At 39.9% G+C, this 576716-nt stretch overlaps 2 protein-coding genes across 3 annotated transcripts; one reads left to right on the forward strand and one right to left on the reverse strand.

The window, feature by feature from the left end:
- The first annotated feature begins 32739 nt into the window (after nucleotides 1-32739).
- On the forward strand, nucleotides 32740-406780 carry LOC149172581 (riboflavin biosynthesis protein PYRR, chloroplastic-like). 2 transcript variants are annotated; one of them, XM_089424347.1, is made up of 9 exons: nucleotides 32740-33104; nucleotides 57078-57212; nucleotides 169696-169795; nucleotides 170112-170237; nucleotides 170362-170675; nucleotides 301178-301297; nucleotides 301486-301737; nucleotides 301897-302022; nucleotides 405993-406129. In XM_089424347.1, exons 1-9 carry the CDS (start codon nucleotides 32793-32795, stop codon nucleotides 405993-405995), a joined length of 1488 nt encoding a protein of 495 aa, XP_089280473.1. In that variant the 5' UTR covers nucleotides 32740-32792; the 3' UTR covers nucleotides 405996-406129. The 2 variants fall into 2 exon arrangements, with proteins under 2 accessions (XP_089280473.1, XP_089280472.1); XM_089424346.1 differs by having other exon boundaries at nucleotides 32741-33104; nucleotides 406001-406780.
- A 14022-nt stretch (nucleotides 406781-420802) lies between these two features.
- On the reverse strand, nucleotides 420803-421653 carry LOC149172582 (uncharacterized). Its single transcript, XM_089426381.1, has 3 exons — nucleotides 421419-421653; nucleotides 421004-421251; nucleotides 420803-420877 (listed from the first exon to the last, which is right to left on the reverse strand). The coding sequence occupies exons 1-3, from the start codon at nucleotides 421651-421653 to the stop codon at nucleotides 420803-420805; spliced, it is 558 nt and encodes a 185-aa protein (XP_089282507.1).
- Between the last annotated feature and the right edge of the window lie 155063 nt (nucleotides 421654-576716).

Consider the following 576716-nt stretch of genomic DNA (forward strand, 5'->3'; position numbering starts at 1 on the left):
GATCATGGCACTCAATAGCCTAGCCACAGCTCAAATCCCAAAAAAAATTGAGAATTTTGGGTAATTTTGGCATTTTTTGGTAATTTACAGGTTTTGGCTCTTTAACGGGTCTCACCCCCGGTGAGACCCTTTGTCATGGCAACTCCTTTTCATAAAAACTCAGCATTTCCTGATTTTCTATGCAAAGTTACATATGCCCATGGATGGACTTGAGTTTTTATGGAGTTTTGGGCCTCCAGAAGGTCAAAATACATGAAAATTTTGACTTTCTGCCACTTTTTTGAACTGCAGAAAGCTGTCTTGGGAGAATTGGTTTTTGACAGGGCAAATGAACTCCAAATTCAAAAATTCCAGTTGGGTTGGAAAGTAGACTCACAGACCTTTCCAACAAGCCCACTTTTTCTCAATTTGGCCACCTGCAAGTGCCTCAAACAGAGCTCCAAATTGGCGCGACCCGTCAGGCAGGGGGCGCGACCTGTCAGGCAGTTTTTTGCCAGATTGCACTGTACAGCCCAGAAAACGCAGATTTGACTCAGTTTGACTTTTTGGGGTTGAAGATGATTACCTTTGATGTAATTTTTGTAACTCTAAGACACTTTTACTCTTGTTTAACACTTCTAGAAGATTCATTCATGTAATGGGTAAATATGTAATGTATGAATTGGTTTCCAAGTTTATAGAGGCAAGTTGTTTTGACTGCCTAGTTTGTAGTGCTTAGTTTAGAAGTGGTTGAAACATCTCCTAGGATAGTGAGCTCGACCCATGGAGGCAGGGAAAGAGGTTAGATCATATATATTATGTACTTTCTTGCTCATTTTCATGGTTGGACTCTTGAGGGAGAAGCTATCATTGTATTATTTCACTGTATCTCTGCAATTTTTGGCTAAGGAAGACCAGGGTTTTGCAGTCCTCTTTGGGATTCTTGTGGACTCATGTGTTGATGGTGTGTTTCTCAATGTTCTTGTAAGCTTTGTTATGTGATTCATTTCCTTTCTTTACTTCTGCATATTGAACAAATGAAGTGTTAAAGTAAGAATTCATGCTTGCCATGCTCTGCTTTTAAGTTTGTTTAATTTCAATGTTTTCTACTGTTTAAGGAGGATTCAAAGTTATTGTTTTCCCTCCTTAGTTCCTCACCTGTCTTTCTCATCCACTCACCTCCGTTTAAGGCATCAATATTGTTTCCTACCTCGCCCCAAAGAACCCCCTGCAAAAACTGTGTCTAATCCCCGCACCCAAAATTGCCCTCTTCTCAATTTGCCACCAAAAACCCCAAATCAATCTTTCTCATCAGTTTACTAGCCTAATATCAGTGTTACCTAGTTGGTCATCTCATCCCATTGCAGATCTACCGAGATTGACCGGAGAGAGCCTTCTCCTACCCCGTAGGGCTAGCTACGAGGCTAAATGGTTTGATGTGGCCTTGAGGTTTGCCTTTCTCAGCCTGAGGTGAAATTTCAAGCGCTAACAACGCTATTACAGGCTTTACATATTTTGCTTACCCATTTAAGACAAATACAACCAATAACACATAAACACTAGGTCGTCATGATTTAAGTTTTCTATCATGCTTAGTACACTTGCACAGAGGGTTTGTTGATGCCTCGTGATTTATCCATCACTTGGTAATTATCATTGTTCATCCTCAAAAACAATTCTTATCTCATCAAGTTTCCATCTGAATATCACTTAATCTCTTCGATCATATATTCAACCTTCTTCAAGTCACACTAGGGATTATTTCCCTTCACTTTTTCCTTGTTAGTCACTTTCCTTGTTTTACAATTTGAAGCACTTGGAATTACTACTACCATTATGATCCACAAAAAGGTTTTTGTGCTTAGTATGTTTTGACAATAAATTCTTATGATGCTAATGACACAACTTGATAAGTTACTTTATATGAAGTCTCAGGACACCTCAATCCACTCATGAAATAATTAGAGTAGATCAGTCATGTACATCCTTTGTTAGTAGATTCTCTTTTTTGTCCAATTTGTAAACATCTTTCTCAAAGTATTTTTATATGATTTCCACCAAACTTCCTTTGAATCCATGCTAAGATTTGTTCATTAGTCTACATAGCCTATTTCTTTCACCAGATGGTAGATTGTTGTTGTCCTTGATCATTTGAACCTTTAAACATTTCCCTTAGTCTATCCTAAACTAGTTGCGAGTGTTTTTAGTTCTCAAACCCCTATATTAACACCTTGGAATAACAGGGATCATATCATCATTCATTTGATATGATGATATTAAGAGAGCTTTTCACTTGAGATAGACACCCCTTACTATCATCACACTCGATAGGAACTCACTGGTTTATTATATCTTTAATCACATGTCAACATACTTTCTATAGTTGCTAACAATGAACTTCATGATTATCTTGATAATTTTACGACTATGATTCCACAACCTTTTTTCTATATGGTTGTATCATTCACAAATACCTCTAGATCGCTAATTTATTTTATCACGGTTACTTCATAAATCCAAAATCTTACATCATGTTCATTTTTACTCATCTCATCATTTCAAACTGGTCGTGGTTATGAGGACTGCAATATCCTCACTATAAAATTGGCAAGTTTGTCATTTTCCCTTCTTGCACAAGATAACTTTATCCAAATATTACCACCAACTTTGGGGATTAACTTGGAACTTTCCTTATGTATTTGAAACCCTTGTCAATATACTACTTTTTCTTTTTCTGTCTACTATTTGGGCAATTGCACTTCTATTCTCTTAATTTCACCACTTACAAGTTCCCCACATCTTTCCTAAATAGTTAGTGTCACCTTTACTTTGCCAAGTTTCATAGGCTAGGTAAGTGAGTTAGGTGATGGTATCATATTTCACATTTAATGGCCTTGCTTTAATGTCCATAGTCAACCTTTTACTACCATTATTTCCCTCTTTGAGAGGTGACGTGCTTAGAGAAAAGTCAATCGAACAAGTCAGTAACATCACATTCATTGGAGGGATTGCATAACCTGAAAGATACCTATTCATTTAATTCATTTTAACATGTATAATGATAGGCCACCCCACAATCAATTACTCGTTTGTCTTACCTTGTTACCTCTCTATATGCTTGGAAGTAGAAAGTGTTTGAACTTATCTATGAAATATAAGAGTGGCTTGTAAATTTTTATCCCATTAAACAATAAATATTTGGAGGACATAGAAGTTATAAGTTTTTTGAATTACATGGTAGCTGGTCATGCATCCTTTGCCTTCTCCTAGCAATGTGTTGTCACCTTACAATTATATACTCCACACATGTTATGCTTTCCCATGAATTGAACAAATGTTATATTCCAAGTAGACTAAGATATTTGAGACTATTTAATGGTTGCTTTTTATTAGTAGGTTGAATAATGGAAAAGGAATTTCAAAATTGGAACACTACCTAACTTATGCTTTTTCACTTATCAAAGAGTGGAAACTGATTGTTGAGAAATCTATGGAGCAGTAGTTAAGATGATTTCTCTTTACTTGATAATTGCTTGTGATATCTTTTTATTTTTTCTTATGTTTTAGCTTCTTCTATTTGTATTATGTTTATTCTTATCACCAAACAACTACCAAAACAAGAAGAATAGTAGTACACAAGAAAGAACATATGATATAGGCTACAAGCGAGGGCCAAAAGCTCTCCAACTTGAGAGGAAAACCCATAAATATCTTCTCTTGTTATAGATTCTTCAATTGACGAATTCCAAGACCTCTAGACCAAGAGCAAGTCTAACCTTACTGATGATGTGCTTCCTTTGTCCAAATAAAACCTATTCAAATCTCTTCCAACAACACAACTTCGACTTCTAGCTACAGTTTTTCGACCTCTACTGCAGGTCTTAAATTTTTGGCCTCCCAGCAGCAGTTTTTGTCACACATGTGAACTCATTCTAGCCTTTCAAGGGATCTTCAGACCTTCGCTTAACTTTCTCCTTCTTCTAGGGCTTGAGGATGGCCTAATGAGCCTTTCACTGACCTTCTTCCTACACTTTCCTCAATTTCGATCTTGCAGCAACATAAACCTAACCAATAGCAAAAACCCTGGCCTTCCTTCACACATGTGAGAGAGAATGAACCTAAAAACACCTCTTCTTCATCCTTCTCCTTCTTTGCTAGCCTTCTTGTCCTTCTACTTCGACTAGATGATGAGAAGTGAGCGAGTGAACAAATGAGGTCGAGTTCCCTCCTTTATATAAGCTTCTAAGGTGGGCATGGCTCCTCAAAATAGGTTGATTTCTTAGCTTCCAAGCTGACTTGACCTTGGGAGGTATTTTAATACTTTTAATCATGAAAGTAATTCTTTTTATAAGTTACAATGTGTTCAAAAAGGTCTTCAACATATGACAATGACTCTTTTGACTTTGACCTAGGACAAACCCTAGAAGCACTCAATGGGTGCCTGACCTATAAAATAAAATACCTTGAGCATGAAACCCATGCCTAAAATAGGACCAAAACATCACACTAAAGGAGGAGGAAGACCCCAAAAACCCAATGTATCATCAAGCACCTCAACTAACAAGAATGGAAATAACTGGCATCAAGCAAACTCATGGATCAGAAGGATCTGAATCTAACAAGGACACTCCCACTGAAAATCAGCTTTCCATTGTAACGACCACTCCCAACACTGGAGGTTGGCGAAAGGTGGAAAAAAAGAAAGGGAGAAAAGAACAATAGTTAATTTTTTATTCCTTTTACTATTTTGTTTGTCTTGTATCCTGTGAAAATAGATACAGGCCATATGCATATGCTTTTCTGCATCTACAAAATGTAATTTTGTCTTATGAATAAAATTACGATTTTTCCAAGGGGAAAAGAACCCCATGCCTAAAAAATAACACTAATACTTTTTCTTTCATTTTACAACATACAAGAATCAAAATTATGTTTCATATTTATGAAGACCAAACCTAGTTACACATTTTTCAACACTCCCTCTTAACTAGGGAGGTATTTATAAATGGTACTGGGACATTCTCAATCTGAAGAGATATCATAAGAACAATCAGATTGCTAACCCATCTTTTTAGCATCATAACAACCAACATTGTAATAAAGCAAAGAGTTGACTAAAAACTATATCTCTCCACAAGATCAAAGCCTAATGTTGGCAAGACCAATCATTTATAGACACCATCATCATTATCTCTCAAGGCACATACTCCACCCGGGTGTTCACAGAGTATGGCCTTCTTGGACTATTCTTATCTTGGATATCCAACCCTTAAAGAGTATCGGTTTTAGCCTATTCTTATCTTGGATGCCCTACCTCATCCTCAAAGAGTATCAGATGCCTTATGCTTACCCAATCCTCTATTTTATCCTCCCAAGTGAAGACAATATGATGTGTCTATATCTCCCTCTCAAATAGGGAGGATATATCAACCAGACCAAGCTTGTCTCTCAAATATACAAGCTTCTTATTAGGAAGAGATTTTATTAATGTGTCAGCTACTTTCTCATTGATGGAGATATATTGTAGCTGCAAAAAACCATCTTGTACTACCTTCTGAATGTAGTGATACTTGTTGTTTATATGATTTTTCTTTCCATGAAATGTTGGGTCTTTAGAAAATCTTATACAACTGGTGTTATCACAATGTATCATTGTATGGTCCATTGTTCCTTCAAACAATTTGGACAATAACATCCTCAACTAGACAACTTCCCTTATTACTTCATAGGCTGCAATATATTCAGCCTCAACACTACTCAAAGCAACAGATTCTTGCTTCTTGCTCATCCATGAGACCATGGAGGATCCCAAACTAAAGCATCCTCTTGTAGTGCTCCTTCCATCATTCTCACTTCCTCCCCAGTTGGAATCTGTATATCCAATCAAGTGGACATCATCCCTCCTTTCATATTTTAGGCAATAGTGGATTATACCTTGCATATATCTCAGAATATGCTTGGCTGCTATCCAATGATCATGCTTTGGCTCAACTTGGAATTGAATGCAAACATTTACAGCGAAACATATGTCTGGATTTAAGACCTCTGCAGTTTATATTTTCTAACTTAGTAACCAGAGAACCCACAGTAAAAGCCATTTTTCGTCAACGTTTCAAATCCCAACAGGGATCCATCATCAGGACTTCTTTGAATGATGAAAGTAGAAGAGCTTGAACGAGGGTTTTAAATATTTTTTAATAGTTTTGAGGTGAGAATATTTAAATGGATGTCAGCCTAAGTACATCAGTGAGCCAATCAATTGTCTATACCTGGTTGGATCCACCAGGCTCAATTCAGAACTCCTTAGTCTTTTCAACTTTGTGATCATCAAGGTTGTCATTTGTTTGCAATCCATCATGTTAAATCTCTTCAACATCTCGATCACATACTTCCCTCCACTTAGATAGATCTCATTAGGTACCTGCCAGACTTCTAGTCCCAAATAGTAGTGCATCAACCCAAGATCCTTCATATTGAATTCTAATGGTAACTGCTTCTTGCATTCTTATATTTGACCTTCCACACCTGTCAAGAGAAGATCATCCACATACAGAAGAATAATCACCAGTTTACCTTTTACAACCTTGATGTAAATATTTGGATCAACAAAACTCTTTGTGAAGCCCAATATTTGTAGGTATGCATCCATCCCGGCATACCATGCCCTTGGTGTTTGCTTAAGGCCATATAATTCCTTCTTCAACCTACAAACATAAGTCTCTCTATCTTTGACTTCAAATCCCAAGGGTTTCTCTATATAGACTTCCTCATCAATTGTGCCATTAAGGAATGCAATCTTGACATCCATTTGATGTAAATTCCATCCCATCGATGCTACCAAAGAGATCAATGAATGCATAGTTGTATACCTTGTTGTTGGATAAAATGTCTCTTCATAACCAATGCCTTCTTACAGAGAGAAGTTCCTAGCCACAAATCTTACCTTATACTTGTTAATACTTCCATTTGTCGCATGTTTAATCTCTTCATCCAACATCCAACAACCCCTGACAAAAACCAATGTAGTTGATGTATTGTGCCATTTTATCTTTATGCCTACATCAGTTGTATGTCCCCTCGCCACTTATTAGGATCATATGCTATAAGGTGGGCAATCCAACCCAAAAGGTATGTTTTTCATTTTGCAATTGGGTTCTTATGCTTGTTTTTCTTGGGCATTTTGGGCATGGATTATTGGGTGACTTGGAAGAAGGAAGGGCTTTGATTGTGATTTTATTCCCTCACCTTAAATGGGTGTTCAATCCTCAATCCTAGTCCTATGGGATCTCCCTTATTTACCTATGGATTTAGCAAGGGAACTACTTGGGAAATCCTGATGTTGGTAGCGTGGTCCTATTTTCCCATTCCACACTTTTCACTCCCTGTGGTGCAAGTAAATTCTCAATGCGGACACAAATAATTCCTCTAGCCCGAGAGAGCGGGTCTAGCCACAAAAAAATAATATATGGAAAAACTCCTTAAGCTATAATCAGTTAAGAGGGCATACCTCTTAGAACGTTATTCCACTTGGTGATGATCCTCCTTCCTTACTCCAGCTATCTTTCGTTTCCTTCCTTCTAATACCTGAAACAAGAAAACAACAACAACAACAAACATGATAGCATACAATATTGTATTCATCCTACTTAATAGGTCAAGGAACATTAAGACATAAATATGTAGAATGAAACTTCATGTAGGAAATTAATCAATAGTTGCATTTATATATATCAGAAATAGATTACAACCGGTGCCTTGACGTTGTTGGTCTCCTCCGACTATTCAGGTTCCCACACTTCTGCTAGCACTTCATGGATAGCCTCAACAATAAGAGTTTTAAGGCCTCTTTCCCTCTAGTCTCAAATCAAACCAAAACCACACTATTCTCCCTTAAACATACACTAGAAAGCTAAAAGCTATAGATGACTTGTTGATTATTCAAACTTACTCCAAAACTCCAACTAGCTTTTGCTTGGGAAAAAGAGAGGTTTATATAGCTTGGATGGATGGGAGATGGTTCCTCTCATCATGGGAGAAGGTCTTATCTCTTGAGGTTGTTCAATCCTAATAGGGGAAAGGAGCCCAAACTAGCTTCCTCGGCTCCATCTGGCCCAACCATCTACCAGACTTCCATTACGAAGCTTCTAGACATGGAAGCTTCGACTCCTTATTTAAAAAACCTTCCAAAAGAGGATTGGCGCAATTGGAAAAGGGCTCATTCGCTCCGTATGGCGCCAGGGCTAGTTTTAAACTCTAGAATTGGCGTGAGGAGGAAATTGGTTAGTAGCGTCGGTCTTGTAAACTGGGATAAAAGGAATATTCTTGGGAAATGATGCAAAGGGGAATTATTCTTCTCATGAAGAGGGACATATTGGGAGTTTCTTCATGATGAGAAAGCATGTCGCATTCATTGTAGAGGTCCTCCAGGATCGTAGATAGGGACAGTGACAAAATGTCGTGTAACAGATGCCTCCTAAAGCATGAAGGTCGAACTAGAGTGAGGAATGAAATGCTTTACAAGTGGAAGCGGGGAACCAAAGTTTGTCATCGGAAAACCTGCAAGCAAGCATAGATACATATACATCACTGAAAAATATGAGAAATGATACATGAATCGTGGTATGGACGCAACCATCCAGAAAATGATCATGTAAATGGATCCACGGCATGGGTGCAACCATCTAATAGAAACGATCATAACAAAACCAAGGTATGGTTGCATTCATCCAATAATGAGAAGGAGCATGGTATGGTCGTAGCCATCCATCTAAAAGAGACATGTATATCAACATGATCATGTCAAATCACCTCACAACCTGGACTTCTATAATTTGATCCCAGGGTCTTGCGCTCCAAACTACCCGATCAAAGTACAAATCCTAACATGTGAATGAATGTGTTGAAGTCGAACATGCTAAGAAGTCACTTGATTACCTGTCAATGATGTTAACCATTAACAAGCGTGAGAGAAACCACCAATAATGACAATGGATCTCAAGGTACCGACAGCACAGTTCACAAAATATGAATAAAGGAATCGATGTCAAACACCCGTGAAATCACCCGATCGAAAGCCAATGAAGTGAGCTTGTCGTCGAGTGCGAATAACTTGCCATTAGGGCATGCAAACACTAAGGTACTAGAAGGGAGTCCCTCGGTCAACTTCCTAGATAATGAGTTGAAGTCGACAGGAAGTGACTGTGTCGAAGGAGGGCCATGATGTATCCCACATCATCCACACAATACAAAGGGATGCAAATGATTTCAGATGATACAGAGAATCAAGAGTAAGTGTAACTGCAGAAGGACTAACTCTTGAACATATCGGCGACACAATTCCGGAGTTTGGCAGCTTTTGGATCCATAGGATTGGTGGTCATGATGACGTGGCAGAGATCAAATGGAAGGAAAAAATGAATGGCCCAACCCAGGAAGGTCAATGATGAAAAGGAGGATATCCCAACCCGACACGAAGCAGAAAGTGTCATGTTCAAGAGTGAGCTACCGACATGACTGATAGAATTTCCAATTTCCCCCCACCATTTCTGGTAGGTACCCCAATTATTTTTTATCGCAAGCTTGAAGGGGATAGCATGTGCTTGCACTGTAAGTTCATCCTTCGGACGAATCTGACCTAGTAAGTTTAATGATCCCTAGGAAGGAGAAGCTCACAATTGTCATGGCGACGAATCCAATGTCATTTAATGTTTTAATGAATCCGACAAAGGTGTAACTCGATATCTTTTTCATGTTTAGAGAGTTTGAAAAAGACATGGAAAAGAAAACTCCACATGGTCCCTTTTCGTACATTTGTGTCTCTCGAGCCCGAAAAGGTAGAAAACGATACTTGAGAGAACTGCTTGACCATTTCAATCAAGGAGTACCTTTTTCGTAAATAGTTCATCCCAACCCGAAAAAGGGGTAAACATATACTGGGTGAACAATGTTTCACAACCTTTAACGAGTTCAAAACGACAAGATCTCAGCAATATTTTCGTGTTTAAAGAGTCGGAAAAGAGCTTGAAAGAGGACCCCCCATTTTTATTCTCTTTTACGAGTCAAAAAGGGAAAAATACTCGGCGATCTTTTCATTTGAGTTTTACGAGTCGAGAAAAGAGCTAAAATGTGACTCCAGTACCATCATTGACAATCCGTCACTTGTCGCTACACAAAAAGGTAAATGCATTATCCAGTTTTGAGGCAAAATAGGTCAAAAATACTTAAAAACCCTAATATTTCATGAAAAAATGAATAAAAGGAGGAAAAAGTAATTATTTTTTACCATTTACCATTTTACCTTTGTGTGAAGAGCTTTTTACCCACTTGTGCCCTAATTTTTCTGGAGTAGATTGCAGGAGATCTGGGAGGTCATTCGTCGAGCCGTCAGTTGCAGGTAAGAGCCAAGACCTTAAGCTCCATTTTCATACTTATTTCACCTGTTTTTATCCATTTTTTGGATTTCATGAGGAGGTTTTGGAAAAATATATTCACCCTCGATCGACGCGATTTCCAGGCACGGAATCGCGCCGATTGGGGATTGCTAAGACTCTTAACTGCGTCGGCGCCGTGAACAAAATTTTTCATGTTTTTGCTCAATTTAACCGTTTGAATCCAAATTTCTCTAGCCAAAGATGATTATTAACTTGATTATATGGTTTTTGTAGGGAAAAAATCATGAAAAATGGTGGATTGGAAGGAACGCGAGCATGAGGATATTGACACCCAAGCAATGGCTGAGCCAAATTGGTTGGATGCTTTGATGAACTGTGGGCTCCTCAAATTCTTCCTTACACCAGGTCTTCGGCCTGAACCCGAATTGCTATAGTATCTGATCAGTCTCTGGGATGTGAATCGGGAAATTTTCATGATCAGTGACCAAGAGATGGAGTTGGAAACTTCAGACATTTATTTCATCACAGGATTGTCCTGAAGAGGGGAGCCAGACAATCTATATGGGTCAAGGCCGATTGGGGCAAGTATGACCATGTTACTTGCAGAACATTGCCCTGAAGCACTCAAGTCAGAAAGTGGCAAGATCGAGACTATGATTGTTCGGGATCTTGTGCTGAGAGTGTTGCTACTGACTATCAACAGAGTGGCTGGGTCCCAAGCGCAACATGAGACCAACAAGTCAAAGTTTCAATATGCTATCGACTGTACGACACCCACTATTTTCAACTGGGCAAAAGCTATGAAAGTTAACATGAAGCACCAGCTATCAAAAGCTAAGGCGGGAAACCTAAAGTAGTTTTTCTACAGGTCTGTGCTAGTGACTTTCTTCCTGGAGCAGGTTCCACTATTCCACTACCAGCTGGCTGAGGTGGAATAGCCAATGCCACGAGACCCACGGATGGTTCATTGTAGTGCATTGATGCCCAGGATTACCGGGGGCCAATAGATGTGCTATAAGCCCGCATTTTTCTCATGGCTACGACAACAACTGATCGTAGTGGAGGATTGGACTTACAGTGGTACCGACTTTTGCGGAGATTTGGATATGCCACTCCCAGAGGGGGAGGATTATGATGATGGAGGTAAAAAAACAAACAATTTGAATTTTTGATGTTTTTTATTGTTTTTGAGATATATGTGTTCATGACATTTTCATTGTATGAATGCATATGTTGGACCAGAACGCTTTGTCAGGATATCCCCGATCGCGAGGCGCGTTGCTTGGCAGTTCGAGGTTGCTCCTTATCAAGACGGAAGCGACAACAAAGAGGAGATCGTGCGAAATCTCGAGGGATTGACCCATGGGATCCCAGAGTATGCCCGGATGGGTGATGTCCCACGCCAGTATCAAGGCATACGGTGGAGGTATCAGATTGGATCCATCGACTACTGACTCGTGTAGCCCGAGCAATTACATGCATATTATTTTTTTGAGGTTTTGATGTATGACAAACATTACCCACACACACACACACACACAGATATATATATATATATATATATATATATATATATATATATATATATATATATATCTGTGTGTGTGTGTGATATATATATATATATATATATATATATATATATATATATGATGTACTTCCTTGCTTACTATGATACAAATGTTTTTGGTTTTTTAAGTTTTACATGTTTCGCAAATGTCTATCCAACACATAATTGGCTAATGCATTTGTTAATGTATTCATGTGTCTAGGAATATGATGATATGTAATGTAATCAAAATCTCTTTCTAGTAGACAAATACATAGGTACATTCTCAATATCTGAGGGTTTTTGACGGAATATTGCCTGTTGAGTAGAAGGACGACAAGCTGTAAATCGAGGTTGACAACCAATTCTCGGATGCCAAGAGTGATGGCTTCTGACAACAATTTGATAATTGCGCTATACTCAACGATATTATTAGTTGTTCAACCTACACATATACCTTGAAGATCAATCAACTCACCATGGGGGTCGTAAATGGCCCATGCCATGGATGATATATTTCGGGTACTACAACAAGCACCATTAGCAAAACTGATGTGAGGAGACACCAACATTTGCAAAGCATGCAAAAACATAATAAGCAGGAAAGTTGCTTGCAAAACAACACACCAAACCATGTTGTACAAAAATGAATAACACACTGTTGTACAAAATTAACCATGCAAGATGACTTAAGCATAGTACTTTTTGAGATAAAGCCCACTCTGAGGCTTGTCTAAGGGATTGCCCTCATAGTTAATGAGCTCATAGGCCCCTTTCTATAACACACTATAACAATGTAGGTTCCATGCCACATGGGTTCGAACTTGCCTGCCCCCAGCTTATCATTAGCCTGATCATACAGAAAAACCAAACCGCCCTCAGAAAAAGCTCGAGGGGAGACAGGCTGATCAAAATGGGACTTGACCCATTTTTTTTGTGCTTCGATGACCAAAGAAGCAAGACAGCGAGTCTCATAAAGTCGTTCTAGGTATAAGAGACGTTCTTCCTAAAGTCATGTATCGGGGAGAAGTTCGACAGCCAGCTTGAGGGATGGAATTTCTCACTCAATTGGTAAAGTTGCTTCTAGACCGTAGACTAGATGGAACGGTGTGAATCTAGTTACATCCTTGGTCGAGGTTCGGTAAGCCCATAGAGTTGAAAAGAACATGAGATGCCAATTTGACTTGTACATCCTAATGGTGCACTGAAGCATTGTAACCAAAACTTTGTTCACAACTTCAACTTGGCCATTGACCTTAGGGTAGTACAGGGTTGAGCCATCGTGGCGCAAGCCCAACATAGAAGTCAGCTTAGCCATCATGTAATCTCAAAAATGGGAGCCATGGTCGGTGACAATGGCCTGAGGCACTCCAAACCTGGAAATAATGTGATTGAATAGAAATTGAGCCGTCGTTTTACCGTCTGCAGAGTATGTAGGCAAGCCCATTTGGTGAAATAGTCCACAGCAGCGATAATATACCCATGCCACCTAGCCGAACGAGGGTTACAGGTCATATAATCAATTCCCCATTTGGTAAAAGGACCGACGGTAATAACAAGGTGTAGGTGAGTGGGTGGGGCGTGCATCTTACACTAATAAATTTGGCACTCATGGCACTTGCGAATGGCAAGGATGCAATCCTTGAAGATAGAGGGCCAAAAATAACTAGCATGAAGGATTTTTTGAGCAGTAGCATATCCAGACAGGTGACCGCCACATGTGCCAGAATGGTAATCATTCAAGGCTCTCCCAGCCTCCTCGAGAGTGAGACAGTGGCGAAGAATTGAATCGACACTGACATGGTATAAAGTATCTCCAATGATATGGTAAGGTTGAGGTTGATGCCGAATGCGTCGACGATCATCCTTGGTCAACGCAGATTGGAAGGTGGATGTCTGGAGATATACGATGATGTCACCGTACTAGGGCTCAAGAGTACTAATTAAGAAAAGAGTCTCGTCCACGAGCTACACATCGGCACCAGCAGGAAGAGAAGCGGAGGGAAGGGAGCAAATCAACTCAGCGAAGACCAGTGATTTCTTAGATTTGGCAGTAGTAAACACCAAATCAAATTCTTGGAGGATAACAATCCACTTTGAATACTTGTCCCCCAGCAACTGATGAGTCAGGATGTAGGTCATGGGATTGCATTCTGAAATCACAGTGGTTGTGTGGAGTAGAATGTAATGCTGAAAGCGCTGAACAACTTGTACAGAGGCTAAAGCCAACTTCTCGACATGATCATAACGCGTTTCAGTGTCGAGGAGATTGCAACTGAGGTAGTAAATGACATGTTCATTGCCTTCGTCGTCATCTTTTACCAACACCATAGTGATGGTACTAGAGGTTGCAACTAGATAAAGGAAGTAATCGAAATGATAGTTTGGGGGATGTAGCAAAGGAGCATTTATGAGGATAGTCTTTAGGTCATCGAAAGACTTTTGAGCAGCCTCATCCCAAACAAACAGGGTTCCTTGCTTGAGCAATCGGGTGAACCCTAAAGCTAGATCATCATAGTTCGGTACAAAACGATAGAGGAAATTTTCTCTTCCCTGCAGACTCTGCAGTTGATGCAATGAAGATGGAGGGGGTAAATTAACTATGGCCTTGACTTTAAGAGGATCAAGGTGAATGCCTTCTTTCGAAATGATAAAGCCGAGGATTCATCCGGATTCAACGCAGAAGACACATTTATGCGGATTCAATTGGATGTTGTAGTGTCTACAACGAAGAAAAAATTGTCAGAGATGATCAGGGTGATCATGATGTTTACTAGAATGGGTGGGGAGATCATCCAAGTAAGGTTGAACGATGTTTCAAATGTCGTGGAATGCATAATACATCGCTCTCTGAAATGCAGCCCCATCATTCTTAAGGCAAAAAGGGAGCTTTTTATACATGAAGGTCCCCCACGGATAGATAAAGGTTGTCTTATCTTGATCAGCTGGCACAATGTTTATCTAGTTGTAGCCAGAAAAACCATCCATAAAGGAAAAGAATTCGCTCCCAACACATTCATCAATGATCTAGTCAATGAAGGGAGTGGGGTAATTATCCATAGGACATGCACGATGGAGATCACAGTAATCAATGCAAATGTGAATAATTCCTTGTTTCTTTGTCACCGGTACAATATTCGACACCCAATCCATAAGAGGGATCGGATAAATAAATCCATCTTTCAGAAGTTTTTCAACTTTACCCTTAATGGCGGCCACTTTTCTAGGGTACACTGGACGAAGCCATTGGTGAACAGGCATGAGGATAAGTTGGAATCTCGTGCACGACTATACTTGGGTCAATGTCGAGCATTTCTTCATATGACCACGCAAAAACATCCCAGAACTCTTGGAATAAATGAGTATAGATCTTGATCTCTTCTAGAGAACAAGTTACCCTGATATGGACATTTTCAACGACACCAGGTTTGACAGAAATATCAATTCGCATCGTTTTGGTAATCTTACCCATGTTCCCTTCCAACCAAACTTCATGAGTCATGATCGATGTCTGAAGTGGTAGGGACGGGAACTGAGAGGAGAACTCCTCGAGACAAGTAGACATGACCGTCTAGCCAGACAAAAACGAGGAACGATGATGAATGTCATTCCAAGGTACTTCCTCTAGAGACATTACTTCCATGATACTTTCGTCTGAAAGGAAAGTCTCCCCTAAGGGGTCGGGAGATTCCAAAGAACCAAGCCACGAGGATTGAGAATAGGCATCGAGAGATGTCCTCAAAACAGGATGATCAGAGGATACTGAAGGTGAAGCTGAAACAATTTCCACATAATCAATTTTGGCGGGACTTAACGACATAACCTTGCCCCATGTATCAACAAGATCCGGCGAAGGAATGACCCAAGGATCAAACTTGATTGAAATAATGTTGAGAGAGGAAACATGAGGAGGTGGGAGTGGAAAGATGCCCATCAAGGCAGGATCTTTAAAGAGTCTTTCCCCCACACTGTCATAAGGAGCACCTGTGTGCTTGACATACGAAACATTGCCATCCGAGGAGGAAGAGGCAAAGAAGGACAGTTAGTCGACTGTGACTATCTTCCCTTGATGGGGAAAATGAATCACACAGAAAAGGGAGGAGGCTACAGCATGCATGGCATGGGTCCAGCTTCGTCCGAGTAGAAGATTGTAGTTAAGATTAGTGTCAACAATCTCTACTTCGATGTGTACCGTCTTGCCCTCCAAAGTAATGGCAAGGTTGGGAAGGACACTGAATAGTCGCGAATCATGCCTGTCAAAAGCTTCTAGAGTGTTAGAGGACTTGTTTAGAGTAGGAGAACCAATTACCTTCCAACAAGCGATAAACATGATGTAGGTAGAAGCACCTTCATCAGTGACAATCCTATGAATGGTTTTCTCATTTATGATTACCTGAATGAGAAAGGAAATTTGATGAGGTAAAAGCGGAACGTGGTTTTCTAGGTCAAAACAGATGAGATTAGAGTCAGCTGGATCAATACCCCCAATAGCCGACGGTAACGATTTTCGCTAATAAGGACATATTTGAAGGACCTCGAGAGCAGACATCGTTGATGGCGCTTGAGCCAAATCTTCAACAATGTTATAATGTTGAATGGCTCGAGCATTAGGATTGTACAAGGACTTTCTAAGTACACCTCGAGAAGGCAGTTGAATGGCAGAATCATAATTAGGTCGCTCTATATGGAGAGGAACAGAACTGGATTGGGTAGAAGAAGAAGGGGTGCCTTCTTTTTCTTTCCCCGTTGATGGGGTAGGAGTTTGATAATCTTTTGACCTAGTAGCCACGTTGATTAGGGTACTCATCATGAACAATTGTGATCCCGAGGAAGCGGATGACTGAGGGTGGTCTACCATTTGAGTCTGTTGGAACGGAAAGGGCTCTTTCAAGACAAGCTGGGGTCCCTTTGAGAAAATGATTAACTTCAGACCATCTGGGACAATCCTTAGTATAGGGATCCTCCTCACAGATGAGGCATGGGTACTTGGGTTTTCGTTGGGAAGCATCACCAACAGACGACTTAGGAGGACCCTGTTTTGGGGCATCAACTTTACCCTTACCTTTGCCTTTCTTATTACCTTTAGAGGATTTATCCGCTACGGTAGAATGGATAGCGTGAACCTCCGAGGTTTTACTAAGGCCAGATGAATTGTGAGAGGAGTCACTGGGAGCAGTGTTGGAGACCGACTTCTGTTTGGAAGAAGATTTAGTAGGGATCTGATTCACTGAACCAATTACTCCATCAACAAGAGGGGTAGCCTAAGACTTAGATGTCATCAAATCAGAGGATGGTCTGGGCGCATCAGGTAACACATCATATAACTTGTCGGACTATGAATAGAAAAGGTCTAGATACTGGGCACATGCAATGGCTTGTTCCTCATTGACGCATCCACCCATAGCAATGTCCTTAGCAATTTTGTTGACAAATGATTTGGTGAACCACTCGGTCAACAACTGATCAGCAATTTCAAACTTGATCACGCAGTGCCTATGTCTCCATTCATTGATGTGATCGGAGATGTGAGTCATAGTGTCTTTCTTAAGTGAAATTAACAAATGGGTGCCAGTTTCATAGTGAACCAGTAGCTGGAAATGTGTGAGAAAGGCCATGGCGAGAGTGTTAAAGTCATGATAGGTATTTCGAGGTAGCTTGATATACCATTTAGCTGCAGCCCCTATAAGAGTTTGTTGGAAAAGACGAAGACGAATGGAATCATCAACGTAGGAATTCGACGAGCACCAGAGGTGACATGTCATCACATGGGCTTGAGGATCCTCTTTTGCTTTTTCTTCAAACTTTGGATAATTGCTCAGAATCTTGGACGGAACTGGAGGCCAGTATGACGAATGAAGGATCAGGTCATTCGTGAGTCTAGACACATCTAGCAATTCCAACGTAGTCAAGAATGACAATTGGGTATTGAAAGGCATTTGAGGTCAATAAGGGGGCCCAACTGGCGGGGTGCATCCTTGCTGGTAAGTATTTTGTCCTCATAATGGAGGATTTTGTCCATAAGGCATTTGATTTTTCCCCCACTGTAGGTTACCTTGCCCGTAGGGAGGATTCTGACCTTGAAAGCCTTGAAACTGTTCGGCCAGAGGTTGTTGATAAGCAACATACTAGTTAAAAGACAATTGAGCTTGATGACCTTGGACATATGGATATTTCACCTGATGTCCATGATCATAAGGGTTTTGTACCTGTTGCCCCTAGATGTAAGGATTCTGCACTTGCTGCCTTTGGACATAAGGATTTTGGACTTGTTGTCCCTAGACAAAAGGAGGTTGGACTTGTTGCCCTTGTACACAAGGATTCTGCGCCTGTTGTTGCAGGACTTGACCCTGGCCTTGCCCTTGCAAGGGTTGACCCTGTTGATATGAGTATAAGGGTTGTTGCTGCCCGGGTTGACCTTGTTGTTGCAAGGGTTGACCTTGCGGCTGTAAAGGTTGTCCCTGCGGCTGCAGAGGTTGACCTTGTGAAGGCATAGGCTAGGAGGATTGCGGTGCATATTGCATTTGTGGCTGCATGGTTTGTTGCAACTGTTGCGAGGGTTTCCCCTGCGGTTGTTGCAGTTGTCCCTACTGCGACATCATCTGGCCTTGTTGTTGCATGGATGGCCCTTTTTGCAACGAGGGTTTCCCTTACTGCTGCAAAGGTACTTGAGCAGTTCCCGGAATGACAACTTGAAAGTTCCTGAACTATATCTCTCCCTACCCACCAAGCGTGGCGGACGGACCAGGCTGGACACAAGGCCCAGGCTAAGGGATGTATGGCGGATTAGCCATAACTTATGAACCATATGGAACATAAGAAGGTTGGTACTGACCTCGAGCCATATTGGGCTGCCGGTACTGGATGTTATTTGACCCAGGCGGACCAACAATGGGCTGTTGGTACTGGACATGACTTGACCGAGACGAACCAACATTGGGTTGTTGGTATTGGACATTACTTGATCCAACAGGACCAACAGGATTTGAAATGGCACCCGAAGAGGGTTGGTTCATCCCAACCATGTGAGTTTGTGAGCCACTCACATTGGTTGCGCCAGACATCATAGAAACATTCAGACTCTACCCCCCAGGCAGTGGGATTGCCTGCCTGTACTTCTTGGTTCACTGGGAGGTATTCTGCAGTTCATGGTTACCTGGTAATCCTTTTTACCTAGATCATCCTAAGTAGTCATTTTGATCTTTTTGACTCCCTAAACATAAAATATCACCCGAGAGCTTGTCCTTTCGAGCTTGTTTCAAACCGCCAGTGGAGTCGCCAATTTGTGGTGCAGGTAAATTTTCCTCGAATGTTGTGTTCAGTGTATCACATTTACAAGGCAGCAGACTCAGCTTCCTATGGATAAAGGATTACAACCTAGTGGGGTCTCCCTTTATATACTCGACAGTACGAGGAGCACAAGTCCGTACTAGCGCTGTCTAGTGCCGAAGAGAATGACAGCTGCTAGGTTTTAAGATGTCAGAACACGTCTCTAGCCTAAACCTTCTAAAATGTGATCATTAGATTTCAAATGTGCCTTAGGTTAATTGAGTACATTTTAGAGTTGATCTTGAAATTATGTCTCGGTTTTCAGGCCTTATCGATGTGACTCAAAAAACACCAATATGCAACTAAATGAGACGAGACCCTTTCAATTCGATGAATTGTCTACACTAATGAGAGTAGAAAACACACTCAAATGCAACAAAACAAGCAATTGAAAGCAAAATGACTTTTTCATTATTTCGCTTTTGAAAACAAACTGATGAAAAACTCTTTCCAATTCCTAACTTTCCTATCAAATGCACTTCAAATAGCCCTTTCACTAGTAAAGAGAATTCATTTATTTTCAAATGCAAGTGAAGATGCAACTCTAGCCTTCAATGATGCTAACTAACGTAACATATTGATTCAGCAAACTAGAATTATGTATTTTTCAATGAAATGATGAAATGAATCTTTCACAAACACTTCAATGAAACATTTCCAACACGATCAATCACAAGCAAACATAAAGCACAAAAGATAATTCTTTTCAAACCAATGAAGCAAAGACTGAACCAAAAACAAGATGAGCAATGTGATATATGCCCGAAAAGAGACGTTCAAACACCAAACGAAACTTTTCAAACTTGTTAAATGGAAATCAAAGAAACAAAAGGACTAATCAAATGAAATGAAAGGAGCAAATTTGACTATCTACTTGACTTGCTGAGCACGTAAACAAGTGAATGGGTGACGACCTAGATGCCCTAGGGTTACACACCATCCAAGAACTCAAGAAACCAAGTGAAGAAAATGTAAATCAACCAAGCATACAAACCAAGCTAAAAGAGCTTTCCAGTTAGGGAGAACACAGTCAAAACAAGCTAAGAGACATAAATCAAAAGGGCAAGACACACTTGCTATGATCTAGGGTAAACCCTGATCTTAACCTACAGGAATCAGCATGACTGCCTAACTGACAACACGCGCCAAAAGGGGGTCGTCATGACTATTTTTGAGAAACTTGCGTTGATCAACACGACTGTCAGAAAAAATAAATGCGCTGACCGAGGATTCAAGGAAAAAAAAAATTCAAAGGCTAAGACCAGACTTGCCATAGTAAATTTCAGGCTCAAAGCAATAAACTAGGCAAAGCAAAGAACACTAAAGGGAAATGGTGATACTAGAAAAGTTCACACAAAACCATAAAATTACAATCAATCAAACAGAAGGAATGGCTCCCGAGTGGAGTCACCAATTTGTGGTGCAGGTAAATTCTCAGTGCGGACACAAACAATTCCTCTAGCCCGAGAGAGAGGGTCTAGCCACAAACAAACAATCTATGGAAAATCTCCTTAAGCTAGAATCAATTAAGAGGGCCTACCTCTTAGAACACTATTCTGCTTGGTGATGATCCTGCTTCCTTACTCCAACTATCTTTCGTTTCCTTCCTTCGAATACCTGAAACAAGAAAATAACAACAACAACAAACGTGATAGCATACAATATTGTATTCAGCCTACTTAATAGGTCAAGGAACATTAAGCCATAAAGATGTAGAATGACAATTCATGTAGGAAATCAATCAATAGTTGCATTTATATGGATCAGAAAGAGATTACGACTGGTGCCTTGACATTTGTGGTCTCCTCCGATGTATCCGGGTTCCCACACTTCTGCTAGCACTTCATGGATAGCCTCAACAATGAGATTTTTAAGGCCTCTTTCCCTCTAGTCTCAAACCAAACCAAAACTACACTATTCTCCCTCAAACATACACTAGAAAGCTACAAGCTATAGATGGCTTGCTGATTATTCAAACTTACTCCAAAACTCCAACTAGCTTTTGCTTGCGAAAAGGAGAGGTTTATATAACTTGGATGGATGGGAGATGGTTCCTCTCATCATGGGAGAAGGTCTTATCTCTTGAGATCATTCCAACCTAATAGGGGAAAGTAGCCCAAACTGACTTCCTCGGCTCCATCCGGCCCAACCATCTACCAGACTTCCGTTACAAAGCTTCTAGACATGGAAGCTTCGACTCCTTATTTAAAAAACCTTCCAAAAGAGGATCAGCACGACTGGAAAAGGGCTCAGTCACTCCGTACAGCACGAGGGCTAGTTTTAATCTCTGCAAATCGACGTGAGGAGGAAATTGGTCAGTAGCGTCAGTCTTGTAAACTGGGATAAAAGGAAGATTCTTGGGAAATGATGCAAAGGGGAATTATTCTGCTCATGAAGAGGGACATATTGGGAGTTTCTTCATGATGGGAAAGCATGTCAGGTTCACTGTAGAGGTTCTCCAGGATCATAGACGGATTACAAGGACAGTGACAAAATTTCATGTAACACTCCCCTCCGCAAATTATAAACCCTACTTCATCATTTTCATTCTGTAGGTCCACATGACCACTAGGTTCACAAGGCACTAACACAACCCCCTTCCCTTGTCCACATATCTAGGTCGAGCTTGGAAATGTTTCCCAAGGGGTTGATGCAATTAAAAGAAAAAAAATTAAAAGCATATCATGGTCACAAGCAAGAAACAAAAGAAAAAGAATATTATAAAATGCAAAAGATGGCTGAGACATTAATTAGCACGTGGGCGAGAGCCAAACATGAGCTCTATGTTGATTTGGGGTAGCATCGGATGTGATCTAGCCATGAAAATTGGTGGAGAGGCTAAAGCACATGAGATATCCAAGACTCAAAAATGTTTTGGACAGATTGTACCCGGTTTGGGAGATATTAAAATAATTAATATTTTTAATGGAGTTCCTAAGTCTAAACTTAGGAAAAAATAAATATTAATGGGTATTAATATAAAACTGGGTTAGAAGGTTCCAAAATTTATGGATCAAGCCAAATCTAATCTTAGTCGTTGATTAGAGATTTAATGTCAACTGTTGAAGGACCAACGAGAAAAGTATAAGAGGTGGCTTGAGGGTTAGTTGGAGAACACACCAGAGTGATCAGTCATTCATTTTGCTAGAGCGGGGTTACTAAGCAAAAGTGAATCAGTGATCAGCAACGAGGGGCAGTAAGTACTGGACAGAGATGCATAGACAATATTGAGAGACCAACACAGAAGCACGAAGAGCAAGAGTATCAGCTAGTTAAGGCCAAGCAGAGCCCAGCAGAGACAACGCAGAGGCCAGAGGGACTGCGTCATCCACGCAGAGGTTGCTGGAGTGATGCAGAGGGTCCCATAGGTTGCGCAATGCCTTAGAGGGCTGATGTAGAGGGTCCTAGGGCTGACGTAGGTTAGCAGGAGGCTAACGTAGAGGCTAGAAGGGCCAGCGCTGAGCTTCAGTTGTGTCGAAGAGGGTTTCGTGGGACAAGTTTTCTAAATACCTGTTTCCGAATATAGAGGTATTGTTGTCATGTATTTTTTTCTCTGTCAGGTCAGCTGGTTAGGCACCCAATTGTACTTAGAAAGACTACATAATAATATAACCCCCTAAATAGCTGCACCAGCTTTCTCGCATTGCGTTTTTCCGAGGACATTTGTCCAAAAATAACGGTGTCACTTGTGTGCTTGTTTTCTTTAAGTTGAGGATCTATAGATGTTGTGACTGTATTGTGTTTATTTCGGTATTTAAATGTTTTAAATAACTTGTTCAAATTTAAACAATTAGAAGAAATAGACTAGCAAAATACAAATTAGTTTTCTAATGGATAGACTTAGAAAATTCAACATGGTATCAGAGTGTGGTTGCATATCACAGGAGAGTTGAAGGCATCAGCTGAGTAGAGCATTTGCAGTAGAATCAACTGTCCTGAGTGGCAGTAGCTGATCCTTGCAGAAGTGACAGAGGAAGGGTTGACGCAAAGGGACTGCATCATCAGTCTGGGCCAGAGAGAGGCCAACATAGAGGCTAAGGAAGGCAAAGAGAGGCTCACACAGAGGCCAGTAAGGTTGATGCAGTTGGCTGAGGGAGCTATTTTGCTGGTGTCTGGATTGCGCAGAGCCAAGAGGCTCAAACCTTCAGTTGTTGGGGCAAAGGAAGTTGCGGGTAGTTTGTGGGAGCGAAGCTAGTGAGGTGTTGTAGTTAGAACAATAGAGGAAGTTGTTGCCGAGGCGGATTGCGTAGACGATTGGAGAGGGGCAACTTGACGGTTGGCAAAAGGATTTCCAGGAAGGAAATTGGGACTCAGAGGGAGTCCAAAAGAGAACTTCCAGATGGAAAGTAGATAGACTAGGAGGAGTCAAACTGAGAACTTCAAGATGGGAAGTAGAGAGACTCAGTAGGAGTCGAATCGAGAACTTCTAGGCCGGAAGTAGAGAGACTTGGGGGAGTCGACATAAAACAATAGCGAGATGGTCGTGAATGGGCTGACAGATCAGAACAGGTTGGACGGAGCATCCAACTTTGTGGTCTGGAAGGCCAGGATCTTGTCCATTCTAGACAAACATTGTATCAAAGGTTTCTCCTTGAGAGTGATGGCTATCCCAGTTGACCTGGTAGCTAATGAAAGGTACGAGGAGGCAATGGCTAAGGCAAAGTGTATCATCCTTGATGGGGTCAAGGATCATGTGGTCCCACATATTGCCGAGAAGGAAACGACAAAGGAGATGTGGGACACTTTGAAGACATTGTACCATCATACTTCCATGCAGAGGAAGATGCTCCTGGAGAATCAACTAAAGTCATACCAGATGTAGAAGGGAGAGCAGATAGATACCTTCCTTGGTCGGTTGAAGGAGATCTGTGACCAACTGATTGCCATAGGGGCCATGCCGAATCAGGAGTTGATGGTAAGGACCGCACTTAATGTAGTCTCCAAGGATTGGGAGACATTTGTCCAAAGCATACTAGGCAGGACGAGTCTTCCAGATTGGGAAGAACTGTGGGCGGCTCTTCGTCAAGAAGAGATCAAATGACTAACCAAGGTGGGGAGTAGCAGCAAAGGGGACATGACCAAGAAGGAAGAGGAAGAGGATGTGTCTTTGGCATCTGTGGGAAGGCAAGAGAAGTGGAAGAAGAAGGACCTCTCCAAGGTCAAGTGCTTCCATTGTGGGGAACTGAGTCACTATGCGAACCAGTGTCCGAGGAAGAAGAGGAAGGGAGAGGATTCTGACTCTAAGGCAACACCAACGAAGGCGGAGAAAGAAATCGAGGAGGATGATGATTGTGCCATGCGTTCTCATGTGCCACTTGAGAAGAAGTGGGGAGACATCAAGCTGTAGTCAGGAGGACTACAGACGATGAGGGGCAGGATCCTTGAGGTACCCAACCTCTTGGATTATACCTTGCTACGGGAGCCCCGAAGAGGAGTAGCAGGATTGGGGGATGTAGGTAGAGACGGATGCGGATGAAGCGGTAGAGATTGCTACAGTGCAGGAGTCCACGGGAAACACGATGCTTGCAGACTGTAAAAGTGCAAGAGGAATGGGAGTGTTGCAACGATGTAGGATGGCACAGAGAGGTGTGCAACGGTACGAGATGCAGGGAGTTATTGCAATAGCACAAAGGTTAGTAGAGGGAGCACTTGTTAGCGGCACAGAGAGCTTCAACATCGGGAGTGTTTATAGCTTGATAGGGATGTCAGTGGTTGGGTGGATCAGTTACTTACTTCTCAGTAACTGAGTTGTAGTGCAGTAGTAGTATGCAGTAGCACGATGCAACATGATGAGAGGGGGATGCAGTGTTGGGAGGATGGACCAACAACATCACGGATGCAGAGGGAGCTGTTGTACAGATGCAGCAGTGGGAGTGGCAGAGCCATGGGTAGCAGTACAAGATGCAGCAGTGCAAAGGATGTTGGGCGGGGAGGCCTAGCATCAGCAGGTAATGGTGCCATATAATCAGAGCAATGCTCAGAGAGAAGTATTACTAGAGCACAATCCTCGATAAGAGGGAGTGTTGATTTTGGGTAGCATCAGATGTGCTATATCCATGAAAATTGGTGGAGAGGCTAAAGAACATGAGATATCCAAGATCTAGAAATGGTTTGGATAGATTGTACCTGGTATGGGAGATATTAAAATAATTAATAGTTTTAATGGAGTTCCTAAGTCTAAACTTAGGAAAAATAAAATATTAATGGGTATTAATATAAAACTGGGTTAGAAGGTTCCAAAAGTCATGGATCAAGCCAAATCTAATCTTAGCCATTGATTAGAGATTTAATCTCAGTCGTTGAAGGACCAACGAGAAAAGTATAAGAGGAGGCTTGAGGGTCAATTGGAGAACACACCAGAGTGATCAGTCATTCATTTTGCTAGAACGGGGTTGATAAGAAAAAGTGAATCAATGATCAACAACGAGGGGCAGTGAGTACTGGACAGAGAGGTAGAGACAATATTGAGAGACTAGTGTGGAAGCATGGAGAGTGAGAGGAGCAGCCAATTCAAGCCACACAGAGTCCAACAGAGACAACGCACAAGCCAGAGGGATTGCGTCATCCACGCAGAGGCTGCTGGAGTGACGCAGAGGGTCCCAGAGGCTGCGCAGTGTCTTAAAGGGCAGGGTCCTGGGGCTGATTCAGGTTAGTAGGAGGTTGATGCAGAGGCCAGAAGGGCTAGCCCTAAGCTTCATTTGTGCCAGAGAGTGTTTCGTGGGACAAGTTTTCTGAATACCTATTTCCGAATATAGAGGTATTGTTGTCATGTATTTTTTTCTCTGTTGGGTGAGCCGGTTAGGCACCCAGTTGTACTCACAAAGACTGCATAATGATATAACCCTCTGAATAGCTGCACCGGTTTTCCCGCATTCGGTTTTTTCGGGGACATTTGTCCAAAAATAACGTTGTCACTTGTGTGCTTCTTTTCTTTCAGTTGATGATCTATAGATGTTGTGATTGTATTGTGTTTATTTCGGTATTTAAATGTTTTAAATAACTTGTTCGAATTTAAACAAGTAGAAGAAATAAACCAATAGAATACAGATTAATTTTCTAACGGATAAAATTAGAAAATTCAACAATCTACCCCTTATCATGGCCATCACCCTGGTTCCTAAGGCCCCATGAGTGCCTCCACATCACTAAGGAACCCAATCACATCTCAACACCTGGTGGGAAATGAATTGCCCCACCTTAAGGGGGTAATAATTGCTTCACATCATACATAACATGCTCTAATTCTCGGAGACCCAAGCAATAATACAAAGAAAAATCAAGAAAAGGAAAAAGGAAAATAAAAAGGGGTGGAAAAACAAAGGCTTATATAACTCGTGTATCCACGATTGCTCCCTCCTACATCTATACACCTAATATGTGGACATCCCTCATTATTGAGATTCTTGTACCTGTGGCATTTGGCCCCTAAGACCACTATGACTCCATCAATTTCATCATCATTCTTATGCCACCTATCAATTGAAGGATGTAACAAGGACATGTCTTTCCCCTTAGGGGTTGGGAACACCTAATAGGGTTGTTTATCCACCACTCTTACCTAGTAAGGTAACAATATTACGAGGTTAAAGCCCCAAATTTGGAAGGGAAGCCCAATATGAACTCTCAATGTGCCCTTGATTAACAAGATTATTTCACTTAGATGCACTAATGAATTATTGTACCTGACGGTGAGGATGTAGCACTAGACATTATATGTGATTAACAGATGGTTTTATCAAGGGTTGGTCAACTTAATTGGGGCCCAAGTCCACCATAGGATCATATTGATGCCCCGAGGTGAAGTGTTGAGAGGCATGGGACTTCCATCACGTGCAGAGCATCATTTCATGCCATGGGCATCTTCAACACCCTCAACAATTTGTTCATTACCCCACATTATTCATGAGATAATGCACTTGGACCAGTGTACCCCAACCAACTTAGCATTTACCCTATGCTGTGACTTGTGAATCCTGACTATTATACAATATGTGGTGTGTACCTTTGGACATAGTATGGGATGTGTCCATGAGGAACGTACTTGACAGATGGAGATAGAAGTGAAATTAAGCGATGGTTGCAACTATGATAATGCTTTGGTGTGAGACACTTGAGGCATGTGTTTAGTCTAAAGAGACTTATCCATTACAATATGATTTGGGATGAGTGATGGTTTATTGTTCCATGAAGAACCTTCTTGGAGGAGCACTTGGACATCTATGAAGACTGTTGATATGAAGACTTGGGGCAATACATGGATGAGATTATGAGGTGAGTAGAGACTTGCCTCCTTCATGGAGATATTAACAACATATCCGAGAGGAGATGAGGAGTGAAGATTTCTTCATGGGTGTAGACATGGAGATGATGATTGGGCTTCAATTGAAGGTCTTTTGCATGACAATGAGCATGAGGTGCCTTTGTTCGAGATGCTTATGCAGATGTGCAACACTTGGACAATGTGAAGGATTTCTTGACAATAGTATTAAGGTTGAGAATGTGATGAGAGTGTTGAAGAAACAACCGATAACAACATGAAGAGGTGCATTCTCATGAGTTGGAGGCGATGGTTGGAATGATCACCCAATCAGTTAAAGTCACGCAGGATATCAGTGCGCAGAGACATGTCGGATTTGAGTTCAAGTATCGTAACAAAGTTCACAACACCTGGAGATTCAATGACTGACATGGTAGCAATTGCAACTTGATATATTTCCACCAAAAGATGGAGGGAATAGCCTTCTGAATGAGAGAGCAGGGAGGAGTCATGCAATTTGATGAGCCTTAAGAAGTTAAAAGATTTCATAAAGATTGCTCGATAGGATAAACTTGAACAATGAGGTGAGAGAATCTTCCCTAGATGATTGGGAGATGGATGATTCTTCCATATTGATGAAGACAATTGATGCGAAGGTTGTTCATAATGAAGAGGGAAATATTTGGGCCTTGGTGAAGAAGGTTGCCGAGGGGCGCGTTATTGAGAACGACAACCTTTTTGAAGTGGGGAAGGATGTAAGGCCCTCATACTTAGGAGCTCAAGGATATTCAAGGCAAGTCGAGTTCGGTGAGACGAGCTAGTGAAATATGCGGAGAAAAGTGTAGATGAGTAGATGAGTTGCGAAGGCGACGGGTCGAGTTAACCGAAGTGGACGAGATGTGAAGGAGAGAACGAACAAGTTGGTGAGACAAGGCGCACATAACTAAAGTTGACGAGTTGCAACAACTGAAGGTGAGTTGGAGCAACCACAAAGAAGGGACGAGTTGAAGTAAATGTAATGAAAGTTGGGGCTTCTATGTATGGTCCGCTCAATGAAGATAAGTCTGCTCACACCCAACCGTCACAACCTTTGGAGAGTCGCATCCTTTCAAAAAGGGATGACTCGTATATATTGAAGAGATGGATGCCAAGTTAGGAAGAAACCTCACTACACACACCTTGCATACCCAAGATGTAGAGCATGTGAAGAAGAACAAGACGAGCAAAGACTCTAATGGGAGCTGGTGCCTTACAATGAGCCGAGGAATGGAGATACGAAAGTCTGTTTGAATGTTGTGGATGAAGATATATTGCTGTGGATTTTTTTTGGTACGTTGTGGGGTATTGAGATTGCATTGCAGATTGAAGGGACATAGCTGCATTATTTTGTATGCTTGTGGTTTGTACATCGAGGGTTACAACTTAGTTATTGTAACATTGTATTATTGTGTTTTGGTAGTGAGCTAATTAAGAGCTCGACCCAGCCGAACCCAAGTTCTATTGTAACAACATAATTGAAAGTGAAGTTTGGAAAATTGTTTGGGAGTTCCCCTTCCTGCCATATTTGTGTACAAGTGTTATGCATGGTTATGAATTTGTTGTTAATATTGCGAAGTAGATGTAATTGTATAACAACACACACACATAATTAAATCGAAGAACAAAGTTAAGTGAAGTGGCTTTTTATTTAGATTTGATTGCATAATAATTCCGCAAGTATAACCTATCTATCTCGCTACAAAAGTGCATAAGTTAGAGGTGTAGTCTAGGTGTTGATAGTTGTAAGTTGGTTGTGCCATTGCAATAAAAGCACGTCGATGTCGCACACCTCAGGGCACTTGGGAAGCTTATAGCTTGGAGGGCACCTTGGGGAGCCTGACATAGAGGGATCCTCGTAGCCAATCAAGTTAGTGACCTGAACAAATATTTCCATTCTAGGTTCCAATTTCTCTAGAGCATATTAATTTATTACATTTTTAAACAAATTAAATTAACAATAATGATGATGATGATGATTAATGTCCACTAAGACCAATGCAGTTTATTAGACCTCAAGAAAATAAAAATAATCTAATTGTGATCCTTCAAAATCTTGCATCTATGATAAAGAAGAAGGGAAAGAAGTGCTCCAAAATCACTATAGTTGGGTTGGCTTAACATGTCAAGAAGATTGGAAGTGTGGCAGATGTTAGGGAATTGAGAGTGGATGTGAGTAAGAGTCAAGTAGTCTAAAAGGAAGTGTTTTTCATCTTCCACTCTCTTAGTATCACAAATCTGATAGATTCTATCGTTCCAGGGAGACTTGGGAGTAGAGCACCGCCCTATTTCACTTTGAAGCTCATGAGAATTAGTTCTTATCTTAGCGATGTTCATTTTTTTCTTAGTGTTGGTAAGTATAAAAAGATAATTATGGTTATCAGGGGTAGGGTTGATCACCTCATTATAGTATCTTAGCATCCTTTTACCCTCCATCTCATTATCATCCCACGACTTATCCTTAAAATTGGAGGTAAAAGTATATTTGACACTATCCTTGCTTCCCATGATGATCTCCTCCTTTACCCCCCAATGATTGAGCCAAGACTGGGCATCCTTATGTCACCCGTGCTTGAGGTGATTTTGGGGGTTTTGACTAAAGTTAGAAGCCAGTTTTGGAAGCCTCTTGGATTCCATGTTGTAAAGCTTCTTCTTATACATCAAATATCTAAACATAACTGTGCTTTCAATGGGGTACATGTCAACTTCGATGAGGAGGATAGGATAGGGAGTATTTCCCTTTTGAATAATCTCAATCTTTCTCCACAACTCTTTGGATATACTACAACCCCAAACTTCGCATCCGTATAAGACAATAGGGGTGATGAGAGTCTTAACAAGGAACCTTTTTTTACTCCAAATACAAAGATCGACTGACTTACAATTGTTTTCAAGTTCATAATAAGCTTTCCAACCTTCAATAATCCTTTTCTCGATGCTATAATTCCAGTTAAGCCGATGAGGAATGTCAATACCCAAATATTTATAAGAAGAAATATGCTCTAAGCAATGATTATCATAGACGAAACTACCATGGGTGATATTTTTGGATTTAATGGTCATGACTTTAGTCTTGTCAATATTAACTATCATACCCATCTTGGAGCAGTTGACATGAAGAGTCTTAAGCTGCTTGTCTAAGTCGTCATTACTTTTTGCAAGAAGAATGATATCATCAACACAAAGGAGAAGAGTAATGTTTATACCAACAAAGTCGGTGCCCTTACAACCTGCAGTTTCCAAACACTCCTCTAGCTTATCGATGTAAATGCCAAAAAGGGTAGGGGATAGGGGACACCCTTGCTTAACCCCAATATTGCATTTAATATCTTTAGACCACCCTTCGTTGGTCTTAAGCTTGACAACAACAATCTCGTAGAGGCGGATCACAACAATCCTCAACTCAGGAGGAACCATTATCTCTTCAAGTCTCTCCCATAGCTTATCCCGAGGAACAGTGTCGAAAGCTTTTCTAAATTCCACAAAACAATAGAAGAGATCGAATTTACTATTGTGACATTCCTTTGCAATGATCCTGAGAGTGACAAGATGGTTGATAGTTGAGTGATGTCTCCTAAAACTAGCTTTCCCTTTAGCTCTTTTGCCATGGTTTTCAAGCTAAAGGCTAATCTTCTTTTCCAAAATGAGCCCGTATAGCTTGGCTAGGGTGTGGCTAATCATAATGGTCTTGTAGTTAGAGGGAACACTTTGTCCCCATTTTTAAAGATAAGCACAATAAGGCTTTGTGTCCAAGGCTTAGGGAAGTTATGCTTTACTACCAAATTGAGGAGCTTGTGGAGATGAGGAATGAGGATAGATCTTCTCATTTTTAAGATCTTAACTTGGTATCCTTCAATATCTTTAGCTTTCTTATTAGCGAGCTTATTAATCCGAGACTCAACGTCTTCCAAAGGAAATATATCTTCCTTATAGGAGTGTTTATGATGGTGCCTATGGTGTTCAGAGAGTCATACAATTTCTTAAGATAGTTGTCCCAATTTTCTAAGGGGATCAAATGATTATCTTTAGTTTTACGAACAAGCACATTTCACCAAAACTTTATGGGCACAACTTTAGAAAGGTGGAGAAGATTCTCTTGTCTCTTATTAATATATGACATCTTCTTCCTTTTGATGAGAGCTTTGTATATACTTATATTTCAAAGCTTAAAAATTTCATTAGGAGTGTTTTTGATCACGTCTCTAATCATATTTATAATAATATGATCATATATATATATATATATATATATATATATATATATATATATATATATATATATATGCTCACAAAACATATATGTTCCAATATAGACAATAAAGCTCAAAATAGTTTTAACCAATTAGCCTCCCTCTCAACTTGAGTGAGGTTGCTGGTACCAGGCCAACCCATAGGTATACTCACTTAAGAGTTCAAAGAGCTCAAAGCCAATACAACAATATTCATAGGTACGAAGTCATTACAACAAGATTTATCAAGGCATTATAGCTCATCATATCACTAGTGGAGATTTGAACATGGGTGAGGAACATAACAACCATACCCAACCACCCAATATAACACCTAATTAACTAAGCCCAGTCAATTGTAGTCATTTCCTTTGGTCAAAAGTAGCCGTTTCTTTCTAGCTGTTTGAATGGTCGGTCTCTCTATTTAACTTGCTACCATGATCTCATTCTTCATCTTGTCTTAACCATGAACCACACTTGTTGGTTCGAAACGTTCACACTCACTGGTTCGAAACACGTCCACAAATAAATTTTGATGTAATTATGGCAGAAAACATTATCTCAAAAACTTTTAAAAGAAATGAGCCTCCCTCTCAACACAAAAAACAAGAAAAAAATAAAAAATACTTTAAAATTAATTTTAATTAAAAAAATAACAATAATTCCTTCAAATTCATTAATCTCACTTCACATTTAAATTAAAACTGAATTAAATTATTTTTACCATGGACCATTTCCCCGCAATGGAAGTCTATAATGCAAATTGTAAAAAGGACTCTTTTAAACGAGATCAATTTTTTTTTATTCAAAGCTTTAAACGCGGTTCGATCCCTACGGAGAACAACACACTTTTTTCAGCTCTAAACGCAGCGTTCGATCACTAAGGCGATCTGGGCACTTTTTCGCGTTCAGAAAAAATATATTTAATTTATTTAAATTCATAAACAAGATTATCTAAATAGTAAAAATTTAAAAAAATATACAAGTGGCCATTATCAACTCGCATCCATGTCCATCTGTGAAAAATGGCCTTGGCTCTGAGGGCCTTTGTGCCCCCGGTCATATGCAGCAGCCTGGACAACAGTCATATGCTGAGAGCCGCAAAGCTCGCAGACAAATCAGCTGGTATCACCGCCCCGCATCCAAATGCAGGATGCGTAATTGCCCGCGGTTCTAAGGTTGTCGGGGAAGGTTTTCTGTATGCCCAAGGAACCAAACCTGCGGAAATACAGGCGCTTGAAAAGGCCCGGGAGCTAAGCAAGGGGGCTGCCGTTTATCTGAATTTGGAGCCTGGAGATTGCCATGGCGACGACAGTTCTGTCGCTGCCCTCGTGCAAGTAAATTTGATTTGTTTTTTAAAATATTTTTTGGCTCAATTTTCCATCAATTAGAGCTCGAATGCTCTCCGTGTATCAGTAATGAAAATGGAAGGTTATGCTTAATCCAACGACGAGCATATTTTTAAAACTTGAACTTTTACTTTTTAAATCTTTTCTATAAATTTCAAATTTTTTGAAAAGGTGTGGGAGAAAAAGGAAAAAGTTTTTTTTGTTCATTTCAGAAAAGAGTTTCACTTGGTTCCAAGGGATAAGCTTTGGCACAGAGTGGAGGAACTTGGGGTTCTTAAACATTTGAGAACAGCTGTACATAGGCTGTATGAAGAGGTGAAAGTCAAAATTAGAATTTCACCAGTCATTTCTGAAAGTTTTAGAAGCGATATTGGGGTCAAGCAAGGTTGCTCACTGTCTCCTACCCTTTTTGGTTTAAACTTCATATATCGACGAGCTTGAGAAGTGGTTAATTTCGCAAGGGGGTGATGGTATCTATTTGGGCAAGTTTGTTATAAGGCTTCTTTTGTATGTAGATGACCTTATTCTGATCGCTAAATCGGCTCTTGGTTTGCAAGAACACTTACTATCCCTTGAACATTTTTGTAGAAGTGTGGAGATGCAAGTCAATATCAGCAAAACGAAAGTAGTGGTCTTCTTTACGAAAAAAACATAACCAACATAAGTTCTACTTTGAAGACAACATTCTGGAAGAAGTTGCGGATTACAAATACCTCGGAATTGACTTCAACAAAAATCTAAGCTAGAATGGTTGTAGAAAGAAAAGAGCTTTGGGGGGTTGGAAAACATTTTATGCTTTTCAAAATAGGTGTAGAGAGGCAGAGTTATGGGACTGGAAAACTCAAACTCTTTTTGAGCTTTTAGTGATTCCGGTGATTCTCTATGGTTGTGAACTATGGGCCAGCAGTGCATCCGACATGCAGTGGAGACAAATTGAAAAAATTCAGAAGTGTTCGATTACAAACAAATTTAAGATTAAAAGTGCAGTTCCTTATGATATCTCGTTAAGTGAAACAGGGACTACTCCTATTGAAACAATTGCTATGGTGCGAGTCATAAGGTATTTAAAAAAAATGAGCAAATGGAAGAGGGTAGATGGCCTAAGGTTGTCTTTAATGATAGATTGTGCAAGAGCAAAAAAACTTGGATGCGGCAAATAACAAATGGTTTAGTAAATGGGGTTTGCTTGAACGCGTGTCCCATAAACAACAAAGAGATAAAAACTTTTGTATGGAAAAGTTCCACAAGCATACTTGGGATAAGGAGCTAGGAAGAAAGAAAAACTAGTATATTGAAGCGTTTAATCCCACTCACAATCATCAACCAAAAGCATACATAGAGGCAAATATCTCTTAGAGAGTCAAAATTCTCATTGCTCAGATAAAGACTAATTCTCATCAACTCCATTGTGAAACAGGGCGCTGGAAAAGGCCAAAGGAAGTGTGGGAGGAAAGAGTACGCATTTTTTGTTCTTTTGAAAAAGTGGAAACAAAAAAACATTTCATCTTAGAATGCAAGGCCTTCAAAGACAACAGGGAAAGTCATGCAGATATGATGACAGCTAGCTCTTGGGATAATCTATTTAGCGAGGGGTTTGGCGAGAAGCTACGAGCATTTATTTTGAAGTTTCACAGAAAAATGACCAAATACATCAAATTGATGAATAAACAATCTGTCCCATAGGCCATCTTTAGCCTCGTGGATGTTAAAATTTCTTTTTTTCTTTAACTGAGAAGTGTAGAAGAACAGTTTGTAGAACTTGGACTCTGCAAAAACTCGGCAAGGGTCTGAAATTGTAGAGTGTGGAGGAACTAGGCAAAATATCACTGGTCAAAAATGCAGAGTGATAAAAAGAGGCAGAGAAGAAGAGGTGTATTAATATCGAACAAAATCCAAACATACGGATATGCCATTGTGGAAATTGCTAATCACGTCACATAGAAAACAACTCTTGAGAATATTAGTATTGATGTGCAATGAAATTCAGCAGTGGGATATGCTACTGGGGAGATAACCTGTAACATTATATCGAGAAAACAAACCAAAGAGGGTCCACAAGGCTTGATACCAAATCTGCCAGCGATGTTGGTACTGGAATGAGCGAGGATGCGATAAGTTTTCAGTGACTTTTCTACCGCAGCTGTTGATTTTTTGGCGTGGTGTTATTTTTTCAGACTGCAAACGATTGGCAATTTTTTGTGTAGTTTAATTGCTCCAAGCAGAACTCGCCGATTTATCCACAAGTTCTGCAACACTTTTATCTGACTCGTTGAAAAACAAATAACCAACAAATTTGTCTATTTTAGAGCCTGGAAAGGAAGTTTTATTTTTATTTTTTGTCAGTGAGTTTGATTAATAGGCAGGCAATGTCAACCTTCCGGTTAGTTGCAGTTTGGATTTCTGCCCTGGCCGCCTACTATCAGCTAGGTAGTTTGCTGTCTTTGAACCAAGCAGTGCCCTAGTGCCTTTCCTAAATAATTTCATATGTTGGAATTTCTGGGAGGGATAGTCAGCAAATTACCAATGCAGAAAATTTACTCATAAAGATCAATCGGGAAAGCTGCAATAACTTGAACACATATCGAGGGCCTTAACAATTTTAGGGACTAATAATAAACACCCGCAACAAACATAGAGATGAATCAGATGATTGAGAGATCCAACATGGTATGACATTGAGTCTGATTTGTCACATTTGAAAGCAAATTACCAATGCAGAAAATTTACTCAAAAATATTAATAAAAAAGCTGCAATGTGGTTATAACCTCGATATCTTAATCGAAGAAACCTTACATGCATTTATATACTCTCTTGAAATGCACCTTAAACACTCCGTTTGCACATCTAGGCGGATTGAACCTTATATGCATTTATATGCTCTCTTGAAATGCACCTTAAACACTCCGTTCACACGGTTAAGAACTTTAGGAACTAATACTAAACACCCACATCAAAATAGAGAATGATTGAGAGACCCACCATGGTGTGCATTGAGTCTGATTTGTCACATTTGAAAGCCCATATGTGCACTCATAAGTGAAGAGAACGAGGATTGCTAGATGGACAAGCAAATTGTAAAATGGTTCTTACAAGGTTCGTGTGATCACTTTGGTGATAATTTGGAGTTGGATTATGAATTGGGAAGCTCTTGTACCCACCTTGGAGGGCACTTGGGGGCTTGTGCACCTGCATTGGAGGTTGCTTAGGGGTTGATGGATGACAGATTTGAAGGCTTATGGAACAAGTAATGCTGTTGAAGGGCCTTTGGAGGCTGGACATTTCGCCAACAGCCTTGCATTTGAGGAAAGGGTCACTTCTGAGGGTCTTGTGACCCTAAATTTTGTACATGTTGCATTATAAGCCCCATTTTACTTTGATTTAGATTCATTCAGTGGTGAAGAAGGCCTTTGCCTCTCCTCAGGCTAAAATTGGGGAGTTTGGCTTAGAAAATATTATTTTATTGTAATAATGAGTTGAGGTTCTCTGTGTAATATTCCTAGTGGATATTAATAGTGATAAACAAGCAAATACAACACATTCAACACAATAAATTTCACACACGATCAGATAACTAGAAATGCTACATAAACACGCCAAAATGGGTCAATTTCATTATATAGTAGGAGTACAATATGAAATGGAAGGAATGCACCTGGGCTTGCTCAAGGAAAGCTACAAGTCCCAGGTGATGAAAAATCAACTACCCAAATGCTATAGAATGACTCTCCTCCAAAAGTCTGCGTTGGCCCCTAAGTTGCAGGAAACGTGGCCCTAGGAGGCGTTTCGCCAGGGGAAACGAAACGAAACGCGTTTCCCCGTACCGTACGGCCTGGAAACGCGTTTCCGGCCGTACGGCCACGTTTCCCGAAACAGAAACGTGGCCATACGGCCGGAAACGCGTTTCCAGGCCGTACAGGCCACGTTTCCCCCAAAAAAACATTTGTTTTTTAATTTTTTTTTTCTAATGTAGATCTCTTACATTTGTTTGCCCTAGTGTTGATATGCAGTTCATGGTAATGTTAAATTCTTAAAGTAAAAGTGATATTCTCCTTTATTTTTCATTTTCATCCTTTTACTTAAATTTTTAACATTACCATGAAATGACTCAGGATGTTTGAGAGTGGTTTCGTCGTCATTGGATTTCATATGGAGAAAGTAGAATTTTAGATCTTACTCAAAATCTAGCAGACTTATCTGTTTTTCAGGATTTCAGGATTGGGGGGATTTCAATGTTTCCATTGGATTTTATCATGTACTAGGGTATAGAACTTGTATTTAATCGAGAGAACAAAGCCCTCTATGCAGGGGAGACTCCCAATAATCAAGAGAATGTAGGGTACTAGGGTATGAAACTTGTATTTAATCAAGATCACTAAGGTCATTCGACTATGTAGGAGGAGACTCCCAATCAACCACGAGACAAAAAATTAGAAATTTCTCGTGGCTGATTTTGGATATTTCTATTTTCATTATGTGATTATTCATGAGTAAATGTGATGTAAATTTAGATACTTATAGTCTATGCATTGACAATTGACAATTTTATCATAATGTAATAAATTAGAATGTATCATATATGCTTTATGATTGCACATATTTCTTAAATTCCTAATATATATATATATATATATATATATTCGCGTTTCCCCGTTTCCAAAATTTGGGGAGGTCGCGTTTCGTATCGCTTCCCGTTTCAGAAACTCGTACCCGTTTCCCCGTTTCGTGCAACCTTGGTTGGCCCTTATGGAATTGCACTGCTGGTTAGAAGAACTAGAGATTTGACCCACTTCTAGTGCTAAGAAAATTCTGCAAAATTAGCCATTGTCTACTCTCACCAAACCCACAAAAACCCAGAAAGGGTTTGGTCTAGTTTTAACCCTCAAAATTACCCCCAATTTCCACATGCTCCTCCAAAGATTGGGAATTTCAGCTCACCTAAAGAAATCACTGCTTTTCCCTCCCAAGTGTTGCCAAATGCTAACAAAATTATCCTTTGGGTGTCTCCTCCAAACACAACTCGACTTAGCTCTGAATGTCCCACCCTCTTACTCCTACATGTCGCTCAAGGAAAGCCTCTACGCAGGCCCATGTGAAAATTCTATCACTGCAGCAACTGATTTATTTTACCTACTTATTTCTCAATAAGTTATTTACGAAAACCCTTCAGTAAACATTAAAATAAATTCTGCTGCAAATATCACACCATAATACAAAAACAAATACATGCACAAGAATCAGACACATCAACACAGATATTTTGGACAATTGTCCCCGGAAAAACCCAATGCGGGAAAATCGGTGCAGCAAAGGAGGATTTTATTATTCAGCAATTCTTCAGTACAATTGGGTGCCAAATTGGCTTACCCAACAGAGAAAAATTCTCCAACACTTCTCCCAGTCTTAGCATCAGGCTTGCTGGCCTCTGCACAACTCCCAGACCCTCTGTGTCAGCTCCTGCCTCTCTGCGTCAGCACTGGGCCTCTCTGCGTCACCCATGCAGGCCCTCCAGTGACTGCGCAGTTCTGTTGCCTCTGCGTCTGCCTCTCTAACCTCTGCGCTGGTCCTCTGGTGCTGTTCCTGACTCTCTGTTCCGTACCCGCTACCTCTTGCTGCTCTCCAGACCACTAGTTCGAATTTCTCAGCTAACCCCGCTCTAGAAATCGAACTGACTGGTCTCCCTTAGTGTGTTCTCCAACTGACCCTCAAGCCTCTTCTTATACTTTTCCTATTGGTCCTTCAACGACCGAGATTAAATCTCTAATCAATGGCTAAGATTAGATTTGGCTTGATCCATGACTTTTGGAACCTTCTAACCCAGTTTTATATTAATACCCGTTAATATTTTATTTTTCCTCAGTGTAGATTTAAGAACTCCATTAAAAATATTAATTATTTTAATATCTCCCAAACTGGGTGCAATCTGTCCAAACCATTTCTGGGTCTTGAAGATCTCATGTGCTTTAGCCTCTCTACCAATTTTCATGGCTAGAGCACATCCGATGCTACCCCAAATCAACACTCCCTCTTAGTGAGGACTGTGCTCTAATAATACTCCATACTGAACATCACTCTGACTATACGACACCGGTACCTGTGCTGATGCTAGGCCTCCTTGCCCAACATCCTCTGCACTGCTGCATCATGTACTGTTGCCCATGGCTTTTCCTCTGCCACTGCTGCATCCGTACGACAACTCCCTCTCCATCCGTGCTGCTGCTGGTCCTTTCTCCCAACATTGCATCTGCACTGCAACTCCCTCTGCATCCATGCTGCTATTGGTCCTTCTTCCCAACACTGCATCTGCATTGCAACCTCTTCTCATCATGCTGCACCGTGCTATTGTTGACAACTCCCTCTCCATCCGTGCTGCTGCTGGTCCTTTCTCCCAACACTGCATCTGCACTGCAACTTTTTCTGCATCCACGCTGCTGTTGGTCCTTCTTCCCAACACTGCATCTGCACTGCAACCTCTTCTCATCATGCTGCACCGTGCTATTGCTGACTGCTACTGCACTACAACATCCCCCCCATTTCTGCTACTGAAATGGATTCTTTATCATCCCCATCTTTTCCCTAAAATAGTCAAACTTTGTTCTTCCAAGTGCCTTGGTGAGGATCTCTGCCACTTGTTCTCTTGTAGGAGTGTAGCTCAATTGTACAGCTCCTTGTTGGACACAGTCTCTGACAAAATGACACCAGATATCAATATGCTTTGACCGATCGTGAAACACTGGATTCTTAGAGAGCTTGATGCAACTCTGATTATCACACATGATCCTGGTCGCTTCCATCTTTATTTTGAATAGGTTCACAAGCAGTTTTCTAAGCCATATGGCCTCTCACGAAGCTGTGCTTGCAGCCATATTTCCGCCTAAGCTGAACTCAGAGCTACGGGTTTCCGTTTCCTACTGCACCAGGAGGTCATTCCCGATCCAATCTTGAAACAATACCCAGAAGTACTTTTTCGATCCACTAAACTTCCAACCCAATTTGATATTCTTACTCCTAGTGTACAAGAGTCCATAATCGACTGTTCCCTGTATATATCTGAGAACATGTTTGGCTGCTGCCCAGTGCACCCTCTTCGGCTCCACCATGAACCGACTGAGGGTGTTGACAGCGTAACAAATGTTTGGCTTGGTATTGACCAGATACATCAGGGACCCTATGAGCTGTCTGTATAAGGTGGGATCAACATCCTTGTTTTTTGATGCATCAATTTTCTTCCAATTGGTGATCATTGGAGTAGCCATGGGTCTACAATCCTCCATCCTGAATCTCTTTAGAATTTCTGTAGCATATCTCCCTTGTCCAAGGAAGATCTCCCCTTTTTGCTGCCAAACTTCCAACCCCAGGAAATAATGCATCTGTCCCAAATCTTTCATGTCAAATTCTGTGGCTAGATTCTTCTTGCAGTCCTCGATGAACCTGGATGATCCTGTCAGGAAGAGATCATCCACATATATAATATTAGGATTAGAGCCTCATTCTCTACAACCATATAGTAGAGATTTGGATCTGCGTCGCTCTTGACAAATCCCATCTTCTGCAAGTAGCCATCAATTTGACCATACCATGCTCTAGGTACCTGTTTCAGCCCATACAAGGCTTTCTTCAATCTACATACATGAGACTTCTTCTCATGTGTCTCAAAGCCTTCTGGCTGTTCAATGTAAACTTCTTCTTCTATCACCCCGTTCAGAAAATTCGTTTTGACATACACCTGATAAATCTCCTATCCCATCTGTGCTACAAGAGATATCACGGTTCTAATAGATGTATACCTAGCTACTGGGGCGAAGATCTTTTCGTTGTCAATTCCTTCCTTCTGAGCATACCCCTTAGCCACAAACTTGGCTTTGTATTTTTCCACACTGCCGTCTGCAGCGTATTTAATCTTGTAGATCCATCTCGAACCTACCATCGGTCTGTCTTGAGGCCTTGGCACTACCTCCTAGACATCGTTCACCATTATGGAGTTGTACTCTTCTACCATCGCATCCAACCAAACTTGATGTTGAGCTACTACTACCTGATATCTATCTAGTTGTTTTCGCTCCCTCTTATTGTTCCTTGGTGCACCGATGAAATCCTCTAAATCTCGCAAAATCTAATGAAGCTCCCTGCTCGTTCTTCCTCGACCAACAGGTGGTTCTGTTAGCTCCTCCTCCTCCTGTGATTCTCCCTGATCCGAGGAAGAGTTCTCTACTTTCGTTGGTTGAAGAGGTTTTACCAATGGCTCCTCTTTTGACTGCTCCTCAGAAGACATTTCTCGAGATTTTTCTGAAAGCCTTGTCCTCCATGAACTTCACATCTCGTCGAACTACTACCTTCCTGCTCCCTGGAAGTAGATTTTGTATGCCTTAGCGTTCTCGCTATATCCCGCTAGATATCCTTTCTCTGCAGTTTGATCCACCTTCTTCCTCCTTTCCTCGGGTATGCGGCAATATGCTAAGCTCCCAAATATCTTGAAATCACTGACTTCAGGCGTCTTCCCTGTGAAGACTTTCTCTGGAGTAATCTTGCCCAATGCCCGATGAGGAGTTCTATTCTGAACATAGACTGCCACATTGCATGCTTCTGCCCATAGGAATTTGATCATACATCATGGCCTTAGCTGCTTCTACGATAGTCTTGTTCTTTCTTTCTACTACTCCATTCTGCTCTAGATTGTAAGGAGCTGTCCACTCTCTTCTGATGCCCTCCTTAGCGCAAAAATAAGTGAAGTCCTTGTTGATTTGAGGTAGCATCGGATGTGCTCTAACCACGAAAATTGGTGGAGAGGCTAAAGCACATGAGATCTCTAATACCCAGAAATGGTTTGGGCAGATTCTAAACAGTTTGGGAGATATTAAAATAATTAATATTTTTAATGAAGACCCTAAGTCTAAACTTAGGGAAAATAAAATATTAATGTGAATTAATATAAAACTGTGTTAGAAGGGTCCAAAAGTCATGGATCAAGCCAGATCTAATCTTAGCTGTTGATTAGGGACTTAATCTCGACCATTGATCTGTCAACGAGAAAAGTATAAAGGAGGCTTGAGGGTCACTTGGAGAACACACTGAGGGAGACCAATCAGTTCAATTTCTGGAGCGGGGTTAGTTGAGAAATTGAACCAGTGATCTAGTGAGCAGTCAGGAGGCAGCAAGTACGGAACAGAGAGACGGGATCAACCACTGGAGATCAACGCTGAGACGGGAGAGGCAGACGCAGGGCATTCCAGGTAGACGCAGAGGCAACAGGAGATTGCGCAGTCACTAGCTAGGCCTGCGTGGGTGACACAGAGAGGCCCAGGGCTGACGCAGTCAAGCAGGGGTTGACGCAGAGTGTCTGAGAGCCACGCAGAGGTCAGCTGGGTTGACGCTGGGACTGGGAGAAGCGCTGGAGAATTTTTCTCTCTGTGGGTAAGCCAGTTTGGCACTCTGTTGTACTGGAAAATTGCTGAATAATAAAATCCTCCCTTGCTGCACCGATTTTCCCACATTGGTTTTTTTTTCCGGGGACTATTGTCCAAAATATATGTGTCAATGTGTTGATTCTTGTGCATATGGTTGTTTCTGGATTACGGTGTGATATCTGTAGCAGTATTTATTTTAATGTTTATTGAAGTAATTTCATAAATAACTAATTGAGGAATAAGTAGGAAAAGTAAATCAGTGCCTGTAGTGATAGAATTTTCACATGGTATCAGAGCAAGTAATCAGAGACAGGAAGGGAAAATCAGTTATGGGTCGAGACCATGATGCAGAGGCATCCATGTCAGGGGACTCACACAGATTTTCAGAAGATTGCACAAGAGAAGGAGACTTTGATTTCTCTATGTTGGCTTCCAGGTTGGAAGAAGAAGTGGCTTGTATGACTAGTTTTGCATCATCAGAAGTGTGGTATATAGACAGTGGAGCCTCGTGGCATATGACAGGAATCAGGGAATGTTTCTCAGAATATTGAGAAGAGAAGATGAACTTTTAGATCACCATGGGGAACAAGACAAAGTGTACTCTAGTAGGGAAGGGTACCATAGTTTTTCAAATAGAATCGGGAGAATGGTTCCGTGCTACAAATGTCCTGCATGTACCAGGATTGGGGATGAACTTACTTTCTGTGTTGCAACTTCAAGGCAAGGGCTATGATGTCTACTTCATCAAGGAGAAGGTATACGTCAAACACCCGAGCTGGAAAAAGAAAGTACTGATCGGGATCAAAAGTAATAGGTTGTATAGATTACAACTAGAATCACCAATGGCACTAATAGGCAGTCATGGAGACAAGGACTTAAACGAACTATGGCACAGAAGAATGGGTCACTTGCACCATGGAGCTCTGAGAATTCTCAGGAGCACTGTAATAGGAGTTTCGGATCTGAGTACGGAACGAGATGATGTATGTAGGGGATGCATGTTGATTTGGGGTAGCATCGGATGTGCTCTAGCCACGAAAATTGGTGGAGAGGCTAAGGCACATGAGATCTCCAATACTCAGAAGGGGTTTGGGCAGATTCTAAACAGTTTGAGAGATATCAAAATAATTAATATTTTTAATGGAGTCCCTAAGTCTAAACTTAGGGAAAATAAAATATTAATGTGAATTAATATAAAACTGTGTTAGAATGTTCCAAAAGTCATGGATCAAGCCAGATCTAATCTTAGTCGTTGATTAGGAACTTAATCTCGACCGTTGATTTGTCAACGAGAAAAGTATAAGAGGAGGCTTGAGGGTCACTTGGAGAACACACTAAGAAATCAAGATTTCGACTTTCTCGGGCTGAGTTTGCTGAGAAAGTTGAGAGAGTGATCAGGGTTGCAGTTGAGGGTCAGTGAATACAGAAGTGAGAGGCAGAGATAGCACCGGGAGGATCAGCGCAGTAGCCGGAGAGAGGGACGCAAAAGCAGTCAAGGGTTCACACAGAGCCAGCCAGGGCTTACGCAAAGGCAGCAAGGAGCTGCTCAGTGCCTCAAAGGGCCAGCGTGGGTGACGCAGAGGGCCAGAGGACTAACGCAGTGCCTCCAGAGGTTGACGCAAGCCAAGCCAAAGTGACACTGGGCTAATGCTGGGCCAGAGAGAGGCTGACGCAGTCCCTAGAGGCTGACGTTGGGGTTTCGTTGGGCAGATTGGAGCTATAGAGTTGCCGGAGTGTTTATCTGGGGTTTCAACCGGAATATCTACTTCCGAGTAGAGAGGTACTACTGGCGAGATTTTTCTTTATTGGGTGAGCTGGATTTGGCACCCAAATTATATTCTGAAACTGCTTAATAAATCAAACCCTCAGATAGCTGCACCGTTTTTCCCGCATTGGGGTTTTCCGGGGACATTGGTCCAAAAGCAACGGTGTCACTTATGTGCTTGTTTCTGTTTCCTTCAGTTGATGATCTGTAATGTGTTGAGCATGCACTTGTATTTATTTCTAGTGTTTACATGGTAAATAATTTGTTAATTAACATAACAAGTAGGTAGGAATAAATCAGAAAGTACATGAAGGGTTTCTAATGGGTTAGACTTAGAAATTCCAACATGGTATCAAAGGGTGGTTGCAGATCATAGGAGAACTGAGGACATCAGCTGAGCAGAGTAGCAACAGTAGAAAACAGTTGTCCCGAGTGACAAAAGTTGTTCCTAGCAGAGTAGCAGCAAGGAAGGGGTGACGCAGTGCCTGCATCATCAAGATTGAGCCAGGAAGAGGCAGCGTAGAGGCTGAGGGAGGCAAAGACAGGCTCACGCAGAGCCACATAGAGGCCAAGAGGGCTGACGCAGTTGGTTGAGGAAGTTGATTTGCCGGTGTCAGGATTGCGTAGAGCCTAGGAGCTCTAACCTTCAGTTTGCTGGGGTTTAGGAGGCTGTGGGTAAGTTGCAGAGTGGAGTTGGTGGGGTACTGTAGTCAGAACAATACCTAACAGGGCAAGGCGAAGGAGGAGGGAGTTGCTACCAAGGATTTCTAGCCGAGAAATCCGGATCAGTGGTGCAACTGCACTAACGATCAGAGTGAGAGCATCTTGACATTCGCAGAAGGATTTCTAGGAGGGAAATCGAGGCTCGGAGGGAGTCACACCAAGAACTTCCAGGAGGGAAGTAAAGGAGCAGCGAGATGGCAATGTATGGGGTAAGAGACCAGGACAGACTAGATGGAGCCTCAAACTTCGTAGTCTGGAAGGCCAAAATCCTATCTGTTTTAGACAGGAATCGTGTCAAGCACTTCGTCTTGAGGACGATAGCTATCCCAGTTGACCCAGCTGATAATGACAAGTACGAGGAGGCAATGGTGAGGGCCAAGAGCATCATTCTTGAGGAGGTCAAGGACCATGTCGTACCACATATCGCCGAAAAGGAAACGACAAATGAGATGTGGGAGGCCTTAAAGAAATTGTACCAGCATACTCCTGTGCAGAGAAGGATGTTACTAGAAAATTAGCTGTGATCATACCAGATGTAGAAGGGAGAATAGATCGACCCCTTCCTCGGTCGATTGAAGGAGATCCGGGATTAGCTGACTTCCATAGGGGCCACGCTGGATCAAGAATTGATGGTGAGAACAACCCTGAATGCAGTCTCAGAAAACTGTGAGGTGTTTGTCCAGAGCATACTGGGCAGGGCGACCCTTCTAGATTGGGAGGAAATGTGGGCTGCTCTTTGCCAAGAAGAGATCAGAAGGTTGAGCAAGGTGGGAAGCAGCGGCAAGGGGATCAGAATCAAGAAGGAGGAGGAGGTGGATGCTGCCTTAGCATCTGAGGGAAAGCAGGAGAAACGAAAGAAGAAGGACCTCTCCAAGGTCAAATGCTTCTACTGTGGGGAACTAGGTCATTATGCAACCCAGTGTCCAAGGAAGAAGAGCAAGGGAGAGGCCTCCGAGACAAAGGCTGCGCCAGCAAGGGCAGAGAAGGAAGTGGAGACAGACGATGACTGTGCCATGAGTGCACACACACCACTTGAGTGGAAGTGGGGAGACATTGAGTTGTAGTCAGACGGACTACAGGCGATGAGGGGCAGGATCCTCGAGGTACCCAGCCTCTTGGATTAGACCTTGTTACGGGAGCCCCGAAGAGGAGTAGCAGTACTGGCGATGTCAGTAGAGACGGATGCGGATGGAGTGACAGAGGGAGCTACAGTGCAGGATTCCTAGGACAGCGTGAGGTAGCAGTGCGAGAAGCACGGGAGTGTTGCACTAGTGCAGGATGGCACAGAGAGGTGTACAATAGTGCGAGATGCAGGGAGTTGTTGCAGTAGCGTAGAGGTCAGAGAGGGAGCACTTGTCAGCGACAGAGGGAGTTTCAACATCGAGGGTGTCTCTAGCCTGACAGAGATGTCAGAGTTGGGAGATCAGTTACTTACTTCTCAGTAACTGAGTTGCAATGCAACAGTTAGCAGAGGTAGTGGCAAGGCCATGGGCAACAACACAGATGCAGAGGGAGTTGCAATACGGATGTAGCTGTGGCAGTGGCAGGGCCATGGGTAGCAGTACAGGATGCAACAGTGTAGAGGATGATGGGCAGCAAGCCTAGCATCAGCACAGCGACCGATGCCGGATGATCAGGGTGATACTTAGTGAGGAGTATTGCTATAGCACAGTCCTCGCTAAGAGGGAGTGTTGATTTGGGGTAGCATCAAATGTGCTTTAGCCACGAAAATTGGTGGAGAGGCTAAGGCACATGAGATATCCAATACGTAGAAAGGGTTTGGGCAGATTCTAAACAGTTTGAGAGATATTAAAATAATTAATATTTTTAATGGAGTCCCTAAGTCTAAACTTAGGGAAAATAAAATATTAATGTGAATTAATATAAAACTGTGCTAGAATGGTCCAAAAGTCATGGATCAAGCCAGATCTAATCTTAGTCATTGATTAGGGACTTAATCTCGGCCGTTGATTTGTCAACGAGAAAAGTATAAGAGGAGGCTTGAGGGTCACTTGGAGAACACACCAAGAAATCAAGATTTCGACTTTCTGGGGCTAGGTTTGCTGAGAAAGTTGAGAGTGATCAGAGTTGTAGTTGAGGGGCAGTGAATACAGAAGTAGAGAGGCAGAAATAGCACCAAGAGGATCAACGCAGTAGCCGGAGAGAGGGACGCAGAAGCAGCCAAGGGTTCATGCAGAGCTAGCGAGGACTCACGCAAAGGCAGCAAGGAGCTGCGCAGTGCCTCAGAGGGCCAGCATGGGTGACGCAGAGGGCTAGAGGATTGACGCAGTGCCTCCAGAGGCTGACGCAGGCCAAGCCAAAGTGACGCTGGGCTAACGCTGGGCCAAAGAGAGGCTGATGTAGTCCCTAGAGGCTGATGCTGGGGTTTCGTGGGGCAGATTGGAGCTATAGAGTTGCCAGAGCGTTTATCCGGGGTTTCAGCCAGAGTATCTGCTTCCGAGTAGAGAGGTACTACTGCCGAGATATTTCTCTGTTGGGTGAGTCGGATTTGGCACCTAGATTATATTCTGAAATTGCTTAATAAATCAAACCCTCAGATAGTTGCACCAGTTTTCCCGCATTGGGTTTTTCCGGGGACATTGGTCCAAAAACAACGGTGTCACTTATGTGCTTGTTTATGTTTCGTCCAGTTGATGATCTATAATGTGTTGAGCATGCACTTGTATTTATTTCCAGTATTTACATGGTAAATAACTTGTTAATTAACAGAACAAGTAGGTAGGAATAAATCAGAAAGTACATGAAGGGTTTCTAATGGGTTAGACTTAGAAATTCCAACAATGCGCTCTAGGAAAGTATGCCAAGGCAACATTTCCTAGGAGCAAACACAGGGCCAAGGGTGTACTAGGATTAATACACTCAGATATCTGCGGACCTATGTCCGTCAAAGCTCTCAGTGGTGCTGAGTATTTCCTTACTTTCATTGATGACCACTCAAGGAAAACTTGGATTTATTTTCTGAAAACTAAGGATGAGGTTTTCTGTCGATTCAAGGAGTTCAAGGCTCTGGTGGAGAATCTGACTGGGAAGAAAATAAAAGTTTTGCGCTCAGATAATGGTGGAGAGTATGTCGATAAGGACTTCACTGATTTTTGTGCTAAGGAGGGCATCAGAAGAGAGTGGACAACTCCCTACAATCCGGAGCAGAATGGAGTAGCAGAAAGAAAGAACAGGACTATTGTAGAAGTAGCTAGGGCCATGATGTATGATCAGGATATGCCAAAATTCCTGTGGGCGGAAGCATGCAACACAACAGTCTATGTTCAGAACAGGACTCCTCATCGGGCATTGGGCAAGATTACTCCAGAGAAAGTTTTCACAGGGAAGACACCTGAAGTCAGTCATTTTAGGATATTTGGGAGTTTAGCATATTGCCACATACTCGAAGAAAAGAGGAAGAAGCTGGATCAAACTGCGGAAAAGGGATATCTGGTGGGATATAGTGAGAATGCTAAGGCATACAAAATCTATCTTCCAGGGAGCAGGAAGGTAGTAGTTCGACGAGATGTAAAGTTCATGGAGGACAGGGCTTTGAAAAGATCTCATGAGCTGCCTTCCGAAGAGCAGTCAAAAGAGGAGTCGTTGGTTAAGCCTCTTCAACCAACAGAAGTAAAGAATTCTTCCTCAGGTTAGGAAGATTCTTAGGGTGAGGAGGAAGAAGCACCTACTGTCAGAGGAAGAACTAGCAGGTAACTTCGTCAGATTCTGCGAGATGCAGAGGACTTCATCAGTGCGCCAAGAAACAATAAGAGGGAGCGAAAACAACCAGATAGATATTAGTCATTAGTAGCTCAGGATGGAGAGCCTGCTAGTTACAAGGAGGCAGCTCAACGTCAGGTTTGGCTAGATGCGATGGTAGAGGAGTACAACTCCATAATGGTGAACGATGTCTGGGAGGTGGTACCAAGGCCTCATGACGGATCAGTGGTAGGTTCAAGATGGATCTATAAGATCAAATACGCTGCAGACGAGAGTGTTGAGAAATACAAGGCCAGGTTTGTGGTTAAGGGGTATGTTCAAAAGGAAGGAATTGATTATGAGGAGACCTTCGCCCCGGTAGCCAGGTATACATCTATTAGGACTGTGATATCTCTTGCAGCTCAGATGGGATGGGAGATTCATCAGGTGGATGTCAAGATGACATTTTTGAACGAGGTAATAGAAGAAGAGGTATACATTGAACAATCGGAAGGCTTTGAGACTCATGAGAAGAAGTCTCATATATGCAGATTGAAGAAAGCCTTGTATGGGCTGAAACAGGCACCGAGAGCATGGTATGGTCGAATAGATGGCTACTTGTAGAAGATGGGATTTGTCAAGAGTGACGCGGATCCAAATATCTACTATTTGGTTGTAGAGAACGAGCCGCTAATCGTAGTATTGTATGTGGATGATCTCTTTCTAATAGGATCATCTAGACTCATTGGGGACTACAAGAAGAATCTAGCCACATAATTCGATATGAAGGATTTGGGACAAATGCATTACTTCCTAGGGTTGGAAGTCTAGCAGCAGAAGGGAGAAATATTCCTTGGGCAAGGGAGGTATGCTACAAAAATCCTGAAAAGATTCGGGATGGAGGACTGTAGACCCAGGGCTATGCCAATGAACACCAATTGGAAGAAGATTGATGCATCATAAGACAAGGATGTCGATCCCACCCTATACAGGCAACTCATAGGGTCCCTGATGTATCTGGTCAATACCAGGCCAGACATTTGCTACGCTGTCAACACCCTCAGTCAGTTCATGGTGGAACCAAAGAGGGCACACTGGGCAGCAGCCAAACACGTTCTCAGGTATTTACAGGGAATAATCGATTATGGGCTCTTGTACACCAAAGGTAAGGATATCAGTTTGAGTGGATTTACTGATGCAGATTGGGCATGAAGTTCAATGGATCGGAAAAGTACCTCTGGGTACTGTTTCAACATTGGATCAGGAATGACCTCCTAGTGCAGTAGGAAATAGAAGTCCGTGGTTCTGATCTCATATGAGGCAAAATATATGGCAGCAAGCACATCTTCGTGTGAGGCCATATGGCTTAGAAAACTGCTTGTGAACCTATTCAGAAGGAATATGGAGGTGACCAAGATCATGTGCGACAATCAGAGTTGCATCAAGCTCTCTGAGAATCCAGTGTTTCATGATAGGTCGAAGCATATTGATATCCGGTGTCACTCTGTCAGAGATTGTGTCCAACAAGGAGCTGTACAATTGAGCTACACTCCTACAGGAGAATAGGTGGCGGACATCCTCACCAAGGCCCTTGGAAGGACAAAGTTTGACTACTTTAGGGAAAAGATGGGGATGGTAAAGAACCCGTTTCAGAAGCAGAAATGGGAGTGATAGCAGCACGGATGCAGAGGGAGTTGCAGTGCAGATGTAGTGTTGGGAGAAAGGACCAACAACAGCACGAATGCAGAGGGAGTTGTCGTACAGATGCAGCAGTGGCAGTAGCAGAGCCATGGGCAGCAGTACAAGATACAACAGTGCAGAGGATGTTGGGCAGGGAGGCTTAGCATCAGCACAAGGACCGATGCCAGATGATTAGGGTGATACTCAGTGAGGAGTACTACTAGAGCATAGTCCTCGCTAAGAGGGAGTGTTGATTTGAGGTAGCATCGGATGTGCTTTAACCACGAAAATTGGTGGAGAGGCTAAAGCACATGAGATCTCCAATACCCGAAATGGTTTGGGCAGATTCTAAATATTTTGGGAGATATTAAAATAATTAATATTTTTAATGAAGACCCTAAGTCTAAACTTAGGGAAAATAAAATTTTAATGTGAATTAATATAAAACTGTGTTAGAAGGGTCCAAAAGTCATGGATCAATCCAGATCTAATCTTAGCCGTTGATTAGGGACTTAATTTCGGCTGTTGATCTGTCAACGAGAAAAGTATAAGAGGAGGCTTGAGGGTCACTTGGAGAACACACTGAGGGAGACCAGTCAGTTCAATTTCTAGATCGGGGTTAGCAGAGAAATTGAACCAGTGGTCTGGTGAGCAGTCTGGAGGCAGCAAGTATGGAATAGAGAGATGGGATCAGCCACTGGAGATCAGCGCTGAGGCAGGAGAGGCAGACACAGGGCATTCCAGGGAGATGCAGAGGCAGCAGGAGACTGCGTAGTCACTAGTTGGGCCTGCGTGGGTGACGCAGAGAGGCCCAGAGCTAACGTAGAGTGTCTGAGAGCCATGCAGAGGTCAGCTGGGTTGACACTGGGATTTGGAGAAGTGCTAGAGAATTTTTCTCTCTGTGGGTAAGGCAGTTTAGAACCCTGTTGTACTGGAAAATTGCTGAATAATAAAATCCTCCCTTGTTGCACCGGTTTTCCCACATTGTTTTTTTGTTTGTTTTTGTTTTTTTTCTCCGGGGACTGTTGTCCAAAATATCTGTGTCAATGTGTTGATTCTTGTGCATTTGTTTGTTTTTGTATTACAGTGTGATATCTGTAGCAATATTTATTTTAATGTTTATTGAAGTAATTTCATAAATAACTTATTGAGGAATAAGTAGGAAAAGTAAATCAGTTGCTGTAGTGATAGAATTTTCACAGTCCTATCGACATACTCTCCCCCATTATCTGAGCGCAAAACTTTTATTTTCTTCCTAGTCAAATTCTCCACCAGAGCCTTGAACTCTTTGAATCGACAAAAACCTCGTCCTTGGTTTTCAGAAACTAAATCCAAGTTTTCCTTGAGTGGTCATCAATGAAGGTGACGAAGTACTCGGCACCACTAAGAGCTTTAGTGCACATAGGTCCGCAGATATCTAAGTGTATCAATCCTAATACACTCTTGGCCCTGTTTTTACGTCTAGGAAATGCTGCTTTGGCATACTTTCTCAGAGCACAACCTCTGCATACATCATCTCGTTCTGTACTAAGATCTGAAACTCCTGTTACAGTGTTTTTGAGAATTCTCAGCGCCCCATGGTGCAAATGTCCCATTCTTCTGTGCCATAGTTCGTTCAAATCCTTGTCTCCATGACTGCTTATTAGTGCCATTGGTGATTCTAGTTGTAGTCTGTATAACCTATTACTTCTGATCTTGATCTGCACTTTCTTTTTCCAGCTCAAGTGTTTGACGTATAATTTCTCCTTGATGAAGAAAATGTCATAGCCTTTGCCTTGAAGTTGCGACACGGAAAGTAAGTTCATCCCCAATCCTGGTACATGCAGCACATTGGTAGCACGGAACCGCTCTCCCGTTTCTGTTTGAAAAACTATGGTACCCTTCCCTACTGGAGTACACTTTGCCTTATTCCCCATGGTGATCTGAAAATTCATCCTTTCCTCCTGATAATCTGAGAAACATTCCCGGATTCCCGTCATATGCCAAGAGGCTCCATTGTCTATATACCATACCTCTGATGATGTAGAGCTAGTCACACAAGCCACTTCTTCTTCCAGCCTGGAAGCCAACATAGAGAAATCGAAATTACTGTCTCTTGTGCAATTTTCTGAAAATCTGTGCGAGTCTCCTGACGTAGATGCCTCTGCATCATGGTCTTGACCCATAATTGATTTTCCCTTCCTGTCTTTGATTACTTGCTCTGATACCATGTGAAAATTCTATCACTGCAACCACTGATTTATTTTACCTACTTATTTCTCAATAAGTTATTTATGAAAACCCTTCAGTAAACATTAAAATAAATTCTGCTGCAGATATCACACCATAATACAGAAAAAAATACATGCACAAGAATCAGACACATCAACACAGATATTTTGGACAATTGTCCCCGGAAAAACCCAATGTGGGAAAACCGGTGCAGCAGAGGAGGATTTTTATTATTCAACAATTCTTCAGTACAACTGGGTGCCAAACTGGCTTACCCAATAGAGAAAAATTCTCCAACACTTCTCCCAGTCTCAGCATTAGGCTTGTTGGCCTCTGCACAGCTCCCAGACACTCTGCGTCAGCACTGGGCCTGTCTGCGTCACCCACGCAGGCCCTCCAGTGATTGCGCAGTTTTGCTGCCTCTCCGTCTGCCTGAGAGGCTTTGCGTCTGCTTCTCTAACCTTTGTGCTGGTCCTCTGGTGCTGTTCCTGATTCTCTGTTCTGTACCCGCTACCTCTTGTTGCTCTCCAGACCACTAGTTCGAATTTCTCAGCTAACCTGCTCCAGAAATTGAACTTACTGGTCTCCCTCAGTGTGTTCTCCAACTGATCCTTAAGCCTCTTCTTATACTTTTCCTATTGGTCTTTCAACGGTCGAGATTAAATCTCTAATCAACGGCTAAGATTAGATTTGGCTTGATCCATGACTTTTGGAACCTTCTAACCCAATTTTATATTAATACCCATTAATATTTTATTTTTCCTAAGTTTAGACTTAGGAACTCCATTAAAAATATTAATTGTTTTAATATCTCCCAAACTGGGTACAATCTGTCCAAACCATTTCTGGGTCTTGGAGATCTCATGTGCTTTAGCCTCTCCACCAATTTTCATGTCTAGAGCACATCCGATGCTACCCCAAATCAACAGCCCACGTAGTCATTGGTGATGGGTGATGAAACTACAACAAAAGCCCTCCAGAAATATGCCCAATCAACCCCCAAAAGTCCAATAAATTGGAGTCTGATCCTCTCTTGAAAGACCCAACAAAACGCTGCCCCACAACTGCCTTCCTCTGGGTGTGCATATTTCCCTTCCTGCGTCCAGACCATTGAGAAAGACCCACAAATCTGCTTGAATAATCATTGGAACAACTCTACAATTGAAATGGAACTCCTCCTAGGGAGGGCACTCGAAGTCCACCGAAGGTAGGGTGAGATTTCTGCTTGGAGATCTCGTGTGTTGAACAACACTTTGTTGACTCAGCTGAACAGTTTGAGCAAACAATGGTCTGGTTGTCAAATGAGCAAAAGTCCCAAAATGAGTGTTTCTCCTTCTATTTGTAATTTGCTGCCCTTTCTTCCCTTGTGGGCTCCACCACATCGAACTCCCTTCTTCCCTTTTCTCTCTCCAAATTGAACTCTCCAAGGGGTGCGTATTTCCCTTTGGAGTGGCCCCCACATCCCACTAATGCCACGATTTTATCCTTTCTCCTATAATGGGGTTCTTTCTTAAATAAAAATTATTCCTCCTATGCATTTACCCACTTCTCCTAAGTTGTGAGTTCAAAATTTAATAACATTATGCAAAATTGCAAAATTGATGCAACTGTCTGGAAATTTTAATTAGAGGGGACATCACACTCTCCTATTAATAGAGAGAGATTTCACCTCATTTTTGTGAGTATTTCTCAATCTACACGTCAGAAATCCTACTGCAATCACTGGTTTATCATCTCCTACTTGTTCTTTGCATTCAACAAGTTATTTAATTATTTAAACATAGATGAAAACACTGTTGCAACCTACACATACATATAGATCATGAACTGAAATAAATTGAGACAATCACACAAGGGACACCGTTATTTTTGGATAATCGTCCCTGGAAAATCCAATTCGGGAAAACGGTGCATCATATAGAGGGTTTGTATTATTAAGAAAATTTCTTAATACAACTAGTGTGCCAAATCTGGCTCACCCAATAGAGAATAAACCTGACAATTGCCTCTATCCGAAGACAAATATTTTGACAATTCCAGCAACTGGATGATCAAACTCCACAGATGACAACTGCTGTTCCCAGTGTTGGGCAACGATGACTGCTCCAAGCTGTGCGCTGGAACTGCGTCACCCTCCCAGTGAGCCTCCGTTGCTTAAAAGTTGATATGCTGAAACGCTGCTCTCTCTGCCCCATAAAAAACCCCAGCACTGCCTCTAAAGGAATGCGTCAACCCCTCCAGCTTCTGCGTCACCCTCTCTGGAGCTGCGATGTCTCTCCTGTTGCTGCTTTGGCTCTCTGCTATGTATTCTCTGCCTTGGATTGAAGTCCCTTTGTCGAATTGCCGGTCTCACTGAAACTCAGATCACTTAGCTCGACTTTCTTAGCAAACCACGCCCCAGAAAAATCGAACTCTTTGATCTCTTTAGTGTATCTCCAACTGACCCTCGAGCCTCCTCTTATACTTTTCCTGTTGATGAATCTATGGCCGTGATCTAATCTCTAATCAAAGTCTAAGATTAAAACAGAGTTGATCCTCGTCACTTAGAACCTTCTCACCCATATTTTTATTAATACACATTAATATTTTTATTTTATAAGTTTAGACTCAGGAACCCATTAAAAATATTAATTATTTTAATAACTCCTCATTTAGGTGGAATTTCTCCAAACGATTTCTGGGTTCTGGAGACTTCATGTGTTCTAGCCCCTCCAAATTTCGGAGCTAGAGCACATCCGATGCTACCCAAGCTCAACAATTTTCTCATGGAATTTTGGGGATGAAATCCCATGGCAATATGAAATTTCTGTGATATTTCCTTGTAAATATTTGGCTTTGGATATTTTAAGTGAAGCGAATTGTCTTGGGGAAGATATGTTTTGGATGGATGAACTTTTTTTGGATTGACTAAGTGATGCTTGGATGAATAGTGTTATTTTGTCGTGAATATTATCTTCCATTTTGCTCCAATTGTTGGATCGGGTTTTTTTTGAGGCTTCTTAATAAATGCCATATAAATGTGTTTAGCTATTGACTCACTCCTTGTTTGACTCCATATGCCCAAAAATTCATTAATGAGCTAAGGCACTGATCCTCCATTATCCACTTTATATGTATATATATATATAAAGCGGCACTTGTTTGATAATCTATTTGAGCATCTCCATTGCCTATCTCGAACCATCGCTTCTTTGATGTTGCCATTTCATTTCAGCCGGGGCCATACGTTATTGAAGATTATTCTGGGGTTTTAATTAATTAACAAGCTCTTTAGAGAGCCATTTGGCTTAGGATCCCTTAGTCATCTTACTTCTAAGTCTTATCGGGGAAGCCTCCCTTGTGGGGATAACATCTGCCCACAAAACAATAGGGGAATTTGCTACTAAGGTGATGGTGGTGGTGGATCCCATTGTTGTTGGGGATCTAGTGTGGGCCAGCACTAAGGTGTTAGATTTTGCAGTAACAGGGACAATACTGGGTAATCTTGGAAGGGGCCCGGGAATGATCATTTGAAATTCTCCTTGCATCTAATGGCAAAGTGAATAAACTAACTAGTAATGGCTGTCTGACCATTTGATCTAGAAACAGATACGTTCTTGTGCTGGAACAGATTGGAATGGGTATGGCTTTGTGATCATGGTGAGTTGTCCCTTACCAAAATGGGAGGAAGTGGTTGTACTGACCTAATGCCCTCTGTATCCCTGGCTGGGGTGTCTGCACTAGGCTTATTAGTTCTGATACTAGAGATAGGCTCAAAAGCTATTTGTAAACCATTGGCTCTTTCTCTCTTAAATATATATTCCCAGCTTGATTCATTTGCTGTTTTCAACTTTAAATAGCATACTCTTATATGAACATTGTCTGAATTTATCAGATTTAAGCTTATATCTTTGACTCTTTTGAAGATGGGACAGGTAGGCAGGTTAGCGGCAGAGGGAGTAAGCAAAGTGACTACTTCGGATATATTCATTTTACATGAATCCTTGAATATGTATAGAAACATTAAAAAGCCTTACGTTCTAAACATGTTTCCTGAAGGCTTATACATATCCCGATTTGTTTATTCCATGTCTAAGAAAAAATTTCAGTAGATATGTTTTTCTGCATAGGCTTTGCAGCTTGACTTGAGGCAGATTAGCTTCGCTTCTAGGAAGAGTCATTATGGTTGGTCCTCTCTGCAAATGAATAAGCTTCTTTCAATCTTATCTGGCTTTCTTGACATGGGTCTATAAGCTATGGATTTGAGAGTTTTAACTAGAGCCTAATTTGGTCTTTCCTTTGAAAGTTGGTTTCACATAATATTTGGCCATAATGTTGGTTTAACACAAAGTTATCTTGATGGGAATCAATGTGGCAGTTTTTAAATGCTAAGGTTTCTTGATACGGATCAATTTTACTTTATGATTTTGGCCATGTTATTGAATAGAGCGTTGAATTTCAGCAATTTTCCTCATGATGGGGATCTGCTATTTGGTTTTCAGGGAGGAGTTTCTAAAGTGGTCGTTGGTCTTAGACATCCTTTGCAACACTTCCGAGGAAAAGCAATTAAAGCACTGAGAGATGCAGGTATAGAGGTGAATGTACTTGGTGAAAATTTGCAAGGCAGAAGCATTGAGGTGATTTAATTCCTGACCCTTGGCAAAACTGTCTCTTGATCTGGTTTTCTTTTCTTAGGTTTCTCAAGTTTATCTCTATTGTTCTGCTGTCCTCAAGTCCTATTAGACTGGCAATGAGTTTCCTAGGTTCAATACAAGTGAGCAAACTTATTGATGCATACTGTAGCTCTGATTATGCAAGGTGCTGCAGTTGAACTGTTGTTGCAAAATCAATGAATCAAAAGGCTCCTGAGATTCAGTGGAAAACAATGGGGGTTTAGAGCAAATATCCTAGAAAAAGAAGTGACCACCTGAAATAATTTGTTACTATAACTCACAAGATATGATAAGATTTAGTCTAGTGAACATGTATTATATTTGTACTTTATCCTTATATCTTTTAGGTGATTAGTGTAAATTCTTCACTTGCCGACTTTACTGTATTTTATTGGAAACATGGTCAAACTTGATCCATATCCCACAATTTTGTGCTTTATGTTAATTAGTTAATAGAAATGAGTGTACAGATATATGAACAGTTTCAATAATCTCCTCTCTTGCATACTTGCATACCAATATATAAATGGAGGCCATAATGGGTTTCTAAAAGGAACTCATTATAATACATTAGAAAACTTGTTTTATATGGAAAGTTAAACATGAGACATCTAATGCTTTTCTTTGTTTACTCTGAATTAGAGTGAAGCAGTGTCATTAACTCCTGCAAGAAGAGTCAATATTGACATAGGAAAATTTTAGATTGTAACTGTGCACCTCTAGTAGCTACTATAGAAGGACATGTTGAAGTTTCTAAGTCTAACAGTTAGAAATGCTCCATGTACTTTCTGATTTATTCCTTCCTACCTGTTCTGATTAATTAACAAGTTATTTACCATGTAAATACTGAAAAATAAACACAAGTACATGCTCAACACATTACAGATCATCAACTGAAGGAAACAGAAACAAGCACACAAATGACACCGTTATTTTTGGACTAATGTCCCCGGAAAAACCCAATGCGGGAAAACCGGTGTAGCGCTCTGAGGGTTTGATTTATTAAGCAGTTTCAGAATACAATCTGGGTGCCAAATACGGCTCACCAAACAGAGAAAAATCTCAACAGTAGTACCTCTCCTTCGAAGACAGATGCTCCGGCTGAAACCCCGGATAAACACTCTGGCAGCTCCTCATCTCCAATCTGCCCCACGAAAAACCCCAACGTTAGCCTCTATGGACTGCGTCAGCCTCTCCTGCCCTCTGCGTCAGCTTTCTCGGTAGTTCCGACAGTTCCCGGTAGTTCCGGCTGTTCCCGACAGTTTCGGATTCTGCCCTCTGTGTCAGCTTTCTCCGCAGTTCCGGCAGTTCCCGGCGGTTCCGGCTATTCCCAGCGATTCCGGCTTCTGCCCTTTGTGTCAGCTTTCCCGACAGTTCCGGCTGTTCCCGATAGTTCCGACTTCTACACTCTGCGTCAGCTTTCCCGGTTGTTCCGACAGTTCTCGCTGTTTCCGGCAGCTTCGGCTTCTGCCCTCTGCGTCAACTTTCCCAGCAGTTCCGGCAGTTCCCGGCAGTTCCGGCTATTCCCGGTAGTTCCGACTTCTACCCTCTGCGTCAGCTTTCTCGGCTGTTGCACTGATCCTCCTAGCACTATATCTGCCTCTCTGCTTTTGTATTCACTGCCCCTCAGCTGCAACTCCAGATCACTCTCTCAACTTTTTTCAGCAAACCCAGCCCCAGAAAGTCGAAATCTTGATCTCTTGGTGTGTTCTCCAAGTGACCCTCAAGCCTACTCTTATATTTTTCTCGTTGACAAATCAATGGCCGAGATTAAGTCCCTAATCAATGGCTAAGATTAGATCTGTCTTGATCCATGACTTTCGGATCATTCTAACACAGTTTTATATTAATTCACATTAATATTTTAATTTCACTCCATTAAAAATATTAATTATTTTAATATCTCTCAAACTGTTTAAAATCTGCCCAAACCCTTTATGGGTATTGGAGATCTCATGTGCCTTAGCCTCTCCACCAAATTTCGTGGCTAGAGCACATCTGATGCTACCCCAAATCAACACTCCCTCTTAGCGAGGACTGTGCTCTAGCAATACTCCTTACTGAGTATTACTCTGATCATTCGGCATTGGTCCCTGATGCTAGGCTTGCTGCCCATCATCTGTATTGCTGCATCTCGTACTGCCACCCATGGCTCTGCCACTGCCACTGCTGCATCTGTACGACAGCTCCCTCTGCATCCGTGCTGCTGCCCATGGCCCTGCCACTGCCACTGCTGCGTCTGCATTGCATCCCCTCTCATCATGCTGCATCGTGCTGCCCATAGCACCGCCACTGCTAACTGTTGCACTGCAACTCAGTTACTGAGAAGTAAGTAACTGATCTCCCAACTCTGACATCTCTGTTAGGCTAGAGACACTCCTGATGCTGAAGCTCCCTTTGTCGCTGACAAGTGCTCCCTCTCTGACCTCTGCACTGCTGCAACAACTCCATGCATCTATCACCGTTGCACACCTCTTTGTGCCATCCTGCATTGGTGCAACACTCCCGTGCCTCTCGCACTATTGCAGCTTGCTAGCCTCGCGCTGTCTTGGGAATCTTGCACTGTAGCTCTCTCTGTCGCTCCATCCCCATCCGTCTCTACTGACATCTGCCAGTCCTGCTACTCTTCGGGGCTCCCGTAGCCAGGTATAATCCAAGAGGTTGGGTACCTCAAGGATCCTGCCCCTCATCTTCTGTAGTCCTCTTGACTACAACTCGATGTCTCCCCACTTTCGCTCAAGTGGTGTGTGTGCACTCATGGCACAGTCATCGTCTGTCTCCACTTCCTTCTCTGCCCTTGCTGGCGTTGCCTTGGTCTCGGAAGCCTCTCCCTTGCTCTTCTTCCTTGGACACTGGGTCGCATAATGACCCAGCTCCCCACAGTGGAAGCATTTGACCTTGGAGAGGTCCTTCTTCTTCCGCTTTTCTTGCTTACCCTTAGATGCTAGGGCAGCATCCACCTCCTCCTCCTTCTTGATTCTGATCCCCTTGCTGCTGCTTCCTGTCTTGGTCACCCTCCTGATCTCTTCTTGGTGAAGAGCTGCCCACATTTCCTCCCAATCTGGAAGGGTCGCCCTGCCTAGTATGCTCTGGACAAACACCTCCCAGTCTTCTGAGACTGCATTCAGGGCTGTTCTCACCATCAACTCTGGATCTGGTGTGGCCCCTATGGAAGTCAGTTGATCTCGGATCTCCTTCAATCGACCGAGGAAGGTGTCGATCTGTTCTCCCTTCTGCATTTGATATGACTGCCGCTGATTTTCTAGGAGCATCTTCCTCTGCACGAAAGTATGCTGATACAACTTGGTCAGGGCCTCCCACATCTTCTGTGCCGTATTCTTCTCGGCAATATGTGGTACTATATGATCCTTGACCCCGTCAAGAATGATACTCTTGGCCCTCACCATTGCTTCCTCATACCTATCATTGTCAGTTGGGTCAATTGGGACCGCTATCATCTTCAAGGCGAAGAGATTGACAAGATTTCTGTCAAGTACGGATAAGATTCTGGCCTTCCAGACTACGAAGTTTGAGGCTCTATCCTGGTTTCTTACTCCGTGTAGTGCCATTCCGCTGCTCTTCTACTTCCCTCCTGGAAGTTCTCGATGTGATTCCCTTTGAGCTTCGGTTTCGCTCTTGGAAATCCTTTTGCCGATGTCAAGATGCCCCCTACTTTGATCGTCTGTGCAACCGCACCACTGATTCGGATTTCTCGGCTAGAAACCCTCGGTAGCAACTCCCTCCTTCTTGGCCTTGCCCTGTTAGGTACTGTTCTGAAAACTGTACCCCACCAGCTCCACTCTGCAACTTATCCACAGCCTCCTAAACCCTAACAACTTGAAGGTGAGAGCTCCTAGGCTCTGTGCAATCCCAACACCGACAAACTAGCCCCCTAAGCCAACTGCGTCAGCGCTCCTGGCCTCTGCATGAGCTTGTCTTTGCCTCCCTTAGCCTCTGTGCAACCTCTTCTTGGCCCGAACTTGATGACTTCCTTACTGTTTTGCTGCTAGGAACAGATTCTGTTACTCGGGACAACTGTTTTCTGCTGTTGCTGCTCTGCTTGGTTGATGTCCTTAGTTCTCCTGTGATCTACAACCACGCTCCGATACCATGTTGAAGTTTCTAAGTCTAACAGTTAGAAACCCTCCATGTACTTTCTGATTTATTCCTTCCTACTTGTTCTGATTAATTAACAAGTTATTTACCATGTAAATACTGAAAATAAACACAAGTACATGCTCAACACATTACAGATCATCAACTGAAGGAAACAGAAACAAGCACACAAATGACACCGTTATTTTTGGACTAATGTCCCCGGAAAAACCCAATGCGGGAAAACCGGTGCAGCTATCTGAGGGTTTGATTTATTAAGCAGTTTCAGAATACAATCTGGGTGCCAAATCCGGCTCACCCAACAGAGAAAAATCTCGACAGTAGTACCTCTCCTTCGGAGACAGATGCTCTGGTTGAAACCCCGGATAAACACTTCGGCAGCTCCTCAGCTCCAATCTACCCCACGAAAAACCCCAGCGTCAGCCTCTTCTGCCCTCTGCGTTAGCTTCTTCTGCCCTCTGCGTCAGCTTTCCCGGTAGTTCCGGCTTCTGCCCTCTGCATTAGCTTTCTCCGCAGTTCCGGCTTCTGCCCTTTGCCTCAGCTTTCTCGGTAGTTCCTGGCAGTTTCGGCTGTTCCCGGCAGTTCTGGCTTTTTCCCTCTGCGTTAGCTTTCCTGGCTGTTTTGGCAGTTCCTGACAGTTCCGGCTGTTCCTGGTAGTTTCGACTTCTGCCCTCTGCGTCAGCATTCCCAACTGTTCCGGCAGTTCCTGGCAGTTTCGGCTGTTCCCAACAGTTCTGGCCTTTTCCCTCTGCGTCAGCTTTCCTGGCTATTGCTCTGATCCTCCCGACACTATCTCTGCCTCCCTGGTTCTGTATTCACTGCCCCTCAGCGGCAACTCCAAATCACTCTTTCAACTTTCTCAGCTAACGCAGCCCAGAAAGTTGAAATCTTGATCTCTTGGTGTGTTCTCCAAGTGACCCTCAAGCCTCCTCTTATACTTTTCTCGTTAACAATCAATAGCTGAGATTAAGTCCCTAATCAACGGCTAAGATTAGATCTGGCTTGATCCATGACTTTCGGACCATTATAACACAATTTTATATTAATTCACATTAATATTTTAATTTCCCTAAGTTTAGACTTAGGGACTCCATTAAAAATATTAATTATTTTAATATCTTCCAAACTGTTTAGAATCTGCCCAAACCCTTTCTGGATATTGGAGATCTCATGTGCCTTAGCCTCTCCACCAAATTTCGTGGCTAGAGCACATTCGATGCTACCCCAAATCAACATGACAAAGCTTAAATGCAAAGTAACCATGTAAATCAACACAATTTATATCTATGATGTATCATGGGAGGGGTTCATGATACTATGTTGATACCATTGAGAATTGGTGTCAAACTTACTCATTGAGCATCTTCTTTGTATTATGTTAAATTTATGGTTTTACAAAAAATACATGTAACATCCCCCCACACTCACCTTAGCTTAAACCAACTTAGTGGAAGGAGTTACTTTCGTTCAACCTAACCTCCATAGTCCAGTCATGGAAACAGGGTCACAAAATTCCTCAACTATCAACTCTCTTGAATCTACAAATTAGTACTACCGTCGCATCTGGCTCGTTGAGAGCTATCTAGCGATATAAATTTTATCCCAATCCTACTTACATATCAAAAGTTATGGTTGTTAAAAGTTTTGTTTTTGTTGTCGCCCGGATTGTATAGGCACCGTGACAATGCTCAAGACAAGGGATGTCACTCTGATCCCTGCCCACTCTGTTCTAGCTGTCTCCCAACAACAAACTATGGGGGGTAGTCCCTATGAAATGAGGTGAAGGATGACAAGTTGGGAACCAACTTGTTTGGGAGACACGGATGAGTGGCCTAGAGCCAATTGGTTAAATTCGAGCAAGATTATTGATTAGATTAGATTTTCTATTATGAAGCCAGTGTCTTAATGGAGTCACAAATTCTCGCTTTTTATAAATTGGAACCAAATGTCCTGATGGACATCCCTTGCTTGAATGCTTGACTAACCTATATGATATGCAAGACCTAGGACCTATGTGAGATGCAGTGATCTTGGTAAATTTTAATTAGATGCCTAGTCTAAATGTAACATTTTCTCCAACTGTTTTGAGAAGCAATTCTCAAAGTAAGTTGTGAAATGGAAGCCAACGGGAAGTAGACAGTGGCCTGATCAACGATACCTCCCCCCGTGTTCCACTCACCCAGTGCCTCTGGCGTTGCAGAAACTGTGGCTTTGACGACTGCAAGGTCAATGTGTTAACTATTAGGAGAAACTGAATCTCTCAAGCTAGTGTGAAAAAGGTTGCCCTATATCTCTATCAACTTAGCTTATGCTAGGAGGTAAATTATTAACGCAAGTTAGATCTAGGACGCTAAATGCAAGATGATGAGTGAAGTTATCTTGAATTAAGATTGTTTGAGTTTCTTAAGTACTTAAGTTATGATTACTCTATGCCAATAGTACTTAACAACAATGGGAAAAATGATCTTAATACAAGATGAGTGCTTAACGATACAAGTGCAAAATTCAACTATAGGTCAATCCACAAGATGCTTAAGTAAATCAACTTATCCACCAATGATTATCAACACAAGATATTATGCCAATTCAAACTTAGAAGCCCAAGATAACTCTATCAACAAGATTAACTTCAGATTTTGAGTGCAAAGTTAGACAACCTTTAAGACCAAGATGAGATAAGCCAATTTCAGATTTATGACAGTCTATATCAGCAGTGATAATTCAAAAATTCCAGACTTTATTAGTGTTATGACAACAATGAGGAAGCCACTTTAAATCATGAAATTTTGCTCAACCATGAAACATAAAAATTTCCAATGACCAACAAATGTAAATTAACTTGTTTAGCCCACTTTATGATGAAGTATTCAATGATATTTCAGATCTGATATATTTATAACAACAGTAAATAGATCACAGATCAACAAACTAATGAGGCCCAAAACAGTGCCCAAGATGTCCAAAAATAGTAAAATTTCACCAAAACTTGAAAAAATTATTTTTTAGGGTTATTTAGAGGATGTGATTCAGAAATTTCAGATCTGATCTATTTATTACAGTAGTAAACAGATGACAGATCAAGAACCCAACAATGCTCAAGACAATCCTCAATATATCCAAAAATAGTAAAATTTGTTGAAAATTGAAACTTCAAAAATTTTGGCCCTCTTTAAGTATTTGATTTGGAAAATTTTGCAGGCTTGATTCAACAATTTACGCGAAAAATCTCAGCAAGCAAAAATTTAGATCTAGGTCAAATCCAAGATGCCCAAGTTGTTGATTTGGGGTAGCATTAGATGTGCTCTAGCCACGAAAATTGGTGGAGAGGCTAAGGCACATGAGATCTCCAATACCTAGAAAGGGTTTGGGCAGATTTTAAACAGTTTGGGAGATATTAAAATAATTAATATTTTTAATGAAGTCCCTAAGTCTAAACTTAGGGAAAATAAAATATTAATGTGAATTAATATAAAACTGTGTTAGAATGGTCCAAAAGTCATGGATCAAGCCAGATCTAATCTTAGCTGTTGATTAGGGACTTAATCTCGGCCGTTGATTTGTCAATGAGAAAAGTATAAGAGGAGGCTTGAGGGTCACTTGGAGGACACACTGAGGGAGACTAGTTAGTTCAATTTCTGGAGCGGAGTTAGTTGAGAAATTGAACCAGTGGTCTAGTGAGCAGTCAAGAGGCAGCAAGTACAGAGCAGAGAGGTGGGATCAGCCACTGAAGATCAGCACTGAGGCAGGAGAGGCAGACGCAGAGGCAGCAGAAGGTTGCGCAGTCACTAGCTGGGCCTGCGTGGGTGACGCAGAGAGGCCCAGGGCTGATGCAACCAAGCAAGGGCTGACACAATCAAGCAAGGGTTGACGCAGAGGGTTGGAGAGCCACGCAAAGGTCAGTCGGGCTGATGCTGGGATTGGGAGAAGTGCTGGAGAATTATTTCTCTCTGTGGGTAAGCCAGTTTGGCACCTTGTTGTACTGAAGAATTGTTGAATAATAAAAACCTCCCTTGCTGCATCGGTTTTCCCGCATTGGGTTTTTCCGGGGACTGTTGTCCAAAATAACTGTCAATGTGTTGATTCTTGTGCATATGTTTGTTTCTATATTACGGTGTGATATCTGCAGTAGTATTTATTTTAATGTTTATTGAAGTAATTTCATGAATAACTTATTGTGGAATAAGTAGGAAAAGTAAATCAGTTGCTGCAGTGATAGAATTTTCACATGGTATCAGAGCGAGTAATCAGAGACAGGAAGGGAAAATCAGTTATGGGTCGAGACCACGATGCAGAGGCATCCACGTCAGGGGACTCACAGATTTTCAGAAGATTGCACAAGAGAAAGAGATGTCGATTTCTCTATGTTAGCTTCCAGGCTGGAAGAAGAAGTGGCGTGTATGACTAGTGCTGCATCATCAGAAGTATGGTATATAGACAATGGAGCCTCGTGGCATATGACGGGAATCAGGGAGTGTTTCTCAGAATATCGAGAAGAGAAGATGAAATTTCAGATCACCATGGGGAACAAGGCAAAGTGTACTCCAGTAGGGAAGGGTACCATAGTCTTTCAGACAGAATCGGGAGAACGGTTCCATGCTACAAATGTGCTGCATGTACCAGGATTGGGGATGAACTTACTTTCCGTATTGCAACTACAAGGCAAGGGCTATGATGTCTACTTCATCAAGGAGAAGGTATATGTCAAACACCCGAGCTGGAAAAAGAAAGTGCAGATCGGGATCAAAAGTAATCAGTTGTATAGATTACAACTAGAATCACCAATGGCACTAATAGACATTCATGGAGACAAGGACTTGAATGAACTATGGCACAGAAGAATGGGTCACTTGCACCATGGAACTCTGAGAATTCTCAGGAGCATTGTAATAGGAGTTTCGGATTTGAGTATGGAACGAGATGATGTATGCAGGGGATGTGCTCTAGGAAAGTATGCCAAGGCAACATTTCCTAGGAGCAAACACAGGGCCAAGAGTGTTCTAGGATTGATACACTCAGATATCTGCGGACCTATGTCCGTTAAAGCTCCCAGTGGTGTCGAGTATTTCCTTACCTTCATTGATGACCACTCAAGGAAAACTTGGATTTATTTTCTGAAAACCAAGGATGAGGTTTTTTGTCGATTCAAGGAGTTCAAGGCTCTGGTGGAGAATCTGACTGGGAAGAAAATAAAAGTTTTGCGCTCAGATAATGGTGGAGAATATGTCGATAAAGACTTCACTGATTTTTGCGCTAAGGAGGGCATTAGAAGAGAGTGGATAGCTCCCTACAATCTGGAGCAGAATGGGGTAGCAGAAAGAAAGAACAGGACTATTGTAGAAGCAGCTAGGGCCATGATGTATGATCAGGATATGCCAAAATTCTTGTGGGTGGAAGCATGCAACACAACAGTCTATGTTCAAAACATGACTCCTCATTGGGCATTGGGCAAGATTACTCTAGAGAAAGTCTTCATAGGGAAGACACCTGAAGTTAGTCATTTCAGGATATTTGGGAGTTTAGCATATTGCCGCATACCCGAAGAAAAAAGGAAGATGCTAGATCAGATTGCAGTAAAGGGATATCTGATGGGATATAGCGAAAACGCTAAGGCATACAGAATCTATCTTCCAGGGAGTAGGAAGGTAGTAGTACGATGAGATGTAAAGTTCATGGAGGACAGGGCATTCAAAAGATCTCGTGAGATGCCTTTCGAGGAGCAGTCGAAAGAGGAGCCGCTGGTTAAGCCTCTTCAACCTATAGAAGTAAAGAATCCTTCCTCAGGATAGGAAGATTCTCAGGATGAGGAGGAGGAGCGAATAGAAGCACCTGCTGGCAGAGGAAGAACTAGCAGCGAACTTCGTCAGATTCTGCGAGAGGTAGAGGACTTCATCGGTGCGCCAAGAAACAATAAGAGGGAGCGAAAACAACCAGATAGATATCAGGCATTAGTAGCTCAGGATGGAGAGCCTGCTAGTTTCAAGGAGGCAGCTCAACATCAGGTTTGGCTTGATGCGATGGTGGAGGAATACAACTCCATAATGATAAACGATGTCTCGGAGGTGGTGCCAAGGCCTCAAGACAGATCAGTGGTAGGTTCAAAATGGATCTACAATATCAAATACGCTGCAGACGACAGTGTTGAGAAATACAGGGCCGGGTTTGTGGCTAAGGGGTATGCTCAAAAGGAAGGGATTGACTATGAGGAGACCTTCTTCCTGGTAGCCAAAAGGAAGGGATTGACTATGAGGAGACCTTCTTTCCGGTAGCCAGATATACTTCTATTAGAACTGTGATGTCTCTTGAAGCCCAGATGGGATGGGAGATCCATCAGCTGGATGTCAAAACGACATTTTTGAACGAGGTAATAGAAGAGGAGGTATACATTGAACAACCAGAGGGCTTTGAAACTCATGAGAAGAAGTCTCATGTATGCAGATTGAAGAAAGCCTTGTATGGGCTGAAATAGGCACCAAGAGCATGGTATGGTCGAATAGATGGCTACTTGTAGAAGATGGGGTTTGCCAATAGTGACGCGGTTCTGAATCTCTACTATCTGGTTGTAGAGAACGAGCCACTAATCTTAGTGTTGTATGTGGATGGTCTCTTTCTGACAGGATCATCCAGACTCATTGGGGACTGCAAGAAGAATCTACCCACAAAATTTGATATGAAGGATTGGGGACGAATGTGCTACTTCCTAGGGTTGGAAGTTTAGCAGTAGAAGGGAGAAATCTTCCTTAGGCAAGGGAGGTATGCTACAGAAATCCTGAAAAGATTCGAGATGGAGGACTGTAAACCTATGGCTACGCCAATGATCACCAAATGGAAGAAGATTGATACATCAGAAGACAAGGATGTCGATCCCACCCTATATAGGCAGCTCATAGGGTCCTTGATGTATTTGGTCAATACCAGGCCAGACATTTTCTACGCTGTCAACTCCCTCAGTCAGTTCATGGTGGAACTGAAGAGGGTGCACTGGGTAGCAACCAAACATGTTCTCAGGTACTTACAGGGAATAGTCGATTATGGACTCTTGTACCCCAGGAGTAAGGATATTAGATTGAGTGGATTTACTGATGCAGATTGGGCAGGAAGTTCATTGGATCAGAAAAGTACCTCTGGGTACTGTTTCAACATTGGATCGGGAATGACCTCCTGGTGCAGTAGGAAACAGAAGTCCGTGGTTCTGAGCTCATCTGAGGCAGAATATATGGCGGCAAGCACAGCTTCATGTGAGGCCATATGGCTTAGAAAATTGCTTGTGAACCTATTCAGAAGGAATATGGAGGCCACCAGGATCATGTGCAATAATCAGAGTTGCATCAAGCTTTCTGAGAATCTAGTGTTTCATGACAGGTTGAAGGATATTGATATTCAGTGTCACTTTGTCAGGCACTGTGTCCAACGAGGAGCTGTACAGTTGAGCTACACTCCTACAGGAGAATAGGTGGTGGACATCCTCACCAAGGCCCTTGGAAGGACTAAGTTTTACTACTTTAGGGAAAAGATGGGGATGGTAAAGAACCCATTTCAGTAGCAGAAATGGGAGTAATAACAAGAAGGATGCAGAGGGAGTTGTAGTACGGATGCAGCAGTGGCAGTGGCAGGGCCATGGGTAGCAGTACAGGATGTAGCAGTGCAGAGGATGTAGAGGATGTTGGGCAGCAGGCTTAGCATCAGCGCAGGGATCGATGCCAGATGATCAGAGTGATGCTTAGTGAGGAGTATTACTAGAGCACAGTCCTCGCTAAGAGGGAGTGTTGATTTGGGGTAGCATCGGATGTGCTCTAGCCACGAAAATTGGTGGAGAGGCTAAGGCACATGAGATCTCCAATACCCAGAAAGGGTTTGGGCAGATTCTAAATAGTTTGGGAGATATTAAAATAATTAATATTTTTAATGGAGTCTCTAAGTCTAAACTTAGGGAAAATAAAATATTAATGTGAATTAATATAAAACTGTGTTAGAATGGTCCAAAAGTCATGGATCTAGCCAGATCTAAACTTAATCGTTGATTAGGGACTTAATCTCGACTGTTGATATGTCAACGAGAAAAGTATAAGAGGAGGCTTGAGGGTCACTTGGAGGACACACTGAGGGACACTAGTCAGTTCAATTTCTGGAGCGAGGTTAGCTGAGAAATTGAACTAGTGGTATGGTGAGCAGTCAGGAGGTAGCAAGTATGGAGCAGACAGGCGGGATCAGCCACTGAAGATCAGCGCTGAGGCAGCAGAAGACTGCAGTCACTAGCTGGGCCTGTGTGGGTGACGCAGAGAGGCGCAGGGCCGACGCAGAGGGTTGGAGAGCCACACAGAGGTCAGCCGGGCTGACATTGGGATTGGGAGATGTGCTGGAGAATTATCTCTCTGTGGGTATGCTAGTTTGGCACCCTGTTGTACTGAAGAATTGCTGAATAATAAAAACCTCGCTTGCTGCACCGGTTTTCCCACATTGCATTTTTCTGGGGACTGTTGTCCAAAATAAATGTGTCAATGTATTGATTCTTGTGCATATGTTTGTTTCTGTATTACGGTGTGATATCTGCAACAATATTTATTTTAATGTTTATTGAAGTAATTTCATGAATAACTTATTGTGGAATAAGTAGGAAAAGTAAATCAGTTGCTACAGTGATAGAATTTTCACATAAGTGGCCAAAACTCATGAAAATTAAGATTGTACAATTTTAAGTGATTTTGATTGTTAAATACGTGATTTCAGGGCTTAATTGTTGTTGATTTGACTATTGTAATAAAAATGAAGTAAAACAAGGGTTTAGAGGTCAAACCCTAAGCCCAAGGCCTTGTAGAAATACTTGCCCAAGTGACCCAAAATTAGGTGCCACTTGAAAATCAGAATTTTTGAGTTTCAAAACCTGCAAAACCACCAAGTATTTAGCCTTAAAAAATTTCAGATAAGAGTTTAGTGCATATTAGGGCAAAAGAGGCTAAAAAAGATAAAACAAAGCCAAGGAAAGTCAATTTGTGGGGATAAGAGGGCTGAAATGATAGATCTAGGGCTGAAATGGCAAGAGGAGGCCAAAAACTAAAAACCATGTCTCAATTTTTTTCTCTTTCGGATCTAAATTTTGCCGCCAAATCTTCAGTAAATGCCCTTGCAAAATTGTCTAGAGACTAGATCTTACCTTCAAGGGCCTAGATCCAGCTCTTCTCTCACTTGATCGCTTGATCCAACTAGCAAAAATGAAAATAAAAACACCCAAACCCCAAATATATACAAAATAGATCTAGAACTCCAACCCAAATTAGAAAATTAATTTACACTTAAAAATAAAATTACAAAATTATTTTACAAATTGTACATGGGTTTTTAAATAAATTTTGAGAAAATAATTTTTATAATATTTTTTCTTTAAAGAATGGCTAAAATGCTTCAGAAAAATTATTGCTCACTATAGCCCTAGCGAAGATTTAATCCACCATATAAAACCTAGGAATCCAAGCAAGATTATCCTTGCTCACAGTCTGTGAACTTGGAGACCAAAAATTAAGCACTTGCAAACACTATGTATTATCTCAAAATGTTAATTTTAGGTATGTTCTATGCTTAGAGCAATTTATTTCAATTTTCGCAGTTAGCTCAATATCTTTTCCAGATTAGCAATCATATCAACATTAAAGTGAACTGCAGATAGAACATAAACATAAATTGCAGAAGACAAACCAAGACAAGAGGACACAAGATGTGGCACTAGCCAGGGACAAACCCCAATGTGGGGAAACCCTTGATCAATTCTTCTTATATGTTTTTCAATAGTTCAGCAGAGAGAGAGAGATAGTACATTTACAACAGAAGTCAACACTTTGACGTATCTAGATAAGAGCATATATAATCTCTAAGAAGATGATACATGAGATCAGTTGAAGACATGCTGCTTCCACTGATTTTCCAAGGTGACTCCTTCACCTATCATTGTGTTGCATCTCGTCATCATGTTGCACCTCACCGTGCTTCACCCATCATCACAATGTTGGACCTCATGACTGCTGCACCTTATGCTGCACTGCTGTCCCATGTGCCATTGTTGAACCATGTTGTCATACAACGTCTCATGTGCTTGCAGCACCATGCTTGCCACTGCTATCCATGCTATCCACGCTTGCCGCTGTCATTTCACAGCTGCTGTCCCACTTTGCTTTAGCATCCCTTTGCTGTCCCATTTACTAGCACACTGTACCTTGCTGTTGTCTAATGAGTTTGCAACACCATACTCGGCTGCTGTCCCATTTGCAGCCTTGCTGTACCATGCTATGTTGATTTGGGGTAGCATCGGATGTGCTCTAGCCATGAAATTTGGTGGAGAGGTTGTGGCACATGAGATCTCCAATACCCAGAAAGGGTTTGGATAGATTCTAAACAGATCAGGAGATATTAAAATAATTAAATTTTTTAATGGAGTCCCTAAGTCTAAACTTAGGGAAAATAAAATATTAATGTGTATTAATATGAATTTGTGTTAGAGTGGTCCAAAAGACATGGATCAAGCCAGATCTAATTTTAGCCGTTGATTAGGGACTTAATCTCCACCGTTGAGATGTCAACAGGAAAAATATAAAAGGAGGCTTGAGGGTCACTTGGAGAACACACCAGATGATCAGTCATTCTATTCTCTAGAGCGGGGTTTGCTAAGAGAGATAGAATCAGTGATCGGGAGAGCAACTAAGGGGCATTGAGTACAGAGAAACAAAGAGGGCAGAGATTGTGCTGGGAGAGGAGTGTAGCAGCCAAAGAGAGTGACACAGAGCCAGCAAGGGCTCACGCATGGCCACGCAGAAGCAGTCAAGTGCTGCGCAGAGCACCAGAGGGGCCAGCGTAGCTGACGCAGAGGCTCCCAGAGCTGACGCAGTGCCTCTTGGGGCTGACGCAGGACCATCGTGAGACAAAGAGGGGCTGACGTAGTCCAGATTGGGCAGACGCTAGGGTTGCAGGAATAGTTTTGTGCTGAAGAGCTGCTGGAAGGATTTTTCGGGGTTTCAACCAGGAGATTTCTCTCAAATTTTGAGGTATCGCTGTTACGGAAATTCTCTATTGGGTAGGTCAGTTTCAGCACCCAGATTGTACTCTGATATTGCTTAATAAGAAAACCCTCAGATAGCTACACTAGTTTTCCCACATTGGTTTTTTTCGGGGACATTGGTCCAAAAATAATGGTGTCATGTGGTGTGTTTGTTCTTGTTTCTTTTAGTTGTTGATCTGTAATATGTTGAGCATGCACTAGTATTTATTTTCAGTATTTACTTTGTTAATAACTTGTTAAAGAAAAATAACAAGTAGGTAGTGTTGACCACTACGTGTCAACTACCCATAGTAGTACACCCCCTTTTTTCGCAAAAGGGATAGCGCTTGATCGATGTGCCCATGCCTTTCGACTTCCATCATCAACCTGATCGTGTTACATTGTAAGCCCAGTCTGCATGTGTAAATTGTAAATAATCTTAGCAGATATGAGTCATGTATGTAAATTGCCTAGGTGGACCTAATTTTCTAGTGATAATCTACATTTCGGAAGGTTTTTTGTGTCACCGATCCATGATCGGCAGAGTTTTCCTTCAGCCTAACCCCAAAGCCGGAGTGAATTTTGTCATTGGAATCTTAGAGGAATCCTAATGCATTGATCTGCTAGGTTATATTTGGTCGCAGAACTGGGTGGTCTATGAGGGTCTATGTCAAATGGGTTTTCCCCCTTGAAATGTAAAATTGTAAAAGTCATGATGTAAAGTGTCTTGAGGGTTAGAAAATGTTTTAATCCCTTCATAAGTCCTAAGTCTTAGGTCCTAGGTAATTTTTCTGAAGGCTAAGTTCGAGGATCCAAAAATAAAAAAATAAAAAATAAATAAAATAAGATTTAAAAAAAAATAATAAAATAAGTCGAAATTTTGAGAAAACAAATGCAAAATTTTGATTTTTAATTTCGACGGATGAGATTAAAAGATATCTTCATCCTCATCAACGGTCGAGATCATTTTGACATGGATCACTCGAACTCGCCGTTGGGAATTTTTCCTTTAAATAGGGTGTTAGGGGTCATTTGAGATCATTGGATCTGTGAGTCATGTGTTGAGGAAAGCTCTTTTGTAAACTTTTTCTTGTGCAATAAAGAAAGACTTTGGGGTTGAAATCTTGTTGGTGTTACTCTCTTGAAATGTTGTAAGGTGTTTCATTCATTTTCTGCATAAATTCATTTTCAGCCATTGGTAATAGCTTGTTGAAGAGTGATGTTGAACACAAGTATCTTGTTCACTTACTAGGGTTTAAATGGTAATAAAATTTCTGGAAATAATGGCAGGTATCTCCATTGGATTTGGGTTTTACTACTGTTTTTTCCCTCTTTATTGATAGTTGAAGTGAGCTGTGCAGGAAATTTAGATTGTGAAGAACAGCGGGCGTTTGGGGAAGTTCTCAGCTGAACCAGCCAACTCCCGCAAAGCATTCTCTTGTAGAGCCCAGCCAGTTTTGATTCTGGGTCTATCATTTAAATCTATTTTTGAATTGCATGAGAGATTTTTGAAGTATATTATAGTAAATCTGAAATTCTGAAGATATTATTGTGGATTACTGACAAATCTGGCTGTTATAGAGTCATAAAATTGTAAATATTGTAGCTTGTTTGTAGGTTTTTAGTTTTAATCCTTGCATATATTATTTTTGGGTATTTGTTTTGCCATTGCAGGTTGCAAGTCTGAGATGAATTTTTTTTTTTTTTTTGAAGCCAGATCTAGGCCCTGGAGGGTAAGATTTGGCCCCAGAAACCAGTTTTTTGCAGGGTCACCGTTCTGCTGTTCGAGGGTTTCAAACTTCAGATCCGGCAATTTTTGTGGAATTTTCTGAGTTCCCTGGTTTTCATTTTAGTGGTTGAGAAATTCCAAATGCTTTAAGGCAAGCTGTGTTCATTCACGCAGTTTCTCCCTCATGTCCAGCCTGCGCGCTGTCCAATCTGCTCCGTCCGGCCATCCCTCTGGCGTCCTCATCTTCTCCTTTCAGTTACTCATCCACGCTGCCTGCATTCTCCCTCAATCGCTGTCTTGTCATCACGAGTTCACCTTTTCTCCAGTGTTCCAACTTGTAAGGAATCGATCTTTTTTTTACGTTGCTCCATTTCTGAAACTCTTCCACCCTGCTATCCACGCATCAAGCTTCGAATTTGACCTGCGCTGCCATTTCTCCTCCACGCAGCTGCTTACTACCTCATCCATTGAACTCATTCATCTGCTTACCTTGCGTGCCAAATCTAGCCTCATCATCGCCATACCCATCTTACTGCTGCCAAAGCATTAATCCTTTGCTAACAGCTCATTCTTCTTCCACGCAGCAAAATTCTTTCGAAGCCCTTCTTCAACCTGCGTCTCCATTCCACGCCAAACTGCTGCTACCATTCACGCTGCCCTGTAGCACTCTCTCTCTATGCTGCGTTTTCCTGATCCAGGCATTTTCAACGTGCTGCCTAGCATTCCCATCACCGCTCTCCTATTTCCGTTTACCTGCAAGCAAAACCACCTGCGTATTTCCTTGCTCTTCAATGCATCTTCTTCTTTGCTGCCTCGTCCAGTTTTCTTCCTCAGCGTGCTGCTCTCTTGCCGCCGTCGAACGTCCAAACCTACACAATAAAAACTCAACGCATTTTTTGACTTTCTCCCTTTTTTTTATACGATTAGATTTGGATCTTAATTATTCATGTTTTGATGTCATGTGAATTAGGTTTTGGTTTAGATTAATTTAGTTTTAGGTGAGCGTATGTTTTTTTTTTTTAATGAACTATGTTAATACATTAAAAAAAAAATATTCGATTTTCATTTTGTTATATAATTTTAGAGTTAGATTTTTATTTACTTCTGATTTTAATTAGTTTAAGTTCTAGTTTTATTTTTAGGTGTTAGCTTTGGGTTTAGTTATTTTTAGTTTAAATTTTGTTTATTCAGGCTTTAATTTTAACATTTAGAATTTTTTTTTTTAAGTTTAGTTTTATTTTATAAAAAAAAAATTCAAATAAAAAAAATAATTTTCTTTTATAAAAGATTAAAAAGTTTCTTTTTATTTGTTAGACTTTAGTTTAGATTAGATTTTATTTAGGATCTTGGTTTTGTTTATAGACTTAAAATTTCAGTAAATATATATATATATATCATAAAAAGTGTTTTTTTTCCTGAAATATTTTTTGAGTCACATTTAGTCTTAGCATGTTTTGTCACATTTCCAAATTTTGGTGTATTTCGCTAAGGCTAATAGATTTTTGATGTGCGATTAATATTTATCATTTTAATGTGGTTAAACATGCTTAAATGATCGTTTAAAGATTAGCTATATGAATGTGATCTCTGGTTAGCATTTAAAATTACGTGGTTATTTAAAGCATTTAATCTTTCAAATTTTAATTGCTGGAAGTTTGTTAAGCCATTGAGCATTTATCGATTATTTCGTATCTGGTAAAAGTTAATCTTTGTTTGAGTTATTTGATGGTAAATGATTGTTAATGAGTTCATCTTTCTGCAACATTTGATAGATAATCATTCAGTCATTAATTCTATAAGGCACTGATCTATTAACTTAATAAAATCAATTAAGTGCTTGTTTCCCCTCGTGTCTCCCAACCCAACTGGTCCACAGTTGGTCATCCATTGTCCCATAGGGTCTACCCCCCTTAGCCGCAGGAGATAGGCTTAAATGGAGAGATCGGGGATCAGGGTGACAGCCCCCGGTCTGAGCGTTGTCGTGACAATCTGTGCGACAACATTTTTTGGCGCCGTTGCCGGGGACAGAGTTTGTTTTTTGTTTTTTTTGTTTTTTTGTTTGTTTTTTTTGTTTTTGTTTTTTTTTTTTTTTTTTCCTTTGACATTCGTCTCGTTTCTTTCCTCTCGTCCTTTCTTGCCCTTAGCTCTCTCCTTTCAAGTTTTTTCCGTGTTATATTCTCTATCCGGGTGGCGACTCCACTTCATATATTATCTACAAGAGTGTATACTTGAAGACATCCAAGCAGTCTGTGCAACCTTGCTCCTGATCCTGAAAGGGCCCTCCGGGTACGATTACACGAACTCTCTTCTCGTACACTTCTTGTTAACCTTGGATAGGAAGCCCTCTCTGATATCCGCTTGCTCTTTACTAGCCCAGTTGAGCACGACATCATGGACATATTCGCCCCGTGTAACTTTGCTAACATTCAGGGTTATCCCAATGATATTCCAAAGCATGGAATGGATAAATTGCCTATCTTTCAAGGACATAACACAATTAGTGCTAATTCACATCTGAAAGCTTTTAGTTCATGGCTGGGGAAGTATGCAAGGGTCGCTGATTTTAATCATGAAGATGTTAAAATGACCCTTTTTGTTCTGACCTTGGAGGGTGATGCTTTAGATTGGTTTATGGAAAAGCCTCAAAATTCATTTGATTCCTTACAATCGATTGTTAATGCCTTTAAGGAAAAGTATGGAGATAAGAGAGAAGGAAGACACCTTGTGAAAGCTATCAACATAATCAAAAAGAGAGAGAATGAAACCGCTGAAGAATTTAATAAAAGGTTTAATGATATTATTAAAGAATTACCTCAAGACTATAAACCTACCAACAAATCTCTTTGAGATTTTTACATTGATGCCTTTAGTCCTGAGCCATCTTATGAATTGAGGCGTGCTAGACTTAATGATTATAGGGATTGCCAAGCCTTAGCTATAGAGCTTGAAAAGGGCAAGGCAACATCTGGGAAGTTTGAGATCCCAGGTTTCAATAGGGCTGCTATGAAACTAAAAGAACCTAAAGGAAAAGCAGTTCAAGAGCCTGAAAGCGAACTTGTTCTCAAATTGCTCCAAAAGATTGAAACCATGGAAATTAATCATAATAAGGAGATAGCTACTTTGCAGAATAGGTTGATCCAAATGGAAAGAATGCAAACGCAAAATTTCCAACCTCGAAATAATAATAATAGAAATAACAATTGGCAAAAGAAGGTTCAATCTAGTGAGCAGAGACCTCCTAATCCGTTAACTAATTTGGTCGATAATGCTCCTCCTTACTGTCGGGTTTGTGATGCTCTTCATGAAGAGGCCACTTGTCCCATCGTTAGAAGAATTTTAGATAATGGAATGTTTGGGGCAGGTGATCAAATAAATTTAGTAGGTAACAAGTTTCCTTTGTCCATGGATGACTGGATAGAGGTCAAGGAAAATAGTTGTGACGTTATGAATCCTTCATCGGCTTTTAGTATAAATAACCTTGAAAATGAAGATGACATTTTGGCTAGGTTATATGGTGAAAAACCCTCTCCAGAGCAAATCATGGAAATTGCTAGAGATAAAGGTTTAACCTATCAGAGAAGGGATAAAGATCAGAGCGGGAATCAAATTCCCCCTTGAACTTTTAACCCCGGTTTAAACTTTGGATTAGTTGTCGATTTGGGAAGTTGGTTTAACAATGCGAAAATCTGGGTTCTTGTCTTCGAGATTGCTAAAATCCCTTCCCAAAGAGACAAGTTACTAAAAGCTATTCAGGGTCCTCAAGTAAATATTTCTCAACAGAAGACTCGGGAAGTTGACTATCACGATGCTCCCATATATTTGCAAAGCTTAGATGCAGATAACAAAGATCACCAACCTTTCTTTATCACCTTGTTAGTTAATGGATATAAATTGAATAATTGCATGTTGGATTCTGGTGCATCAGCTTGTGTAATGACTAAAAGGGTCATGGAACAGCTTAACTTAAGAGTTTCTAGACCCTACTATAATATATGTGCCATGGATTCTAAAAAGATTGAAGTGCATGGTTTGATCAAAGATTTACAAGTTCATCTATCAGTTTACCCAGACATCATGATTGTTATGGATATAGTTGTTGTTGATGTGCCTGATGCCTGGGGTATGCTTTTATCCAGAAAGTGGGCCTCTGATCTAGGAGGAAGTATTCAAATGAATTGGTCATATGCTATGATTCCTTCTTCTAGAGGTGATGGTTTTGTAAGACTTAATAGAGAGCCTGAAAGAAAATTCCATGTTGAAGATCCTAAGAGACCTCACAACGGGATAATTAAAGAGCAATCTGACATTGGGAATTACGCTATCATGTCTAATTTCATAATTCCTCCTGATGATAAGATTAGGAATCTCAATGATAGAGTTTGGTACATGTACTTTGATGGTGCATCGTCTAGGCATGGTAAGGGTGCTGGAATAGTGCTTAAGTCTCCCCTTGATCACATTTTCAAGTTTGCCTATCGATTAGAGTTTGAAGCAACCAACAATGTCGCTGAATATGAGGCTTTATTGTTGGGACTTGAATTGGCAAAGTCTTTGAAAATTAAGTTGCTTAGCATTAAGGGGGATTCTGATTTAATTATCATGCAACGTAAAAATAAATTCACATGCAAAAATCAAAGATTAAAGAATTATCGAAATGCTGTGTGGGATACTATGGAGCACTTTGATGCCCTTGACCTCGAAGCTATCCCAAGAGAAAAAAATAGTTTAGTAGATGAACTTGCCGTAGCTGCTACTACTTTCCAGTTATTTGATGAGCTAATTAAGGATAAGATCAAAATGGAAGTAATATTTAGACCATCTGTTCTAGATAACTCAGAGCATTGGCAAGTCTTTAATGATGAGAAACAGGTCATTCGTTTTCTTAATAGTCTGGATGAGTTTGAAGATTTCCGGATAGATTCTGAGGAGGATGGATCTTTAAATCATGAGCATATCATAAATCCTACTCCTAGGAATGTGGTTGCCTTAGAGCAACACTTTGATCGTCATGATGCCACGAAGTTGAGAGAGGAAAATAAAATGGACCCAGGCGAATATCTCGAGATAAACATTGGTACTTCTGAGAACCCAAAGATTGTTAAAATTGGTAAAGGTACTAGTGTGGAGGAAAGAAAAAAGTTAACTAATTTACTTCGCGAGTATCAAGATGTTTTGGCTTTTTCTTATGATGAATTAAAGGGCTATAGGGAAGATGTCATGGAACATACTATCCCCTTAAAAGATGAAAATGCTAAACCCTTTCGCCAGAAACTTAGGCAGATTAATCCTAAGTTAGTCCCTTTGCTTCAAAAAGAGCTTGCGAAAATGCTTGCAGCAGGAATTATTGCTCAAACAAGGCATTTGACATGGTGTTCAAATCTGGTGATTGTTAGGAAAAAGAACGGTACGATAAGGTTTTGTGTCGATTTTCGGAATCTTAATCTAGCATGCAAGAAAGATAATTACCCTTTGCCAAACATGGAGACTTTATTGCAAAGATTAATCGGTTCTGGAATGATGTCGTTGCTAGATGGCTTTTCTGGGTACAATCAAGTATGGGTTAAAAAGGAAGATCGTCATAAAACCACATTCACCACACCATGGGGTACCTTTGAGTACATTAGAATGCCGTTTGGATTAACCAACGCTGGGGCTACATTTCAAAGGGCTATGGATTATGCCTTCAAGGGGTTAATTGGGAAATTTATTGAGATTTTTTTTTTTTTACAATGTCGGCTACTCATATATTAGAAAAACTTTCTGAAGTAAGATCTAGTACATGGCGAGGAAAAGAGTAAGAACTGAGGTACAAAACCGGGTACGCAGACCCATAGTCCTCAAAGTTTCTTTTGATTGAACACAAAACGGTAGACAAACGGCAATACTGCCTTACATAAGAACCACCTAACCAGGCAAATTTGTAATGCATAAGATCAAGGATAATGAGCAGTGACCGAGTCTTCCTTTCGAACGCTGGCTCTAGTCGAGTTTTCTGCATGTTGGCTCTCAGTGAGAGTGCGCAGATGATCAATAACCGCCTCCATGTGGATGCAGCGGTCTTTAAGATCTTCAATTTCCCTTTTTCTTTTTTCCAATTTCTTTCTTTTGGAGTTTCTATCAGCATGATAGTCTTCTGTTAGTTCTTTAACCTGAGCTATAAGGTTGTTAATCATCACAGTATGTGCCTTACACATATTACATTCTTTGTTGTTGAAGATGTTCCTCATTGGGTCTTTGGTCTGGGCCTGGTTGGAGGTCTGGCCTTGCTGACCCGCCATTGGAGTAACCTGAGGGAAGAGAAGGGAGAGCGTGCTTTTGAAGAGGGAATCAGAGTCCGCCTTGAAGAGCGCGGGACCGCAGAGGAGCTGCGAATTTGAGAGGAGGCGAAGGGGCCTTTCGGTCTTCTGGCAATCTCTGCTTGGGGAGCAAGAGCGACTGTTAGAAAAAAACGAATTCACATATAACTGAAAGTTTCTTACCACAGGCTCAGGACCGGTGAGGATCCTTGAGGAGAAGTGTGCTACCCAAGTGCACCAGGAACTTGCTGTAGAAGATCGATCGCTGACAGAGGAAATGTTATGGAGCTGCCCACTGTTTATAGGTGACGGAAGGTTCTGCGCGCTGATGGATCGGATCTGAGAGTGCTCAAAAATAGAGTGAAAACGATCAGTTTCCATGATTACCATTTTGACATACTGATTGCAAGAGGTATGGACTTTGCTGTATACGCCCAGAGAGCCGGCCTTGGAAGGACAAGGAGTCACGCGGGCAGTTCGGACGCTGAGGGGTTTAGATGCCCGAGGTTGAGATGCTCCATCATTGAGCCGGAAAATGCAGAGAGATGCGACAAGGTGGCTCTGATGTCTGATTTGACTACTCCCTTGGTATGGAACGACGGCTGGCTTGTGCTCACGGGATTTCCTTGGCATAGAATGAATTGTTTTCTCTGACCTGGCCGATCCTCCTTCTGACCGCTTGGTTAGCTTGCTGGTCAGCCTCCTTGTTGAAATTCCTGAGGATATGATTAAAATTGACTTCTCCTAACACTCTGACGTTCTCCATGATTCGATTCTTAATGTTGTTAAGGGCCAATTGTTTGAAGTCTCTACCTGAATTCATGGCAGCTATTATAATAGCTGAATCTCCTAAGATGAGCAGATTCTGAAGGCCTTTGCTCTTTGCAATGAGAGAGCCCAGAAGGAGGCTATAGGCCTCGGCTTTGTTGTTAGACATTTGGCCTAAGCCCCATTCAAAGGAGACCATAGTGTTCCCCTGCTCATCCTTAATGATCCCACCAGCCCCAGCTTGGCCTGGGTTCTTTTTTGAGGCTCCATCAAAATACAGGGTAGGCCTTTTTTGTTTCCTGATCCAGGTACTAATTTCTTCTTCGGTGCCGCGGAGCTTCCAATTCTGATTGCCATTCCTCTCTCTGTTGCCTACAAAAGGTCTTGGAGTAAGGTTGAATTTTCCCAGCCAGTCCTTGAGCCTTTCATCCTCGACCTCCAGGTCTTTCTCAGAAACCCCTGATGCTTCGAAAGACTCTGCAATGAGGGCAATGGATTTAGCCACGATACCTGTAATGGAAGGCTTTTGGTTGTTGAAGATGCATTTGTTACGTGCAATCCATATTTGCCAACTCAGATTTGCAGGGATGCTGTTCCAGATCCTATGCACTATGTGGTTACCTTTTTTGGGTTGATAGAGTCTTTTGTCCCAGTTTTTGTGGAGGGTCGAGATCTGAGGAGGGAGGGCTTCTGAAGAGATAGCGCCAGAGAGAAGGTACCAACAAGCTTTAGATGTCGGGCACTCAACAAAGAGATGAGTTATGGATTCTTCAGCTGACCTGCAAAGACAACACATAGATGGCCCCTGGATACCTCGCTTCCTGAGGTTCTCAGCAGTTAGAATTTTGCCGTGGAGAAGGGTCCAATTGAATAATTTGACCTTTGGGGGGCATTCAGGGCGCCATGCAGCTTTGTACAGGGGCCAATTGTTTACCACAGAGATGTCTTGGAGAGCTTTGTATCCTTCTTTAACTGAGTAATTGCCCCCATTTGGGTCCCAAACGAACTTGTCTTCATCCCTTCTGCTGGTGGGTGCTGAACCACTGAGGGAGCTTTTGAGCTCATCCCAGAGCTTGACTAAATTTAGAGGGAGATTGGGGAGGAACCAGCCAGCCCAGCTATCATGATCCCATAGAGAGATATCAGAGAGAGAGTTGAAATTCGAATCAGCCATCCATCTTTGAAGGGGGACCATGTGATGGAGGATTTCTCTGGCCTGAGACCCCATTATTCTATCTTTCCAGATGCTTATTTCTTTGCCATTCCCCGGAGCTCTAGAGATGAACGGCTTGCAAAGGGGGATCGTTTTCTTGATAAGGTTCCAAGTTGGAGTGCCTTGCCTTTCTATGATGTTTTCTGTTAGGATATTGCTGTTTGGGCCATTTAGGTATTTTTTCTTCATTATGGAAGTCCACCAAGCCCCTTTTTCATTTAAAATCCTCCAGATCAACTTGAAGCCCAATGCTAGATTTGCTAACCTAGGAACCCTTATTCCTAGCCCACCCTTTTCCACCGGAAGGATCACCTTATCCCACTTTACCAAACTGAACTTCTTGGTATTCTGCTTACCACCTTGCCACAGAAAACTCCGAATTATCAACTCCATATGATTGTGAATGCTTGCCGGAGCAAGAGCGATAGCGAACTGATATATGGGAAGAGAGGCGAGGACTGACTTGATCAAAATCGATCTGCCTGCTAAATTCAACCAGTGCACTCCCCAACTTTGCAATTTGCCTCTGAGCTTTTCAATAATCTTGACCCAAATCCCTGAATTGATTTTCTCTTTAGCCAGTGGGAGCCCCAGATACATGAAATGGTTCCAATTCAGCTGCGCTGGAATTTCCATGATGAGGGATATGCGCTGTAAGATATGGTTAGGGATGTTCCAGGCATACAACATGCATTTGTTATTGTTGAGTTTGCCTCCTGAGGCAAGAAGAAAGAGGTCCAAGACTTTTTTAAATCTCCTCGCCATTATGCTAGATGCACCTCCTATGAGAAGGGTGTCATCCGCAAACAGAGAATGATTGATACCTTTCGATCCTCTGACAATTTCAATCCCTGTTATTTCTCTTTTCTTCCTCAGATTTTCCAGCTTCGAACTAAGAGCTTCCGCCATAAGAATGTAGAGGAAAGGAGAGAGCGGGCACCCTTGCCTCAGGCCCCTAGAGCTTTTAAAAGCTTTGCTGGGCCTTCCATTTATGAGGGGGGTGGTCCAATTGCCCGAAATGCACTCCCAGACCCTGCTTATAAAGAGCTCTGATATTCCCATCTTTTTAAGGACTGCCTGGAGGAAAGAGTGATTTACTCGGTCAAAAGCATTGGCCATGTCCAACTTCATTATCATACCCTTTTCATTCCTAGTGATGCTACTTTGAATTGCCTCCTGGATGAGAATTACATTGTCAGCAATTTGTCTCTTCGGGACAAAGCCCCCTTGGTTCTCAGAGATAAGGGTAGGAAGGATGGATTTGAGCCTGTTAGCAAGGATCTTAGTTACTATTTTGTAGGAGACGTTGCAGAGGGAGATAGGACGGAAACGATTAAAGGAGAGAGGGTTGGGATCTTTAGGAATTAAGGCAAGGAAGGAGGATTTTATTCCATTGCCCATCTTGCATCTTTGGAAGAAATTTCTAACAACTCTGATGTAATCCTTTTTGATGGTGTCCCAGTGTGTCTTGTAGAAGTCCACAGTGAAACCATCGGGTCCCGGGGCCTTGTCTGAGGCCATATTGCGCATTGTTTGCTCGATCTCTTCCTCAGTAATTTCCTTGTCCAGCTCAGAATTTTGATCTTCAGAGGTTTTACATTCCATCGTGTCAAGAATTTCCATGCCATCACTGCTTTGCTGGCCCGCGGTGAGGAGATCTTGGAAATGAGCAGACGCAGCCTCCATGATTTCCTTTTGCTCTTTTATTTCTACTCCATCAACAGAAATTTTATCTATATTATTACCTGCTCTCCTGATTTTCAAGTTGTTGTGGAAAAAGGAGGTGTTCCTATCTCCCGACTTGAGCCATAGACATCTTGACTTTTGTCTTTGTTCCTCTTCCTCTTTTCTGTTCAGCTTGTACAGTTCCTTTTGGAGTTCCATCTCTTGGATCTGCTCCTCTTCCGTGTCTTGTCTGCTGTCTTTCCCTTGATCCCACTGCATGAGTTTGGCTTGGAGTGCAGATTTGTTTCGATTTTCTTCTATTACCTTGGTTTTGACCCACTGTTTGATGGCCCAACGCAGAATCTTTATTTTGGATTCCCAGACATAGTGCGGGGACCCTCTGATCTCTGTTGACCAATGTTCTTTAATCAGAGTTCGGAAATCTTCCTGATCCTCCCACGCTTTGTTGTATCTGAATGGTAGCGGACCCAGATTTTCTCCTTTATCCAATTTGAGTGCTACAGGCTTATGGTCTGAGAAGCTCCCTTGGATAATGAGACTTTTGATGCATGCAAATTTAACCACTATTCTGTCTTGGACGAGAATTCGGTCCAGTCTTTCCTTAATATTGTTTCTACCTGCTCTCTTGTTGGACCAGGTGAATCTCCCATTCTGAGGAGGGAAGTCCACTAAATTGTGATTTAGAATGATTTCCTCAATGGCATCCCTAGAGGGATCAGCCAGGAAGTTTCCCCCCATCTTTTCATCAGCATTCCTTATTAAATTTAGGTCTCCCCCTAGAAAAAGGTTCCGTCCTTGAGTTTCTTGGAGGTCTGCTGCAATTGACTTCCAACAGGCATCCTTGTCTCGATAGTGTGGGGGGGCGTAGACATTATAGATAGTATATTCTTCTGTCTCTGTTATGTTTTGAATATCTGAGCGGATCCACCAGCTGCTTTGTTTTTTATTTAACAATTTCCATTTTTGTTTGTTCCAAATGGTCCCTATGCCCCCTGAGGCACCAGCTGCGCTAACTGCTATTCCTTCATAAGTTCTGTTATTCTTTAGGTAGTTTTTGAAGTCCTGTTCATTAATTTTGGTCTCCTGGAGGAGGAGGATGTCTGGGTGTTCTGATTTAAGAAGGTCACGGACTGCGTTGACTTTGAGGGAGGAGCCCATCCCCCTACAATTCCAAGAGACCAGATTCATTACTTAAATAATTTGTTTTGAGGACCTCCTTTCTCTTTCCCTTTCTCGCCATTTCCTTTCATCTTATCCAGATAAGTATCCATTGGCTGTTGAATCCCTGTTGTCATTTCTTTTGCTGCCGCCTCATCCCTTACTTCCTTATTTGTTTTCCTTCCGACTTTCCTTGGTGGTTCTACGGAAGTGTTGCTTTCCTTAGACTTGTTCCGGGTTAATATTCTCTCTATAGTGTGTGGGGGGGAGGAGGGAGGGGGGGAGGAAGGCGGGGGGGAGGCGGGGGTGACAGGAGGGACTCTAGGGGAGGGGGGGGGGGAAGGAGGGTCAGCTTCTGATAAGGTTTCAAATGGGTTGGAGGATGCGGGCATGGTCGGCCTTGACGGAGAAGGGGGGAGAGGGGGGGCTGTAGGGTTGATGAGTTTTCCTTTAGGAGGGTTGGGCCTCTTCTTTTTGACGGTTTCCCAGGCTTCCTCTGTTGTTTCAGGGTTAGAATCAGAAACATTTGCATTTGCTTTACTACATCTATTGGCAAAATGTCCATACTCGTGACATACCTTGCACTTGAAGGGGAGCTGTTCGTAATCGACTTGCTGAAGGTGCGTCCATTGGTCAACTCTGAGCTTGATGGCTTCTGGTAGTCCCTTCCCGAGGTCCACTTCTACACAGATTCTTGCGCATGCGTGCATGTTCTCCTTTGGTTCCGATCTGTCAATATACTTCCCTATTCCGTTTCCAATTGCCTTCACTGATTCATCTCCCCAGCAATGTAGAGGGAGATGCGGGAGCCGGACCCAGACGGGAACTGCATTGGGGACATCCATCTCCGGGTCAAAATCCGGTGTCCATCTGTTCAGGTAAAGGCCTCTAGTATCCATGAAATATGGGCCGTTCCGGAAGATTAGGTTTCTGTCTTCCACTGTTTCGAATAGGAACGTAAAAAACCCTCTTCCGCAGAAGCGGATCGCTATCTTGCCTTGCACGATTGAGTTCCAGTTTCTTTCCACCCATCGCTGAACAGTGCGTGGGGAGGGCCATAAACCTGTGAACTGACCAACCAAACCTCTATTAGCTAGAGCAACTGCCGTTCTCCGGGGAAGGGCAGGGGGGAGCGGAATTTCTGGGATCTCATCCATTTTTTTGACGAAGCGAGAAGTAACTGGTCTGATCCTCTCCGAGGAGTTCTCCTGGGTGAGGGAGGCAAAAGATTTCATAAGATCGACCTGATCCGGTCCAGAAGGGCCCAAGGCCGCCATGGTCGGGGAACAACCAGAGGCAGGCGACCTAGCAGCAATAGCTGCTAGGCGCAGGAGCAAGGAGAGGCAGGGTCGAGGTCAGGAAAGGCGAGGGGGAGAGAGGAGACACGGGGAAGGGGGAGGGAGGGAGATGGCGGGCTCAGGGGCGGGAGGCCCGATCGCAGACAGACCTCGCAGCCAGGCTGCAAGGCACGGGGAGGCAGGAGGGGCTCAGGGCGCGGCCATGGCGAGGAGCGCGCGATTCATCCTCGAAAAACTTCCTCTTTCCTTTCTCATATTACTATCCTTGGAGATCGGGAAATTTATTGAGATTTACCATGATGATCTTACTGTATTTTCTAAAGATGGTAGTAGTCATATAAATCATCTTAGGCAGGTTTTCGATAGATGTAGAGAATACGAGATTTCTTTGAATCCAGCTAAGTCTGTTTTTGGAGTAACTGAAGGGAAATTACTTGGCCATATCATTTCTAAGGATGGAATCAAGATTGATCCTGAAAGAATTGAAGCAATCCAAAAGATTCCTCTTCCTCATAATCTTAAATCCCTTCAGTCTTTCCTTGGAAAGACAAATTTTCTTAGAAGGTTTATTCCAAATTACGCAGAAATAGCTAAGCCTATTCAAAGTCTTCTGAAGAAAGATGTAAAATTTGTTTGGCAAGAAGACGGCAAAAGGGCTTTTCAAGAAATCAAATGCGCTATTGCAAGAGCTCCTGTCTTAGTTAGTCCCGATTATTCCAAGGATTTCATGATTTTTTCTTTCGCTTCCGAAGATACCATTGCTGGTGTCCTGTTACAAAAAAATAAAGATGGTCACAAGCAGCCTATTGCTTTCATGAGTAGAGCGCTTCAAAATTCCGAATTGAAATACAATACCATGGAAAAGCAAGCTTATGCCTTGGTTAAGTCTCTTAAGCACTTCAAAACTTATGTGGGTTATTCTAAAATCATTGTTTTCATCCCACATTCTGCTGTTAAAGATATATTAACTCAAACCGATTGCTTAGGGACTCGCGCTAGATGGGTTACTAAAATACAAGAATATGATTTAGAGATCAGACCCGCCAAGCTAGTCAAAGGCCAAGGTTTGGCTCAAATGTTGACTGAAGGTAACGAAAAGACTCTTGGTTTGTTTTGTCTTAGCGATCTATCTTCGCCCGAGTTGCAAAGATTAGGAGAACTTGAGTGGTACAAGGACATCGTCTATTACTTGATGAATCTTACATGTCCTAACTATTTAGCTGCTCATAAGAGAAGGGCTCTTAGACTAAAAGCCACTAGGTATTGCCTTATGAAGGATGGCCTTGGGTGGAGAAATCCTGAGGGCATAGTGCTTAGGTGTGTTGATGAAATTGAGTCCAAGAAATTAATCTCTAAGTTTCATTCAGGATTTTGTGGTGGTCATTATGCTGCTAGAACTACTGCCCACAAAATTCTGAGAGCTGGTTATTATTGCCCTTCGATCTTTTTTGATGTGCATAAGTTCGTTAGGACTTGTCAAGCCTGTCAACTGTTCACTGGGAAACAAAAGCTTGCTGCCCTGCCCCTACAACCTGTCATTGTAGAGGCACCTTTTCAGCATTGGGGTTTGGACTTCATCGGGAAGTTCCATGAAAATTCTAGCAATGGCTACTCATGGATTTTGACTGCTACTGATTATTTCACTAAATGGGTTGAAGCCATTCCTGCTAAGAATGCCACTGAAAAGGTTATTATGGATTTCATTGAAAATAATATCATTACTAGATTTGGTGTCCCTGCTAAGATCACTACTAATAATGCCAAGGCTTTTAGTTCTTTAGAGTTTTCATCTTTCTGTTTCAAATATGGCATTATCTTATCTCATTCATCAAATTACTATCCTCAGGGTAATGGTCTGGCTGAATCAAGTAACAAGAATCTCATAACCATTATCAAGAAGATAGTAGGAGATAATAAGAGATCATGGGATAGCAAAATCAAGTATGCTTTATGGGCAGATAGGATCACTAAGAAGAAAGCTACTGGTAAATCTCCCTTTGAATTAGTTTATGGCTTGGATGTAACCTTACCTGTGCACCTGAAATTGCCAGCTTATCAGCTCCTTCAGCATTTTTCTACTAATAAAGATGTTGTTCAGAATAGAATAGATCAGATTGTGGAGTTAGATGAAGCTCGTAGGACAGCTTTTGATGCTATATGTAAAAATCAATCTAACATTAAGAAAAGCTTTGATAAATCCTCTCGATCTAGATCTTTGCAGGTGGGAGATATGGTACTTCTTTGGGATTGCAAGAATGAAAAACCAGGAAAACATAAAAAGTTCGGCAATTTGTGGCTGGGACCATACATCATTCGAGATATCGCTGGACCAAACTCATTCCACTTGAGCAGATTGGATGGCGAACCACTTGATCTACCTGCAAATGGCCAAATGCTCAAGCTGTTCTTCAAAGATGATATCTGATGCCATGGGGCATCCTTTGTATTGTATTTCTAACCCTACTCCTTGTCATTTCAGCATTTTATTTCTGTTTTAGGATTAGATTTACTTTCCTTGTTACTAGATAGTTAATAAATGAAGAGCTTATATTTTTCATGTGCTTAATGTTATATGATGATTTTCAGATGGATGCCACTTATGTTTTGTTGTGTGTTGCGTGGATGCAGATTCTGGATTCTCACATTCCTACAGTGCAGCGACGTGTCCCCAAGTAGAGCCAGATGTTGACCACTACGTGTCAACTACCCATAGCAGTACACCCCCTTTTTTGGCAAAAGGGATAGCGCTTGATCGATGTGTCCATGCCTTTCGACTTCCATCATCAATGTGATCGTGTTACGTTGTAAGCTCAGTCTGCATGTGTAAATTGTAAATAATCTTAGCAGATATGAGTCATGTATGTAAATTGCTTAGGTGGACCTAATTTTCTAGTGATAATCTACATTCCGGAAGGGTTTTTGTCTCATCGATCCATGATCGGCAGAGTTTTCCTTCAGCCTAACCCCAACGCCGGAATGAATTTTGTCATTGGAATCTTAGGGGAATCCTAATGCTTGATCTGCTAGGTTATATTTGGTCGCAGAACTGGGTGGTCTATGAGGGTCTATGTCAAATGGGGTTTCCCCTTGAGATGTAAAATTGTAGAAGTCATGATATAAAGTGTCTTGAGGGTTAGAAAATGTTTGAGTCCCCTCATAAGTCCCAAGTCCTAGGTCCTGGGTAATTTTCTAAAGGCTAAGTTCGAGGATCCAAAAAATAAAAATTAAGAAATCTAAAAAAAATAAAAAATAGATAAAAAATTAAAAAAATTAAAAAATAAAATAAAATAAGATTAAAAAATAAATAAATAAAAATTAAAAATTAAAATAAAATAATAAAATAAGTCGAAATTTTGAGAAAACAAATGCAAAATTTTAATTTTTAATTTCGACGGATGAGATTAAAAGATATCTTCATCCTAATCGACGGTCGAGATCATTTTGACATGGATCACTCAAACTAGCCGTTGGGACTTTTTCCTTTAAATAGGGTGTTAGGGGTCATTTGAGATCATTGGATCTATGAGCCTTGTGCTAAGGAGAACTCTCTTGTAAACTTTTTCTTGTGCAATAAAGAAAGACTTTGGGGTTGAAATCTTGCTGGTGTTACTCTCTTGAAATGTTGTAAGGTGTTTCATTCATTTTCTGCATAAATTCATTTTCAGCCATTGGTAATAGCTTGTTGAAGAGTGATGTTGAACACAAGTATCTTGTTCACTTACTAGGTTTTAAATGGTAATAAAATTTCTAGAAATAATGGCAGGTATCTCCATTAGATTTGGGTTTTACTACTGTTTTTCCCTCTTTATTGATAGTTGAAGTGAGTTGTGCGGGAAATTTAGATTGTGAAGAACAACGGGTGTTTGGGGAAGTTCTTGGGTGAACCAGCCAACTCCTGCAAAGCATTCTCTTGTAGAGCCCAGTCAATTTTGATTCTGGGTCTATCATTTAAATCTATTTTTGAATTGCATGAGAGATTTCTGAAGTATATTATAGTAAATCTGAAATTCTGAAGATATTATTGTGGATTACTGACAAATTTGGCTGTTATAGAGTCATAAAACTGTAAATATTGTAGCTGGTTTGTAGGGTTTTAGTTTTAATCCTTGCATATATTATCTCTGGGTATTTGTTTTGCCATTGCAGGTTACAGGTCTGAGACGATTTTTTTTTTGAAGCCAGATCTAGGCCCTGGAGGGTAAGATCTGGCCCCAGAAACCAGTTTTTGCAGGGTCACCGTTCTGTTGTTCGAGGGCTTCAAACTTCAGATCCGACAATTTTTGTGGAATTTTCTGAGTTCTCTGGTTTTCATTTCAGTGGTTGAGAAATTCCAAATGTTTTAAGGCAAGCTGTGTTCATTCACGCAGTTTCTCCTTCACGTCTAGCCTGCGCACTGTCCAATCTGCTCTGTCCAGCCATCCCTTTGGCATCCTCATCTTCTCCTTTCAGTTACTCATCCACGCTGCTTACATTCCCCCTCAATCGCTGTCTTGCCATCACGAGTTCACCTTTTCTCCAGCGTTCCAACCTGCAAGGAATCGATCTTTTTTTTTACGCTGCTCCATTTCTGAAACTCTTCCACCCTGCTATCCACGCAGCAAGCTTCAAATTCGACCTGCGCTGCCATTTCTCCTCCACGCAGCTGCTTACTACCTCATCCATCGAACTCATTCCTCTGCTTACCCTACGTGCCAAATCCAGCCTCATCATTGCCATACCCATCTCGCTGCTGTCAAAGCGTTAATCCTTTGCTAACAACTCATTCTTCTTCCACGCAACAACATTCTTTCGAAGCCCTTCTTCAACCTGCGTCTCCATTCCATGCCAAACTGCTGCTACCATTCACGCTGCCCTGTAGCACTCTCTCTCTATGCTGCGTTTTCCTGATCCACACATTTTCAACGTGCTGCCCAGCGTTCCCATCACCGCTCTCCTATTTCTGTTTACCTGCAAGCAAAACCACCTGCGTATTTCCTTGCTCTTCCATGCATCTTCTTCATCGCTGCCTCGTCCAGTTTTCTTCCTCAGCGTGCTGCTCTCCTGCCGCCGTCGAACGTACAAACCTGCACAATAAAAACTCAACACATTTTTTGACTTTCTCCCTTTTTTTTATACGATTAGATTTGGATCTTAATTATTCATGTTTTGATTTCATGTGAATTAGGTTTTGGTTTAGATTAATTTAGTTTTAGGTGAGTGTATGTTTTTTTTTTTTTAATGAACTATGTTAATACATAAAAAAAAAAAATCGATTTTCATTTTGTTATATAATTTTAGAGTTAGATTTTTATTTACTTCTGATTTTAATTAGTTTAAGTTCTAGTTTTATTTTTAGGTGTTAGCTTTGGGTTTAGTTATTTTTAGTTTAAATTTAAATTTTGTTTATTCAGGCTTTAATTTTAACATTTAGAATTTTTTTTTAAAGTTTAGTTTTATTTTATAAATAAAAAAAAATCAAATAAAAAAAATAATAAAAATTTATAAAAGATTAAAAAGTTTCTTTTTATTTTTTAGACTTTAGTTTAGATTAGATTTTATTTAGGATCTTGGTTTTGTTTTTAGACTTAAAATTTCATTAAATATATATATAAATCATAAAAAGTGTTTTTTTTCCTGAAATATTTTTTGAGTCACATTTAGTCTTAGCATATTTTGTCACGTTTCCAAATTTTGGTGTATTTCGCTAAGGCTAATAGATTTTTGATGTGGGATTAATATTTATCATTTTCATGTGGTTAAACATGCTTAAATGATCATTTAAAGATTAGCTATATGAATGTGATCTCTGGTTAGCATTTAAAATTACGTGGTTATTTAAAGCATTTAATCTTTCGAATTTTAATTGCTGGAATATTGTTAAGCCATTGAGCATTTATCGATTATCTCGTATCTGGTAAAAGTTAATCTTTGTTTGAGTTATTTGATGGTAAATGATTGTTAATGAGTTCATCTTTCTGCAACATTTGATAGATAATCATTCAGTCATTAATTCTATAAGGCACTGGTCTATTAACTTAATAAAATCAATTAAGTGCTTGTTTCCCCTCGTGTCTCCCAACCCAACTGGTCCACAGTTGGTCATCCATTGTCCCATAGGGTCTACCCCCCTTAGCCGCGGGAGACAGGCTTAAACGAAGAGATCGGGGATCAGGGTGACAGCCCCCGGTCTGAGCGTTGTCGTGACAATTTGTGCGACAACATGTAGGAATAAATCAGAATAAGTGCATGAAGGGTTTCTAAACTAAGTAAACTTAGAAACTTCAACAGATATGAGGTTTTAGGAGGAAATTTAATTTGGATTACTTGTCAAAAATAACTTGTTTCCAAGAATTGAGCAAGCATATAAATGCACAAATTTCAATGATATATTCAAAGTATAGACCAGTGCATTCAAAATAACAATAGCTTGTTAAAAAAATGAAATCAAGATACAATGATAGACAATTCAAATGTTAGACTAGAATAAGCATATGAACACCAATTGCAACTATAAAGGAAATAGTACTTTGTAAGAAAATGCCCCAGATAACAAGATACATCAATTACTCATGAGCATAATGATCATCAAAGCAATAACATGAAATAGAACTACACCAATGATGAATATTCTAATTACAAGACAATTAATTTGTTGCAAAAGTAAATGATGTTGGTTTTCTGGGTAGCATCGGATGTGCTCTAGCTCAGAAACTTTGTGGAGGGGCTAGAACACATGAGATCTCCAAGACCCAGAAATCATTTGGTGAGATTCTACCTGGATTGTATTTTATTAAAATAATTAATATTTTTAATGGGGTTCTTAAGTCTAAAGTTAGGAAAATTAAAATATTAATGGGTATTAATGAATATATGGGTGAGAAGCTTCTAAGAGACGAGGATCAAGTCTAATTTAATCTTAGCCGTTGATTAGATATTAGATCACGACCGTTGATTTCTCAACAGGAAAAGTATAAAGGAAGGCTTGGGTTCAGTTGGAGAATACACAGAGAGAGATTGAGGAAATCGATTTTTTGAGGTGAGAAGTTCTCAAGAGGAAAATCTATTGGGGAGATCTTGCAGCTGAGGGGCAGGGATAGTTCGGGAATACTGACAAAGAGGTGGGGAGAAGCTTGTGGAGGTAGCGCAGTAGCCAGGAGGACTGATGCTAGGCCAGTCTGGGCCCACGTAGTCTTGACGCAGAGCCAAAAGGGCTAGCGTAGAGGAGTTACCTTCCATGCAGATAACTGGAACTCTCGGGAACTGCCGAAACAACTGGGAAAGTTGACGTAGAGCCTCAGAGAGTTCAACGCAGGCTCACGTAGCTACTGCGTGTTGATTTTTGGGTAGCATCGGATGTGCTCTAACTCCAAAATTTTATGGAGGGGTTACAACACATGAGATCTCCAAGACCCAGAAATCGTTTGGAGAAATTCCACCCAGACTGCATGTTATTCAAATAATTAATTATTTTTAATGGTGCCTAAGTTAAAACTTAGGAAATATGAGTGAACAACTTTGAAGTGACGAGGATCAAGTCTAATTTAATCTTAGCCGTTGATTAGAAATTAGATCACTACCGTTGATTTCTCAACAGGAAAAGTATAAAGGAAGGCTTGGGGTCAATTGGAGAACAAACATAGGGAGAGCAGCACTTGAGCTAGATCGAAATTCTAGGGCATGGTTTGCTGAGAATTTTGGAGTAAGCTTCTAGTGCAGAGGGGCAGTTCGGCAGCGGGACTTTCGTCCAAGGCCGAGAATACATAACAGAGAGACAAGCAGCACCAGGGAGAGATAACGCAGCTCCAGGAGGGTGACGCAGAAGTTGGAGAGCTGATGTAGTCACATAGAGGCAGTGCTGGGGTTTCTCTGAGGCAGATTGGACATCAATTCAGTGGATCGATTTCTGAGCCGGGAAGGCTCACCGGGAGGGTGACGCAACTCCTAGAGGAGGTGACGCAGTCCCAGTGCAAAGCTGGGAGCAGTCATCGCTGCACAACACTAGGGACAACGAAGTCACCTGTGGGGTTTGTTCATCCAGTTGCTGGATCCGTTAAAATATCTATCTTCAGATAGAGGTACTTCTGCCGGGTTTATTCTTTGTTGGGTGAGCCAAATTTTGCACCCTAGTTGTATTAAAAAATCTGCTTAATAATAAAACCCTCATATCTGCTGCACCGGTTTTCCCACACTAGGTTTTTCCGGGGACGTTTAGTCCAAAAATAAGTGTCCTTTGTGTGATTGTCTCATTTATTTTTCAGTACTTGATCTATATATTGGTGTAGGCTGCAGCGTATTTGCATTAATATTTTATGAATAGTTATGAAAATAACTTGTTAAATTGAAGAACACAAGTAGGTAATGCAAATTAGTTTACTGCAGTAGGATTTCTGGTTTGTTAGATTCAAAAATTTTCACACTAAGAAGGGGTAGCACAGTTGTAGCCGGGGCTAGCCAGTTTTGTTGCCGGATCAGTCGGAAACTACCGGGTGAAGTGAGGCAAAACTCATTCAGGTTTTCCGTCATTATATTTCTCTGTAACTGGTTTGTCGGGAGGGTAAACAACATTTGTATTCAGAACTATTGCTTAATAATAGAAAACCCTTAGAGCTGCTGCACCAATTTTCCTAGATTGGGTTTTTCCGAGGACGTTTAGTCCAAAAATAAGTGTCTTTTGAGTAGTTGTCTCATTTATTTTTCAGTACTTGATTTGTATAGTGATGTAGGCTGTAGTGTATTTACATTAATATTTTATGAATATTTTTGAAAATAACTTGTTAAAATGAAGAACAAAAGTAGGTATTGCAAATCAATTACTGTAGTAGGATTTCTGGTTTGTTAGATTCAAAATTTTTCACATGGTATCAGAGCGATTGGAGATCAAGGAGGACTGAAGCCATCGACGAAAGGACATAGGAAAATCTGTGTGAAGACAACTGTCCAAGAGACACCGCAGTTTTTGGCTGAGAGAGCAGAGGAGGGGTGACGTTGTCACCAAGGGAGGCTCACCCAGAGCTTGCTTCAGCCTGATTGGGTGACGCTGTTGTTGCAGAAGGCAACGCAGTGGTTACTGGGCCAACGCAGAGACTGTTAAGTCTCGTTTTTCCGGTTGACGTGGCTAGAGGTGCAACACAAATTTCATCTAGACTTGCTGGTAGGGTGCTGATTCTGTTGGTGCAAAGCAATACCTAGTGGGGCAGAAGCAAAGTAGAGGGAATCAGTTCCTTAAAAGATTTATTGCCAAGAAAGCTAGATTCAGTGCTGAGCAGCAGCAAAGAGAGATTAGAGAGGGGTGGTTCGACATCGGTTGGCAGAAGGATTCCCGTAAAGGAAATCGAAATTCAGAGGGAGCTTGTTCCTTAGAGGATTTATAGCGCCAAAGAAATCCAGATCTGAGTTTTGCTGGGGCAACAACGAAAGAGGGAGAAGAGAACAAGTTTGACATTCATTTGAGCAGAGATGGCTGTTAATGGACTGAGGGATCAGGACCGGTTGGATGGAGCATCCGACTTCGTCATCTGGAAGGCCAGGATGCTGGAAGTTTTGGATAAAAATCGCATCAAGGATGATGCCTTGAGGACGGTTGTTGTTCTGGTTGATGCTGATCCTCTCAAGAAGTATGAGGAGGCTCAGGCAAAAGCAAAATGCATGATCTTGGATGGGGTCAAGGATCATGTGATCCCACATATTGCTAAGAAGGACACAACAAGGGAAATGTGGGAGGGCTTGACCACATTGTACGAGGGAACTTCCATTCAGCGGAAGATGTTGCTTAAGAGTCAACTGAGACAGTTTCAGATGCAGAAGGGAGAAGAAATCGATCCCTTCCTTCTCAGGTTGCAGAGGATCAGTGACCAACTAACTTCCGTAGGGTCTACACCAGATGCTGAATTCATGGTCAAGGCTGCCCTGAATGCAGTCATTGAACACTGGGAAACCTTTGTCCAAAGCATCTTGGGCAAGGCTTCTCTTCCCAGATGGGAGGAGATGTGGGCAACTCTTCGACAGGAAGAGATCAGACTGTTGACCAAGGCAGGGAGCAACAACAAAGGGATCAAAGTCAAGGAGGAAGAGGAGGATGCGACTCTCGCATCAGTGGCATAGCAAGGGCAACAGAAACGAAAGAAGGACATATCCAAAGTCAGATGCTTCAGATGTGGAGAAATGGATCATTTCGCCACGCAGTTCCCTTGGAAGAAGGGCAAAGAAGAGAAGTCTGACTCAAAGGCTGCTCCAGCGAAAGCTGATGGACAGGATGATGATGATGATTGTGCCATGAGTGCTCATGCACCTCTAGAGAAGAGGTGGGGCGATATTGAGCTGTGTTAGGGAGGACTATAGTAAGGGAAATATCCTTTGAGGTGCCTAAACTCTTGGATCACATATGGCTACGGGAGCCCTTAATGACAGTAGCAGAATGATAAGAGTAAGTTGGTGTGAGGGATGATGGAGCAACAATGGCAGAGCTAGAGTGCCAAAGTCTGAAGCAACACAGTGGAGTGTTGTAGTAGTGCAGGAGGGGCACAAAGCAGATACAACAACAGCGCAGTAGCGTCGAGGGTCAGCACAGATTAACAGCAGTGGTAGCTTCATCGTCAAGGGGCATCCAGATTGACCAACATGTCAATTTTTGGGTGTCTTTTTCAGTATCTTACTTCTTAGCAACTGAGTTGCAATGTAGCAGTTAGTAGTGGCAGTGCTATGGGTAGCATGATGCAACATATTGAGAGGGCGCTGTAGTATAGATACAACAGTGACAGTGGCAGTGTAGTATAGATACAACAGTGACAGTGGCAGTGTAAAAATTTCTAACCCGAAATTCTACTATAGCAACTGATTTATTTCACCTACTTATTCTTCACAATAAGCTATTTACGAAATCCCTTCAGTAAACATTGAAATAAATTCTTCAGCAGTTATCACATAATTACATAGAGAAAATATATACATGCACAAGAACCAATTACATCAACAAAGTTGTTTTTGGACAATTGTCCTTGAAAAAACCCAATGTGTGAAAACCGAGGCAGTAGATGAGGGCTTTATTAATCTTCAGAAACAATCGCTTTACAAGGAATCATTTTACAGAGAAACTGAGAGAAAACACCTGAGACTTTCCCTTGGAAACTTTCTGACACCCTGAAGACCCTTCTCCCACTTTTGCGTCACTTTGCGTCAGCTTGCGTGAGGGCTGTGTCTCCCTCTGCGTTCTCTCAATGCCCCTGCGTCACCTCCTCCTCAATCACTGACTGCTGTTGATGCCCTCCTCTTCCTCCACTCTGCAACTCTCCCTCTGAAATTGATCTCCTTCTCCTGGAGAATCGATTTTCCTTGGGATACCAAGTATCTGCAAGTGTGTCTCCAAATGATCCTCAAGTCTTCTCTTATACTTTTTCTGCTGATGAATCAACGACCGAGATTAAGTCTCTAATCAATGACTAAGGTAAAAACAGACTTGATCCTCGTCTCTTAGAAGCTTCTCACCCTTATCTTTATTAATACCCATTAGTATTTTTATTTTCCTAAGTTTAAACTTAGGAACCCATTAAAAATATTAATTATTTTAATAACTCCTCATCCAGGTGGAATTTCTCCAAACAATTTCTGGGCTTTGGAGATCTCATGTGCCTTAGCCTCTCCACCAAATTTCAAGGCTAGAGCACATGCGATGCTACCCAAAATCAACACTCCCTCTTAGCGAGGAATGTACTCTAGCAATGCTTCACCATAGAAGCATCACACTGATCCTGCATCGTTCTTCTGTGCTGATGCTTGGCCTGCTGCCCTAAATTCACTGCACTGTTGCTTCCTGCACTGCTGCCCATGACACTGTCATTTCCATTGCTACATCTGTACTGCAGCTCCCTCTCAACACGCTGCATCATGCTACCCATAGCATTGCCATAGCTAACTGTTGCACTGCAACTCCCGATACTTATTCCTTTCTACTACTGAAATGGATTCTTCACCATCCCCATCTTCTCCCTGAAATAAAAAAACTTTGTTTTTCCTAGAGCATTGGTGAGGATGTCTGCCACTTGTTCTCCTGTAGGAGTGTACCTCAACTGTACTACCCCTCGTTGGACACAGTCTCTGACAAAGTGACACCTGATATCAATGTGCTTCAACCGATCATAAAATACTGGATTCTCAGAGAGTTTGATGTAACTCTGATTATCACACAAAATCCTGGTCGCTTCCATCCTTCTCCTGAATAGATTCACAAGCAATTTCCTAAGCCATATGGCTTCGCATGACGCTGTGTTAGCTACCATATATTCTACGTTTGCTGAGCTCAGAGCCACGAATTTCTATTTTCTACTACACCAGGAGGTCATTCTTGATAAACAATACCCAGTTGTACTTTTCCGATCTACTGAACTTCCAGCCCAATCTGCGTCAGTGAACCGACTTAGCCTGATGTCATTGCCTTGGGCGTACAATAGTCCATGCTCGACTGTTCCTTGTATATACCTGAAAACATGTTTGGCTGCTGGCTAGTGCACTCTCTTGGGTTCCACCATGAACTGACTGAGGATGTTGATAGCGTAACAAATGTCTGGCCTAGTATTGACCAGATATATCAGGGACCCTATGAGTTGCCTGTACAAGGTGGGATCAACGTCTTTATCTTCTGATGCATCAATCTTCTTCTAGTTGGTGAGGTCTACAGTCCTGCGTCCTGAATCTCTTCAAGATCTCTGTAGCATATCTCCCTTGTCCAAGGAAGATCTCACCCTTCTGCTGCCAAACTTCCAACTCCAGGAAATAATGCATCTGTCCCAAATCCTTCATTTCAAATGTTATGGCTAGGTTCTTCTTGCAGTCTTTGATGAGCCTGGATGATCCTGTAAAAAAAAGATCATCCACATATAACACCAAGATTAGAGGCTCATTCTGTACAACAAGATAGTAGAGATTAGGATCTGTGTCACTCTTGACGAACCCCATCTTCTGCAAGTAACCATCAATTCGACCGTACCATGCTCTAGGTGCCTATTTAAGCCCATACAAGGCTTTTTTTAATATGCATACATGAGATTTCTTTTCATGCGTCTCAAAACCCTCTGGATGTTCAATGTATACTTCTTCTTCTATCACCTTGTTCAAGAACGTTGTCTTGACATCCATCTGGTGAATCTCCCACCCCATCTGTGTTGCAAGGGATATCATGGTTCTAATGGAAGTATACCTGGCTACTGGGGCGAAGGTTTCTTCATAGTCTATCCCTTCCTTCTGAGCATACCCCTTAGCCACAAACCTGGCTTTGTATTTCTCCACACGGTCGTCTGCAGCATATTTGACTTTGTAGATCCATCTCAAACCTACCACTGACCTATTCTAAGGCCTAGGTACCACTTCCCATACATCATTGACCATTATAGAACTGTATTTCTCCACCATAGCATCTACCCATACTTGATGCTCAACGACCTCCTGAAAACTAGAGGGTTCCCTAACCTGAGCTATTAGGGCTTGGTATCTGTCTGGCTGTCTTCGCTCCCTTTTATCATTCCTAGGTGCATCAATGAAGTCCTCTGCATCCCATAGAATCTGTTGGAGTTCCTGGCTCGTTCTTCCACTGGTAGTGGGTACATCTATCAGCTCTTCCTCTTCCTAAGATTCCTCCTGTTTTGAAGCTTTGCCTTTAGGAGAATTGTTGGTACTAGTTTCTGCTGGTCGAAGTGGTTGGACCAATGGATCGTCTTTTGACTGCTCCTCAGAAGGCATTTCTCGGGATTTCCTGAAAGCTCTGTCCTCCATGAACTTTACATTCTGCTGAACTACTACCTTCCTACTCCCTGGAAGATAGACTCTATATGCCTTAGCATTCTCGCTATATCCCTCAAGATATCCCTTCTTAGTAGTTTGATCTAATTTCTTTCTCTTTTCTTCGGGTATACGGCAATATGCCAAACTCCCAAATATCCTGAAATGACTGACTTCAGGTGTCTTTCCGGTGAAGACTCTTTCCGGAGTGATTTTGCCCAATGCCCTGTGTGGAGTCCTGTTCTGGACATATACTGCCATGCTGCATGCTTTTGCCCACAGGAATTTGGCATATCGAGATCATACAACATTGCCCTAGCTGCTTCCACAATAGCCCTGTTTTTCCTTTCTGTTACTCCATTATGCTCCGGATTGTAGGGAGCTGTCTAGTCTCTTATGATGCCTTCCCTAGCGCAAAAATCGGTGAAGTCCTTGTCAATGTACTCTCCACCATTGTCTGAATGCAACACTTTTATTTTCTTTCCTGTCAGATTCTCTACTAGAGCCTTGAACTCTTTGAATCGATCAAAAACCTCATCCTTAGTTTTCAGAAAGTAGATCCAAGTCTTCCTAGAATGGTCATCGATGAAGGTGACAAAGTATTTGGCACCACTAAGAGTTTTTGTGGACATAGGTCCGCAAATGCCTGAGTGTATCAATCCTAGAACACTCCAAGCTCTATTGTTACTTCTGGAAAACGCTGCTTTGGCATACTTGCCTAGAGTGCACTCTCTGCATACATCATCTCGTTCAATACTTAATTTTGGAACTCCTGATACTGTTTTCCTGAGAATTCTTAGAGCCCCATGGTGTAAGTGTCCCATCTTCCTGTGCCATAGTTCATTCAAATATGTTAAAATTGGCAACTAGGGCCAAACTCCATGTGGGTCACCTTATTTATGGCTGCTGATATTTTCCTAGATTCCTCTCATCGAGAGGTGTAGGATTGATCTAAAGATCATTCGATTTCGACAAGTATTTATGGAGATATGTTTTTATTTCTAATTACTTGACAAATTGTCAAGGTCAGCCAGCAGCTAAGTGTGTGGCACACATGCCCAACGTTTCATATAAATAGAAGAGAGGTTGAGTCATTTGGAACTCATTCAATCACTCATCTTCTCTCTCTCCTACGCATCAAAGGAGCATCTCTCTCTCTCTCACGTGGCTGGAAAAGAAGACGCAGTAGGGCAAGGCAAACGCAGGAAGAAGGATGCAAGGGCTGCAGGTCATCTCTTTGACTAGCGTTGACCAAGCGTTGACCATCTAGGAGTGCGGATTTGGTGTGGCTGCCTCTCCTAGGCAGGCCGCAGATTTTGGCATGAAAACCGAGGTGATCTGACCTCTAGTTTGACCAGTGTTGACTGCCCTAGTTTGGGGCAGCAAGTTGACTTCAGTCAACTGCAGTTTGACTGCGTTTTCAGGGCTGTTCAAGGGCTATTTCTTCAGGTTGTTCGAGGGTTAGCTAACCAGAAATTGACCAAACATATTGGAGGTCAATTTCCACTCGTTTGACCAAGTTTGACTTTGCTGATCTAGGGTTTGCTGCTGCTGATATAAAATTACAGAATTCTGATTTTGTACTATTTCTCTCTGCTGAACTATTGAAGATAAAAGAAGATTTGATCAAAGGGTTTCCCCACATTGGGGTTTGTCCCTGGCTAGCCGCCACATCTTGTGTCTCTTGTCTTGGCTTGTTTTCTATCTGTCAGGCCAGGGTAACTCCAGAATGAATGAGCGGAAGAAAAAACTGATTGCATTATTCATTAGCTAACTATCATTTATATACATAAATATGATGGATCAGTTCATCTTTTTGATGACTGTCCAGTTCACCCATCCGTTGAGGATTAGGTGTCAACATTCCCCCCCTTAATCTGAAGGGATGTTGGTGAGTCCAAGCATCGTTCTGAATCTTTCAAGCTTTTCTCTTCCAAACGCTTTGGTGAAGATGTCTGCAATTTGCTCGTTTGTGGAACAATGACGGAGATGGATTGTTTTGGCCTCAACATGATGTCGGATCAGATGATATTTAGTATTGATGTGCTTAGTACGATCATGGAACTTTGGGTTCTTGGCCAACTTTATTGCAGAGGTGTTATCAATCATGAGTGGAGTTGATTGTATTTGTTTTACCTGCAAATCTTCAAGAATTTTCCTGAGCCACACAATTTCTTTCGTTGCTTCAGCTACTGCCACATATTCTGCTTCTGTTGTGGAAGCCGCTGGAACTGATTGTTTGCGTGATCTCCAGGAGACAGCTCCTGATCCAAGACTCATAGCATATCCTGAAGTAGATACCCCAGTTTCTTTGTCTCCATCGAAGTCTGAATCAGAGTATCCAATCAAGTTGAAGTCGTCCACCTGTGTATACTTGATTCCAAGGTCTTGAGTTCCCTTTCAAGTACCTTAGAACTCTTTTTGCAGCAGACCAATGTCCCTCACAAGGCTTTTGCATAAACCTGGAGAGGATTCCAACAGCAAATGAAATGTCTGGTCTGGTAGTAGTGAGGGAGATGAGACTTCCTACAAGCTGTCTATACTTTGTTGCATCCTCAAATTCCTTTCCTTCAATAGATGTGAGCTTCAAGTTTTGTTCCATTGGAGTAGAAAGAGGATTGCACTCTGTCATGCCAAATCTGTTTAACAAATCTCCAATGTATTTCTTTTGAGAAAGAAATATGGACTTTGGATGTTGGGTTACTTCAATGCCAAGATAGTAATGAACATAGCCCAAATCAGTCATTTCAAAAATTTTTCCTAATTCTTTCTTTATGGATGCAATATAGCTTTCATTGTTCCCTGTCATTAAAAGATCATCTACATATACCACAAGATATACAACTGTTTTGCCAACTTTCTTGACAAATAAAGTTGCATCATCAAGATCAAAATGATTGAAGTTGAGTTTCAGAAGATGCTCAGTTAGTTTTTCATACCAGGCTCGTGGTGCTTGTTTGATGCCATACAAGGACTTCACAAGTTTGCATACTTTATTTTCATGTCCTTTCACAGCAAATCCTTCAGGCTGGGACATAAAAACATTCTCTTTTAGATCTCCATTCAAGAATGCAGTTTTTACATCCATTTGATGGACTTTCCAACCGTTCTGAGCAGCTAGTGCAAAGAGTGTCCGGATGGTGGCCCATTTTGTTGTGGGGGCAAAAGTTTCCTCATAATCGACCCCTTCCTTCTGTGCAAAACCTTTTGCCACAAGCCTAGCTTTATGCTTGTCAAGTGAGCCATCAGCTTTGTATTTTTTCTTGTAGACCCACTTGCAGCCAATTGGTTTGGTTCCAAATGGAGGATCAACCAGTTTCCAAGTGCCATTCTTTATGAGGGCATCATACTCCTTCTGCATCACTTCTTTCCATTCATCATGAGAAGCAGCTTCTTTGAAGGAAGTTGGTTCAAAATTTGTAGACAAGTTCAATTCACAATCATAAGTAACATCCATATCAACAGGTGAATTAGAGTTATCTACATCACCTCCATCTTGTCGGTTTGTATTTCTGGTTCCTGTTTTTCCAATTTCATCAAGATGAACACTTTCAAGTGTCTTTGTCAGCCACTTTGGGGGACCTTTCTGAGATGGTCCAGGCTGCTCTGTTGATTGAGTTGGGTCTGAATCAAGATTGAGTCTCCCAATTATATCAATTACATCACTTAAAGCATCATCCGTTGTTGGAGTGTCATGCAGGGAAGATTGTTCTTCAGAAGAAGATTCCACATGTTGATCTAGTATAGGAATCCCCCCTTCAAGATGTGGAATCTGATTATCAAACTCTTGGAATGATTTCGGTTTTGTGAATCTATCCAAGCGATCAAGTTGCCGCTCAACAACACTGTCAGATTTGGATGATTCAAGAAAAATGACATCTCTAGATACAACAAACTTTTTATTTACTTCATCATAGAGACGATATGCTTTAGATGTGTTTGAATACCCCAGGAAGATACACTTACGACTTCTAGCACCAAGTTTGTTTCTATGTACCTTTGGTATTAAAGCATAACAGGTGGAACCAAAGATCCTGAGATGTTTTATCGTAGGAACATGTCCATACCACAATTCATAAGGAGTTTTGTTTCTTATAGCACTAGATGGACATCTATTCTTTATATATGCAGCACATAGAACAACATCAGCCCAAAACATTATCTTTACATTTTTGAAGAAAAGCATGGATCGTACCATATTCAAAATTGTTCTGTTCATTCTTTTAGCTACACCATTCTGTTGAGGATTATAAGGCACAGTTGTTTGATGTTTGATCCCATGTTGGCGAAGATAGTTTTCAAATTCATTTGATGTATATTCTTTTCTATTATCAGTGCGAATAGACCCAATATGAGATTGTGCATCATTTTCAATCCACTTATGAAAATTCTTGAATGTTTGAAAAGCATCAGATTTGTTCTTCAATAGATAAACCCAACACATTCTGGTGTAATCATCAATAAATGTCATGATATATTTATTTCCATTTGCAGAAGGAACAGGCATTGGACCACATAAATCTGAATGAATGAGTTCAAGCTTCCTATGTGCTCTTGAATGTGAATCATGAAAAGACTGTTTGCTATGCTTTCCTAGAATGCAAGCATCACATTGCTTATGTTTTCTAGGAATTGTAGGCAAACCAGCAACACCATTTTTCTTCAACAAGCGGAGACTATGATAGTTTAAATGTCCAAATCTAGCATGCCATAATAAACTTGATGGAAGTGTACCTTCATGATGAGAAATATATGAGAAATGTTGTGCATAAGCAGAAGTTCCTTGCAGTTTAAGAAGTCTTTCTTCTTCTATACCCCTCATGACAAGTGAGTGGTCAGATGCCTTTCTTACCTCAAGCTTGCCATCAAACATATGAATGGAGTGACCTTGCTGGCGGATGTGGACCAGGGACAGCAAGTTTCTCTTGAGCTGTGGGAGATATAAAACATGATCCAGAAGAAAGTCTGGAAGACCAGGCAGTTTAAGCCTGATTGTGCCAAGCCTTGATGGCTTGATTTTTGACTGATCTGCAAAGTATACTGCTCCATCAACATTGTCAGTGAAATCTTCAAAAAAATCTTTCCTATGGGTCATATGATAGGTTGCTCCTGAGTCAAGCAACCAATCATTTTTCGAAGAAGCAAGTGAAGCATTAAACAAATCTTCATTTACTCCAATGTTACATTGTGCCTCAATATAGTGAGCGGATTCAGGTGCTTTACCTTTGTCTGTGTCATCAGTTTTGCCTTTCTGCTGGTTTCTTCTCTGCTCAATTTTGTCCCATGGTAGCTTGCATGTAGAAGCATCATGTGATCCATTTCGTTTGCAGCGAATGCAATGCAGATCTGCCTTTTCTGCTTGAGAATGTCTGCCCCCCTTGCCTCTGAAGTATCTTCCTCTTCCTCTTCGTCCACCTCTTCCTCTTGTAGAATCTTGAGCAGGATGCTTTTCTTTATGAGCAAGGCAAACAGTGTTTTCAGAAGATTCAAGGACTGTTTTCTTTCCAAAGGCTTTCTCTCTTTCAGCAAACTTTTTCACAAGAGACTCAAAGGTTATGTCTTTAAGATTTCCATTTGCTTGTAAAGACTCAAGATAATTAGAGTAGGTAGGATAGAGTGCTTTGAGAAAGGCAATAAGAGAGATATCCAGCTCAACCTTAGTGGATTTAATATCATGCATTATAGACTTTATTTCAGATGCAAGAGCAAGGGGATCATTATTTTTCAGTTCAAGAGTGAAGAGTTTAATCATGAGCTGAACAACTTCAAGTGCAGAATGTGAATCATAGAGTTCTTTCAGCGTTTGTAAAGCTTCAAAGGCAGTGGAATAGGATGAAATATGACGACTTACTTCTTCATTTACAGATGCTGCGATCAATGCATAGGCTTTGCTGTTCTTGTTTTCCCAAATGACAAGTTCTTTATCTGATGTAGGCTGCACAGGGTCTTTGTCTTCTTCTCCGACACACACTCCTTTCCACAACTCATTGTAGATGAGGGTGTGTTTTACCATCCGAGACCATTCAGAATAGTTCTCCTTGCCAGTGAGAACTATTCCGACCATAGAGATGATTGAATGCATTCTGTAAAAGAATGTCTCTGCTAAAAAACTTCTGTAAAAAAAACTTCTGCTGAAAAAATCCTTATGCCACAGCCTTATGCACTTTTTCTTCTAACGTTTGATAGAAGCATCAGCATTTATTATATCACTGCAATATTACTATGTTTTGAATGTATTCACTTCAAAACGCATAAAGGATATATTACTTCAATATATATCAAGCAATACTACAAAACATTCTGGAAACACAGCAATGCTTTGAATCATATAAACTGCGTATATCATGAATTCAACAAACTGCTCAACCACTATACAAAAAAAACGCATCTCCACCCTATACAAAAAATGCCATACGAAGTTAAAAAATCAACTGCATAATACTAAAGTCCTAGCAGTCTTCGTAATACCCAGTGTTGCTGGCGACTGTTGAGGCTCTTGCGTTCTGCGAGTCTTTGATTGCAAAAGGTTCTATTTGAGAACTCCATAAAAAAGGTTCTCTATAAAACGGTTTTGGGTTAACAACGCCATTTTGAAGGCGACGGAATTAAGCTGAGCAGCTCGCAATGGCGCTGGATGAGCAGACAAACAAGCTCTTCAGAATCCGACGTACAGTTCTTCAGATGCTCAATGACAGAGATTATCTCGTGGGTGATTTTGAGATCAACACAACCAAAGAGCAGTTCCTGGATAAGTTCGGAGAAGACCCAAAGAAGGAAGATCTTGTTATCAATAAAGCCAAGCGCAACAATCCTTCAGAACAGTTATTTGTCTTCTTTCCGGAAGAGGCGAAAGTGGGAGTGAAGACCATCAAAACATATGTGGAACGTATAAAATCTGAGGGTGTGTTTCGACAGCAGTTGTCGCTGTTGGACAGCACACAAAGACAGCAGTCAACCTTCGACGGGGTTTGAAGGCGGCACCAAAATGCAAGTAAACTCTTCAGAGCCGAACAGTTCTGAAGATGCAGAACGTGCCAAGGAAGCCGAGTAAAAAACGCAGAGACCAACGAGAAAATTTCCCTGAGCGTTCTCCTTCTGCATAGAACGGTAATCGAGAGGGGGTAAAACGGATGCGCAGAGAATCATGAGGCGCAGTCAATCAATGATGCGCAGAGAATCAATAATACTCTGGACGGATGCAGTGCTCAGAACTGAGCAGCGCTCAGGACAGCAGGAGTTACAACTATTTCTGGGACCTGTGCTCTGATACCATGTCAGGCCAGGGTAACTCCAGAATGAATGAGCGGAAGAAAAAACTGATTGCATTATTCATTAGCTAACTATCATTTATATACATAAATATGACGGATCAGTTCATCTTCTTGATGACTGTCCAGTTCACCCATCCGTTGAGGATTAGGTGTCAACACTATCGATCATTTAATGTTCTATCTACACTTTACTTTATGTTTATGTGATTGCTAATCTGTGGGTAATAAGAAGAAAAATAAGTAAACTGCTCTAAGCATAAAACATACTATTATTTAACATGCTATTAGAGCTGAGGTGAATACAAAGCCCAAGCAAGAGCAAGAGCAAGGGCAATCACCGAAGAGAAGGTTGGCAAGGTTATCTTAAAAAAATCATGGGGTCCTCAACACACTTCCCTGCTAAAAACAAACTCCGTGAGAAGTCTGACTATCACAGGTGGAAGATGTCTCTCGATCTAACATTAGAAGAGCAGGAAGTGTTGGACCATGTAAGAGGCAGAATTGTTGAGCCTCCATCAAAGGCATCCGCTGCTGCTAGGAACAAATGGACCAAGGGAGAAGTCAAAGCAAGGAATATCATCTGGGACTCTATCGACAAGCGCCTGGTGGCCTATGTTTCTGAGCTGACCACCTCCAAGGAAATCTACGATAGACTGGTGAGTTTATTTAAAGTTAATGATGCAAATCAAGTTTTGTTCCTTAGAAATAAGCTGAAGGAAATTAAGAAGGGCAAAGATGAGAGTATGCAAGCATATTTCTTAAGGATCACCGAGATCAAGAACGATCTCCTATCTATTGGGGAAGTAATTCCTGACAGGGAAATGACACTCACAACTCTTGGAGGATTGCCACCTGAATGGTATATATTCAGGACTACTCTTCTCAACAATAACATAATTCCTGGATTTGAGGAATTGATGGCTAGATGCATTCAAGAAGAAACAAGGATGGAAGAGCAAGAAATGCCCATACTTAAAGGCCATCCCTCTGCTTTTTCTTCTCATGCTAAAAGAAGAAACAATTTTGGGTCTAAATTCAAAGGAAAGGTTGGACCGAAGGGTGGAAGAAAATGACGATGTTATAATTGCAATAAAACGGGCCACTATGCAAGGGAGTGCCCTGATAAAAGGGACTCACACCAGGACGATGATCAAAATCACTCTCAAGGCAACCAAAGGAATGGCAGGTCAAATGGCAGAGGCAAAAGAAATGCCGAAAATCAAGGAAGAGGACAACCCTTCAAGAAGGCAAGAAACTCCAGGTATGAATCTAACACTGTTAACAATAAGCAAGATGAATATTATCTACCAGCGGCTCTCTCTACTACTGCTCCCCCGGACTCGCTGGGAAATTGGCTTATTGATAGTGGTGCCTCAAGGCACTTCACTGGTTACAAAGAAGCTCTCTCTAATTTGGTAGAGAAGGAGACCAACTTGGAAATTTTTCTTGGGGACAATTCAAAATATCCCATGAAAGGTGTACGAAATGTCACTCTTCAATTGAATTAGGGAAATACAATCCATTTACAAGATGTATTATATGTACCTGATCTCAAAAAGAACCTGGTGTCCATTTCGGAAATGGAGGACAAAGGCTACAAGGTGGCCTTCAGTGATGGCATGGTACGTGTATGGAAAAAGAACTTTAAAGATGCTTTCACTTTTGGGTTTCGAGTTGATTCATTATATCAGGTCAGAGGAAGTCCGCTGGGTGTCATGTCTTGTGACATATCCCTTCAATCCGAACTGTGGCATCGAAGGTTTGCTCACCTTCATTAGAAAGCTCTACCCGATGTGAGAAAAATGGTAACTGGGATGCCTGAATTTAGATTAGAGCAAGAAGGTGTATGTCCAGGATGTGTCGAAGGAAAGCTCAAAAAGGGACCATTCCCCTCAAGCCAAAGCAAGACCTCCGATATATTGCAGTTGATTCACTCAGAGATATCCGGTATGATGCCTGTGAACTCCTTGGGAGGATTTTATATTATCTCACTTTTACAGATGATTATTCTCGCAAGACTTGGATATACTTCTTGAAAAAGAAGGATGAAGTGTTCTCTTGGTTTCGGCACTTCAAAGCCTTGATCAAGAATCAGACCAAAAAGAAGATCAAGACCTTAAGGACTGATAATGGGACTAAATATGAATCCAATGAGTTTCATGACTTTTGCAATGAGGCTGGCATTAAGAGGGAGACTACTGCACCATATACTCCCGAGTAGAGTGGTGTGGCAGAAAGGAAGAATCGTACAATTGTGGAAGCTGTCCGTGCTATGCTCTATGATCAAAGACTTCCGAAGTTTCTATGGGTCGAAGCTGCAAATACCACCGTATATGTACAAAACCGATGCCCTCATCAAGCATTGGGTTCCAAGACTCCCAAAGAGATGTTCACTGGTAAGAAACCTGACGTATCTCATTTTCGAATTTTTGTAAGCCCTGTATATTTTCATGTGCTCAAGGAGAAAAGGAATAAATTGGGTGTATCTGGAAAGAAAGGAATCTTCATGGGCTATAACGAAAATACTAAGGGCTATAGAATCTATGTGGTTGGTCAAAGGGAAGTCGAGATTAGCCATGACGTCACCTTTGATGAAGATATGGCTCTTAGCAAAGTAGACAATCTTCCTACTCTAAGAATATCTAAAGAAACGGACACCGGGGAACTGAAGGAAAAGGAAGATGAGACGATGCCCGATGTGGAAGAACCTATGGATCTTATTGATCCTCTTCCACAAGAGCCTTCCTCTTTTAGGAAGAGGCCTTCATGGCTTAGGGGGACATTTGATGATGCTGAAGGACACAATGCACCTAGAGGAACCTTCCGTGAAAGTAAGAAGCCGAACAGGTATCAGGGATACCTGACCATCATGAGCACGATCATCCAAAATGAGCCTTCGTCATTCACAAATGCTGTCAAGCATCAAGTATGGAAGGATGCTATGACCGAGGAATATGAGTCCATCATGAAAAACGATGTTTGGGATGTGGTCCCTAGACCCCAGGACAAAGCAGTTGTCACTTCAAAATGGCTTTACAAGATAAAGCATGCAGTTGATGGAAGTGCGAAAAAGTATAAGGGTTGTTTTGTTGCTCGTGGCTTCTCCTAGAAGGAAGGTATAGACTATGACAAGATATTTGCACCTGTTGCCCGATATACCACCATCCGCTCGATCATAGCCCTTGCTGCTTCGCAAGGATGGAACCTACATCAGATGGATGTCAAGACTGCGTTCTTACATGGTTCAATCAAGGAGGAGGTCTATGTGGAGCAACCTGAAGGATTTGAGATTTATGATCGAGAATCTCATGTGTGTAGGTTGAAGAAGGCCCTCTATGGGCTAAAGCAAGCACCCCGAGTGTGGTATGAGAGGATCGATAGCTACTTGATGAAGCTGGGATTCACTAGGAGTGAAGCCAACCCTAACCTTTACTTTAAGGTTGTAGATGACAAGCCTCTCATACTGGTGCTATATGTTGACGACCTCTTTCTAACAGGTGCAGACCCTCTCATTCACAAATGTAAGAGGGAGTTGGCTTCTGAGTTCGAGATGAAAGACCTAGGACTTATGCACTATTTCCTAGGACTGGAAGTCTGGCAGAAACTAAGGGAGATTTTCCTATCTCAAGGAAAATACGTGGTGAAAATATTGGAGAGATTCGGCATGGTGGACTGCAAGCCCATAACTACCCCGATGGAGCTTGACTTCAAGAAGTTAAGCAGTAGTGCTGCCGGACCTGTTTTATGAAATGCTACCGAGTATCGTCAACTCGTCGGAGCATTGATGTTCTTGGTGAACTCCCGTCCGGATATATGCTTTGCAGTCAACACATTGAGTCAACATATGGTTGAGCCTCACCACTCACATTGGATTGGTGCCAAGAATCTGTTGAGATATCTTTGTGGCACGATCACTCATGGGTTGAGATACACTGTCAGAGATGTGAGACTACTTGGATATACCGATGCTGACTGGGCAAGCAGTGTGGTGGACCGAAAGAGCACTTCAGGGTGTTGTTTCTCTTTGGGATCTGCCTCGATATCCTAGATGAGTAGGAAGCAGAAGTCGGTGGCTTTGAGCACCGCCGAGGTAGAGTACATTGTTGCTAGTATGGCCTCCTGTAAGGCAGTCTGGTTGTGAAAGCTCTTCATTGAGCTGTTTGGATTTACATTGGATACCACTATGATCATGTGTGACAACTAGAGCGAGATTTGTTTATCAGAGAATCCCGTATTTCATGATCGCTCCAAGCATATCGATATCAGGTACCACTATATTCGAGATATGGTGTAGCGAGGAGCAATAAGGCTCCAACATATCGGTACAGATGAACAGGTCGCCGACATTTTGACAAAGCCCCTGGGAAAGGTCAAATTCTTGACTTTCCGAGAACGACTTGGTGTCGTTTAGAGACCCTCTTATGAGGGTCGAGTATGATGTATTGAGCTCTGGGAGCTCCAGGGGGGCACGGGGTACTTCTTGGAGCGACATGTGACCACAAGGCGACTCACCATCCCCTGGTGGCGCACTATGTACAGGGTAAAAGGTTCAACCTTCCCTTGTGACACCTCGTGGCGACTGTGGACAGGATGATTAGTTCTCCTGTGGGCCAGGATGATTCATTCTCCGTGGCGACTATGGAACATGATGATTAGTTCTCCTGTGGGCCAGGATGATTCGTTCTCCGTGGCGATTGTGGAACAAGATTATTAGTTCTCCTGTGGGCTAGGATGATGAGTTCTCCGTGGCATCCATTAGACAAGATGATTCGTTCTCCTGTGGACAGGATGATTAGTTCTCCTGTCGAGGCATCCTACCCATGTAGTCTGGGACTAATGGGGAGTACCTCTCATTTGATTAATGAGCAGGGAAATGAGGTTAGGGACCATAGTAGTACTATCGATGGACGCATCGTTGTATCTACCGTACTCCCTATGCTAGGATGACCTCCATTGATCTAGGATCAATGATACTGATCTGGGATCAGTGAGAGTGATATACACTCTGAGACTGACTTCGGGTCAGTGGAGGATGGTATGATACATCCTCGATCATTTCTTCTTCTTCATAGTTCAAGCAGAGCAGAGCAGAGCAGGGGTCAAGCTGTGCAGGGCAGTGCATTTGATGGATGGATAGTAGCGACGGTCAGACAGATTGCAGATGGAGTTCTCCCTAGTTGAGTGGGAGTGTTAAAATTGGCAACTAGGGCCAAACTCACCTTATTTATGGCTGCTGATATTTTTCCTAGATTCCTCTCATCGAGAGGTGTAGGATTGATCTAAAGATCATCCGATTCCGACAAGTATTTATGGAGATATGAATTTATTTCTAATTACTTGACAAATTATCAAGGTCAGCCAGCAGCTAAGTGTGTGGCACACATGCCCAGCGTTTCATATAAATAGAAGAGAGGTTGAGTCATTTGGAACTCATTCAATCACTCATCTTCTCTCTCTCCTACGCATCAAAGGAGCCTCTCTCTCTCTCACACGTGTGGCTGGAAAAGAAGACACAATAGGGCAAGGCAGACGCAGGAAGAAGGACGCAAGGGCTGCAGGTCATCTCTTTGACCAACGTTGACCAAGCGTTGACCATCTAGGAGTGCGGATTTGGTGTGGCTGCCTCTCCTAGGCAGGCCACAGATTTTGGCACGAAAACCTAGGTGATATGACCTCTGGTTTGACTAGTGTTGACTGCCCTAGTTTGGGGCAGCAAGTTGACTTTAGTCAACTATAGTTTGACTGTGTTTTCAGCGCTGTTCAAGGGCTATTTCTTTAGGCTATTCGAGGGTTAGCTGACCAGAAATTGACCAAACATATTGGAGGTCAGTTTCCACTCGTTTGACCAAGTTTGACTTTGCTGACCTAGGGTTTGCTGCTGCTGATATAAAATTACAGAATTCTGATTTTGTACTATTTCTCTTTGCTGAAATATTGAAGATGAAAGAAGATTTGATCAAAGGGTTTCCCCGCATTGGGGTTTGTCCCTGGCTAGCCACCACATCTTGTGTCTATTGTCTTGGCTTGTTTTCTGTCGATCATTTAATGTTCTATCTGCACTTTACTTTATGTATATATGATTGCTAATCTGTAGGTAGTAAGAAGAAAAATAAATAAACTGCTCTAAGCATAGAACATGCCATAATTTAACAAAATCTTTATCTCCATTGCTGCCTATCAGTGCCATTGGAGATTCTAGCTGTAATCTATACAACTTGTTACTTCTGATTCTAATCTGGGCCTTCCTTTTCCAACTTGGGTGTTTGACATATACTTTCTCCTTAATGAAGAAAACGTCATAGCCCTTGTTTTGAAGTTGAGATACAGAGAGTAAGTTCATCCCCAATCCTGGCACATGCAGCACATTGGTTGCTCGAAGCCGCTCTCCTGCTTTGGTTTGAAAGACTACAGTACCTCTTCCTACGGGGGTACACTTTGCCTTATTTCCCATGGTGATCTGAAAATTCATCCTTTCTTCCTGATAATTTGAAAAACATTCTCGAATTCCTGTCATATGCCAGGAAGCTCCACTATCTATATACCAAACCTCAGAGGAGGCAGAGCTTGCTAGGCAAGTGACTTCTTCTTCCAGTTTGGAAGCTAACATAGAATAATCGTGATCCATGTCCCTCGTGCTTTCTTCTAGAAATCTGCGTGAGTCCCTTTGAGTTGATGCCTCTGCATCATGCTCCTGACCCATAGTCGATTCTTCTCTCCTGTTGCCAGATCTCTGCTCCGATACCATGTGAAAATTTCTAACCTGAAATTCTATTGCAACAACTAATTTATTTCACCTACTTATTCTTCATAATAAGTTATTTACGAAATCCCTTCAGTAAACATTAAAATAAATTCTACTGAAGTTATCACATAATTACACAGAGAAAATATATACATTCACAAGAACCAATCACATCAACACAGTTGTTTTTGGACAATTGTCCCCGGAAAAACCCAATGTGGGAAAATCAGTGCAACAGATGAGGGTTTTATTAATCTTTAGCAATAATCGCTTTACAAGGAATGATTTACAGAGAAACCGAGAGAAAACACCTGAGACTTTCCCTTGGAAACTTTCTGACACACTGGAGACCCTTCTCCCACTTCTGCGTCACTCTGCGTGGTTTTGCGTCCCTTTGCGTCAGCTTGCGTGAGGGTTGTGTCTCCCTCTGCGCTGTCTCTCAACGCCCTTGCATCACCTCCTCCTCAGTCACTGACTACTGCTGATGCCTGTGAAAATTTCTGAATCTAACACATCAGAAATCCCTTACTGCTATTTCTGGTTTATTATCTCCTACTTGTTCTTTACATTAACAAGTTATTTAATCATATAAACATCGAAATAAACAGAATAGCAGCCTTCACAAATATACAGATCAACCATTGAAATAAACTCAAACAACACAAGGGACACCATTATTTTTGGACAATCGTCCCCGGAAAAACCCAATTCGGGAAATCCGGTGTAGGAGATATGAAGGTTTCATTATTATTTCTGTTTTTTGAATACAACTGGGGTGCCAGAAATGGCTCACCCTTCAGAGATTTTCCTTGGTAGAAATACCTTGCTCTGGAGACAGATATTCTGGCTGGTCAACAACCGGATGAACAATCGTATGGTGACTTCGACTGTTCCTTAGTTGGACAGCGAAAGCTGCTCCAAGCTTCTCTCTGGAACTGCGTCAGCCTCCAGGGACTGCGTCACCCTCTATGGCTCTGCGTCTGCCTCTCAGCTCTTAGTCTGCCCCACGAAAACACCATAGTGCAACTCTTTCTGTCCAGCGTCAGCTTTGCTAGCCTCTGCGTCAGCTCTGCTAGCCTCTGCGTCTGCCTGCGTCAGCTCTGTGTTAGTTTCTCGGCTTCCTGCATCACCAACGCTGGCTCTCCAAACCTCTACATCAGTTTCTCAACCTCCTGTGTCACCAGAGCTGGCTCTCCAAACCTCTGCGTCAGCTTTGGCTGCCTCTGCGCTGTCTCTCCGACACTATCTCTGCCTCTCTGCTATGTATTTTCGGTCTTATGCCGAACTGCCCCTCGTTGCAACAAATCACTAACTTGATTTCTCAGCAAATCCTGCCCCAGAAAATCTAATTGACTGATCAACTTGGTGTATCTCCAATTGACCCTCAAGCCTCCTTTTATACTTTTCCTGTTGACGATTCAACGGTCGAGATTAAGTCCCTTAATTACGACTAAGATTAGATCTGGCTTGATCCTCATTATTTAGAACTTTCTCACCCATATTATATTAACACATTAATATTTTAATTTTCTTAAGTTTAGACTTAGGAACCCCATTAAAAATATTAATTATTTTAATATCTCTCCATCCGGGTGCAATTTCTCCAAACGATTTCTGGGTCTTGGATGTCTCATGTGCCTTAGCTCTTTCACCAATTTTCATGGCTAGAGCACATCTGATGCTACCAAAAATCAACACTCCCTCTTATCGAGGAATGTGCTCTAGTAATGCTTCACAATAGAAACATCACACTGTTCCTCTCCATCGGTCTCTGTGTTGATGCTAGGTCTGCTGCCCTACATCCACTGCATTGCTGCTCCCTGTTTTGCTGCCCATGACACTGCCATTGCCATTGCTACATCTGTACTGCAGCTCCCTCTCAACACGCTGCATCATGCTGCCCATAACACTGCCACTGCTAACTGCTGCACTGCAACTCAGTTACTGAGAAGTAACTAAATTTTCCCAAATATTGACATCTAGGTCAGTCTGGAAGCTTCGTGATGCTGAAGCTACCTCTGGTGCTATCCTATGCTCCTTCTGCTGCCACTGCACTGCTGCAAACACCTCTGTGCCTCTCGCACTGCTGCAACCTCTGCTGCGCTGCTACAGACTTCTTCACTCTAGCCCTGCCTTGCTGCTCCACCACACTTTGCTCCACCCGACACCTATCAACATGCTACTGTCTTTAAGGACTCCCGTAGCTGGATGTGATCTAAGAGTTGGGTACCTCAAGGATCCTGCCCTGTTCTGTAGTCCCCTTGATTACAACTTTGTCTCCACACCTCTTCTCTAGAGGCGCATGAACATTCATGGCACAATCGTCATCAATTTCGACATCCTTCTCCGCCTTTGTTAGAGCAGCCTTTGAGTCGGAAGCTTCTCCCTTGCCTTTCTTCCTGGGACACTGGGATGCATAATGACCTAGCTCCCCACAATTGAAGAACTTGACCTTGGAGATATCCTTCTTCTTCCTCTTCCCTTGCTGTCCTGCAGATGCTAGAGCGGCATCCTCCTCCTCCTCTTTCTTGACTTGAACTCCCTTACCACTACTCCCCGCCTTGGTTAACCTCCAGATCTCTTCCTGTTGAAGAGCTGCCCACATTTCCTCCCAACTGGGGAGATTCACTCTGCCCAAAATACTTTGAACAAACGTCTCCCAGTCCTCGGAGACTGCATTCAGAGCAGTGCTGTCCATAACTCTGGATCCAGTGTAGACCCCACGGAAGTAAGCTAGTTTTGAATTTCTTGCAACCTGAGGAGGAAGGGATCTATCTCCTCTCCCTTCTGCATCTGATATGACCTCAGTTGATTCTCTAACAACATCTTTCGCTGCGCGGAAGAGCCCTGGTATAAGGTGGTTAGGGTTGGTCTCCCACATCTCTCTTGCTGTGTTCTTCTCAGCAATATGTGGTATGACATGATCCTTGACCCCGTCTAGAATCTTGCATTTTGCCTTTGCCTGTGCCTCCTCATACTTCTCATTAGAATCAGGATCAACTGGGGCAACTACGGTTTTCAAGGCATAGTCCTTGATGCAATGTTTATCTAGGATTGCCAGGATCTTGGCCTTCCAGATGACAAATTGGAAGCCTCATCCAATTTGTCCTGATCCCTCAATCCATTTACGACCATCTCTGCTCCTAGACTCCCTCTGAGTCTCGACTTCCCTCTTGGAAATCCTCTTGCCAATTGTCGAACTGCTCCTCTCCAATCCTCCTTTGCAACTGCAACTCGGATATGGATTTCCTGGCTAGAAATCCGTCGAGGTAGTGCTTACCTCTAGCTTGGTTCCATCTCCTTAGACACTGTTTTGTACCGACAGAAACAATGTCCTACCAGCTCCTCAAATCACAATCTGCACAACTCCCTTAGCCCCGACAACTGAAGAATCTGAGCCCTTCTGGCTCTGCGTAATCACAGTGAGAGCTGGATCAGCTCCTCCTGGCCACAACGTCAATCCTTCCTGGCTGAGAAAGATGACCGGGCACTGCGTAGGCCTGATCTGCCTCTTTCTGTCTCTGCACTAGACCTACCCTTGGCTTGAATCGCTGATGTAGGCTCTGCGTGAGCCTTTGTGTCACTCTCTAAGCACTGCGTCACTTCTCTTGCCGCTTCAGCTCTGGAACAACGCTGTCTCTTGGAACAGTTGCTTCTGCTGCAAATTTTTCAGATTTCTTCTGCTGGTGTCTTTAGTCCTCCTATGATCTGCATTCGTTCTGATACCATGTGAAGTTTTTTGAATCCAACACATCGGAAATCCCTTACTACTATTCCTGGTTTATTATCTCCTACTTGTTCTTTACATTAATAAGTTATTTAATTATATAAACATCGAAATAAACACAATAGCAACCTTCACAAATATATAGATCCACGACTGAAATAAACTCAGACAACGCAAGGGACATCGTTAGTTTTGGACAATCGTTCCCAGAAAAACCCAATTCGGGAAAACCGGTGCAACAGATATGAGGGTTTTATTATTATGCAGTTTTCTGAATACAACTAGGGTGTCAGAAATGGCTCATCCTTCAGAGATTTTCCTTGGCAGAAATACCTTGCTCCAGAGACAGATATTCCGGCTGATCAGCGACCAGATGAACAATCCTACGGTGACTTCGACTGTTCCTCAGTTGGACAGCGAAAGCTGCTCCAAGCTTCTCTCTAGAACTACGTCACCCTCCAGGGACTGCGTCACCCTCTATGGCTCTGCGTTTGCCTCTCAGCTCTCAGTTTGCCCCACGAAAACACCACAACGCAACTCTTTCTACCCAGCGTCAGCTCTGCTAGCCTCTGCGTCAGTTTCTCGGCCTCCTGCGTCACTAATGCTGGCCCTCCAAACCTCTGCGTTAGCTCTGGCTGCCTCTGCGCTGTTTCTCCGACACTATATCTACCTCTCTGCTATGTATTCTTGGTCTTCTGCCGAACTGCCCCTTGCTGCAACAGATCACTAACACGATTTCTCAGCAAACCTTGCCCTAGAAAATCGAATTGACTGAACAACTTGGTGTATCTCCAACTGAGCCTCAAGCCTCTTATTGACGATTCAACGACCGAGATTAAGTCCCTAATCAACGCCTAAGATTAGATCTGGCTTAATCCTCGTTATTTAGAACTTTCTCACCCATATTATATTAATACACATTAATATTTTAATTTTCCTAAGTTTAGACTTAAGAACCCCATTAAAAATATTAATTATTTTAATATCTCTCCATCCAGGTGCAATTTCTACAAACGATTTTTGGGTCTTGGAGGTCTCATGTGCCTTAGCTTCTTCACCAATTTTCATGGCTAGAGCACATCCGATGCTACCAAAAATCAACAATGCCCTCCTCTTCTTCCACCTTGCAACTCTCCTTCTGAAATCAATCTCCTTCTCTTTGAGAATCGATTTTCCTTGGGATACTGAGTATTTGCCAGCGTGTCTCCAAATGACCCTTAAGTCTTCTCTTATACTTTTCTTGTTGATGAATCAACAGTCGAGATTAAGTCTCTAAGCAACGGCTAAGATTAAAACAGACTTGATCCTCGTCTCTTAGAAGGTTCTCACCCTTATCTTTATTAATACCCATTAAAATTTTTATTTTCCTAAGTTTAGACTTAGCAACCCATTAAAAATATTAATTATTTTAATAACTCCTTATCCAGGTGGAATTTCTCCAAACGATTTCTGGATCTTGGAGATCTCATGTGCCTTAACCTCTCCACCAAATTTCAAGGCTAGAGCACATCTGATGCTACCCAAAATCAACAGGCAGTGTCATGGGCAGCAGTATAGATTGCAACAACACAATGGATGAAGGGAAGCAGGCCAAGCATCAGCAGCGCAGAGGACCGATGCCATGGATTAGTGTGATACTTCTACTGGGAAGTATTGCTAGAGCACATTCCTTGCTAAGAGGGAGTGTTGATTTTTTGAGTAGCATCGGATGTGCTCTAGCTTCGAAATTTTGTGGAGGGGCTAGAACACATGCGATCTCCAAGACCTAGAAATCGTTTGGTGAAATTCCACCCGGATTGTATTTTATTAAAATAATTAATATTTTTAATGGGGTTCCTAAGTCTAAACTTAGGAAAATTAAAATATTAATGGGTATTAATGAAAATATGGGTGAGAAGCTTCTAAGAGACGAGGATCAAGTCTAATTTAATCTTAGCCGTTGATTAGAGATTAAATCACGACCGTTGATTTCTCAACAGGAAAAGTATAAAGGAAGGCTTGGGGTTAGTTGGAGAACACACAGAAAGAGAGAGAGAGGAAATCGATTTTTTGAGGTGAGAAGTTCTCAGGAGGAAAATCGATTGGGGAGATCTTGCAGCTGAGGGGCAGGGATAGTTCAGGAATACTGACAGAGAGGCGGAGAGAAGCTTGTGGAGGCAGCACAATAGCCAGGAGGACTGATGCTGGCCCAGTTTGGGCCCACGCGGTCTTAATGCAGAGCCAAAAGGGCCAACGCAGAGGAGGAAGCTGTCTTCCACGCTGATAGCCAGAATTGCCGAGAATGCTGATGCAGTGGGCAGAAGCGCTGACGTAGAGCTTGAGAGAGCTCCACGCAGGCCCATGCGGTTATTGCAAAGGGGCAGCATAGTTGTCGCTGGGGCTAGCCAGTTTTGCTGCCGGATCAACTAGAATCTGCCGGGTAAAGTGAGGTAAAGCTCACTCAGGTTTTCTGCCATTGTATTTCTCTGTTACTGGTTTGCCGGGAGGGCAACCAACATTTGTATTCATAACTACTGCTTAATAATAAAAAACCCTCAGAGCTGCTACACTGGTTTTCTTGCATTGCCTTTTTCCGGGGATGTTTAGTCCAAAAATAAATGTGTCCTTTGTGTGGTTGTCTCATTTATTTTTCAGTACTTGATCTGTATAGTGGTGTAGGTTGCAGTGTATTTACATTAATATTTTCTGAATATTTATGAAAATAACTTGTTAAAATGAAGAACTCAAGTAGGTAATGCAAATCAGTTTACTGCAGTAGGATTTTTGGTTTGTTAGACTCAAAAATTTTCACAAATGACTCACAATACTTACATCATAAATGCTTCTTGAAATGAAAAGGATGATATTTTCAAATGAAACTCAAAACACATCAAGGTAGTAAAATGGGAAATTGCAAGTAAAGTAAAATAATGACGTATTAACATGAGATGCGCTTATACTAAATTTGGATGCAATTATTCTTGGTTATTTTTAATCTAAAATGCCTAAGCTAAGTGAGAAGTCCTCCTCTTGAGCTCTTATCAAAGGGTAAAAATTGGAGTGACTATAAGAAAGAGGGGGCGAGGGTGTTGATTTGGGATAGCATTGGATGTGCTCTAGCTATGAAAATTGGTGGAGAGGCTAAAGCACATGAGATCTCCAAGACTCAGAAATCGTTTTGGAAAATTCCATCTGGAAGAAGAGTTATTAAAATAATTAATATTTTTAATGAGTTCCTAAGTTTAAACTTAGGAAAATAAAAATATTAATGGGTATTAATAAAGATAAGGATGAGAAGCTTCTAAGAGACAAAGATCAAGTCTATTTTAATCTTAGCCATTGATTAGGGACTTAATCTCGGTCGTTGATTCATCAACTGAGAAAGTATAAGAGAAGGCTTGAGGGTCAGTTGGAGATATATTGAGAGAGACCAGTCAGTTCGATTTTTGGAGCGGGGCTTGTTGAGATGCAACAAGAGGTAGCAAGTACGTAACAAAGAGGCAGGGACAGTGTCGGAGGACCAGCGTAGAGGTCAGAGAGACAGACGCAAAGCCACTCAGGAAGACGCAGAGGCAGTTGGACTGCGCTGTGACTGGAGGGCTTGTGTGGGTGACGCAGAGAGGCCAAACGCTGACGCAGTGAGGCAGAGTGATGACACAGAGGGTCTGGGAGCTACGCAGAGGCCTGCTAGACTAACGCTTAGCCTAGGGGAGGTGCCAGAAGATTAAAATGCCTAAGCTAAGTGAGAAGTCCTCCTCTTGAGCTCTTATCAAAGGGTAAAAATTGGAGTGACTATAAGAAAGAGGGGGCGAGGGTGTTGATTTGGGATAGCATTGGATGTGCTCTAGCTATGAAAATTGGTGGAGAGGCTAAAGCACATGAGATCTCCAAGACCCAGAAATCGTTTTGGAAAATTCCATCTGGAAGAAGAGCTATTAAAATAATTAATATTTTTAATGAGTTCCTAAGTCTAAACTTAGGAAAATAAAAATATTAATGGGTATTAATAAAGATAAGAATGAGAAGCTTCTAAGAGACAAAGATCAAGTCTATTTTAATCTTAGCCATTGATTAGGGACTTAATCTCGGTCGTTGATTCATCAACTGGGAAAGTATAAGAGAAGGCTTGAGGGTCAGTTGGAGATATATTGAGAGAGACCAGTCAGTTCGATTTTTGGAGCGGGGCTTGTTGAGATGCAATAAGAGGTAGCAAGTACGTAACAAAGAGGCAGGGACAGTGTCGGAGGACCAGCGTAGAGGTCAGAGAGACAGACGCAAAGCCACTCAGGAAGACGCAGAGGCAGTTGGACTGCGCTGTGACTGGAGGGCTTGTGTGGGTGACGCAGAGAGGCCAAACGCTGACGCAGTGAGGCAAAGTGATGACACAGAGGGTCTGGGAGCTACGCAGAGGCCTGCTAGACTAACGCTTAGCCTAGGGGAGGTGCCAGAAGATTAATCTCTGTTGGGTGAGCCATTTTGGCATCCTAGTTGTACTCAAGAAAAACTGATTAATAAAATCCTCTTTAGTTGCACCGGTTTTCCCGCATTGGGTTTTTCTGGGGACAATTGTCCAAAAATAATTGTGTTGATGTGTTTGATTCTTGTGCATGTATTTTGTTTCTGTATAATGGTGTGATATCTGCAGTAGAATTTATTTTAATATTTACTGAAGGGATTTCATAAATAACTTATTGGAAAATAAGTAGGTAAAATAAATCAGTTGCTGCAGTAATAGAATTTTCACATGGTATCAGAGCAAAGAATCAGAGACAGGAAGGGAAAATCAATTATGGGTCAAGATCATGATGCAGAGGCATCTACGTCAGGAGACTCGTGCAGATTTTCAGAAAATTGCACAAGAGATAGTAATTTCGATTTCTCTATGCTGGCTTCCAGATTGGAAGAAGAAGTTGCTTGTGTAACAAGCTCTGCATCATCAGAGGTATGGTATATGTGTTGAAATTTGGTACCGGAGGACAGGTGGTTCCCTTAGGCTTTGATCTTTGGCCTAGGGAAAAGTGTCCAAAAGAATTTAATTTTTCTCCTAAAGTGACTTTATAATTTTATAAAGTTAAATCTAATTTAAAAGTGACTTTGGAAATAAATGACTAAGTGGGTCTTTATTAAAGTGGGGTGAATTAAAAAAATAGAAAGTGAGATTTAAATGAGCATTTAATCTCAACCATTGATCTAAATCTATTTCAGCCATTGGATTTAGAGATCACCCAAAAGTCACTTGGATCACCCAAAAGTCACTTGGAGTTATATTAAAGGAGGAAAAGGAGGAAAAGGTCATTCATTATTTCATGAGCAGATTGGGAGAAGGAGAGCAAGAGAGCAAGAGAGATTTCTGAGCAGGAAGGAGGAGACAACAGCTTGGCACACATTCCAAGGCAGCAGTTGAGCAGATTTGTACAGCTGATTCAGCACATAGTGAAAGGCAGATTTTTGCACAAAAATCGAGGAGCAGTTTGCTGATTTTTCTGCACACTAAACGGAGGTCGTACAGCATTTATTGCTGTCATGTTTGCTGTAATTTCCAGATTGCTGTGAGGCACGGAAAAGGAGATAAGTTGTAAATTTGCTTGCTGAATAATTCTCACTGTAAAAAGACAATTTTCAGAAATAAAGAAGAGCTCTCAAACTGGTTTTCCCCAAGAGTTGTAGGGGGTTTTTCCAGGGTCAAGTTGACCAAAAATATCAGTGTTTTAATGTGTTTTAATGGCTGTTTTTAATTGCTGATTTTTAATTCTGCAATTTCCAGCATTCTGAAAAATTTCCAGAATTTGTGTTTTCAGCAATATTTATTTTTTTCAGTCTGTTAAATATATGGTTATGGGAATGGGCATTTAACTACATGGGAGAAATAAGGAGAAACTGAAAACCGGGGTGGGAAAACAGAAATTTTTACATGGTATCAGAGCTTGAGTGCTGAAGGGCAGTTTGGGACAGCAAAAAGGAAAAATTACAGTCGCTGATTTTTCACTCAAAAAATTCCAGCAAGCTGATTTTTTCATAAACAACAGTTTTATCTTTACTACAGCAGTGCTATTTTTCAGTTTTAGGACAGCAGGATGTCATTGGGATTGAGGGTGGAGGATAGGCTGGATGGGCATATAAATTACAGCGTTTGGAAGGAGAGAATGCAGAGTATCTTTGAGGAGGCAGAAGTCTGGGATATCATGGTGCATACCGCACAGAACCCTGTTGTTGTGCCCACTGATGTTACTCGGTTGGCTGAGTATAAAAAGAAGAACAATAAGGGTAAGAGGCTGATTCTAGACGGAATCAAAGACCATTGCATTCCTCATGTGAGAGGAAAGAGCAATGCCCATGAGATGTGGACAGCATTGTCCAATCTCTACCAGAGTACCAATGAGAACCGGAAGATGGTCCTGAAGGAGAAGCTGAAGAACATTAAGATGGGGAATGATAGTGCAGCTGGATATCTCACAAAGATTACCAATGTGAGAGATGAGTTGGCAGCGATTGAAGGGGCCATTCCATCCACTGAGTTGGTGCGTATTGCAGTGAATGGCCTCCCCCGTTCATGGTTGAACTTTGCTGATGGGGTTTGTGCACGTGAGACCCTTCCCACATGGGAGAGGTTTTGGGATGATTGCATTCAGACAGAGATCAGGAAAGGACAGCTTGGGGCAGCCAAGCCAGTTGAGCAGGATGAGGATGTAGCACTGGTGGCAGAAGGCAAGAAAGGCAAAGGGAAGAAGCAGGCTTCCACAAGCAGTGGTGGGGGCAAAGGCAAAGGTAAAGGTAAACCGGGGAACACACAGAAGGACTATTCCAAGGTGAAGTGTTGGAATTGTCAAAAGATGGGACACTATGCAGTTGTGTGTCCGGAGAAGAAGAAGAAGAAGGGAAAGAACCAGGACGTGGCAGCTTCAGCTGAGATTGAGGACTTTGCAGGTCGTTTTGACCGAGAGTTTGCGTTCACTACATGTGAGTCCTCTAGTGCAGGATCACCTGCCACACAGGTTCAGAGGGAGCATGCTTTTCCCTCGATTAGCGGAGCATCTACAGGTATTTGGTATGTGGACAGTGGGGCTTCACGTCACATGACAGGAGTCCGTGAGTACTTCTCAGAGCTTTCAGAGAGTGGCACTGATATTGAGGTAGTACTCGGTGATGACAGAGTTGTTAGAGCAGTCGGGGTGGGGACAGTGACATTTCAGAGGGAGTCCAAACCTCCCTTGAAGGTGTCAGAGGTTCTTTATGTGCCAGGGATGAGGAAGAACCTCATATCCGTCTCAGCTTTGGAGGACAGAGGATATGACGTACTGTTCAGGGGAGGACAGGTGTTGATGTATCCCAAGGACACTCCAGCTGATTCAGCTAGAGTGATAGGTGTACGCCATGCAAAGGTGTACAAGTTTGCATTTCAGCCCCTTTTGGCATTGAGCAGTAGTACTGACAGTAGAGCTAGCAGTTCTGAGCTGTGTGAGATTTGGCACCGCAGGATGGGACATATGTATCATGGAGCCTTGAGGACATTGCGGGAGATCACTACAGGTGTGCCAGATTTCAGTACTGATCACTTTGATACTTGCAGAGGTTGTGCGATGGGCAAATTTGCCAAATCCCCTTTTCCCAGCAGTGACAGCAGAGCGACGGGGATACTTGATTTGATTCATTCCGATGTGAGCGGTCGGATGTCTCATGTTTCCTTGAGTGGGTATGAGTACTATGTTTTATTCATTGATGATCACTCCAGGAGGACCTGGATTTATTTCTTGAAGACCAAGAGTGAGGTCTTCAAGCGGTTTCAGGAGTTCAGAGCTCTTGTGGAGACACAGACAGGCCGAAAGATCAAGTCCTTGAGGTCGGACAATGGAGGAGAGTACACCCTTGGAGAGTTTGTTGACTATTGTGCGGAGGCAGGCATTAGGAGGGAGTTCACTGTTCCTTACAACCCCCAGCAGAACGGGGTTGCGGAGAGGAAGAACAGATCCATCATAGAGGCTGCCAAAGCTATGTTACATGATCAGGGGTTGCCATTGTTCTTGTGGGCAGAGGCCTGCAACACAGCTGTTTACTTGCAGAACAGGAGTCCGCATCGTGCCTTGGGGCACATGACTCCGGAGGAGGCTTTCTCTGGGAAGAAGCCTGATCTTGGTCATCTTCATATCTTTGGATGCATTACATACTCCTATATACCCAAGGAGAAGAGGACCAAACTAGAGCCCACCGCAGAGAAGGGTATCTTTGTGGGCTACAGTGAGACCTCAAAGGCCTTTCGGATTTACATTCCTGCACAGAGGAGAGTTGTTGTCAGACGGGATGTGAAGTTCGAGGAGGACAGGGCCTTTAGGAGGTCACGGGAGTTAGAGTATCTGGATCAGCCAGACCCTAAGCAGCAGTTGAGTCAGTCGCAGGGATCCAGTGGGCAGGGATCAAGAGGATCCGGAGGTACATCTATGAGGATGTCAGGTCCGTCAGTGAGCAGTGGCTCATCGAGCCAGAGGGGTGGTGCTCCGGGCAGCATGCAGAGTAGTTCACAGAGCAGTTCACTAGGGAGTCCACTGATGGACAGTTCACACGGTACCTCAGCTTCTACAGGTTCAGGTGCAGGCAGGAGGACAGCAGACAGACAGTCAGGAGTTCAGGCTACTGATGATGATGAGGAGGAGGAGTTTCATTCTCCGGTGGAAGAAGTGCGCTCAGGGAAGAGGAAGCCCAAGTGGCTTCAGGACACCTTGAGAGATGCCACATCTGTTGTTGAGCCGAAGAGGCCGGTCAGAGAGAGTAGACCACCTGAGAGGTTTTGTAGTTATATGGCGATGGTTACCAGCATCCTTGACTCTGAGCCTTCTAGCTATGAGGAGGCAGCTAGCCAGCAGGTCTGGAGAGAGGCCATGCAGGAGGAGTATTCTTCTATCATGAAGAATGATGTTTGGGAGGTGGTGCCGAGGCCTGAGGGCAAATCCGTGGTTACTTCCAGATGGCTTTACAAGGTAAAGCATGCTGCAGATGGCAGCATTGAGAAATTCAAAGCGAGGTTTGTGGCTAGAGGGTTCTCCCAGGTAGAGGGAGTTGATTATGAGGAGACCTTCGCTCCCGTGGCTCGATATACTTCGATCCGCTCCATTATATCGATAGCAGCAGAGATGGGTTGGAAGATCCACCAGATGGATGTGAAGACCGCATTTCTCAATGGCTTCATACATGAGGAGGTGTACATTGAGCAGCCACAGGGCTTTGAGGTGCATGGGAAGGAGTCCCATGTGTGCAGATTGAAGAAGGCCCTTTATGGCCTGAAGCAAGCTCCCAGAGCTTGGTACTCCAGGATAGATGCATACTTGCAGGGGATGGGTTTCACAAAGAGTGAGGCAGATCCGAACCTTTACTTTATTGTGATTGGTGAGGAGCCTCTCATTCTGGTGCTGTATGTGGATGACTTGATCATTACAGGTGCAGAGAGACTCATAGAGCACTGCAAGAGAGATCTTGCGGCGGAGTTTGAGATGAAGGACATCGGCTTGATGCATTACTTTTTGGGTTTGGAGGTGTGGCAGGAGGAGGGGCATTTCTTCCTGGGGCAGGGGAAGTATATTGTGGACATCCTTAGCAGATTCCACATGGAGGATTGTAGACCCATGTCGACACCGATGATCACCAACTGGAAGAAGCTTCATGCTTCGGATTCCGAGTTGGTGGATCCCACATTGTACAGGCAGCTGATTGGTTCCTTGATGTATTTGGTCAACACTAGACCAGATATCTGTTTTGCAGTCAACACGATGAGTCAGTTTATGTGTGAGCCTAGGAAGGTTCACTGGGTGGCTGCAAAACACATTTTGCGGTACTTGCAGGGGACAGTGGATTATGGTCTGGACTACAGGCAGGGAGATGGAGTGAGATTGGCAGGATACACTGATTCTGATTGGGCAGGTTGTGCTTCTGATAGGAAGAACACTTCAGGGTGTTGTTTTGGGTTGGGTTCAGCAGTAGTGTCATGGTTCAGCCGGAAGCAGCAGTCAGTAGCACTGAGTTCAGTGGAAGCAGAGTATATGGCAGCCAGTCTAGCTAGTTGTGAGGCCATCTGGCTTCGCAAGATGTTGTTTGGCTTATTTGGTCAGCCGTTGAGACCTTCAGTGATTTACTGTGATAATCAGAGTTGCATTAAACTCACGGAGAATCCAGTATTTCATGACAGGTCAAAGCATATCGGGATCAGATATCATTTCATCAGAGACTATGTTCAGAAGGGAGCTGTGAAGCTTGAGTATATTTCCACTGATGAGCAGGTTGCAGATATCCTTACCAAAGCCTTACCACGGGGCAAGCATGTCTACTTCAGAGACAAGATGGGTGTGGTGAGGAACACCTTCCTCGGTAAGAGGGAGTGTTGAAATTTGGTACCGGAGGACAGGTGGTTCCCTTAGGCTTTGATCTTTGGCCTAGGGAAAAGTGTCCAAAAGAATTTATTTTTTCTCCTAAAGTGACTTTATAATTTTATAAAGTTAAATCTAATTTAAAAGTGACTTTGGAAATAAATGACTAAGTGGGTCTTTATTAAAGTGGGGTGAATTAAAAAAATAGAAAGTGAGATTTAAATGAGCATTTAATCTCAACCATTGATCTAAATCTATTTCAGCCATTGGATTTAGAGATCACCCAAAAGTCACTTGGATCACCCAAAAGTCACTTGGAGTTATATTAAAGGAGGAAAAGGAGGAAAAGGTCATTCATTCTTTCATGAGCAGATTGGGAGAAGGAGAGCAAGAGAGCAAGAGAGATTTCTGAGCAGGAAGGAGGAGACAGCAGCTTGGCACACATTCCAAGGCAGTAGTTGAGCAGATTTGTACAGCTGATTCAGCACATAGTGAAAGGCAGATTTTTGCACAAAAATCGAGGAGCAGTTTGCTGATTTTTCTGCACACTAAACGGAGGTCGTACAGCATTTATTGCTGTCATGTTTGCTGTAATTTCCAGATTGCTGTGAGGCACGGGAAAGGAGATAAGTTGTAAATTTGCTTGCTGATTTTTTGCTGAATAATTCTCACTGTAAAAAGACAATTTTCAGAAATAAAGAAGAGCTCTCAAACTGGTTTTCCCCAAGAGTTGTAGGGTGTTTTTCCAGGGTCAAGTTGACCAAAAATATCAGTGTTTTAATGTGTTTTAATGGCTGTTTTTAATTGCTGATTTTTAATTCTGCAATTTCCAGCATTCTGAAAAATTTCCAGAATTTGTGTTTTCAGCAATATTTATTTTTTTCAGTCTGTTAAATGTATGGTTATGGGAATGGGCATTTAACTACATGGGAGAAATAAGGAGAAACTGAAAACCGGGGTGGGAAAACAGAAATTTTTACAATATGTCCAGGAATGTTTCTCAGATTATTAGGAGGAAAGGATGAATTTCCTAGATCACCATGGGGAATAAGGTAAAGTGTACTCCAGTTGGGAAGGGTACTATAGTTTTTCAAATAGAAACGGGAGAGCGGTTTCGAGCTACCAATGTGTTGCATGTGCCAGGACTGGGGATGAACTTACTTTCCGTATCACAACTTCAAAGCAAGGGCTATGACATTTTTTTCATTAAGGAGAAAGTATATGTCAAACACCCGAGTTGGAAAAAGAAAGTGCAGATCGGAATCAGAAGTAACAGGTTGTACAGTTTACAGCTAGAATCACGAATGGCGCTGATAGATAGTAATGGAGACAAGGACTTGAATGAACTATGGCACAAAAGAATGGGGCATTGGCATCATGGAGCTCTGAGAATTCTCCGAAAAATTGTAATAGGAGTTCCAGATATTAGTACAAAACAAGATGATGTATGCAGAGGATGTGCTCTGGGCAAGTATGCAAAAGCAACATTTCCTAGAAGTAAAAATAGGGCCAAGAGTGTACTAGGATTGATACACTTAGATATCTATGGATCAATGTCCACTAAAGCTCTTAGTGGTGTCAAATACTTTGTCACCTTCATTGATGACCACTCCAAGAAAACTTGGATTTATTTTCTGGAAACCAAAGACGAGGTGTTCTGTCGATTCAAAGAGTTCAAAGCTTTGGTGGAGAATCTGACATGGAAGAAAATTAAAGTTTTGCGCTCAGACAATGGTAGAGAATATGTCAATAAGAACTTCACCGATTTTTGTGCCAAGGAGGGCATCAAAAGAGAGTGGACAGCTCCTTACAATCCGGAGCAGAATGGAGTAGCAAAACAAAAGAGCAAGACTATCGTGGAAGCAATTAGAGCCATGATGTATGATCAAGATATGCCAAAATTCCTGTGGGCAGAAGCATGCAACACAACAGTCTATGTCCAGAATAGAACTCCTCATAGGGTATTGGGCAAGATTACTTTAGAGAAAGTCTTCACTAGGAAGACACCTAAAGTTAGCCATTTCAGGATATTTGGGACTTTAGCATATTGCCGTATACCCGAGGAAAAGAGGAAGAAGTTAGATCAAACTGCAGAGAAAAGATATCTAGTGGGATATAGCGAAAACGCTAAGGCATACAGAATCTATCTTCCAAGGAGCAGGAAAACAGTAGTTCGATGCATGTGAAGTTGATGGAAGATAGGGCCTTCAGAAAATCTCGAGAAATGCCTTCCAAGGAGTAGTCAAAAGATGAGCCATTGGTCAAACCACTTCAACTAGCAGAAGCCAAGAATTCTCCTTTAAAACAGGAAGAATCATAGGAAGAGGAGGAGCTAACAGATACACATGCTACCAAAGGAAGAACAAGCTAGGAACTCTGATAGATTCTACGGGATGCAGAATATTTCATTGGAGCATCAAGAAACAATAAAAGGGACCGAAAACAACCAGATAGATATCAGGCCTTAGTAGCTCAGGATGGGGAGCCTTCCAGTTTTCAGGAAGCCGCTCAACATCAAGTTTGGATGGATGCGATGGTGGAGGAGTACAACTCTATAATGGTGAACAATGTCTAGGAAGTAGTGCCTAGGCCTCAAGACAAATCAGTGGTAGGTTCAAGATGGATCTATAAGATTAAATATGCTGTAGATGGCAGTGTGGAAAAATACAAAGCCAGGTTCATGGCTAAGGGGTATGCTCAGAAGGAAGGAATAGACTATGAAGAGACCTTCGCCCGAGTAGCTAGGTATACATCTATTAGAACCGTGATATCTCTTGCAACACAGATGGGATGGGAGGTTCATCAGATGGATGTCAAAATGACTTTCTTGAACGGGGTGATAGAAGAGGAAGTATGCATTGAACAACCAGAAGGTTTTGAGACACATGAGAAGAAGTCTCATGTATGTAGATTGAAGAAAGCCTTGTATGGGCTCAAACAGACAGCTAGAGCATGGGATGGTCGAATTGATAGCTACTTGCAGAAGATGGGGTTCGTCAAAAGTGATGCAGATCTCAATCTCTACTATCTGGTTGTAGAGAATGAGCCTCTAGTACTAGTATTATATGTGGATGATCTTTTTCTGACAGGATAATCTAGGCTCATCGAGGATTGCAAGAAGAATCTAGCCACAAAGTTTGACATGAAGGATTTTAGACAACTGCATTATTTCTTAGGGTTGCAAGTTTGGCAATATAAGTGTAAAATCTTCCTTGGATAAGGGAGATATGCTATACAGATCCTGAAGAGATTCAGGATGCGGGACTGTAGGCCGATGGCTACTCCAATGATCACCAACTCGAAGAAAATTGATGCATTAGAAGACAAAGATGTTGATCCCACCTTATACAGGCAGCTCATAGGGTCCCTGATGTATCTGGTCAATACCAGGCCAGACATTTGTTACGCTGTCAACACCCTTAGTTAGTTCATGGTGGAACCGAAGAGGGCTCATTGGGAAACAACCAAACATGTTCTCAGATATATACAGGGAACAGTCGATTATGGACTCTTGTACACTAGAAGTAAGGATATCAGATTGAGTGGATTTACTGATGCAAATTGGGCTGGAAGTTCAGTGGATCGAAAAAGTACCTCTGGGTACTGTTTCAACATTGGATCGGGGATGACCTCCTGGTGTAGTAGGAAACAAAAATCCGTAGCTCTGAGCTCAGCTGAAGCAGAATATATGGCCGCTAGCACAACTTCGTGCGAAGCCATATGGCTTAGAAAATTGCTTGTGAACCTATTCAGAAGAAGGATGGAAGCGACTAGGATCATGTGTGATAATCAGAGTTGCATCAAGCTCTTTTAGAATCCAGTATTTCATGATTGGTCAAAGCACATTGATATTCGGTGTCACTTTGTCAGGGACTGTGTCTAACGAGGAGTTGCACAGTTGCACTGCACTCTTATAGGAGAACAGGTGGCAGACATCCTTACCAAGGCCCTTGGAAGAACAAAATTTGCTTATTTCAGGGAGAAGATGGGGATGATAAAGAATCCATTTCAGTAGCGGAAATGGGTATGGTGTTGTAGTGCAGATGCAGTGTTGGGAGGAAGGACCAGCAGCAGCGCGGATGCAGAGGGAGTTGCAATGCAGTGCAGTGTTGGGAGCAAGGATCAGCAGCAACACGGATGCAGAGGGAGCTGCAGTACAGATGTAGTAGTGGCAGTGATGGAAGCCATGGGTAGCAGTACAGGAGGCAGCAGTGTAGAGGATGTTGGGCAGCAAGCCAAGCATCAGCACAGGTACCGATGCTGAATGATCAGAGTAATGTTCAGTTGTGGAGTATTACTAGAGCACATTCCTCGCTAAGAGAGAGTGTTGATTTGGGGCAACATCGGATGTGCTTTAGCCCTGAAAATTGGTGGAGAGGCTAAAGCACATGAGATCTCCAAGACCCAGAAATCGTTTTGGAAAATTCCATCCGGAAGAAGAGTTATTAAAATAAATAATATTTTTAATGAGTTCCTAAGTTTAAACTTAGGAAAATAAAAATATTAATGGGTATTAATAAAGATAAGGATGAGAAGTTTCTAAGAGACGAAGATCAAATCTATTTTAATCTTAGCCATTGATTAGGGACTGAATCTCGACCATTGATTCATCAACATGACAAGTATAAGAGAAGGCTTGAGGGTCAATTGGAGATATACTGAGAGAGACTAGTCAGTTCGATTTTTGGAGCGGGGCTTGTTGAGAAATTCGAACTAGAAGACTGGACTACAACAAGAGGTAGCGAGTACATAATAGAGAGGCAGGGACAGTGTCGGAGGACCAACGCAGAGGTTAGAGAGGTAGACGCAGAGCCACTCAGGAAGACGCAGAGGCAGCTGGACTGTGCAGTGACTGGAGGGTCTGCGTGGGTGACGCAGAGAGGCCAAGTGTTGATGCAATGAGGCAGGGCGTTGACGCAGAGGGTCTGGGAGCTGCGCAAAGGCTGGTTGGACTGACGCTGAGCCTAGGGGAGGTGTCGGAAGATTAATCTCTGTTGGGTGAGCCAGTTTGGCACCCTAGTTGTACTCAAGAAAAACTGATTAATAAAATCCTCCTCTACTGCATCGATTTTCCTGCATTGGGTTTTTCCGGAGACAATTGTCCAAAAATAAGTTAATAACTGTGTTGATGTGTTTGATTCTTTTGCATGCATTTTGTTTCTGTATAATGGTGTGATATCTGTAGTAGAATTTATTTTAATATTTACTGAAGGGATTTCGTAAATTACTTATTGGAAAATAAGTAGGTAAAATAAATCAATTGTTGCAGTAATAGATTTTTCATAGAGGGCATGAAGGTGTCATTAACGATACCTGTCCCCTGAATCTTACGAGCCAGCATGTGCCTTCGTTCCTACAAGGGGACAAGCCACCTTCATAACTATAGGTTCACAACGCTTTTACCTTATTTCGTACTAGATGGAAAAACTTTCCAAGTAATCATTTTTTCTTATACTTTCTATCAACTAAGCTTATGGTTGGAGGTTAATTTTAGTGAGGCTTTGGAAGCCTGTAAAATGCAACTCATTTAATATACCTACTATGTCATGCAAGTAAATTTGCAAAAGTTAATCAATTTTGAGTTCACTTAATCACAAGCATTGTTATTTACTTACATGCAAGGCATATCTCAAGTCTTATTTGCTTTTGGGTAAATCACAAATCTATCATAAGGTAAAGCAAATATTTTTTCACAAATCCTATATGTGTATGCAATCTTGTGTTTAAGGCAATTTCTATCATTTACTTAACTTTTGCAAATTTACTTGCATGACATAGTAGGCATACTAAATTAGTTGCATTTTACAGGCTTCCAAAGTCCCACTAAAATTAACCTCCAAGCATAAGCTTGGTTGATAGAAAGTCTAGGAAAAAATGATTTCTTGGAAAGTTCTTTCATCTGGTATGAAGTAAGGTAAAAACGTTGTGACCCTGTAGTTATGAAGGTGGCTTGTCCCCTTGTAGGAACGAAGGCACATGCTAGCTCGTAAGACTCAGGGAACGAGTAACGTTAATGACACCTTCGTGCCCTTGCCCCCTCTTTCTTACAATCACCCCAATTTTTACCCTTTGGTAAGAGCTCAAGAGGAGGGCTTCTCACTTAGCTTAGGCATTTTAGATTAAAAATAACCAAGACTAATTGCATCCAAATTTAGTATAAGTGCATCTCATGTTAATACATCATCATTTTACTTGCAATTTCCCGTTTTGCTATCTTGATGTGTTTTGAGTTTTATTTGCAAATATCATTCTTTTCATTTCAAGAAGCATTTATGATGCAAGTATTGTGAGTCCTTTACTTTTGCAACAATTTAATTGTTTTGTACTTAGAATATTGATCATTGGTGTAGTTCTATTTCATGTTATTGCTTTGATGATCATTATGCTCATGAGTAATTGATGTTTCTTGTAATTTGGGGCATTTTCTTCCAAAGTACTATTTCCTTTATAGTTGCAATTGGTGTTCATATGCTTATTCTAGTCTAACATTTGAATTGCCTATCATTGTATCTTGATTTCATTTTTGAGCAAGCTATTGTTATTTTGAATGCACTGGTCTATACTTTGAATATATCATTGAAGTTTGTGCATTTATATGCTTGCTCAATTCTTGGAAACAAGTTATTTTTGACAAGTAATCCAAATTAACTTTCCTCCTAGAACCTCATATCACATTTCATTAGGGACCAACCCTCTTAGGTAACCTAGGAGATAGCTTAGATGGAGAGAGTCGGGAACAATGTGACATCCCCTTCTCTGAGTTCTCTACCAGTAACCACACCTTGTGGAGTTGAAGGCTTTTCTCACTAACCTGTAGGTAGGTGTAGGCGACAAGTGATGACAGGTCACATTGTAAGTGAAGGGCTCACTACAATGTTGAAGTTGCAGGCAGGTCTTCGGTATGAGGACAAGTTGGAGGGGTTTTCCAACTATACTACTTAGAAGGAAAGGATCAAGTTGGTCTTGCAGGTCAAAAAGATTTGAGAGTATGCCATGAAAGAGATCAAGAAGCCAACTGACCGTAAGGAGCTGGGAATATATGAAGATTTGGATGCGAGAGCGAGATTGATCATTCTAGATGGTGTGAAGGATGCCCTAATACCTCATTTGTCCGGGAAGAACAATGCACATGAGATGTGGATGGCTCTTCAGAATTTGTTCCAGAATAAGAACGAGAACCGGGTACTGGTATTGGAGGATAAGTTGAAGTCCACCAAGATGATAAAGGGTGAAAGCATGACCTCGTATCTGACAAGATTGTCTCAGGTCAAAGATGAGCTTGCTGCCATCGGTGTGACTATCTCAAATGGAGATATGGTAAGGATTGCCTTGAAAGGGTTCACCGAGGAATGAAAGCCCTTCATTAAAGGAATCATTGCCAGAGAGAAGTTGCCAGACTGGGATAGGCTGTGGGATGACTTCATTCAGGAAGAGTTGTGAGACGAGGATCTTCATCCAAAGAAGAAGTCTTTCGATGATGACATGGCACTTGTAGTGCGAATGAAGGGTAAGCAGAAGAAGGACTTGAGTAAGGTCAAGTGTTTCAACTGTGGCGAAATGGGTCATTTTTCATCGAGATGTTTGATGAAGAAGAAGGGAGATTATGAGAAGAGGAAAGGAAAGCAGGTTATCGGTGTTGCCACTTCAACTGAGATAGATGATCTCACTAGGAGATTGGAAGAGGAGGACTTTGCTATGATTTCTCATTTCTCGCAGGGTACTATCAATGAGGATGGATGGTACATGGACAGTGGTGCGACGAAGAATATGACAGGGTCACAAGAGGTTTTTGAGACTCTAGCTGAATGGGACTCGAAGTTTCACATGGTGTTGGGCGACAAGAGTCAGTTGGTGATCCGAGGATCAGGTGTTGTGCCATTCAGGATGGAGACAGGATGTGTGATGCGAGTCCAGGATCTACTGTTTGTACCAGGACTCAGCTATAGCGTGATTTTCGTCTCGATGATCAAGCGGAAAGGGTTTGAGGTCTTGTTCCCGGATGGGAAGGCAAGACTCAGGCCCAAAGGCTCCAAGTCCGATGGGATTGTACTCAGAGTTAGAGAGCATGGTTTCTACAGGTTGACGGGCAAGCCTATGGATCATGGAAAGAAGTAGGTGCACGTTCCAGAGAAGCTAGAGCAAGTGCAGGTGCAGGTGCATGCTTCAAAGGGGCAGGTACAGGTTCCTGAGCAAGGTTGCAGGAAGCGCCCCCCCCGGATCCTAGGCCGGAATCGCGTCCCGTACGGAAGCGTTCCGGAAGCGCCCTAGGAAGCGCGATTCCATTTTTTTCGAAGCGCGATTCCAAAATTTTAATGCGCTTCCTGGTTTTTGAGAATGCTGATTGCAATGGAGACAGTTCTGTTATGTATTACAGTGACTCAATGTTATTCCTATCACAGTTTCGATGCTACCTTGATTTCGATGCTATTACAGTGATCACACTTCGGTGATATTACAGTGATCACACTTCGGTGATATTACAGTGATCACACTTCAGTGCAGTGATGCAGTCACAGAAACTCGAATTATCTCTGAAATAAAATTTGGGTACCACAGTAAGGTAATGCAGATTAAAGGTTTTGTGCTACCACAGTCTTGGTGCCTCAACAGTAAGAACAGTCATCAATAGATTTTGGTATAACTACAGTGATACAAATTTGGTATCACAACAGTGAGAAAGTTTTCATCACAATAAGAAGATCTTGGTACCTAACACAGTCTCAATGATAAGGGTTCGGTGAGAAGGTTTCACTGTGAAAGTCTTGACGCATAACAATGATATTACAAGGATAAGGACTTTGCATCACATACATAGAAATTCGATCAAGGCACTTCAGAGTTTCGATGATATTATGTAATGCTTAAATCAAAATTTTCCCATTTAATTTTACAATTGAATTGCTAAATTCATGTAATGCCCAAAACAGAATATAATATCCAAATTAAATTTCGAATTTGTTCTAAAATTTACTAACTACAATTTAAGCAAGAAATTTATCAATTTTAATGCACAGAGGCCTACAGTTGCTCACTTGCTAGATAAATCATAATATGCTCTATGTTTTATGTTTTATAATATGCTTAAAAATTTGATGTATGTTTGTAATAGCTAGAATATAGATGATTGTTGTACATACTAGTAACTACAATGGAATCATGGATGCCATATCTATCTTGATTTATGCAAAAATATGCATGTTTTCATGTCTTCTACAATTAATTTGGTATTTGGGATGTTTGTTTTGAGTATAAATGCAAAAAAATATAAAAAAATATATATATATAGCAGACGCTTCCGCGGACGCTTCGCTTCCTAGATTTTTGGAAAATGACGCTTCCGCGCTCCGCGCTTCCGCTTCGCTCCCGCTTCGTGCAACATTGTTCCAGAGACTTAGAGGGAGTCGAGTTCGAGAGGGAGCTTGCAGGTTCAGAGGGAGACTTTGCAGCCCAAGAAGAGTGCGTGGTCAGTGGGGAGCAAGGGTGCTCCTACAACTGCCAAGAAGGAATCATGGAGAGATTGGAAAGCGATACAGGAGAAGAAGAAGAAGCAAGATGCTTCCAGTGACAGTGACACTTCCGAGAAGGGCGTAGTTCACCGTATAGGGATTGCTGCAATTGTGAGCGCCAAGAGTTGGGCAAGTGTTGCGAGCAGTGATGATGATGACGAGATACTTCCTAGTCTTGGAAGTACCTCCCTTGCTAAGAGGGAGTGTTGATTTGTGTAGCTTGGGATGTACTCCAAGCCTTAGGGTTTGGGGTTTGGAGGGAAAAGCACCACAAGGGTCACTTGTGGGCTTGGAACCCATGGTTAGGGTTTTGCATCCATTGGGATTTGGGCGAAAACCATGAAGAATTTGATCATGAGAAAATTTGAGGTGATAGAGCTTGACGTGCCAATTCCAACGCTCCAAGGATCACTCAAAGCGGAGCTCTAGAAACGAAGATATAAATTTTTGAAGTTGACAATTAATTAATGGACAGTCAAGTCATGTAGGCTTGAAGTAAATTCGTCCAAAAGACATGTCTCCTCTTAAATTCGTGGAGCCCTCTTTATGTGTATATATAGAGGTGAAGTGGAGGACTATTCCTCATCCAACAAGTGCAACACATACCTTAGGAAGAGAGCTCGTTGGAGGAGATTTTTGTGCCCTAGACGCAGCAAGAGAAGGTCTGAAACAACGAGGGTTTAAGGTCTGTTTCAGGGGTCCGTTTTGATGACAAAGTTGCTGGTGGGAGGGCTGAGGCCCTGTTCTTGTAGGCCGCAACCAAGGCAGGGACAACGAGGCTATTTGGGGACTTATTGGAGGGTGGAAAGTCCTCGCAAGAGGTTGCCGTAGCCCTAGTTAGGGTGTTATAGGGTTCCGCAGTACTTTTAGGGAGATAGTCCCTTGTTTTGGGCTAAAAACTACCCTAAAGAGTAATATGAAGGGCAGCATATCCTTGGAGGATAGCCGCAACAATAAGGAGTAATTTTGGGCTACTTTGTTGGATAGTTAGGAATTGTGGTTAGTGCCCTAACCAGTCCTAGAGTTGCAGCGTTGCAGCAAGTCAGAACAACAGTGTTTGGAGGTGCGTTGGGTCAAAGGAGTTGACCAGATTTGGATCAAAATTAGAGTAGGCTGTGGGAGCCGTGTATTGGGATTGTCTTACGCAATAAGAATCCCCAAGTAGGAGCAGATTTCGCAGTGAAGGATTGGGCATCATTGGTCTGGTGGAGGGTAACGTGTTGATAGCCTAAAGTAGCCCTAGACAAGCTATTTTGAAGTGATGAAGAGGAGCTGAAGATTGGGTGAAGTTTGGTGCCAAAGTGTAGTACCTTAATGGACTAAAGGCACTGCTAGCCTTGCATATTGGAGCTCGAGAATTAGGCCTACCCAGAGAGCAGATTGGATCAGCCCGTGTACATGCTACATAATTGACTTGCAGCAGTGTTAGGTGGCAGCCCTCTTGGAGTTCGATGTGTTGTCCTTTGAAGAACTAAGGGGCATCTAGTGAGCAGTACGGAAGCGAAGGACCGATAGGACAAGAGACGATATAGAAGCTACAACGAAGTTTGTCATTGTATCTTATATACCATACACTGTTGTATTATTCAGATTTGGTTTAATATAACGAAGATTGGGTTGTACATTATTGTACAATATTTGTTAAAAATTGTGTATATCTGTGCATATGTGATTTACTGCTTTATATTTCTACTGTGCAAAGTAGTTTATGGTTGAGATTCTCAGTTTGGTAGCGACAGTGATTTTAAGACTCTAACCTAGACCCCAGGTCGTGGAAATTCAACACTCTAGAGATTAGCGTCAAAATAGTTAAGAGGAGGGATACACTCAGAATAGGCATATAACTTAAAATAAACCAAAATTCTGCATCTCACCTAGATTGTAGGATTTGCATCTCATTTAGGATAGTGAAGCATCCTTAAAGTAACAATTGTTCATCCGGTAACTTGGTAAATAATGTCTTAAGCAAGTAATTAATTCCATTTCAGACACTAGTCTTCCACAATAATCTAATCAAAACATTTAACTTGCTAATTCAACCAAGTTGCTAGACCATTCAATTGTGTCTCCTGAAGTTGCCGATTGCCAAGAAGTCTCCCATATTCACATTTCATAGGGGCTACCCCCCATAACTTGCTGTAGGGAGACAACTAGAACAGAGAGGGTAGGGATTAGAGTGACAACCCACATCCTGAGCTCTGTCGCATCTTGCCTGTACAGTTTGGGCGACAATAGAGCCCAAGGGCTAGCGTACCTATAAATATCTATAAGAATTCCCAAGATAAATTGTTAATTCATATAGTGAATCAGATCATTTAAGATAACTCGTACCAATAGAATGTTTTTATCACCAACAAATGAAATAACAATAAAAAGTTATTTAGCACAATATAGGATAAACTCATAGCTAACACATACCACAGATCAACAGATAGAAGAACACCATGAATTGAATCCCAAAGTCTTTCTATTATGATAAAAACTGTTCCCAGCAGAGCAACATCTCAGTACAAGTGTTACAAAATTACTTCATCCAAAGATGGGAAATAGAAGCTCAATAACTTCTTTATATAGAAAAACCCCTCTAAGTCGAAACTAACGGCTAGTTGGCTTGATCCCTGTCAAAATAATCTCGCCTATTGAAAATAATTTGATCATCTTGAAAACCATTTTTTTTAATCCAAAAATTAATATTTTGGATTAATTTCCTCAAAAAATTGATTTTGACTTAACCGCCAAGGCCCACTCAAATTTTCTTAAAATATACATTTTTCCCTTGGTGGAGGACCTCCAAAATTTGGCTTCTTTTTGACCCACGAATTTTGATTATTTTCCACAATTAATTTCTTTATGATTATTTTTGACTTAAAATTAATTAATTTTCTGGCTTAGAATTTTTATTTGATTTAGCTAGAAAAATTAATTAATTGACTAAAGAGAGGATTCAATAATTTTTCCACCCTCAAATATTTTAGCCATGGTTTTTGATTGCGAGGGACCATGCACTAAAATATTTTTTACATCAAAATAATTACAATATTAACCCTGGAAAAGGGAAAACACCTTTAGACATAGACCCTCAATAATTTACCCAATTCTGCGACACAATATGATCTAGTATGAACCCAAGTGTGTTTATAATAAAATAATTTAGCCATGGTGTCTGACTGTGAGGGACCGTGCACGAAAATTATTCCTAAACACACTTTTACATTAGACTCGATAAACACTAGGACTCACGTAAGACCTTATCAATGAATTCCACCCTAGCTTTGGGGTTTAAGTTGGAAAAAAAACTTTTCCGATTAGGCATGTCACCGTGTTTACAAACACACATAATTCTGGGAGGTTAAAAAAATTCATAGGATGAAATCCTTTGCCAAAATCAGAGGCTTACCTAGGTGTCGTTACATAATTAAATGGTCATACTAGCATCATTTACAATAGAACTTGTTGAAATTTGGTTTACCATGAAATATTCATGCTGATTGATGATTTTGATTTTTGGAAAATTTTCCCGACTTCCTTATACATTGCTTTCTCGGAGTGTTGACAAAATTGTGGTCAACAGGATGGAGATCAAATAGTCTATTTATATGCACTGGATGGGGTCCAAATAGGTGCCTCGTGAGGCAGAGCCTGTTGAAGTTTCTAAGTCTAACAGTTAGAAACCCTCCATGTACTTTTTGATTTATTCCTTCCTATTTGTTCTGATTAATTAACAAGTTATTTACCATGTAAATATTGAAAATAAACACAAGTACATGCTCAGCACATTACAGATCATCAACTGAAGGAAACATAAACAAGCACACAAATGACACTGTTATTTTTGGACTAATGTCCCCAGAAAAACCCAATGCAGGAAAATCGGTGCAACTATTTGAGGGTTTGATTTATTAAGCAGTTTTAGAATACAATCTGGGTGCCAAATACGGCTCACCCAACAGAGAAAAAGTTTGGCAGTAGTACCTCTCATTCGAAGACAGATGCTCCGGCTGAAACCTCGGATAAACACTCCGACAACTCCTCAGCTCCAATCTACCCCATGAAAAACCCCAGCGTCAGCCTCTAGGGACTTTGTCAGCGTCTTTTGCCCTCTGCGTCAGCTTTCCTGATAGTTCCGACAGTTCCCGACAGTTCCAGCTATTCCCGACAGTTTTGGCTTCTGCCCTCTGCGTCAGCTTTCCCGGTAGTTCCGACAATTCCCGGCAGTTTCGGCTGTTCCCGACAGTTCCGGATTCGGCCCTCTGCGTCAGCTTTCCCAGCAGTTTCGGCAATTACTGGAAGTTCCAGCTGTTCCCTGCAGTTCTGGCATCTGCCCTCTGCGTCAGCTTTCCTTGCTGTTGTGCTGATCATTCCGGCACTATCTCTGCCTTTCTGGTTCTGTATTTGCTGCCCCTCAGCTGCAACTCCAGATCACTCTCTCAACTTTCTCAGCAAACCCAACTCCAGAAAGTTGAAATCTTGATCTTTTGGTGTGTTCTCCAAGTGACCCTCAAGCCTCCTCTTATATTTTTCTCTGTTGACAGATCAACGGTCGAGATTAAGTTCCTAAGTAACGACTAAAATTAGATCTGGCTTGATCCATGACTTTTGGACCATTCTAACACAGTGTTATATTAATTCACATTAATATTTTAACTTCCCTAAGTGTAGACTTAGGGACTGTTGACCACTACGTGTCAACTACCCATAGCAGTACACCCCCTTTTTCGCAAAAGGGATAGTGCTTGATCGACGTGTCTGTGCCATTCGACTGCCATCATCAGCCCAATCATGTTATGTTGTAAACCTAGTCTGCATGTGTAAATTGTAAATAATCTTAGCAGATCTGAGCAATGTATGTAAATTGCCTAGGCAAACCTAATTTTCTAGTGATAATCTACGTTTCGGATGGTTTTTTGTCTCACCGATCCATGATCGGCAGAGTTTTCCTTCAGCCTAACCCCAAAGCCGAATGGATTTTGTCATTAGAATCTTAGGGGAATCCTAGTGTGCTTCGAGTCTATGTAAAAGTAATTTGGAAATAATCCTAATTATTTGGTTAGGTTATTACAAATTACTTGATCTGCTAGATTATATTTGTGTCGCAGAGCTGAGTGGTCCATGAGAGTCTATGTCAAATGGGTTTTCCCCTTGAGATGTAAAACTGTAAAAGTCATGATGTAAAGTGCCTTGAGGGTTAGAAAATGTTTTATCCCTTCATAAGTCCTAAGTCCTAGGTCCTAGGCGATTTTTCCAAAGGCTAAGTTCGAGGATCCAAAAATAAAAAATAAAAAAATAAAAAAATAAAAAAATAACTAAAAAAAATAAATTAAAAAATAAATAAATAATTGAAAAATAAAATAATAACAAGTTAAAGTTTTGAGGAAATAAATGCAGGATTTTAATTTTTTAATATATTAAAATGCATTCAAAATTTCGACGGATGAGATTAAAAGAGATTTTAATTCTCATCGACGGTCGAGATTAGTTTGACATGGATCACTCGAACTAGCCATTTGGGAAATTTTCTTTTAAATAGGGTGTCAGGGGTCATTTGAGATCATTCTGAGAGTCGTGTGCTAAAGAAAGCTCTCTTGTAGTCATTTTTTGTGCAATAAAGAAAGACTTTGGGGTTGAAAATTTTGCTAGTGTTACTCTTCTAGAAATGATGTAAGATGTTTTATTTTTCTGCATAAATTTAATTTCAGCCATTGATGATAGCTTGATGAAGATTGATTTAGGCACAAGTATCTTGTCTGATCTCTAGGGTTTGAATGATAGTTTAATTTCTGAATATAATGGTAGGTATCTCCATTTGATCTGAATTTCACTGTTGTTTTCTCCCTCTATGTTAATGGTTGATTTAAGCTATGTAGGATATCCTTAATTTTGAGTTTACTGGGCATTAGGGGAAGTTCTCGGCTGAACCAACCAACTCCCGGATTTCGTTTCCTAAAAGAGCCCAGGCAGTTTTAATCTCGGGCTTATCATTAGCTTTTTTTTTGCAGATGCATGAAGGGTTTTCTGAAGCACCTCACATTAAGTTTAAAATTCTGAAAATATTTTTGTGGCATAACGATAAATTTGGCTACCTAGAGCCTTCAGTTTGTAAATACTGTAATTATTTAGCTGGTTCTTAGGTTTTTTTAGGGTTTCATTTATTTTTTGCATTTTCAAGTTCTGGTTGTTTGTTTTTATTGTTTTCAGGTTGCAGGTTACAGGTTGCAGATCTGAAGGTGAGCTTCAATCTTGAAGCCAGATCTAGGCCCTGGAGGGTAAGATCTGGCCTCAGAACCAGTTTAGTTTTTACAGGTGTACAGTTCTGCTCTCTAGGGTCTCATTTTTTCAGGAAAATTTTTTGAAATAAAAAAAAAAAAAAAAATTATTGTTCCTCCGCCTTCGAACCTGCAGAAATTTCCTACGCTGCCACGTTTTTCAACGCTAAACCGTGGCTCTCATCTGCTCTCCACGCCCTCAAATCCCCCGCCTATCCACTTGCGTATTTTTCTCTGCCATCCAACCCTCATTTGCAGCAAACTTTCCTATGCTATCCCCTCCGTTCAGTCGCTCTTACTTCCACTGCTCCAGAACCCGCGTTCCCTTCTCTCCAAGCTGCTTCACGCAGCTCGTAACTTCCAGCTCCACGCTCCACTCTCCTGCTGTTTCATTCCACGCTCCACTTGCAAGCATTCTACCATACAAGCTCCTCACGCTGATTTGTTGGTGCCATTCCGCCGTCAAGCGTCCAAACCTGCAGCGAATCAGCTCCCCTTAGCTCCATTGTGCAGCCCTCCATCACGCAGCTGCCTTCTCTGCCTACGTCCTGCCCCATCCTCCTCGTCTTCGCTCATCCTCTTCGACCCTCCTCTGCAGCATTTCTGAAACACCCTCGACGTCGCTTCTCTCTACCCGCAACTTCACCTTGCTTCCGCCGTCAAGCTCCCTAGGCCTGCACACATCAAACGCTCAGCAAATTTTGATTTCGATTTATGAATGTATTATCTCTTTAGGATTTAGGTTAGTGTATTTGTGATTTTCATTTTTGTTTTATACTGTTAGGTTTTAAGTTTAGACATTTTAATGTTTTAATGTGTTAAGTATTGCGTATACGTTTGATTTTGTATATATTCATTTATTTAGATTTAGATTTTATTAATCTAAGTTTTAGTTTAGAATTAGATTTTTTTAATTTTATTTTAGTTTTGTTCTATGTTAATTTTAAATTTAGAACTTTATATCATAATAAAAAATATAAAATCATAAAAAGTTTTTTTTTTTTGGTTTCTTCTGATTTTAGAATTTTATTTTATGATTTTGATTTTAACCATTAAAAAAAAAAATCTTGAAATATTTTTTGTCAAATTTAGTCTTAACATATTTTGTCACGTTTCCAAATTTTGGTGTATCTCGCTAAGGCTATTAGATTTTTGATGTGGTATTAATATTTCTCATTTTTATATGGTTAAACATGCTTAAATGTTCATTTGAAGATTAACTATATGAAAGTGACAACTAGTTAGCATTTAAATTTTGTGGTTGCTTAAAATATTTGACCTTTTGAAATTTATTTGCTAGAACATTGCGCATCTATTGAATATCTCGCATTTGGCAAAATTAATCTTTGCTTGGGTTATTTGATGATAAATGATTGTTTTACAAGGTTCATATTTCTGCAACATTTAATAAATAATCATTTAATCATTAACTCCATAAGGCACTGGTACATTAATTTCTAAAATCAATCAGGTGCTAAATTGCCTTGCCCTGTCTCCCAACCCAACTGGTCCACAGTTGGTCTTCCTTTATCCCATAGGGTCTACCCCCCTTAGCCTCAGGAGACGACTTAAACGGAGAGATCGGGGATCAGGGTGATAGCCCCCGGTCTGAGCGTTGTCGCGCTGCCCAGACAGTCTGTGCGACAACATTTTTTGGTGCTGTTGCCGGGGATAGAGTTTTTTCTGTCCTTGGTTTATTCGACATTCATCATTCTTTCATCTTTCTCATCTCTCATTTGAGCTGGCAGAGTCAACATTTTTTGGCATCATTTGGATCTTTTCATCACCTTATCTTTCGTCATATCAGCAACTACTCTTCAGTTCGTTTCTTGTTTGGGTGGCAACTCCATTTCTTTTCATTTATTTTTTCCCAGACAAGAAGCCTCCCTCATACCTGTTTGTTGGTTGCTTTTTGGATCCTAGAATTAGATTCATTGTTCAAGTGGCGACTCCACTTCTTTCATCTCTTGATTTTCTTGAGTAGAGATCTCTTTCTATCATCCATTTGGTCCCTCATTATTCATCATGGATTATATGTTTACCCCATGTCATTTTACTGATGATCTCCATGATTTTCTGGAAGTGGCCATTTCTAAATTACCTTTGTTCTCAGGTGGTGATTCAGTCGCTGTTAGAAAGCATTTAAGCAAGTTTACTCGTATAATGATCATATATTGTAGACTTCCTCAATATAATCATGAAGATGTCAAAATGCATCTATTTGTCCTTTCTTTAGAGGGTGATGCTTTGAATTGGTTTAATAATTGTCCTGAAGATTCTTTCACTTATTTACAAGACATTGTCAATGCTTTTAAAGATAGATATGGTTATCCAGATAGCTCGCCTTGTGCCCCTAAAATTGTGGAACAATCTTATGAAAGGTTCAACTGTCGATGAAGATTTCAAGACAATTCTTCATATCAGAATGTGCCATCCACCTGTATCATTGCAGATCAAATCCATGGTGTGGAAAAGCAGGGACATATTGTAAAATTAGTGTTGACAATGAAAAGGAAAATCAGAAGCAAATTATACAAGAACTAATGCGGCTGGTAAAAAATATGGAGATCAATCAAACTAATTACGCCAATGATGTGAGAACTTGATGCACCTGCCTGGAAAAACGTGATAAGGAGATGGAAATCATGAAAATTAAACATTTTGACCACATAGCCGACATGCAAAGTCAGCATGCTAAGGAAATTGAGACCATGAAAGCTAATCTTGACAGGGAAATTAATTTTATGCAAAGCAAGTTATCAGGCTTAGAGGAAAATATGACGATCATGGAATTCGATTATAATAATCAATTGGCTACCATGCAAGAAAATCATAAGAAAGAGATAAACTTTTTGCAACATTGCTGGATGACCATAAAGGCAAAGGACGATAAAGTAATAAAAGATATGGAAGCTAATCAAATATGTCTTCAGAATAAGTTATTGACTATGGAAGAAGACCATGCTAGGGAAATCAGTGTTATGAAGGTTGAACACTCTAGTCAGATAGATGCCATTAAAATACAGGTTTAGAAATTTCAACAATGGTCAGAGGATGAAAGAAACCAGGGAACGTCAATAGATCAAGAGGCTCCTTATCTGTTGCAACAAGCTCCATCTTATTATGAGGTCCTTTGTTCCATTGAAAAGTGGATAATTGAAGGTGACTTGGATAAAAGGGAAATTAATAATCAGGTTGATGCTCACATGGTTAATTCACCAGTCATTGAAGATCAAGTTATAACTCATGGCACTTGTGAGATTGATCCATCACCCTTGACAGGGCAGATGCAGAATGAAGAAAGACATGTCACGCATATCTTACATACTTCATCTGAGAGCTTTGAAGCAAAAAGTTCCACATCATTAGTGATACAGCTTGCCACAAAGAAAAAACGCAAAAGAAAGAGAACGAGAAGAAGATTTGATGCATCAGACGGCCACGAGCAGCTTGATTTTCGGATAGGAAAAAGTCTTACCATATGTAGAATTGGACATGGCACATCCGATAAGCAGCTAACAGATTTGCCTGAAAGCAGGGAAATGCTCAGTATACACTATATTGAACACATCTAATGCCATGGGGCATCCTCTGTATTTCTAACCCTACTCCTTGTTTTTTCAGCATTTTCATTTATGTTTTAGGATTAGATTTACTTTTCATGTTACTAGATAGTTAATAAATGAAGAGCTTATATCTTTCCTGTGCTTAATGTTATATGATGATTTTTGGATGGACGCTACTTATGTTTTGTTGTGTGTTGCGTGGATGCAGATTCTGGATTCTCACATTCCTACAATGCAGCAACGTGTCCCCAAGTAGAGCTAGATGTTGACCACTACGTGTCAACTACCCATAGCAGTACACCCCCTTTTTCGCAAAAGGGATAGCGCTTGATCGATGTGTCCGTGCCATTCGACTGTCATCATTAGCCCGATCATATTATGTTGTAAACCCAGTCTGCATGTGTAAATTGTAAATAATCTTAGTAGATCTGAGTCATGTATGTAAATTGCCTAGGCAAACCTAATTTTCTAGTGATAATCTATGTTCTGGAAGGTTTTTTGTCTCACCGATCCATGATTGGCAGAGTTTTCCTTCAGCCTAACCCCAAAGCCGGAATTGATTTTGTCATTAGAATTTTAGGGGAATCCTAGTGTGCTTCGAGTCTATGTAAAAGTAATTTGGAAATAATCCTAATTATTTGGTTAGGTTATTACAAATTACTTGATCTGCTAGATTATATTTGTGTCGCAAAACTGGGTGGTCCATGAGGGTCTATGTCAAATGGGTTTTCCCCTTGAGATGTACAACTATAAAGTCATGATGTAAAGTGTCTTGAGGGTTAGAAAATGTTTTATCCCCTCATAAGTCCTAAGTCCTAGGTCCTAGGTGATTTTTCCAAAGGCTAAGTTCGAGGATCCAAAAATAAAAAATAAAAATAATAAAAATAATAAAAAAATAAAAAAATTAAAAAATTAAAAAATAACTAAAAATTAAATAAAATAATAACATTAAAAAATTAAAAAATAACTAAAAGAAATAAAAGAATAAAAAAAATAAAATTTAAAAAATAAATTAAAAAATAAATAAAAAATTGAAAAATAAAATAAAATAATAATAAGTCAAAGTTTTGAGGAAATAAATGCAGGATTTTAATTTTTTAATATATTAAAATGCATTCAAAATTTCGACGGATGAGATTAAAAGAGATTTTAATCCTCATCGATGGTCGAGATTAGTTTGACATATCACTCGAACTAGCTGTTGGGAAATTTTCCTTTAAATAGGGTGTCAGGGGTCATTTGAGATCATTCGATCTGAGAGTCGTGTGTTAAAGAAAGCTCTCTTGTAGTCATTTTTTGTGCAATAAAGAAAGACTTTGGGGTTGAAAATCTTGCTGGTATTACTCTTTTGGAAATGCTGTAAGATGTTTTATTTTTCTGCATAAATTTAATTTCAGCCATTGATGATAGCTTGATGAAGATTGATTTAGGCACAGGTATCTTCTCTGATCTCTGGGGTTTGAATGATAGTTTAATTTCTGAATATAATGGCAGGTATCTCCATTTGATCTGAATTTCACTATTGTTTTCTCTCTTTATGTTAATGGTTGATTTAAGCTGTGCAGGATATCCTTAATTTTGAGTTTACCGGGTGTTAGGGGAAGTTCTCGGCTGAACCACCCAACTCCCGGATTGCGTTCCCTGAAAGAGCCCAGCCAGTTTTAATCACGGGCTTATCATTAGAACTTTTTTTTTCAGATGCATGAAGGGTTTTCTGAAGCACCTCACATTAAGTTTAAAATTTTGAAAATATTTCTGTGGCATAACGATAAATCTGGCTACCTAGAGCCTTCAGTTTGTAAATACTGTAATTATTTAGCTGGTTCTTAGGGTTTTTTAGGGTTTCATTTATTTTTTGCATTTTCAGGTTCTGGCTGTTTGTTTTCATTGTTTTCAGGTTGCAGGTTACAGGTTGCAGATCTGAAGGTGAGCTTCAATCTTGAAGCTAGATCTAGGCCCTGGAGGGTAAGATCTGGCCTCAGAACCAATTCAATTTTTACAGGTGTACAGTTCTGTTGCCCAGGGTCTCATTTTTTCAGGAAAATTTTTCGAAATTAAAAAAAAAAAAATCACTGTTCCTCTGCCTTCCAACTTGTAGAAATCTCCTACACTGCCACGTTTTTCAACGCTAAACCGTGGCTCTCATTTGATCTCCACGCCCTCAAATCCGCCGCTTATCCACTTGCGTATTTTTCTCTGCCATCCAACCCTCATTTGCAGCAAACTTTCCTACGCTGTCCCCTCCGTTTAGTCGCTCTTACTTCCGCTGCTCCAGAACCCGCGTTCCCTTCTCTCCAAGCTGCCTCACGCAGCTCCTAACTTCCAGTTCCACGCTCCACTCTCCTGCTGCTTCATTCCACGCTCCACCTGCAAGCATTCTGCCATACAAGCTCCTCACGCTGATTTGTTGGTGCCATTCCGCCGTCAAGCGTCCCAACCTACAGCAAATCAGCTCCCCTCAGCTCCATCGTGCAACCCTCCATCACGCAGCTACCTTCTCTACCTGCGTCCTGCCCCATCCTCCTCGTCTTCGCTCATCCTCTTCGACCCTCCTCTGCGGCATTTCTGAAACCCTCGACGTCGCTTCTCTCTACCCGCATCTTCACCTTGCTTCAGCCATCGAGCTCCCCAGGCCTGCACATATCAAACGCTCAACAAATTTTGATTTCGATTTATGAATGTATTATCTCTTTAGGATTTAGGTTAGCATATTTGTGATTTTCATTTTTGTTTTATACTGTTAGGTTTTAAGTTTAGACAATTTTACGTTTTAATGTGTTAAGTATTGCGTATACATTTGATTTTGTATATATTCATTTATTTAGATTTAGATTTTATTAATCTAAGTTTTAGTTTAGAATTCGATTTTTTTATTTTATTTTATTTTAGTTTTGTTCTATGTTAATTTTAAATTTAGAACTTTATATCATAATAAAAAAATAAAAAATTAAAAAATCATAAAAGTTTTTTTTTTTTGGTTTGTTCTCATTTTAGAATTTTATTTTATGATTTTGATTTTAACCATTAAAAAAAAAAAATCTTGAAATATTTTTTGTCGCATTTAGTCTTAGCATATTTTGTCACGTTTCCAAATTTTGGTGTATCTCGCTAAGGCTAATAGATTTTTGATGTGGGATTAATATTTATCATTTTTATATGGTTAAACATGCTTAAATGTTCATTTGAAGATTAGCTATATGAAAGTGATAACTGGTTAGCATTTAAATTTTGTGGTTGCTTAAAGTATTTGATCTTTTGAAATTTATTTGCTAAAACATTGCACATCTATTGAATATCTCGCATTTGGCAAAATTAATATTTTCTTGGGTTATTTGATGATAAATGATTGTTTTACAAGGTTCATATTTCTGCAACATTTAATAAATAATCATTTAATCATTAACTCCATAAGGCACTGGTACATTAATTTCTAAAATCAATCAGGTGCTAAATTGCCTTGCTTTGTCTCCCAACCCAACTGGTCCATAGTTGGTTTTCCTTTATCCCATAGGGTCTACCCCCCTTAGCCTTGGGAGACGGCTTAAACGGAGAGATCGGGGATCAGGGTGACAGCCCCCGGTCTGAGTGTTGTCGCGCTGCCCAGATAGTCTGTGCGACAACAGGGACTCCATTAAAAATATTAATTATTTTAATATCTCCCAAACTGTTTAGAATCTGCCCGACCTCTTTCTGGGTATTGGAGATTTCATGTGCCTTAGCCCCTCCACCAAATTTCGTGGCTAGAGCACATCTGATGCTACCCCAAATCAACACTCCCTCTTAGCGAGGACTGTGCTCTAGCAATACTCCTCACTGAGTATTACTTTGATCATCCGGCATCGGTCCCTGATGCTAGGCCTGCTGCCCATCATCTGTACTGTTGCATCCCATACTGCCACCCATGGCTCTACCACTGCCACTGCTGCATCTGTACGACAACTCCCTCTACATCTGTGCTGCTGCCCATGGCCCTGCCACTGCCACTACTGCGTCTGCACTGCATCCCCTCTCATCATGCTGCATCGTGTTGCCCATAGCACCACCACTGCTAACTGCTGCACTGCAACTCAGTTACTGAGAAGTGACTAATCTCCCAACTCTTACATCTCTGTCAGGCTAGAAACACTCCTGATGCCGAAGCTCCCTTTGTCGCTGACAAGGGCTCCCTTTCTGACCTCTGTGCTGCTGCAACAATCCCTGCATCTCGCACTGTTGCACACCTCTTTGTGCCATCCTGCACTGGTGCAACACTCCCGTGCCTCTCGCACTGTTGCAGCCTGCTAGCCTTGCGTTGTCTTGGCAATCCTGCACTATAGCTCTCTCTGTCGCTCCATCCTCATCTGTCTCTATCGACATTTGCCAATCATGCTACTCCTCTTCGGGGCTCCCGTAGCTAGGTATAATCCAAGAGGTTGGGTACCTCGAGGATCTTGCCCCTCATCTTTTGTAGTCCTCCTGACTATAGCTCGATGTCTCCCCATTTTCGCTCAAGTGGTGTGTGTGCACTCATGGCACAGACATCGTCTGTCTCCACTTCCTTCTCTGCCCTTGTTGGCGCTGCTTTGGTCTCCGAAGCCTCTCCCTTGCTCTTTTTCCTCAGACACTGGGTCGCATAATGATCCATCACCCCACAATGGAAGCATTTGACCTTGGAGAAGTCCTTTTTCTTCAGCTTTTCTTGCTTACCCTCAGATGCTAGGGCAGCATCCACCTCCTCCTCCTTCTTGATTCCGATCCCCTTGCTGCTGCTTCCCGTCTTGGTCACCCTCCTGATCTCTTCTTGGCGAAGAGCCGCCCACATTTCCTCCCAATCTGGAAGGGTTGCCCTGCCCAGTATGCTCTGGACAAACACCTCCCAGTCTTCTGAGACTGCATTCAGGCTGTTCTCACCATCAACTTTGGATCTAGTGTGGCCCCTATGGAAGTCAGCTGATCTCGGATCTCATTCAATCGACCAAGGAAGGTGTCAATCTATTCTCCGTTCTGCATCTGGTATGACTGCAGCTGATTTTCTAGGAGCATCTTCCTCTGCACGGAAGTATGCTGATACAACTTGGTCAGGGCCTCCCACATCTCCCGTGCCGTATTCTTCTCGGCAATATGTGGTACTATATGATCCTTGACCCTGTCAAGAATGATACTCTTGGCCCTCGCTATTGCTTCCTCATACTTGTCATTGTTAGCTCGGTCAACTGGGACCGCTATTGTCTTTAAGGCGAAGTGCTTGACACGATTTCTGTCAAGTACGGATAAGATTCTGGCCTTCCAGACTACAAAGTTTGAGGCTCTGTCCAGTCTGTCCTGGTCTCTTACTCCGTGTAGTGCCATTCCACTGCTCTTCTACTTCCCTCCTGGAAGTTCTCGATGTGACTCCCTCTGAGCCTCGATTTCCCTCCTGGAAATCCTTCTGCCGATGTCAAGATGCCCCCTACTTTGATCGTCTGTGCAACCGCACCACTGATCCGGATTTCTCGGCTAGAAACCCTTGGTAGCAACTCCCTCCTCCTTGGCCTTGCCCTGTTAGGTACTGTTCTGACAACAGTACCCCACCAACTCCACTCTGCAACTTATCCACAACCTCCTAAACCCCAACAACCTGAAGGTGAGAGCTCCTAGGCTCTGCGCAGTCCCAGCACCAACAAACTAGCTCCCTAAGCCAACTGCGTCAGCCCTCCTGGCCTTTGCATGGCTCTGCGTGAGCCTGTCTTTGCCTCCCTCAGCCTCTGCGCAGCCTCTTCTTGGCCTGAACTTGATGATGCAGGCACTGCGTCACCCCTTCCTTGCTGTTTTGCTGCTAGGAACAACGTCTGTCACTCGAGACAGCTGTTTTCTGTTGTCGTTGCTCTACTCGGCTGATGTCCTTAGTTCTCCTGTGATCTACAACCACCCTCTGATACCATGTTGAAGTTTCTAAGTCTAACAGTTAGAAATTGTTAAGTTTAGGTATGTTCTATGCTTAGAGCAATTTATTTCAATTTTCACAGTTAGCTCTATATCTTTTCCAGATTAGCAATCACATCAACATTAAAGTAAACTGCAGATAGAACATAAACATAAATTGCAGAAGACAAGCCAAGACAAGAGGACACAAGATGTGGCGCTAGCCAGGGACAAACTCCAATGTGGGGAAACTTTTGATCAATTCTTCTTATATGTTCTTCAATAGTTCAGTAGAGAGAGAGAGAGAGAGTACATTTACAACAGAAGTCAACACTTTGTCTTATCTAGATAAGAGCATAGATCATCTCTAAGAAGATGATACATGAGATCAGTTGAAGACATGCTGCTTCAATTGATTCTCCAAGGTGACTCCTTCACCTATCATCGTGCTGCATCTCATCATCATGCTGCACCTCACCATGCTGCACCATGTTGCACTCATCATCACAATGCTGCATCTTATCATGCTTCATCAATCATGACAGTACCCATCACTGTATTGCATCATGTACCCTCATGTGCCATTGCTACACCTTGTTTTGCCACCATGTGCTTGCTGCACCTTGCTTACCATACTGCTGTCCCAATTGCTATTGCAGCACCACGTCTTGCTGCTGTCCCAATTGCTATTGCAGCACCATGTCTTGCTGCTGTCCCAATGCTTACTACTGTCCCAATTGCTATTGCAGCACCATGTCTTGCTGTTGTCCCAATTGCTATTGCATCACCATGTGTTGCTGCTGTCCCAATGCTTATTGTTGTCCATGTGCTTTCGCTGCCATGTCACAACTGTCCCATGTATCTATACAACACTATGTACCTTGCTGTCCCATATATCTTGAGAGCACTATGTACCTTGCTGTCCCATATATTAGCACTGCTGTACTAGTTGCCTGCTGTTGTCCCAATGCTTACTGCTGTCCATGTGCCTTTGCTGCCATGTCACAGCTGTCCCATGTATCTATACAACACTATGTACCTTGCTCTCCCATATATCTTGACAACACTATGTACCTTGCTATCCCATATATTAGCACTGTTGTACTAGTTGCCTGCTGTCCCATGCATCTAACTATCAGTCCACAAACAACCCTCAATTCGCTGCATGCTACTGCTGATTTCTGCCTAGGGTTCTGTGCATGTACTTGACTGGTTGGGGCACACCAACAAGCCTAACGTATAGGGAGAATACCCCTGTTTGCCTTGCTGTCCTTAGAGATGACTGCGACCTAGTTAGGAGGTCCTTTCTCTCCCAATAGCTGCTGTAATAGTCCCTTACCGTGTCTCTATAAATAGAGATATACACCTGAATATCATGCATAAAACAATCATGAAACTCACCACTAGTTTGCACCCTGATTTGCATGGTAACACTGCTCCAATGTGTCACCTCAAGCCATCCTTCTTGCCTCATGCAATGACTAAGAGTTGCAACTCTTCTTCTCTAAAATCCTCACTCGTTAGGATTGCATTAGGGCATCTAATGTTAGGGCTGTTTTAGGTCTGCGTTAGGGCAGCCTTCCATCTGCATCTAGGGCAGCCTTCCACGTGTGTCTAGGGCAGCCTCTCTTCCTCCAACGTCTAGGGCTTCCACTCTTAGATTTCTCTTCCACTAAAACCCAAGACAAGTGGAGAGAAATCAAGATAGAAGTGTGTGTGAAATGACTCTCAAGTCATCTCCTTTTATACTAAAACGTTGAGCACATGTGGGGTTTATTTGGTGATCTGATAATCACCCTATGAGTGACCTCAGTGAAGATTTATTAAACAAAAGGTATTACAGACCCATGTGCTGGTGTGTGTTCTGTGTTATTGAAACAACAGATCGATCAGATTGCCAATACACAGAAAATAAATGGAAAGACAATAGAGAAATACAGTAAGCAACACAAAGACAAACAATTTTTAATAAGGAGTTCACCCTATTCTCCAGGGCTACGTCTCCGGTCTAGCTTCAGTGGTGGCCTTGTTTTATTATGTCTTTGAGCAGAGAAATTACAATACAGGGACTCAATATGAGTTCTCCTGAAGCAGAGTTTGCTTGGCAGGGTGGTTCTTGGATTCCCCAAGCCACTTGGAGTACATAGACTCTTGTTCTTCCTACCAGCTCTGTGACCCTCAGTCTACTGTGGAAAGAGCCAACTGTGATGCTCAATCCGGACATTTTCCTCTACGGGAAGGCTTGATTCTTCAAGCTCTTTGGTGCTCGATGCTGCCTATGGTCAGCTCGGCCCTCTGTCTCCTCTACTTGGCTTTACTGCTCTCTGTGCTCAGTCCTCCTCTCAGGGTTCACTGTTCACTGTCTCTATTCATGGCTTTAGCCATTTGACCTCCGTGCCTGTTCGTTTCCTCTCCTTCCTGCGTCGATTCGCCTGCCGCCTGTGTGCTTGGAATTCCCTGTTCGGCGTCAGCATAAACGCTCAGGAAGTAGCCACGTGTCTCCATCGGAACTGCGCCAGCCCGCTCATCGATTCGTTGCTTTCTCCACCGTGGCGGTCAACAGATTCCAAATCCTCTTAAATCGCGGCTTAATCCCCTGTCAATTCCGCTCTGTCTATCGGATGCAATCTCAGCCGTCCGATCTGGGCTCCTCCAGATCCAACGTCATTCGCACGCCGAGCGCGGTTGACTTGCTCGACTGATAACGCGCGATCGCGGCGGTTTTTCTCTCTCCTCCGCTGCCACGCGTCGATCGCTGAGGGTGCTCACTCTGTTTTCTCCAAAACCGCTTACCGTTCAAGGGCGCCCCGATCAAACCGCCGGTTTCTAGGGTGTGGGTCCCACCTTCGTACGATGGCGCTTTACCTTTTTCCGCCCACGGTCCTCTAGCTCCCAACGTGACTGAGTGCTTAAGCCCTACCATTTCAGCCCTGTTTGCCCAGCGATGCCTAACGCGCATCGAAAATCAGCTCCTTTTCCCATTCCGGGGCTCCCAGGGGCTATTTTGACCTCCTGCGCAGTCTCCATGGGCCTCGGTCAACGCGCTTTGACCGAGGTCCTCGTCGTTCCACGCCGGCTGCCATGGCCACTGGTTCAGGGTGTTTTCGATTGCTGTTTTGGATTCTTCAAGGGTTTGTTCGACTTGATTTAGTCACAGTTCTATGACAGTCATTTATGGATCCGATTCGGATCACGGCCTCCCAACTGAAAAGCTTTTGGACCACCAAAAGTTGGTTTTCTTCAAGCATCGACTAAGTGAGGAAACTGCTGTCTCACTTGTCCAATCTCAATCCACTTCGCATTGCTCAACTTCGAACCTTTAAGCCCAATTTTGAGGTATTCCACCTGTCCACTGTGCGTCGTCCTTACCTTCCTGTCTAGCACTGTATCTTCCTGCAACTCATTAAGATATTCAGGTAGTAGGTCATCAACAGAAGGCAATTGACTCTGCTCTTCAAGGTCCTCAATCATTGAAGGCTCAAACAACCTCAAGCAATCTGCGTTCACGACTGAGTAGATGTGCATGTAAGCTGGTAGATCAAGGCGAAAAACATTTTCACCAATCTTCTCAAGTATCTTGAAGGGTCCGTACCTGATAGGTTTTAGCTTCTTACCTTCACCTTGTATCCTGTCCTTGCTGATATATAGCCAGACTTGGTCTCCAACTTGAAAACTATGCTCCATCTGATGCTTATCATGCCTAGCCTTGTACTTGGCCTGGCTCTTTTCCAGCTGTTCCTGTATTGCCTGGTGGATCTCCTGGATCTGTTCAATGAATCTAGCTGCTTTGTCCACATCATTGTGTCCATCAACCATGGTATCTTTACCAAAGACAAAATCCAAGGGAGACCTTGGTATGAAACCAAAGCAGGTCTCAAAAGGAGATCTCTGGGTAGAAGAGTGTTTGGCTCTATTGTAAGCATGCTGCACATAGCACAAGTGCTCATCCCAAAGCTTAGGATGTTTGCTGCAATATCCTCTCAGTAACTGGATCACTGTCCTGTTAACTACTTCTGTTTGGCCATCTGTTTGTGGATGAAAAGCTGTGCTTTTCTTTAATTTGGTGTCTATTAGTTCCCATAGACTGGACCAAAACTTCCCCACAAATAGGGTGTCTCGATCAGATATAATGGAAGTGGGTAATCCAAAATGAACCCATACATGTTCAAAGAATAATTTTGCAGTTTGTTTAGTTGTAATCTGTTTACTACAGGGTATCAAAATATACATTTTGCTGAACCTATCCACAACAACATATAGATAATCATGACCTTTCTTAGATTTAGGCAGCCCTCCAACAAAATCCATGGAAATGCTCTCCCAAGGGTGAGAAGGAACTGACAATGGAGTGTACAAGCCTAGTTTTCTGTTGCTGAGCTTGCTTTTAGCACACATAGCACACCCCTTTACATATCTAGAAACTGTCTCACTCATTCTTGGCCAATAACAGAACCTTCGCAGCTGTGCAACTATTTTACTTACCCCAAAGTGACCTGATATCAGAGAAGTGTGTGCTTCCCTAATTATCTTTGCTCTCTCAGTTTGTGGAATGCAGAGTTTCCCACAATGGTATAAGAGTCGGTCCTTCACATGATAGTCCAATTCTTCTACTCTTTTGCCTTGACTCAAAGCTGCATATACATCCTTAAAGTCCGTATCCTGAGCATACTGTTCTATGTAGCTTTCATGTAGCACAGAATTATGCTTAAGTATGGTAGATTCATTTATAATGGGTCTAGATAACATGTCTGCAACCTTGTTATGTATGCCCTTTTTATATCTGATGACTAAATGAAACTGTTGTAGAAAACCCATCCATCTGTAATGTCTTGATTGTTGCAACTTAGTTTGGGAGTGTAGATATTGAAGTGGCTGATTATCAGTATGTATTGCTGTTTCTTTGCCCATTAAGTAATGTTTCCACTTTTCACACTCTGAATTAATGCATACAATTCCTTATCATAGGTAGGATAGTTAACTACTGCAGGATTAAAAGTCTCAGAATGATAGCATATGGGTTTACCGTGCTGTGTCAACACTGCTCCCATGGCATAGTCACTGGCATCAGTTTGGATCTCAAATGGTCTTTGTAGATCTGACAGTGCTAGTACAGGTGCTGTACTAATTTTTTCTTTCAAGGTGTCGAAGGCTTTTTGCTGTTTGCCTCCCCACTGAAACACCTTGTTCAACCCTGTCAAAGCATGTAAGCTGCGATTGAGGAGAAATTTGAAATGAACTTCCTCCAATACTGTGCTGCTCCTAAGAAGCTTCTCACTTCTGTAGCAGACTTGGGTTTAGGCCAGTTTACAATGACCGCCACTTTAGAGGGATCTATTTTCAATTCACCTCCCCCTACTATATGACCCAAATAATTTAGAGAGGTTTTGCCAAATTCACATTCAGAGAGTTTAACATAAAGTTTTTCTCTTTTCAAAACATCTAATGTCTGCTTAACATGCTTTAAATGTTCTTCCCACGTTTTACTAAAAATCAGAATGTCATCCAGATACACAATAACAAAATCGTCAAGAAAAGGTCTGAGTACATCATTCATTAATCTCATGAAAGTAGCAGGGGCATTAGTCAAGCCAAAAGGCATAACCAGCCATTCATACAGTCCCTGCTTTGTTTTGAAAGCAGTCTTCCATGCATCTTGCTCTGCAACTCTGACCTGATGGTATCCACTATGCAAATCCAGCTTGGTGAAATAAACAGCTTCCTTCAATTGATCTAAAAGATCATCTATGCGAGGAAGGGGATAACGATTTTTGATCGTTATTTTATTCAGTGCTCGGTAATCAATGCACATTCTCCACGAGCCATCTTTCTTTCTCACCAAAACGATTGGTGACCCACATGGTGATGTGCTAGGCCTGATGAACCCTTTCTCGAGCAACTCCTACACTTGCTTCTTGATTTCAGCGTTCTCTAAATCAAATAACCTGTACATCCCAATGTTAGGCAAAGGAACATCTTGCTGCAAAATAATATCATGTTCTATTCCCTTTTTGGGTGGCAGACCTTGAGGTTCTTGAAACAAGACATCATACTCTGAAACAATCTTTTCTATATCAGCTTGCTGATCAGAATTACAGCCCTCAAATACATTGGTTTTATCAATTTTCTTTTCTTTTACAACCATTAGTAAGAACTGTTTGCATGAATTTATCATTCTTTTCATCTGTCCTGAGTTTATGAGAGTATAATTATTCTTGAGCTTATGAGCTCTTACAAAGTATTCGATTCCATCTTTAACAAGTAGATACTTGTTCTCAGCTCTATAGAAAATAGCCTTTCTATCATACAAGCAAGGACTTCCTAAAACAATTCCACATATATCCAAAGGAATTACATCTAACTCAACCTCATCTACAAATGCTGACCCAAAAGAAAACTTGAGTTTGCACTGTCTAGTCACTTGTAGTTGTGCTTTATCATTCAACCATCCTAATGGGTATGGTTTCTTATGAGGTGTAGTTGCTAATCCCAATTTCTTTACAATTGCTTCAGAAATCAGATTTACTTGTGAGCCACTATCAAACAAAGTATCAATCTTTTGATATTTGGAAACAACTCGAATATGGAAAAGCTCACGCCTTTTTCGCTCATGTTCTTCATCAATAACAGATTGAGCAGAATTACTAGCAGATGCTTCAAAATTCTTACCTTTCATACCGGTGGCTGCTATGATTGTTTCATCTCCCAAGTCTGACCCCAAATCCTTCTGGATAGCTGCAGCAATCGTCTTCTTCTTGCCCTCGGACTTCTTAGGTCTCAGCTTTGGATGCAGATTCCAATAGTGCTCATCATCATGCCCCTCCTTTTTACAGTGGGTGCATGAGGCTTTGCCTTTCTATGCAGTGTTAGCCTTCCTTGCTTTCCACTTCTGCTTTCTTTTTTCCTTGTTCTTGCTTACAGTGGGTTGGGATGGTCCCCCAACTTCTGGATTTCCATTTTTTCCTCTAGCTTCTAGATGAGTAGCTTGTACAGATACCTCATCTATACTAGTGGGATTAAACATGAGGATTGTATGCCTCATGTAGCTGTGTAGACCCCCAATGTACTTCAAAAGAGTTTCTGGTGAGTCTAATGAAATACTCAACATCAATGCTCTCTTTCTGAACTCTTGAGTATACCCTTGTACACTTTGCCCTTTCAATTGCCGAAGAGTTTTCCAGCTCATCATGGCTTGTTGCATGTAGGCAATGGATAGAAATGCTTCTTGATGGCAGAAACAAAGTCACTCCAGACAGAGATGGTCTCACCATGCTTCCTCATGTCAGCTTGGGTTATGCCTTCCCACCAAACCAAGGCAGTGCCCCCTAGGCGAAGGCTTGCCAACTGAATCTTGCTCTTGTTTGAGTCTATATTTTGTACTCTGCAATACACATCAATTTGTCTTATCCAGTTGTCCAACTTTTCAGCATTTAGCTCTCCATCATATATAGGCAAATAAAATTTAACATCTAACTTAATCAGAGATGCTTTCTTATTATGCACAGGGCTACTAGGAGGTGTAGGGAAGCTTTCTTCTTTTCCCTTTCCTTTAGAGTGGTCATGGGAATGAGATTCATCTTCTTCTTTATCTTGCTTAGAGCCTGATGAATCTTCACCCTTATGCTTTCTAAAGTCCCTATACATTTCTTCCACCATGGACTTTATAGCTAGGAAGCTTTCTAGAAATTGAGAGTCTGGTCCTACAAAACCTTCTTCTGACATTGTCTTTCGAGAATAGACTCTCCCAATTTCAGGATTAGTTTCCACCAATTCTCCTTCTCCTAATTTGAGCTTTGATCTAGTGATCATTCACAGCTAAACCAACACAAGCTTGTCTAACCTTACAACCTAGAGCTCTAATACCACTTGATCTGAAAATCACCCTATGAGTGACCTCAATGAAGATTTATTAAACAAAAGGTATTACAGACCCATGTGCTGGTGTGTGTTCTGTGTTATTGAAATAACGGATCGATCAGATTGCCAATACACAGAAAATAAATGGAAAGACAACAGAGAAATACAACAACACAAAGACACAAACAATTTTTAATAAGGAGTTCACCCTATTCTCCAGGGCTACGTCTCCAGTCCAGCTTCAGTGGTGGCCTTGTTTTATTATGTCTTTGAGCAGAGAAATTACAATACAGGGACTCAATATGAGTTCTCCTGAAGCAGATTTTGCTTGGCAGGGTGGTTCTTGGATTCCCCAAGCCACTTGGAGTACACAGACTCTTGTTCTTCCTACCAGCTCTGTGACCCTCGGTCTACAGTGGAAAGAGCCAATTGTGATGCTCAATCCGGACAGATTCCTCTATGGGAAGGCTTGATTCTTCAAGCTCTTTGGTGCTCGATGCTACCTATGGTCAGCTCGGCCCTCTGTCTCCTCTGCTTGGCTTTACTGCTCTCTGTGCTCAGTCCTCCTCTCAGGGTTCACTGTTCACTGTCTCTCTTGGTCGCTTGGACTCTTCGATCTGAATCTCTCTTCTGATCTCTCGTTCACTGTCTCTGTTCATGGCTTTAGCCATTCGACCTCCGTGCTTGTTCGTTTCCTCTCCTTCCTGCATCGATTCGCCTGTCGCCTGTGTGCTTGGAATTCCCTGTTTGACGTCAGCATAAACGCTCAGGAAGTAGCCACGTGTCTCCATCGGAACTGTGCTAGCCTGCTTGTCGATTCGTTGCTTTCTCCACCGTGGTGGTCAACGGATTCCAAATCCTCTTAAATCACGGCTTAATCCCCTGTCAATTCTGCTCTGTCTATCGGACGCAATCTCAACTGTCCGATCTGGGCTCCTCTAGATCCAATGTCATTCGCACGTCGAGCGCGGTTGACTTGCTCGATCGATAATGCGCGATCGCGACGGTTTTTCTCTCTCATCCGCTGCCACGCGTCGATCGCTGAGGGTGCTTGCTCCGTTTTCTCCAAAACCGCTTACCGTTCAAGGGTGCCCCGATCAAACCACCGGTTTCCAGGGTGTGGGTCCCACCTTCGTACGATGGCGCTTTACCTTTTTCCGCCCATGGTCCTCTGGCTCCCAACGTGACCGAGTGCTTAAGCCCTACCATTTCAGCCTTGTTTGCCCAGCAATGCCTAACGCGCATCGAAAATCAGCTCCTTTTCCCATTCCGGGGCTCCCAGGGGCTATTTTGACCTCCTGCGCAGTCTCCATGGCCTCGTCGTTCCACGCCGGCTGCCATGGCCACTGGTTTAGGGTGTTTTCGATCGCTGTTTTGGATTCTTCAAGGGTTTGTTCGACTTGATTTAGTCATGGTTCTATGACAGTCGTTCATGGATCCGATTCAGATCATTTGGTTGCTGGCCGACCTTGACGAATTGTCTTATAACACAAATAAATTCATAACTCCATGAATACTTATCGGAATCTGATGATCTTTAGATCAATCCTACACCTCTCGATGAGAGGGATCCAAGAAAAATATCAAATGCCATAAATGAAATTACCCACATGGAGTTTGGCCCTAGTTGCCAATTTTAATAAAAACCCTCCATGTACTCTCTGAGTTATTCCTTCCTACTTGTTTTGTTTAATTAACAAGTTATTTACCATGTAAATACTGAAAATAAACACATGTACATGCTTAGCACATTACAGATCATCAACTGAAGGAAACAGAAACAAGCACACAAATGACACCGTTATTTTTGGACTAATGTCCTCGGAGAAACTCCATGCGAGAAAACTGGTGCAGCTATCTGAGGGTTTGATTTATTAAGCAGTTTTAGAATACAATATGGGTGCCAAATCTGGCTCACCTAACAGAGAAAAATCTCGGCAGTAATACCTCTCCTTCAGAGACAGATGCTCCAGCGAAAACCCCAGATAAACACTCCGACAGCTCCTCAGCTCCAATATGCCCCACAAAAAACCCCAGCGTCAGCTTCTAGGGACTGTGTCAACCTCTTCAACCCTCTGCGTCATCTTTCCTGGTAGTTCTCCACAGTTCCGACTGTTCCCGACAATTCCGACAGTTCTCGACAGTTTCGGCAATTCTCGACAGTTCCGCTTCTGCCCTCTGCATCAGCTTTCCCGGCAGTTCCGATAGTTCCTGGCAGTTCCAGCTGTTCCAGGTAGTTCCGGCTTCTGTCCTCTGCGTCAGCTTTCTCGGCAGTTCCGGCAGTTCCGGCAGTTCCCGCTGTTCCTGGCAGTTCCGACTTCTACCCTCTGCGTTAGCTTTCTTGGTTGTTGCGCTGATCCCTGGCACTATCTCTACCTCTCTACTTCTGTATTCACTGCCCCTAAGCGGCAACTCCAGATCCCTCTCTCAACTTTCTCAGCAAACCCAGCCCTAGAAAGTCGTAATCTTGATCTCTTGGTGTGTTCTCTAAGTGATCCTCAAGCCTCCTCTTATACTTTTCTTGTTGACAGATCAACGGCTGAGATTAAGTCCCTAATCAACGGCTAAAATTAGATCTGACTTGATTCATGACTTTTGAACCATTCTAACACAATTTTATATTAATTCACATTAATATTTTAATTTCCCTAAGTTTAGACTTAGGGACTCCATTAAAAATATTAATTATTTTAATATCTCCCAAACTATTTAGAATCTGCTTAAACCCTTTCTGGGTGTTGGAGATCTCATGTGCCTTAGTCTTTCCACCAAATTTCGTGGCTAGAGCACATTCGATGCTACCCCAAATCAACAGAGCCGACTTGAACAAGAGGGAGGGCCGACTTGGTCTTCTTGAGGAGCCTTAAACCAAAACTTGTAATTCACATTTTCTTTTTGACAAAATACAATAATAAATTTTTTCTTTTGAGCATGAAGAACATGCTTTACATAAATATCGATGATGAAAATATACTATGAAGACCGACCATAGCTACAAAGTTCAACACGGGTCAACCCTCTTAGTGGATAAAAATCAGCTCAAAAATGCCAAAAGGATGAAAGCGCTCTAGTATCTTCAAGATGACAAGTGTAGAGGTGTCCATGTGAATGCAAATAGCCCATTTGTGCCTCAAAGAATGTGACCAATGCCTCAATATATGTGATATGCCTCAAGAACTATGAGACTACGTTGGGACACATGAAATTGGATAAGCATGAGTAGAATCACTTCCAAGGGTCAATGGCCAAAGTGTGGTACATACATAAGCAAAAGAGGGTCTATGTGGGGTAAAATAGGTATGCTAAACCATGGGTGTGACAACCCTTACAAAGCACAATCACCTTTACAAAACAAATAAAATAGGTTAGTAGCTAAGGTTCCTGTGAATCGTATGTCCTAGTAGATTCATCTTATAAAGTTATAGGATGCCCAAATACTTACACAAGACATAACTGCTCGACTTGGGAGATGCCACCACGATGGGATAGTTTAGAGCAATAAAACCAAGTACCATGAGAATGGGGACTAAAAGGACCAGCCATTTCTATCGACCTGAGGGGATCTAGGCTATCAATGACCAACACCTATACATGAATCATCCCTTCATGGCTGCATACAACAAAATCATCACACTTTTGGCTCATTATAATAATCACATATCGGGAAAAAGTTTAGGCCTCACTGCAGAGAATCTGAGGTGTAACAATATGCATTGATAAATCGGACATGAAACTTAGGAATAGTTCATAACTTCATATTATGCCCCCTTAATCTAACAAAATTGCAAAAAAGTATCCTGCACCTATTGTATATATTCAACATCTATTATCAATCATGCTCTTTCTCAAAGGAGTCAAAGGAGTCACCGATGGATGTTGTTAGGTGGTGATCCACTGTTGTTTTCTAGAATAGATGCAATGTTCCACCAAGACTCTGGGACGGGGAGACGCGTGTGCGGGGAGACGCACAAGGGGGACGTGTGGGAGTACACTCAAATTTTAGGGAAATTTAGGGGGGACGGGGGGACGCCGGGGTATATATATTTTTGTTCTTTTTAATATATATATATATATATATATATCAAATTCATATTTAATAATGAAAGCATAAATACAATGATACATACATAATTGAATTAAATAATGAAATACATTGATCCATACTCATCATCCTTACTAATACATACATGATTCATCCATAGATCACATTTTTCAATAATGAAATACTCCAATCCATATTCATTATTCATTATTCACCATTCTAGAATCTACATTGATTTAAAAATTAAATTCATCATTCATCATTCTAGATTCTAAATTGATTTAAAATTAGAATTCATCATTCATCATTCTAGAATCTAATTAGTACTAAGCAAAATAGACTATAATAGATACTGAAATCTGAATATTGGAATAGTAAATTGATATAACTAAATTCAAAAACTGTGGAGTGATGAGTTTAAAGTCACTCTAAAGTACAAAGAGGGCTTGGTGCTCTTGATTAAATACTAATTCCATACCCTTGTACATGACAAAATGCAATGGAAACATTGCAATCCATCGAATCCTGAATTCCTGAAAAACTGTTAAGTCTGCTGGATTTTGAGTGAGATCTAAAATTCTACTTTCTCCATATGAAATCCAATGAGGTCGGAACCACTCTCAAACATCCTAAGTCATTTCATGGTAATGTTAAAAATTTAAGTAAAAGTGACATTCTCCTTTATTTAAGTATAAAGGAGAATGTCACTTTTACTTTAAGAATTTAACATTACCATGAATTGCATAGCATTAGTACGGAAATATGGTCAAATACTAAGTTTTCCCTGTCATAAATCATTGTTTAAAAGCAAATTTAACAGGGGATGCATAGCCCATATTGAGGGGAGATGCCCAGGCATCCCCCTTTTGGGGAGTCGCGTCCCCCACACTGGGGAAACGTCCCCCCCTGCGTCTCCCCAAAAGGGGGACGTGGGGAAACGTTTCCCCAGACGTCCCCCCGTCCCGGGTGCGTGGGGTGCGAGGGGTGCGTGCACCCGACCCTGGGGGACGCGTCCCCGTGGAACACTGAATAGATGTTTAGGTTCGCTAAGGCCCAGAACAACGCCTTGTGTATGATTGAGTCTCAGAGATTTTTGTTTGTTAGTATGATCCTATCATGCATTAGTAAATTCCATGTGAGTCCAAATAAAATAAATCAATAAATTACCAATGTCATTGTAGTATATGAGGAGTGACAATGTCTATAACAACAATGCCAATTTGTTATCATTGAGATCTGCACTCTGCAAACCTGAGAGACATCTATGAGTAATTCACCCAAAGTCACGATTAATCACAGGGGGGTTTCCTTTGTGTTCATGCACTATCAGTCACTTCGAAAAATCTGTGGTAGTATGAAAGATCAACACATAAAATAATGTCTCTTGGTACGCATACAAGCAACCAAGGACATAAGAATGCCTATGGTTAAATAATGTGAGAGAATTCCAATTTGCAACAGCTAAACATGAAAGAAGGAAAGAAAATGAATGTGTGCTTTAAGTGATCAATACAATCAAAGTAAGGGCAATTAGGCCACCCACTCCACTCTACAAAGCTAGATTATTGAACCAACGAATTCTAAGAGTTTAGAAGAAACTGCATAGTCAAACTCCATCATTGTATGAGCCAAAATATTGTCTGCATCATAGAGACAAAATACAAGACTGGCTGCAATAATATGCTTTACAAAGGGTGTAAGCAGCAAGGAAAGAAAAGAAGTTGGAAGTGAGAAGGCTGCTGGCTGCTCACTGAATAAACTTTGCCTCACAATGCCACTCACCCTGCTTATATAATGATCCCAATTCCCAGGAAAGGTGAGTTGACTATGCGAAATGCTGTAATGTGTCTGTCACAAGTGAAGTAAACTGCTGAAAATAATCACAGAACAGCCATAAATATCTTCAAAACTCCAACTAAGATGAGGTTGACCTCTAAAAGTAATCATCTCATGCATTACCCTTAAATTCTCCATGTAATGTTGACATTACTCAAAACAAGTGGATTTTTTCATAAATAAAATTTCTAAAACAAACTCCATCCCATAAATTTTCTTTTTCCCATTCACACTAATCCATGAGGTTGTCTTTGCTACAAATAATCTTCTGGTTTCCAAAGTTGGCAAGAAGGAATCAATTGACCAAGGCACCCTTCTTTGCCAAAAACAATTGATGAGTCATCCACTAAAACCAGAACTGAAGCATGTAATTTTTTTTTCGTTCACTGTCAATTTAAAGGAGGCACCTAGGGTTTCATTGGAATAATGATGCCGCCACGTGTCACACTAAAACCAAGTGCATGGCATCCTCATCTGCCAGTAATAACATTGCCAATAATAGTCATGCTAAAAATAGTAGTCCAACTCCTAAAAAACTGGAAAGATGAAAAAATATAGGGAACTGCTAGGAGATCACTGCCAAATATAGCACAACTAAAAATAGACACTGCTAAAAATAGCAACATCTTGTATGTCAATGAAATCAGGCTCATTGGATTCAATTTTCTACAAGGAATTTAAATATATGTTCAGAATTGTCATATCAGTCTTGAAACCCTAATTGCTAAAAATAGCAGTGTCTTGCATGTCACTCGAAAAAAGGTCTTTGGCATTGTGAGCTTGCAAGGATCCCAAATATGTAATCACCTCTAACTTTTAGACCTTCAAACTAGGACTGCTAAAAATAACAATTTTCCCCAAAACTGATGCATATGCCTCTGAAATAAATTCTGATCCTTGGAAAACCTGTCTTTGATCTTTGTGAAAATTGTATCTGACTACTGGCTTGATGAAAGTTAGCTTTCTCTTAATCCTCCAGTTGCATAGGCAAATCTGGGGGTTTACAGTATCAACTTCATCTTCCTTGAAATTTAGAGTTCAGGTTTCTTTAGGGGCTAATCTTTGCCCAGTGGGCTAATTTTCCATGATTTTTCCAAAAAAAGATTCACTAATTTCCAATTTTTATAAAAGACAATTCACTCAAATTTTAGAATATAAAATTATTTTACCTTAAAAATCGCCAACATTATATAGAGACTATATATAAAATCATTGTAAATTTGAATAATTTTACAAATATATTAATAAACATTTTATAGTTTTCATATTACGGATTAGTGAGATTCGCCAATGTTTTTAAACTTCAAGAAAATTTTCCATCCTTAAAATTTTCCTTGTGAATTTTGAACTGGAAAAATAAACATTATCAGCGTTATTATCTTTTATATTATCATACATTCTACTCGATACACATTTATATTGGGAAGAGTTTCTTAATAGTGCATATCAATCATAATATGATTAATTCATAATATTATAGGAAGCTTTGAAGGTTTGTCAATTGTTTCATGGTATTTTTTTCGTATATGTTTTTAGATGTATTTCTGTATATGGCATATCCTTTATTGCATCCTTTTTCGTTTTATACATATGGATGCATCCCAATCTGTATCAAAATTTTAGGGAGACTTCTTTGATTCATAGGAAGATTCTTTCCCTATTCATTGCATTACCTTCAAAGGATAGGTACACCGACTTATTCTGCTTCCAGTTGCTATTTTCATGATGCCACGAGTTTGAGTGCAATTTGAGGATGATGCGGAAAATTCTGAAGTATATGTGCTTTCAAGAATACACTTAGTTTAGGTTATAAATGTTAATGGTTGACATGAATGCATGCCATGATGGATCAAATGACCAGTCCGCAAAGGATGATGCTGAACTGTCCAAAATGTTTTTGGAATAATTGAATGGATATCTGATTTTATAATGTGCAAGGATGTGTCCATGGTATAGCATCTTCTCAAAAGATGAGATCTTGTCATTAAGGCTTTGTCTGTTCTTTTCCCTTAATAATCAATAAGCTTCATTGGTTCTCATTGTTTGGTTATGGTTGAACTGGTTCTTCCTGATGCATGATAGGTTCACCTATAGCATGTATATTTTCGTTTTCTCTGTCACTTTGGTGCTCTGTTCTCCGTCAGCTCTTGCTGCTTCTTCTATAATGTTTGTTGTGTTATTCGTAGGAGACTTTGTTTATTGTATAGCCTTGGTTGCATTAGTGGTGTCAACTTCATCTTCATAGAAATTTAGAGTTTAAATTTCTTGAGTTTGACAAAGAAATATTATCAACTTTATTACCTTTTACATTATCACACATCCTACCTGATACATATTTATATTCAGAACAGTTTCTTAATAGTGCATATCAATCACCTTACAATTAATTCATATTATTACAGGAAGCTGTGAAGGCTTGCCAATTGGTAAATGCATCATTGCTTTACAGAGAGGCATATCAGATCCCATTTTCAGTTCTCAAATATGCAATGACACTGGATGGTGAGCTGCTTTCCTCTTTTGTGAAATGAGTGCTTTTTTAGTTTTCTACAAGTGAGTTGACAGTTTTCTGGATATTGCAGAGACCTTTATTCGTGCTTATTTGTTATTATCTTTATTATTTTATCTAGTGGACAAAGGTTTCGTGATTTGGCACTTACTGCATGCTTTAATCAAATTAGAAAACCACATGTCTTTAACTCCAGCTAAAAAGTTTCGTGAGAGGTTTGGCACTTATTGCATGCTTTAATCAAATTAGAAAACCAGATATGTTTTCAACTCCAGCCAAGCTGAATTTGAGTTGTTCAACAATCAACAGGTAAGATTGCTGCTAGCACGGGGCATGCAGCATGGGTGAGTAGTAAAATGTCTCGCAAGCAAGTCTTTGAAACACGCAGTAGAAGTGATGCCGTTGTTGTTGGAGGAAATACTGTGCGTCGTGATAGTAAGTTATTGGATTTTTCAGATTAATTTACTATTGTAAAGTCACTTTTTGCTTAGAAGGCGGCATTTATAAAGAAATGGTTCAGATGGATTTGCAGTTAATTTTATCTTTATCTTGTTATCAGATCCACGTTTAACAACTAGACAGGAAGGTGGACATTTACCGATTCGGATTGTTATGTCAAGAACTTTGAATCTACCTGAAGATGCAAATCTTTGGGATGTATCTTCTACTCAAACTATAGTAGCAACACAAAGGGGAGCTCGTAGGGACTTTCAAAGGAGACTCGCATCGAAAGGTGTGGAAATTGTGGAATTCGACATTCTAACACCAAGAGCTGTCATGGATTACTGCTATGACAGAGGCTTTCTTTCTGTATTATGGGAGTGCGGAGGGGCTTTGTCGGCCCCAGCTATTGCATTTGGTGTTATTCACAAGGCAAGTTGCTGTCTTGGATGCCTTATGCACATCTAGAAATGTGGTGCTCAAGATATTAAATTTATTCTGATTGTGCCTATTTCTTTTCTCATCCCTGAATGTTTGAGATTTTGAACATTGTAGTTTTACAACATCAATTTATCTTGGCTTGGTAGTTATCCATAGATTAATGTGCTTTTACTTCTGAAGTTATGGATAAGCTTATAGTTTTTTAAATATCATTTATGAGATTAACTGTGTATAGTAGGTCATTCATGCATGGCCCTTCTGTTGATTTTTAGGGTGTCTTCTATACAGATAATTACTTCTAATGAATTTGATATTTTCACACACTCATTTATTACTCATTATTCCATCATTAAGCAATTATACAGAAGACATCAAGAATATTAGGATCATAAAGAGACAGCTACACAAGAACACATCATTTTACCCTGGGAAAACCCACATGGGGGAAATACCCAGCAATCCTTTCCTTATAGAATCAATTCAGCAAGAGAGACATCAAAGTCAAATCTATGGATAATCTAACCAGTGAGAGCATCCACCAAGTGTCCAAGTCCGCCCTGTTTGAAATCACAGAGATAGAAGACTCTGCCCTTATTGCACAGAGATTATCAACAGAAGTTCAGCCTTTTTGCACAGGATATGTATCACAGATTTTCGGTCCTCTACCACAGATACGAACCACAGAATTCAGTCTTCTTTCTGAGATAGTCAGAGATCTTCAGCCTCCTGGTTCCACAGAAATTTGGCCATCTAGCACAAAGACAAATCCCAGAAAATCTCAGCCCTTCCAAGAGATATGCCACAGACAAAAAATTGGTCCTTCTAAGAGACTCGTCTTGCCTTATATACCTTTGATCCTATCCTTAACTTGCTTCGTATGCCCAGAGATATATTGCTTGATGCTCAGAACAAATTGTGTGTAGAGAAGAGTACAAATGACTTCAATATATGGACAATCATTAGGTCGAATGGGTGCATAGGAGGCTGAGCCGACTCGAGGAGAAGAGGGCCGACTTGAACAACTTGGGGCTCCAAAAATAAAATTTAAATTTGTCTTTTAATAGAAATAATTTGATTTTACAAATGAGCATGAAGATCATATAATACATGAATAATAAATACATTAATATGAAGTCCGACCATAGCTATAAAATTCAACACCATCTCCTTTGAGCATTAGTCATAATGACCAACTTCAAATTAGCTTGAATTATTGACTTAGCTGTCTTTGCATTGGGTGATGCTCCCTGTTACCACTTTATCTATCACCCTGAGTGCAAAGTCTTCACTAGATGACAAGACAAGTGGAACTCGGAAGAGTCACCATTGTCACGTTGGCACCCTTTTTCCTCACTTTAAGGATGACTGTGATCACCACTAAGGGGTGTTCCCTATGATTCTCGTTTTCTATGATTTATGATCAATAAATGTCTGATGATGTTATGAACCTCGCGCCTTAAAAATGGTAAGAAACCAATAATTACTGTCCTCTTCGAAGGGGAAACCTCCTTTTACAATGAATGCAGTGTAGAAGACAATATTTGATGATCCTAAGACTAGGTCTCCTTAGTGTGTGTGTGAGACAAAGTGTACAATTATAATAAAATGAGACCATGAAAGGTCCTGGCCTACATAACAATATAACAATAGAAATGTAGTCACTCAATATCTAGGTCTTAATAAGAGGTTTTAAGGTTTACATGGGGCTTATATAGGGCTTAATATGCCCTTGCATTTCAAAAAAGTGTTTTCCTCAACACTTAACTAATTTATAGTGATTCTCCATGAATAAGTCATCTTCCCATGTCATATTTTTCACTGCTACATTACTATGTTTGATGAGGTACTCCACAATTGTTGCATTACTCGACTGCTTAATCCTTGTTTGAAGGTTTGTCTCTGCTTCTAGTATGATTTTCCCTTCTTATTTACCTTTGGCACACTTCCTGATTGCAAATGAATAACATAGTCATGATCTCCAATAGGTGGAACCGTGGAAGACCCTTAGGCATTGATCCAAATATCTTGGAATGATTGTTGATAACTTTATGGAGATCCTCTGACATAGATGATATTCACGTTTGAATATTTAGTGAACACAATGGTGCCATTACACCTTGGTGCCCCTTTTTTAGTAATTTTGTCATTCCATTTGAGCATAACGTTTTAGAGGGTTTCCCCTGGATACCTCTAAACTCACTTTCTTTGCATTTTAATCTTATGAAGAGATCTTAAAAATTAAAGGTCATCATTCCGAATGATGGTAACTGTTGTCGCTCGGATTGTACAAGCACCGCGAAAACCACTCAGGACGAGGGCTGTCACTCTGATCCCCGCCCACTCCGTTCTAGCTGTCTCCCAATAGTGGGCTATGGGGGGTAGTCCCTATGGAAATGAGATGAAGGAAAACAAGTTGGGAACCAACTTGCTTGGGAGACACAGATGAGTGGCCTAGCTACTCGGTAGAATTTTAGCAAGATTAATGATTAGATTAGATTTCAAGTATGAGACCAGTGCCTTATGGAGTCACAATTCTTTCTTATTATAAATTGAAACCAAGTAATCGGATGGACACCCACTGCTTAATATGATAGACTATCCTATATGATATGCAATTCCTAGGATCTATGTGTGATGCAATGATCTTGGTTATTTTTAATTATATGCCTAGTCTAAGTTGAACCTCTCCCTTAACTGTTTTGAGAAACAATCTTCAGAGTAGGTTGTGAAATGGAAGCCAACAGGAAGCAGGCAATGGCCTGATTAACGATACCTCCCCCTGTGTTCCACCCACCCAGTGCCTCTGGCGTTGCAGAGATTGTGGCTCTGACGACTGCAAGGTCACTGTGTTAACCACTAAGAAGAGTTGAATCCCTCAAGCTAATTGGAAAAGGGTTGCCCTAAGAGTTTATCAACCTAGCTTATGCTAGGAGGTAAGTTCTTAATGCAGGCTAGATCCTAGAATGCTTATGCAAGATAGATTGAGTGAAGTCTTCTTAAGTTAAGATTGTTTATGTTATTTAAGTACTTAGTGTGAATTATCTTATAGCAAGAGTACTTAACAATGATTAGATAACAATCTTAAGACAAGACATGTGTTTAAAGATACAAGTGCCAATATTCAACAATATTCCACAAGATGTTTAGAAATGATTACTTTAGATATGCCAATGACCAATGTTGAAATGATTACTTAGAATGATAACCATTAAAACTTAAGATGCCAAATGCTTAAGATAAACAACCAAGATATCAAAGCCTCTTAAGATTATGATCTTTAACTTAGAGCAATTATCTAATGATTTCTTAACAATGCCTCAATTAGATATCAAACACAATGATGCCGATTAGATCTCAAGTCTTAAAACAACTTATACCAATCACAAGATCAAAGATTTAGAGCTTAAGTGTAGGAGTGCTTTTAGTGCAAAATTCAGAATTTTTTTGTAAACTTAGAATGAGACAAGCAAGTGTTAGATCTCAAAAATCAAATCAGCAGTAATACTTCAGAAAATTTCAGCACTTTATTAGACTTATGACAGCAGCAATGAAGTCACTTTAGATCATAGCATTTACCCAACATATAAAGCATAAAATTTTCCAATGGCTAGCAAATGTAAATTTATGTATTTAGCCCACTTTATGATGATGTATTCAGTAATATATCAGATTTGAAACAACTTATTACAACAGTAAACAAACCAACAGATCAACAAGCTAATGATGCTAAAACCAATGTCCAATATGCCCAAAAATAGGAAAAATTTACCGAAACTGAAAAAATCAAATTTTGAGCCCTCTTTAGATGTGTGATTCAGAAAATTGCATACTTGATTCAGTAATTTATGCAGTAAATTTCAGTGAACAAATTTTTAGATTTAGGCTAGATCTAAGATGCCCTAGTGGCCAAAATTTAGGAAAGTTTTAAATTTGCAATTTTAAGTGATTTTGACCAATTCAAATGTGATTTTAGGGCCCTTATATCACTGTTATTACTGCTGTAATAAAATAGAGGTAAAATGAGGGTTTAGAGATCAAATCCTAGGCCCAAGGCCTTAAAGATCAACTTGCCCAAGTAGCCCAAAATTTCATCAATGATCTTGCACCTGAAAACACAAGTTTTTGAGCAAATTTCTCCTGCAAAACCACCAAGGAATCAGTCTTGAAAACTTCAGATATGGAACTAGGGCAAAATAGGCTAAGGAGGGCCAACGCTAGGCCCAATAGGGCTAGCTTTGAGGGTTAGGGAGGCTAGAATGGCAGATCAGGGGTTAAAGGAGGTAAAGGAGACCAAAAAGGGGCAATGCTGGAGGAGGACTTGAATTTGCAATATGAAATTAAAATGACTTATAAAAAAATTAAGTTAATGAACACGTGAAGAGTAGATTGTTTAAAGTAAAGTGCTTCCAACTCAAATCAACATATAAAATGGAGAATGCAAAACCTTAAGTTGAATTATAGCAAACTTATTTGAACAAAAATAAAAATGTGATGAATGAGGTTGTGTAAATTTTAAGCATGTAATTAAAATGGAAAATGAGAAGATGCAAAAGTTAATTCACCCACACAATTCTCTCCCTAAATGGAGAGAAGGGATGCCATGGGTAAAACCCAAGCTCCCTCAAGAAAAATAGATCTTTTATTAGCTTTTACAATGAGTAGAAGACCCTTTAATGGGTTGGCCAAAAGATGGAAGAGACAATTACAAAATTGGAGCCTATAGGAACCAAGATCTCCTTCCAAGAAGTGGCAACCACAATGGCAAAAAAAACTCTTGAAATTTGAAAATTACAAGTGCACAAAGGCCCATGACCAAGCTAATTTGCTGCTATCTAAGATTGCCCACGGCCTTCCTAAAGTTGATCTTCAAATGCTCTTGAGGTCCTACAACAAATAGTTAGAATTTCAAACTTTAACTTCCTCAATCCTGTCAACGCAAAAGATGAGCATAGTCCATAAATGGATCTGAATTTTCTATAAAACCAACACTCAAACTTAGTGTAAAGCAAAGAAGAAAGTTAACAAATATAATTTACAAATATTCTACAAAATTTAGACTAAGGAATTGGAGCAAAACTCCAAATCTTGCCTAATTTTCAGCATGCTCTTCAATAGCAAAATAAAATCGTTATTAGCGCAAGAAATCGAGACAAATTGTTTTAATTAAAATTGGATTTTGAAACACAAGTTAAAAGACAAAGATCCCTGCCACACAAAATAGTAAGATGAGGCCTTGGGAAATGACAAATGTGGGTTCTTCCATGAATGCTCAAGAGTGGGATGATTCCTCCAAGAATTTCCCCTCACGCTTGAGGCTTGATCCAAGAGACGTCTTTACACAACTTCGAATAAACATTAGATCCACATGGGTTAAAAGAAATACAATGATAAAGAGATCTTAGAGATTTATTGGAAAATCAATTAAAATGTTATCTAGAGAAAACTCTCAAAACCAAATGCCAATGTGAGATAGCTGCATATTAACAAATCTCTAAAAGCATAATGGAAACTAATGAATACAATAACATAAGTAGAAAATGAAACACAATGATCAAGATATTACCTTGCTTAAGAAGAACAACACCTCATATGTGTTAAAATTGGAAACTAGGGCGAAACTTCATGTGAGTCACCTTATTTATGGCAACTGATATTTTTCTTGGATTCCTCTCTTCAAGAGGTGTAGGATTGATCTAAAGATCATCTGATTCTGACATGTAAAAATGAAGATATGAATTTATTTGTATTATTGACAAATTGTCAAGGTCGGCCAGCAAGCAAAACAAGCATTTTAACCCCCAGCTCATCCTCAACGTTGCATATAAAAAGAGGAGACCATCAAGTCATTATTTCATCATATCATCTCATGATCTCTCTCTCCACTCGTTTGGGTATGTCTTCTCCAAAGGAGGACTTGGTGGAAAGAAGGATCTCAAGCCCTAGCCGCAGCAAGAAGCCCTAGCCGCAGCAAGAAGAAGTCCTAGACGTAGTAAAGAAGAAGCCCTAGCCACAACAAAGAGGAAGCCCTAACCACAACAAGAAGGAGCCTTAAGGACAGTGTGGGAATTTCAGTTTGCTGTAGGTGACAGTGTGGTGAAAGAGGTTGCTCTAGGGCATGGGTTTAGGTGTGTTTGCTAGGCAGGGAAGCCACAACCACAAGGAGAAGAAATTCGTTGAAGACAGGTCAGCATAGAGCTGGATATGCATGCGGTTGGGTGCTGGCAAGTGCAGTCAGCTAGGCCAAGTTCACGACGAAGATAACACTGTTGTTTGGGATTGTTTGGGTGACATCTGTGAAGGTTGAAAGCTACAGCAAGCTGTTGTGCTAGGCCGCAGGCCATAGCACATAGCTGGAGGTTGTGTTAAGGGTTGTCATGGGTGGACAACACCTTTAGGAGGCAGCGTGGCATGAGAGGAAGGTCTCCAAGGTGGAACGCAACCCTACAAGGGCTTGTTTGCTCACTGTGTGGTGGAACTAGGGCTACAGGACGTGCCCTAACCAGGAGTGCAGCAAACAACAGTGCAAACAATGTTGCAACAGTGTTTTGTGGAGGGCTGCTGGATTGATGAACTCCTCAAGGGTATGCCGCAACTCTCTTAGGGACTGTTTGGAGACTGTCAAGGGAGTTTAGGGCTGCAACAAGTACCCTAACCAGAACAACAATCAACAATGGAATGAAATCAGAATTATGAGCAATGTTTTGGGCTGATTGAGCTTACTGTTGAAGGCCGAAGTTGATTGGGCTTGACCGAGCTACTTAGAGGAAGATTTCCATCTTGTTTGATCAGCATTGACTTTTCTAGTCTAGGCTTTACTGCTGTTGTTATAAATTATCAGATTTGTAAATTTGTTCTATCTCTCTCTGCTGAACTATTGAAGAATATAAGAAGAATTGATCAAGGGTTTCCCCACATTGGGGTTTGTCCCTGGCTAGTGCCACATCTTGTGTCCTCTTATTTTCTACTGTTTATGTGTATGTTCTATCTGCATTTTACTATCATGCTGATGTGATTGCTAAACTGAATATTGATATTGGGCTATTTAAGGAATTGAAGTAAATTGCTCTTAAGCATAAAACATACCAAAAATTAACAATATGTGAAACCCCAAAGTCTTTTATTGCAATAGAACATAAGTGTACATAAGAGCAGTGATTCCCCAAGCACAATAGCTCGTTTTTAATTCCTACAAATGAGAGCTCAAGGCTCTATTATATAGAACTATGGGAGCCAATTCCAATGTAGAAGTGATTAAACAAGTGGCATGAGGTGACAATCCCAAAGAGAAATTCGAATTTGTTGAATGGAGCTCCAATGCTAAGTGTAAAAATCGAATTTTGGCAAGTGGACATCATTTTCTTCTTCTCTTATGTGCCAAATTCGAATTTTATGATGGAATGACAAGTGTATATGGGTGGTAACCCATGTGGGGACAATTTCCCACAAAAATCTCCACCAAATATTCTTCCAAATCCTCCCAAATGTGCATTAACTTCACAAATTCAAATTTCCAAGTAAGCAACTTTCTCATTTAATGCCAAAAATTCGATTTTATTTGAGCACATTTCCTTTCCTTGATTTTAGGAGTCCACATCAGCTTTGGACTTCACTTTAACTTCCCCATAATTTTCCACTTCATTTCCACAACATTTAGCATGTGTGGATATTTATTTTTCTCCATTATTTAATTTATGGCTCAATTAATTGTCAGATTTCCCATTAAACTTCAGAAAAGTGGGTTTTGAGGGTTCAAGACACATTTTTAACCTCTCAAAGTGTGTCTTCACAGAAAGTTGAGGGTGAGAGGTGCAAATTTCATTACTCATACCCCATAAAACTTCTCTAGACCTCACTTATTACATTACAAATACAATTTTTATTGCAATTTCGCAGTGCGGAAATCTAAAAAATTAAAAAATGACTACCTAGACCTAACCAAATTCCACGAATTTTTGTGTGTGATCTATTATGGTAATATACATCGACTCTAGACACTAAGATGTATTTGGGTTCAACCTTCAAACCGTTACCCCAACTATGGGGTAAAAAGTGAGTGGAAAAACCCAAAAAATTATCCGCCTCTGAAAAAGAAGGGATAATTAACCAAATAAAAAAAACACTCCAAGGTGTACTCGTTTGTTGATCGAGTCCCAACACCCTAGGCCTGTTACATACTCAAAAATCATCATTACTAGTATCACTTATTACAATTCCCTGCAGGGTGTGGAATCTGGGTACAAGAAAGATGTTGAGAGAATAGAAGTAGAGTTTAAAAACTCCGTTGATTGATGATATCTGATGTACAAGTGTCCTTTGGTACATCCTTGGGCATGGAGTCTTCATATAATCATCAGGTGCCACTCCAGTGGTCAACATTGTTGATAGATGATCTGATCACATCGAAAAAATTTGTACTTCCACTTCCTTGGAACTTTGACAAAACTGTGCAACATTTGGCTCCATATGGGGACACGTTGCTTCCATGAAGTAATTTGAGAATCGCAAAATCCTGCATCCAAGAAAACAGAAGTCCATCAAATAGATATCCACTCAAAATCGAAATCATCATGCATATATATAGAAAATATAGTTGGAATAGAAAAATCTACTAACAAATTTAAATATGAAAGACATAATAAAGATGCATGAAATAAAAATATCTAATGACATGAAATAAAAGGGAGCAGGGTTAGTGATGCTATACAAAACGATGCCCTGTGGCATCAAATGTCATCGATGTAGTGCATAATAAGCATTTGCTGACTTTTCGGCAAGTCTGTGGGTTGTTTCTTGTACGTGCCATGCTGAATTTGGAGAGACCAAGCTTCTGACTTATTTGCTCGGCATGTTGTTCCTGGCTACTAGATACATCAAACTTTTCCCTTTATTTCTCTTATCAATGGACAATGAGGATTTTAATGTGACCAATGTAGATCCTTTGTCTTGATGCTCAATCTTATTTTGAATATACTTTGTCAAAGGTGACACATAAGCATCCTGATAGTTCTTGAACTCCTTTCTAATTGTAGTACTTTTCGTCAAACTTCTTTCATTGGGACGAGTGATTTCTTTGACATATGATGAGAATTGTTCCAGTGAACTAGGAGGCTTGCTATCCATTGTGATTTCTTTGTTTCTTTCATTATCTGACTTGCGTTGAAACTCTTCTACTTTATTCAGTCGATCATGAATGGTAATTAGCTCAACTTTTATAGCAGTGATTTCTTTGGTATGATTTTCTTCCATGTTTCTTTGACGATACATCCTCAATCTTTCTTGCTTAAATTCAATGATTTTTATCTTTTCTTCTAAGGCTCTTATTTCCTTCTCATGATTTATTTGCATGTCCCAAATTATTTGAGTCAATTTTCTGATAAGTTTGTCCTTTTCATATTTATCCTTAAAGGCACTGATGAGAGCTTGCAACGAATTGAAAGAATCATCAAGCTTGTCATGAAACCAATCTAGCGCATCATCTTCTAACGATAGGACACAGTTTCATTCTAACATCTTCGTGACTGTATGCAGCTACATGAGTGTATCTTGATTAAACTTCTTTATATGAGTTTCGACATTGACTGTATTGTTTCCTTGAAAGATCGGCAGTTTGTACATAGTAGACTCATTCGGCAGATCATGTGGATATCCTTGGATGTTGGCAAAGTTGCAAGGCCTGTAATAATCCATGGATTTTTTATTGGGATTGATGAAATGCAAATGGAAACCGGAGAGAGCTTCTAATATGAGAAAAATGAATGCTTACTAGAAAGTAACAGTAAGCTCTTGTAAATGAATGAATAAGTGGAGTCGCCACCCAAACAGGGAACCAACCTAAATGTCTAGGTGCTAAAAGTATGAATGAACAAGATGAAAGGATTAGTGAGAGTACTAAGGATAAAGTCATGAGAAGATGAAGAATGATGCAATAAGGGTGCCAAAAAATGATGTGTCGCTTGACGGGCTAATGAAGAATGATTAAAAGATTAGGAGGAATGTTGTTGAAGTGTCGAGGACAAAATAAATTTATCCCCGACAACGGCGCCAAAAAATGTTGTTGCCCAGATTGTACAGGCACCGTGACAACCGCTCAGGGCGGGGGCTGTCACTCTGATCCCCGCCCACTCTGTTCTAGCTGTCTCCCAACAACAGGCTATGGGGGTTAGTCCGTATGGAAATGAGATGAAGGAAAACAAGTTGGGAACCAACTTGCTTGGGAGACATGGATGAGTGACCTAGCTACTCACTAGAATTTTAGCAAGATTAATGATTAGATTAGATTTCAAGTATGAGACCAGTGCTTTATGGAGTCACAATTCTTGCTTATTATAAATTGAAACCAAGTAATGGGATGGACACCTGCTGCTTAATATGATAGACTATCCTATATGATATGCAATTCCTAGAATCTATGTGTGATGCAATGATCTTGGTTAGTTTTAATTATATGCCCAGTCTAAGTTGAACCTCTCCCTTAACTGTTTTGAGAAACAATCTTTAGAGTAGGTTGTGAAATGGAAGCCAACGGGAAGTGTTAGAAAATGTAACTATGTTCAGTCTTCAATAATGTACTTGTCAAAAGAATAAAGAAAATATTTTTTATTATTGTAACAATGACTTATTAAAGCATAGGTTTCATGCTTGGGTCATCATTATATTAGTCAAAGTTTCCATTATGGACTCCTAGGATTAATGTTGAGTTTATAGAGTCATTATACATTCAAAGAGACCCTTCTTGGGCTTTTGAATCACGTAAAAAGGTTTTATATTGAGTCAAATATGAATTATGTACCCTCCACATCAAGTCGGCCTAAGAGAGATGAAGTCGGCTAAGGACCCTAATTTGACCCACATGAAGCCTATATATACAAGGAGGTCGAAGTCATTTAAAGCATCAACTCTCAAGCAAGTTCGTTATTTCAAGAGGAACTGGAGAAGTGCGAAGTCTGTTGTCGAGAGGTCGAAAGAAGTACAAGTTTGGGGAAGTCTATAGAGAGGAAGAAAATCAAAATTTTGGTGCCTCTCTCTCTCTCTGTTTCGTGGTCTGGATTGAGAAATTGAAGTCTCCTAATATTTCTCTGTTGTCGAAAGCTACTGCCTAGTCGAAGTTGCTAGATGTTGTCGAAGATCTGGGAGGCTGACTTGGTGTGGAAGGAAAGTTTGGTCTTGGTCTAGGGTAAAGAGTCTTAAAGAATATTATTGAAAGGAAGAAGTATCTTGATTGGGTTTTCCCCTCGAGGGCGTTTTTGCCCTGGCATGTGCCTATATCTTATGTCTCTTGTTTTGTGATCTTCATACACACATAATATGGTAATTGCTTGATGAAAGATGAGATAATAAAGAAGTAAAAGAACCCAACATACTCACAAGTAATTATCTAGCAAGGAGAATCAAACCCTAATATAATTACTTTGATTTTCCAACAGGAAGCAGGCAGTGACCTAATTAACGATACCTCCCCTTGTGTTCCACCCACCCAGTGCCTTCGATGCTACAAAGACTGTGGCTTTGACAATTGCAAGGTCATTGTGTTAACCGCTAAGAAGAGTTGAATCCCTCAAGCTAATTGGAAAAGGGTTGCCCTAAGAGTCTATCAACCTAACTTATGCTAGGAGGTAAGTTCTTAATGCAGACTAGATCCTAGAATGCTTATGGAAGATAGATTGAGTGAAGTATTTTTAAGTTAAGATTGTTTATGCTATTTAAATACTTAGTGTGAATTATCTTATAGCCAACGTACTTAACAATGATTAGATAACAATCTTAAGACAAGACATGTGCTTAAAGATACAAGTGCGAATATTCAACAATATTCAACAAGATGTTTAGAAATGATTACTTTAGATATGCCAATGACCAATGTTGAAATGCTTACTTAGAATAATAACCAATAAAACTTAAGATGCCAAATGCTTAAGATAAACAACCAAGATATCAAAGCCTCTTAAGATTATGATCTTTAACTTAGAGCAATTATCTAATGATTTCTTAACAATGCCTCAATTAGATATCAAACACAATGATGCTGATTAGATCTCAAGTATTAAAACAACTTATACCAATCACAAGATTAGAGATTTAGAGCTTAAGTGTAGGAGTGCTTTTAGTGCAAAATTCATAATTTTTTTGTAAACTTAGAATGAGACAAGCAAGTGTTAGATCTCAAAAATCAAATCAATAGTAATACTTCAGAAAATTTTAACACTTTATTAGACTTATGATAACAACAATGAAGTCACTTTAGATCATAGCATTTACCCAACATATAAAGCATAAAATTTTCCAATGGCTAGCAAATATAAATTTATGTATTTAGCACACTTTATGATGATGTATTCAGTAATATATCAGATATAAAACAACTTATTACAATAGTAAACAAACCAATTGATCAACAAATTAATGATGCTAAAACCAAATGCCCAATAAGCCCCAAAAAAGGAAAAATTTACTGAAAGTGAAAAAATCAAATTTTGAGTCCTCGTTAGATGTGCAATTCAAAAAATTGCATACTTTATTAAGTAATTTACGCAATAAATTCCAGCAAGCAATTTTTTAGATCTAGGCTATACTTAAGATGCCCAAATGGCCAAAATTTAGGAAAATTTTAAATTTGCAATTTTAAGTGATTTTGACCAATTCAAATGTGATTTTAGGGCTATTATATCATTGTTATTACTGCTGTAATAAAACAGAGGCAAAATGAGGGTTTAGAGATCAAACCCTAGGCCCAAGGCCTTGAAGATCAACTTGCCCAAGTAGCCCAAAATTTCTCCAATGATCTTGCACTTGAAAACACAAGTTTTTGAGCAAATTTCCCCTGCAAAACCACCAAGGAATTAGTCTTGAAAACTTCAGATATGGAACTAGGGCAAACTAGGGCAAAATAGGCCAAGGAAGGCCAACGCTAGGCCCAATAGGGCTATCTTTGAGGGCTAGGGAGGCTAGGATGGAAGATCAGGGGTCAAAGGAGGCAGAGGAGACCAAAAAAGGGCAACGCTGGGGGAGGAGAGCCTCAAAGGGCTGGACGCTGGCCAAAAAGGGGCAAATGACCAGGGTTTAGGGGCTAAAAATCCCATGGCTAGCCCTAAGGCAACCGTCCAGGGTCTTAGAGGGGTTGGAGGCTCCTTAAGCCCACGACTAGGCCACCTAAGGCCTCAAAACCCCAATGCAGGGGCTAGGAAGGAGGGCCGAGGCCCTTGGAGGCTACAACTTGCCTCCAAGAGGTCGGAAACGCTGACACAAGGGGTTAGTAGGCTGATGCATGGGCCTAAGAGGCTGACGCTGGGCTAGAGGAGGCAGGATCTGGGCCTGAGAGGCCTGAAAAGTGAAACCCTCGCTTCAGAATTGTTTTTCCCTCTAGATCTGAATTTTGCTGCAAAATCTTCAGTGGGTAGCCTTGCAAAATTTTCTAGAGACTAGATCTTACCTTCAAGGACCTAGATCTATCTCTACTTAGCTTCATTTCTTGATTCAACCTGCAAAAATGAAAATACAACACCCAAGCCCCAAATATATACAAAAAACTTAAAACCCCAAAACCCCAATTAGCAAAATAATTTACAACATAATTTTACAAATATACAAATAAACAAGGGTTTTGATTTTTTTTTGAGAAATAAATTTTTTATCGCTATTTTCTTTGATAAATGGTTAAAAATGTTTCATAAACCCCATGCTCACTTAGCCTTAGCGAAGATTTAATCCACCACATAAATATTCAAGATCCAAGAGAAATTAATCCTTGCCCACAGTTTGTGAACTTGGCGACGAAGCACTGAAGTACCTGCAAACACTAAGTATTTATCTCAAGATAATCATATATTAGCACAACATAGGAAATCTTGTAGTTACTACATACCACAAATCAATGAACATGGACACCTCGAGTTGCACCCCAAAGAAAGGTTGCGGGGGAGCGTCCCCCCCACGAACCCGCTCCCAATTCGCTCTCTGCTCGGGAGCGTGCTTCTGAAATCGTCCTTGAAGGGGGAGCGATCTCAGGAACACGTTCCCTTTAAAAAAAACACTCCCTGGTTTTTAGGGAGCGATTAGGGGAGCTCCCTAGTCTTTTTTGCAATTTTTTTTGCAGTAACATTCCAAATGCAATTTTTTTCAAAGAAACAAATAATTTTTGAGTGGGGCAGCCTAATGATCAAGCCTATGGCCCTAGTATTGATATGCGATTCATGGTAATGTTAAATTCTTAAAGTAAAAGTGACATTCTCCTTAATCTTCATTTTCATCCTTTTATATTTTTAACATTACCATGAAATGACTCGGGATGTTTGAGAGTGGTTCTGATCTCATTGGATTTCCTATGGAGAAAGTAGAATTTTAGATCTCATTCAAATCCAGCAGACTTATCAGTTTTTCAGGATTTCAGGATTGGGGGAATTGCAGCGTTTCCATTGGATTTTGTCATGTATTAGGGTATGAAACTCGTATTTAATCAAGAGCACCAATCTCTCTATGTACCTTGATGTTAGTGACATTGGTTTTTGAACTCCTCTATCATGACCCTACTAAAAATGTACCCATAACTCAAACAAAAATTTGACTTGACATTATTAATGACAAAGATCCCTATATAGATCTAGAGGTAATGACAAAGATACCTCTGGATATTAATGCTTAGAGGGTGATATTAAAGACAAATATTTTGATTTTCCAACAAGACTAAAAAATTAGACATTTCTTGTGGTGGCAAGAGGCCCAAGCATTAGCAATAGATAATAGATTTACTTGTCTTTTCTAGTTTCTAGTAGTTTTTATAAATGTTGACTCTTTCATATTTATTATGATATTTTTGTAAACAATATATGAAAATTTAAGTTTGAAGTTGGCAATTATAACTCATTGGTAATGAATTATGAATATGATACTTCGTGAAAGTTGTTTCATTTCATTTCATTTTATAACTAAGTTGCAGGAAACGTGGCCCTAGGGGGCGTTTCGCCAGGGGAAACGAAACGAAACGCGTTTCCGGCCGTACGGCCACGTTTCCCGAAACGAAAACGTGGCCGTACGGTCGGAAACGCGTTTCCAGGCCGTATGGGCCACGTTTCCCCCAAAAAAACATTTGTTTTTTAATTTTTTTTTTTTAATGTAGATCTCTTACATTTGTTTGCCCTAGTGTTGATATGCAGTTCATGGTAATGTTCATTTTCATTTTCATCCTTTTACTTAAATTTTTAACATTACCATGAAATGACTCAGGATGTTTGAGAGTGGTTTCGCCGTCATTGGATTTCATATGGAGAAAGTAGAATTTTAGATCTTACTCAAAATCCAGCAGACTTATCTGTTTTTCAGGATTTCAGGATTGGGGGGATTTCAATGTTTCCATTGGATTTTATCATGTACTAGGGTATGGAACTTGTATTTAATCGAGAGAACAAAGCCCTCTATGCAGGGGAGACTCCCAATAATCAAGAGAATGTAGGGTACTAGGGTATGAAACTTGTATTTAATAAAGAGCACTAAGGTCATTCGACTATGTAGGAGGAGACTCCCAATCAACCACGAGACAAAAAATTAGAAATTTCTCGTGGCTGATTTTGGATATTTCTATTTTCATTATGTGATTATTCATGAGTAAATGTGATGTAAATTTAGATACTTATAGTCTATGCATTGACAATTGACAATTTTATCATAATGTAATAAATTAGAATGTATCATATATGCTTTATGATTGCACATATTTCTTAAATTCCTAATATATATATATATATATATATATATTCGCGTTTCCCCGTTTCCAAAATTTGGGGAGGTCGCGTTTCGTATCGCTTCCTGTTTCGGAAACTCGTACCCGTTTCCCCGTTTCGTGCAACCTTGTTTTATAACATTTCATTTCATGTTAGATATTATTTGTTGTAATGGTTACACTTAGCTTACAAGTACAACTTTGGTGATCAATGATGATAAATGTTATATATTGAATTTTGAAAGCTTGAAACTTTAAGATTGATCAATCATGAGACTCAATATGTTGTATGTTACTATGTTATTAACTTGTGGACGTGGTTGATGAAGATTATAACTTCTAGATGATTGTTGTTATATGGTTCAATCCATGTTTTTTATATCTAATTCATCATTCTACATGCTCTTGTTGACATATATGCATCAAAATATAAAAAACAAATAAATAAATATATATATATATATATATATATATATAAAATTGCTCCCTGAATCGTTGCCAAACCGGGAGCTTTAGAAAATGTCGCTCCCGCTCCCGCTCCCCGTTTTCGCTCTCGCTCCCAAGTAACCTTGCCCCAACGTCTTTATTATGATAGAAAAAATAGTTCCCAACGGGACAATAGTTTACACAAATGCTTTAGCAACAATTTCTTAGCCAGAAATCAGATGGTTAGAGACTCAAATGACTCTCTAATTTATAGATAAATCCTCCAAGTGAAAAATAATGGCTAGTTTCCTTGATCCTTGTCAAAATAATCTTGGTTGTCGAAAAATACTTGATCATCTTTTAATCTTAGCCATTGAATTTTTATTTTTGATGAATTTTCGAATTTATCATTTAATTTCATTTTAATAGCTTAAAATTAATTATTTTGAGCTATTTTCCTTAAAAAATGACTTTGACTTAACCACCAAGTTCCAAGGGTCCAATTTTTCTTGAAATATCTAATACTCCCATGGTGGAGGACCTGCAAAAATTAATTATTTTAAGACCCACGAATTTTTCATTTGAAGAATTTAATTTTCCTAAGACATTTTAATTTGACTGTAATTAATTAAATTTCTGGGTTAGGATTTTAATTTAATTTTGCTAGAAAATTTAATTAATTGATACATGAGGGGATTAATTATTTTTTCTAGCTTCTAATATTTTAACCATGGTATCTAAGAATGAGGGACCATGCATTAAAATATTTTTTACATAAGATTTACAATTTCAACCCTCAAAGGGGGAATACTCGTTCGGCTTAAACCCTCAAAAAACATACCTAATCCGTGACACAATATGATCTAGTAGACCAAGTGATTTGTAATAAAATAATTTAGCCAATTAGCTTAAATTATTCCCAAATCACTTTTACATAAGACTCGACTAAAACACTAGGACTCACCTAAGACTTTGATGAAGAATTCCACCCTAGCTTTGGGGTGAGGCTGGAGGGAAAAAACTCTACCGACTATCCGTGTTTAGAAACACAAATGAATCAGTGAGACGAAAAACATCCTAGGATGAAACTCTCGCCAAAATAATAGGCTTACCTAGGTTGTTACATACATTCACGGTCTCACTAGCATCATTTACATTACATAACTTGCGGAATGGGTTTATAATGACACATAAATTACTGATAGATGATCCGATCATGTTGAAAAAATTTATACTCCGCTTTGTTGGAACTTCGACAAAACTGTGCAATAGTAACCATTGGATGTTTAAAACAATATCAACACCACCCATTTGTATTGCAATCATGAGACTATCCAATAAATACTTCCCCATACTAAGCTTAATACTATGGCATTTCCCTAAAAAATTTATGGTACCCCCATCTGCAATTGTTTCTTGAAACTTTGGTGGTGGATACATGAAACAATTGAGAAGTTTTGCTAATTTATAATTGATGAAGTTATGGGTACTGGCAGAATCAATCAGCATTGTTTGCGTTTTCTTTTTGATACCTCCTTTTATCTTGAGGGTTTGTGGAGTATCGATGTCAACCAATGCACGACAAGATATTGTTGGAGTAATCTCTTTTAGCTCTAGGTCTTGTGATGGTTCCAATTCTTGATCTTCTTCCTCTTTAGAATCTATATAGAATTCCTTCTTATTGCCACATTTATGCCCCTTATGGTACTTTTTGTCACAATTGAAACATATCCCTTTTTCTCTTCTTTCATCCATTTGCTGAAGTGTCAACCTTCTTCGTTGAGTGAGGTTAGGAGAGGGAGCATGTTTCATATAGTTGTTGGTGACCATATTTTCTTTCAACTTTCTTCGCTAGACTGAAAGCATGCTCTAGGTATTTAGGTTCAAAGAGACACACCTCATGTTGGATGCTTTCCTTTAAAGTTTCCATAAAATGGTCTTACAAATTATTCTCTTAAATGTTGTTTACCCTAAGGCTCAACTTTTGGAATTGTTGAATGTGCTCTGTCATTAGACCTTTTTGTTGAAGATTTACCAATTGACTAAAGAATGTATTGCTCTTAATATCCCCATAATATGCGATCAACATCGTTGTAAAAGTGGACCAAAATATAACGAAATCCTTTTTCCTTTCACAAAGCCATTTATACCATTCATGTTGATCTTGTTCTAAAAACATGGATGTAGTATTTACCTTTTGTAAGGATGTTGTTGATTTTCTAGTGCCAATTTAGACAAGGCAATTTTTTGCCACTGATAATTACGTCAAATGATATACAAGCTTACTCTAGCATATTTCAGAACATCATTAAAAGCAATTACACTTCGAAAGTTCAACAATAGATGCAACGGAAACAATAAAGATCACAGTAGAAAGACCTTGCACAGTAGACACCAAAAAGTTTCACCTGGGAAACCCAAACTCGGGAGAAAACCCAACAATCTTTTCAAGGAGAAATTGTTTAATTAAGAAAAAGTACAATCTGATAATTTCAAGGCAAACTTGGTCAACCTAGACCCAGGAATCAACACAGGTCAAACTTGGTCAAACATGCCTAAATTCGGCCTCTTGCAGCTCCCCACAAACTTCGGTCAACCTCAAGTCAAACAAGCCGAATTTCGGCCTCCTACTACTACCCAGAAGCTCAGTCAAACTGTCCATAGATTCAGTCAAATTTCCCAGTCAAACTATAGTCAAACTGCCTCAGATAATCTCGATCAAATAGATCAGAATCTCTGTCAAATTGTGGGCAAACAAACTGCTCAGAATTCGGTCTGCCTCAGAAATTTTGGTCAAACTGCCTTGAAAATTTCACTCAAACTACAAAAGATTTCGGTCTGTGAAAAATCGGTTACCTGATTCCCCACTGCAACAACTGATTAGATTTCTCCCGCTTGTTAATTACTGAATCAAGTTATTTATAGTGTTACACAGTAAACATCAAAATAAAATCTACTGCAACCTTCACAACATAAAATATTGTGGAAACAAGTACTGAGCAAGAAGGAAATAACACACACAATTGACACCATTGTTTTTGGACAATGTCCTTAGAAAAACCCAATGTGGGAAAACCAATGCAGCCACTGAGGGTTTTAATTATTATGCAGTAGTTTCTAAATACAATCTTTGGATGCCTTACTAGCTATCTGATACAGAGAATCTGACTGTCAGAGAATTAGTGAGAAATACCTCACACTATCACTGGAGATCCAACACTGATCCAACCACTAAATGGCTAGCCCCAAGCTGCCTCTGCGCAGTCACTGTGCTGCTTTGCATCACAACTGATAGGGATTGCGTTACTCCCTCTGGCTGATCAATTTGCTGGCTGGATGCTCTATCCTCTGGCCCTCCGGTCTCACACCCCGGTTCCTGGCACTGGATCTGATCTACTCCTCAGCAAATTTGTGAATCTCCTCAAGGCCTCTGCGCTGCCTCAACGTGGCTTTATGCTGCCTCTTCTGGATCTCTCTCTGCCTCCTCTGAAATGTATCCCCAGATCAGGAAACTCTCCAACCGGAAAACTATCCCTACCCCTCACTGCAAGAAATCTCCTCAATGACTTCTCCTGCAACTGCTGTGTTGCTCTCTTGAGAAATCGATCTCTTGATCTCACTCGATGTGTATTTCCAAATGCCCATCAAGCCTCTTCTTATAATCTTCTCGTTGATCAATCAACGACCCAGATTAGATTCTAATCAATGGCTCAGATCATCTTGGCTTGATCCTCGTCTTCTGTTAGAAGATTCACAGCCAATTTAATTAATACATTTTAATTATTTTAATTTCGTAAGTTTAGACTTAAGCATCCATTAAAAATAATTAATAATTTCAATTAAACCTTTTCTTGGTGGAATTTCCCAAAACGATTTCTGGGTATTGTGGAATGTGTGTGTCATAGCCTCCCTACAAAATCTTAAGGTTAGAGCACATCTGATGCTACTAGAAATCAACACTCCCTCTTAGCGAGGAATGTGCTCTAGTGCTGCAACCAACTGAAGCATCACTCTGACTTTGCAACACCTTGTGCCGCGCTGCCAATGTCTGGATCTACTGCCCACCAACTACTGCGCAACTTTGATTTGCACTATGTTGTCGTACAAAGTGTCTAGGTACCGTGACAACGCTTAGAGTAAGGGCTGTCACTCTAATCCTTACTCTGTTTAGACTCTCTCCTAGACAAGTCAAGGCGGGTAGTCCCTAAGGTAAATGGATGAGGATAACGTGTGAAACACAAGCTCTAGAAGATTTTAAGGATGAACAACTTGATGAATTGTAAATGAGTCTTGATTAACTCAGATGAATAGATTAAACGCTAATGTACCAAGACACGACCACAAGATAGAAACAATTATAGACCAGTGCCTTTAAAGATGAATTAACCAAAGAATACATAATAACAAGTTATCCAGAAAATTTTCCAATATGTGACAAATGGTGACAATCAGGTATAATCAATATAAATGCCCAAAACTGTATCATGCAAGAGATTCCAGATTTAAAATGATTTTGATTAATGACCCAGATCTAGAATTTAATTAACTTTCTCCAAAGTCAATATGATTTAAAACGTTTATCGCACTTTACAATAGAGAAATATCAAAAATGCATTTAATCACCAAATAACACTAAGGGAATTTTAAATTTGCGTTTCAATTATTCTTTAGGCAATAACTTCAAAGTGATAAATAAAGAAGTCGAACTGAATCAAAGGGTTAAAATTTTAAGATTTTAATGGGCCATAGGCCACATTAAAATATTTAATGTCAAAGCGCAAATCCCTTTAATTTAATTTCTTCGTTACCAGAGAATTTAAAATTTAAAATTTTTAGATTTTTAAAATTTTTAGGATTTTTTGATTTTTAGGATTTTTTTATGTTTTTTTATTTTATTTTAGAGATTTTTAATGTTTTTTAATGTGAATAAAAATTAAAATCAAAATCATAAAAAAGAAATTGAAAAAATATGAAACAAAATAAAATCAAAGAATGAAATAAAAGTATAAAATCAAAACAAAATCGAATCGATATAAGAAAATAAAAATAATAAGAAGAAATCCAAAACCAAAGAATAAAATCAAACCTAAGTCAAAATTCAATGAAACTAAAAAATGTACGTACGCTAACCCTAATTATACGCATACATAACAAATAAAAAATCGAATGCGTGTTGTTGCGTTATGCAGGTTTGGCGACGACAGAGGAACTTGACGACGGGGAGAGCTTGGAGACTGCGAAAAGGGAATGACAACAACAAACAGATAGGAGGGCGAGAAGGTATTCTCGACGAGTTTGATGGACTGGACGGAGCAGAGGAATGGATGCAGCAGATGGAGGAGTTAGCATGCAAGAGGAGAACCCGCAGACATTGATGGATAGACGCAGAATGAGGTAGCAGAAGTATGGAGGAGCTGTAGCAATGGGCGAGGGAAGAAGAGACAACGTGGAAAGAGCTCGAGGGAGGAGATTTGAAGACTGCGGAACAACGAAGATGTAGCTGCGAGTAGATGAGAGCAACGGGAAATGGACTGCGGGTTGAAGAATGAGGAGGGACGAATGGAATCGTAGGGATGTGGCTCGAGGGGAATAGAGCTGCGAATGAGGAAGCCGTAGGCAGAGGAAAGGTCGTGGAGAGGGATCTAAGGTTCTGAAGGATGCTAGGGCTTGCAGATTTTAGGCAGCATGCAGATGGAGCAGGCAGATGCAGGCAGAGAGATGAAAAACCAGGAGGAGACTGCAAAATCGAGCAACAGAGAGGAGGGTTTGGGAAAATGAATGAGAGATCTGAAATTTCCAGAAGACCCTAGGACGTAGACAACATGAGCAAATTCGAAATTTTCTGTTAGAAAAAACCTCAGGCAACAAAGAAACTGAAAACCCAGGCAACAAACATGGTAGCCAAAAAACCAAAGAAAAATTCTCAGATTTAAATGCTATACTTCTGCTTAAAATTTATCAATGAAACCCTTATAGAAAATTCTCTAGATTTAATTAAAATATTGAATCCACTTGCTTTAGATTTGACCTTGAAACCCTCACGAAATTTCCAAATATGAAAAAAATAAAAAATTTAAACCCTTGGATTGCAAAATGTCTGAATAATATCCTTGGAAAACGATTTTGATGAACTCCAGAGATCCAGATCTTACCCTCGAGGGCCTAGATTTTGCCCGACTGGGAGTTTTTCTTTTTGGATGCGAGAGGACACTCGGGAGGACTAGCTCTGGGTTTCAACAAATCCTCAGTCAAGACCTCTAATGTCTGGGGAGGGCAGGGCTTCTTTGAGCAGACATTATTTCAAACTCACCCAATATCACTTTGAGGATCTACAATATTTACAGCCCCTGCCATCACAGAGAGTCTTTCTAGGAAAGCCTTTTTCAGGTGGACTTCATGCAGTTAGAGAACCTTATCATTGGGGGAGATCTAAATTTCTCCCTAGGGCTTGCAGAATCTTGGGGGCACAGGGCTCAATCTGATGTCTTAACAGGCTTTTTCGAAAAAATGTTGGATGACAATGACCTCATAAGCATAGACTCTGCCCGCAAAATGCCCACTTGGAGGAATCGCAAAATAGGGGAGAACGCCCTTGCCCGTCGACTAGACCGTTTCCTTATCAAGTCGTCCCTCTTAAACAGTCTTGGCCGAATCAGGCATTGGGTTGGTTCTGGGGGTTGTTCAGACCACTCCCCGATTTTCCTGGAAATTGAAGATGCAGCTAGGAAGCCAGGCTCCCCCTTCAAATTCAATGCTGCTTGGATTGGTGAGGATGGTTTCCAGGATTTGGTTAAAGAAAATTGGACCCACTACAGTAGGGAAGCTGGGCTGTCTCCTGCTTCAGTCATTTCAAACAACCTCAATTGTCTCAAAGGAAAAACAATAGCTTGGGTCAAGGCCAAAAAACAAAAAGACGAGGAGAAGCTGGTCAAGATTGAGGCAGAACTAGCTCAGCTTGAATCATTGGGGTTGACAAGCTATGCTTCTCTCCACACTAAGGATCAACTCATTAACCTAGAGAAGGAAAAATTAAACTCTTGAGACGAGCCGAAGAGACTTGGCGCCTAAAGAGTAGAGCTATTTGGTTAAAAGCTGGAGATGAAAACACAAAATTCTTTCAACAATTCGCCAGAGGCAAGCGAGGTGTCAACACAATTTGGGCTCTAAAGGACCAACATGGGAGAGAAGCCAACACCTTCGCACAACTAGCGGACTTAGGGGTTCGACACTTCTCGAACATCTACAAGATCCCAAGAGATGCAAACATAGCGGAAATCCTTCGGGTGGCAGAGGCGGTCCCTCGATTTGTCGAGGAAGAAGAAAGGGAGATGCTGAATACGCCCATCACTTTGGAGGAATTGGAGGCTACCCTAAAAAGTCTTGGCAAAGACAAGAGTCCTGGGCCGGATGGATGGCCCATCGAATTCTACATCACCTTCCTTGAGCTCATCGGTCAGGACCTCCTTCTGGCCACCGAAGATTGTAGAACCTTGGGAACAATGTCGGAAGCCTTCAACTCCACCTTCATAGCCCTCATTCCCAAGGTGGACAAGCCTCAATCCTTTGATGACTTCAGACCCATCTCCCTATGCAACTGCATCTACAAGATTACCTCCAAGATAATCGCACTCCGCATTAAACCAATCCTCTCCAGGATGATCTCAAAGGAACAATTTGCCTTCCTCAGACACTGCCACATCCAGGAGGCTATAGGCACCGCCCAGGAAATGCTCCACTCCATCAAAACCCTATCAAAAAAAGCGGCCATCCTCAAAATCGACTTATCCAAGGCTTTTGACAGAGTCAATTGGACTTATCTTCAGCTCATGCTCACACACATTGGTTTCCCTCACCAATTCATCAAGTGGATGGGGAGCTGCTTCACTTCTGTTTCCTTCAGTGTCCTAATCAACGAGGCTGCTTCCAACTTCTTCCATGCCGAAAGAGGACTCAGACAGGGCTGCCCTCTCTCCCCAATGCTATTTCTACTGATAATGGAAGGACTCAGCAGACTCATAAAATCAGCAAGGATCAATGGCACTCTGGGAGGAGTGGAAATCAATGACAGGACCACTATTTCTCACCTTCTCTTTGTTGATGATATTCTAATTTTTCTAAATGGATCCTATAGGGATACCTCTAGTTTCAAGTCAATTTTATCTCTCTTTTGTAAAGCTACAGGAATGGAGCCGAATTTTGTCAAATCAACAATCATTTTCAGTTCTTGTCTCCCAAATGAACAAAGATTTGCCTCCCAACACTTTGGGTTTGTAAGACAGGAGCTGGAGGATGGTCTGAAATACTTGGGCTTCAGACTCAAGCCAAATGGGTACCGCATTGCAGATTGGGCATGGATGCTTGCAAAAATTGAAACCCGCATAAACATTTGGCAGCAGAAGTGGCTCTCTAGGGCTGGCAGACTCACCCTCATCAAATCAGTCCTTGAGGCTATTCCAGTCTACTGGATGTCCCTGGCCTGGATCCCAAAAGGTATTCATCGTAGAATCAAGCAGATTTGTTGCAGATTCCTTTGGTGGGGCCAAACAACAGGTAAAACTTTCGCCTGGGTCAAGTGGGAGAGGATAGCAAAACCTAAGAAATGGGGAGGCTGGGGCCTTAAGGAGCCCCAGGATTTTGCAAAGGCCCTTGGAGCAAAGCTGGGTTGGCAAATAATTACCTCGAGCAGCCTCTGGATGGACGTGACTTACAATAAATACATTTATCCACAAACAATTTCAGACTGGCTTCGCAGCCCTAGCCACAGCCACTTGGGAGTCTCAAACATCTGGAAGGCCATCACACACTCCATTGATATCATCAAACAAGGCCTGGCTTGGAGGGTGGGGGACGACACCCAAATCAGAATTGGGGTTGATGCCTGGGAAGGAAGTGGTAATGCCCACATTTTGCCACAAGAAATGAGGCAGGAACTCAGGGACGTTGGATACTCACACCTAGCACACATCAAGGTGGAGGGGCGGACTGAGAATTCAAATATACAATGGCGGGCTTTTGAACACTTGGGCATAAGTGACAGATGGAGCAGGGAGTGGTTGAGGTTCGTGGGGGCACTGGAGGAGGCAAACATTAAGATTACTGCAAAAGAAGATTCGCTAATTTGGGCTAAGGCCCCCACTGGCAACTACTCCCCTAAGGCTGGGTTCGCTGCCATCATGGAATCTCGAGAAACCGGAACTATGCGTTGGTGGTGGCGCTCCATTTGGAAGCTGAAAGCCCCTCATAAAGCGCGGCTTCTCCTTTGGTCTATACTATCAAATAAAATTCCTACAGATCAAAACCTGACAAATCGTAATTTCCATGGCCCTTCTAGATGCACCCTTTGCAAAACCGCGATTGAGGACACCGATCACCTCTTCCTCCACTGCTCTATTTCGGCGGACATCTGGGGAATAATTACCACAACACTCATTGTTCCTCTTCGCTGGACTGGCCACAATGTTAATGAGGCCTAGCAGAGTTGGTGGTCTAACATAGCCAGTTAGAAACTAAAAAACTTACCTCCCATTATCTGCTGGGGCATCTGGATTGTCCGGAACCATAGAATCTTCCAGGACAAAGACATATTGGGAGCAACTGTCTGCAACCACATTCTGGCCACTTACAACTCTATCCCTGAGGATCAAACACAGTGCCCCCCTCGGATAATAATCCTAGAAGTAATAGACAGAGGCCAGCCTTGGGCGGACTTTGATGGCTCGGCCCAACCGGAGGGCTGCGAAGGAGGAGTAGTCCTACACCTAAACGAGTCTGTGAGCTTCAAAATAAAAGTGGGACTAGGGAGAGGCACTAACAACTTCGTGGAACTAAACAGTCTCAGACACCTCCTTCTCTTTGCCAAGGAAAAACACTGCCACAACATTCAAATATTTGGAGACTCTCAGCTCATCATAAACTGGATAAATGGGATCTATAATTGTCACTTGCACACACTCAAAGACTTGGTGGAGGAAGCCATTGATTTGAAATCACAGTTTGAGTCTTTTGTCTGCTCTCATATCTACAGGGAAAGGAATGAAGTCGTTGATCTTCTTTCCAAAGAGGCCGCGCAGCTGACCAGAGGACAGTGGATGATTCAGGAGTACAGGGATGGAGACTTTTTCCAGATCTACCATAGGCCTTTCATCGAAGAGGCGGTTCACCTACAGGACTGATCAATATGATCATCCTAGTTTTTTGCTTTCTGTTTATTTTTGCTCTACAGTCTTTAACATTGCAAATACAGTGATGGTTTTTTGACCCTTCAAGTTTAATGAAGGAAATATGTAAATATAATGCTCATAACATTTGGACTGACTTACCTGCGGATAGTAGTGAAAGCATTGCTCTAATGAAAATTATGCATTTTTCCTTGGAAAAAAACACTAAGGGAATTTTAAATTTGCGTTTCAATTATTCCTTAGGCAATAACTTCAAAGTGATAAATAAAGAAGTCGAACTGAATCAAAGGATTAAAATTTTAAGATTTTAATGGGCCATAGGCCACACTAAAATATTTAATGTAAAAGCGCAAATCCCTTTAATTTAATTCCTTCTTTACCAGAGAATTTAAAATTTAAAATTTTTAGATTTTTTAAATTTTTAGGATTTTTTGATTTTTTTTTTTAGAGATTTTTAATGTTTTTATGTTTTCTAATGTGAATAAAATTAAAAATTAAAATCAAAATCATAAAAAAGAAATTGAAAAAATGTTATTTTCTTAACCTGCAAAATGATACCCAAATACAGAATATGCGAAGAAAAGATACCCAGAGCACAGAATAGCAATGATTTTATTATTCAGAGAGTAATGTTCACTTGCCTCTTCGAGGGGGCAACCTGCAATAGAGCAGAGCTCGATTACAAAATAAGACACGATGCTCCTCACAGGGAGTCTCTATCCTTTATATATGACTCATACATGCAATACCACGGACCAATACTGTGGGTTTTATTAATACCATCTATCTAATACTACGACCCATTTGCAACTAACTGTGGTTCCGTCATTAATTGCGGATTAACCACTTACAATTATTAATATGGGCTTTATTGACTCTTGACTATGACGTGATCCCATTACATAAATAAGGGGGTTAGGGTGGGACCCTAACAAAAAATATGAAACAAAATAAAATCAAAGAATGAAATAAAAGTATAAAATCAAAACAAAATCGAATCGAAATAAGAAAAATAAAAATATTAAGAAGAAATCCAAAACCAAAGAATAAAATCAAACCTAAGTCAAAATTCAATGAAACTAAAAAATGTACATACACTAACCCTAATTATACGCATACATAAAAAATAAAAAAAATTCGAATGCGTGTTGTTGTGTTATGCAGGTCTGGCGGCAGTAGAGGAACTTGACGGCGGGGAGAGCTTGGAGACTGCGGAAAGGGGGAAAGCTTGGAGACTGCGGAAGGGGAATGACGGTAGCAAACAGAGAGGAGGGCGTCTGCTTGACGGGTTTGATGGATTGGATGAAGCAGAGGAATGGACGCAACAGATGGAGGAGGCAACCTATAGGAGGAGAAGCCGTGGACAACGATGGATAGATGCGGAATGAGGTAGCAGAAGTATGGAGGAGCTGTAGCAATGGGCGGGGGAAGAAGAGACAACGTGGAAAGAGCTCGAGGGAGGAGATATGAAGACTGCGGAACAATGATGATGGAGCTGCGAGTAGATGAGAGCAGCTGGAAATGGACTGCAGGTTGAAGAATGAGGAGGGACGGATGGAATCGTAGGGATGAGTGCTCAAGGTGAATAGAGTTGCGAATGAGGAAGCCGTAGGCAGAGGAAAGGCTATGGAGAGGCATCTCAGGTTCTGAAGGATGCTAGGGCTTGCAGATTTGAGGCAGCACAAGGATGGAGCAGGCAGAGAGATCCAAATCGCAGGAGGAGACTGCAAAATCGAGCAGCAGAGAGGAGGATTTGGGAAAATGAATGAGATATCTGAAATTTCCAGAAAACCCTAGGATGTAGACAACATGAACAAATTCGAAATTTTCTGTTAGAAAAAACCTCAAGAAACAGAGAAACTGAAAAACCAGGCAGCAGAGAGTTAGCCAAAAAACCAAAGAAAAATTCTCAGATTTAAATGCTATACTTCTGCTTAAAATTTATCAATGAAACCCTTATAGAAAATTCTCCAGATTTAATTAAAATATTGAATCCACTTGCTTTAGATTTGACTCTGAAACCCTCACGAAATTTCTAGATAAATTTAAACCCTTGGACTACAAAATGTCTGAATAATATCCTTGGAAAACGATTTTGATGAACCCTAGAGATCCAGATCTTACCCTCCTGGGCCTAGATTTAGACTCTATACAGATTTCTTCCATAGATTTGTAGCGGCAAGGCGATAAAAAACACCCAAACGATATATACAATGATAAAACTAAAACCCAACAAAACCCAAGTCAGAAAACCAAAAAATAATTTACAGATCTATGTACAAGATTGGCAGATTTATCAGGTTTGAGAAGTATGAGTCCAACTCCGACCCCAGATGTGATAATCTAAGGCTCTCAAAAGCCAGATTTATCAATTTCGCACATAAAAAAATTATTTTTTTAAAGTTTAAAGGAGGTGCTGAGCTCAAAACTCTTCATGTATCACTAGTAAAAAAATATCTTATGATAAGCCCGGGATCAAATTAAGCTGGGCTCTTCAGAAAACACGGATCGGGAGTTGGCTAGTCCAACTGAAAACTTCCTCGAATGCCCGATGATCTAAAAATCAAGACTTTCCTGCAAAACTCAATTCAACCATCAAAATAGAGCGAGAAAATGATAATAAAATTTAGATAAATAGAGATACCTGCTATTACATTCAAATTTAAATTATCACTTAAACCCCAACGACTGAGCAAGATACCTGTACTCAAATCACTCTTCAGAAGCTATTATCAATGGCTAAAAAAAATTTACACATGAAAAACGACACATCTTACAGTACTTCCATGAAGAGTAACACTGGTGAAAATTAACCCCAAAGTCTTTTTTTATTATCCGAATAAAAATTTACACGAGAGCTTTTCGCTTAGCATACGACTCAAAGGTCGGATGAATTCACTGACAAATGACTTCTCAACCTTTAGACCCCTTAACACCATTAGGAGTTCCTTAAAGTCGGTAAAGGACCCGATGGACGCGAAAGATATGTAAGGTGTTTATATCATCCCGTGTTCCTGTGGAACATCTTACATTGGTGAAACGGGGAGGTCTATTAATCAAAGGATTAAGGAGCACACTGCTGATATTAAGCACAATAGAACTCGCTCTTCAGCCTTAGCAGAGCACGCAGAGAAGACTAAACATCATATTTGCATTGAGGAGGCTAAGGTCATTGCGAAGGTTTCTCATTTCCATCACCGTAAATTTAGGGAAGCCATAGAAATTGAGAAGAGGCCTAGTAATCTTAATAGGGATGACGGATGGAAGATTAGTAGTTGCTGGGTTCTTGCTCTTTCATCCTACATTCTTTCCCTATCTTGTCTGATTCCTTTTCTATTTCACTCTTCTCGTCCCCATTTTTGCTTTCTTGGGTCTCCTTCTGCTTAGGTTAAGGTATTTCTCTCGTATTCCGTATCTATCTATCTATCTATCTATATATATAATTTTTGTCTTATTTAAATATATTTAAATTCATCATTTTTATGGTTTTAATACATTTATTTATTTATTAAAGAATGTTTATAAATTAAATAAATAAATAATAATAAAATATTAAAGAATGTTTATTTATTAAATAAATAAATAATAGTAAAATATAAATATTAAAGAATGCTTATTTATGAAATAAATAAATAATAATAATAATAAATTTTTTTGTTTATTTTACCACTATGTTAGTTTTTAGATTAGTTAAAATCTATCTAATTGATAATATACCTATTAGCAATTATTATTCTACCCTTTGACTATTAGTTTAAATTCCATTAAAATAATATCTATTATTTGACTCTTAGTTTACTTATATTAAAATAATAATAATAATAAAATAAAAATAAAAATAGTAATAAAAAAATTTCCAATCTAACTAACTAAAAATGGCTTCTCACTTTTCTAGGTTTTCCTTGCCCAGTCAAACATAGCCGTTTTTATAGCCGTTTCCTTTTAGCTGTTAGAAGGCCCATCTCCCTATTTAACCTACAACTATGATCTGATTCTTCATCTTGTCTTGATGATGAACCACATAGGTTGGTTCGAAATGCGTCGACCTAATTCTTCTGATGTGATTTCTTCCAAAAATGTTTTCATTCAAAATGACCTCCTATTTAAAGATAAATCCTCCAACGGCTAGTTCGAGTGATCCTCGTCAAAGCAATCTCGACCATTGATGAGGATCAAAATTTCTTTTAATCTCATCGTCAAAATTTTAAATTCTTGAGGAAATTCAAAATTTTCAATTAAATACATTTTAATTAATTTCCTTAAAAGTTTGACTTTGACTTAACCCCAGGAACCAAAGGCTTAAAATTTAACAAAATAATCAATTTTCTTTAGTCCAAGGACCTCTTAAAATTTAATTTTTAAGGACCGATGAATTTTGCCTTTAGAAAATTTAAATTTACCTAGGACCTAGAATTAATTAAATTTCTGACTTAGGATTTTAATTAATTTTTGGCCAGAAAATTTAATTAATTAACCTATGAGGGGATAAATTATTTTTCCAACTCTCAAGACACTTTACATAATAATTTTCATATTTTTTACATCTCAAGAGGGAAAACCCATCTGTAAAAGACCTTCACAGACTACCCATTTCTGCGACACAAATATAATCCAGTAGACCAAGCAATTTGTAATAAAATAACCTAACCAGGGTGAAAGGTCGATGAAGCACTAGGAGATGATGGGGAGGAGCTAGGGTTCGGAGCAGGAAGTAACAGGAGAAGCGAGCTGAGAACCATGGAGGTGCCAGGAGGAGGGAGCTCCACTCCCTCCTACAACAACGTTGTTTCAAATAAAAGCAGAGAAAAGAGTTCGAACGGATTCAGGCGACCCTGGGAGAAAGGAAAAAAAAATATAGACTCAACAGAACTGGAAAGCAGCAAAGAGGAGGTTCAGGAAGAAACTCACGGGACGGTCAGAAGGGAGAAGATTCCAGAGGACAACAGTCAGAATAAAAAAGGGTACAACTCGGCAGAGGGATCCTGTAAGCCCAAGACTGCCACCAAACCTAGGGTGGTTCTGAATGATCTTGCACTGCAGGAGCACAGAGAGCATATGACGACTTATGCTATTATCTGTATGTTTATGGGCTTATGGCCCACAGAGAAGAATTTGTATACTTGGATCAGAAACAATTGGAAACCAAAGGGGGATATAACTCTTCATCTAGGGTCCAAGGGCTTCTTCACAGTGGTTTTCAACAGCCTAGAGGATAAAGACAGAGTTTTCGAAGGAGGACCTTATTTCTATGCTGCTGCAGGACTCTATATGCGACCTTGGGTTATGAACTTTGTCCCGGAGCGGGAGACATTCACTTCGGTCCCGGTATGGATAAGACTTTACTCCCTACCTCTAGATTATTGGCTGCCTGAATCCTTGAAAGCTATAGGAAATAAATTAGGACATTTTCTAAAAATTTCAGAGGCAACTCTGAGAGGGAAATACACTTCCTTCGCACGAATATGTGTGGAAATGGATTTATCAAGAGCACTCCCGGATGAAGTGGTCTTAGAAGTATATGATGAGGAATGGGTTTAGGCGGTGGACTATGAACATGTCCCTTTTAGATGTTGGAAATGTCATGAACACGGACACCTTTTCAGAGATTTCCCACAGAACAAGCGGGAGGAGAATCCGAGGACCAACATACACAAAGATCCTGAAGGATTCACCAAGATAGGAGGCAGAGGGAAAGGTGGGGGAAGAAGGTATCAGAAAAAACAGGGTGATAACAAAGTAGCAAATCACAATAGTTTTGAAATTTTAGAAGAAGAAGGGGGGACGAGTGAGAAAGAGGTAATGCTAGACAATCATCCTAAAGAGACAGAAAAGGAAGACAACATGGAGATAATACAGGATAACAACAAACTACAGGAAGACATACCAAACAACATGGAACAAAGCAGGGATCAAGAGATGACCCCCAGTGAAGTTGGGACTGAGGACCAAGAACTATATGAGATACTTGAGAGGGAGAATCTTGACCTGGAGAAATTCTTAAACCAGGGAACCAGCAAAGGGATAGACTCCCTACCACAAGAGGAGTTTGACAGAGTGCAACAGCTTTTCCTCTGGCGATCTCAGATAAAAACCTCAGGAAACAAAAGAAACCATGAAAGCCAGGACCAGGGAGGGGTCAAATCAATGGAGGAAATACTAGGACACTCGGCTAGGAACCCAGGTAGGAAAAGAGGCAGAAAGAGTCAAAATGAACTGCTAATAGAGTGTGGAAAGCTCATGATCAACTCAGGTAAGATGAAATATCTTACCAGTTACTCATTCAAAAACCCATCATCATGAAGCTCACAACTTGGAACATCAGGGGTCTAGGAAGTAAAAGAAAGCAGAGGAATCTCAGCAGTAGAATAAAGGAAGAAAACCCAGATATGGTGTTCATACAGGAAACAAAATGTTCAATAGATAAAGTCCGGAAGATACATAGTAAATGGCTCAGTAAGTATGAATACCTAGAAGTAAAAGCCAATAATACAGCAGGAGGGATTCTCACTCTCTGGAATCCCCAGAAATTTGACATTTTGGATGCGGAAGCATCTAGGAACTATCTTTCAATGATTATCCAACCTTTAGGTGACAAGGATATTTATATGGTCACTAATGTCTATGGTCCTCAAAATCTTGACGATAAACTCAAGCTTCTCACCTCACTGGAGGAGCTTAGACAGAGACACCCAGCAATACCCTGGATTCTGGGTGGAGATTTCAACATGATCAAATCTCTTACAGAAAAAAAAGGAGGCACTAGACTAATGGGCAAGGATTCTATTGCCTTTCAGAACTTCCTCATCAAGTTGAAGCTAGTGGACTTAGAAACAACAAATGGGATCTTCACCTGGAACAATAAGAGGGGTGGAGCTTCACAGGTTGCTTCAAAACTAGATAGGTTCCTAATCTCGGAGAACCTCCTCCTCTCGGGGCCTAACTTGAATGCTTTTATCCTACCTTTTGGAGGGTCGGACCACTGGCCAATTCAGCTAGAAGCTTCTTTTATTGGCACTCCAAGGAATAGACCCTTCAGGTTTGAAAATGTTTGGCTTACTCACCCTAATTTCATATCCAACATTGATAAGTGGTGGAAGGATGATTTACCGGTTCAAGGCACAAAAATGTTCATGCTGCAACAGAGACTCAAGCACATCAAGACTAGACTCAAAGATTGGAACAAAAGTGAGTTTGGAAACATTTTTAAAGCCAAAAGAGAAGTGGAACAAAAGCTTCAGAATATCAACCAAACTCTTATCAAGGAAGGCTTCACTGAGGATAGGAAATTGCAAGCAGACTCACTACAACAGGAATGGGACACCAGATGTTAGCAGGAGGAAATCTTCTGGAAGCAGAAATCACGAGTCCAATGGCTCAAAGAAGGAGAAAGAAACACAAGGTTTTTCCACAAATCTACCATGGAACACCGGGCCCATAATCGGATCACAAAGCTCTTAGATCTGCTAGGAAGAGAGCTCAATACACACAAAGATATGGAGTCCGTTCTGGTACAACATTTTCAAAAAATAGCAGAGGAGCCTATCTCAAACAGATCACTAGCTATCAAGAAATTTACAAAGCATATTCCAAAACTGGTGTCCAGGGAAGACAATTTCAATCTCAACAGACCAGTATCAGAAGAAGAGGTAAAAGAAGTAATAAATGAGATGCATAATGGGAAGGCGCCTGGACCGGACGGTTTTAACGTAGACTTCTTCAAAGCAAGCTGGGAAATAGTCAAAAAGGATATTCTGGAAGTGGTGGAGGACTCAAGGATTTCAAAAACAATCCTAAAAGTGCTAAATACCTCTTTCATTGCCCTCATCCCTAAACAGGATAAGGCAATGACTCCAGATCAGTTCAGGCCTATAGCCCTTTGTAATGTGATATACAAAATCATCTCCAAAGTTATTGCAAACAGACTAAAGCCCCTCCTACCAACACTCGTTTCGGAGGAGCAAACTGGTTATGTGGAAGGAAGGCAAATTCTTAACAACATCATTCAAGCACATGAAATTGTCCACTCTCTCAAGAATAATAAGCAAGTAGGGATGATCATTCAACTGGACCTAGCGAAGGCTTATGACAAACTGAGCTGGTTATATATCAAAGAAGTTCTAATTGCTTATGGCTTTGACCAGAATTGGATTAGATGGGTTATGGCTTTGGTAACTTCAGCCAGCTTTTCCATCCTCCTCAATGGCTCTCCCTCCAAATCCTTTCGGCCCTCGAGAGGCCTCAGGCAGGGAGATCCGCTTTCACCATTTCTTTTTATTCTCATGATGGAAGGATTAGGCAAAGCAATCACTTCTACCAAAAGGGAGGGCATTATCCAGGGTCTCAAGCTTACCCAGGAAGGGAACACGTTAACTCATCAACAATTTGTAGATGACACTATGTTACAGGGCATACCAACGGTCAAAGAAGCCAAAGCCTACAAACAAATCCTGCAAGATTTTGCCTTAGCGGCTGGTACAGAGGTAAGTCTCTCTAAATCTAAAGTGTTTTTTTCAATACAAATATTGCAATTCAGAGAAACCTCTCCAGAATTCTCGGATTTCAGAGAGACCATCTCCCCTCCAAATATCTGGGAATACCTCTCACTGACAAACCTCAGAGCAAGGAGGTTTGGGAAGCTCTGATCAATAAACTAAAGGACAAAATCTGCAAGTGGACAAGCAGATCTTTAAACCTTGCTGGCAGGCTTGTTCTCACAACGGCGGTCCTGCAGTCTCTTCCAATCTATATGTTGTCGGCTCTTCCTATCCCTAGTGGAGTTGCCCAGCAAATCAGGAACATGCAAAGAGACTTTCTATGGGGAAAAGGTGAGGAAAAGAAGAAATGGGCACTGGTTGCTTGGGACAAACTTTGCAGGCCCAAAGCTCATGGGGGTCTTGGTCTCCATGACCCGGAAACTCTTAAAAAAGTTTTGGGGGCCAAACTTTGGTGGAGATGGCTGAAGGAATCTAGCAACCCATGGGCCAAGCTTTGGAAGGAGAAATATGCAAAAAACTAGTGAGAGGGGGACTTGATTAGAATGACAGGGCACATTAGGGGTTCTCACATCTGGAATAATGCTTGGGAGAACAGAGCTTTAGTTCAGAATCACAGCTTCTGGGAGATTGGGAATGGAAACCTTGCCTGGTTTTGGGAGGATAGCTGGCAGCAGGAATCCAACTTAAGTAGAGAAGGACTGGACATTCTCAGAGAGGAAATTGTCAACAAAGGAATAAAAAAGGTTAGTGACTTTTGGGATAAAACTAGAAACAGTCGCAAGTGGAGAACTTGGAAAGTACCAATTAATAGTGAAGAATCTCCTCTGAAGACCCAAACAGAAACTCTTGCCAAAATCCTGGAAAAAAGGAAAATTTTGATCTCGTCGTCCCTAGACCAACTTAGATGGGGAAGAAGCAGTGAGGGCAATTTCAACCTCAAAGAAGCCAAAGATGTGGTCACTGGATACAATTTTTCAAACCCGGATAACACTTGGAAGGACCTATGGAAGCACCCTCAATGGATGAAAATCAAGCTATTTATGTGGATGGTGCATCACAAAAAGATTTTGACTTGGGAAAATCTCAGAAAGAAAGGTTTTGCAGGACCTTCCAGATGCCAGTTATGTGGTATCCAGGAAGAAACGAGGGATCACCTTCTCAGCCTCTGCACCTTCACCTCTACCCTATGGAACTAGGCAGCCTATATCTTTAGACAAACTGACAGAGATGAAAACGACATCTCCAAAACCTTAAGGAATTGGAGGAAAAAACTCTCAGAGAATGAGACTGTCAACTCAGCCTGGACCCTGATCCCAGGCTTCCTTATTTGGAATGTCTGGAAAGAACGCAATAACAGAATTTTCAAGGACAAATCCAGCCCGCCCCAAATCATCATAAATCAGCTCCTTAGGCAGCTCAAAGAGACTATTAATACATTTCAGAAGCACCCTCCTGAGAATCCGCCTTCTCATCAGGACGCGCGAATTCTTCATCTTTTGGGCCTACAGAAGATGGTCCCTCAGAGCTCAATCCAGATTCCTTCCCGCGCTACTATGAGGCAGGACTTCTGGCGTCCCCTCTCCCCACTGGGTATTTAAAATTAAATACAGATGGAGCCTCGAAAGGTAACCCAGGGGAAGCAGGGTATGGAGGTGCCATCAGAGATGACAAGGGGAATTTAATAGTCATCTTTCACAGCTACTTAGGGAATGCTACCAACAACATGGCGGAACTAATGGCCATAGAACAGGGTTTAGAGATTCTGAGAAATCTCAACATGAGGAACGCCATAATAGAAGCTGATTCTGAATTAACAATCAATTCTATAAAAAGAATTGCTAATGGCTCAGACCCTGAGAAAGTCTCGCACCACTGGAGACTGTTGCAGGTTTATCGGCGCATTCGATCACATCTGAGAATCCTGAGAACCCTAAGCTTTGCTCAGGTGCGTAGGAATGCCAACAGAGTGGCGGACCGACTGGCAAATGAAGGGGTGCTCTGCAAAGATGAATACAGTTTTTACAAATGGGAAACGATGCCTGCAGGGAACTTGAGAGAAGAATGCTACAGTTTGGCTCGTGCTGACATTGAGATTTTTCTCAAGTAGGGCTGGGAAGAGGATGGGGGACCAGGGTTCAGCTAGCCTCTGCTCCCGATCGCGATGTTTTGAAGGCTTTCTTTTGGATGGTAGGAGGCGAAGAACAAGTGGTTTTCGTTCACAAAGGAATAAGAGGTAAAGCGGTTTTGTGGTTTATCGCGTGCATCCGAGCCCTAAAGTGGTTTTACAAGGTTTGCCTCCGATGCCATTCATCAATCAACACGTGGCAGTGGACGGAGAGAGAATACCGCCCATATTGCGCAAGTTATCCTCGTGCTTCTTCGCCGTGCGATATTCTCCTCAGCCATCGGATTAGGGGAGGGAGATCAACGGCTCTAGTACGTCGAGCTAGTTAGTGGAGTTATCTTTCGTGCTTTTCGAAGTACTACGTGTTGGCTCCTGAAGGGCGGATCTCTCTGTCGCACGGGTTTTAACCCCTGGGCGGACCCGTTTTTTCTTTGTTTTGAGTCTTTTCTCCTTTTGTGTTCAGGAGCTTGTTTGTTAGTGGGTTGTTTGTTGTTAGGATTGCAGCCCGTTGTTTAGGGTTTGGTGATCCCCGGTTGTGCCGTTGACTATGTCTGGGACTTGTATCATAGTTCTGTAATTTTTTAAGCCTTTGAATGAGAAACGAAAAACACTCTTGCCTTAGAAAAAAATAACCTAACCAAACAGTTAGGATTATTTCCAAATCACTTTTACATAGACTCGATCTAGAACATTAGGACTCGCCTAAGATCCCAGTGACAAAATCCATTCCAGCGTTGGGGTAAGACTGAAGGAAAACTCTGTCGACCATTTGAGAATAGATCAGTGAGACAAAAAACTCCCGGAGTGTAGATCGTTACCAGAAAAGTAGGTTTAGTTAAGTAATTACATACACGACACAGATCTGCTAAGATTATTTACATCATGTACATGCAGAATGGGTTTACATTATAACATGATCCTCAGGCTGATGATGATAGCTGGACGGCACAAACACATCGATCAGGCGCTATCCCTTTTGAGAAAAAAGGGGGTGTATTGATATGGGTTGTTGACATGTAGTGGTCAACACGCTACATCCGTGCTACTGTGGACTCTGCTAAACTGTTGTCAACTACTGCATCTGCACTACAACTCTGTTGTTGATGCCACTGCAACATCTACAACGGAAAAACATCCAAAATACTGAACGAACTATGTTTAGTATGATGCATCTGTTGTTCTATTTCTCACTGTTGCTAGACTGTTAGGATATTCCGACACATAGGAAATAGTTAAGTATAACTTGGTCTAGTATAGAGTTAGGTAAAGTGTGTTTCTTTACTATGTACATTTTGTAACTTATAATCCGACGGTTCATTCTCTCCTTGGTATTACCGACACTTGATCCGTGGCTTAACACTCGATTGGTCCATGATCTCTATTTAAAGAGTTTGGAGGGTCATTTGTAGGTTAATCGTCCATGAGAGAAGCTTATGTAAAATTTCATTCTTTTATTAATAAATTGCCTGAAGTGGCCGTGTTGGCTCAGGCCGTGGACTGTTTCCCTCTTTGAGGGTTTTAACCACGTCAAAAGTACTGGTGTATTGATCTGTGATCTGTTTGTGAGCGGTGTCCTTTGGTGTTCTGTCTGAGGAACTTACCCTGTAAATTCCTACATGGTATTAGAGCTATTTGAGGGCCGCGTCCGTTGGTGATCCAAATCTGAAGCCGGTAGAACTGCATCTGACTGTCGTTTCCTAGATCTACTGTTTCTGACTATTTTCGGGCCGAGAGGACTGCTCTATTGTGTTGGGAGCATCTGTTCCAGTGAGGACCCCTTTTGTTTAATGTGAAAAGGTTTCCGGTAGCCCTAGCTACATCATTTTTAAGATCTGGAGGTATACAGTGTTTATTTGCAGTTTACAGTTATTTTCTCTCTGTTTATTTCGGTTTCGGTTTATTTAGCATTTTTTATTACCGGATCTATACCTTTCATTTCTGCGTATGCTCTTTGCCCCGCGACTCTGTGCGATCTGGGCAAATTAGAAACAGAAAGGAAGGATTTTTCTCATGCGTATGCTCTTTTCCGCTGCGCCTTAGTGTGATCTCGGAAAATCAGAAACATTGAAGAAAATATTTAGTTTCCGGCTAAAGCTAACTTCGAGCCGCAAGGTTCATTTTTTTGTATGTCCGTGTTGGGTTTTGTGTTTTTTGTTTTGTAGGGAAAAAGAGCTTTCTCAAAGCAAGCACGCAACCCAAAGCTTCAACTCCCCCCTCTCTCTCTCTCTCAAACTTTTTGTTTAGCTCACTTGGTCCAAAGCTAATTTATGAGAGTAGAGGTCTTGAGTTCAAGTCTCCTTTTTGTGGGGGCGGATTTTTCATTTCCGCACATTCCCGCACTTCGTCGGCATCTTCATCAAATTTTCTTCAAAAAGCCATAACTTCTTCATCCGGAAGCCGTTTTCAGAGCCGTTTTTTTTGAACCAGCCTAATTTTTCGAGATCTTTCCATTGGAACACTTAGTTTCAACATCTATAGCTTCAATTTCTGTTAAAATGGAAAGTCCATGCCAAGTTATTCTTGACAGCACCAACTACTTTCAATGGTGGTCCTACATTGTGGATTTACTTAGAAGTAAAGGTCTCTACAGAATAGCCTCAGGCCAAGAAACCAAACCGAAAGATGAAGATAAGGCAGCTAAATGGGAAAATAGACAAGATCAAGCACGTGGGTTGATAGGGATGTCTATTTCTCCAGATCTTAGATTTCATATTGCAGAACTTGATACTCCTGAAGAAGCAATGAAACAGATCACTAAAGTTTTTGGAATTAAAAATGAACTTAAAGCCCATCAACTTGAAAATGAGTTGCTTACATTGGACCCCAATAATTTTTCTTGCATTGAAGGTTTTTTGGTCCAAGTTCAAGACCCTTAGACTTCTCTTGGAAGGTGTTAAGGTTAAGAAAGAAGATAGTAGCCTTATCTACTCCATTCTTACTAAGTTGGGACCAGCCTATTCTGTGTTTGTTTCCACCTTCCATTCTACAAGAGAAGCCTTCATTTCTCAAGGAGAAGCCTACAAGTCCCCTTCCTTTGATTCCTTTTGTGATTCTTTAATAAGAGAACAAGAAAAACTCTTACACCTTGGTCTTCTTCATCTTGGAAACTCTTCTAAGAAAGCGTTAGCCGCCCAGCAGCAACCAAATTCAAAGAATCTTAAGAAGTTGTATCCTAAAAGGAATGGTCCTAAAACAAACAAGAGTCCTAAGCAATTTCAGCCTCAAAATGAAAAATCATTTCAACAAAATGATAAGACAAATAAAAACAAAGGGAAGAAGACTGATAGACATTGCAACTTTTGTAATCGAGATGGCCAGTTAGAATCCAAATGCTTTAAGAAGATGGAAGCCTTGGAAGCAGCAATGAAGAAGCATAATATCCATTTGGAGCACTCTTCAACTTCAACTTCATCTTCAGGAATGGCACTTTCTGCATGTGGTTGTCAAGCATCTCGGTCTGGCTATGCACTAAATGTATCTTCTTCTTCTCATTCTCATGAGTGGCTCATTGATTCTAGAGCTTCTTATCACATGGCCAAAAACAAAGCCATGTTTTTTTCTTTAAATGATTGTAACACCAAAAATATATATGTTGGTGATGATAGATCTCTTAGTGTTGTAGGGACTGGAATTGTTCATATAGGCAATGGTCAATTTAATGATGTATTATGTGTTCCAACCTTATCCTGCAACCTTCTATTTGTATATCAGATAACTCATTCAGGTGAAGGTAAAATCGTTGAATTTTCACCTCACGATGTTGTAATTAAGGACCTAAGAGATCCTAGACAGATTTTAGCTACTGGCATTGCTGATGATTCTACAAGGTTGTATAAGTTTCACAACTTTGGGTCATCAAATCCTCCCTCGGTATTTGTTGCTCATAATGATGAAGTGAGCAAACTTTGGCATGAGCGATTTGGTCACTTAAACTATCGCTCTCTTCAAAATCTATGTAAAGAAAATATGGTGACAGGTCTTCCAATGGTATCTTGCAGAGATGGTGTTTGTTCCGGATGTGTACTCGGAAAACATCATTGGGACAGTTTTGAAAAACGTGCCTCTTGGCACGCCTCAGCCCCTTTACAGCTTGTGCAGAGTGATTTATGTGGTCCACTTCCAGTTGTTTCATTCTCTGGCTACAAGTATTTCTTAACTTTCATTGATGATTTCTCCAGACGCACTTGGGTATACTTCTTAAAACTCAAGAGCAAAGTATTTAACATGTTCTTGGCCTTTAAGGCCTTTGTTGAAAAACAATCTGGACATCAAATTCTTAAGCTAAGATCTGATAATGGCGGAGAATATGTTAACAACAAATTCATCAACTTTTGCACTGAGAATGGAATTCAAATGCAACACACTGTTCCATATACTCCACAACAAAATGGTGTAGCTGAAAGGAAGAATCGCACCTTAAAGGAAATGGCTAATTGTATGCTTCAATCTAAAGGACTTAGTCTTAATTATTGGGCAGAAGCAATTAACTGTGCAAATTACATAATAAATCGCACTCCTACTAAGGTTTAAAGAATATCACTCCAAGAAGAAGCATGGAGCTCAATTAAACCACATGTAAGTCACTTTCGTGTTTTTGGAAGTGAAGCATGGTCCCATATTCCAGATAAGAAACATAAAGCTTTAGAACCTAAGAGTGAAAAATGTATTTTTGTTGGATATTCTGAAGATGTCAAAGGATATAGACTTATTCCACTTAAGTCCAAAAATGTTATCATTAGAAGAGATGTAAAGTTTGCTGAAAATATATTGGCCTACGAGCCTAGTTCGGCGGATGTGCCACCTCTCCCTATCTCTTCTACTTTTGAAAATATTTCTTCTTCAAATGATGAAAGCGAGGATGAAAATCCTCCCCCACCTTTTCAGGATCCTCCTTCAGTTCCTCAGCTTCCAAAATGGGTCCGTGCTACTTGGGATGCAGCAGGTGATCTTGCCGGTGATCCTACAGATCAGCGACGTACACGTTCTCAGTTTGATAGAGCCTCTTCTTTACTGGCTCAAGCTTCAGTGAATTATGATCCTGACACCTTTGCAGAAGCTTCAGGCCATCCAGATTGGGAAGCAGCTATGAATGAAGAATATCATTCATTATTGGCAAATGATACATGGGATCTTGTTCCTCTACCAAAGGGACGAAAACTTGTTAGATGCAAATGGGTTTACAGAACCAAGTATGTACCAGATGGGAAAGTTGATAAACATAAAGCTCATCTTGTTGCCAAGGGTTTTTCACAAGTTGAAGGCATTGACTACACTGAAACCTTCTCCCCTGTTGCCAAAATGAACTCTATCCGCCTTGTTCTTTCCCTTGCTGCCTCTTTCAAATGGGAAGTCCATCAGATGGATGTTAAATCCGCCTTCTTGCATGGGGACTTGCATGAAGAAATCTATATGGAACAACCTATTGGCTTTATACTAATAGACTCCAGCCTTGTATGTCGGCTTAACAAATCCCTTTATGGTCTCAAGCAAGCTCCTCGAGCTTGGTATGCCAAAATGGATAACTTTCTTTTAGAAAATGGCTTTTCTAGGTGTCATTCTGATAATACTGCCTACACCAAAAAAGTGGGCAAGTCTCTTATCATTCTTGTTCTTTATGTTGATGATCTTATCCTGACTGGTAGTGATCCCAACCTTATAAACCATGTGAAGACTAGCCTTAAAAGGAAGTTTGAAATGACAGACTTAGGACACTTACATTATTTTCTTGGTCTTCAAGTCTTGCAATCCAAGGAAGGTATTTCCCTTTCCCAGTTCAAGTATGCCTTTGATATTCTACGCCATTTTCACATGGAACACTGTAAGACAACCCCTTCTCCCTTTCAGTTTGGAGTCAAACTTTCAGTCACTTGTACTTTTCTTGAAGTTAATGCTACCTTATACCGTCAACTTGTAGGAAAACTTTTGTATCTAACCCATACTCGTCCTGACCTTTCCTTTGTTGTTGGCCTTGTTGCTCGGTTTATGCAAAACCCACGTGAAAGTCATTGGAAAGCAGCTAAAAGAATACTTCGTTATGTTCGAGGTACAGTTCAGTTTGGGATTCGTTATAGTGCCGAAGCATCTCCTCTATTGGTTGGTTTCACTGATTCCGATTGGGCTGGTGACCCTGATGATCGGAAGTCTACTGCAGGTTATGTGTTCACTCTTGGTTCAGGACCTATTACATGGGCTTGCAAGAAACAAGGTGCCATTTCTCTTTCTTCAGCAGAAGCAGAGTATCGTGGTGCCGTAGAAGTTAGTAAGGAAGCCTTGTGGCTTCGTCAGATCCTGTCAGAGTTTGGCTTTCAGCAGCAACATCCGACTACACTTTGGTGTGATAATCAAAGTGCCATTCAATTATGCAAAGATCCAGTCCAACATCAGCGCAGCAAACACATTGAACTGCACATGCACTTCATCAGAAAGCTCATTCACGACCATGTTCTTGAAGTGAAATATTGTTCAATAGATTATCAAGTTGCAGACATCTTTACAAAGGTTTTCACAGAGGCGAAGTTCACTAAACTTCGATTTATGGTTGGAGCTCAGGAAGTTGTCACTAAGGGGGGGTAGGCTCTAGTGCCTCCTTCCTTCTCCTATTGTGTCATATTTGTAAATCCTTCAATCCTATCCCAAGTTGTTCTTAAGGGGGGATGTTAGGATATTCCAACACATAGGAAATAGTTAAGTATAACTTGGTCTAGTATAGAGTTAGGTAAAGTGTGTTTCTTTACTATGTACATTTTGTAACTTACAATCCGACGGTCACGATATGTAGTGATCCGACGGTTCATTCTCTCCTCGGTATTACCGACACTTGATCCGTGGCTTAACACTCGATTGGTCCATGATCTCTATTTAAAGAGCATGGAGGGTCATTTGTAGGTTAACCATCCATGAGAAAAGCTTATGTAAATTTTCATTCTTTTATTAATAAATTGCCTGAAGTGGCCGCGTTGGCTCAGGCCGTGGATTGTTTCCCTCTTTGAGGGTTTTAACCACGTCAAAAGTACTGGTGTATTGATTTGTGATCTGTTTGTGAGCGGTGTCCTTTGGTGTTCTGTTTGAGGAACTTACCCTGTAAATTCCTACATAGACTCTGTGTTGTCACTAAAGCTTCTGCGTTGCTTCTGACTCTGCTTTGTGCCAACTGCACTGCTGCCAACACTAGCTCTGCACTATTTAGTATCTCACTACTACTAGCCACTGCATCTGTCACTCTGGCACATGACTGCACCACTTGACACTGGTCCATCCTGCTACCACTGACTATGGGCCCCCGTAGCAAGGTCTTGATCCAAGAGGTGGACTCCTCAAGGATCTTGCCCATGTTGTAGCTCTCTGAAGCTACAACTCTAGATCACCCCACCTCACCCCTGGAGGCATCTCGACAATCATGGCAAACTCTTCCTCCAGCCTAGAGGAAAGCCTGTCAATATCAGCGGATGCTATTGATTTGGGGTAGCATCGGATGTGCTCTAGCCATGAAAATTGGTGGAGAGGCTAAAACACATGAGATCTCCAAGACCCATAAATGGTTTGGGCAGATTCTACTCAGTTTAGGAGATATTAAAATAATTAATATTTTTAATGGAGTTTCTAAGTCTAAACTTAGGAAAAATAAATTTTAATGGGTATTAATTTAAAATTTGGTTAGAAGGTTTCAAAAGACATGGATCAAGCCAAATCTAATCTTAGCCGTTGATTAGTGATGTAATCTCGGTGGTTGAAGGACCAACAAGAAAAGTATAACAGGAGGCTTGAGGGTCAGTTGGAGAACACATCAGAGTGATCAATCATTCGATTTACTAGAGCAGGGTTTGCTAAATAAAGTCGAATCAGTGATCAGCGGCGAGTGGTAGTGAGTACTAGACAGAGAGGCAAAGATAGTGCCGAGAGACTAGCGCAGAGGCAAAGAGGCAGATGGAGAAGCCAGAGCAGGCCACGTAGAGCCCAACAGAGACAACACAGAGGCCAGAGGGCCTGCGTCATCCACGCAGAGGGCAGCAAGAGTGACGCAAAGGGTCCCAGAGGCTGTGCAGTGCCTTAGAGGGTTGACGCAGAGGGTTTTGAGGCTGACACAGAGGCCAGGAGGGTTGATGCAGTGCTTCACTGTTGCTGGAGAGGGTTTCGTGGGGCAGGTTTTCTAAATACCTGCTTCCAAATAGAGACTGTTGTCGCACACAGTGTCTAGGCACCGCAACAACGCTCAGAACGGGGGTTGTCACCCTGATCCCCGATCTCTCCGTTTAAGCCGTCTCCCTAGGCTAAGGGGGGTAGACCCTATGGGATAAAGGAAGACCAACTGGGAACCAGCTGGGTTGGGAGACACAGCGAGGCAAACAAGCACTTGATCGATATTTAAAATTTGATTAGATCTTTAAATGCTTAAGACCAGTGCCTTCACTAGATGAAGTGAAAACTGAGTAATTGGTTTGCTATTTAGGAAATAGAAATGTGAACAAACCTTTTAACAATTGGTTGAAATGTCTAGCATACAATGAGCATTAAAATATTCAAGCAATAATGATCAATTTTAATGACTTAGCAATGCTCTAGCGATTTTTTTTTTAAAAGATCGAATACTTCAAATAACCATGAAATTTAAAAGCTGACCACCTAAGAATGATTATGCTTGAAATTCCAAATCTAGGAAATTTATTACTTTCCAATAGTTAACCTCCAGATAAAAATTTAAGCACACGAATACCACAAAAATTCTCCTTTAGATTTTTTACTTTAGCACCAAATTCACAAATTTAGAAAATCTTTTTCCCAATATGCTAGGCAAGATTTAATGCAAAAAAGTTTTTCACATCCAATTTGCTCAAATTTTTATTATTTATTTATTTATTTTTTTAAAGATAAAAAAAATCAAAGTAAAAAATAAAACAAAACTAAACCTAAATATATCCAAAGCTAAAACTAAAAGTTAAAGAAAATCAAAAGTAAATTGAAAAAAAATAAATCTATTTCTAAAGCTAAAAACTTAATCATATCAAATATATAACTGTGAAATAAAAATCGAAAACTTTGTATTTTTATATAATAAAACACACTTCATAAAAAAAATACGCTATCCTAAAAATCGAATGCAATCTGATAATGCTAACCCTAACTAAATGTGTGAAAGCCAAAATGTTTCACTGTTTGCAGGTTTGGTCGATGAAGGGATGGCGTGGATGAGCAGGCAGCGTATTAGAGTGGAACTCACAGGTAGAGGGGACGCAGATAGCCGCAGCGGCGAGGGAGCAACGCGCGGAGATAGGGAGCAAGCTTTGCGTGGGTAGGGATAATCGAGTGAATCGCAGGAGGCTGAGGGAGTGAGGTATGGAGAGAATGGTGGCTCGACAGAGGAGGGAAGGGACAGGCCGAGGCACAGTGTAAGCAACGAAAATGCGTTTGGAAGCAGTGAGAATTTTTATTTGCAGGTTGAATGCGGAAGGAAAACGCGTTGGAGGCCGAGGGCAGCGTGGGATGGCCAGTGGATGGGTAGTGTAGAGCTGCGTAGGAATTTTTGCAGGAGATTTGGGCTGCGTAAGGAAAATCGTGGCTGCGGGTTGGAACGAAGGTTTAGGAGTTGCGGGTTGGAACGCAGGTTTAGGAGCTGCGTGGATGTGAAACTCAGATCTGGCAGCATGCAGGTGGGCAAGAGTGAAGGGTGAGGGATGGCACGCGGAGTTGGTAAGGTGAGGATGCTTGTTCGGACAACAATAAAGGGAAACGTAACAACGAATGGAAGCCGTGGAGCAGATGGACAACAAGAGGACGACACAGATTGAATGAATGGGAATAGCGTGAGGGATTAGTGAGGAAAATGCAGGCAGAGAGATGGTGCTGTGGACGAATGAAGGAGGATGCGTGGGGATGGAAAGGCAACCCCTTGTTTGCAGGTTTTGAAAGAGAAAAAGAGAGAGTTTTGGTCTGTGTACACCCTAAAAAAAAATTCGAAATTTTTCTGTGAAAATGAAACCCAAGGCAGCAGCAGACAAATGGCTTGGAAAACCCTTAAATTTCTTTCAGAAATCTTAAAAAAATTAAACTTTCCTGCTTAAGATCTGCTTGATGAAAACCCCACAAAAACGATTTCCAGATCTGAAATAAATACCCCTGCAAGGGCTGATTCTAAGGCCAAATCTTACCCTCCAGGGCCTAGATCTAGCTTCAGACAAAATCTTTTCTTCAGATCTGCAACCTGCAATGACAAAAACAAAACACCCAGGTATAATATACGCAAGGATGGAATTATAAAAAAAGAAAAAAAAAAACCAGCTAAATAATTACAATATTCACAAGTTAAAAGGCTCTAAGCAGCCATATCTGTCATTATGCCACGCATATATATTTTTTTTTAAATTTTAAATTTAAGATGAGGTGCTTTAGAAAACCCTTCATGCATCCACAACAAAAGTTTTAATGATAAACCCGAGATCAAAACTAGCCGGGCTCTTCAAAAAATACTATCCGGGAGTTCGCTGGTCCAACTGAAGACTTCCCCAAACGCCTGGTGATCTCAAAATCAAGGATTTCCTACACAACTTAATTCAACCATTAACATAGAGAGAGAAAATGACAATAAAATTCAGATCTTAATGGAGATACCTGCCATTATGTTCAGAAATTAAACTATCATTCAAACCCTAGTGACCAAACAAGATACCTGTGCTTAAATCACTCTTCAATAAGCTATCATCAATGGCTGAAAATAAATCTATGCATGAAAATAAAACATCTTACAACATTTCCATGAAGAGTAACACCAGCAGAAATTAACCCCAAAGTTTTTCTTTATTGCACATGAAAAAACGATTACAAGAGAGGTTTCCTTAGCACATGACTCCGAGAATAAATGATCTCAACTGAAAACTGACCTCCTATTTAAAGAAAAATCTTCCAACGGCTAGTTCGAGCGATTCTTGTCAAAGCGATCTCGACCGTTGATGAGGATCAAAAAATCTTTTAATCTCATCCGTCGAAATTAAATTATTGAGGAAATTCGAAATTATCAATTAAATGCATTTTAATTAATTCAAAAATTAATTTTTTGAATTAATTTCCTCAAAAATTTGACTTTGACTTAACCCTAGGGACTAAGGGCATAAAATTTAGCAAAATAATCATTTAACCTTAGTCCCTGGACCTCTTAAAATTTAATTTTTTAAAGGACCTTCGAATTTAGCCTTTGGAAAATTTAAAATTACCTAGAACCTAGGACTTATGAGGGGATAAATTATTTTTCTAACGCTCCAAACATTTTACATCATGATTTTTACATTTTTACATCCCAAGGTGGAAAACCCATTCGATATAGACCCTCATAGACTACCCAGTTTTGCGACACAGATATAATCTAGCAGATCAAGCAATTTGTAATAAAATAACCTAACCAAGTAGTTAGGATTATTCCCAAATCACTTTTACATAGACTCGATCTAGCACACTAGGATTCCCCTAAGATTCTAATGACAAAATCCATTCTGGCTTTGGGGTTAGGCTAAAGGAAAACTCTGCCAACCATGGATCGGTGAGACAAAAAAACATTCCGGAATGTAGATCATCACTAGAAAATTAGGTTTACCTAGGCAATTACATACATGACACAGATCTGCTGAGATTATTTACAATTTACACATGCAGACTGTGTTTACAATATAACATGATTAGGCTGATGATGATAGCTGAACGACACGGACATGTTAATCAAGCGCTATCCTTCTTGCGAAAAAAGAAGGGGGTGTACTGCCATGGGTCGTTGACACGTAGTGGTCAACAAAGAGGTATTACTGTCGGTTATTTTTCTCTGTCGGGTGAGTCAGTTTGGCACCCAGTTGTACTCAAGGATATACTGCATAATAATAAACCCTCAGAATTGTTGCACCGATTTTCTCGCATTGGGTTTTTCCGGGGACGAGTTGTCCAAAAATAACGGTGTCACTTGTGTGTTTGTTTTCTTTTAGCTGTTGATCTGTAGATGGTTGAGACTGTATTGTGTTTATTTCGTTATTTATATGTTTTAAATAACTTGTTCATAATTAACAAGTAGAAGAAATAAACCAGAAGAATACAGATTAAATTTCTAACGGATAGACTTAGAAATTTCAACAGATGCAACTTGCTGATCCTGCTTCTCCTCCTTGTCCCTCTTTCTGAGAGGACACTCAGTGCTGTAGTGGCCCATCTCGCCACACCTAAAGCACTTGATCTTTGAAATGTCCGTCTCTCCTACGCTGCTCATGCTAACCCTTTGATGCAAGGGCCACGTGTTCCTCTTCCTTCACGGTCTTCGTCCCACTGCTGCTACTGCCATTGATTGTGGCCTTCACTAGGTCACGCCTCATCTCCTGTTGCTGCAGATCAACATGTTGTCGCACAGAATGTCTAGGCACCACGACAACGGCTCAGATCAGGGCTATCACCCTGATCCTCAATCTCTCCTTTTAAGCTGTCTCCCTAAAGCAGGCAAAGGGGGGTAGAACCTATGGAAAAATGGAATGAAGAAGAAGTAGTTGGGAACCAACCAGTTCGAGAGACACAATGAAGCAACCAAGAACTTGATTAAGATTTAGCAAGACTTATAGAATTTGATTAGATTTTAAATGATTGATACCGGTGCCTTATGAAGTCAACAATCTTTCTAGGGAAATTAAGACCAAGTAATCGATTAACAACTGCTGTTTAGATCAATGACTATCTTATATGAAATGCAAATCCTAAAGCTAATGTGAGATGCAAGAATCTTGGTTAATTTTAGTTAAATGCCTATGTGAATGTGAATCCTTCGCTCCATTCTGTGTTGAGCATGATTTCGTAGTAATTGGCAGAGAGAAGATAAGGTGAAGTGCACTAAGGTGTGATTAACGATACCTCTCCTGAAAATCTAACATACCCAGTGCCTCCGACGCTACAGAAAGCTGTGGCTTTGACGACTACAAGGTCACTGTTTTAAGTACTATTAAAAGCAGGCTTCTCAAGCAAAGATGGATGGATACCTATTTCTCTATCGACCAAGCTTATGCTTGGAAGTAAATTTTATTTATGCAAAGCTAACTTATATGAAAATGCACTAGATGATGAGATGAAGTTAGACTCGAGGATTAGAAACACTTGTGTCGCAAAAGCCCTCAATCACCAAAATAAAATGTTCGCTTTATTGGATGAAGACTTAAAAATAAACCCCTGAAAATATTACAATTAAACCACAAGTTTATTTCAAATCTTTTTGATACAATTATAGCTCAAAGAGAACAAAAACTTCTTTGCAATTTAATGTCAACAGATGCTCAAAAAAATACTCAGCTTAGGAAACAAAGATATGCAATCTATTACAATTCCATGACAAAGTACTTTAACAATTACTTGAAAATATTCGCAAAATATCTAACATGTAACACACATCAAATAATTCAAGTAATGATGATCAATTTCAATAGATGCAAAATATTCTAGCAATTAAATTTCTAGAGATCCAAATACTTTAAAAAACCATGAAATTTAAATGCTAATCAATTCACAATCCTAGAATTAAAATGATTTATGCTTAGTGACCCAAATCTAGGAAAATTTATCACTTTCCTATAGTCAATCTTTAGATACAAAAAATTTAAGTATGTTTAACTATAGAGAAATGAAAATTGTTAATACCACAAAAGTTTTCTTTAGATTTTACCCTTAACACACAAAAAGAACACCAAGAAGGAACTATAGATTAATAATTTAATTAGTCCTTAGGAGAAATTCTTCGATGTGCTAAGTTTTATGAAACAAGACTAATGTGGTAAATGATTAATTAATATTTTTTAATGTGACCAAAACAAATCAAAATGATTTAATAATTTAAAAAAAAATTTAAATGGGCCAAAGGCCACATAAAAAATTTAAAATCTTTTAATGTGAAAAATTAATTTCGATTTAATTTTTAGTCACATAAATGAACCTTTTTAGGTTTTTTAAATGTTTAAATTTTTTTAGAATTTTTAAAATTTTTAGATTTTTAATTTTTTAGATTTTTATGTTTTTTAAATTTTAATAAAAATCAAAGTCAAAATCATAAAAAAAAATGAAAATTGAAAAATGTAAAAAACAAAAGTAAATTCAAAATATAAAGAAAAATCGAAAAACCATAAACGAAAAAATCGAATTTCAAAATTTTTATTTGTTTGTTTATGTTTTAGATTTAAAAAAAAAAAAAATCAAAATAAATCAAAACTAAAGGAAAATCATAAAACGAAAATACATCAAACCTAACCCTCCCCTATCTAACCCAAAGAATGCACAAAAGGTGAATTAATATCGAAAAGGCTTATTTGCAAGTCCAACGGCGGGAGGAAAGAACAGTTTGACATCGGGAGGAATGGAGCGATGGGAGAAGGGAATGCAATGATTTTCTTGCAGGTGGAGGAGCAGACAAGAAGAATGCAAGTCTGGAGGAGCGTGGGCGGAGGGCTTGGCAGCGAAGCTATGTTAGGATATTCCGACACATAGGAAATAGTTAAGTATAACTTGGTCTAGTATAGAGTTAGGTAAAGTGTGTTTCTTTACTATGTACATTTTGTAACTTACAATCCGATGGTCACGATATGTAGTGATCCGACGGTTCATTCTCTCCTCGGTATTACCGACATTTGATCCGCGGCTTAACACCCGATTGGTCCATGATCTCTATTTAAAGAGCATGGAGGGTCATTTGTAGGTTAACCGTTCATGAGAGAAGCTTATGTAAATTTCATCCTTTTATTAATAAATTGCCTGAAGTGGCCGCATTGGCTTAGGCCGTGGACTGTTTCCCTCTTCGAGGGTTTTAACCACGTCAAAATACTGGTGTATTGATCTGTGATCTGCGTGTGAGCGGTGTCCTTTGGTGTTCAGTCTGAGGAACTTACCCTGTAAATTCCTATATGGTATCAGAGCTAGTTGAGGGCCGCGTCCGTTGGTGATCCAAATCTGAAGCCGGTAGAACTGCATCCGACTGTCGTTTCCTAGATCTACTGTTTCTGACTACTTTCGGGCCGAGAGGACTGCTCTATTGTGTTGGGAGCATCTGTTCCAGTGAGGAACCCCTTTCGTTTCATGCGAAAAGGTTTCCGGTAGCCCTAGCTACGTCATTTTTAAGATCCGGAGGTATACAGTGTTTATTTGCATTTTACAGTTATTTTCGCTCTGTTTATTTCGGTTTCGGTTTATCTAGCCTTTTTTATTACCGGATCTATACCTTTCATTTCTGCGTATGCTCTTTGCCCCGTGACTCTGTGCGATCTGGGCAAATCAGAAACAGAAAGGAAGGATTTTTTTTATGCGTATGCTCTTTTCCGCTGTGCCTTAGTGTGATCTCGGAAAATCAGAAACATTGAGGAAAATATTTAGTTTCCGGCTAAAGCTAACTTCGAGCCGCAAGGTTCGTTTTTTTGTATGTCCGTGTTGGGTTTTGTGTTTTTTGTTTTGTAGGGAAAAAGAGTTTTCTCAAAGCAAGCACGCAACCCAAAGCTTCAACCCCCCTCTCTCTCTCTCTCTCAAACTTTTTGTATAGCTCACTTGGTCCAAAGCTAATTTATGAGAGTAGAGGTCTTGAGTTCAAGTCTCCTTTTTGTGGGGGCGGATTTTTCATTTCCGCACATTCCCGCACTTCGTCGGCATCTTCATCAAGTTTTTTTCAAAAAGCCATAACTTATTCATCCGGAAGCCGTTTTCAGAGCCGTTTTTTTGAACTAGCCTAATTTTTCGAGATCTTTCCATTGGAACACTTAGTTTCAACATCTATAGCCTCAGTTTCTGTTAAAATGGAAAGTCCATGCCAAGTTATTCTTGACAGCACCAACTACTTTCAATGGTGGTCCTACATTGTGGATTTACTTAGAAGTAAAGGTCTCTACAGAATAGCCTCAGGCCAAGAAACCAAACCGAAAGATGAAGATAAGGCAGCTAAATAGGAAAATAGGAAAGATCAAGCATGTGGGTTGATAGGGATGTCTATTTCTCCAGATCTTAGATTCCATATTGCAGAATTTGATACTCCTGAAAAAGCAATGAAACAGATCACTAAAGTTTTTGGAATTAAAAATGAACTTAAAGCCCATCAACTTGAAAATGAGTTGCTTACATTGGACCCCAATAATTTTTCTTGCATTGAAGATTTTTTGTTCAAGTTCAAGACCCTTAGACTTCTCTTGGAAGGTGTTAAAGTTAAGAAATAAGATAGTAGCTTTATCTACTCCATTCTTACTAAGTTGGGACCAGCCTATTCCGTGTTTGTTTCCACCTTCCATTCTACAAGAGAAGCCTTCATCTCTCAAGGACAAGCCTACAAGTCCCCTTCCTTTGATTCCTTTTGTGATTCTTTAATAAGAGAACAAGAAAAACTCTTACACCTTGGTCTTCTTCATCTTGGAAACTCTTCTAAGAAAGCGTTAGCCACTCAGGAGCAACCAAATTCAAAGAATCCTAAGAAGTTGTATCCTAAAAGGAATGGTCCTAAACCAAACAAGGGTCCTAAGCAATTTCAGCCTCAAAATGAAAAATCATTTTAACAAAATGATAAGACAAATAAAAACAAAGGGAAGAAGACTGATAGGCATTGCAACTTTTGTAATCGAGATGGCCACTTAGAATCCAAATGCTTTAAGAAGATGGAAGCCTTGGAAGCAACAATGAAGAAGCATAACATCCATTTGGAGCAATCTTCAACTTCAACTTCATCTTCAGGAATGGCACTTTCTGCATGTGGTTGTCAAGCATCTCGGTCTGGCTATGCACAAAATGTATCTTCTTCCTCTCATTCTCATGAGTGGCTCATTGATTTTGGAGCTTCTTATCACATGGCCAAAAATAAAGCCATGTTTTCTTCTTTAAATGATTGTAACACCAAAAATATATATGTTGGTGATGATAGATCTCTTAGTGTTGTAGGGACTAGAACTGTTCATATAGACAATGGTCAATTTAATGATGTATTATGTGTTCCAACCTTATCCTGCAACCTTCTATCTGTATATCAGATAACTCATTTAGGTGAAGGTAAAATCGTTGAATTTTCACCTCATGATGTTGTAATTAAGGACCTAAGAGATCCTAGACAGATTTTAGCTACTGGCATCGCTGATGATTCTACAAGGTTGTATAAGTTTCATAACTTTGGGTCATCAAATTTTCCCTCAGTATTTGTCGCTCACAACGATGAAGTGAGCAAACTTTGGCATGAGCGATTTGGTCACTTAAACTATCGCTCTCTTCAGAATCTATGTAAAGAAAATATGGTGACAGGTCTTCCAATGGTATCTTGCAGAGATGGTGTTTGTTCCGGATGTGTACTCGGAAAACATCATTGGGACAGTTTTGAAAAACGTGCCTCTTGGCACGCCTCAGCCCTTTTACAGCTCATGCATAGTGATTTATGTGGTCCACTTCCAGTTGTTTCATTCTCTGGCTACAAGTATTTCTTAACTTTCATTGATGATTTCTCCAGACGCACTTGGGTATACTTCTTAAAACTCAAGAGTGAAGTATTTAACATGTTCTTGGCCTTTAAGGCCTTTGTTGAAAAACAATCTGGACATCAAATTCTTAAGCTAAGATCTGATAATGGCGGAGAATATGTTAACAACAAATTCATCAACTTTTGCACTGAGAATGGAATTCAAATGCAACATACAGTTCCATATACTCCACAACAAAATGGTGTAGCTGAAAGGAAGAATCGCACCTTAAAGGAAATGGCTAATTGTATGCTTCAATCTAAAGGATTTAGTCTTAATTATTGGGCAGAAGCAATTAACTGTGCAAATTATATAATAAATCGCACTCCTACTAAGGTTTTAAAGAATATCACTCGAGAAGAAGCATGGAGCTCAATTAAACCAGATGTAAGTCATTTTCGTGTTTTTGGAAGTGAAGCATGGGTCCATATTCCAGATGAGAAACATAAAGCTTTAGAACCTAAGAGTGAAAAATGTATTTTTGTTGGATATTCTGAAGATGTCAAAGGATATAGACTTATTCCACTTAAGTCCAAAAATGTTATCATTAGAAGAGATGTAAAGTTTGCTGAAAATATATCGACCTACGAGCCTAGTTCGACGGATGTGCCACCTCTCCCTATCTCTTCTACTTTTGAAAATATTTCTTCTTCAGATGATGAAAGCTTGGATGAAAATCCTCCCCCACCTTCTGAGGATCCTCCTTCAGCTCCTCAGCTTCCAAAATGGGTCCGTGCTACTCGGGATGCAGCAGGTGATCTTGCCGGTGATCCTACAGATCAGTGACGTACACATTCTCAGTTTGATAGAGCCTCTTCTTTACTGGCTCAAGCTTCAGTGAATTATGATCCTGACACCTTTGCAGAAGCTTTAGGCCATCCAGATTGGGAAGCAGCTATGAATGAAGAATATCATTCATTATTGGCAAATGATACATGGGATCTTGTTCCTCTACCAAAGGGACGAAAACTTGTTAGATGCAAATGGGTTTACAGAACCAAGTATGCACCAGATGGGAAAGTTGATAAACATAAAGCTCGTCTTGTTGCTAAGGGTTTTTCACAAGTTGAAGGCATTGACTATACTGAAACCTTCTCCCCTGTTGCCAAAATGAACTCTATCCGCCTTGTTCTTTCCTTTGCTGCCTCTTTCAAATGGGAAGTCCATCAGATGGATGTTAAATCTGCCTTCTTGCATGGGGACTTGCATGAAGAAATCTATATGGAACAACCTATTGGCTTTATACAAACAGACTCCAGCCTTGTATGTCGGCTTAAGAAATCCCTTTATGGTCTCAAGCAAGCTCCTCGAGCTTGGTATGCCAAAATGGATAACTTTCTTTTAGAAAATGGCTTTTCTAGGTGTCATTCTGACAACACTGTCTACACCAAGAAAGTGGGCAAGTCTCTTATCATTCTTGTTCTTTATGTTGATGATCTTATCCTGACTGGTAGTGATCCCAAACTTATAAACCATGTGAAGACTAGCATTAAAAGGAAGTTTGAAATGATAGACTTATGACACTTACATTATTTTCTTGGTCTTCAAGTCTTGCAATCCAAGGAAGGTATTTCCCTTTCCCAGTCCAAGTATGCCTGTGATATTCTACTCCATTTTCGCATGGAAGACTGTAAGCTAGCCCCTTCTTCCTTTCAGTCTGGAGTCAAACTTTCAGTCACTTGTACTTCTCCTGAAGTTGATGCTACCTTATATCGTCAACTTGTAGGAAAACTCTTGTATCTAACCCATACTCGTCCTAACCTTTCCTTTGTTGTTGGCCTTGTTGCTCGGTTTATGCAAAACCCACATGAAAGTCATTGGAAAGCAGCTAAAAGAATACTTTGTTATGTTCGAGGTACAGTTCAGTTTGGGATTCATTACAGTGCCGAAGCATCTCCTCTATTGGTTGGTTTCTTTGAATCCGATTGGGCTGGTGACCCTGATGATCGGAAGTCTACTGTAGGTTATGTGTTCACTCTTGGTTCAGACCTATTACATGGGCTTGCAAGAAACAAGGTGCCATTTCTCTTTCTTTAGCAGAAGCAGAGTATCGTGGTGCCGTAGAAGCTAGTAAGGAAGCCTTGTGGCTTCATCAGATCCTGTTAGAGTTTGGCTTTCAACAGCAACATCCGACTACACTTTGGTGTGATAATCAAAGTGCCATTCAACTATGCAAAGATCCAGTCCAACATCAGCGCAGCAAACACATTGAACTACACATGCACTTCATCAGAAAGCTCATTCACGACCATGTTCTTGAAGTGCAATATTGTTCAACAGATGATCAAGTTGCAGACATCTTTACAAAGGCTGTCACAGAGGCGAAGTTCACTAAACTTCCATTTATGGTTGGAGTTCAGGAAGTTGTCACTAAGGGGGGATAGGCTCTAATGCCTCCTTCCTTCTCCTATTGTGTCATATTTGTAAATCCTTCAATCCTATCCCAAGTTGTTCTTAAGGGGGGATGTTAGGATATTCCGACACATAGGAAATAGTTAAGTATAACTTGGTCTAGTATAGAGTTAGGTAAAGTGTGTTTCTTTACTATGTACATTTTGTAACTTACAATCCGACGGTCACGATATGTAGTGATCCGACGGTTCATTCTTTCCTCGGTATTACCGACACTTGATCCATGGCTTAACACCCGATTGGTCCATGATCTCTATTTAAAGAGCATGGAGGGTCATTTGTAGGTTAACCGTTCATGAGAGAAGCTTATGTAAATTTCATTCTTTTATTAATAAATTGCCTGAAGTGGCCGCGTTGGCTCAGGTCGTGGACTGTTTTCCTCTTTGAGGGTTTTAACCACGTCAAAATACTGGTGTATTGATCTGTGATCTGTGTGTGAGCGGTGTCCTTTGGTGTTCTGTCTGAGGAACTTACCCTGTAAATTCCTACAAGCTATGGCAGTGACAAAGGGAGAGCGAGGGATGAGGATGCAGGTCGACAGAGTGAGGAATGGATGCAGCTGGAGAGGAAGGAGGGATGCAAGAGTGAGGCAGATATCATGCAGTGAGGGAGCACACAGAAGGGAAAGGGGACAGGGTGCGATGGCAATGTTTGAGGATGGACTGACAGGAGAGAGGCTACGAGGGGAGAGCACGCTGGAGGAAGAGAAAAACGTAGCGGATCAGGGAACTTTTGAGGGCTGCAAGGGTTGCGGACAAGAAGAGGAGGGTTTCGATTTTGAAGAGGCAACAAAGGTTTGCAAGCATGCAGAGGAGGATGCAAACCAGGCTAGCAAATGGATCTGCAGATTTGTGGAGAATGCAGGCAGTAGCAAAAGACTGTGGGCCCTGTAAAAAAATTTCGAAATTTTTCTGTAGCAGAGAAATTGAAAACCCTAGGCAGCAGACAGGTAGCCAAAGAACCGAAGAGAAATTTCCAGATTAAGATGTTATACTTCTGCTTAAGATTTACCAGTGAAACCCTTAAAAAATTAAATTATTTCCAGATTTAAAAAATGTAAAAAACCAGTGGACTGCAAAAATGATTTTGAGGCCAGATCTTACCCTGTAGGGCCTAGATCTGGCTTCAAATCAAACTTGACCTTCAGATCTGCAACCTGTATCTGAAACAAAAAACACCCAGAACCCAGATATACAGAAAATAAATAAAACCTCTGAAACCGAAGTCAGAAAACCAAAAAAATTTACAGATCTATGTACAAGAATGGTAGATCTATCAGATTTGAGGAGTATGAGTCCAACTCTGCTCCCAAATCTGATAATCTAAGGCTCTCAACAGCGAGATTCATCAATTTCGCACATAAAAATTAAATTTTTAAATTTTAAAAGAGGTGCTTAGCTCAAAACCCTTCATGCATCACTAATAAAAATCTTATGATAAGCCTGGGATCAAATTAAGCTGGGCTCTTCAAAAAACACGGATCAGGAGTTGGCTGGTCCAACTGAAAACTTCCCCTAACGCCCGAGGATCTAAAAATCAAAACTTCCCTGCAAAACTCAATTCAACAATCAAAATAGAGTGAGAAAATAATAATAAAATTCAGATAAATAAACATACTTGCTATTACATTCAAAATTTAAATTATCATTTAAACCCTAGTGACTGAGCAATATACCTGTACTCAAATCACTCTTCAGAAGCAATCATCAATGGCTAAAAAAAAATTTATGCATTAGAATGACACATCTTATAGTATTTCCATGAAGAGTAACACCGACAAAAATTAACCCCAAAGTCTTTATTTATTATCGAAAAAAAATTGCACAAGAGCTTTTCACTTAGCACACGACTCAAAGATCGGATGGATCAACTGACAAATGACCTCCTATTTAAAGATAGCTCCTCCAACAGCTAGTTCGAGTGATCCTCGTCAAAGAAGTATCGACCGTTGATGAAGATTAAAATTTCTTTTAATCTCATCCGTTGAAATATTAAATTCTTGAGGAAATTTGAATTGTTAAATTAAATGCATTTTAATTAACTCAAAAATAAAGATTTTCAGTTAATTTCCTCAAAAATTTGACTTTGACTTAACCCCCAGGGACCAAAGGCTTAAAATTTAGCAAAATAATTAATTTACCTTAGTCTTGGGACCTTTTAAAATTTGATTTTAAGGACTGATGAATTTTATCTTTGGAGAATTTAAATTTACCTAGGACCTAGAATTAATTAAATTTCTGGCTTAGGATTTTAATTATTTTTTGGCGAAAAAATTTAATTAATTAATCTATGAGGGGATAAATTATTTTTCCAACCCTCAAAACACTTTACATCATAATTTTCATATCTTTTACATCATAAGGGGGAAAACCCATCTGTAATAGACCCTCACAGACTACCCATTTCTGTGACACAAATATAATCCAGCAGACCAAACAATTTGTAATAAAATAACCTAACCAAATAGTTAGGATTATTTCCAAATCACTTTTACATAGACTCGATTTATAACACTAGGACTAGCCTAAGATCCCAGTGACAAAATACGTTCTGGCTTTGGGTTAAGACTGAAGGAAAACTCTGCAGACCATCCGAGAATGGATCGGTGAGACAAAAAACATCCCAAAATGTAGGTCGTCACCAAAAAAGTAGGTTTACCTAGGCAATTACATACATGACATGGATCTGCTGAGATTATTTACATCATATACATGCAGAATGGGTTTACATTGTAACATGATAATCATGCTGATGATGCAGGCTGGATGGCATGAACACATTGATCATGCATTACCCCTTTTGCGAAAAAGGGGGTGTACTGCTATGGGTCATTGACACATAGTGGTCAACATTTGGTTCTACTTGGGGACATGTTGCTGCATCGTAGGAATGTGAGAATCCAAAATCTGTATCCACGCAACACACAATATAACATAAGTATTGTCCATTCAAAAATCATCATATAACATTAAGCACAGGAAAGATATAAGCTCTTCATTTATTAACTGTCTAGTAACATGAAAAGTAAATCTAATTCTAAAACGTAAATGAAATGCTGAAATGACAAGGTATAGGGTTAGAAATACAATACAAAGGATGCCCCATGGCATCATATGTCATCTTTGAAGAATAACTTGAGCATTTGGCCATTTGCAGGTAAGTCAAGTTGTTCGCCATGCAATCTGCTCAAGTGGAATGAATTTGGCCGAACAATGTCTCGGATAATGTATGGTCCTAGCCACAAATTGTCAAATTTCTTATGTTTTCCTGGTTTTTCATTCTTGAGATCCCAAAGGAGTACAATATCTCCAACCTGCAAAGATCTAAATTGAGACGATTTATCAAAGCTTTTCTTAATGTTAGATCGATTTTTACACATATTATCAAAAGTTGTGATACGAGCTTCATCCAACTCCAAAATCTGATCAATTCTATTTTGAACAACATCTTTATTAGTAGAAAAAAGTTGAAGGAGTTGATAGGTTGGCAATTTAAGGTGGACAAGTAAAGTTACATCCAAGACATAAACCAATTCAAAGGGACTTTTACTAGTAGCTTTCTTTTTAGTAATCCTATTTGCCCATAAAACATACTTGATTTTAATGTTCCATGATCGCTTATTATCTCCTACTATTTTCTTGATAATGGTTATAAGATTTTTATTACTTGATTCAACAAGTCCATTACCCTGAGGATAGTAATTAGATGAATGAGATAAGACAATGCCATACTTGAAACAAAAAGATGAAAATTCTGAAGAACTAAAAGCCTTGGCATTATCAGTGGTGATCTTAGCAGGGACACCAAATCTAGTAATGATATTATTTTCAATGAAATCCATAATGACCTTTTCAGTGGCATTCTTAGCAGGGATGGCTTCGACCCATTTAGTGAAATAATCAGTAGCAGTCAAAATCCATGAGTAGCCATTGCTAGAATTTTCATGAAACTTCCCAATGAAGTCTAGACCCCAATGCTGAAAAGGTTCCTACACAACCATAGGTTGTAAGGGCAGGGCAGCAAGCTTCTGTTTCCCAGTGAACAGTTGGCAGGCTTGACAACTTCTAACAAATTTATTCACATTAGAAAAAATCGAAGGCCAATAATAACCAGCTCTCAGAATTTTGTGGGCAGTAGTTCTAGCAGCATAATGACCACCACAAAATCCCGAATGAATCTCAGAAATTAACTTCTTGGACTCAATTTCATCAACACACCTAAGTACTATGCCCTCAGGTTTCTCCATCCAAGGCCATCCTTCATGAGGCAATACTTAGTGGCTTTTAATGTAAGAGCCCTTCTCTTATGAACGACTAAATGGCTAGGGCATGTAAGATTTAACAAGTAATAAATAATGTCCTTGTACCACTCATGCTCTCCTAATCTTTGCAGCTCAGGTGAAGATGGATTGTTAAGACAAATCAAACCAAGAGCTTTCTCATTACCTTTGGTCATCATTTCAGCCAAGCTTTGACCTTTGACTAACTTGGTGGGTCTAATCTCTATATCATATTCTTGTATTTTAGTAACCCACCTAACATGAGTCCCTAAGAAATCAGTTTGAGTTAATGTATCTTTAATCGCAGAAATTTCGAAATTTTTCTGCAGCAAAGAAATTGAAAACCGCAAGCAACAAATAGGTATTCAAAGAACCAAAGAGAAATTTCCAGATTAAGATGTTATACTTCTGCTTAATATTTACTAGTGAAACCCTTAAAAAATTAAAGTATTTCCAGATTTAAAATTTTTTAAAAACCCTTGGACTGCAAAAATTTGGATAATATCCTTGCAAAAATGATTTTGAGGTCAGATCTTAACCTCCAGGGCCTAGAACTGGCTTCAAATCAAACTTGACTTTCAGATCTGCAGCCTGCACTTGAAACAAAAAACATCGAGAACCCTGATATACAAAAAATAAATAAAACCCAACAACCCAAGTCAGAAAACCAAAAAATTTTACAAATTTATGTACAAGAATGATAGATCTATCAGATCTGAGGAGTATGAGTCCAACTCCGCTCCCAGATCTGATAATCTAAGGCTCTCAACAGCCAGATTCATCAATTTCGCACATAAAAAATTAAATTTTTAAATTTTAAAGGAGGTGCTTAGCTCAAAACCCTTCATGCATCACCAATAAAAATCTTATGATAAGCCTGGGATCAAATTAAGCTGGGCTCTTCAGAAAACATAGATCGGGAGTTGGTTGGTCCAACTGAAAACTTCCCCTAACGCTCGAGGATCTAAAAATCAAGACTTTCTTGCAAAACTCAATTCAACCATCAAAATAGAGCGAGAAAATAATAATAAAATTAAGATAAATAGAGATACCTGCTATTACATTCAAAATTTAAATTATCATTTAAACCCCAGCAACTGAGCAAGATACCTGTACTCAAATCACTCTTCAGAAGCTATCATCAATGGCTAAAAAAAAATTTATGCATGAAAATGACACATCTTACAGTATTTCCATGAAGAGTAACACCGGCGAAAATTAACTCCAAAGTATTTCTTTATTATCGAAAAAAGATTACACGAGAGCTTTTTGCTTAGCACACGACTCAAAGATCGGATGGATCAACTGACAAATGACCTCCTATTTAAAGATAAATCCTCCAACGACTAGTTCGAGTGATCCTCGTCAAAGCAATCTCGATTGTTGATGAGGATTAAAATTTCTTTTAATCTCATCCGTCGAAATATTAAATTCTTGAGGAAATTCGAATTTTTCAATTAAATGCATTTTAATTAACTCAAAAATAAAAACTTTGAGTTAACTTCCTCAAAAATTTAACCCTCAAAAATTTAACTTTAATTTAACCGCACTAGGGACCAAAGGCTTAAAATTTAGCAAAATAATTAATTTACCTTAGTCTTGGGACCTTTTAAAATTTGATTTTTAAGGACCGACGAATTTTGCTTTTGGAGAATTTAAATTTACCTAGGACCTAGAATTAATTAAATTTCTGGCTTAGGATTTTAATTAATTTTTAGCCAAAAAATTTAATTAATTAACCTATGACGGGATAAATTAGTTTTTCAACCCTCAAGACACTTTACATCATAATTTTCATATCTTTTATATCATAAGGGGGAAAACCCATCTATAATAGACCCTCACAGACTATCCATTTCTATGACACAAATATAATCGAACAGACCAAACAATTTGTAATAAAATAACCTAACCAAATAGTTAGGATTATTTCCAAATCACTTTTACATAGACTCGATCTGTAACACTGAGACTCGCCTAAGATCCCAGTGACAAAATACATTTCAGCTTTGGGGTAAGACTTAAAGAAAACTCTGCAGACCATTCGAGAATGGATTGGTGAGAAAAAAAAACTCCCAAAATGTAGGTCATCACCATAAAAGTAGGTTTACCTAGGCAATTACATACATGACACAGATCTGTTGAGATTATTTACATCATATACATGCAGAATGGATTTACATTGTAACATGATAATCAGGCTGATGATGCAAGCTGGATGGCCCGAACGCATCGATCAGGCGCTATCCTTTTTGCGAAAAAAGGGGGTGTACTGCTATGGGTCGTTGACACGTAGTGGTCAACACAACCCATACATGTTCCCAATCTGGCAAGTGTTCTCTACCCAGGATGCTCTGGACAAACATTTGCCAATCTTCAGAAACACTATTTAGTTCTAATCGAACAAACTTTGTAGGTTGGGGCCCTGATCCTACTGAACACAGCTGATTTTAGACTTATTGAAGCCTCTTAAGGAAGGGGTCTATTTGTTCCCGTTTCCGCATCCTCGTGCATCTCAACTTCTCCTCCATGTACATCTTCCGCTGCTCGGAAGAGCCTTCGTATAGCGTGGCTAAGGCTTCCCACATCTATCGGGTAGTGTCCTTGTCGGCTATATGGGATACTACATGATCTCGAACTCCATCGAGAATGATCCTCTTAGTCTTTGCCATATCAACCTTGTACTTCTTGAGTGGATCTGCATCGACGGGCACAACTACCACACTATTGACATACATCTTGAGATCATGCTCATCTAGAAGGTAGGAGATCCTAGCCTTCCAGATCACATAGTTGGAGGCTCCGTCCAACCGATCTTGATCTCTCAATCTTGTTGCTTCCATTTCTCTTGAAAAAGTTGAACTGCTCCCTCTTTTCCTCTGCGCAGCTGTTGCCCAGCTATTCGCACTCCCTTCTGGAGTGAGAAATCTTGCACACAACTACTGTTGCTCTGCTTGGAAAATTCAGACTTCTTGGCTGGAAGTCCTTTGAGGAAGAAATTCCCTCAGTGTGCCTTCTTCTTTTTTCTGACGCTTTTCTGCCCCAACAACTGCTGCAGAAAAACTGCGTCCCACCTGAAGATTGCTCTTCGCTGAAGTTGCTGCTATGCTGCTCTCTCCGCCATTAACAAATCCCGACCTGGAAAATCCTTCTCTCTGTCGACTCACTCAAAGAGAGATTTTTTCTTGAAAATCTTGCCCTCCTGGCACTGGACTGCGCAATTCGTATGGGGATTCGATTTGCTGCCTATGCAACTCTTCGATCTCCCTCTTTAGCTCAGCGCTGGGCTCTTTTGACTCTGCTCTCCTACTTCACCTATGCTCTGATACCATGTGAAAAATTGGTTACCCGATTCCCTACTGCAACAACTGATTAGATTTCTCCTACTTGTTAATCAAGTTATTTATAGTGTTACACAGTAAACATCGAAATAAAATCTACTGCAACCTTCACAACATAAAATACTGTGGAAACAAGTACTGAGCAAGAAGGAAATAATACACACATAATTGACACTGTTGTTTTTGGACAATGTCCCCAGAAAAACCCAATGTGGGAAAACCGGTGTAGCAGCTAAGGGTTTTAATTATTATGTAGTAGTTTCTGAATACAATCTTTGGATGCCTTATTGGCTATCCGATACAGAGAATTTGACTGTTAGAGAATTAGTGAGAAATACCTCACACTATCACTGGATATCCGACCCTGATCCACCCATTGAATGACTAGCCCCAAGCTGCCTCTGCGCAGTCACTGCACTGCTCTGCATCACAATTGATAGGGACTGCATCACACCTTCTCGCTGATCGATCTGCTGGCTAGATGTTCTTATCCTCTATCCTTCTGGTCTCACACCTCGATTCCTGGCACTAGATCTGATCTGCGCCTCAGCAAATTTGCGAATATCCTCAAGGCCTCTGCGCTGCCTCAGCTTTACACTGCCCAACGTGGCTCTACGCTACCTCTTCTGGATCTCTCTCTGCGTCATCTAAAATGTATCCACGGATTAGGAAACTCTCCAACTGGAAAACTATACCTGCCCCTCACTGCAAGAAATATCCTCGATGACTTCTCCTACAACTGCTGCACTGCTCTCTTGAGAAATCGATCTTTTGATCTCACTCGATGTGTATTTCCAAATGCCCATCAAGCCTCTTATAATCTTCTCCTTGATCAATCAACGACCCAGATTAGATTCTAATCAATGTCTCACATCATCTTGGCTTGATCCTCATCTTCTTCTAGAAGATTCACAACCAGTTTAATTAATACACTTTAATTATTTTAATTTCCTAAGTTTAGACTTAGGTATCCATTAAACATAATTAATAATTTTAATTAAACCTCTTCTGGGTGGAATTTCCCAAAACGATTACTGGGTATTGTGGAATGCATGTGTCCTTGCCTCCCTGCAAAATCTCGAGGTTAGAGCACATCCGATGCTACCAAAAATCAACACGGTCAACCTGCCCAGAAATTTGGTCAAATTGCTTCAGAAGATTTCGGTCAACCTGCCCAGAAATTTGGTCAAACTGTGCTTAGAAGATTCGGTCAAACAACAACCAAAACATTCGTTCAAACAGTGGTCAATGCTGGTCAAACTTCTTGGTCAAACTTTGATCTTCTTCTCTCTCTTCTTCGCACATGTGAACATAAGAACATATGATTGATGATGATCCAAATTGATGCCAATTGAGGGAGGTTGAATGTGTATATATAGTGGCGAAAGGAAGTGGGTTTTGACCAAGGGTCACACCTAGTCACCTACATGTGCTCAAAAAATTATAATTTAAATTTAATGTTCTTTTTTGTTCAAGGCCCGACATATGTAGCTGGGGAATACCGACCACAACTACCAAAAAATCACATTGACTTCATCAGATGTCCATTTTGTTGAACAATTTCTCCATCCCAAGAAAAGATCGAGTGAGCCCGATATGTTAAAAACCATGTGGAAAGCATCATGCATCAACATCATGCAAATGATCTTGTTACCCACTAGTCAAATATTCTTTGCAAATGGATCTAGTCACCTACTAGCCAAATACCCTTTAGTGATATGGTTAGGTACTCGTTGACTAGAGTGTTGAGTTTTCTAAGTCTATCCGTTAGAAAATTAATCTGTATTCTGCTGGTTTATTTCTTCTACTTGTAAATCTGAACAAGTTATTTAAAACATTTAAATACCGAAATAAACACAATACAGTCACAACATCTACAGATCATCAACTGAAAGGAAACAAGCACACAAGTGACGACGTTATTTTTGGACAAATGTCCCCGGGAAAACCCAATGCCGGAAAACCGGTATAGCTATTATGAGGGTTATATTATTATGCAGTCTTTCTGAGTACAACAAGGTGCCTAACCGGCTCACCCGACAAAGAAAAATATACGGCAACAATACCTCTATATTCGGAAACAATTATTCAGAAAACCTGTCCCATGAAACCCTCTCCGGCACAACCGAAGCTTAGCGCTGGCCCTTCTAGCCTTTGCGTCGGCCTCCTACTGACCTGCGTCAGCGCCAGGACCCTCTGCGTCAGCCCTCTGAGGCACTGCGCAACTTTTGGGACCCTCTGCATCACTCCAGCAGCCTCTGCGTGGATGACGCAGTCCCTCTGCCTCTGCGCCGTCTCTGTTGGGCTCTGCATAGCTTGGACTGGCTGTTGCACTCGCTCTCTCTGCTTCTGCGTTGGTCTCCTAGTGTTGTCTCTGCCCTCTGCCTCGTACTCACTGCCCCTCGTTGTTGATCACCGATTCAACTTTTCTTCGCAACCCTGCTCTAGCAAAATGAATGACTGATCACTCTGGTGTGTTCTCCAACTGACCCTCAAGCCTCCTGTTATACTTTTCTTGTTGGTCCATCAACAGCCGAGATTAAATCTCTAACCAACGGCTAAGATTAGATTTGGCTTGATCCATGACTTTTGGAACCTTCTAACCCAGCTTTATATTAATACCCATTAATATTTTATTTTTCCTAAGTTTAGACTTAGGAACTCCATTAAAAATATTAATTATTGTAATATCTCCCAAACCAGTTTCAATCTGTCCAAATCATTTTTGGGTTTTGGAGATCTCATGTGCTTTAGCCTCTCTACCAATTTTCATGGCTAGAGCACATCCGATGCTACACCAAATCAACATAGAGTAAACATCAGACTAGTCTTGGGTCACCAACTATCCAAGTTGTCACTTGGAACCAGGTCAGTATCCCTAACCAATGGTGAAACCCTGGGCCAATTTACCATTCCTTCATGTCATCACATGATACTTGAATGGTAAAACACTTGCTCGATGTTATGGGCACTCACTCTACCCACTAGCCAAGTAACCCTTGGCAATATGGTCAAAACCTTCTGACCAGGGGAGTTTTCCGAGCCTTGATGCTCTCTGGCCAATCTCCCTAGCCATATTACATGGCTCTTGGTCAATACTCATGACCTGGTCAATACCCTTGACCTAGGGAGAATATTTGCCTTTGATGCTACAACATCAACACTCCCTCTAACCGAGGGAAGCATTCTCAACCACTCCAAGCTTGTCCTTGAAGTAAACAAACTTCATCTGGGACAAAGGCTTTGTGAGAATGTCAACAACTTGCTCATTCGTAGAAATGCATTGGAGCCTCACTGCTCCCTTCTGTACCATGTAGTGGTACTTGATCTTAATATGCTTCAACCTATTATCACGGTCATCTCCAACACTTGATCAAACAATCTGCGAGTAGCTTGTGAAACCATACTGCTTCACAACTTGCCAAACTAGTTGCAATATATTCAGCCTTTGCAGTACTGAGTGTGATAGATGTCTGCTTCCTGCTCATCCAGGATATCATAGCAGAACCCAAACTGAAGCAACATCCTGATGTTCTCTTTCTATCTTTTGCAATCTCTGCCAAATCTGAATCTTTATATCTCTGCGGTTATACTTCATCATTTGAGACATATCTCAATCCAAATCTAAATGTATCATGCCGGTACCTCAATGCATGCCACAACTCAACCATAAACTGACTGACTTCCTTCACTGGATCCATCACCACAACTACTTTCTGGTCACCCTGATTGGGTGCTCCTTTTAACAGTGAAATAGATTTTGTTGTGGCAATCCTGGCTGCTGCCTCTGTAACTACTGCTTCCTAGTCATTGAAGCATATCTACTGTCTGGCATGGTCTACTCATAGATGACATACTGCTCTTAGAGACTTCCTGGCTCTAGGCTGACAATCTCAATGACATCCACTTGGACAACTGGTCCTTCCTTATTGTTTGTACATCGTGGGATCCACCAAATATGAATCAGAACCTCTCAGCTTCTTCAAATTGGCCATCATGGGAGCGTCCAACTCCCTCTGACACTGAAGCAGGGCTTGATTGCTCCCTCTATCACAAAAGTAATTCCTCCTGCCATTGCTGCTCCCTCTGTCACATGAGTCCTTTTGCTCCCTTTAGAAACCGGTGATATAATAACTAGATCAACCAAGACTCATCAGGTATCCATCAATTTTAGAATACAATGCCCAAGGTGCCTGCTTGAGTTCTTACAAAGCCTTCTTCAATTTGCAAACATGACATTTCTTCTCTTGTACCTCAAAGCCTTGAGGTAGCTCTATGTACACTTCTTCCTCAATTACTCCATTGAGAAAAACGGTCTTTACATCCACTTGATGTAACCTCCAACCCATTATAGAAGCAATAGAAATAATAGTTCTAATAGAAGTGTACCAGGTAACTAGAGCAAATGTCTCTTCATACTCCTCTCCCTCTTTCTGGGAGAACCCTCTTGTCACGAATCTCGCTTTGTACTTCTCTATGCTAACATCGTGGGCATATGATTGATTTTGTAGATGCACTTGGAAATCACTATTGACGTCCCTTAAGGTCTTGACACAATTTTCCACTCATCATTCTTCAAGATGGCATCCTTCCAAACTATCTTGTTGTCTGCTTCCTCTGAACTAGCAGCTCTTCCAGTCATTTGGCATGGTTCTAGATGTCAATACAATTTCTCCCACTTGAACACAAATCACTCTAGCTAAGTTTATGCTCAATCCTGGGAGAATCCTCTTGTCACAAACTTTGCTTCGTTCTTCCAGGTGCTTCGCCAGAGCCTTGGCAGCCTTCACGATGTACTTGCAAACCTCATTAGGAGGCCAATGGAAGAAACGATTATAACCAAGCAAAAGATACAAAGACAAGAGGTTGTACAAAAAATGAAGTAATAACAATCAAGAAGAAAGAAAAAAATATGAAGTACTTATCTTTTGATCTGAGGATTGTAGGGAATTGTCAACTCCCTCTTAATCTTGAGCCTTGAACTCTCTATCTGTACTGTCTTAAATAATAAGATCATCTGTACTGTCATTCTTAGATCTCTTCTGATGTGGATGTTCATCATCATCAATATCTGCAGCTGAAGCATGCTGCTTGTCCTTCCTCTTTCTATCATTCTTCCTTTCAGGACACTTGTTTTTATAGTGACCAAACTTGTGACAATTGAAACACTGAATCTTTGACATATCTTTCTTCTATTGATTATGAACGGGAAGAGGTCTTCTACCTGTATTCCTTTTCTAAAATTTTCCAAATTTTCTTCTTCCTTTACCATTCTTCTTATGAGCTGCTAATGCTTGGTATTCAACATCTTAAGGACTTTGAATCTTCCCCTTTGATATTAGTCTAGATTCCTCTTGGGTATAGGAAGCCCATAACTGATCAAACTTTGGAATTTCTGATCTGCCACAAATGCTTGATACAAATGAATCCCATGAATCTGGAAACCCATTAAGGGTCACAGTCACAAGTTCTGATTCATCAATATTTTCTCCAATGGCCTTGAGTTGATCTCTCAACTAAGAGATCCTCATGAAGTAGGAAGCCACAATATCTGATCTAGACATCTGAATATCACAAAGTTGATTCCTTAAAGCCATTTGTTGACCAATGTTGTTCATTGCATATAGCCCTACTAGGGCATCATATATTTCCTTTGAAGTCTTCAACCCATAAACAAATGGAATCAAATGATCTTTGATGGATTCAACAAGAATCCTCTTAGCCTTAGTTTCCATCTTCTTGTGCTTTGCTTTTCCCTCAACATCTTGAGGTTCAGTAGCATTGCCTTCCACATTCCATGACATCATTCTCTTCAAGAATGAGATCCATTCTGGTTCTCCAAGCCCTAAAATTTTTGCACCTTCTAGCCTATCTTCAGGGCCCGAGCTTGATAGAGGGAGCCATCTGGTCAATGGCCTGCTCACAGATCAGAGTACAGAGTAGGGTCTGTTGGTCAAAGTTGTCATTGATGTCAATATGGCATTGTTGAGATGGAAAATATTCTTGTGATACATGAATAACCCTAACCTCGTTATGCAAACCCTAAGAGGGTTCCCTAAGCATGCAGAGTGAATCATAATGACAAACCCTAGCTATATCCCTATCGACATGATGAACAATGAAGCCCTAGATGCTAATGCATGATCTTGAATGATCTAATGATGCATGGATAAGCCCTAAGCCTTAGCCTTTGAAGATGCCCTAATCCTTATAAATGAAGAACACATGTGAAGAACCCTAGCCCTTGTCCTTGATGAAGATAATAATGGCATGGAAGTTTCCTTCACAAGACATGGAAGCCCTAAACATTGTCTAAAACATAATGGCAAAATCCTAAAGGCTGCCATGATAAAATAATGATGATAGTTCACAAATTTAATTTTATTGATAGGAAAATGACCTCATTGAAGGATGAAATTGACACCAACTTATAGAGGACAATTTTCCCTTTCCAACGAGCTATTACACGCCCTCTAACTCCTCATAGGCTGAGAGAAAACGAATTTACAAGTTGGAATAATGTATTTTCTCTGCTAGCCGACATGAGCCTACTTGTGAAGTCGGCCTCTCCTCCAAAAAGACACGTCTTTTCGTTGTAGATCAAAACTTGTATAAATAGGAGTCCGAACTCTATGAAGTTCGATGGAGATTTTAAAAGAGGAAGCATTGAAGGAAGGGAAGCTGAGGAAGACATTAAAACAATATTTTGGGCAATTTTTTTTGTATCCTTTTAGAGCTCGAATTTGTGACAGCGACCTGTAAGAAACTCATAACAGTCCTATACATGTCGGACCTGTGATAGGAGGGATAGATTCTAGTCTTAGACAACAATGTGTGAAAATTTCTAACAAGAAATTCTACTGTAGCAACTGATTTATTTCTCCCACTTATTTTCCACAATAAGTTATTTACAAAACCCTTCAGTAAACATCAAAGTAAATTCTACTGCAGTTGTCACATAATAGCATAGAGAAAAGAACAGTGAAATACAAGCACAAGAATCAATCACATCAACACAGTTGTTTTTGGACAATAGTCCTTAGAAAAACCCAATGCGAGAAAACCGGTGCAGCAGATGAGGGTTTATTTATTATTCTTCAACAACAATCTCTTTACAAGGAATGATTTGCAGAACATAGAGAAACCTTTGTGAAAACACCTGAGATAATTTTCCTCCAATCACTGGAGAAATTCTGACACTCAAGAGACCCTCCAGCCTCCACTGCGTCACCTCTACATCATCTTCTGCGTGAGGACTGTGTCCTCTGTTGCGTTGCCTCTCTGAGCTGTCCCTCTGATGCACTACGTCCCCTCCTCCTCAGTCTCTGACTGATGCTGATACCCTCCTCTTCTTTTACCCTGCAACTTTCCCTCTGAAATCGAACTCTTAGTTTTGGAGAATTGACTTCCCTTGGGTTACTGAGTATTTGCCCGTTGTGTTTCCAAATGACCCTCAAGTCTTCATTTATAGTTTTCCTGTTGAGATATCAATGGCCGTGATCAATTCTCTAATCAACGGTTAAGATTAAAACAGATTTGATCCTCATCTCTTAGAAGCTTCTCACCCATATTTACATTAATTCACTTTAATTATTTTATTTTCCTAAGTTTTAACTTAGGCACCATTAAAAATAATTAATTATTTGAATAACATGCACTCCGGTTGGAATTTATCCAGACGATTTCTGGGTCTTAAATATCTCACGTGTTCTAGCCCCTCCACAAAATTTTGGAGCTAGAGCACATCCAATGCTATCCAAAAATCAACACTCCCTCTTAGTGAGGAATGTGTTCTAACAATACTTCCCAGCAGAAGTATCACACTGATCCATGACATTGGTCCTTTGTGTTGCTAATGCTCGGCCTGCTGCCCTTCATCTACTGCGCTGTTGCTGCCACTGTACTGCTGCCCATGACACTACTGCTATCACTGCTGCAACTCCTTCTTAAGTACTGCACTATCCGTTTCTGCTACTGAAATGGATTCTCAATCATCCCCATCTTCTCCCTGAAATAAACAAACTTTGTTCTTCCTAGAGCCTTGGTGAGAATGTCTGCCACCTATTCTCCTATCGGAGTGTACTGTAACTGTACTGCACCCCGTTGGACACAGTCTCTGATAAAGTGACACCTGATGTCAATGTGCTTCGACCGATCATGAAAAACTGGATTCTCAGAGAGCTTGATGCAACTCTGATTATCACACAAAATGTTGGTCGCTTCCATCCTTCTCCTAAATAGATTCACAAGCAACTTTCTAAGCCATATGGCTTCACACGATGTTGTGCTAGCTGCCATATATTCAGCTTCAGCTAAGCTCAGAGCTATGGACTTCTGTTTCCTACTGCACTAGGAGGTCATTCTTGATCCAATGTTGAAACAATACCTAGTGGTACTTTTCCGATCTACTGAACTTCTAGCCCAATCTGCGTCAGTGAACCCACTCAGTCTGATATCATTGCCTCGAGTGTACATTAATCCATGCTCGACTATTCCTCGTATATATCTGAGAACATGCTTGGTTGCTGCCTAGTGTGCCCTCTTCGATTCCACCATGAACTCACTGAGGGTGTTGACAGCATAACAAATGTCTGGCCTGGTGTTGATCAGATACATCAGGGACCCTATGAGCTGCCTGTACAGGGTGGGATCTACTTTATCTTCAGACGCATAAATCTTCTTCCAGTTGGTAATCATTGGAGTAGCCACGAGTCTACAGTCCTGCATTCTGAACCTCTTTAACATTTCTGTATCGTATCTCCCTTGTCCAAGGCAAATCTCACCCTTATGCTACCAAACTTCCAACCCCAGAAAATAATGCATCCGTCCCAAATCCTTCATGTCAAATTCTGTAGCTAGGTTTTCCTTGCAATCTTTGTTGAGCCTAGATGAACTTGTTAGAAAAAGGTCATCTACATATAACACCAGAATTAAAGGCTCATTCTCTACAGTCAGATAGTAGAGGTTGGGATTTGCGTCACTCTTGACAAATCCCATCTTCTGCAAGTAACCATCAATTCGGTCGTACCATGCTCTAGACGCTTGTTTAAGCCCATACAAGGCTTTCTTCAGCCTACATACATGAGTTTTCTTCTCACGTGTCTCAAAGCCCTCTGGTTGTTCAATGTATACTTCTTCTTCTATCACCCCATTCAAGAACGCAGTCTTGACGTCCATCTGGTGAATCTCTTACCCCATGTGTGCTGCAAGGGATATCACAGATCTAATAGAAGTATCCCTGGCTACTGGGGCGAAGGTTTCTTCGTAGTCTATCCCTTCCTTTTGAGCATACCTCTTAGCCACGAACCTAGATTTGTATTTTTCCACGCTGCCATCTGTAGCATACTTGACCTTGTAGATCCATCTCGAACCTACAACTGATCTTTCCTAAGGTCTAGGTACTACTTCCCAAACATCATTGGTTATTATGGAACTGTATTCCTCCACCATAGCATCTTACCCATACTTGATGTTGAACGACCTCCTGAAAACTAGAAGGTTCTCCAACCTGATCCACCAAAGCATGGTATCTATCTGGTTGTCTACGTTCCCTTTTCTCATTCCTAGGAGCTCCAATGAAATCCTCTGCGTCCCGTAGTATCTGTCGAAGCTCCCGACTCATTCTTCCACTAGTAGTGGGTGGATCTATTTGCTCATCCTCCTGAGATTCCACCTGCTGTGATGCAGATTCTTATGCCTTGAAGAAATATTGGAGCTGATTTTTGTTGGTCGAAGTGGCTGGACCAATGGATCATCCTTTGACTGGTCTTCGGAAGGCATTTCTTAGGATTTCCTAAAAGCTCTGTCCTCCATGAACTTTGCATCCTGTCGTACTACGATCTTTCTATTGCCCTGAAGTTAGATTCTATATGCCTTAGCATTCTCGCTATATCCCACAAGATATTCTTTTTCTGCAGTTTGATCCAACTTCTTCCTCTTTTGTTCGGGCATATGGCAGTATGCCAAGCTCCCAAATATCTTAAAATGACTTACTTCAGGTTTCTTGTTGGTGAAGACACTCTCCAGAGTAATCTTACCTAATGCCCTATGAGGAGTCCTATTCTGAACATATACTGCTGTGCTGCATGCTTCTGCCCATAGAAATTTGGGCATATCCTCATCATACAACATTGCCCTCGCTGCTTCAACAATAGTTCTGTTCTTCCTCTCTGCTACTACATTCTACTCTGGATTATATGGAGCTACCCATTATCTTTTGTTGCCTTCTCTTGCGCAGAACTTAGTGAAGTCTTTATCAATATATTCTCCACAATTGTCTGAGCGCAACACTTTTATCCTCTTCCTTGCTAGATTCTCAACTTGAGCTTTAAACTCTTTGAATCGATCAAAAACCTCATCCTTGGTTTTTAGAAAGTAGATTCAAGTCTTCCTGGAATGGTCATCAATGAAGGTGATGAAGTATTCGGCACCACTAAGAGCTTTTGTGGACATTGGTCCGCAGATATCTGAGTGTATTAATCCCAGAACACTCTTTGCCCTATTGTTACTTCTGGAATAAGCCGCTTTGGCATACTTGCCTAGTATGCAACCTCTGCATACATCGTCTCGTTTGGTACTTAATTCTGGAACTCCTGTGATGGTTTCTCTGAGAATTCTTAGAGCCCCATGGTGTAAGTGCCCCATCCTTTTGTGCCATAGTTCATTCAAATATTTTTCACCACTGCTGCCTATCAGTGCCATTGGAGACTCTAGCTATAACTTATACAGTCTGTTGCTTCTGACTCCAATTTGGGCCTTCTTCTTCCAACTCGGATGTTTGACATATACTTTCTTCCCAATGAAGTATACATCATAGCCCTTGTTCTGTAACTGAGATACAAAGAGTAAGTTCATTCCCAATCCAGGCACATGCAACACATTGGTACCTCGAAGCCGACCCCCTGCTTCTATTTGAAAAACTACAGTAGCTCTTCCTACGAGGGTACATTTTGGCTTATTTCCTATGGTGATTTGGAAGTTCATCTGTTCTTCTTGATAGCTCAAGAAACATTCTCGTATTCCCATCATGTGCGCAGAAGCCCTGCTATCAATATACCAAACCTCAGTGGAAGCAGAACTTGACAAGCAAGTGACTTCTTCTTCCAGTCTGGAAGCCAACACAGAACTGTCATGATCCATTATATTCTTTTTTCTTTCCTCTTTCCCTGGAGAACGGCGTGAGTCCCTTTGAGTTGATGCTTGAGCAGCGTCATGTCCACGTCTCATTGCAGATTCTCTAACCTTGTTCCCTGATTTCAACTTCGACACCATGTGAAAATTTCTAACATGAAATTCTACTGCAATAACTGATTTATTTCTCCTACTTATTTTCCACAATAAGTTATTTACAAAACCGTAAGTATGTGAAAATTCCTACTTCCAAGGAACCCCTATTGTAGCAAAACTGAATTTACTTCTTGTACTTGATTTTAATATACATTATCAAGTTATTTTTTGAATACTGAAGTAAATTACTTCTGTAGCCTACACTACTTTAAATTTGATTACGTGAAGCAGAAAACTGAGCAAAGAACAAGATACATAGGACCCAATTATTTTTGAACAAAATAGTCCCCGGAAAAACCTAATTTGGGAAAACCAGTGCAGCAGCTCTAAGGGTTTTCTATTATTAAGCAGTAATTCTGAATACAATGCTAGATGCCCTCCTAGTAAACCAGTGATAGAGAAAATACAATGGCGGAAAAACTGAGTCAGTGTTACCTCACTTTACCCAGCAGATTTCGGCTGATCCAGCAGCAAAACTGGCTAACCTCGACTATCTCGGCGTTGGCCCTGCGTCAGCCTTACATGCTCTTTGTCAGCTATGCGTTGTCTCTTCTGTCTACTGCATCAACCTTCCCGACAGTTTCGACTTTTTGTGTGAGGGCAGCTACTGCTTCTTCGCTGGCCCTTCTGGCTCAGCGTTAGGTCTGCGTGGGCCCAGATTGGCCCAACGTCAGTCCTCCTCGCTGTTATGCTACCAACACTATCTTCTATCGGCCTCTCTGTCAGTACTCCCGAACTATCCTTGCCCCTCTACTGTAGAATGATCACTCAATTTGAAATCTCAGCTTCCTAGCCCTAGAAATCGAACTCCAGATCGATTCGTTCTCTGTGTGTGTTTCTAAATGACCCCAAGCCTCCTTATACTTTTCTCGTTGAGATTTCAAGGACCGAGATTAAGTCTCTAATCAACGGCTAAGATTAAAACTTGACTTGATCTGCCTTCTAGATCATTCTCACCCATATTTTGATTACTACCCATTTATATTTTAATTTTCCGAAGTTTAGACTTAGGAACCCCATTAAAAATAATAATTATTTTAATAAAATACAATTCGGGTAGAATTTCCCCAAACAGTTTCTGGGTTCTTTGGAACTCATGTGCCGTAGCCTCTCCACCAATTTTCATGGCTAGAGCACAACCGATGCTACCAAAAACTAACACTCCCTCTTAGCGAGGAAAGTGCTCTAGCAACAATGTCCAACTGCATGCTGCTCTGTTTCTGAAGCACCTCCTTTCTGCACTGTTGCTGCCACCAACACTGTGCTGTTGCTGCAACTATACTGCTACCCATGATACTGCCACTGCCACTGCTGCATCTGTACTACAACTCCCTCTCAAATGCTACATCTGCTATGCTGCTAGCACTGCCATTGCTAACACTGCATTCGTATTGCAACTCAGTTGTTGAGAGAAGCAACTGAAAAACATCCAAAATTACTGAACTTAATTGTGTTCAACATAATACCATGAATGTTGAAATCTGATTACGACTAGTCTCTGACCCTTTGAATATTCTGCGCTATTGCTGACTTCTGCACTGGTGCCAACCTTGCTCTGCGCTGATCAGCTCCTGGTCTCGGGCTATTGCATCTGTCTCTGCAAACAATCCACTGCATCATCTAACACTAAGTCCATCTTGCTACTGCTGAATCTTGGGCTCCCGTAGCAAGGAATTGATCCAAGACATGGACTCCTCAAGGATCTTGCCCACATGTAGTTCTCTCGACTATAGCTCATATCTTCCCATTTCCCTCTTGGAGATGCGTGGGCACTCATGGCAAACTCATCTTCGTCAATTTTTGCTGGAGCAGCCTTAGGATCATGTTTCTCATCCTTATCCTTTTGCTTCAAAGGACACTGGGATGCAAAGTGGCCCATCTCGCCACATCTGAAACATTTCACCTTCGAAATGTCCTTCTTCCGCTTCTGCTTCTGCTGTCCCTTTGATGCTAGAGCTGCGTTCTCCTCCTCCTCCTTTGTCTTCGTGCCACTCCCACTGTTGCCATTGAGGTTGACCTTAACTAGGTCCCTTCTTAATTCCTCTTGTTGAAGAGCTGCCCACAGCTCCTCCTATGAAGGTAGTGTTTCCCTGCCCAATATACTTTGGACGAAGACTTGCCCTTCATCCGAGACTCCATTCAGGGTCGTCCTTACCATCGCGGTAGACTGAGGAGTAGACCCTGCTGCAACAAGTTGGTCTCTGGTGTCCTAAAGACGTTGAAGATAGGAGTTAACCGCTTCTCCCTTCTGCATCAATGTTTGCTGCAAGTTTTGTTCTAGGTACATCTTTTGTTGTTCGGAAGAGCCTTCATACAGTGAAGACAAAGCTTCCCACATCTCTTGGCTGTATCTTGGCCCTGTAAGTGTGAGACCACATGATCTCGACCTCCATCGAGTATGAACTTCTTCGCCTTCCCCTGCCCGGCCTTGTACTTCTTCTTTTGATCATTGTCAGTAGGAACAACCACAACACCCTTGACGTAGGCTTCGAGATCTTACTCCTCCAGAACAACTAACATTCTGGTCTTCAATATGACATAGATGGAAGCTCCTTCCAACCTGTCCTGATCTCTAAGCCCATGTGATGCCATCTCACTCAAACTGTCGAACTGACTCCTCTAGTCATTGCTTAGTGCTGATCTGCTATCCGGCAAGTGAAGAATTCAGACTTTTTGGCGAGAAAAGTCCTCTGAGGAGAAATTTACCCTTCTATGTGTCTTCGCTCTTTTCCAACGGATTTCTTCCCTAGCAAAAACTACACCCTTCAAGCATTGCGCTAAGGCTCTGCGTCACTCCCTCTGCCTCTGCAAGCTCACGATTCGGAAATTGTACCTCTCTATCAACACTCTCAAAGAGAGATTTCCTCGGAATCTCTGCTTCCTAGCAAGGACTGCGCAATCACTTCAGGGGATTCGAATTGCTACCAAATGCAGCTATTGGCCTCTCTGCTTAGCGCTGGATCTGCTCTTCGTGTTTCAAAATCAATGCTTCGATACCATGTGAAAATTCCTATTTCCAAGGAACCCCTACTGCAGCAAAACTGAATTTACTTCTCCTACTTGATTTTAATATACATTATCAAGTTATTTTCTAAATACTGAAGTAAATTACTTCTGCAGCCTACACTACTTTAAATTTGATTCCATGAAACATAAAACTGAGCAAAGAACAAGATACATAGGACACAATTATCTTTTGACAAAATAGTCCCGTAAAACCCAATGCGGGAAAACCGGTGCAACAGCTTTGAGGATTTTGTATTATCAAGCAGTAATTTTGAATACAATGCTGGATGTCGTCTGGACAAACCAGTGACAAAGAAAATACAATGGCAGAAAAACTGAGTGAGTTTTACCTCACTTTACCCGACAGATTCTGGATGATCCGACAACAAAACTGGCTAACCTCGGCTATCTCTGCGTTGGCCCTGCATCAGCCTTACAGGCTCCTTGTCAGCTCTGCGCTGTCTCTTTTGCCTACTGCGTCAACCTTCCTAGCTGTTCCTATAGTTCCCAGGCAGTTCCAACTTTCTAAGTGAGGGTAGCTACTGCTTTTGCGCTGGCTCTTCTGGCTTTGCGTCAGGCCTGCATGGGCCTAGATTGGCCCACCATTAGTGCTCCTAGTTGCTGCGCTGCCTCCAGTAGCTTCTCTCCGCCTCTCTGTCAGTGCTCCCAAACTATCCCTGCCCTCTACTGCAGAATGATCACTCAGTTCGAAATCTCAGCTTCCTAGCCCCAGAAATCGAGCTCTAGATCAATTCGTTCTCTTCGTGTGTGTACCTAGTAATATTTTAATTTTCCTAAGTTTAGACTTACGAACCCCATTAAAAATATTAATTATTTTAGTAAAATACAATCCGGGTGGAATTTTCCCAAACGGTTTTTGGGTTCTTTGGAACTCACGTGCCTTAGGCTCTTCAACAATTTTCATGGCTAGAGCACATTCGATGCTACCAAAAACTAACGCAGTAGACATCAAAGTAAATTCTACTACAATTATCACATAATAGCATCGAGAAAAGAACAGTGAAATACAAGCACAAGAGTCAATCACATCAACACAGTTGTTTTTGGACATTACTCCCGGGAAAAACCCAATGTGGAAAAAACGGTGCAGCAGATGAGGGTTTATTTATTATTCTTTAGCAACAATCTCTTTACAAGGAATGATTTGCAGGACATAGAGAAACCTTTATGAAAACACCTGAGATAATTTTCCTCCAATCGCGGGAGAAATTCTGACACTCAAGAGACTCTCCAGCCTCCACTGCATCACCTTTGCATCATCTTCTGCGTGAGGACTACGTCCTCTGTTGCGCTGGCTCTTTGATTTGTGCCTCTGATGCACTGCGCCCTCTCCTCCTCAGTCTCCGACTGATGCTGATACCCTCCTCTTCTTTCACCCTGCAACTCTCCCTCTGAAATCAAACTCTTACTTCTGGAGAATCGACTTTCCTCGGGTTCTTGAGTATTTGCCCGTTGTGTTTCTAAATGACGCTCAAGTCTTCATTTATACTTTTCCTATTGAGATATCAACGACCGTGATCAATTCTCTAATCAACGATTAAGATTAAAACATATTGGATCCTCGTCTCTTAGAAGCTTCTCACCCATATTTACATTAATTCACTCTAATTATTTTAATTTCCGAAGTTTTAACTTAAGCACCATTAAAAATAATTAATTATTTGAATAACATGCACTCTAAGTGGAATTTCTCCAAATGATTTCTGGGTCTTGGAAATCTCGTGTTCTAGCTCCTCAACAAAATTTCGGAGCTAGAGCACATCCGATGCTACCCAAAAATCAACAACACCTGGAGGCTCAAGGTCGAAGACCTCACCTGAATCACAACTTGGACTTGTTATACTCGGATTGCCTTGTGTAAAAGCACATTCTTGTGAGAAGGCTGATGTAGCTCGGATAACATCTCATCTCAGATTCCTTGAACCTTACACTAGCAGCTCCACCTGTGATTGTGGACTACAATAACTTGGGTCCAGCAAGCTTAAAGATTCAAATAAATTAGTGATATTACAGTTCAACCAGACAACAAACCTGTGGTAAGCATGTTGATTTCTGGTAGCATCGGATGTGCTCTAAGTCTCAAATTTTGCAAGGAGGCTTGGGCACATGTATTCCAAAGAACACAAAGAGCGTTTTGGAAAATTCCACCCAGGAACATTTTTATTAAAATATTTAATACTTTTTAATGGGACCCTAAGTTTAAACTTAGGAAATTAAAAATATTAATGGGTATTAATCTATTTGTGGGTGTAACTTCTAGAAGAAGATGAGGATCAAGCTAAAATGATCTTACCCATTGATTAGCTTTTAATATGGGCCATTGAATGACAACGAGAAGATTATTTAAGGAAGCTTGAGGGTTATTTGGAAAAGACACCGAGAGATCAAGAAATCGAATTTATGAAGTGAGAAGTTCTCAAGAGGAAATTCCGATCGAGTAGATTTCTTGCATTTGAGGGGCATAGATAGCATCCACACAGAGAGAGATTTTCTCAGCCGGAGAATCATCAGCAGAGAGAGGCAGAGAGTGATCCAGCATCTCTCACGCAGAGGTTGACGCAAGGCCATGCAGAGGCAGCGCAGAGGGTGAGAGAGAGTCTGAAATTTTGCAACAGAGTCAGTTTCAGAAGCCAGGAGTCGGGGTGTGAGACCAGGAGGCTGAGAGCAATGACTTTGGGTAGCAAATCGATCCACTGGCTGGGTGACGCTGTGCCTAGAGGGGCTGATGCATGGACTGCATGAGGATTGCGTAGGGCCTGCCAGAGGCATCTCATCCAGTGACCGATCAGCCGAGATTTTTTCAGTGATTGTGTATGGTAATCTCACAAATCGTTCTGCTAGTGTTTCTCTCTCTGTAATTGAATAACCCTTGAGGTATTCAGAGATGTATTAAGATTTTGCTACTGTTTAATAATAATAAATCCTCAGATCTGCTGCATCGGTTTTCCTGCATTGGGTTTTTCCGGGGACATTTGTCCAAAAATAACGGTGTTATTGTGTTGTATTTTATTTCTTGCTCAGTGTCTTGTTTCCGCATATAAATTAATTAAGTGAAGGTTGCAGTGTATGTATTTCAATATTTGTCATAGGAAACTGCAAATAACTTGTTCATGTAAATCTAACAAGTAGGAGAAATATCATCAGTTGCTGCAGTAGGGATTCCGATTTAGGAATTTTCACATGGTATCAGAGCTGCAGGTGGAACAAGAAGAGCAGTGTCAGAGAACCCAACGCTGAGCAGAAGAGGGAAATCGAAAAGTTGCAAGAGGCAGCAGTTTGAAACCCCAAAGGGTTTGCGCAGTTCTTAGCCGGAGGGCTGAAATTTCGAGGCAGTCTCTCTCCAAGTGAGTCGACGGAGAGAAGGGCTTCCAGATCGAGTTTTTGTCAGGGCAGAGGGAGCAGCGCAGAAGCCTCAGTGTGAGGAGAGCTGGTGGGACGCAGATTTTTCTGCAGGCAGTTTGCTAGGCAGAAAATCGTCAGAAGAGAGAGGAGAAGCATGGTTGAGGGAATTTCTTCCTCAGAGAATTCCTAGCCAAGGAATTCGAATTCTCTAGAGCTGAGCAACAACAAGGGGCACAATTTTACTAGCTCCAGCAAGGAGTGCGTAAGCTAGCCCAACAACAACATAAAGGAGAGATGAGACTTTTGACATTTGTGGCAGAAATGGCAACCAGTGGCTTGAGAGATCAGGACAGGTTGGATGGGGCATCCAACTACGTTATCTAGAAGGCAAGAATGTTGTTCCTTCTAGATGAGTATGCCCTCAAGACGTGTTGATAGCGTGGTGGTTGTCCCTGTAGATGCAGATCCGTTGCAGAAATAAAGGGCTACGATGGCGAAGGTGAAAAGATGTTAGGTCCCTATACTACTAGTGTAACCCCTTATTGTTATTAGTACAACCCCCTTATTATATTGTTGTGCCCATGTAGTCCCCATATTGTTATTATTGTACCCCATAGAAGCCCACTATTGTTATTATTGTGCCCTTACATTATTATTGTTATGTCGGCTTTGATTATATTATGACCCCTTAGACTCCTATATATAGAAAGGAGGTCTTGTCATTTGTATCATCCAAGAATTGTTCATTTGTGTAATGTAAAGGAGGTTTCCTCCTCGAAGAGGCTTATTTCTAAGGCGTTTATCTATCTTTTCTATCTTTTTGTGAGTTGGTTTCATAACATTTGGTATCAGAGCTTTGGATTCTAGGGTTTCGCTGCTCCAAACAGGTCATTGTGGTATTTTCGTTATAACTGTTTTTCTGCGACGTTTCAAAAGCTAAAAAAAACCCATTTGAGCAGAAATCGTTCTGAACTTTAGGTCCGAATTTCAGAGCTTGTCTCGCTATATTTTCAGAGATATGATCTGGGGAAGTTAGGGTTTTTGCAGACTCTCAAATTACATTCCAAACAGGTGACCTGTGGAAAATCATCATAACTTTTGTTCTGAGCATCAGATTGCAATTTTGTAAAAAGTTTCAGAAAGAGGACGGCCTGCAGTTTTCTGTATATCAATTTCATGTACTAAGGTCGAAATAGTGAGACGTGACACTTCATACAAGTTCACTCTATTAAATTAGTCTATAATTAGGTCATCATGGGAGATTGGGAATAAATCTTTCTTCGGGAATCCAATTGTGATCAGACTTGTGGAGTTAGAAGAGGACTCAAAGGGTTATTACACGCCGAAATTTCAGAACTTAAAGATCCAAAATTACAGAGTTACAGTCGTTTCAAGAGCGAGCTCCTAAAATTAAGAAAAAGCGAGATGAAGAAGTTTGATGGCAAGGATCTGGTAAATTGGATACTACAGATGGAGAAATATTTTGATCTACATGAGGTGCAACTGTTACAAAAGGTACGTATTGCATCTTCATATTTAGAACCGGATCAATTTTTATGGTATAAAGGGCTTTGTTCTCGTAAACCACTTGTTACGTGGTCAATGTTGTTGCAGATGCACTCTCAAGAAAGGATGAGGATGTGGAAGCATTGTTTTGTGTTATTTCTATTATCCAACCAGATTGGATAAAAAGAGCAAGGGATGAATGGAAGAAGGACGAAGAAGTGTGGCCACTCATTCAAAAGTTGCAGAAAATCCCTGTTCAAACAATATTGCCAGAACTTGATGAGGAAGGAAAAATCATATTGGAACCTGGAGCAGTCACAGAAACAAGAACCCGACAGCTACGAAATCGATCAATTTCAGAGTATCTCATCAAGTGGAAGAACTTACCCACTAAAGATTCCACATGGGAGGACAAGAATTTTATACAGAAGCATCAAGAACTATTCAAGCATTGAGGACAACACTTTTTGAAGGAGAGGGGCATGTTAGGTCCCTATACTACTAGTGTAACCCCTTATTGTTATTAGTACAACCCCCTTATTATATTGTTGTGTCCATGTAGTCCCCATATTGTTATTATTGTACCCTATAGAAGCCCACTATTGTTATTATTGTGCCCTTACATTATTATTGTTATGTCGGCTCTGATTATATTATGACCCCTTAGACTCCTATATGTAGAAAGGGTGTCTTGTCATTTGTATCATCCAAGAATTGTTTATTTGTGTAATGTAAAGGAGGTTGCCCCCTCGAAGAGGCTTATTTCTAAGGCGTTTATCTATCTTTTCTATCTTTTTGTGAGCTGGTTTCATAACAAAAGAATGATCCTCGACAGAGTGAAGGATCATGTGGTCTGTCACATTGCTAGCAGAGGGACCGCTAAGGATATAGGGGACGCTTTGTCTACGTTATATCAGGGATCTTCCGCTAAGGGATCTTCCGAGTAGCGGAAGATGTACTTTGAACAGAAGTTGAGATCTGCTCAGATGTAGAAGGGGGAGTGTGTGGATCCATTCCTCACAAAGCTTCAGGAGACTCGTGATGAGTTATCAGCTGTGGGGTCTACACCTCAAGACTCAGAGTTGGTTAGACTGGCCCTCAATTCTGTCTCAGATGAGTGGCAAGTCTTTGTCCAGAGTATCTTGGGCAAGGCGACTTTGCCGAATTGGGATGAGATGTGGGCAGCTCTCAAACAAGAGGAGCTGAGGAGAGACTTGGTCAAGTGTAAGCTTGACGGAAGCAGCAGCAGTGGGTCGAAGCCCAAGGAGGAGGAGGATAATGCAACCCTTGCATCGAAGGGGCAGTAGGAGCAGTGGAGACGTAAGAAGGACGTCTCAAAGATAAAGTGCTTCAAGTGTGGTGAGATGGGTCACTACACAACACAGTGTCCTCTCAGAAAGAAGGACAAAGATGAGAAGCACGATCCAAAGGCTGCACCCACGAAGATCGAGGAGGAGGAGTTCACCATGACAGTCGAGATACCTCCAGGAGGGAGGTGGGTTGATTTGGAACTGTAGTTCGAAGGAGCTATAGATGGCTAGGATCCTTGAGGAGCCCACCTCTTGGATCAATTCCTTGCTACGAGGGCCCAAATTAGAAGTAGCATGATGGACTAGTGTCAGATGGTGCCAAGGAGTGTCAGAGAGACAGTTGCAGTGGCTAGGAGCGCCAAAGACTGAACACCGTAGATCAGAGTTTGTAGTAGTGCAAATGGCACAGAGCAAAGGTCAACAACAACACAATAGATTTATAGGGTCAACATAGAGACTAGCAACAGTCAGGCTCCAACATTCACATGGTATCATACTGAACACAGTTAGTTCAATAATTTGGGATGTTTTTCTGTTGCTGATGCAGTAGCAACATCAGTTTGCAGTGCATAGGCAGTGCCATCAGCAGCGCAGATGCAGAAACTCAGAGGGAGTTGCAGTATGGATGCAGTGTTGATGCAACATTTGCACAGTGATTGGTGGACAACATGTCAGACATCAACAACGCAGAGAGATGTTACTAAACAGAGTGATGCTTCAGCAGGTTGCATTGCTAGATCACATTCCTCGCTAAGAGGGAGTGTTGATTTCTAGTAGCATCAGATGTGCTCTAAGTCTCAAATTTTGAAGGGAGGCTTGGGCACATGTATTCGAAAGAACCTAGAAAGTGTTTTGGGAAATTCCATCCATAAACAATTTTATTAAAATAATTAATATTTTTTAATGGGCCCCTAAGTATAAACATAGGAAATTAAAAATATTAATGAGTATTAATCTAATTGTAGGTGTAACTTTTAGAAGAAGATGAGGATCAAGCTAAAATGATCTTAGCCATTCATTGGATTTTAATTTGGGTTGTTGAATGTCAACGAGAAGTTTATTTAAAGAAGCTTGAGGGTCATTTGGAAAAGACACCGAGAGATCAAGAGATCGAATTTATGAAGTGAGAAGTTCGCAGGAGAAAATTCTGTTCGAGTAGATTTCTTGAAGCTGAGGTGCAGAGATGGCATCCGGAGAGAGAGATTTTCTCAGCCTGAGAATAATCAGCAAAGAGGCAGAGAGTGATCCAACAACTCTCACCCAGAGGCTAACGCAGGACCACGCAAAGGCAGCAGAGGGTGAGAGAGAGTCTGAAAGTTTGCAGCAAAGTCAGTTTCAGAACCCAGGAGCTGGGGTGTGAGACCGAGAGGCCGAGAGTAGTGACTCCGGGCAACAAATCGATCAGCTGGCTGGGTGATGTAGTGCCTAGAGGGGCTGATGCAAGGAATGCATGAGGACTGCGTAGAGGCAACACAGGGTCTGCAGAGGCATCTCATCCAGTGATCGGATCAGCGGAAATTTTTCTCAGTGATTGTGTGAGGTAATCTCACAATTCTTTCTGTCAGTGTTTATCTTTCTATAACTGAATAACCATGAGGTATTCCAAGATGTATTCAGAATTTGCTACTGCTTAATAGTAATAAACCCTCAGTTCTACTGCACCAGTTTTCCCGCATTGGGTTTTTCCAGGGACATTTGTCCAAAAATAACTTGTTCATGTAAATCTAACAAGTAGGAGAAATATCATCAGTTGCTATAGTAGGGATTCTGGTTTATGAATTTTCACAAAGCATACTTGTATCTTTGGTGGCTCAGACCTGTAACTCATCTCACATTACAGAGGCTCGGATTATCAAGGAGCTTGGACCTGTAGCATTGACAGGAGGCTACCAAGTGCGCTCTAAAAAACAGTCATTTATGTTGATTTTTGGTAGCATCAGATGTGCTCTAAGTGTCAGAATTTGCAGGGAGGGTTAGACACATGTATTCTAGAATACCCAGAAATCGTTTTGGGAAATTCCACCTAGAGACAGTTTTATTAAAATAATTAATTATTTTTAATGGGTGCCTAAGTCTAAACTTAGGAAATTAAAATAATTAAAGGGTATTAATCAAACTGGGGGTGAAACTTCTAGAAGAAGATGAGGATCAAGCCAAAATGATCTAAGCCATTGATTAGAATCTAATCTAGGTCGTTGGTTCTCAACGAGAAGATTATAAGAGGAGGCTTGATGGGCATTTGGAAAATACATCGAGTGAGAGATCAGAGATCGAATTTCTCAAGAGAGCAGCGCCGCAGTTTCCAAAGAGAGGTCGAAGTGATTTCTTGCAGTGGGGCAGAGATATTTTCCGGTTGGAGAGTTTCCTGATCCGGGAATACATTGCAGAGGAGGTAGAGAGAGATCAAGAAGAGGCAGTGCAGAGGCCACACTGAGCAGTGTAGAGGCAACGCAAAGTCTAAGAGGAGATCTGAAATTTGCTGGAGAGTCGAGTTCTAGAGCCAAAAGCCGGGGTGTGAGACCGGGAGGGCAAAAGTCGAAGTTCCAAAAGCAAATCGATCAGCCAAAAGGAGTGATGCAAGCCCCAGAAGCTGTGATGCAGAGCAACGCAGTGATTGCGTAGAGGCAGCTAGGGGCTAGCCATTCAGTGGCTGGATCAGTGCTGTGTGAAAATTCCACAACCGAAATCCCTACTGCAGTAACTGATAATGTTTCTTCTATTTGTTAAATTAATCAACCAAATTATTTGCAGTTTCCTACGACAAATATCAAAACATATACACTGCAGCCTTCACTTAATTAAATATTATGCAGAAACAAGAGACTGAGAAAGAAAGAAAATACAACACAAATGACACCGTTATTTTTGGACAAATGTCCCCGGAAAAACCCAATGCGAGAAAAATGGTGCAACAGTTCGAAGGGTTTATTATTATTAAGCAGTAGCAAATTGTGAATACATATTTAAATACCTCAAGGGTTATTCAGTTTCAGAGAGAGAAATATTGGCAGAAAGATTTGTGAGATTACCTCACACAATCATTGAGAAAAATCTCGGCTGATCTAGACATTGGATGAGGTGCTTTTGGCAGGCCCTGCGCTGCCTCTACGCAATCCTCATGCTGTCCCTGCATCAAGCCCTCTAGGCACTGTGTCACCCAGCCAGCTGATTGATTTGCTGCTCGGAGTCACTGCTCTCAACTTCCTGGTCTCACACCTTGGCTCTCGGCTTCTGAAAGTGACTCCGCTGCAAAATTTAGACTCTTTCTCACCCTCTGCGTGGCCCTACGTGGTCCTGTGTCAATGTCTGCATGAGAGCTGTTGGATCACTCTCTACCTCTCTATGTTGATGATTCTCCAGCTGAGAAAATCTCTCTCCGGATGCTATCCTTACCCCTCAACTGCAAAAAATATACTCGATCAAAATTTCCTCCTGAGAACTTCTCACTTCATAAATTCGATCTCTTGATCTCATTGTATGTTTTCCAAATGACCCTCAAGCTTCCTTAAATAATCTTCTTGTTGACATTCAACGACCCAGATTAAAATCTAATCAATGGCTATAATCATTTCTTCTTGATCCTTGTCTTCTTCTAGAAGTTACACCCACCATTAGATTAATTCCCATTAATATTTTTAATTTCCTAAGTTTAGACTTAGAGGCCCATTAAAAAATATTAATTATTTTAATAAAATTGTTTATGTGTGGAATTTCCCAAAACACTTTCTGGGTTCTTTGGAATACATGTGCCCAAGCCTCCCTGCAAAATTTGAGGCCTAGAGCACTTTTGATGCTACTCCAAATCAACACTCTCTCTTAATGAGGAATGTGCTCTAAGCCTCTAACAATATACGCTGCTGGATACTGCTCTGACTCTAAAGCATTGTCCTCTGCGCTGTTGATGTTTGACATGCTGTCCACCAACAATTGTGCTGCTGCTGGCACTACCACTGTCAACACTGCATCCATACTAGAACTCCCTCTCAAGTGTTGCATCTATGCTGCTTCTAGCACTGCTCGCTGCCATTGCACTGCGAACTGTTGCTGCTACTCTTTCAGCAACGGAAAAACATCCAAAATTACTGAACTAATTGTGTTCAATATGATACCACGCGAATGCTAGAGTATGACTATTGCTAGTCTCTGCATTGACCCTTTGAATCTACTGCGCTGCTGTTGACCTTTGCTGTGTGCCACCTGCACTGCTGCCAACTTTGCTCTGTGCTGCTCAGTCTCTGGCACTCCTAGCCACTGCCACTGTCTCCCCGACACTCCTCGACACCATCCGAGACTAGTCCATCTTGCTACTTCTAATCTGGGCTCCTGTAACAAGGAAATGGTCCTAGAGGTGGACTCCTCGAAGGATCCTGCCCATCTGTAGCTCTTTCGAACTACAACTCCAAATCAACCCACCTCCCTACTAGAGGTATCTCGAGTCTCGACTGTCATGGCGAACTCCTCTTCCTCGATCTTCGTGGGTGCAGCCTTCGGATCGTGTTTCTCATCCTTGTCCTTTTTCCTGAGACACTGTGTAGCATAGTGACCCATCTTACCACACCTAAAACACTTGATCTTCGAGATGTCCTTCTTACGTCTCCGCTGCTCCTGCTGTCCCTTCGATGCAAGGGTTGCATTATCTTCCTCCTCCTTGGGCTTTGACCCATTGCTGGTGCTTCCATCAAGTTTAACCTTGACTAAGTCCCTTCTCAGCTCCTCTTGTTTTAGAGCTGCCCACATCTCATCCCAATTTGGAAATGCTGCTTTGCCCAGGATACTCTGGACAAAGATTTGCCACTCATTTGATACAGATTTGAGGGCCAATCTAATCATCTCTGAATCTTGAGGTGTACGCCCTGCAACAGACAATTCATCACGGGTCTCCTTGAGCTTTGTGAGGAATGGATCCACACGCTTCCCCTTCTGCATTTGAGCAGATCTCAGCTTCTGCTCCAAGTACATCTTCCGTTGCTTGGAAGATCCTTGATATAATGTAGCCAAGGCATCCCACATCTCCTTAGCAGTCCCTCTGCTAGCGACGTGACAAACCACGTGATCCTTTACTCCATCCAGGATCATCCTCTTGGCCTTCACCATTTCTATTCGGTACTTCTTCAACGGATCTGGATCTGCAGGCACAACCACCACGCTGTTGACATATGTCTCGAGGGCATGCTCATCTAGACGGAATGGCATTCTAGCCTTCCAGATGACATAGTTGGATACTCCGTCCAGCTTGCCCTGATCCCCCAAGCCACTAGTTGCCATTTCTGCCTCAAATGTCGAAAATCTCCTCTCTCCTCTGTGCTACTGCTAGGCTAGCCTACGCATTCCCTGTTGGAGATAGTAAAACTGTTGCCCCTTGCTGTTGCTCAATTCTAGAGAATTCGAATTCCTTGGATAGGAATTCTCTGAGGAAGAAATTCCCTCAACTATGCTTCTCTCTCTTTTGATGATTTTCTGCCTAGCTAATTGCATGCAGAAAAATCTGCGTCCTACCAGCTTCTCCTCATGTTGAGGCTTTAGTGCTGCTCCCTCTGCCTTGAAATTTCAGCCCTTCGGCTAGAAATGCACAAACCCTCTGGGGTTTCGAATTGCTGCCTCCTGTAGCTTTTCGATCTCCCTCTTCTGCTCAGTATTGATTTGGGGTAGCATCAGATGTGCTCTAGCCATGAAAATTGGTGGACAGGCTAAAGCACATGAGATCTCCAATACCCAGAAATGGTTTGGGCAGATTCTAAACAGTTTGGGAGATATTAAAATAATTAATGTTTTTAATGGAGTCCCCAAGTCTAAACTTAGGGAAAATAAAATATTAATGTGAATTAAAATAAAACTGTGTTAGAAGGGTCCAAAAGTCATGGATCAAACCAGAGTTAATCTTAGTCGTTGATTAGGGACTTAATCTCGGCCGTTGATTTGTCAACGAGAAAAGTATATAAGGAGGCTTGAGGGTCACATGGAGGACACACCAAGTTGATCAAGATTTCGATTTTCTGGGGCATGGTTTGCTGAGGAAGTCGAAAGAGTAATTAGAGTTGCAGCTGAGGGGCAGTGAATACAGAAGCAGAGAGGAAAAGATAGTATTAGGAGGATCAACGCAGAAGCCGGGAGCGAGGGATGCAGAGCTAGTCAGGGCTCATGCAGAGGCAGCAAGGAGCTGCGCAGTGCCTCAGAGAGCCAGCGTGGTTGACGCAGAGGCTCTAAGGGTTGACGCAAGGTGAGCTAGGGTGATGTTGGACAGACGCTGGGCCAGAGAGGGCTCACGCAATCCCTAGAGGCTGATGCTGGGGTTTTCGTGGGGTAGATTGGAGCTGGGAGCTGTCGGAGTGTTTATTCGGGGTTTTAACCGAAACATCTGTCTCTGACTGAGAGGTACTACTACCGAGATTATTCTCTGTTGGGTGAGCCGGTTTTGGTACCCAGATTGTATTGTGAAACTGCTTAATAATTAAAAGCCTCAGATAGATGCACCGGTTTTCCCACATTGGGTTTTTCCGGGGACATTAGTCCAAAAAAAACAGTGTCACTTGTATGCTTGTTTTGTTTCCTTCAGTTGATGATCTATAATATGTTGAGCATGTACTTGTATTTATTTTTAGTATTTACATGGTAAAAAACTTGTTAATTAATCAGAACAAGTATGCATAAGTAAATCAGAGAAGTACATGAAGGGTTTCTAACAGTTAGACTTAGAAATTCCAACATGGTATCAGAGCGTGGTTGCAGATCACAGGAGAACTGAGGACATTAGCTGAGCAGAGCAACAACAGTAGAAAACAACTGTCTCGAGTGACAAAAGCTGTTCCTAGCAGAGAAGTAGCAAGGAAGGGGTGACGCAGGCACTGCGTCACCAAGTTTGAGCCAGGAAGAGGATCATCGCAGTGGCAGAGGGGAGCAGACTCGATCTACGCAGTGCTCGGTCATCTTTCTCAGTCAGGAAGGATTGACGCCCGTGGCTAGGAGGTGCGAATTTTACTGGTGCCGAGATTGCATAGAGCCTAGAAGCTTTAACTTTCAGTTTGTTGGGGCTTAGGAGGGTGTGGGTAAGTTGCAAAGTAAAGCTGGTGGGGTACTGTAGTCAGAGCAGTACCTAACAGGGCAAGACCAAGGAGGAGGGAGTTGCTACCAAGGGTTTCTAGCAGTGTTGCACGAAGCCCCCCCCCCCCCCGCTCCGAAGCTCCGAAGCGCGCCCCGTACGGAAGCGCCGTACGAAGCGCCTTCCGAAGCGCGCTTCGGAAATTCGGAAGCGCGATTCGCAATTTTTTTTGCGCTTCCTGGAATTTCCGAAGCGCCGGCTCCGAAGCGCGCTTCGTACGGCGCTTTGGGCCGCCGAAGCGTGGCGCTTCAGAGCAGGAAGCGTGCGCTTCACGCACGCTTCCGTACGCTTCGGCGGAAAGGGGCGCGCCCAAGGGAGAAAAACAAATTTTTTTTTAATTTTTTTTTAAAGTTATGTTCACTCAACCTTAAGGGGGTGGGTTAGGGTGAGGTTAGGGTGAGGTTAAGGTGAGGAATGAAAAGAATAAAGCCCCCATTCATTCCTCATTTTCTCACTTTGAGTTTATGAGAGTTGGAGAAGAGAAGAGAGGAGAGGAGAAGAGAAGAGAGGAAAGGAGAGGAGAAGAGAGGAGAGCTTGGAGGAGTGAAGAAGGAGGAGCTAGGAGAAGGAGGAGGAGCTTGGAGCAAGAGCTTGGAGGACTTCATCTACAAGAGCTAAAGAGGTAAGTTCAAACCCCAAACTCCCTTGTTTTTTTGAATTTTTTTTTGTATTTTTCTCCTCCCTCTCCTACTCTTTCCCATTGTTTCTACTTGCTCCTTTATTTACAGGTTGCCGTTGTCCACCACCTATATCCATATTCCAAGATGGTGTTCTTTTGGCTTCTATGTATCATTCCACTCTTGGTTTTAATGATGGCAAGGGTGAGGAATAGAAGGGAAGAAACAGAAGAGGACATTGGTGATGGTCCTAATAGTAGTGACCCAATGTATGATGAGGAGGAAGGGTTTGAAGAGGAAGGGGATGAACTTGAAGGGGACACTGAAACACAAGATGGGAAAGCTACATCAACACCCTTGTGGAACTATGTGACCAAACTTGATGGGGGAAAGGGTGGTGGATCTTACAAATTTGTGTGCCCTCATGGCTGTCATGGAGGAAAACCATATTGTGGTTCATATACCCGTCTGAGGAGGCATCTTTGTGGGGTGCTGGACAGTGATGAAAAAAAGGGTTCTGTGGGGGTACAAATTTGCCCAAACATTTCAACTGAAGAAAGAAGAAAATACATCCAAATAGAGATGGCTGCACAACAAAAAAACAAGAAACAAAAAATTCATTCTGAATCAAGTGCAACCTCTAAATTTGGTAGTTGCTCATCTCCTCATGGTACTTCTGCAAGCTCTGGAGGTAGAAGAACAATAGGGGATTTCCTTAATGTTGCTGGGAGGGATGATGTGGATGGAAAGATAGTCCGTTTTCTTTGTGCTTGCGGTGTACCATTCAATGTGCTTCGCTCTCCCTATTGGCATGAAATGGTAAAGGCCATCAATGAAGCCCCAAAAGGATACAAGGCCCCCAACTATGAGAAAGCTAGAACAGTGTTATTAGAAAGAGAAAAAGCTAAGGTTCAAAGAGCTTTGACACGTTTTACAAATGAGTGGGTAGATTCTGGGGTATCCATTGTATCAGATGGGTGGACAAATATTAGAAACCAACATTTGATAAATGTTCTTGGTGTTTCTTCTAGTGGTGCAGTATTTATTGCATGTCATGACTCCTCCTCCATCACTGCATCTGCACAAAACATTGCAGATCTCCTATTGAAATCAATCAAAGATGTTGGTCCGAATAATGTGGTTCAAGTGATCACAGATAATGCAGCAAATTGTAAGGCAGCAGGAAAAATTATTGAGCGTACTCATCCACACATCTTTTGGTCTGGGTGCCTGGTTCACACATTGAACCTTTTGATGCATGATATTGTGAAACACAAAGAATGTGGGTGGATTGCTGAGGTTTACAGGAAAGGGAAGCAGCTCATTAAATTCATCATAGGGCATACAAGGGTAAACTACTTCTATGGCACTTACTCCAAGTTGCAATTGCTTAAAATTGCAAAGACAAGATTTGCTAGTTATTACCTCACCTTTAGGCGGCTAGTGAAGGTGAGACAAGCTTTTACTAATCTGGTGTGTGCTGAAACGTGGGATGAAATTAACACTGACACAGATGGTGCTAATGCAGTCAAGGACACTGTTCTTGACAGTTACTTTTGGTCACAGGTTAAATATGTTTTGCAATTCACCAAACCAATTTATTACATGATCAAGTTTGCAGATTCAGATCGACCAGTAATTGGGGAGGTGTATGAGCAAATGGATAGCATGTTGGGGCAGATTAAAGACATTGTTGAGCCTAGAGATACCACCTTGTACAATTATATTCGTGTAGAGGTGCAAAACTGATGGGAAATGCTAAATATTCCATTGCATGCATTAGCATATGTTTTGACACCTAAATACTATCATCCATCATGGCTTTCAACACCAGCACCTGGGGGGGGGAAGCAGGAGAAAACCACACCAAGATCAAGAGGTTCACCAAAAATATATGGCTGCATTGAGTAAATTAATCCCTGATGAGGAGGACGCTGCATTGGTACGGAGACAGGTGAGCAACTATACGCTCAACACTGGTCCATTTGGGAGCATGCATGCAATTAAAGATTGAGAGACTTTTTCTGCTCTTGAGTGGTGGAACATGCATGGAGGGGGTACTCCACTTCTACAGAGTTTGGCATTGCGGGTGCTATCACAGGTGGTAAACACTTCTTCTGCAGAGAGGTGTTGGAGCTCTTATTCTTTCATCCACAGTGTTAAAAGGAACAGGTTGAGTTTAGACCGGGCAGAGAGCTTGGTTTATGTTCATTACAACTTGCGATTGTTGTCCCATTACTGTGAAGATGCAAAGTCTAATAAAGACTTGTTGATTTGGGACAAGAATCCAGAGGAGCCCAATTTGGAGGATGGAGTGTTGCGACTAGAGCAATTAGAGGATGCTCTTATTCAGGTATGTCCATTGTGGTATGAATTTTCCAATTTTCCCTTATAAAGCATTTCTCTAATTCATGTTTTTAATTTTTTTGTTAACTAGTGTTTTTTTTTTTGCATAAATTTTTTGAGCGATTCTAGGATGATGATGATCGTGTTGATATGCCACCACCCCCAACTCCATTTGGTCCCTTGGTTCCTAGGTTCCATGGTTCAACACCAACAGCAGGGGGTTCTTCTTCATCAATTTCAGTGCCACGACTTCCACAGGCACCATCTTCTTCATTGCCACCACGTGGAGGCCCGCCGCCACGTTCTATTCGTGGTGGAAGGAGGAGAGATTAGTAGATATATTCACAATCTACTACTTTTTGTCATAGATTACTCATTAGACTTGTAGACTTGTGAATTTGAATTTTGAACCTTTTTGGCTTGGCGATGACCAAGTGACATATTTTGTAAACATTATTATTTGAATTTTGGACATGACAAATGTTGACAGTTGCTCACTTGCTAGATAAATCATAATATGCTCTATGTTTTATGTTTTATAATATGCTTAAATGTTTTATGTTTTATAATATGCTTAAAAATTTGATGTATGTTTGTAATAGCTAGAATATAGATGATTGTTGTACATACTAGTAACTACAATGGAATCATGGATGCCATATCTATCTTGATTTATGCAAAAATATGCATGTTTTCATGTCTTCTACAATTAATTTGGTATTTGGGATGTTTGTTTTGAGTATAAATGCAAAAAAATATAAAAATATATATATATATAGCAGACGCTTCCGCGGACGCTTCGCTTCCTAGATTTTTGGAAAATGACGCTTCCGCTTCCAAAAAACGCTTCCGCTTCGCTCCCGCTTCGTGCAACATTGGTTTCTAGCCAAGAAATCCAGATTAGTAGTGCAGTGACACTGAGGATCAGATTGGGGGCATCTCGACATTGGCAGAAGGGTTTCCAGGAGGGAAATTGAGGCTCAGAGGGAGTCACACCGAGAATTTCCAGAAGGGAAGTAGAGGAGCAGCGAGATGGCAGTGAACGGGGTAAGAGGCTAGGACAGACCGGATGGAGCCTCAAACTTTGTAGTCTGGAAGGCCAAAATCTTATCCGTTCTAGACAGGAACCGTCTCAAGCAATTCACCTTGAGGACAATAGCGGTCCCAGTTGACTCGGCTGATAACGATAAGTATGAGGATGCAATGGCGAGGGCCAAGAGCATCATCCTTGACGGGGTCAAGGACCATGTAGTACCACACATTGCCGAGAAGAATATGGCAAATGAGATGTGGGAGGCCCTAAAGAAGTTGTATCAACATACTTCCGTGTAGAGGAAGATGCTACTAGAAAATCAGTTGCGGTCATACCAGATGCAGAAGGGAGAACAGATCGACCCCTTCCTTGGTCGATTGAAGGAGATCCAGGATCAACTGACTTCCATAGGAGCCATGCCGGATCAAGAATTGATGGTGAGAACAACCCTGAACATAGTCTTATAAGACTGGGAGGTGTTTGTCCAGAGCATGCTGGGCAGGGCGACCCTTCCAGATTGGGAGGAAATGTGGGCGGCTCTTTGCCAAGAAGAGATCAGAAGGCTAAGCAAGGCAGGAAGCAATGGCAAGGGGATCAGAATCAAGGAGGAAGAGGAGGATGCTGCCCTAGCATTTGAGGGAAAGCAGGAGAAATGGAAGAAGGACCTCTCCAAGGTCAAATACTTCAACTATGGGGAACTGTGTCACTATGCGAGCCAGTGTCCGAGGAAGAAGAGCAAGGGAGAGGCTTTCGAGACCAAGGCTGCGCCAGCAAGGGCAGAGAAGGAATTGGAGACAGATGATGACTGTGCCATGAGTGCTCACACGCCACTTGAGCAGAAGCGGGGAGACATAGCTGTAGTAAGACGGACTACAGGGGATGAGGGGCAGGATCCTCGAGGTGCCCAACCTCTTGGACTATACCTTGCTATGGGAGCCCCGCAGAGGAGTAGCGGTGCTGGCGGATGTCAGTAGAGATGGATGAGGATGGACCGACAGAGGGAGTTATAGTGAAAGATTCTCGGGACAGCGCGAGGCTAGCAGGCTGCAACAGTGCGAGAGGCTTGGGAGTGTTGCACTAGTGCAAGATGGCACAAAGAGGTGTGCAACGGTGTGAGATACAGGGAGTGGTTGCAGCAGCGCAGAGGTCAGAGAGGGAGCACTTGTCAGTGACAGACGGAGTTTCATCTTTGTGCGTGTTTCTACCCTGACAGAGATGTCAGAGTTGGGAGATCAATTACTTACTTCTCAGTATTTGAGTTGCAGTGCAACAGTTAGCAGTGGCAGTGCTATGGGCAACACGATGCAGCATGTTGAGAGGGGTTTCCGTATGGATGCAACAGTGGCAGTGGCAGGGCCATGGGTAGTAGTACATGATGCAGTGGTGGAGAGGATATTGGGTAGCACACCAAGCATCAGCACAGGGATCGATGCCAGATGATCAGGGTGATGCTCAATGAGGAGTATTACTAGAGCACAGTCCTTGCTAAGAGGGAGTGTTGATTTGGGGTAGCATCGGATGTGCTCTAGCCACAAAAATTGGTGGAGAGGCTAAAGCACATGAGATCTCTAATACCCAGAAATGGATTGGGCAGATTCTAAACAGTTTGGGAGATTTTAAGTATTAGGGGGTTTACGCAATGCATTATATTAGATATCATTTTTGGGATTCAACTGCGTTAAGTAAGTTGAATGGATCTCTAGTTGAATGGTTCATGAGGCACAATACTTGCTAAGGTTTTGCAAATGGGGTAGCAAGCTAAGTGGGCTTGATTGTGGGGAAAACTCCACAGTTAAGTGCGCTTGAGCTAGAGGCGATCTGGGATGGGTGACCTCCCGAGAAGTCCTGGTTACCGGGTGTAAGTCCCGAAAGTGATGATTGACGCTATGTGATTCATTTCACTAGTTTCAATCCCACTTCTTCACCCTTGTGAGCATCACCCGATGCAATGAGTGCTAAGTGAACTATTCAAAAATCATGAGAAATTAGTCAATTACAACTACCTCTCATGGAAATGGTCATACGTGAATGACTTATTTAACGCAGTGGAATCCCAAAAATGATATCTAGTTTGGGAGATACTAAAATAATTAATATTTTTAATGGAGTCCCTAAGTCTAAACTTAGGGAAAATAAAATATTAATGTGAATTAATATAAAACTGTGTTAGAAGGGTCCAAAAGTCATGGATCAAGCCAGAATTAATTTTAGCCGTTGATTAGGGACTTAATCTCGGTCATTGATTTGTCAACGAGAAAAGTATATAAGGAGGCTTGAGGGTCACTTGGAGGACACACTGAGTTGATCAAGATTTCGATTTTTTGGGGCAGGGTTTGCTGAGGAAGTCGAAAGAGTGATCAGAGTTGCAGCTGAGGGGTAGTGAATACAAGAGCAGAGAGGCAGAGATAGTATCAGGAGGATTAGCGCAGAAGTCGGTAGAAAGGGATGCGGAGCCAGCCAAGGCTCACGCAGAGGTAGCCAGGAACTGCGCAGTGCCTCAGAGAGCTAGCGTGGGTGACACAGAGGCTCTAAGGGTTGACACAGTGCCTCCAGAGGCTGACGCAGGGCGAGCTAGGGTGATGTTGGACAGAAGCTGGGCCAGAGAGGGCTAACGCAGTCCCTAGAGGCTGACATTAGGGTTTTCGTGGGGCAGATTGGAGCTGGGAGCTGTCGGAGTGTTTATCCGGGGTTTTAGCCAGAACATCTGTCTTCGATTGAGAGGTATTACTGCCGAGATTATTCTCTGTTGGGTGAGCCGGTTTTGGCACCCATATTGTATTCGAAAACTGCTTAATAATTAAAACCCTCAGATCGCTGCACCGGTTTTCCTGCATTGGGTTTTTCTTGGGACATTGATCCAAAAACAACGGTGTCACTTGTGTGCTTGTTTTGTCTCCTTCAGTTGATGATCTGTAATGTGTTGAGCATGTACTTGTATTTATTTTCAGTATTTACATGGTAAATAACTTGTTAATTAATCAGAACATGTAGGCAGAAGTAAATCAGAAAAGTACATGAAGGGTTTCTAACAGTTAGACTTAGAAATTCCAACACTCAGCGCTGGGTTCTCTGACACTGCTCTTCTTGCTTCACTTGCAGCTCTGATACCATGTGAAAATTCCACAACCATAATCCCTACTGCAACAACTGATAATGTTTCTTCTATTTGTTAAATTAATCAACAAAATTATTTGCAGTTTCTTACGACAAATATCAAAACATATACACTACAGCCTTCACTTAATTAAATATTATGCGGAAACAAGAGACTGAGCAAGAAAGAAAATAAAACACTAATGACACCAAGCGTTAGCAGAGCATGCGGAGAAGACCAAGCATCATGTTTGTATTGAGGAGGCCAAGTTTATTACCAAGGTTGCGCAGTTCCATCACCGTAAATTCAGGGAAGCGAATGAAATTGAGAAAAGGCCTAACAATCTCAATAGAGATGATGGCTAGAAGATCAGTTGTTGCTGGATCCCTGCCCTTTCTTCTTAGTCTTGACTAGGTTTCCTCATATTTTCCTGGTTCCTTCTCCTTAGAGCTATCTTGTCCTTCCTCTTAGGGTTTCTCCTTTTAGTTAAGTTTTTTACTTATTGTCCTGTTCTTGTCCCTCTTGTATTAAGAAATTGAAGCTCGTTCTAATTTTTATTACTATTTCCTTATCAAAAATTTTATTAATATTATTAATCCTATTTGTTACTTAGTTTCTACCTTTACCATATAATTAAAATAAAAATAAAAAACAATTTTAACCAATACTCATAAATAATTTATTCCATTAATTCATAATTTTATCAAAAAACCCTTTACTTATCCCTTGGGATTAAAAAAAAAAAGATATAAATAAATAAATAAGTATTATTTCTAATATACAAATCCCCCCTTACTCCTCCCTAGCAATTCTATTGATTAAATAAATTAGAATTAGGTAATTTAATATATAAATAAAATAAAATAATAGAACATTCTATTAAAAAAAAACCCCTTCACGTTTCCCTAATGGTTATATGATTAAATAAATTATAAATTAATTAAATTAATATATTAACCTATGAAAAATATATTAATAAAATAAAATATAATAATAACTTATATATTACAATTAGTTAATTATTCTATTACCTTTGACTTATTAATATTTTAATATTATTTTTAATCTAGCTGTTTTAAATAGCCGTTGATGGTCAACCTAGTCAACCTAGCCGTTTGGATGATATGATCTCCCTATATATTGGCAGCCATGATCTGACTCCTCAACTTGTCCTGACAATGAACCACACTAGTTGGTTCAAAACGCGTCGACAAAGGTTTTCTTCATGTGATTTACGCCGAAACTCTTCTTAACTAATGACACCGTTATTTTTGGACAAATGTCCCCGGAAAAACCCAATGCGAGAAAACCGATGCAACAGTTCTGAGGGTTTATTATTATTAAGCAGTAGCAAATTCTGAATACATCTCTGAATACCTCAAGGGTTATTCAGTTATAGAGAGAGAAATACTGGCAGAAAGATTTGTGAGATTACCTCACACAATCATTGAGAAAAATCTCGGCTGATACAGACACTGGATGAGGTGCCTCTAGCAGGCCCTGTGCTGCGTCTGAATAATCCTCATGTTGTCCCTGCGTCAACCCCTCTAGGCACTACGTCACCCAACTAGATGATGGATTTGCTGCTCGGAGTCACTGCTCTCAGCCTCCTAGTCTCACACCCCGGCTCCCAACTTCTGAAACCGACTCTGTTGCAAAATTTCGGACTCTCTCTTACCCTTTGTGCTGCCTCTGCGTGGCCTTGCATTAGCCACTGCGTGAGAGCTATTGGATCACTCTCTGCCTCTCTCTGTCGATGATTCTCCGGCTGAGAAAATCTCTCTCCTCGGATGCTATACCTGCCCCTCAACTGCAAGAAATCTACTCTATCAGAACTTCCTCCTGAGAACTTCTCACTTCAGAAATTCGATCTCTTGATCTCTCGGTGTGTTTTCCAAATGACCCTCAGTCTTCCTTAAATAATATTCTTGTTGACATTCAAGGACCCAGATTAAAAGCTAATCAATGACTAAGATCATTTCTGCTTGATCCTTGTATTCTTCTAGAAGTTACACCGAGAATTAGATTAATACCCATTAATATTTTTAATTTCCTTAGTTTAGACTTTGGGGCCCACTAATAAATATTAATTGTTTTAATAAAATTGTTTCTGGGTGGAATTTCCCAAAACGCTTTCCGGGTTCTTTGGAATACACGTGGCCAAACCTCCCTGCAAAATATGAGGCCTAGAGCACATCTGATGCTACCCCAAATCAACATGCTGGATCGCGAGTGATAGTGTGAGGTATATCTCACTCATCTCTTTGTCAGTCAGATTCTTTATATCAGATAGCTAGTAAGGCATCCAAAGATTGTATTTAGAAACTACTGCATAATATTACAAACCCTCAGTTGCTGCACCGCTTTTCCCACATTGGGTTTTTCCAGGGACATTGGTCCAAAAATAAGTGTCACTTGTCTGTTATTTCTTTCTTGCTCAAATTCTTGTTAACGCATATTAATTTAATTAGTGGAGGCTGTAGTGTATTATTTTCGATATTTACTGTAGAACACAGTAAATAATTTGTTCAGTTGTTTGACAAATAGAAGAAACATAATCAGTCGTTGCAATAGAAATTTGGGTTTTCCAAATTTTCACAATTTAAACAAGCTCGAATTGCTACCCTTGATGGAGAACATTAACTTAGTCATGTTGAAAAAGTTGCAAAAGTACATGACAAAAATAAACAAGAATAACATTAAAAAAGCATGTACTTACATGTAATAGAGTATATCCAACCATTCACAAGTGAAAATAGAGAAGCTCCAAGAGATGAAAGACCAATATCAACACATCAAAACTCATTCATAAATTCCAATTCATCCTCTAGAAAAACGTGCAAAAATCTCAAGAGAGATAAGAGATCCAAATCAATGTGATGATGAGCAAATGAGCTCATCTCACTTGTATTTATACACAACTTAGGAGTTCGAATTAGCCTCCTTGGCCTACATAAGCCCCAAAAATAAAATAATGTTTTAATAATTCAACTTTTGGTGACAAGCCCACCAAACTAGTTCATAAATGAAAAAGTAAGTTTCTCAAGAGGTCAATTAATAATCTATGCATGTCGTAGGGCCCTCTAAGAGGCCTAATGAGGTCCATGGGTGCCACAATGAAGAATAGGACCTTTAAAAGCAATGGACAAGGGGTTGGCCACTTGTAATTACTCGTGGTGCTCCAAATGACATGTGGGGCCACACAAGTGTCCTCATGGGTCTCCAAACAAATCGAAGATGCCCGTAGATCGCCTGAAAGGGCTAGGATGATGGTGTAGGTGATGCCACATCATCGTGCAAGTTTTGGATCATCTGCCAAGTGTATGGTGTAGATTTGGGGCCAGCTAGGCATGATGGATTAGGTGCATCCTCCTCATCCAATAAGTGAACCACGAACAATTTCTGAATGGTTATGGGGATCCATGGAGTGCAATTTGCTGTTGTGGAGGCCCATGGCTCTCAACGCTCAGCCTAAATGTGCCAATATAACCCTCTGGAGGATTAGGACCTCGTATAGGGAGACCAAATAAATGAAAACCATTTGCAATCCTACATAAGATCCAATGCATTAGAGAAATCGAGTAAATGACTTACCTAATCATGGACCACAGGTGAGGACTTCATAATGGCCTGTCGTTCTATAATGGGCTTCGAGATGTGCCAATGTCTCCTAAACTCCAAATGGGGTTAACCAATAATCCTATTAGGTGGTTTCTACTTCTAAAGGGGATAATATAGTCAAAGTACGTCCTTCAAAAGGTGGTGGCATGTGACAGATAGGTGAATGAAGTAGGGAATGAGAAGGGGCATCCCTGGGTCACATTCTGGGGTGCAACCCTACAAGGGTAGCCAATAAGAGGGAAGCCCACACTTGCGTTCATAATGTGTAGGAGGGAGCAATCGTGGTACACGAGGTGCCTCGACCTTGATTTTTCCACCCTTCTTTTTATGCCTTTTGCATTTTTATGATTTTGTTTGATTAACTACTCGGGGCTCAAGGGGTTAGAGCATGATGTATAATATATAGCAGTGAATTCCTTTTTTTAAGGTGGGGTTGTTCATCACCCACCAAGGGTTGGGACAATCATGGGTTCCTATATGATGAAGAAGGCTCATAGAACCTGTAGGAACCAGGGTGATGGCCATGATGATGGGGTAGAGCTCATTTATTGGCTTTTGCCCACGTGCTACATGTATTTGTCCCAACCATCTTTTGCATTTCGTGGTAAATTTTCCTATTGAATGTGGCCATAAATGCTTTTAAATGCATACAGCGCACTGTTTGTTTTAAATACAGTCTTCCATTCATCTCCTTCTCTAATCCTTATTTGATGATATCCACTTTTCAGATCTATTTTAGTAAAATACTTTGATCCACTTAAACAATCCATCAACTCATCCATTCTTGGTAAAGGAAAACAATACCTGATTGTGATTTTGTTGATGGCTCTGGAGGCTGTGCACATGTGCCACTCACCACCTTTCTTTGGGCTCAGCACTGTTGGCACAACACATGGACTAAGACTCTCTCTGATCAATCCCTTGTCCAACAACTCCTGCACTTGTCTCCCAACTTCTGCATTCTCCTGAGGAGTCAATCTGTATGCTGCTTTGTTTGGCAAACTTGCTCCAGGTATTAGATCAATGTGATGACTAATACTCCTGATTGGTGGTAATGTATTTGGTAGCTCATCCACAATAATATTAGCAAAATCATTCAACAGAGTTTTGATTCCTTCAGATAAATCATTTAAGTTTGTGGAAGTCAAAATTACCTTAGGTCTCCCTATGACAGCAAAATGCATTTCTTCACCTTTTCCAACTTCTTGCAATAGCTCCTTTCCACTCATCAGCATAACACTATTTCCAGTTGTTCCTTTGTCTGCTTCATCCTTTAATGGCAGCAATGTATGCTTCACTCCATCCTTCTCCAAGGTATAGGTGTTTCTTCTACCATCATGAATGGCTTTCCGATCAAACTGCCAAGGTCTTCCTAGCAATACATGGCATACATCCATTGGCATTACATCACATAATACCACATCCTTATAAGTACCAATCTAGATTTCTACTTTGCATTATTCTGTCACAATAAGCTGATGTCCTTTTTGCAGCCATGATACTTTGTAAGGAGTAGGGTGTACTGTTTTCACTAATCCTAACTTGTCCACCATTTCTGTAGAAACCAGGTTATCAGTGCTTCCACTGTCAATTATCACTTTACAACATTTTCCTTTGGACTTGCATGTAGTCCTAAATAAACTCTTTCTCTGAGCTAGTTCTCTTGTCTCTTTCTCTGCTTTAAGCAATACCCTTTTCAATAACAAAGATTCTCCTACTTCGGGTGATTCTTCCTTATTTGCAATTTGAGGTTTTTCTTCCTTTGCTTCAGCCACATTCACATTCCGCTGATTTGTTGCTTTATTATGAGGACAGTCCCATGATCCATGTCCCCATTCTCCACATGTATAACACTGAATTTCTCTTCCTCGGCCTTTTCCTCTAGGTGCAAATCTTCCTCTACTAAAGTCTCCTCTCTATGGTGGTCTACTACTTGAACCTCTTGCTTCACCCTGAGGGTGCTGAAATCTTGATTTGGTAATTCCTCTACCTCTTGCTGAACTTTTTCCTCTGTTCCTGATTTTGTTTCCTTAACATATTCTCCTCTGCTTTTAAAGCTGCTTGATAGGCATCTTCAATTGTCTTCAAACTCAGCAAGCTGATTTCATCCTGTATGTCATATCTCAAACCATTGATGTATCTATCTACCTTTTCTACGTCATCCTTTGTATGTCTTACTCTAATGCTCAGCTTATAAAATTCTTCTGTATATTCTTTGACAATCATTCCCTTTTGTCTCAAATTCTGTAACTGTCTAAAAAGATTTAACTGATAATCTTTTGGCATGAATTTACTTTTCAACCTACTCACCATTTTATCCCATTGTTTGATCTTGGGCTTCCCCTTTCTTGCTCTAGATGTTTGTAGTTCATCCCACCAAATCGCTGCATGCCCCTTCAATTTGGTAACTGCAAATTTCACCCTCTTTTTGTCATCAACCTCCTCATAGTCGAAATACCTGTCCAATGAACTGATTCAGTCCATCAACTCTTCTACATTGAGATTCCCGTCATATAAAGGTATTTCCACCTTTGGTCTTCCACTTGCTTTAGCCAATATCTTGAGAACCTTGGCAGCTTCACTTTCATCCTCTTCTTCTTCCTTAGAAGATTCCTCTGCAGCACTGGCATCTCCTTCATCAGGTGCTCTCCTTTGAGCAGTTTCCATTGTCTCCATCCTTGTGCGCAAGTTTCGAATCTCTTCCAGCAGAACTGCATTCACTACAGGTCTCCCCTGACCTATGTCAGCTCCTCTCCTAGGTGGCATGTTTATTGTAGTAGACTTAATCCTTGTGCTTTGATACCAAATGATGTGGATGGTTACCAAAATTGATGTGGTAGTCTTACAATTAGACTAATGGTTCACTTAAAAACCAATCAGCTGCGCGTTAAACATAATTTGTACGTGTATTTCCTCTTGAGGGTCCCGCCAAGCTAACCAATCACCGCTGGTCCCACTTTGACTTTTCCACTCCCGAGCGCTTCAATCTACACCGTTGATTTGTTACCCAATCCTACGGATATCGCGACGTATCATGCGCGAACTAGCCCGGTCGATCTCCACCGTCAGTCTATCTCGTCCGATCCAATGGCTACTGCGCAATATCGTGCACTGTCTAGCATGGTCGATATCAGGTCGAGAACGCGTGAGAAAACTGGTTTTCCCGTGCTACGTGTCACCAACTTAGATTAATCTCGTGAATTTGAGAAATACCATTTACGATTCTTTAAGCGCGCGAGATACCACTTACCACTTGGGAATATTGCTCACGTGCTTAATACGCGCTTTTAATAAATATGTTTTAACAAAGGTTTAGCACTTAAGCCTGGAATAACCCTTAATGCTAACTGACTGTGACTTACCAATAAAAATGCATGAACAGAAAATAATACCCGATTTGGGTTGAGAAAGTCGATATATAGATTCAAGAGAAATTCTGCACTAGGAATAATACACAATGCCACACTTAAACAATTATTTCAATAAAATAGAAATTACAGAGTCTTGGCCCTTTCGGCTCGATTACAACAATTTGTCTGGCCTCTGTTTCACTCGCAAACCCTATCTCTCTCTCTCAATCTCTCGCTTATTCACTCTCCTATTCCATTCCCTCTCTATCATTACATTTTTTCCCTTTCCTTTATGGATCGAATCCTATCCTAACAACATTGAAAACTCAGCTCAACTATTAAATCCCTATTCTCAAGCTCTGATACACACCTATCCTAACAACTTATCTCCTATTCTAAAAATAATACCATGGTTTAATTATTACAATAATTGAAGTAAAGATAAATTCGAGAGATCCAACTCTCTCTATTAAAACTGATTTTGACCACTCAGGTCAATAAAATTCATCTCATGTTTGCCACAATATGTGAACATACAATCACATTGCTGGCTAAGTCCGGATGCTCCTACATCAAGTTCCTTTTTTCCTTGTTAAATTACTCAATAAATCTGCTAATTGTTCTTGATAAATTAGCATACCAAACAGCGCTAGAAACTACTCATTAACAGGGAAAACATAAGTCTGATTTTCAGATCTGAAATGCACAATGTTTGGACAACAAAGGTACACCTCATATACAAAAGAATAAATATGCAAGTACTTAACATCAGTGCATCACAAGCTTGTACAAGTTTCCTATCCACTTATTACAAGATAGGGCACTAATTGCATCCAAACCCTAGATAGGGCTTCCACCATCAACAACAAGCCCTAGCAATGATGGCCTAGCAAGGCATCACACAAAACTCCTAGCCACTCCAAGAACCCAACAACAAGCTAGCATCAAGAACAAGTCCACCCTTGGTCTCCCACTTGCATGAAACAAGTTTTCTAGGAGATTTTCCAAGCTTATATCTCATAAGTTTCAGTCTTCTTGAGTCATTTGGAGCTCATGTCCTACTCTAAAGTTTACATTAATCAAACTCTATGCCTTCTTGTGTACAAGAAGTGCAAAGGATCCAAGACAAACTCTAGCACTAGCCTTCCAAGTGTCTTACACATCTGCATCCCACAAACCCTAGGTATTCTTCTCTTGCATCATACAAGTAGCAAGACCTCTAGACAATGCCACAATGGAATTGAGTAGATCAATATAAGCTCCAAGACTTATTCAAGCTAGGTATCACACCAATCTTCTTGAAGCTAAACATCACATGAAGCTCCAAGATTCCTCTACTCTTGCACTCCATGTTCTTGCTCCAGGGCTTAAGTCACACAAACTGTGGGTGGCCTTCTGTCGCATCACACAAATGCTAAGACGTTGGTTCATCCCTAGAGCTAGCATTCATCTTCATGTCTCCTCTAGGGTTTGTTGACCACTGAAGTGACACCTAATGATTATATGAAAACTCCATGCCCAAAGATGATCCAGAGGACACTTGTACCATCAGATATCATCAGTCAACAGAGTCTTTAAACTCTACTTTTATCTTCTCATCATATTTCATGTACCCAGATTCCACACCCTGCAGGGAATTGTAATAAGTGATACTAGTAATGATGAGTTTTGAGTGTGTATTAGGCCTAGGATGTTGAGACTCGATCAACAAACGAGTACACCTTGGAGTGCTTTTTTTTTATCTGACTAATTATCCCTTCTTTTTAAAGGCGGATAATTTTTTGGATTTTTTCACTCACTTTTTACCTTAAAGCCGAGGTGACGGTTTGAAGGTTGAGCCCCTAACACATCTTAATGTCTAGAGTCAATGTATATTACCATACTAGATCACACAAACAATTTCGTGGAATTTGGTTAGGTCTAGGTAGTCATTTTTTAATTTTTTAGATTTCTTGCAGGTCAAAAATTGTAAATAAGCACTTAAATTGTAATAAGTGTAATCTAGAGAAGTTGTATGGGGTATGAATAATAAAAATTACACCTCTCACCCTCAACTTTCTGCCATGACGCACTTTAACGGGTTAATAATGTGTTTTGGACGGTCAAAACCCACATTTCCTAAGTTTAGTGGAAATTGTGGCATTTAATTAGGCTAGAATTAAATAAAATAGAGAGAAATAAATCATTCCATGTGACAGAATGACGTGGAAATGACTTGGAAATTATCCTAAGTCAAAGAGTTGAGTCAATGGACATGTGGAAGATGACCGAGCACTGCGTCATAAATATATCATTATTTCATAAAATTGATTTTCCCAGAGATAAAGCAACAATTGCACATGTGGAAAATCAAATTTATTAGAGGAACTCATGTACTGAAGGAATATTCTACGAAATATTTAGACTGAGGATTTCGTGGAACCTTCCCTCATTGTTAGCTCTAGTTGCTTCTACATTAGCACTACACAAGGAGGATTACGAGTTTCACTTGAGGAAATCACACAGTTCCTAGGGATCCGCGCAAAGCATCTTTGGGATCATCATCTGAAGTGGCAACACTTGGTTTGAGTTTGATTTGGTTTGACTGCAGTTATCTCATTGCTTTGGTTCACTCATGGATATGTTTACTATGCCATATATGGAATTCGATTTCCCTTGAGGTGCACATATGGAATTCGATTTTGCTCTAGTGTCTTTATTCTCTCCACATCGAACTTGACTTATCTTTCTTTGGGATTTGCCCCAAGTTGAGTTCTCACATGCATTCTTCCTTGGGATTTTCTCCCAACTCTTTATAATGAGGCTATGTGCTCTCATATTGTGTCATGTTATGAGCTATTGGGCATGAGGAAACTCTGCCATTTTGTCAACACTTTGGGGCTATTTCGCTGGTGTTCTCTTGGTGTTGAGGTGATGTCCTTTCATGCTATTGCTATTGTGTTTAATTTATTTTGCATATTGAATTAATATTAGTTTATACTTCTCATCTTGCTTGGATTGATGTGTGCAAACTATCCTGCACATATCATTGATTTAGAATAGTATTCTAAGGATAAGCTTGCCAATTCATTTTTGGAGGAATATTTGGTTTATCTTATTCATTATATTGCTCTAATCCTTTGCAAACTAATCTTTGTTCAAGTGTGTAAGAAAGATCTTTTGTATTGTGTGCAGGAATCCATCTAGAAGTGGGAGAAATCTCAATTAGATCAACTCACTCCTAGAGTCACAACGATCCAAGACTCTGCCATTTTTTTTGCTCCAAGTCTTTCATCCAATGAAGAGCAAAGGAGAGTTTTCTCACTCTATAGCTACTTGATCATCCATTTAAATTCAAAATACTTCTTTGATTCTAGTTCTTTCAAAGTTATATCTCCTATTCAAGAGTCATTTCCAAAGCTAGGCAAGTATGGGGCTTCAGTCCTATTACTTGAGCTAGTACCTTGTATATTAAATTCTAATTTTAGTTTTGGTTTCTTTTTTCTAATTTCACACTGACAATTGGTTTTGTGTTTTGTAGTCCATAGGCTTGAGCATTGGGCAACAAGGAGCTTGAGGGGAAGCATTGGGAAACTACTCACTCGTGTGTATGCAAGAACCCCTCACGCTATTCAAAGACCGATTTCTAGGGAGGCCATAAGCACTTGGGAGAGAATTGTAAACTCATCTAGGCCATGGGCCTTTTGAGCTTTGTGAATCTCTTTTGGGAGAGTTTTTTCCATCTTCAAGTTTGTTGTTGTTATATTTTTTGGGAGAGAGTCTAGATTTGTTAGATTTCTATCTGTGTAAAGATCTCTCTCACATTGTGGGCAACCCTTGTAGAGGCATTTTTCCCCGCTTCAAGCGCTAATAAAAGATAAAAAATTTGTTGGAGTGAGCTTGGGATTTTTTCGTATGGCATCCCCCTTCCTCATTTAGAGGAGGGATTTTTGTGGGTGGTTTAATCTTGCTTTTAGTTTTTCTTAGCTTTTTAGCTTTTAATTTCATATTGTGCATGCTTTAAATCAACACATTTCACTTCACATGCAAATTTTTACTAATCTTGTATTTAAATTCCTACATGAATAAGCTTCCAAATTGTAAACTTGAGAAAATCTCATTTTATGTGTAAACACTTCATACTCTAGCAAGTTCTAATTGTTTCATAATTTCGTCAAGTATATGCTTCACTACTTGGTCAATTTATGTTATATATCATGGAAATTATTGGAACACTATCATTTATTTGAAACAATTGTAGCTTAAAGCAATCTATTCCATTTTACTTGCTTATTTTCCATTCAATGGTGCAAACACATATGAGCTTATTTACATTCTAACCTCTCAAGTTTTGCAAATTATTTCTCTTTGAAGCATTTGCATGTAGCATTAGTTTAATTTGGGGAATTAACACAATTTGCACTTCATCTAGGCATCTTAGTATAGGAAGGCCCTAAGCCTTATTAAAATTTTACCTCTAACATAAGTTGGTTGAAGTCAATGTTGTTAAAAGCGCGAGCGGGATTAAATCGGCGCCGGGAATAAAGCGGAAAAAATCGGAAAAAGCGGGAAAAAAGTGGAAAAAAAGCGTTTGGTACAAAAATATTCATTTTTTTTCATTTTTTTCCAATTTTTTTAATATCTAAACCATCTACAACATAAAATAAATACATTGACATATAAATATGATAAAAAAACTAATATATAAGATGTTTAATATCATTTCTAGCGCTAAAATCACACATAACATTGAATCATGTCCTGAATAGTAAGTCCTGACTCTTGAGTCCCAGCTCAGCCTCAAAATATCAACAAAAAATATGATAATGTATCTCATCATGTCATAATGTCATATATAATAAAATGAGGTCTAATCCTATTGATTTCCTCTGCCCCTCTTGCGAGAAAATGCCACAGCTTTCCCTTTCCCTCTAGATGTAGATGCTGGTGCCTGTGCTGGTGGAGATGGCAGTGGAGTCTGATGTGCTCTAGAAGCTGAAGAACTAGAAGTAGGAGCTATAGGAGGTAGACCACGTCCTCTACTGGTGGCAGGGGTAGCCCGAGCAGGTGGTGTCACCTGGAAACATTACAATCTCCCAATCCTGAAATCCTGAAAAACTGATAAGTCTGCTGGATTTTAAATGAAATCTAAAATTCTACTTTCTCCATATGAAATCCAATGAGGCTGGAACCACTCTCAAACATCCTGAGTCATTTCATGGTAATGTTAAAAATTTAAGTAAAATGATGAAAATGAAGATTAAGGAGAATGTCACTTTTACTTTAAGAATTTAACATTACCATGAATAGCATATCCATACTAGGGCCTAGAATTGATCATTAAGCTGCCCCACTCAAAAATTATTTGTTTCTTTCCAAAAAAATTGCATGAAAAAACCCAAATGACCAAATGAAAAACCAATTTTTTTTTTTATAAAATCGTGCTGTCCTGGCAACCCAACGCTTTTTTCGAAAAAATCGGCAAAAAAAATTTTAGCCGCTTTTTTCCCATAAAACGCACAATTAAATCGGCTTAGGGAAAAAAGCTTAATCGCGCTTTTAACAACACTGGTTGAAGTAGACATCTTAGGGACCCTCTACTCCTCTACTGACTCTTCACTGTGAGATCCATATCTTTGGGCGAGGGTGAAGTCTGAGGATTGAAGAGTTAAATTGTAATATTGTTGTAGAGATAATTGATAAAATTAACCAAGAGTATTTTCCATTACATTTACTTTACTTGTCTCTTGATGGTTTGAGTTTTCATATGCAAAGTCTATTCCAAAAGCAAGTATTGTAATATTTTCAAACAAGTGCTTTCTTTTCATGCTTCAAGTCTAATTGCATATTGATGCCTTGGTTTAGCACTTCCTTTCTTTTACATTTCCAAGTTAATTACTAATTTTTGGGTTTTGGCAAGATATGTTTCACATGTTTTGATTCATAAAGTTGATTATCTCAAACGCATTTTGTATCTTGCATATCTTGTGCTAACAATTTTTGTTTACGTTTCAGGGTTACTTTGCTTTCTCTTTATAGAGCATTGCATTTTACTTTGAGCAAATATATCTTTAAAATGTTGAGAAAATTTCTTATAAGGCACTGATTTGATGGTTTTTCTCATTTTAATGGTTGACATTGTTATTTGAAGTTGCTCACATCATATTTGCTCATAAATACTTAAAACTAACCCATTTTTCACTATAATACTCTCTTAGAAACTCACATATTTTAACTTAACTTTTCATTAGGGACCAACCCCCTTTGCTAACCTAGGAGATAGCTCAAACGGAGAGAGTCGGGATTAGTGTGACAACCCCTTCTCTGAGTTCCCTGCCACCATCCACACCTTGTGGGGTTGAAGGGTTTTCTCACTAACTTATAGGTAGGTGTAGGCGACAGGGGTCAACATTTTTTATGTTGGCATTATGGCTAATGTGTTGTCTTTGATGACAACCTGCTTGATAAATATGTTCTTGATGTCAACTTGGCTATAATATGATGGTCATAGAACTAATGCAAATGTTAGGAATGTTGGTACAGGTATTTCAGAAATTAGGATATATGTTGGCAGCCTTGGTATAGGTTTCACTTGAGAGAAGATGGGAATTGTGAAGTTTGAAAAATATACGCGACCCCTGTGAAGAAGAGTCGCGTACATATGCAGGTCCTATGAACAAAAGTCACGTACATAATCCACACCATGGAACGCTCGATACCAAGGGTCATTACCATGGTAATTGCCCATAGTAATTGTGGTGGCAACGTCTATTTGATCCTATTAACGAATACTAACAACTTTACGAATGGATTTTCTTATGGTATTGGCAAAGGCAAAAGCTATATAAAGAGATTGGGATCAAAGAGTTAGGTGTGCATTGGATGGATTATTCATGTATGATTTGATTTGTAACAAGTGTGCACCAGGGAGTAAAGAAAAGACTCAGATTTGAGAGATCTGAAAATGCTTTGAGCACTATTGATCTGTTCATGGTTGTGTAGTTAATAATGCTAGATTTGTGGTTATAATGATGGTATGATCTGATTGTGCTTACAATGATATGTGATTTTGACAGTAAGGTATGCGGGATATGTGTTGTGTTTGCAGAGAAGTTTTATTTCAGTAATTTAAAGATCTATATGTTGTTTTGGGTCTATGTAGTCTCGTACATACACAACTATGCCTTGAAGTGGTTGCATATATATTTTGAAATAATTTGTTTAGATTGCTGCCTGATTTGCATTTTGGTATTCAGTATGTTGAAAGATATACACTAGTTTTATGCTTGATAAACACGTATATACACAGATCTGGTTAGAGACAATCGTGTATATATTGTAAGTTGAATTTGATCAGGATTTGAATTGCTATTGATAGTTGATGATGTCTGTTCTATTTGTTGGTGTCTGTCAATGATCCTTGATCATGATGATCTGTGTCTAGCAGTGTCGATTGGCTTGAATTAGTTGTGACTTGGTATATTGATCAATGATGATATTGCATTCAGTGAGTGATTAGTTGTTGCCGTGACTTAGTATTTCAGTGATTTAGTGTTTGATACAGTGATTCAGTTTAACCATGTTTCAGGATTCAGAGAATTGGGATCTGTATGCAAGTGTTATGCACAGTAAGAACATATATATGTGGGTATGCTTCAGAATAGTCACATATACGTTCTGAAGTTAATAATGATCAGGGTTTGCAGTGATTGCACATTGGTTCTGTTAGTTTTTCGTAGCATCGGAAGTGCTCTAGCCTTGAAAATTGGTGGAGAGGCTAAGGCATATGAGTTCTAAAGAATCTAGAAACCGTTTGGTGAAATTCCACCCGGATTGTATTTTATTAAAATAATAAATATTTTTAATGGAGTTCCTAAGTCTAAACTTAGGGAAATTAAAATATTAATGGGTATTAATCAAAATATGGGTGAGAATGATCTAGAAGGCGGATCAAGTCATGTTATCTTAGCTATTTATTAGAGACTTAATCTTGGTTGTTGAAGACTCAACAGGGAAAGTATAAGATGGAGGCTTGGGGTTCATTTGGAACACGGAGAGAGCGAATTGATTTGGAGTTCAATTTCTGGGGCCAGGAAGCTGAGAAATCTGAACTAGGTGATCATTTAGCAGCAGAGGGGTAGAGAGAATCCGGGAGGACTTTCCGGAGAATACTGACAGAGAGGCTGAGAGAGATTTTGGAGGCAGCGCAGTAGCCGGGAGAGCTGCCGCTGGGCCAGTCTGGGTCCACATAGCCTTGACAAAGAGCCAGAAGGGCTAGTGCAGAGGAGAAAGCTGCCTGTCACGTAGAGGCCGAGACTGTTGGGAACTGCTAGAACAACTGGGATAGCTGAAAAATTGGGCAAAAGAGCTGATGCAGGGTTGACGTAGAGCCCAAAAGGCTGATGCAGGGCCAACGTAGAAGTAGTTGGGGTTAGCTAGTCTTGTTGCCGGATCAACTAGAATTCTGCCAGGTGAAGTGAGGTAAAACACACTCAGATTTCCGCCAGTATTTTCTCTGTAAAGGATTGCTAGATGAGCATCCTAGATTTGTATTTAGATATTTCTCCTACATAATAATAAACCCTCAGAGCTGCTGCACCGATTTTCCTGCATTGGGTTTTTCTGGGGACTATTGTGTCCAAAAATAAGTGTATCCTATGGATCTTGTTCATTGCTCTGTTTTCTGTTTCATGAGATCAAACATTTGATTAGTGTAGGCTGAAAAAGTAATTTGCTTCAGTATTCAGAAGATTAACTTGATAATGTATGTAAAAAAATTCAAGTAGGTGAAGTAGATTCAGATTTGCTGCAGTAGGGGTTCCTAAAATGTAGGAATTTTCACATGGTATCAGAGGATTGATTTTGAAATAGGAAGAGCAGATCCAGTGCTGAGCAGTGAGGCTGAAAGCTGCACTTGGCAGCAATTTGAATCCCCTTGAAGGGATTGCGCAATCCTTGCCGGGAAGTAGATCCAAGGAAATCTCTCTCTGAGTGAGACGATAGAGAGGTACGATTTCCAGTTCGTGAGTTTGCAGAGGTAGAGGGAGTGACGCAAAGCCTCAGCGCAGTGCTTGAAGGGTGCAGTTTCTACCAGCGCAAAAATCCGCTGGAAAAGAACGAAGACACGTAGAAGGAGAATTTTCTCCTCAGAGAAATTTCCACCAGAAAGTTCGAATTTCTCACTTGCTGAGCAGTGCTAAGCATTGACTAGAGGAGTGAGTTCGACAGTTGGGTGAGATGGCATCCCATGGGCTCAAAGATCAGGATAGGTTGAACGAAGCCTCCAACTATGTCATATGGAAGACCAAAATCTTAGCTGTTCTGGAGGAATATGATCTCGAGGCCTACGTCAAAAGTGTTGTAGATGTTCCTGCTAACAACGATCAAACGAAGAAGTACAAGGCTGAGCAGGGGAAGGCAAAGAGGCTCATTCTCGATGGAGTTTGAGATCATGTGGTCTAACACTTGCAGGGAAAGGATACTACCTGGGAGATGTGGGAAGGCTTGTCGTCTCTATATGAAGGTTCTTCTGAATAGCGGAACATGTATTTAAGGCAGAAGTTGCAGCGAACTTTGATACAGAAAGGAGAAGGGGTGGACCTCTATCTTCAACGTCTTGAGGACATTAGAGACCAGCGTGCTGCAATAGGGTCCACTCCTCAGCCAACCGCGATGGTGAGGATAGCCCTGAATGGAGTCTCGGATGAATGGCATGTTTTCGTCCAAAGCATATTGGGTAGGGAAAAACTATCTTCATGGGAGGAGATGTGGGCGGTTCTTCAACAGGGGAAGTTAAGGAGGGACCTAGTGAAGGTCAACCTCAATGGTAGCAGTGGGAGTGGCACAAATACTAAGGAGGAGGAGGAGAACGCAGCTCTAGCATCAAAGAGACAACAGAAGTAGAGGCGGAAGGACATTTTGAAGGTGAAATGTTTTAGATGGGTCACTTTGCTTCTCAGTGTCCTTTGAAGCAAAAGGATAAGGATGAGAAGCATGATCCAAAGGTTGCAGCCGCGAAGATAGACGAGGAAGAGTATGCCATGAATGCCCACGCATCTCCAAGAGGGAGATGGGGCGATATTGAGCTGTAGTTGGGAGGACTACATGTGGGCAGGATCCTTGAGGACTCCACCTCTTGGCTCGATTCCTTGCTACGGGAGCCCAAGATTCAGCAGTAGTGAGATGGACTTAGTGTCAGGTGATGCAACAGATTGTTTGGAGGACAAATGCAGTAGTTTGGGACCAGAGACTGATCAACGCAGAGAAAGGTTGGCAACAGTGCAGAAGTCAGCAGCAACGTAGAAGATTCAGAGGGTCAGAGATTAGTAGCAGTCAGATTCCAACATTCATTGTATTATGCCGAACACAGTTAAGTTCTGTTAATTTTGGATGTTTTTCAATTGCTTCTCTCAGCAACTGAGTTGCAGTAAGGATGCAGTTTTAGCAGTGGCAGTTCTAGTAGCATAGTAGATGCAACATTTGAGAGGGAGCTGTAGTACAGATGCAACAATGACAATGGCAGTGTCATGGGCAGAAGTACAGTAATAGTAACAGCACAATGTTGGTGGCGGCAACAGTGCAGAAAGGAGGTGCTTCAGAAATAGAGCATCATGCAGGTGGACATTGTTGCTAGAGCACTTTCCTCGCTAAGAGGGACTGCTAGTATTTGATAGCATTAGAAGTGCTCTAGCCTTGAAAATTGGTGGAGAGGCTAAGGCATATGAGTTCTAAAGAACCCAAAAACCATTTGGTGAAATTCTAGCCAGATTGTTTTTTATTAAAATAATTGAAATTTTTAATGGAGTTCCTAAGTCTAAACTTAGGGAAATTAAAATATTAATGGGTATTAATCAAAATATGGGTGAGAATGATCTAGAAGGCGGATCAAGTCATGTTTTAATCTTAGCTGTTGATTAGAGACTTAATCTCGGTCGTTGAAGACTCAACAGGAAAAATATAAAATCGAGGCTTGGGGTTCATTTGGAAACACACACGGAGAGAACGAATTGATCCGGAGTTCGATTTCTGGGGCTAGGAAGCTGATAAATCCGAACTAGGTGATCATTCAGCAGCAGAGGGGCAGAGAGAATCCGGGAGGACTTTCCAGAGAGGCAGAGAGAGCTTGTGGAGGCAGCGCAATAGCCAGGAGAGCTACCACTGGGCCAGTCTGGGCCCACGCAACCTTGACACAGAGCCAGAAGGGCTAGTGCGGAGGAGAAAGTTGCCTGTTACGCAGAAGCCAGAACAGCCAGGATAGTTGACGCAGAGGGAAGAAAAGCTGACGCAGAGCCTGAAAGCCTGACGCAGGGCCAGCGCATAAGTAGCCGGTGTTAACTAGTCTTGTTGATGGATCAACCGGAATTTTGCCGGGTGAAGTGAGGTAAAACTCACTCAGATTTTCCGCTAGTATTTTCTCTGTAAAGGATTGCTAGATGAGCATCCTAGATTTGCATTCAGATATTTCTCCGGCATAATAATAAACCCTCAGAGCTGCTGCACTGGTTTTCCCACATTGGGTTTTTCCGGGGACTATTGTGTCCAAAAATAAGTGTGTCCAACGTATCTTGTTCTTTGCTCTGTTTTCTGTTTCATGAGATCAAACATTTAATTAGTGTAGGCTGTAGAAGTAATTTGCTTCAGTATTCAGAAGAATGTAATATCCCTTATCAGGGGTATCCCTCAAACACAAGCAAACTCCAACCAGAGATGGACTGGGAGGGCGTTTACCAGATATGTCACCTCTGAAAAGAGGACGAGATCTGGAGGCTACCTGGCCCTTTCCAGACTCTGTCTAAGAGTATAGGAGAAAAACACACAAGTGGTATAGTAGCCGGGAAGCTCAAAGAGATAAAAATAACAGTAGTGCAACATACAATAATGTATACATGGAATATAAGCAGATACTCGAGAAATGCAGAGAGAAATGCTAAGCCATTTTATTATACTGAGTAATGGAAAGAGTACAAGAGGTGATTAGAAAGATAGCACCTCGACTTGCACAAGGCAAGTGAAGAAATACACTCAGAATGGTAAGGAAATGGCCTCTCTCTGAACTGCGTCCAAGCTGCCAGAGAACTGCTGTGCTGTTGCTACTGCTGGAATCAAGTGAGGATTAGGGGTTGCTCCCCTCCTCAGAAAATGCTGAAACTTTGGAATCAGCCTCTGTTCAATAAACCCACAAAAGCTCAGAAAGCTTTTCTAAAATAGCTGACCCCTGAAAATCACCCCCTTGAGGATCTACGCTATCCCTCAAGGCTCTGCACTGCCCCTGAAGAGAATCCTCCAAAACTCTACTCGAGACTCTGCCAAAATTCCCCAATATGCAAGGGCTGATCCCTTGCTCAATCTCCAAGCTCAAATCCTCCACATAAACCCAATCCGGAGCTCCTACCAAAAGAGACTGCGTCCTCCCCTCTCAAGACTGTGCAGTCATCAAAATGCTCAGTTCCTCCTCAACTCCAGAGATCACTCCTCTTGCAAAATACTGATGAAACTACCTTTGCCCGAGCAGGCACTCGAAGGCCCTCGGGGCTAAGGGTGAGATCTCCAAACGGAGACACTTGATGCACTAAACAGTGCTGCAGATAGGCTAAACAACCAGTGTGCTCTAAGTCGAAATGACTAGCTCGAATGCAACATAATCCAATGCCCAAATGAGGAGGCTCCTCTCTCCTCTATAGTGTTGGCCTCTCTCAAAACCCTAAGGCCCACCTCCTCCAACGTAGCCTCTCTCTTGCCACGTGCTCCTTCTCCATATGCGCAGTCCCTCCAAGTGTCTACATGGGCCCCCTTCTCTACGTGGTCCTTTGGCCCCCTTGGCTTCCCTTTTAAGTTACAACATTGTGCTACTAGGGAGTGACTTTATTCAAAAGGTGAGTTATGTCCCCCTTTCCTCACCTTTTTATTTATAAATAACTATAGAAGGCAAAATTGAACAAAATCGAATATTCCAATTAGCCATGGCTAATTAGGAATATTACAAAGAATAACTTGATAATGTACATTAAAAAATCAAGTAGGTGATGTAGATTCACATTTACTGCAGTAGGGGTTCCTTGAGTGTAGGAATTTTCACAGGTTTTGTGATGACTGTCTGGTATCTAATAGTGTGATTAATCAGTGAATGTTTGAATGGTTGACGTGTGATAATATTATTTGGTATTGTATTGATTTGATCTGGTTGCATTGGTTGAAATTTAGTTCAGTGATTGGTTTGCTTTAGTATTCAGTGGCTTGATGTTTCAGTGATTTAGTTGGTTTACAATGCTTTAGTGATTCATATTTGGTGATTCAGTATTCTGGTTCGGGTTTATTGTTGAATGGTTGACGTGTAATAGTATTATTTGGTATTGCATTGATTTGATCTTGTTGCATTGGTTGAGATTCAATTCAGTGATTGGTTTGCTTCAGTATTCAGTGGCTTAATGTTTCAGTGATTCAATTGGTTTACAGTGCTTCAATGATTTAGTATTTTGGTTCGGGCTTATTTTTGGTGTGGGTCTAGTATGCAAAATTGATGAAAGGTGGCTTGCATGTTTTGATGATTGATTGACACGTGGATCCAATGTGAAATATTATGAAACGTGGTCCACAAGGTGTTGAGGGTTGCAACCTTCAGTGAAGGGGTAGGAGCTGCCTTTCGGTAGGAGCCGGTAAATGAGATTAGGGGTTTGTAGCTCCCTTCCAATAGGCGATGGAGAACGAGTGGAGGTTGTAGCCTCTTGTAGGTCGGTGCCTGCATGCTAGTAAGAGTTTGCGCCAGTACAAAGATGTAATGAATATTTTCTTTATAATAAAAGAAGACAAAGACGACAACAATGGCAGTTTTCTCTGACATTGGGTTTCGACCTAATCCCAGTGTTCATATGTGCTGTGATTTATCTGTTTTTTACTGTATACTGGATGTCTAATAAACTAATAATGCAATGATTAAGTTAAACATCTGATGGAAGTTCTGAAAAATTAACTAATCTAAACATACACAATTTGCATTCATTAAAGTCATGTACACATGCAGGTTGCATGAATAGTAATAGCATATAGAATTATGAATGCGAAATTGGAAGTTAAAGTGAATTAAAAATACTAATTCACCCCGCCCCCCCCCCCCCCTCTTAGTATTTTTCCTAACAATTGGTATCAGAGCAGGTCGCTCCAGTAGAAGCTTAACTGCTTGAGAGTGGATTAGGGACAATGGGAAAGAAGCAAAAGAAGATAACTCAAAGGAAGAAGTCAATTCAGGAAAATTGTGGTAGTGAAAGCATTATATCAGATGCAGTGGCAGTTTCAACAATTATAGATCAAGGACAAACTATATTGATAGATGTCAACAAATATTCAGATTCAGGAGCACCACGCTCTCTGTTCATCAATAATGAAGAAGATAGTGAAGACAGTGACAAAGAATTATCAAATACCGATTTTTGTTCTAATTGTGGTCCATTTCCTTGTTTGTGTAATAATGATGATAGTGAAGATAACAATGAATCAACTGAAATTGCACTCATGAGTAGAAGTGAAAGTAATCATTCTAAAGAGAAAACAAATTAAAAAATAATGGACCCAGAAGTAGAGATTAAAAGACTCAGATAAAAATAGATGAAAGTTGTTGAATTGAGACTTCTGTGATCCATAATAGTTATAAGAAGAGCTTCGGCGTAAATCACATATAGAAAGACCTTTGTCGACGCGTTTCGAGCCAGCAAGTGTGGCTCATCGTCAGGACAAGTTGAAGAAACAGATCCAGCTTTGCGTGTTAAATAGTCTGAGCAGGGCCTCCAACAACTATCTAGATTAACGGCTAGCTTTGACTTAGGGACAGTCAAAAAGTCAAATTGATTATTTCAAGGAATAATTAGTTAAAATGATAATTTAATAATTAAATTTTTTTATTAAATGGGAATTAGTTAAATTGAAGACCTAACTTATTTATAAATAAGGTAAATGTAACTAAATAAAATAAATAATAATAATACAAATCAGCAAAGAAATAAATAATAATAATATATATTCGCTAGATAAATACATAAAAATAAAAATAAAAATAATATATATAAATTAGCTATGAAAGAAATAATAAAGTAAATAACAATAAGAAAATAACAATGATAATAATACTGGTATATATCCGTTAATAAATAGATAAATTACCAATACTAACAATATATAAAAATTAGTTATGACAAAATAATAAAATAATAATAATAATATATATTCCTTAATAGATAAATAAAATTAGTATATAATAAAATAATAATAATATATAAAAAATAGTTACGAAGAACTAATAAATAAATAATAATAATAAAAACATAAGTAAATAAATATTTGTTATAACAATAATAATTAGGGAAAAGGGGACGACTCAACAATAAAAATAAGCAAAATAATAATAATAATACTATATATTCGTTAATAGATAAATAATTAATTAAAAAAAAATAAAATCGGCAGTATCTTCATGTCGATTCCCATCATTTCCCTGCTCAGAAGATGGGTGTCTTTAACACCCTCGCTACTTGTGCCCTCAGGATTTCTGATGAGAGCTTTGATAAGGAGAGATCCCATCTCCTTGATGTCTTTGTGGAAAATGGATATAGTAGGCGCCTAGGTCAGAAGGCTTTCCTTAAAGCATCTAGAAATGCAGTTATTAGGAAAGAACCTAAGGAACGCCGACGAGGTGTCCACCTTCCATATGTCCAAGGAACCACAGACAAGATTGCTCGGATCCTTAAGAGGTATAATATTCCCTCTTCATTTAGACCCCTCGAATCTATTCGTAATTCCCTCCGATTGGTTAAAGATCCCGTTAACCCCAAGGACATGAAGGGTGTCTACTTGATCCCTTGTTCTTGTGGGACCCCCTACATCGGGGAAACAGGGCGCTCCATCCATCAGAGGATTTGCGAACATGCAGCTGACCTAAGACATGGGAGAACCAAGTCTTCAGCGCTGGCAGAACATGTGGATAAGACCAAGCATCACGTTTGTATTGAGGAGGCTAAGGTTATTGCCAAGGTTGCCCAGTTCCACCATGGAAACTCAGGGAAGCTATTGAGATCAAAAGAAGGCCTAACAATCTCAATAGAGATGACGGCTGGAAGATCAGTAGATGTTGGATCCCTGCCCTTTCATCTTAGTCTCCCCCCCCCCCCTCTTTCATCTTTGTCGCTTTCGTCGTTCCCCTGGAGCCTTCCTATCTCCTAGGGTTTATCCTTTTTGGCTCTGGACTCTTTTCAGGCCTTCTCCTGTTTATTTTGTGTCGCTCCTTTTTCCCTGATTGATATTGGTTTCTATTATCATAGCTAGTATTTATTTACTTATTATTATTATTATTTTATTTTATTTTATATATATATATATATATATTAATTAATTATTTATCTATTAACGAATATATAGTATTATTATTATTATTTTGCTTATTTTTATTGTTGAGTCGTCCCCTTTTCCCTAATTATTATTGTTATAACAAATATTTATTTACTTATGTTTTTATTATTATTATTTATTTATTTATTTATTAGTTCTTCGTAACTAATTTTTATATATTATTATTATTTTATTATATACTAATTTTATTTATCTATTAAGGAATATATATTATTATTATTATTATTATTTTATTATTTTGTCATAACTAATTTTTATATATTGTTAGTATTGGTAATTTATCTATTTATTAACGGATATATATCAGTATTATTATCATTGTTATTTTCTTATTGTTATTTATTTTATTATTTCTTTCATAACTAAACTATATATATTATTATTATTTTTATTTTTATTTATTTATCTAGCGAATATATATTATTATTATTTATTTCTTTGCTGATTTGTATTATTATTATTTATTTTATTTAGTTACATTTACCTTATTTATAAATAAGTTAGGTCTTCAATTTAACTAATTCCCATTTAATAAAAATTTTTAATTATTAAATTATCATTTTAACTAATTATTCCTTGAAATAATCAATTTGACTTTTTGACTGTCCCTAAGTCAAAGCTAGCCATTAATCTAGATAGCTGTTGGAGGCCTTGCTCAGACTATTTAACACGCAAAGCTGGATCTGTTTCTTCAACTTGTCCTGACGATGAGCCACACTTGCTGGCTCGAAACGCGTCGACAAAGGTCTTTCTATATGTGATTTACGCCGAAGCTCTTCTTATAACTAGATGAAAGTTATTACAATAGTTTGATGAAAAGGAGTGTGCCTACAAAGAAGATATGTCACATTAAAGACCTAGTTGAAATAAGGAAGCAAAATTGATGAAGGAATGAGGAAGCAGTATCAAAATTTGGAGGATGAAGCAACTTCATTAAGAAATAAATGCAGAAATTTGCAGGAGGCATCAAGAAATGAGGAAGATGCAACAATCAAAGAGCTCAGAGAAAGAACCAATTATTGCGAAGGAATTGAAGCATAAATCATCTCTCTCAAATCTAATCTTGAAAAGTCAAACAAACAATATGAGGAGATACTTCAAGTATTTGAAGAACAAGAAAATGAGCTTAAAAAGGAGATCATCGAGTTGAGAACTCAACTTGAAAAGACAAAAAGAGAAAAGAAGTTGATGTAAGTATACTAGAAGGTAAGTTAGAAGAAAAGGATAAGCAATTGAGATTTCAAGATAGCTTAAAGATATTGGACAATCTTCTTAGTAGTCAAAGGTCTCCCTCCATTAAATCTGGTCTTAGTTTTCATGAAACTGTAAAAGGAGAATCTAGCTCACAAGCTTGTGCAAGCAATTATGAGGTTAACAAAGCAAACTCTGAAAAACCTGGTAAAGAATTAAGAAGTCAACCAAACCAACAACTAAAGAAAGAAAATTTTCAAAGGAAATCATTTGTTGCTAACTATAAAAGTATCAATCGATTCTCTCCTCTAGACAATGATATTGAATGTTTTATTTGTCATAACTTTGGACACTTTGCAGCCAATTGCAAAAGCAAATTCACAGGAAGATCATCAACTCCCAGGTACTCAGGTTTCTTTAAGGGATATTGTTTTGCTTGCAACATGTTTGGTCACAAAGCTATTGATTGCAATAGGAGGAATATGAAACAAAAATATTATGATTCTTCTGCTCCCTTTTCTGGTCATGTAAGATGTTATACTTGTAACAAGTTTGGGCATGTAGCAAAAGAATGCAGGAACAAGTCAATGGATTCACACAGACAACAAGTTGATTTCCTCCAAGGCAAGCAACCAAACAAGAATATTGTTACCAAAAGACCTAAGAAAGATGGATCCACCAACACTTCTCATATTAAGCAAAAGGAAGAAGAACAAGTTAAGTGTGGCCTTGCTCTATGCTCATTTGAAGAAGAAGATGAATGGTACATAGACAGTGGATGCTCTCATCACATGTCTGGAGATAAGAACAAGTTTGTGTCTCTCAAGAAAAACAAAGATGGTAAAGTTATTCTTGGAAATAGTGCACCAACAAAAGTTCTAGGAAAAGGTAGAGCCAAACTTGATAAGCATACAAAAGCAACTGATGCATTATTAGTTCAAGGGCTAAAGCAAAACATTCTAAGTGTAGGCCAAATAGTTGATAAAGGACACACAATTGTGTTTACATCAACTAAATGCAAAGTTATAGAAGAAGACACTGGAAAGGTTATAGCTAAAGGATTCAGAAATGCAGACAAGTTATATGTGCTAAAGAAGAATCTAGGCAGAAATAAGAGGTCTAGCTCCTCTTCTTTAGATTCATAGTAAAGGAAGATAGTCCCCACTGAAGTCCATTGTACATGATGTATACTTCTAACAGAGACTACAGGAGTAAATGTGAGGAACATAACATCATGGAAAGCAGACGATGACTATCATGAAGACATGATCAATGGTGTATGATCTCAGGGGGAGCTATGCATGTGTATCTTGATGATGATTGCTTATGTTGTTTTGATATTCTTTTGGTGATGTTTATATTGCATTTGATGAAGTAACAATGATCAGGAACAAACATGACATGTTTAGGGGGAGCAGTGGTTGTGAAAAATCAATATTTTACATTTTGTACGCGTTCCTCATGAAGGGCAGTCGCGTGTATACACGTTTTTCGATCTAGACAATTGCCTATGATTCTCATTGATGAGAAAGAAGTGGTGCAAATTTAGAGTAAGCTTCTCATATGCTTCCATCAGTTCATCATTGGCATTTTGACTTTGATATGGTTTGCAACCGTTTGTTGATGATATCCTTATGCTATTCATGATAAGTGATGAATATTTGCAAAGATTTTTTACTGTTGTTGATCTGTCTCTTTGCTGATTGGTGAGAAGGATATGGTATGATCAAATTTGACGATGATAAGTTGGCACAGGTTCAGGGGGAGCATCTTCTATGCTTCTAATGGTTCATTGTTGGCATTATGGTTTCTTGAGCACTCCTTATTACATGGTGTTGCCTATGACGAGTTCATGGTTATTGCTTCTGTCATTGGTCTTACTTGATTGCTCACTATTGAAAATACATGCTTCTGTCTCTATGTCATGGATGCTTGGATTGCTTGAGTTGCATTTGGTGAAGTTGTTAATTCACGTGATAAGGAAGATATGTATGCTATGTTCACTAAAGATGTTGGTTATGCTGTTGATTAGTTCTATTCTACTTGATGACTTATGATGCTTGAAGTTCTCGTTGTTTGCACATATGTTGTTGATGCATGTATATGCTACCTATGGTGTTGTGGTACAAGAGATTGATATGTCTTTGCTACTTGAGGATTGTGGCTCCTCCTATATGTGGAGAGAGCATGTTGACCTTGATGACATGAGGTCAAGGGGATGAGTTGTTGACAGAGCTCAATTGCACAATCTTATGCTTCTGCTATAATTGCTTAGTGATGCTTGGAAGCATTTCATATTTGGTCACATGTTGATGATATTGGAGAGATTGATGCTACACTGTCTTATCTTACATTGCTTCTTGATGAAGAGGATGTTCATGCTGCTGTCATTATGACATTTATGTTGTTGATTATAGATACCTATATGGTGCATGGTGGTTGCTGATGAATATCATGGTTTTGCTACAAAGGATACTTCATTGTTGAGATTCCTATTTATGGTTATAGATGTCATGTATGTCTCTTGATGTAAAGGTCATGAAAAGACCCATGTTGTAATCATTGTAAAATTCAGTCATGTATGGGCTATTGGGTCAAATGTGTAACCCCATTATGTTGGGTGATTGATGTAATCATGGGAGCATAGAGTCATTGGTGATAGGAAAGGTCATATTTGTTTATGGATAGCCATGTATTTGAGTCATAAAGCCCTGTAATTTTATTGTATATATTTAGAAGGTCTAGTATATGCTCAGGGGGAGCATGGTCAGTATGCAGATTTCATGATTCATATCAGTAGATCAAACTTATAGTGATGAGCGCTACAAGGGAAAGTACTTCATTCAAACTGGTTCCGCCCTTTGCCCTTGATGTCAAAGGGGAAGAGAAGACTTGGTGTTTGCAGGTGGTTTCCAAACACCAAAGTGGTTGCCATCAAGTTCAAAGGGGGAGATTGTTGGCATTATGGCTAATGTGTTTTCCTTGATGGCAACCTGGTTGATAAATGTGTTCATGATGTCAACTTGGCTATAATATGATGGTGATAGAGCTAATGAAAATGTCAGGAATGTTGGTACAAGTATTTCAGAAATGAGGATATATGTTGGTAGCCTTGGTATAGGTTTCACTTGAGAAAAGATGGGAATTGTAAAGTTTGAAAAATATATGCGACCCCTGTGAAGAAGAGTCGCATACATACGTAGGTCTTGTGAACAAAAGTCGCGTACATAATCCGAACAATGGAAAACTGGATACCAAGGGTCATTACCATGGTAGCTGCCCATAGTAATTGTGGCGACAACGTCTAGTTGATCCTGTCAACGAATACTAACAACTTTACGAAGGGATTTTCTTGTGGTATTGGCAAAGGAAAAACCTATATAAGGAGATGGAGATCAAGGAGTTAGGTGTGCATTGGATGGATTATTCATGTATGATCTGATTTGCAACAGGTGTGCAGCAAGGAGCAAAGAAAAGCCTCAGATATGAGAGATCTGAAAATGCATTTAACACTAATAATCTGTCTATGGTTGTGTAGTTAACAACACTAGATTTGTAGTTATAATGATGGTATGATCTGATTGTGCTTACAGTGATATATGATTTTGACAGTAAGCTATGCGGAATATGTGTTGCGTTTGTAGCAAAGTTTTGTTTTAGTAATTTAAAGTTTTGTACACAATTTTGGGTCTATGTAGTTGCGTACAGAGGCGGGTATGCCTCGTAGTGGTCGCGTATATATTCTGAAATAATTTGTTTAGATTGCTTCCTAATTTGGGTTTTGGTATTCAATATGTTGAAAGATATATGTGGGTTTTATGCTTGATAAGCACGTATATACACAGACCTGGTTAAAGACAATCGCTTATACATTCTAAGTTGAATTTGATCACAGTTTGAATTGCTGCTGACAGTTGATGATGTCTGTTATATTTGCTGTTGTCTGTCAATGATGCCTTGATCATGATGATCTGTATGTGACAATGTTGATTGGCTTGAATAGGTTGTCACTTGGTATATTGATCAATGATGATATTGCATTCAGTGAGTGATTAATTGGTGTTGTGACTCAGTATTTCAGCGATTCAGTGTTTTATACATTGATTCAGTTTAATAGTGTTTCAGGATTTAGAGAATTGGGATCTGTACATAGGTGTTATGCACAGTAAGTGTGTATATACCCGGGTATAATTCAAAACAGTCACGTATACATTCTGAAGTTAATAATGATCAAGGTTTGCAGTGACTGCATGTTGTTCTTGTGATCGCTGATTGGTATCTAATGATGTGATTAATCAGTGAATGGTTGAATTGTTGACATGTGACATTATTATTTGGTATTGCATTGATTTGATCTGGTTGCATTGGTTGAGTTTCATTTCAGTGACTGGTTTGCTTCAGTATTCAGTGGATTGATGTTTCAGTGATTCAATTGGTTTACAGTGCTTCAGTGATTCAGATTTTGTGATTTAGTATTATGGTTCGGGCTTATTGTTGGTGTGGGTCCTATATGAAAATTTGATGAAAGGTGACCTACATGTTTTGATGATTGGTTCATAGGTGGATCCAACGTGAAATATTTTGAAACGCGGTCCACAAGGTGCTGAGGGTTGCAACCTTTAGTGAGGGGGTAAGAGCTCCCTTCCGATAGGAGCCAATAAACGAGATTAGGGGGTTGTAGCTCCCTTCCAGTAGGTGTTGGAGAATGAGTGGAGATGGCCTCCTGCAGTTGGGTGCCTGTGTACTGGCAAGACTTTGCGCCAATACAAGATGTAATGAATATTTTCTTTATATTAAAAGAAGAAGACAAAGACGACAACAACGATGCTTTTCTCCCACATTAGGTTTCCACCTAAAATCTCGATGTTCATATGTGTTGATGTGTTGCTTATGTGCTGTGATTTATCTATTATTTACTGCATACTGGATGGCTAATGAACTAATAATGCAATGATTAAGTTAAGCATCTGATGGAAGTTCTAAAAAAATATGTAATCTAAACATACGTTGTTTTCTTTCACTAAAGTTGCGTACACATGTGGGTGGCATGAATAATAGTAGCGTACAAAATTCTAAATGTGAAATTGGATGTTAAAGTGATATGGATTCAACACCCCTGTCCCCCTCGCAATATTTTTCCTAACAATTTAGATTACGAAGCCTAGGTAGTGCTCCCTACAAGACTTATTGAAGTCAATTACAAAGATAGAATAATAGGTACATCAATAGTTAGAAATGACAAAGGGAAACATAAAACATGGACTAGGTCTACACAAATAGCCATTGCCCTATGTCAATATGGCAACCCCAAATGGAGTGCTCCACCAAACAAGGATTTAAAAGTGTCCCACTAGGGTTTGCCCAACCCCCAAGATTTTCCCTCCAAGCATGATGCCCCTTTGGGCCTAGTGCCCCTCCTCCGAGTTGGTGCCCAATCTAACAAGTTGTTAGCTCAATGATCCCTATTAAATGTGGTTTGTTGTAAGTGTCCTCATGCAAGGTGCTTATTCTCTAGTTGTGTGCCTTATGTCCTCTTGTGCCTAACACTCCTCAACATGTGTGCCAAAGTAGTTACTTTTCTCTTTTGCTTCTCCCCAAATATGGGTTTGGTTCCACAACCAACCTCCATGATGTATGGCTCTCAACTGATGCGTCCTCAAGTCAAGATGGAACCTTCAAGGTGTATGTCACATGGTCCCATGCTCTTAGGGCTAAGTGCCCTCCTCTAGGTGCCTAACACTCATTCTCCTAGGTAGGTAGCTTTCCTAATCAAGCAACAAACTCCTCCAGTGTGTGCACCCAAAGCGTTAGCGATCATGCCACATGATAAGAACCTTATAGGTAAATGCACTATGCTAGTACTCTATTGTAGGTAAAGCATCCACTCAAATTGAGCCATCCATATTTTTGTTGAGCATCACCAAGTGACTAGGAAACCTTGCACTCTCCTATCTAGGTGATAACATTTTTGGAGTAACCCCAAAAGCTAACATGAAAGAGGTCACGTTCTTCATTATTTAGAAATCGCGGCCCATAGTGAAGAGCTATCGTTCAATTATAAAATGTATTGTGCTGGAACTAGGAACATAAACCTAGTATGCAACCCTTTCCATCTCAAAGGGAAGCATTCAGTGTCAATCTCCCTGACTAGATTTCCCTTAGTATAAACTCTCCTACATTAGCAGTTTACAACATGGTACCTAGGAAGAGGTAATGCATCAGGATTGAATGATGTCAGGAACCAAGTTTATGAGAGCAAGGAAAAAGATCAAGTAAATTTTATATTAAAAACACAGTTATAGTATACACTAACCAGCTAGCATCAGTCTGAGTCATCACCCTTTGCACCAAACATAAGTGAGAACTTTTAATATCTACAAAGGTGCAGAGAAGTTTTAAGCAAAATAATTAGGCTATTTATATCGGTGATTTCTCAGTATTTTATGAGATATAATCCTGATTTCACTAGAAGAATCTTTTACTCTTTAGGCTATTCTCAATCTAGAATAATGTGATGTACTCCTGTTGATTTAGTCTCACGAATTTTGTAAGAATCTCAAACTTTTTTTATTTTGATTGATAGATATGTTTTGAAAGAATTATGTGCAGGGTTTTATGTGATCTATGGTAACAGGGAACAAGGTCTTTTAAATCTTGATGTTCGGGAAGAGATTTATGATAATTGTTTGGTTCATATTCATCTTCAACTTTTGGCAAACTTAGGACTATCCATAAAACTTGTTTTGACCATTTCTAATTGATGACACTCTACTTGATTGATGATTATTTTATGTTGAGTTTCTAGATAATGGTAATATTTTCTGAAATATAGGGGGAGCAACTGCTCCGCCTTCTTGCTTTTTGTTCTCTCAGGTGATTGCCTTTGTTGCCCCTAAGATTATAGGAGGAGTAACTGCTCCATCTCCGGTCGGTGAACTAGGGATGGTGGAAATGACACAAGCACTAAATTTGACGGATGTCTCATTTCAGCAGGTTAATTAGTTATTAATTTGATTGTATACTGAATGAAGTGTGGAAAATGAATAGATTGAGTTTCATCCAATTCAATTCCATTTATCTGCATCTTATGCAGTATGTTTGTTGCTTTCTGTTGTATTGATTTTTTTTCTCGTCTATTTGCAATAATCTGAACTTTTTCCAGTTTACATCTTATGTTATAGATTGGGCCTGACATGTTAATAAGTGGGTACCTTCAACCTATACCTGATTTGGTGCCGACTATTCCTGCCATGGAGGCAACTTCTATTGTAAATCCTATCACAGTTTCAACATCAAATGGACCAAGCATAATCTGTTTTTACCGGGCTTGGGATGTCTATGGATCATTCTCTAATTTTTCTCCACATCCTATTAGCATGCCTGATTCAAATGGAGATTACGTCATTTGGAAAAGTGTTGAGCACTACTATCAGGTCTGAGATTGATACTTACAGAGTCAGTTTTATTCACTTCTAGCTATACATTTTCTGATTATCTGTTTATTTATCTCTCTGCTAATCTACCTATATGTACATTTTCTTGAAAACTTATGTTTGCAATGTGAGGGTCAATATCCTTTTGTTATCCTTCAGGCACAGAAATTTGAAGGTGTACACGATTCTATAGCACAAGAATGCATTAAAAGAATTAGATCTGCAGAAAGCCCAGAAGAAGCTGCGAAAATGGGGAGGTCTTTGGAAAGGCAACGGCCTGATTTGGTAAGTCATTACAGGCTTGCAATGCTGCTTACACTATCAATAAAATCCAAACATTAATTGACTATTTCTCCTTCTTTTCCTTGATTATTTCTGTCTTATCCCTTTCTTTCATTTGCTTTCAGTCCTGGACAATGTGTAGTGCCTTATATTTTTCTGAATAAGCAAACCTTATTTTTTGACTTTTTCTTGGCAATCTTTAAATACTGAGGCTTTAATTTATTTTTTCTGAATTGAAATTGCCTCTATATGTATTGCCCCACAAAAATTATTAACGTATGGTACACCAGTTGTTCAGTCTAACAGAGATATAGATTTGATGTTAGAAGCCCAAAATGAATCTTACCTAACCTGGACTCTAACATAATAAGTTCCTTCACTCCTAAGAAAAGTTCTGGTCGTTGATTATTTGCTGCACCTCCAAACTGTAAATCCTCCAGGTAAGCGGTTTATAAATGAGATAAGCTAAGATAAGATAATTTTATTAATGTCCAACAAATGACCACAAAATTAGGTCAGCATGATTAAAGAATACATCCTATTAGGGTCTTATAATTTATAGGATCAATTGATTATTATCTGTTGATTTTTATATCACATATTGTAAATAATCTTTCATTCTGCAAATTATTTCCAAGAAAAAGAAAAATAGAATAAAAGAAAAGAAAATAAAGGGGATACAAAAGAAAATATATATATATATATATATATATATATATATAGGTAAAAAAATCAAAGAAATAAAAAAATACATAGAAAAAATGAAAATACCCCAATAAGTGAGCAAATTTAAATGCCACTGCATTTCAAAAAATAAAAAATATGCATGAAAAATACCTTTAGAGAATTAAAATAATGTGCAGCTAGTTAAAATGCCACATTTGAGTTAAATAGATAAATAGGTTTAATGGTTTAATCGCACCATTTAAGCGTGATTAGATTAATTAAATAAAGTGTATTTAGTTAGAATAAATCAATGTTTAACCACAGTGTAATCGTGGTTAAAATAGTTAAATAAAGTTAAATAGTGTTAAATAAAGTTAATTGGTTAATCACATTGTTAAAACTGCGATTATAGAAATTTAATAAAGTTTTTTTTACGCGACACCTTTTGTCGTTCGTAATAAAGTTGGTGCAGATCTAAAAGGCCACGATCTCACCCACCCAAATCAACGACGAGTGATGAGTTCGGACCCCCCCCCCGCGCCCCTCCGACGGTTAACCGAGGGGGGTCCGAAAAGTTTTTCCCCCAAAACCATTTCTGCTACATGTCTCCTCCAAGTGCATTTCGGACCCCCCCGCCTAAAACCATTTATCGCCCCCCCTTTCGAAATCTGCTTAATATGATTGTTGACCTCCGCTCTCCCACGTCACTCCCCTTCCGCCAAATGGTGCATCCTGTCCCCACTTCACTCCAATGCATTGTTGCTGCATGGAACCCCCGTTGCACCCGTTATGTAACTGATCCCGCGATAACAGATCCGCTCCGTTAACGGCCTAATCACAACGGTAAGATATTTTCGCTTATAAATCAAGCCAAAACCCGTTTATTCATCTTTCCCTTTGCTATTCCGAGACATTAGAGACCAGAGCTTGTTACAACACCCAGCCAACAAACTACACTGCTACCGTGACCTCGTCAGCAAGCAAACTACCAGTGTAACTGATCGCCCAGCCACCAGTGTTCATTCTGCTGATTCTCGGGTAATTTAAATCCTCCAGTTCATTTCCCTTCCAACATGGCTCCTAAAGGAAAAACTAAAGTTACAGAAGAAAACCCCCTCCTACCCCCTGTCATTGATTTGGACCATCAACCCCTAGTAGATCAGGAATATAAAATTGTTGAAACCAGTTGTGAGTTTGACCTCTATGAACTCTACAACTGGTTAAAGCAGAAATTCATTGACCTCAGTGATGAATTGGGTCTGTGGGACTCCTCCCTACCCCAATTCATTTTCCCTCAGACCTACCACTTCCCTGAATTCATTTCTTGGTGCCATTTCCGATATTCCCAGTCAAAGGGCAATTGTGGCCCAAAATAATGACATCCTTTTCACAATCACCTCTGAATCCATCTCCCAAATGCTCCAAATTCAAAACTTTGCCCCTCTGAAACCTTTTACAGTAGATTCCCTCATGGAATTCTACAAGAACCTCACCTTCCCACACAGAGCAAATATTTTTGAAACATTTCTCCCTAAGGATGCCCAATTACCTAAGAAAATCCCCCCTATTCATCCTCCATGTTCCCTGAGATGACCAAACAAATTATCTCCATTGTTTCATGTTTACTAGGCTATCAATCCAATTAGTGGGTTGATGAGGCCATCATAGGTTTTTTGTCAGTCTTTTCAACAAGTGAGAAACCCTCCATCATCTTCAACTACAGTGAGTTTCTAGCAGATGCAATCCATGAGCAGTTCCTGAAGTTTTCTACAGAGGAAACCTTCAAGTATGCTTCAGTTCTAGTCTATTTATTTTTATATCATCAGGCAGATAGGTTTCAGTTTCCCTTACAAAAATTGGATAAGCAAGGGAATGCTTAATCAATAATTCATTGGACTTCCTTGGTAAGGAAGCATTCCAATGAATTTACCTTCACTGAGTATGTTGATCAATTCTTATATACAGTATCTTGCCTATTAAACAATGATGTTGAACCAAGGATAGGACCTGAAATCAAAAGATTTCTTCATCTTAGCGAGCATACCAAAACAGGTGACTGGTACTTGTACTAGAATTACACAGAAATCAGGGTCTATGGGTGTGAGTTGTCACCATACATGTTACCAAAGTTTGTTCCAATGAGAATCTTCTCACTAGAATATCAGATAAATGATCAACATGGGTGAGTTGCATTTTGTGGTAGCCAAGAAGAAATCCCAATTTAAAATAAAAACATAGGTGGGCCCATTCATCTGCAAAACCAGGGCAACAGCTAAAGAAGCAGATATCCTCCTCAACCAGATGAATTTTAAGTTTAGTTTCACCTGGTCATATGACCCCTTGGGAATAATTTGAAAGTTGAGAGTAGAACAAAAGACTACTCCCTACACTCACACTCCCAAGCCAGAGATTGAAAATACATGAACAGGGATCAATGGTAGGAGAATACTTTGCAGGAAGCAGAAGAACATATTCTCTCAACAACTACAACACAGAATCCAACACCACAAGAGAAATAGGACAAGAGGCCAAGGGAAGATGTTTCCCCTGCAGTCACAGAAATCCAGGAGAAAGAGTTTTTGATTTACAAGAAGAGACAAAGGACCAATCCAACAGAAGAATCCTTTCAAGAGGAAAATGTACAGTCTACTATTATTTTGACAGGCCCCCATACTTCTAGCAAGAATGAAGATATTTTTGTAGGATCTCCATCCTCTTCGGCCTCCCAAGAGCCACTAGATACCTCTCAGTCAGGGGAATTGGTTCATGACCAAGCTGAACCAAATATATTTGCCAAGTAAAGAGAAATTGAAAAGAAGAATGAGATGCTAAAAGCTACAACTTATACATAGTCATCTTCACAACATAGGCTACACTCTGCCTTTGACACAAAGAAAGAGAAAATGTAGATGGCCTTCCTACAGGCTGAGGACCCTTTCCCAAAAACTCTAGAAGATTACAAGAAATCAATCTTTTACTTCAATACTGATCAAATTCATTCAATTGATCAAATAGACCTGCATAAACGAATAGGGGAGATGTTATACTCGACCTTGACAACTTCAGCAATGGCAGCTTCTAGGCTGCAAGCTTCAGTCAACAACATTCAGTCCCAGCTCAAATTAGAGAAAATTTCTTCTCTGGCTAAAGACACAGAAATCAAGTCCTTAGAAGATCTAGAAATTAAATTGGGATATGATCCCAACAACGTTAAAGCTGCAGAGGAGATTATCAAAAGGAAAAATGCTAATATTGCAACACTCAGCAAGTAGCTCAAGCTTCCCTCCACAGAAGACCCGCATACTAAGGAAGTTGGACAGTTAGTGAAGGCAAAGGAAGACATGTTCAAAATTATTATTGAACAAAGTGGACATATCAAAGAAATGGAGGTTGAGACGGAGAGATTATTAAAGGAGAGAGAACAAACAACACAGTTGGCAGCCATTCCATTGACAACAGTTCCTATTGCATCTACATCGGCACCAGGGGCATCCCACTTCAGCAGGCATCACAGTTTAGGTTGTTGATTTGTGGTAGCATCAGATGTGCTCTAGCCATGAAATTTGGTGGAGAGTTTAGGGCACATGAGATCTCCAATACCTAGAAAGGGTTTGGGTAGATTCTAAACAGTTCAGGAGATATTAAAATAATTAATATTTTTAATGGAGTCCCTAAGTCTAAACTTAGGGAAATTAAAATATTAATGTGGATTAATATAAAACTGTGTTAGAATGGTCCAAAAGACATGGATCAAGCCAGATCTAATCTTAGCCGTTGATTAGGGACTTAATCTTGGCCGTTGATATGTCAACGAGAAAAGTATAAGAGGGGGCTTGAGGGTCACTTGGAGAGTACACCAGATGATCAGTCATTCTATTCTCTAGAGCGGGGTTTGCTAAGAGAGATAGAATCAATGATCGGAGTTGCAGCTGAGGGGCAGTGAGTACAAAGAGACAGAGAGGCAGAGATAGTGCTGGGAGATCAGCGCAGGAGCCAGAGAGAGTGACGCAGTAGTAGCCAGGGCTCACGCAGGGCCACACAGAGGTAGCTAGGAGCTGCGCAGTGCTTCAAAGAGGCTAGCATAGTTGATGCAGAGGGCTAGAAGGCTGACGCAGGCCCATTCTGGGTGACACAAGGCCAACGCTGGGCAAAGAGAGGCTGGTGCAGTCCAGAAAGGCAGATGCTGGGGTTTCTGGGGCAAATTGAAACTAAGGAGCTGCTAGAAGATTTATCTGGGGTTTCAGCCGGGACATTTGTCTCAGACTGAGAGGTACTACTACCAAGGAAATTCTCTGTTGGGTAAGCCGATTTTGGCACTCAGGTTGTACTTTGAAATTGCTTAGTAAGAAAACCCTCAGATAGCTGCACCGATTTTCCTGCATTGGGTTTTTCCAGGGACATTGGTAAAAAAATAACGGTGTCATTTGGTGTGATTGTTTCTGTTTCCTTCAGTTGATGATCTGTAATATGTTGAGCATGCACTAGTGTTTATTTTTAGTATTTACATTGTAAATAACTTGTTAAGTAACGGAACAAGTACGTAGGAATAAATCAATAAAGTGCATGGAGGGTTTCTAACTGGAAGATTTAGAAACTTCAACAGAGGCACAATCTACAAATTCATCAGAAGAACTAATCAAAGCAATGGATGACCTATCTATCAGAGGACAAGAAATTGAGAAGCTGAAAACTAGCTAAGTAATCTCCAGGAGCAGAAGTTGAAAATTGACAGTGCGTACCTAGCAGAGCTGCAAAAGACTCATAAATTAACCCAGAAAATTGAACAGTTGGAGAATGAGTCTACAATGGCACAAACACTTGCACAGGGAAATGAAAACATTTGGATAGAAATAAATGAGTCCATAACTGAAATATGGCGCTCTATTGAAACTATTTTTGAGCGGGAGGAATTAGTATAGACTCTAGAGATCTAAAGGAGTCATTGAAGAGGTGAAAGAAGATTTAGGACAGAAGCTAGGTGAAGCCACTGCTTTAATCAAGATTTTGAATTCGAAGACCAAAGAAGAATTGGAGGAGTTTGAGATTGAAGACAGGATAGAGACAATTTTGGAAGTGAGGAGGGTCCTTACAAAAAGGAACCTGATGCTTCAGCTAGAAACAAGTGCCACAACTTAGAGTCCAACATTAAGAAGTTCCACAGGAAATTCAATGTGCTAAATCAGAAGGGGCTGTTAGGTTTGATAGGAATTGGAGAGAAGTTGATCAAGATAGAAGATTATCACCAAAAGTTATATACCATAGCCAGGGATAAGTCAAAGTTTGCCACCATCAAAGGAAGCATCACAGGAAAAGCCTTCATGGAAGCTTTGGATTTTGACTTGCTTATCAAACATGAGATAAAACACTTATTCATTGTCAAGCCTACTTTTCAAAAGTACACCGAGGTGGATGAAACTTACAAGAAGCTTGTTAAATTCTCCACTCTAGATGAAGACATATGGGACAAATTGTGCCAGTTACTTGGGTAAAACAATTTTTCACCTTCAACAACAAAGCAACATTTTTTCAGGTCGAGTCATCACCAGCAATCCTCGAAGATAGTGCCAGAGGACTACATCATTTTAGTTGCCTACATTTCTGTTCTATTTTTGCAAACTGTTTTAGGATATTTTGTAAAAATCTTGATATTTCCAATCAAGATATTTTTGATAATTTTTGTATAAGTACTTCATAAATCGAAGTACAAATGTTGGGACTTGTATCAAGAAAGCATACTTTGATGTAAAGTTGTTCACTGAGCCAAAAGTGATCATTTCATTAATACAAAAGATCGTTCCAGGATTCATGTGTCAGGCAAATTGGTGATGTTTTTCCTCTTGTAAACTTGTTATATCTTTGTTTTCATATGTCTTTCTTATTTATATTGTTTAAAAGAAGATGAAGGGCTGAACTTGTTTAATTACACTCTGTCCTAGCTTATAAGCAATCTATATGTTTTCAAACTGAGATTAAATATATAATTCATGTTAAAATGCTCTATGTTTAATTGAATCTGAATCTTTTCCTCCCTTTCACTCCACAAAGCTTCAAAGATCCAATAGCCTGCCTACCTTGCCCAGTTTCAAATCTGTTATGATATTTTTGTATCTGATCACCCTAAGACCTTGACTCCATTGCCCAATGGCCTTTTCTTGCAGTTTCAACCAAACATTTCAAAAAACCAAACTCTGAACCTAATAACTAGCCTAAAATCCCACAACAACAAATTTAAATCCAATAGAGAGATCCCTCTTCGAGTTTAGAAGGGCTAGCTTCTAAGCTTAAAATTGGTTCTGTGGTTACCTCTGGGTTTCTTTCATAGCCTTAACAAATTACGGAGTGATAACACATCTAGTGTGAATACAACATGGGAGTGCAAAAGCCGCTCCTATATAATGAGAAAGAAAGATATAAGAAAACTGAAAGTACAGTCTAGGTAAATGTTTGACAAGACTAAGCACTAAGTCTAGCTAAGTCCAAAAAGGAAGTGTATATAACATCATCATAGGTACATTGATACAAAGTGAGAGTGTCCAAAATAGGAATTGGACAACTTGATACTAATCAAGGAGAGAAATTTCTGAAGATGAAGCCAATGCGGTCAAGATCTCTTGGAGTTGATGATTGATGGTGAGGGGGGTGATGGGGATTGTATTGGCTCATTGTTGGAGTCCTCGAGTACCAGAGACCCTAGGGGGATCCAAGTATATGAACTTGTGGGGATGTAGGTGCGAGGAAGCCTAGTTCTCCTTGTAATGGTCCTCTCCTTGAATTTGCTAACACAACTTCAACAAACTATTAAATTTCTCTTGGACACATTTTAGCAAACACTTTGTGTACAAACATTTCTTTGAACAGTTTGTGTGCAAAATGAAATAGACACACAACAAAAATATATAAGCACCTTGTTGCATAATTTTTGTCAAAGTTCCAAGGAGGAGAAATTACCAATTTTTTCAATAGAATCGGATCATCTATCAACAATTTATGTGTCATAGTAAACCCATTCTGCAAGTTATGTAATGTAAATGATGCTAGTAAGACCATGAATGTATGTAACAACCTAGGTAAACCTATTATTTTGGTGAGAGTTTCATCCTATGAGGTTTTTCGTCTCACTGATTCATTTGTGTTTCTAAACATGGATGGTCAACAGAGTTTTTTCCTCCAATCTCACCCCAAAGCTAGGGTGGAATTCTTCATCACAGTCTTAGGTGAGTCCTAGTGTTTTAATCTTATGTAAAAGTGATTTGGGAATAATTTAAGCTAATTGGCTAAATTATTTTATTACAAATCACTTGGTCTACTAGAGCGTATTGTGTCGCAGATTGGGTATGTAATTTGAGGGTACTAAGCCCAACGGGTATTCCCCCTTTGAAGGTTGAATTGTAATTAATCTTATGTAAAAAATATTTTAATGTATGGTCCCTCATACTTAGACACCATGGTTAAAATATTAGAGGGTGGAAAAAAATAATTATTCCCCTCATGTGTCAATTAATTAAATTTTCTGGAAAAATTAAATTAAAATCCTAAGTCAAAAATTTAATTAATTAGAGTCAAATTAAAATGTCTTATGAAAATTAAATTCTTGAAATGGAAAATTCGTGGGTATCAAAAGAATTAATTTTTGGAGGTCCTCCATCAAGGGAATATTGGATATTTCAAGAAAAATTGGACCTTTGGGCCTTGGTGGTTAAGTAAAAGTCAAAGTTTTGAGGAAATTAGCTCAAAATAATTAATTTTGAGCTAATTAAAATGGAATTAAATACTAAATTTGAAAATTCCTCAAAAATAAAAATTCAATGACTTGTGGATTTGGAGTAGCATCGGATGTGATCTAGGCCTCAAATTTTGCAGGGAGGCTTGGACACATGTATTCCAAAGAACCCAGAAAGCATTTTGGGAAATTCCACACTGAAACGATTTTATTAAAATAATTAATATTTTTTAATGGGACCCTAAGTCTAAACTTAGGAAATTAAAAATATTAATGGGTATTTATCTAATTGTGGGTGTAACTTCTAGAAGAATATGAGAATCAAGCTAAAATGATCTTAGCCATTGATTAGCTTTTAATCTGGGCCATTGAATGTCAATGAGAAAATTATTTAAAAGAGCTTAAGGGTCATTTAGAAAACACACAGAGAGATCAAGAGATTAAATTTCTGAAATGAGAAGTTCTCAGGAGGAAGCTCTGATTGAGTAGATTTCTTGCAGTTGAGGGGCAGGGATAGCATCCGGAGAGAGAAATTTTCTTAGCCAAAGAATCATCAACAAAGAGACGCAGAGAGTGATCCAGTAGCCCATACGCAAAGGCTGACGCATTGCCACCAAGGGCCACGCAGAGGCAGGGCAGAGGGTGAGAGAGCGTCCGAGATTTTGCTAGGGAGAGTCAGTTTCAGAAGCCGGGAGCCTGAGAGAAGAAACTCTAGGCAGCAAATCAATCAACAAACTGGGTGACGCAGTGCCTAGAGAGGTTGACGCAGGGACTGCGTGAGGACCGCGCAGGGCCTTCCAGAGGCACCTCATCCGGTGTCCAGATCAGCCGAAATTTTCTTAGTGATTGTGTGAGGTAATCTCACAAATCTTTCTTCCAGTATTTCTCTATGTAACTAAATAACCAGAGAGGTATTCAAAGATGTATTAAGAATTTGTTATCGCTTAATAATAATAAACCCTCGGATTTGCTGCACCGTTTCCCTGCATTGGGTTTTTCCAAGGATATTTGTCCAAAAATAACATTGTCCATTGTGTTGTATTTTCTTTCTTGCTCAGTCTCTTGTTTTCGCATAATATTTAATTAAGTGAAGGCTGCAGTGTATGTATCACGATATTTGTCATAGCACACTGCAAGTAATTTGTTTAAAGGAATATAACAGATAGGAGTAATATCATCAGTTGCTGCAGTAGGGATTCCCGGTTGTGGAATTTTCACACGGCTAAGATTAAAAGATGATCAAGTATTTTTCAAAGGCCGAGATTATTTTGATAAGGATCAAGGAAACTAGCCATTATTTTCTACTTGGAGGATTTATCTATAAATTAGAGAGTCATTTGTCTCTCTAGTCATTTGATTTTTGGCTAAGAAATTGTTGCTGAAGCATTTGTGTAAACTATTGTCTCACTAGGAATTTTTATTTCTATCATAATAAAGACTTTGGGGTGCAATTCGAAGTGTTCATGTCCATTGATTTGTGGTATGTACTGACTACGGACTTTCCTACGTTGTGTTGATAAATGGTAAGATCTCTTTTTTCATTAGATGGAGATAAAATCATTCTATTGATAGTTTTGGGCTAATCTTTTAGGTGATTTGATTCAACATATGATTTAACGGATTGTCTTGAGATAAATACATAGTGTTTGCAGGTACTTCAGTCCTTGGTCTCTAAGTTCACAAACTGTGGGCAGAGATCAACTTTGCTTGGATCCTGAATATTTATGTGGTGGATTTAATCTTCGCTAAGGCTATAGTGTGCATGGGGTTTTTAAAGCATTTTTAGCCATTTATCAAAGAAAAAATTCCATAAAAATTATTTTCTCAAAATTTTATTTTTCAAAACCGTTGTATGTGTATATTTGTAAAATAATTTGTAAATTATTTTTGCTAATTGGCATTTTGGGGTTTTAAGATTTTTTGTATATATTTGGGGTTTGGGTGTGTTGACCACTACCGGTCAACTACCCATGCAGTACACCCCCTTTTTCTTTGCAAGAAAGGGGCAACACCTGATCAGCGTGTCCATGCCATCCAGCAGTCATCAGCAGCTTGATCAATCTAATTGTAAACCCAGTCTGCATGTATTAATTGTAAATAATCTTAGCAGATATGAGTCGTGTATGTGAATTGCCTAGGTGGACCTAACTTTCTAGTGGTAATCTACGTCCCGGAAGGTTTTTCGTCTCACCGATCCATGGATCGGCAGAGTTTTCCTTCAAACCTGACCTCAAAGCCGGGATGGATTTTGTCATTGGAATTTTAGGAGAATCCTAGTGTGTTGATCTGCTAGATTATAGTTGTGTCGCAGAACTGGGTGATTTGTGAGGGTCTATGTTAAAGGGGTTTTCTCCCTTAAGATGTAAATTGTAAAAGTCATGATGTAATGTGTCCTGAGGGTCGAAAAATGTTTTAAATCCCCTCATGAGTCCTAAGTCCTAGGTCCTAGGTGATGTTTCCGAAGGCTTAGTTTGATGATCCATTTTAAAATGAATTAAGAAATTAAAAAATGAATAAAAATAATAAAATAAATAAAAATTAAAAAATGAAATAAATAAAAAATAATAAAAAAATTAAAAAATAAAGCAAAAAACCCTAACTAATAAAATAATAATATTTTAAGTGAATAAATCGACGGATGAGATCAAGAGATGTCTTAATCCTCATCAACGGTCGAGATCATTTCTACATGGATCACTCGAACTAGCCGTTGGGATCATTTCCTTTAAATAGGGTGCTAGGGGTCATTTCAGATCATGGGATCTGTGAGTCTAAGACTGAAGAAGCTCTCTTGTAAATCAGTTTCTGGTTAATAAAAGAAGACTTTGGGGTCCATATCTTGCTAGTGTTACTCTCTTGAAATGCTGTGAGATTGTTTAAATTTTCTGCATATGTTATTTTCAGCCATTAATAATAGCTTTTTGTAGAGTATTGTGAGCACAGGTATCTTGTTCACTTGCTAGGGTTTGGGTGTTGTTAGGGTTTTTGAAGTAATGGCAGGTATCTCCATTACTTCCTGAGATCTAGCAGCATTTTTGCCCTCTTTACTGATGGTTGTTTTGAGCTGTGCAGAAAACATTTTCTGAAGGAAAATTGTGGGCGTTAGGGGAAGTTCTCGGCTGAACCAGCCAACTCCCGCAAGCATTTTTTGTTGAGCCCAGTTGGATTTGATCCTGGGTTTATCATTCAGTTTATTTTTTTTAATTTGCATGAGAGATTTTCTGAAGTTCTTCACAGTGACAATCTAAAATTTCTGTTTCTTTAAAATATTTCCGTGCTTATTGCCGAATCTGGCTGTTAAGGGGCCAAGTTTGTACATTAATCAGCTGATCTAGGGTTTTTAGATTTTTTGCTTTATGCAGTTTTGATTAGGGTTTTGTCTTTTCTGCAATTGCAGGACTACCGTCAAGGTTGACACGCCAACACACTGTGCATAAGCAACAGATTTCAACGAGAGGCATTCTTTGGTTGCTGGTTTATATATGCACGAACACCAGTTTTCCGCTGTCAGCTTCATTGTATCCACGCTATCAGGCATTGAAACTCTGCAGTAAGCCGTCAACAAGTGATTTACATCAAGCATCGTTTACCAAATTACCACCACCTGACGGTCTTACACTTTCGATCTCGGCTGAAAACGAGTATCTCTGAGGTCAAATCGATTTGGTAAATCAAACTGATGTCAGAGGCATATATCAGGTAACCCTGCAAGTAAAAGCGTTTTTTCTTTGGGACCATCTGCAAACCTGCGTGGGCCTTTTCATGCTGCTTCTCTTTGCTGCTGCCGTCAAAGCTACTGCGGATCTGCATGCACACTCAAAAAACGATTCGAGTCCACCCATCGTCTTCACATATGCCTGCTTGTTATCGTTAGCAGATGATTCCCTTCAGAAACACTGAGGTGAGCTTCAGGCTGATTCATTTTCCTCAAGCCGCCGTCAAGGTTTTCTCAGCAGGTCGAAATCTATCCACAGGCGTGAGGCCAAGTGATTTACGAGTTCTGACAGAGGATTCGCGTCAAGCGCCGGGTTAATTTTTACGCTGTTTCAGCAGACGCCAGGTGAAAGTTCTGACCACTGCATTCACGTTCACAGTAAATCGAAGCGTCCCTTTGTTTTTGGCGTAAGCAGGTGCATTTGGTTTCAGGCGTAGTTCCGATTTCCTTAATCTCTGATCGCATTTTCCTTTCAGAAGTTTATCGCAGGTAATGTCTCGCTGTTTTATGTCTTACGTTTCAGGCTAGGGTAGTTACGCCTTTTCTTTTTTTAGAAATTTAGTTTGTATTTCTTATGTTTAATTTTCGTAGATTTTTTTTATTTAGATTTTAATTTGATTTGTATAGTTTTGTTTTTGTAGTTTTATGTTTTAGATTTAAATTAACGTAGATTTTAATTTATATTTAGTTTAGGTTTTGTTTTATTTAGATTTTAAGTTAGTCTTTTAAATTTGGCTTTTAAAATATGAAAAATAAAAAAATATATTTTTTAGTTTTATTTTTTTTTTAGATTTTAGATTTAGATTTTAGGAATTTTAATTTTTTTTAATTTAGGAATTAAATTTTGATTAGATAGTTTATAATTAAAAAAAAAAAAAAATTGGAAAATCATTTTTGCCAGTTTCAGTTGTTTATCATGTTATATCTTTCACGCTGAATTTTCAAGTCGAGATGCGAAATTGATATCTGGTTAATGGTTTATGATTCGTGGTGGTTTAGAGCATTCATTTTTTCAGTTGCTGGATATCGTTTTGGTCATTCTAAGAGCATTGTGATTTAGCTGATGATAGATGATTGCTGTTCATGGTTCATGTTTCTATATCATTTAACGAGTAATCGTTTTTACAACAATCTCTTAAGGCACTGGTCTGCCAAATTAATCAAATCCATCGAGTGCTTTTTTTTTTATATCGTGTCTCGTGTCTCCCAACCAACTGGTCTACAGTTGGTCTCATCATCTCACAGGGACTACCCCCCTTAGCCGCGGGAGACAGGCTTAAACGGAGGGACCGGGGATCAGAGTGACAGCCCCCGGTCTGAGCGTTGTCGTGTCAATCCGCGCGACAACATTTTTTGGCGCCGTTGCCGGGGATAGAGTTTTTCTGTTCCTGGAAGTTTCATCGACATTCACCTTCTCATGTGTCTCATCTCTCATTTTGAGCGGGCAAATTCAAGCTTTTGGGTTATCATTTGGATCTTTTATTGCCTTGTTTTTCGCCATATCAGTAGCATCTCTTCGGTTTGTTTCTTGTTTGGGTGGCGACTCCACTTTCTCATTTTTCCCAGACAATAAGCTTTCCTCATATCTGCTTGTGGTTACTTTTTGGATCCTAGAATCAGATTCATTGTTCAAGTGGCGACTCCACTTCTTTCATCTCTTAATTTTCTTGAGCAGAAATCTCTTTCTATCATCCATTTGATCCCTTACTGTTCATCATGGATTATTCATGTAAACCATGTCATTTTACTGATAATCTCCATGATCTTCCGAAAGAGGCCATTTCTAAATTATTTAAGTTCTCGGGTGGTGATTCGGTCACTGTTAGATAGCATTTAAACATGTTTACTTGTGTAATGATCTTATATTGTAGATTTCCTCAATATAATCACGAAGATTTCAAGATGCGTCTATTTGTCCATTCTTTAGAGGGTGATGCCTTGAATTGGTTTAATAATTTTCCTAATGATTTTTTCACTTCTTTACAAGACATTCTCAATGCTTTTAAAGATAGATATGATAGTCCAAACAGCTTGCCTTCTACCTTTAAAATTGTGCAAACTAAAGAAAGTAATCTTGTAAAAAATCCAGCTGTTGAAGAAAGTTTTCAAGATCAGAATGTGTCATCAACCGGAAATATTGCTGATCATCATAGTGGAAAATCAGGGACAAATAATAGTGAAAGGGAAGAACAAAAGCAAATTATACAAGATCTAATGATGCTGGTAAGAAATATGGAAAGCAATCAAACTAGTCTTATCAATGATGTTAAAACTTTATGCACCCACCTGGAAAAACGTAATAGGGAGTTGGAGGTCACACAAAATCAGCGTGCTGAGGAAATTGAGGCCATGAAAATTAAATATGAAACAGAAATTAGAAGCATGCAAAGCAAGATGTCAGTTTTAGAGGAAAATATGGTGACCATGAAAGCTGATCATGATAGGGAAATTGACTCTATGACGTTCAATCATAACAATCAGTTGGCTGACATGCAAGCGAATCATAAAGAAGAAATAAATTGCATGCAGCATTGCTTGATGGACATAAAGGAAAAGAATGATAAAGTAATAAAACACATGCAAGAACACCATGCCATACAAATCAGTGCTATAAGGGATGAATGCTCTAGTCAGATGGATTCCATTAGAATACAAGTTCAAAAGATTCAACAATGGTCAGATGATAAGAGAAACCAGGAGCCTTCTCATTTGCCGCAACAAGTTCCATCTTATTATGAGGAGGTCATTAGGTGGTTAATTGAAGATGATCCAGATAAGCTTAAAAACGATAAAAATCAGATGCAAGACACAAAAAGACTTAGCATGCATATCTTACACACTTCATCTAATAGTTTCGAAATAGAAAGTTCCAGGTCATCAGTAATTCGACTTGCCAGAAAGAAAAAGCGCAAGAGAAAGAAAATAAGAAGAAGATTTGACTCATCAGACGGTCGCGAGCAGCTTGATTTTCGGATAGGAAAAAGTCCTACCATATGCAAAATTGGACATGGCACATCCGGCAAGCAGCCAACAGATTTGCCTGAAAGCAGGCAAATGCTCAGTATGCACTTTATTGAACACATCTGATGCCATGGGGCATCTTTTGTATCGTATTTCTAACCCTACCATTTGTTTTTTCGCATTTTCATTTCTGCTTTAGATAGTTAATAAATGAAGAGTTTTTTTTTTTTTCCTGTGCTTAATGTATATGCTGATTTTTGGATGGACGCTACTTATTTTTGTGTTGTATGGATGCAGATTCTGGATTCTCACATTCCTGCAAGCAGCAACGTGTCCCCAAGTAGAGCCAGATGTTGACCTCTACCGGTCAACTACCCATGCAGTACACCCCCTTTTTCTTTGCAAGAAAGGGGCAGCACCTGATCAGCGTGTCCGTGCCATCCAGCAGTCATCAGCAGCTTGATCAATCTAATTGTAAACCCAGTCTGCATGTATTAATTGTAAATAATCTTAGCAGATATGAGTCGTGTATGTGAATTGCCTAGGTGGACCTAACTTTCTAGTGGTAATCTACGTCCCGGAAGGTTTTTCGTCTCACCGATCCATGGATCGGCAGAGTTTTCCTTCAAACCTGACCCCAAAGCCGGGATGGATTTTGTCATTGGAATTTTAGGAGAATCCTAGTGTGTTGATCTGCTAGATTATAGTTGTGTCGCAGAATTGGGTGATTTGTGAGGGTCTATGTTAAAGGGGTTTTCTCCCTTAAGATGTAAATTGTAAAAGTCATGATGTAATGTGTCCTGAGGGTCGAAAAATGTTTTAAATCCCCTCATGAGTCCTAAGTCCTAGGTCCTAGGTGATGTTTCCGAAGGCTTAGTTCGATGATCCATTTTAAAATGAATTAAGAAATTAAAAAATGAATAAAAATAATAAAATAAATAAAAATTAAAAAATGAAATAAATAAAAAATAATAAAAAATTTAAAAAATAAAGCAAAAAACCCTAACTAATAAAATAATAATATTTTAAGTGAATAAATCGACGGATGAGACCAAGAGATGTCTTGATCCTCATCAACGGTCGAGATCATTTCTACATGGATCACTCGAACTAGCCGTTGGGATCATTTCCTTTAAATAGGGTGCTAGGGGTCATTTCAGATCATGGGATCTGTGAGTCTAAGACTGAAGAAGCTCTCTTGTAAATCAGTTTCTGGTTAATAAAAGAAGACTTTGGGGTCCATATCTTGCTGGTGTTACTCTCTTGAAATGCTGTGAGATTGTTTAAATTTTCTGCATATGTTATTTTCAGCCATTAATAATAGCTTTTTGTAGAGTATTGTGAGCACAGGTATCTTGTTCACTTGCTAGGGTTTGGGTGTTGTTAGGGTTTTTTAAGTAATGGCAGGTATCTCCATTACTTCCTGAGATCTAGCAGCATTTTTGCCCTCTTTACTGATGGTTGTTTTGAGCTGTGCAGAAAACATTTTCTGAAGGAAAATTGTGGGCGTTAGGGGAAGTTCTCGGCTGAACCAGCCAACTCCCGCAAGCTTTTTTTGTTGAGCCCAGTTGGATTTGATCCTGGGTTTATCATTCAGTTTATTTTTTTTAATTTGCATGAGAGATTTTCTGAAGTTCTTCACAGTGACAATCTAAAATTTCTGTTTCTTTAAAATATTTCCGTGCTTATTGCCGAATCTGGCTGTTAAGGGGCCAAGTTTGTACATTAATCAGCTGATCTAGGGTTTTTAGATTTTTTGCTTTATGCAGTTTTGATTAGGGTTTTGTCTTTTCTGCAATTGCAGGACTACCGTCAAGGTTGACACGCCAACACACTGTGCATAAGCAACAGATTTCAACGAGATGCACTCTTTGGTTGCTGGTTTATATATGCACGAACAACAGTTTTCCGCTGTCAGCTTCATTGTATCCACGCTATCAGGCATTAAAACTCTGCAGTAAGCCGTCAACAAGTGATTTACATCAAGCATCGTTTACCAAATTACCACCACCTGACGGTCTTACACTTTCGATCTCCGCTGAAAACGAGTATCTCTGAGGTCAAATCGATTTGGTAAATCAAACTGATGTCAGAGGCATATATCAGGTAACCCTGCAAGTAAAAGCGTTTTTTCTTTGGGACCATCTGCAAACCTGCGTGGGCCTTTTCACGCTGCTTCTCTTTGCTGCTGTCGTCAAAGCTACTGCGGATCTGCATGCACACTCAGAAAACGATTCGAGTCCACCCATCGTCTTCACATATGCCTGCGTGTTATCGTTAGCAGATGATTCCCTTCAAAAACGCTGAGGTGAGCTTCAGGCTGATTCATTTTCCTCAAGCCGCCGTCAAGGTTTTCTCAGCAGGTCGAAATCTATCCACAGGCGTGAGGCCAAGTGATTTACGAGTTCTGACAGAGGATTCGCGTCTAGTGCTGGGTTAATTTTTACGCTGTTTCAGCAGACGCCAGGTGAAAGTTCTGACCACTGCATTCACGTTCACAGTAAATCGAAGCGTCCCTTTGTTTTTGGCGTAAGCAGGTGCGTTTAGTTTCAGGCGTAGTTCAGATTTCCTTAATCTCTGATCGCATTTTCCTTTCAGAAGTTTATCGAAGGTAATGTCTTGCTGTTTTATGTCTTACGTTTCAGGCTAGGGTAGTTACGCCTTTTCTTTTTTTAGAAATTTAGTTTGTATTTCTTATGTTTAATTTTCGTAGATTTTTTTTATTTAGATTTTAATTTGATTTGTATAGTTTTGTTTTTTTAGTTTTATGTTTTAGATTTAAATTAACGTAGATTTTAATTTATATTTAGTTTAGGTTTTGTTTTATTTAGATTTTAAGTTAGTCTTTTAAATTTGGCTTTTAAAATATGAAAAATAAAAAAATATATTTTTTAGTTTTATTTTTTTTTTAGATTTTAGATTTAGATTTTAGGAATTTTAATTTTTTTTAATTTAGGAATTAAATTTAGATTAGATAATTATAATTATATATATATATATATATATATATTTTGGAAAATCATTTTTGCCAGTCTCAGTTGTTTATCATGTTATATCTTTCATGCTGAATTTTCAAGTCGAGATGCGAAATTGATATCTGGTTAATGGTTTATGATTCGTGGTGGTTTAGAGCATTCATTTTTTCAGTTGCTGGATATCGTTTTGGTCATTCTAAGAGCATTGTGATTTAGCTGATGATAGATGATTGCTGTTCATGGTTCATCTTTCTATATCATTTAACGAGTAATCGTTTTTACAACAATCTCTTAAGGCACTGGTCTGCCAAATTAATCAAATCCATCGAGTGCTTTTTTTTTTTATATCGTGTCTCGTGTCTCCCAACCAACTGGTCTACAGTTGGTCTCATCATCTCACAGGGACTACCCCCCTTAGCCGCGGGAGACAGGCTTAAACGGAGGGACCGGGGATCAGAGTGACAGCCCCCGGTCTGAGCGTTGTCGTGTCAATCCGCGCGACAACAGGGTGTTTTATTTTCATTTTTGCAGGTGAAGTCAAGAGAAAAGGCTAAAGTAGAGCTAGATCTAGGCCTTTGAGGGTAAGATCTAGTCTTTGAATATTTTTTGTAGTGCCAGCTATTCGAAAATTTTCAGAAAAATTTAGAGCTGAAGGAAGAATTTTGTTTTGAAGCTGGGTTTTCGAGTTTTAGGCCCTCTCGGGCCTAGATTTGGCCTCTCCATGGTCAACATCCCCCTCCTTAGCCTCTGCGTCACCCTTTTAGCCTTGTTTAGGGCTGGTCGTAAGCCCTATGGGTCTCGGCCTTCCCTCCTTAGCCCTATGTTGGGGTTTCTAGGCCATTTTTGGCCTAGTTGTGGCCTCAGGAAGCCTCGGCCTCCTTCCTCCACCCTAAACGGTTTCCTTTGGGCTAGCCGTGGGCTTTTCAAGCCCTAATTCACCCTCTAGCCCTAGTCGTCCAGCCTTGTAGGCCCTTATCCCTCCAGCATTGATGGCCTTCTCCTTCCTCATTTACCTTTCTATCCCCTTTATCCCTCAACGCTAGCCCTATTAGGCCTAGCGTTGGCCCTTCTTGGCCCTAATCTACCCTACTTTCATTTTTTATTTTTCCAGATTGAATACTTGGTGGTTTTGCAGGTTTTGGACCCCAAAAGATTTGTATTTTAGGTGGCAACTTCATCTCAAAATTTCAGCAAATTTAGACCAAGGGATCTTCAAGGCCTTGGGCCTAGGGTTTTCTCTCTAAACCCTATATTTTCACTGTTTTGCTACTGCTGTAATTTTTATTTTATAACAGTGAGATAAGTGTTCTAAAACACATCTAAGTTGGTCAAAATAATCCAAAATTTGCAAAATTTAATTTTCTCAAAATTTGGCCACTTTGGCTTTGGTTATCTAATCTAACCTAGATCTAGAAATTTGCTTTTGGAATTTTCTGCAATAATCTCTGAATCAGATCTGAAACTTTTCTGAATAATTCACCACTTAAAGGCTCAAAATTTCAAATTTTCAGTTTTGGTACTTTTTTCGAAGTTTGGGGCTAAATTTGGCATTTGTTCAAGCACTAATATCTCGCTGGTTTTCTGATTTACTCACTGTTGTAATAAGTAAATTAGATCTGAAAACTTTCTGAATATTGCATCCTAAAGTGGGTTGAGATCATAAATTTACATTTTCTAATCATTGGAAAATTTACTGTTTCACATGCTTGGTAAATTTCATGATCTAAAGTGATTCTCTTACTGCTGTCATAAGATAAATAAGTACTAAAATTTCTGAAGTATTGTTGCTGATTTGAGTTGTTGGAAATCTAAAATTCGCTTATCTTGTCTTGGTCATAAGAATTGTCTAAGTTTGCACCTGAAAACACTCAAAAGTCTGAGTCTAATCTTGTTGATAAGTAAAGTTAATTGGACACCTAAAATCACATTGACATTGTACTAGCATAAGAATATTCTTGAGTAGCTTTGATTTGCATCTTATGTTGATAATCATTGGTGGATAAGTGTGTTGATTTTCCACGACCTTGGGTCTAGGTTAGAGCCTTAAAATCACTAATGCTACCAAACCAAGAATTTCAACCATAAACTACTTTGCACAACGGAAATATAAAGCAATAAATCAGATATGTACAAATAGACACAGTTTTTAACAAAATTGTACAATATTTTACAATCCCAATCTTCGTTATATTACACCAAATTTGAATAATACAACATTCTATAGTATACAAGATACAATGACAAACTTCGTTGTGCAACTTCGATGTTGTATCTTGTCCTAGTGGTCCTTTGCTCCTTTATTGCTCACTAATAGTGCCTTAGTCCATCAAGGCCACTACACATCGAGACTCCAAGAGGGTCGCCTCCTAACAATGCTGCAAGTCACTTTTGTTGCATGTACACGGGCTTATCAACTACTCTCTAGGATAGCCAATACCTGAACTCCAATCTGCCTTCTAGTAGCCTCTCCATCAAAGAGGTACACATAAGGCTGCAATACTTCAACCAATCACGCACCAACAACGTCCTTCTTGTCTGCTGCTCTAGGGCTACTATGGGTAGCCAACACATTGCCCTCCAATTAGATCAATGATACCCAATCACGTCACTACGAGATCTGCTCCTAAGAAAGGCTTCGAACTCTCCAATTCAGCCTTTCTAATTGGCTCCCACAGAATGCTATGTTATGATCCAATTTTGGTCAAATACTTTGACCCAACACTCCTCCACAAAACGTTGTTGTCTTCCACGTTTGCACTTGCTATCACTGTAACTCTGGTTAGGGCACACAACGCTGCCCCTCCACCCTTAACACAGTCAACAACTAAGCCTTATATGGTTGCGGTCCTCCAAGGAGAGGCTCCTCCACACCTACGCTATACCAATCTAGGCTTATACACCTCAACACTGCCCTTGAAATAGCCCAGTTGCTGGCTATGGCCTGTGGTCTAGCACAACAACAACTGTAGGTCTTCAACTTCCCTTAACTCCACCCAAACAACCTTAAGACAACCCTGTTATGCTCCTTGTCTCCTTGACCCACACAGCTCTGTAATCGGGCCTTGAAACAACAAGAAAACAATCCTTGAAACAACCTATTGTCTCCTATAGCACTCGACCTCCACCACAGAATTGCCTACACTGTCCCTTTGCCTCCTTCACCCTGCTCCTCGGCCTCCTTATCTAGTTGTGGTTTGCTTTCTACTTCAGAGCTCCTTTGTATGAGTGTTGCTCACAAATGGATGCTCAAAACACATGTTCTCACCCTCTATTTATAGACATAATGAGGGGTTTCAACGAATTATGAAGAGACATACCTATTGGATGATGATTTCTGGTAGCATCAGATGTGCTCTAAGCCTCAAAATTTGTAGGAAGGCTTGGACACATGTATTCCACAATACCCAGAAGTCGTTTTGGGAAATTCCATTTGGAAACAGTTTTATTAAAATAATTAATTATTTTTAATGGGTGCCTAAGTCTAAACTTAGGAAATTAAAATAATTAAAGGGTATTAATCAAACTATGGGTGAAACTTCTAGAAGAAGACGAGGATCAAGCCAAAATGATATGAGCCATTGATTAGGATCTAATTTGGGCCGTTGATTCTCAACTGGAGGATTATAAGAGGAGGCTTGAGGGGCATTTGGAAGACACATCGAGTGGGGATCAGAAGATTGAATTTCTGAAGCACAAAAATTGCCAGGAAGAGAATTTGAAGTGATCTTTTGTAGTAAGGGGCAGGGATAGTTCCGGTTCGAGGTTTCTCCTGATCTAGGAATACTCAGTAGAGGAGGCAAAGAGAGATCCGGGAAAGGCAATGTAGAGCCGTGAGAAAGTCTATATTTTTGTTGGAGGAATCGATTTTTGAAGCCAGAAGCCGGGGTGTGAGACAGGGAGGTGGAAATCAAAGTTCCTGGGAGGCAAATCGATCAGTAGAGGGAGTGACGTTGTCCCTAGACGTTGTGATGCTGGGCTAACGCAGTGACTGTGTGGAGGCAACAAGGGGCAAGCCATTCTGTGGCTGGATCAGTCGGGATCGCCTTGTGATAGTGTGAGGTACTTCTCAGTATTCATCTGTTAGTGATATTCTCTGTACTAGATAGCCTGCAAGGCATCCAGAGATTGTATTCAAAAACTAGTGCTTAATAATAAAACTGTCAGGTATTGCAATGATTTGCTTGCATTGGGGTTTTTCGGGGAGTTTTGTCCAAAATCAACAGTGTAATGTGTTTTGTATTTCTTTTTTGCTTAGTTTCTTGTTTCCGCTTATAATTTTAAGTAGTGAAGGCTGCATTTGTATTTACATCGATATTTACAGTAGAACATAGTAAATAACTTGCATGGATTAACAAGTACAAGAAGTAATATCAGTTTGCTGCAGTAGTGATGTTGATTTTAATGTACCTTGGACAAGTGGTTTCCCATGGGTAAGTCTCTACCTAGGGAAAAATGTCCAAATTAATTCTTTTCCTAAGTGTGACTTTATAAAGTGAAAGTGACTTTATAAGTCGTAAAGTCAATGTTAAATTATAAAGTGAAAAATGACTTTAGACATAAAGTACAATGTGGGTACTTTATTTAATGGGTGAGTTAAAAAATAGAAAGTGAGAATTAAATGCACATTTATTCTCATCCCTTGATCTAAATGAATTTGAGCCATTAGATCTTAAGGTTGCCCAAAAGTCATTTAGGGAAACAAAAGGGGGAAAAGAAAAGAGAGATTGCATTCATTCTTCATGAGCAGATTGGAGAAAGGAGGCTGAGAGCTGTAGAAAAGTTCTGAAGGAGAAATTTGTTGCAGCAAGCTGAAGAAGTGATTTCTCGGAACGGAAATCAAGGCATAGAAGACAGTAGAAGGTACACTACGAACAACATTTAATGCTGTGAGCTACAAGTTGTTCGAGAGAAGTTTTTGAGAATTTTTTTTGAAAAATCTGTACAGTCCATATAGTAGTACGGATATCCGTACGAAATTCATACATTACAATCCATATTCGTATAATACATATTTTTAGTTTCAAGTGGGCACAGTTTTCAATTAGTTTTGGGCTGAAGAGATAAACTGTGTTGACCACTACTGGTCAACTACCCATGCAGTACACCTCCTTCCTGTTGGCAGAGAAGGATAGCTCCTGAGCGACATGTCCGTGCCAGCCTACAGTCATCGACAGCTTGATCATTTTTGTTGTAAACCCAGTCTTCATGTTTGAAATGTAAATAATCTAAGCAGATCAGAGTCATGTATGTAAAGTTGCCTAGGTGGACCTAACTTTCTAATGACAATCTGCGTCCCGGGAGGTTTTTAGTCTCACCGATCCATGGATCGGCAGAGTTTTCCTTCAAACCCAACCCCAAAGCCGGGATGCGTTTCGTCATTAGGACTTTAGGAGAATCCTAGCGTGTTTCTCTGCTAGATTATAGTTGTGTCGCAGATCTGGGTGGTCTATGAGGGTCTATGTTAAAGTGGATTCATCCCTTTGAGATGTAAATTGTAAAAATTGTAAAAAAAAAAATCATGATGAAATGTGTCTTGAGGGTTGAAAATGTTGTAAATCCCCTCATGAGTCCTAGGTCCTAGGTGCTAGGTGATGATTCCAACGGCTGGGTTTGATGATCCGTCTTAAAATAAATTTAAATTTTTTTTTTTAATGAATAAAAATAATAAATTCATATATAAAAAATAAAAAAATAAAAAAAATAAAAAATTAAAAATTAAAAAATTAAAAAATTTGAAAAATAAAAAATAATAAAAAATAAAAAGCATAAAGCAAAAACCCTAAGCAATAAAATAATAATATTTTTTGTGGATCACCCAAAACTAGCCGTTGGGATCATTTCCTTTATGTAGGGTCTTAGGGTCATTTTTAGTTTATCTGATCTGTGAGTCTGTACTGAAAGCTCTCTCTTGTAAACTGATTTCTGATTAATAAAAAGACTTTGGGGTTCAAACTGGCTGGTGTTACTCTCTGGGATTTGCTGTGAGATTTTTGCTTTTCTGCATATTTCAGTTTTCAGCAGTTAAAATAGCTGTTTTTCAGAGCATTGTGAGTACAGGTAGCTTGCTCATGTGCTAGGGTTTGAATGTTGTAGGGTTTCTGGAAATGTGGCAGGTATCTCCATCATTTCTTGAAATCTAGCAGCATTTCTTGCCCTCTTTTGCTGATGCTTGCTTGAGGTGTGCAGGAAACTTTTAGGTGAAGGTTATTTGTGGGCGTTTGGGGAAGTTCTGGGCTGAACCAGCCGACTCCCACAAGCTGTTCTGTGCAGAGCCCAGCTGTTTTTGCCCTGGGTTAATCTTTTAGGGTTTATTTCCTGTTTTACATGAGGGATTTTCTTTATTTCACAGTAAAGTTCAAATGTTTGATATCTTGAAAATGTTACTGTAATCATGGTTAAATCTGGCTGTTCTAAGAGCTGTAGAATTTCTGTAACTGTGGGTAAATTTTGAAGGTTTTACGCTGAAAATTTTGCATATCCCTGCTAGGCTCTTGTTTTATCTGTTTTCCAGGGTTTCAAAGGCCCATGCTGCTGCTGAAAACACATTGCGCCAGAGTGAAAGTCAAGCGTGAAAAGGTGTGTTCTGCAGGTTCCAAACCATCCCAGGTATTTACAAAACCCCGTTGTTCTTTTAAAACTGCAAGCAAAGAAAAAGGAACGACAGAGAAATTTTTTCTTTTGAAGTACAATGGAAGCATGACTGCATATATAACTTAGGTTGTCGATTTGGATATTTTGTGAATTGATTTCTGGCAAACGTATTGAGCAATAAACCAGGCAGGCCATCCTCAGATAAGTTTCGAATGATTTTCTTTTACGCATTTGAATCTTAAGCATTTTCAGGCTTTTTAGGGGTTACGACCCAGGTGTTTTCGTTTCATCTTTGTGGTTGTTCTCTGAATGCCATCGAAATCCTGTCCAAAAGCAGACAGCGGCTTCAGGGCAAAATCTATCGATTTATGAAAGATATCAAAATCATCATGTATGCATGTAACAGCCAAATCGATTTTCTCTGACTTTGATTTGTTTTGTATCTCGTATCTGAGCCAAGTGCGTTTTTTTTAAAAGCGTCCTGGAGGGTCCTGCGTGTGCCATCTTTCCTTTGCCTGCGGTTGATGTCAATGTATCAGTGGACACAGCGTTCTCTGAACTCCACCTTCCGCATTTATCTTTACTAAATCATTCCGAACCTGATCTGGTTATGCTGGTGACGTCTCTGAAAAACCTTGATCTTGCTTCCTGATTCACATCCTGAGTTTCACGCCTTAGTTTCTGTTGGCTGCAGTCGTTTTCATTTCTTCTCTCAGGCTGTCTATATTCTTCAAATCGATTCACAATAGCTCGATCTTTATTTTGCCGGCATAGCCACAAAACCCCCCAGCCTCCGTCTGTGTGTTCGAACTCGACCCCGTCTGCGTGATTTCCGTTAGAGTATTCGCGTGGGTGTTTTTCTCTTGGGCTGTAGTTTAAATGCGTTTCATTTTTTTTTTTTTCTAAACGTAGGATATGTGTTCACGTCTCAATATTTTTGTTTTGGATTCGGATTTGGCTTGGTTAGCCATAGGTTTGTAAATCTTTTGTTTCTCGTTTTAGAATAGGGTTTTAGTTATAGTTTAGTTTATTTAGATTTCCTTTTTTTAAAATCGTGTTAGATTTAAGGGTTAGCGTAGTTCTGATTTTGGTCTTTTGTTTAAAATAGTTTTGATTTTTAGATTTAGTTTTCCATTTGTTATATTAGTCACATTAGCTTAGATTTTAATTAAATTTTTACTTTAGTTAGATTTAAATTTTTGCTTTAATTCGGTTATATAAAAATACAAAAAAAAAAAAAAAAAGGGATTTGTTTTGTTTTAGTCTTAGATTAATTTTCTTAAAAAATTGTTTTAGGACTTAATATTTAGATTTTAGATTTTAAATTTTTCCTTTTAGTATAGAATTTTCCTTTTTTTTTTAGGTTTTTTTTTAAAAAAAAAAAAAAAAAAAAAAAAAAAATTTTAAAAAATAAAAAAATAAAAAAGGCATAAAAAATTTTCTTTGTTGTGGAAAATTTCTTTGGTCACCTTCAGTTGCTTGTCATTATATATCTTTCGTGCTGAAGTTTGAATATGAAAGAAGTATCTGGTTTCACTGTCATTTAAGGCAATTTACTTCTCTTAGTGGCTGGACATCATTGTTGAGTTCCATGATCTTTGTGGTTTACTGAATATTTAAGCATTGTTCAGGCTATTTGATGATAAGTGATCGTTGTTCATGGTTTTATATTCTACATCAGCTAACAAGTAATCACTTTTTAGGCACTGGTCTATCAAAATAAATAAAGTCATTTTAGTGCTTTTCGTCTCCTGGCCCAACTGTTGTGGCAGTTGGCCTTTATCTTTCCTCAGGGTCTACCCCCCTTAGCCGTGGGAGACAGGCTTAAACGGAGAGACCGGGGATCAGAGTGACAGCCCCCGGTCTGAGCGTTGTCGTGCCAGTTTGCGCGACAACATTTTTTGGCGCCGTTGCCGGGGATAGAGTTTTTCTGTCCTTGGTCCTTGTTTTTCAAGCTTTTCCGTGCTTAGCTTCTTGTTCAAGTGGCGACTCCACTTCCATTATTATCTGCGAGAGTGTACACTAGAAGACATCCAGGCAGTCTGTGCAACCCCACTCCGGATCCTGAAAAGGTTTACAGGGTGCGATCACACAAACTCGCTTCTCGTGCACTCCTCACAAATCTTGGACAAGAAGCCCTTTCTGACATTCATCTGCTCTTTAGGGGTCAGGTTAGGCGCAACACCATGAGTCTGTTGGGTCCTTGTGATTTCTCTAACATTCCTGGAGCCCCCAATGATATTCCATCTGTTGGGATAGACAAATTGCCTGGCTTTCATGGAGATAATGCCATTACTGTTAATTCCCATTTGCGAGATTTCAACATATGGATGGCTAAGTACGCTAGATCTCCTGATTTTGATCATGAGGATGTCAGGATGACCCTTTTTATCTTGACTCTAGGAGGTGATGCTCATGACTGGTTTACAGAAAAACCTCCTAATTCTTTTGACTCTTTACAATCAATCATTAATTCATTTAGAGAAAAATATGGAGATAAAAGAGAGGGACGACATCTTGTAAGAGCTCTTACTCTGATGAGAAAGAGAGAAGACGAAACTGTTGAGGAATTTAATAGAAGGTTTAATAGCATTATTAAAGAACTACCTCAAGATTATAAACCTTCAGATAAAACTCTCCAAGATTTTTATATTGATGCCTTTGGTCCTGAGCCATCTTATGAGTTAAGGCGTGCTAAACTTACTGATTATCGAGCTTGCCAAACCTTAGCTGTAGAACTTGAGAAGGACAAGGCAGCTTCTGGTAAGTCTGAAATCCCAGGTTATGACAGGGCTGCTACAAAACTGAAGGAAACTAAGGGAAAAGCAGCCCAAGAGCCTGAAAATGAACTTGTTCTCAAATTGCTTCAGAAAATTGAAACCATGGAAATTAATCATAACAAGGAGATAAACACTTTGCAGAATAGGTTAATTCAAATGGAAAGAGCGCAACCGCAAAATTTTCAGCCTCGAAATAATAATAACAGAAATAGTAACTGGCAAAGAAAGGGTCAAACTAGTGAGCAGAGGCCCCCTAATCCGCTTACCAATCTGGTGGATGATGCTCCTCCCTACTGTCGTGCTTGTGCTGATTTTCACGAAGAGTCCTCTTGTCCCATTATCAGAAGACTTCTCGATAATGGAATGCTTGGGACAGGTGAGCAAATAAACGTAGTAGGGAGCAAGTTCCCTTTGCCCATGAATGATTGGATAGAGGTTAAGGAAAGGAGCTATGATGTTGTGAATCCTCAATCCGCTTTTAGCATAAATAACCTTGAAGACGAAGATGACATTTTGGCTAGGTTGTATGGTGAGAAACCTTCTCCTGAGAAAATTCTGGAAATTGCTAGAGATAAGGGTTTGACATACCAGAGAAGGGATAAGGATCAGAGCGGGAATCAAATTCCTCCTCGAACTTTAAACCCTGGTATAAATTCGGGAATAGATGTCGATTTGGGGAGTTGGTTTAATAATGCTAAAATCTGGGTTCCCGTCTCTGAGATCGCTAAGATCCCTTCCCAAAGAGACAAATTACTAAAAGCAATTCAGGGTCCTCAAGTCAACGCTTCTCAACAGAAGATTCGTGAGGTTGACTATCATGATGCTCCTATCTATCTGCAAAGCGTAGATGCTGATAACAAGGATCATCAACCCTTCTTTATCACCTTGTTAGTCAATGGATATAAATTGAATAACTGCATGTTGGATTCAGGTGCATCTGCTTGTGTTATGACTAAAAGGGTTATGGAACAGCTTAACTTAAGAGTTTCCAGACCCTACTATAATATATGTGCCATGGATTCTAAGAAAATCGAAGTTCATGGTTTAATCAAGGATTTGCAAGTCCATCTTTCGGTTTACCCAGACATCATGGTTGTTATGGATATTGTTGTCGTTGATGTACCTGATGCTTGGGGTATGCTTTTATCCAGAAAGTGGGCCTCTGATCTAGGGGGAAGCATTCAGATGAATTGGTCATATGCTATGATTCCTTCTCCTAGCGGTGACGGTTTTGTTAGACTAAATAGAGAGCCTGAGAGGAAATTTCATGTTGAAAATCCTAAAAAGCCTCATAACGAAATAATTAAAGAAAAATCTGACATCGGGAACTATGCTATCATGTCCAATTTCATAATTCCTCCCGATGATGAGATTAAAGATCTTAAGGATGAAGTCTGGTATATGTATTTCGATGGTGCTTTCTCTAGTCATGGTAAGGGTGCTGGGATTGTGCTTAAGTCTCCCCTTGGTCACGTATTCAAGTTTGCCTATCGTCTAGAATTTGAAGCAACCAACAATGTCGCTGAGTATGAAGCCATATTGTTGGGCCTTGAATTGGCCAAAGCTTTGAAGATTAAATTGCTTAACATAAAGGGGGATTCCGATCTGGTTATCATGCAGCTTAAGAACAAATTCACATGTAGAAATCAGAGATTAAGAAACTATCGAAATGCTGTGTGGGATACTATGGAGCACTTCGAAGCCCTTAACCTTGAAGCAATTCCTAGAGAGCTAAATAGTTCGGCAGATGAACTTGCCGTAGCTGCTAGCACTTTCCAGTTGTCTGATGAGTTAATCAACGATAAAATTAAAATGGAGATAATATTCAGACCATCTGTCCCAGACAACTCAGAGCATTGGCAAGTTTTTAATGATGAAAAGCAAGTCGTTCGTTTTCTCAATAGTTTAGACGAGTTTGAGGATTTCCGGCTAGTTTCTGGCGAGGATGGGTCTTTAGATCAAGGACATATCATAAATCCCACTCCCAGAAATGTAGTTGCCTTAGAGCAATATTTTGATCGGCATGATGCCACGAAGCTGAGAGAAGAAGACAAGTTGGACCCAGGCGAGTACCTTGAAGTTAACATTGGTACTTTTGAAAATCCGAAAATGGTTAAAATTGGTAAAGGTACTAGTCTGGAGGAAAGGAAAAAGTTAATTGATTTACTTCGTGAATATCGAGATGTTTTGGCTTTTTCCTATGATGAGTTGAAGGGCTACAGGGAAGATATTATGGAGCATACTATTCCCTTAAAGGACGAAAATGCTAAACCTTTCCGGCAGAAACTTAGGCAGATTAATCCTAAGTTAGCCCCTCTGGTCCAAAAAGAACTTGCGAAGATGCTTGCAGCAGGAATCATCGCTCAAACTAGGCATTCGACATGGTGTTCGAATTTGGTGATTGTCAGGAAGAAGAATGGTACAATAAGACTTTGTGTCGATTTTAGAAACCTTAATCTAGCGTGCAAAAAGGATAATTACCCTTTGCCAAAAATGGAAACGTTGTTGCAAAGAGTAACTGGGTCTGGGATGATGTCATTGCTAGACGGTTTTTCTGGGTATAATCAAGTTTGGGTTAAAAAGGAAGATCGACACAAGACCACGTTCACAACACCATGGGGCACTTTTGAATACATCAGAATGCCATTTGGGTTAACAAATGCTGGGGCTACTTTCCAGAGGGCCATGGATTATGCCTTCAAAGGATTAATCGGGAAAATTATCGAAATTTACCAAGACGATCTTACTGTTTTCTCTAAAGATGGTATCAGCCATATAGATCATCTTAGGAAAGTTTTCGATAGATGCAGAGAATATGGAATCTCTTTGAATCCGGCTAAATCTGTCTTTGGGGTAACTGAAGGGAAACTTCTGGGTCATATCATTTCTAAGGAAGGAGTCAAGGTCGATCCTGAACGTGTTGAAGCAATTCAAAAGATTCCTCTCCCGCACAACCTCAAGTCCCTTCAGTCTTTCCTTGGAAAGATAAATTTTATTAGAAGATTTATCCCGAATTATGCAGAAATAGCTAAGCCCATTCAAAGTCTTCTGAAGAAGGATGTGAAATTTGTCTGGCAAGAAGAGGGCAAAAGGGCTTTCCAAGAAATCAAGTCTGCTATCGCGAAGGCTCCTGTCCTTGTTAGTCCTGATTACTCCAAAGATTTCATGATTTTTTCTTTCGCTTCTGAGGATACCATTGCCGGTGTCTTACTTCAAAAGAATAGAGAGGGTCACGAGCAGCCTATCGCTTTCATGAGTAGAGCACTTCAAAACTCCGAATTGAAGTACAATACCATGGAAAAGCAGGCTTATGCCCTGGTCAAGTCTCTTAAGCATTTTAAAACTTATGTGTGTTATTCTAAGATCATCGCTTTCGTCCCACACTCTGCTGTTAAAGACATATTAACTCAAACTGATTGCTTAGGGATTCGTGCTAGGTGGGTTACTAAGATACAGGAGTATGATTTAGAGATTAGACCCACTAAGCTGATCAAAGGCCAAGGTTTAGCTCAAATGTTAGCTGAAAGTAATGAAAAGACTCTTGGTTTGTTCTGCCTTGACGATCTTTCTTCACCTGAATTAAGAAGGTTAGCTGAGCATGAATGGTATCAGGACATAGTTTACTACTTAACAAATCTTGCTTGTCCTAACCACTTAGTCGCTCATAGAAGAAGGGCTCTTAGACTAAAAGCCACTAAGTACTGCCTTATGAAGGATGGCCTTGGATGGAGAAATCCAGAGGTTATAGTGCTTAGGTGTGTTGACGATGTTGAGTCCAAAAGATTAATCTCCGACTTTCATTCAGGATTTTGTGGTGGTCATTATGCCGCTAGAACTACTGCCCACAAAATCCTGAGAGCTGGCTATTATTGGCCTTCGATTTTTTCTGATGTGCACAAGATTGTTAGATCTTGTCAAGCCTGTCAACTGTTCACTGGGAAACAGAAGCTTGCTGCCCTTCCTCTACAGCCTGTTATTGTAGAGGCACCTTTTCAGCATTGGGGTCTGGACTTCATAGGGAAGTTCCATGAAAATTCTAGCAATGGCTACTCTTGGATTTTGACTGCTACTGATTACTTCACTAAATGGGTAGAAGCCATTCCTGCTAAGAATGCCACTGAAAAGGTGATTATGGATTTCATTGAGAATAACATCATTACTAGATTTGGTGTCCCCGCTAAAATCACTACGGACAATGCCAAGGCTTTTAGTTCCTCAGAGTTTACATCTTTCTGTTTCAAATATGGCATTGTCTTATCTCATTCGTCGAATTACTATCCTCAGGGTAATGGTTTGGCTGAATCAAGTAATAAAAATCTCATAACCATTATCAAGAAAATAGTAGGAGATAACAAGAAGTCTTGGGACAGCAAAATCAAGTATGCTTTGTGGGCAGACAGAATTACTAAGAAGAAATCTACTGGTAAATCTCCCTTTGAATTGGTTTATGGCTTGGATGTTACCTTACCTGTGCACCTAAAATTGCCAGCCTATCAGCTTCTCCAAAAATTTTCCACTGATAAAGATGTTGTTCAGAATAGGATAGATCAGATTGTGGAGTTAGATGAGACTCGTCGGACAGCTTTTGAAACTATATGCAAAAATCAATCTAATATTAAGAAAAGCTTTGATAAATGCTCTAGATCTAGATCTTTGCAGGTTGGAGATATGGTTTTACTTTGGGATCGCAAAAATGAAAAACCAGGAAAGCATAAAAAGTTTGACAGCTTGTGGTTGGGACCGTACATCATTAGAGACATAGCTGGACCAAACTCATTCCACTTGAGCAGATTGGATGGTGAACCACTTCATCTACCAGCGAACGGCCAAATGCTCAAGCTGTTCTTCAGAGATGATATCTGATGCCATGGGGCATCTTTTGTATTGTATTTCTATCCCTATTCCTTGTCTTTTCAGCATTTCATTTCTGTTTTTAGGATTAGATTTACTTTTCATGTTATTAGTTAGTCAATAAATGAAGAGCTTTTATTTTTCCTGTACTTAATGCATATGATGATTTGGGAATGGACGCTACTTATTTTTATTTGTGTGTTGTATGGATGCAGATTCTGGATTCTCACATTCCTACCAGTGCAGCAACGTGTCCCCAAGTAGAGCCAGATGTTGACCACTACTGGTCAACTACCCATGCAGTACACCTCCTTCCTGTTGGCAGAGAAGGATAGCTCCTGAGCGACATGTCCGTGCCAGCCTACAGTCATCGACAGCTTGATCATTTTTGTTGTAAACCCAGTCTGCATGTTTGAAATGTAAATAATCTAAGCAGATCAGAGTCATGTATGTAAAGTTGCCTAGGTGGACCTAACTTTCTAATGACAATCTGCGTCCCGGGAGGTTTTTAGTCTCACCGATCCATGGATCGGCAGAGTTTTCCTTCAAACCCAACCCCAAAGCCGGGATGCGTTTCGTCATTAGGACTTTAGGAGAATCCTAGCGTGTTTCTCTGCTAGATTATAGTTGTGTCGCAGATCTGGGTGGTCTATGAGGGTCTATGTTAAAGTGGATTCATCCCTTTGAGATGTAAATTGTAAAAATTGTAAAAAAAAAAATCATGATGAAATGTGTCTTGAGGGTTGAAAATGTTGTAAATCCCCTCATGAGTCCTAGGTCCTAGGTGCTAGGTGATGATTCCAACGGCTGGGTTTGATGATCCGTCTTAAAATAAATTAAATTTTTTTTTTTTAATGAATAAAAATAATAAATTCATATATAAAAAATAAAAAAATAAAAAAAATAAAAAATAAAAAATTAAAAAATTAAAAAATTTGAAAAATAAAAAATAATAAAAAATAAAAAGCATAAAGCAAAAACCCTAAGCAATAAAATAATAATATTTTTTGTGGATCACCCAAAACTAGCCGTTGGGATCATTTCCTTTATGTAGGGTCTTAGGGTCATTTTTAGTTCATCTGATCTGTGAGTCTGTACTGAAAGCTCTCTCTTGTAAACTGATTTCTGATTAATAAAAAGACTTTGGGGTTCAAACTGGCTGGTGTTACTCTCTGGGATTTGCTGTGAGATTTTTGCTTTTCTGCATATTTCAGTTTTCAGCAGTTAAAATAGCTGTTTTTCAGAGCATTGTGAGTACAGGTAGCTTGCTCATGTGCTAGGGTTTGAATGTTGTAGGGTTTCTGGAAATGTGGCAGGTATCTCCATCATTTCTTGAAATCTAGCAGCATTTCTTGCCCTCTTTTGCTGATGCTTGCTTGAGGTGTGCAGGAAACTTTTAGGTGAAGGTTATTTGTGGGCGTTTGGGGAAGTTCTGGGCTGAACCAGCCGACTCCCACAAGCTGTTCTGTGCAGAGCCCAGCTGCTTTTGCCCTGGGTTAATCTTTTAGGGTTTATTTCCTGTTTTACATGAGGGATTTTCTTTATTTCACAGTAAAGTTCAAATGTTTGATATCTTGAAAATATTACTGTAATCATGGTTAAATCTGGCTGTTCTAAGAGCTGTAGAATTTCTGTAACTGTGGGTAAATTTTGAAAGTTTTACGCTGAAAATTTTGCATATCCCTGCTAGGCTCTTGTCTTATCTGTTTGCCAGGGTTTCAAAGGCCCATGCTGCTGCTGAAAACACATTGCGCCAGAGTGAAAGTCAAGCGTGAAAAGGTGTGTTCTGCAGGTTCCAAACCATCCCAGGTATTTACAAAACCCCGCTGTTCTTTTAAAACTGCAAGCAAAGAAAAAGGAACGACAGAGAAATTTTTTCTTTTGAAGTACAATGGAAGCATGACTGCATATATAACTTAGGTTGTCGATTTGGATATTTTGTGAATTGATTTCTGGCAAACGTATTGAGCAATAAACCAGGCAGGCCATCCTCAGATAAGTTTCGAATGATTTTCTTTTACGCATTTGAATCTTAAGCATTTTCAGGCTTTTTAGGGGTTACGACCCAGGTGTTTTCGTTTCATCTTTGTGGTTGTTCTCTGAATGCCATCGAAATCCTGTCCAAAAGCAGACAGCGGCTTCAGGGCAAAATCTATCGATTTATGAAAGATATCAAAATCATCATGTATGCATGTAACAGCCAAATCGATTTTCTCTGACTTTGATTTGTTTTGTATCTCGTATCTGAGCCAAGTGCGTTTTTTTTAAAAGCGTCCTGGAGGGTCCTGCGTGTGCCATCTTTCCTTTGCCTGCGGTTGATGTCAATGTATCAGTGGACACAGCGTTCTCTGAACTCCACCTTCCGCATTTATCTTTACTAAATCATTCCGAACCTGATCTGGTTATGCTGGTGACGTCTCTGAAAAACCTTGATCTTGCTTCCTGATTCACATCCTGAGTTTCACGCCTTAGTTTCTGTTGGCTGCAGTCGTTTTCATTTCTTCTCTCAGGCTGTCTATATTCTTCAAATCGATTCACAATAGCTCGATCTTTATTTTGCCGGCATAGCCACAAAACCCCCCAGCCTCCGTCTGTGTGTTCGAACTCGACCCCGTCTGCGTGATTTCCGTTAGAGTATTCGCGTGGGTGTTTTTCTCTTGGGCTGTAGTTTAAATGCGTTTCATTTTTTTTTTTTTTCTAAACGTAGGATATGTGTTCACGTTTCAATATTTTTGTTTTGGATTCGGATTTGGCTTGGTTAGCCATAGGTTTGTAAATCTTTTGTTTCTCGTTTTAGAATAGGGTTTTAGTTATAGTTTAGTTTATTTAGATTTCCTTTTTTAAAAATCGTGTTAGATTTAAGGGTTAGCGTAGTTCTGATTTTGGTCTTTTGTTTAAAATAGTTTTGATTTTTAGATTTAGTTTTCCATTTGTTATATTAGTCACATTAGCTTAGATTTTAATTAAATTTTTACTTTAGTTAGATTTAAATTTTTGCTTTAATTCGGTTATATAAAAATACAAAAAAAAAAAAAAAAAGGGGATTTGTTTTGTTTTAGTCTTAGATTAATTTTCTTAAAAAATTGTTTTAGGACTTAATATTTAGATTTTAGATTTTAAATTTTTCCTTTTAGTATAGAATTTTCCTTTTTTTTTTTAGGTTTTTTAAAAAAAAAAAAAAAAAAAAAAAAAAAAAATTAAAAAAATAAAAAAATAAAAAAGGCATAAAAAATTTTCTTTGTTGTGGAAAATTTCTTTGGTCACCTTCAGTTGCTTGTCATTATATATCTTTCGTGCTGAAGTTTGAATATGAAAGAAGTATCTGGTTTCACTGTCATTTAAGGCAATTTACTTCTCTTAGTGGCTGGACATCATTGTTGAGTTCCATGATCTTTGTGGTTTACTGAATATTTAAGCATTGTTCAGGCTATTTGATGATAAGTGATCGTTGTTCATGGTTTTATATTCTACATCAGCTAACAAGTAATCACTTTTTAGGCACTGGTCTATCAAAATAAATAAAGTCATTTTAGTGCTTTTCGTCTCCTGGCCCAACTGTTGTGGCAGTTGGCCTTTATCTTTCCTCAGGGTCTACCCCCCTTAGCTGTGGGAGACAGGCTTAAACGGAGAGACCGGGGATCAGAGTGACAGCCCCCGGTCTGAGCGTTGTCGTGCCAGTTTGCGCGACAACAAACTGTATTTTGCTGTTTTGTTTTGTTTGCAAATGTATTTTTCCTTAACTTGAAAGATAAATAAATTTGAAGAGCTCTTTAACAGGTTTTCCCTGGAGAAAATTGAAGGGGTTTTCCCTAGGTCTAAGTTGACCAAAATATGTGTATTTTTATGTGTGTTTTTGGTCTGGTTATGTCCATATTTATTTTCAGCGTGTGTTGATAGTCCCATGTGTTTTAATCTAAAAATTTCATTTCCATAATTCTATATGTTGAATGCATGTTTATGGGAAAGGGCATTTAACTGAATGAGAGTGATAAGGTGAAATTAAAACCGGGTTGATATTGTTGGAAACTTTGTTTTAGTCATCAAATTTCAACATGGCATCAGAGCTACAGGCTGAAAATTGCAGTTTGAACAGCAGACAATAGTTTGGGACATCAAACAATAGTTTGGACAACAAACTGAATTTTTGGACAGCAAACTCAGTTTGGACAACAAACTGATATTTTGGTACAACAAGGTGTGCCGGAAAGCTCATTTCTTCATTTTCTTGGTTTTGTAAATTTTAGACAGTAGTCATGGCCATGTTCTTAAGGATAGAGGACAGACTGGATGGGATATCCAACTATGCCATTTGGAAGGACAGAATTCAGGTAGTATTTGAGGAGGCCACAGTTTGGGACATAGTGCGGCAAGTGGTTGTACCTCCTACTGCTGTAGATGAACTTGCTGAATTCACAAAAAATAATGCAAAGGCAAAAAGGATTTTGATGGACAGTCTGAAGGATCATGTGGTTCCTCAGGTGAGAGGAAACACATATGCATATCAGATGTGGACAGCTCTAACCACTCTCTATCAGAGTACCAATGAGAGCAGGAAGATGGTACTCAAAGAACAATTGAAGAACATTAAGATGACAAACGCTGAAAGTGTAGTTCATTATCTTGGCAGGGTCAAACAGGTACATGATGATTTGACTGCTATTGGTGAGGCAGTTGCACCCACAAAGTTAGTCAGGATAGTTGTAGTGGGACTTCCTAAGTCTTGGGAGGTCTTTGGAGATGCTGTTACCTCTAGGGAGAATCTTCCCAATTGGGACAAATTCTGGGATGATTGTGTGCAACATGAGATACGGAAGACTAGCAGTGGTGGGGTGAAGATAGCAGATGAGGAGGATGTAGCCTTGACAACTAGGGGGAAGAACAAAGGGAAGGCCAAGAAAGGGGCCTCATCAGATGGGGCTAAGGGAATGGAGAAGATGAAGAAGAAAGATACAGATATGTCAAAAGTCAAATGTTGGGCATGTCAGAAGATGGGACACTATGCTGCTACATGTCCTGAGAGGAAGAATAAGGAGAAGAAGGGTATTGCAACTTCAGTAGAGGTGGAGTAGTTTGCTTCACAGTTTGACAAGGACTTTGCATTTATTATTTCTACATCTAGTAGGAGTACATCATCCGATGTGTGGTACATAGACAGAGGGGCTTCTTGACATATGACAGGTGCACGTGAGTTCTTTTTAGAGCATGCAGAGAGGGCACTTGATATTGAGATTGTACTAGGAGATGACCACATTGTGAGAGATGTTGGTGTGGGGATTGTGACCTTTGAGAGGGAGCCTTTGCCTCCTTTGAAGGTCATGGATGTTTTGTATGTTCCGGGGATGAAGACAAACTTTATTTCAGTGTCTGCTATGGAGGAGAAGGGGTTTGACATCACTTTTTCAAGAGGGCAGGTATTGATGCATCCCAGGGGAGCTTCCATCACTTCTGCCACAATGATTGGAGTCTGCTCTTGGAAACTACACAGGTTCAGTTTTCAGTCGATAGGAGCATTGGTGAGTAGCACATCTGGTAGCACTCACACTAGTACCACCAACAATAGAGACTTGTGTGAGTTATAGCACCAGACGACGACGCATATGCATCATGGAGCTCTGAGAGTACTGAGGGAGATCACTATTGCAGTTCCTAATTTCAGTGTCGAGCATTATGAGTTCTGCAAAGGGTGTGCTTTGGGCAGTTACACCAAGTTACCATTCCCAGCGAACGACAACAGATCTACAGGTATACTAGACTTGATTCAAACTGATGTTAGTGGTCGTATGTCTCATGTGTCTTTGGGTGGTGTTGTCGCATAGACTGTCTAGGCACTACGACAACGTTCAGAGTAAGGGCTGTCACTCTTAAATCCTTACTCCGTTTAGACACTCTCCTAGATAAGTCAAGGGGGGTAGTCCCTAGGAAAATGGATGAAATAACCTGTGAAGAAAACAGACTCTAGGAGATTTTAATGATGGACAATTTTGACGAAAGTAAACGAATCTCGATTAACTTAAATGAATAGATTAAATGCTAATGCAACCAAGACATGACCACAAGATAGGAACAATTATAGACCAGTGCCTTTATATTCAATTAACCGCAGATTAAGTAAAACAAGCTATCCAGAACAATTTTCCAATATGTGACGAATAATGACAGTCATGAATAATCAATACAACACGCAAGATATTCTAGATTTAAAATGATTTTCATCAACTGCCCAGATCTAGGATTAATTAACCTTTTCCAACAGTCAATATGATTTATCGCACCTTGACCATAGAAGAATCATAAAATTTAAGATTTTTAGAAATTTTTTAATGTTTAAATGTTTCTTAAGATTTTGTTTTTTAAGATTTTTATATTTTCAAATCTTATAGATTTTTTTATGATTTTTAATGTTTAGAATTTTTTTAATGTTTTTAGATTTTTTAACTTTTAGGATTTTATAAAAAAACTAAATTTTATGATTTTTAAATACTTTAGATTTTTAAGTTTTTTTTTTTTTTAAACAAAAGTCATACATTAAATAAAATGAAATGAGAACAAATAAAATCAAAATATAATAAAACAAAATCAAATTAAAAAGAAAATGAGAACCAAAACAAAATTGAAACTAAAGAAAAATTATACAACCTACTAACACATACATAGAACTAACCCTAAAAAATCGAGAGCCTTTTGTTTGTCATGTGCAGGTGCAGGTTGAGGAAAACACGACAGAAGGGGCAAGGAGCAGGGATGACGTCGAGGGTTTCTTGGCAGCGAAACGATGGAGGAGGCAGCGCAAATCAGGATGGAGAGATGTAGTCTTGAGTGTGTTTGCAGGTGGAGCAGTGTGGAGAGTGAGGATGAAGCATATGGCTGCGGATAAGGGATCGAAACAACGCAGAGAGTAGAGAATGGCCAGGGGGAGAAGAAATGAGGAAGGGTAGTGAGGCTGGCGTGCGGATCGCTGAGAAGGATGGACTGCAGGCAGGGTAATGTAGAGGAGGCAGCACGCTGAGGGGTAGCAGCGATGAGCGTATAGGGATATGTGAGGGTTATGGAGGTTGAGTGAGGGTTATGAAAACAGGTTTGCGGGTGCAGTGTTTGAGGGATGAAGGCAGCGAAATGAATACGCAGAGGAGCTATGGGTGAAGAAGGAGGCTGGACGAAGCAACGTAGGCAGCTACAGGGCAGCGTGATGAAGGAAGGAGCGATATGAAGTGCGATGAAAGGAGTTGCGTGAGGGATCGCGTATTCGTAGATGGATGTGGGTATGACTGCATGGATGGAAGGGCAATGTTGATGGCTACGTGAAGGAACAGACGGAATGATGGAAAGAGTTCAGGCAAAAACCCAAAATTTTCCAGATCCCTAAAAAAAATAAAAAAAAACCCAAACTCAGATGAAAAATAAAAAGAAAGTTTCGAAATTTTTCCAGAAAACCCTAGGCAGCAAAGGAACTACATCCAGAAAACGAATTTCACACCAATATGTTTTAATGCTTAGATTTATCAGTGAAACCCCTGAAAATTTCTCCAGATTTTTTTTTTTTTTTAATGGAATCCACTTGCTTCAGATTTGCTAATGAAACCTTCACGAAATTTCCAGATCTGAAAATGAATAAATTTAAACCCTTGGACTGCAAAATTTGGATATGATCCCTGCAAAAAATGATGTTGTTGAACCCCAGAAATCCAGATCTTACCCTCCAAGGCCTAGATTTGGACTCTACACAATTTTCTTCTTCAGATCTGCCGCTACAAGAAACAGGAAAACACCCAAACGATATATACAACCCAAAAAACCCAAGTCAGAAAACTGAAAATAATTTTACAAATCTATGTACTTAAATGGCAGATCTATTAGATCTAGGAAGTGTGAGTTTGACTCCACTCCCAGATCTGATGATCTGAGGCTCTCAACAGCGATATCTAACGATTTATCACAGAAAAAATTAACCTTTTTTTGAATTTTAAAGGAGGTACTGAGCTCAAAACCCTTCATGCATCACCCCAAAAAAATATCTTATAATAAGCCTGGGATCAAATTTAAGCTGAGCTCTTCAGAAAACACTGATTGGGAGTTGGCTGGTTTAGTTGAGAACTTCCCCGAACGCCCGATGATCTAATAATCAAGGATTTCTTACAAAACTCAATTTAACCATCAACATAGAGCGAGAAAACGATAATAAAATTCAGATTTAATAGAGATACCTGCTATTATATTCAAAACTTAAATTATCATTCAAACCCCAATGACTGAGCAAGATACCTGTACTCAAATCACTCTTTAGAAAGCTATCATCAATGGCTAAAAATAAATCTATGCATGAAAATGACACATCTTATAGTATTTCCACGAAGAGTAACACCAACAGAAATTAACCCCAAAGTCTTTCTTTATTGCTCATAAAAAAGATTACAAGAGAGCTTTTCGCTTAGTACACGATCCAAAGATCAGATGAACTCACTGACAAATGACCTCCTATTTAAAGATAAATCCTCCAATGGCTAGTTCGAGTGATCCTCGTCAAAGCAATCTCGACTGTTGATGAGGATTAAAATTTCTTTTAATCTCATCCGTCGAAATTTTAAATTATTGAGGAAATTCGAATTTTTCAATTAAATGAATTTTAATTAATTCAAAAATTAAATTTTTGAATTAATTTCCTCAAAATTTTGACTTTGACTTAACCCTAGGGACCAAAGGCTTAAAATTTAGCAAAATAATTAATTTACCTTAGTCCCTGGACCTCTTAAACTTTAATTTTTTAAGGACCAACGAATTTTGCCTTTGGAGAATTTAAATTTACCTAGGACCTAGAATTAATCAAATTTCTGGCTTAGGATTTTAATTACTTTTGGCCAGAAAAATTAATTAATTAACCTATGAGGGGATAAATTATTTTTCTAACGCTTAAGGCACTTTACATCATAAATTTTGCATTTTTTACATCTCAAGGGGGGAAAACCCATTTGCAAAAGACCCTCACAGACTACCTAGTTCCGCGACACAAATATAATCTAGCAGATCAAGCAATTTGTAATAAAATAACCTAACCAAATAGTTAGGATTATTCCCAAATCACTTTTACATAGACTTGATTTAGAACACTAGGACTCCCCTAAGATCCTAGTGACAAAATCCATTTCAGCTTTGGGGTAAGGCTGAAGGAAAACTCTGCCGACCATTTGAGAATGGATCGGTGAGACAAAAAACCTCTTGGAATGTAGATCGTCACCAGAAAAGTAGGTTTACCTAGGTAATTACATACACGACACGGATTTGCTGAAATTATTTACATTATACACATGCAGACTGGGTTTACATTATAAGATGATGATCAAGCTGATGATGATAGTTGGATGGCACGAACACATCGATCAGGCGTTATCCCTTTTGCGAAAAAAGGGGGTGTACTGCTATGGGTCGTTGACACGTAGTGGTCAACATCTGGCTCTACTTGGGGACATGTTGCTGCACTGGAGGAATGTGAGAATCCAAAATCTGCATCCACGCAACACACAACAAAACATAAGTAGCGTCCATCCAAAAATCATCATATAACGTTAAGCACAGGAAAGATATAAGCTCTTCATTTATTAACTAGTCTAACAACATGAAAAACCAAATCTAACTACAAAATGAAACACTGAAATAACAGGGCATAAGGTTAGAAATACAATACAAAGATGCCCCATGGCATCAGATGCGTTCAATATAGTGCATACTGAGCATTTGCTTGCTTTCAGGCAAATCCGTCGGCTATTTCTCGGATGTGCCATGTCCAATTCTGCATATGGTAGGAATTTTTCCTAGTCGAAAATCACGCTGCTCGTGGCCATGTGATGCATCAAATCGCTTTCTCATTCTCTTTCTCTTGTGTCTTTTCTTTATGGCAGGTTGTATCACTGATGACGTGGAACATTCTGCTTCAAAACTCTCAGATGAAGTATGTAAGATATGCATGACATGCCTCTCTTCATTTTGCATCTGCTCTGTCAAGAATGATAGATCTGTCTCACAGGTGTCATGGGTTATAACTTGATCTTCTATGGCTGGTGGATTAACCATGTGAGCGTCAACTTGATTCTTATCCACTTCAATTTTATCTGGGTCACCTTCAATTAACCACTTTTCAATGGAACAAATGACCTCCTCATAATAAGATGGAGCTTGCTGCAGCAGATAAGGAGGCTTTTGATCTGTTGACATCTCCTTGTTTCTTTCATCCTCTGACCGATGCTGAAATTTTTGTACCTGTATTGTTATGGCATCCATCTAGCTAGAGTGTTCAACCTTCATAGCACTGACTTCCTTGTCATGGTTTTCCTCCATGGTCAATAACTTATTCTGAAGACATATCTGACCAGCTTCCACATCTTTTATTACTTTTTCATTCTTTGCTTTCATGCCCATGAAACAGTTTTGCATATAGTTTATCTCTTTCTTATGATTTCCCTGTTGATTATTATAATCGAATCTCATGATGGTCATTTCTTCATCCATAGTTGACAACGTGTTCTGAATCGAACTTATTTCTTCTTGATAGCTTGCTTCCATGGCAGTCACTTGATTTGAATGATTGAATTCCATGATCGTCATATTTTCCTCTAGGGCTATAACTTGTTTTGCATAGAATTGATTTCCTTGTCATAATTAACTTTCATGGTTTTCGTTTCCTTAGCATGCCGACTCCGCATGTTGGTTACGTGATCAGAGTGCTTAATTTTCATGATTTCCATCTCCTTATCACGTTTTTCCAGGTGAGTGTATAAAGTTCTTATATCCTTGACGTAATCAGTTACAAATTTTTCTTGATTAAGCTCCATATTTTTTACTAGCCACATTAGTTCTTCTATAATTTGCTTATCATTTTCCCTTTCATTGTCGACACTGATTTGACAACTTGTCCCTGTTTTTCCACTATCATGGATTTGACTTGCAACGGTACAAGTGGATGGCACATTCTGATATGGAGAATTGTCTTGAAATCTTCCATCAACAACTGGATCCTTCACAAGATCACTTTCATTATGTTGCATAATTTTAGGGGCACAAGGCGAGCCACCTTGATCACCATATCTATCTGTAAAAGCATTGACAATGTCTTGTAAAGAAGCGAATGAATCTTCAGGACAATTATTAAACCAATTCAAAGCATCACCCTCTAAAGAAAAGGAAAATAGATGCATTTTGACATCTTCATGATTATACTAGGGAGAACTACAATATTTGATTAGTGTATGAGAAACCCTGCACAGATGCTTTATAACAACAACTGAATCACCACCTGAGAACAAAGGCAATTTATGAATGGCCACTTCTGGAATATCATGGAGAAAATCAGTAAAATGACACAGGGTAAACGAATCATCCATGATGACTTGCTTGAAGGAATAATGAGAGACCAAATGGATGATAGAGAGAGACCCCTGCTCAAGAAAATCAAGAGATCCACAAGAAGCGAGCTTCTAGTAGAAATTCTTGTAAAAAATGAAAGAAGTGGAGTCGCCACTTGAACATGAATCTAACTCTAGGATCCAAAAGGCAACAAACAACCGGATATAAGGGAGGGCTTCTTGTCTGAGAAATAATAAATGGAAGAAGTGGAGTCGCCACCCAAACAAGAAACAAACTGAAATGTCCAGGTGCTAAAGGTGCAGATGAAACGATTAATGAGATGACAAAAGATAGGGCGATGAAAAGATCAAATGATGCCAGGAAATGTTGTGCCGCTTGACAGGCTAATGAATGGCGGAAAATATGAGATGATTAAAATGATGTCGAGAAACCAAGGACAAAAAAACTCTATCCCCAACAACGGCGCCAAAAAATGTTGTCGTTGCCAGTTGAAATGAAAAGATGAGAAATGAGAAGAATGATGAGGAAATGTCGTTGAAACGCCGAGAATAAAAGTTCCCCGGTAGCGGCGCCAAAAATGTTGTCGCACAGAGTGTCAGAGTAAGGGTTGTCACTCTTAAATCCTTACTCACTCTGTTTAGACTCTCTCCTAGATAAGTCAAGGGGGGTAGTCCCTAGGAAAATGGATGAAATAACTTGTGAAGAAAAGAGACTGTAGCAGATTTTAATGATGGACAATTTTGACGAAAGTAAATGAATCCTGATTAACTTAAATGAATAGATGAAATGCTAATGCAACCAAGACACGACCACAAGATAGGAACAATTATAGATTGGTGCCTTTATATTCAATTAACCGCAGATTAAGTAAAACAAGCTATCCAAAACAATTTTCCAATATGTGACAAATAATGACAACCATGAATAATCAATACAAACGCATAAGATATTCTAGATTTAAAATGATTTTCATCAACTGCCCAGATCTAGGATTAATTAACCTTTTCCAACAGTCAATATGATTTATCGCCCCTTGACCATAGAAGAATCATAAAATTTAAGATTTTTAGAATTTTTTTAATGTTTTATTGTTTCTTAAGATTTTTTTTTTAAGATTTTTATAGTTTTCAAATCTTTTAGATTTTTTTTAAAAATTTTTATGATTTTAAATGTTTAGAAATTTTTTAATGTTTTTAGATTTTTTAACTTTTAGGATTTTTTAAAAAAACTAAATTTTATGATTTTTAAATATTTTAGATTTTTAAGTTTTTTTTTTTTAAACAAAAGTCATACATTACAAAAAATGAAATGAGAACAAATAAAATCAAAATATAATAAAACAAAATCAAATTAAAAAAAAAAATGAGAACCAAAACAAAATCGAAACTAAAGAAAAATTATACAACCTACTGACGCATACATAGAACTAACCCTAAAAGTGACTAACGCATACATAAGTAAAAAAAATCAAGAGCCTTTTGTTTGTCGTGTGCAGGTGCAGGTTGAGGAAAACATGACGGAAGGGGCAAGGAGCAGGGATGACGTCGAGGGTTTCTTGGCAGCGAAACAATGGAGGAGGCAGTGCAGATCAGGACAGAGAGATGTCGTCTTGAGTGTGTTTGCAGGTGGAGCACTGTGGAGAGTGAGGATGAAGCATATGGCTGCGGATAAGGGATTGAAACAGCGCAGAGAGCAGAGAATGGCCAGCGGGAGAAGAAATGAGGAAGGGTAGTGAGGCTGCAGCGATGAGGGTATAGGGATATGTGAGGGTTATGGAGGTCGAGTGAGGGTTATGAAAACAGGTTGGTGGGTGCAGCGTTGGAGGGATGAAGGCAGGGAAATGAATACGCAGAGGAGCTGCGGGTGAAGGAGGCTGGACGGAGCAACGCAGGCAGCTACAGGGCAGCGAGATGAAGGAAGGAGCGATATGAAGTGCGATGAAAGGAGCTGCGTGAGGGATCGCGTATTCGTAGATGGACGTGGGTAGGATTGCATGGATGGAAGGGCAATGTTGATGGCTGCGTGAAGGAACAAACAGAATGATGGAAAGAGCTCAGGCAGAAACCCAAAATTTTCCAGATCCCTTAAAAAAAAAAAAAAAAAACCCAAACTCAGATGAAAAATAAAAAGAAAGTTTCGAAATTTTTCCAGAAAAACCCAGGCAGCGAAGGAACTGCATCCAGAAAACGAATTTCACACCAATATGTTTTAATGCTTAGATTTATCAGTGAAACCCCTGAAAATTTCTCCGGATTAAGTTTTTTTTATGGAATCCACTTGCTTCAGATTTGTTAATGAAACCTTCACGAAATTTCCAAATATGAAAATGACTAAATTTAAACCCTTGGACTGCAAAATTTGGATATGATCCCTGCAAAAAATGATGCTGATGAACCCCAGAGATCCAGATCTTACCCTCCAAGGCCTAGATCTAGACTCTGCACAATTTTCTTCTTCAGATCTGCAGCTGCAATAAACAGGAAAAACACCCAAACGATATATACAATGACCCAAAGAAACCCAAGTCAGAAAACTGAAAATAATTTTACAGATCTATGTACATTAATGGAAGATCTATTAGATCTAGGGAGTGTGAGTCCGACTCCGCTCTCGGATCTCATGATCTGAGGCTCTCAACAGCTAGATCTAACGATTTAGCACAATTTTTTTTTTTTTTAAAGGAGATAATGAGCTCAAAATCCTTCATGCATCACCCAAAAAAAATATCTTATGATAAGCCTGGGATCAAATTTAAGCTCGGCTCTTCAGAAAACACTGATTGGGAGTTGGCTGGTTCAGCCGAGAACTTCCCCGAACACCCGATGATCTAATAATCAAGGATTTCCTGCAAAACTCAATTTAACCATCAACATAGAGCGAGAAAATGTTAATAAAATTCAGATTTAATAGAAATACCTACTATTATATTCAAAACTTAAATTATCATTCAAACCTCGACGACTGAGCAAGATACCTATACTCGAATCACTTTTCAGAAAGCTATCATCAATGGCTAAAAAGAAATCTATGCATGAAAATGACACATCTTATAGTATTTCCACAAAGAGTAACACCAACAGAAATTAACTCCAAAGTATTTTTCTATTGCTCATAAAAAAGATTACAAGAGAGCTTTTCGCTTAGTACACGATTCAAAGATCAGATGAACTGACTGATAAATGACCTCCTATTTAAAGATAAATCTTCCAACGGCTAGTTCGAGTGATCCTCGTCAAAGCAATCTCGACCGTTGATGAGGATTAAAATTTCTTTTAATCTCATCCGTCGAAATTTTAAATTATTGAGGAAATTCGAATTTTTCAATTAAATGAATTTTAATTAATTCAAAAATTAAATTTTTGAGTTAATTTCCTCAAAATTTTGACTTTGACTTAACCCCGGGGACCAAAGGTTTAAAATTTAGTAAAATAATTAATTTACTTTAGTCCCTGGACCCCTTAAACTTTAATTTTTTAAGGACCAACGAATTTTTCCTTTGGAGAATTTAAATTTATCTAGGACCCAGAATTAATCAAATTTCTGGCTTAGGATTTTAATTAGTTTTGGCCAGAAAATTTAATTAACTAACTTATGAGGGGATCAATTATTTTTCTAACGCTCAAGACACTTTACATCATGAATTTTACATTTTTTACATCTCAAGGGGGGAAAACCCATTTACAAAAGATCCTCATAGATTACCTAGTTCCGCGACACAAATATAATCTAGCAGATCAAGCAATTTGTAATAAAATAACCTAACCAAATAGTTAGGATTATTCTCAAATCACTTTTACATAGACTCGATCTAGAACACTAGGACTCCCCTAAGATCCCAATGACAAAATCCATTTCGGCTTTGGGGTAAGGCTGAAGGAAAACTCTGTCGACCATCCAAGAATGGATTGGTGAGACAAAAAACCTCTCGGAATGTAGATCGTTACCAGAAAAGTAGGTTTACCTAGGTAATTACATACACGACATGGATTTGCTGAGATTATTTACATTATACACATGCAGACTGGGTTTACATTATAAGATGATGATCAAGCTGATGATGATAGCTAGACGGCACGAACAGATCGATCAGGGGTTATCCCTTTTGCGAAAAAAGGGGGGTGTACTGTTATGGGTCGTTGACACATAGTGGTCAACAGGTGGTTATGAGTATTATGTTATATTCATTGATGACTACTCTAGGAGGACTTGGATATATTTCCTGAAGACCAATGGTGAGGTCTTAAGTCGCTTTAAAGAGTTCAAATCTCTTGTGGAGAAGCAAACAGGCAGGAAGATTTGTGTCTTGAGGTCAGACAATGGTGGTGAGTACACCGATGGTGGGTTTTCTGACTTCAATGCACAGGAGGGCATTGGGAGAGAGTTCACGGTTCCTTACAACCCCCAGCAGAATGGGGTGTCTAAAAGGAAGAACAAAGCTATTGTTGGGGCTGCTAGAGCAATGATTCATGATTAGCGGTTGCCTTTGTTTTTGTGGGCTGAGGCCTGCAATACTGTTGTTTATCTTCAGAACAAGAGTCCTCACAGAGTATTGGGAATATGACTCTGGAGGAGGCTTTCACTGGAGAGAAGCCTCATGTGGGACATCTTCGTATCTTTGGATGTCTCACATATTCTTATATCCCCAAGGAGCAGAGGACGAAGCTGGAACCCATGGCAGAGAAGGTTATCTTTATGGGTTACAGCGAGACTTTGAAGGCCTATTAGATCTTCATTCCTTCTAAATGGAGAGTGGTGATTAGGAGGGATGTGAAGTTTGAGGAGGAGAGGGCCTATCACAGATCACGAGATTATGATGAGAAAGAGTCACAAACTTCTCCTCAGGAGAGAGGTCAGGACAGGGAGCAGGACTTCGGGGTTCTGGATTGATTGGTATAGGAGCTACTTCAGTGTCAGTGACATTTGGGGCACCAGTGGCAAGCTCACCGAGCACTTCTTTAGGGAGTCCACTGGTACATAGTTCACATGGCACTTCAGCTGACACAAGCACAAGTGCCAATACAGGTTTTTTAAGGACAGGTGTTGGTATAGGCAAACCAGGGTCAGTTGGCAGACCTTCAGGTTCACTAGACTGGGGGGCAGAGGATGAGGTTCCCTATGGGGAAGCTTCTTCAGGGAAGAGGAGGCCCAAGTGGCTTCAAGACACCTTGAAGGAAGCAGAGTCCGTTGGTCCTCCGAAGAGGGTGAACAGGGAGAGTGTGCCACCTGAGCAGTTTTGCAGTTATGTAGCTAAGGCTACTAGCATTGTTGACTTTGAGCCTACTAGCTATGAGGAGGTTGCCAGCCAGGAGGTATGGAGAGAGGCTATGGTGGAGGAGTATGCCTCTATCATTAAGAACAATGTCTGGGAAGTGGTGCCTAGGCCTGAGGGCAAGTTAGTTGTGACTTCCAGGTGGCTCTACAAGATCAAGCATGCTGCGGATGGCAGCATTGAGAAGTTCAAGGCGAGGTTTGTGGCTAGAGGGTTCTCATAGATAGAGGGAGTTGACTATGATGAGATTTTCGCTCCCGTAGTTGGGTATACTTCTATCCGGTCCATTATTTCTATTGCTGCAGAAATGGGTTGGCAGATCCATCAGATGGATGTGAAGACCACATTTCTAAATGGAGTTATAGAGGAGGAGGTGTATGTTGAGCAGCCACAGGGCTTTGAGGTACTTGGGCGGGAGACCCATGTATGCCGATTGAGGCAAGCACTCTATGGACTTAATCAAGCTCCGAGCGCTTGGTATTCGAGGATCGGTACTTACTTGCAGCAGATGGGTTTCACGAAGAGTGATGCAGATCTGAACCTATTCTACATTGTTGTAGGGGATGATCTGCTCATTCTTGTGTTGTATGTTGATGACTTGTTCATTACTGGGGCAAAGAGACTGATTAGTGGTTGCAAGGAGGATCTTGCTATGGACTTCAAGATGAAGGACATTGGGCTCATGCATTAGTTTTTGGGGCTTGAGCTGTAGCAGGAGGAGGGGCATATCTTTCTGGGGCAGGGGCAATATGCTGTGGATGTGTTGAGCAAATTTCACATGGTAAACTGTAGACCCATGTCTACACCTATGGTCACCAACTGGAGGATCTTCATGCTTCAGATTCTAGTTTGGTGGATCCCACATTGCATAGGCAGCTTATTGGGTCCTTGATGTATCTGGTCAACACTAGGCCAGATATATGCTTTGCAGTGAACACACTTAACCAGTTCATGGTTGAGCCCAAGAAAGTGCACTGGGTAGCTATAAAGCACATTCTTCGCTACGTGCAGGGGACTGTTGATTATGGTCTGGACTGTAGGCAGGGAGATGGAGTGAGGTTGGCAGGTTACATAGATTCAGATTGGGCAGGCTGTGCTTCTGACAGGAAAAGCACTTTAGGGTGTTGCTTTGGATTGGGTTCGACAGTTGTGTCATGGTTCATTCGAAAGAAAAACTCAGTTACTTTGAGCTCTTCTGGGCTGAGTATATGGCTGCTAGCCAGGCTAGTTGTGAGGGCATTTGGCTTCACAAGTTGTTGTATGGCCTATTTGATCCGGAGTTGAGACCGACGATTATTCACTGCGATAATCAAAGTTAAATTGTTAATTAAACTCATAGAGAATCCAGTGTTTCATGATGGGTCAAAACACATTGACATCAGATATCATTTCATCAGGGACAATGTTTAGAAGGGGTAGTGAAGCTAGAGTATATATCAACAAATGAGCAAGCGGTCGATGTTCTCACGAAATCCTTGCCAAGAGGCAAGCATGTCCATTTCAGGGACAAAATGGGTGTGGTGAGAAACACTTTCCTCGGTAAGAGGGAGTGTTGATTTTTAATATACCTTCGATAAGTGGTCTCCCATGGGTTAGTCTCTACCTAGGGAAAAGTATCCAAAATAATTATTTTCCTAAGTGTGACTTTATAAAGTGAAAGTGACTTTATAAGTGGTAAAGTCAATGTTAAATTATAAAGTGAAAAGTGACTTTAGATATAAAGTACAATGTGGCTACTTTATTTAATGGGTGAGTTAAAAAATAGAAAGTGAGAATTAAATGCACATTTATTCTCTTCCCTTAATCTAAATGAATCTGCGCCATTAGATCTTAGAGTTGCCCAAAATTCATTTAGGGAAACAAAAGGGGAAAAGAAAAGAGAGATTGCATTCATTATTCATGAGTAGATTGGAGAAAGGAGGTTGAGAGCTGGAGAAAAGTTCTAAAGGAGAAATTTGTTGCAACACGCTGAAGGAGTGATTTCTAGGCAAATCTGGGCATGGAAATCAAGGTTTAGAAGACATCAGAAAGTATAGTACGAACAACATTGAATGTTGTGAGATGCATGCCGTTCAAGAAAAGTTTTTGATTTTTTTTTAAAATATGTACAGTCGTATTCGTACAGTACATATTTTCAGCTTCAAGTGGGCACGGAAATCGAGGCAAAGTGGGCACGGTTTTCAAAGAGTTTTGGGCTAAATAGATAAGTTGTATTTTGTTGCTTTGTTTTGTGTGCAAATGTATTTTTCCTAAACTTGAAAGATAAATAAATTTGAAGAGTTCTCTAACAGGTTTTCCATGGAGAAGATTGAAGGGGTTTTGCCTGGGTCTAAGTTGACCAAAAATCTGTGTATTTTTATGTGTGTTGTTGGCCTGGTTACTTCCATATTTATTTTGAGCATGTGTTGACAGTCCCATGTGTTTTAATTTGAAAATTTCATTTCCAGAATTATATATGTTGAATGTATGTTTATGGGAAAGGGAATTTAACTGAATGAGAGTGATAAGGTGAAATTAAAACCGGGTTGGGATTGTTGGAAACTTTTTTGTAGTCATCAAATTTCAACAGTTGATTATTCGTGTTTAGAAACAAAAATGAGTCAGTGAAACAATAAACCTCTTAGGATGAAACTCTTGCCAAAATAATAGGCTTACATAGGTTGTTACATACATACACGACCTTACTAGCATCATTTGCATTATAAATTTGCATAATGGGTTTACAATGACTTAATAAACTGATGACCGATGAATCGATACTTTGATTTCTTTTTGGCATATCTGCGTCCTTCGACAAAAAGTGTGCAACATTTGGCTCGATATGGGGACACATCGCTTCCATGAAGTAACGTGAGAACCCAGAATCCTGCATCCAAGAAAATAGAAGTGCATCAAATAGGTATTCATTAAAAATCGAAATCATCATGCATATATACTAAATCCTGCTAGAATAGAAAAATCTACTCTAACAAACTGGAATATAAAGAACATATAACTTAAATGCGTGAAATAAAACCAACTAATGGCATAAAAAGGTGCAGGGTCAGAGATACTGTACAAATATGCCCCATGGCATCAGATGTCTTCAATATGCCCCTGAGCATTTGCTGACTTTCGGGCAGGTTGGTGGGTTGCTTCTCTGATGTGCCATGTTGAAGTCTGAAAATACTAGGACTTTGACTTATTTGAATATCGAGTTGCTCTCGGTCATCAGATGCATCAAACCTCTTGCTTCTTCTTTTTTGCTTTTTATTTTTGTCTCCGGCAGGCAGTGACGCTAATAATGGGACTAACGTAGATTTTCTTTCTTGATCTTGAAACTGCTTGGATGAAAAATTTGAGGCACGCCCAATTCTATTCTAGATATATTCTGTAAATGGAGACACATAGGCTTGATCTTTCCAATTTTCCTTTTCAACCATGGCACTCCCAGCTGACTTGTCTTGAATGGGGCAAGTGACCTTTTCGCAATGAGATGAGAACTGCTCTCGAGGACTGGGAGACCTGTGAGTCGTGAAAAATCCTTTGTGCTTTCCCCCTGGATCTTTCAGTGTGAGTTGAAGTCCCGGAACTTGTATCTTTTCCGTCATTTGCAACTTATTCTGAAGATTGGTCTTTTCAATTATGATGGTATCCATCTGGTTAGAGTGTTCAACTTTTATAGCTTTGATTTCTTTGGCATGGCTTTCCTCCATGATCAACAACTTATTCTAAAGGCATATCTAACCATCTTCCATATCTTGTATTACTTTGTCATTATCTGCTTTCATGGCAATCAAATGATTTTACATATTGGACATCTCTTGAGCACACTTTTCCTCAATGGTGGCTACCTGATTGGAGTGATTAATTTTCATGACCTTTAGCTCCTCATCATGTTTTTCTTCCATAGTTGACAACCTGCTTTGAAAACTGATTTCCATGTCCTTTATTACTTTATTATGATTTACTTGAATAGAATCAATTTCTTCCTTGTGATTTGCTTCCATGGTGACCAGATAACTTTGCATGGTGGCCATCTTATTAGAATGATTGATTTCCATGGTTGTTAGATACTCAACCTGTTGCTCTTCTATGGCTAATAATCTGTTTTGAAGATTGGCTTCCCTGTCCTGAATAGAGCTTATATATTTCTTATGATTTTTCTTTATGGAACTTGGCTCTTCATCATGCCTTTTCTCAATAGCCATTCACCTGATGTGCAAAGATTTCATTTCCTTGGAGTGATCTGCTAACAATTTCTCTTGATTAAGCTCCATAGTTCTCATCAACTGAGCTTGACTGAATTGCATGTCTCGAAGCCTTTGAATTAATTTCCATATAAGATCCCCTTGATCACTTGTTCCTGTTCTTCCACTATCTTGGATTCGGATTGCGATGACACAAGTGGATTCATCATGAAAGTGGTCACAAGGTCTACAAAATGACACTTCTTGATCATTATCATATTGCATCTCATTTTCTTGCAACTTCTTCATGCGATTCTCTATATCAGCGAATTGATTTCTTTGCTCATCTCGCAAATTTTAACAATTTCTGTTAATTCCTTAATCTCATATTCTTTTTCTGAAAGGTCATGAGGATAGCCTCAAGTGTTAGTAAAACGACAAGGGGCGGACAAGTCATCCATGATGACTTTCTTAAGGGGAAAAGGAAGCTAATGGATGTTAGAGAGAGAGATCCTTGTTAAAAAAAAACAAGAGATCCACAAGAAGCGAGCTTCTAGCAGAAATTCTTGTAAGAAATGGAAGAAGTGGAGTCGCCACTTGAATATGAATCTAGCTCTAAGATCCAAAATGCAAAAAACCAAAAAGTTAGTCAAGGATCAGGTAGATGGATGTCAAGGAGAGCTCCTTGTCTGAAAAAAATGAATGCTTACTAGAATGTAATTTGTTCAATCGAGCTTTGAGAGCGGGGTTAAGCAAGCTACCAAGATATCATCTAGTATAAGCTTTGGTGAATGGATGAATAAGTGGAGTCGCCACCCAAATAGGAAACCAACTTAAACGTCTAGGTGTTGATGGTGCGGATGAACAAGATGAAAAGATTAGTGAGAGAGCAAAGGATAAGGTGTAATATTCCTAATTAGTCCCAGCTAATTGGAATATTCGATTTTGCTAAATTTTGCCTTCTACAATTATTTTGTAAATAAAAAAGTGAGAAAGGGGGACATAACTCACTTTTAGAATAAAAGTCACTTCCTAGTAGCACAACGTTGTGACTTAGAGCCAACGGGGCCAAAAGGGGGACGCAAAAATGGAGCCCACGCAAACACATGGAGGGACTGCGTAGGAGGGGAGGAACACGTGGCAAAAGGGGAATCACGCAGGAGAAGGTGAGCATTGGGATTGAAAGAGGCAGAAGCTATAAAAGAGAGAGGAGCCCCCTCATTTTGATCATTCAGTTATGTGCATTTGTGATAGTTGTTTTGGCTTAGAGCATGCTTGTTGTTTAGCTATTATGCAGCACTGTTTAGTGCATTGAGTGTTTCCGTTCGGAGATCTCACCCTTAGCCCCGGGGGACTTCGAGTGCTTGCTCGGGCAAGGTATTTTCGTTGGCATTTCAGTAGCAGTATCTTCAACATTTCAGCAATGGTTTTATCAGTGTTCTGGAGGACTGCGCAACATTGGGAGAGGGACGTAGTTCTTTTTGGGAGCAGTTTGGATTGAGGGTTTGTGGAGGATTTGAGCAGAGGGATTGAGTAAGAGATCAGCTCTTGCATATTGGAGGAGTTTGGCAGAGTTATGCGCTGAGTTTCGGAGGGTTCTATTCAGTGGCAGCGCAGAGCAGTGAGGAACTGCACAGAACCCCAAGGGGGTGATTTTTGGGGGTTGGCCATTCCAAAAAAGCTTTCTGAGTTTTTCTGGGTTTCTTGAGTAGAGTCCGATTCCAGAGTTTTAGCTTTTTCTGAGGACGGGAGCAGTCCCAAATCCTCGTTTGATTTCTAGCAGCAGCAGCAGCGCAGATCAGAGAGGGGCCATTCCTTTGCTATTCTGAGTGTATTTCTTCACTTGCCTTGTGCAAGTAGAGGTGCCATCTTCCTGATCACCTCTTGTACTCATTTTATTACTCAGTATAATAAAATGGCTTAGCATTCTCTCTGTATTTCTTATGTATCTGTTTATGGTTTATTTGATATATATAGTACCATTGTTACTTGTATCTCTATGAGCATTCTCGGTTATTATACCACTTGTGTGTTTCTGTTATACTCTGAGACAGAGCTTGGAAGGGGCCAGGTAGCCTCCGGATCTCGTCCTCTTTTTAGAGGCGACATGTTTGGTAAATTCCCTCTCAGTCCATCTCTGGTTGGAGTTTGCTTGTGTTTGGGGTATATTCCTGATAAGGGATATTACAGTGGTATCAAAGCATAGATCTGGCTCAGCCTGTGGAGCTAGCAATCTATGACACCGGGGGAGAAACCCTATATCTGTTACAGAGGTCGGAGATACAGAGACGCTGGGCGTAGGTTGGAGGATACCTACGGAGAGGGAGACTGTGTTCCGGTGGTGGACACAAAACAGGAGGAGCTGGTGGTCGACGCAGAGCAGGAGGCTCCAATGGTAGATGATGATGGGAAGAGATTTGCGGATATGCTCCTCAAATCAGTGCAGGATCCGTCGAAGCAGATTGCGGTGATGGGGCAAAGATTCACGGCAGTAGAGGCCAGATAGCGTGAGAGCCCATGGGTTTTCCAGGTTGGTGAGGGATCGGGTGCATCCCACCATTTGCCAGAGCAGTGTGATACTGCGCAGTAGGTGGCCTCACATGCCCCTACATGCTCTACCATGCCCACTTTCTTAGGAGCAGACACGGGGGTTGTAGCCCAGCAAGAGGCAGAGCCTGGACACATGGGTGATTATTTTGCAGAGTACCAGGCCTATGGGAAGGAGTTTAGGGAAGCCCTCTCATTCCGTGATTTTGTTCAGCTCCAGCGGGATAGTAGACCCCACGACCATCATAGAGGGTACCGACATTATCATGATGATGACACCCACCGTGCAGCGAGTAGATTCCACTTGCCTACGTTTGATGGCTCATCAAACAGTTCGGCAAAGTCTTGGGTGAAGAAGCTGGACATTTATTTCCAGCTTAACCAGATGTCGAAGACAGAAGCCATCAAGGTGGCGACATTACATTTGGATGGTGAGGCCCAGGATTGGTGGTTTCATGGGATGGTTACACTAGGACACTCCATGGTGACGACATATGCCGAGTTTACCAAGAGATTGATGGAGCGATTTGATCAGAGGGATCCAGAGCAGCATTTTGTTGAGCTGACAAGGCTCAAATAGACAGGGAGCCTAGAAACCTACATTGCAGATTTCTTGAGGGTCTCAGTGATGGTGCCAGATCTATCCACTGCATGGAGGATCTATATGTATGTTGAGGGGTTAGTAGAGCCACTTCGGGGTCTAATCAGATCCGCTAGACTGACCACCCTTCAGGATGCTATCAGCAGGACCCGGGACCTACAAGATGTCTTACCCAGGACCCGGACACCTTACCCCCAGAGACAGACTTTCCAGTCTAAGGGGAAGGATGTGAGGATTCCACCTCCAAAGGGGAATCCAGGACGAGTGCAGATTGACGATGATGTCAAGAGGGAGCTAAAGAAGAAGCGGTTGTGCTTCACATGTCAGGAGCCATGGGCACCAGGACATAGATGTGCTGCTGGCAAGGCACATTTCATTGAGGTTTTCTCCGAGAGCAGTGGAGAAGAGGATGACGAGGATGGTGTGGAGGCAGGAGATAGCCATGATGGACTGGGACCTTTGCCACCGCCACCGCCAGCAGCAGGTGGTGCATCTTTTGCACCCACTGAAGGGGCCCTTGCCGCATTGCGAGGAGTTCCCAATTATCTGATGGTACGTGGCCAGTGAGTGTCTGTTTTGGTTGACAATGGGGCGACCCACAACTTCATCGATGCACAGATGGTTGAGCGGAGAGGCATACAGACAAAGAGCTTCGATGGGTTTTCAGTCTTGGTTCCAGGAGATCAGACCATGATGTGTGCTTGATATGTTCCAGAGCTTTCAGTGACGATGGGCACCTACACATTGACTGACCACTTTTTCGTGGTCGATATTCCGGACACCAACATGATACTGGGTGTTCAATGGCTCATCACTCTAGGGAAGGTAAGGACAGATTGGAAGACCCTAGAGATGGAGTGGGATGATGAGAAGACAGGGATGCATGATAAAATACGGGGACAGCATACGTATCCGCGTCAGACTGTTTCGGCTCATCGGATGGAGGCAGTCTTCTGGAAGGGAGACATAGAGTGGGCAGTAGAGTTGCGTGCATCGGAGGTAGGGACTATAGGGCAAAGAATGCACCCGGAGATACAGTCCGTCCTTGACTGGTATGCCATAGTATTTGGGGAGATTCCGCCAGGTCAACCACCGGACTGGGGGTTTGAGCATACTATTGAGCTTGAGCAGGGCATACAGGTAGTGATTACTACCCCCTATAGGCATCCCAAGGCCTATCGGGACAGGATAGAGTAGGCCATTTAGGAGTTGCTGGCTCTTGGGCACATCCAACCGAGCACGAGTCATTTTGCTTCTTCTATGGTGTTGGTGAAGAAGAACGACGGTACATTGAGGATGTGCATTGACTACAGGGCCCTGAACAAGAGGACACTGAAGAATAGGTACCCCATACCCAGGATCGATGAGTTGATGGATGAGTTGAGAGGAGCACGGTTCTTCTCAAAGATTGATTTGAGATCAGGGTACCATCATATTCGCGTGAGGGAGTAGGACATTCCCAAGACCGCCTTCAGATGTCACTATGGGCACTTTGAGTTTTTGGTGATGCCCTTCGGGCTAACCAATGCCCCAGCTACATTCCAGTCTTGCATGAATCACATCTTCCGTAGTCACTTGAGGAAGTTTGTGTTGGTGTTCTTTGATGATATACTCATTTACAGCAGGACGTGGGAGGAGCATCTCCAGCATATTGAGACAGTATTATGCATCTTGGAGAAACAGCAGTTCTATGCCAAGCTCTCGAAATGTGAGTTTAGGTTGACGGAGATGTTATACTTGGGACACATCATTGGAGTGGACGGAATAAGGGTCCACGAGGAGAAGATTAGGGCCATCAGAGATTGGCCGGAGCCAAGAAACGTGACGGAACTTTGAGGATTCATTGGCATTTGTACTTACTACCGGAAGTTCGTCAAAGGTTTCTCACAACTTGCTGCACCCCTGACAGATTTGACGAGGAAGGTGGCATTCAGTTGGTCGGATACAGCGCAGCGAGCCTTTGACAGGCTCAAGGAGGTTATGAGCAGCTGCCCAGTGCTTGCATTGCCAGATTTTACACAGCCATTTGTTTTGGAGTGTGATGTGTCGGGAGAGGGGATCGGCGCAGTATTGATGTAGGGAGGTCACCCTATAGCCTTTGAGAGCCGGAAGCTCCTTTCGCATGAGAAGTTGTATTCTATATACGATAAGGAGATGTTGGCTATCATGCATGCATTGGCTAAGTATCATCAGTATTTGGTGGGGAACAAGTTCAGGGTGAGGACTGATCACAACAGCCTCAAGTTCTTTTTGGAGTAGAAGTAGTTGCAGGAGAGGCAGCAGAAGTGGATCAGTAAGATCAAAGCATATGACTTTGACATTGAGTATATCAAAGGTAAGAACAATGTGGTAGCAGATGCCCTTTCACGGAGATCAGCCACGTTGTCTCTTATGAGCTTGGATACAGACTGGAGGGCTCGACTCTTAGTAGAGTACTCCAAGGACAGGTTTGCATGTGAGATTCTGGACGGGCAGGTGGCAGATGACAGGTTCAAGGTGATCGATGAAATCATCTATTACAGGGATCGGATCTTCTTGACTGAGGGGTCTCAGCTCAAGAAGAAGATACTGCAGGCATCACATGATTCACCATTGGCAGGCCATCAAGTGTTTACCAAAACCTACAGGGCCATTAGAGAGAGGTTCTCTTGGAAGGGCCTCAAGGAGGACGTACTCTGGCATATCAGGGAGTGCGATGTTTGCCAGCGGAACAAGGGAGAGATGAGCCATCCTGCGGGTTTATTGTAGCTGCTACCCATTCTGGAGGGGAAATGGGAGAGCATTTTGATGGACTTCATCACAGGATTGCCCACGGTATAGGGAAAGGATTGTATCTTTGTCGTCGTTGACCGACTAACAAAGTACACGCATTTCTTTGCCATATCCGCACACTACACAGCAGCACAGGTGGTCGAGCTGTTCTTCAAGGAGATCTTCAGGCTACATGGTCTTCCTAAGACCATCGTCAGTGACAAGGACAGTTGTTTCATGGGCGGGTTTTGGCAAGAGCTTTTCCGGTTGGTGGGGACGGAGTTGACTCCGAGTACCAGTTATCACCCACAGACGGATGGGCAGACAGAGATAGTTAACAAGTGGCTGGAGGGCTACTTGCGTAACTATGTCAGTGGGCAGCAACGAGCATGGCTGAAGTGGCTGCATCTGGGGGAGTATTGCTACAATACTTCACATCACATATCCGTTAGTATGTCACCATTCTATGTCTTATATGGGTATCATCCTTTATCTTTTGTTGACGTGATGTTTGGTGACAACAGGGCTCCTAGAGCCAAGATTTGGATCCAAGAGAGTCAGGATATCCTCCGAGCTCTCAAGGATAACATGGCTACAACGTAGAACCAGCAAAAGCTATATGCCAACAGGGGTCGAGTAGAGAGGCAGTTCGAGGTGGGGGACATGGTCTAACTACGATTACAGCCATATCGACAGTCGTCACTGAAGCAGAAGGGGGTTGAAAAGCTCAAGCCTCGCTTTTATGGGCCATACAGGGTGATACGCAGGATTGGACAGGTTGCATATGAGTTGGAGCTGCCCCAAGGCAGCAAGATTCATAACATTTTTCATGTATCATGCCTGAAAAAGGCATTGGGGCAGCAGGTAACAGTGACAGATGAGCTACCACCTATGGATGATGAGGGGCATTTGGTATTGCAGCCAGAGGCTATCATTGATACCAGGGAGAGGCAGCTGCGGAGCAGGACGGTCCGGGAATTCTTGGTGAGGTGGAAGAATTTGTCGGATGAGGATGCCACTTGGGAGAATGAGAAGATCTTACAGCATCCATCACTTCAGTTGCTTGAGGACAAGCAACATTTTGCCGGGGGAGACTGTAATATTCCTAATTAGCCCTAGCTAATTGGAATATTCGATTTTGCCAAATTTTGCCTTCTATAGTTATTTTGTAAATAAAAAAGTGAGAATGGGGGGACATAACTCACTTTTAGAATAAAAGTCACTTCCTAGTAGCACAACGTTGCGACTTAAAGGGAGGGTCAAGGGGGCCAAAAGGGCAACGCAGAAATGGAGCCCACGCAGACACATGGAGGGACTGCGCAGGAGGGGAGGAACACGTGGCAAAAGGGGAATCACACAGGAGAAGGTGAGCATTGGGATTGAGAGAGGCAGAAGCTATAAAAGAGAGAGGAGCCCCCTCATTTTGATCATTCGGTTATGTGCATTTGTGATAGTCGTTTTGGCTTAGAGCACGCTCGCTGTTTAGCTAGTCTGCAGCAATGTTTAGTGCATTGAGTGTCTTTGTTCGGAGATCTCACCCTTAGCCACGGGGGACTTCGAGTGCCTGCTCGGGCAAGGTATTTTCGTTGGCATTTCAGCAGCAGTATCTTTAGCAGTGGTTTTATTAGTGTTCTGGAGGACTGTGCAGCACTGGGAGAGGGACGCAGTTCTTTTTGGGAGCAGTCTGGATTGAGGGTTTGTGGAGGATTTGAGCCAGGGATTGAGAAAGAGATCAGCTCTTGCATATTCGAGGAGTTTGGTAGAGTTCTGGGTTGAGTTTCGGAGGGTTCTATTCAGTGGCAGCGCAGAGCAGTGAGGAACTGCATAGAACTCCAAGGCGGTGATTTTCGGGGGTTGGCCATTCCAGAAAAGCTTTCTGGGTTTTTCTGGATTTCTTGAGTAGAGTCTGATTCCAGAGTTTCAACTTTTTCTGAGGACGGGAGCAGTCCCAAATCCTCGTTTGATTTCTAGCAGCAGCAGCAGCGCAGCAGTTTTCCTATATCTGTTACAGAGGTTGGAGATACAGAGACACTGGGCGTAGGTTGGAGAATACCTACGGAGAGGGAGACTGTGTTCCGGTGGTGGATGCAGAACAGGAGGAGCCTGTGGTGGACGCAGAGCAGGAGGCTCCAATGGCAGATGATGACGGGAAGAGATTTGCAGATATGCTCCTCAAATCAGTGCAGGATCTGTCGAGGCAGATTGAGGTGATGGGGCAGAGATTCACGGCAGTAGAGGCCAGACAGCGTGAGAGCCCACGAGTTTTCCAGGTTGGTGAGGGATCGGGTGCATCCCACCATTTGCCAGAGCAGTGTGATACTACGTAGCAGGTGGCCTCACATGCCCCTACACGCTCTACCATGCCCACTTTCTTAGGAGCAGACACGGGGGCCGTAGCCTAGCAAGAGGCAGAGCTTGGACACATGGGTGATTATTTTGCAGAGTACCAGGCCTATGGGCAAGAGTTCAGGGAAGCCCTCTCATTCCGTGATTTTGTTAAGCTCCAGTGGGATAGTAGACCCCGCGACCATCACAGAGGGTACCGACATTATCATGATGGTGACACCCACCGTGCAGCGAGTAGATTCCACTTGCCTACGTTTGATGGCTCATCAAATAGTTTGGCAAAGTCTTGGGTGGAGAAGCTGGATATTTATTTCCAGCTTAACCAGATTTCGGAGACAAAGGCCATCAAGGTGGCGACATTGCATTTGGATGGTGAGGCCCAGGATTGGTGGTTTCATGGGATGGTTACACTAGGACACTCCATGGTGATGACATATGCCGAGTTCACCAGGAGATTAATGGAGTGATTTGATCGGAGGGATCCAAAGCAGCATTTTGTTGAGCTGACAAGGCTCAAACAAACATGGAGCCCAGAAACCTACATTGCAGATTTCTTGAGGGTCTTAGTGATGGTGCCTATTAGCTCTGCTATTGACTTCACTGGTTAAAGGGCAAATTCAGGTTCTGGCAGCGGTCTTTCCTCCCTTCCTCCTCCATTTCCGTTACACTCCCATAGTCTCTGTTATATTTGCTTCATCCATAAATCTCTTTCATCTTCGTTTTAAACCCCGATAATGTGTCTTCATATCATTACTCGCCCTTCCTCTTTCCTCTCGCTCATATTTCCTAACCGCTGTTTTCCTTCGTTTTGCTCTAAATTTCTCCATAGCTCTGTTTCCTTGCCTCCCATGCGGTTCTGCTTAAATTTTATAAAACCCATTTAAACGCTGCACAACCCGCTTTTCTTCTCCCCGGGTGCTTGACTCACGAGACCGCGCCCATATTTATCCTCTATCACCTTTGCATGTACAACCGTTGATCACCATGATCTAACAATCTTTGCTTTCCGCTCGCGCGTTAAACCTCGCACTTCTTCCCCTCAATCTCATCGTCCATCATCGATCTGACGGCTGACGCATCCCCTAATCATGCGACCTGCACACGCGATAACCCGTGGGGGTGGCGGTTTTGGGCTACCATGCGTCATGAATCTGTTGGATCGCGCCCACCCTGTACGTAAACCGCCGAGTGTCGAAAGCGGTGTGGGGAAACCGCTTACCGCCTTTCCGGTACGGCTCCTCGCCTGTTAATTATCGTGTGCCTTTCGCTCCCGTCAGCCGTTGGATCTGCCGCCCGCGATCCAATGGTCCATGTCCCTCCATTTTTGTTTGATCCCGATAGCCTTTCAGATCTATTCCCCGCCGTCGATCTCTGAGATCTGACGGTCAGTGTTCATTCGTTCCTCTATGCTCCCGATAGCTCCTCCCGCGCAATCTCGGCCGTTGAGTTTTATGAACCGAAGACCAGTGTTTGTTTTCGCCTCCCGCTCATTGCTTCCGCCATGCTGTTCTCGTCCATATCCTGTGTTATTCACCCGAAGGATGAAGGGGATGATCTGCCCTGTACCTGCATAATAATATCTCAGCTACTACTTTTAAAGAGCAACATGCCCGAAGGACAAACAGTACAGTGCTCGAGAAGATAATCTCATTAATCAGTCATGGAGCTTTGTACATATTACACGCCACCTGTGCAGGAAGGACTACAGAGCACCAAAAAGATTAAATTCATCCATTAAAGCAGTCAAACTGCAACAGAGACCCATATCTGAATGTAAATGTGGTTGGTGGTCCATTAAAACACCTCCACGCGTAGCTTAGTAGAGCAATTTTGTAAACAGATTCTATATATACCCAGAGACACGATGTAATAGGTTGATGAGTGTTGGATGAGTGTTATTTTGCTGGAAGGTTCAACTTCTAGAGATTGTAACTGTTGTGATACCTGCAGCGTCTAGTCTTCATTTTCAGCGAATGCAAGCTTCTTTTGCTGTTAATTGCTCACTATCCACTTCTTCTTCTTGTTCCAGGTTGTGCCTGTTTTGCCTTTATTCATGTGCTGTTAATATTTAGCATTAGAGGGGCTGTCATCCCACGTCTGTGTTAGGTTTTAGCATGTATCATTGAATTTGTAAGCAGGTTTCTGTTGTTTAAATGCCAGAGAGCTGTCATCTTGTCTGTATATTAGAAAACAAATTTATAGACCTTTTATCTGGTTGCAGCTGGCCATCACAAGGTCCTGTGCATCTGCTGGTGTGGTCAGTCTTCTCCATTATCACCTTATCCTCAAACTGTGAGTAATTGGTGGTCTAAAGCCTTGTAGTCTGGGAGTGTTCACCCATGTCTGGGGTTAAGCATAGTAGGAGTGGTTATCTGGCTTGAATATGCAACATTTGCCTCATTCATCCATCATTTATCCAACTTTTTGTTGAATTTGGTTCCCGAGCATCACTGATCTACAACCTAGGTGAGTTTCTTGGGGTGATAACATTAATTGGCGCTGTTTCCGGGGAGAGGAGAATCGAAGCTCAGCTTCCCTGGGAGAACGACACAGCTTCAAGCTTTGATGACAGACAAGGTTTGAACACAGTTTCTGGTTGTAATCATCTGTCTGGCGACTCCACTAGTGGAAGACCATCTTTTGGCGACTCCACATTGCAGTTCTGGTGCAGTTGGTGAGGCATGCTTGAAGAAATTTTCAGAAACCATCAGCTGAACCAGTGCCTGATCCTGAGAAGATCATTCAGCACAAGAAAGTATCGCAGAAAGGAGCATCAAGATCAGGTAAGCCTTAAAAATTCCATGTTTCTCTGTTAGTGAACGTCACCTTCAGAGATTCATACAGCTCCTTAGACATTCATTTCCTTTCGGACCTCAGAAGAAAGAAGCTTTCCATGCTGTCCGTCGTATTCCTCTATCTCCATTATCCTTTTCATTGACTCATTTCGCTCAGTCCACCAGTATCCCTTTCGTATACCTCAGCCATGGCAAGTCAACAGGCTCTTACAAAGATAGAACGAATAGTTGTTGCTAGGTATGGACCCTTAGTCTTGCCTACCCCTTTGAATGCCATGCCTGCAGGAGATTATCAAGAGTTTATGCCTAAGTTTACTGGTGTAGAAGAAGTATCAGCTGAAGAGCATTTAGAGGCATTTTATTGTTATGCTGATAACTTGGATATCAATGAGGAGGATGTTTGGATGAGGGTTTTTGTTCAGAGCCTAGATGGGGAAGCTAGAAAATGGTTCAGAAATTTACCCCCTAGGTCCATTGCAGACATTGATGCTTTAGATGATGTATTTTTAAAGCACTGGGGAAATAATAAAGATCTGCGCTTTTATCATGAAGAATTTGGGAACTTGTAGAGAGAAGATGGTGAGCTACTGTCTGATTTCAATATCAGATTCAATCATATGTACAGCATAATGCTAGCTGAAATAAGACCTACCCCTTCTTCTGGTATGATTACTTATGCCAATGCTTTCGATTCTCAGTTCTGCTTGTTGTTGAGAGAGAGGAAATGTGCTTCTTTGGCTGACATGCAAGATGCAGCTTTTGAAGTTGAATCGAACATTCTTGCTGCAGAGAGACTTGAAGGTGATGCTGAGAAGAGAAGACAGGGAGGTGAATCCTCATCATCCTATGATTCTGAAATAGATGAATTAGCTAGGATGATTGAAATATTGACCTCTGCAGTTGCCAGATTAGAGGCTGAGCAGTATTCTGAGGAAGCAGGAGCTCCTTGTGCCTTTTCTCTTCCAACTCCAAATCCATATAGAGGAGCACAGGAGCAGTTGCAGGTTTTGCAGAGAAACAGAGATACAAATGAAGATAAAGGGGTGAGGCCCCTTTTACAAAATATAGTCATGGAAGAGGTGCACCATGAGGAGGAGGTCCATGTTTTGGAAGGTGCTCCTTTCTTAACAAGGGCTGCTTATGAGAAAGCAATATCCAAAGGCACTGCTTAACAATTTGTTGTAGCTGCAGAACAACAAATTGACCAGCGCTCCGAGAACCTGTGCCTAAGGCCAGCTCGTCTTCACATGGCTATGAAGATCTGCAAGTCGAACAGCCTGCTTTCATCCCCAATCCAGTGATAAAGAATGGAGATGATAACTCCCCATCATCTTTTGTCCCTCTGTCTGCTCAAAAAACAAGCCCTCTAAGTTGCCCCATGAACACTACGGCAGGAAACAACTCAATGTTCAAAGCTGAGACTGATCACCTCAGTTTTGATATTCCAAAACCTGCTCAGGTGGCCTCCACACAGAATGAAAGGGCAACTTTACAGATGACAGAGGAAGAAAATGCACATTCATGGGACTCCTCCTTGGATGAGGATTGTTCAAAAGAAGATTCAGGAGCAGAAAATATCTCTGTCCCCTGCACAAGAAAACAATGATTCATCTTTCATATTTATTTTGCAGGCCACAGAAGATAAAAACAGGTACACAGCAGCCATGATTATTCAGCAGGTGTACAGAGGCTTCCATGAAGAACATCCAAGGAGGAAAATATACAGAAGGGAAATGAAATTTGATCCATATCTGCCTGTCAATCTCAAATTTCCTAAACTTTTTGAGGTAGAAGATCAAATAAATCCTCTCTTGCTGATATATGATGAATCAGATGACAGGCAGCAATTTTGATGTCCCAGCAAATGGGCAGTTTTTAAAATTTTGAGTTTTCAGGCTTTAATGATTGTAATCAAGTTCTTTTACAGTTTCCTGTTGTATGCTTAGTTGACTCCATGCCCAATGGATACTAGGCAAGTGTTTTTGAAGTTGGTTTTGTGTGAAGACATTGGTCTGCAGTTCTTGAGACCTCACAGGGAGGATCTCATCCCCAGAAGGAGCCAATGTTAGCTCTGCTATTGACTTCACTGGTTAAAGGGCAAATTCAGGTTCTGGCAGCGGTCTTTCCTCCCTTCCTCCTCCATTTCCGTTACACTCCCATAGTCTCTGTTATATCTGCTTCATCCATAAATCTCTTTCATCTTCGTTTTAAACCCCGATAATGTGTCTTCACACCATTACTCGCCCTTCCTCTTTCCTCTCGCTCATATTTCCTAACCCCTGTTTTCCTTCGTTTTGCTCTAAATTTCTCCATAGCTCCGTTTCCTCGCCTCCCATGCGGTTCTGCTTAAATTTTATAAAACCCGTTTAAATGTTGCACAACCCGCTTTTCTTCTCCCCGGGTGCTTGACTCACGAGATCGCGCCCATATTTATCCTCTATCACCTTTGCATGTACAGTCGTTGATCACCATGATCTAACGATCTTTGTTTTCCGCCCGCGCGTTAAACCTTGAGCTTCTTCCCCTCAATCTCACCGTCCATCGCCGATCCGACGGCTGATGCATCCCTTGATCGCGCGACCTGCACACACGATAACCCGCGGGGGCGGCGGTTTTGGGCTGCCATGCGTCATGAATCTCTTGGATTGCACCCACCCCGTACGTAAACTGTCGAGTGCCGAAAGCGGTGCGGGGAAACCGCTTACCGCCTTTCCAGTACGGCTCCCCGCTCGTTAATTGTTGTGTGCCTTTCGCTCCTGTCAGCCGTTGGATCTGCCGCCCGCGATCCAACGGCTCATGTCCCTCCATTTCTGTTTGATCCCGATAGCCTTTCAGATCTATTCCCCGCTGTGATCCGACGGTCAGTGTTCATCCGTTCCGTTGTGCTCCCAATAGCTCCTCCCGCGCGATCTCGGCCGTTGAGTTTTATGATTCGAAGGCCAGTATTTGTTTTCGCCTCCCGCTCATGCTTCCGCCACGCTGTTCTCGTCCATATCTTGTATTATTCACCCGAAGGATGAAGGGGATGATCTGCCCTGTACCTGCATAATAATATCTCAGCTACTACTTTTAAAGAGCAACATGCCCGAAGGACAAACAGTACAGGGCTCGAGAAGATAACCTCATTAATCAGTCAGGGAGCTTTGTACATATTACACTCTACCTGTTCAGGAAGGACTGCAGAGCACTAGAAAGATTAAATTCATCCATTAAAGCAGTCAAACTGCAGCAGAGACCCATATCTGAATGTAAATGTGGTTGGTGGTCCATTAAAACACCTCCACGCATAGCTTAGTAGAGCAATTTTATAAACAGATTCTATATATACCCAGAGACACGATGTAATAGGTTGATGAGTGTTGGATGAGTGTTATTTTGCTGGAAGGTTCAACTTCTGGAGATTGTAACCGCTGTGATACCTGCAGCGTCTGGTTTTCATTTTCAGCTAATGTAATCTTCTTTTGTTGTTAATTGCTCACTGTCCACTTCTTCTTCTTGTTCCAGGCTGTGCATGTTTTGCCTTTATTCATGTGCTGTTAATATTTAGCATTAGAGGGGCTGTCATCCCACCTCTGTGTTAGGTTTTAGCATGTATCATTGAATTTGTAAGCAGGTTTCTGTTGTTTTAATGCCAGAGAGCTGTCATCCTGTCTGTGTATTAGAAAACAGATTTACAGACCTTTTAACTGGTTGCAGCCGGCCATCACAGGGTCCTGTGCATCTGTTGGTGTGGTCAGTCTTCTCCATTATCACCTTATCCTCAAACTGTGAGTAATTGGTGGTCTAAAGCCTTGTAGTCTGGGGGTGTTCACCCATGTCTGGGGTTAAGCATAGTAGGAGTGGTTATCTGGCTTGAATATGTAGCATTTGCCTCATTCATCCATCATTTATCCAACTTTTTGTTGAATTTGTAATGTTCCCGAGCATCGCTAATATACAACCTAGGTGAGTTTCTTGGGGTGATAACAATGCCAGATCTATCCACGGCACAGAAGATCTATATGTATGTTGAGGGGTTAGCAGAGCCACTTTGGGGTCTAGTCAGATCCGCTAGACCGACCACCCTTCAAGATGCTATCAGCAGGACCCGGGACCTACAAGACGTCTTACCCAGGACCCGAACACCTTACCCACAGAGACAGACTTTCCAGTCTAAGGGGAAGGATGTGAGGATTCCACCTCGAAAGGGGAATCCAGGACGAGTGCAGATTGACAATGATGTCAAGAGGGAGTTGAGGAAGAAGCGGTTGTGCTTCACATGTTAGGAGCCATGGGCACCAGGACATAGATGTGTTGCTGGCAAGGCACATTTCATTGAGGTTTTCTTGATGATTTTGTTCTTGTGTATCTGGATGACATTCTGATATTTAGCAAAACATGGGAAGAACACTTAAAGCATGTTAAGTAGACACTAGATGTTTTGAAAAGAGAAAAACTTTATGTTAAACTCTCAAAATGTGAATTTGGCAAAACATCTCTGAATTATCTCGGTCATATAGTAGGGGGTGGTGAATTGAAGATAGATCCCTCTAAAGTGGCAGTCATTGTGAACTGGCCTAAACCCAAATCTGCTACATAAGTTAGAAGCTTCTTAGGGGCGGCACAATATTGGAGGAAGTTCATTTCTAACTTTTCCTTAATTGCAGCTCCCTTACATGCTTTAATAGGATTGAGCAAGGTGTTTCAGTGGGGAGGCAAACAGCAGAAAGCCTTTGACACCTTGAAGGAAAGGATTAGTACAGCGCCTATACTAGCACTGCCTGATCTTCAGAGACCATTTGAGATCCAAACAGATGCCAGTGACTGTGCCATGGGAGCAATGTTGACACAACACGGTAAACACATATGTTATCATTCAGAGACATTTAATTCTGCAGTAGTTAACTATCTTACATATGATAAAGAATTGTATGCATTAGTACAGAGTGTGAAAAAGTGGAAACATTACTTAATGGGCAAAGAGACAGTAATACATACTGATCATCAACCACTTCAATACCTACACTCCCAAACTAAGTTGCAGCAATCAAAACACTATAGATGGATGGGTTTTCTACAACAGTCTCATTTAGTCATTAGATATAAAAAGGGCATACATAATAAAGTTGTAGACATGCTATCTAGACCCATTATAAGTGCATCTATTATACTTAAGCATAATTCTGTGTTACATGAGAGTTACATTGAACAATATGCTCAAGATATAGACTTTAAAGATGTATATGCAACTTTAAGTCAAGACAAAAGAATAGAAGAATTAGACTATCATGTAAAGGACCGACTCTTATACCATTGTGGGAAGTTATGCATTCCACAAACTGAAAGAGTAAAGATCATTCAAGAAGCACACACTTCTCTGATATCAGGTCACTTTGGGGTAAGTAAAACAGATGCACAGTGGCAAAGATTTTGTTATTGGCCAAAAATGAATGAGACAGTTTCTAAATATGTAAGAGGCTGTACTATGTGTGCTAAAAGCAAGCCCAGCAATAGAAAACTAGGCTTGTACACTCCATTACCAGTTTCTTCTCACCCTTGGGAAAGTGTTTCTATGGATTTTGTTGGAGGACTACCTAAATCTAGGAAAGGTCATGATTATCTATATGTTGTTGTGGATAGGTTTAGCAAAATGTGTATTTTGATACCTTGTAATAAACAGATTACAGCTGAACAAACTGCAAAACTATTTTTTGAACATGTATGGGTTCATTTTGGATTACCCACTTCCATTTTATCTGATTGAGACACTTGATTTGTGGGGAAGTTTTGGTCAAATCTGTAGGAACTAATAGACACCAAACTGAAGAAGAGCACAGCTTTTCATCCACAAACTGATGGTCAGATTGAAGTAGTTAACAGGACAGTGATCCAGTTACTCAGAGGATATTGCAGCAAACATCCTAAGCTTTGGAATGAACACTTGTGTTATGTGCAACATGCTTACAACAGAGCAAAACATCCTTCTACACAGAGATCTCCTTTCGAGACCTGTTTTGGTTTCACACCAAGGTCTCCTTTGGATTTTGTCTTTGGTAAACACACCACAGTTGAGGGACACAGTGATGTGGACAGGGCAACTAGGTTCATTGAACAGATCCAGGTGATCCACTAGGCAGTACAGGAACAACTGGAAAAGAGCCAAGCCAAATACAAGGCAAGGCATGACAAGCATCGGATGGAGCATAGTTTCCAAGTTGGTGACCAAGTCTGGTTGTACATCAGCAAGGACAGGATGCAAGGTGAAGGTAAAAAGCTAAAGCCCATCAGGTATGGACCTTTCAGGATACTTGAGAAGATTGGTGAGAATGCTTTTCGCCTTGATCTGCCAGCTTACATGCACATCTACTCAGTCGTAAATGCAGATTGCTTGAGATTGTTTGAACCCTCACTGATTGAGGATCCCGAAGAGCAGAGTCAATTGCCTTCTATTGATGACCTGCTACCTGAATATCTTAATGAATTGCAGGAAGACATAGTTCTGGACAGGAAGGTGAGGACGACGCGTAGGGGAGATGTTGAGTACCTCAGAATTGGGCTCAAAGGTTCAAAGCCGAGCAATGCAAAGTGGATAGAGATTGGACAAGTGAGACAGTTGTACCCTCACTTAGTCGATGCTTGAAAACCAACTTTTGGTGGTCCAAAAGCTTCTTCAGTGGGAAGGCCGTGATCCAAATTGGATCCATGAAGATTATTACAGAGCCATGGCTGTATCAAAACAGGACAGACTTCGAATTATGAGCACAGAGCGATCAGGAAGACCTCTGGACAATGGCAGTTTGCAGCTAGTGAGGAACGACGAGGACCTCGGTCAAAGCGCGCTGACCGAGGCCCATGGAGACCGCGCAGGAGGCAAAATTGGCACTTGGGAAGCCTGGATTGGGAAACGGAGGCCATTTCTGAAGCGCGAATCACACATCACTGGGCAAAACCCCTCGAGAAGGAAAAGCCCCGAAGCACTCGATCGCATGGAAGCCGGGAAAACCGTGGGGAAAGCGCTAAGGCGAAAGGCGGGTCCCGTGCTCCAAAACCGACAGTATATTGGGGGCACCCTCGGGCGGTAAGCAGATTTGGAGAAAAGTGAGCGATTCCATTCAGCGTCCGACGCGTGGCAAGCGAAGGAGAGAGAAAACCGTCGCTCATCGTGCGCTAACTGTCGAGCAAGTCAATCACGCGAAATGAGCGAATGTTGTAGGATCTGGGGGTTCCAGATTTGATGGTGGAGATTGTGCTCGATAGAGAAACCGGATTTTATGGGGAATTAAGCCGCGGCATAAAGAAGTTTGACGTCCGATTTGACGGCTGAGTTGGCGGATGACTCATTCCACTGTGTAACCGAAAAAAACCGAATCGTTGAGGAAGAGTTGGCGCCGTTCGTAAGAGGACAAGTGGCCACTCCCTGTGAGCCATTGATGAAGACGCAGAGACAAGGAACTCCAAGCGAGCAGCAGCAGGCGATCCGACGGGGGCGGAAGAGGAAGCGAGCAGTCATGAGACAGATTGGCTTTAAGCCATGAACACACAAAGGACAGAGACATAAGAGAGGAGAAAGAAGGAAACAGAGACAGAAGAGACAATAAAGCAAGAGGCAGAAAGACAGAGAGCTGAGCTGACCTGCAGCATAAGCCAGCACCGAGCAGACAGAAAGCTTGAGAAGTGCAGGCAATCCTTGAGAGGATCTGTCGGGAATTGAGCACCACATTGGGCTCCTTCCATTAAAGACCAGAGAGGTCAAGATTTGGAAAGGAAAAGACTCTGTGCACTCTAGTGGCTTGGGGGATCCAAGAACTACCCTGCCAAGCATCATTTCTGTTTCAGGAGACTCAAATTGAACTCCTCATTGCAATTCTCTGCTTTAAAGACACAATAAAAGAAGGCCACCACTGAAAGTTGGACCGGAGACATAGCCCTGGAGGATAGAGTGAACTCCTTATTAATTGTTGTGTTCTTGCATTTGCTTACTGTGTTTCTCTTGCTGTTTTCCCATTTTCCAATGTTTGTGTATTTTGCAATCTAATCAATCTGTTGCCTAAAATAACATAAACACACACCAGCACATGAGTCTGTAATACCTTCATTCAATAAATCTTTAACTAAGATCACTCAAGGGTGATTTTTAGGTCATTCCTTCATGCAACCATCCTTTCTGCCCCACGCCATCTCCAGATCTACACTGGTTCCCATTCCGTCGTGGCTCCTAAACCTGCGTGTTATCAATCAAAATCCGCGTCCATTTCAACTGTTACTCCCTCACGCGTCCGCTGCCCATCTGTTGGTCGTCCAAGCACTTCTGCCTGCGTGCAGCTCAACCCTCGCTTTCCGCCATTGAAGCTCTCCACTCTGCCTCATATGCCAAACCTACAATAAAACAACAATACACTTCGCTTGTTTTATATATATTTCGATTAGGGTAGGATAGTGTATTTCTTTTTTTTATGAGGTGTGTTTTTAATATTCAAAAAAAAAAAAATCGATTTTTTATTTTTTAAGTTTTGAATTTTATAAAATTAGCATTAGATTTATATTAGACTTAAGCTTTATTTTTAGTTTAGTGCATAGTTTAGTTTAGGACTTTCATTTTTTTTTAATTAGATTTTCATTTTGTTATATACTTAGATTTTGTTTTATTAGATATTGGTCCTAGTTTAGTTTAGGATTTGATTTTAGAATTAGATTTTAATAATTTTGAGTTTTATTTAATTTAGAATTTAAATTTAGAAATTTAATATAATTAAAAAATCCCAAAAAAAGCATAGAAAGTTTAATCCTTAGTTTTTTTTTGTTTATCTTGTTTTATTTTAGAATCTAGTTTATATTTAATGAAAAAATAATAAAAATATTTACAAATTAAAAAGTTTTGAAAAAAGACTAATTAAAAATTGGAAATTCCTTTTAAAGTCTTTTTCTATTGTGGTATAGTTAAATGTGATTAAATGTTTATATCTAGAGATTAACTATTTGAAGCTAGTTAGCATTTAAATTTCGTGGTTGCTTAAAGTATATGATCTTTTGAAATTTAATTGCTAGAATTTTGTGCATCTTTTGAATATCTTGCATCTGGTAAAATTAATCATTGCTTGGATTATATAATGCTCGTTACATGTTTGATATTTTGTAAATATTTTCAAGCGATCGTTAAATTACTTCATAAGCAGCAGCAGCTAATTAATTGCTTGGTTTTCATTAACTCCATAAGGCACTGGTCTTAAGCATTTAAAAATCTAATCAAGTGCTTGTTTCCCCTGTTGCGTCTCCCAAGCCAACGGGTTCCCAGTTGGTCTTCCTCTTTTCCATAGGGTCTACCCCCCTTAGCCTGCTTCAGGGAGATGGCTTAAACAGACGGATTGGGGATCAGGGTGACAACCCCCGGTCTAAGCATTGTCGCATTGCCTGGACAATCTGTGCGACAACATTTTTTGGCGCCGCTGCTAGGGATAGAGTTTTTTCTGTCCTTGGTTTATTCGACATTCATCTTTCATCTTTCTCATCTCTCATTTGAGCCGGCAAAGTCAACATTTTTTGGCATCATCTCATCTTTTCCGCCACTCATTAGCCTGTCAAACGACCAACATTCTTTGGCGTCATTTGATCTTTTCATCACCTTATCTTTCGTCATATCGTTTAATTATACGTTTAGCACCTACTCTTCAGTTTGTTTCTTGTTTGGGTGGCGACTCCATTTCTTTTCATTTATTTTTTCCCAGACAAGAAGCCTCCCTCATATCTGCTTGTTTGTTGCTTTTTGGATCCTAGAGTTAGATTCATGTTCAAGTGGCGACTCCACTTCTTTCATCTCTTGATTTTCTTGAGCTGAGATCTCCTTTATCATCCATTTGGTCCCTCATTATTCATCATGGATTATTTGTTTACCCCATGTCATTTTACTGATTTTCTCCATGATATTCCGAAAGTGGCCATTTCTAAATTACCTTTGTTCTTGGGTGGTGATTCAGTCGCTGTTAGAAAGCATTTATGCAAGTTTACTCGTATAATGATCATATATTGTAGATCTCCTCAGTATGATCATGAAGATGTCAAAATGTGTCTATTTGTCCTTTCTTTAGAGGGTGATGCTTTGAATTGGTTTAATAATTGTCCTGAAGATTCTTTTACTTCTTTACAAGACATTGTCAATGCTTTTAAAGATAGATATGGTTATCAAGGTAGCTCGCCTTGTGCCCCTAAAATGGTGCAACAGAATGAAAGTAATCTTATGAAAGGTCCAACTGTCGATGAAAGATTTCAAGACAATTCTTCATATTAGAATGTGCCATCCACCTGTACCATTGCAGATCAAATCCATGATAGTGGAAAAGCAGGGACAAATTGTAAAATCAATGTCGACAATGAAAGTGAAAATCAGAAGCAAATTATAGAAGTAATGCGGCTGGTAAAAAATATGGAGATCAATCAAGAAAAACTTGTAACTGATTACGCCAACAATATGAGAACTTTATACACCCACTTGGAAAAGCGAGATAAGGAAATGGAAACCATGAAAGCTAATCATGATAGGGAAATTAATTCTATGCAAAACAAGTTATTAACTATGGATGAAGAAATGACTATCATGAAATTCAATCATAATAATCAGTTGGCTACCATGCAAACAAATCATAAGAAAGAGATAAACTCTATGCAGCATTGCTTGATGACCATAAAGGAAAATAACAATAAAGTAATGAAAGATATGGAAGAAGACCATGCCAGGGAAATCAGTGCTATAAAGCTTGAACACTCTAGCCAAATGGATGCCATTACAATACAGGTACAGAAATTTCAAAAGCGGTCAGAGGATGAAAGAAACCAGGAAACGTCGACAGATCATAAGCCTCCTTATCTGCTGCAACAAGCTCCATCTTATTATGAGGAGGTCATTGGTTCGATTGAAAAGTGGTTAATTGAAGGTGATCCAGATAAAATTAAAAACGCTAAAGATTAGATGCGAAATGAAGAAAGACATGTAACGCATATCTTACATACTTCATCTGAGAGCTTTGTAGGAGAAAGTTCCACGTCATCAGTGATACAGCATGCCACAAAGAAAAAACGCAAAAAAAAAAGAGAACGAGAAGGCGATTTGACACATCAGATGTCCGCGAGCAACTTGATTTTCGGATAGGAAAAAGTCCTACCATATGCAGAATTGGACATGGCACATCCGATAAGCAGCTGACAGATTTGCCTGAAAGCAGGCAAATGCTCAGTATACACTATATTGAACACATCTGATGCCATGGGGCATCCTCTGTATTTCTAACCCTACTCCTTGTTTTTTTCAACATTTTCATTTCTGTTTTAGGATTAGATTTACTTTTCATGCTACTAGATATTTAATAAATGAAGAGCTTATATCTTTCCTGTGCTTAATGTTATATGATGATTTTTGGATGGACGCTACTTATGTTTTGTAGTGTGTTGTGTGGGTGCAGATTCTGGATTCTCACATTGCTACAATGCAGCAACGTGTCCCCAAGTAGAGCCAGATGTTGACCACTACGTGTCAACTACCCATAGCAATACATCTCCTTTTTCGCAAAAGGGATAGCGCTTGATCGATATGTCCGTGCCATTTCACTGTTATCATCAGCCCGAACATGTTATGTTGTAAACCCAGTCTGCATGTGTAAATTGTAAATAATCTTAGCAAATCTGTGTCATGTATGTATTTTCCTAGGTAAACCTAATCTTCTAGTGATGATCTACGTTCCAGAAGGTTTTTTGTCTCACTTACCCATGGTCGGCAGAGTTTTCCTTCAGCCTAACCCCAAAGCCGGAATGGATTTTGTCATTAGAATCTTAGGGGAATCCTAGTGTGCTTCAAGTCTATGTAAAAGTAATTTGGAAATAATCCTAATTATCTGGTTAGGTTATTACAAATTGCTTGATCTGCTAGATTATATTTGTGTCGCAAGACTGGGTAGTCTATGAAGGTCTGTCAAATGGGTTTTCCCCCTTGAGATGTAAAATTGTAAAAATCATGATGTAAAGTGTCTTGAGGGTTAGAAGATGTTTTATCCCCTCATAAGTCTTAGGTCCTAGGAGATTTTTCCAAAGGCTAGGTTTGAGGGTCCAATAAAAATATTAAAAAATATAAAATAAAATAAATTAAAAAATAAATAAAAATTTGAAAAATAAAATAATAAGAAGTCAAAGTTTTGAGGAAATAAATGCAAAATTTCAATTTTTTAATATATTAAAATGCATTTGAAATTTCGACGGATGAGATTAAAAGATATTTTGATCCTCATCGACGGGTGAGATCACTTTGACATGGATCACTCGAACTAGCCGTTGGGAAATTTTCCTTTAAATAGAGTGTCAGGGGTCATTTGAGATCATTCAGTCTGTGTCATGTGAGTCTTGTGCTAAAGAAAGTTCTCTTGTAGTCATTTTTTGTGCAATAAAGAAAGACTTTGGGGTTGAAATCTTGCTGGTGTTACTCTTCCGCAAATGCTGTAAGATGTTTTATTTCTGTGCATGATTTTTAATTTCAGCCATTGATGATAGCTTTATGAAGAGTGATTTTAAACACAGGTATCTTGTTTAATCGCTAGGGTTTGAATGGTAGTTAAATTTCTGAATATGATGGCAGGTATCTCCATTAGATCTAGATTTTAGTATCGTTTTCTCCCTCTTTGTTAATGGTTGAATTAAGTTGTGCAGGAAATCCCTTTTTTGAGATTACCAGGCGTTCGGGGAAGTTCTTGGCTGAACTAGCCAACTCTCGGATTGCATTTTCTAAAGAGCCCAGCCAGTTTTGATCCCAGGCTTATCATTTGAATTTTTCTTTGAATGCATGAAGGGTTTTCTGAAGCATCTCACGTTAAATTTAAATTCTGAAAATATTTATGTGGCATAATGATAAATCTGGCTGCTTAGAGCCTTTAGTTTGTAATTACTGTAATTATTTAGCTGGTTCTTAGGGTTTCTAAGGCTTCAATTATTTTTTGCATATTCGGGTTCTGGCTGTTTGTTTTCAGGTTGTAGGTTGTAGGTTGCAGATCTGAAGTCGAAATTTGATTTTGAAGCCAGATCTAGGCCTTGGAGGGTAAGATCTGGCCTTAGAGTCATCTCTTGCAGAGGCATTATTCCTGCAGTCCAAGTTTTTTTTGGAATATTTTAAATCTGGGAACTGTCATTCGAAAGTTTTCGTTGAGAAATCTGAAGCAGAGCGGTTTAAAAGTTTTTTTAAGATTTCTGGAAAATAATTTTAAGTTCTGGTGAAATTTTTGATCGATTTTTTAGATCGATTGGCTGCCTGGTGGGGTTTCACGCTGCATCTCTTCCTTTCTCTGCGTATCCTCCATCCACGTGACTGCTCCAACGCTGTCCGTCAGCCCCGCTGCTCCCTTCTTCCTCACGCAAACACCATTGCTATCAGTCTCAATCTCCCTTCGCAGTCGTCACACCCCAGCGCTGCCTTCACTCTCATTTACCCCTCACGCAGTGCTGTCCAGCACCCGCAGCCTCTGCTCGCCGCCCAACATCCACCTGCAAGGAAATTACAGTTTTTCTTGCCTTCAAAAATCCTCTACGCTGCCAGGTCTTCCAGGATGTTTGAGAGTGGTTTCGACTTCATTGGATTTCATATGGAGAAACTAAAATTTTAGATTTCACTCAAAATTCAGCAAACTTAATGGTTTTCAAGATTTCATGGTTTGGGGGTAAACAATAAATGCAATCGGAGCTCCAAATGATGAGCAAAACTCCTGATCTAGATCCCATTGTGTTGGACGATATTGATCCAACATCATAATGGGTGGAGGAGACTGAAGAACCTGTGTTTGAGGCTCATTTTGATATCGACATGGCTTTAGCAGGGGATGACGCAGATTATGTGGTGGCATCAGAACTAGGATCAGTAGCAGCATCAAGGAAAGGGAAAGAACCAATGGAAGGCACTAGTCATGTAGGTCGACAAACTCGTGCTTCCATTAGGTCCACTTCTATTGTCATTGGTGGCATTGATACTGAGGTTGCAGATCAGGGTGAGGCATCCTCAGACTCTGAACCAGACGATGTCTATGTAGCTCCTGATGATGATCCTGTGTCTAGTAGTGGTGATGAACTTGATGATTGATCATGTGTACACTGTAGACTTGTAGTAGGCCAATGGCCTCATAGCTTGCAGCATTGTTTTTGGACTTTATAGGCCATTTAGAGCCTCATTTCTTATGTATTTTGCTATTTTGTCGATGATATGTATTGCACTCGGTGCCATTTTGATATATTCACCTTTACATGGTATATAAATGAGCAAAATTTGCATATTTTGTCTCTATTGGCTTGGAATCATGGTTTTACATCTTAAAAATAGTTTTGTTTCATTAAAAATTAATTATTTAATGTATTTTTTTGAAACTGGTTCGTTTAGACCAAACCAGTCCCAGTTATACCAGTTCCGGTCGGTAAACCAATTCATTAGGTGGACCAGTCCGGTCACCGGTTCCGGTTTTAAAAACTATGGCTGGTTCCCATTCCGTTGTGGCTCCTAAACCTGCATGTTATCAATCAAAATCGGCGTCCATTTCAACTGTTACTCCCTCACGCATCCACTGCCCATTCGCTGGTCGTCCAAGCACTTCTGCCTGCGTGCGGCTCAACCCTCGCTTTCTGCCATTGAAGCTCTCCGCGCTGTCTCATATGCCAAACCTGCAGTAAACCAACAATACACTTCGCTTGTTTCGTATATATTTTGATTAGGGTAGGATAGCGTATTTCTTTTTTTTATGAAGTGTGTTTTTAATATTCACAAAATAAAAATAAAAATAAATCGATTTTTTATTTTTTTAGTTTTGAATTTTATAAAATTAGCGTTAGATTTAGATTAGATTTAAGTTTTATTTTTAGTTTAGTGCATAGTTTAGATTAGGACTCTTATTTTTTTTTTTTAATTAGATTTTCATTTTGTTATATACTTAGATTTTGTTTTATTAGATATTGGTCCTAGTTTAGTTTAGGATTTGATTTTAGAATTAGATTTTAATAATTTTGAGTTTTATTTAATTTAGAATTTAAATTTAGAAATTTAATATAATTAAAAAATCCCAAAAAAAGCATAGAAAGTTTAATCCTTAGTTTTTTTTTGTTTAGTCTTGTTTTATTTTAGAATCTAGTTTATATTTTAATGAAAAAATTAAAAAAATAATAACAAAAATATTTAAAAATTAAAAAGTTTTGAAAAAAGACTAATTAAAAATTGGAAATTCCTTTTAAAGGCTTTCTTCTGTTGTGGTATAGTTAAATGTGCTTAAATGTTTATATCTGGAGATTAACTATTTGAAGCTGGTTAGCATTTAAATTTCGTGGTTGCTTAAAGTATTTGATCTTTTGAAATTTAATTGCTAGAATTTTGTGCATCTTTTGAATATCTTGCATCTGGTAAAATTAATCATTGCTTGGATTATATAATGCTCGTTACATGTTTGATATTTTGTAAATATTTTCAAGCAATCGTTAAATTACTTCATAAGTAGCAGCAACTAATTAATTACTTGGTTTTCATTAACTCCATAAGGCACTGGTCTTAAGCATTTAAAAATCTAATCAAGTGCTTGTTTCCCCCTGCTGCGTCTCCCAAGCTAGCTGGTTCCCAGTTGGTCTTCCTTTTTTCCATAGGGTCTATGTTAAGTTATGGTATGTTCTATGCTTATAACAGTTTACTTCTTTTTCTTATTATATTCCACCGATTAGCAATCACATGTACATAAAGTAAAGTGCAGATAGAACATTAAACGATCGACAGAAAACAAGCCAAGACAAGAGACATAAGATGTGGCAGCTAGCCAGGGACAAACCCCACAATGTGTGGGGAAACCCTTTGATCAAATCTTCTTTTATCTTCAATAATTCAGCAGAGAGAAATAGTACAATAAATCTGATTCAAATCAACAATAGCAAACCCTAGATCAGTAGCATCAGCATTAGCGGCTTCATTATCAAACTAGGGCAGACCATATCTCACAAACCGACAGTCGGATTGACTTCATTCCACCACCAAAAGTTTCGGCTTTCAAAGGAGGTTCAGATGAACCTACAGCGCAGTTCCAAAGAGGAGATCTTCTAGGCCACGCAAGTCAATCTTTGCTTCTGCAGTTGCAGCTTCAGTTTCAGCAATTTCCGGCTTCAAACTAGGGAAGTCGATATCTTGCAAACCGTTCGTCGGATTGACTTCATTCCACCACCAAAAGTTGCGGCTTTCAAAGGAGGTTCAGATAAACCTACAGCGTAGTTCCAAAGAGGAGATCTTCTAGGCCACGCAAGTCAATCCTTACTTCTGCAGTTGCAGTTTCAGTTTCAGCAGTTTCCGGCTTCAAACTAGGGCAGTCGATATCTTGCAAACCGTTCGTCGGATTGACTTCATTCCACCACCAAAAGTTGCAGCTTTCAAAGGAGGTTCAGATGAACCTACAGCGCAGTTCCAAAGAGATCTTCTAGGCCACGCAAGTCAACTTTTACTTCTGCAGTTGCAGCTTCAAATTCAACAGCTTCCGGCTTCACATGTGTGAGAGAGAGAGACCCATTTCAGCGCAGTAGAGAAGAGACTCATATCTGCGCAGTAGAGAGAGAGAGATGTGATGAGATGAGTGAGTCCAAATGAGGAAAAGTCCTCTTATATTTATACACAACGTTGGTGGGTGAATAGATGCGATTGTTGGGCTTTTGAGCCTACATGAATTGTAGGTCGGCTTGACAATAATTCCATAATCAAAATAAATTCATATCTCCATGAATACTTATCGGAATTGGATGATCTTTATATCAATCCTACACCTCTCGACGAGAAGAATCTAATAAAAATATTATTAGCCATGAATAAGATGACCCACATGAAGTTTTGCCCTGGTTGCCAATTTTAACACTCCCTCTCAACCATGGAGAACTTCATCTGCAATCTGTCTATCGGTCGTTACTATTCATCCATCAAATGCACTGCCTTGTACAGCCTGACCCTTGCCCTGCTCTGCTCTATTTTGCCTGTTCTGCTTTGTCTTGTTCTGCCCTGCACTGATCTGTACTGTTTTGTTTTGTTCTGCTCTGCTCTTGCATTGTTCTGTTCTACTCTGCTTTTGTCTGAATTATGAAGAAGAAGAAATGATCGAGGATGTATCATACTGACTCAAAGTCAGTCTCAGAGTATGTACCACTGGTCCCAGACCAATCTCAACCAACCCAAAGTCAGCGTCATAGTGAGTACAACTCCAATGGTCCCAGACCAATATCATCCTCCACTGACTTAAAGTCAGTCTCAGAGTATGTACCACTGATCCCAATGTTACCAGACTCGGAATCGGCAATAAATCGGCGAGGCAAAAGAGCGAAGAGTTTTAATCGGATCAGGAAAAAATCGGGAAAAATCGGCAAATTCATTAAATAAAAATATACACATATATTGAATTAAAAAAACCATTTTTCATTAATATTGGGTAAAGGTATGTCCAAACAATGCATAATATCAATAGATGTCCAAAATATCATGAATAAATAAGTATCTCATATATGTTATGAGTCCACAGATGATCCAAAGCACTGAGTCTTGAGTCCTTAGAAGCATATGCTTCTAAAAGTTTACAAAAAAGTTAAAAACTGCATACTAATCAAAAAAAAATCAGCAACTAAGAGTCTAAGACTCTTAAGAGTGAGAACTAGAAGCAATTCCTCCCACTCCTTCGCTTGCTTGACTCTCAAAGTTCTCCAAGTCATGAAGGCTGAAAAGAGGAGGCTCATCTAATTGAACCCATTCTGCCGCATTTGTAGCTTGCAAATCTAACTCTTCAAGGTCGATTGGTGAATGATCAATACCTGTCATTATCATGAGACATTGAAATGTGAATTAAAATTTCACTTTGAAGTTTGAACTTTAAACTTTTAAAGTACGAACTAGATTATGAAACCTTCAAATTCAAGCTCTCGAATCTCACCTTGTATTTGTTTGTTGCGAAGTCGTAGATTGTAATGGACAAATACAAGGTCATTCAAGCGCTTTTGTGTCAATCGGTTGCACTTCTTAGAATGTATTTTCTCAAACATGCTCCAGTTGCGTTCACAACCTGAAGCACTGCATGCTTGGTTTAAGATTCGAATGGCAAATCTCTTCAAATCTGGCGTATCACTACCAAAGTTTTGCCACCAAAGACCTAGCAAGTGGTAAGGGTTTGTGGGTAGAAGACTACAAGTACCAAATTAGTAAATAGTAAAAACTTAAAAAGAAAAGAAAATTTAATAAAACATTTAACATATAAAATAAAGTTTAAACAAATTTAATGAATTGATGAAGCCTTCAAGCTGGGTACCTGGCAACATCTTTGACCTTTGTCTTATAGCACTGGTATAGGCAAACAATCTAGATGGTGCCCTATAATCTTGTAGTTGGGAAAAGACACGACTTTGTTGTTCTGGATCAGGGAAGCACCTTTCCAAGCATGTCATAAGTCCTCTGCCAACCTCCCCATCTTCATTAAATTTGCTCTTATCATAAAAATATTGTGGGTTTAAGAAGTACCCAGCAGCATGTAAGGGGGAATGCAATTGCCTATCCCAACGTGCATCTATAATGTCCCAAAGAGGGATATACTTTGCCTCATCATCCCCATATCTTCTTTTGATGGCCTCCTTTGCGGGATCCATCGCCTCATAAATGTAACCCATAGCGGGTTTGTCACCATCAACCATCCTGAAAGTTCAAGCATCCAAATTTAAAGAAATATGAAACATTGTAAATAAAAAGAAGCTTGAAATGAAATTTAAAAAATGAAAAAGTTAAAAGACTAAAAGTACGTGAGAACTCTAACAAGGGACTCCGCCACAGCAATAATCTCTTTAGCATCTTTCCAGAAGCCATCATTAAACACAAGTGCAGCAATTTCGATGCCTTCAGGGGTCTTGGAATGTTTAGATCCCATCCACTCAGGTTTCAAGAACATCCTCTTCAGATTTATCTTTTGCTCAACCACAGATTGCAAAGATATGAAATTTGTTGCAAATCTAGTCACTGCAGGACGAACAATTTCTTTACCTTCAGTGTATATTCTCATAGCGTTTAGGACAATAGTGTGGTTGTATAGGTATTTGGTTATGGATTTTGCCTTCTCCACAACCTCATGTATCCAATGAAGCTTACCAATGTCCTCAAGCATTAAATCTATGCAATGGGCAGCACAAGAGGTCCAAAAAATAGTGGGGTGCCTCATCTCAAAAAGTCTACCAGCAGCCATATAATTCGCTGCATTATCGGTGACAATTTGTACAACATGTTTTTCTCCCACTTCTTGAACGACTTCCTCCATCATTTCACAGATAAGTTGGGCAGTCTTAACCTTGTTTGAAGCATCCACTGATTTGAGAAACATTGTGCCTGCGGGACAAGATACAAGGAAATTTATTAAAGTTCTATTCCTCTGATCTGTCCATCCATCACTCATGATCGTGCACCCTGTTTCTACCCATGATGACCGAAACTCAGCTAGCACAAGCATGACATCTTCAACACTCTCTAACAACATATCTGTCCTAAGGCTCTCTGATGTAGGGGCTTTGAACCCTGGACCTGCAGCAGCAATTGCATCAATCATAGCTTGCCAATAAGGACTTCTGGCACAGTGGAAATGTATGTCAGAATAGTACCAAAAGTTAGCAATGGCCTTCCTTGCCTGACTATAGATATTTTTTTTCCAACCAGTGCCATCCAAGGTAGGTTGGGAACCGGGTTTTGTGCGGGGAGCAAAAAAGGTGTTTATGTTTCCACCTCTAGTGTTGAAGGAAGGAGTTGAAGGACTCGCATGGCTTTGAGTTTGACTTGGCCTTGGAGGCATGTGTGGAAAACTTGGGAATGGCATTGAGGATTCAACAGATTGAGGTGACATGGGGCTAGTGGCAGAAAAAGTATCAACTGATTCAACTCCAACAGTTCCTATTTCAGCATTTTGCTTTGCTTTCTTGGCATTATGCTGCTCTAACATCTCAAGGGCCAAGGCTGCTTGGTGTTTGACATTGTCGTCAACCTTGCCGCAAATACCTATATCATGGCCAGGTATTTGTGCAAGGTGGAACTTGAATCTATAAATGCCTCCACTACATTTTGTTTTGCAAAATTTACAAAGGAGCCTGGGGTCTCCGGGAATCCTGTCACAATAAGCCCAAGCAAAGTCCTTCTCTCTCGGCATTGTTGTTGCTTTGAACTTGTGTTTAATTTGTGGCTTCTGTTAAGATTTGGAGTCCGGCTTCTATTTAATTTGTGGCTCCTGTGAAAGACAACAAAAAATCAAATTTAAAAATCATCCAAAAATTTAAAATATGCTAGAAATTTAAAAAAGTAAATGAAGACAGATGTCAGTAAAGTTGTAAACAAATAAAAGCAGAACCCTGTGCTTGGAATCTGGATTATTTCTCTCTCTCTAGTGTACTTGTGCTGGGGTTTATTTTTCTCTGTAGGGCTGCACAGTCTAAACCTCAGAGCTTATCATCAGTGATCACAGTCAATATCAATGAAACAGGGGTTTATTGGGTCCACCCACACCTAATTTATGAAATAAATTGAAGGAATTATCTGTTAGACAACAGGGTCAACATTTTCATACTGGAATCTACTGGGAAAATTCATAACAGTGACTCTGTATTCACATAGTGAATCTATGGCTCGCTACCTATTCTCTATGGCTTACATAAGAGTGATACTATGAATCTATGACTCTTAATATTCAATTGATTAGCATCATGTTCTATGGCTCTCAATATTCATGTGTGAGATAGGACTATTGACAACAGTGACACTTGATGCAAACCTAATAACAATAATGACATTCCTTTGATGACAGTAATCTCTAATCATTAATGTATGGCAAGTTGGCAACATTTCAATGACAGTGACCTTAGCATGGCGGTAAGTTATGGACTCTGCACTGAGCATTAATGTTATACTCTGGAGTCTGAACCACAAAATTTGATAACATATTCTGCACTTAGTATTGGGGTTTTATTCCATGAACTGCAACAAGGTGGGAGGAACTTAATCGAACAACAGATTCTGCAATTGGTAATTGGGTTCACCGTTCAACTCTATGCATCAAAGCTGGAGGGATTGAACTAGACAAAAGATTCTAGACTTCACATTGGTTTCTACTCCAGAGTCCAGACACAGTGAAAAGGTGAGAAGGATGTGAGGTATGTATATCTATTGTTTGGAATATCTGATCTTTTAAAATCAAGTCAAAAGGGAGCTTTGTCAAAGAAGACCAAATTTGGATACAAGTCTTGCATCGTAATATCCTTCAGAACTAAACCTAAGGACTGTGTCTTACAAAATGCATGGACAACTGAGCTTTTATTTATGAGTGGTATGATGTATTCCAATATGTTATGGATAAGCCCGTGTATAAAAATACTGAAGTTACTAGTTTGAAGATTGAAGGATGAAATGCGAAACTTGAGGAAGTCTCTTCATTACTAATGTTCAAGGAAATAGTGACAGGAGAAATGATGTTAGATTGAAGCATGTTCACTAGCTTGAACTATATCTCTGCCACTAGCTATACCTTTGAAGAAATCCCGAAAAGAGGCCGAGTCCTTCTTCAACTCGACAAAAGATTCCGAACAAGGCACTGGGTTTCCGCCGGTAACCTACGTTGATCATGCCAAGACAGAGGGTGTATAAGTCTGTTGATGACAGCAGAATTAAAGACTGAGTTGTTAGTAATGAAATGGACCACTGTACAGGAATGCAGCGGCTCGGGCTCACGCAGGTTACCTCGTCTTCAAGGCTGAAGGCGGCTCGGGCTCACGCAGGTTCAGCAATCCGGCTCTGCATACGTAACCATTCCACAATCAAAGTTCAAACTTCAAACGTCGGTCCTCAAGGCTGAAGGCGCTCACGTAGCCACTCAGCGATCCGGCGGCGTCGAAGACTCGAATCTCTGCGTCGATAGTGAAACTGTGAAAGTTCTAAATGCCTCGGCCCCGATACTAATCCGAAACCCGAAATACGCTTTACCCGCCATAATCCGAAACCCGAAAAAAAAAAAAAAAAAAAACTGGCGGGACTCGCCAAAAAAACGCAGAACCGGCGATTTATTCAGAATCGCGAGTCAAACTCGCGTTGACCACGATTCAAAATCGGTCAACGCGAGTTGACTCGTAAAGTTTTCGGTCGGATCGTTTAGCCGCCGAGCCGAGTTTAACGCGCGATTTTGCCGATTAAACGGCGATTCCTGTTTCACTGACTGATCCCAGACCAGTCTCAACCGACCCGAAGTCAGCGTCATAGTATGGTACAACTCCTACCACTGGTCTCATACCAGTATCATTGATCCCAGATCAATGGAGGTCATCCTAGCGTAGGGAGTACGGTAGTTACAACAATGCGTCCATCGGTACTACTATGGTCCCTAACTTCATTTCCCTGCTCATTGATCAGATGAGAGGTACTTCCCATGAGTCCTAGACTGCATGGGTAGGATGCCTTGAGAGGAGAACTAATCAATCCTGTCCTCACAGGAGAACACATCAATCCTGCTACAATTGCCATGGAGAACACATGAATCCAGGCCTCACAGGAGAACACATCAATCCTGCTACAATTGCCATGGAGAACACATCAATCCAGGCCTCACAGGAGAACTAATCATCCTGCTACACAGGAGAGCGAATCATCCTGTTCCACAAGAGAGCGAATCATCTTGTCCCACAAGAGAGCGAATCATCTTGTTCCAGTGTGCACCACCAGGGGAGGGTGAGTCACCCTGTGGTCATATGTTGCTCCAATAGGAACCGCAAGCCCTCAGAGCTCCCAGAGCTCAATGTATGCAACATGCAGGACCCTTGTACAAAGGTTTCTTGCCGACTCCAAGTCGTTTGGGAAAATCACAGATTAGATCTTTCCTCGGGGCTTTGACAAGGTGTATCAACCTGTACATCATCTTAATGTGATGGAGCTTCCTTGCTCATCAACTTACCATATCCCAGATGATGTCTATCTGCTGGAGCAATTGACGAATACGGGATTCCTCAATAATCGAATCCCACCTCTGGTTGTTACAGAGAATCACAGTGGTATCCAATGTAAATCCAAATAGCTCACTGAAGAGCTTTCGCAACCAGAGTGCCTCACACGAGGTTATGCTAGCAACAATATATCCTGCTTCGGCGGTGCTCAAAGCCACCGACTTCTGCTTCCTGCTCATCCAGGATATCGAAGCAGATCCCAAGGTGAAACGGTACCCGGAAGTGCTCTTACGGTCCACCACACTGCCTGCCCAATCAACATCAGTATATCCAAGTAGTCTCACATCTCCGGCAATGTATCTTAATCCATGAGAGATTGTGTCCTGAAGACATCTCAGAAGATTCCTGGCATCAATCCAGTGAGGCTCAAACAAATATGAGCTCACAATGCTAACTGCAAAACATATGTTCAGACGGAGGTTCACCAAGAACATCAATGCAAATGAGTTTTTGAAACTCAGAGGCATTTCCAAGTCTGGTCCGACATCACTACCATATAACTTCTAAAAGTTAAGATCCTCGAGGTAATCACAGGCTTGCAGTCCATCATACCGAATCTTTCCAATATATTTACCACATATTTTCCTTGAGATAGGAAAATTTCCCTTGGCTTCTGCCACACTTCAAGTCCTTGGTCCTTCATTTCAAATTCAGAAGCCATCTCCCTCTTACATTTGTGAATGAGAAGGTCTGCACCTGTTAGAAAGAGGTCATCCACATACAACACCAGTATGAGAGGCTTGTCATCTTCAACCTTAAAGTAAAGGTTAGGATCAGCTTCACTCCTAGTGAATCCCAGCTTCATCAAGTAGCTATCGATCCTCTCATACCATGCTTGGGGTGCTTGCTTCAGCCCATAGAGAGCTTTCTTCAACCTGCATACATGAGATTTGCGATCATAAATCTCAAATCCTTCGGGTTGCTCCACATAGACCTCTTCTTTGATCGAGCCGTGCAAGAACGCAGTCTTGACATCCATCTGATGTAGGTTCCATCCTTGTGAAGCGGCAAGGGCTATGATCGAGCGGATGGTCGTATATCTGGCAACAGGTGCAAATATCTCATCATAGTCTATACCTTCCTTCTGGGATAAACCACGAACAACAAAATGAACCTTATACTTTTCCATACTTCATCTTTCCATATACATACCTTGCCATTGCTGAAGGTTACCTTGTAGCCTTTGTCTTCCATTGCCGAGATGGACGCTAGGTTCTTTTTGAGGTCATGTGCATTTAATACATCTTGGACTTTCTAGCCTTCTTGAATGGTTGTCCTCTTCCTCAATCCCCAGCTCTCCTCTTACCTTTGTTGTTGAATTTGTCATTCCTTTGATTTGCCATCAGAGGGATTTTGATCATCATCCCGGTGTGAGTCCTTTCTATCAGGGCATTCCCTTGCATAGTGACCTGCTTTATTGCAAATGAAACATCGTCCTTTTCTTCCACCCTTAAATCCAGCCTTTCTTTTCGATTTAGACCCAGAATTATTTCTTTTCTTAGCATGAGAAGAAAAAGAAGCAGGAGGACCTTTAGGCAAGGGCATTTCCTGCTCTTCTACCCTTGTTTGTTCTTGAATGCATCTAGCCATTAATTCCTCGAAACTAGGAATTACATTATTGTTCAGAAGAGTAGTCCTAAACACATACCATTCAGATGGTAATCCTCCGAGAGTTGTGAGTGCCATTTCTCTGTCAGTAATGGTTTCCCCAATAGATAGGAGATCGTTCTTGATCTCGGTGATTCTTAAGAAGTATGCTTGCATACTTTCATCTTCACCTTTCTTGATTTCCCTCAACTTATTTCTAAGAAACAAAACTTGATTTGCATCATTAACTTTAAATAAACTCACCAGTCTGTCGTAGATTTCCTTGGAGGTGTCTAGATCAGAGATGTAGGCCACCAAGCGCTTGTCGATAGAAAACCCGGATGATCTTCTTTGTTTTGACTTCTCCATTTTTCCATTTGTTCCAAGCAGCAGCAGATGCATTTGATGAAGGCTCAACAATATTGCCTCTTACATGGTCCAGCACTCCTTGATCTTCAAGGGTTAGATCGATAGACATTTTCCATCCGTGATAGTCAGCTTTCTCACGGAGCTTGTCTTCGGCAGGAAAGAGTGTTGAGGACCCCATAGTTCTTTTAGGATAGCCTTGCCAATCTTCTCTTCAATGATTGCTCTTGCTCTTGCTCGGGCTTTGTCTTCACCTCAGCTCTGATACCATGTTAAGTTATGGTATGTTCTATGCTTATAACAGTTTACTTCTTTTTCTTATTATATTCCACCGATTAGCAATCACATGTACATAAAGTAAAGTGCAGATAGAACATTAAACGATCGACAGAAAACAAGCCAAGACAAGAGACACAAGATGTGGCGGCTAGCCAGGGACAAACCCCACAATGTGTGGGGAAACCCTTTGATCAAATCTTTTTTTATCTTCAATAATTCAGCAGAGAGAAATAGTACAATAAATCTGATTCAAATCAGCAGTAGCAAACCCTAGATCAGTAGCATCAGCATTAGCGGCTTCATTATCAAACTAGGGCAGACCATATCTCACAAACCGACAGTCGGATTGACTTCATTCCACCACCAAAGGTTTCGGCTTTCAAAGGAGGTTCAGATGAACCTACAGCGCAGTTCCAAAGAGGAGATATTCTAGGCCACGCAAGTCAATCTTTGCTTCTGCAGTTGCAGCTTCAGTTTCAGCAGTTTCCGGCTTCAAACTAGGGCAGTCGATATCTTGCAAACCGTTCGTCGGATTGACTTCATTCCACCACCAAAAGTCGCGGCTTTCAAAGGAGGTTCAGATGAACCTACAGCGCAGTTCCAAAGAGGAGATCTTCTAGGCCACGCAAGTCAATCTTTACTTCTGCAGTTGCAGCTTCAGTTCCAGCAGTTTCCGGCTTCAAACTACGGCAGTCGATATCTTGCAAACCGTTCGTCGGATTGACTTCATTCCACCACCAAAAGTTGCGGCTTTCAAAGGAGGTTCAAATGAACCTACAGCACAGTTCCAAAGAGGAGATCTTCTAGGCCACGCAAGTCAATCTTTACTTCTGCAATTGCAGCTTCAAATTCAACAGCTTTCGACTTCACATATGTGAGAGAGAGAGACCCATTTCAGTGCAGTAGAGAAGAGACTCATATCTGCGCAGTAGAGAGAGAGAGATGTGATGAGATGAGTGAGTCCAAATGAGGAAAAGTCCTCTTATATTTATACACAACGTTGGTGGGTGAATAGATGCGACTATTGGGCTTCTGAGCCTACATGAGTTGTAGGTCGGCTTGATAATAATTCCATAATCAAAATAAATTCATATCTCCATGAATACTTATCGGAATTGGATGATCGTTATATCAATCCTACACCTCTCGACGAGAGGAATCTAATAAAAATATTATTAGCCATGAATAAGATGACCCACATGAAGTTTTGCCCTGGTTGCCAATTTTAACAGTCTACCCCCCTTAGCCTGCTTCAAGGAGATGGCTTAAACGGAGGGATCGGGGATCGGGGTGATAGCCTCCGGTCTGAGCATTGTCGCGCTGCCTGGACAATCTGTGCGACAACACTATGGAAGTCCTAAGATCTATTTGTAATGCAAGGATCTTGGTTACTTTTAAATTATATGAGAACCTCCCCCTTAACTGTTTTGAGACCAGTGTTTAGAGTAGGTTGTGGGAAGGAAGCCAACGGGAAGCAAGCAGAGACTTAGTTAACGATACGTCCCTTTGTGTTCCAACCACCTAGTGCCTCCGGCGCTACAGAGATTGTGGCTCTGATGACTACAAGGTCACTGTGTTAACCACTAAAAAGGATGAATCCCTCAAGCTAGATGAGAAAGGGTTATCCTAGGAGTCTATCAACCAAGCTTATGCTTGGAGGTAAATTATTAGTGCAAGTTAAGCCTAGAATGTTTATGCAATGATTATGAGTGAGATTCTTAGTTAAGATTGCTTAAGGTTTAAGTACTTAAGTTATGATGATTTTTTAAAGACAATAGTACTTATAAATCAAATTCAATCTTGCAACCAAGAAATTGCCAATTAACTTAGTGCCAATGTCAAATCCACAAGATGCCAATCACTTAAGATATTCAATCAACAATATTATGCCACAGTTTTGCTCTTAGAAAATGCCAAAGATGCTCAAACAAAACTTAAGATACCCGGATTGCTCAACATAGACAATAGAATTACCAAAACTTCTTAAGATGCATGAGATTCTTAATTTAGAGCACAAATAACTTCTCAACAATGCTTCAACCAAAATGCCAACTTAGACCATCAACAAGATTAGAGGATTTAGAGCTTAGATATGTGAGTGATTCAAGTGCAAAGTTTGACAATTCTTATAGCTAACACAAGACAAGTAAATGTTAGATTCCAAATAAACAATAATTGCAGTAGCACTTCAGAATTGTTAGCACTTATTAACCTTAGGGCAGCAGTGGACAAATCACTTCAAACCAAGAAATTGCCAAGTAATATGAAACATAAAATGACCAATGAGCTACCTAATGACTTGCCAATGTAAATTTATGAGTTTTAGCCCTCTTATAATGCAATATTCAGTGTATATCAGATCTGATTATTCAATTATGCAGAGATGACAGTCACCAATACTTGTGAATTTATGCCAAATGAAGAATGCCCAACTCATGCAATTAACTCCTTAATGTGTCAAACAACTTATGAATAGATTTTAGGCTAAATTAAATGAGATTTTACCACTGTTATGAATTAGTTTACTTGCTGAAGAAAAACAGTGAGGTAAGAAGGGTTGGAAGATCAAACACTTAGGCCTTAGGCCTTGAATATCACTTTCCAACTTCGCCCAAAATTTTCCAATGATGATGCCACCTGAAAACACAAATTTTAGGGCCAATTTCTCTGCAAAACCTCCAAGTATTCAATCCTAGAAAAAATCAGAGGCTAACTAAGGATGAAGGAGAGCAAGCTAGGGCTAGGAAGAGGGCCAAAGAAGAGAGGAAAAGGCTGAAAGGGGTAGCGGCTAGTGCCAAGAGGCCAAGGAAGGGCATAGAAGAGGAGGAGGATGGGCTCAAGAAAGGCCCATGGCTAAACCTAAGGGCTTCCGTCCAGCCTAAAGAGGAGGTCGCAAGGCCTTAGGAGGCTACTGCCTAGGGCAAACAAGCCCTTAAGGCTTGCGGCTGCCTTAGAAAGGGAGGTCGAGGCCCCTAGTGCTCATGACCAGCCTTCAAGGGCTGAAAAACAATGACGCAGGGGGTTGAAAGGATGACACAGAGGATTGAGAGGACATTGGCCTTGGAGAGGGTTGATCTAGGCTTAGGAGCCTAAACAACGTGAAATCCCAGCTTTGAAAAATTTAATTTGCTTAAGATCTGAATTTTACTGCAAATTATTCAACGGCTGACCCTGCAAAATTTTTTAGAGACTAGATCTTACCCTCAAGGACCTAGATCTAGCTCTATTCCAACTGTTCTTGCTTGATCACGCTTGCAAAAATAATTCGATAAATGCCCAAAACCCCAAAATATACAAACAATCTTGAAACCCCAAAACCCCAGTTAGAAAAAATAATTTACAAATGTACAAATATACAAGGCTTTTGAAAAAAAATTTGAGAATTTTTTTTTTTAGAATTTTTTTTATAAATGGCTAAGTGTATTTCTAAGAATTAATGCAAGCTACATCCTTAGCGAAATTAAGTAAACCATATAAATATTTGGAGCATAGTTTTAAAAACCGGAATTGGTGACTGGACCGGTGCACCTAATAAACAAGGTTTCAAACCAAGACTGGTCAGAACTAAATGAACCGATCTTTAAAAAAATACATGAAATAATTAATTTTTAATCAAAAAACTATTTTTAAGATTTAAAACCATGATTCCAAACCAAAAGATCAAATATGCAAGGTTTGCTTATCTATATACCATGTAAAGGTGAATATATCAAAATGGCACCGAGTTCAATACATATCAGCAACAAAATACATAATCAATGAGGCTCTAAATGACCTCTAGAGTCCGAAAATAATGCTCTAAGCTATGGGGCCACTGACCTACTACAAGTCTACATATCAGTGATCAACAACATGATCACTCCTCATCATGATCAAACTCATCACCACTACTAGAGAAGGGATCATCAACATGAGCTACATAAATAATATGGCTCAGAGTTTGAGGACTCCTAAAACTCCTCTACAACTTTAGTAGTAGTAGTAGCAAAAATAGACATCAAAACTACAAATCACTGATCAACATGGTCACTCATGAAACTCATCATTGATTCAACACTACTAGAAATGGGATCATCAACAAGAGATACATAAAGATATCTAGCTCAAAGTATTTAGACTTGGATTTCTCAACCTTCAAACATGATAGAAATTGAAAAATTTTAACATGCCTAATCAATGATTTTGGTTTGAGTGAAGAGTTCATCTCCTCAACCTTATAATGTGGTAGAAAAAGATTAGCATGCCTAACCAGTTGTTTTCCTTTGAGTGAAGGGTACATTCTTGTTAAGGCCATGGTAGAGGAGTTCAACAATCAATACCACCAACATCAACAAAGTTCAACAATCAATGCCACCAACATCAAGGTTCTTAAAGGGCTTCATGCTCTTGATCAAATGCCAATCTCATACCCTCATGCATGATAGAATCAATTGAAAACATTGCAAACCCCCAAACCATGAAATCTTAAAAACCATTAAGTTTGTTGAATTTTGAGTGAAATTTAAAATTCTAGTTTCTCCATATGAAATCCAATGAGGTCGAAACCACTCTCAAACATCCTGAGCCATTTCATGGTAATGTTAAAAATTTAACTAAAAGGATGAAAATGAAAAATAAAGGAAATATCACTTTTGATTTAAGAATTTAACATTACCATTAATTGCCAACATTCCTAGGGTTGAGATATGTCATGCAAATGAGAGGGTAGGCATGCTTTTCTTGGATGGGCTATTTTTGGAGGAAAATAACCCCAAATTTCCCTCGAAGCAGCGTCAAAACTCACAACACTGCATTTGTGGGGTTTGTAGCTGGCTTGGAAATAAACTACTTGGTTTATGATGGAACTGGTCGGTTTGACCATAAACTGGATGGTATGGTCTAGTTTTTGTGTATTTTTGGTGAATTCAACCCTTAAACCGGGTTTTTTGCTCGATTCGACCTGGTTGCCTATTGAACCGGTCGGTTTGATCGGTTTCTGTTTCATGCTGACCGATTTTTAAAATTATGATTTAGAGTCCAAACAAGGTGAGCCTACGTCCACAACTTGTGAACTTGGAGCCCCTGCAAACTGTGAAAATTCCTCAACTGGAATCCCTACTGCAGCAACTGATAATGTTTCTTCTATTTGTTAAATTAATCAACCAAATTATTTGCAGTTTCCTACGGCAAATATCGAAACATATACATTGCAGCCTTCACTTAATTAAATATTATGCGGAAACAAGAGACTGAGCAAGAAAGAAAATACAACACAAATGACATTGTTGTTTTTGGACAAATGTCCCCGGAAAAACCCAATGCGGGAAAACCAGTGCAGCAAATCTGAGGGTTTTATTATTATGCAATAGTAAATTTGAGTGCAATTCTTAGATGCTCAACTAGCAATCCAATACAGAGAGAAACTGGACAAAACGAATGGTGAAGTGCTCTCACCCTGTCACTAGGAGAATCTAAATTTGATCACACTGAACTAGAGCCTCTACGTACCCTCTGTGCAGAACTGCATCACTCCCACGCAGTTCCTGCATCACCCCTGTTGGGTATCATGTTACTCCTTCTCTGGACCCTCTGCTGGCTGAAAAATCCGAATCTTTGCCTCCCTATATCACACCCTGACTCCCAGCTATTGAAACTCGATTTCCTCAGCAAGAATTCGATTTCCCTCTAAGGCCTACGCTACCACTGCGTCAGCTTTGCGTGGGTCAGTGTCTGCCTCTCTCTAGATGTCGTTCTGCCCTCTCTTTGCCTCGTACTCTTCGGCCCAGGAAAACTTCCTTCTTCCAGATACTCACTACCCCTCACTGCAAGAAATCTACTCGATCAGAATTTCCTCCTGAGAACTTTTCACTTCAGAAATTCGATCTTTTGATCTCTAAGTGTGTTTTCCAAATGACCCTCAAGCTTCCTTAAATAATCTTCTCATTGACATTCAATGACCTAGATTAAAATCTAATCAATGGCTAAAATCATTTTAAATTGATCCTCGTCTTCTTCTAGAAGTTACACCCACAATTAGATTAATACCCATTAATATTTTTAATTTTCTAAGTTTAGACTTAGGGGCCCATTAAAAAAATAAAATTATTTTAATAAAATTGTTTCTAGGTGGAATTTCCCAAAACGCTTTAAGGGTTCTTTGGAATACATGTGCCCAAGCCTCCTTGCAAAATTTGAGGCCTAGAGCACATCCGATGCTACCCCAAATTAACACAAACACTATATATTTTCTTCAAGAAAGCTTGTTAGACATATGGCGAATCAGATCAACTAAGATAAACCCAAAATCTACCAATAGAATGATCTTATCCCCATCTAATGAAAAACAAATTTCAAAAAATACTTAAGCAAAATATAGGAATGCCCGTACCTAGCACGTGCCATAAATCAGTAGACAATAAACACTATGAACTGCACCCCAAAGTCTTTATGATGATCCAAATAATGTTCCTAGCGGGACAGTAGGGTTACATCAATTTTTTTGCAAAATTTTCTTAGCCAAACATCTAATGGATTAAGACACAAATGACTCTTAATTTATAAATAAATCCTCCAAGTGGAAAAAGTTCGCTTGATCCTTGTCAAAATAATATCGGGTGTCGAAAAATATTTGATCATGTCTTAATCTCCACTGTTTTTGAGAAATTTTCGAACTTCTCATTTAACCCATTTTTTATTAGCTCAAAATTAATTATTTTGAGTCAATTTCCTCAAAAAATCGACTTTGACTTAACCAACACGGTCCAAGGGTCCAATTTGTTTTGAAATTTGCAATATTTCCTTGGTGGGGGACCTCCAAAAATTAATTTCTTTGATACCCACGAATTTTTCCACTTGAATGTTGATTTGGGGTAGCATCGGATGCGATCTAGCCACGAAAATTGGTGGAGAGGCTAAAGCACATGAGATCTCCAATACCCAGAAATGGTTTGGGCGGAATCTAACCAGTTTGGGAGATATTAAAATAATTAATATTTTTAATGGAGTCCCTAAGTCTAAACTTAGGGAAAATAAAATATTAATGTGAATTAATATAAAACTGAGTTAGAATGGTCCAAAGTCATGGATCAAAGCAAATCTAATTTTAGCCGTTGATTAGGGACTTAATCTCAGCCATTGAAATGTCAACGAGAAAAGTATAAGAGGAGGCTTGAGGGTCACTTGGAGAACACACCGAGTTGATCAAGAATTCGATTTTTTGGGCAGGGCTTGCTGAGAAAATCGAAGGAGTGATCAGAGTTGCAGCTGAGGGGCAGTGAATACAGTAGCAGAGAGGCAGAGATAGTACCGGGAGCATCAACGCAGAAGCCGGGAGAGGGTTGACGCAGAGCCAGCTAGAGGCCACGCAGAAGCAACGAGAGGCCACGCAGAGCTTGAGCAGGGCCAGCATGGGAGACGCAAAGGCTCTAGAGGCTGATGCAGAGGCCAGAGAGGCTGACGCAGAAACTAGAGGTTGCCACTCGGAGATTTCGTGGGGCAGATTGGGGCCGATATTTGTCTCCCACTGAGAGGTACTACTGTCGAGGGCATTCTCTGTTGGGTGAGCCATTTCTGGCATCCAGATTGTACTCTGAAACTGCTTAATAATAAAACCCTCAGATAGTTGCATCGGTTTTCTCGCATTGGATTTTTCCGGGGATATTAGTCCAAAAATATCGGTGTCACTTGTGTGCTTGTTTTTTTCCTTCAGTTGATGATCTGTGTGTGTTGAGACTGTACTTGTATTTATTTTCAGTATTTACATGGTAAAATAACTTGTTAATTAACAAAACAAGTAGGAAGAAATAAATCAGAAAGTACAGGAAGGATTTCTAAGAGTTAGACTTAGAAATTCCAACATGGTATTAGAGCATGGTTGCAGATCATAGGATAACTTAAGGCATCGGCCGAGCATAGCATCAACAACAGAAATAGTTGTCCCAAGTGACAGAAGTTGTTCCTAGTGGAAAAACAACAAGGAAGGGGTGACACAGTGTCTGCGTCATCAGTTCGAGTCGGGAAGAGGATCAGCACAGTGGAAGAGAGGAGCAAACCTGACCTACGCAGTGCTCGGTCATCTTTCTCAGTGAGGAAGGATTGACACCCGTGGCCAGGAGGTGCGGCTTTTGCTGGTGTCGGGATTGCGCAGGGCTTAGAAGCTCTAACCTTTTGTTTGTTGGGGCATAGGAGGCTGTGGGTAAGTTGCGGAGTGAAGCTGGTGGGGTATTGTGGTCAGAACAGTGCCTAACAAGACAAGACCAAGGAGGAGGGAGTTGCTGTCGAGGATTTATAGCCAAGAAATCTGGATCAGTGGTGCAACTGCACTAACGATCGGACTGGGGGCATCTCGACATTAGCAGAGGGGTTTCCAGGAGGGAAATCGAGACTCAGAGGGAATCACACCGAGAACTTCCTGGAGGGAAGTAGAGAGACTCGGAAGAGTGAGCAGCGAAATGGCAATGAATGGGGTAAGAGATCAGGACAGATTGGACGAAGCCTCAAACTTCGTAGTCTGGAAGGCCAGGATCTTGTCCGTTCTAGACAGGAATCGTCTCAAGCACTTCGCCTTGAACACGATAGCAATCCCAGTTGACCCGGCTAAGAACGAAAAGTACCAAGAGGCAATGGCGAGGGCCAAGAGCATCATCCTTGACGGGGTCAAGGACCATGTAGTACCACATATTGCCGAAAAGGACATGACAAATGCGATGTGGGAGGCCCTGACGAAATTGTATCAGCATACTTCCATGCAGAGGAAGATGCTACTAGAAAATCAGTTGCGGTCATACCAGATGTAGAAGGGAGAACAGATAGACACCTTCCTCGGTCAATTGAAGGAGATCCGAGATTAGCTGACTTCCATAGGGGCCACGCCGAATGAGGAGATGATGGTGAGGACTGCATTGAACGCAATCTTAGAGGATTGGGAGGTATTTGTCCAAAGCATACTGGACAGGTCGACCCTTCCAGATTGGGAGGAACTGTGGGCGGCTCTTCATCAAGAAGAGATTAGAAGGCTAACCAAGGCAGGAAGCAGCGGCAATGGGGTCAAAATCAAGAAGGAGGAAGAGGAGAATGCTGCCCCAGCATCTGAGGGAAAGCAGGAGAAACAGAAGGACCTCTCCAAGGTCAAATGCTTCCACTATGGGGAACTGGGTCACTATGCGAGTCGGCGTCCGAAGAAGAAGAGCAAGGGAGAGGCTTCTGAGACCAAGGTTGCGCCAGCAAGAGCGGAGAAAGAAGTGGAGATAGATAATGACTGTGCCATGAGTGCTCATACGCCACTTGAGAGGAAGTGGGGAGACATCAAGCTGTAGTCAGACGGACTACAGGCAATGAGGGGCAGGATCCTCGAGGTACCCAACCTCTTGGATTATACCTTGCTATGAAGAGGAGTAGCAGGACTAGCGGATGTCGGTAGAAACGGATGCGGATGGAGCGACAAAGGGAGCTACAGTGCAGGAGTCCCAGGATAGCATGAGGCAGCAGTACGAGATGCACAAAGTTGTTGCAACAGCGCAGAGGTCAAAGAGGGAGCACTTTTCAGTGACAGAGGGAGCTTCAGCATCGGGAGTGTTTCTAGCCTAACGGAAATGCCAGAGTTGGGAGATCAGTTACTTACGTCTCAGTAATTGAGTTGTAGTGCTGTAGTTAGTAGTGGCAGTGCTATGGGTAGCACGATGCAACATGATGAGAGGGGTTGCAATGCAGATGCAGCAATGGCAATGGCAGGGCCATGGGCAGCAACATGAATGCAGAGGGAGTTGTCGTACATATGCAGCAGTGGTAGTGGCAGTGGCAGGGCCATGGGTAGTAGTACATGATGCATCAGTGCAGAGGATGTTGGGCAGCGAGCCTAGCATCAGCACAGGGACCGATGTCGGATGATCAGGGTGATGCTTAGTGAGGAGTATTACTAGAACACAGTCCTTGCTAAGAGGGAGTGTTGATTTGGGGCATCGGATGTGATCTAGCCACGAAAATTGGTGGACAGGCTAAAGCACATGAGATCTCCAATACCGAGGAATGGTTTGGGCAGAATCTAACCAATTTGGGAGATATTAAAATAATTAATATTTTGAAGGGAGTCCTTAAGTCTAAACTTAGGGAAAATAAAATATTAATGTGAATTAATATAAAACTGAGTTAGAATGGTCCAAAAGTCATGGATCAAGGCAGATCTAATATTATCCCTTGATTAGGGACTTAATCTCGACCACTGAAATGTCAACGAGAAATGTATAAGAGGAGGCTTGAGGGTCATTTGGAGAACACAGCGAGTTGATCAAGAATTCGATTTTCTGGGGCAGGGCTTGCTGAGGAAATCGAAGGAGTGATTAGAGTTGCAGCTGAGGGGCAGTGAATGTGGTAGCAGATAGGCAAAGATAGTACCGGAAGCATCAATGCAAAAGTCGAGAGAGGGTTGACGCAGAGCCAGCTAGAGGCCACGCAGAGGCAGCCAGGAGCTGTGTAGAGCCTGCGGAGGGCCAGTGTGAGAGACGTAGAGGCTCCAGAGGCTGACGTAGAGCCCAGAAAGGCTAACGCTGGGCCAGAGAGGCTGACACTGGGCAGCCACTGGGCCAGAGAGGCTAATGTAGACCTTAGAGGTTGACGCTGGGAGATTTCGTGGGGCAGATTGGGGCTGATACCTGTCTCTGACTGAGAGGTACTACTGCCGAGGGAATTCTCTGTTGGGTGAGCCATTTCTGGCACCCAAATTGTATTCTGAAACTGCTTAATAATAAAACCCTCAGATAGTTGCACCAGTTTTCCTGCATTGGGTTTTTCTGGGGACATTAGTCCAAAAATAACGGTGTCACTTGTTGCTTTTTTTTTTTCCTTCAATTGATGATCTGTATGTGTTGAGTCTGTACTTGTATTTATTTTCAGTATTTACATGGTAAATAACTTGTTAATTAACAGAACAAGTAGGAAAAAATAAATCTGAAAGTACAGGAAGGATTTCTAACAGTTAGACTTAGAAATTCCAACATTGGAGAATTTAATTTCTTTAAGACTTTAATTTTGACTCTAATTAATTAAATTTTTGGCTTAGGATTTTAATTTATTTTTTGCTAGAAAATTTAATTAATTGACATTTGAGGGGATTAATAATAGTTTTCACCCTCTAATATTTTAGTCATGGTGTCCAAGTACGAGGGACCATGCACTAAAATATTTTTTATATAAGATAATTACAATTCAATTTTCAAAGGGGGAACACCCATTCGGTATAGACCCTCAAATTACACACCTAATTCTGCGACACAATATGATCTAGTGGACCAAGTGATTTGTAATAAAGTAATTTAGCCAATTAGCTTAATTTATTCTCAAACCACTTTTACATAGACTCGACTAAAACAATAGGACTCACCTAAGACATTGACGAAGAATTCTATCTGTGCTTTAGGGTGAGGTTGGAGGGAAAAGCTCTGCCGACCATCCGTGTTTAGAAATACAAATGAGTCAGTGAGACAAAAAACCTCCTAGGATGAAACTCTTGCTAAAATAATATGCTTACCTAGGTTGTTACATACATACACGGTCTTACTAGCATCATTTACATTATAAATTTGCAGAATGGTTTTACAATGACTCAATAAATTGATGACTGATGAACTGATCCTTTGATTTTTTTTTGGCATATCTACTTCCTTTGACAAAAAGTGTGCAACAAGACCCTTATGGCATATTGTACCAGTAAGAAATATTTAATTTCTTTTTTAAAGTGTCATTTTTGGACTCCCAACACCAAGTCATCCCTGCTAGTGAAGTCGGCCCAAAAGAAGCCCATCCGATCACTCAAGATGAGAATATATTAGAGGAGAACTCGACCTATTATGGCATCAATCACTCTAAGTTCGATTTGCACCCAAAACAAAAGGAAATCAAGAGCGAAGACTAGAAGAAAGGAGAAGAATCCAAGCAAGAAAGAAAAAACCCTAATTCTGACCTAATCTATCTCACACATGAGAAATTTTCTTGGGATTTGTGTGAATTGCAGGACTGAAGACTGCAGGTCGAGTTGCATACCCGAAGTGGGAAGCCAAAATTTTTGTCAAGTTGCAGAAAGGCTCTTTGACTCGTTGACTTTGATTCTTTGAAGGAAGACCTTGACTTGTTAAACTAACCATCAAAAGGAAAGACTTTGACTCTTCAGAAGGAGAAGACATTGACTCTTTTAAGGAAGACTTTGACTTTTGGAAAAACTTTGAAGGAAGACTTTGACTCTGCAAAGGATACATCTGAAAGAAGACTTTGAAGAAAGACTTTGACTCTTTTGAAAGAAGATATTTTTGAGGGTTGACTTGGTGTATGGTGGAAGTCCTTATCAAGTACTGGTTGTCTCATTTTGATTTGGTTCTATAATAGAAGAAGAGTTTGATTGGGATTTCCCCTAGAAAATAGGTTTTGCCCTGGCTGAGAGCCTACGTATGGTGTTCTATTGTTCATGTGATCTTCATGTTCCTTTTGATTTGATAGTTGCTTGATGAAGAGAAGATAAAAGAAGACAACATAATTTAAAATTATCACAAATTGTCATGAAAGTAAAAAAATATTTTTTGCCTTTTGAGTTTCTAACTCTTCCAACACCATTTGCACTTTCCAGATCCACATGATATCCCACAGATCTATCCCAACAACCCACTAAACCACTTTTCTCAACTCTTGGTTTCTTAGCAACAACATTTCATTAGGCTCTAAATCTTGGAATTCAAGGTGCATTTTCACACCCCTGCTTGTTGCTCTTGCTCTTGTTTTGCAGCTTCAACTTGACCTCATATCCCTCTTATTTAAATTTGCAGTAACAATGGCAGCAAGTCTACTTTTGTACACTTCCTTTGCTGACCCATGTGAAGTTCAACAATGAATATCAAATGCTCCTCTTGAGTCAAAACTCATGATCTTTCCTTGCATGGTCTTTGCTCCCTCTTCACCTCGATCACTAGGTGGATTCTGCCACAAATATTTCTTATCATGCAACAATCAACAAGTAATTTGCTTCACACATATTTTCTATCGCAATAACCATGACTCTGATACTAGTTACTAATAGAAATAAGAGATAATTAAATACATCATAAACACATTAACATTAACAACATGGAGACAATATATTTACCATGCAAACCCTTGCGGGAAAACCAGTTGAATAATGGATCTACTATTCCTGGCCCAAAGGAAAATTACAGTGGAGTCTTCACACTTTTAATAGGCTACATTACATAAAAATTCCTTGGGAAAAATCATGGGTTATCAAAACATGGAGCCTGAAAACTGCCAATGGTAAATTGACTCTATGACCGAGTCAAGTTTACCTGGAATACCTTAACATTGAAAAGGACGTGCACATCAACACTTGCAAGGGGACCTAGGGCGCAGAAGATAGAACGAGTTAAGAAGTTAGAAAAAAAGATTAAAGATAAGTGAGAAGACAAAAAATAAAATTCTACAATTGTGAAACGATACCAACATCCTCATTACCAAGATAGTGTTAAAAAAGGGGGGAGTTGCACATTGAAGAGGAAGAGGTGCACATCAACACTTCCAAGGGAGCCTAGGGCAAAGTCACTAACATTCATGGAATGTGAGAGCAAAGAACGATTATGTAACAAGCTATTATCAAGGATCAATAGCTACAAAAAAATTGGTGAAGTTATAACAATGCATAAAATCAAAGAAAAAGATGATGCAACTCCATAATATTAAAAATTGACATCGGAAAGAATCTATTAGGGATGGTATCGATAATTAACAATAGAAACGAAAAAGCAAAATTCTAAGAAGATCCTATTACTTGGTTTCATCCTGTATAAAATAATCTACTATTTTCAAAATGGGGCACTATGTGATATAGGTAATTATCCTAGATTCCTAATGAGGTATACTAGGGTAAAATTGATATGTAAATGGTAGGTCACTCTAGGAGTGGCCTTACATGGGCAATGAATGAGAACTAGTAAATATAAGAGGTCAATAGAGTTATTTTTACACATTGATTTATGATCATCCTACTAGGATGTAGTAGGTTCTTTGAATTTCTTCTCCTAATATTTAAAGAGTTGTGCAATTAATCATTATTATAATTTTGGGAGAGTTATACTCCACACCCATATTTGTTGTACATTGTGTGTATACAGGGTTATCATGCTTTGTTGTAATTTATGATGTTATAAAATCATTTTGGCTTCAATGCCCAGTGCATCCGTAGTGCTCTGCAGAAATAAAAAAAGAGATTAGATTGCTTTATTAGTTAGAGAAACAAGAAAAGAGATTGCTTTATTTGTTGAAGACACAAAAGAAGAGATTAGATTGCTTTATTACTTGTTTTAAATAAGGACTTACTTTTTGAATAAGTGGTTTGCGTAAGAGAAGAAACATAGAAGTAAATACCGTTGTCCTTGTGGGACTACGTCATATGACTTGATTGTTCATGAGAGAATTTGTGAACAAAATTTCCTTATTGAAAGGTTTATCCTGCTATGTTTCAGTTTTGTAAAGATACAGACAGCAATCTGGAATCTAAGTTTTCCACATTCTATATAAAGGATTTGTTTAGTGGGTCTCTGTTCCTGATGACAGCTCCACTTTGCTTTGTAAACTTGTTCCATCTATGATGTTACTTTTTGATTTCTTATGATTTTTACTATGTTTCTTTAACAGCATTTTTCATTTAGTGATGCAGGTACGGCACAATTGGGGCTCTGTTAAGGTTGATATTATGTACAGGGCTTTAAAGTCCAAGTTTTCCACCTATTCTCATTTGTCTTCGCTTTTAGTTTCAACTGCGGGATCTGTTCTAGTTGAAGCTTCTCCTCATGACCTCTTCTGGGGAGGTGGTCGAGAAGGAGAAGGTATGAATCACCTTGGAAGGCTGCTTATGAGGATACGCGCTGAGATTCTTGGAGACAATTCAGACAGTTATGGCATGGAATTACCAGCAATTCAGGCATCAAGAACATGAAAGTAAATGATAAATATCAGCAACGAGAGCTTTCTGTTTATCTGTGTATGTTATATGTGAATTGTGATATTCCGGAAAAAAATTACCAGCATTTGACAAGGGATCTTTCCCTTAGTTTCAGATGTAGTTAGCTGCTGCTATTTTTTAAAGCCCTTTGGTTGATTGAAGTTCCTTTGAGAAACGTTGCTGAGGTTCCACTGGGCATAACTGCGAGCATCAAAGAGGTATATGACATTATTGTCAATTGCTTGAATGGTTTCAAATCTTAACCTTTCAATTCATGTTTTAAAATGAATTGTAATGGCAATGCTATGCTACCAGGTATACGGATGGCAAGAGATATTAAAATTAAGGTTCAGATTGTAGATTTAGTATGCACACTCCTCTTTCTGCAAAAACAAGAAAAACAAGAGTGTGCATAAAAAGAAGGAAAATCAACATTTGTAATGTCATGGCTGCATCTTATGAAATTGGAAAAAGTCAATGAAGTTAATGGTTTAAGTATATTGTAAGGTTGAAATCTAAATTTAGAAATGTTGTCATGGTATCTTTACAAATAAACAAAGCATTCTGGAGGTTGTCTTTCACATGTCTTACACAAGCTTTACATTACCCTTCTATCTACAAAGTCCTTTATCAGTTAAGTGGAAACAAAAATTTCTATCCAGAGCGTTACCTCTGGCTCGACTCTTTCAGGTTTGTAATGAAATATGTAAAAAGTTGACATCCAGGAGGTTGGATCAGCCGATTGGTAAATAACCTTTGACCCGACTTTTCCCCACCCCACTGGCCTACAATCGTCTTTCATTTGGTGCAGATGGGGGGAGATTTTTCCCTGGAATTTGTGAATGATAGAAAAACACGAGGAGAAAGGCGAAAGGCATACTTCTGATTCATACCCTTATTACTGCTTGCCACTCTCCATACAGTTCTACCATATTGAGTAGAAAGGCTGCATTATCTAGGTATGAGAGAAGTACATATTCAATTCCATAGAAAAAATGATGACACATTAAAGTGGAGTAAAGCTTAAAGCTAAAAATAATTTAAAATGGAATTGATTTTATTAATAACTGTATGAAATATTTAATTGGTCATTATAATTTGACATTAACTTTAATACCTTTCCTTGATGGTCTTTTAACTAACTATTACAGGTTTACATTGAAATTTGACACTTTTTTCCAGTATCCCAAGATTGGGTAAAAATGCTTGCAATTTGGTCTTTGGTGAAATAACACTAGTTTAATAAATCCATTCTCTCCATATTGTTTGATGAATTGGAAATGTGTCTCTTTGGCATGCTCATGGATGATTAAATTCTTCATTAGTTTGAGCATCAAGTGATTATTATAGAGTAGGGGTGTTTGTGAAAATTCCTTAAATTGCAGTAACTGAAATTTATTTTTCTAATTGATTAATTATGCAGTTTATTTATTATGGCAAATAACTAATAATTTATATTGCAATTCTTCACAATTAAATTCCGCGGAAGCTAAATAAAATGTTAGAACTGAGAAAATAGATGTACACACAATAAAAAAGACAGTAATATTTTTAAACTAACATCCCCGGAAAAAACCTGAAGGGAAAACCGGTGCAGCCGATTGTTGAAATATGTAACTAGGTTTGGTCTTCATAATGACATATGTAATCATGATTTTATGTATTTGATGTAAAAAGAAAAATAGTATTATTGTTGTCATTCTTGAGGCATGGGTTTCATGCTCAAGTTTATTTGATTTATAGGACAAACACCCATTGAGTGCTCCTGGGGCTTGTTATGGAGTCTACAAGTCAATTGAATCATTGTCATGTATGCAAGACCCTTTTGGGCATGTTACATATTGTAAAGAAAATTTTTATTTGAGTTAGATTTAGACTCAAAGACCCTCCAAGACCTTGTCAATCATACAAGCAACAAATCAGCCTTCAAGGAGACATCGACCTACTAAAAGAGGACAAGTCATCTCATTAGGGATCTGGAAGAAGCCTATATATAAGTGACCTCAACCTCACTTGGAAAGCACTTACCAATCAATCAAGAAAGGATAGACGACGAAAAAGAAGCTAAGATTCTTGGCAAAGGAGAGGACAAGGAAAAATGAAGTTTTGGACTGTTTTTGGGCTCAAATTGTTCACGCGTGTGAGAGGAATAGGGCATCATCTACTCCGACAGAAATATAAATATTGCAGTCATCATCAAGAGCTGAGTTTTGGGTCAAGAAACGTCTCCTTTACAAATCGAGTTGACAAGGAAGAGAAATTAAGTCAAGCGAAGGAGAAAAGAGACAAATTCATCCATCTTTTAGCCACACGTGTGAACTAGGGTTTTTGCAGCAAGGGTCGAGAATTGCAAGTCGAAGTTGCAATCCAAGGTTGCAGGACTAATGTAACATATCTGACCCCTTCGTTTCACATTTGAGGGATGGGGTAATAATAATAAATAATTCTCCACTGACTAATTCGGTAGGGCTTCAGGACCCCAATGCACCTTGAGATTGCAATTCAGAGTCCCCTCTGGAATTTCGATCTTTTGGTTGACGTGTCGCAACTTCGGGGCCCTCATGACGTCTCAACTCTCAACTTAAGACACCCCCCTTGGAATTTGACCTTCCTATATTGTTTTTGGTGATGGTTGTAGGCTTTCGGTGTTCCAGGATGCCACATGACACTCCAGACGCTATTCGTCGTTGCTCTTGTGGGTCCCACAATCCCGATGCCTATATCTGACTACTTTCGAGTTAATGGCCCCAAGTGACAGAGAAGTTCTCTATCAACCAGTTCGTCGTCAACTGACAATCCTTGGTATTTGTGGTTCCCTGGTATAATCAACCATGCGTTTACAAGGTTTCTGACCTCCAGGGTCTAATCATTGTCCGGGTGACATCATGTCGATGTCATCCACACCACGTGTCAACCTGCGAGAGGTCCAAGTTGTTGGAAATATTGAGAGGGGGGTGAATCAACATTCCTTAGCAATTAGCACTTTTAAATATTTTCAGAGCAGTTAATCTTCAATTATTATTAATGTTTATGCAGTAATAACAATAAATAAAATAACACAGTAGACACAAGAATTTTAGGTGGAAAACCGCCCTCCGGGTCAAAAACCATTGAATGCTTTTATAATAAATTCTTTAATCTTCAGACCCAATTGAAATGCTTCCTAGAATTCTAGAAAAGCATTTTTCTCCAGCTCCCACTAGAAGGACGCCCCAACGCCCTGGTTTCTTCAGTAGTCAACTGAATGGATGCCCCAACATCCTAGACCAACCTACCACCTTGAAGTGTTCACAGACTCCAACCTGTAGGCGACTTCATGCACCAACCTAGCACCTCCCTGCTAACCTATAATGACTTAAATGAGACAAGAGTGTGGATTCTTGTACTAGGGACAACAATCCACGATACAATATGATTTACAATGATTTTGACCGAACACCCAATCACACTATGACTTGCAACCCAACCATGACATCATCCCAACAGAGACTCATATACCTCCTAATAATGCCTTTTCGACTCTAGGTAGACTGACTCTTTTACAATAATGACTCTTCCAATGATGACACTTTTACAACGTTACAATGATGACTCTTGGCCTTGACACTTCTTCACAATATACGGATGGTTGTCATGCCTTCAAAGGATGTCCCACTGCAATGCTTCCTATGATTTGATACTTCTACTCTTGAATTCTTGCTTGAAGTTGTACTTGAATCTTCTTCTACCTACATGCAAAATTTGCCCAGCAAAACCAATCCCAAAACAAAACAAAATACTCTTCAACTTACCTCTGCCTGCAAAACACATGTAAGTGCATAATAATGAAAAATACAAATTAAAATTACAACGTGTACTTGAAGTGTGCTTGTCACTTTTGTTCTTGACTTGTTGCAGCAATAGACAAAAACTCTCGCTCTTGATATAGGCTTAGACTCTATGCAAGACTATATCCAAAACTGACCTAAACTTATATACAATAAAAACTGATGCCAAACCCTAGACTTGTGATGGACCAAGTTCTAAGTACAACAAAAGAGACCATTCTATCAACTATGACAAGACAAGTAACATGAACTTACACCATCACATAGATTGAGTAGACTTAGTGTAGCATCAAGAATATGTAGCATCAAATGTGTAGTATCAAGAATAGGACATCTGAAATGTGGTATCAAAACAAATTGTGACATATAGAGACAGAGATATAAGCGAGACCCTATATGTACTTCCGTTGTCCTGCAAAAACATATGTTAGAGATGATACTCATATTTCAAATCTAAACACTAATCATACATACCTTGTTGTAGGAGACTTACCCTTGATTGTTGATGTGTGGTCCTTACTGCAGTGATCCTTGAATGCATGCTTTTTCTTGCCTTCTAGGAGCTTGATATTGAATCTGTTGTATCTATGTAATTTCGGATCTCCAGGGTCTAGAATTTCGTCTTGTGGTAGCCCTCTGAGTCCTCTTTCCAACCCCACAGCTCTGATCAAGATTGGATTCTTCAAGGAAGAGTTATGCCCAATGTCCCACAATGACCTGATTATAGACTGATTCAGTAAAGCGAACTTGTACGAAGTTCCAAATGTCACTGTTGTGACCTTCAACCCTTAAAACGCTACTCAACAAACTATAGTCTGTCCTCTTTCTGTGACTATTTACGAAATTTGAATCCAATGCTTAGATAGAAAGTTATGATGATTTTCCTAATGTCGCTTGTTTGACATGGAATTCGGGAGCCTGCAAAAACCCGAAAATATAGCGAACCAAGATCTTAAATTCGGTCACGAGTTTCATCAAGATTTCGGCTCAAATGATTTCAGCATCTAAAGCTTCGCAGAAAAAAAAGTTATAGCGAAAATGCCACAATGGCCTGTTTGAAGCCACAAAATCCCTACTAGAGGAGGATATGAGGGTGATTATTTATATGAATGTCTTGAGTTGAGAGGGTCCTCAACAAGTGAACGTTGGGGGATTTTAGGAGCAAAAAATATTTATTAATTATTGACTATTCAATGACCACAACCAATTATGAGTGCCATGCCACAACCCCATAGGGTTTTAGCCCACTAACTGGGGTTACTAACTTCAAACATGAATATCTCTCAAACTGTGAAGAATTACTTGGCGCGTAATATATCAATGGTAACATCTCGACGATTAGAATCCATATAGAAGATCCTTGACTCAAAATAGAGTAAGTTGTCAAGTCAAAATGCTCTTACAAAATCGGGGTAGCCCCTGATGCTGCTTGGGTTGACATCAATGACAACCATTGATCAACAATTTCCCCCTTTGGCATTGATGGCAACACAAGTACTCCCCCTGCGATCATGAAACCTCTTCCTACTACCTTCTCTCCCCCTTGCATCAATGGCAAAGGGTAACTCCCCTTAACAAACAATCATCCTGCGGACCTGTACACACCTCCACTCCCCCTTTCCACTCGAGTAGATAAGAGAAAGAGTCTAATGAAAACTTCGGAGAATCCCAAGATTTTGGCAAAGATACTCAAATGCTTCATGAGGTAACGGTTTGGTAAAGATATCAGCAATTTGTTCCTTTGTGCCAACATATTTAAGCTTGATATTCTTTTTGGCAACCTGCTCTCTAACGAAATGATATTTAATCAGAATGTGCTTCGTTTTGGAATGCATCACAGGATTCTTGGAGATACTGATGGCGCTGGTGTTATCACAAAATATGGGAATAGGCTCATCAAACTTGACTTGAAGATCTTGCAAAGTTTGCTTCATCCAGAGAACTTGTGTACAACAAGTTGCTACCGCGATATATTCTTCTTCTGTTGTGGATAACGAGATTGAAGACTACTTTTTACTTAACCATGAAACAAGACAACCACCTAGATAGAATGTTGCTCCACTGGTACTCTTACGATCATCAACACTTCATGCCCAATCTGCATCTGTATAAGCTTGGATAACCAGATCATTTCCTTTGCGATACCATAGACCATATTCCGTTATGCCCTTAAGATATCAAAGAATTCTTTTGACGACAATAATATGAGATTCTTTTGGTGCTGCTTGGAATCTTGCTACTTTTCCAACTGCTTGCATCACATCAGGTCAGGAGGCTGTCACATATAGGAGACTACCAGTTATGGATCTATACAACATTTGGTCCACATCCTTTGACGGATCTTCTAAGCTTAACTTGCAATCTTCCATCTGGAATTTTTTGAGCATTTCCTTGATTTACTTGGTTTGATATATGAATATTCCTTTATCATGCTGAGAAATCTGAAGCCCCAAAAAGTATGTCAGCTCGCCAAGCATAGACATTTCAAACTCACTTTGCATTTTTGTTGCAAATTCTTTACTTAATCTATCATCATTGCTTCTAAAGATTATATCATCCACATATACCTTGATAATCATTAGGTTATCTTGATCCACTTTCACATAGAGATTGTTGTCAACTCTTCCTTTCTTGAATCCTTATTGATGTAGATACCTATCAAGACGAGCATACCAAGCCCTAGGAGCTTGATTGAGACCATATAGTGCCTTATTTAATCTACAAACGTAGTTTTCTTTGTCAGAGAGCAGAAAACCTTCGAATTTTTCAATGTAAACTTCTTCCTCCAATTCACCATTTAGAAAAGCTGACTTAACATCCATTTGGTAGACCTTGATTTTTCTCGAGCAAGCATAAGCAAGAAACATCTTGATAGCTTCCATTATGGCAACGAGAGCAAATTTTTATTCAAAATTGATTCCTTCAACTGTGCATATCCTTTGCAGACTAATCTTTCCTTGTCCCTGATAACCTGTAATCCTTCAACTGTTTTTCTCCTCTTAACCTGTAATGAAACTGCCATCTTGTTCAAACTACCTTCCTGTGAATCGTAGACTTGTGCCATATACTGCTGCATAGACTCCTCCTCTACAAACATTAAGGAGTCAACATGCCAAATTGTTCAAAATAGTGAGTCATCTAACGAGCCATCTTGACTTGAGTCAATAACTGAAGCAGTTGTTGATTCCTCACAATCCATTACAAATCATGAAAGCATAATTGTTGGGACCTTATTGCCTTCTTGCTTTTCTTGCTCATCTTGTACTTGTTCATCGTGTACCTGTTTTCCTTTCCAAACCTTCTTATTCTCATCATCAAGCCTTTCATTCATGGTTGATTCCATCTTGTACTTGTAGTTACGAGCTATGTGTCCATAGTTATGACATTTGAAACATTCGATGTTATTCATAGAGATTTCGTTTGGTGTCTATCACGTGATCCTGCAAATTTTATTCTAAGGTTTTGCCAATAATAGTTGTACATGTCTGGAACTTCACAATCCCTAGCCTTATGTCCAAAATTGTTACATTTGTAACATTTGACATCATCTCTCAAATGATCAAATTTGTTGATATTATGCTGAGTTTTGGAATATCCATTTCTGAAGGATCTCTTATAATTATATTCATTCCAAACATACATGTGACATTTTGTAGCTCTATGTCTAAACTTTCCACATGAATAACAATGACCATAAAAGATAGGTTTATACTTGAGAGGAAATCTTCTTCGAGGAATTGTCTTCCAAGGTTCGTCCTGTGAACCTTGACCTCTTGATCTAGTTGGGAGATCTACCTGCTTGGTAGATTTTCCATATCCATCTTCTTTAGTTGTCATAGAAGGACTTGACTCCTTTTCGAATTTTTCTTTGTAACCAAGACCAGTCTTGTCACTACATGATCATTGGTTGTTGATGAGTTCATCCAAAGTCTTTGAGTTGTTGGCAAAGTTTTCAAGAGTTTTTCCATTTTTTACTTCCTTTTGTAAAGAAACGATTTCAGCTTCCAATGCTTCTATTTCCTTGTTGCTTTCCTTTAATTCTTTCCTGGGCGATTCTTCAAATTCATTTGTATTCTTCTACCTTGATTTTAAGATTTAGGACCTGTTCCCTTTCTGTCTTTAATTCATCTTTAAGAGTGTTGGCGTGCTTCTTCTCGGCCTTGAGCTCTTTGATAACCCTAATTACTTCGTTTTAAAATTCAACCTCAGTCATTTCTTCTTCTTCATCTCCTTCTTCGCCAGGTGCCTCTTGCTTATTGTGCTTGGCCATAAACAATACTCTTCCGTTGAATTCTTCTTCATTATCACTGTCTTCTTCGGATGAGGAGCTATCTTCTTTGGAGAAGAAACTTTTCTTAAACCATTTCTTCTTTTCTTATTTTTTGAACTTCCTAGGACTTTTCTTTCCTTTCGTAACAAATTCATTTTTGTGAGGACATTTGGCTGCAAAATGCCCAACCTCACCACAATCAAAACATATTAATGGAAGTTTACCTTTGAATTTTCCTGTACCTGTTCTCATTTTCCGCGTGAAGTAGGCAAACTCTTTATCTAAGAATTCTTCTTCATCTTCTTCCTTTTCCTCATCCTTACAATTGCAAGTTTTTTCTTTCGGAGTCTGCTTGTCCTTACTATTCTTCTTGGATGCGGAAAATGTTGTTTCTAAGTGAGATGTGTCATCCTCTTCTTCAATCCTCATTTCATATGCCGTAAGAATTCCATGCAATTCATCTATGCTGAGATTGGTTAGATTTGATCTATCTTCCAAGACAGATACCTTAGGGTTAAATCTTGCTGGAAAGGTTTTGAGGATCTTTCGGACAACAATTTTCGTTTCAACAGGTTCTCCCAAACCTTCCAATGTATTTTTTGTTTCATCAACACACTGAAAGTATGCAACAATATCTTCATCTTCCCTCATTTTGAGTTGCTCAAATTTTGCCCTGAAAATTTGAAGCTTTGCTTCTTTCACCTTTGAGTCACCTGCGTATTTATTTTCAAGCTTGCCCCATACCTCGTTAGCAGTTTTGCAACTCAATACCTTAAGATAAACTTATTCGATAAGCCCACTGATAATTAGATCTTTAGCCTTTGCATCAATTACCATATTTTTCTTACCTTGTTCATCTTGGGTCGGTGTGAAGCCTTTTTCAACGATTTCCCATACTTTGTATCCTTGCACCAGCAAATGAACCTACATTCTTCCACTCCAAAGTGCATAGTTATTTCCATTGAACAAAGGAACTCTATTCTTAGTATACTCCATGATCTCCTTCCAGTTGTTAGACTGCTATTGAAGGAACCAAGCTCTAATACCAATTGTTGGAAACACTGAGAGGGGGGGTGAATCAATATTCCTTAGCAATTAGCACTTTTAAATCTTTTCAAAGCATTAGTTAATCTTCAATTATTATTAATGTTTATGTAGTAATAATAGTAAATAAAAGAACACAATAGACACAAGAATTTTAGGTGGAAAACCCCCTTCGAATCAAAAATCACCAAACACTTTTCTAATAAATTCTTTAATCTTCAACCCCAACTGAAATGAAAGCAACAACTTCCTAGAATTCTAGAAAAACATTCTTCTCCAACTCCCATTGGAAGGATGCCCCAATGCCCTGGTTTCTTCAGTAGTCAATTGAATGGATGCCCCAACATCCTAGACCAACCTACTAACCTGAAGTGTTCACAGGCTCCAACCTGTAGGCGACTTCATGCACCAACCTAGTACCTCCTACCACCCTATAATGACTGAAATGAGACGAGTGTGGATTCTCCTACCAAGGACAACAATCCACGATACAATATGATTTACAATGATTTTGACCGAACACCCAATCACACTATGAATTGCAACCCAACCATGACATCATCCCAACAGAGGCTCTTATACCTCCCAATAATGTCTTTTCGACTCTAGGCACACTGACTCTTTTACAATAATGACTCTTCCAATGATGACACTTTTACAAATGACTCTTTTACAACTTTACAATGATGACTCTTGGCCTTGACACTTCTTCACAATATACAGATGGTTATCATGTCTTCAAAGGATGTCCCATTGAAATTATTCCTTTGATTTGATACTTTTTCTCTTGAATTCTTGCTTGAAGTTGTACTTGAATCTTCTTCTACTTGCATGCAAAATTTGCCCGGTGAAACCAATGCCAAAACAAAACAAAATACCCTTCAACTTACCTCTACCTGCAAAACACATGTAAGTGCATAATAATGAATAAATGTAAATTAAAATTACAATGCGTACCTAAAGTGTGCTTGTCACTGTTGTTCTTGACTTGTTGCAGCAGTAGACAAAGACTCCCACTCTTGATATATGCCTGGACTCTATGCAAAACTATATCCAAAATTGACTAAGTATATATACAATAAAAACTGATGACAGACCCTAGACTTGTGATGAACCAAGTTCTAAGTACAACAACAAAGACCATTCTATCAACTATGACAATAAAAGTAACATGAACTTACAACATCATATAGATTTAGCAGACTTGGTGTAGCATCAAGAATATGTAGCATCAAATGTGTAGTATCAAGAATAGGACATTCGAAATGTGGTATCAAAACTAATTGTGACATATAGAGACATAGAGATATAACCGAGAACCTGTATGTACTTACATTGTCCTGAAAAAACATATGTCAAAGATGATACTCATATTTCAAATGTAAACAATAATCATACATACCTTGCAGTAGGAGACTTACCCTTGACTGTTGATGTGTAGTCCTTACTACAGTGATCCTTGAAAGCATGCATTTTCTTGCCTTCGAGGAGATCGATATTGAATCTGTTGTATCTATGTAATTTCGGATCTCCATGGTCTGAAATTTCGTTTCGTAGTAGCCCTCTAAGTCTTCTTTCCAACCCCACAGGTCTAATCATGATTGGATTCTTCAAGAAAGAGTTATGACCAATCTCCCACGATGACTGGATTATAGACTGGTTTAGTAGAGCAAACTTGTACAAAGTTCCCCATGTCACTGTTGCGACCTTTAGCCCTGAAATCGCTACTCAAAAAACTATAGTCCATCCCCTTTCTATGACTATTTACGAAATTTGAATCCAATGCTTAGAGAGAAAGTTATGATGAGTTTCCCAACGTTGCTTGTTTGGCATGGAATTAAGGAGCCTGCAAAAACCCTAACTTCCTTAGTTCTTATCTCCTAAAATATAGCGAACCAACATCTGAAATTCGGTCATGGGTTTCATCAAGATTTCGGCTCAAATGGGTTTTAATCTCAGCTCTAAAGCTTCGCAGAAACAAATTTATAGCAAAAATTCCATGATGACCTGTTTGAAGTCACAAAATCCCTACTAGAAGAGAATATGAGGGTCATTATTTATATGAATGTCTTGAGTTGAGAGAGTCCTCAACAAGTGAACGTTGGAGGGATTTTAGGAGAAAAAAAGATTTTTAATTATTGACTATTCAATTACCACAACCAATTATGAGTGTCATGCCACAATCCCATAAGGTTTTAGCCCACTAACTAGGTTACTAACGTCAAACATGAATATCTCTCAAACCGTGAAGAATTACTTGGCATGCCATATATCAACGGAAACATCTCAAAGAGTAGAATCCATCTAGAAGATTCTTGACTCAAAATAGAGTAATTTTTCAAGTCAAAATGCCTTTGCAAGATCGGGGTAGCGCTTGATGCTGCTTGGGTTGACATCAATGACAACCACTGATCACAAGTGTCACTGTGTGCGGCTCCCTTGGGTACCCAAAAGTCCCAAAGTGATTGCCACGTGTCCTTCAAGACATCATGTTGATGTCATTTCCACTCTAACGATGAGTCGTCATATGTCCAGTTTAAGGAGAATGAGGGATTCCTCAACAACTAGGTTTGCACTTGGTTTTACTTAGTAAACGGGAACCCTTGAACCTGGAGCCCTTTAAGAACTCATTCTCACAACGCTCTAGAGCTTCGAATTTCCGGCTCTACGAATTTTATGCCCCGTCATTCTGACCAATCATGTGAGGGGGAATCTGGTTCGACCAATCAGAACCCTCCATTGACTAGGGTTTTCATTGACCAAAGGATAAGGTTAGCCCACAATTTTTCTATAAGTTCATGGCCTCACTCCTCTATACTGCAACAAGGCCTTCTTCCTCATTTCTACCATGACTCGGTCAAGGGATCTCGATCTACATCGCGCAGTGTCTCAGACAAAGATTGCTGCAACCTCCCCGACTACCTGCTTTGCCGCTGCACAAGCTTCCTTGAGCCAATCTTGCTAACTATAGCTCTATTTCATGAATATGATAGACTCCCAGACGTGCTTCATAGTTTCATGACGATGTCATTGGTTGCTCAGGGTTTTCTATGAAATTATCCTTTCCGATCTTGGGTGATAGATTCTCCAATGGGTTCCTGGCCCGGGAGTCTTCCCTTCCCACTAGGAGGGAATGACACCCAAGGTAGCATAGGCGCTCCTGCGTGGCTTACCTACCACAGGCTTGGTGCAGACTCCTAAGAGGTTCCTATGTCTCCCACAACACACCGACGATATTAGACCCTGTGTTGAGCCTGCACGCAGCTCCATGGCACTACATGGAGCCTTCGGGTGCCTCGACAACCACCCTACAATGCCAACAATAGGTATCCAACATGCTAAAATTCCAGGCTGAAGAACATTCAGGCAAAGCTGGCGACTCAACTAGTTCAGGGGAAAACTCCCCTTACCATTAATGCATTGTTTGCCATGCAACACAACTTGTAACATGGCAGAAATGACATATAAGCGAATATAAACCCTACTATGCAAAGGATCTTCCATGTAATCTTCATATTAATATAAGGGGTTTCAGAACCCACTATTTTTCAAGTAATCCAACCTCTCATAGTTCGGTCATGACATGTAACAAGTTTTGTAATAAGTTATTTATGTGGTGCTTTCCACACTATTAAACATGTATATAGGTCCAGGGTCAACTTGGCGTGGTGGCTTAGCCTTTGTTATCATGCAGGTTGTGATGCCTATTATGCATCAGATTTTATGTGACTATCATTAGAAATCATTTAGCGCATTCTTGCTTTCAACTTTCACACACACATGCATCTATATGATCAACACATATATGTATATACATATCAATAACTTATCCCCATAGAGATGTACCACATATGCAAGTATAATCAACAAAGTGAAGTCCCTGAGTCCAAAATCATCATCTATAATACTTCGACATGATTCATTAGAAGATAAACGACATACACAGATACTTATATTTGTACTTGTTGGGAAACTGAGTCTGGGACAAGGACTCTCCACCCAACTGTAGACAACTACAACCGCACTTACTTGCAATCGTCGCCCCCGAGCCAGATTCCTGAGTCTGGGGGGGTTGCTTGCTTCTAGGACTAGCACACTAACTGCCACTGAATGAGGGACTCCAAAGGGCTTCTTTCATCAATCCCACCAATTGACAACTACTTGCTTGGTCAACGCTAGGACTCCAGAGATGCCCAACCTCACCCCCAAGTGTACACACATTGATTGACCCCCTTCTAGGGAGTCCAAAATCCATTGTTCAATTAGGGCAATAACCACAAGTCTTCATTATGATCTTTCTCTGCTACGACTCCATGATGGGCTCTTCCCAAGTTGTTATAGGGCTCCGAGTCTGCTATTTGAACCCACAGCCTCTGGGGGACCCAAGATCTTATAGGGCTCTAGAGATTCCATCCCAACCCACAACCTCCAGGGACCCAAGCTATTACAGGGCTTCAAAGACCTCTGTCTCGACCCATAGCATCCAGGGACCCAAGCTATTACAGGGCTCTAGGGATCCTATCTCAACCCACAACCTCCAGGGACCCCAAGCTATTACAGGGCTCCAAAGACTAGCAACTCAACCCACAACCTCCAGGGATCGAGAGCCAATCCCCTTCTCTTCTCTTCTCTTCAACGCTACTTGTTGGAAGCTCTTGTCGATTCCTCTTCTCATTACCACTCTTCATCTATCTCTGTATCTCCTCGTCTCATCTCTTTTGAATGTGTCTGTTCAATCGTATGTCTCTAGATTTTCTTGGCCTCTCCCTCATCCACTATTACTACTGTGTCCTTGCTGGCCTACAATGTGTAGTCCCTCCATAAAATTTTTGTCATTTTTCTTGTGGTTGCTTCTCAAGTAATATGGGCCTGCATACTTCCTCTTGCATCTCATTTAATTTCAGGAGCTCCTTCATCAATTCATGCACCAAGAAACCTTTAATGGATGCCCTGCATTTCAGGTTTCTTTTTTGCACAAGAAACCGTAACGTCCCAAGCAAACGACCACCTCCCCAGCTCTGGAATCTATGTCCCTTGAATTAGTCCCCTTTATTATTTTAAATGTTGCAAACTATTTACAATACATTTACAATGAAACTTATACGAGGATTTTGGGTGGGGTTGTCACAAATCCCTCCCCCTTGAGGGAATGCCACCCTCAATGTTCAATTTCCCATATGCAACATAGCGTCAAATTGCAACACATATTGTTTTATGGAGCTTTATACACACAACTCAATACAATATTTATAATTACACATATTTCCTCTAACCATCAAACAAGAAGGGATAATCAACTTTCATGGCATCAACCATTTCCCACGTGGCCTCCTCTAACCCAAAGTGCTTTCACTATACCTTGACTTGCTCTATGGCTCAGTTCCAGAACATGAGACTCCTCCAGTCTAAAATGCACATTGGCTCTGGTTGGAACTCTCCTACAGGTTCCACCTGTAGCAAAAACCAATCAATCACATGATTAGAAGATTGTATATACTTTTTAAGTAAAGAAAAATGGAAAACATCATGAGCTCTAACTGATAGACGTAAAGCCAGTCTATATGCTATCGGTCTTACCCTTTCAAGGATTTCAAGTGGTCCACAATACCGTGGTGCCAACTTGGCACATGTCCCCATCCTTAGGGAACTCTTCTTGGGCTTAATTCTCAGATAAACATGTTCTCCCACTTGGAACTCTTTGTGAACCCTATGCTTATCTGCATAGCTTTTTTGTCTATCCTGTGCCACTTTCAGATTTTGCCTTATGATCTGAACTTGTTGTTCCATATCTTTAAGCATATCAGGTCCTACATGAACCCTGTTAACTGGATCACTCCAACTAATATAAGTACTAAACCTTTTGCCATATAATGCTTCAAAGGGGCTCATCTTTATGGATTCTTGGTGCCCATTGTTGTATTCAAATTCCACAAGTGGAAGATATTCTTCCCATTTCTTGGGGCGATGCATCCATTGGTCGTCTCTATTTTACCGTCTATTTGTGGATGATAGGTGGTACTGAATGCTAGTTCTGTTCCCAAACCTGCAAACAGTTCCTTCCAAAACCTAGAAGTAAATCTAGCATCTCTATTTGACACAATTTTCTTGGGGATGCCATGTAGCTTCACAATCTCTTTTATGAAAATTTGTGCTATATCACTAGCAAAATTGGTGGATTTGACTGCCACGAAGTGAGCTACCTTGCTAATCTTATCCACCACTACCATGATTGCATCGTGCTACTTAGTTGTTTTGGGCAATCCTGTAATGAAATCCATAGAGATTACTTCCCACTTCCATTCTATAAAAGGGATAGGTTGTAACAATCCTGCCGGGTGCTGGCATTCCATGCATTTTGCCACAAAGTCTACTACTTCCTTCTTCAGATTTGGCTAGTGGTAGTATCTTTTAATGGCTGTAAGGGTCTTTTGATACCCTGGGTGGCCTGAATAGGGCTTAACATGTAATTATCTCATTATCAGTCTTTTTTACCTCATCACTGTTAGGCACATAGATTTTGCCTTTGAATCTGACTAAGTTGTCCTCAGTGAGGTGGTATTCTCCATCCTCACCGCCTTGTCATAACCTTTCCTTTACTTTTTGGTATGTTTTGTCCTGCTGCCTAGTCACTAGTGCTTTTCATCCTTTTTTTCCAGATTTGTTGCATATGAGCTTACACTTGCCAAGTAATTAACTTGGATTCCCCTGCTCAAGGCTTCAGCTACCTTGTTTTCCTTGCGCTTTATATACTTAATATTGAAGTCAAGTTCATTGAGTGTGGCCAGCCATCTAGCTTGCCTAACAATCAACTTCGATTTCCCAAACAAATATTTGAGCCCACTATGGTTTGACATGAGTGTGAACTTTCGGCCAAGGAGGTAGTGCCTCCACATTTTTAAAGCATGAATGATGGCAACCAATTCTAAATCATGTGTCACATAATTTTCCTCATGTTTATTTAATTTTCTGGACTCATAGCACACAACTTTCCCTTCCTACATTAAGACTCCAATGAGTCCCTCTTTGCAGGCATCGATACATACTATGAAATCCTTGTCAGGATCTGTGATTCTCAACATTGGAGCACTAGTGAGCAATTTCTTTAATTGTTAAAATGTTTCTGCACATTGTGTAGTTCACTCAAATCTTTTCCCTTTTATCTGTAAAGTTGTAATGGGATATCTTATTTTGGAGAAATTTCAAATAAATCTCTTGTAATATCCTGCCAATCCCATGAATGATTTGATCTCATCCACGTTCTTTGGAGTTGGCCACTCCCTTATAGCTTTGATCTTATCAAGATCAACCAATGCGCCTTCCTTGGAGACGATTTTCCCTAATTAGTGTACATGTGACTGGAAGAAGTCACACTTACCAAGCTTTTCATAGAGCTTATGTTCTCTCAACAATTGTAACATAACCGCCGGGTGTTGTTCATGTTCTTCCGTTTTTGAATTTAAACCAATAATCATCAACGAAAACAATGACAAAGTTGTCCAAGTACGGTTGTAACACTTCATTCATCAGGCACATGAACATGGCAGGGTAGTTAGTAAGCCCAAAGGGTACCACTACGAATTCATAGTGCCCATATCTTGTTCTGAAAGTAGTCTTATGAATGTCCTCCTCCTTGATTCTTACTTGATGGTAGCTTGAACTCAAGTCAATTTTGGAGAATATTGTTGCTCCCCTTAACTGGTCAAATAGATCATCAATTCTTGGTAATGGGTATTTGTTCTTGATGGTTACATTGTTCAATTGTCTGTAGTCAGTGCATAATCTCAGGGTTCCATCTTTCTTCTTTACAAACAATACTGGTGCTCCCCAAGGAGACACACTTGGCCTTATGTATCCTTTGTTAAGAATTTCCTTCAGCTACAGTTTTAGCTCAACCAACTCTAGGGTGTTCATTGTATATGGAGCCTTAGATGCTGGTGTTGCTCTAGGTACCAGCTCAATAGAAAAATCTCTCTTTATGGGGAGGTAATCCAGGAACCTCCACTAGAAAGGCATCCCATATTGTTGCAAAACAGGGTACTTTTGAAACAATTCAACTTCCTCATCTTTTGTTGTTGTACTGGCTCCCTCGTTCTTGCAAACTTGTACTGCAAACAATGCACATCCCTTCTTGTTGTTGCATTTGGCTTGCATAGAAGTGATCAACCTCACTAATGTGGGCATTTTCTTGCCTTGCGACACCCTTTCCATTCCCTACTCATCCAAGCATTCTATTTCCTTTTCATAGCAATCTACCTTGGTCTGGTGTACATATATCCAGTCCATGCCCAGTAATATGCTATACCCACTCAAGGGTAGCACATTCAAGTGGGTTGTTACGAGCATGCCATTGAGTTCAAATGCACATGATTTTACCCAATTGTTGATTCTTCTCCTTGTCCCCATTGCCAATTGAACCAACCAGGGTTCTCTATGCAATTACTTATCCAATCCGCATTTTTCGTCAAGATATGGGCTGACAAAGCTATAATTAGAACCTAGATCAATCAAAATAGAAACTTGTTCTTTTAAATTACCTTCCATCTCAATGATGGATGCTTGGTGGTCTGCTTGGTGATTGTCCAATGTTGCATAAACCCTTGGCATACTCCGCGCTACTTTGCCCACCGTGCTTGCTTCCTGAGCACTATAGATCTTGGGTCCAACCTCCTATTCATGTGGGCAGTCCCTTCCCCTGTGGTTCCAACCACAGGTCCAACACTTGAGTGGTTCTTGGCCTTCGAACTTCGGTTGTGCTGACGTTGGTTGCTGCTCATTTCTCTTAACTGCAACATTAGCCTTCTGCTGAGACTGTCTTGTCTACGCTGGGGGTTTCCCGCTTTTCTTTCTGGGTTCTTCCTGGACCAATTCCTATTTCGTTTGGTGGTGCTTTTCGCTGGCCAATCAATTTTAATCTCAGGCCTACACCTTTCTTGCTCATAGCAATGTTTTAATTTCTTGATCACGTCCTTCAGGGTCTGGGGTTCCAATAATTCAATTTTATCTTTGAATACCATGGGAAACCCACTGATGAACCTATGAATTTTAACTTTCTCTTCCTTGAGATATGGTACATACCTCAGTAGTCCCAAAAACTTGGTGACATATTCATCATTGGTCATCTGACCCATTTTGAGTTCATAGAACTCTTTTGCCTTATTGTCATAGTAGTGTTCAGACAGGTATTTCTCTCTGAAGATCTTCTCAAACTCCTTCCATGTCAACTCCTTCTCAGTAATGGGTCTAGTATTCTTTAGGTCCTCCCACGAGATGTCATATTTTCCTTTAAATCTATAAGAGTTAACGTTGGATTTCATATTTTGTATTCTAAAGAACTTCTTCATCCCTTAAAACCATGCTTCAACGTCCTCTGCCTTCTTCACATCCCCATCAAATGTGGGCTATTTTTCTTTTTTGAATTGTTTAGGCATATGCTCCCTTTACCTGCTCTCTGAGAAATGGTGATGGCGAGAGTGATGGTATCTTCAGAGAGAAGAGCTAGACGGTTTTCTCGAGCGTGGCGCCTGCATTCTAGCCATTCTTCCTGGAGTACTCAAGGTTCTCTCCCTAGCACAATGTCCTCACTTCCTTGCATGGGCCTCTTTCTGGGTCCACCACCATCTTCTCCATTGGTGTTTTATTTTGACTCGTGAAGGCTTTTTGTGTCTCTATGAATTGTCCTCATTTTAGATTTCCTTTTCCTTTGCCAGTCTGAGAGACTTTGCAAGATGACTGCATTGATCTCAACCTTCCTTTCTTGGGCTCTTACCAGCCTCTCATTATCGGCCTTAAATCTCCTCACCTCATCTCGAAATATTTTTAAGGTGTCCATCCAATCCGAGGAGTGATTTTCTTCCCCTTTCCCAACTAATCTCTCTTCCTCATTGGTTCTAACTCCATCACTTCCATGTTGGGACTGATCGGAACTATATTCAACCATTCTAGTCCTCATCACTATATCTTTTCTATGTTATGTTGCTTGTGATGTGTTTTCAATAACGCACATTGTTAGATATTTTAAACAATAATCAAACACAAAATTGAGATCATGAGCTTGCATTCATGGATTTTTCATGAGGGTTCCTAATCCGTATTTAAATAGAAATGCAATAGATTATATATATAACCATAAATACAGAGATGCAACAGAAATAATACTTCATTTCATTACTGTAAAATACTGAAATATGCTTACAAACAGAAATGGAAATAAACTAGCTAGGGCGATGGTAGCTTATCTCTAAGAAGAGATGTGGCGGCTACATGCCTCTGAACTGTGTTACAATGAGGCTCGAAGGCCTATTTATTGTTTAGAAACAATGGAAAGCTCTAAACATCCAAAAACCTAACCCTAGGAAATGAAACACCAAATTGTGGGCCCTGTTTCGGGTAAATTGGTACATCAACTTCTCGGGGTCGTAACTTTGGCATACGGTCTCCATTTGATGCGCACAATAGCTCGTTAGAAAGATCTATCAAAAGACTACAACTTTCGGACAAGCAACATCGGTCCATGGACCCATGTTGCTCCCAGATTTCCCAAAAAAACGTTGTTTAGGGCCTCAAAACAGCTCTGGAAGTTCAGGACCCGAAAAACTACTAAAAATAATAAATTGTGCTACAATTAAGGACGCTGAAAAACTGAAAGAGACAATTGTGGGGGTCCAAGTGGGATAGGTGGGTGGCCACCAACATCCACCTGGATCATTCCTCCCCACTTAGGAAGCAATGGTCCCCATTGCGTTGAGTTCCTCCATTTGTTGAACTTGGTCCCTAGTGAGCTGTTTTGCAACCTCTATTGTGTCCAGTAATGGTGGGAAGCATGGTCAACAACGGTCCACATTGAACACTCGGTGCAAGAGAAGGAATGGGGGAATGTTGTGCTCCAAAGCATTGTTTCCCGAAGCCTTGGTACTGGTGTAAGGACCATGTCGGAGTGGTCTGAGCTTCTGATGGGCTCTTGTAAGGCGTTCTTTCTGCAGATGCAACCAGACTTTGTCGCCCACTTAAAACTTGCGTGGTACCTGATAGTGCAACGGTGTCCCTTTGGGTGAGGGGAAGATGTTCCTATTTGTTTTCATAACCGTATCCATCTGCTGCTGCGTGGAGGAACCCTTCACGGGGGTCATGGATGTGGCGACGATCTTCCCCTTACTTTGGGAGCGAACCAGACAGAAAATGAATTTCCTAGTCTGTGAGATGATCTTACTGCATTTCTTAGCAGAGATCAAAGAGGTGGCAGTAGGTGGGGCTACCTCTAGTATCCTATATAATGAATTACACAAAGAAATAATGACAGCATGAGGCCTTGACTCATACACAACTTGTCGCCTCCACAAGTATGGCTAGCTTAATAATACATCACAAACATCCAAAGGTGCAACATCACAAAATACCTCGTCTATGAAGGGATTGATGATGTAGGGAAGGCGACACTGCTGGCGAACTCGGAGATCTAGTCCTTGGTGAAGCCACTCGATACTGTACGACTGCGGGTGTGGTGTAGTCGGTAGGCCCAACCGCTTCATGACCTCTGCTGAAATGAGGTTCTTTTGGCTCCCACTGTCAACAATGAATTGTAGCGGCGAACCCTTCACCCACATTTGTGAGTGGAAAAGTAGCTCCCCCTCCTTTGGATCTTCGGTGTCATTCTTCTGGATCTCGGCGGTGGAAACAGTGGCACTGGAATCCGCATCAATATGATCTGCTTCCCTTTGGAATTCCCCTTGTCGGGTTCTGACTCAGGGTAGAACATGCATCTGATTCTGAAGCCTTCAACTCGACCACCAACGACTGCTTGGTCCGACACTCACTTGTGTTGTTAGTGGGGCTCGTATGGAACTAACACCACTTTCCTGTGTCCTTCTTCAACTTCGTGGTGTTGTTCTTTTCTTGCGGCTTCGACGAGTTGTCTTGGGTCACCCCGCCTTGGCTTTGTCCTTTGTTCTTCGGATTCGCAGATCCAAAGTCTCACTTATTTTGTTTAAAATTCTGCTCGATTTTGGCAACGTATCGGTATGCCGTGTCGAGCGAGGAGATGTTCAGGAACTCCATCTCTTCTTGGATGTATTTGTGTAGGAAGCCATGATATTTGAGTACCAAATGTAGCTCAGAGTCCTTGATACCCAACTGTGTGCGAATGGTATGAAAAATGTTTGTGAACTCCAACACATCTTGGTCCCTTCTCTGCCGCATCATGGTCCACTTTATGTATTTGTCCTCATAACTTTTGACAGGGTAGTACTGCTCCTTGATGGCATCCCAGAATGAATTCCAAGTGGGTGCAGCTGAAAATAGTGATCCCGTATTTTCATCCTTCTGCTCGCAGTAGGTTTCCCACCAGTCCTTGACGTGGGGGGCTGCTTTGAGAAGAGAAAAAATAATCTTTTCCCGACTAGAAAAATCATGAACAGAAAAATACCATTCTAGCATATTTAACCATTTATCTACGACATCTGCGTCTATTTTACCCTCGAAGATGAGGATTTCAAAATTAACTTGTACCTTAAAGGGTGTGGCGTTTCCAAAGTAGATGTTGGAAGCTGATGCGTCGCCTCTGGGTAGCCGCTGAAGGATATGGGAAAAGTTTTCCATCATCGCGTTCCTTTGTCACTCGAGGGCTTCTTCGAGCAAGATTTTGATAGGATCTCTTGCCCCCTCATCTTTCTTTTCATCCACCATGGGAGGCCGTCGGTATTTGTGAGGCTGATCATGCAAAGGTTTAACCAGATCGAGCCCTAGCTCCTTATATCCCGAGCTCGTTGGGGACATGCAAAGAAAAACAGAGAAAAAATAGACTACTCTGATACCACTGATCCAGATTTAAACAGGAACACAATAGATTATAGATATAACCATAAATACGGAGATGCAGCGGAAATAATACTTCATTTTATTACTGTAAAATACTGAAATATGCTTACAAACAGAAATGGAAATAAACTAGCTAGGGTAATGGTAGCTTATCTTTGAGAAGAGATGTGGTGGCTACATGCCTCTGAACTATGTTACAATAAGTCTCGAAGGCCTATTTATTGTTGAGAAATAATGGAAAACCCTAAACATACAAAAACTTAACCCTAGGAGATGAAACCCCAAACTGTGGGCCCCGTTTTGGGTAAATAGGTACATCAACTTCTCGGGGTCATAATTTTGGCATACGATCTTCGTTTGACGCGCACAATAGCTCGTTAGAAATATCTATATGAGGACTACAACTTTGGGAAGAGCAACATCAGTCCATGGACACATGTTGCTCCCATATTTCCCAAAAAATGCCGTTTAAGGCCTCAAAACAGCTCCGGAAGTTCAGGATCTGAAAAATTGCTAAAAATAGTAAATTGTGCTACAATTAAGGAAGTTGAAAAAATGAAAGAGACAATTGTGGGGGTCCAAGTGGGATAGGTGGGTGGCCACCAACATCCATCTGGATTAGTTCCTGCAGTAATAAAACAACGATGTTGACGTACAAGCCATTTACAATGATATGCAATAGTCATTCAATTGTGTAATTAGTGCATAATTAATTATAACAATGTATTCAAAACCATAATCTTGCTCCCATCGAGATGTTAACCATCTGCTAACTTACCTTATCACAATTTCCTAAAAAAAACAACAAGCACAATCCAGGCTGACTCAATACCTTATAATTACTTAATGAAATAATTCCTCACTTGCCTGTGATGAAACCCATCCAGTCCAAGTATTGAACTTGGATGCTCTGATACCACTCTGTAATGTACCTGACCCCTTCATTTCACATTTGAGGGATGGGGTAATAATATTTTTGTTTTCTCTGTTGACTAATTTGGTGAGGCTCCCGGACCCCAACTCACCTTGAGATTGCAATCTGGAGTCCCCTCCAGAATCTCAATCTTTGGCTACTGTGTCACAAATTTGGGGCCCTCATGACGTCTCAACTCTCAACATAAGACACCCCGCCCAAAATTTGACCTTCTGGCTGGCGTGTCATGACTTCGAGGTCCTCAGAATGTCTCGAGCTCTCAAGTGAGCCCTCTCCCTAAGAACCCGACCTTCCAATATTGCTTTTTGTGATGGTTATGGGCTTTCGGTGTTATGGGATGCCACGTGACCCTCCATGCGCTATTTTTTGTTGCTCCTGTGGGTCCCACAACTGCGACACCTATATCCGACTACTTTCGAGTTAACAACCCCAAGTGACAGAGAAGTTCTCCGTTGACCAGTGTGTCGTCAATTGACAATCCCTGGTACCTGTGGTTCCTCGGGACAATCAGCCATCCACGTTTACAAGGTTTCTGACCTTTGAGATCCAATCATCGCCCGGGTGGGATCATGCCAACATCATCCACACCATGTGTCAACTTACGAGAGGTCCATGTGTCACTCGTATGTTGCTCCCTTGGGTACCCAAAAATCCCAAACTGATTGCCACATGTCCTTCAAGACATCATGCTAACATCATTTCCACTCTCATAATGAGTTGCCATCCATTCAATTTAAGGAGAACGAGGGGTTCCTCAGACGCTTGGTTCGCACTTTGTTTTACTTAGTAAACAGGAACCCTCAAACCTCAATCCCCTTTAATAACTCATTCTCACAATGCTTCGAGGTTCCAACCTTCTAGGGTGGCCACCTTCGATAGCGTCCATGCCTGACGGGTTTGTTGGACATTAGATAAACCAACGCTTCCCTTGTGTTTCGCGACATGGATAACCGTCTCTCATGGACCCTTATCTCTGGCAATGTGATCATTGACTAACACATGCGGTTTTGTTCTAACGACAATTATGATTCCCAAAAAAGTGGTATTAGAGCGTGTTGAGAAATCTAGGGCATGGATAGTTAAAATATTTCTCTGCTTGATAATTGCGTGTGATATACTTTTACTTCTTGGCTTATAATATTTTCTTCGTTACAATATTATTGTGTTCTTTTCATCAACACAATTACCAATATGCACAATAAAAGACAAGTGACACAGTATGTAGGCTTGTTAGCCAGGGCCAAAACCTCTCATCTCTTGAGAGGAAAAACCGATCAAAATTTTTCTTTTGGATCTTCATTTGATAAGTACTGATACCATGACACAGACCCTTGACTCTCGTATCCTCACAAGAACCTTGTCATTAACCTTGATGCTCTGATTCTTTCCTTTCTCGACTTTCTTCTTGATCTCGAACTGCTCTCCTCAACTCCTTCTAGAGAAACTCGATCTCTATCCTTTACACTACTTCTTCTCGACTTCTTCTAGAGAATCTTGATCTCTAGGCTTTTACTGGTCTCCTTTAGAGAAACTTAGTTTGTAGATCTCTATCTCAGTCATCCAGAAGAATCCTTCCTTTGCTGCCCCAGAAGAAACCTTTTCCTTCGCTTGCCCAGAAGAAACCTCTTCTTTGCTTGCCCAGAGGAAACTCTTCTTTGCTGCCCCAGAAGAAACCTCTCTTCATTGATCCAGAAGAAACCTCCTCTTCGCTTCCCCAGAAGAATCTCTCCTCGTTGATCCTAGAAGAAACCCTAGTTCGCAATACCCAGAAGAATCTCCTTTGCTATACCTTTTTCAAACTTCTTTTGTGGACTCTACTTCGCACTTCTTCTTGATTGAATGCTTATCGAGTTTCTTGCCTTCAAGTGAGGCTAAGTTAGGCTATATATACACTTCTTCTCATGTCCTTTAGGCCGACATGATCTCAAGAGTTAGGCCAACTTCCTCTAACATGTTCTTCCATCGTTGTAGGTCGACTTGAGGAGGATAGGTGACAAGGTCTTGGAGGATACTTTACATAGACAAAATTGACTCTATACAAAGTGTAACATGACTTCATTACATGACAATGACTATCATTTTAGATGACAAATAAATCCTAAAGACTTTCAATGGGAGCCTTGAATCAAAAACAAAATCTCTTGCTCATGAAACCCATGAAGCAAGTCAATATAATAATTTTACTTTTCTTCTTTACATCTCATTACATAAAATCATAATTACATGTAATTTTGAAGACCGAACCTAGTTACACTTTTCAACACTCCCTCTTAACTAGGGAGGTATTCATAATGGTACTTGGACTTTCTCAATCTGAAGAATTTCTCATAAGAAGAATTCAGATTGGTAACCTATTTGTATAACATCATATCAACCATCATTATTACATAGCAAGGTCTTGACTAACAACTCCTTATGTCCACAATATCTGAGCTCAATGCTGGTGAGACCAATGATTTATAGATACCCTCATTATGGTCTCTCTCAGAACATCCCTTGTTGGGTACTCAGGGTGTGCTCCATGAGGACTATTATTATCTTGGTCTCCCCATACCTCAAAGACTATTGGTCCTCCACGACTACTCTTCGATTAGATGCCTTATCTGATCCCCAAAGAGTATCAAATGCCAAATGATTACCCAATCCTCCATTTTGTCTTCCCAGGTGAAGACCGGAATAACATGTATATCTCTCTCTCTCAAATAGGGAGGACATATTCCAATAAAGGAATTTACTCATTCCTACAAAAAAGGAATGTACCTAAGCTCCCTCTTGGCTTAGGAATTTCCAAGTTTCTTCAAAGTAAGAAACTTCTTTTCAGGCTCCCTCTTAACTAGGGACCTACAACAACTCCTCGTGTGGAACAATAAGTTGCCTGGAGAACTCCTTTCTTCTTCGATGTCATCACTTTCTTTTGTCATGGAGTCTTCATCTTTCGGGGACTTATTCATAGGGCACAAACCATCCCTAAGTTGGTCATGTCCTCATTTAATTAGAAAGTGATCCATTAGTTTTCCATCTGGATTTGCTTTATGTCATTCTGCTTTCATGCCATATTTTCCGGAAGGATCTTACATCCCTCAATATGGTCCTTTTGTAAGTCATCCACATATCTTCCCTTTGGCAGTCCTACATAAACCCATCCAGATATTAGTTCAAAAATAAGACATGAACACTTAAATCAAAACTACCTAGGTGATGGTCTTTCAATGTGACATCTTTCTGTAGGTATCAACATCTTGCATGCAGATTGACACATTTCTCAAAAATATCCATTCTCAAGGGCTCCATCTTTTTCCAACTCCTATTAGAGTCTTCATATCTTTCTCGGAGATATTCTAGTCAACTCTTCTTGGACTCGGATGTTGAATTACTTTTACCTTTGTTGCATACTTCATGATCTCTTCATTTCTTTTCACACTTCATTATGAGGAGCTTTCAATTAGAGTTCCTCAATTGTAGTCAGCTTCCTCATGATTCATATGAGAACATATTATATTGATTTCATCTAGTGTGACTTATGCCTTTCTGCAATATTTCAGAGGAGGAGATCCTTTCTTCTTTTGATCATGTTTTCCCAGGATGGAAATAGTGATCCATATTATCTGCAACCATATGACATGACTTTCATAATAATCTATGTGAGCATACATACCTCATCTTTCCTTTCGGTCAACTAGAGTTGTTGTAGAAGCATCATTTGTACGAAATAACTTTATCCTTTAGACCTGCTTTCCTGATATGCCATCATACCATCATCTCTTGAATCCCATGAGTTGGAATTCCTAATGAAAATCTTGCTTTATTTTTAGATCGGTGAATGCTTTGATGAGGATTTCATCAGAGAAACTTTGAGGATATTTCATATCCTCACCCGATATATGTTTCCTTATTGACTATTGTATGATGATCCCAAACGATGATGACCTCTACTTCTTTATATAAGTATTACTTGAGGTTTCAATGAGGTTTCCAAGAGCTCTCATTCTTTGTAAGTAATAGAAATCGATCTAGACATCCTTTATGCTTTCCATGTCAAGAGCTCTTACTTCTAATGCTTCTATCATGATGCTATTTTCTAATCTGATTCATCCTATCTTATTGATTCCTATCTATAAATTACAAGTGACAAGTACCTTCTAGTGAAGAAGATCATCTCAGTCATAATAGAGATCTTTTTGCTTCTTCCTTCTTAAGCTTCTTTGTCTCAGGTTCTTTCACTTCCTTAGTAATATGGGCTTCTTCCCCGTCCCTCGCACTTAGGAAAATCTCTTCTATAGTGACCAAATATCTAACAACCATAACATCTTTCCTTAGCCATATTCTCCTTTTCCTTTGGAGGATCAAACTTTCCAAATTTCCCTTTTCTTCTTGTCACATATTGATCCCTTCTATCTAATCTTTTGTTACTTTCGTTCTTCAAACTGTCTTCTTCTTCCTTGTAGAGAGACCATAATCTGATGAATGAGATAGCTTCATCTTCCCTAGTAGATATGACATTACCTTGTTCATCACTTAATGCACTTAGAATAACGAAGATTATTTCGTTATCAGATACCATCTCTCCTAGATCTTGCAATTGACCTTTTATTTGAGATGCTTTTGAGAGACATGATGATATCCATTCATCCTATGACACCTTCAATTTATATAGATCAGATCTAAGTGATATGGTCTTTTCTATCGTGCTTTTAGAGAAAATTTCTCCCAACTTATCATATATTTCTTTATATGTCTCCAGCTCGGCTACATGGGAAATGAGAGGATCTTTGATAGACTCGTTAAGAATCTTTTGAGCCTTGAGATCCCTTTCCATCTATTCAGATATTGTTTTTTCTTCGGATGGCTTGGAGATATTTCCATGGACATGATCAATGACTTCATTTACTTCAAGGACTATGTCTATCCTTCTTTTCCATACAAGGAAGTTTGATATCCCAACCAACTTTTGGTTCTCCTCGAAAGATGAAGTCATTTTTACTAGAATAAGGAAAGTGTACTTTCTTGTGAAGATAGAATATTCAACTTGATGTTGAAAAGTGTGCAACAAGAAATGCTAAATTTAGGAAGTGCTAAAAATAGAACTGCTAAAAATAGCACTTCTAAAAATAGCAGTTTGGCCAATGAGCATTTTGGCCACCTTGGGTGAGAGGTGAAACTGCTAAAATAAGAATCTTCTAAAAATAGCATTTCTGGGTCCCTTCTTATTTATAGCAATCCCTAGTCTATCTATAGGAAGTAAATTCGAATTTGGTCTTACCGACAGTTTGGAATATTAATTAATTAATTCTCTATGAGTTAATTAGTTAAGGAAAAGCAAACTTGAAGTCTTTGTGAGAACATGCAATTATTTCTCCACTGATTGAGGAATTAAGGATGAGTTCTATATTGAGAGGATCAGTTGACTTAGTTTAACTTAGTCAAGTCCAATTAGATTAACTTAACAAGTTGTTAAATTAATGAGATATAGTTTGTTAATGCTTGCATGCATGTGACAACTATTATTTTCAGATAACTGTGTATTCACTCATGGATAACTGATTCATGTCAGTTCAGACAGAGACCCAGTTGAGATTAGAAGGTGGGACAGTGTTCTATCAATTGCTAGGATATTTCTAGTAAGTATTCCTTGCATGCAGGAGGAACTTGAGTCCTCAAGTATTGCGTATTTGGACCTGAGGTTGACAGCAGGTATGATCAGGCCAATTTACATGTGTTTTGTAATTGGACCCCAATCAAAACTGCGCAAGGAAATAAGAGCTTGGACCTGAGGTGAAACCTTTATATACAAGGTTAGGTAGTCCATGAGCTACATCATCAGAATACAGAGAAAGCAGGATAGCTTTTGAGTTGATTCTTTTTGTATGTTGTTGAAGATTTCCACTTGATTGATAATACAAAGATGGGGTTTTAGTCTGGTGCTTTCCCTAGGTTATATCTTCTATGTTATGGTTGATTACTTCTCATTCTCAGTTATATTTGTTCAGGCTTGATGTTGCTCATGTTCAATCAAGCTTCCGCTAAGTTTATGGTAGATGTAGATCTAGTATTACGCTTTAGTACATTGCATATATCAGTGAGCTAGTTGATTTGTAGAGAAAATTCTACATGGTATCGAAGCACAGGTGATCAACGAAGAACAACATAGAAGAAGGGAGAAGTTGAAGTTTGTGGTTTCTGAATATTGAATTGAGTTCTTATCACATCTATTTCACCGATGGCGTTCTATGGTTTGAGACTCGAATATGCCCTTGATGGCAGTTCGAATTATATAGCCTAGAAGGATCACATGGAGGTAGTATTAGAAGATAATGGTCTAAAGGACTTCATTGATCAAGAAGTCCAGAAGCCAACTGATGCTACTCAACTGGCAGAATGGAAGAAGTGTGTGGCTAGAGCTAGGAGAATCCTCTTGGAGGGAGTTTAAGATCACATTGTCTCGAGCCTCCATGGGAAGAAGACCACGTTTTCGATGTGGAAAACATTGAAAGATCTTTATCAGAATAGCAGTGATCAGAGGAAGCTGGCACTGAAGGACAAACTTCGAAAGATCAAGTGTGAAAGTGGGGACACGATCTCTATGTATCTGAACAAGCTCACCTCATGCAGGGATGAGCTTGCAAGTGTAGGGGTCATGACATCTGATGATGACATGGTGAGTCTAGCACTCCTTGGCCTTCCTAAGAGCTGGCACAACTACCAGGACTCGGTTAATGGAAGGGAGAAACTGCCAGATTGGGAACGATTATGGTCAGATTTGATGTAGGAGGAGATCAAACGGAGCACCAGAGACGGTTCTTCATCCATGGAGGATGAAGAGAACTGTGCCTTAGCGAGTAAGGCGAAGAAGGGGAAGGAGAAGGTTTCTCTTTCTGAATCCAGTTCTTCCCATGGTGGGAAGAAGGTTGACAAATCGAAAGTGCGATGCTTTCATTGTCATGAGGTGGGCCATTTTGTTACAAATTTTCCATAGAGGAAATCCAAGAAGGGATCCGGGGAAGGATCTGAAGGTGAGGCACTTGCTTCACAGTTCAAGTTGGATTTCACACTCTTCGCATGCATGGTTTCATCCATGGTGGGAAGTGGTTGGTTTATTGATAGTGGAGCTTCTTTCCACATGACCGACGACAAGAGTTTTTTCAGTACTTTGGAGGAGAAAGATCTCTAGATACTCATAGTGATGGGTAATGATGAAAAGTATACTGTCTCAGGTGTAGGAACGGTTATTTTTCAGAGGGAGCATGGAGCTCACCTTACCTTGACCGATGTCAAGTATGCACCAGGACTGAAGAGAAACTTGGTGTCGATCACGATGCTGGAAGACAGAGGTTATGATGTAGTCTTCAGTAAGGGAAAGGTTTTCCTTAGACACATCATCACTAGACAGGTGAAGCAGATTGGTTCATGGGTCAAGAACCTGTATGCTCTTGAGGTTCAAGATGCATGCAAAGCCTTGAGCAGCAAGGCAACTGATGGAGACTTGGTGGTTGAGAGGGAGGGTATATTACCTCTCAACATGCAGTGCCAGAAGAAGTCTCAGACGATTGTGGAGGAGCCACGATTGGTGCAGCAGCTTCAGGAGGTTGTGGAGCAGCCACAACATGAGAAGCTGAGAGGAGATCGAGTAGAAGAATCTACTCATGCAGAGACCTCCAGTAGGGGGAAACTTCGAGCCAAGTGGGCAGAGGGATCACATGCAGCCATACCTCCAGGTAGGAGGTGGGGCGATATAGAGTGATCGTCCCAAGGAGGAGGGGCAGGATCCTTGAGGTGCCCAACCTCTTAGATGAGACCTTGCTACAGGAGCCCCGATGTGGAGTAGCAGGAACTGACCGATTGGGTAGAGATAGATGTGGATGGGGCGACAGAGAGAGCTACAGTGCAGGGAATCCCAAGACATCGCAGAGCATGCAGGCTGTAGCAATGCGAGAGGCACAAGTGTGTTGCACAGTGTAGGGTAGCATAGAGAAGGGTGCAACGGTGCGAGATGCATGGAGATGTTGCAGTAGCGCAGAAGTCAGAGAGGGAGAACTTGTCAGCAGCAGGTACAACTTCAGCATCAGAGTATGTTTATAGCCCAACAAAGAGGTCAGTTGGGAGTTCTTTGTTCCGAGTGTTGCTTGAGCAACCGCACTTGGTAGATTTGTTGCATGCAGAACATTAAAGAGTTATAGGATCGGGTTCGAGAGGAAGCCTTTCTTGTTGAGAGGGAGTGTTGAAAAGTGTGCAACAAGAACTTCTAAATTTAGGAAGTGCTAAAAATTGAATTGCTAAAAATAGCACTTCTAAAAATAGCAGTTTGGCCAATGAGCATTTTGGCCACCTTGGGTGAGAGGTGAAACTGCTAAAAATAACATCTTCTAAAAATAGCATTTCTGGGTCCCTTCTTATTTATAGCAGTCCCTGGTTTATCTATAGGAAGTAAATTCGAATTTGGTCTTACTAGCAGTTTGGAATAGTAATTAATTAATTCTCCATGAGTTAATTAGTTAAGGAAAAACAAACTTGAAGTCTTTGTGAGAACATGCAATTATTTCTCCACTGATTGAGGAATTAAGGATGAGTTCTATATTGAGAGGATCAGTTGACTTAGTTTAACTTAGTCAAGTCCAATTAGATTAATTTAACAAGTTGTTAAATTAATGAGATTAGTTTGTTGATGCTTGCATGCATGTGACAACTATTATTTTCAGATAATTGTGTATTCACTCATGGATAATTGATGCATGTCAGTTTAGACAGAGACCCAGTTGAGATCAGATGGTGGGATAGTGTTCTGTCAGTTGCTAGGATATTTCAAGTAAGTATTCCTTGCATGCAGGAGGAACTTGAGTCCTCAAGTATTGCGTAGTTGGACCTAAGGTTGACAGCAGGTATGATCATGCCAATTTACATGTGTTTTGTAATTCGACCCCAATCAAAATTGCGCAAGGAAATAGGAGCTTGGACCTGAGGTGCAGCCTTTATATACAGGGCTAGGTAGTCCATGAGCTACATCATCAGAGTACAGAGAGAGCAGGATAGCTTTTGAGTTGATTCTTTATGTATGATGTTGAGGATTTCCACTTGATTGATAATACAGAGATGGGGTTTTAGGCTGGTGCTTTCCCCATGTTAGTTCGAGTCTTCGCAACCTATCACTAGGGATCAACATGAGCTCTTACTAGGTTTGGTTTGGTTAGACACAAGTGTTTCCATCAGAATAAGCTTGGAAAAATATTTCCAACGGTATATCACACTCCCGTAACCAGCTCCCGGATTAGAAGATATGATCAAAATGAATGATTGATTCTTGGTTATGCATGTTTTGAGGTCAGTTGCTGCACACAGGGACAAGTTTACAACAAAATCAGTTTGGACAGGAATTTTACAAAAGTGAAAGAGGCTTTTGTCCATCACATACCAAATAACAAAAACCTCCTTCAGTTTATGCACAGGCATTACTATGTGGGAGATATGTAGTGATATTTGGAGCCTACATTAAAACAAAGCAAAATTTTCATTTATTTTACTGTTTTAGTCATTTTAGTGCGGTTCCATTTTACAACATATGGAAAGTAATTTTGAAAAACCCAAGGAGGTTTTTGTTAACCACGAGCCATATAACAAAAACCTCTTTCAGTTTATTCACATGTGTCATGAATTTGGATATGTGACTAGATATTTATAGCTCATTTTCACAAATTTAAATTTTTAATGATTTTCTGTTTTAGAGATGATTTTGTGGCACAGATTCTGAGCAACTGGAAATGAATTTCCAAAATTTGAGAGAGGTTTTTCTCCAACATGACCTTATCTACAAAAATTCTTTCATTTTTGTAATAGGTGCTATGGTTTAGGAGATACGAGTTCATCTTCAACACCTATTTTCAGAAATTCGGTCCAAGTTTAATGTAACTGATTCTATTTTGAAGAAGATGGTTGAGCTCAATTCCCTTAATACAGGGATGAGCTAAATGTATAAATTTTATGAATTTCATAGTGTAGAGGTTGGACTTTGGCAGCAGAATAGGTTGTCTTGGCTTTGTGTAAAATTTTTCTTGAATATCATTTTAATAAAGCAGTGTTTCGCCCTTTGGATCTGGGATTCATCACGATGCTGATGTTTAGTATGTTTTTCCTGTAATTCATTTACACATTATGTTTTTCTGCCTTGTTACAACATTATCTAAGTGATATGTTAGGAATTCATCCATAATGATGCTCCTTTCATGATGATTTTGCTGTTAGTTGTAATGGTTGTCTTAGCAGAATTCATCCTTGGTTAGATGCTCTGTTGAGCAACCTCATGATTCTCTTTCATCTAAAGTTTCTATTGCAAATTCATCCTTTGTCTGATGCCTACAAGGCATTGGGCTTTCTCCCTTAGACTTTTCACATTTACAATCTTCACTTGGCTGAACATGGCACTTAATTTTCCCCATGTTTGTCGGTAGAAACTGGCATCGACTCCATAGTCCAAAATCATCCTTTCTCTTGCTGTTTCGACCCAAAATTTTTCAAACAAATCCCCGCACTCCATAGCTAGCCTAAGATTTTATTTATTTCAGCCACACTTTGTTGGTAAGGAGAGATCCCTCTCCTGACTTGGTAGGGCTAGCTACCAGGCTAAGCTTGGTCTATAGTTACCTCAGAATTGCCTTTCTCAGCCTTAAGGTTCATTTTGAGTGCTAACATAGTGGCAACCATACTAGGGAAGAGGTGACAGATCTTCTTCGGGAAAGATCATTCAAGTTACAAATCTGATTGCTGATGTTGGATAGTAGTCAGACACATATGAAGGCTGAAACATTCACCTGACGACTCCAACTCAATCCAGAGATTCCAGCGCTCACTGAACCGTTCATGCACTAAAATAAAATGGTAGGGTATGTGGCAAACCCTATGTTTTGTGAAGTTTTAAAAGAAGTTAAATATTTAAATGATCAGATCCAATCATATGAATTCCGAGATCCCAAAAAGTTCTTGGAAACTCTCCCTCCTTCAAAATAAGAAAAAGTAGTGCTGCCCGTGGATGTTTGCATTGACAGTTTGTAGTTGGAGGTCTGTGTTGAGGAGTTAGGGCAGCAAACAGAGTCTAGTTTCTTTGATCCTATTGTCGCATATATGGAGTATTTTTTCAGTTTGAATGATAAGTCAGATTGTCTTTCACACAACCAAATTCAGTTTGTGCATGGATGGTTGTCAGCATTTACATTTGTGTCCTGGTTGAAGCACTTTCAAGCAGCATCCTTGTCACAGTTACTTGATTGGTTGATCTAGCATTACAACGTTACTTGATCTATCAATTTTGCAGCAAAGTAGGTTAGATTTGTACATAAATAAGTTGTCTGAGGCAGCATTTCAGTTTTCGGTATTTGTTTATGTATAGGTTGCAGTATGTGTATGTTTTATGGATTGGTATAAGTTGTTTTGGGTTTGCAGCTATTTGACCGTATTGCCCAATGGATGAGGCACTTGGTCTATGGTGTTCTTGACACCTCCAAGGAGCTACCATCCCCAATAAGGCCGATGTTAGTTCCAGTCTTCGCAGCCTGTCACCAGGGATCAACATGAGCTCTTACTAGGTTTGGTTTGGTTAGATGTTTTGCACATGATATTCAACACAAAACATGTCACAAGTGTTTCCATCAGAATAAGCTCGGAAAAATATTTCCAACGGTATATCACACTCCCGTAACTGGCTCCCGGATTAGAAGATATGATCAAAATGAATGATTGATTCTTGGTTATGCATGTTTTGAGGTCAGTTGCTGCACACAGGGACAAGTTTACAACAAAATCAGTTTGGACAGGAATTTTACAAAAGTGAAAGAGGCTTTTGTCCATCACATACCAAATAACAAAAACCTCCTTCAGTTTATGCACAAGCATTACTATGTGGGAGATATGCAGTGATATTTGGAGCCTACATTAAAACAAAGCAAAATTTTCATTTATTTTATTGTTTTAGTCATTTTAGTGCGGTGCCATTTTACAACATATGGAAAGTAATTTTGAAAAACCCAAGGAGGTTTTGTTAACCACGAGCCATATAACAAAAACCTCTTTCAGTTTATTCACAGGTGTCGTGAATTTGGATATGTGACTAGATATTTACAGCTCATTTTCACAGATTTAAATTTTTAATGATTTTCTGTTTTAGAGATGATTTTGTGGCACAGATTCCGAGCAACTAGAAACGAATTTCCAAAATTTGAGAGAGGTTTTTCTCCAACATGACCTTATCTACAAAAACCTCTTTTAGTTTTGTAATAGGTGCTATGGTTTAGGAGATACGAGTTCATCTTCAACACCTATTTTCAGAAATTCGGTCGAAGTTTAATGTAACTGATTCTATTTTGAAGAAGATGGTTGAGCTCAATTCCATTAATAAAAGGATGAGCTAAATGTATAAATTTTATGAATTTCATAGTGTAGAGGTTGGACTTTGGCAGCAGAGAGGTTGTCTTGGCTTTGTGTAAATTTTTTCCTGAATATCATTTTAATAAAGCAGTCTTTTGCCCTTTGGATCTGGGATTCATCACGGTGTTGATGTTTAGTATGTTTTTCCTGTAATTCATTTACACATTATGTTTTTATGCCTTGTTACAACATTATCTAAGTGATATGTTAGGAATTCATCCATAATGATGCTCCTTTCATGATGATTTTGATGTTAGTTTTAATGGTTGTCTTGGCAGAATTCATCCTTGGCTAGATGCTCTGTTGAGCAACCTCGTGATTCTCTTTCATCTAAAGTTACTGTTGCAGATTCATCCTTTGTCTAATGCCTGTAGGGCAACGGGCTTTCTCCCCTGTACTTCTTACATTTACAGTCTTCACTTGGCTGAACATGGCACTTAATTTGCCCCAGGTTTGCCGACAGAAACTGACATCGATTCCATAGTCCAAATCATCCTTTCTCTTGTTGTTTTGACCCAAAACAAAAATCAATTAAAAACCCTAGATCTACTATACCTAGCCTAAAATCCATATTTGATTCAGTCATCTTGACTAAAATTCACAAGGAGAGAACCCTCTCTTGACCTAGTAGGGCTAGCTACTAGGTTAAGCGTGGTTTGTGGTTATCCTAGGATTACCTCCCTTCAGCTTGAGGTTGATCTAGGCTCTAACACCCCAGGTTATATCTTCTGTGTTATGGTTGATTACTTCTCATTCTCAATTATATCTGTTCATGCTTGATGTTGGTCATATTCAATTAAGCTTCCGCTAAGTTTATGGTAGATGTATATCTAGTATTATGCTTTAGTACGTTGCATATATCAGTTGGATCTGTAGGTGAAATTTCTACATGATATCAGTGAGCTAGCTAATTTGTAGAGAAAATTCTACACTTGATAATGATGTTGCTTTAGATGATCCTTTCTTCAATAGAGAGAAAATTTCCTTAACCTTCCTTAGATTTGAAGAGCTTCCACTTCTTTGGTGATGTATGAGTGATGATCTCTGAAGTGCTTCTATGGTTTCAATATTTCTTCCTACTTCCTTCTTGAAGATAGTTTCAAGACTCTTGTTGGTGTAGATTTCTTTGATCTAGGTTTTTGAAGATCTTGCCCTCGGTAGCCCTTGGATTTGCTACGATCCTTCTTTGAAGATTGATTCTCGTGTGTCTACTTGCTTGAATACCCCTTCTTGACTTCAGCACCTAAGCTCTGATATCATGTTGAAAAATCTAGGGCATGGATAGTTAGAAGATTTCTCTTCTTGATAATTTCTTGTGATATGCTTTTACTTCTTGGCTTATAATATTTTCTTCATTACATTATTATTGTGTTCTTTTCATCAAGACAATTACCAATATGCATAATAAAAGACAAGTGACTATTGATTTTTGGTAGCATCGGATGTTCTCTGAGCCTCAAAATTTGTAGGGAGGCTTGGACACATGTATTCCACAATACCCAGAAATCATTTTTGGAAATTCCACCCGGAAACAGTTTTATTAAAATAGTTAATTATTTTTAATGGGTGCCTAAGTCTAAATTTATGGAATTAAAATAATTAAAGGGTATTAATCTAATTGTGGGTGAAATTTCTAAAAGAAGATGAGGATAAAATAATCTGAGCCATTGATTAGGATCTAATCTGAGCCGTTGGTTCTCAACTGGAGGATTATAAGAGGAGGCTTGAGGGGCATTTGGAAGATACATTGAGTGGAGATCAGAAGATCGAATTTCTGAAGCACAAGAGTTGCAGGGGGAGAAATTCGAAGTGATATTTTTCAGTGAGGGGTAGGGATAGTATCCAAAGGGAAGTTTTCCTGGGCCAGAGAATACAATGCATAGATATTAGAACAATGTCGAGAGAGGTTGACATTGGGCCACACAAAGCTGACGCAGTGGCAGCGCAGAGCTTGAAGGGAGATCGAATTCCTACTGAGGAAATCGAGTTTCAGAAGCTGGGAGTGGGGGTGTGAGAGCGAAAGGCTAAGAGATGAAGTTTCCAGCCAACAGAGGGTCCGAAGAAAGACCACCGAAGTCCCCAGCAGAGGTGACACAGAGACTGCGTGGGGTTGACACAATTCTATGTAGAGGCTTACTTCCAGTAGATCAGAGCTGAATCTTCTAGTGATAGTGTGAGATCATCTCACTATTTCATTTTGTCCTCTGTATTAGATAGCCATTTTGGCATCCAACAAATTGTACTCAAAATTACTACTACTTAATAATAAAACCCTCAGTTGCTGCACCGACTTCCCGCATTAGGTTTTTATTGGGGTTTTTGTCCAAAAACAATGATGTAGTGTGTTGTGTATTTCTTTCTTTCTCAGTTTCTTGTTTCTACTTATAATTTAATTGGTGAAGACTGCAATGTATGTATTTCGATGTTTTCCATAGAAAAAAACAAATAATTTGTTAAGTAAATTTAACAAATAGGATAATTATTATCAATTGCTACAGTAGGATTCAGGATCATTGAATTTTCACATGGTATCAGAGCATAGATCGTGAGTAGAAGAGCTCAAAAGTAGAAAGGAAGAGGAGTTCAAAATTACTGCAGAGGCGGCAATTCGAAATCCTAGAGGCAACGCAGTTCGTGGGCCAAGGAGGTCAAAGATTTGAGGAGAATTCAATTTCTCTCATTGAGGTGACAGAGAAATTCGATCTCCATATCAAAGCTTTATAGAGGCATAGACGAGCAATGTATTTTCCTTACAAAGGAGATCTTCAACTGGGACACAGATATTTTGTAGCAGTTGTTTGTAGCAGTTGTTGGCAGAATAGCGCTAGTGGGAGAGAGAGAGAGATACTTGAGAGAATTTCTTCCTTAAAGAATTCCTAGCCAGGGAATTCGAATTCTCATTTGCTAAGCAACAAATCTACTGACTCTAGCAGGGAGTGCATAGGCTAGCTCAGCAGTAGCACAGAGGAGAGAGGAGGTCATTCGAATTTTTTGATTGGCAGAGATAGCAGCCAGTGGGTTGAGAGATCAGGATCAGTTGGATGATGCATCCAACTATGTGATCTTTAAGGCAAGGATGTAATGCCTTTTGGATGAACATTATCTCAAGATCTACGTCGTTAGTGTTGTAGCTGAGCCCGTGGATCCAGACCTTCTCAAAAAGTACAAGTGAGAAATGGCGAAGGCCAAGCGGATGATCCTTGACAAAGTGAAGGATCATGTAGTATGTCACATCTCAGGAAAAGGGAATTCCAAGGAGATGTGGGATGCCTTGTCCATGCTATATCAGGGATCTTCCGAGCAACGAAAGATGTACTTGGAGCAAAAGATGAGATCCATGCAGATGCAGAAGGGGGAACACATTGATTCATTCCTTGCAAAGCTTTAGGAAACCCGTGACGAGTTGGCAACTGTGGGGTCAATACCTCAGCCTACCGAGATGGTAAGGTTGGCCCTGAACTCACTTTCAGAAGAGTGGCAAGTATTTTTCAAGAGCATCCTGGGCAAGGAGAAATTGCCAGACTGGGAAGGAATGTGGGCCGCTCTTCAACAAGAAGATATGAGGAGGGACTTGGTCAAGTGTAAACTTAATGGCAGTAGCAACGGTGGGAAGAATCCCAAGGAGGGTGAGGATAATGCAACCCTCGCATCTAAGGGGCAGAAGGAGCAGCAAAAGAAGAAGAAAGATGTTTTGAAGATCAAGTGCTTCCGGTGTGGTGAACTTGGTCACTACGTTACAGAGTGTCCTCTCAATAAGAAGGACAAGACAAGAAGCATGATTTGAAGGATGCATTAGCACAGATCTAGGAGGAGGAGTTTACAATGATCTCCCAGAGATGGGGTGATATAGAATTGTAGTTCGAAAGAACTACAGATGGGGAGGATCCTTAAGGAGTCCACCTCTTGGATCAATACCTTGTTACAGGAGCCAAGATCAGAAGTAGTAGGATGGACCAGATCAGTTGGTGCAAAGGAGTGTCAAAGTGACATTTGCAGTAGCTAGGAGCGCCAAAGACTGGTGCAGCACAGAACTAGAGTTGGCAGCAGTGCAGTTGGCATAGAGTAGAGTTAGTAGCAGCTCAAAGGCTTCAGAGGGTCGGCGTAGAGACTAGCAGTAGCTAGAACTCCGACAACATATGCATCATGTTGAACACCAATTCAGTAATTTTTTATGCTTTTCCGTTGTTAATGCAATAGCAAAAGAAGCTGGAGAAGATTGCATTGCAAAGTGTTGGCAGTGGTAGGGCCAACAACAACACATATGCAGAATTTGAGAGGGAGTTGCAGTATAGATGCAGTGTTGGCAGTGGAAATATCAACAGTAGTATAGATGCAACATTTGCGCAGTAGTTGGTGGGCAGCAATGTCAGACATCAGTAGCACAAAGGGAGATGTTACAGAGAAGGGTGATGCTTCAATAGGTTGCATTACTAGAGCACATTCCTCGCTAAGAGGGAGTGTTGATTTCTGGTAGCATCAGATGTGCTCTAAGCTTCAAAATTTGTAGGGAGGCTTGGACACATGTATTCCACAATACCCAGAAATCGTTTTGGGAAATTCCACCTGGAATCAGTTTTATTAAAATAATTAATTATTTTTAATGGGTACCTAAGTCTAGACTTAGGAAATTAAAATAATTAAAGGGTATTAATCTAACTGTGGGTGAAACTTATAGAAGAAGACGAGGATCAAGCCAAAATAATTTGAGTCGTTGGTTCTCAACTGGAGGATTATAAGTGGAGGCTTGAGGGGCATTTGGAAGATACATTGAGTGGAGATCAGAAGATTGAATTTCTAAAGCACAGCAGTTGCTGGGAGAGAAATTCGAAGTGATCTTTTCAGTGAGGGGTAGGGATAGTATCCAAAGGGAACTTTTCCTAGGCCTGAGAGTACAAGGCAGAGAGATTAGATTGACATCCAAAGAGGCTGACTTTGGTCCACACAGAGCTGATGCAGTGGTAGCGCAAAGCTTGAAGGGAGATCGAACTCTTGTTGAGGAAATCGAGTTTCAGAAGTCGGGAGTTTGGGTGTGAGACTGGGAGGCTAAGCGCTGAAGTTTCCAGCGAACAGAGGTCCAAAAAGGAAGAGTATCTTAGTCCCTAGCAGAGTTGACGCAGAGACTACATGGGGTTGACGCAGTTCTGCGCAGAGGCTCACTTCTAGCAGATTAGAGCCAGATCTTCCAATGATAGGGTGAGATCATCTCGCTATTTCGTTTTGTCCAGTTTCTCTCTATATCGGATAGCTAGTTGGGCATCCAATGAATTGTACTCAGAATTACTATTGCATAATAATAAAACCCTCAACTGTTGCACCAGTTTTCCCACACTGGTTTTTCGGGGGCATTTGTCTAAAAATAACTGTGTAGATGTGTGTGATGTTAATTTATCTCATGTGCTATATTTAGTTTCCACAGTTTATTTTGGTGTAGGATGTAGTGTATGTATTTCAGTATTTTCCATAGAAAACTGCAAATAAATTGTTCAATTAATTTAACAAGTAGGTGACATATAATCAGTTTGTTGCAGTAGGAATCAGACAATCGATTTCTCACAGTGATAGAGTATGTAGGCTTATCAGCCAGGGCCAAAACCTGTCACCTCTTGAGAGGAAAAGCCAATCAAAATTATTCTTCTAGATATTCAATTGATAAGTACCAAGATTATGACACAGACCCTTGACTCTAGTATCCTCCCAAGAACCTTGTCGCTAACCTTGATGCTTTGCTTCTTTCCTTTCTTGACTTTCTTCTTGATCTCGAACTATTCTCCTTGATTCCTTCTAGAGAAACTCAATCTCTATCCTTTACACTGCTTCTTTTCAACTTCTTCTAGAGAATCTTGGCCTCTAGGATTTCACTGATCTCCTTTAGAGAAACTCGGTCTCTAGATCTCTATCTCGGTCACCAGAAGAATCCTTCCTTTGCTGCCCTAGAAGAAACCTTTGCCTTCTCTTGCCTAGAAGAAACATCTTCTTTGCTTTCCTAGAAGAAACTCTTCTTTGCTGTCCCAGAAGAAACCTCTCTTTAATGATCCAGAAGAAACCTCCTCTTCGCTGCCCCAGAAGAATCTATCCTCGTTGATCCCAGAAGAAACCCTACTTCGCAATACCTAAAAGAATCTCCTTTGCTATACCTTCTTCGTACTTCTTTTCTAGACTCTACTTCGCACTTCTTCTTGATAGAATGCTTGTCGAGTTTCTTGCCTTCAAGTGAGGCCGACTTAGGCTATATATACACTTCTTCTCATGTCCTTTAGGCCGACATGATTTCAAGAGTTAGGCCAACTTCTTCTAGCATATTCTTCCATCGTTGTAGGTTGACTTGAAGAGGATAGGTGCCAAGGTCTTGGAGGATACTTTACATAGACAATATTGACTCTATACAAAGTGTAACATGACTTCATTACATGAAAATGACTCTATCATTTTAGATGATAAATAAATTCTAAAGACTCTCAATGGGAGCCTTAACTCAAAAACAAAATCTCTTGCCCATGAAACCTAGGAAGCAAGTCAATATAATAATTTTATTTTTTTTCTTTACATATTACATAAAATCATAATTACATGTCATTATGAAGACCAAACCTAGTTACACTTTTCAATAGAGTGTAGGTCACGAGTTCGATACACACTTGACTCGCGTTGGGGGGGAGATTGTTGGACATTGGATAAACCAACACTCCCCATGTGTTTCACGACATGGACTAACTGCCTCTTGTGGATCTTTATCTTTGGTGATGCAATCATTGACTAACACCTGTGGGTTTTGGTCTAACGACAATTGTGATATCCAACAGGATCCAGGTGATGGAAAAAGTTGATATTTTATATTTTGAAATTATTGAGGAGCGGGGCATGAATCAGTAGTTTTAAATTTCAATTTTTTCTGAACTTAAATTTCCTCGTATGCAACTAATTATTTATTTGTATGCTCAATTATGAATGGTTTCCTTTTGTAGTTACTAGAAAGAGACACTTGTAGATGTTCTTATTCAAAATTTAAGAGAATTCATACGACATTCAAGAGACAACACATGAAGACAATAGAAATAAGTGGAAACCCATATGGGAGAAAACCACGAGTTTTTGGATGAAAGTGATGTGAAGGAAAGCTCCTACTTCCCAATTACATTAGATTTTTGTAAGCTCCTACCTCAAGGAAGCTCCAACTTCCACAAAGTTTTCTACATGTTACACCCCACAAGAGGCTCCTACTTCAACATGCTACAACTTGTTCTTTATCAAGCTACAACTTGAAAGGAAACTGCAATCTCCCAATCACAATACAAAGTCAAGTGTTATGGTTACCTGATATTAATTTCTACTCTCAAGTCTATTACTCATCTTCTCTGCTACTCTTCTTCAATTTTGTTCCTCTTCTGCTGCTACTCATGAACCCTCTCATACAAACTGTTTAAACCAAAAAGTCATTTTCCCATTCAACAATGTATATTTTATGAGCATAGCTTATTGGTTGTTTGTATTCTCTGCAGGAATATGAAATGAGGCATCGTCTCTTGGTATTCCAAAACTGTTCACAATGAATCTCTTCATTTTTAAATATGAAAAACGTAATTGTGTAATATAAAATAGAGCTGAAATAATTCAGCTCAATAGTAATGATTACAAGTGACAAATCAGATTTGTATTATCTCCATTTTCCAAACTTATATCTCAATATATTATGTCCCATTTTTACATCAAAATAACCAATCAAAATATTTATTTAGCAATGTTCAGTGTTCGCAAAGAGAACTTAGAGAGAAAAATGGTACACATTATGAAAGTATTCATAAAAAATGGATACAATAAACATCAAGCTATCAAGGCTTTCCAAAAAGCCAACAAACCTAAAAACATAAATAATAATATAGATAATATTGTTGGGAATGTTAACTTACCTTATATTCTGGGAACCATTGATAAAATCACCTACATCCTAAGGAAAAATAACATTAGGGCCCCTTTCAAACCCGTGGGTACCATTCGTAGTCACCTGAAATCTGTTAAAGATCCCCTTGACCCTAAATGTCAGAAAGGTGTTTATCTGATCCCATGCTCCTGTGGCAAGCCATATATTGGTGAAACTGGCTGTTCCATCAAAACTAGGATCCAAGAACATTATGTTGACATTAAGCACAATCGTTCCAAATCATCGGCTCTAGCTGAATATTCCAATAACACTAAACATCAGATCTGCATCGAGAATTCCTCCATCATTGCTAAAATTGACCACTATTTTCATAGAAAATTTAGGGAGGCTCTAGAAATTAACAAACATCCTAATAACCTCAACAGGGACGAAAGATGGAGCATTAATGAAAATTGGATTCCTACATTATTCTCCAAAATAAATCCACTCCCCTGAAATTTTTATTTTAAAACATCAAAATTAAATTATTTTTTCTCTCAATTAAAACATAAACTCTAGCTCAATTAAAACATTAACTCTAGCTCTCCATATACAATATAGTATAATAAATTTATTTATTAACCCTTAATTGTAATATAACATATATAACATATGATAATATCATTATTCATTAATATAACATATCAAAATAATATAATTAAAATAATTGTATCATTTTGAAAAAGGTTATTAATTATAATAATATTATTAATTTAAAATTTAAAATTGTTTCATCACTTAATAACAATAATGTTAATTTAGATTATTTAATATTAGATCATATTATAATAATATTATTAACATTAACCTGATATCATCATAATCAAAACATTACCTTAAGCAAAATATGTATATATCTATATCAATAACATAATTATTAATTTAACCTTTCTAAATTTTAGGTAATTATTAATTTAACCTCTCTAAATTTTAGGTTTTACTTGTAACCCATTTCATTTTCTACTCCATCCATTACTTATTTATGAGACATTGCCTTGAGATTAGTCTTTCACATCCATGTACTTCTTGATGATGAACCATAGTAGCTCTCTGGAAACTTCGGATGATAAAAAAAAAACTGTGATGGATCGTGAAACCATACTACTACAGTGTAATGATCCCAGAAGCCTAAAATCTGAAATTACCAACATTCTCCCCCTTTGGCATTAACGGCAACATAATGATTCTCTTGAGAAAAAATTACCACTGAAATTACCAATATTCTCCCCCTTTGGTATATGACAACATAATAATTCTCTCTACTTTGAGAAAAATTACCAATGTTACCTCCCCCTTCCACATCAAAGGTGTTGGGCACCAAATCGGTCTATCTTTCTGTTGCATTTCCATCACCCTTTTTGACCTTTTTGCACTTATTTACCCATGATTACTATACTAAATCTGTAAGGTAAATACCCCTGTCTTGTCTATTGGAATATTTTATTAATGAAGTAAAGTCGCGGGGTTTTGCCTATTCGCAACACTAAAATGTGTGTTTGACTGCAGCTTCTGGAGAACAGGAACCAATGCTTCAGCATCCCGCAGCAGATCCGCAATTCACAGCAACGACTAGCCATAAGGAGGCCACGTAGTTGGAGTCGTAGATCCCTGAACCATTCTTGGACCTCTTGCTGATCTTGTCTATCTGGTGTTGGTGTCGTTCCAACTAATGTACATTTCTGGGTATACGGTTACCAGGTTTTGGGGAAAGATGTCGTTCTCCCTCGTTGTGTATAAAAGACATATTATTCTTGTAATTTGGGGACACCCCATTGATATTGTAATAACCCTTTTCAGATTAATAAAGTATCATCTCTTTTGTTGTTCCAATCTTCATTGTGACTAACAAGCCCTGATCAGAGAGCTGGCCCGCTCTTCTAATTAGGTGCTGCTTCTTTGTGTGTGTGTTATTTGTTAGTTTATGCTTGTTGTTACAGAGCTTTAATTCTTGTAATTGCTTTTTTGGAGTTCTGTATTTAGTGTATTTTTACAACAATGTTTTGAATCATAATCACAAACCGTTGGTCGTAACGGATTGCACTCTTGTCCCTACATATACCTTGCGCGTTGCCTTGAAAGGATACACACCCGGATTGATAAATTAATGTAGGAAAATGGTGAACAAATCATTCATACCTGGACACCAACAAAAGGCAAGAGGTTTCATGCTGAAAAAAATCTTCTCTTGCAAATTCATATTTGAACACTGCTGCAAATAACTTTGTAAGGGTGGTTCCAAAAAGTAAACCTTGAAAAATATGAAACCCTAATTCACGGATTTTGTCTATAAATATTAGGGTACAAAACCCTAATTTATAGATTTTGTCTAATGTTATTCGTATAAGTATTATTCATACCAGTGCTGCTCTTCATTGTTCATTATATTTACCATTATTCCTTTACATACACTCCATTATTCCTTTAAACACATTCCTTTATTAATGAAAGCACTCCAATAGTGAAAGGAGTCTTTGCGTGAATATTAATAAGCATTATTACACCTCCTTGGATAGCATAAATATTAATGGATGTGGCATAAATATAATGCACTCCATATAATACAAAACCCTAAATGCTTCTCCATTTATCATTAAATTCTGCCAATGCCATAAATTTTCATATATAACACTATGTCAGTCATATGTGCCAAAGCTGCTCTAATAAAATACCAACACCATTCCTCTCAAGAGCTACAACGCTGCTCCTTCCAGAGATCCAATGCTAATTCCAAGTTCATACGAATTCATATTTCAAAGCTTTAACAAAATAACAAATCCTTTACCATCGCATACCCTATTAACTCCAAATTATATAATCCAGGCTCAATGACAATAGAAGTCGCATATACCAGCATTTTTCATTTGAGGTAATTAGTACTTATTAATGTTAATAGAAGTTGCATATACCAGGAATTTTCATTTGAGGTAATCGATGCTTATTAATAGAAGCCGCATATACAATAGAAGTCGCATAATAGATAAGGATAATGATAATAGAAGTCACATAACAGAAGGCTTTACTTTTTGACATTGATATCTCAGTCAGTTGTGTGTCCATGGGATATCATCAAAATATGTTCTCTGCAGGAAGGCAATGCTAGAAATGTTTGAGGGCGATGACGTTGTAATAGATTCTGATGACGGTAGCTCCTGATCATGAGTTGGAGCTAGATTTTAAAAAGGGTGAATTTGTCCAATATGAAGAAGTGATTGCCTTTGCATGCCCTCGAGATGATGGACGGAATCATTTGTTCCTGGAGCTTATTCATTTGTTTCTCCATAACAGGAATCGTTACCCAGCATCTCCACCGGTTTCTTCAACAAACAACAACTCTGGTGACAAATTCACGAAATATGCAAAGTTGTACGGGCGTTGGGAGAAGAGTGAGGAAGAGAACATTGATAAGATAATGCAATATTACAGTCCATTCAACCATACACTGTCCATTCAAACACATCATTTAATATATGTATGTGGTTCAGATTAGGGCATAAAACCTAAAAAAAAAATTCATTTGAAAACATATATGAAGAGAATAATGTTGCTCCATTGTGTGCATCTCCACCATTTGCTATACTTGATGTACAATAAATGTTTCCTAATAATATTAATGCTGAGGTATGATAGGAGATAATGTCAAGAAAAACTGTTATTGCACATAAAGATAACGCATTGCATGTACAGGCATCATACCAAGAGAGCGTTGCCCAGTAATTAAACGTTAACATTGTACACATTTTGAATGATGTTGGAAATGCAAGATAGTGCGCAATACCAAACAATGCATGACTATTATTGCACATAAAGATAACGCATTGCATGTACAGGCATCATACCAAGAGAGCGTTGCCCAGTAATTAAATGTTAACATTGTACACATTTTGAATGATGTTGGAAATGCAAGATAGTGCGCAATACCAAACAATGCATGACTGTATTGATACCAATTAATGTATGTTACTCCAATGGCGATTTCCCAGGCTGAAAGAACTGCAAGAAATCATTATGTCATAGATAATTAACCAGATTCCTTCCTCTATGTTGTTCATTTTTTCACATGGAGAGAAAAATCCTGGTGGTAGGAAAACAATATAACTAGGTCATATTGTAATCATGAGGGCTTCGGCCATATATGGATTTTCTCTCTGAAAAAGGAAAACAATATAATTAGGGTATACAACCCTAATTATAATATAAAACATTATATATTCAAACATAAATTATCATAGGAACTCAAAATATAGATAATGCTTATATTATCACTGATCATCTCCATCATCTCCCAGAATAACATATTTAGGTTGGTGTTGTTAGTACTGTTAATATTCATTATTTTGCCTTCATGTCTCATGCCACTTCTGGCCGATTGTTTTTCCAGTCAAATTTTGAATAGTCATAACTATATTCTTGACCACATAGTTGTTACTCTTCTTTTTGTTACTTTTTCTATCAACATTCTTGTTGAAAAATGGCAACAAGAAATTCTAGTGAATTAAAATAGAATTCTTATAGCAATTTGAAAATTAAGCTTAATTAGTTTAATTAATATAGGAAATTCAAATTGGAAGTCTTTTAGAAGACATGTATATGTTCTCCCTAACTTATAGAGTTAAGGATGAGTTATGAATGAGTTGTAATTAGTTAACTCAACTTATTGAGTTAAGTCCAGTTAAATTAGTTCCAATCATTTTCAGGAACTAATAGTGAGTAAACAGTCAGTTGAAACACTAGTGACCTAATTAGTGCTACTCTAGTTAACTGAAGATTTCACTATCAGAAACCCATGCATGTTGATTTTGAGAAAGACCCAGTTGAGACTAGAGTGCGGGGACAGTGTACTATTTGTTTTAGATTTTTTTGAGTTGCGCTGTCAGTGCATGCAATTAGGAACTGATCCTTGAGGGATTACACTATTTTTAGAGGCTTTATTTCCCTTTAAATACAAGCTATCTTTCATAGGAATTACACATTGGAATATAGACTTAGAGAGCTTGTGATTGGCTAAGCTTTGGCCTTGAGCTTTCTTATGAGTTGGAGATTGAATTCGCTGAATGATGGGATTATTCTAGAGAGAACAAGCGTTGTAATTTCATCTTGATTTTCTAGATTAATACAAAACAAATAGTGGGGTTTTGAGTTGTGGCTTTCCCCGGATATTTATTGTGTTATGTGCCTTTGATTCTCTTACTCTATTGATTATTGTTTGTTCGATGTTTATGGGCTTCCGTTGTAAATAGTAGAAGTAGATTCTTGTTTCTTGTTTTAGTAGATTACATGAGCTTGTGAATCTACGGGTTTTTCTACATGGTATCAGAGCAAGATTGTTTTTTGGGCTGAGATTTTGTAGAGACATTCTGAGAATTTTTGTCCAAAATTTTCATAAACAAATTGCAGATTTAGATTCTTTGGGAAAATATACCCAAATTCAAAAAAAAAATCAACCGAATTAGAGTTCGGATGAGGGAGATATCGCTGATTTAAAATCATCTCTCTAGAGGAGATTTCGAATTTTTGAGTTTCTGGTTTACAGGTGAAAGTCGAATTTGCATACATACTTCAGGATCGGAAGATGGCATTCCATGGATTGAGGATTGAGTATGCCTTGGAAGGCAGCTATAATTTTATAGCCTGGAGGGATAGGATGGAGGTTGTGCTAGAAGATAATGGCTTGAAGGAATTCATTGATCAAGAAGTCCCCAAGCCAGCAGCTACGGATACACAGAACTTGGCCGAATTGAATAAGTGTGTGGCGAAGGCAAGGCATACAATCCTTGGGGGAGTTCGAGATCACATTGTCTCGAGTCTCCATGGAAAGCAAACTCCACATGCTATGTGGAAAACATTGAAAGACTTGTATTAGAAATAATAGTGATCAAAGGAAGTTGGCACTAAAGGATAAACTTTGTAAAATAAAGATGGAGAAAGGCGAGACGATTCCAAAGTACTTGACTAATTTCACTCAATGTCGAGATGAACTTGGAAGTGTTGGAATCACAGTTGCTGAGGAGGATATAGTGAGCCTTGCTCTTCTTGGACCCCTAAAGAGTTGGCATAGTTATCAGGACTTTGTCAATAGTTGGGAAAAGTTGCCAGATTGGGAACGACTATGGTCGGATTTGATGCAGAATGAGATCAGGAGGAACACCAAGGATGACTCTTCAAAAACTGATGATGAAGATAATTGTGCCTTAGCGACGAAGGTAAAATTTCTTATTCCAAATCATATTCTTATCATGGAGGTAAGAAGAAGGACATGACGAAAGTTAAATGCTTTCATTGTCACAAGATGGGTCACTTTGCTACAAATTGTCCATTGAAGAAGTCCAAGGAGAAGTCCTCAAGAGGAGCAACGGGTGAGGCTTTGGCCTCCCAATTCAAATTGGACTTTTCCCTCATTGCATGCATGGTGTCTTCAATGATGGGAAGTGTCTAGTACTTAGACAGTGGAGCTTCTTTCCACATGACTAGCGACAAAGAGTTATTTAGTGAACTGGAGGAGAAAGATCTCAAGATGCATATCGAGATGGGTGATGACGGTAAGTATAGTGTTACTGGTGTGGGAACTATTACTTTTCAAAGGGAGCATGCAGCTCCACTCACCTTGAAGAATGTTATGCATGTAACCGAACTGATGAAGAACTTGGTATCTGTCGCCATGCTTGAGGATAGAGGCTATGATGTGATATTTTTGAAAGGAAAGGCATTCCTTCGACACATAGCCACGAGTCAAGTAAAGAAGATAGGGATTTGATTTCATACTCTCTATAAGATAGAGGTAGAGGATTGTGCCGCTTTGAGTTCAAAAGCGGAAAAGATGTTGAGCTGAGATGTCGGCGAATTGTGCCATAGGCGATTGGGCCACTTGCATCATGGGGCTTTGAAGATATTGCAGCAAATCTCTACCGGTCTTCCCAAAGGTACGCTTGAGCAAGTTGATACATGCAAGAGTTGTACTTTGGGAAAATACACCAAGTATTCCTTTGGAGATAGAGACAGTCGAGCATAGTCTATTCTAGAGAGAGTCCATTCAAATGTGTGTGGACCATTCTCGACAGTATCCAAAGCCAAACACAGGTATTATGTTATATTTGTAGATGAATACTCTCGTATATGATGGATATTTTTCATGCAGAGAAAGGATCAGACATTCACAAAGTTTTGAGAATTCAAAGCATTGGTCGAGAAAGAGTCAGGCAAGAAGGTTAAAGCTCTACGAAGTGATAACGGTGGAGAATATGTCCCCAATGAGTTTAAGAACTTCTGTGCAACGAAAGGGATTAAACGAGAGTTGACGGCACCTCATAACCCTCAACATAATGGGGTTGTCAAGAGAAAGAACAGGAGCATAGTAGGGGCAACAAAAGAGATGTTGCATGATCAGGGCCTACCACTACACTTGTGGGCTGAGGCATGCAACACAACGATTTATGTTCAGAACTGTAGCCCACATCAGATACTTGAGAGTAAAACACCAGAGGAAGCTTATTCCGATAAGAGGCTAGATGTTGGTCACTTCAGAATTTTTGGGTCATTGGTTTATTGCCATGTGACCAAAGATGCACGGAAGAAGCTTGAGCCAACAATAGAGTTGGGGATATTTGTGGAGTACACTGATACTCCCCACAACAATCGAGTGTACATGCAAACCAGTCAGATGATAGTGGTTTGTAGGGATGTCAAATTTGATGAGGAGAAGGCCATGCAAGTATCCCTTGAGAGGGAGATTGAGCTACATGCAGAGGAGGAACTTTTAGTTCCTAAGGTTGAGGAGCCTCAGATTGATGTGGAGCAGCCACATGCAGAGGTTCCGGGAGTGGAGACATCCACTCAGGTAAAGTCTTCCAGAGAGGGAAGAAAGCACACTAGAGAGGTTGGCAGATTGTTGGATGATACACAGGAGAATGTGGGAGCACCCTCTTCTCAGTGCAAATAGTGGAGGTCACCAGAGAGGTACACTGGATACATGGCACTTATGGGTGCATTTTTTGTGACAGAGCCATCTTCTTTTCAGGAAGCAGTGCAACAGCCAGTTTGGGTTGATGCGATGGTGGAGGAGTATGACTCCATAGTTCGAAATAATGCTTGGGATGTGGTCCCGAGATTGGAGGACAAGTCAGTTGTGAGCTCTCGTTGGCTTTACAAGGTAAAGAATGCTGCAGATGGTAGTGTTGAGAAGCATAAGGCCAGATTTGTGGCCCGTGGCTTTTCACAGGTAGAGGGGATTGACTATGATGAGACTTTTTCTCCTGTTGCAAGGTACTCGTTAATCAGATCTATTTTGTCACTATCAACATAGATGGGCTGGAAGATCCATCAGATGGATTTGAAGATTGACTTCCTCAATGGCGTGATTGAGGAAGAGGTGTACATAGAGCAGCCCAAAGGTTTTGAAACCTTGGACTATAAGTCGCATGTGTGCCGACTTAAGAGAGCGTTGTATGGGCTAAAGCAAGTACCCCGTACTTGGTACACCAGGATAGATAACTACTTCACTGGGTTGGGCTTCACAAAGAGTGAAGCGGATGTGAAACTGTATCACATAGTGGTGGAAGGTAAGTTGTTGATCATTGTACTTTATGTAGATGATCTCATACTGACAGGTGATGAGAAGCTCATCAAATCTTGCAAGGAGGATCTTGCAAGAGAGTTTGAGATGAAGGACATGGGGCTCATGCATTACTTTCTTAGCATGGAGGTATGGCAGGGAGATGGGGAGTTGTTTGTTTCTCAAGGCAAGTATGCCAATGAGATACTCAGGAGATTCTGCATGGAGAGCAGTAAACCCATGGAGACTCCTCTAGCTGGTAACTAGAGGAAGGAGGATGCTACTTTAGGAGAAGTAGTGGAAGCTATTGTTTACAGGCAACTTGTGGGTTCACTCATGTATTTGGTGAACACATGGTCAGATATGTGTTATATAGTTAACCAGCTTAGTCAAGCGATGATCAGGCCTACCAAGTTGTATTGGAAGGTGACAAAGCATGTATTAAGATACCTCAGAGGCACTACTTAGTTTGGGTTGTCGTACAGACAGACAAAGGGAGTGAATCTTCAAGGCTTCACTGATGCGGATTGGGCGGGGAGTCCATATGACAGAAAGAGCACATTAGGAGGTATCTTTAGTATTGGGTTAGCTGCAGTTTCTTGGTACATCAAGAAACAAAGATCAATTGCACTCAGTTTGGCAAAGGCAGAGTACATGGCTGCAAGTCAAGCAACATGTGAGGCTATCTGGATGAGGAAGATCCTGGTTGGTTTGTTTGGTCAGTAGATGGATCCAACAATGATTTATTGTGATAATCAGAGTTGTATCAAACTCTTTGAAAATCCATTTTTTCATGATCGGTCCAAGCATATAGATATCCGGTATCATCATCTCAGAGATTGTGTATTGAGGCGGATCATGTTGTTAGATTACATTCCCACGGAGGAGCAAGATGTTGACATCTTGACAAAGGCATTGCCAAGATGTAAATTTGAGTTTCACAGAGACAGGATCGGGGTAGTGGATAATCCCTTTCTTGTTGAGAGGGAGTGTTGAGAAATGGAAACAAGAAATTCCAGTTTAATTTGTCCTTGAATTAAACTGTGAATTAAAATAGAATTCTTTTCTCATAGCAATTTGAAAATAATTAATTAAGTTTAATTAACTTAATTAATTTAGGAAATTTGAATTGGAAGTCTTTTAGAAGACATGTATATTTTCTCCCTAACTTATAGGAGTTAAGGATGATTTATGAATGAGTTGTAATTAGTTAACTCAATTTATTGAGTTAAGTCCAGTTAAATTAGTTCCAATAAGTTTCAAGAACTAATAGTGAGTAAATAGCCAGTTGGGACACTAGTGACCTAATTAGTGCTACTTTAGTTAACTGAAGATTCCACCATCAGAAACTCATGCATGTTGATTATGAGAAAGATCCAGTTGAGACTAGAGTGCAGGGACGGTGTACTATTTGTTTTAGATTTTTTTGAGTTGCACTGACAGTGCATGCAATCAGGAATTGATCCTTGAGGGATTGCGCTATTTTTAGAGGCTTTATTTCCCTTTAAATACAAGCTATCCTTCATAGGAATTACACATTGGAATAGAGACTTGGAGAGATTGTGAATTGGCTAAGATTTGGCCTTGAGCTTGCTTATGAGTTGGAGATTGAATTTTCTGAGTGCTGGGATTGTTCTAGAGAGAACAAGAATTGTAATTTCATCTTGATTTTCCGGATTAATACAAAACAGATAGTGGGGTTTTGCGTTGTGTCTTTCCCTGGATATTTATTGTGTTATGTGCCTTTGATTCTCTTTCTCTATTGACTATTGTTTGCTCGATGTTTATGGACTTCCGCTGTAAAGAGTAGAAGTAGATTCTTGTCTCTTGTTTTAGTAGATTACATGAGCTTGTGAATCTACATGTTTTTTCTACAATTCATTCCCTACCAACATTCATTTCTTATCATTACAAATAAGAACTATTTTGAGGGCTCAATTCTCTTTGGGCTCCCATTTTCTTTCTTGAATTGTTTTATTATTCTCTTAGTCTTCTCTTCTGATCAATTCACATAGAGTGGATTTGGATCAACTTCTAAATATATATAATGTTGGTGATGCCTAGTTCACTTTCTTTGTTTTTTCCTTTTTATTTTTTCAAATATTTGCACCAAGAATTGTGTCAAAGACAATCCTCCTTTTGTTTTCAAACTTCTCTTGTTAAGATTGTTGGAGATATATTTCATAGACTAGGCTCTCATAACTTGGTGTTTTTCATAACCTAAAAATGCACTTAGATTTTTCATTTGTAAAGGTTTTAAACATGATTACTTCATTTTAGTGGCTCAACTGATATAGTTTGCAACACAATAGTTTTGAATGTTAATCTTATAAGTTGCAATCTTCAACATTTTCATTTGATAGAATTTTTTGCCATAGTACTTGATATTGCAATGCCTCATTGTGGCCCCATTTTCTATATTATGTATGTTCTCTTCTATAAATATGGAGAATGACGTCTGCTATGATGCAATCTCTTTTGCAAATGAATTTTGCATTGAAATTGGTTCAAAATTTTTTATCCTAAACCTTTTCTCTGGCCGTGCCTCTTTAAATTTGAATGATTTGTTTCAGAACAATGATGGGATCTTTATGAATTGAGTCTACACTCAAATCCTTATGAGAATTTGGATCTTCATCTCATAAACAAAAGTATTATGCTCAACTATGTTGTTGAAGTGTTTCAAAGGAATCCCCCTTTTTCTGAAGCACTTCAAATGAATACCCCTTTTTTAAACGATAAATAAGGTTTAATTCTTCAAGCATTCACCATTTGCAAACATGAGGTTAGGTCAAAAATATAGTGTTCAATTCCTTGTGCTCATAATAAAATGCTGAAGGATTTGGAGGGAGATTAGTGATGTATTAAAATGCAACAATGTAACTTAATCATATGTTTCTTCTGATTGTAGAACCATTTTTATATTTTTCTTCAGTAACATTATTTTGTCTTCGTAAAATATATATGCACGCAATGAATATATATGTATATAATGATCCTTTGTGCCAGTGTTGTACTTGATTATCTACTAAGCCTTTTCATAAAAAGCTTGCAAATAATATGGTTTAGATGTCGATCTCATGATACTTCATGATGAGGGATACTAGAAACCAAACATAAGAATATATAGGATCTACTCATGGACTCAATGGCGCAATGGCATCACCTTTGCTTTTTCTTTCATGTATATATTTGAAGAGATCTCAATTTTTTTTTCATACACTAAATGTCAGTTGAGCACATGAGTTATCATAATATACTTTGATGCATTTCATATACATATTTAAATTTGTTACAAGCTGAAGAAATTTGAGAGAATTATGATGATGTCAATATAAAATGAGCTAGACTCATCTTCAAATGTTTTGACTAGATATGCAGATGTCTAATAGGACTATGTACATTTGAGAATATTTACAAGCTTATATAAAGGATATATACATATGTGCATTTTTTCATAAAATTTGGTATTAAAGAATGCACCTTTGAATGGTGAACCTGATTAATGTTGCTTGTTCATGAAGAAGATGACTTGATCTTGCAATTGTTGAGAAATCAAAGACATCAATAGTTAATTGATTTCTCTTCAATTAGTAAGTTCTTTTGAGTGCTTTTTTTTCTTCTTCTTTAGATTAGGATATTCCCTTACTTAGATTATTAATGTTCTTCTTCATCAAACAACTACCAATGTATGCACATAAATAGACAAGAGACATAGAATTTAGGCTATGAGCCAAGACCAAAACCTCTCACTCTTTGAGAGGAAAACCCGCACAAATTCTTTTATAGAAATTCCAATTGACAAATACCAACACCAAGACCCTTGACCTAGTTGGACCCTTGACCTAGTTGTCTCTCTAAGGACAAGACCAAGACAAAGACCAAGTCCTCTTCCACCTTCTTATTTATTCTCTCTGGGTTCCTTCTACTTAAGATTTCGCACCATATGAGATCACTGTAGTCATGAGATGACATTGAACTGAGATTACTATAAAAATACAAACTTCTCCTTCAACAGTAGCACCAAATCATAATCACTGATATTGAAGTAGCAAGGAGAAATTCTTCATGCGATAACCTCGAGACCTAGTCACATACTTGTGACCTTCTTCCTGAGTGTTGATTTCTCCTTTGCTATGAGACAGATATTATACAGAGGTCTTTGCTGTGATAGAACACCGAGACAATGAGGAGACATCACTGTAGTATCATAGAAATTTCGTCTAACTTTCTCTACTTCAATCCACATTGTAATCTTCTGAAATTATACCAATATTATATGCATACTTATCCAAGCTTCTTTCCTGAACTTATCAATGAAACTTCCGAAATTTACACTTCAATTTATTACCCAAATTTCAAAGTGTGATCCGAACTTGTCTTCTGTGAAAATGTGAAGATCCTAGCCACTTATATATAGTAGTTTGTATAAGCTAACATGTGAAGACCAGAATGATGTGTCTATCTATCCCTCTCAATTAGGGAGGACATATCTATTCCAATAAAGGAATGTATTGATTCCTACAAAAGGAATGTACCTAATCTCCCTCTTGGATTAGGAATTTTCAAGTTTCTTCCAAGAAAGAAACTTGTTTCCACGCTCCCTCTTAATTAGGGACATACAACAGCTCCTCGGGTGGAGATGATGGGACAACCAGGTTCTTGAAGAACTCCTTCCTTCGATGTCATGAATTTATTATCATTATCTAGGAGTATTTATGTTTGGGACTTCTACATAGGGCACAGACCATCCATCACTTTCATTCATGAGTCAGCCATGTCATCATTCCTTTCATCAGAAAACCATCCATCAGTCTACATTTGGCCTTGCTTCATGTCATGTTGCCCTCTTCATACCATTTTCTTCAAAAGGATATTACATCCTTCTACATGGTCCTTTGGGAAGACATCAATAATTCTTCCTTTGGAAACCCTGCATAAGCTCATCCATATATTTGTTAAAAAATAAGAAATGAACACTTAAATAAAAATTACCTGTGTGATGGTCTTTCATCATGATATCTTCTAGTTTGCATCAACATCTTGCATACATGTTGACATATCTCCCAAAGATATCCATTTTCAAGGGTCTCCATCTTTTTCAAACTTCAATCAAAGCCTTATTATCTTTCCGAGAGATTTCCTAGTCAAATCTTCTAGTCCTTGGATGTTGATTTCCTTTTCCATGGTTGCATAGTCCACGATCTCTTCCTTCCTTCCTTCACATATTTCATTCCCAGGAAATTCCAATCAGAGTTCCTATAATTATTGTCAACCACCTCATTTTCATATGAGGACATATTATGTTGATTTCATCTTGTGTGACCCATGACTTCTGGCATCCTTTCATAGGAGGATATTCCTTTCCTTTGATCATGCTTCTCAAGATAGAGATGTGATCCATGTTACTTGCAACCATACAACATGAATTTATTATATTGAATACAAGCATACATACCTCATTTACCTTTAGGCCATCTAGGCTTCTTTCAAAAACTTCCTTGATTAAAAATAGCTTCAATCCCATGATCTTCTTCATCTCTTATGTCATCATACCATCAACCCATGAATTCCACAAGTTGGAGTTCCTCATGAAGCACTTGATTTCTCTCTAGATCGATGAACCCTCTAATGAGGATTCCATCAAAGAATCTTGAGGATATTATATATCTATATACAACAAATGTTTCCTTTTGACTTGATTTATGATGAGACTTGTCCTGGATGACTTCTTCCCTTCCTTTAGTTTCCAATGAGGTTCCCAAGAGCTATAACCTTCATAGTCGACTGCCATATATTTTGTTCCAATTGTCCTTCACGGTTGCCTTTGGTGATGTCACGAGCTCTCGCTTCTAATGATTTTCCTCTTTCAACTTCATCCACTTCTTTTGTGAGATGGACTTCTTCTCTATCTTCCTTGTTATTTCCCTTTTTGATCTTGGGACAATCTTTCCTATAATGCTCGTAGCATTGAATCTTAGCTATGTTTCTTTCCTTTTGACAAATGTCTAAATACTTTTTTCCCTCAATCTATATTCTTCTATCTTGCATAAAGACCACAAGTTGTTGAATGGGATAGCCTTCTTATCCTCATAGAGATTTGTTACATTTTTCATCAGTTAGTTCATTTAGAACAATGAAGATTATCTCTCCCAAATCTCACAATTGAGATCTTATGAAGATAACCATTTATCCTTTGATACCTTAAATTTGTGTAGATCAGATCTAAGTGATATGACCTTCATTATCACATCTTCAGAGAATAATTCTACCAGTTTATCATATATCTCTTTGATGTCTCCAATCCTACAATATAGGGATGAGGGGACCTTTGACTGATTTCATAAGAATCCCTTGAGCCCTTTGATCCCTTTCCATGTATTTAGATAATGCTTGACTTTCGGATGGTTTGGAGACTTTTCCATTGAAATGACTTCACTTTCTTCGAGGACTATGTTTATCCTCCCTTTCCATGCAAGGAAGTTTGATGACCCAACCAACTTATAAATCTCCTTGAAAAATGAAGTCATTTTACTATATTAGATTGTATAATGAAAGATACTTACTTGACAAGTGAAGATGAAATATTCAACTTGATCCCTTTGATGGTGGTTGATGAAGATGTGTTAGTGACCTTTTGGATGATCTTCTTCCAAATGAAATCCCTTCTTCAGTAAAAGGAGATTTTCCCTTTTTATGATGACAACGCCTTTGATCTAGCTCCCTTTGATGATTTTGATTAATGAGGATGTCTTGATGGTTCCTTGAATGATATTCTTTAAGGATAAGGAGGAGCCCCTTGCTTCAATGAGGGGATACTGCCTTGTAACCTTTGGAAGATGATGACAATACTTTACCCTTATTTGGATAACTAGCCTTCAAGATACTTCAACTTCTTTAGTGGTGAATGAGTGCAGATAAGAAATGATTCTAAGGTTTCAGATATCTTCAAGATGATGTGATAGTTTTGCTTCATTTGGATGTCTATACTTTGGGATACCTTGATTTGTAGATATCTTCAACTTGATAAGGGTCTTTGTGGTCTTTTGATGATGATTAGAGAATCCAAAAGTTTTGTTGGAGTGTACTTCTTATTCGGTCTAGGGTTTGATGCTTTTATGTAGATCTTGAATTCACTTTGACATTCTCGCTTTGATCCATTTCTTGAAACTCGATCCTTGTGTGTTTCCTCGATTAGATGCCCCTCCTTTACTTTAGCACCTTAGCTTTGATACCATGTTGAGAAATCAAGGGCATCAATAGTTAGGTGATTTCTCTTCAATTAGTAACTACTTGTGAGTGATTTTTTTTCTTCTTCTTTAGATTAGGATCTTCTCTTACTTATATTATTAGTGTTCTTCTTCATCAAACAAATACCAATGTATGAACATAAATAGAAAAGAGACACAAAATGTAGGCTATGAGCTAGGGCCAAAACCTCTCACTCTTTGAGAGGAAACCTAGCACAAATTCTTCTTATAGGGATTCCAATTGAAGAATACCCAAACCAAGACCCTTGACCTAGTTCCCTCTCCAATACCAAGACCAAGTCCTCTTCCACCTTCTTGTTTATTCTCTCTCGGTTCCTTCTACTTCAAATTTCGCACCATATGAGATCATTGTAGTCATGAGATGACATCAAACTGAGATTACTATAAAGATATGAAATTCTCCTTCAATAGTAGAACCGAGACCTTCTTCATGCAATAACCCTAAGACCTAGTCACATACTTGTGACCACCTTGCTAAGTGGCATTGATTTCTCCTTTTCTATGAAACAAGAGATTATACTAAGGTCTTTGTTGTGATATAACACCAAGATAGTGAGGAGACATCACTACAGTATCACAAAAGTTTCATCGAATTTTATCTGCTCCAATCCACAATGTAATATTATGCAATTATACTGATATTATGTGCATACTTATCTAAGCTTCTTTCCTAAACTTGCCACTACAACTTCCGAACTTGTCACTACAATTGATTACCTGAATTTCAGAGTGTGATCCGAACTTGTCTTCTGTGAAAATGTGAAGACCCTAGCCACGTATATATAGTATTTTGTCCTATATAATAAGTCGACATGTGCATCCGAATAGGTGTGTCTTCATTTAGGTGATCCGACATGAAGAGGAGGACTTGTGCTTGTCATTGGAGGGCTTCTAGACAATTCTATAGACTCATATACATTTGTCATATCCCCAAGAAGGGTTCTTCGTACATGACATTGACTCTCTTGACTTTAATGACAAATCCTAAAGGCTCTCAATGGGAGCCATATAAAAATAAAATCTCTTTCTCATGAAACACATGAAGCAAGAATTACAATAATTTTATTTTTATTCTTTTCATCATTTACAAAAAATCGCAATTACATGTCATTATGAAGACCAAACCTAGTTACACTTTTCAACAAAAATTTGAGGATGGCCCTCCGTTCTTGCTACTTCTTGACTGCTTCAGATTATAGACACAATCATGTGCTTCTTATTCCTCTTCTTTACTCCTTCCTGCTCTTGTAGTCTCCCCCCTTATATAGTGCATTCAATTTCAGATTCTCTATAATGTTTTAGGCTCTTCTTTCGAAGTCAAATTAATGAGAAGAGTTTGTATAATATCCCTAATTTGTTTCTCATATATTCAAATGGTTCTCTAGCAAGAGACTGTGTAAATTTATATGTTATTTGTTCTTTTGTGGGTATGCATTCCATCTTCACTGTTTTCTCAACCACTTGTTCTCTGAGGAAGTGATACTCTATATGGATATGTGTAGTCTTTGAATGAAGAACACGGTTTTTTGAAATGCTTATTGCACTTGTTTTGTCACACTTAATAGATATAGGTTCACTGAAATTTACCTTCATATCTTGTAGAGTATGTTTCATCCACAACACTTGTGTGAAAAAAGCATTAGTTGCTATGTATTGAAATTTTGTTATAGATAGAGAAACTGATGATTGTTTCTTGCTTAACAATGCAACCAAGGACTCTCCTAAGTAGAATGCACTGCCACTTGTACTTTTCTTGTCATCCACACAACTGGCCCAGTCTGCATCTGTGTATGTTGTCAATGTAAAGTTCTTACCTTTTGGGTACCATAGTCCATAGTCCGTAGTCCCTTTCAAGTATTTGAATATCATCTTTGTTGCTAATAGATGACTCGATTTCGGTGCTAATTTATCTCTTTCCACTAATCCAACAACCAACATTATATTTGGTCTAGAGGCAGTTAGGTATAGAAGCCTTCCTATCATAGATTTGTAGATCTTTTGATCAACATTAGGCGATTCATCATCTGCACATAACTTGCATCTAATTTCCATGTGGGTAGAGACAAGTTTACAGTCTTCCATTTGGAGATTTTTCAACATATCACTTAGGTTTTTCTCTTGAGAAATGAATATGTATCCATACTTTTGTAGGATTTGCAGCCCTAGGTAAAATGTAAGTTCTCCAATCATTGACATCTCGAACTCATACTTCATCTCTTTAGCAAACCATTTTACTAGATGATAGTTATTGTTTCCAAAAATAATATCATCCACATACACAACCACAATTAGTAATTCATCTCCATCAGCCTTTATGTACAGATTACTATCAGCTTCTCCGCTCTTGAATCCTTGTTTTTGAAGGTATTTGTCCACCCCAGAGTACCATGCCCATGGTGCTTGTTTAATACCATACAATGCCTTATTTAACATGCAAACATAGTTAGGCTTATTGACAATAAAAATCCTTTAGGTTATTCCATGTAGACCTCTTCCTCAAGTTCCTTGTTTATAAAAGTAGATTTTGTGTCCATTTTGTATACTTTGAAATAATTGTAACAAGCAAAGGCCAAAAACATCTTGATTGCCTCTAATCTCGTAACTAGTGCAAAATTTTCTTCATAGTCAAGAACTTCTATTTGTGAGTAACCCTTGCACATTAGTCTGGATTTGTTTCTAACAATTTGACCTTGTTCATTAATCTTGTTTTTTAATGTCCATTGTGTGTCAATGACATTTTTTCCAACTGGTCTTGGTGTTAGTTCCCAAGTCTTTTTCTTTTCAATTTGGTCTAACTGCTCATTCATAGCATCTATCCAGTTTTTATCTTTACTTTCTTCATCAAAGTTCTTTGGCTCAATCTCTGACAACATATCCATGTGAACTTGGTTTGATTTCTCTACAAATTCTCCTTATTTGCACTCCTTCATTTTTATCTCCAATAATTTGGCTTTCAGGATGACTCTTTTGTGTATGTCTTGAGGGACATTTTGAATGAGTCTCTGTCTTTTCTAATTCTTCATCTTGTGCTTCATTTTCTTTATTTTCATGATGATGATGATACATAGGATTGATAAAACTTGTGCTCTTATTCTTATTAGGTATCTCTTCATCAAAATTTACATCTATGCATTCTACTATCTTATGCAATATTTTATTATAGCACCTATATCTCTTACTTTTAGATGAATATCCCAAAATTATTCCCTCATCTGATCGAGCATCAAAATTTCCTAGCTTTTCATCATTATTTTTTATATAGCATTTAATCCCAAATACTTTAAAATTTTTGATTGAAGTTGGCTTATTGTGCCATAGTTCATACAGTGGCTTATCATAGTTTGGTCTAAGATGTGCCTTATTGAGAATATGCACTGTTGTATGTATCGCTTCTTCCTACTAGGTTTGAGGAATGTTTCTTTCTTGCATCATAGCTCTGGCAATTTGCTGAACATATTTGTTTTCTCTCTCTGCAACTCCATTTTGTTGAGGTGTGTCTACGATAGTATATTGTTGTTTTATGCCAAGTTTATCACAGAAGTCTGCAAACTCATCTGAAGCAAATTCACCTCCTTTGTATGAATTTATGCACTTATCTTGCACCATGTTTGATTTTCTGCTAGTGCCTTGAATATTTTGAACTTCTCAAATTCTTATGACGTGTTTCTAATCATTTCCACCCATGTCAATCTAGAATAGTCATTAATTATCAACATAAAAAAATTCTCCTCCTAGTGCTTCTATCCGGGAAGGTCCACACAAATCCATATGAACTAACTATAAAGTCTTACTACTTAACAAATTATCTTTGACTTTGAATGATGTTCGTGCTTCTTTTCCCATATGTCATGATTTGAACATAGTATTTTGAGGCTTATTTATTGTTGGTATATCTCTGACTGTTTTTTTCTTACTAAGCTTGATGATGTGATCAAAATTAAGATGCCACAATCTCCTATGCCATAGCCAAGATTCATCTTGTTTGATGACATATCATTCTTCATTCTCTTCCTTCAAAATGTATACATTCTTCTTTTTTTTAATTCCTTTAGCTAGAATCTTCCCAGTAGTTGTTGACCTAATTTCACAATCCTGATCTCTGAAGAGAACATCACAGCCTTTGTCACAAATCTGACTTACACTCAGCAAATTATGTTTTAGACCATCTACAAATAGTACATCATAAGCCTTTCCTCTTCCATTATTCAGACTAACTATACCCTTTCCTCTAATTCTTCCTGCTTCGCCATTACCAAATGTGACATTTCCAGTTTTATTTTAATCTAGGGATACAAAATTTCTTTTATCTCATGTCATGTGTCTAGAACAACCAGTGTCCACATACCATTTACAATTTTGATCTTGAGCAGATAGAACTAGGTCACACTTATCAACTTTCTTCTTCTTTCTCCACTGCCTGCATTCATCTGTTCTACAATTGTTCTGAGATGGTAATATATTGTCTTTAAGTTGACATTCATATGACTTGTGCCCAAATTTATGATAGTAGAAACATTCAGTGATATCAAGGGGAGGAGAAAATGCATTTTTGTCTAGAATCATGTTTTAATTTTTATTTTTTTATGTTTGTGAATCTATTGTTAGCCTCACTACTCTTAGAATTCCTCATATCATTTCTTTTGGCATAAGCTCTACAATCTATGGCTTTATGTCCAAAATTTTTACAGCAGTAACAGTACCCATAGAAAAAACTTCCATACCTAGTAGTGGATGACATTTGTGGATATAATCATCTTGACATTTGATAGTCTCGTCTCCTAAAAAAATATGGTCTTTGATAGTTTGTTGTTTGATTGTCTATTGATTTTGAATTTTGCACTTTTTCGATAGTGCTTATTTGTTGTAGTTCATTTTTTGTTGGAGTGTTGCTCAAATTTTTGTTCTCAGCTTGATGTGAACTATCATTGTCTCCCCTGACATCTTTTACAAAATTAATTGTCCTCTTTCCCTCTACCTTCGATTCACTGGATTCTCCTTCATAGCCTAGCCCAACCTTCATGAGTGGAGACCTATGAGCATTTAATATTACATCCAGTTTTTCAAATCCTTTTATATGTTGAATATTCATGTTCAAATCAGTTTGTGTCTTTTCTAGCCTCTTCTTCAAAATTACCAGCTCTTCTTCTAATATTTCACACTCCCGACTTGTCTCCTTTATTTTCCGCATCAAAATGTCTCCCACCTTATTTTATTCTTCAAGTTCAACTTTCAACTTGATAATATCTTTTGAATCTGATTCTTCTTTTACATATTTCAACAAGATCTCTTTATGCTTTCTATTCTTCTGGTTAATTCTATCTATTTCATCCAAGGCGTTGATTAACTCCCCCTCAAGATCTACCTCACCTTCCTCTTCTTCTTCATATTCCTCACAATATTTTTCAAGTTCTTCCAAGGCCATCATCATAAATTCACTAGTTCCATATTCACTATAGGATTCATTGTAACTTTCAGATACATTGTTATCTTCCTGCGCATACAAGTTTTTCCTTTTAAGTTTTTTCTCTTTCTACATTTATTAGACTTGTATTTTCTATCCCACTAAGCTGATTTTCTTCCTTTTTATCAGGACATTTTAGAGGCATAATGCCCCACTCTTCCATAATTGAAACACTTAAACTAAATTTTTCCTTTATACTTACCTATACCTTTCTTTAGTCTTCTGACACGTTTTGCTTCTTCTTCATCAGAACCTGAACATGAATATTCATTTCATTCTATAGACTTGCCTGCCTTGAAATTTGCATCTTTGGTCACTGACTTCCCTTTTGGAATTCTCATCTCATATGATGTCAAGGAACCAAGTATGTGATCCTTGTTCAAAGTCTCAAAGTTTGTTGTCTCTTCTATAGCTAAAACCTTAGGAATAAACTTAGAAGTAAATGACCTCAATATTTTTTGAACTATTACACTTTGATTTTTTCTCCTAGACCCATCATGACATTAACAACTTCATCAACTCTTAAAAATGACTTAGCAATATCTTCATCTTCATTCATTTTTAAAGTCTCAAACTACATTATATGTACTTGTAATTTGGCCATCTTTACCTTTGTATATCCTTCATGACCATTTTCCGACTTAACCCAGATATCTTATGCTATTTGGAAATGCATTATTTTAATAAATTTAGACTCACTTAACCCACTCAAAAGTGTATTCATATCTTTTGCATTAGCTATAAATTCTTGTTTTGCATCTTTGTCACTAGTCATTTCCTTTGGTTCTTCATATCATACCATCACAACATCCCAAACTTCTACTCCAAGAGAAATTAAATACATTTTCATTTTCACTTTCCAGAAGGCATAATTTGTATCATTAAACAAGGGGGGCTTTATTTGTTAAGAATCCTTCCTGACTAACCATTCTACTGATTTAGGACCCCCTTCCAGTTGTTATATTGATACTGAAGGAACTGAATATTATACCAATTGATATTTTATATTTGGAAATTACTGAGAGAGAGGGGGTGAATCAATAATTTTAAATTTTATTTTTTTATCAACTTAAATTTCCTCTTATGCAGCTAATGACTTATGTATATGCTCAATTATGAATGGTTTCCTTTTGTAGTTACCAGAGAGAGACATTTGCAAATGTACTTATTCAGAATTCAAGAGAATTCATACAATATTCAAGAGACAACACATGAAGACACCATATATAAGTGGAAACCCATAAGGGAGAAAGCCACGAATTTTTGGTTGAAAGTGATGTGAAGGCAAGCTCCTACTTCCCAATTACATCAGATTTTTGTAGACTCCATCCCATAAGAGGCTCCTACCTCAAGGAAGCTCCAACTTCCACAAATTTTTCTACAGCCTACAACCCACAGGAGGCTCCTACCTTAGCAGGCTACAAACTATTATTTATCAAGCTACAACTTGAAAGGAGACTGCAATCTCCTAATCACAATACAAAGTGAAGTGTTCTGGTTACCTGATATTAGTTTTGCTCTCAAGTTTGCGGCTCATCTTCTTTGCTACTATTCTACAATTGTGTTCCTCTTTTCTCGTTGCTCATTAACCCTCTCATACAAACTGTTTAACACCAAAAAGTCATTTTCTCATTTAACAATGTATATTTTATAAGCATAGCTTACTGGTGTTTGTATTCTCTGCAGGAATATGAAATGAGACATTGTCTCTTGGTCTTCTAAAATTGTTCACAACCAGTCTCTTCATTTTCAAATCTGAAAAACAAAATCTTGTAATATAAAATAGAGTTGAAATAATTCAGCTCAATAATAATGATTACAAGTGACAAATCAAATTTGTATTAGCTCCATTTTCCAAGCTTGTACCATACATTTTTCCTATTTAATGACAACATATGTTCTCCATCTTGTGTCTCAATATATTATGTCCCATTTTTACATGAAAATAACTAATATAAATATTTATTTAACAATGCTCATCCTTCACATTAATTATTATAGCCTTTGCATCTCACATCACTTTCAACTTTGCACTTCAAGCCATTTAGCATTCAACATAAATCATCCTTCGAACAATATCATTGCCATAATCAGTTGACACCAATGCCAACATTACCAATAGAAGTTTCTACGAGTGCCCTTTACCCTCGAGTCCCCAACTTCAAATTAAATTATCTTTCGGGCTTTAGGCTCTATAACTTTTCTGCCCCGTCATTCCGACCAATCACATGAGGGGGAATCTGGTTCCTCCAATTGGAACCATCCCTTGACTAGGGTTTTGAACGATCAAAGGATAAGTTTAACACACACTTTTCCTATAAGTTCATGGTCTCACTCCTCTACATCGCAATAAGGCCTTCCTCCTCATTCCTACCATGAATTGGTTAAGGAACCTTGACTCTGCATCACATAGTGTCTTAGATAGAGAGCTCTGCACCCTCCTCGGCTACTAGCTCTACCGCCACACAGGCTTCCTCAAGCCATTGTTTCTAACTATGGATTTATTATAGGAATATGGTAGACTCCCATATGTGCTTCACGGTTTCATGATGATGCCCTTGGTTGCTTAGGGTTGCCTATGACATTATCCCTCCTGAGCTTGGGTGATAGATTCTCCAATGGGTTCCTAGCCCGTGAGTCTTCCCTTCCCACTGGGAGGGAATGCCACCCAAGGCAGCATAGGTGCTCCTATGTGGCTTACCTACCACGAGCTTGGCATGGACTTCTGAGAGGTTCTTATCTCTCCTGTGACACACCGATGGTACCAGACCTTGTTTCGAGCCTGTAAGAAACTCCATAGTGCTACACGGAGCCTTCAGGTGCCTCGACAGCCACTCAATGATGCCAACAATAGGTGTCCAGCCTACTGAAAATGCTAGGGTGAAGGGCATTCAGGAAAAGTTGGCGGCTCAACTAGTTCTAGAGGAAAACTCCCCTTGTCATTAATGCATTGTTTTCCATGCAACACAACAACTTGTAACTTGACACAAATGACATATAAGTGAATACAAACCCTACTATGCAGAGGGTCTTCCATGTAATCTTCATATTAATAAAAGGGGTCTCAGAACCCACTAATTTTCAAGTGTTAATCCCAGCTTTCATAGCTTGATCATGACATGTAACGAGTTATGTTTCTTCCTTAATAATTTATTTATGTGTTGATTTCCAAATTATTAAACATGTATGTAGGTCTAGTCTTAGCTCAGCATTGTGGCTTAGCCTTTGTTATCATGCAGTTTTTTATGCCTATTATGCATCAGATGTTCTATGACTATCATTAGCAATCATTTCACGCATTCTTGCTTTCATCTTTCACACACACATGCATATATATGATCAACGCATATATGTATATAGATATCAATAACATATCCCCACAGATATGTACCACATATGAAAGCATAATCAACGTAGTTCAATCCCTGAATCTAGAACCATCATCTCTAATACTTCGACATGATTCATTAAAATATAAATGACATACGTAGATACTTATCTTTGAACTTGCTAGGCAACCGAGTCTGGGACAAGGACTCTCCACCCAATCGTAGACAGTTGCAGTTGTCACCCCCGAGCCAAATTTTAGAGTCTTGGGGGGCTTCTTGCTTCTGGGACTAGCACACCAACTGCCACTATATCAGGGACTCTAGAGGACTTCCTTCCTCAATCCTACCAACTGAAAACTACTTGCTTGGTCGACACCAGGATTCTAGAGGTGCCTAAACTCACCCCAAATTGCACACACAATGATTCACCCCCTTCTAGGGAGTCCAAAATCCAATGCTCCATCAGGGCGGTAACCACAAGTCTTCATTTTGGTCTTCCTTTGTTGTAGCTCCAGGATGGTCTCTTCCCAAGATGTTACATGGTTCCATATTTTGTTATCTCAACCCACAACCTCTAGGGGACCCAAGTTGTTACAGGGCTCTAGAGATTCCATCCCAACTCACAACCTCCAGGGACCTAAGTTGTTATGAGGCTCCATGGATCCTATCTCAACCCATAGCCTTCAGAGACCCCCAAGTTGTTACATGGCTCCAGAAACTAGTAACTCAACCCACAACCTCCAGGGATCAAAATCCAATCCCATTCTCTTCTCTTATCTTCAGCGTTGTCTGCTGGAAGTTCTTGTTGAGTCCTCTTCTCATTACCACTCTTCATCTATCTCTGTATCTCCTCCTCTTATCTCTTCCAAATGTGTATGTTCAATCCCGTGTCTCTATATTTGCTTGGCCTCTCCCTTGGCCACCATTATTGTTGCATCCTTACTAGCCTACAGTGTGTAGTCCCTCCATAAAATTCTTGTCCTTTTTCTTATGGTTGCTTCTCAAAAAATATGGGCTTACATCCTTCCTCTTGTAGCTCATTTAATTTCAAGAGCTCCTTCATCAATCCCTCCACCAACAAACCTTTATTGGTTGTCTTGCATTTTAGGTTTCTTCTTTGCACAAGAAACCATAACATCCCAAGAAAGCGACCTCCTCCCCAACTCTAGAATTTGTGTCCCTTGACTCAATCCCCTTCTTCATTTCAAAAGTTGCAAAATATTTACAATGCATTTCCAATGCAACTTATACAAGGACTTTGGGTGGGGTTGTCACGGTCGAAGTCTAATAAGAAGGAGAAATTGCAGTTACAACAAGACAACGTTGACTTGATTTGAATTTTCAAGAAAAGGAAACGTTTTAACTTTGTCTTGGAGGGGACTTGGTCAAGGGTCATAGGTCTTGGAATTCGTCATTTCAAATTCTATAAGAAGAGAAGAATTATTGTGGGTTTTCCTCTTAAGAGGAGAGGTTTTCATTAGGGGAGTTTTGAGGTCTAAAATGAGCCTCCTAAAAAAAATATAAAATAATAGTGGAAATAATAAAATAAAATTATATTACATCATCAAATTTTAGAGGGAAAAAAAGAAAAAACTATTTTTTCAACTTATCTCCCTATGCGTTTAGTCAAATTTTGAGTGGAAACACTTGTTGGATGTAGAATTTGATTCCTCACCCAAGGAGTACCATGCCCTGCTACACAAAAAATGGGAAATACATGAAAAATATGATATGATTACAATCATATTTTTCATGTATTTCTCATTTTTCATCTAGCAGGGTCCATCGAAAGTATGCAACATTGGCACTCCTTTGACGAGGAATTAAATTTTGCATCCAATGAGTACCCCTGCTTGAAATTTGAGTAAAATGTTAGGGAGATAAGTTGAAAATACGAGTTGAAAAAGTAGTTTTATTATAATATTATTTTGTTAATATGTTTACTTTTTTACTCCAAAAATGGTGAATCATCCCCCATGGTTGACACCATCATCTTGAATCCTATTTGTTCTTACAAAGTTTATTTTGGTTGTACATTTAGGAGGCCCATTTTAGACCTCAAAATTCCCCTAATGGGCCCTGGCTGATCGCCTATATCTTGTGTTCTCTTGTCTCATTGTTCTTTATTTTTTGTTAGTAGTTTGATGATAAAAAAAATAATTATAATCGAGTAAAAAAGGAAGAAAATCAAGTTAAGAAACAAATACATCACAAGAACCTATCAAAGTAAGAGAAATAACCTAATATAGTTGCCATAGCTTTTCGAACATGGTATCAAATCTAAGGTGACAAGACAAGGAAAGACAGCTTGAAGGACCATCAAAAGAGATATCAATAAAGGTTAAGGCATCAAAGAGTACATCAAACCATCAAAAAGGGATACATAAGGGATGAGCAATCTAAGGATCATCAAGAAAGGCTACCCATTTTAGCTCAAGGATCACACCATCTACAAGCAACAACTATAAGAAGACCCCAAAGACTCTACTTTCAAGAAGAACCCTACCTCCACTTAAAGAAATAAGGACCACACATTGAAGCATCTTGAAGTCTCTACATAAAAGAATAGCGGGAAGAAGCATTTTTATCATCATCATCAAGGAAATCAAAGTGATATTTTCAAGGTATACTTGAAGAAAGACATCCTTAGAACAAGAAGTATTATTATCTTCAATGAAGTAAACATCATCATCAAAACCAAGAAAGGCATCAAGTTGAAGATATCACCATCAAAGAAGAATCTCCACTTCTCAAGTAAGTATCCTTATATCTATGACTGAATCTACTATCAAAATGACTTCACTCTGCAAGGAGAGCAATAAGTTGGTTGGGTCATCAAACTTCCTTGCATGGAAGAAGAGGACAGATTTTATCCTCATAGAAAATGAAGTCATTGGACATGTTAAGGGTTTAATTGTCAAACTGCCAAAGGAAGAATCTCAAGCTCTAGAAAAGTATATGAAGGGGTAGATAAGGGCTCAAAGAATCCTTATAGAATCAATCGAGGATTCTCTCATCCCTTATGTAGCAAAATTGGATATGTCAAAAGAAATCTATGAAAAGTTGGTAAAATTATTCTCCGTAAGCGTTGCAGGAGAAGTAATATCTTTGAGAACCGAGCTATATAAGATGAAGGTATCAAAGGAAGATGGGATAGACTTATATCCTATGAGGGTGTCATAAATACGAGACCAACTGCAAGAGTTAGGGGAAATAATGTCTGACAAATAAATGATTGTCGTGGTGCTCAATGCACTGCCGGATGAATGGGGAAACTTTGTATTAAGCATCTATGTAAAGAAGGAATCCACCCCATTCAGTGAATTCTAGTCATAATGTAAAATTGAAGAAACCAAGTTGAAGGAAAAATGTGATGTGGGATCAAGCGAACAAGTTCAAGCATTTGTTGCCATGGCTAGGAGAAAAGGAAAGTTTGGTCCTTAGAAAAATAAGAAGATCGATATGTCAAAGATCCAATGCTATGGCTGTCAGGAATATGGAAATTTCAAGAGAGGTTTTCCAAAACTTGTGAAGGAGAACAATAAAAGGAAATAAAGGAATGAAGCCCATGCCATCGAAGAAGTGGAAGAACCTAAAAATAAGAAATCAAAGGAGGAAGTGAAATATCTCTACTATTATTGATATAATCTCCTTCACTTAGCTCTTTTCATTTTTTGTGAAATATAGCTATCATGGTAGAAAGCATTGTAAGTATGATAGTGTTATAGCACCATTTACCACTCTTGGTAGATTTGATGCTCTGGTTATGGCCTAGGGCAACCCTTCCTTTCCATACTTGGTCCAAATTCTAAAAAATAGTGTTTTAAATCCCATACACTATTTTTCTCTGTATAAAAAAGGGTGTACGCATGGGTCATTCTATACCCAACCCACATATATGTGTTAAAACACTAAAAAATATATAATCTCCTTAAATTCTGGTGGAGTTTACAGGTTTTACCTGTTACTTACCTACTGTAGCCTATGGCCCAATTATTTCCCAACTGGAAAAACTAATTTGGAGAAGTATAAATAAACCTCCATGGGAAGGCCTAAAGGGGAGAGAGATGAGATATTGATATTATATTTTATTACATCCCTGATCAAGTCTGAAGAAATCCCTATGCCTCCTGCACTCCCAAGTTATAGGAAACCTTTGTTTCCTTCTTTGAGGTGTCCATCATCTTTGTATGACATCGTGGTGAGGCTTGGGCAAGACGGATCCGGAGGACGGTTCCGCTTGGAGCTGGAGGAAGACTCAGGTTGTAGTTTTCCACATTTCATTTAGCTTACATCAATAAAGAAATTTTGTTATGTTCCTGATATTTATTATGTTTATGCATTAATCTATGTTATGATTTACATATGAAATCTTATGTTAATGCTCATTTTCTCATATGCTTATATGATTTAACACCTATATAATGAACATGCTTTCTATTACTGCTATTGTATATGCTTTGCTTGGATAACTTATAGGTTCTAAAGGCATTGGAAGGAGCAGAGGGTTTGAACCCTACGGGATCGGCCTCGAACGTAGAACCTCCAGGTAATACCTCTTCTTCCTACTTCAGTAGTTTAAGAATTTAGACTTCTTGTCTGCGTATTTCTTTATGATGTATGTCCTCCACTTTGTTGGGGTTTTCAACCCAAGACCCTAGGGTGTTTCCACCTGCAACATATAGGATGCATCATATTAGGATATGGCATCATATTAGAGGCATACGATTAAAGAAAGAGCTCATGACATCATTATATAAGCTTGAAAGGATGGTTGAAATATAAGTCTACATGGATATAACTATCATCATAGAAAGGAAGTAGCTCTTGGTAACCTCATTGAAAGCATAAGTAGTATATGTGAAGAAAATTCATCTAGCATGATAGAAGATAGAAATAATTCATCATACATCATCATAATTAGGAGGGAGAATTCGCGGGATGAGGATAATTAAGATCCTCCATTGGAATCTTCATTAGAAGGTTCACCTCTACTTGGAAGAAGCAAGTGTCTCTCTAATCATTCCACCTTGTGTGGATCCATTATTTAGAAGGATAATGGTAATGTGATTAAGGAGTGCAACATGTCAAGATGATTGAAGTACTTTCAAGCAAGGAAAGGAAGTTGTCGAAGGAATTCTAGGTGATCAAATAAAAGAGGTATGCATATATGTATTTGATAGATTAAGTCATGTTAGTTGTAGATAACATAGATAAATGCTCCACCTCGTGAGAATAATCGAAGAAAAAATATCTATTCCTTTAGTAAAATACATGAAGGCATATGTCTTGATTTATTCAATGTAGAAATTTTGAATAATATAACACTTATTCACAGAGATTATCCCGATTATACACTATTTACGGAATGCATGCATAATACATAACCTCCTCTACGTTGATCATCAATTTTGCAAAATTAAGAAACAATCGCATGCGCACATTGAAACATCAATCACACATATCAACACAGTATGTACTGGGGAAAGCATACAGCTGAAAACCCCCAACTATCTGTATATTATAATGATAGAGAACATGTAACAATACATAGTACAATACTCCTCACAAGTACTCAGTACTATCTCCACCCGCTACACACAAACTAGCTCAGATCTAAATCAAGTCACAGGTTCAAATCTCCTCCACTGTTTTCCTGCCTCTACTACGCAATCCAAGATGAGAATAGGAATGATCCAAGCTCGTTTTCCCTTGGATTGTACTGTGCAATCCTCATTGGCAATCTCAATCAATGATTGTGCAAATCTCATGCACAGCTATAGTCACAACTGATAGTAGTCTCTACCTCTAATACCTGCCTCCACTGAACTGTCCATGCACTGAGTTAACTGATGTATTCTTTAGTTGCTTTATGATTTAATAATTAGTGAATTAATTAATAATTAATTCACATCACTCATCACTAGTGTATTTGCAGTTAGACTAAATACAACTAGTTCAACTAAATCAAACTGAACACAACTCCATCAACTCCTCAATCAACTCCACCAAACTCAATCACTTGAGTTCTAACTGAAGTCCATCATGCAATAGCTCAAATAACCCATAAGAAAAGCGTATTTCCTTTTGGCAGTTGCATGTGCCACATCCGTAGCTCAAACTAAAGTGCTCCAAGAGGATAAGATAATGTTTATAGTCCAAATATTATTAAGAGCTAATAATATTCGACTGTTCTATTTTTAGACTGGTAGTCTAAAAATAGACTCCGCCCATATGTATAAAAATAGAAGTCCATATATTTTTACCAACATGACCAATCATCCATAAATAGCATCCTGCACCATATAGACCATGATCCATATGTCTAAAAATAGACATAGTCTAAAACTGGACTTTGCGCCAAAAATAGCCTGCGGCCCACTTAGTGAAGGCGACTTCTTTTCACTAAGCTCCATCATCTTGTTGCATTTTCAAGACTCCCTCTCAACAAGATATGGATTATCTGCAACCCCTATCCTGCCTCTGTGGTATTCAAATTTGCTCCTGGTGAGCGCCTTCGTCAAGATATCAGCATCCTGATCCTCCGTGGGAATGTATGAAAGTAACATGATTCTCTGCTGCATGCAATCTCTGATATGACGGTACCTAATGTCGATGTGCTTGGATCTATAATGAAATACTGGATTAGCTGAGAGTTTAATGCAACTCTGGTTATCACAATAAATCACAGTAGGCTCCAAGTGTGACCCGAACAACCCGACCAGGATCTTCCTCATCCATATAGCCTCACATGCAGCCAAACTTGCTGCCATATACTTGGCCTCTACTGAACTGAGTGCCATGGATCTCTGCGTCCTGTTGTACCAAGAAACTGTTGTCGACCCGAGACTAAAGATCCCTCCAGATGTGCTCTTTCTGTCCGTTGGGTTTCCTGCCCAATCTGCGTCCGTGAAGCCACATAGCTTCACCTCATCCTCCTGTCTGTACCACAATCCATATCCTGATGTGCCTCTGAGATAACACAATACATGCTTTCCTGCCTTCCAGAAGAGCTTGGTTGGCTTAACCATAGCTTGTGAAAGCTGGTTAACAGCATAGCATATATCGGGTTGTGTATTGACCAAATACATAAGCGACCCCACCAACTATCGATAAACAGTGGCATCCACTACCTCCGCTGAAGTAGCATCCTCCTTCCTCCAACCTCCAGGAAGAGGAGTATCAACAGGCTTGCAGCCATGCATGTTGAACTTCTCCAGTATCTCCCGAACATACCTACCTTGAGAAACAAATAGTCCATCACTACGCTGCCAAATTTCCAATCCCAGGAAATAATGAAGGAGGCCCAAGTCCTTCATCTCAAACTCTCTAGCAAAATCCTCCTTGCATGAAAGTATCAACAGCTCATCTCCTGTCAAAATCAAATCATCTACATAAAGTACAATGATAAGCAATTTACCCTCCACCACAATCTGGTATAGGTTAGGATCTGTGTCACTCTTGGAGAATCCAAGTCCGGTGAAATAACTGTCTATCTGTGTGTACCAAGCATGAGGTGCATGTTTCAACCCATACAGCGCTCTCTTGATCCTGCACACATGCGACTCGCTGCTGAAGATCTCGAAACCTGCGGACTACTCTATGTACACCTCCTCCTCAATGACTCCGTTGAGGAACGTAGTCTTCACATCCATCTGATGGATGTGCCACCCCATCTTCCCTGAGAGAGCAAGAATCGTTCGTATGGAAGAATACCTTATGACAGGTGCAAAGGTCTCCTCATAATCGATCCCCTCTATCTGTGAGAAGCCTCGGGCAACAAATCTTGCCTTGTACTTCTCCACACTCCCGTCAGTTGCCTGCTTCACTTTGTAGATCCATCTTGAACCCACCACTGATTTCCCCTCCGGTCTTGGGACAATCTCCCATGCACTATTTCTGACAATCGAATCATACTCTTCCACCATGGCATCTACCCATGCAGGATCCTCCACAGCTTCCTCGAAAGAGGATGGCTCAGTCACGACACATTTGCTCACAAGAGCCATGTATCCAGTGTACCGATCAGGTGACTATCTCTGTCTGCGTTGTCCTGTAGGTGGTCCTACAACCTTCTCTGCATCTTGAGCGAGTCACTCAGCTTCTGTAGTGCGCTTTCGCCCTCTGATGGTTGGTGCTGCATGAGTGGTCTCTTCCACTCTATGAACTTCATCTTCTGGGTGATCCACGTCCTGAAGCTCATCCTTAGGAACTAATAACTCCTCATCTGCATGCAAGTGTGGCTCCCTCTCAAGTGAACACTTCATGGCTTTCTCCTCCTGAAATTTGATATCTCGTCGCACAACAGTCTTGCGACTATCTGGCAAATGCACACGATAGTTGTGGGGCGTATTAGTGTACCCCACAAATATCCCAACCTCTGCGGTCGGCTCCAGATTATTCCTGGCATCCTTTGTCACATGCATGTAAACAGGAGAACCAAAAATCCTCAAATGGGAAATATCAGGCCTCTTACCAGAATAAGCCTCCTCGGGTGTACTCATGCCAAGTATCTTGTGAGGACAACGGTTCTGCACATATACTGCAGTATTGCATGCCTTCACCCACAAGTGAAGGGGTAGGCCCTAATCATGCAACATCGCCCGTGCAGCACCCACGATCGTTCTGTTCTTCCGCTCAACAACCCCGTTTTGCTGTGGGTTATGGGGAGCTATGAGCTCTCTTCGAATCCCTTCTGCACTGCAGAAGTCCTTGAACTCGCCAGAGATGAATTCACCACCATTGTCGCTCCTAAGAGCCTTCACCTTCTTCCCTGATTCCTTCTCGACCAATGCTTTGAACTCATAGAACTTTGAGTATGTCTCGCTCTTCTTTGGCATGAAGAAGATCCAGCACTTCCGAGAGAAATCATCAACAAAGATCACATAGTACATGTGCTTTGCTGTCGAAGCTACTGAGAAAGGTCCACACACGTCTGTGTGAATTCTCTCAAGGATCGTCGTGGCACAACTATCCTTCTCGTGAAAGGTGGCTTTCACAAATTTTCCCAAAGTACACCCCTTGCACTGATCTGCTTGCACAAGAGTGAGTTTAGGAAGCCCAGTAGAAATGTGCTGCAGTATTTTCAAGGCTCCATGGTGAAGGTGGCCCAATCTCCTATGCCACAGCTCGCCATCATCCGGGCTCACCAATCCTTCTACCTTGCACACCATTGCTACGCAACCATCTACATGCAATTGATAAAGGTTCCTGACTCGAACCCCTATCTTCTAGGTTTCTCCAGTTGTCTTACTACGCAGGAAAGCCTTTCCCTCGCTGAAAACAACATCATATCCCTTGTCTTCTAACATCGCCACAGAGATAAGATTCTTCTTCAATCCTGGAACATGCATCACTTCCTTCAATACGAAGGGTTTACCAGACTCCCTCTCAAAGGAAATGGTACCGATACCAGTCGCACTATATCTACCATCATCGCCCATCTCGATGTGCACTCCAAGATCTTTCTCATCCAGATCAAAAAACAAATCTCGATCTCCTGTCATGTGAAAAGACGCACCACTATCCAAGAACCATACTGATCCCATCACACTTGATACCAAGCATGCGATCAACGAAAAATCTAGCTCAAACTGCGAGGCTAAGGCCTCTCCCGCTGCAGATCCAACAGCTTGCTTATTTTTCTTCTTCTGCGGACAATTTGTGGCATAATGTCCGTGCTGGTGACAGTGAAAGCACTTCACCTTGGACATGTCCTGCTTCTTGCCTTTCGCACCGGAATGAGAAGCTTTCTTGTTCTTCCCCTTCTTTGCTTTGGCAGCCAAAGCGCAATTTTCTTCATCAGATGCCTTTGATGAAGATCCGTCCCTGGTATTCTGCCTGATCTCCTCTTGCACAAGATCTGACCAAAGTCTCTCCCATCCTGGCAATTTCTCCCGACCATTAACAGAGTCCTGATAGGAATTCCAACTCTTCGGAAGACCAAGGAGAGCCAAGCTCACCAAGTCCTCATCATCAGCAATCACCCCCACACTTCCTAGCTCATCCCGGCACTGGGTGAACTTCGTGAGATACTTGGGCATACTGTCTCCTTTCTCACACTTAATGTTTCTGAGTTTATCCTTGAGCACCAACTTCCTCTGGTCGCTCTTGCTTTGGAATAAATCTGTCAATGCTTTCCACATCAAGTATGGAGAAGCCTTTCCATGCAGGCTGGATACAATGTGATCCTTCATGCCCTCCAACAGAATCCTTCGACACTTTGTTGTCTTCTTTTGCCAAGCCTCAACGTGAGCAGCATCAGTAGGCTTTGGGACCTCAACCTCTATGAACTCCTTCAACCCATTGTCATCTAACACCGCCTCCATCCTATCTTTCCATGCAATATAATTTGAGCTACCTTCAAGGGCATACTCCAATCGTAATCCGTTGAAAGACATTTCAACTTCGACACCAAGAAAACACTGCTGTAAATTCGAATTCCACCAGCTCAAAACTCAACCGCTTCTGATCTAAAATTTGTGAGAACAAATTATTTCTCGTATAGAGATTGACTGTATGGGCTTTTATCGGATATCTCACCTTCCAAAAGAAGGATGAATCTAGAGGCTACCTAGCCCGATTACAGACTCTGCCTGAAGAAATAAAATGTAATCACTTTCTGAATAATAGATCTGGTGATCAACTTCGCTCCGATACCATGTAGAAATTTTGAATAATATAGCACTTATTCATAGAGATTATCCTGATTATACACTATTTGCGGAATGCATGCATAATACATAACCTCCTCTACGTTTATCATCAATTTTGCAGAATTAAGAAACAATCGCATGCGCACATTGAAACATCAATCACACATATCAACACAGTATGTACTGGGGAAAGCATACAAATGAAAACCCCCAACTATCTGTATATTATAATGATAGAGAACATGTAACAATACATAGTACAATACTCCTCACAAGTACTCAATACTATCTCCACCTGCTACACACAAACTAGCTCAGATCTAAATCAAGTCACAGGTTCAAATCTCCTCCACTGTTTGCCTGCCTCTAATGCGCAATCCAAGATGAGAATAGGGATGATCCAAGCTCATTTTCCCTTGGATTGTACTGTGCAATCCTCATTGGCAATCTCAATCAATGATTGTGAAAATCTCGTGCACAGCTATAGTCACAACTGATAGTAGTCTCTACCTCTAACACCTGTCTCCACTGAACTGTCCATGCACTGAGTTAACTGATGTATTCTTTAGTTGCTTTATGAGTTAATAATTAGTGAATTAATTAATAATTAATTCAAATCACTCATCACTAGTGTATTTGCAATTAGACTAAATACAACTAGTTCAACTAAGTCAAACTGAACACAACTCTATCAACTCCTCAATCAACTCCACCAAACTCAATCACTTGAGTTCTAACTGAAGTCCATCATGCAATAGCTCAACTAACCCATAAGAAAAGCATATTTCCTTCTGGCAGTTGCATGTGCCACATCCGTAGCTCGAACTGAAGTGCTCCAAGAGGATAAGATAATGTTTATAGTCCAAATATTATTAAGAGCTAATAATATTCGACTGTTCTATTTTTAGACTGGCAGTCTAAAAATAGACTCCACCCATATGTCTAAAAATAGAAGTCCATCTATTTTACCAACATGACCAATCATCCATAAATAGCATCCTGCACCTCATAGACCATGATCCATATGTCTAAAAATAAACATAGTCTAAAAATAGACTTTGCGCCAAAAATAGCCTGCGGCCCACTTAGTGAAGGCGACTTCTTTTCACTAAGCTCCATCATCTTGTTGCATTTTCAACATTTCACATATTTACAAGATGAAATCAACATAATATGTCCTCATATGGAATATGAGGTGGTTCATAAAGATGGAGGAACTATGTATAGAAGTTCCTGGGGAGCAATATGTGAAGAAAGGAAGAAGAATGCATGAAAGATGCAACTATAGTCACATAATATAAGTGATCAACATCATATTACTAGAATAATTAGCTATGACATCTCCATAGAGAAAGTATGAAGACTCTGATGAAGTATGTTAAGAAAGGAGACCCTTGACATTTAATGTCTTGGAGATGTGTTTATGAATATACAAGATGTTGATGTTGCAAGGAGAAGATGTCATGATGAAAGGCCATCATGAAAGGTAACTTTGATTTCATTTCATTTTGATTTTTGAACAACATCTGGTTGGGTTGATATAGGGCTACTGAAAGATAATTGTAGATTTCACCTACAAATAGTACTCATGATAATGGATGATGATTCTAAAAATAACTAACATGACCTGGAAAAGGTAGCCATATAAATAAAATCCAGATGTGAACTAGAAGATCACTTCTCGATGAAGAGAAGGATGACATGATTGGTGGTTCAACCCTATGGTTCATTGAAGGAAAGTGATGGATGGTCGATTACCTACGAAGAAGATGAAGGCTCCATTAGATGAAATTCATGACATCGAAAGGAGGAGGTCTACAACCAGCGGAAAGTACCATGATCTCCACCAAAGAGTAGAGAGTAGTTGTTGGAAACAAGTACCTAGTTAAGAGGGAGCTTGGAATCAAGTCCCTAGTTGAGAGGGAGCTTGGGAAAGTCCCTCGTTAAGAGGGAGCTTGAGTATATTCCTTTTATAGGAATGAGTATATATTCCCTAGTTGAGAGGGAGAGATAGATACATCATTCTTGTCTTCATATTGTGAAGAAAGAATGGAGGATTGGGTAAGAATATGAGATTAATTCTGATACTCTTTGAGGGTGTGGTAGGGAATCCAAGATGTAAGAGTATTCAAAGAGGGAATTCCTTTAGGATTTGTTATTCTAAGATAGGAATTGTCCTAAAGGACATACACTGTGAACACCCAGGTGGAGCATGTTCCTTGTGTTGGAAAAAGTAACTATATTCGGTCTTTAATAATGTAATTGAGTCATTACGTAAGGTACTTTTCAAAAGAATAAAGAAAATTATTATTATTATTATTATTGTGACTTATTAAAGCATGGGTTTCATGCTTGGGTCATTATGTTTTAGGTCAAAATACTCATTGAGGACTTCTAGGATTTTTTGAGTCTATAGAGTTATTGTACATTTAAAGAGACCCTTCTTGGGCTTCTGAATCATGTAAAAAAGTTTAGTATTGAGTTAAATATGAATTATGGAACCTTCACATCATATCGGTCTAAGACCCTATTCGACCCCACAAGAAGCCTATAAAATGAAGGACATCAAATTCATTTGGAGCATCTCTCTCATCAAGTTCAAACTCTCTTGTTGTTGGGTAGAAGTGCGAAGTTCTCTTGTAGCTAGGAAAAGGTGCGAAGTTTGTTTCCAAGAAGCCGAAGTGAATGCGAGTTTGGCGAGTCTAAGAATACAAGGAAAATTGAAATTTTGGCGGTGGTCTCTCTCTGTTTTGTGATCTGGATTGGGAGATTGAAGTCTTCCAATTTGGACTACTGTCTAAGGCTGCCAGTTTCCGTAAGTTGTTGCATAGTCTAAGTTGTTGGGAAGAGGTCAATCGTCTGGAGGCTGAATTGGTGTGGAGGGAAGGTATGATCAACGTCTAGGGTGAAGAGTCTCAAAGAATACTATTGAAAGGAAGAATTAGTTTGACTGATTTTTACCCTCGAGGGGGGTTTTTCTTTGGCATGTGCCTACATATTGTGTCCATTGTTTTATGTGTTGATGCTTTTGATAATTGCTTGATGAACTAGAGAAAGAAGATATAAAGAATCGTAATTATAAGAAATATCTCAAGTAATTATGAAGATCAAGAAAATATTTATTTCCTTTATGATTTTCCAACACATTGAGAGACAACGATGATGGTGTCTATCAGTCATTGGTCTCACCAACATTGTGTTATGATCTTGTGGAGAGATAGAGTTGTTAGTCAAGGCCTTGATATGTGATAATGTTGGTTTGTATGATGAGATGTTTTGGCATAAGTAAGGAAGTAGCTTATGAGATGGATTACCAATTTGACTCTTCTTATGAGAATTCTTTAGTTTGAGAATGTCCAATTACCTTGTATATATTATGAATACCTCCCTAGTTAAGAGGGAGTGTTGAAATATGTAACTAGGTTCGGCCTTCATAATGTTGTATTTAATAATGACATATTTTGAGGCATCGGTTTCATGCTCAAGGTTATTTAATTTATAGGCTAGGCACCCATTGAGTGCTCTTATGGCTTGTTATTGAGTGTACAAGTAAATTAAGTCATTGTCATGTATGGAAGACCCTTTTGGGAATATTACATATTGTAAAGAAAATATTTATTTGAGTCAAAATTAGAGTCAAAGACCATCCAAGACCTTGTTAATCATACAAGCAACAAATCAACCTTCAAGGAGATGTCGACCTACTAGAAGAGGATAAGTCAGCCCATTATGGCTCTGGAGGAAGCCTATATATAAGTGACCTCGGCCTCACTTGGAAATCACTTAGCAATCAATCAACAAGTTCAATCAAGAAAGGATAGAGGATGAAAAATAAGCCAAGATACTTAGCAAAGAAGAGGAAATGGAAAACAAAAGTTTGAACTATTTTTGGGCTCAAATTGTTCACATGTGTGAGAGGAATAGGGCATCATCTACTACAACAGAAATATAAATATTGCAGTCATCATCAAGAGCCGAGTTTTGGGTCAAGAAAGGTCTCCTTTACAAACCAAATTGACAAGGAAGATAATACAAGTCAAGCGAAGGAGAAAGGAGAAAAATTCATCCATCTTCTAGCCACACATGTGAACCAGGGTTTCTGCAGCAATGGCTGAGAATTGCTGGTCAAAGCTGTTGTCCAAGGTTGTAGGGTTGAAGTCTAAGAAGAAGGAGAAATTGCAGTTACAACAAGACAAGGTTGACTTGATTTGATTTTGCAAGAAGAGGAAAGGTTTTGACTTGGTCTTGGAGGGGTCTTGGTCAAGGGTCATAGGTCTTGTAATTCGTCATTTGAAGTTATATAAGAAGAGAAGAACCCTTGCGGGTTTTCCTCTCAAGAGGAGAACTTTTGGCCGTGGTTGATCGCCTATATCTTGTGTTCTCTTTTCTCATTGTTCTTTATTGTTTAGTAGTTGTTTGATGATAAAAACACTAATTATAATCAAGTAAAAGAATAATCTAATCAAATTAAGAAAAAATACATCACAAGAAGCTATCAAAGTAAGAGAAATCACCTAATCTAGTTGCCATAGATTTCTCAACATAGATGAGGGTTTATTTTATTACATGCAGCAACAAATTCTGAGTACAATAATTTGGATGCCAAACTGGCAATCCTCTCCTGAGAGAATCACTAGCAAAATCTATATGGGAAATTTCCCCTTATCCACAAACAATCTGTCCTCAACTCGTCACTCGAATTACCTCCCGAAAATACCTTTGTGTAGCCTCTACACTGCCTCTATGCAAGTTATAACTCACACTTTTTGGAATAGCCTTGAACGGCCTTTGACTAACTGTCTCTGCCACTGTGATGAATTCGTTGGCGCTTTGGAAGAATTCCCTAGAACTTGGATACTGAATCGATCCATTGCTTGGCTGGTTCGAATTTCTCCTCTAGGAGGCATGTGCAACCCTTGCGCAGTCTCTCTATGGACTAGATGTTTCCTCCTCACATTCCTGCAAACTTGCACTATAGATGCTTCATAATCCTCCTATTGTTGCTCCCTCAATCACCTATCTATGTCTTGAAGTCTCTCATGTTGAATCTTTGCAACTAGATAGCTTGATCTGCCAAGGAACTCGCTCTCCCTATGTCTTAGGACTATCATTTGATGTGTCTATCTCCATCCCCATCGGCATTCTCTTATAATCTTTCATTGGATCGCCAACATCCATGATTAAATCGTTATCAAAAGCTAATATGATCTCAAACTCAATCCATGTGAGTTTCTAAAGCTTTCTCACCTTTCCTTAATTAATTCCTATTAATTAACCAATTTTCCTAAGTTAGGAAAATTTTAAATGATGGTTAATTAATTTACTTAAGGCATTTCACAAGCTTATCTCGCGAAACCTTTTCTTTCTTTTGAAGATATCATTTTCTTAGCCTCTTTGACACAAATCGATACTAGAACACATGTCTAATGGTACAAAAACTAACATTGTTGGCTATATCCTCTGCGTCTTCATATTTGAAAGCATCCTCTTCACCCAAACTTTCTCTTATCACTACTTGATATTTTAATTTTAGCAATGAAAGGGCTAAATGTTGTAACTAACTTGATGAGAACTCACCATAGGTGAATTCTCATTTGCTTAGAGGTTGCATTTAATGTCTATTTTGATCCCGTTTTGAAAAGTGATGCTACTGATAACACTTCATAATGTCATCAACGAAAACCTTAAATCAACCTGCAAACTGGAAATTAATGCTCATAATGATACCATTCTTTATTTTAGAAGTTAAAAATACAATTTTAAACCTTCAAACTTGAAAATAAATATCATTACAATCAAGACCTTAAAATTGACCCCCAAATAAAAAATTGATGATATTGCTCAAAAATGATTTTGAATAAAAAATGTTGCTCTTAGTAGTAGCCCTGTCTTTCTACAGAGAAAATTTTAAGTTTATTGAATCATGGCCTTCAAAATTGGTACCCTTGGAACCAAAATATTAAAAGCAACTACATAATTGAAAAGGGTGTTGTCAATAGCACTAGTTTTTAGCTTAAAATTGTAATGTTTAGAAATCATGACTTGAAAGTTTAACATCATTGCAAACAAATTTCCCCCCAAAAAAATAAATAAAAAAATAAACATTTAAAATTAAAATAATAATAGAGAATTAAAAATAATAATATTAAAAAAACATTGCATTAAAAACATATTTATTTTTCTTATTTTCTTAATATTAAAAGATAAATATTTTACAAAATACATTAAAATCCATTAAAAAACAAATATACATTTTGATATATCACATCATTAATGTTTTTTTTTGTACGCTAGAGGAATTGGTAATTGGGTCGAGCTCATCCTCACATGCCACAGGGTGGATTCCTACCGCTACCACTATAACCCCTAGGTCTATCCTCCTCGCCCCCTTGGACAATACACAAGTTTGGGAGTGAGGGGGGATTGAATATGGGACCTTAACCACTTGCATAACTTTACATATAATGGGCTTGCCAAATGAGCTACCCCTCAAAGGTATATCATGTCCTTAATATTATAGTCAATTCCAAGTCAAATTAATTTCACTTTAATTAATTTATAAATTATTAGACTTATAAAATATAAATATTAAAAAAAACAAATTTTAAATTTTTCTAATTTAAATTAGTTTGAATTTGATTGATTTGTAAATTGTTAAAAAAAATTACATGCTAAAGTTATAAAATTTAAATATTAAACTAAACATTTTGATTATATAGATATAGTTTGTAGATGTTTAGGAATTGAATAATTTTGTGACTTCTTAAAATTGGTAGAGAAAAATTATTAAACAAAACAAAACCTCCCATTATTTAAGTGTAATGGGATTTCATTAAAGCCCCAAGGGATAGCTCAGTTGGTTGAGTTCCCGTTGCTAAGTACCTTGTCAATCGAGAGGTCATGTGGTCAAATTTCCTCGACGCCCTTGGGGTTAGGCCCTGCTAGTTTGGTCAGCGGGTAGATCCCTTCAGGTTGATCTACCTAATTTTTTTGCGTGGATGTGGCGGCCACTCAATGTAAGTGAACCACATTATAAAAAAAATGGTATTTCATTACAATTGAGAGTTGACAACCACCACCAAGTTTCATGTGATTTGATTACCACTGAACACTCACATCTAGTAGCAGAAACCAAATCATAAATAAAATGGTAGAAATGTACTATACCCTTGGCTCACTCTTGACTCGCCTTATGAAGAGTCACCTTTATATACTGCCCCAACTTCTCCTGCATTAATACATAGTAAAATCATGGGGGAGAATTATCACAATCCACATCAAACATCTCAAAACTTCAATATATATGATCTTGGTAGCTTGTTGAGCCTCTACAAGATTTTTTATGATGGCATTTGTAGCCTTGCCCACTTTGTGTGTTATAAAATCCATTGTTTTGCACAAAATGAAGTTATTATGAACTCACTGGAATGAATTAGCTAATGTGACAATGATATGTGTTGGGAAAACTATTTCCATAGACCATAAAAACAAGATTTTTCACTCTTGTTGTTTTCCCAGTAATCAACATGATCATTTTCTCTAATGGGGCTTATGATTTCTTCATTGGAGAAATCCAAGTTGTCATAGACATGGAAAAATTTTCTAGGCATTAGTTCCAAATTTGTAGTCCTTCCATACACTAGTGATTCAGTTAATGTTGATAGGAAAATATGTAGAGCTTCTTGCTACATCTCTGAAACACAAAATGTAACATACCGAGTGCCTTAATGCTCGATTAACGATATAGGGTATCAATTATTTTTCTTCTTCGTGAGCTTAATAATCAGCTCTAATACCATTTTGCAACACACTCAACCCTTTAATCCTTAATTAGGGATATGGGGCATCATAATTTCTCTAAATCATTTTATCAAATAGTTCCCACACATTGTTTAATCACCATCCACAAAACCACATTTTGATGGGGCATTTCATCAAATATTTTGTGTGCACTACTTATTTCTCTCAAACCCCAATCTTCCACAAAATATATCTTGGAAATTATAAAGCACCAAATTCTGAAATTTCTACCATAGATACCTTGAGATGTTTTCTTTGTTTCCTCCAAGTTTCATAGTTTGGAATATCTCATGATGAAAGTTATGGAAAGAATTCCAAACCGACCTGTTTTGAGGTTTGATTTCAAGAGCATTCAGAAGACCCAAATTCCTTGAGGCGCATCTATGAAAATATAGCGAACCAAGACCTAAAATATTGACTATAGTTTTCTTTTGATTTCCCCTAAGTATGATCTAAGTTTCAACTTTTGAAACCACCCATAAGAAAATTTTATAGTGAAAATTACAAATTGACCTTATTTCAGAAGCGTTAAGAAAGGTTGAATTTTTTAGAGCATAACTCTATAAATATAGCGAATAAAGATATGAAAAATGAACCAAATAATCAATGAAATTCCCCTCAATATGGTCCAAGTTTCATCCTTTGGAAACTCCTACAAGAAACGTTATAGCAAAAATGCCAAACTAACCTTATGTCAATATCATTCAAGAAGCTTGACTTTCTTAGGTCATAACTCCGAAAATATAGAAAATTAAGATCTAAATATTGAATGGCATTGCCCCTCACTATGGTCCAAATTTCATGCTTTGGAACCTCACAAAAGAAAATTTATAGCAAAAATGTCAAGATGACTTATTTACCCAATAAATCACATTTTGGGCTTCCACCATCAAACTCCATGAAATCTCTTATTAAAGAAAATGCAATACATAGTTAACCGAGAAAGCATATGATGAACATGCAAGGCATGAAATTACCCAAAATTATCATTCATTTCCCATGCATCCCAATTCATTTAGATTCCATAGCTAAGTGAATTCAAATCCACTGCTCCATACTTCACTATCATAACCAACATAATGATCATAAATAAAATAATATAATAGCAACAATAATTATTGCATATCACTAAATCATTCATGCAATAAATATCAATAACACAAAAAATAAACATATATCTATCGTAACTAGAAAATTTTTGAACTAAAATAGAGTGAGCCATGTTCCACCCCACCATAGACTCAATTGTTTTGCAAATTTTCTCATAGTTGGCCGCCCCCGTGCCAGATCTTGATGCCTTAAGGGAAAACTAAAATTTTGGATTTAACACTCAACTTTCAGACTATATTTAACACAAAAAGTGAAGGCCGCTCTCCTTCATACACAAGAAAAATTCAGTCTTTGTCACATAGGTTGTCACTCAGAACTCTTAACTAGTCACAAGGTTTGAACCTCTCTAGGTTTTGCCACCATTCTTCTTGTGAAATTGAATTTTGAGTGAGAGAGTATGAGATCAAATCTAAGGATAAAATAAGAACCATGGTTTTTCCTTCTTGTTTTTATAATCACATCTTGACCCTTCATCTTCCCAATCATTTGCTAGAAGCTTCTTCGGAATACCAATCATCACATCAAGGGAAAACAATATTTATTCAAAAAAAGCTAGGATTTCTCCCACCCCCATTGTGTCTTTTCCTCCCTAGTCAAGTTTTCCCCCCTCCCCAAGGTATCATGATGTGTTGGTTGCTCCCTTCCTTCAACTTTAGAATTTTTATTAACAAAGTAGAATAATACATCACATAATAAAGTTTAATAGATAATATAAATTTTGGCAACCCAACATTACAAGTTACATCACAAATTATGGGGAATGAGAAGGGGGTTTCACACAAAATATGGCCACAAGAATGTCTTCATGGCTATTTTGACCAGCCTAAACCCAATCTTGCCATATATGACATACCAAAAATATGGTGTAATATGTCACTTATAAAAAACACATTGAAAGCAATGAAATTCAAAGATTGAGAATTGTGTTTGTGTTATGAACCATGTGCCTTAAAAATAATAAGAAGCTAATTATTATAGTCCATTTTGAGGGTAAAATCTCCTTTTAAAATGAACAAATGTGTAAGATAAGGTTTGATGGTCCCTCCTTGGTGTGTGTGCGTATATATATCTATATCTATATATATATATATATATATATATATATATATATATATATATATATATATATATATATATATATATATATATATATATACGATTATAATGAAAGGGTACGATGAAAGGATTTGTTCTACATAAGAATATAAAAATATAAGTCTGAAAACTCAATATCCAGGGCTTAATAAGGGGTTTTAGGGTTAACATGAGGCTTTTCTACGACTTAACATGCCCCTCCCCTTGAAACAAGCATTGCCCTCAACACTTGACTAACTGCAGATGTTTCTGCATGAACAACTCATATTCCCATGTCACCTCTTCCATTGGTAGCTTCTTCCATTTAATGAGGTGCTCAATTATTTCTCAATTTATCAGGTTAAATGTACTTCAAGATCTCTCCTCAATTGCCTCAAAATATTATGGTCTGAAGTTTCAGAATGTTGAAGTTGTAACTAGATTTGGTCTTCATAATATAGATTTATGATTGATGTATTTATTATATTTTTTATATTTCTGTCAAGGCATATTCTTCATGCTAAGATTAAAAAAGAGTCAAAAATAATTTATTATGAGTCAAAATAAAATGCAATTTAGTCATGTTCCATTTGGACATTAGTAGGAAAAAGGAATTTGAATTTTATATTGAGTCAAAAGCCACAGGATGACCAAGTCAACCCTCCTTGGATAAGTTTCCCTAGACCTCCAATAGACACCTCTTCGACCCTCCTGGACATCTATATATAAAGGAAAATTTTGACTCATTTGGAAGCTCATTCAACACACAACAAGAAGCACGTCTGAACCTAGTGAACAAGAAAAGGAAGATGAGTCAAAGGAGATATAAATACAAAGATAAAGACATGAATAATATCCCCAATTGACTAAAGTTTTGACATTATAACATCTCGCACATGTGGACTAAAATTTCTGTGAAATAAGTTGAGTTTTCTTAAGTGGTTATAGGTTGAAATTCAGCCCTAGTTGCAGGTCCAAAAATCTTGAATTTTGACCATATTGGAGAAGGTTTGACTTGTGTTTAATTTGACTTTGGAGATGACTTAGAAGAGGGTTTGATTTGGTATCTTGGTGGCAGACTGGTCTTGGATATCTCTCATTTTTATCTGATTCTATAAGAGAAGGATTGTTGGGTTTTCCCCTGGTTATTAGTCTAATTTTGGTGTCTCTTATCTCTTTGTGATCTCTATATTTTATGAAAGATTAAACATTTGTATAATTGCTTGATGAAGAAGACCTAAGGGGTAATGAGAATACATATAATGTTCACAAGTAATTATTAAGAAAGAGAAATTAGGTGTTAAATTTCATGACACTTGGTTTCTCCACATGGTATCAAAGCTAAGATGAAGGAATGAAGATCACTACGTGTAGGCATATTTGAAGATACCCTTGTCACAACCCTAACTCACTTAAAGATCTCTTGAAGACATCATTATAACAACTCTCCCTCATGTGAAGGCATCCTTGAAGATATTTTTGTAGCAACTTTCTCTCTCATTTTCAAGTAAGTACTCTTCTATTTTCTATGTCTAATACTATCAATCAAATGGAATCTATCTGAAAGGAAGGAAACAAGATTGATGGAGCATCCAACTTCAAAGCTTGGAAGAAGAGGATTGATTTAGTCCTTAGAGAAAATGAAGTCATGCAATTCGTTGAAGGCAATGTTCCAAACCAGATAAAAGAAATGCTTAAGAAGTGGCCAAATACAATAAGGGAGAAATTAGAGCTCAAAGGATTCTCTTTGAGTCCATCAAATACCATCTCATTCCTTTTGTTTCAGCTTTGTCTACGTCCAAGTAGGTCTATGATACATTAGTGAAATTATACTCCTTCAACAAGACCGGTCAAAAGATATATCTTAGGAATCAACTCTATGGAACAAGGATGTCAAAAGAAGAGAACATGGCTTCATAATTTATGAGGATATCAAAAAATCAAAGATCAATTTCAAGGGCTTGGAGAAACTATATCTGACTATGAATTGATCACTTCTATAATCAATTCTCTACCTCCATATTTGGACGATTTTGCAAGAGGAATTTATGCTAGAAAGGAAACTCCGACCTTTCAAGAATTATGGGATTTATGTGGTCTATAGGAATCAAGATTGAAGGCTAAAAATGATGCTCAACCTAATAATGAATACTCTCAATATTTTGTAGCAAAATCGAGAAAGAAGTTTGGAAAGTTTTGATCTCAACACAAAAAAATGGTAACAAGTCTCATAGAAACAAGGGTATGTCCAAATTTCAATGGTATGGTTGTCATGAATATGGAAACATCAAGAAATATTGTCTCAACAACCCTAAGAACAATAAGAGGAAGGAAATACATGAATCATTAATAGTTGAATATGAAGAATCTTTGAATAAACCAAAGGTTGAAGGGAACAAGGATCTCTATTGTTAACATCAATGAAGAATATGGCATGTGTACATAGCTCTACAATTAATTTTTTACCATGTTTGCAGTCAAGTTTGATTTCTATTTCTTGTTTAGAAGATGAAAGATAGAGAAATATTTATTGATGCCAAGACAATTATATGATTTATGGGAGATAACATAGAATATTATTGGGATTCGTAAATTAAGTCTTTTCATGTAGATAAAATTAAGACAGACATAGTAGTCATATGCAATGAACTAGTTAGAACTGATTCACTAAAGTAAGAAGAGGAACCTCCTTGACCACTGTCTACATAGAATCCATCACAAAAATCTAGAACAAGCTTTCAGTTACATTTGAAGATAATTTAGAAATATTCATGTCTTCAAAATTTCATCATGAAGATCCAAAGGAAGCTAACATTTCTCTCTAAGAAGTAAGGAAGCTTACATGATGGTAGTTAGGAAAAGGGCAGAATAGTTAAGAAGTATATCAATGGTATTCAATATCTAGCTTGCAACATGTTAAATATTATTCCACCAAGAAAGATTTAACATTCATCTCAAATGCCAGTGAAGCTAGTTCGAACTTACACATTAAAGAATGAACCAATGATACGCGATGGCTAGAGAAGAGTATTTCAGCAAGTGAAACACATATATATGTGTGTGTGTGTGTGTGTGTGTGTGTGTGTGTGTGTGTGTGTGTGTGAATTTTCTTATATATATATATATATATACAACAGGGCCTAGTAGAGCATATTCTATAGAAGGAGCAGGTAGTTTGAAGTATATATCAAGGAATTCAACACTTAGCATTATATGATACCTTGGAATCAAGTCTTGAAAAGGATATCCCAATAAAAGGAATAAGTTAGCAATCCTTAGCTGGAAAGATGACTCTTGATTCTTGAAAGACTAGAGAAGACTTCATACTTTGGAATGAAATTGAATGATTCAAGAAGAACTCGTTAATTAGAGATATTGTCTTTAGAGGGATTTGAAAGCATAATTTGAAATATTTTGGATAGATACACTATTACTCAAGAAGCTTATGAACAAGATTCTCGAGATGGTTGGATGACATATTATAAGACCTATGACAACACCATCTAGAAGAAGTTGAAGAGTTCTGATATTATTGATACATCATTGTATTGACAGTTGATTGGTTCCCTAATATATTCAATTCAAAGACACATTGATTGGGTTGGCAGTGCTAATGATGAATACAAATAGTACTATTGGTTAGTTTACTTGCGATTTGGTATGGTTTCTTGGTAAAACATGAAGTAGGACTCTATTTCACTACGAAGGAAGAAGATAAGGAAGTCTATACAATCAATTGTGAAGAAATTTGTCTCCATAAAAGGTTTGATGAACTATTTGATGACATGTTGGATTTAGTTGTTTAAATCTATATGGAGATTGTCAAAGAACCTAGAAGGTCGAAGCACATTATGACTTGTGGCATGATGTTGAATGGAGTCGTGAAGCTACAATATATCTCCACCGATGAAAAAATAATCGATGCATTAATGAAGTCCCTTCCTAAGGGAAAAGATGAGTACTTTTAAACAAAGCTTGTGCTTGTGGATAAATCCTCCTTGTTTGAGAGGGAGTAAGGATGGACACCTTTGTTCTCCATGTTTCTGTTGGAAATAATACTGAGGGGGGGTGAATCAGTATTTTTAAATCAATAACTTTTTCATTTCCATAATCAGATTTATATACGCTACTTCAGTGAAGGGAACTTGTGTGTGCACGCAACTGTTCTTAAGGCAACCAACGTATATCTAGTGAACTTATGATTCAGTTAATTCATCATATGTTGATCTTTAATCTGTGCATCAGTAATTTATTAAACATTAAACAGTAACCATGTGCAGTTAATAACAGAATGAACCATCACACATAAGCAACACACATGAACACCAAGATTTAAGGTGGAAACCCAATGTGGGTGAAAACCACCTACTGCTGTCATCTTTGTCTTCTTTTAATAATAAGAAAATGTGTTTACAACATTTTACTGGTGCAGACTCATACCAGTACGCAGGCTTCTACCTGCAGCAAGTTACAACCTTCTCTCGTTCTCCAGCTTCTACTGAAAGGGAGCTACAACCCCCTAGCTCTTGTACTAGCCGATATTTTTACTAGTACATAGGTGCCGAACTACAGAAGGCTATGACCTTCTTTCTTCCTCCAGGGACCACGTTTCATAAATTTTCATATTGGATACTCCTGGAACACAACACCACAATCTAAAGGCCACATTTCATCCAATTTTCATACTAGACCCATCAACAACATTAAAGCTCAAAATCAATCACCACTGCAAGACAACCATCAAATACATCTGCATTAACCAATCATTGAAATCAATCATCATTTTATGAATCACCCACAAATGAATCACTGAAAGCCCATCATCACTGAAGAAAATCACACTCAATCAATTTGAACATTTAGAATACTGTCATCAAAACATAGTCATCATAACACAGAGCAGAACCCAGAATTCTGCAACAACAACCAGATCCAATTACAACTTCAAATATCATATTTTATAATGTATACGCTACTTGTATGTGTTGAACCAACATGTATACGTGTTTTTATCAAAGCCAACCAGCGTACATATCTGTAAATATTAATTCATAATTTTGCAGCTATTCCAAACTTCAGGCATACCCAGATCATAAGATTTACAAAATAACACATGCGTCAGTATTCAGATCTAGACTATACATGATCAAACCACATAATGATAATTCATTTCAAGCCTTAAGATCCTAATCCATCATTAGATATTGTCCCTCATCAACCGCTAAGGTTCATCCTTGGTTCAGATAAAGAAAAGAACCATAAGATAATAACCTGCATACTTGATCTCACAGTATCAGATATTCAATCTTTGCACCACTTGGCCTAATGATCTTCTCCTCCTTATATAGTTCTAGGCCTTTCTCAATACCTTGGACCAAATACCTAGGGTCAATACCTTGGATCAATACCTTAGATCAAAATACCTTGGACCAAGTACTTCAGACCAAAAACTTAGTTTTTCAACATGTACGCGCTTTTACTCTTGTGAAAGTACGTGTATACGTTATACACTCCTTTTGTTCTATTAACCCATGTGTATACGCTCCTTGGACAAAGTGAACCTGCGTATACCTCTCTTTCTTCATTCTTTGGAGTCTGATCTGTAATCCTTTACTGTTAACCTGTTGTACTATGAACTGTCCTCTGAGAGAGTTTCCTTTGTACATTACTTCTGAACTGATTCCTTTGAATTGCCCTGCATTTTGTCACATCTGTAAACACAACTATCATGCATTCTGTCACGTCTGATATCTCTTCTGTAGATTTATCTCGTTACCATATACAATTGAGTTGTTCTGCTACAAGTGGGTTGCCATCAAGTAAAACACATGCATCATAATGCCAACAAACTCCCCCTTTGGACTTGATGGCAACCATGTTGGTGTTGATTACTGCAAGTTGTAGAAATTGTTAGAGATAACAAGCAACACCAAAATACTCTCCCCCTTTGACATCAAGGGCAAAGGGCAAACCAAGATATTCTCACCCTTTGATATCAAGAGAAAAGGGCTGACCAAAATGAAGAATTTCATATCTGAATAGCTGAATATAAATATTGATCATGCTCCCCCTAGGAAAATGTTGAATTCTCAGATTGAACTCCCCTTTGTATATGCTGAGATGCACTATATCATCCATGCTCCCCCTAAGCACATGCAGAGTCTTCAAATATTTTCCAAAAGAATAGCATGACTCTATCACTCAACTATGTGAGTTTGACCTTCCTATCACCAATGACTCATACATACATCAATCTCCCAACCAAGTGGGGATATACCAAATGTTTATACATGACAGAAACTACATCATCCATCCCATGCAAATTGGGGATACAAATTACATCATATGACCAAAAAGGACTCATCAAAAGACAAATTATTACATCATGGGTCTTTATATGACTTTTACATCGAATTATATACATGACATTTATAACAGAGACCAGATGTCTAAACAAGACCATGATAGTCATCAGCAACTATCATACACCATGTATGATCTACACCATAAGCATCTGTCAACAGCATCCAGACCTGTAACTTGTATATGTCCATCATCAGTTCCGAAGATATGACAAAGTAAATATCATCAAATTGTGACAAAGTATGTCGTATATAGATATCAACTCATCCTCTTGATCTCATCAAGACATCAAGATCAACTTGCTTCGTTTCCTTAGTAGAAAGAGCCTTATCCTAACCTTCCATCAATCAACTAAGCATATGTCATATCTCCAAGAAGTAACACAAAATCATTCACATCATATCCATAGTCATCACATCATCATCAAGAACTGCATGATCTTTCACGAGAACCCTTAATATATTAACCATGTTTCATCACTAGGGAACATCCCACATTTGATAAGCATCAACCATGATAATTAACATATGTGAGTATCAACCTATCATCATAAGGTAAGAACTCATCATCATTATGTGTCTAAGTAAGTCATGTCTTCGAATATCCATGTCTTCAAATAGCTATGTCTTCATGTGACCTGCAATAACACCATTCTCTTGGCCAACCAACAATATTTATCAATATGCAACTTAAGTAATCATCCATGTATCCAACATACTGTATATCCATCAAAGAGATAGCAATGTGTATCATGAGCTCATGGTTATTTGTCAAGATTTCTTGATATCATCAACAACAACAATCCTCAACCATGTGAGAGCCAAGAGCTATAGGAATCCTGCATCATAACTGCACCATATGAACTTTATGCATCTTTGAAGGCATGATGACAATAACATAAAAGAAATGAGTGGCTCATCATCAAATAATGAAGTTGTGTACTCAATATTTGTACTTATTCTTGTCCTTATGAAGATCACCATGTAAGAAACATATATGTACTTTATGCATCATCAAAAAGTCATTCACAGTCATCCATAAATCTGATCTAAATACCAACTATGTGACTGCAAGTATCATCTGAGATTTTATCATGGGCAACTCATAACCATAACATAGCAAGATGTATCATTTAGCCACATAAGAATCATCATTGATTAGGTACCAAATACTTCTAAACATAATGCCAACAATGCTTTATTAGAAGCATATCATGTTCTTCCCCTGAACCTGTTCCACCTGTTCACTGTCAGATCTGATCATTGCATATATCAGTAAGAAGTATCAAGGCATCATCATCAATCAGATATACATCAAGTTATCGACAACTTGTGAGGATCAAAATCACTTCTAAATAACATCCACAGACTATAGTCAATTGTCTAAATCATATCAATTCAATTTTTTTTCTGAGTCTGTCCACTGCTTTTTTCCTCAAACCAACATATACGCGACTGTGTACCTTCAAACTCGCATATATACATGACTTGTCTTCATGGAACTTGCGTATGAGAGTTAGAACATTGAAGTTTCACACTTTCAGCTCCCCCTGAGTTTGTTATGTCTGTACATTGTGCCATGCCACATTTTTCTGACTGTACTTCCTTCTTCTTCCATATCTTTGATGATGATGTTTTCTCCTTTTGGTATGGTGTCCAAAATTTTCTCCTGCATTCCTTTGCTATATGTCCAAACTTGTTACATGCATAACATCTTACATGTTTCATATTTCTTCTATAGCAGTCAATGGCTTTGTGACCAAACACATTGCAAGAAAAACAATATCCCTTAAAGTACCTGGAAGTTGATGATCTTTCTATGTGATGGTCTTGAACCATTCTACTTCCGCATCTCATTGCAACATGTCCAAGATTATGACATATAAAACATTCAACATTATTCATTTGAGGAAATAACCGACTATCACTTCCACAGTTAGGAGTAAAAGAATTTCTTTGAAGAATTTCTTTCCTTGGTTGTTGATGGGCTTGACCTCTAATCTTCTTGTTGAGCATTTCAGATTTTGCATTAGAGTTCCTTCCCTCAGCTTGTTAGGTAGATTCACCTTCAACAGATTCATGAAAACCAAGATCAGATTTGATGGAAGGAGACCTTTGACTACTAATAATATCATCCAAAATCTTAGTACTATCTTGAAATTGTAAAATCTTATCCTTTTCTTCTAATTTACCTTTTAGGATATTTGATGTGTACTTGATTTACGACCATTATTTTTGGTCACATTACATGTCTCAAGAATGTCAGTTCATGATGCTTATCCAATCCACAATTCTCCTTATCCTTTTTCATGTACTAGACTTATGGTTGTTAGTATTGGCCATAGTCCTGTGAGGAGATACTTTGGGGAATCTAGGTGTATTATGTGCCTCGAGAGGTGGTGGTGTCCTAATAAATGCCTCCCAGCATTGTGTTATGATCTAGTGGAGAGATAAATCTTACTTGTCAAGGCCTTGGTATTTTGACAATGCTAGTTATCATGATGTTATCATGATTTATTCTTATCAATATGGATCCTTTCCTATATGAATATTTTTGTTGTTTTTCAATGACACTAGAGTCTAGGTTAGGATCTTAGAATCTCTGAAACTACCAATCGAAATGTCACAACAAACTACTTTGCATGGCAGAATATAAACAACAGTAAAACAACACGTGCACAAATATTGACAACTTTTTACAATTTTAACAACCCATCTTCGTTATATTAACAACTTGTAATACAACCATTCTAGTGCTCTCATACCAGGGATAATGTCCCTCATAAATCCACTAATACAATAATACAAAATAGGTCTTATTGTCAACAACTATGACAACTAAACTACCCTAAACAAGATACATTGACCATCTAGCTGATGTAGTCGACTTCGCTACTGTCTTGGTCATACCCTGAACACAATTGTTGGTTTAGCTACTCCCAATCTACAACTCTACCCCTATCAATGGTCCTACTCCTTTTGGTCACTAAACATGTCTTACAAATTTTTCCTCTAGTTGATCATTCATCCGTCAATGCATCAACACATTGGGTCTTCTGTTGAGTTGTTCACAAATCTGTTTATGAACAACTCTCAATTGCCCACTATTGTTCCTCAGCTCATTTGGGACTTATTCCCTCTAATGACTTCCTGTGCTACTCCAACGAAGACAAACTTTGGGTCAGATAGATGCCACCTATCACTGCAATATTTCTTTCTCCAATAATGAACTTGGGCTGACTCACTTACTTGTACTTTTTCCTTCAAGGTTTCAACACTAGAGCCTCCAAATCTACCTCACTAGTAGTCCAAGTGTCCTTCCATGTACTTCACTTAGGGCTTCCTTAAGAACCTACTTATTTCCCTCTAAGAACCTTAATATTCCCATCAACTTTTTCCAACCTGGACCTTCTATCCTCTAGCAACCAATCAACTTGAATACATTAAAAAACATATATGTGTTCCACCTTCTAGACCTGTGCATGCTATTGTAGCTTGAAATATGGTTAGGGCATCAAATTAGTCTTGTTTGTCCCTCCTTTTTTGTTCTAATAGTCCTCTAAAAGGTTGCAACCTCCCTCAAACTCTATCCTACTCACATTCATTACTTCCTTAGGTAGTATGCTCCTGATTTTAGGGCTTTCAACCCCCTCAAATAATCAAACTCATACCTCATGCTAATCTACAATGATCTCATGGATTGCAACCAGTCAAACAGAGAATAATTCCACATAAACCATGCACAAATAGCCCTAAATTAACCCTCCTCCTACTTGGCCCCACTCCTGATCTTTGTGGCCCAAAAGATAGTCACAAAAGAGACCAAACAATCCCCATTTTCCTTCACTTGAGCTACTCAATATCTGTGGCCAAGTTAAGAGATGTATTACCTATAAAATGTTTCTCTTGGATGTGTTTATCTAGCCTCAATGTCACTCTTATTTATTTGTTCTACTTTGGGCTCCAATGAATTGTCATGAGGGCTTATCCTAACCCAACCAACTAGACTTCTTGTGCATGCCCATCTATACAAATAAATTCATATCTCAAAAACTGCTAACCCTTTCTTAGTGTTTTTTATGGCCCTTGTTCCTTTTGTTGAAGAATGTAACTAGTTTCGGTCTTCATAATTGTATTTGAGTCATGATGTATTATATTTATCCAAAGAAAGAAAAAGAAATTTTATTGTTAAATAAATTGACTTTTTAAAGCATGGGTTTCATGTTTTGGGTCAATTTGTTTTAGGTCAAATCCTCCATTGAAGGATTTTAGGGTTTATGTCAAGTTTCCTTGTCCATATCATATTATAAAGAACACTTCTTAGGATTTTTTTTTCAAAGAATAAACCTATTTTATTGTAAAATAGGTCAATTAGGCCTCCTCCACCAAGTCGGCCTCAAGGAAGGATAAGTTGGCCTCATTAGAACAATTCGATCATCTAAGATGACTATATATAAGCAACAACTCGACTCATTTGGAGGACATCTCACACAAGTTCAAATTGAAGTAGCTAGGAAGTAGAAAAGGTGAAAAGTTCAAGAAGGAAGCTGGAATCTAAGTTTTGGGGTCTCTCTCTCTCATGTGCAATGAAATTCTAAAGATGCATCAAGGTTGAAGTTATGAAGCTACTACATCAAGGTCGAAGTTGTGAAGTTGTTTCATCAAGGTCGAAGTTGTGAAGTTGTTGCATCAAGGTCGAAGTTGTGAAGTTGCATCAAGGTCAAAGTTGTGAAGCTATTAGGCTAAAGCTATTGAAATTTCTAGATCCAAATTGCATTCTTGTAGCTAGGTCAAAGTTCTGTTGCTAAGAAGCTGAAATTTCTGGATTGTTGTTGGGTTGAAGTTGCTAGATAAGAAGAGACTACTAAATCATGTTGGAATGATGACTTGGTGGAGGAGGAAGGTCTGTTGGTCTAGGGTCTTTGTCTATCTCATTTGAATTACTAAAGGAAGAGTTATTGATTGGGTTTTCCCCTATATAGGGATTTTTCTAGGGTTGTGTGCCTACATCTAGTTTCCTTGATCTTCGTGTTTAGGTTTTGGTAATTGCTTGATGAACTAATATAAAAGAAGAACATAAGAAATATAACAATAATTCAAAGAAATCACAAGCAATTATCAACAAGGAAAAATATTTCTGTGTTTTCAATTTTTCAACATGGTATCAGAGCTAAGGTGAAGAAGAATAAAAATGAAGCCTCAAGATCTATTGAAGGAAAAAAGGAGATTGAAGGAAGATCATTAAAGAGATCATATAAGGGGATAAGCCTACTATTGACAAGAACTATGTCTAACTCAACGAAGGGAGAAAATAAACTAGAAGGAGCCTCCAACCACAAGGCATGGAAAAAGAGGATATACCTCATCCTCAAGAAGAATAAAGTTTTGGATTTAGTTCGAGGAAAAGTCAAGAATCCTACAGATTTTTTCAAGTGAAGAAGAGAAAACAAAGTTCAGAGAAACCGAAATATTGGCCATGAACATAATAGTGGATGGAGTAAAGGAAAACCTCATTCCATATATATCCAACATAGATTCCGCTCAAGCAATGTATGAGGCTCTAGCCAAATTATTCACAATCAAGAACGTTGGTCAAATAGAAAGTCTCAAGAATGAATTAAGAACTATATGCTAGAAAATTATATAATATAGAGCAATGGAACACATAAAATATTGCGGAAACACAAACACAAAAACCGCATAAAACATGAGAGACACAGATATACGTGGTTCACCCAATTTGGGCTACGTCCATGTAGAAACAACAAGCCCTTCCTTTTATATTATCCAACAAAATGAAGAGATACAACCTACAACAAATTTGTTGAAATTTCTTCTTCACTTTCACACAATCTCCTCTCTCTCTCTTGCTCAGAATACACATACACATAACCACAATACAATTCCCTCATATAAATCAAGGGGTTCCCTTCTAGGGAAAAAAAACTAAATTAAACATAACTTTTGTTGAGTAAAATTCTGGAATATCCACTGTAGCGATCATATTTTGTCGATGTTTCGAATCCCAAAGGGGATCCATCATCAGGACTTCTTGAAAGAATGATAGAAGAGCTATAACGGAAGAGGGATAAATAGTTAAAAGACCAAAGAACAAAGAAAGAAATGGTCAGCTAACAAATAAACTCAAAAACCTAAATTAAAGAATATAATAACTATTTATTACTAATTAATTAATTAATAATAATAATTAATATTATTGCTATATTAATAAATAATAATTAGTAATAATAATTACTCATCTTAATAGTTGTTTATAAACAAATAATTAACTACTTAATTTAATTATTATTATTATTAATAAATTAATAATAATAAAATCCTAGAATGCAGAGAGCTTGTTGAGAGTTTCGCTCGGAGGGATGGAGTGTGCAGCGCGTGATGGATATGGTTAGGGTTTCGGTCTCTTGCCTGCAGCTCACCGCGCCCGTACCCGGTTATCTCTCCCGGTACCCGCACCTACATCCCCGCCGCGCCTACGAGTCTATACTCCATCTGACGCTCTGCAGTTACCGTCTTCGCATCGCCCTGTTTCCTACCGTTTGATGCCCTCCCTGCCGTTACGCCTCGCTATCGATACCCGCATCACACCTGGGTTACCTGTGCTCCGAGGCTCTCACCGTTTCGAGGGATCCGCTAGCTGGCAGTATGGAGGACCTTGATGCTGTCGATTACACCGAAGATCCGCTGAGCAGCGTCTCCATCTGGCGTACCCCCTCTTCCAACTCACAAGGTATGTATCTCCCGGAACCTTCGGATGATTTTGCTGTTTTCTCTGCCGGTGGCTCCCCGCATCCTCCCGTTATTCTCCCGGATATTCCCCCCTCTTGGCCTGCATTGTCTACTCCTCCCCTCTCGCCGGCCTCCCTAGGGTTTGTCGCGGGTTGCCTAAACCCTAACCCTAGTTCCTCTCATACTGCAGCGTATCATTGGCCCTACCCTACCGCTCCGTCTTCAACTCCCGCTCCCCCCGCCGCCGGTTCTCTTTCGGGTTGTTTCTCTGATATCCCTCCTCTCTCGGATCCTCTCCCCATCACTGGATCCCTCCCCCTGCACCCATTACTAACCCTCCTCGCGGCCTTGACTCCCCCCTTGCTCCGTCCCCCCCTGCCTCCTCCCCCGAGAACAGGACCGGGTAAAAAGTACCGTTGCTTCAAATCCAGAGAGGAAGACACCTTCCTCCGGCTCGAAGAGGACATCCAGTGGGGCGACATCATGGAATTTGCTGATAGGGTTCTGGTGGGTCGCATCAGAGGCCGAAATTACTCGGCTGCACGTTTAAAGGCCTGGGCCACAGAAGTTTGGGGACAACACTTGGTTGACATACCCTTCGTGCAAACCTTTGTGAGGGGATGGTTTGCATTACGTTTCGCACGCGCCGATCACACAAATTGGGTACTCTCCTCTTTCTGGCACTTTGAACATGCTCCGGTTCTTCTGAAACGCTGGACTCCCATGTTCGATCCGGCTACGGAACAGATCGGAATTGGCCCCGTTTGGATCAGGCTCCCAGGTCTACCTCTGCAATTTTGGTCCGAAGATATCTTCCGTAGAATTGGCAATGCAATTGGGGTCTACATGGATTATGACAAGTCATATCTTCACACAGGAATGATGGCATATGCGCGGCTTCTCATTAATCTGGATACCAGGGGGGGCTTCTGGAATATATCACTATCCAATGGAGGGACTTCTCCAGGAAGCAGATCATTGACTACGAAGGGATCCCTTACAGATGTCGCCGTTGTCATAAGGTTGGACACCTCTATCGGGACTGCCCACTTCTGAGAAAAGGGCCGGCACAAGCACAGGGAGCGGCACAGGAACGACCCTCCCCACCTCCTAGTCAAGCTCAGACTGCGGTGCCCGCGGAGACTCCAATACAAGCTGAAGCTGCTCCTCCCATACCGACTGGATCACTGGCGGAAGAACCAACCCGTGCATCGCCTGCTCCCGTCCCAGATGCCTCTGATCCGGCGGGCGACGATACACCGGGTATGTCAGCTGTCTCCACTTCTATTTTGCTCTCTTCTTTGCATGATCTGGCTGCATCTGACACTCTGCATCGGGCTGTTTCCACTACTCCTCCCGCATCTGTATCTTCTATTCCCTCCTCCCGCGTGCCCTCCACACTCCATTGTCCCATCCCCTCCCCCTCTCCCTGTGACTCGCCTTGTCCACCATCTCTTCCCCCGCTGGCGACCGATCCGCCACCAGGGTCCGTCTCCCCGGTCCCCCCTCGGTACTCTCTCCGGCCCCGGACTAGAGCAATTGGTACTGACGCTATTGGGCTGGTCCTCGATCCCTCCCCTTCTCACCAGAAGCTCTCGCGAGGGCGTCCATCCCGTCTTTCAAAAGCCAGACATGCGGCTGATGCCGAAGTCGCACTTGGTCGACAGCAGACCATCTTCAGGGCCCTTAGAGCAAAAATCCCTGCTTCTCATCCGACATGAAGATCTTATCCTTCAACTGCAGGGGGTTTGCTAGTACACCCAAAAAACTAGCCCTTCGGAGACTTCTCTCCCTCTCTCTTACGGACATCATCTTTCTGCAAGAAACGCTCTGTAATGCAGACTCCCTTATACCATCCCTCGAGGCCTGGTTACCTAACTGGACCTTCCACGCTATTGATGCATCAGGGAGATCTGGGGGTCTGGCTATTGGTATCAACAACAGAGCGTTGAGAGTAATAAACACCTGGGGTGGCAGAGGATTCATTGGCATCGATGCCTATGTACAGTCTATGGAAACAGTCCTCAGACTCATTAATATATATGGCCCTTGCTCTGAGAGAGCGACCTACTGGCATTCTCTCTTGAACTCTGCTCTCTTTCAACAGGATAACATTATCCTGGGAGGGGATTTGAACTTCACATTGGGCTTCTGTGAATCATGGGGGCATGCAGCCAGGATTGACCCTTTCTCGGATACCATATCCACCCTTCTGGAGGAACACCACTGGATCGATACCCCCATGACAAAATTGCAACACACATGGTCAAACAACAGGAGTGGTGAACAGAGTCTGGCCAGGAGACTCGATAGATTCCTTATTAAAGAATCCCTCCACAACAGGATTGCTCGTATAAGGCAATGGGTGGGATCTGGGGGCATATCCGACCACAGACCAATATATTTGGAATTCTCTGACATTCATAATAAAATTAAAAGCCCTTTCAAATTCAACTCCTCCTGGTTAAAAGACCCATCCTATATTCAGATGGTCACAGATTACTGGCAGAGCCACCCCATCGAGGAGGAGGAACACTTCACTGAGGGATTCATCAGGAAATTATCGGAGCTTAAAAGGATCTCTAAGGCCTGGGCACACCAAAAGAGACTCCGAGATGATCAATCCTTGCGGGAGGCTGAGGACTTCATTGCTGCTCATGAAGAAGAGGATGGTGGCATCTTTCCCACTCAGGAAAGGAAAGACCTTTACATGTCTCACATTCTTAAGAGATCCCAGATCCTGAAGGACAGGGAGGAAAGCTGGAGACTTCGCAGCCGAGCCATTTGGCTCGCTGAAGGGGACGACAACACTCGTTTCTATCACAGATTCGCCAATGGGAGAAAGGCTATCAACACTATATGGGAACTAAAAGACGAACAGGATCGTGTGGTCACTACTCAGAGGCATCTATCTAAGCTCGCCACTGACCATTTCAGAAGCATATATAAAGCACCCCGTGAAACAAACATTCTTGAAATCATGAGAGTGGCTGAGAAATTCCCCAGATTTGTTGATCCGGAGGAACATGATGAACTCACTAAGGAGGTGACATTGGCTGAGCTAGAAGCAACTATCAAATGGTTCAAAAAGGATAAAAGTCCAGGCCCTGATGGCTGGACCATTGAATTCTACATTGCCTTCTTCGACATGCTGGCAGATGACCTATTGAAAGTCATTGAACTTTGCAGACAATCGGGCAGGATCTCCATTGCCATCAAATCCACCTTCATCGCCCTTATCCCCAAATCTGATCAGCCTGCAACTTTCAATGACTTCCGACCCATCTCTCTCTGCAATTGTCTCTACAAGATTATTGCAAAGATTATTGCCAACCGACTGAAGCCTATATTATCCCGACACATCTCATCTGAACAATTTGCCTTCCTTGACCATCGTCAGATACATGAAGCTATTGCCACTGCACAGGAACTCCTTCACACCCTCCATACTAAAAAGCAAAAAGGCTTGATCCTCAAAGTCGACCTCACTAAAGCTTTTGATAGAGTAAACTGGTTATACATCAGATTACTCTTGACTCACCTTGGCTTTCCCTTTCCCTTCATTAAATGGGTCATGTGTTGCATTACTGAGGTTGCCTACAGTGTTCTTCTTAATGGAGAGGCCACTCCCTTCTTTACATCGGAAAGAGGGCTCAGACAGGGTTGCCCCCTCTCCCCTCTTCTTTTCCTCCTGATTATGGAAGGCTTGAGTAGACTTATCTTATCTGCCAAAGACAGACAACAGCTCTCGGGTATATGCATATCCAATAATTTTCATCTCACGCACCTACTGTTTGTGGATGACATTCTCATATTCCTCAATGGTGGTCTGAGTGACACCACAGCACTTCACAATATATTTCTACTATTTCAGCTTGCTACAGGAATGTTGGTCAATGAAGGTAAATCTACTATTACGGCTGTTGGCTGCTCTCGCCATGAAGCTACTTATGCATCCCAGCGGTTCCCCTTCACCTCATCCAGGCTTACTGATGGCATCAAGTACTTGGGGTACAGGCTGAAGCCCCTCGGATACAAAATAGCAGATTGGACTTGGCTACTTGCCAAGGTGGAGAAGAGACTCCACATCTGGTATCATAAATACCTCTCTAGAGCAGGACGCCTCACACTCATTAAAGCCGTCATCGAAGCCACGCCAGTATACTGGATGACACTGGCTTGGATACCCCGTGGTGTTCTTAACAGAATACAGAGCATATGCACCAGATTCTTATGGAATGGTCAGCAACCTGGGAGAATCTTCGCCTGGGTAAAATGGGACACCATTGCCAGACCTAAGCGATGGGGTGGATGGGGTATCAAGCGTCTTGATCTGTTTGCTAAAGCCCTAGCTGCAAAACTAGGCTGGCTACTCCTGACTACAGACAGCCTCTGGTCACGAGTGGCACAAGCAAAATATATCAGACCCCTCCATCTCATGGATTGGTTCCGACGACATCACAGCCCAGGCCCCAACATCTCAAATATTTGGAAGGCTGTTTTACTCTCCCTGCCGCTTCTCAGGGAAGGCATCACTTGGCGCATTAAGAGTGGACAGGACGTGAGAATTGGCATTGATCCCTGGGTAGGATGCGGCAACCTACACAGGCTCTCTGATGATCTTATCAGACACCTACATGACAGGGGAATAACTCACATCAACCATATAGGGGACAATGCAAACACAGTATTTCTACAACAGGCCTGGTACTCACCCGCTACCTTGGACATACCGGATCAGTGGCAACCTGAATGGAACGCTTTTACCGAGGCCCTCACTCAAGCCAACATCAGACTATCTGAAGGACCCGACGAACTCATATGGGCCATCGCTAAACACGGACATTATACTCCAAAAGAGGGATATCTGAAGCTTATGGAACCTTATAAACCCCCGGACATCCTCCCTCACTGGAATAAGATCTGGAAGCTACAGGCCGCTCCACGATGCCGCTTACTCATGTGGAATATCATTTTTGACAAAATCCCCACGGGAGTAAACCTCTTGAAGAGATCTTTCCACGGCCCATTCAGATGCCACCTCTGTTGTTGTGAAGAGGAGAGCACAGATCATCTTTTCATCCGCTGCTCTGTCACACGAACATTCTGGCACAGCATATCTGCACATATACCCGACCTCAAGGATTGGAGCGGAACTAACTGCAAGGAAGCTTGGAGCAACTGGATCAGAGACCACGCGGGCAGACTCATAAACTTGCCCCTGCTCGTTTGTTGGGCTATTTGGATAGCACGTAATCGCATCATCTTTAATAACAGGCCCCCTAACTGGCCATCCATCCTGAGCCACACTATTGCTGACTTCAATCTTCTTCCTTCGACTGAGAGGAGCAGACCTACCCGCGCTATTACACCCCTCAACATTGATAGATCCAAGCCTTGGGCCTTCTTCGACGGCTCTGCCCAGGACACTGGCTGTGGCGGGGGTGCTGTCTTATATTTGAATGAATCCCACTGCTTTAAGATACAGATCAAATACCAAAATGGCACCAATAATTTCTCTGAACTCAGCACAGCCAAACATATAATATATTTTGCAATACAAAAACAGTGCAGACATCTCCAACTATTTGGCGACTCCCAGATTGTTTGCAATTGGATAAATTCTACATCACATTGTTATACTTTTTCTTTGAGAAATATCCTTGATGAAGCCAAAAGACTGATCACTTCTTTTGAATCTTTTGACTGTCGTCACATCTACAGGGAGCAGAATGAAGAAGCGGACCAACTGTCAAAAGAAGCAGCGAACAGCCATCTAGAACAATGGCTGATACAGGAGAAGATCGATGGAACCTTCCATCAATATTATCACCGGCCCTACATAGATCATAACAGGAATGGGTCACCGACCCATCCATAACAATAGACATGGAAATGGATATCTCTTTTTGAAATATGGTTCCTTTTTTGCTACAGTTCATCATGACTATTACAGTGCTCCCTGCGTGGAGCTAGACTTTGATATTTAAAATTTTGTATATATATCATATAGACTCCCTGCGAGGAGATCCAGAACACTCAAGTTATATTTTTTGCTGAACTTTGGCTGGCCAATGGCCACATATGAATATGCAATATGCATCTGCAAAATGTAATTTCTCCCTTTTAATAGAAATTACGACTTTTTCCTAATGGGAAAAAAAAATCCTAGAATGCATAAATTATTGATCAAATAGTTAATAAAATGAAATAATAATCATACATGTGTATAATAATTATTAATTGTAATTATTTATTTATAATAATTTAATAATTATTATAAACAAATAATTAGATAATTAATTATTATTATAAATAAATAAATAATTTAATTATTTCTTACCTATAATCAAGAAAAAAAAAAGTGAAAACCTAATAATTATTAATAATTAATAATTAATATAAATGGATAAATAAATAATTAATAATTATTATAAATAATTTATTTATTTATAATAATTATTAATAATAACTGTTTATTCATTTATAATAATAGATTAGTTAATCAATTTTATTTTATTGTAAAAAGATAGGGAAAGAAAACAATACCTGAGATGTTATACCTGTAATGAATTGGAAGACCTAATTTGCCTGATTAAAGGAAGTCAATTTCCACTGATCTCAATCCCATTGTCCCTGTTGAGATTATGGGGATGCTTCATAATCTCAAGAGCCTCCCTAATTTTCCTCCTTTGATAATGCTCCTCTCTTGCGATAATTGTGGCATTCTCCAAACAAACATGGTGCTTTGTTTTTGAAGAATGTTCTGCAAGGGCTGAAGTGCGAGATCTTCCATTTTTAATGTCTACTTCGTGCTCTTTCAACCTTATTTGTAGTGAGCGCCCTGTCTCTCCAATATAACTCTTGCCATAGGAGAAATCAATTTTATATACTCCCTTGAGTTGATGACGATCAATATTATCTTTAACAAACCTCATACTCTATTTAATTATTCCAGGTGTTATGAATTGGGTGAATATCTTTCTTCCCCAAGATCCTAGCAATCTTATTTGTTACCCCCTGAATGTATGGTAGGTAAACTCTTCCACCTTGAAAATGAGCTTGAGGTTATTGAGTTAAAACCCTCCTTTCAGCTCTTTTTATAGCTTTTTTAATTTCACTCTCCTTATAGCCTATACTTTTAAAAACCGAAGTTAAATGCTTCTTCTCTTCATCAAGATGCTCAGAGTCAGATATCCTAAGGGCTCTAATAGCAAGAGTGTTAAGTACACCAAACTTTTGAGAAGGATGATGATAAGATTCAACGTGGAGGTAGCTCTCTGTGTGAGTTGTCTTCCTGAATACTTTATGACCTAAAGAACCATCCTCCTTTCTGATAATAAGGACGTCTAAAAAAGGAATGCACTTGTTCTCCTCAAGCTCCATTGTAAATTTTATTTCAGGACAGATGGAATTAAGGTGTCTAAAAAACTTATCAAGTTCTATCTTCCCATGAGACCATTTAATGTTGGTATCATCAACGAATCTCTTCCACCAAGATGGATTCAAAGGATATGATTCAAGAGCCTTCTTCTCAAAGTATTCCATGTATAAGTTAGCCACAATTGGTGAGAGAGGTGATCCCATTGCCACTCCAGAAGTCTGCTCATAATAAATTCCTTCGAAACTGAAAAAAGTTGAACGCAAACAAATCTCAGCAAGCTTTGCAATTTCTGGATCCATAACTTCCTTAATAACCTGAATAGCTTCATCCAAGGGAATCTTGGTAAATAAGGACACTACGTCAAAACTTACTAGGATGTCATCCTGATCCAACCTCTCATTCTTGATAAGATTAATAAAATCATTGGAGTCTTTAATAAAATAATAAGTGTTCCCAACAAGAGGTTTCAAGATCTTGGCAACATACTTTTCCAATTCATAGGTTGGGGATCCAATGGTATTAACAATAGGTCTGAGAGGAACCCATTCCTTGTGGATCTTCGGCAACCCATAAATTGTATGGATAGTTTCACAAGAAGGAGTTAATCTTTTCTTTAATTTCTCATCAAGGTTGGACTCTAGAATTGCCGTGTGGAGCTTCACCCAAGGGAATCTTGGTAAATAAGGACACTACATCAAAACTTACTAGGATGTCATCTTGATCCACCCTCTCATTCTTGATAAGATTAACAAAATCATTGGAGTCTTTAATAAAAGAATCAGTGTTTCCAACAAGAGGTTTCAAGATCTTGGCAACATACTTTTCCAATTCATAGGTTGGGGATCCAATGGTATTAACTATAGGCTTGAGAGGAACCCCTTCCTTGTGGATCTTCAACAACCCATAAATTCTATGGATAATTTCACAAGAAGGAGTTAATCTTTTCTTTAATTTCTCATCAAGGTTGGACTCTAAAATTGCCTTCTTGACCTCTTTTATGACCTTAGGAATGGGATTAGTGTTCAACTTCTTATAACTGCCACAATTAATATGCTCATTCATTTTACAAATATAATCCTCCTTATCCAAAACAAATGTTGCCCCCCCCCCTATCTGCCTTAAGAACCACAATTTTATCATTATTTCGAAGGGATTTAAGAGCAATTTGTTCATTTTTGCTTAAATTACTCCTATGAGGTCTATTCTTTCTCAATACGAGGGAACTTTCCTACCTTAATGCCTCCTTGTCTTCCAAAGAGAGGCCATTTATTCCATCCTCAATGTTACAAATAATACTCTCTACTAGGAGTTTCTTTGGTGCAACCCCAAACCCTAGACCTTTGTTGAGAATATTAATAACTTTTGAACCTAGCTCGTAGGAAGACAAATTAACAACCTTCCTTTTAGGCTTAAAATTGGAGGATATGTTAGAGCTTATGCTTTTAAAAACTGAGGAATTCCTATCGATCATGTTTGAGTTGTTGTCATTAATTTTGAGGTCCTTGCTACCCATTTATAGACATTATTTACCATCACTGCTTTGCTTAAGGAATCTTCCTGGGCTAACGATATCACTGGCTTCATCAAATTCGCCTTTCTGGGATAGCTGGCAGCCTAAGACAGTGTGAATTCCGTCAACCATATCTGTGGTTTTAACTTCAACCGTTGACACTACATCTTTTCTCTGAGCGTTGATGATTGTGAGAGAAGATGTAGTATGCAATATTGCTCCTTTGCTTGGACTCCAGACTTCACTATTGATGCTGCTACATGATGGGTTTAAATTCCTTCTCCTTTCTGTGATATTTATTCCAGCTTCAACCGATGGCATTTCATCATTACTTTCCATGTTGGTGACTATGAGAGACAACGTAGTATCACTTATTGCTCTTTCATTCATATTCCATAAATTATTACTAATGTTGTTACATGAAAACAATTTTAAATTTTCTACCATCTTTATTCCATCAAGGTAGCTATCAGTTATTTCAGCGTTCTCAATTCCAACCAGGGAGCTATCGCGATTTGAGAGAATCCAGAAATTATGCTCTTACTAGAGTCGAAACTTATGCTTTCATCAAAACCTAAGGTTTTAGACCACTCAATAGATTCATTGGTGCTTGCGCTGAAACTATGAAACAAACAACAAGATCTGCTTCAACACAGGCACCAATTCTATTGAGTGGTCCAAAACCTTAGGTTTTGATGAAAGCGTAAGTTCTGACTCCAGCAAGAGTAGAATTGTTGGATTCTCTCAAATCGTCGATAGCTCCTTGGCTGGAATTGAGAACGTTGAAATAATCAATAGCTAACTTGATGAAATAAAGAGGGCAAAAAATTTAAAATAGTTTTCAAGTAACAACATTAGCAGTAATTTCTGGAATCTGATTGAAAGAGTAGTAAGTGATACTGCGTTGTCTCTCACATTCACTAGCGTCGAAAGTAATGATGAAATGTCATCGGTTGAAGTTGGAATAAATATTGTAGAAAGGAGAAGGAATTTAAACTCATCATGTAGCAGCTTTAGCAGTGAAGTCTGGAGTCCGAGCGGAGGAGCAATATTGAATACTGTGTCTTCTCTCACAATCATCAATGCTCAGAGAAAAGATGTTGTGTCAGTGGTTGAAGTTAAAATTGCAGATAGGGTTGAAGGAATTCACTTTGTCTTAGGTTTCCAGTTGTCCGAGAAAGGAGAATGTGATTAAGTCAGTGATATTGTTAGCCCACGTAGATTCCTTATGCAAAGTAGTGATGGTAAAGAATGTCCAGAAATGGGCAGCGAGGACCTCGAAATTAATGGAAGCAACTCGAATATGGTCGATAGGAATTCCTCAGTTTTTAAAATCATAGGCTCTAACATATCCTCCAACGTTAAGCCTAAAAGGAAGGTTGTTAATTTGTCTTCTTAGGAGCTAGGTTCAGAAGTTATTAATATTCTCAACAAAGGTCTAGGGTTTGCGGTTGCACCAAAGAAACTCCCAGTAGAGAGTATTATTTGTAACATTGAGGATGGAATAAATGGCCTATCTTTGGAAGACAAGGAGGCATTAAGGCAGGAAAGTGCCCTCGTATTGAGAAAGGCTAGACCTCCTAGGAGTAATTTAAGCAAAAATGAAAAAATTTCTCTTAAATCCCTTTGAAATAATGATAAAATTGTGGTTCTTAACATAGATAAGGGGGGGCAGCAGTTGTTTTGGATAAGAAGTTTAACGCTAATCCCATTCCTAAGGTCATAAAAGAGGTCAACAAGGCAATTCTAGAGTCCAGCCTTGATGAGAAATTAAAAAAAAATATTAACTCCTTATGAAACTATAAGTAGAATTTATGGGTTGCCAAAGGTCCACAAGGAAGGGGTTCCTCTCAGGCCTATAGTTAATACCATTGGATCCCCAACCTATGAATTGGAAAAGTATGTTGCCAAGATCTTGAAACCTCTTGTTGGGAACAATAATTCTTTTATTAAAGAGATTTTGTTAACCTTATCAAAAATGAGAGGTTGGATCAAAATGACATCCTAGTAAGTTTTGATGTAGTGTCCTTATTTACCAAGATCCCCTTGTATGAAGCTATTCAGGTTATTAAGGAAGTTATGGATCTAGAAACTGCAAAGCTTGTTGACATTTGTTTGCATTCAACATTTTAATTTTTGAAGGAAGTTATTATGAACATACTTCTAGAGTGGATATGGGATCACCTCTCTCACCAATTATGGCTAACTTATTGATCAGGTGCTCAAGTTTATGCTCAAAAATCAAAGTGTCGGAATTTTCTTAAACTCATCTTCAGATCAAAGATCTTGTCATTCTGAATCCAATGGTGTGAACGACACTCAAATCTGAGCTCGTATGCAGAAGTTAGAGAAAGTCAAAGTTAAAGTTTGACTTGTCTACATGGTAGGATTGGGATGATGTGGCAAGGTCTTCAGCGAATGAGGAGGTGCCAAGTGGCAGGCTGCCATTGGCCCCCGCATTTCGCAAATTGCAGTCATGGCAAGGAGGTATTATGGAAATCGGCTCCCGACAGATTGGGTTGCAATTTGCGATAATTGCAATTGCATATTGCATAAAAACCCTGCTAATATTTATGTTACCACCGATTAACATCGATTGCGATGAGCGATAAAGTTCCAATTGTGATAGACTACCCGGACGCAATACGTTTATGTGATGCATTTTATATTTCGTTGGGCCCACTGATACCGCCGACTATGTACCCTCGCCAAATGCCAATTGTGATGAGCAATAATTTTCGAGACGCGAAATGTTATGAGCCACAATTTATACTCCCGTCAAGTCTGCGATATCGTTATTGCAACATTCTGTGGTGTTAACAAGACCTTCAGCCCGTCAAACCTATCCGATTGCAATTTACGATACGGCCGATGGGTTATGGCTCGTGGCATGGCCAAATTCTCGCTCAGTTAACGAATTTTGGAGCGAATTTGTAGGATTATGTCAGTTTTGGAGCAATTTACGGAACAAATAGTGGGAGAACTAGGAGAATTCATAACTTCTTCAATTCTTATCCAAATTGGATGCAAAAAGAGGCTAGATAGCCATTTTTTAGTATTCTGAACTCATTGAGATAGGTTTCAGATGCATTTGAGCATTGCAAACACACTTTTGTTGTAATTTTGATCATAATAGAGAGGCCTAAGCATTGGAAGTTGAACCAAGGAGACGTAGCCCAGGAGAGGTGAACTCCTCATCAAATCGCTTTGTTGTGTGTTGTATTTTGATGCTTTTTTTTGTTGTTATTTTGCTACTATTCAACCTATATTTTATGTTAAATTGTTTATAACATTTACATAAGAAATTCTCATGGGAATCAGTTAATTAATAAAACATGGTGAATCCTTAAGCACTTGTTAAGCATCTTGGTTTTTATTCTGAATGGGGAATTAGCACAACATTACTAATTTGCTCCATTTCATATCAAGTTGGTATCAGAGAACTAGTTTTTGCTTACTAGATTTGCTTTGTGAAACAAGGATTGAATTGTTTGCAAGTTTGTGTCATGCTAACAAGGTTAAAACTCAAAAGAGGAGAAGTTGGTTGGAAGCCCTAAAGTTGGGTCAAGGGGAAGAAGAGTAAGGTTGCCAAAGCCCTCTACACCAGTACATCCTCAAGTTGTAGAATTTGCAGTTGAGTCTGAAGAGACCATGTCTCATGAAGGAGAACCTATCATGACAGAAGATGAGAAGAGCTTCAGAAAGGCTTTCTTTGATATGACATAGATGGTGAAGGTCCTCTATGAGGAGAGGAATAGCAGATTGCAAGGAGAATGTTCCAAACCTCCCAAAGGAGACGACTCTTCAAGAGGAGGTAATGGGAATGGAGACAAGCCTCCACCCTCTCCACCATATTCTTCATCTTCTTCTTCGCAAGCAAGTTCACACTCTTCCACTAATACTACCCTCACTCGTACTCATCATCATTTTGCAAAAGGAACTGTTAAATCACCTTTTCTAAAGCTTGATGTTAAATTCGAGTTGCCTATGTATAATGGTGAAGTGAATATAGAGAAGCTTGATAATTGGATTCGTGAGTTGGAGGTCTATTGTAGGATTCAAAACCTTCAAGAGGATGACATAAAAATTTAGTTGGTTTCATTGAGAATGGAGGGTGCATCACTCATTTGGTGGGAAGCTAGGACTCAAGACGATATCAAAAAACATGGTAAGATCTCTATTGCTTGGTTTGATTTCATTGCTGCTATAAAAAGACAATTCTACCCTTTAGCCCATATGAAAAAATCTATCATGAATTGGAAAAATTTCGGACAGTTAAAAGGTCAAAATGTGCAAGAGTATACTCAAGAGTTTAGGAGAAGAGATCTTATGCTAGGAGTAGATTTGCAGTCACAAGATACTTTGCTGAAATATATAGGAGGTTTGAAAAGCTACCTTTGACATACCATTCTTATGTTTAATCCCACGAATCTTGATGAGGTCTGTGTTCAAGCTATACACCTCGAAGTAAGAGGGAAAAATATACAATAAGAAGGTAAGAAGAATCCATTCCAAAGTGGTGCAAAAGGAAAGACTTTCAAAGGAAAGTAGAAGAAAAATGATTCTGTTAAGAAAGAAGGGGAGAAACCCGTGTGCAAGAATTGTTCCAAAGAGGGTCATGGTGAAGTGCATTGCTGGAAGCTTCATCCTGAATTAAGACCGAAGAAATCTAACAATAAAGGGAAAGAGAAGACAAACATTGTTGTACAACAAGACTTGGGTTTTGACTCAAGTGATGAATCAAATATTGCAGCCACAGTCACTAAGGGAAAATTCGTGGAAAAAGCCAGTAAAGAGGAAGTCGTGGCAAGCACCAGTGCAACAAATAACTCCAATAATGCTTGAAATGAGGAAAACGGAATTGAGTTATTCCATATCCGAGTTATTTCCAAACACACCAAGATTGATACGTTGTTTGATGAAGTCGAATTAGATGTAGTGTCGCTGGATATTTCTGGAATTATGTTGGGAAGCCCATATCTGTATGAAAGGAAAGCCGTTTTCCATAGATTTGAGAAAAAATCTAATTTGTTCAAAGACGGAGTGGAGTATATTGTGACATCCTATCGTAGGAAGCTTAATCTGTCCTTGACAAGCATAGGGTAAATGAAGTGACTGGTCAATTCTAGTAAGAATCTCATGCTCCTTATGATCAAGCATAAGAATGACATGGAGCATGAATCCTTTGTAGGTTATGACGTGAAGCTGAAAGTTGAATTGGTTGATGTGGACAATCAATATGGAGACATGTTTCAAGAACCAAGGGGATTGCCACCAAAAAGGGGAATTCAGAACGAAATTCAGCTACATTAAGACTGTCCACTTACAAACATTGGTATGTATCGAATGTCAATTCTGGAAAGTTTAGAAATTAAGAAACAAGTCCATGAATTGTTAGATAAAGGTGTAATTCGTCCCTCTACTTTGCCATGTGGTTCGCCAATTATTTTGGTACCCAAGAAAGATGGAACCTAGCGCATGTGTGTAGATTATCGAGCTTCGAACAAAATTATGATAAAGAATCGATACCCACTACTTAGAATAGATGATTTTCTATATCAGTTGAAGAATGCAAAATATTTCACTAAATTAGACTTGAGAAGTGGATATCACCAAGTTATAATAGCTGAGGAGGATATTTGATGTTGATTTTTGGTAGCATCAGATGTTCTCTAGCCATGAAAATTGGTGGAGATGCTAAAGCACATGAGATCTCCAGGACCCAGAAATGGTTTGGGGAAATTCCACCCAGTTAGAGAGATATTAAAATAATTAATATTTTTAATGGGGTTCTTAAGTCTAAACTTAGGAAAATTAAAATATTAATGGGTATTGGGTGAGAATGTTCTAAATGACATGGATCAAGCCAAATCTAATCTTAGTCATTTATTAGGACTTAATCTCATCTGTTCAAGACTCAACAGGAAAAGTATAAGAGGAGGCTTGAGGGTCAGTTGGACATACACCAAGATTGATCAGTCAGTTCGATTTTCTAGAGCGCGGCTTGTTGAGAAAATTTGAACTATTGATCTCTTGCAGCAAGGGGCAGTGAGTATATAGCAGAGAGGTAGAGATAGTGTCAGAGGGTCAGCGCAGAGATCGAAGAGGTTGATACAAAGGCAGCTAGAGCTACGCAGAGGTAGCAGGAGCCATGCAAAGGCAACTAGAGATTACACAGAGGTTGAGGGGCATGCGTGGGTTGTCAGAGTATGCACAGCAGAAACAAAATAAATCATACACACAGCAGAAATCATGAGACAACTAATTTAACGTGGTTCACCCAACCAATCTGGGCTACATCCACCAAACAGAGGCATCGGCAATCTTATTATTCAACAGGAGATTACAACACATAATTCCTCACACCCTCTCAGCACAAATATCCTCTACGGGCTTACATTTTATAGCTGGGAGTAGAAAACTGAATCATAAATTCTCTCACAACAAATATAGGATGCAATAACTCCTCCTCAGGAATAACTGGAGCTAACTTAGCAACAAATCCTATTGTTGTCACATACATGAGATTTTTTCCAAAATTAATTAACAGAAAAATCTCAACAATCTCCACCTTGACAACAATTAGCCTGATACCCTGTTCCTTTATTATTTTATCTTTTCTGCAAGCCAAGAGAAGCCAGACACCAACATAGCTTCTCTAACAAAACTGGTTTCGTGAACATGTCTGCATAGTTTTCCTTTGTATGCACTTTTTCAAGAGAGACGCCCCTTTCAGTGATAAACTGTCTTACAAAATGGTACTTGATAGGTATATGCTTTGATTTACTATGATAGGCCGGATTCTTAGCCAAATGAATTGCACTTTGAATATCATAAAATAACTTGATGTTGTCCTGTAACCTACCAAACTCACCAAACAAACCTTTCAACCAAATCGCCTCTTTGCAAGCATGTGAAGCAGCTATGTATTCTACTTCAGTAGTGGATAAAGCAACAATGTTTTGTAGCTTTGACATCCAGCTAATAGCTCCACTTGCAAGAGTAAATACATACCCTGAAGTTGACCTTCTCTTATCCAAATCACCTGCAAAATCAGAATCAACATATCCACAAACAAATTCACTACTCCTGTTATAAGTGATACAATAATCACTTGTGCCTCTCAAATACCGAAGCACCCATTTCACTGCTGACCAGTGTTCTTTTCCTGGATTTTCCATATACCTGCTGACAACCCCAACTGCATGTGAAATATCTGGTCGAGTACAAACCATCGCATACATCAAACAACCTACTACATTGGCATATGGAATTCGAGACATATATTCTTTTTCTTCATTTGTATTAGGACATAAACTAGAAGAAAGCTTAAAATGGGAAGCTAAAGGGACTGAAACAGGCTTCACATTGTTCATAAAAAACCTCAAGAGTATTTTCTCAATATACTTCTGTTGTGATAGCCACAGCTTACCATTGCTCCTGTCTCTGAAAATCTCCATGCCCAAAATCTGTCTTGCTACTCCTAGATCTTTCATATCAAATGTCCTAGCCATCTGAGCCTTTAACCTGTTGATTTATATTATGCTTTTGCTTGCTAAAAGCATATCGTCAACATACAACACTAAGATAATGAACATTCCATTACTTAATTTCTTAAAGTAAAAACAATGATCATATCCACTTCTTATATAATTTTGACTCATCATGAAAGAATCAAATTTCTTGTACCATTGTCGAGGCGACTACTTCAGACCATACAATGATTTCTTGAGCCTGCAGACAAATTTCTTGTTGCGATTTTGAACAAACCCTTTTGGTTGTTCCATGTAAATCTCCTCATCTAAATCTCCATGTAAAAATGCAGTTTTAACATCTAGTTGTTGTAATTCTAAATCAAGTAAAGCAACTAATGCTATACAATTTGAATTGAAACAATTTTTACAACTGGTGAAAATATCTCATGAAAATAAATGCCTGCTTTCTGAGAAAAACCTTTTGTGACCAGACTTGCTTTGTACCTATCCTCTGTATCATCAACACGCCTTTTCAATTTGTAAACCCATTTACATCCCATAGTTTTTCTATCTTTAGGAAGTTCTACTAGAATCCATGTGCCATTCTTGACTAATGCCATCATCTCGTCCTTCATAGCTTCTTTCCACTTTTCACTGTTAGAACCTTCTACAGCTTCTTGATAGCATAAAGGTTCATCATCATTAGTGGTTAAAGAAATTGAAGTAACATAATCATTATACCTCTTAGGAGGACGTTTGATTCTTGTGGACCTCCTTAAAGATGTTTCTGGTACTTCCACAATTTGCTAATTATTATCTGTAGGAACTTCTTCATGATCTGCATCTGAAACATGTTCATGATATGCATCTGAAACTTGTTCATGATCTGCATCTGAAACTTGTTCATCTTGACTATCATCAGTATTTCAACTGGTTTCAAACTGAATGTGTTGAAGCTTAGATACATTATCCTGTTTCAATTTATCATCTACATCTGGATTTTCAAGTGAAGATTCATTAAATTTAACATCTCTGTTAATGATGATCTTGTGAGTAGTAGGATCCCACAATCTGTATCCCTTAGTCCCATCATCATATCCAACAAAGATATATCTTTTTGATTTAGGATCTAATTTAGAACGTTGATGTTTCGGAACTATAGCATATGCAACACAACCAAAAACTTTCAGTTTAGAATAATCACAAGCATGACCTTTCCATACCTCTTGAGGAATTTTGCATCCTATTGCAGTTGATGGTGATCGATTTATCAAATAGCAAGCTATAGAAACCACTTATGTCCACAATTCCTTCTGCAAATTGGCGTTACTAAGCATACTTCTTGCTCTCTCTAAAAGAGTCCATGTTCATGCGTTCAGCAACTCCTTTTTGCTGAAGAGTATATACAATGGTTTTATGTCTTTCGATCCCAATGTCCTTGCAATAATTATCAAATTCCTTTGAAGTAAACTCACCACCATTGTCAGTTCTTAAACATTTAATGGTTCTTCCAGTGATGTTTTCAACTAATGCTCTAAACTGTTTGAAAACTGTGAATACATCAGACTTCTTCTTTAACATGTAGACCCACACTTTTCTAGAGAAATCATCAATAAAAGATACAAAATATGACGATCCTCCATATGAGGTTGTAGGAGATGGACCCCAAACATCAGAATGGATATAATCAAGGATTCCCTTACTAGTATGTTTTCCAGTTTTAAACTTCTGCTTGCTTTGTTTCCCAAATAGACAATGTTTGCAGAAATCTAACTTAACAGACTTTAAATTAGGAAGTAACTTACGATCAGATAAAATCTTTAAACCTCTTTCACTCATATGGCCCAACCTTTGATGCCATAAATGAATAGAATTACTGTCGTTTTCAGATACTGTAGAAACATGATCTAACTCTGTTCTTCCTTCTAACTGAAAAAGATTTCCAACCTTCTTTGCTTTCATTACTAGTAAAATTCCTTTATAAACTTTCATTACTCCACCTTGAATAAAAGTTTTATATCCATTAGTGTCTAGTACTCCTAGTGAAATGAGGTTTTTTCTTAGTTCAGGTCCATGTCTTACATCAGTTAGAATTTTATTTGTCCCATCAAACATTTTAAGTTGGATGCTTCCAATTCCCACAATGTTACATGTGACATCATTTCCCATGTAAACTACTCCATCATTGATTGATTTATAAGTTTTAAACCATTCTCTATGAATGCACATGTGATTTGATGCACCAGAATCTAACAGCCAACGTTGATCATGATTAGACAAACTAACTGATAACACTTCATCACTCATACCTGAAATGGATGTCGAACCTGTATCTGTCGTGTTTGCTTCTTTCTTCTCTGTCGAAGAGTCTTCTTTGGATGTTTTTTGTCTCTTCCAACAGTCCTTCTTCAAATGTCCCGATTTTCCACAAAACCAGCACTTTACCATGTACCACTGGTCTCAAACCAGTCTCAACCGACCTGAAGTCAGCGTCATAGTTTGGTACAAGTCCTACCACTGGTCCCAGACCAGTGTTGAGCCTTGAAAATGTCATTCATTTCCATTACACTTTCACTATTATGTCCATTATATCACCTCCATTTCATCTCCATTTCACTACTATGTCACCACATTCTTCTCACTTTCATTATCATTGGGCCACCTTTATGTTTTTCCAATCTTTATTATTTCTAAGCCTTTTAAGTGAATTTGTGGTTAAACATTAGAAAATAATGTGCATATGCTTATACCTAACAAATGGGTTGAGATTGTTGACATGTGTAGGTTGAAAGGAGGCTTCTAGAAGACCCTTATGTGGCACTCTAAGGCCAAATTCGAATTTGGTTGGAAAGAATCATGGGATCATGAGGATATGTGTCACATCTCCTAATTGTATTGTAACTCTAAAAAGACATGTGTCTTATCAGTTCCTATTTTGATTAGGACTCTAGAGGTAGAGGGAGAGATTCATGGACTCTCATTAATGAGATGGCTCTCATCTTTTTGTATAAATAGGAGATCTCTCTCCTTCATTAGTTAGTCTTTTTTTCAGTCTATTTTAGCTTAAGCTTGTTTTGTAGTTCTTCCTTGATGGCTTTTGAAAGCTTTGGAGAACTTTGTACTTTTGAAGAAATTGAATAAAGCTTTGATGTTCTCAACATGGAAGGAGATGTGAAGTAGATGTCATGGAGCATATTAGGATGTAAGGTAGAGTAGATTTCATTTTGTAAATATTTCTTTGTAGAATGTAAGGTAGATTAGATTTTTCATTCATGCAAGTGTGTTCAATTTTGCTTTGATTTCATGACTAGTGGCATGTGTGATCATCTTGTCTATGTTGCTGACCTTTATTTTTCTGTAGTTTGATTTTCATTAGTATCATTTCTTTAACTTGCACTTTACTTTCTGCTCTTAGATATCAAGTTGTTCATCTATTGATGGTTCTTTTTCCATAATCAAATAACTTTATTGGAGCCAAAATATCACTTAGTACAGCTTGGTTTAGTTTGCTTTAAGACTCACATTACTGACTTGTTCATAACTGTTCTCACATGATAAATCTATCTGAAAGGCAAAAAGGTTAAGAAAAGGTTAAAGTAATGTGATTTGTCTCCTTTATGTAGTGTCACTTAGATTTCACATTGCTTAGATTAAGTTGATTTCATTTTCATTTTAAATCAGCAGCAGAGATACTGGGCCGATGTCATTAGTCCTTTATTTGATGTCTTTATTTTCCTTTAAGCATTTGATTTCATAGGTGGTAGGGGGCCCCTGCCTTGTATAGTTGTCATTTTATTTCACCATGTATATTAGCTGTACATAAATTGCTTTCAAGTTGATTGTAGATTAGTGATGCACATAGCCTTTTAATGAACTAATGACGTGATAGAATCATCTTGTCCTTTTGCTGAAACAGCAAGGATACTGGGTCTCATAGTCATTCTCTCATTATTTGATTATTGCATTTTATTTCGATTGAACTAGTTGTTTTAAGTTGCATTAAACACTTTAGAAAAGCAACAAGAACAAAACCCCAAAAACAACATAAACTATAAAACGACGAAGTAAGAGAAAGGTTAACTAAGCACATATGGTGCACCACACTTCATCAGTTTACGATACCCGGATTGATAATTTATGTAGAGCAATTTAAGACGTTAAATTGACTAGACAACCAGCATCATTGATCCCAGATAAATGGAGGTCATCCTAGCGTAGGGAGTACAGTAGATATAACGATGCGTCCATCGATACTACTATGGTCCCTAACTTCATTTCCCTGCTCATTGATCAGATGCGAGGTACTTCCCATGAGTCCCAGACTGCATGGGTAGGATGCCTCGACGGGAGAACTAATCAATCATGTCCTCACAGGAGAACACATCAATCCTGCTACAGTCGCCATGGAGAACACATCAATCTAGGCCTCACAGGAGAACACATCAATCTTGCTACAATTTCCATGGAGAACACATCAATCCAGGCCTCACAGGAGAACTAATCATCCTGCTACATAGGAGAGCGAATCATCTTGTTCCATAAGAGAGCGAATCATCTTGTCCCACAAGAGAGTGAATCATCTTATTTCAGTGCGCACCACTAGGGGAGGGTGAGTCACCCTCTGGTTGTATGTTGCTCTAGTAAGAACCGCAAGCCCTCCAGAGCTCCCAGAGCTCAATGTATGCAACATGCAGGATCCTTTTACAAAGGTCTCTCGACGACTCCAAGTCGTTCGTGAAAATCACGAATTTGATCTTTCCCCTGGGGCTTTAGCAACATGTACATCATCTCAATGCGATGGAGCCTCCTTGCTCATCGACTTTCCATATCCCAGATAAGGCCGTATCTGATGTTTGTCTGCTGGAGAAATTGTCAAATACGGGATTCCTCAATAATCGAATACCATCTCTGGTTGTCACATAGAACAACAGCTCACTTAAGAGCTTTCGCAACCATGCAGCTTCATATGAGATCATACTCGTAGCCATGTATTTGGTCTTGGCGGTGCTTATAGTGACCAACTTCTGCTTCCTGCATCGAAGCAGAATCCAAAGAGAACCAGCACTGAAAAGTGCTCTAGTGATCCTCCACACTGCCTACCCATCCAGCATTCGAATAATAATGCAATTTCATCTTTCCGCAGTGTATCTTAATCCATGAGAGATTGTTCCCTAAAGATATCTCAGAAGATTCTTGGCACCAATCCAGTGAGGCTCAACCAAATATGAGCTCACCATGCTAACTGCAACACATATGTCCAGACAGAGGTTCACCAAGAACATCAGTGCGAATGAGTTTGTGAAACTTAGAGGCATTCCCAAATCTGGTCCAACGTCATTACCATATAACTTACAATCCTCGAGGTAGTCACAAGCTTGCAGTTTATCATTCCACATCTGGAATCCAACTCCCTCTATCTTCTACAAATGAGAGGGTCTGCACCTATCAGACATAGGTGCCAGTATGAGAGGTCTATCATCCTCAACCTTCGGGTAATGGTTTGGATCGGTTTCACTCTTATTGAATCTCAGCTTCATCTGACAGCTGTCAATCCTCTCATATTATGCCCGGGGTGCTTTACTTCAAGCCATAGAGGGCTTTCTTCCACCAGCCTACGTGAGATTCCTGATCATCAATCTCAAACCCCTCGGGTTTTTCCACACCTGTGGACCTGCGACATGAGGGAAATGGTCCCCTTGTAAGATTTTCCTTCGGTACATCTCAGACATGTACCTTCATGCTCTTTTTGAATTCAGGCATCTCTATCACCATTTGACTCACAGACCTCCTGTGTTGTGTCAATGGACATGGTCCCCAGTGGACTTCCTGCAACTTGATACATCCTTGAACTCAAGAACATCTTCGAAAATTCAATTTTCAAACACATACCTTTCCATTGACGAATGCCACCATAAAACCTTTGACTTCCATTCCCTTTTCAGGATAGGTGGCATCGGCTCCAACTGTAATCCCACGATAGTTTCCCTCTCTACCAAATTAGAGATTGCATCCTTCTATTCGATGAAGTGCCTTGAAGCACTAAAATCAATATGCCAGATTCCCAAAGAATCTGAAGGAGAGGGCCAATACAAGATAACAATTCTTTATCAGAAACAATATTTGATTCTTCTTACTTGGGGTTCCTTGCTTCGTTGAAGAGTCGACCGTGTCTTTGATGACTTGCATCTCTGTCATTCGGACACTCCTTCGCATAAGGGCTGAACTCATAACCAATACATCTACTTTTCCATCCACCCTTAGATCCGAACTTCCCAATGAAGTGATCTTTAGGTATGCCATCAGAAACTTCCGCTGCGTCCTTCTGATAACATTCTCTGCTTCAACTTCACTCTAGGTGAATTATTAGGAACCCATTGATCCTTCTGTCTTGTCCCAACTGTATTCAGTGATTGCACTTTCACTCTTGCTTGGGCATTGTCTTCACCTCTGCTTTGATACCATGTGGATCTGTGGATTAGATCTGGTGGAGGCCTTGATACGCTTAGTCGACTCCCCGAGGATGAATTCAATGTTAATGCAAACGGCAGAAGAGAGCAATGTGCCGAAAATTGATGAGAGGCGGCGCCGGGAGCCACCATCTCTCCAAACGGATCTCAACTCTCTGTTAAACGATGTTTGGAGTCCCTTTTCACCGGTGAGTCTGAGTTCCTTAAGCCAATCCATGGACGCGATGAATTTTCTGGTCGATAACCCCTGGTTTCACGGATTGGCGAGCGGGCCAAGTGCAGGGCCACGTGAAGGCAACAAGGTATGGCAAGAAAAACTGTTGCGTTTTGGAACTCTTCAGAATCTGTGAAATGGTCGGCTTGCTAAAGAAAAAATACTGTGCGTGAAGAAGCAAGATCCGCTGTCTAAATTTTAGCTGGACAGATCAACGTGTGAATAACTTAGATCTGTTGTGTAGTGTTTTATCGCATGTAGATTTCATGTGAAGAAACCAGATCTAGTTAGATTTGGTGCAAAAAGGTAGATCGCGGTCAATGTGGCTTGAATGGCTGAGCCCAAGATGAGAACCTATAGGCATGCAAGTGGGTATTGCAGAAGTTATCAGCCTAATCTGTAACAGAATGCGGAAATGGCCACGGACTGCTAGCCAGGGACATTCCAACAATGAAACTAGTGGATGAACAACAATGAGGATGTCACCGACAGGTCTCATGAAGGTGCGGTTATAGAAGGAATTATGGAGAAGGAAGCACGTAGCAGAGGAGCCAGATTCGGCAGTATTTGCTCGAGCCTGTCACGATAAATATGGTTAAGGCCATGGATCAAGTGAGAAGGTCTGAGATTCTACAACGGACTATGGATTGAAGTGCGTTGACAAAGCCGGAGTCACGGGTGGCGGAGGAAGCACCGATTCTCGTTGTGAAGGAGCTAGAGATGGTAAGATCCAGTGTGGATCTTAGGATATACTGCTAGGAGAGAGTCTGGCATGAGTCGATGCAACCAAGTAAAGGCGGGTCAGGTTCTTGTGGATGCTCTGCAGACAGTTATGGAAAAGGAGAATAATAACAACAATAAATTCGGCGGTAAAGATCGAGTGAAATTGCACAAGGATGCCCGCAATTGAGAGAAGATGGGTTAGAATAGCAGCAGCGAAAAAAAAATTAATGAAGTCAAACTTATTGCATGTAAATGGGCATACTACTGTAAGACCTGGTAAGGCATGTGTACCCCTTGGTGATCACTGGTAAAGTCTGAGTTAGACCTAGGTGATAGGGGGGATGTCGGGTTAACAATACCCCGGGTAAAAACTCTGAGGGGGGGTAAGGGCTAGAGTGAGTGGGATTGTCTCACTTAGCAAGTTTGGCTGGAGTTAGTCAAGGAACCCCAAGTCAAGTTTAAGGGGGGAATTGTTAGGTAAACTTGACTCAGGATAGAGTCAAAGTTGACCAGGTTAAACAGTGATGGTTTTGGGGCACATGGTATTGTGCACCCATGGTATTCTGCCCATGGTATTATATGTAATGGAGCCTATAAAAGGCTGGAAGGACTCCCTTGTAATGCATGGGCCTGGAGGTGAGCGGTGATGGCTCACTTGGCCGGATTGGCCAGGGTTTTGGCCAAGGATAATGAAATTTCATTATGATTGGGTTTTTCCCCGGATTTGGGGTTTTCCCAAATAAACATGTGTGTTTATGTGTTTATGGTTGTTGCTGGTTAATGTTTATATTTATTTCTCTCAGTAATTCTCAGTAATTAATTTTTGTTCTTGGGTAAATTTCTTAACACCATCCACCCTTAGATCCGAACTTCCCAATGAAGTGATCTTTAGGTATGCCATCAGAAACTTCCGCTGCGTCCTTCTGATAACATTCTCTGCTTCAACTTCACTCTAGGTGAATTATTAGGAACCCATTGATCCTTCTGTCTTGTCCCAACTGTCTTCAGTGATTGCACTTTCACTCTTGCTTGGGCATTGTCTTCACCTCAGCTCTAATACCATGTTAAGTTTTGGTATGTTCTATGCTAGAGCAATTTATTTAATTTCTTTTCCATATAAGCAATCATATCAGCATAAAGTAAACTGCAAATAGAAAATAAATATAAATCGCAGAAGACAAGCCAAGACAAGAGGACACAAGATGTGGCGCAAGCTAGGGACAAACCCCACAATGTGTGGCGAAACTGTTATAGACATTTTTGTGCCTTACAGCTCTAAGCATGAAATGTCCATAAAACAAGGGCTCCTAAGTCCCTAAAAGTGTTGTTCTAACCCCTAAAGGAACAAGGTCAACAGATTACAGCTTCTCCCAGAAGTTCTCCATGAAAAACTACTCAAAATTGGTCAAAAGTGGATCAGTGCACTTGCTCCATGGCCAGGGTGCGTTGCATCGCACCTTGTACACACAGGAAGTGCGTTGCAGTGCACCTAAATACACTATGAGGGTGCGATGGACGGGAAAAGACAAGTGGCAGAGACAGTTTGCGAGGTGGATGATCATGGAATCTTCCAGAAACTTCTCCTGGGACACTTGCCTCTCAAAATCGCCCAAGGATGAGTAAGAGATCAATGAGATCTCCAAGTGGCATCAAGAACTATCAGAGAGAAGACACTAATCAAAAACCCAGAGCTGACTCACACCTCTGCAAATATCTATATATAGATCTCTCATCCCAGAGATCCAGAGGTTAGAGGCTGGAATTTTGTACATTGCAGAGAATTGTTGTTGGTTTTGAGATAGATATCAGAGTATTGGGTGATTTATGCTTTGTTGGGGGTGAAGAGGGGATTCTTTGCTGGGAGGTTGATGCTGGATCAGGAATCATTGGTTGTAACTCCTCCTGGATCTTCTTGCTATATCAATAAAACTATTTGGGTTTCTCCTACATGCTTGTGTATCATTGATGTTTGTTACATTTGTATGTTTAGCTTAAATCTGATCCTAAGCTATTTATGAATATAAATCCATGTCTTTGTGTAGTTTCCTTCTTCTGTGATCTTACAGGAACTTGGTGAAGCTGCGCAAGTAAGGGAGCAGGTAGCTGGAAGCTGTCAAAGAGGAGAGAGATTGGATCAAAGGACTAGCGCAAGACATAGGTTGGTTCATCCTATTCCTCTTCGTTTATAGTTCATAAAAAAGAATACGAAAGTAGTTTTCTCTGTTTGTTTCTAAGGTCACTGTCACACCTTAGTGGGATAGGGTCATTCTGAATAGACACTTTTCCCGTTAACAAAATGGCGACTCCGCTGGGGAACGTGTCTAGTTAGTTTTTTTGTGTTTCTCTTGTTGTTTGTTTCATAAACTTAGAAGTAGCAATCGAACTGCATTTTCCATTAACAAATGCAAAGTAGACATCTGCTACTTCAATCCATTCACTGGATCTGTTTATGATCTGAACAGCTGATTCACAAATGATCTGATTGCCCTTTGTGATAGCTCTTAGACCTCCTTTAAATCTACCCTCTGATTGTGCATTACTGATTGCTTTTACTCGGCCAAAAACCATAGATTAAACTGCAAACCGTGACCCAGAACCCGGATAGAATTCTCGTTTCTGCCCCAGTGCAGGCTCTGTGAAGAGATTCTTCATTTCAACGCAGTTCCCGAGAGGGCTACCTGCGCTGCAATCCAGTTTCTCTGTGTAACAGGTGCGCTGATCAGCCTAGCCTTGTGCAGCTGAGGTTCTTTGCTTCATTTTTTTAGTTTTGTCTCTGATTTTTGCAGCCTGTGATCAGTGTATGTGTCTGTTTAAAAACCCCTTTTCTTTGCCTTAATTCTGCCTCCTTTGTACAAAAAGACTGTAGATGTTTTTGTGTGTTTGTGGCATCATTTACAGTTTTCCATTGCAAAAGTAGAATAGTCATACTGTCGTCCTTTGATTTAGATCTGTCGTAACTGTCGATTTTGATCTTAGGAGAAAGTTTATTTGCTGTTGACAGTCGATTATGCTTTTACTTTTGCCTTTGGTTTGAATTTGTGACTTTCCAGTGTCGAAACGAGTATTTATTTCAAAATCATAAAGTGTCGTAATCATCTCTACCTTTTGATTTCGAAAAGAAGCTTGTTTGTGTTTGTCACTTGAAAGCAAATTCAAATTTGTACATCAACTTTCTTTTTAGGCATCAATATTAAGAAAGTGAAAACAAATACATGCACATGTGCATTTGCATATTGACAGTCTGTTTGGCTTGATTTAGGAAAGTGCATTTACAGTGTGCTCTTTGCTCTTTGTGAAAATATTGTGTCTTTCTTTTCCCCTTGTAGCTAGGATTTTCATTGCTGAAAAGAGATAAAAGTTTGCTTATCATCTTTAGAATGCATTTTAGGAATTACATCTACATCTCGTGGTGAACCCAAAAGGCAAACTTCATAAGAAATATCAACTTAAAATAAATTGAATGAATCTAACAACACTTTGGAACTTAACGCACAACATTTAGAGGTCTAGGCTAGAGACGTATTCCGGCGTCGTAAAGCCTGGTAACTGTTGTCCTCACTGATGGTTGGGTGATTCCTCCACTTTGAGACGATAAGTGCCAGTACGGGCTTGTGCTCCCACGTACCGTCGAGTATATATTGGGAGACCCCTATAGGCTTAAAACCTTTTATCCATAGGAAGCCGTGTCGGCAGCCCTACTGATCGCAATGCACCAAACACAGCATTCGGGAAGATTGACTGTCGTACCGTAAAAAGTATTTTGCAGTTTTGTGATTGGTTTGGTACTCCCTCTACCTAGATCTCCAGAGCAGTCCCTTTTGTTCCTTTTCAAACTCCTTAACGGAAAAGATCCATCTGAGCACTTGTCACTTCAGGCTCATTAAAAATCGAAGGAGACTAGAGTCATCTTTTGTTTTTTCTCGACTCTTAAAAACTGAAAAAACAAGTTGTGTCAAAAGCGTCTAAAATTCATTTAATTCGAAAACATACTTCCCCTTTTTATTTTAGTTGATCGAGTAATCCGCAATCGTGGAAGAAAGTCAATTGAAACCCCGTCGTTCGCGGAGGCTTACGAGTCAACCGTCTTTGTCTCTGGAATCGAAACCAGTACGGACAAAGCGAACTCGTTTAACCGGTTCCAAATCTCCTATTAAAGTTAGAACAAGTGTTCCAATGACATCAGAGACTCCGGTTACTCCAAACATTTCTGGAATCCCTGCCTCTACAGAAGAAGTTCAACAGCCACAGAGGGACAGTGATACCGATCCTAGTCTGAGAGTAAACACTTGTGTTACCGAACCAGTTCCATCTACAACCGGTTCGGAGAGTCTTACTCTTCAAACATATGTCGTTGTCGATTCCGTACCTTCTTCGGCACCAGAAATATTTTATGGACCTGGTGGTCTTCCCCTTCCACCTGGTCTGATTGCAATTGAAGAAATTGTAGAAGATCCTCAAACAAGTACTCCAACGCACTTTGGAGTCGGGGTCACTCTATATCCTTCTTCATCAGAAGTTAGTCTACCACCAACGGATGCTCCTGTAGAATCGCTAGGTAATCTTTTGGATAGACTACAAATGTCTGAACAACCGTCAACATCTAGGACTGTGTCATCTGACACAGCGACGGTAGAACTCCCTGCTGTCACTCCGACAATGTTTGCCGGCATACCATCTGTCTCGACTAGCTCTCAATCGCTAGAAGGAGCCCACTCAAGGGCTATTTCGACAGTCTGGTCCGTTCCTATTTGTTCATCCGGAATAATATCCGGAAACTCTTATGTTGAGTCTCAACAAATTGATCCATTTGGAGGTCAATTTGGGCAGTCCGGTCCCCAAGGGCAAACAATTCCCTTAAGTTCTGGATTACCACCGTATGGGGGGCAGTATGCCCTTTCATTATCCCCTCCAGGAGGATATCCATACGGGAGTTCACAACAATATTCAGGTTATACTGGAATTACCTCAAGTGGTTGGGTACCTATACTACCTCAACAACCAAGAGTCGTGTATTCGATGCAACAATGTGTACCTATGTTGAACATCCCGACTACGCCAGCTATTGTGACGGTGTTTCAAGTTCAAGCGCTGCCTGTTGTGTGCCAACCTCAGGTTTCTCAGGTTGTAATGCAACAGCCCCTTGACCCTGCAACTCAACCACAATCGCCGACTAGTGGGGCGACACAGGTCCAGACGGGTACAATCACCCCTCACCTTGGTCCAACAGTTAGTATAGCACAACAGCACATGGCTTCACAACCATGGCTGGTACAATACCAACAACCACAATTCCAACAAGTATACCAAGGTTCTGAGCAGCAAATCTTTGCAAACAATGGACAGTCGTATATTCAAAACGGTCAAAATCAACCATTTTACAATGGTCATGTCCACCAACCTTACCAAACATACCAGCATCAAATGCATTATGCTGGTATGCAAAGACCAACTGCTCAGGAAATCCCATCTTATCCTGGGTATGCTTCACCTAACCTAAATCAGCAGTTACCCTTTGTGGCAACCTTAGAGTTACCTGATTTAAAACGGTTAACAAACGATCCAATTGCTTACGCCCCTTGGTGGCCAGCGATTCCACATAAAATTCCATCAGATATTCCTAAATTTAATGGAAATCCGGGTGAAGATCCATCGAATCACGTGATGACCTTTCATCTATGGTTTTCATCAAACACCCTAAATGATGATTCAATAAGACTTCGCCTCTTTCAGAGGATGTTAACGGGTCCAGTGGAAAAATGGTACATTGAATTGCCTAGAGCTTCGTTCGACAACTTCAGTACCTTAGCCACAACCTTTTTAACCCATTTTCAATTACCAATAAGGTATGAAACGGGAACAGAACTTCTTACCAACTTCAAACAGACAACGGCCACTCACATATCTGATCATATACATGAGTGGCGACGTCGTCGTAGGATGGTAAAAACGTACGTCCCCGATCAGCTTTTAGCTGAATGGTTTATTAAGTCATTATTGCCTTCCATCACGGAAGATGTGGCAAAGGGGGGAGTCGTAACAGAAGAGCAAGTTATCGCTCGTGCACAATATCTGGACTTGATTTACACTCAATCCGGCACGCTCTACGACAAAATACCTGACGCCCCTAGACCGGAATTCTCAATTCCTCCTCCTCCTAAATCGAACAATGACTCTCATGCCGACGATGGCGTGATTGGCACGACAAACACGAAATCGACAAAGGCTACATCCAAGAAGGCCCGTAAGATTTCAGGTCAAAATGCAAAAGACAAACTTCTTGCTTCGAAAGTAAATGCCGTATCAACAGATAAGGGCAAAGAAACCAAACAACCAGGAAGCAAGAAGAAAGGCAAAGGGAAGAAGAATAAACAGGATGAATCATCACCTGAAAAATCTTCTTCAAACCCTCCTGGAGATAGGAAACCAAAAAATCCATGCTTTATATGCGATGAGGATCATTGGACCGCGAATTGTCCACACAGAGCTGAGCTTAAGAAATTCTTTAAGAATTCAAAAACCTCCTGTTGGGACTCAGAAATGTCATATTTTCATCCACCTTTTTCCTTACATTTCATCATCCCATTAACCTGTTATCATATCACTTTCCTACATACACTTGGGTTTCACCTTCTTATTTTCCATTTTATTCATTTTTGTATTATAAGTGAATTTATGATTAATTATTAGAAAATGTACATATTTTTATATATATCTCAAGAATATGTGAGTTTTGTGATGTAGGAAATATGTGAAGAATTAATATCTCCTCCACCATATCAAGGAGATAATTATGCAAGCCTTATTCTACAGAGAAAATCATGGAGGCATATCGAGAAAATCATGGAGGCATATCTTATCCTAAGGAGAAGATCATGGAGGCATATCGAGAAAATCATGGAAGCATATCTTATCCTAAGGAGAAAATCATGAAGACATATCTTATCCAAGATATGAGAGATTTGTGGGATCATGTTTGAGAGATTTGTGCGCTGATATCTTGTAATAATGGGAAACTAGTTGAGAGTGCTTGAGAGAATATTTGAATGTAATTATGGAAAGGTTATCTTCCTCATGTATATAAGAGAGTTCTCTCTCTTCATTGTGGTAATGAATAATGAATAATAGAGAATGGAGATTAACTTTGATTCTTTCTTGATTTGTAATTTAGTTATTGTAATATAGTTTGACATAGTTTTATTGTCATGAGCTCATATCTGTTGTTTGCCATTCACTTCTTCACATGTTGTATCTATTTTCCTTTATGCAATTTCATGCTTTCCTAGTTAGTGTTTCAATGCTTTAATTTGATTTCAGTAATTTAGATTAGATTAGATTAGATTAGTTCCACTTCAGTCCTGCATATATAGTGCATGTGTCTCGTAAGTCTACGGACCTCGGATTGATAAATTAAATAGTTGGGTAAGTACTACAACGGAACAAAACGAACATAGTTTCACCCAACACCTCCGCAGTGTTAACTGATCCGTTTTCGAATCCAGGAGCAAATCTGGTTGAAAGTGGAAATGCTTCCCTGTCTCAAGTGCTAATGTTGTCAATTTCAAAACAACAGAATGATGCTTTTATTTCGACAAGGAAAAAAGATTATGGGAATCCGCAGCTGTCGAACAACAAGGAAAAAGATCAACCAAGTAGTTCGACAACAACTTCAACAGAAGTTGTACCACCCACCATCCCTGAATTGACAATAAAACCGCCGAAAGGAGTAGTACACAAGTTGACGTTTAATCCCCGCGCTAGAGCGGCACAACATTATAACATAGTGGAAGATTTGGCCCAATCGCCATCCGCTATGTCGACTCTTGAAGTACTACAAAATTGCCCATCCCAAAGGCAGGCTTTATTATCGGCCATTGGTGGAATCGATCCAAAGGATTCCAATCTTGTATTCTTCGACCACAAAGGATACGATCCTCAGTTACCGGCTCAACTAGCTTTCCTTGTTCAAGTGAAAGCCCTCAACAAAACTGTTCATCGAACAATTATTGATGAGGGGGCATCTACATGTATTATGTCGATGAGTTGCTGGAAAAATTTAGGCTCACCACCCTTGTCGAGATCGTCAACAACATTAAAAGCATTTGATGGACGATCATACACTCCATACGGGATTTTAAGTAACTTGCAAGTTGAACTGGGGGGCAGAACAGTAGAAATTGATGTTGAAGTAATCAACGGAAACCTCGATTACAACATCCTACTAAGAAGGCCCTATATGCCATGGCCGCAGTTGTGTCGACCTAATTCAGCAAGATTGCATTTCCCTTTCAAGGAGGAATTACAATCATCGACCAACAAACATTTTTCCCCAACAGTTCACAAGTTACGGGAAGCATTCCAATGATCCATGGAAGCAATCATTCGCTTCACAATATTGGAGTAGGTCTCCTAAAAGACCCTGCCTTAATGGGTACTTTTGCCCTACCACCTCCAAGCAATTTGGCGGAAGTGGCCACAGTGGAAACCTGCAATATGAAATCTTCTATATCTAATGGATTCGGAAGATTCCTAAACATTTTGTCAGCATGGATCATCGCCATTTTAGAAATATTGTAGCAATCAAATTTCTTGGCTTTGGGGGTAAACCCATATCAATGCTCATCGAGTGTTTGGATAGATAGGTCTGAGGAATATGGTACCCCTTCAAATCCTTGGTCGCGAGTGCATGTCACTGACGAAGGAATTGTCCAATCAATGGTAGCTGAAGGGGCACCATGGGATGATTACCACCATCGTTCCCTTCTTTCGGATTGTGGAGAAGATACTCCTGATGACCTTTATCATCCTTCAGTTTTTGATTTTCTATCAAATACTGTAAATACGGTGGACTTTGAGGATGGTTCTTATTTCGTGTCGACCTCGTTAAAAAATGAAACAAGGAGTCATGAGGATAGTTCGTTTACTGTGTCAACCTCATTAAAAAAATGAAACAAATCCCCTTTCCGAATCTCAAAGGTAAACCTTCATTCCAACCACCAAGTTGAATGCAATGAAGCTTGGGGGGCATGCACCTCGATTTGCGTTATTATGCTGGGGGCATGCAAACTTATCACGAGAAGTGTTACTGCAGGGTTCAAGCTCGTTAAAAAATAAACCCGCCACGAGCAGTGTTACTGCAGGGTTCAAGCTCATTAAAAAATAAACCCGCCTCGAGCAGTGTTACCGCAAGGTTCAAGCTCGTTAAAAAATAAACCCGCACCGAGAAAATGTTCCCACCCGCGTTTAAGCTCGTTAAAAAATGAACTATTCCCCGGTAAATAACCACCGTGAATGTAGTACTTCAGTCATTAAAGCCTTGGTCGTGTTTGCACCGTCACCTCCACTTTTACATTGGCCGATCATTCACCTCCATTTGATTGTTTACCCATTTTGAGGAACAGCTGCGAAGAGTGATTTCACTAGCCATCCTTGTGACACTGTCGTGATTGGAAAATTCCAAACCTTACCTGGAATCAGCTGCTACCCATTTTATCACTCGTTCCTCAAAAGACGAGTCTTCTTTAAGCTCTTTTCAACTGACTCGTAAAATATGAAAAGGTTGTCGAGCCATTGGCCTCTCCAGCTCGTTAAAGGGACAGGAAGTGCTATCCCTCCTGTCCCTACACAAAAAGATCGAGCGCTTGTTTTGTTCGGCTCGTTAAAACTATCGAAAATTCATCCCTTCTGTATTGTTTTATACTTTTTCAGGCTTAAGGGATTAGATGACGAAAAAGGAATTTTGGAGTTACCTTTACGTACCTTTTCAGACTCTCTAAAAATGAAAAGGACCGAGTTATCTTTGTCGTTAAACTCGTTAAAAAGATTAATAGCGACAAACTTGTCTTTAGACGAGAACGAGTTTCACTATCGCTAGGCTCGTTAAAACATAGCGATGGGTTTGCCCGAAGGGCAAATTATAGAACAATCATATGTTATCCTCCTCAAGCTTGACAAAAATAAAGAGGTACTGGTCAGCAATGACTGGGGAAAAATTGGGAAGAAAACTCAAAGAATCTTTATTGGTAGCAAGTCGCTCTTGAACATGACACTTCCGCCCCGTGTCCGAGTCGGGTTGGGTTGTTTCATTCACCGGTCACATCGCCATGGTCACACCATACCATCCACATTTGGGGTTAATGCTACCAATCCATCACATAAGTGTCGCCGACATGTTCAAGAGAAGTCATCCAGAGAAGTCACCTGTGTCCCACCCACTACCATACATTATACTCCATTCTTTCATGACCACCACCCTGAACCGTATATCATCAGATCATTTTCACCTCCATCAAAATCATTTGCTTCGTTCCGTGTCATTGATGTGGGATTCATTAAGGGCCTCCTTTGACAGATCACTTCTTGTCGAAATCAACTCATTATCCAAGAAGTTGGTCTAGGAACACCCCATTCAGTGCTTTGAAGCTTGCATGCCTTAATCGCAAGTTTCTCACTTCCGGCGACAGGTTTACATCAATGGCCTTCGACCGAAAGATTTTGCGTGGTGTTCGACGCCAAGTCCTTTATTCACACCACGTGAATTGTACTGTAGTACCTTGAGGGTCATTATCATTATCGGTGATTCCTCTTGCGCTCGTTAACAGTTTACATCATTGACTGGTAATCAAGCGATGTCTTTCCATGTTCGACTCCAAAACATTTCTCACATGGATCGACTTGTACTTCGAGTGAAGATCGAACGAGATTGAAGACCCCGGATCTAGTTTCATCCATCCGGGCTGCGATATATATTCAGGGAAATAAAGACATTAAATGTACAACATTGCAGCACAGATAATCATCCTACCAAAAGGATGGTGGCTCTATCAGAATCATCAGTCTATAATCAGACGATTGTCTGTCCTATGTACATGAAAATGAATTTATAAAGTTGAGCATGGGAATTCCTGCCTCAGCTAGATCATGAAAAACGGTATGAAGATAATGTATTGTATTGTATCTTATTACAGGTCTCCTCCCAGCATTGAAAGAACTTCGGATCCTCATAATAAAGCATTTCACCCAATTAACGACCTCATACTTTAGGGGGCAACTGTTATAGACATTTTTGTGCCTTACAGCTCTAAGCATGAAATTTCCATAAACCAAGGGCTCCTAAGTCCCTAAAAGTGTTGTTCTAACCCCTAAAGGAACAAGGTCAACAGATTACAGCTTCTCCCAGAAGTTCTCCATGAAAAACTACTCAAAATTGGTCAAAACTGGATCAGTGCACTTGCTCCATGGCCAGGGTGCGTTGCATCGCACCTTGTACACACGGGAAGTGCGTTGCAGTGCACCTAAATACACTGTGAGGGTGCGATGGACGGGAAAATACAAGTGGCGGAGACAGTTTGCGAGGTGGATGATCATGGAATCTTCTAGAAACTTCTCATGGGAAACTTGCCTCTCAAAATCGCACAAGGATGAGTAAGAGATCAATGAGATCTCCAAGTGGCATCAAGAACTATCAGAGAGAAGACACTAATCAAAAACTCAGAGCTGACTCACACCTCTGCAAATATTTATATATAGATCTCTCATCCCAGAGATCCAGAGGTTAGAGGCTGGAATTTTGTACATTGCAGAGAATTGCTGTTGGTTTTGAGATAGATATCAGAGTATTGGGTGATTTATGCTTTGTTGGGGGTGAAGAGGGGATTCTTTGCTGGGAGGTTGATGCTGGATCAGGAATCATTGGTTGCAACTCCTCCTAGATCTTCTTGCTATATCAATAAAACTATTTGAGTTTCTCCTACATGCTTGTGTATCATTGATGTTTGTTACATTTGTATGTTTAGCTTAAATCTGATCCTAAGCTATTTATGAATATAAATCCATGTCTTTGTGTAGTTTCCTTCTTTTGTGATCTTACAGGAACTTGGTGAAGCTGGGAAAGTAAGGGAGCAGGTAGCTGGAAGCTGTCAAAGAGGAGAGAGAATGGATCAAAGGACTAGCGCAAGACACAGGTTGGTTCATCCTATTCCTCTTCGTTTATAGTTCATAAAGAAGAATACGAAAGTAGTTTTCTCTGTTTGTTTCTAAGGTCACTGTCACACCTTAGTGGGATAGGGTCGTTCTGAATAGACACTTTTCCCGTTAACAGAAACCCTTAATAAATTCTTCTTTTATGTTCTTCAAAGTTCAATAGAGAAAGAGGGGGAGAGAGAGAGACAGTACATTTACAACAAAAGTCAATACTTTGACTTGTCTAGATCTAAGCATATATCATCTCCTAGAACGATGAGATCAGTTGAAGACATTTTGCTTCAACTGATACCTATCATTGTGCTGCATCTGGTCCTCTAGTTGCACCACTGCATACTGCACCATGTTGCACTAATCATAATTATCATCATGTTTTTGCCCCTGCTAATGTATCATTGTGCTGCCCATGCACATGATCTCATAGTACTGCCCATCATGTTGTTGCCTCAGCCTTCTCTTTGCTTCATCATGCTGCAACAATTTGCTTCTGTTGATGTCAGCCTTAGCTGCTTGCTATGGCTTGCAGCCTAGCAAAGTAGCTAGGCTATAGTTCCACGCAATCCCTTTACACACAGCATATTGGTATTCTTCAGCTATAGGTTTTCTTTTATTGCTGCGTGTCTCTATGACCTGTGCATAAGAGTCTCCATGAACTGTGTATGAGTGACTGGAGTCTCTATACCCTGATCTACGCTGCCTGATCTACCCCACACGGTAGCCTGATCTACACTACCAGATCCGCATACATCACAACGACTATTCTTGATGACTGCAGTTGTTCCTTTTAATGACTAGCATAGATGTGTCTTTCATGCCCAGCATATATATATTAAGTGTCTCTAAGACCAGCATAGAACGTTGACTGTTTTATGAATGTTGTGCGTATATAGCTTGCTATTGACATATATACATATTGTAATACCATGACAGCGTATTACTGCGGCTATAACCATGACCTTTTCATCACTGCTGCTTGATGACAGTGGTACCCTTGACTTCCTGACCAGCGTATATATTCATGAACAATGTATTGTATAGAGTTTTCCATGTGTGCTCTGCGTATAGAGTCTATATGTGCTCAGCGTATATGTGCTTCTGCGTATAGAATCTATATGTGCTCTGCATCATATAGTAGGGCCTTTCCTTTGGCTACGTATGAGTGTGACTGCAGAAAGCGTGAACATTGACTACGTACAGGTATCTCCCATGGCTGCATGAATGCGTACAGCTATCTCCCATGGTAGCATGAAACCAGCGTGAACATTAAGACTGCGTACAGTTATCTTGTGAACATCCACAACGTATTTACTATGAACAACATATATCATTCACTGAAAGCAGCGTATATCTAAAACTGTCCAGCGTTTCCATTATTTGCCAATGTCCAGTGTTTATATAAGTGTATGACTATCCAGCGTTGACTGTGTATTGAGCTGAGTGTAGAATATAGGGCATTGTTGTGCGTGTAATTGATTCCAGCGTATATACAAGACCATGATTCCAGCGTATATATAAGATTGTCCACCGTTTAAGGTCTTTGCGTCCATCCTCATAAGCCTGCGGCTTATTGCGGCTAGGGTATTACAACAGTTAGGGCATCATATTTAATCCAGCGTATCTTCTTGTGAGTCTCTCCTTCACCAAAAACCCAAGACGTGGTGAGGAGGAGATCACATGAAGTGTGTGTTATTGCTAATGACTCCAAATCCTCTCTTATTTATACTAAAAGCGTGGATGATTGAATAGACATGACGTTTGGGCTTCTAGAGCCTACATAAGAGCTGGTTGGCTTGATGATAATTACATAAACAAAATAAATTCATATCTCCATAAATACTTATCGGAATCGGATGATCTTTGGATCAATCCTACACCTCTTGACGAGAGGGATCCAATAAAAATATCAGCTGCCATAAATAAGCTAACCCACATGGAGTTTGGCCCTAGTTTCCAATTTAACAGATTGCCCCCAATCCAGGTGAAGGGGGCGCTCTTCATCACAATCTTGCTTTTCTCTTTGGAGGACATATTCGGTGGGAACCGTGGAGATACCAAATAGTTTGCTATGTCAATAAACCATGGAGAGAGAACATAAATGGACAATAAGTTCTGATCCGGTAACTGATCATCAACCATTCCCTCCTCACCTACAAGCAAAGTTAATATGGACAAAAATTCAGCAACAACATTTTCCTTGCCAGGCTTATCAATAATAGTTAGATCAAACAGCTATAATAAAAGTAACCATCTTATAATACGAGCATTCACATCGGGTTTATTCATTAAATATTTGATTGCAGCATGGTCAGTATGGACAAATGTTTGATAGCCTATAATATAATGCCTAAATTTGTTCAATGAATGCACAATAGCCAGGAGCTCCTTTTTGGTCACTGTGTAGTTCAGTTCGGCCTTTGACAGATTCTTACTGATAAAGTAAATGGCATAAAGTAATTTTTCATCCATCTAACCTAGGGTTGCTCCTATGGCTTTGTGTGATGCATCAGCATCAATTTGAAAAGGAAGGGCCCAATTTGGGCCTCGAAGAATCGGGGCAATGGTTAACTTGTTCTTCAAAATGTCCAAGGCCTCTTGACAGCTTTTTGACCATTTAAACTCAGAGTCCTTGGCCAACAACCCAAATAAAGGAGAGGCCAACTTGTTGAAGTCCTTTATGAACCTTCGGTAGTATCCATCTAACCCTAGGAAACTTCTGACATCTCTCTGCTTTTGAGGAGGTGGGACCCTTTGGATGATAGCTATTTTGTTTGGGTCCACCTGCAGTCCTTGCTGAGATATTGAATGACCCAGCACGGTCCCTACAGTCATTAAGAATTCACATTTTTCAGGACTGAGAGACAGGTTCATTTCAATGCATTTGTGCAGTACCTTACCTAAGTTGGACAAAGCCTCCTCGAAATCACCCCCATAAGGTGTGAAATCATCCATATATATTTCTACCACATCATGGACTAACTGAGAAAAGATGCTTAGGATTGCTCTCTGGAAATTGGCAGGAGCATTGCACAGGCCAAATGGAAGGACCCTATAGGAAAAAGTACCCCAAGGACAAGTGAAGGTGGTTTTATCCTGGTCTTCCGGGCTAATCTGGATTTGATTGTACCCGTTGAATCCATCTAGGAAAGAGAAAAACTTTTTCCGTGTCGGGCCATCTAGCACTTGGTTGATGAAAGGTAGAGGGAAATGGTCCTTCTTTGTGGCTTTGTTCAATTCCCTGTAATCAACACAAATCCTCCACTTACCATTTTTCTTGGGAACTAACACCAAAGGAGAGACCCACTCACTGTTGGAGATAGGATAAATGAATCCTGCATCTAATAATTTTTACAATTCCTCTTTGACTATATCTTTAAGAGATGGATTCATCCTCCTTTGGGGTTATCAGACTGGCTTTCAACCTTCCTTGATATAAATATGGTGAGTACACACTGAGGGGTGTACTCCCTTCATTTCTTTGTAACTCCAAGTGAAGGCATCCAGATGTTCCTTTAGCATGTTGCACAACTTCTCCTCTTTGAGAACAGAAAGAGATGGATTGATTTTCAAAGTTCTCTCAGGGTCGAATTCTATGGTTTTGACATGGAGAGGGTTGGAATCGGCCAAGTATAGATCAATTGGATGGTTGTTCTAGGTTTCCTTTACTACTTCTAGGGACAATGTACTGGGAGTTGGACTTTGGAGTAGGTGTTCAATCAAATCATCTTCATCTTTTTGTCCTCCTCCCATGGTTGTTTATAAGGTATACAGTTGGGAAAAATAAACTTTATCTTCTTCCTCCTCTTCCAGCCATAAAGGTAAATCATGTTCTAGAGATGGCTGAGCAGGAGGGTATAGGACTAATTGCTTGGACATATGCCCATTATTTATGGTCATATTCCAGCTATGTAGCTTGTGTAACCAGTAAGGTTAGCCTTAGGTTGGAGAACTAGGAAATCTGCAGGGTACTCCCAAGAGTCAATGAAGACCATCACATCCTCCACAATCCCCTCAGGGGTCACTATGGAGCGGTCTGCAAGTTGCAATTTTGTTGTGGTCTTTCTCAATCAACCTTGGAGGTTGAGCTTGAGCATGGTGTCCTTGGTTATCACATTAATGGTAGCCCCAAGATCGATCAAAGGGTGTGGGAATATGGTGCCATTGGTGTGCACATCTACTACAGGGCTTCCAGGGTCCAAATACTTTGGACAGATTACCTACACCAGCATTAAGTCGGACAGTTGTCCAATGACATTAATGGTAGGGGCATCTCTTTTTCGCCTCCCTGGATGCTTGAAGCACTTCTCCTTAATCAACTTGTTGTAAATAGGTACATCTTTAATGGCTTGGAGAAGTGGAATCTTGACACATAGGTTTTTCAATTCTCCTAGAAGTCTGGTCTCTTATGGGGTAGGTTGAGGTGTTTGAGTTAATCTCTTAGGAAAGGATGGATTTACTTTAAGAATTCTTTCCTCTCTTTCTTCTTCAACCTCCCTAGGTGGAGGTGGAGGTTGGTTATCTAGGAGAACTCTCCCAGATCTCAGGTTAATTTCCTGGATCTCCACAACATAAGTTGGATATGATGTCTCTCCACTATATACTTGATGTGTCTGTCTGTTGTTCGGGTTCGGATTTGGCTGGGTAGGCATCTGGGGTTGTTTAGGTGGAGAAGAGTGTAACAGTTGTGGTTGGGCAGGTGGTGAAGGCAATAAAGTAGGAACATTGTTGTACTGGGGCCTCCACCCCTGGGGCAGTGCATTCCACTGAGGTTGTGGCGGAGCATATGGTTGAAATGACTGGATGGTTGGCTGGGAATGATACTAAGATGCAAAGGACCAAGGAGGAGGTGTAGACCAGGAAGGATGAGCAGGGGGTCCCCAAGAAGGTATGGATGTGGTCTGGTTGGGGTTGTAATATGCATGGGATGACCCTTGCATGCCCTGCTGGTATGGCCTAGGCCCATGAGGTCTCCTTTGGTTTATGTAGTAGAGCTGCTCAGTGACCCCTTTAGCTCCTTGATATACAACTTTGAGTCCAGACAAAGAATGGAACTTGTCTGTGCAGTGGTTTTCTTCATAGACTAAGCAAATTTCAATAGAATTCAATGGACATTCATTCATAGAGTGCCTCCTGGTTCATATAGGACAGAAAACGACCAAGGCTCTCTCTGCTTCCTCCTACTTTCTCCTAATGTGCATAGTGTCCATCTGTAAGGTAAGGGTTTGTAGCATCCCACTCTTGAAATCTTCCAGCATGTTTCCAATTTCACCCTTGATGGATGAATTGGAAGAGGATGTACTGACCATAGGTTGACTTCCCCTACCCTTTTTCCTAGCTGCCCTAGAATGGTTTCTAAATACAGTCTTGATATCCTCATAGGGTAATTGGTATATATCTCCACCTGTTAACAAGTGTAGGGTATCCAAAAGGTATTCCTTACTCCTCTAAGCAGGACCAGCTTTAGTGACTCAGGGTCAAGTGTAAGTGTAGGGTATCCAAAAGGTATTCCTTACTCCTCTAAGCAGGACCAGCTTTAGTGACTCAGGGTCAAGTGTAAACTTGGCCCTTTTGTAACTAAGCTGGAATCTTTCTTCATAATCCTCTAGGGATTCATCATTACCTAAGGTCATCCTAAAAATTTCCTCTTTAGTATCTTTAGACCTACAGTAGTCTCCATACTTGTTGTTGAAGGCTTGCTGCATATAAGCCCAAGTTGTGATGTTATCCCTAAGTAAACCCATGAACCAACGCAAAGTTGCGTCCTTGAGGGTAGATGGAAATATTTTCAACTTCTGCTCATCATTTGTGTAGTCATAGGTTTGGCATATCACAGCAAACTCAAATACGAAAGTGTCGGGATCTTTTGTGGTTAGGCCATGGAAATGAGGAAGGGCAGAGGGGCTTATATTTTTCATCTTAGTGTCCCCATTCCTTTCCCTGATGGGGAAGGCACCCTCAATTCTCTCTATATTCCCTCTATCATTTTTGTTTTCATCCATTGGCTCGGTAGGAATGGGTTCTTCTTCTTCTTCCCCTGTAGGTTCTTCAAATATGTTTTGTTGCTCACCTAAGGGTTCCTCCAGTTCATAGCCACTGAAGAAGAGGGAAGGTTGGTTGCTTGATGTAGTGGGGGTATTTGGAAAAAATTTCCCTAAGTTATCCCTATTCCTATGAGGCATGAAAAGAAATGATTTTGGTTTGGTTTTGTTTTTTCTTCAAACTTTGAAAGTGATTGCAGAATTGAAATTGCAGACTGAATGAAAACTATTGAATGAATGAAAATATTAACTACTTGATTGAAATCTAACTTGTAGAATTGAAATTGCAGACTGAATGAAAACTACTGACTGAATGAAAATAATAACTACTTGATTGAAATCTAACTTGCAGAATGGAAAGGAAAGCAAACAATGCATAATGAAAAGGAAGCAAACTAAATTACTTTTGCACAAATGAAACTAATGGCAGAATATTAGAACAAGGAATAGAATAAAGAAAGAAGAAATCACATATTACTCAGACACCTCCCCAGAAACGGTGCCAAAAAATTGATGAGCACCAATATTGCAACAAGAATGTTGCAACTCTTGGGCTACCATCTTTACTTTATCAACCCGAGGTTCGTACAAACTTGGAGGTGACAGTGCTGTATACACAAGTAAAAGTGATGGTTTTGCCTTTTGTCACTGTTCAGCTGGAAAGAGACCACTAGGGTTTTCAAGCCAACCTTCTATGGATTCAGAAGAAGCTTGGTTCCTTGATGAAAGAAATAGAAATCTACTCTAAGAGAGATTTGATCTACTGTAATAATGAAAACCACTGAAATTCAATGCTAAGGCACACCATTTCCTAATTAACTAGTAAGAGTTATGCTTTGCAATAATGCTAAATGAATATGAACAAAATGCTAATATTCTAAGCATGGAAGTCAAAGACATCAAACATCATTGTTATGCATGTAAAGGATTGTAATAAATCTATTTTGTCTTTTTATGCTTCTCATGAAAAATCAAGTGTGCAAGCTAACCTCTTTTGGTGATGTGGCAGGTGGTTTAGGGGTGCTGATGGATGGCTAGAAGGTTCAAGAGGTGGTTGGAAGGTTTGGGAAACCCTTGGGTGACCTTGAGAGGCTTCTTATAGTTTTTCCCTCAATTTGGCCTCAAAACAGGCCACTACAGGAAAACCTACAGGATGTACTAGAAACCTACAAGATTCCCTGTATTTCTACAGGGTGCAGCCATGAGAAAAACGATGGGTGTTGGATGTGATGGAAGGCTTAGGGAAGGTGGTTGATGGATGGAATAGAGTGATAAAAGTCCTAGGATCACTCATAACCCAAAACCAAGTTTAGGAGATGGTTGGATTCGCTCAACATGCTTGGGGAAATTTCTATGTAAAATGATGAAATTGGTGAAGGTTTTGATGAAAACGAGGAATGCTTATGGGTGGATGAAGTTGGAATGTGGTTGCTTGCTATGAGATCTTTATCTACTTCTGAAGCACCTGCTCTACATTAAACATGTGTAATTTCCAAAAAATCATATAAACAAGAAGAATTCTCATGAGCTAGAAAAGCAGAATTTAATGAACTAATTGTCTACCTTATGCATGAAGAAATTTCTAAATAAAATGGAATCATGGATGAGATCTACTGCAAGAATGAAGATAGAAGAGATGGCAATGAAATCCTACTTTTCAAAACTGATCAAATGCTAGTTTAAGTACAACAAACTTTGAATCGTATGAAAGAAATGGAAATCTATCTTTTTGGGGTTGCATAAGGGTCGTTTCCTCAAATCATGATCCCAGAAGAAATAATTGAGGCCAAGACACCTACTAACAGCTTTGTGGTGCTTCTTTTATCCCTTCTAAACTACTACTGAATTAAGGCACAAACGGAAGCAAACGAATAAACAATTAAACAAATCTACACTACTTGCAATGAAATACTTCTAAAGACAGTTTAATCATGAATCTATGAAACTAAGTTAAGCATAAAGATACAAGAAGAGGATCCTTTGCTACTAGGGTTGGGCCCTAACCTAAGAGCTTCATCCCTCTGAGTTAACTCAGTACTGAATCAAGAAAAAACTCATTCTTATTACCAAAACAGAAAATTACGTCAACATCTTCCACAAGTCTGGAGTTCGAAAATAACTAGAGTTTTTACAATAAAAATTCGAATCCTAATGAGGCTCTAGACCTCTCTACTTATACAACTGAAGTCCCCAACAACTTCCTTAAATTTAGGGATGCTCGTCTCCCAAACTCGAGATGAACTAACTCTTTTTCTATCACTTGCTCGATTGCCTTCTAATCTTCATGACTTGGCTGCTTGCACTCTAAGCTGGTGTGATTAAAGGAGGAATATTTAAATGGGGGAGGATTAAATGAGGAGTATTTGCCCCCTACAATCTCTCTCCCTTGTCCCATTTGAGTTTCAAACCTTAGTATTGCCAAAATTCCTTGATTTTCTCTTCCAAACCTGCATTTTTAATGCATATTAGTCCACTAGGTGTAATATCTCACTTTAACTCATCTCATTGAACAAAATATAATCAAAACATGCAATAAGTTGTGAGAAGATTTGGTTTGACTAAGCTAGGAGGTGAATTAAGGCCCATATAATTACCCAATGATGAGGCTCATCAGTAGGTCTAAAGTCATCAATAGTTATATCTTCATGTTTTTTCAGAATGAGGGCTGGAACGGTGAGATTTAGGGCACCCAAGATTTTCCATGAGCAATGGGATTCTTGAACCACTTTGAGAATGACATCCTTGATAAGATCATAAAAATCTAGGTGAAATTCAACTAGAAGACCATTCAACCTCGGGCTCTTCCCTCTTTGCATAGAGGATATAGCTGATTTGATTTCCTTTTTAGAGACTTCCTCATCCAGTGTTGAATTCATTCCTTGGTTATGAAGGGACGAAATTTGGAGACTACCTCAAGGATTTTTTGGATGGGACATCTTGGAGGTTCAGTAAAAGGGGTCTCAAAGTGTCGAACTCAATCCATGAATTATTCCTAAAAAATGTGGGTTTAGGTACCATCTAGTTTCTTAAAGTTGTGGGTTTGCTTATTATTCTATTATGATTAATATTTCAAGATAAAAATTACTTATTACACATTTAATATTTTTAAATGATAATATCATTTTATCCATCAATCTTCAAATGTTAATGAAGAGTATATGTGTTTCTCACTTAGTGACACTTTCAGATATTATAAATATTATTAATATACTAATTAAAAGGAGACTCACATCCCATGTGGCCCTCAGACGCTCTGGAGGTCTATGTGATGGATTCTCTATTTCCCCTTAGCACTCCCTTTTCCATTGTTCCAACCTAGCCTCCATTAGTTCATTTTCTCTCCCATTGATCAAAAATAGACTTTTTTCCTATGTCAGATGGCTTGTTGGGAAGAGGAACATGTGGATTATGAGTTGATTCCTCCCCAGGGCCCGATATTCCATAATCATAATGAATATTTCCCTTGCACAACTTGCTAGAGATATTTAATGTGGAAGGATTTCCAGATATTTTTGGGGATTCTTCGGGAATGACAAGTTCCCCTTCACATAGCTTCATCGGCATTCCCCCTGCCAATTTCCTACCTCAAGTTTCATCCCCCGCCTTCCCCTCTATTCCTTCATCATTCCCTCTATAGTTTGTTTCTCCTCTACCTGGTGCACTCTTGAGTTCTTGAAGTCACCCCTCTCTGCTCGAATGTGCTTTGAGCCATTGTGACATAGGGGTAAATGTATTCACAAGCAATGTGAAGTTATAAGTCTTGTAGTTGAGGAGGGCATTGCAATTGAACATATCATGGATTATGTAGGGAAATCCCTAGTGGGAAGGTTTGGAGTAAAACATTATTAGGCTTCATCGCTTCAATCATCGATTTTTGCTTTGTGGGTACCATTTCTTGGATATATGTTTATTATTCATCTTCTAGTTAGGATATGAATTGCCTTTAGTTTTCACTCAAAGGATGGTTGTGCCAAGATTCTAGCGCAAAGTTGGAATTGGGATAAGGATGGATTATTGCTTAAACCATAGTCCATTGAACTTGAACAGGTAAGGGAGCTTGTTGATGAGCTTAGGGTTTGTGCCATCTTTCTTATGTTTCCCCTTCCATTCTAGTGTTTGGAGGTTTTTAAAGTCATCGGAAATAAATTAGGTTCCATAGTTGGTGTTGAGTATGGTTGGAAGATAAAAGAGGATTGAAGTATGGCATGGATACGAATTGATGTTACCATAAGAGGTGGATTGGTGCAAAATTAGAATTATCCATGGCCATTTTTTCTTGGACTAGGAAGGTTGATTTTTGGATACTCTTGTTCAGATGATATTAGTGCCATGACGTGAGACACATCTAGAGTAATTTTTGTCTCTAGGCCCCATCAGTTCAACTCATCCCCTCTCTCATCTTACAAAGGTTATTGCTACTTAAGGCATTCCTATGATAGGTTCTGATGGTTCTTCTTAGGCTTTGGATGTGCAAAGATATTCACTAGATTTGGATACGGACATTCGCTCTTCAACTGGTATTATTTTTGTTTCCTTTACCCTTCCTTGACATTCCCCACTCCTTCCTCTACTATAATTGGTACTTCTTCCCCCTTCCAACCCCTCAAAGTGCATATCTCCTCTAGTATGTCCCCTTCACATGTTTCCCCCTCTCACATTCCTATCGTTCCCTCTGTCCTCGAATCATTTTTCCCCTCATTATCAACTCCCTACAACCCCCCCCCCTCCATATGCTCATGAAGGAAAGAAACACTATGCCTTGTGCTCCATATCAAAATTTAAAGAATTTCCTCTGTCTAGTGGAGGTTTAGCCATGGAACTATCCATGGTTAATCTAATTTTTAGGAAATCCAATATGCACAATGCATAAGAGAAATCCAAGTTAGTAATAAAAAAGGCAAATAATCTTCTATTCCAAGGGATATTAAAGGAAATATAGCCCTAGCCAAAGGTGAACCATGATTATTCTCTCTTTCAATTTGAGGGGTGTTTGGGGCAGCCACAAAACACTAGTCCTCAAAAAGCTTCTATTTTCCAAGAAGCCTAATATCATTCTTTTACAGGAGACAATGTGCTCTCGTGCGAAAGCTAGATCATTCCTTCAGGGTTTTCGAATTATAAATTATTCCTTTTATCATTGGATTCATTTGGACTCTCATGGGGGTTGATTATTGGAGGGAACCCAAAGTGCAAGTTTATCTCCACTTCCATATTTCCTTATGTTATCTTAATAGTGTTGTCCTTTAAATATTGTTCTTTTCCCATGACTATTATCAATGTGTATGGTCCTTATTCTGAATATGAGCCTTTTTGCCTAGATTTTGCTTTTGCAATGGCTCTTGCGGACTTGTACATAATAATTGGAGAGGATATAAAATTCACTCTCTCCCTCAAAGAAGCATCTACTCCCATACCTTGTTTGGACCCTAAACATAATTATTTTTTAAATTATTTGGTCAACAATCATTTGTTGGATTTGGATCCGACCAAACTCTTTCCGAGATGGATGAATGGGCTCTCTAGGGAAAATGCAGTTTCAAAGAGACTGGATAAATTTTGATCTCTAAATCCCTCATGATTTCTGAGCTTTCTTTTAAATCCTTTGTGGATGTTTGTAGGATATTTGATCACAAGCCAATCATTCTATATATTTCCTAGCCTGGAGGGGTGAAATCTATCCCATTTAGGTTCAATCCTTATGGTTGGAAGAGGATGACTATCATGCTTTGGTTGCCTCTCATTGGAAACGCGTTCTTTTTTGTCTTCTTCCTCTATTATGTACCAATACACTGATAATTTGGCCTCCATCAAACATGTTTCCAAAGTATGGGCTAACGAATATTATGCTAAAAGGTAAGCTAGGCTTGCTAACATGGAAGATATCCTTGTTGAAGTGTGTTTCCTCTTGGATTATTCCCCTCCTTATTTGGATCGATTGGAATGTATTGAGTCCCTAGAAACTAAAAGAAAATATATTCTTTTGGAAGAATAGGATCGATGGAGGTTAAAAAGCAAGGCCATATGGATATCTTCTGGGGACAATAACACAAATTTTTTCCATCATTATGCAAATTCGAGGAATCAAGGTAATACTATATGGAGTGTAGTGGATATGAATGGTGCTTTCTTTCTCTCTTTCGGTGACAAGACCGAGGAAAGGGCTCATCATTTCCATTCCTTTCTCAAAGCTCCTCAAGTATGTCCCATTCAATAGATTCTCCATGTAGTTTCTGAAGAAATGAATGTGTATCTTTCAGAGGAAATTCTTGAACAAGAAGTGTGGGTAAGTCTAAATTCCGTGAAAATTTTGAAGTGCCTGATTCCTTATGGGATTTTGGTGGATTTGTACTTGGATTTTTATGATATTATAAAGGAGTACTTTCTCTTGACAGTTCGTGAATCTCAAAATTTAGGAAAGGTATTGGGATCTTTCAATTTCACCTTTTTATGTCTCATTCCAAAATATCAGGAGGGTAACTCATTTGCTAATTATAGGCCAATCACTTTCTGCAACCCCATATACAATAAATTGGATCAAGCGAGGTGGATTAAGCTAGTTTGATCAACCTTAATTTTGTCGTTGGATCAATCACAAGTTGAAGTCCTTTTTGGACAAATTTGGGAAAGAGACCATGATTGGAGCCTTACTGGGTGAATTTTTTTTATCAATTATGGGACCTAAGGAAAGTGTTAAGGATTTCAATCAAAATTTCACTACAATCATTAACAAGTTTAATCCAAAGCCATGACTTGCTCAAGAACTCCAAATAGAAGTTTACACAAATGCTCTACTAGCTCTTGTTTCAAGTTCATCTAATGAGAAATAAATAACACTTTAGATTTAAATTTTGAAGATCAAAAGAAGGCATAGTTTGAGATGATGAGTTGTAAAAAAATCCATGCTACATTTTCCAAAACATATATTGTTCAACTAACAAAAAAATGTGGTCTTTGCCCAAACCACAACCTAAAACAACCACATAATGTAAAGAGAAATATCCAATGGACATGGATAGTTCACAAAAAATTATAAAGTATTTGAAAATGAGATAATTGATATAAAACTATTTTTGTAAAAGATACCTCAACTCAATGACCATATTGTCCCTTCTTTAGAAGACCTATTCCTCCAAATCCTATTGAACCCCCGAGAACAATCTTGAACATTTATTTAGAGAGGTAGTTATGGATAAATTATGCAATTATCATCGCATTAACCATTCAGGAAAAAAATTGTCTTCAATGGATTAATGCCATGAATTTGGTGACTAACAATTTTTTAGATGAATGAATTCAAATAGAAGAGCCTTGTGAAAAAACAGAGTAAGAGGTTGAAGAACAACCTAATGAATCGACCATGGTTCTTTAGAATATGTTCCTTAATTTTAATCTAGGTAAGGAAGAGGAAGTAGAAGAACTAGATGTCCAAAATGACTACAACCTCAAGAGTTTACGTTGTAACCTTGTACAGTTAATTATTGTAAATAGATTCTTAATAAAGCAGAAAAAATGTGATGGAAAAAACACACATTTACATAAATGTTACCTTGAAAATCGAAACTAGGAAAACCAAAAATATTTTTCAATATATTGTTCCTTACAATATTAAGATACAATATATACATCCTGCAACATCTATAAAATACCAATCCATTTACCCTAGATTACAATACAATTGTAGTTTCTTAATAGAAACTAAAAAACCATGGGCTAAACCACCATGTGCAAAAAAACCACTAAAGGAAAAAATCATGTGTCAATACAACAAAAAACAGATGCAAAAAACCAACATTTTTTTTGGGGGCACTACCACCCCCTATGCCTGGCACAACATACAATGCGTGGAAGTAGTCATGCAAATAATATAGTACATACCCAACATTCTCCCACTTGTTTTTTTCTTTGCACGCAAGGGGTCATTGGAGTACATGATTAGCAATCTAAGGTAATAATTCCCATTGTTTCTATACAAAGAGAGAAATTCTCGATGCCCACAAATTTTGATAATGAATCTTCAATATTCTTTAAATTGTCTGCCTTCACTAGCAACACCTTTTTTTACCATATATCTCATGAAATTATACTAAACATCAATATGCTTTTTCTTAGAATGATACGTTGGGTTCTCCGCTAGGAAGGTTTCACTTTAACTTTCATAATCTATCTTCACATCTTGTTGTACCAACCCAATACCTAAACACAATATATAGAACCACACTAATTCCTTGTGTGCATGAGTGGTTTCCATGTATTCAACTTCTATAATTGAGAGTGCCACTATAGACTTTCTCTTTCTCATACAACTAATTAGTCCTCCAAATAGGTTAAACACATACCCACTTGTAGATATTATACATTCTAGATCTCTAGCCCAATTTGGATCAACAAAGCCATGTATGTCCAACACTCTGTCCAATCTTGTTCTTTCTTGGTAGTGCAATCCATAACCAGTAGTGATGAAAATACTTGAAAACCCTCTTTATTATTGTTCAATGCTCCTTCCCTAGTTTTTACATATATCCATTCAACACTCTCACTGCATGTGCAATGTCTGGAGTCTAGTACAAAGCATTGCATACATCAAAATTCCAACCACATTGGCATATGGAAGATGGGACATGTCCTCTTCCTCTTCCTATGTATTGGGACATTGTTCTGCATATCACTTTACACCTATAGGAATATGGTCCTTTACAAGATTACATTCCTACATATAAACCTCTACAAAATTATCTCGATATACTTCCTCTTAAAAAACTAGATTTTCTTGTTTGCTCGATCTCTTAAATTTTGCATTCCCAAAATGAAATCTGCAGCACCAAGATCCTTCATGTCAAATTTAGAGGACAACTGAGTTTTCACTTCCTCAATGACTTCCCTGTCTTTTTCAAACAGCAACATATCATCCGCATACAATACCAAATAAATAAGACAACCACCAACCAATTTGAAATATACACAGTGGTCTTCTTTACTCCTTGTGAATCCAAGTCCCAACATATAAGTACCATAATTTTGAACCACATCCTTAGTGATTTCTTTAACCCATATAAGGATCTTTTTCAACTTGGATGCCAGCTCTTTATTTCCTTTAATAACAAATTCTTCGTACTGCTTCATGTAGATTTCTTCTTCCAGATCCCCATTTGGAATGTTGTCTTCATATCCATCTATTCTACTTCAAAATCAAAGGTATCAACATCAAATAAAAGAAATCTAAGAGAAGTTAACTTGGAAACAAGAGAAAAAATATCGCCAAAATCAATTACCTCTACCTAAGAATAACTTTTTGCTACCCACCAAGCTTTGTATTTCTCCATGTTGTGTTTTTCATTCAAATTCTTTCTAAATACCCATTTGATGCCAATGGGATTTCTTCTAGCTCATAACTCCACTAGACCTCAAGCCTCATTTTTGTCCAAGGCTACCATAACCATGACCATTTTTCAAAGTTTCTCATCCTCTGAATCCATTGCCTCCTTGATAGTTTTAGGATTACCATTAGTAATAAAAAAAAACATAATTGGAACATAAATCAGGTGGAGTATACCTTTCTGGCTACCTTCTTTCCCAAACCAATCTCCTCCATATTGTAGTATGTGGTTCTTCTTCTTCTAATTCATATTCTTTTGTAGAGTTTGATTCATCATCCTTCAATTCAAACTCTATATTTTTTTGGTTCTTTCTCCCTTGGTATGACTTTCTGTTTAACATCCTTGATTTCTCTAAATACCACATCTCTATTATAAACAACCTTCTTAGTTTATGGGTTCCAAATATTATAACCTTCAAACCATCTTTATATTCACTAAAGATACACTTTTTAGCTTTCTTATCCAACTTACTCCCACACTCATTTGGAATGTGTACATAAGCATCAAAGCTAGATACCCTAAGATGTTTAAGAGAAGGTTTCTTACAATTCCATAGCTCATGACATGGATTCTTGTCATATAACGTTGATGAGGGCGATCTATTTACCAGGTAACATGCAATGCCCATTGCCTCTACCTAGAATTATTGTCCTAACACGGCATCACTAAGCATGTTCCTTGCTTTCTCCATAAGTATCATATTAATCATTTTTGCAACTCCATTTTGCTAAGGTGTGTATGGAGTATTCTTCTTCCTTTCTATACTACGCTTCTTACAAAATTCATCAAATTCATTCCGCGGAATTCTTCACCATTATCTGTCCTCAACACCTTAACTTTCTTCTTTGTATGATTTTCCACAAGATCCTTAAGCTCTTTGAACTTGTCAAAAACTTAATATTTATTCCTAGGGGAATAAATCCATGTATTCCTCTAGATGTCATCTATAAATGAGACAATACATAGATTTACCCAGTGATGGAACCCCCATAAGTCCAAACACATCATTGTGCACCAACTATAATATTCCCTCTAACCTCGTAGTACCATAGGTGAATATTACCCGATTATGTTTCCCATATAAACAATTTTCACATAAATCAAAATCTAGAGAGAAATTAGGCATGCCTTCTACCATACCATTATTGTGTAGTACTCGAAGACCCTTCTCTCCGGTATGTCCTAGTCTTTGATGCCATAACATAGTCTTTTCTCCAGAGGTTGTAGGAATGTTCCTTCTACTCCACTCTCAGGAACAACATAATGGTTGCACCCATCACTAACAATGCTTCCCAATAGATTATATAGAGTTCCAATCCAAACTCTCCTTAGAAATACCATTTCTGCTCAAACTATCTTGTAGGTATCCTTTTCAAACACTATTTTTACACTCATATTGCTCACCATGCTTACATAAATCAAATTTATAGCCAATTCTAGGATGTGAAGAACACTAGGGAGTGTCCTAATCCCTCCACCCATGATTTTCAACTTGAATTTTCATTGTCCTATGGTTCTGATTTTTGACTCACCTCCTAAGAAACATCAACACCATCATATATTTCATACTCGCAAAACCACTCCCTATGAGGAGTCATATGAAAGAATGTGCCTAAGTAGACCAACCATACCTCATGATTGACATGTGTACCTGAAGAAGCCAAATACACATCTCGTCCTTCATTTGAGGAGGTTTTAGCTTCTATAGAAAGAGAATCATCATATCCCTTCTCTTTCTCAGCAATTTTGGATTTACAATGTTTCGTGTAATGCCCTTCTTTTCCGCATCTCCAACTATTGCAAGATAAATCCTTCTTGGAGACAGGAATGATCTCCCTATATATGGTACCCAGATCTAGAAAAAAAAAACATGGGCATATATATTTCTTTCCCTAAGTCTATTGTAATCAAATTATAGATGAATACAAAAGTAAGATGAGCCCCTACCTTTTTATCAATGTTTTTCCTCTCTTTAATCATTATAGCTTCTAGCCTTGTCCTTAGTGCTCATGAAGAAAACAGACATTAGAAATAAACAAAACATAAAAGCACATCTAATCCAAAAATAATTTAATAAGACTTATATATATTATTAAGGAGATATATGCCAAAAATCATCAAACACATAGACAATTATTGTGAGAAAGAAACATATAACTACATTATCACAAAGGAAGCAGTTACAATCTGATGCCTTGATGTCATAGAGTCCCCTCCCAGCTATTCCTCGTTTCAACACCTTGCCTTCAAAAGCTTTGAGAGCATGAGTGGGATACTTAATAGACCCTCAATAGGAATGATAGAGCTAAATCCTTTCTTGAATTGACCAAGAGCCCTCTCTTAGTGGAAGATGGGTCTATTTGTAATTTTTTGGAGAGGATAAGGGAAGGAGGTTATGATCTAGACAAATTAAGGATGCAAGCTATATCCAAACCAATCGCATTAGATGCCATCCACGAGGCTTATCTTCTAGAAACTTCTCATTATTTTTTTATTTTTCCCTTATTTAAAACAATGTCACACCTTATAGTGAAGCGACTTGTGAAAGTGTCATAGCTTAACAGTTATGCAGCCTGCAACAATCAGCTATGTCACAGGTTGTCAATGTGAAACCTGTGGCATCCTCTTGAATTAGGGATTTTGAATGGATTTGAACAACTTTTTGATCTTTCAGGGAGAGGATTTTCTTCCATATTCTTTAGGTGTTAATGGAAATAATTCTTTAGATGACAAAGGATAGGGGTACAACATCGATTTCCATGAATGCAACAAAATAATGTGTAACACCAACATACCTTTATGAATTTTCCTAGAGATTTAGATCTTCCTCTAGATTAGATCTCCTAGTTGAGGACTTATTTTTATTTCTATTCTTGGAGCATCCTCTTACAGACAAGGCATCTATGTTATAACTTTCCATATTTTTATGTCTCGTCTCTTATGATAACAAGGATGAAATTATGTCATTGAAACTTAAAGTAGTTGCATTACTACCTATGGAAACAACCAAACTATCCCACGAGTCTAGTAAAGAACACAGGAAACTGATACATTTATCTTCATTTAATATCAATAGATAATAGCTTACTTACCACAAAATAGAAGGAATTTAGATGCTCTGTCGCCAAGTCTCCATCCTTCATTGTCAGGTTCTACAATTGTTTCCATAAGAACAATTTGTTCATTGAGGACCTAGACTAATGCAAAGCCCCTAACTTGTTCTGTAATGTCTTTGTTGTAGCTGCTTCTAAAACATTAAGTGATATTGAATCTCAGAAACACACTTGTATTGTGCTATTCACCTTTCCGTCCTACTTGGTCCAATCTTTTGTTGATATCCCTGTTGGTGCGATACCTAGATCCACACTGATACCCTAATCTTTTTCCACCAATTGATTTTCAATGTTTTGCTTCCATACCTCAAAATTATTCCCATTCAATTTCTCAATCTCTATCTTTAAACTACTTTCCATTTCCTTTCACCACAAGAATCTATTTCCATAGATCTCCCATTGTAACAAGGTCTACCACAAACCCAATCAAAACCCCTTAGCCACAAAAGCATCCCCTTAAAGCCAAAACTACTCTAATACCAAATGTATGTATTAACCCTACACTATTAATTGTTGCAAACAACTTCTTAATAAAACAAAAAAGGTGCAATGGCAAACACACATTTACACATAGATTTTACACTGGAAACTCAAACTGAGAAAACTAGAAATATTTATGTGGCATCCATACACTTCCAACCCATTTACCCTATATTAAAATACAATCGTAGTTCCTTAACCAAAATTACAAAACCATATGCTAAACCATCATGCACGACAAAACCGATAAAAGCGAGAATCATGTGTCGAAAACCATCAAAAACAAATGCAAAAAGAAAAATTAAAAAAATTAGGGGCATTGCTCCCAAACCCCCGCACATGAGAGCTTTCACCCCCTATGACCCCCCCATTGTGCCTAACACAATGTACAACATGTGGAGGTAGTGGTGAAAAAGAATATAGCACACACCCAACAAAGAGTAAAGGACTAGTCTAACAAAAATTGCCACTGAAATACTTGAAGTACAAATAGCAAAAAGAATTGGATTCTGCCACCTATACTGCTAGAAATTTTCTAGCATACCAAATACTAGTAAACCTTCTACTAGTAATCAAAAGTTTGTGTAATACAACATTGTCAAGGATTTGAAGAAAACAAGAGTAAATATATAAATCCTTCACATGTGCAAAATTGCACAACAAAAAAGGTATTGTTTAATGCCTTAAAGAATGGTTGATTTAGACTCTGGGAAAATCCCCTAAAGGCATTGTTTCACCATGGAAAGAACTTGAGGCATGGAGGAAATCTACTTGTGTCTGAATCTATACCAAATTCTTATCAAAATTGTGGCCAAAAAGAGGGTCCTTTTACTAGAAGATTAACTTACTCTTGATGTTAAGCAAGACAAAACTAGGTTGTATGAAAAAAATGGGATCCTTGTTGGAACCATAACTTTTCATCTATTGCTTAGATTTTTTTAGCTCATTAGAAAGGAAATTTGTAGATTGGACTAGATTCTCTTCACTTAGGCAAAAAAAAAACAAATGGGATGACATTTTAAAATGTATCGAAAGTTCAAGGCCTAGAAAACTACAAAAACATTATCATTATTGAGATTGTTGAAATAACCACACAAAAAAAAACTAAAAAAAAAAAGCAAGGTCTTTTTTTAGATAACATATTAGGTTCTCCAAAGTAATAAACTATGAGAATAAAATGCCTCGAAGAAAATATATGGATTTAACCTCTCCATAATACCCTAAAAGGTTGTATGAAGTTATGTCCTATATGAAAGATGAGAAGGGACCCTCTTTTAAAACATCTAAAACTAACTACCACCACGAAGGGGCCCTCGTTTAAAATATATAAAACTTACTACCACCACTTTTATTGTGAGAAGAAAACAATAGTGAAATGATTAACAACACATAGTTGAAAGACTCAAAGTTTGAAGGGATATATTACAAAATAGCCCATTGTACTCATATCTTCAAAGTGGAGTGCAAAAATAGTGAATACAAATTCAAGGTTTTTCCAAAAAAATCAAATACATCTCCCAAAGAAGCAATTTAAGAAGAAGATGTTGCTACTCCAAGAAAACTTCAACTTGATGGATGTCGTAACATTGATGGCTCTACGTTTGGGAGCATAAAATTTTAGTGAAATAAACCAAAAAAAAAAAAAATGGGTTAAGACTTTGCCATCAAATGCAAGAAAATTTTGCGCACAATGAACATAACACTCAAACACAATGATGGAAACTATTATGATCCTAATGGGTATATATGTGTTCAAATGTAAATAATAAGTTGGGCTAGTAGTGGGACTATATTGGAAATAAGTGAGAATATGTACATATAATGGATAATAGAGTTACTTATTTACACAAGTAATTGTGGATATGGTTTATCATTGTACATAAGATATTTAGGGGTTTTCCTAAAGTATAAATATCAAACTTATTATAATATTATTTTTAGGAGTTCTCATCTATACTTATATTTGGTGTACATTGTGTGTATCTTTTAACCTTGTACAGAAATTACTTGCAAACAAATTCTTAAAATAGAAAATATGCAATGGTGAGACCATAAAACAAATATACACAGAAATTTTCCCCTGGATCCCAAAACCATGACTACCAGATTGATTTTTCATTATATTCCTTTCAATGTTACAATACATATATATACATGTCGAAGCATTCATAAACCCCAATCCATTAACCCTGGATTAGAACATAAATGTAGTTCTCTTCGTCGAATCTACAAAATACCATGGGTAGAAAACCATCATTCCCAAAATCATGTGCAAAACCCATGCACAAAACCATGGGTAGTTCCGCCCACTATCTTTGGGTTTGCCCCCCATCCCTGGGTCCGCCAAACTATTATTGGGTCTGCATAAAAAATAAAATAAAAAATAAAAATAATAATAATAATAATAATATAAAAAAAAAAACTCGAGGCGTTGCCTAAACCCCGTGTAGGGGGGCTACTGTCCCATTGTAAACCCCTCAACAAGGGGGGATGCGCCCAAAGCAACGTACAGCACATGGTGCTAGTCGTGGAAAGATTATAACACACACGCAACAATGTGTACACAGGTTTAGCTGCTTATTTTTCCAGTGGTTTCAAATATCTAGTATTGGGGTGAACAATTATTGGTTTAGCACATTCAAATTGCACTTTGCACAATTTGAGTCATAAATTGGCTAAGGATAATAAAACTTGATGATACTTGAAGGGTTCGAAAGAAGATAGATTGCTTTATCTTTAGTCAACATTTCAACAAGAGAAGATGAAAATGTTCAGGTTTATAATTCATACAAGTTAGGTTTTTGACCCAATCTTGGAACTTACTATTAGAGTTCACTAAAACAAACATCTTTAAATATTGTAATGTCCAAAATTAAAATTATACAAGTCCAATTTGAGATACATAGGGAATTATTGGCCAAATTTAGATCTGTTAGCATGAATTTGGTAGATTTATTGGATGCACAACCTTTATCTCTTTGTCAAGTCATAGAAATGCCACTTTTTCTTATACCTTTTTGCTTAGTCATTGCCTCATTTTTTCTCATTCTCAATCTCAACTCTAAATTTTTGGACATTTCTAGCTGAGTTTGACATTATGTAACTTTGAAATTTATTTGCTACATCTTGTTAGGCATTTCGATATATGGATAGGAGAATTATGTGTTTTTTTGACCATTTTCGTGAGTGATTATAGAACTGCACTTCAAGATATTATTGTAGAAGATTTGGGACATGTATTGGTTGCAAAAGTTGCAAGGCGGGTTATGGTTGTATAAGTTGTAAGGAGATATTCATGGTAAACTGTGAAGTTATGACAATTGGTTCCTAAACTGTCCGTGTCAATTTTTCCCTAGGTTATTGAGGGTCCACACTAAATAATTAAAGTTGACTATTTGAAGACAAAAGGGCACAACCTTGCACTTTATTTTGCGGAAAAGACAAATGTTGTTTTGTAACATTCAATAATAATGTAAATGTTGAAAAATGCAGCAAGAAATTCTCAATTTGATTTTGCCTTTGATTAAACTAAGAAAATTCAAATTTCCACATCAGCAGACAACTTGGATGATGTTAACTTGTGTGACATGACCTGTGTCACCCATTTTAGTGAGTAAATTCGAGTTGGAGGAGTTAGAGTTCAGTTAAGAATGTGTGATTTCTAATTTGTAGCAATCAAGGTCAGTTATCTAAGGTTGTTTTCAGTTAAACTAGTTCCAACTGTTGGAGGAACTAGTGGAGGGTCAAGTTGTGCAGTGGGACTTCAGTCAAGCTCAGTTATCATCCATTGAATTGATCAATCAACGCAAAATAATTACTGTATGCAGAGAATTCGAGTTCCCTAGGCTTGGTGGAGATTCCAAGGTAGTGTAACATCAGTTGTAAACTAGTCTTGAGTGTACAGGTGTTGCATGCATTCAAATGATCAGCATAAGGAATTGTGAAATTCTTTTTGAGGAATTTCCTAAATAATAGGGGCCTAATTCCTCAAGGAACAATGCAAAGAAATAGGAACTCAAGTAGAGGAAAAAATTGACTAATTTTGGGTTAGAGGCCTTCAGTGAGCAGAGAGATAGGTTATGCACTTCCGGGGTGTGCTCAGTTGAGCAAAGCAATTGTAATACATCTCTATTCATTCGATTAATGCAAGAACGCATTGGGGTTTTTAGCAGATTTCTTTCCCCAGATAGAAATACTTGTTGCATGTGTGTTATTTCTTCTTGCATGTCTGATATTTGTGTTCTAAATCATGAATTAATGCCTGTTGAGCAGTAGAGTAGGTTTGTGCCTCGTGATTTTGATTAAAATTTCATGAGCAATTACAAATCTACAACCTAATTTCTACATGGCATCAAAGTTGGATTCACATGAGAGCAGAAAATTCGAAGTTGTTTCTTAGAGGTTCGAATTTGAAGATCAATGTAGCAGGATTTCTTCATAGCTGAGAAGATGGCCTTCAATGGACTAAGGCTATAGTATGCCTTGAAAGGCACCTCAAATTTTGTTGCATGGAGGTAGTATTGGATGAAAATAGATTGCTTGAATATGTCAAGACAAATATTCAAAGACCACCAACATCTGATGTCTAGGACCTTGCACAATGGAAGAAATATGTACCCAAGGCAAGGAGAATAATCTTGGAGGGAGTACAGGATCATATTGTCTTGAATATCCACGGAAAAGAAACTTTGTTCGTGATATGGAAAGCACTAACAGAATTGTTCGACAATAGTAGTGACCACAGGAAGCTGGTGCTCAAGGATAAACTTCGAAGTATCAAGATGTAGAAGAAGGACACTATACCGCAGTATTTGAGCAGGTTCACACAATGTCGTGATGAACTAGGTGGGGTTGGTGTTATTGTCCCTGAAGATGACTTGGTAAGCCTATCCCTTCTCGGCCTTCCCAAGTGTTGGCATAGCTATCAAAATTCAATGAATGGGAGGGAGAAACTATCGAATTGGGAACGCTTATGGTCCGATTTGGTACAGGAGGAAATAAGGCAGAATGCCAAAGATGGGACTTCATCTAAGGGTGAGGATGAATAAAAAATTGCAATGGTTGGAAAGGAAAAGAAGGGAAAAGGAAATAAATCCCAATCCAAACCAAAATCTAGTCAAAGGGAAAAGAAGAAAGATTTGTCAAAAATTAAATGCTTCCATCATGTATTCGAGCACTATGCTGCGAAGTGTCCACACAAAAGGACAAGCAAGAAGACTCGGGAGGAGTAGCAGGTGAAGCTTTGGCTTCACAGTTCGAGCTTGACTTTACTCTCATTGCATGCATGGCCAGCACAGTGATGGGGAGCATGTGGTACTTGGACTCAGGTGCATCGTTCCATATGACAGGGTGTAAAGACTTTTTCAATGACCTGGAGGAGAAATATTTGCAGATGCACATCGAGATGGGGGATGACGGAAGGTACAGTTTGACCAGGACTCGTATAATCACCTTTCAAAGGGAGTCGGAGTCCCCCTTCAGGCTCAAGGATGTCATGTTCATTCCGTGCCTAAAGAAAAATATTGTCTTTGTTATAGTTTTGGAAGACCGTGGTTATGATGTGATCTTCAGCAAAGGAAAGGCATTCCTGAGACACATAGCCACGGGACAGGTGAAGCATATCGGGGTTCATGTGAAGAACCTGTACAAGCTAGATGTGGAGGACTATGTTGCATTGACCACAAAGGCAGAGAAGGTGCAGAGCTGCTATGTTGGTGAACTTTGGCATAGAAGACTTGGCCATTGGCACCATGGTGCGTTGAAGGTCATGCAGTATCTAACCACAGGCCTCCCCAAAGGAGCACTTGAGCAGTAAGATGTATGCAAAGGATGTACTTTAGGGAAGTACACAAAATCCACATTCCATGATCGGTGTTATATACCTAATTATGCTCTTAACCTACAAGATGATACCGGAATACAGAATATGCGAAGAAATATACCCAAAACATAGAATAGTGAGAAACAACAGCAAGTATTTTATTATTCAGAAAGAAATGTTCACTTGCCTCTTCGAGGGGGCAACCTCCAATAGAGCAGAGCTTGATTACAAAATAAGACATGATTCTCCTCGCAGGGAGTCTCTATCCTTTATATATGACTCATACATGCAATACCATGGATCAATACCATGGTTCTTATTAATACCATCTATCTAATACCATGGAATATTTGCAACTAACCGTGGTCCCATCATTAATTGCAGGTTAACCACTTACAATTATTAATATGGGCTTTATTGACTCCTTACTTAACTATAACTATGACTCGATCCTACTACATGAATAAGGGGGTTAGGGTTGAACCCTAACATGCCCTCCCCCTTAAGAATAGCCTTGTCCTCAAGGCTGAAGCTGCAGAAACTGCTGAAGAACAGTGGCTGGTTCCTAAGTTGCATCTTCCGGAGAGGTGTCTTTCCACTTAACAAGGACTTCCCTGATCATGCGGCCACGCAGGTGCCGTTCTCGTGTGTCTAGGACCTGTTCAGGTTGGAGCCAGATTGACCCTTCTTCATCCAATTCAGGTAGACTGGTTTGAATTCTACAATTGTTCCAAATCACTTTCTTGAGGCATGAGACATGGAAAACTGGATGGATTTTTGTAGTGGGTGCAAAGCTAGCTTGTAGGCCACTTCTCCAATGCGTTGAAGTACTTGATATGGTCCGTAGAATTTTGGAGATAGTTTATGACAACCCTTGTCTTTGAGTGAAGTTTGCTTATATGGTTGCAACCTCAAAAATACCTGATCCCCTTCTTGAAATTGGCGCTCTGAGTGATGTTGATCTACCTATTGCTTCATGCGGTTTTGAGCTTGATGAAGATTCTCTCTAAGATGGGAGAGCATGGTTGTGCGGTTTTGTAGGAGTTGATCCACTGCTTGTACCTTGGAGCACCCCTTGATATAAGAAGTAGGGAAGGAGGGAGTTGACCATAAACTGCTTCATAGGGAGTCACTTTGGTGGTGGCATGATAGTTGATGTTATACCACCATTCAGCTAGAGGCAACCACTATACCCATAGATGTTGCTTTTCTGAAGTGAAACACCTAAGGTAGGTTTCCAGACATTTGTTGACGACCTCAGTTTGACCATCCGTTTGTGGATGATAGGAAGTACTGAGTTTTAGTTGGGTGCCTTGTAGCATGAAGAGTTCCTGCCAAAATTTACTGGTGAAGATCGGGTCACGATCAGACACAATAGAAGTGGGCATGCCATGCAATTTGAAGATCTAATCCATGAAAGATTGAGCGACCAAAGTCGGTGTAAACGGGTGGGGTAGGGCGCAGAAATGAACATACTTAGAAATTCAGTCCACAACCACCATGATGACTGACTTGTTTCCCGACTTTGGAAGACGTGTAATGAAATCCATAGAAACCTTCGTCCATATAGATGTCGGGATGGGCAACGGTTGTAATGTGCCTGGTGCTTTGGTTGTCTCCCCTTTGTGGCGTTGAAAAACATCGCATTCCGCTACAAAAGTAAGGATGTCCTTTTTCATGCCTGTCCAAAAAAATGATGTTCTAGTGCGAGCATATGTCTTCTGAAAGCCTGAATGTCCTGCAATGGGGGATGAGTGCAATTCTGTCAAAATGCGGCTTTTGAGGGTGGATGTTGGTGATATTACGACTGTGTCCTTGTAGCGAAGAACCTCATCCTGCCACGAGTAGCCCTTAGTAGAATTTGGATCCGCCTGCAATTGAGTAATGAGTTGGGAGAGCCCGGGATGTGAAACTATTCCCTGCGAGCCTCTTCAATCCATTCTGGAATGGGAAGGGAAATTGCGAGCAGGGTACTTTCCTCCTCAAATTGGCAAAATAATGCATCTGCTACACTATTTTCATGCCCTTTCTTGTAAATGATCTCATAATCATATCCTAGCATTTTGGTAAGCCATTTATTTTGTTGTGGGGAGGATAGGCGTTGCTCCAAAAAATAATTAAGACTGTGATGGTCTGTGCGGATTTGGAAACATCGCCCGAGTAAGTAAGGTTGTCAGGTATCTACTGCATGTAAGATGGCCATCATTTCCTTCTCATAGGTAGATTGTCCCAGATTCCTCCCACTTAGTTGTTGGCTTGTGAAGGCCAAGGGTCGACCTTCCTGCATTAAGACTGCCCCAATACCTGTACCCGAAGCATCACATTCAATGACAAAAGATTTGGTGAAAAAATCAGGTAGTGCTAAGACTAAAGTGTAACACATGGCATTTTTGAGAGTTGTAAATGCCTGTTGTGCCTCATCATTCCAAAAGAATGAATTTTTCTTGAGGAGTTGAGTGAGGGGCTTCGCAATGCGACCATAATTGCGGACAAATTTGAGATAATAGCCTGTGAGACCCAAAAATCCTCTCAGGCTTTTCAAGGTCTTAGGTTTAGGCCAATCCTGCATTGCCTGGATCTTTTTGGGGTCCACCTTGACACCTTCACGCCCCACAATGTGGCCCAAATACTCAACTTCTTCCACGCCAAAAGAACATTTGGACATCTTAACAAATAATTTATGCTGGCGGAGCAGTTGCAAGAGCAGATCTACATGCTGAAGATGTGCAGCCCAAGTGCAACTATAGATGAGGATGTCATCGAAGAAGACAAGGACAAATTTCCTGAGATATGGTTTGAGAAGGTGGTTCATAAGGCTCTGAAAAGTAGATGGGGCATTACAAAGACCGAATGGCATGACCAGGAACTCATAATGGCCTTCATGAGTTCTGAAAGCAGTCTTTGGAATGCCAACTTCCTTCATGTGAATTTGGTGGTAGCCTGAGCGAAGATCCAACTTAGTGAAGAATTGAGCCCCATTGAGTTCATCTAGCAAATCATCAACAACCGGGATGGGAAATTTATCTTTGACTGTCAACTTATTGAGGGCCCTGAAGTTTGGACACATCTGCCATTCCCCATCTTTCTTGAGCACCATGACGACCAGTGATGAATAAGGACTAATGCTGGGACGAATGACACCTGCTTCCAAAAGTTCCTTGATTATTTTTTATATTTCATTCTTTTGGGTGAACGGATATCTGTATGGGCGCACATTTGGTGGTTGGGCCCCTGGAACCAAGGTGGTGCTATGATCATGTTCCCCTCGCGAGGGTGGAAGCTCATGAGGCTTGTCAAAGACTAGCAGATGGTTATTTAAAATCTGTTGCATCTCAGGATGAATCGACAGAGAATTGGGTTTGACGGCCTGGATGGCATTAAATTGAGCTATAACTCCATGATGGCCCTTTTTTAGCAATTTTTCCATCCTATGTGAGTTGATGATAGAGGGAGCTCCCGCCTGGAGTCCACGGAGGGTATGTGTGGAGTTGTTCTGCTTAAAGCTCATATATAACTCCTGAAAATCCATTGTGATTGGCCCAAGAGTGCGAAGCCATTCAGCACCGAGGACAATGTCGCACCCTCCCATGTGTATGGCAAACATGTGGGTCTTCAACTGATCATCCCCCATTGACATTTTCACAGCGGCCTTCACATTTCATTGTTCCGCCATCCGCAATTTGGACTTGGAATTTAGAAACGGCTCGTACAAAACAATGCACTGCTTCCGTGACTTTGTTATGGATGAAATTATGTGTACTTCCACTATCAATCAAGACTACTACTGGGCGATGTTTAATAAAACCTCTGATTTTGAGAGTTTGAGGTGAAGAAATCCCTGCCAAAGCATGCAGGGAAATAACTGGTTCGTCAGGGACATTGTCCTTCCGGTTGTCCTCTTCTACCTCCTCCGGTTCCTCAAGTGGTGGGGCTTCCTCCAATGAGCTGTAACCAGTGGCATCAATTTGAAAAAAATTTAGGCTCCTTGCATATATGACCTGGGGAGTATTTTTCATCACAGTAGTAACATAATCCCTGTTTTCTTCTTTCGGCCATTTCTGCAGGTGACACCTTTTGAACCTTAAGTGTTTGAGTCGTGCTGTGAGCCTGTGGGGGGCGACCCTTGGCGGTGAAATTTGGGCGAATGGACTGGGCTGCTAACGCACGTTCCACGTTACAAGCTACCTTGCAAGCCTTCAACCATGTGGGAGGGTGGTGTAGTCGGACGTGGGCTTGTATGGCCTCTTTAAGACCGCTGATAAAACATTCCATGTAGAACGCATCTGAGAGATCCCTAGTGCGGAAAGCTAAGGCTTCAAAGGCTGTAACATATTCATCCACTGTGCCAGTCTGTCGGAGCTTAGTGAGACGACCCAAAAAAGAAGATTCCTGGTCAAAGCGCTCTGTAAGAGATTTTTTGAAGGTGGCCCAAGTCATAAAACTTCCATTGCAACGTTGATGCCATTCCCACCATTGCCATCTTTCATTGTCCAAGTACATGCTCCCCACCATAAGCTGAGTCTCATTATCTAAGATGTTATTCAGATTGAAATACTGCTCCATTTGTGCTATCCATGCGGCCGGGTGAGAACCATCAAATTTATGCATATCTAGCTTGGGAGGTCGCGGACGGGATTGTTGGTGGGTGCCCCAGAGGTGAAGAGAGCGGCTAGACTCACCCTCACTGTGTCCATTGCCAATATACGCCTCCTCGCGGGCTTCCTCCTTGCCCTTAGAGAGTGTGTTAGTTAGTCTATCAAGCTGAGCTTGGATGGCTTGCAAGGATTGTTCAAGTTTGTCAATCTTCTCATTGGCCATAGTTTGAGCTCTAGTTTCTACCATGCACCGATCCTATGTACTTGAAATTTGGGACCGCTCGAATTTTTTTCACTAACAAATGAATGGTACCACCTTTCTCAGCTTGTCGTCCTGATTCTTATGGGCTAGATCTCCTTAGGAATACTGCAGTAGCCGAATCCCCAAAATGTCAATGCTGCCAAAAGTCCTACGAAAATCACGCCCCGGTATAGGAACCCCACACAACTACTCAGATCTGGTGGATCTGAGAGATCTGAATGGCTGATCGAATAGCTCTGAGTGGCGGCACCGATTGCTACTGTGGATCTGATGGATCGGAAAGGCTGGTCTGCTAACTCGAAACTGTGGGACTGATGTCTGCTGCTGCTGCTGCTGCAACCCCACTTGCGAGATCTGATCTGACAGAGATTATGCGTGATCCTGAGATAGAAAAGGGAACTATGGTCTCGAGGAGTGTCAGGTGCTACAGATCGCAATATACATAAGGGTCTGATAGTAGTACTCGGCCCAATGTTTCAGGGCTCTAACTAAGGAGGATCAACCGTACCCTTAGCCGTACAACCCGACTACCCTATCGTACGGGCGAGTAATCTCTCCGAGTGCTGTTCTCGGTGTACTGTAGCAGCAAGACAACCGACGGTTTATCTATGGCGAGGTTTCAAAGGAGCTAGGGGGCTTCCGATATACCCAGAGGGTACTTGGAAGACAGTCCGTGCGCGGTTCTGTCTAATGCGCTACTACTCGAAGGGGTACCCACAGGGGTTACAAGGGAGTCCAACAAGCGTGACCACCTCTTGTATTTCCTGCGTGCATGCCTCCCCAAATCTGCAGGTTTAAGCACTCAACGACAGATCCTATGGTTTAAAGACGCCAGAACACGTCTCTAGCCAAAAAAAAAATTGCTAAGAAATGGAGATCCCACCGGCCCTAGAAAGAGCTCTGATACCACTTGTTATGCTCTTAACCTGCAAGACGATACCGGAATACAAAATATGCAAAGAAATATACCCAGAACATAGAATAGTGAGAAAAAACAGCAAGTATTTTATTATTCAGAAAGCAATGTTCACTTGCCTTTTCAAGGGGGCAACCTCCAATAGAGCAGAGCTCGATTACAAAATAAGATATGATGCTCCTTGCAGGGAGTCTCTATCCTTTATATATGACTCATACATACAATACCATGGATCAATATCATGGTTCTTATTAATACCATATATCTAATACCATGGCCCATTTGCAACTAACTGTGGTCCCGTCATTAATTGCGGGTTAACCACTTACAATTATTAATATGGGCTTTCTTGACTCCTTACTTAACTATAACTACAACTCGATCCTACTACATGAATAAGGGGGTTAGGGTGGGACCCTAACATTGTCTTATACTTTCATATCAGATCTATAATATTTCTGGGTTAGATCTATAACAAGTGGGATCAGAGCACTTTCTTGGGCAAAAGTGGAGAATTTTTTTTATATTTTTTGCAGAATTTCGGGGGCGGCAAGTTTGCAGATCAGATATATATATATATATATATATATATATATATATATATATATATATATATATATATATGTTTTGGTGCAAGATCTGCAAAATCTAATTGCAAATCTAGATTATTTGTGAAAAAATAGCCGATTTCAAAAAAAATCGGTTGAATCGGAGTCCGGATGAAGAAGATATCGTTGATCTAAAAATCAGTGGGGTTGTAGACAATTTTTCAGGGCAGCGAGTTTGCGGCGTAGATCTGGACGTCCTGGTGTAAGATCTACAAAATATAATTGTAGATCTGGATTCTATGTGAAAAAATAGCCAATTTCAAAAAAAAAATCAGTCGAATCGGAGTCCAGATGAGGGAGATATAGCTGATTTAAAATCAGCTCTTTTTGCAGAAATTTTGGTGACAGCGGGAGAGTTGCAGCGCAGATCTGAAATTCCAGTGCCTGGATCAAGATTTCTATCACATGGGTAGATCTAGAATGATTGTTCCATTTCTGAAAACAGGTCATAATAGGGATTCTGAGCAATATTGACTAAATTGTGACAATTTCAAATTTTCGCCAAGTTTTTTCAAAACCCTCTTCATGGCGGGTTTAGGTTTTACAGGAAAAGATAATGGTCCTACTATTGAAGAATACATTAAAAACAAAAAAAACAAAAATCATTATGGGAAAAAAATTGGAAATGGTGGGTAGTGGAGCTATTTAGAGAGGAGGCAGCCACATGGTGGGGATTACTTAAAAAAACGAAGTGTTACAACCTGCCCGATGAAGAATTTGAAAAATTACTTTTAGACAGATGGTCTCATGCCAGAAAACAAGATAAGGAGAAACATGTGGGGCTATTTCATACTGGTATATCCTTATTGCAGGTTCATGGATTGATTCAGAAGGAGAAAATCATTGTGTCTATAAATCCGAGTTACAAGCAAAATCTTATAAATGTCAACTTGGCAAAAAAATTGCAAATTCCAGCAAAACACATTGAAAACACACAAGTGGATGATGAGGATGTTCAAGTGTACAAGGATTTGAAGATTTCTATGGATAAATATGTGTTGCATGGTGATTTTTATGCTTCAAATGTGGATAATATGGATGTTGTTTTGGGATATCCTTGGATGGAATCTGCGAGTACTATCAATATTAATGTGCAGAAGAAATTCCTGAAGCTCTAGTATAAAAAGAAGAAAATTACATTACAGGATATTTCCGTCAATAAACAGGTAGAGTACATGGAGGCTGAAGCAGAAGATGTTCCAAGGACTGACATATCAGATGATGAGCCTTTGATGATCGACAATCAAACACAAACAGAGGCTGAAGCATAAAAGGTTACAGGTACATTAGATGAGGGCTCAGTGGTTGAAGTCATATTGGAAAAGAAGACACCACAACGGGCACCACAGCAGGGTGAATTAAAGAAAAAGGCACCGTGGGTTAAAACTTCAACATATCATCGCCCACATCACCCTGCAAGAAAACAACCAACAAGATGGTAACCAATTAGCCACAAGGACAACAACCCCCGTATGACGGATAGCGAGGAGCGAAGATCCACCTACTACACATCAACACAGAAGAGCTGCCACAGTCAACTTCCATCTCAAGCGAGCGAGGCACCAGCGAGATCGAGGGTTCACCTTTCTCTTGGATGGCTAGATGCACATGCATGGTACCAATGGACTACTCTTTTGAGTAGATCTTATTATTTGTGTTCTTCCCATGTTTCGGGGACGAAAAATGCTAAGGGGGGTGGAATGTTATATACCTAGGGGGGATAATATGAGGTACCAAAGGAGGTACCCAAGGTAATAATGTAATAATGGGATGGGCCATAGTAATAAATAAGGTGGTTAACCCATATCATGTAAGGGACCACAAGTAGTTAGTAATAATGTAATGGGCCCATGGTATTAGTCAATGGTATGAGGGAACCATGGTAATGATCCATGGTATTGTATGTATGAGGC

The sequence above is a fragment of the Pinus tabuliformis genome, chromosome 4_2 (genome assembly GCF_031772625.1).
Source record: "Pinus tabuliformis cultivar Carrire ecotype Pingquan chromosome 4_2, CPIR1, whole genome shotgun sequence".
Classification (NCBI taxonomy): domain Eukaryota; kingdom Viridiplantae; phylum Streptophyta; class Pinopsida; order Pinales; family Pinaceae; genus Pinus; species Pinus tabuliformis.

What these genes read in the sequence shown, in the direction of transcription:
- LOC149172581 (XM_089424346.1), top strand. Translation starts at nt 32,793, where the DNA reads ATGGCCTTGGCTCTGAGGGCCTTTGTGCCCCCGGTCATATGCAGCAGC. An exon ending in TGCAAGGCAGAAGCATTGAG is followed by an intron (nt 57,213 to 169,695) that starts GTGATTTAATTC and finishes ATATTATTACAG; the next exon opens with GAAGCTGTGAAGGCTTGCCA. An exon ending in GTGTTGAGCACTACTATCAG is followed by an intron (nt 301,738 to 301,896) that starts GTCTGAGATTGA and finishes GTTATCCTTCAG; the next exon opens with GCACAGAAATTTGAAGGTGT.
- LOC149172582 (XM_089426381.1), bottom strand. Translation starts at nt 421,653, where the DNA reads ATGGTAGTGGTGGATAAGATTAGCAAGGTAGCTCACTTCGTGGCAGTC. An exon ending in CTATCATCCACAAATAGACG is followed by an intron (nt 421,252 to 421,418) that starts GTAAAATAGAGA and finishes GGAGTGATCCAG; the next exon opens with TTAACAGGGTTCATGTAGGA. An exon ending in CACTTGAAATCCTTGAAAGG is followed by an intron (nt 420,878 to 421,003) that starts GTAAGACCGATA and finishes TTTTTGCTACAG; the next exon opens with GTGGAACCTGTAGGAGAGTT.